Source organism: Ambystoma mexicanum, chromosome 8 (assembly GCF_040938575.1).
Source record: "Ambystoma mexicanum isolate Mex_15411 chromosome 8, UKY_AmexF1_1, whole genome shotgun sequence".
In the NCBI taxonomy this organism is placed as follows: Eukaryota; Metazoa; Chordata; class Amphibia; order Caudata; family Ambystomatidae; genus Ambystoma; species Ambystoma mexicanum.
Window position 1 is genome coordinate 1,629,981,130 of NC_090929.1, and position 576,716 is coordinate 1,630,557,845.

The following is a 576,716-nucleotide window of genomic DNA, read 5'->3' on the forward strand; positions in this document are numbered from 1 at the left end:
CTATATCTGTATCTAACAGATGAGTCTCCTGAAGCATTGCAAGATCTGCTCCCATTTCCTCCAGTTTAATCAAAATCACTTTCCTCTTTGTAGCACAATTAGCTCCATTCACATTCCAAGATACCACCCTCAAATTCCTCTGATAAGTGTAAGACATGAGTGGATCTTGCACCCCGATCCTTGTGATGAATTCACAGAAAACAATAGAACTTAAACATGCAATTACTATAAAAAGCAAAACTGAAAATAAAAAAAAAACACTCTTGGGCTTGAGCACCCAACCCTCCAGAAGTTCCCCTCCACGTACATGCAGAAAGGGACTACCCCACCACCTCCCCTGGGTCAGTATAAAGGATCCCTATAAAGATGTGCATCATAAAACCAACATTAGTCAAAACAAATTTAAGCTAAATATCCAGTATAGTCTGATCCGTGGCAAAACCCCAAACCACCTCACAAATCTCCAGGGAATGAAAAGATGAATGAAACCATTCCAGAGCATGCGCATTATCACATGACCAAGGTAGCTCAACACCATTCTTCACCCGGACTTCCCTAGGTCATTAACAAATCATTTACCAATGCCACCGTTTTCATCACCTGTCTCCCTACGCTAATTGTCAGCGAACACGCCAATATCAACCAAGAAGTGTCTCCCATAATACATTCATAGTCCTCATCCACCGCCATACCAAGAAACTATGAGTGTACTAAATATGAAACTCCCCACCAAACATTGTCTATGTAGATATTAAGTATGCTGTTAGATATAACACACCTAGACTAAAATGAAACCACTGCAGTCCCGCAAGTCCTCATAGTGCCCACACAACTGCAATCGTATTCCAATGTCCCCCTCATCTATCATAATTCATACACCACCTAATCTAGTACGCTACTCAACAAACGTCTGTAATCTAGCCTTCCATCCATCACAGTCTATCACGGTACATTGAGAGACAATCCATTTCTGCAGACTGTATCTATCTAGTAGTACACGTAATGGTGGCACTACTGCAACACCCTATTGCAACATCCCTCCTGGGCCCACCAATTATGTGTCTCAACTAGTGCACAGCATCCTCTAAATGTCGGTACATAACCGCCATGTATTAACCGTAATACCCAATAAAACTTTCCCTGACAGCATTTTAAGGGTTGTAATTTACTAATCCCGTTTTAAAGTCAAAACCAAAAGTCCATAATGCAAAGAACCGATCAGCCCTAGATTTACACTGTATTCCATATAATTCACCTCATTATACTGCTCAGGTCATTGGTGAAAACGTTACAAAACATAACTATAGCAGACATGTAGAAGCTTTTGATATGTGAGCGCAACACATATATATTAATATATACATATTTGAATGCATTTTACTGTATGTCATTAAGTCCCTGTAGCCCTGCTCTACACACAATTTAAAAAGAAATGGGAATTGGAATTCTTCAACAAATGTTTCCGTGGCATTTACAATTCTGGGCTATAACTATACCAGGTTGCTCTACACTTTCATACTATGCAGTCTGCAAGTGCCGACGTTCAAAAAAAACCAGAGGACTACAATGGTTTCACAAGAATATCATTAATGTTTAAGCGTTTTCCTGCCTGCTGTCTTAACATCAGTACAACGCAGGCAGGCTCCACCAATATCCAGGATGCGTAGGGGGCAATGCTACGTTCGCATCCAGAAGTGCACAGATAACACAAATCTGCATGAGGCTTTCCCTTATGTGTTGTCGATATATCAATGAGCAAATGAACAGTGAAACGGGACCTGTAAATGCGCCCCCACGCCCTCGAAACCACTACGTACCCCCCGCACAGAAGAAGGCAATTCGCCCACACAGGCTACAGATCTCGGGGCCCAAAAAGAGAGAGGGTCCACGGAAAATGCCAGAGAAAGGGGTGCTATTTGTCCACGGGATCGGAGAGGCTGATACCAGGCAACCCGCCCTCTGCCCACCCATCAGAGGCCATGTGTATAACCAAGGGCAAGAGACATTGCGGCCACACACCTGCTGCACACTCCAAACTCTAGAGCACGCGGCGTGCTGCACAGCCCCCCAGTATCATATGGCCGCAAATGTAATCGATGATGCATACATCAACCACCACACCACACATGTCATTGTATGTGGTGATCTTAATGTTAAATGTTTAACGAAAGACTGTGGGCGAATCGGGATAGAAGGAAGATCGCCATCAGTGGACAGAGGTATCTTGTGGATGTTACTTATGGCCTCATGCGACATGCACATTATAAATGGCCAAATCGAAGGAGATGTCCCACCTACGGCGACCTGGGGAAGAGCTGACCAACTTGCAGTTATTTACTTTATTTTTGTTTCCAGAGACCTCTTGCATCTAGTCTCATCTTTTAAAGTAGTTAAGACTACCAACAGCAATCATAACTTGCTGTATAGAACCTGGAGAGCCGCGACAGAAATCGAAAGACAAAGAATGACAGCACACATGACAGATTGTAACAGAGGCACGCGACTAAAATTGACCTGTTGCCAAGCACTCAGGGGTTAAGGAGTGCTGCCCCCACCGTTGTGGGAGCGGAGCTATGATACGGCGGGAGGACGAAGGGAAAGGGGTTTATGGGTAAGGCGCGCTGAGCGCCAGTTAGAGTTACGTTGAGAGAAATAAAGAAGCAGCCTGCAAATCTCCGTGTGTGCGCGTCCTCCTTTACGAGGCCTCTACGAGGCAACATGACCAAATCGGCAATTGTGCAATTGACATCAGATTTCACAATGAATGTGAGCTCCATTACCAGGAAAGCTATAGTAGACTATACTCCACTTCTGGAATGTTATCATATTGCAAACCGCAGATTGTTGGCAGGCTGAACAAAAAGAACTCATACCTACGATGCTTTGCTTGTCGAAAAAAGAAGAGCATGGAGAATGGCGAAACATGCAGCAGCCAAGACAAACCCTCATGACGAATAAGCTAAAGCAATCGTGGCAACTAAGACCTATACAAACTGGTTACTTACTTACAGAACTAAAATGTACCAAAACGACTTGGAAAACATGTTAAGAGCTATTTGTGGAAGAAAAGCCAAAGATTTTTGGTCATTGATTATATCCACACCGACTAATCCAATCGGATCCCAGTAAAACAGTGTTGGAGAGCAAGTGTTGGTGGCGTATTTCCTAAAGCTTTTCCAAGATGGGATGGAGCCCAACGGCCAACTCCTAGTGCAGTGGAGCAGCCCATGGAAAATTCCTCACGATGTAGAGCACATCCTGGGAAAAATACAAAAGCTAAATGCATCAAGCGCCCCAGGCCCGGATGGCTTGACCAACGCCATATTGAAGGAGCATCCGGAGCCCTGGGCTTCACTCAAACCCACGTGATTCCCACCTCATGGAGAAAGTCTATAGTCGTCCCCATCTTTAAGAGTGGACAAAGAGACAACCCCAGGAACTACTGTCCAATTGCTCTTTTAGATGTGATGTGAAAGATTTTCGGTTCCTTAGTCCTTGACGCTCTACAAGCCTGGACTTCAGCAACAGGATGTAACAACCCCCTACAAACTGGCTTTGTCAAGAACATCGGAACAGCTGCTAACATCTTGCTCTTGAGTGCATTGAAGGGAATGGTGCGCGAGGGTCGCCCAAGGATCGTCGTGGCCTTTGCAGAGTGGTCCAAGCTTTTGACGAAGTTAAGAGACAGCCCTTGTGGGAAAAACTGGCTGCACGAAACTGCCCTTATGAGAAAAAGTTGGATGAACACATCCAGCTAAGTCCGGCGCTCTCCGTTGGAGCTCTTATGGAGCTCACTGTTCAGATTGTGTTTGTTTTAATGTTTAATAAGCTTAGAGTTCATCGCTCATGGATATCTAAAATCGTATTTAGAGCCACTTTAGAAAAATTTCAAGAGTATAATCCTGAATCTGAGGAGCACCAACAGCTGGGTGTTTTGCTAAATAAGAAGCAGACTTGTTTCATTTTGTGTACGGTTCTTTTAATGCCAATGCATTTCGGAGCGTATCTCCTTCTTCAGGGCGTTAACCATACCACTTATTGTAAATTCTTACATAATTATAATACGAGAATAAATGAAAATGTTTCAATCCACATCATGTGAAAATTCCAAATCAAAACAAGATTATAATTCCAATCAATAGTTTGAGAGTAAATAACAAATATTAACATAGTTCACATAGTTGAGTGCACAAATCAACAAATGCATAAAATGAATAATTGAAAAACATACATACCCAGTAAAGGTAATTCGTTAAAGATGGAAGATTAGATGGTGGGGGGGAAGAAAACAACAAAAACATAGAGCCCTTGTTAGGTAAAAGTAGGTACATGTTTGCGCACATTCATTTCTAAATCCAAAATAAATCCCATACATGACTATCATGTTTTCAAAATTACCTTAATCATTTTTCTGTGGTGTCTAGCACCCTTCTTTAAAGAACAACTTCTTACGTACAGCACTCCAGCCGTCTGTATTCTAAATTTAAAGAAAGGTAATACTAACAATGATGTATACTGTAATCATTGTTCTATATGTATACAAACGTTATAGCTAATTCTTCTTAAATGTGGGGCACAGACTCACCCGTAGTATTGTTTAAAAGTCTGGATGAGCTTCTCTCTAACGCTTCACTCGCGCTCTGCCTGTCTTGCATATACGCTGGTCCACGGGGAGCCGTGTTCCAAGCAAAAAAGGTGAGAAATGGCTTCTAAGTGGTTGCTGAGGTAACCACGTACGTTGTGCGTGGTCACCTGACCACTATTCAGTACTACGTCGTCACGGGTCCTGTGTTTCCATGGAAACCAGGAAGTCGGACGATAAATATACAGAAAAAGTGCCGGCGCATACTGCACTGCTGTCAGGTATTTCAAATAACGATTGCTGCGTGCAGGTTTCAATGGAGACTTATAATGACTCGGTGATGCTATTAAACAAAAATCAATGTAACTGCCCCATTGAGCGTACGCTCGCGCCTGGCTGATGGCCTGCGTGGCGACGCCTTGGGTCCCGTGTCCCCATGGAGACGGGGAGACGGGATGCTGGGGGTAATTACATTCAATTATACCGCTGCATATATGTTTATGTTTCCCATCCGATTACTTATTAACCAATGTCATTACGTAAGCCTCAGACGTGCTAAGTTATATTCTAACTTCTGTCTACATGTTTGTTACGAGTGTGTTACACTAAGCATAAACTGAATATTAATTCGTACATACAAAATCACGTAAACAGGTGAAGTTAAATGATGACTGATATTCTGCACTATCCGTAATGCTTGCGCCCAAAAATGTTATGTACGTTACTCTGTACATGTAGTTTACAATAATGATGATAGCTTGTGCATGTTCTATCAGGCATGTATATTGCATTGTGTGTAGCAAACATCTGTCTGGATCTGGTTGTCGGACCTAAAATGCCTAGGTCTCATCCTTGCACCGCTTTTCTTTTTATGTATCCACAACTGTTATTCAGCCACAATAGATATGTCCATGTTGGTGTTCCCCTCTCCATCCTTTTACATAAACACTAGCATGTTTATAAGAAACATGCCCAGCTTATCTCTTCATTCATTCCTCTCGGGGTGAGACACCCCAGCGTTTCAATCCAATAACATTCCCTTCTGTCTAATTTGTTTTGTATGTTTTCATGAGGATCATTACTCCAGACAACCTCCAGCACCATGAATCGAATCTGTGTCAAGTTTTGTCTCTCTTTGATCCAGTGTCTTGCGACCGCAGAGTTTAGATTCTTGTTCCGTATACACGAGGAATGCTCGTTCCATCGAAGTTTCGCTTTTCTTTGAGACTGTCCCACATAAAACTGTCCACAGGGACACTTAATACCGTAAATAATGTTAGTGGTGTCACGAGTTGCAAATGATTTCAGCATGATTTTTCTTCCTGTATGTGGATGGTTGATAGTTGATCCTTTTTGCACATAGCTACAGTTACTACATTGTAGACACGGAAACGTTCCAACACGTTTCATCTCAGGTTGTTTCTTGCGTTGTCTTGTCTGTGCCAAACTGTCACGAAAGTTCCTGCTTCGTTGGTAAGCAAATATAGGTGGTTCTTTGAAAAGATCCTCGGTCTTCTGATCGCAAGATAATACTTGCCAATGTTTTTTGATAATTGATTTGATGCAGCCACTTTGTGTTGAAAACCGTGTGACGAATACCAATGATGGTTCTGTTTTCGCTTTCCTTGCAGCTGTAAGTAATTCATTCCTGTTTTTTTGCTCTACCTTGTGTTTGGCTTTTCTAATTTCCTCCTCCTTGTATCCACGCTTCAAGAACTTTTCGCCCATTTCGTGAAGTTCTCTATCATAGTCTCTCAGATCACTGATAATGCACTTCACTCTAAGCATCTGACTGTACGGAAAGTTCCTGATCAAGTTAGGTTTGTGGAAACTCAGTCTATGTAGCAGATTATTGCGATCTGTTGTCTTTGTGTATATATATTAGTTTTGTATTCATGTTCCATGGACTCCACATTCACGTCAAGGAAATGAATGCTTTTTTTAGAGAACTCATAGGTGAACTGAATTTTTTCACTAATTATGTTGAGGTATGCGAAAAATTCCAATAGATCTGTCTCAGTACCTGTCCAAATTCCAAATATGTCGTCTATGAAACTAACCCAAATAGCCAAATGTGCCTTCCATCTTTGCTGATTTAGTATATGGTCTGACTCAAATTTGTGCATAAATGTGTTGGCGTATGCGGGAGCCATCGTGGCTCACATAGCAGTTCCTGTTATTTGCATGTAGAATTGGTTCCTATATTTAAAGTAGGAATTTGTTGAAATAAATCGTAATAGAATAATGATGAATTCCTTGTTAGCTTAGATCTCCCCTGTGTTTAAAAGTAACCATTCTATTGCTTCAATTCCTAGGTCATGAGGAATAGACGTATATAAATTCTTTACGTCGACAGTAAACAGAATATGTGACGATGAATGTGGTACTGTTGCTAGTAATTGCAGGAAATGGGTTGTGTCCTTAATGCACGTTTTAGTCTTCTGGATGAGGGTTTGTAAAAAGTAATCAATGTATTTTCCGATTTGCTGCAATACACTGTTCACCGCAGCCACTATGGGTCTTCCGGGAGGATTAGTGAGATCTTTGTGAATTTTAGGCAACATATATAGGTTAGGGATGCGTGGATTCCTATTCATCAAAAATTTGTGTGTATGATGATTTATCCATCCATTCTCTTCTGCTTCATCCAATAAGGTTTCCAGATTTTGTTTGATTCTTATTGTGGGATCATTGCCTGGTTCTTTGTATGTGATGGTATCTGCGAGTTGTCGTTTACATTCTTTGTCATAATCCTCCGTGTCCATTATGACTAATGCTCCCCCTTTATCAGCAGGTCTGATTGTTATTGATGTGTCACTGTAGAGATCCTTCAGTAGTTTGAATTCATGAGGTTTTAAGTTTTTATGTTTCGTGCTCTTGAAATTGATCTTCTTTAAGTCTTTCAAGACTTGTTTCTCAAAAACCTCCACTGCAGGTATGTTGATCTGTGGTATAAATTTGCTTTTTTGTTTGAATTCCTCGTAAGGAGACCCTTCTTGTGGGCCTTGTGGTATTTCTGTTTCACTAAAAAAGGCTTTAAGTTTCATTTTCCTCACCAATCTGTATAGTTCTACCTTGGTTTCAAATAATGAAGTGTCGAACGTAGGAACAAAACTCAATCCCTTCTGTAGTGTATCTGTCTCTGTTGTAGTTAGAACTCTAGATGATAAATTGATCACTACGTTCTCCTTTGTTGGAGGCATGTCTGTGGACCTCCTCGACCTTTTTCTTTTGCTCCTGCGGGTTCTTTTCCTCTTCCTAAAAAACCACCACTGACTGATGGTCCTGGTCTAGTGTCTGATGGTTCTGAGCTTGTTGCTGGTGGACTTGCTTCTGTTGGCCGAGTGTCACTGGCTTCTGAATCTGAGCTAGTTGGGGTATTTGAGTTGTTCTGTCGTGGTTTCCTGCCTGTGGGAGCGTATTTCTCCATCCGGGTATATACTTCATCATTCACATAATCGTAAGTATCTCGTTTGAATTTCCTAATTTTTTTGTTTTCTAGCTCTGCTCTATATTCCATCAATTTAAGATTAATGTCCACCAATATTTCCTCTATTTCTTCTTTCTTCAGTTTGCATGAATTCAATAACTCTTTTTCTATCTCTTTGATCTCTGTATTGATGGTATGAAGGTTAACAGTGAGTTCCTGAATGGTTAACAAGATTAAGTCCAGTGAACATCTATTCAGAATTGCCTCCCATTTCTTGACAAACTCCTTATTCTCTTTGCATAGTGTTGGTCGGAGTTGTATTTGTAATCCTCTTGGTATGCGTTGGTTTTTATAGTATCTATCTAAGGTGACTGCATGCAGTTTCCTGTTTATTTCCTTGCATATCAAATACTCTAGTTGTTTTATCCTCCTAGTTGGATCCAAATTTGTAGTGGTAGGATTTTTGTTGAAAACATTTTCACCAATAAGTTCCAAAATTTTATTTGCTTCTTCTGTAGAAAAGCCAAGTGTTTCCGCTCTCTTTGTCGTGAGTGATCCTATATCTTCATATGACATCTTTTGTAAAGCAGTGATGAATATTCTGGTCGTGACCTTTTGTTCAAATATACGTAGAGGTGGGCCTTCGCCTTAGGGGTGTCCAAGAACAAGTCTGTTTAGAGAAAGTAAGCAAAAAAAGGCGGGCACTACCTATGTGAATCAATTGTACTTTACACGTTAAGTATCTTTCACTGTTTTGGAGCTGCCGGACCACAGTAGGGTCCTATGGCACCTGGTCCCTTTTTCAATACACCTTATGAGAAAAAGTTGGATGAACACATCCAGCTAAGTCTGGCGCTCTCCGTTGGAGCTCTTCTGGAGCTCACTGTTCAGATTGTGTTTGTTTTAATGTTTAATAAGCTTAGAGTTCATCGCTCATGGATATCTAAAATCGTATTTAGAGCCACTTTAGAAAAATTTCAAGAGTATAATCCTGAATCTGAGGAGCATCAACAGCTGGGTGTTTTGCTAAATAAGAAGCAGACTTTTTTCATTTTGTGTACGGTTGTTTTAATGCCAATGCATTTCGGAGCGCATCTCCTTCTTCAGGGCGTTAACCATACCACTTATTGTAAATTCTTACATAATTATAATACGAGAATAAATGAAAATGTTTCAATCCACATCATGTGAAAATTCCAAATCAAAACAAGATTATAATTCCAATCAATAGTTTAAGAGTAAATAACCAATATTAACATAGTTCACCATATACACAAATCAACAAATGCATAAAATGAATAATTGAAAAACATACATACCCAGTAAAGGTAATTCGTTAAAGATGGAAGATTAGATGCACGAAACTGCCCGACATCAGTGCTTGAACCTTTGATTGCACTTCACTGAAACACCTCTATGAGAGTTTGTCTAAACCAATCAGTAACACTATCAGGTGAAATCAGCACAGCTAGAGGTGTGAAACAAGGCTGTCCCCTTGCCCAGCATTGTTTAATTTGTATCTGTCTGATCTCCAGTATTTTGAGCCAACGACACAAACCTTTCCACCGACTATAGGCGATGTGCGCCTTACCCATCTCCTGTATGCTGATGATCTGGTCTTAATAGACCAAACCCCGGTGGGTTCACTGTGTCAGCTGGACAGCCTCCAAATATACATTAATAAAAACGACTTGGAGATAAACACAGAGAAAACAAAAATAATGTGCTTTGAAAAATCAAGGAAACACAATGAGAAATTGAAATGGTCCTTGGGCCACACATCAATTGAACAAGTAAATTACTTCAAGCATCTAGGAGTCAGACTTAACAACAGCATAGTAGAACCTCCAATGTTAGATCTCCTTCATGATAAAACTAAGTTGCTAGCTAGTCAGGTGATGATAATCAACAAGAAATATGGACACTTCTCCTTATTACCAGTCTTGAACTACTACAAGCCCAAAGTAGTCCCCTCGCTGACCCATGCTGCTGAGGCCCTGCTGACCATCCCGGAGAAAACATGGTCCCTACTTGAGGGCCTTTTTTGGAAGAGAGTATTGAGACTCCCAAAGTCAACTCCTATAGCTACCAAACGCAGAGAATTGGGTCTCCTCTCTCTTCAAGCAACGCTGGAGTGGAATAGTTTGGCTCTGTTTAGAAAAGCAATTCTACCCCCTCGGCCAGAAATCTTCAAGATAATCTACAAAGAACTGACGGGAGGGAGGAATAGACCCCGGGAAAAATGGGCGCATAATAACAGATCGAAACTGCAGGCAATTGCTTGCACTGAAGATGATTTGATGACTAATCCTATGAGAGTGGAAAGATAATTAGGAGAAAATTACTGGATTCAAACTCTCGCTGCTGTCTCTGGGTACAAGTTGATATCAAACCTACCATTGGAAGGAAGAAAGATGAATCGCCTTCCGAGATATTTGGCAAAGATCCCTAGTCAATTTCATCGAGATCAGTTTTTACGAATTTGTTTGAATCTCTTTCCTACTAAGAAAATACGTGCAATAAGTTCAAAATCGGACCAAAACAGATGCTGATTCTGTAAAGGGGACGACCAAGTGGAAAATTTGAAACATCTTCTGATCTACTGTCCATGCTTAACTAAGGAGCGAACCAATATACTTGGCTACCATCTGGCAAAATTTCCCTCGTACAATGCAGAGGATTGGTGAGCCAGCCTAGTATGTGGGGATAAGATCACATTTGTGACAGCAGTGATGACATTCATAGTCAAAATATTGCCTGGACAAGGTGATTAGCTGAAACACTTAACAGAATGACATTGACATGGAACTAATTGTTGTATGTTTGTAAAAGAAACCAGTGGAAAGATTTTGTAAAAATTGCATATCAATTAAAGCAAATAATACAAAATAATTTATTTGAAAGAAATTGCCATTCTTTCTTTCATTCACGGGAGTGGGGCGATAGCCGTAACTGGCTTAGGTGTCAGGCAATGTGCTGCCATCACTACTACAACTATTTTGTAAGGGTTCTTGGAGGCTGGTTGAGGTGTAGCCTGCCCTGCAGAAATCTATTGGCCTTTTCCACTTGGCCAATGGTGTGAGGTTGATGCAAAGCTGCCTTATACCGAATTATGCCCCAGGCGGTAAGGTATCTCAGTGGAGGCAAGCTGGATCCCATTGTCAGTCACCATCTGTTTAGGCATGCTTTCTATGTGGAAGATTCCTTTAGGAATTCTTATCGCCATGCATATGGTGATGCCAGATATGAATGCCAGTTCGATCCACGTAGACGAATAGTCGAATAATACAAGTTCAAATTAATGTCCCTTCTCAATGTTCTCCCAAGAGACAAGGATGTCGAGCCAGACCTTTTACCAGCTGGCTCGTGGGGAATGCACATTTTATCATGGAGCTTGCATAATCAGTAGTCTTTTACTGGTGTTGGGACATTTCTGACAGCCTTTCGATGACATTTGTGACTTCATTATCCTCTTGGGGGTACCAGTTGGCCCCTCTGACTCTTCTTTTCTGAGGGTACTTCCCAGATGTCTTTTATGACCTTGTTCTATTCTCCTGCTTCTCATGAACACCGGCGGCACGATCTTGATGCAACATGTCGTTGCTTGACACATGTTCTGGCGTGATTAATCAATAAAGTCGCAGTGTAGGCGTGAGAGGAAGTATAGAGAGCTGGGTAAGGACTCTGTGTAGCACATAGGCAGGGAGCTATGCTCTGTTGGTGAAAATGGTAGGAGGGGGGGATGTTTCTAAATTGGAAGACTTTCCTAAACGTTGGTTGTCTCTTCTAGGTCAAGAAGGCTGGGGATGTGTCAGTTACATGTCAGGCAGTGCAAGATATGGCCAACATTGTCCAACTCATACTGGCCTCTCAAAGAACGTGCTTATTGGTTAACCTCTACATCACGTTCTAGGCGTGTCTGGCCCAACATGAAAGGCGTAAGAGATGAGAGCATTTGTCTGTGTGGACAGAGAGCCACAGGGAGAACTGTCTCTGCTGACGCTGTAGCATGATAGACGCAAATAAAGCCATAGAGCCAGACTGTCCAGGAGGTATCAGGTAATATTATCCCCACCAAAAATATCGCCGTATATATGGTCGTCGGAACGGCCATAGATGATATTTTTAGTGGGGATAAGATTAGGGTTTTTTGGGAGCGGGGGCTGCAGGGGTGTCCCCCGCTCCTTTTAAAATAATATAGGGGTTGCAGGGGTGTCCCCTGCAGGTTCCATGCCTTAATATTGGCACAGAAATATGGCGATATTTTTGTATGGTGATATTTTTGCGGGGATATTAACAAATGGAACCGTCCAAGTGGCATGTGTCTTCTTAGAGTGTGTAAGGTTCTGGAATATTCAGTCACATGTCAGGCTTTCCCACATGTGATCACCCCTGATTGTAGCCCATCGGCCTCACTGGGAAAGTTATTTCTCACCTCTGGCCTATAGGGGGGACTAGTCATGGTATATGGCCTGCTCCCCTCACATGTACCCACAACCTGTGCTCTGCAGGAGGGAACCAAACCATTTATGCATTCCTACGTGAGCTGCAAAGAAGGCTCGTAACCCACTTTCCACCTAAGCTACCGTGCAACTCGCAAGACATTTCAATGAGTGCCATTCACAGTATTTATTTCGTCCTTTGCAACTTGGCATGTTTGCATTCGTGAAGTCTGCCACTTTGGGAGCACTGGTTTTACATATGCAACACCCTTCCGCACATTTGGTGACCGTTTTCTTTGTAATGTGTTTTTCTGTTTTCTATGCTTTAAATTAAGAATGGTATGTGTATTAAAATTAAGAGAAATAAGTAAACATGAGATCCCATCTATAATAGTGCTTTATTCTTCTTTGTTTTGAACATGACTAGATAAAGCAACCATTCGGCTTCGTATCGGGCTTCTGCCGAATACTTGATTAACTATTGATATTTGCCTGAATACTAAGGGCCTGATTCACAGAAGCGTTTTATAATGGCGCAATCCAATAGGAAAGCGTTCTGTGAATCTTGTGCTTTTTGGCACACAGAGTGCACACGTACCTATCCGCAGCAGGAAGAGGTTATCCCCTGTGTTGCTGGCTGTGCAGGCTTGAGTGAGGGTGGAGGACTTCTTAATGATGCAAATTGTTGCTTTATTATAATGAAGCCACTGCGGGGCAACCATCCCATTGGAGAGGAAGTCCTGTTGGGCCGTCAGCAGCACTACAGCTCAAAAAACCTTCCTTTTCAAACGATTCATCCTTGTACCCTTTCACATGTTTCTTGCTCTCCCTGTCTTGTTTTAATGGTTCAGTTTACTGGGCCTCATTACGAGAATCGCGGGAAAAATGCAGTTATTACCGACATGGGGCTATTAACACATCCGTGTACCATTGACACCTCTAATAGCGGCAGATTACGAGAGCGTGAGCACGCACGAATGCCCATGCCGGTAATGGCTGCACAGCCATGCCGCTAAAGACCCCACAAACCCCTGATAGCGCCATGACGGGACCCGCCGATACCGCCTCCGCTCAAGAGCAACCCCTTAATAACGGACTCGGTAATACCATCATGCAAATACCGGGTTTGTGATACCGGACCCGGAAGTAATGTCATCGTGCCAGAATGGGAAATGCGCTGGCGGCCATCTTTAAAAACACAAACCATTGCAATCCACATAACACAGCACTGGTACAGAGTGGAGAGCAGGCCCAATTAACAAATCATGTCCAAGGCCACCCGTAAGTCCACCCCCCGCATGCACAAGAAGTGCTTCTCCGATGAGGAGCTCAACATGCTGGCGGATACGCTGGCAGCCCATGCGGATGAGGTGTTTGCCAACACCTTGAAACGCAAAGCCCAACTGCGAACAAAACAAATATGGGAGGAGGTGGCACGGAGGGTGACAGCGGTCGGCACCACCCCCCGCACAGTGAAAGACTGCAAAAAATGGTGGGACGATCTACATCTCCGGGTGCGAAACATACTAGCAGCAAACCGCAAGGAGGCCATGGCTACAGGCGGCGGGGACCACTCACCCATCAAATTGATGCGATGGGAGGAGACGTGCAGCACCATGATCAACATGGAATCTTTTGAGGGCATTGGAAAAATGGAGACAGGTGTGCCGTCATCGGGAGATGGAGGTGAGTGTCCCCACAAACCCCAGAGAACCAAAGCCTCACGTAGGACAACAGATGTGAAAGTGAACCAAGCCAATGCATGGGCCATCATACACACATATACAGATCCATGTCCAGATGGAGGCCCAAACCCTGGCACAATGAAAGACATGCTGCGTGCCAATCCCATTACTAACAGACACCCAACACACAGGAATCAATCACATGTCACACATCACGCAAACCACAATAAAACGGTATGTCACCTAGTACACATCAGTACAGAATGGAGAGCCCACGGCGTATGCCAATATGCCTCCCCCATTGAAAGTACCCTGTGTGTCACACCTACAAGAATGCAATGCATGAATAATGAACTACTGAACAGCTCCAAATCATGCATCTTGCACGTAACACCATCACTGATGCCCTGCATCTCTTGTTCCCCCACGGGCACAGACGCGGGAAATGAAGGCAAGGATCCTGCCCCAAGGGCCTCAACATCCTCGAAGGGATCCAGGGCCAGACAAGAAGACACTGGGCCTGAGTGCAACCCAGGGCAGCAGTACAGCCCAGGCCAGCAGAGGAGGGCACTACACCAGCCAACAGGGTCGGACTGGGGCAAGAAATAGTCCCGGACAACCAAAAAAAGTGGCCCACCCCTCGCCTCAAAAAAGTGGCCCACCCCGCGCCTCAAAAAAAGTGGCCCTCAAACCATCATCCATGAATCGCGTCAATTCATGACTTTACAGAAAATGTTACTTATGGAGGGTTCAAGTGTCTGTTACATTACAACACATAAAATAACATAACTTTGCATAAAGTTCTGTGACAGAGTCCACAGCTCCGAGCAGGAGTAGCATGAACACGACCTTTCACCCCTTGACAAAACAGGAAGTGGCATCAAATAACATTGCTCCTAAGTACACTACGAAAAATATGGTTATAATTTCACTAATGTGACATACATTTCATACAAGAATGAATCACCATATGTACAATTAATATCTGTGTGTAGGATTGTTGGGTGTCCTGACCCACGTTTGAGCTATCATGCTGCAACATTGGGTGCTGTGGGCTTAGAAAATCCAAGATGGCCAAAAAGCCCACATGTGCGCCAGAATCCAGGAGAACCACGCAGTTTGTGTGCACACCAAAATGGTTGCCTAACTTGCCACCCACCAGTGCGAGCATGATGGGCCAGGGTGCCATGAGTGGAATGGGTGCCAAAGGTAAAACAGCAGCGCCTGTTAGCAAAAAAAAAAAACGCTTTAAAATTACCTTTGGTTTCTCTGAATGCCAGCTCAAAATGCCTATTTTCAAACATTGCAACACATCCAAAAATCTCACTGAACACCAGCAGACATCTGGCAGAATTAAGTTTTGTGTGCCTACAAAATCTGGGAAGATGAAGAGCCCAAAATAATGTTGATAACAAGACTGGCTGGGTGCTAAACTGAACTGAAAGACACTAAAATCGAAATGTTTAGAATAAATGAGTGACCTACTTTTGAGTGTCACATAGTTTGTCACTGTTGAAATGTTTTAGTTTTGAACTTAGAATCAGCATTCTAGCTGCATGTGTAAAAATTGTAAGTTTGATTTAAACTGGGAACCCAAAATGACATGCAGCTAAAATCTGGCTTAAAGAGATTCCAATTCTGCCTGACATCTACCCCCACAGGAGTTGAAACTTGATCAAGCAGGTTCCCAGGCCTGGCTGCATTCTGTTGCCCCTGCCAAAAGGAGGTCACACACTCTCTGATTGAATTACCTGGGGACTGCAGGAAACTAAACAAAGGGCCCAGGCAGATGGTTTATTGGGGGGATCGTAAATGGCTTCCTTTTGAACAAAGCCCTTCCTTGGCTCAGGCAGATGGTTTATTGGGGGGGGTCGTAAAGTGGCTTCCTCTTGGCAGAAACGGGGAGGAGCAGCCCCCTCTGAGGACAGGCTGAGCTTAAAGAAAGTGGATAGACTGGTTTCTCCACCATGTGACCAGGGAAGACACACCCCTGTTGGCCAGAATATGATTTTAAGAAAGATGTATAACTCATGGTGCGGACTTGTCAAAATTATCTAAATGATACCATAATTCTTGTGATTTTTCTGCCCACATTTTAAGAGGTTTTAGGACCCGGTGGTATGATCTGGGGGTTTACGAGCAGAAAAGAGGCTGTTACTCTAAATGTATGCATGTTAAAAATCTGACACTTACTTATCTAAATGCCCACATGCCTTGCACACAAATGTATAAATTTGGAGAAAAATCCGATATGGGGAAAGCTACTAAAAAGCGCAAAAAGTTGCAATTTCTTTACCCAAGCTCCTAGAAACGCCAGGGTCGGAACAGTGCCTCCCATCAGTAATGCATGATGTGTATGCAATGACAAACAACTGTGTATCTGTGGAATATGTATTTGGGTCAAATATAGTTTTGTGTGCAATTTGACAGGGGAGTGTCCTTTCTGCAGGCCATAAAACAGCATCACCATGACTCACATTTCCTTTCCCCTATCAAGGAAGAGAGAAAAGCTTGACCAATGATCAGTTGAGAGAGGGGCTGGCTTAGTGATGCTGCGCACACACCCACTTTCAAAAGACATAAAAAGAGCCACTGGAAGCTAGAGAGGACATTCAAATCCAGTTGCTGTGGAGCGTTTTGCCGGACTACACAACATCCAGAAGATACCAGTTCCAGACTGACTCCAGCTACATACTCCAGAACCTAGAACTTATACTTTAGAACCTAAATCAGAGGCCTAAAACCACAAGCTGAGTTCTCTGCAGCAGGCCTCAAATCTTTGCAAGCTACTCACAGCCGGGAGAGCTGCTTGAATACCTTGCCAAGAACTTTTGCCAGGACCAGTGCAGAGATCCAGGAGCCGTGCAGAGACCGCTGTATCCGGACAGACCAGACCAGAGATCCAGAGTGACCCAGACCGCTGTGAGCAGAACCAGAGAGCTGACCCAGATCACTGTGAAGTGCCGAGACCAGAACCGGAGTCCAGTCCAAAACCTGCCCAGATCCGTGGCGAGGCCTATTTCAAATTTATATTGTGAGTATCTAGCAGAACTGTGCAGAACCAATCTCTTAGTTAAAATAATCTAATCCAAACTATTTTAACCTTAGTAGAACAGCCTCCTAGAAATCGTGTCATCTGTCATTTGTAAAGCTGCACAACTGTCACCTGTCAATTCTGAAGCTGCAAGCTGTCACCTGTCATTTTGAGTTTACTTTAAATCCGAAAAACTACCTTTATTTAATCGTCCGCATCTCTGGAACCATTTGGGCTAGGAACGAAATTTAATCCCAGCTTTCCAACGACCCTAGAACTGACTTGCTACTCCTTATACTTTTACCGTAATCACGATTCACGCACTCGCGAATTTTACAGCGATTTGCGATTTGGTTAAAAATCCAGCCACGTGTAACCATCAGCAGTCATTTCTTTCCTTGCTAAAAATTCGTTTGCCTCTTAATCACCATCTCTGAATCATTGCTAAAGTGAGCCTGAACTCATCCCAAGTATCTCTCACTCACCCTGAACCTCCTAAAGGGAATTAAAAGCATTTTCAGCATATTTCTCACTTCATTGCCACCACATTCAAAGCACTTGGGCCTGTGTTTTAAAACTCATATCGGTTTTCTCTAAGTTTGCTGGGGGGGAACTGAATTTCGTATTGTATTTGATTGCATTCCTGAGAACTGTGTGCTCCTCTTTCCATCTACTTCCATGTCTTACATTGCATAGGGGAGGGGGGTGAATTGCCAGAGAAAAAGTGATTATATTATCTTTTGCTAAAATCATCTCAAGTATTTCTGTACTGCCTTTTATTCCTCATTGCTTTTCCCTTGAAATCATAAAAGTATTTTTGCTACTTGATCCATCCTATACTAACTCCTCATTGATTATAAAGAAGTGTGCGAGTGTCAGATTACCCATTGTTGATTAACATTATATTTATAAGGGCGATATTGATTATTAATTTATTATAAAAGCGTGGTATCTATATTTTGTCTTATTTCTCAAATAAACCTTTTAAACCTGCAAAACAGAACTACTTCTTGGCTCAGTGGGGTCAGGGGGATTCTAAGAGAGGGGTGTTATATAGGGGTAGTCATCCAGAACTCATGAACTGGACATAAAGATATATCAATAAGGGTTTCCATTCAGTATCCCAGACTAGGCATTGACTTAGCTGTAGTGTTGAATTGAATCTTCTTACAGGATCCATATTGTCAAATTACTGTGAATGCAAGCAGACGTCCAAATGATAATATGTTATTGTATAGCATTTACGCTTAAGCTCTTTTTTATAGAACAAAATCTGCATACAATATCACCCAACCTGTGTTGGTACTCAAGTATCGACCTCAGAAGGATGAAAGGCTGAGATGGTTCGAACCTGCAACCTGCAGATCACACACACATCGCAGCAGCGAGCACTCAACCCACTGAGCTGGATACTCAACCCATATCGGCTGGAGTAAAAATAGCAATTATTCTGTAGTGTGAATACCATTAAACTGGTAACTGAGATTTAACAGCAGACCAGTTTAGCTCATCTGCATGTCTGGTGCAAATTTGGCTGCATGTCACGCATGCATGCATCTACTTTTCAGGCAGGGGATCCCTCCCCCACTCTACCCGCGAAGCCAACATCATCCTCCTGCACAAACCAGGCAAACCATCGGAGGACTGTGCATCATACAGACCCATCTCCCTCCTCAACCTTGACAACAAGATACTCGCGAAGGTGCTTACCAACAGGCTTCTACCACTGATGCCCACCCTGGTACTGGCAGACCAGGCGGGTTTCATACCCGGCCGTAATACAACCTTTGGCATCAGGAGGCTGTTCAGCGTCATCGAAGCACTCGATCCTTCAAGTCAAGCAATCGCAGTCCTTCTCGACGCCGAGAAGGCATTCGATTCAGTGGAATGGCCGTTCATGTTCACTGTACTCACCAGAATGGGGCTGGGCGCTCGCTTCATCAAACTTGTCTCTTTATTGTACAACAAACCACGCTCCAACATCATCGTAGGCACGGCAAAATCTGCTCCCATAGAGCTCCAACAGGGCACCAGACAGGGCTGCCCGCTCTCGGCACTCATCTTCGCCCTGGTAATGGAACCGTTGGCCTCCAACCTAAGAGAGCACAGACAACGAAGAGGGCTCGTTATTGGACCACACAAGCTCATTACATCCCTCTACGCAGATGACGTGGCACTGTTTATCCGGGACCCAGAAGAAAATCTAAACCCGGTCATGAGGGAAGTAGTCAAGTTTGGAACAGCCTCCGGCCTGAAAGTCAATCCAGCAAAGTCCATTATATTCCCGTTGACCCCTGCTACCAAACCATTCATTGATGACTTTCAGTTCACATGGGAAACGTCCAAAGTCCGATACCTGGGGGTCCAAATGTCCCTGAATTACCACGAGGTGTTCCGCGATAACTACGAAGAGGTAGTTAAGTCCCTCCAGGATAAAGTGACGCGGTGGAAGTCCTTACCACTAACGCTCTGGGGGAGAGCTTCCCTAGTTAAGATGGTGATTCTTCCAAAATTGCTGTACCTATTCACCAACATCCCTATACTGCTACCCCAAACCTTCCTGAAAAAACTGAAGAGTATGGTCCTTGAGCTGCTCTGGGCAGGTAAACCAGCCAGAGTGGCACACGCAACACTGACACTCCCAGTGACGAGCGGTGGTCTCGCCCTCCCAGACCTGGAGAAGTACTTCTGGGCAGCACAGGCACAATTCCTCAGCCATTGGTATGCCACCCATACAATCAGGCCTCACGTGCAAGTGGAGCGAGCCCTGGCTACACCAAACTTGTTAACAGCAGTCGTCTTCAGCCAAATTCCCGTTCCCAACTACACCATGAATGCAATGCTTTCAACGTACAAAGTCTGGAAGAGACTAGCTCAAATATACGGGGTACAATCACGATACTCTCCACTATTGCCCGTAAAGTTTATCCCAGGGGTTCCACTGACATCTGAGAAAGTATTTCACCAATGGGTTGACAAACTACAAATAAAGACCCTGGGAGACCTCTTCACGGAGGACGGCTTTATAACACCACAACAAGCAAAATTGAAAGGCGGCAACACCGCACTTGACGTATTTCTATACTTCAGGACCAGGTACACTTTACAAGCTCTCTTGCCAGACTTCCCCCAGCAACCCCCAACCTGGCAACTACTACACAATGTCATACAGGCACAAGGCGAGGGCAGGCTGGTGTCGCAAATCTACAAATCCATCATCACGGATACGACACCTAACCTTACTCAGGCAAAGACCAGATGGGAGAGGTCCCTGCACAAAACTATTCCAGACGAAGACTGGACCTACATCCTGAAACAAACACAGAAAATAGCTCTCAACTCTCGCCTCAAGCTAATTCATTTCAACTTCCTCCACCAGACCTATCACACACCAGCAAAAGCTAACAGACACCACCCTGAGGCGGCTGCGAACTGCGAGAGATGTGGGACGCAACCAGCAGACTTCGTCCACCTCGCATGGGATTGCCCCGAAATAATACCTTTCTGGACCCGAGTCTTAGAGACGACAGCAGCAATAGTGGGAGAGGAGATACAACCGAGCCAAACTGCAGCCTTACTCGGCTTGACAAATTCACTTTCCGCCCCGTCAAGGAAATTGGCAGGACTCCTGCTGACACTGGCCCGCAGGAGAGTGGCCATGGCCTGGGGTCGAGGCCCACCTCCAACAATCCCCGCCTGGCGCAGGGACATTCTCTACTGCCAGGATGTGGAAACAGACTTCATTAAATCACTACCCTTACATGCCCGCCCACCTGACATCTGGGGACCGCTAGTACAATTCCTGCTAAATGAAGCTGAGGAGACACCTGACATTCGAGCAGGCACCTCTGGCACAGGAACAAGCCAGCTGTGAAGACACAGAGCTAGCGGCACCGTCCACATGTCTCAAGTAACCAGAACAAAGCAGCACATCCATAGGAGTCACAAGACTGAGCGGGAGAGCGGGGGGTGAGGAGAGGGAGGGGGGAAGCGGGACATGGCGCAGAGTTAAAACCACCCTAATCTGGGTGTGTAGTTGTTTTGTGTTTCAAAAAACCAAAAATAAAGGTTTAAAAAAAAAATCTACTTTTCAGGCTTCAGAGGTTGGCATAATAGGGAAAGCAGCGTACTCATAGGACATTGAATACTCTGAGCACTCATTACCTCATAAATGCAAACAAACATTCTGAACAGCACCCCAGGGAGATGGGAAAAATAGCCACATTACAACAAAGCATTCATTGTGGCACAATGAAGTCAATGGTAAGCCACTTGATGTGCTATCCCACACCAGTTGCACCCTAATGAACTACCCAATACTTTGAGTATTGCCATAGCTCCAGTGTTGTGCGGTTGTGGTTAAGTGGGGTTTTGGGTTCTGTTGGGAGTGTATCTGAAAACAGAGGACAGGAAAAGAGAGTTGGAACCCTTCTCATATGTCACCCATTCTGTTTATTCCAGCACATTTAGAACCCCTTCATGGCAATTCTAATAGAAGACCAGGCAAATCCCTAAAATGGTGGTGGTGCTGCTATAGCCTAACAGGGACCTTTTCTAATTCTATACCACAGTAACACCTGAATCCCATTGGCTGTTACTGATAGTTCTTAATGATTCTACACTCCAACACACTTTACCAATCTACAGAATGAAAGTCTAAGTGTTGTGCACAATCGTAGCAAATGATTCAAAGTATGGCTATGTAAGCAGTTATTGCTTTCGTCTCCTTTCCTGCCTTCACCACCAAGGCTTATACTCCAAGATGTACCACTGTCGTTTTTTTTCAGCCCCAATGGTTGAAATGTTTTGAGTCGGGCAGATGAGGTTAGCTGGAGTGTCCCCCCAATGCATTATTTTATTTGTAGTTCTGGGGGTGGGGTAAACCTGGTGCTGTTAGCACGCGCCTTACTAGGGCTTCCCGGCACTGAGTGGGAGAATGCTGCGGGAGGAGGGGAGGAGGTCACTGTCCCAGCTTGCAGCAGATTGCCGACAATTCCCTATACTAAACCCTTCTGCTGGCCCCCTAAGCCTTTGCCTGTATCCTGCCACATCCATCTATGCAAAGCATTGTGGAGCAGCCACTCTAACACGTTCAACGCAGTGCTAAACTCCCAAGCTACCCCAGGGCTATTTGCACATACACACATGCAAGCATTAGGACAACAACAGTTACCCGTATTTTGGGGGGGTGAGGAGAGGGGGTTTCGGATGCCAGGTTGGAATGAATGCCAGTTAGGGCCATGGGGCAACTCAAGGAGCCCACCCAGCACGGCTTACCAAGGTACCTAATACGCTTTACTGTTTGCTCTGAACTGTGGCATACTAGGGTGCTTTTTCTCCCCTCGCAGGATTCTCAAATTTAGGTGGCCCGGTACCTAATACGCTTTACTGTTTGTTTGCTCTAATTGTGGTAACGTGTGCTTGCCGCTCACTTCCTGTCTGCGTGCTCTCGTTTCGTCTGTCTCCCCCCCTCCCTCCTACTCCATGGTGCTCTCTGTCTCACCTATCTTCTCTAACTGCTTCTCCATCGACTATCCTGCTCTCCTCACTAAATCTGGTAGGAAAAAGTTTAAAAAGGACATCCTGGTCTCCAACCCAGGCCTCCCTATCGCTGACACCTACACTAATGCCTGCTCTAAGGAAACTCTCACTGACATCCTCTTTTTCGTGCCTTCGCCCAACCTATGGACCCTTCATATGGTCTCTGTGCTCTCCCCTTTCTCCTCCTCTCCCATTAATGGTGGCACCCATTGGGATGTCCTATTGGCCCCCTTCTGCTCCTCTAAGGCCATCATTAATGTCTACGCTAATGGGACCATCTTGGTCCAAGGCCCCCAGGCCAACCTTCACCTCTTCGATAGACGCTTCCCACACCTCATCAACTTCCTCCCCTCTCCTGCTGTCCCCCCTCCTCTATCCTTGGCTACCTTGCCTCTACCCTCTCTCCCTGCCCCCTCTCGTGCTCCTTCTTCACCTCCTTCCTCAATACCTCCGCAGGGCGTACCTCTGATCTGTACCCCACCCCGGAAGTTCTTCAAGGACGGCAGCCTTCTCCACATTGCCACTCTAAACACTCGCTCTGCCATCAAGCACTCCTCCGATATCTGTCACCTTCTTGAGGAACTGGACCTCGACGTCCTCTGTCTCACTGAGACTTGGTTCACAGCCAGCTCTGCCACCAGCTTTGACACACTCCTACCTGACGGTTACAAGATCCTCTCCATGCCCAGGCCTAACCGTGCAGGGGGTGGTGTTGCCCTTATCTTTCCTGATTGGATTCCTGCCACTGTCACTCCCACTCAGACCTACTCCTCTTTTGAATGTCTTGTCTGTCGACTCGCTCTCTCTCCTAGCCATTCCCTTACCGTGGCTACTATCTATCGGCCACCTGGTCAAATTTCCTCCTTCCTCTCTGAGTGGGCTGACCTCTCCTCCTCACTCCTGTCCTCAACCACTCAACTCCTCCTTCTTGGCGACTTCAACATCCACCTTGATGCCTCCAGTCCCCCCACTTGTCTCTTTCGTGACCTCTGCGACTCTCTCTCACTCTCTATTCTCCCGTCTGGGCCTACTCACTCTGCTGGGCACACTCTTGATGCTCTGATCTCTTCTGACCTTCCCCTCTCCGTCCCTCTCTCCACTCCTCTCTCCTGGAGCGATCACTTTCTCCTATCCTCCCACCTCACCCTCCCTACCCCTCAGGCAAAGCCACCCTCTTCACTGCCACCCACCTTCTCGGTCATCCGACCCATGAAGCGTGTGTCAGTTGAGGCTTTTGCTGCTACCTTCTCTCCCCCCCTGCCCCTTCGGCTGACTCCCACCCTGACACAGCCCTCTCCATGCTCCACTCTGCTATATCTGCTACTCTTGATATCCTTGCCCCCGTCATGAGAATCCGCCTGAAGCCCAAAGCCAAATGTAACTCCTGGTATGACTCGGATCTCGTCACCCTAAAACGCAAGTGCAGGGTTGCTGAGAGGAAATGGCGTGCTTCATGTTCATCCTCTGACAAACTGGCCTGCCACCTGCTTCAAAGGCAGTACCAGCTCTCCGTTCTCACCAAGAAGAGAGCCCTTATCCAAGCCCGCATCTCTGCGGCATCAAACAACTCCGCCGAACTCTTTAAAATCTGCAAGGAGCTGGCCAACCCTGTTGCAGTCTCTACCTCTCCTGTCCCCTCCCAGGCCCTCTGCACTGCACTGGCCTCTCACTTCATCTCTAAAACTCAGGACATCCTGTCCTCGCTCTCCTCCTCCCACCTCCCTCCCTCCCTACCCGGCTCTTCCTCTGGCCCTTCTGCGGTCAACCCTCCTCCCTCTTTCTCTGCCTTTCCACCCTTCTCTGCTGACGAGGTTTCCAGACAAGTCCGATCAATGAAAGTCTCGTCTAAACAGGTTCACCCCTGTTCCTCCAAAACTATCAAGGACCACATCGACTCCCTGGCTCCTGCCCTGGCTGACTTTTGCAACCACTCCTTCGCCTCTGGAGTCTTCCCTTCCCCCCTCAAGCACTCCCTTGTGCACCCTCTTCTCAAGAAACCCTCTTCCGACCCCTCCTGCCCAGCTAACTATCGCCCTATCTCCATCACTCCCTTCCTGGGCAAGCTCCTGGAGAAACTGGCCATCTCCCAGGTTAACCTCCATGCTGAATCTGTTGGTAGTCTTCATGACCATCAATCTGGCTTCAGAGCTGCCAGAAGCACGGAAACTGCTCTTCTGAACATCCGTGAAGACCTGCTCCTGAACCTCGATTCCAACACTCCGTGTGTTCTCATTCTGCTCGATCTCTCCTCTGCCTTTGACACTGTCAACCATGCCATCCTGCTCAACCGTCTCCGGGAAAACCGGGGTATCACTGGTCAGGCTCTGGCGTGGCTGACCTCTTTCCTTTCAAATCGACCCTCCCAGGTCCAACTGGGGTCCTTCCTCTCCGACATCTTTTTCTCCACCTGTGGTGTCCCCCAGGGATCTAATCTCTCTCCCTGGCTGTTCAACCAGTATCTGGCTCTCCTTGCCCACCGCATCGCCGCTCTCTGCCCTAATTTCCAGTGCAATGCGGACGATACCCAGCTCATTTTCAGGCTACCCTCAGCCTCCCCCTCTCCTTCCCTCATCTCTGACTGTCTGTCTGCTATCCAAGAATGGTGTGCCGCCAATGACCTCTGCCTTAATGCCAGTAAGACTGAGATTCTACTCATCGGTACTCCCACTCCCTCCTTCCCTGCAGCTCTCTGGCCTGCCTCCCTTGGCCCCCTCCCTGCTCCTACCTGCAAGGCAAAAAACCTTGGGGTCATCTTCGACTCCACACTCTCCTTCTCTCCTCATATTTCTGACGTCGCCAAGAGGTCACACTACCAGCTGCACCTCCTCAGAGGTATTCTTCCCTTCCTCTCCTTCCCCCAGAAGCTCACTGTCTCCCGAGCCCTGGTTCTCTCGAAGCTGGATTACTGTAACAACCTCTATCTTAATCTGCCTGCCTCCACTCTCCGCCCTCTGCAACTCATCCAGAACAGAACTGCGAGACTTGTCCTTGGCCTCAAGCCCAGGGACCGTATCTCTCCAGGACTGAAATCTCTACACTGGCTCCCAGTGGCTGCGAGGATAAAGTTCAAAACCCTCTGCATTGTCCACAAGGCCTTCTGGGGCCTGGGTCCTAAATACCTTCAACTCTCTCTTCCCAAATATCTTCCTCCCCGAGCCCTTCGCTCATCCGCCTCCAACTCCCTCATGGTCAGCCGCTTCTCGAAGCAACGAGCTGGGGGTAGATCTCTCTCCGCGGCAGGGGCCTCCCTCTGGAACAGCCTTCCTGCCTCCCTGAAACTTGAGGAGAACCACCTCCGGTTCCGGAAGCACCTCAAAACCTTCCTCTTTGCTTCTGCTTTCTCTCTCCCTCTCCCCTGCTGAACAGCTAATTAATTCTTCACTAAACTGCACTGATCCTGCAACTGGACCACTCTAAACTGCCTTCGGTCCTGGTCCCAGTCACTGATCCCCTGGAACCCCTCTGCACTACGGGACTGTCTCTGTATCCCTACAGCCCCCCCCTTCCCCAGCACTTGTTCTGCACTTACCTTGCACTTGCCACTAGCTGGCCCTTTTTTATTTATTACTTACGCCACTTACCTTTACTGCACTTCCCCCCCCTCCCCTTCCCCTTGCACTTTTCCCCCCTCCCCCACCCCTGCACTTGCGCGATCTGAATGACACCTGGCCTAGTAGGATCGTTTGTTTTGTCTCCCCTTGTTCCTCCCCTCCCTGCCTCTTGCTGCCTTGAAACACCTGTGTATAGGCGCGTTACAAATACCATATCATATCATAGCAGTCTGGTCTTGCACTGCAAGCCATCCCGTGTCCCCCCTCAAGAGTTCCACCTCCCGGATCGATCTTCCTTTGTGTCGACTCAAACTGGTAGCCTCACATCACGGCTACATCCGAGAGACACGACCATTAATTAGCACATAACTAGGCTACCATGCCCCACAGAAAGCCTTGCATATGTATAATGTTTAAAACTCCCCCATTCCAACACCCTCACGTAACACCAATTACATCCAGCCGGAATCAAGGCCTTTCTTTGGACAAAATCAGTTTTTTATTTTACATGCCAGCAACCCCCCTTCCCAGCGAACCCCCCATGACTGTGTTTGCGTGCACACCCACCAGTAAAACTGAACCCCAAACACACTGGATCCAAAGAAGCACCCACCGCAACGGTGCCTGCATAATGCAAACACGTGATGCTATGGTCAAATATTTGTACACTGTACACAAGCTTTTAGGCACAAGGATTTTGTCAAGTGACTGAGGACAAAGAGATGGAATGTCTTGTATGATCGTAACAGAGACAACGGCAGAAAAAACATGCTATTACTGCAACTTTCGAAAAGCAAAATACATAGTCACGGTTACGGAGGGAGATCCCGCCTCCCGTACCATTGGGACCGCTTACGGGTCTTCCCCGTGGGTTCCCAGGCAGGCACTCTCTGCCTCCTGAGTCCTGAGTGGAGTGGAGAGGACACAGGAATCATACCGGCGACGAAAGCAGCTCACTGCTGCAAGTTGCAACTTATGGTGCCGGCAGTAGTGGTGGTGTGAGGCGGAGAGGCGAGCAGAGTCTGTTACAAATCACTGGGAGGGAGCAGGCTGGGCTGAGGCAGCCCCGCCCAGCCCCGCCCAGCCCTGCCCGTCCCTCCCAGTGTTTTGTAGCACTGACTGCTGCTGGCGCCAGGGTGTGGCGGGCCGAGGCAGTTAGCCGCCGGCCCGCCGCTTTTATCAAAGAAAGGTAATACTTCAGTGCAACCTTTCTCTGCATCTGCAGCGGGCCGGCGGTGGAGGCGGGCGTGGGGCTGCAATTGCAAAGGATCTGTAAGTTACTTACAGATCCTTTGCAACTTGCATCCGCCTGGCAAGGCCGAGGCCCTGGGGGCTGGTTCCTGAAGTGTGAAGCCCACGCCTTGGCTGAAACCGGCCCACGTGGGCTTCAGGAACCGGCCACCAGGTATCCGGCCATGATTTTGCATCGGCCACGGGCCGATTGGCCGACGACCCAATCCGACGTTGCCAGCCGACGACACTGCCCCTACAGAGTCGGCAACACTTGCAGAGGCAGAGGGTGATAGAGCGCAGTCCTCTGCCACCAGTTCCACAGGGGAGGTAGCAGCCATTGCCCCCCTCAGCGACGTGGAAGGCCACGCTGAGGAATTTGCCGACATGGACAACAATATCCATGTAGTATGTCCGCATACACCCAGTCCCCAGCCCACCCCCCTGCACTCCACCCAGGGCACACCAGTATGCCCCATGCTAGAACATGCCATATTACTGGGCAGTCCACATCTGTCCACCACTTCAGAGGGCAGTCCGGCATTGGGCCACCCTACCACTGCACCTTCCACCTCCACAGCCCCCACAGACATGGAGACCCGCTCACGAGGGTCGAGGCCCGGCAGAACAGTCTGATTGAGCTGGTCCGCCAGTATGTGGCAGAGGGGGAACTGACCCGCCGTGAAATTCGGGAGGAAAATGCGGCTTCCATCAGTGCCATGAATGCCAACACCATAGTGAACAGAGACAGCTTAGCTGCGGTTACACAGTTCCTTGGCAGGATTGCAGAGAATATGCAGCAGCAACGAACTGTGCCGCCGGTCACACACACATCAACCTCCACCCCATCCACCACATCTGCCAGCTCGACTCCCTCAAGTCCTGTGCGCATGATCAGGTGCAGCACACGCCAAACGGACATGCTGCCCCCAGGCCCGAAGAGAGGCCGGAAGTAGCAGGACCACCCTGCAAGTGCTAACTGCCACCTTGCAAAACTCACAAATGGCACATTGTGTGTGGGATGACAATGGGTGAGGGGGGGGTGATTTGGGGGTATTTGGGGTGTTGGGGGGGTATGGGGTGTTGGGGGTATGGGGTGTTGGGGGTGTTGGGGGGTATGGTGTGTTGGGGTGTTTGGGGTGTTGGGGGTATCTGGGGGTATGGGGTGTTGCAGGGTATGGGGTGTTGGGGGTATGGGGTGTTGGGGGTGTTGGAGCGTGGGAGCAAGAGGGAGGGTGTGTGTGAGCTGGAGGTTTCTAGCACTATATTTTTAATTTTCCAATACACCAGTTGTGTTAAAATCATATCATGACTGGATATTGTTCATTACGTGTGTGTTTGTTCATTTCACGACAACGCACAGTCCTCAACTCCCCACACACCCTGTGTCCATATCCACACAATCCCAGTGCCCAGTGTAGTACTAACACAGACCCATCAGCATCCCTGTGGTTCAGAAGAAATCGTCAATCAGTGATTGGCGCACAGCACGGCCATTCTGTGCCTCGCAAACTGGCAGGGGTGCTGCTCCTCCTCCATCATCATCATCATCTTCCTCACCCGGTGCATGCAGGTCAATGTTAGGTGGCATTGGTACGTTTCTCTGGATGTACATGTTGTGCAGCATGGCACAGACCATGGTGATCTTTGCCACCTTCTCAGGCCTGTAAAGAAGTGTTCCACCAGACCTGCTGAAACAGCGGAACCGTGCCTTCAACAGGCCAAAGGTCTGCTCGATCACAACACGGGTACGGGTATCAACCCGATTGTACTCCTCTTCGTGCCTGTTCTGCAGGTTCCGTACAGGGGTAAGTAGCCACGGCTTCAAGGTATAGCCACCATCACCTGCATGGGGGCACAATGAGGTATGTGTTAGTCGATAACAGACCTAACACCTTAGTAATCACTACCATGGATGCAGCTATTCGGTGTTCAAATGCAGATGTCCCTGGATTCATGCACGCAGGTTAATATGACGCAATGTGTGTGGTAATATGTTCTGCTGGTGTGGATTGCATTGTCCAGCTGATGCAGGGCGTTCACTTGCATGATGATGCAGATGTACTGTGGATGCGGAACAATGTTTAAACACCCATGTTGGTGATGTGTGGCACTCTGTATGTATTCCCAATAGCGGCATTGCCACAGGTGTGATCATGTTCTGTCATCCATCACTTGACATTCCCATGGCGGCCTGCTTGTACGTCTGGCATATTGTCATTGCTGTGCAGCATTGGTCTTATGTGTGGCATTGATGTGTCATGTTCAGGTTGGGATGTTCAGGGCTACAGTGTTTCGCTGTATGTGCATTGTCCACTCACCGCCCAATCTCACCCAGGTGGACTATGCGTCCCCCCAATCTCATCCAGGAGGAGTATACGTCCCCCTCCAATCTCACTCAGGTGGAGTATGCGTCCCCCCGTCTAACCCCCCCTCCACTGCACTGCCATTGGCCTGTCAGGCAATTTACCAAGCAGCCAGGCACGTCGTCCAGCATGTCGCTCCATGTAACTCCACGGCATCATGTTTGGATCCGGGATATTGAGCACAACAATGTGTGATGATCCTGCTGGAGTCACATGCCATCTGCACATTGATGGAGCGGTATTGCTTATGATTGCGGTACACCGCCCCTATGGCATGAGGAACCACCAATTCTACATGGGTGCAGTCGAGGGCACCAAGGCAAATGGGCATGCCTGCCAGTGCGTGGAAGCCAACTTTAGTGTCAGCAAGCTCCTGGGCAGTCCGTGGTAGGGATATGTGGGTGCTTGCATGCTTCAGGAGGGCATCCAGCACTTGGGTCAGTATGTGTGAAAAGAGAGGTTGTGATATGCCATACAGCTGTCCCATTGTGTGCTGGTAGGTGCCTGTGGCCAGGAAGTGGAGCACAGACTTTACCTTCTCTAGAGGGGGGATGGCGGTGTGGATTTCTATCAGGCTGACGATGTTGTCGTGTATCATGTCCACTATGTTGGTGATGGTGTCCCGGTCCAACCCGTACAGGGTGTGGATCTGCTCAGGGGTTAGATTGAATTGACCGGCTCTGATGTGAGGAATTGGTGGCTGCCTACGTGGTACCACTGGCTGCACTGGTGGGACTTGCTGGGCCTGTCTCACCCTCCTTCTCCTCCTGTGTCTCCTCTGTACTGCCTGTTATTGTTGTTGTAGTTGTAGTTGTTAATGGTGTAGCAGTACAGGCATGTCCTCCAGCCCTAGGATTGCAACAGCTAGTGGGATAATTTTGGTGTAGAAAGGGGTGTGGTGTGTGGGTGTGCTCCTTTTGTACTGGGACAGGCTCCATTGACTCCACCTGTGGTGATTGTGTGCAACTGGGCAGTTGGCTACACTGCAGGTTGCTATTTACGGGTGGTCCGCGATGCCTGTATTGCCGCCATCGTGCAGGCCCTATTTACCACCTTCTGGATGCCGGTAAGTGCATGCCTGCGTAACTTGTGATGTCCTCCTGTTAGCGGCATCCCAGTTTGTCCGCCGCGAAGGGGTGCGTGTACGCGCGCATGCCAGTAAGAAGGTGCACAGTATGGGCGGTGGCGGTATTGCCGGGTTGTCGGCTCGTAATAGCCCAGAACCATTAGCGATGCCGGTAATACCATTCCGCCTTCCTTTTTTCATTACCTCCATGCTTGTAATGAGGCCTACTGTGTCTATATCTGCACCCTGATGCCTGCGGCTTGCACATTATAAATAAATAAATAAATACACTGCCTTATTGATGCTACTGCCTTATTGATGCTACTCCGTCGCCACCACCAGCGGCAAGACTCCGGCTGGTCCGGCAGCACTGGTGGCATCGGCTCAGCCATGGAACAGAATCGGTTACTGCGCAGTACTGTGAGGTAAGTCCCAGTAGTGCGATATTACGCACCTGTGCAGAGCACTACCCTTATTGTCCCTACCAGTGCGTCTCTAGACCGCTCACCGCCAGCTCATTCCTCGCGCCCTTTCTTCGCTCTGGACACCACTTCATACAACAGCCCTTGTCGGCCCTTTCCCCCACTCACGGCTTCTCACTCCCTCTTTCCCTCACTGCTTACAGTCCATATTTCCAACGCATATACAAAAGCCAAACAGTTGCCTAGCATCGGGAGGATAGCTCAGGGGCAACGTGCTCGCTTTGCAAACAAGGCAACACAGAGCAACACAGGTTCGATCCACAAGTCCGCCCTTCAAAACCTCTGAGTATTAAGCGCATTATAAATAACCAATCATATGTGTATAACTCCTGCTTTGACAGTTTTGATGTTTCATGGCACCACAAATGGATAGAACTTAACTACATTGCTCTCACTTGGGAAAAAAAAACTCCTTAGGATGAAAAGGTCAGTTTCCAAACCTATGACATGCAGAATTCACACCAACCGCTTAACGCACTGAGCTACCACGCCGCATCCACCTGCTGGTCTTTCGTACAGTCCTAAAGGGAAGCTTCCAGTCAGATGCAAAGGACAGCAGGTCCTATCTGCAGTGTGGAAACCAGCAGCACACTAAGAGTAGTGATGCCTCTGGCATAAGTTGTTAAGAACTTGAAAAATACAGCTTTACCCTATAATTAACTGTGTGTCAATGCAACTTGGCCAATCAGCAGCCCCCTACCGCGGAGCGCTTGGTTTAAGCCATGGGTGCACAACATGCGCCCGCCATGCCCTTTTGACCGGCCCGCGAGGCACAAAGACTTTCCTAATGGGCTCCATTAGGAAAGTCTTTGTTGTCTTCAGGGCCGGTGAAAACACTGGTGCTCATTGGCTCAGCAAACACACGCATAACGTTGCTCCTACGAGCCACGTAATGCGTGTGTGCTGCACCAATGCAGGGCTAGCACTACGGCTGGCGTGGCACCTAAGCTTTGATGCCGGAGGGCATTTCAGCTTTGGACCACGCCAGCCGTAGTGCGATTCCAGCGTTCCAGCTTACCTGCCTCCCAGCACGTCTCCGGTAAGTGCTCTGTGTTTGTGTGTCGGGTTTGTTTTGCCTAATGTTTGTGTGTGTATGTTGAGATGCGGGGGTGGGGGGGGGGGTGTCGGATGTGTATGAATGTTTGTGTTTGAATGTATTTTGTGTGTATGTTGTTGTTTGGGGAGGGGGGGTGTCGTATGTGTATGAATGTTTGTGTTTGAATGTATTTTGTGTGTATGTTGAGATGGGGGGTGGGGGTGGGTGTCGGATATGTATGAATGTTTTGATTTGAATGTTTGTGTGTGTGCTGAGTTGGGGGGTGGGGGTTCGGGTCTGTATGGGTGCTTGTTTGAGAGTTTGCTGTTTTGGGGGGGTGGGGGGTTCGGGTCTGTATGGGTGCATGTTTGTGTGTGTGCTGATTTGGGGGTGGGGGGGGTTCGGGTCTGTATGGGTGCATGTTTGTGTGTGTGCTGAGTTGGGGGGTGGGGGGTTCGGGTCTGTATGGGTGCATGTTTGTGTGTGCGCCGAGTTTGGGGGTGGGGGGTTGGGGTCTGTATGGGTGCATGTTTGTGTGTTTGCTGAGTTGGGGGGTGGGGGTTCGGGTCTGATTTGGGGCATAGTGTTTGGTTGGGGTTGAGGGGGCCATGGGGCATAGTGTTTGGTTGGGGGTGAGGGGGCCATGGGGCATAGTGTTTGGTTGGGGGTGAGGGGGCCATGGGGCATAGTGTTTGGTTGGGGGCGAGGGACATGGGGCTGAGAGTTTGGTTGGGGGTGAGGGGGCCATGGGGCATAGTGTTTGGTTGGGGGTGAGGGCCAATGGGCATAGTGTTTGGTTGGGGCGAGAGGGACATGGGGCATAGTGTTTGGTTGGAGGTGAGGGGGCCATGGGGCATAGTGTTTGGTTGGGGGTGAGGGGGACATGGGGCATAGTGTTTGGTTGGGGGTGAGGGGGACATGGGGCATAGTGTTTGGTTGGGGGTGAGGAGGCCATGGGGCACAGTGTTTGGTTGGGGGTGAGGGGGACATGGGGCATAGTGTTGGTTGGGGGTGAGGAGGCCATGGGGCATAGTGTTTGGGGGTGAGTGGGCCATGGGGCATAGTGTTTGGTTGGGGGTGAGGGCCATGGGGCATAGTGTTTGGTTGGGGGTGAGGGGGCCATGGGGCATAGTGTTTGGTTGGGGGTGAGGGACATGGGGCATAGTGTTTGGTTGGGGGTGAGGGGGCCATGGGGCATAGTGTTTGGTTGGGGGTGAGGGGGCCATGGGGCATAGTGTTTGGTTGGGGGTGAGGGGGCCATGGGGCATAGTGTTTGGTTGGGGGTGAGGGGGCCATGGGGCATAGTGTTTGGTTGGGGGTGAGGGGCCCATGGGGCATAGTGTTTGGTTGGGGGTGAGGGGGACATGGGGCATAGTGTTTGGTTGGGGGTGAGGAGGCCATGGTGCATAGTGTTTGGTTGGGGGTGAGGGGGCCATGGGGCATAGTGTTTGGTTGGGGGTGAGGGGGCCATGGGGCATAGTGTTTGGTTGGGGTGAGGGGGCCATGGGGCATAGTGTTTGGTTGGGGTGAGGGGGCCATGGGGCATAGTGTTTGGTTGGGGGTGAGGGGGACATGGGGCATAGTGTTTGGTTGGGGGTGAGGGGGACATGGGGCATAGTGTTTGGTTGGGGGTGAGGAGGCCATGGTGCATAGTGTTTGGTTGGGGGTGAGGGGGCCATGGGGCATAGTGTTTGGTTGGGGTGAGGGGGCCATGGGGCATAGTCTATCTAGGGTCAATAAAATATATATAAGTTAATGAAACAGGCGAGCTACAATAACTAAATAGAAATAAATTATAACAATAGAAAATGTGTAGTACAAAATGTAAGTTTGAAATGCAAATAAAAATGGTTACCCCTCAAAAACATTCTTTTTCCATGTGTTTAGTACAAATTGGGGGTTTAAAAAGCCTCCTGCCACGCCCCGCCTACCGCCCCGCCCACATTTACTTTTCGGCCCACTATAGCCCTCATGTAAGGTACTTTCGGCCCTCTGTCAAAATCAGTTGTGCACCCGTGGTTTAAGCACAGAGCTGCTCAGCTGTGAGCATAGCGCACAGAAGCAGCTGCAGGGCAGTAGGTAAAAAGTTGAGCACTCACAGACTCAACACGTGTAAGCAAAGCCCATAAAGTTGTGCTTGAAGTTTATATTATCATAGATAAGGAATCACATCCATCAGAAAGAACATTACCAAGAGCAAGTCATGTGTTAATTACAGCGCTTGTACAGCCCATGCAGCCGCTTCTAGGCACTGCATGGAGCGAGTGGTGGGACATGTAGGGTTGGACATCAGTGCAGTTCAGCCACCTGAATCATTTAGGACCTGGAAAAAGGTCCATATGCTCACCAGAGAAGGTGCATCCTCTACCGCCGCCCCCCCCCCCATCCCCGCACCCCTTCCACACCTACCCCCACAGCTCCCTGCCTGCCAACCCCAATGTCAGTAATATGTATTCAAGTAATAACTGGCATAAAGCCTAAATGTGCAGCATAGACCTTCATGTGATGCCCACATGCCCTCTGACCACCCACCGCATCACCTGGCTCATCACTCCTGACATATCCACTCTGGGCACCAGGAAACGTCACTGCCTCCACTATCTGTGTGTCATCTGCTGCACTGCTGCACTTCTGGCCAAAGTGTACCTGCTTATCAGCCCATCAAGTGCAAAGGGTGCAGGATGAGGGGGCAATTAAGAGCCAGAACAGGCAGTTCGCCAGCCCTGCCGGCTCCATTTATAGCGCCTACGCTGCCCCGAAGAGGCTTCAAAGTGCTGCGCGGGAGCCGAAGGGAAGGAACGTGTCCGACATGCACAAGAACGAGGTAAGGAAGCAGGAGAGGTGTGGAGGGCCCGTGGAGACTGTTAGAGAGTCATTTGGTTGGCTAGTTTATGGCAGAGCTGTGGTAAGGCTGCATAATGGTGGTTGCGGAGTTATGTGTCGGACTGGGGCATCCAATTGACTCAGGCCCCTGTGAAAAAGTGGCTCAGGGTCAGCAGTGGCAATGATTTCCTTTTGCGAAAGATTGGCTAGTACCCAAGGGTTTCATTTTACTTCCACACATGCTATTGATTCGTACCCCTAGGAATTTTTGCTGGTAAAATGTGTTGCAAATTGAGCATTTAAAATGTTTTTGTTTCAGCAACACTGGTCAAAAGTACTAGCAACGCAGTGAAATAACGCATCAAAGCAGGTCAGATAGCACAGTGAGCTAAGCACTTGCCCCTGACATCTGTTGCAGGTTCAAATCTCAGCAGGGTCCACTCATCCTTCCGTTTGATAAACTGAATATCCCGCAGTGGGATAATCATGTCTTCTGGTATTTCAGCGCTCAGAGACCCATGGAGGATGCGTAGCGCTATATAAGGAATGCATTATTATTTTTATTATCAAACTGGCTCTTTGGCCAAAAGTTGGCCACTTTGACCTAAGACATGGGCCCACGCTAGCATGTTGGACCTGCACTTTGGGCATGGTCCTGTTGCCCTGTAGGTGAAGCTGTGCTCCAGTCTCCAATGTTGTGCTAAGTAAGCAGCTGGGTAAGTGCCCACTTCTAAATGAATGACCGCTAGTTGCCACCTTGAAGTGGGGGTCGGGGGCAGAGCGAAAATGGCAGGACTTGGCATGAAAGAGTTTGACTAGCCTGGAATGAGGGTTTGTTCTCCTAGGAGGGAAAAGCTGGGAACATTTTGGAAACCTGCATCATTTTCCCAATGAAGGGAGCTATCAGAGTTGTATTTTTATTGTTTAAAGCATGAACCTAGCTCAGGAGCAGCAGAGCGTTGTACAGAGTGCAGCAGAGCGCTTTGCAGAGTGCAGCAGAGCGCTGTGCTGTGTGCGGGTGGCCAGCGCTTGGGCTGACATGACATTGACCTCGTTCCCAGGGATGCTGAGGGAGAGAGGCGAGCAGCAAGATTTATGCTGATCTGGCGATGCACCATTTTGGCCATGTGTTGTTTATTGGTCCAATGGGAAGCACCCTAGCGATTGAGGCATCCTTGAAGGCTACCAAAAAAGCCGGCCCTCTGCAAAAACTGACAGTGCCCCCTCGCCCGCCAAATGTCATTCTCCTTTCCCCTCCCCGCCACCAAAATGCGCAGGACATTGGCAATTTCCTAATTTCGATAAGTCCCGAGATTCCTGGCACCAGTGCTATTTGGGAGTTGAAAGGTGGGTGCCCAGCCAGGGTGCTGAAAGTCATGATGAGCACCCTCCCTTGCCTGAATTCCTGAGGGCGCGTTCCTAGCTCTCGCTGATGACCAGTCAATGAGTGCAGTCCAGTTGTGCTGCACATGACCCAAGTGCAGCCAGGGTTTAAGGCAGGCCTTTGATTGGCACTTTGATGTGGATCAGGGACGGGGCCAAGACCCCTCGTCAGTTAGTCCAAAACCTGCCCCCACTCAGTGATTTGGCTCAAGTGCCACTGCTCCTTCTAACTTCCAGGTGGTGGGAGCTGCACGGTCCTATGTGCAAGTCGAGGAGGCCAGCTAAAGCCAGGGAATTCAGGCATAGAGCTGAATTAGAGGCAAACTAGGGTTCCAGCTTGGCTTTGAGAGCCAAACACAAGCCACGGCGGCAAAAGACCCATACCTGGAATTCTGCCTCCTCACCACACAAAGCTCATACTGGTGTCTTCCTTGCCCAGCCCCACAATACAGAGCCCATACCTGGCCCTGACATCTTGATAGGATACAGTGACAATACAAGATTTGGCCAGCATCACCCTCTTCATTTAAGAGTTGAAGACGGGATTCAAACCCATTTAGCCCTTTAAACACTCTAGCTGATACAAATATCTGTTTTGTTTCTTATAGATGATTTGAAAATTGCTTGAATCACATTAGACACCAACTTGATGAATATATAAATCATTATGTTAAGAGTATTTTTTTTTGTGTTTATCAAGTTTACTTGATTTAACAAAAAGTTTATTTCTTTCTGTATTTAATTTGTTCTACGTTCTCCTTTTTCTTTTTCTCTTTCTAATGAGTATGATTGTAGCTTTATTTTCACCTTCCTGAATGGAACGCTATAAATACCAGAATGCAAAATAATGTCAGCCCAAAAAAATCTCCTCTGGGCTTTACCACTGTACTTGCAAAGGCACACACTAATCAATAATAACACTGACAAAATCACATGTTTGTAGTCATTGACAAATACAGGCTCGCAGCTTTTTATTGTGCATGATGTAAAGAAAATGTGAGAATCCACAAAAAAGCAAACACCTTTAACGTTTGTGTGAAACCAGTAGATAATAAAACAAGCATTGGCAATGCCAACAGTTTGGGCTTTTGTGCAGGAATGGGAAAGGCATTTGCCGGGCATTGCCGTAGTGGTATTTAATTGGCCATTGATGGTAGCTGGTGTGAGTACCTGTGCATCTAACAGCAGTGCATGGCAACTGCTTAATACTTATACACAAGCCAAAACTGTTGGCTTTGCCAATGCTTGTTTTCATCAGGACTTCTGTGAAGGACAGCATAGGGCTGTCCTTCAGCATAGGGCTGTCGAGTGGCTGAAGCCAGACCTGGTCAAGACATTTGTATGACATCAGTAGCATTTACAACTCCAATTAAGTCATTGGGCCTCATTATGTCCCTGGCGGTAGGGGGTTAACGGCGCTGGTAGAGCTGCCGGTGTTATTAATCCCCTACCGCCTCATTACGAGGTCTGCTCGCGGGTCCCGCTAAGGATACACATCCTTAGCGGGTCCCGCGAGCAGCCCAGGATGCTAACAACGGGCCCGTCATTAATGGGTCCGTTGTTAGCATGCTCCCCAATCCCATTGAGCCCTATGGGGGTGCAAATGGGAATGGGGATGTACCGGGTCCGGGTTCCCTGAATGGGGAAATACCGGGCCCTCCAAGGTCGGAATAGCCTAATATTTCCCCATTTAGTGAACCCGAACCTGGACCCAGACCCGAGTTTGGGGGTAGCCATGCCCTTCTTAAGGTCATGGCTACCCCCAAACTCGTAATGAGGCTCATTGACTCTCAGAAGATTGCTTTAAGAAAAACTGCTAGGTACTTTGCAAAGTTTGATGGTAAGGCTTATTTAAAGAGTTCCGATGAGGAAATGTGTTGGGGCGGTGAAGGCAGGAACTGGGTGGCAATGGCCATAGGGCTTGGCATGGCCATGGGCAGTTAATGTACTCAAATGCAATAGTTTCGGAGTGTACACCTAACCTCAAACTAAAATTGACCTCTTAGGTTACAAAGGAAATGTGCTTTCTCAGTGATATGACAACAAGGGCTTTGCAAGACTCGCCATGGCAGCTGCTTCTGTCAGCAAAGGTGGCGCGAAAACACACATGCGCCCTCATTTTATTGTCCTGCCACCTGCCTGCATGTATCTTTTTAGTTGAAAGGACTCTATGCACCGTGCACCCCTACGAGGGCACTGCACTGCTACCATATTTTAAATAATATGGTGCTGATTTTCATTTTGAACACACTTTGTCTGGAATATGTGATATCTCTCTACACGTCGTTCCTTCATGTTTTACTGACCCAATGTTGACTCTCAGGGGTGAGTGAGAAGTGCTGTAGATACTCCGCTATAGGGGCACGCGGGCGCATACCAGACCACGGAAACGCACAGTGTGCAAAGCACAGCTCTGCTAAGCCTCTGTGAAATCGTGTTATGCAACCACAGAAAAGCAGACCTAGAACCCACATTAGTGGTTGTGCACGTGTGCTTTTGTTTTTAAGTTCAGCCTTTCATAGATAGCCGTGTACCTCAATTTGCTTCAGCCCGTAGTATCAGGCCTGGCTCCAGCAATTGTGTGGGTGGGCATGGGTTGTGATCGGGGGGCCCAACTTCCATTGTGTGTGGGTGTAGGAGTACCCTAAAAAGCGCTGCCATTAAAACTGATTTCTCAGATTAGACTTCCTTATAAGGTGCAGAGGTCTGGATTCAAACCCAGGTTGTTAGGCCCAGGGGTGGCACAATTACCTGCAAGATTACTTGAATGCCTGACAAAGATGCTGGTTAGGGTGGCACTCTGTGGCAGATGATTCTTGGACAAGGCTGAAAGATGGTCCCAGGTAGGTGGGGCATGGGTGTGGAGCTTATGACTTGAGTAGTTAACGGCTGCCACGAGTGCAACAAATGTTACATGTTTGTTACGTTGTCTTTTTCTACTATTGGAGCTGTGTTTTTAGGGGTAGGCCTCTGGCTGGAAACAGCCTGTTAACCTCACCAGGTTTTGCTGACATGAGGTGATTTTCCCAGGTTCACTCAATTTGTTCAAGTGGGAAATCTGCTCGCGCCTTCCACCTGCTCATCCCCCCCAAAATCACAGGCCGTCCAGTACCCCTGCCACAGTCTTCTGCTTTCGCCTTCCACTTGCTCATCCCTTCCAAAATCCAGGCCGTCCAGTACCCCCTGCCACAGTCATCTGCTCTCTTCTTCCATGCCCTCCTTCGTTTCCTTCCATGAGCTCCCAAACTACTGTGACCTTCCATTCGCTAGTCACTTCATCTTCCATACGCTCCCCATCTCCATAAGGAAAACTTTTGCCAAAGCATGACAAATGAAAGCTGTATGAGGCAGACCCCTTTGCAAGTGTCAGAGATTAATCCCAATTAATCATGTCCTAAGACAAATGCTTGGCACCTTTTTTCAACATATTGCTATAATTGAGCTATAAAAACACATTACGGAGCACAAGAAAAGCAGGAAAAATAGATTAAATGCGATTTCAACTAATTTAAAAATGAGGATGCATTTTTAACGAATCCAAGACAACAAAATATACATTTTTCTTTTATTTTCCCTAAGCCCCCATTTCCCCATGTTTAATACCCCACGCCAAGCCGCTGCCCACCAGATGTAACCCCTTACCCAGCCCCACATATATGTTTTAAAAATATTTGGTATTTTTGCATTGTTTTTTGATTAGTTAAAAAGTCATTCTTTAGTTTCTATTAGTTATAATCACTGGATACCAAAGAATAGTGTGGCACTATCAATCTGCGTATCTCCCCTCAGCATCTGCCCTCCCCTTTCTATTCTAGCCACTCCTTCACCTTTCACCCCCTGTCACCTTCCATGAGTTCCCCCTGACCACCATTCCCATTTACAACCACTCCCACCTACCCCACCCTTGCCCCCACCAGGACTTCTTTGCCTGGGGAGAATCGAGGATGATGCCGCCTCCTCCTCTGTGGGGGCTGAGCAACAATGCCCCCAGTCCTTATTCCGTCTAAGACGGTGTGCACTCAACAATACCTCCCTGAATAATATGGCTACTCCCAGCAGGCCATGGAAGAGGTGCTTGTGATCCAGCCATCTAGTTGGGAAAGGCAGTCCCCCTCCTCCTCAAGAAATATTAAAGCAAGGAAGTTTGTTTCTTATACAATGACATTTATGTTGCAATGTTGCAGCAGATAGACAGTGCAGGCTGAGAGGTTTCTGGCCTCCTGGTGTCGCTCCCACTTGGACTTGGCAAGAGGAGGGACCTTATATTTTCCAAAGAAAGATGTGCACGTGTCTCCTTGGCGGGTCCTGACCCCCGCACTGCCAATCTATTAAACCATCTATTAAACCATGAGTGGGGCTTGTTTTGAACAGAAGGAAAAAAGACGATTCAACCTAGGAATCCTTCCGTGCCCTGCACACTATGCAATATTAATTAATTAATACAATATTAACTGAGATATATAAGCATTACATAAACATGTTCATCAAAAGACAGACATTCATACGGCATCAGTTGTGAAAAAAAATATATATATTGTTGGATTTACAAGTTCAAAATGTACAAAGCAAAAACAGTAGTCCGTTTTCTGTGGCGACGCCTTTCGAGGAGTCAGTCCTCCTCTTCTTCAAAGACCTTAAGGGACTGGTGGATAAAGGTTCCATAGAGGAGCTGAGCCAACAGAAAAAACTGAAACAACCAACTTAATATCATGCCATCATAACACTGTATATAAACAATGAATTCACAGTTCAAGTTACTAGCTAAATTAGTTCCATTCTGATAAATACATTAATGTAGGACCTAACATGTACCTGACAATTGGTATGTGGAAAACCCCTATGCCAAATCTATAGTATTAAAGTGTCTCTCATAGTATGTGCTATCTAGTAATGTCACATCTGACTGGACATATTTCTCAAAAGTAGAAATCATCCAATGGTACTTGGTCAATCATAATGCTTAAAGCTTCTCCTGAGAGTGTATGGTCTTTGCCATTGCATCTAATGCCATTCCATCGAAATTGTTCCATCTACAAAATGTTCATCTAATGCATCTTTTTCTTTTTTTTGGGTGTGGGGATCCCCCTAACCCCCTGTTTTTTTACCCTTTAAAGTGCACCTGAACAAAAATTAACCCTTTACCCCCCAAAAATATGCATTCGATGGAATAATTTTTAGATGGAGAAATTTTGTTGGAATGGCATTAGATGCAATGGTATTCGATGCAAAGACCAGATACCTGCTGAGTGTAACCCTTGCAAGCGAGATACTTAGGTCTGCCCCAATCAGCATGACCTCTGCACCATGATATCTGAAGGCAAGAAGAAATGTTGGTGGATAGGCTCCCAGTAGCGACACCCTGTGTCAGAGAGGAGACCCAAAGTTAGTAGACGCTATCAACCACAGCCAAGCAAGTTATTTTTTTCCCTTCGGTGCTACTTGGATGGGCTCTGCTCATATTTTGAATTGTGACTACGTCAAAAATCTAATCAAACTCGAGCCTGCCACTTGTCCCGAGTCCCACTTGGATCACCTACCCATGGGGCCAGCAGAAATAGTCAGTTTGGAGGTGCAGGGTTTCTGTGGAGGTGCAGAAGCGTGGATTCCTGCCTTTATATAGCCATGGTCGTCTCTAGCATTCTGTTTCCTATAGCTCCTCAATTGGTGTCAGGACTTTAAGTGGGCCGGGTCCTCTCAGGTTCCAGACCTGTCAAAACTAGAAAGTCATCCAAGGCTCCCAGGGCCCAATTTGTCAGGCAAGATCGACGCTGGTAGCTGCAGCTCAAAGCTCCCCTGTTTACTTTGGTGCATTTCCCTGTTGTCCACCTGCAGGTGCCTGCCAGCTAGCTGCTGATGGGGAATCAAGCACACTGTGAGGTGTCCTCTCATCACACCATGAAGAAGACAAACAATGCATGTGCTAATAGGAGTGTTTTGCTGCTAGCACTCAGTTGAAAACCATGTGCATTGGAACAGTTTTTAAGATCCTACCCAGTTCTTTTCTTATGTTGTATTGTTAGATTGTAAGCATGTTTTAAATATTGGTGTGATTTCTTTCTACTCTGCAGTAGTTCTGGGTTTGCCTGCAGTAAAGCAAAAATGCCTGGGTTGTTCTTCTTTGCCAGAGAATCTGCTCCTGCAGCGTCTCTTCCACAGACATTGGGCCTCATTACACGGTAGGCGGAGGACCAAGGTGCTGTTAGCACCTTGGTCCATGCGGTAAAATACCCGCACCGCCTTGGTGGAAAGGGGAATTACCGCCCTATTCCAAGGTTGGCGTGGCGGTAATTCCCCTTTCCCCCCATTGCCCTTCCCCATTCCCATTTTTGCCCCATAGGGCTGTATGGGAATGGGGAAGGCGCTAATAACGGTACCGCAAATTGCGGTACTGTAATTAGCACCCTGGTCCCTTTGCGGGTTGGTTTTTAACGCCTGCAAAAAGCAGGCATTAAAGTCTCCAACCCGCAAAGGGACCTCGTAGTAAGGCGTTAAGGGTAATGGTCACTGGTACCATTAACGGTGACCGTTAACCCTTACCGCCGTCCGTGTAATGAGGCCCATTGGGCCTCATTACAACCCAGGTGTCGGCGCCGTTAAACCCTTAATGCCTGATTACGAGGTCCCTTTGCGGGTTGCACTTTAACGGCCTGCTTTTAGCAGGTGTTAAAAAACCAACCCGCAAAGAGACCTAGGAGCTAATTACGGCACCGTAATTTACGGTGCCGTAATTAGCGCCTTCCCCATTCCCATTGAGCCCTATGGGGCAAAAATGGGATTGGGGAAGGGCCATGGCGGCATGGGGAATTACCGCCCGCCAACCTCGGCATGGGGTGGTAATTCCCCATTCCGCCATGGCAGAGTCGGTAAGTTACCGGCATGGACCATGGTGCTATTAGCACCATGGTCCAACGCCTAGGTCGTAATGAGGCCCATTGTGTTTCATGTTTCTTTCAGAAATGTGCAGCCCCTCCTACCAAGCTCCCCTGCCCCCTCATTTGTTTTTTCAGATTCCAGTAACGTTCTAGGGGACGATATGGAATTTGGAACTAGGAGACCATCCCGGCTTCCCCGTAGCACGAAATTGTGTGATCTTCAGCATGTCATCTTATCTCTTCCTGTGTCAAATTTCACTTATTTAGAAACATTGTGAGCACATGCAACACTGACCACTATAAGGCTTCACTGCTTTACAGAAGCTAACATAAACATGACCACTCAGGTTCTCATTTACCTGCAGGATCACCGATAAAGAGAAATGTTGTAACCAGAACGGTGGCTTTAGTGCATGTTCAAGGTCAGGGGTTCTAAACTCTGCACAGGCTACAAGGTCGTTGATGCTCTTATCATAACACTTAACACAATTCTGAATAATCATTACCAAGTGGCCCTTCACGCTTCTTAGGCTACGCCCTTTGTGTGACGGCTTAGGGGACCCCACCTTTTTCATTCTGTTCAAGGCACTGCCTGGACTAAGAGAAACAACTCATTGGCAACCTTTCTCCTCTCCTTTCATTCTGTTTATGTACTTACATAGTGCTTAACAACCAAGTGGCTATAAAAGCGCAGGGGTACAGAGCAACGAGATGCTAGAGGGAGGTGGTGAGGAATTGACCATCCGCACAGTGGGTGTGCGCTCACCTGGGCTTTTTTGAAATTTTATATGACCTGGTCGCAGGGATAACAAAAGACAAGAAACCCCAACATCGTTGATATGCATCTGTGTCAATCTGAAGTCAGCTCCCGCCTCTTAGTATCAATGACAGTGAGCTGTCATGTCTGATACTTGTGTTTACAGTAGCCAACCCCCACAGGGGGGCCCCTTCAGAGGGTAGGGGTATGTGATTTGATGGAGACAGAAAGTCTGTTCTCGCCACAACTTCAAGAGAGACTTGCCTTTAATCAGGAACAACAAAGAGCTCAATTAACCAGAGAGACCCTTTGATCCACAACAGACAGGAAGATGGGTGGGACTTCGTAGTACATGTTTTCAGCCCTATACCTTTGCTGTTGCAAAGCACTCTGGTTATGACATCACGCATAACAGAAGATTGTTGGTACAGACCCACGATTGGTTCATTAAGGTAGGCTTAGCCTACACCAATCACGGGGGAGCATTTGGCTTTAATAGAGGGTGGAGCCCCTCTTTTGGCAGATTATCTGAAGACTTTGCAAGAAGTTACAAGAAGAACGCCAAGAGGGAAGCAAGATCCCTCCCCTAAACATCTCCCAGGGAACAGAAGGAGATACTGAACCCAGAGGACCCTTCCAGCAGCTCCAAAACCGGTACCCAGCCAGCACATAGTGTGCCTTGCTAGGCTCTGCAAGCAAGCTTCCCAGGTGGGAAGTGCTAGAGTGTTTTTGAACCAAACCAAAGGGCTAGGCTGTTGCCTGCAACATTCTCATCAGCCTTGGGCTGTCCGTCTTAAAGGACGACACAAGCCCATCGAAGAAGATAGGAGGAGTGCACCAACAAGCATCCGCCTTAAGGACATTTCTGAGCCAGTCAAGCCCATTGAGTTGCAACTGAATGCACCCCTGACTATTGTCACGCAGCAGTCGCGCAAACCATCTAAGATGCCTCGACCAGTGCTTCAGACCTGCCAACCAGCACTGAGACAATGATTCCTTGACTGTACAGTCCCTTTTATCATTGGGTAATAATTGTATTTTTGCTGTGTTGCAACTAACCAATAATCCACGACTTGCAGTGATAAGCCTGCTGTTACGTCCACGTTGCCAACATTAGACAAGGAGATTTATAATTGATTTGTGCTTCCAATCTGTTTGGAACCCTTTTGGTGTACAAGAGGTGTGGGGTTGATTGATGGTTTAGAAACTGATATTCATCCCTGGACCACTAGTGCACCGAAAGTTTTTTCGTCACAGAGGCAATGTGATAAACATAAAACAGGACATGTTTGAAACGTTTGCGTAAGGACATTGTGGCCTATCCTCGGAATCGCTTCTGGGGGTGTTTCCACAGCCTCGATGCTTGCACTGGAAAAAGAGAACCCCAAAACTCGTATCTTTTTACAGCATGGTATAAGCACCAGGCATTTATTTGCCAGCCCTTAATAAATCTCTTGGGTTCACTACACTTTATGATGCAGATACTCCAGTGCAGGAACCATAAAGCACTTTATGCGTCATAGTCAGAGCTCTAATCGTAATGCGATCCTTATCTGATAGCAAATCTGCCTTGAGAGGATCAGGGTCACGTGAGCGTGCCATAGAATGATTTTTATCACTCTGGAGGTGGTATTTTGTAAGACCAGGGTGGAGGCATGAGATAACACCCTTGGATTGGTTAGTCCTCCTAGTAGTCTGATTTACCCGTATTACAACTGTATCAGTTAGCTTTTGGTATTGGCTTATATTTAAGCGTTAGTAACGCATTCCAGGGGCTATAAATGGGGTAAATGGCCCAGCAGCCCTAATTACCAGACTGAGCAAAGCGAGGGTGGTTAACGAAGGCACCAGGACTTTTACCCCCATATAGCCCATGGAACACAATGCTAATGCTATGAACACCCCAGGTTACCAAAGTGGTAACCAGGGTTGATAAAAAAAAAGTATTCTCATTCATTGGACAGGACGCCACGGGTCAGCCCGTTCAATGAATGAAAATACTGTAGAGACATCGCAAGAGCCCGCGCTCTCGCGAGATCTCGCCAGTGGACCAGGTTCTGCCCCCGCGCGCTTCGCACGCATTACGGGACGAGCGGAGGACGCGAAGGTGCGTCCTGCATAGCCCTCCTGCTACGGGGCCCGCTCCTTACACGACTTGGACCCAGATCATCACGGTAGCATTTCCCTCTGCCCTTTAGGCCCGTTGGCCTTTATCTTTAATGCACAAATGTGTCTGCATGCTGCACAAAGCTGTTTAAGTGAATAAATACATCGTCACCAGATCAGAGGCTCCTGTCTTCATTGAAGGTATTATACTACATAAATTGGCGACGAGGATCACCACCAGAACCCACGGAGGAACATGCAAGGAGCAACGCCACCGCCGCCATTTCTCCAAACTCCAGGTAGGCCTGCCATTCCATGGCCACAATGGCAGCCCCTATTCACGACATATGTGGAGGCCCTAGGAGGGGTGGGGTTTCAGCGGCTAGGCGCAGGGCCATGCTATTAAATGCCCTGGGAGTGGAAGGACAGAGAATATTTGAGTCTCACCCCGATACCAGTGGCTGGCGACAATGACGATGTTTTTAAGGAGGCTGTCAGGAGAATCATAAAAGGGTTTGCCAGTAAAGAGAACACAGTGCTCCACCGAATACGGTTTTACACACGAAAGCAAGAAATATCTGAACCAGTTGACGATTACGTCACCAAGCTGAGGGAATTGGCGGCGCTGTGTAACTTTGGCAACAACGCGGAGAGTCTCATTTGTGACATGTTGGTCGTCCACACCAACAGCCGGAAGGTCCAAGATAAGTTTATTGTCGAAAAAGAACTGCAGTTGGAGAAAGCGATTGAGATCGCCAGGGCAGTCGAAGAAACGGCAGGAAGACGTAAGGAGCTCACGGGGGCCCAGAGTTCGGCAGAAATACAGGCAGTGGGTTACCATGCAAGAAAAGAGAGGATGGCCGCTGACACGAAAGAAGGGAGAGGGAACAGAAAAGAACCCCTAAACCCACCAAATTCAAGTTGGTAACTGACCATAAGCCCCTGATCCATATGCTTAGCCCGGGAGGCACAAAAGTATCCACGCCCAGATTGGCACGCATCGCAGCCAAGCTGCAAGAGTACACGTTTGAGATCCAGCATATTTCAGACTGGAAAAATTCACAAGCCGACTGCATGTCGAGACTGCCGGAGGGTAAGGATAAAGCCACCACTTTCCTCCACGGAGAATGCATAGTGGCATCGATTATGGAAGTGAGAGCGCCAGAGTACCTGGAACTCAGTGAGAGACACTGGGAAGAGGAAGATGGAAAAGACCCCACCATGGCCATGATCCGCAAATGGACAAAGGAAGGTTGGCCGAGTGAAAAGGCGTTACCCAAGGGCATGAGACCCTACTGGAAGGTGTCGGATGAACTATCGGAAACGGAGGGAATAATCATGAAGTCAGACCAGATTATTCCTCCCACAGGTATGAGAAGAATCATCCTAGGTAGAGCCCACGCGGGCCACTTGGGAAACACCATGACCCGTCGCAGAGTGAGAGAGGCCATGATAGAATGTTGCCATGAATGCCTCAACAGTGACAAGAGACTCAAGGTTCGCCAAGCACCCCTAATACCCACAGAAACTCCAGAAGCGGTGTGGTCAAAGGTCGGCATTGACTTCATAGGACCTTTTGGAAGCAATGGCACCGGAACACAGGTACGGCGTAGTACTGGTTGACTACCTATCCAAGTGGGTGGAGGCCGCGTTCGTCCCGAACAAAACTACGGCAACTGTTATAGAAGTACTTACAGAAAGTTTTCAGAGGGAAGGTCTTCCCAAGGAAGTAGTCACTGACAATGGGGTGCCACTAGTCTCGAAAGACATGGAGGAGTTCTTAAAAAGAAACAACATAAAACAAAAGAAAGCGGCCCTGTATCACCCACAAGCAAATGGGCTTGTCGAAAGGGCCAACAGGTTCATAAAAGGCGCCATCCAATTGGCGACAGCTTCGGGCATGGACCCGCTCAAAACCACCAAGGAGGCCATAGCAGCCCACAGACTCACACCAAATGGGATCACCCAAGTATCCCCGTTCAAATTGTTGAGAGGGAGGAGTGCTGCATCCACGCTGATCCCACCATGGTTGTCGAAAATACGTGAGGATGATGCGGTGGACATGGCGGAAGTAGTCTGGAGAATTGAAAGCTACAAGGCACGCATGAAATCATGGAGCGATCGAAGAAGAAGAACCAAGCAGACTTCAGACATCGGAGAGGGAGACTTGGTCAAAATCCAGTTACCGAAGAAGGATCAAAGCACAGGGTCTCGGTTTAGCTGACCCATCAGAGTGATCCACAAAGGGGCAAACCACATCCGCACGGAAGATGGGCGAGCGTGGAATTTAGAAAGAGTAGCATTATACCAGAAGAATCGAGGAGGAGCAAAGACCCCAGAGAGACCACCAGCGGAAACCGAAAGGGATTTTGGAGCAGGCGAAGAAAGAGAACCAGAAAGAGACGACAGAGAGAGGGGTGAAACAGAAGTTGAACCGGAACCATTGGGTGAAGATCCTGATCAGGAGCAACAAGAGCATTTCACCCAGACTGTTGATCGTCCCAGAAGGGAACACAGAAGACCGGTGAGATATAATGACTATGTTTTACAATGAGTTTGATGTGTGTTGAAAAGGGGAGATGTGTAGAGACATCGCGAGAGCCCGCGCTCTCGCGAGATCTCGCCAGTGGACCAAGTTCCGGTCCCGCGCGCTTCGCGCGCATTACGGGACGAGCGGAGGACGCGAAGGTGCGTCCTGCATAGCCCTCCTGCTACGGGGCCCGCTCCTTACACGACTTGGACCCAGATCATCACGGCAGCATTTCCCTCTGCCACTTTAGGCCCGTTGGCCTTTATCTTTAATGCACAAATATGTCTGCATGCTGCACAAAGCTGTTTAAGTGAATAAATACATCGTCACCAGATCAGAGGCTCCTGTCTTCATTGAAGGTATTATACTACAAATACTTTTCAAAGATGGTCGGCAGTGCTCCGTACTGAGCCCCTCTTCCATTTCCATGGCACCTGGAAAAGCAGAATGAAGGGAAGCTAGTGCGGCAGGTGCTGCCGCCGCAACAATGAGGTAAGTTGGGCTGGAGAGGGGTGTTGAGAAGAAAAGAAAAAAAAGGGAAAGGAATGTAGGGACAAGATCACGGTCCAGGGTGGGGGAGGTATAGTGCAGTTTCTGTGGAACGTAGACTGAGATCAGAGATTTCAGCCCACAATCTGCAGAACATGATTTGCTGCGCCACAGCCCTGGGTGCGAATAACTGAGCTCTAACAACAAACCTCATTGTTTCAAAGGCATTAGCGGTGTACATTGCCAACTTGGAAATCTTTGACAATCAGTAGGGTCTTTGCAGTGTTCGTAGTTCTCTCTGGGACTCCTGGAGTGCATAGACTCTCTCTGTCCACAATCATGAGGTAAGCGCACCCCTTGCCATCAGTCAGACTGTTCCCTGTTTCCCAGGTACAGTCGTCTTGGCTCACAAACATGACTGCAGAATTTTGTATCGATATTCTCCCACTCACCAGACCGCTTGTGAATGTAACTACATGAACTTGGTGAGTCGGTTGGGCAGACTTTCTCTGAGTGGGGGGCAAAGGCAACAGGGGGATCCTCTCAACTCCCCTCTCAGGGGCATATTGGGTAGCGGCCGGACCACTCCAGTCCCCAGGAGCTCAGCCACCCACATAAAAGGATGGAGAGTTGCCCCAACTCACCACTGAAGTGTACATTACACTACTCAATTTTATCACCAATAGTAACACGAGCTATGTTGGCACAGTTGGCTACAGTTTAAAAAGGCTGTGTTTGTCTGAGCAACAGGTGAAGGTCGTTTCCAGAACTCATAACTGTGCTGCCCCCGAGAGTGAGGAATCAGGCAAGATGCCTCATGACCTCAATTCACCTTGAGGTTTGATACAAATCAGAGAGCTTATGCGGGGGGGGGGGGTGGATACAGAGTGTTGTAATGTGTATCTTGGGTGAGGTGATGACATCACTGTTCATGGAATGTGGTGAGGTAAGAGTGAGTGGAGTGTTGGGATGTGTTGCTCTGAAGCTGGGGTTCTATGTTTTACAGTTCACAGATATGCTGGCTTGAGGGGACATGCCAATGTTGTTCCTGGCAACTATACTACAATAAACCTACTTGTAACTTACCTGCTGGTCCGTGTGTTGCTTCAGGTACCTAGTTACTACACTGGCGACGAGGATGGGATCCTGTCGTGGAGAGGACAGTCCAGAACCAGGAAACATTGCCCTCCAATGATCCATGTCCCATGAGGAAGTGGTCAGCAGGTTTAGGGCCCAGAGTTGTCTTGACTGGGCTGCTTATGCCCTTCAGCAGACCGGGTGGTGCTGAGGGGAGGGCCCAGTTGGCACACAGGTCGGTGTGTAGTGCAGGTTGGCACAACAGCTCTGGGAACGGCCAGACCCCAGCGGACGGTTGGTGCTGAGGGTTTTTAGCGGGACACAGGTCGGTGTGCAATGTGAGGACCTGTTTCTGTTCCCAGCAGGCCGGGTGGTGCTGGCAGGGGCAGTTCCTGTTTTGCACAGGTCCCGAGTGCAGGAGTCACAACTGACGGTGTTCGAGAGCCAGAGAGTGACAGGGCTCCGTGGGCTGGAGGGAGCCCTATGCCCTGAAGGTGCTTGCCCCCGAGAGACTGTCTGGAGACAGTGTGTGGGAAGTGCATCCCAGGCAGCGGGCTGTGCGGATGCCCTTGCTCCCGCTGATGCTGGTGGTCCACCAGCAGGAGGTGTGTCCCAGGCAGCTGATAGTGCAGGCTCCCTTTGCCCCTGCAGTTACTGTTGCCGGCCGGAGATGTGCCTTCCACGGTGTTCGTGGAGAAATGATGACATCGTTGGATCATCGTGGAGCGTACCAGCATTCGGAGCTGGAACGCGGAAGAGAGTGGAGACGTGCCTGCGTCGTCTGCAGCAGGATGATGACATCTGTCGGTCATGATGGTGGGTTCCAGCAAGTAGAGCTGGAACGCGGAAGGGACTATGTGCGCGCTGCATGTACACCGCAGGTCCTGGAACGCGTCCTGTGCATGGTGCGGAATGGGGCGCGTAATACAGGAGGAGATTTGAACTTCTTTAATTACACCTCTGCGTTGGGCTATGAGTTGGGGGAACCTGACAGCATACGGAAGTCGTTGGTTTACCAGGAGGAGTTTGGTGGGGAATCTGTGAGTGTTCCTACGGAATGGGAACTAAGTTTGCAGTTCAAGCAAATGATGCTGGAGGAATCGGAAGAAACAGGTCCCTTTGGATTGGCGGATGTGAGATTTCGCCAGTGTGATCGTGGGTGCAAGGTCCTGTTTGCAGTCCTGATAGAGTTGACTCAATCTTTGGCATTTGGATTCAGGTAATTGTGCCGTTGCAAGAGGACCTGTTGTGATTTTAAGCAACATTAGTGTATAATTTCGTATCAGGCCGTGTGCGTGGTGTCTTGTCTTTGTGTTGTGGCCTACTTGTGATGCTCCGGAGTATTAAAAGTTATGGGCCAGTATGGGTATGTGTGTAGCGTTTTGGCCCTATTCAATGAGAAATGGAATTTAAAACATGAATTGTATTATTTTTGTTTTTCTCAATGATTTATTGTGTAACATGTTTTAATTGCAGGTGCCTTTTTACTGTGGGTACTTGGACTCGTGAGTGGCGGGTTCAATCGAACATAGTGTTAATGGTTTCTTTTGCAGGTGGACTCTAATGTGTGGATGTTGGGACTCGTGGGAGGTGGGTTCCTTCATGTACTAACTTTTATTTTCAGTGGATTGTTGTGGTGATTTTGGATCTCCGTTTGGGAGTATTTGCAAATTTTAGGCCAAAGTTTTGTCGTTAATATGTCCGCCCATCACGCTGCATAGTATGTGTGAGTATGGTGTGTGATGGCAACCTTTGGTTCTGTGTGTGTGTGGGATGTGTTCTGCTGATTATAGTGTACCTTGGTAGTGTCCTTATGGTAACCTAGTGGATTCGGGTTTATCATTGGTTTGGATGTAGTGTCCTCAGTGGTAGTGTTGGTGTGCTGCACGGTGCAGTTTGGCTGGACTAGGGGTCTCTGATGTGAGTGAGTGTGAACTGTGGTTTTTGCAGTTGGCTGGACTTTGGGTCCATGGTGTTAGCGGGTGTGCAGCGGTTGAGCTGTTGGCTGGACCAGGGGTCCAAGGTGAGTGGTGTGTGTGCTGTGTTGTTGCGGTAGGCTGGACCAGGGGTCCATGGGTTAGTGAGTGTGCTGCGGTGGTGCAGTAGGCTGGACCAGGGGTCCATGGTGTTAGTGGGTGGCTGCGGTTGAGCAGTTGGCTGGACTAGGGGTCCTAGGTTGAGATACAGTTGTATTGTGTTGGTTCAGGGTGCTTATGTTTCCGCAATCCTTTGGATTGGGTTCTTCGGTGTTCTTGTGGTGTTGGGGTGCCCTGTAGGGGTGCTGTGGTGATCTGTTCTATGGTTGTTGTGCTTGTTGATGCTCTTGTTGAGCTGGGTTTGTGCCAGGGGGTGGCAGCCCTGGTGTCCTAGGGGTCAGACTAGGGCGGAAGGATGTTTGTGCACGGAAGGTTAGGCGAGTTAGGTAGTCTATCTGTGTGGACGCTGGGTCGTGGCAGGCCCTAGGTTCCAAGGGGCAGCTTGGAACAGGTGGAAGTGCTTAGTTTATTGTTTTCGTTTCTCGAGGGTATTTTCCAGTTCTGTTTATGGGTGGAGTTAGCCCTTATTAGATTGCGTTGGGTTCCTCACTGTTTTGTTTCTGGAGGGAGGAGTGGAATTGGAGTTGGAGTTAGGTGTCTTGGTTGACACGGGTTGTTATGTTGTCCAATTAGTTATGGCACAGTTAGATAGTATTTCTTGGGGTGCCATGTAGGTATTGTTGTGTTCCATGGTTTTATGGTTGAGCACATTCCCTAGTGTCATAGATCTGGAGTGTCCTTGGAGTGTTCAGGGTTATAGGTGATCTCCGGGTGGCAGTTTCTTGTCGCCAGTGGAGTTGGTAAATTGGTTCATTACGTGCTGGCCACACCTGTATGTAGGGGTTTGTCTGGTGGTGGTTTTTGTGGAATTTCACTCAGTTCAATAAAGGAAAAGAGGGAGAAATGTTGAAATGTGTATCTTGGGTGAGGTGATATCATCACTGTTCATGGAATGTGGTGAGGTCAGAGTGAGTGGAGTGTTGGGATGTTTTGCTCTGAAGCTGGGGTTCTATGTTTTACAGTTGACAGATATGCTGGCTTGATGGGACATGCCAATGTTGTTCCTGGCAACTATACTACAATAAACCTACTTGTAACGTATCCTAAAGAAATATAAATGGCAGACCAAAACCCGATGCGTGCACTAAACACAAATCAACCTAGAAATGGTAGGATTCCAGCTGTGCTGCCAGGTCACTGTCTGGGCAGGTCTGCTCACACCCAGAATATAATTAAGATCATTGGTGTGTGTGACCGGCATACAAGCGTGCTTTCCCTAGAATTCAAGCACATCTATTTTATATTATATAAGCCACGTCTGACTACTTGGACTGAAAATATTATGTAAGTAATCAAAGTCCTTTGATGATGAATATTGCAGTATCACATTCAAAGCTGTTATCCTTGGAAGAGGTATTTTATTGCATGTAAAGACTCAGCCGACACGTGTTTCGACAAATATGTTGTTCTCAAGGCTCGCTTCCTATTCGCAAATGGATGTGATGATGGAGCGTGCTAACACATATAATTGGTATTGGCTTTGGATTGTTGAGCGGTAAGCGCCGTTCGTTTGGCATTAGTAATGTAAACAATCTTTATAGCTGGGGTTAATCCCAAAACAAGTTAATCTGGCGGAGAGAAGCGAGTCCGCCAAGAACGGTGGGTTAAATAGCACTATTTAACCCACCGTTCTTGGCGGACCCGCTTCTCTCCACCAGATTAACTCGTTTTGGGATTAACCCGAGCTATAAAGATTGTAACTCATACTCCAATTGAATGCATACACAATCTATTTGCGAATAGGAAGCGAGCCTTGAGAACGACATATTTGATAACAGCTTTGAATGTGATACTGCAATAGTCATTATCAAATGACTTTGATTACTTACATAATTTGTTCAGTCCAAGCAGTCAGACGTTGCTTATATAATATAAAATAGATGTGCTTAAATTCTAGGGAAAGCACGCTTGTATGCCGGTCACACACACCAATGATCCTACTTGTAATTTACCTGCTGGTCCGGGTGTTGCTTCAGGTACCTAGTTACTACACCGAGCTTTGATTTTAGATCAGTGTTTAACAACAGGAACTGTCTCTGACGTGTTTGCACTTATCCAATTATTTTTCATGCAGGTTTCAATGGCATCAGATAGTGAAAGGATGTGTGCAAGCTACCACACAACCGTCAGCCACATAATGATGGAATTATGATGGCTGTGGCGCTTTCTCTGGGCCACCTCTGTGGCTTGTAAACGTATGGACGTTAAATCAAACGTACACCCTTGATGCCGTTAGCGCCTTGATCCTGTTGGGTCGTGCTGCGCTCTATAAATCCCGGTACAATACAATACAATGCCCCCACACACCTGTAAAGATGTTGAAGCAAGCCACCTCAGTTTTTAATGCACCCTAATAACTTGGGCATGATGTCTATATGATGTATGTAAAAGAGAGGGTATGGCTTTGGGGAGGACTGGTCTCTTTGGTAACACCTTTCTGGTTTAATACCTTTTCCTTGTTTGATTGGTTGTTTATACCAATAAGTAAATTCTCTTTTATCTGTCGCGTCTCAAAGAGTAAGGCTGTAAAAAGCCAACGACCCGCACAAAAAATTCAAAGAAAACAAATACTCTTGGAGACCTGCGCCAGGTGAGGTTGTTTCACCATTATTTAATGTAAGAAATCATAGTGCGTCCTTAGTGATGACACGTGTTTCGGCATTGTCCGCCTCTTTCAAATCAGGGCAGGTTATAGTTATATTCTAGGTATTCTCAAAAGAAAACGCTTGTTTTCTTCATCAGTTGATTACAGTATCTGTTACAAGGGTTAGATCCCGTTGCTCAGCAATTCTTTTCCCCGCGTTGGCTTGCCATTCGGATGCAAGAACGTCTAATGGCAAGCCAACGTGGGGAAAAGAACTGCTGACCAACGGGGTCTATATGATGTACTTTGCTGACTTGTTGACTGATTCTATGAGATTGGCACTGGAGCCAGCCAATCGGGGCCTTCCCTGGCATCTCTTAGATGCTCTTCAGCAAATCTTGGTGAATCACATTTGCAGGGGAGGGTCTTAAAGCTGTTCTTGGCATCTCCATATTTCCTCCAGTTGCAGGCTCTGAGAATTATGTGTAAAGTAGCAAGTACAAAATCTGGGGCAATCAAAGGCACCTACACATTTTCACCAGCACAAATGTTCTGAGAATCCGGACCCTGATATGAGCAAGCTACCCTCAAACAGTTAATGTTATGGGGATCTTAATAAAGGCACGCCATGCAAAACCGCTGAATGATTTTTTGAACGTTGTCCCTTCTCTCTTTCTAGATGCTGGGAATCTGGGCTGTATCGCTTTTCCTGATCGCAACCGTCAAAGGTGAGATCCGTCATCTCTTACTGCATTATTTCTGATATTGGAAATTCTTGAATCAATGCAGCTGGCAGGACATTTGCAGCTTCTTCCCTCTTCAATTTTAATTCTATATTGGATTCAGGTGATTTACAAGGGAGTGTGGCGTGCACAAAACTGAAGGTTGATGGTAGTAAGGTTTTGAATTCATCATAACCACTGGCATTGCTCTGGGCAACCCTTCAGACCATCGCTTTTAACCTGACATGCTATTAGTGAAGGGTAAAGACCATATGCAAATCAGGATTGGTCCTATCTGAAATGAGGGCGTCCAACAACTAGTAGATCGCATCCCACAAGCACAAGACCACAAGCAACCCCAGACATGTTTCAGCATCATTGGGCCACGAGGAGTGGCTTGAGTATCTGGGCACAATAGATTTAGGACCCATGTCGGGGCCTACCCATCCCACTCGGGGTGACATAGACACAACTGAAGGTTGATAGCTGGAAGGTTTTGACTTAATCGGCCTTTAGTTTTGATATCCAAGGAAGGGGCCTGATTCACAAATTGACCCCGATTTGGCTAAATGTGAAAATAACCATTTGTGGTCAGTGCTAAAAAAAGGGGGGGGGCCTGTTTCAAAATGAGCCTGAAGGTTGTGGGGGGGGGGGCTGTATCCCCAGAAACCCTCTCTTTGCATTGCCAAAATGGATGGGTCGGGAGGGCATGCTAATTCACAAATAAAAAATACGACTTCTGTTTTTTCTGGATTCTAGAGACTTGCGCCGGTAGATTTATGTTGGGTAAATAAAGGCAATTTGACAACTTGCAAGAGCCAGATCTGTGGCCCTTTGTGGATCTCGGAGCAGCTGGAAAATGTGGGTTGTTTCAGCCATACATTGCAAGTGTCACAAGTTGTGGCCACAAATCCGATTCTCTGTGTATGACCCTTTCGCAAAGGCCTAAAACCCTGGCTTTTCACCCAAGATCGCATGTAACTTGAGGCGGTGGTTTCACAGGCAGCCAATAGCTGGTCCCTATGCAATCCTGTCTGTATCTTCTGTAATCCACAAGTTATTCATTGATTCAAGTGTTATCTCTAACTAATTACTGCCTCAAATGACCTGTAACTAATGTAAGATAACGCTGAAATGTGTAACCGGCTACCCATGTGATCCTTTCATGCAAGGAGTGTAACCTTTTGCAATAAGCACATACTGTAACCAAATTCTTAAACTAAAGGCGCCTAGATGCCTTTGGATTATGTGTCCTATTTAAGATAGTTCAGCGGGTGAGCGCTCGCTGTTGCGATCTGAGCGTGATTTGCAGGTTCGAATCACGGCAAGACCAACTCAGCTTTTCATCCTTTCCGAGGTCGATAAATGAGCACCAATTTCGGTTGGGTGATATTGTATTTAAACATATACTCTGTAAAGCGCTTTGGATTAAGGCGTTATATAAATAACACATCATTATATAAATTACAGATAAATAAATGACAAAAGAATATAGAGGAGACTCCGAAGTGGTCAGCATTCTATTTTTTGAAACCAGTTTCCTTACTATTTGTATTATTCTGATCATTATTACTATTATCATACCAATACTAGTCTGTAGTGATCATTATTGTTATTATTGCTAATAATAATCAGCTGTATACTAGCTCTATGAAATATAAGCTTTTAAGACTGTTGTTAATAATAATATCAATAATTGTGTATTGCTGTTATAATTGATAATAAAAACTGTAAATGACATGCAATGGCCTCCTCTCTGGAAATGAATGCATAGGACATCACCTTCACACTGGGGGTAATGACCACAAGAGTGGAATGGCCTGAACAGCCGAATAGAATCCCTCTCTAACTCCCTGATGCTTCTTCTTTCTCATCCTCCTCTTGGGGCGATCTGAGGCCTACGGGCATGCAGCGCCTTATAAGAAATAAATAAATACGTCTGTCCCCAAAGGAACAATAATCTTGATGTTCACAGCACCTGTCCCCAGATCAGTGCACCTGGCCTTCTTTCTGCCAGACTAACCTTCTCAATGGCTCAAACTCCACTAAATAGGGTTGATGGCTATGGAAGAGTTTCGGTACTTGGGGGTGATTCTGGATAGAAAGTTGAATTGGAATGTGCAAGTGGATGGTGTGGTGGATAAGTGTAAACGCAGGCTGAATTTGTTGCGGGCGGTGACTGGGAAAGAATGGGGTGCGCAACAGAAGTGTTTACGAATGTTGTATAAGGGGTTGATTTTGAGTGTGATGGATTTTGGGTGTCAGGTGTCAGTGGGTTATACGTCGAGTCAGAAGTTGCGGTTGGATAGGGTACAGGCGAGGGCATTGAGGGTGTGTTCGGGTGTGATGAGGTCCTCTCCAGTGAATGCGGTTCAGGTGCTTGTGGAGGAGATGCCATTGGGTTGAGGAGGGATGCGTTAAATATGAGATGGTGGGTGAAGTGCAGTGCGAAGAGTGTGGCTCATCCGGTGCGTGAATGTTTGAAGTATAATTGGAGGTTTGACTATTACAGGAATCGGTGGAGGAGGAAGGGGGGCACTTTTGGGTTTCACATGTGGGAGAAGGGAGTGCAGTGGGGTGTGGGTGATTTGATGATTGTGACAGATACGGATTTGGAGAGAAGGCCGAGGTGGATGATGAGATCTCCAAAGGTGTGTTTGGAGTTGGCGAATGTGGTGTCGAAGAAGAGAGGTATGCGGGGTGAGATCAAAGCTTTGGGTCAGGAGTATGTGGCAGGAAAGGAAGGATACAAGGTGTTTACGGATGGTTCAAAGGATCCTGTGTCTGGGAGAGTGGGAATGGCGTATTATCTAGAAAGCATTGGGGAGTATAAAGTAGGATGACTGACGAATGATGTGTCTATTTGTACGGCTGAGTTGGTGGCGATTGATAGGGTGTGTGAGTTGGGGTATGAGAAAGTGGTGGTGTTCTCGGATTCATTGAGTGGGTTGCAGGCGATTGTGGCAGGGGATGGTGATAGGAAGGATGTGATTTTGGACATTAGGATGAAGATTGATCGGTGTGTGCGCGGGGGTATGGATTTGGAGTTGGTGTGGGTTCCCAGGCACAGTGGAATTTTGGGAAATGAGTTGGTGGATCTGGCGGCGGGTGAGGGTATGAGGAGGGGAGCGGTTGATGTGAGGTTGCCTTTGAGTATGGATGAGGTGAAGGCTGTGATGGTGAGACGGGTCCTGGATGAGTGGCAGGAGAGGTGGGTGAGTGGGGTGAAGGGCAGGTGGATGTTCGGTGTTCGTGGGAAAGTGTCGGTGAAGGTGGATGCAGGGAGTTCAGAATGGAGGAGGGGGGAGGAGGTGATGCTGAATCGGTTGAGGATAGGTCATTTGGGGCTGAATAACTGCCTATTTCGAATAGGGAAGTGTGAATCAAGGGACTGTGCGGTGTGGGGTGCCTGAAACGGTGGGACATTTTTTGATTAGGTGTGAGAGACATGTTGCAGAAAGAGAATTGATGAGGGTTCGGTTGACTGCGTTGGGTGTGGCTGAGCTGAGCGGGAGGGCTTTGCTGGAAGGTGATGGGGAGAGAGGCAGGAGGAGGAGTAGTGTGATGTTGGATTTTGTGAGGCAGACGGGGAAGTGGGAGGAGTTGTGAGTTTAAATGGAGCTAAATAATAATTAGTGGGTACGGTGCACATCATCCTATAGGATGGGGAAGCGCCTGCGTCGGTCCGCCCACGCCTCCGATAATTAAGAAGAAGAAGAAGAAGGCTATGTGAGGTGAGGTCATTTTAGTTTCATTTAGTGAGAGGCAAAATAATTCCACTTGAAATGTACACAAAACAAATTCACAAATCAATGACATAATAAACTGCTGTAAATAAAGTGTTAAGATTACATTAAAAAGTGGGCTCAAGCTTGACATATGTCCCTGTAAATGCCCAATGCTGCCAAAGTCACTTGGGCTACAGCAAATTGGATCCAGGGAGGGCCTGTAGCCAGACACATTTACAATACAGATTTGCAATCCTACCCCCCAGTAAAAAGTAAAACAGAAGAAAAGGCACCTACGTCGTACGTAAATCATGAAAATTGGGCAAAAAAGTGAAAATGCATTAAAGTTTATTTTGTTCAATTCCGTGAAAAGCAGTAGCTCTAGCAAGTGTAGCTAATGATGAAGGATCATGGGAGTTGAAGTCCAAACCATCTGCAGGGACACTCATTGAGTAACCCCCGTGGCAGTATCTGGAGCTGAACTTCACATATGTGGTGCGAACCGGAGGAGGGGAACACCTGTGACAAATAAGGCTGTGAGCCATCATCTCGAGATGCTGTGAGATGGCTGTCAACCTGCAAACAGGGCCATGTGCTTCCACAGACCAGTATCTTGCATGCACTACCCCTGCAACTACCTCTGGCAGCCCTAGTACAGCAGTCCACATCTCACTTAGCCCCATCGTTTCTAACACCTTTGGAAGGAGAGATGTTGCTATGGCAACAATATCATCTTGCAGATCCCCTTGCACTTGATACTTTTATTTCGTTTAAGTTCTTGTACAGTGCCAGTTTGTGGGAACACGCCTTCAAAGCTCACACGCTCTTCCATATTTATTTATTTATTTGCTTTGCAATTTATATAGTGCTAACTAACCTGGAGGCATCTGGGCGCTGTTCTTATAAATATGCCGGTCGTTAGGCCAAGCAAATACAAGGTAAGCAGACTAGGAGGCATGTTGGATTACAGGTACAGATAATTAATTCAATTAAAGTTGTTATGGTGGTGACTCAACAACATCACTTAGCATGGACGGGCATACGTGCCTGATCAGATGTTCTTTGGAAGAGCCAATAGGCGGCAACATCAAGCTTAGCCATTTAGTGTAAGGCGGGCGGGGGAGCTGGAAGTGCCAGTCAACAAGGGTGAAGTGCTAGAGGTTTCAGAGGAAGTGTCTGGAGTTCGGACTCCAGAGGGGAACAGGCAGTTCATTTGAGAAACGTTTGGGAAGGCAGGGCCTGCAGCCTTCATGTGGGTCTCCATCTCAGCTCAGAGCTATTGAAGGCAAGTCCATGTTGCTGCTCACGTCAGAATGAATAAAACCATCTAGGGAAAGAAGCCAAGAGATAGCTTGCAAGGATTACAAGGTTTAATTATATAGAATACAAAATATCAGCAAAGGACTCCGCTGCTCGAGAACGTTCTATCTCCAGAATGATTGTCATTGCCATTTGAGCAGCCACAGAGTCACTATGGACGTCACATATAGGGTCTAAACACGCACAGTTCATTGGTGAAACAGTATACATGGTCCTGCTCCATTGAGGGTGCCAGGCTACAATTGGTTAGCTTTCTGCGCTGTCGATCCGGCTCCATGTGGGTCAGCTGGGCTCATCTTGCTGAGGAGTGAACGTCAGCTTGTTACTGTATCACTGTGGCATGCGCGTGGGAGGCTCGGGGACTGGTGCCAGGGGGAAGGGAGTAAGAAATACAGTCATACTGACCCACACATTCTGGGCTTTGTTGATACCGCTCCTCTGGCACCCAAGGTTTTCCACCCTCGTTTTGATCTATAATGTATCCCTCCCTGTACCTCGCATTACAAAGGATGCAGTTATGTGAAGAGGTGAAACATTCGTACATGCTTAGATCTTTTATGGCCAATGGTTTATGGTTAGAACTGACATGCCGATAAAATAGAATATCTGATTAAGATAGGAAAGTCATAGAGCAAATCTTGATAAGGGAAAGTAATAATAATTTAGCATTTATATAGCGCTAATAACCCGCAGGTATCTGAGCGCTGCTACGACACGGTGTGTAGTGCTCATTTATTGACCTCTGAAGGATGAAAGGCTGAGTTTGGCCCTGCCGGGATTCGTACCTGCAACAGCAGGGTCTGAATGGATGTCAAAGCGAGCGCTCTACTCGCTGTGCTACCTGACCGGCTAGAGGAAGGCCGCTGGAATTTCAGGTGAGCCTCAGGCGGGCACCAGGTTCCATTCGAGAACTAATGGGAATGCAGTGGATGAGGTTATTAGAGGTTAAAAGCAGAAAGCAGCTCCAGAGGAAAAGTTCTGTCTCAGCTACATTTTCAGTATGTTACATGAAGCCAAATTAGAATCATTTTAATTTCAAACGTTTATTACAAAGACATGAAAGGCAAAGCATAACATTCTGATTTCCTATGTTTGAAATTAGCCCCTTCTACTTGGTAGTAACTTTAAAAGTGCAGTTCAGTGAGCTATGAAAGAGATAGCATGCTGTCCGCACAAAATACTTAGGGGCTGATTCATCAAAAAGAGCGCATTAATCCCGCAAATGCCGTGTGCCGAGAAGGACACTGCACAAGACTGCACGCAGAATAAAAATGCGCACCCCGTATATTCATGGCTTTTTTTGCGCAAAGTACCCATATACGCAAGTCATGGCCAGAGCGGCCCCCAACACGCCCCCACTCAAAGCAAAAACTGCCAGAACAGCTACCTTTGCGTGCACCCCCGGGTGCGAATACACGCACTCTTTAATCCGACATGCAAACCCTCCGCCGCACTCCAATTCCAATGCGCAAGTGTACTTATGCATGCCTTCGGGTGGCAGAGAGATAGAGGGATTTGTATTGGCATTTCGCAGGCGAGAGGTTGTGCAGTCACGTCCATGAATACGCTTTGTAGTGCGCATTTGTGGGCATGCTATGGACTTCCGCAGCACTTCCCTCGTAACGCCTTTATTTTTTCTTCCTCATTTTTTGAGTCCTACCCCTACTCTGCCCTCTGCTCAGGCCTCGTCCATGCTCTGCGTGGTGACTCGCGCACAACACTCGCAGAGACGTGCAGAGCCTCAGCAAACTCCATGCAAGTTACAAAAAAGTGCTGCGCAGTCAATTCCATGAATCCCCGATTTTCAACACAACTAATTCCTTGAATTGGCCCCTTAATTATTGTTGTAGTCATAATCTAAAGTGTGATGGGAGAAAACTAGCATAGGGCCTACACAAAATACTTAACTATTATTATAATCATAATCTAAAGTGAGCTGTGAGAAAAGTAGCGCAGTGCCTACACAAAATATTTAACTATTAGTATAGTCATATTAATAAGATGACCAGGCAGTGGTATATGAGTTGAGTGTAGCGTGCATTTGTGTTGTGAGTTTGAGAAATGTTTCCCATTAAGAAGCTGATCTTTTTTGTGCACAAAATAAAACGTTGCTTTCAACTTTGCTTTTAGATCAAACAATGTAGGTTGAGTTTTGTGTCCAGAAGCAAAAGCAAGAATGTGTTTTGAAATGATTAAACATTGCAATGCAATTGTTCTAGAAATCAATGCTGGTATTCAGTTGAATACAGAGCAAGGAAGATAATCACATTATTGGGAAGAACAACACAGCATTGATAAATGACAGCATTTAATTTTATTATGACCTACTGCTTTTAAATGAATAATTCAAAAATACCAGTTTGTTATTATTGAAACCTTCATGGTCTTGTGACTTAAAAACGGATCTGGATGAGTATTTTATTTGCTAAGCACTAACTTAGAAATGAAAAAGGGCTCAACACATAAGACTAAGAACCCTACTTGCCCCATCCATTCAAAGAGGCTGTTGTGGGGGCTGACACATGTGCATTTGTGCCCAGGGTACATAGTGAGCCCTCCTCGCACCCCTGTGCATCAGTGACATCTGCATTTTCATCTTTCCTTTTCCACCCTTGTTGCACTTCCTTTTTTCCGCGCTAAGGCTATCCTGCCAAATCTCTCTCTCAATCTTCCGTTCCACATACTTTCTAATCTTGGGGTGGGATGGGGTGCTTGCTCTGCACCCCCTTCCCCATCGTCTTCAGTTTCATCAAAATCACTCAAATATTCCTCGTCACCCCTTTTGGACCCCAGATTCTCATCACCCAAACTTCTGTGGTTAGGCGATTTTTTTTTTTTTCAAGTACTCCGGAGTAATGTTCGGAAGCCCTGAAAGTGTTTTGGAGAAGGTGTGGGTCCTTGAAGCGGAGCGCCTTGCTTCTGTTTCCGACCACTCAGTCGACATTAGGGCTATTTTAGCACTCCTAGGATGATTACACCGGGTTTCCATGGAGATGTTAAGGTTTAACAGGATTTCCATTATCCCTCCATTGGTTCAACGGCCAAAAAGTCATACCCTGTTCCTTGATTTTAATGATCTGGTACTGCGGAGGGCAAGTGGGCACGATCAGCTTGCTGATGGTAGCCAGGGATCTCCATATAATAAGCGCATGTAGCAAGTGCAAGTCCAATTCATGTCTAAATCCCGCCATTGGGACGGCGTTGAGGAGTCTTAATATCCTCCTCCAGAACTTGCTTTCAAGTTTTTTGCAAGGTTCCCAAAGGAGTCCCAGTCCAGCTTCTCCTGCATAAGCTAAAGTTGGAACCACGTTCTGATTGTAAAAAGTAATGGTTTGTTGAAGCGAGAATTTACCTAACTTTCTCCCAATTATCAGACCTTGGGCAGTTAGTTGTTTCGTTTTCTTACATAGGCTTGCTATCCATGGCTTTTCACCTCCGTCAGAGCTGATCACTATACCTAGGTACTTTGTTGATGATATTGATCTAATTCTGTTATTTTCCAGGTTCCAGCAAAAAGATCTTTTCGTCTTTGCTCTTGCATTTTTAATCTCCAGGATCTCAGATTTTCCTATATTGATGGTTGCCCATTACGATCCACGTAAGCGTGTAGTGTGTCCAGTTTTCTTTAGAGGCCCACTGGAGTACTATCCAAAAGCACCAGACCATCCGCATATAGTAGGTGGCCCACAGCTGATCCATTGATGCTTGGGGAACATGATCTAATGGGATCCAGTACCTCTTTCATGTCATTAATGAAAAAGTTGTACAGAATTGGTGCCAAGGACATCCTAGTTTCAGTCCCTTCCTGGTTTCTATCTCCTTAGTTAGGGTGCCAGTTTGATCCAGCCTAATCTGCAAGGAAGGGTCGGTATGAAGTGCCTTGATGGCTACTAAAAGGTCCTTTGGGCAACCTCTTTCTTCCGATTTTCTCCATAAAATGTCTCTATTGACAGGGTCAAAGGCCGCCTCTATGTCGATGCAAGCCAGGTACAGTTTGTCGTTCCCTTTTAGGGTCTTCATTTTTAGCAAACTGATCAGTAAAAGATTCAGTCCACAATCAACATTATTCACAAATCCAGATTGTCTGGAGTCAAAATATCCGGACTTCTCGATTCACTCCTTAAACCTCTTAAGCAGTATCTCGTCAAAAATGTTTCCCAAAATGTCCAACAGGGAAATGGGGCGGTAATTTCCGGGTTTAGCTTTGTTCCCTTTTTTTAAAATCAGAACCACTACCGCCTTTTTCCATGAGACTGGGATTCTCCCCAATAAGTTGATTCTCTTATACAAAACCAAACAGAAGTTGGTCCAGAGCTCCGGAGCCCCTTTTAGCATGGCATTTGTCATGCCATCGGGGCCCGGGGCTCTTGACGAACTTGCCCTGGTGATGATGTGTTTAATTTCCTCTCTGTCAAAATTAATTGACCATGCTTCATTTTGAGATCATATGCCTGTAGCAGATTTCTTAGATTTTTTTTATATACCATACAGAGATTCAAAATGCTGCACCCAAACACATTCCTGGATAGGATTCAACTGAAGGGCACCATTATCATACTCTTTGCCATTTAAGAGAATCCAAAGATATTTTACATTCGTCGAGTCCAGGGCCATCATCATTTGTTCCATGTCTTTTTGGTAGAGGTTTGCACTATATAACTTGACCCAGTTCCTGTATTGTTGTTTCCGGACCCTCCTTTTCTCTATCCGGTTAATAGGAGGGACAGAATTCAATAGTCTAAGGTCCTTTAATAACTGGTGCTTTTTGTTGGCGATCCCTTCGTCATAAGCATGTTTTCTCTTAAAACAGCCCTTTCCCCTTCTTGTTTGGGTTTCACTGAATAAGTATAGTCAGGATTCATAACCCACACCCTGATCCAGGGACAGTTGCCGTTTTCGAAGGGTCTCCTTTAGGGCTGGAAGCGATCTAGAATCAATCCTTAACCTACTATGGCCATTCTCCAGAAGTACTTTGCAGTCCCAGCGTTTATCAGTCCTGTTATATGAATCCTGCTTTGTTGGTCTTAAGCAGGTGGATGGTGGGATACACCTTCAGGGAAGACACACTTTGGAACATTGCCCCGTTGACAAAATAATAGTCATGCGTTGCACACGAGCAAGCTGAGGACCAGGTTTTGGCACCCATCCGGTCCCCCTTCACTTGCCCATTGACAATGTGCGTTTCCCTAAACCTGGTTGCCTCCAGCCATTTCTGACTTCGCAAAGTTTTTTCATTCTTTAGACTGACCTTCTCGGCACAGTTGCTGGTCCCGATGCAGTCAATATTTAGGTTCCCACAAATAACTATGCAAGGCTCTTATAGCTCTGATCTTATATCGTCAATCCATTTAATTACCAATTGGATAAATGACCTTCCCTCTTTGGCTTTGGGGTTCCAATGCAGATTGAAAATCACCAACAGGCCCTGCTTAGGAGTTGATGACTCCTGCAATTTTATTATTGCAATCTGCATCAGGGGGGTAGGATGTGCGACTCTCATCACTTTTCCGGCAGTTTTGTTATTTACAAAAGTAAGTAACCCCGATGTAGGTCTACCTCTAGTACCTTTTGAGGCCTTGTTCAGATATCCCGTAAAGCCATCTAAACGAGGGTTTTCTCTAAGCCAAGATTCTTGTATACAGAGAACGTCCACGTAGCTTAGCCTCGGATCAAGATGCTGGAACAGATGGACAAACCCTCTAGTGTTCCAGGTGCCCATCTTCATCCCACCCAAAACTCCCTTCCTGTCGATCTATTCTCTGGCTGGAGAGGCCAGGGTCCTTGCTAACCAGTCCCAGGATTCCTCTTTACTGATGCCCTCTGCAATTTGTTTGATTGTGCCATAGCACAAGCCCTGCCTTCGATAGTAACCCGCAGGGCTTCTGGGTCGAGGAGGGTAGCTGGGGAGTCTCTGGTGAGCTTAAGAGGCTCATTCTCTTCCATGTAACCAATATCATTATGTCCTCGACCCCTTTTCCTTGGAAAGTTGGTTTTGTTCCCTAAGACACCCTCCGACTCCAAGGCACAGTCTCTTAGGTCAAAACCCAGGGCCCTCAGCTCATCGGTTGATTTTACCATCAAAGATGTTACCGCCTGAGATGTCATGTGTAAGCGAACACTGTCATTTTTGTATTCACTTGTAAAATCCACGATCTTAATGTCCTTAGGTTCAATCACTCTAAGTTGTGGCACGTTGTACAGGAGAGCCGTCATGTTTGAATGATTCAATATCAGGCCATCATCAGCTTTCAAAACTCTCTCTAGGAGAACTTTGTGGGATGAGCTCCGAACTACGCTGTTCTTTCGGGCCCACTCCCCCTGCTGATGTGACCCAAAGGGCAGCCATGGCCTGATCTTATTTGGGGCATCCTTAGCCCTTGATCGAATAAGTCTTTCCTGTCTAGGTCACTCTACCAATGGTTCCATCATGTTAGGTTGGCACCGATTTGGGACTGTCTTAAGTACCTTTTGTCTTCCAATGTTTTAAAACCAATGTTTTTTTTAAGGAAAGCCGCCCCCTGTTCTTCTGGAGCATCCTCATCTAAGGAGGTGGTAAGGATTGATAAGCCCTCTGAGACATCCATTGTATAGTTCTCGTATGTTGACATCTGTAACAGTGGATCAGTTTTGACCTCCTGATCCCGTTTTACTTCTTCATGTTGAGGCATCCCGCAATTGTTATTTCGGGAGTTGATCTAATTTGTTCCAGTTGACTTGTTAGTTACCCCCCCCCCACCCTGGGCCACTTGGAAGGGCCCTGCTTTGAGGCACCTCTGACACCGTTCGGAGGTTTCTAATGATATTCCTCCCGGCCACAGCTTTAGGTAGATTTATTGTCTTTTTTGATAACACCACTGTTTTGTGTCTTGCTCCTTTGCCTGTTGTTTTTGACTCTCTTTGTACGCTAGTTTCAAAGATTGGAAAGATGTCCTGGGGCAAGATGGCTGATCCCCTGACTGAGTCTTGTGCACTCCATTCATTCCAGGCCTCTGGCAGCTTTACACTGTCTCTGCATTCCACAGGGCTAACCCGAGAACGAGTTTGCCTCATTCTGTAATGGAGCCGACCTCAAGGTGCCATCGCTGGGGCCAGGAAGATGACACAGAGCTCCACCCTTCCTCTTTGGACAGGCCATAGGCCCCAAGGGCGGGTTAATCTGCCCCAAAAGCGGGTCTGTGTTAGTATAAACAGAGATACTTTTTTCTTATCGCAGCGATCTTGGGATTTCGTTAGTTTACTAGTCTCTCTGGAACAGGTCAGGAAGGACTTTTTATCTTCCCTTGCTTCTTCAATGAAATCAATTAAAGCTTTGAAGATTACCCCTTCTGACTCCTTTTCTCTAGATCTCTTTTCCCCCAGGCCTCAATGTAAGATTCAATGCATATAATTTTAGACTGCATCAGTGCCATAAGGGTAGACTGATCCTTGTAGTTTTAAGGATTCATATAATTTAAGGAATGGAGACAGTGTAATGGAAACAATTGAACCAGGCTGGGCCGCCTGTTTGGCACAATGCTCCTCCAAATGACAGCTATTACTTTCACTTGCCCGATCCGGTGCTTTAAGACCACCCTTATGGCTCCAGGCTCCTTGGCCCACCTTTCTTATCCTGGATAGGTTGCTCAGGCTCTGGATCCTCTGTGTCAGAGTCTTCCAAATCTTCAGAGGAGCTGACACCATACGCCCCCCCTCATATGTTGAGCCGGCAGCTGCTTCTTAACCTTGAGACCCCCTTAAACCTGCTCCTCCCCCTGAAGGATTTGTTCTTTTGGCTGTGCTCCCAAACCAAGCTCGCCTCCAAGTTTCACCATTGTCCTGAGGGCCAAGACCTGGAAGGACCTATCTGCCTCTACCTCTCCATTTGACCTTTTCTATCCTCTTGATTGCAGTTTGGCACTTAACTGCAATGTCAATGTTGCAACGTCCTTCACCAGCCTGACGGCCAATACGGGGTCCAAGGGGACAGGATCCCCAAACCCGTCAGAGTCTGCACAAGGCAGATTGATGCCCCCAGTCAGCACATAGCTCGCCACCTGGTTTACCCAGAGGCGTAGACAGGGTAGGGCCTGACGGGCAAGGCCCGCCTAAAATCTGTAAATGCCCGCTCAGCAGCGCTGTGTGGGCATTTTACAGATATTTTTGTCAGCGCAGTGGGCCCAACTACATTAGCCTTAGGCCCCATTTGCTAGACAATCCTGGCTAGGCCTCTGGGTTTACCCCCTTCATAGGGGCACACATTGGCGTCCTTGCGTCTCCTTTTTCAGGCTTTAAAGAGCTTTCCTCACAGGTTGCAGCTGTCCCGGGGGGCGTACCCACTTTGCCAGGTGACACAGGGGCTCTCTGTTCTCCTATGATGTAATTGTTGTTTTACTTCCCTTAATGGGCCTCTCTGATCTAAGCCCACCAGCAGGTCAGCATCGGGGATGTCTTGCTAGGCTTCCTCGTGGACTGCCAGGGTAAGGTTTTTATCTCTTTCCATCGTCCGGTCTATTTGACCCTGTGCAGGAAGCTCTGAAGTGCCATTTCATGGAATTCCCTTCTGATATTGATGTTCTTCTGCATTTTACTTGTGGGCCGCCAGTTTTTTTCGGCAGATGAAATTCCGGAACTTATGTGATCGCCTTGTTAGTCAACTTCAAGGGCTGGATCAGTTCACAGACCTGAGGGCCATCCGTTACTACAGGGTGGTGAGAGTTCATGCATGGCGAATGCGCCTTTGCCTGCCCAACGGAACCCTTCGGCTGACAAGTTCTTTCTGAGATCTCACCTTTATTGAATGCCGAGAACTCACCGAGCCGAGTCCTCCCCAATCGTTCTTATGAATAAATCTTGAGAGCCTACCGGAAACTCTGTGCCAACCACGGCTGGGGCTGCGGCGCAGTCTGTGCCCGCAATTTCCCTTTCCTCCCATATAGCCAGTTCTAGAAGGGAAAGCGTTTCGATGTCAACTTGTGGCTCCTCTGGAAGGGGAGAAACCACAGAGGATGATAAAAAACAGTACCTTCAGCTGGAGTTTGAGGGGTCGACAGCGAAGATCCTTGTGGAGGAAGGGAGGCCCCTCCTTCCTCCCTGGTTTGAAGTGCTGACCGAGCTTGACTTCCCATCATCAGGAGAAATTTTGGATCTAGTAGAGTGTGTTGCTCCATGACCTCTGTGGCACCCTCCGCAAACACTCTGCCAACACTCTGCGATGCTCTGCATCAGGAGTGGAGTGTTTGGTGGTTAAACCCTGCCTCCTAGCAAGGGCAATGGAAAAAGTACTGCAATACAACAGTACAGCAAGCAGCAAGGCAGCTCCCAGGAAATCAGCGATCTGCGTCCTTCTTAGCCAACACTCTGCCAACACCTTGCAACCCTCAGTGTCGGGAGTGGAGTTTTTGGTGGTTAAACCCTGCCTCCTAGCAAGGGCAATGGAAAATGTACTGCAATGCAACAGCACAGCAAGCAGCAAGGCAGCTCCCAGGAAATCAGTCATCTGCGTCCTTCTTAGCCAACACTCTGCAACACTGCGTGTTGGGAGTGCAGTGTTTGGTGGTTAAACCCTGCCTCCTAGCAAGGGCAATGGAAAAAGTACTGCAATACAATAGTACAGCAAGCAGCAAGGCAGCTCCCAGGAAATCAGTCATCTGCGTCCTTCTTAGCCAACACTCTGCAACGCTCCGCGTCGGGAGTGGAGTGTTTGGTGGTTAAACCCCGGCTCCTAGCAAGGGCAATGGAAAAAGTACTGCAATACCACAGTGCAGCAAGCAGCAAGGCAGCTCACAGGAAATCGGAGATCTGCGTCCTTCTTAGCCAACACTCTGCCAACACTCCGCTGGTGATTAGAGCCTCCGGATTGCACAGTTGGCAAGTGACTTGGGGTGTAAAGACCAACATGATGTTTCTACAAGTAGGTTTGACGATCCAGGCATGATTCACAGATCAGGTTTAGGGTCTGCCCTGCTGTCTAGGTGGGCTTGTGGACTAGTTTGGAGAAACCTACGTCATGCATTTTGGGGTTTAGGTCTTCAGAGATTACTTGCGAGTACATCAACCCACTTGGTCAAATCCAATAATAATTGGATGTTTTGGAAAAGTCACTAATGAGTGAGGGTCCTTTTGAAGAATTTGTATAGAGATCCCCTGGTGTAGCCTCACGGCTGGTATGCAATATTCATCTGGATGGAATTGTCATGGGATATTCATCTGGATGGAATTGGCATGGGATATTCATCTGGATGGAACTTTCGTGGGATATTCATCTGGATGGAACTGTCGTGGGATATTCATCTGGATGGAACTGTCGTGGGATATTCATCTGGATGGAATTGGCATGGGATATTCATCTGGATGGAACTGGCATGGGATATTCATCTGGATGGAATTGGCGTGGGATATTCATCTGGATGGAAATGTCGTGGGCTATTCATCTGGATGGAATTGTCGTGGGATATTCATCTGGATGGAATTGTCGTGGGCTATTCATCTGGATGGAACTGGCATGGGCTATTTATATGGATGGAACTGGCATGGGATATTCATCTGGATGGAATTGGCATGGGATATTCATTTGAATGGAATTGGCTTTGGCTATTCATCTGGATGGAACTGGCATGGGATATTCATCTGGATGGAATTGGCATTGGCTATTCATCTAGATGGAATTGGCATTGGCTATTCATCTGGATGGAACTGGCATGGGATATTCATCTGGATGGAACTGGCATGGGATATTCATTTGGTTGAAATTGGCATGGGATATTCATCTGGATGGAATTGTCATGGGATATTCATCTGGATGCACTTGTCATGGGATATTCATCTGGATGCAATTTCCAGGATCAACCATGCATCTTACACTATAAGTACTAATGTCATCACAGGGCGCCTAAATAGAATGGCACAAACGATTGTCAAAGATATTGTGAGTGTGGCATCACTTTTTTCCTTTTCTGCCCCTCTTTTTAGCACTCTACTAATATGCCCAGAAAATCACCTTAACATCACCTGCCATGTGGACAGAGGGTTGGGAGGATGCGATGTAAATATGATTGTTTTTTATTTTTTATTGAAATGATATAGTTTATAAATAAACTTTTCATTTGTCCATATCATAGAATTCATTGCATAAGTTCATTAGCATCTAAAACTTCTTTCTACCAATAAAACAAAAATAAGAAAAAAAGAAAGATAAACTCCACATCATCATCACGGTTTCGCTGTGAACATAGCCTATTGACCTAATTTTACTATTTTGTGTCCAGGTCCAGCATGTTACAGATGAATTTCGTAAGCGTAAAGATTGATTTTTCATCTTGCCCGCTCATCATTAGGCCCCATCTTACGGCAGGTTCTAGCTGATACGTTGCAATTACAAACAAGGACCCATATAGGGCTCTCTTATGAGCCAGCGCTGTACATGTCATGATTAGATGGTACAATGTTTCTGGCACATCTGGTACCATACAAAACCGGCAGTAGCCTTCTGAAGGTGTAAATTGCCTGATTTCAGTTAATCTTTCACAGGTCCGAATTAGATTCAGTCTGATCTTTAAGAATAGATCTCGAACTTTTGGATCTGGGAATAGGCATAAATAAGCAGGTGGTTTGTTAATGGCTCTTAAGTCAGTGTCACATTGGATGTTCATGGTGTACTTTGATTTGTCTTGACATGTTTACATCCAATCATTCCTTTGCAGCTTTACTTTGGCATGTTGTGGGCGATATAGTAGCATATCTAGGGAGATATCTTCCTTTATTAGTTTTGTCTTCAATTGTTTCACCCATAGATTCAATTTCGTATTGTTCAAAGTATCCTTCGTGCTCAGTAGTAATTGGATGGAAGGTGTTTCTTCAACAATCAGCACTTTCCGCAAAAGGTCGAATTGTTTCCACCGTACTATGGAGTCCAAGGATTGGGTTGCGATTTCATGCCTTATTTTCGGCATCGGAAAGTTCTTTGGCAACCGCAGTATTTTTCTCCAGAATATGGCTTCCAGTTTTTGCCAATTTATAATGTCTGCACCCAACATGGCTTCACTCCCATAGGTGATAATGGGGATCGCCTTTTGTCGATAAAAGGTGATTACTGGTTTCATAGAAAATTTTCCAAATTTTCTTAAGAGCAGACATCCTTGTCGGGCCAGCGACTGCGTTTTTCCTACAATATCGCATGCCCATTCCCTCTCATACTTAGACTGATTGATTGAATCCTAAGTATTTAAAAGTGGAAACTTCCTCCACTATTTTGTCATCAATTAGGAATTTGCATTGCTTTTTCTTCCTCGGCTGCTGTTTTGTCAAAGACACGTATTTTTTTTTTCTTGGATTGGCTTTTAAGCTGTTGGAGGTCATATATTCTTCCATTCTTCAAAGGCTGACTTTTAGAACTTGTTTTGTCCATCAATTTAATGTCATCTGCGTAGATTAAGATCGGTGTTGGCACAGAGTTGATTTTGGGGGGATTAAGAGCGGGATCGTTGATGTTATCCTCAAGGTCCCCTGTGAATAGACTGTATAATGTGGCTGCCAATGGGCAGCCCTGTTTCAGGCCATTCCATGTTTTGATTGCCACAGATTTCACCCCATTTTTTGAAAGTCTAACTGCTACTGATGTATTTGTATACAGAAGCTTGATGGGTTCCATTATATCTACCGGACACTTCCACGCTGACAATTTGGACCATAATTTCTGCTTATTTATGAGTCAAATGCCATAGTGAGATCGACAAAAATTGCATGGACCACAGTCTTTGTTGTCAAAACTTTGTGTTTAATTAGATTTAATGCCAAAAGATTGATGTTAGTGCCTACATTCACAGTAAAGCCTGTCTGTCTTGTTGCCAGGCGGTTTGTTTCTTTGGTCCAAGCCTTTCATTTCTTCAGGAAAAATGACGCAGATAGTTTGCCCAAGGGGTCCAAGATGGCTATAGGCCGATAATTGGCTGGCTCATCACATGCACCTTGTTTGAATATAGGAATCAGGGTCGCTTTCTTCCATGATGCCGGAATCTGGTTTAGTCTGTTGCTCAGCCTCAATATTTGCTCCATCATGATTGCCCAAGCTACAGGATCTTGTTTTGAAGCTGCATTGGACAAGCCACCTGGGCCAGGGGCCCGTGACCCTTTCAAGTGCTGTATCGTTTCAATTATGTCTTCATTTCTCCATTCAGGATTCCATTTTTGTGAGAGTTCTGCTGATGAATATCCCATGGTTATTTTTTTTATGTAAAGTGGCAAAATGGGCAATCCACTTCTCTTCTGAGACATTTGAGACCAGCTGATGTTGGTATGGGGAGTTATTGTTCAACAGGGACCATAGATCTCTCAGATTCCGATTTCTGAACATTGCCAGCATCAATTCAGCATTGTTTTGTTCCATCATCATTATGTGGGATTTCTTCCAAGTGTTGTAGGCTTGTTTGGCTTTTTCAATGTTTAGGACATTTTGAGGATTGTCAATTTGTTTTAGTGTCCGTATGGTTTTCCATCGAATCTCCTTTTTATCTGCTAGTTACGGATTATACTGATGTTTGTGGGCAGGCAGACCTACAAGAGAACATGGCTTCTGAAAAGGCACCAGTATCCATTCATAGTTCAATGTTGCTGCATCATTTACGTCTGCTTTCTCAAACAGCTTTGGAAGTGTGTTTGCTTGTATTGTGCTTATTCTTAATCTTGAGAGTTTTGGATTGATTTCCAGTTGCATTGCTGGCTCCCTCTTCTTTTGATGGCCTAAATTTGTGCCTTTAATTGTCACCATATTGTGGTTGCTTTTATGGGATGAAATAATCTCAACTTTCGTTATTGTCTGATGAAGCTGAGATGACATAAAGATATAGTCAATGGTTGCCACTGATTTCCCACGGTTCCACGTCGACAACAGTATAGATCCGTTACCACTGGTCTCATTTCATAATATCAAGTTTCGGCAAGATGTTCTTTCAGCCATCTCTGTGCACGTTGTGATAGTTCATGTAAGCCCTTGCTTTGACCTTTATTGTCAAGTAAATGGACATTCATATCTCCACAGACAATCATCTCCAAGTTTGCAATCAAATTACCCTAAGTCTTTAGGATGGTGTATTGGATCCATGGGTTGAGGTTCACTGATGCAACCAAAGACCATTCTAAATCGATTTTGATTAAAGTGATCAGCCCTGCCGATGGACGGCCTAGAGTTTTTTGTATAGCCGGATTCAGAAGGGTCATATAGCCGTCACAACATGGAGGAGCACTCAGCCATGTCTCTTGGAGACATATAATTTGGTATAAGGACAGTTCGGGAGCTGGCTGATCGAAAAGGTGCGAGTGGCCTCTCGTGTTCCATGAGCATAGTGACCACTTGACAGTGTTCTCTTCAACTGATGGTTATGAGTTTTGAATCATCTTCTCTGAACTGTTGGCTTGCGTGTCATCGAATTCTCGATGGAAGGGGTTTCTGAATTGCAGGTTTCTTGGAGTCCCCCTTCCCTTTCCGCTGGAAGTTCACTAGTCTCTTAGGGCCTGTTCCTTTCCAGATATATATTTGGTGCAACATTTCTATTGACTGCGCTATACACTTTCTCGCATCTGTCGCTGCCTCTCGCTATGTCCTTTGTTTGTATTCCACTGATTTTTCTTGGGTAAGAGGTGGTACTTCTCTATTGTCAAAATGTAATGTAAACTGACTTCAAAAATGAGGCAGGTGGTCTAAGTTTGCATTGATAATGAGCGCATATCCCACTTTGCATTAAATATATCTAAATTACCAAAACTAATACAAAGCACATTGACCCAACAAGCACACTCCTCCCCCACTAAAAGGCGCCCTACTCAACGTCAGATCCCTGGCTGCCCACCCCACAGAAATTGCAGACATCATCCTTACCAATGACCTTGACTTCTTAGCCCTAACAGAAACTTGGCTTCATGAGGCGTCCGGACCCTTCTTATCGCTAGCCATCCCAGACAAATACACTATCTTCAGAGCAGACAGACCAAACGCCAGAGGTGGAGGCGTAGCGATCATTTCCAAATCCGCCCTAGGCCTTAGACCAACCGACACAGTCGCATTCACATCCTGCGAGCTACTCACAACCAAACTACAAACCTCCCCCACAGCCACGATCACCATCCACCTCATATATAGACCCCCAGGTCCCCCTGGGACCTTCGAAGAAGACATCACATCCCTCATCACCGAAATTTCCAAACCAACAGCACAAATCCTGATCCTCGGAGACTTCAACCTCGGCTACCAAGACCCAAACGATGCACATGCTGCATCCCTAGCCAATGTCCTAACCGATCATGGTCTCACTCAACTCATTGTACTCCCCACCCACCAAAAAGGCAGAACCCTTGATTGGGTAGCAACCCACAATTGCAACACAACCTGCAAAGACCCCCAACCTCTGGCATGGACCGATCACCACATGATCCCCCTTGAGGTTAACACCAATCAGGTACTGCCCAATAAGCACCCCATGGCACCAGCATGCAACACCAGGAATAAACGCAACATCACTGCTGAAGCCCTACTACCACTGGTCTTACCTACCCTCAACGCTCTCCCAGCTAACGCTGACTTAAACCTGCTGATCGACACCTTCAATGATTCCATGGCCAGAGCAATGGACACCGTTGCCCCCTTGAAAATACGCAAAGCTAAACCCAAAGCTCATCTGAACTCGTGGTACACCCCTGAGCTCAAACTACTCAAGAAAGAGAAAGCTAAGGCTCACCACACCTGGAAGACTAACCCCACTGCGGAAAACAAATCCAACCTCACTAACTTATCCTCACTTTACAAAAACGAGATAATCCGGACCAAAAAAGATACATACAACACCAGGATCACTCAGGCAGGATCCTCCACTAAAGAATTATTCAAAATTCTGAAGGAACTAGAAAACCCTATTTCGCTCCCGGAAACCTGCCTGAAAGACGAATCCTGGTGCACCAACATCCAGAACGCCCTCAACAATAAAATTTTAGGACTCCAAACTAAAATCAAAAACAAACGGCAACAACTCTTCAACAATAATGTCACCAACCTTAGCCTACCCACACCTAACAACACTAGCACAGGCTTTTCGTTCAAAAAAGTCACCATCCCGGAAGTTCAAAAAATCATCAACTCCCTGAAACCCTCTAACTGTAAAGGAGACAGCTGCCCGGCTCAGATCATAAAAGATGCAGCCAGAGAGCTCTCCCCCTTCATCACCAAACTCATCAACCTATCCTTCACCAATAGCTCTATCCCCAGCAACTTAAAACAATCATGGGTTCTCCCTCTCCTGAAAAAACAATCCCTCGACCCGGCCACACCCACAAACTACAGGCCCATCACCACAGTCCCCTTCCTACTGAAAATCCTGGACAGAGTCGCCTACATCCAAATTCAGAAATACCTAGAATCCAACCAACTGCTAGGAATACGTCAATCTGGCTTCAGACCTCAACACGGAACTGAAACCGCCCTTGTTGATCTCAAAAGCCAGATTGATGAAATGAAAGACAAAGGCAATGCCGCAATCCTACTCCTCCTAGACCTCTCAGCGGCCTTTGACCTGGTCAGCCATGAGGTCCTCTGTAATCACCTTGCCACCGCAGCCCACTTCTCTTCCCCTGCCATCACATGGATACAATCCTTCCTGGCAAACAGAACCATACGAGTCTTTTCCACTACAGCTGCAGCAGACCCCATCCCCATCACATGCGGGGTCCCACAAGGTTCCTGTGTATCCCCCACTTTGTACAACATATTTACAAAGCCTCTATTTGACCAACTGGACCATCTGGGTGTCACCTACACAAACTACGCAGATGACACCCAGATACTCCTCACTATCTCTGGTAGACTCCGCCCGGATCAACAAAATATTCTCCATCATTCAGGCATGGATGGCCTCCCATGGTCTCTGCCTGAATGATGAGAAGACAGAGCTCCTAATCATCGGCTCCCCCAACACTCTAACTAAACTTGACCCTAGCTATAATAACATCACCATCGATGGTCATTCCATTCCCATAGCCAAAAGCGTAAAAACCCTTGGCTTCTATCTAGATGCCAACACCAACCTTAGCAAACACACCAATATGACCGCCTCAGCCGCTGCCTATACCGGCAAGCTCATTGGGGCGAGCAGACCCTTCCTATCACCCAACAGCTGCCTCACCCTTGCCAGGGCCCTAATACAATCCAAACTGGATTACTGTAACAGCCTGTACCTAGGCGCTAATCAATCCGTACTCAACAAATTGCAGGTAATACAAAATAACGCCTTGCGTGCAGCCCCCAACTTTCCCAGACAAGAGCATATCTCTGCTACAAGGAAAGCCTGCAAATGGCTATCCATACGCCAAAAAATTGATCTAAAAACCATCTGCCTCACGTACAAAGCCCTCAATCACCTAGCACCACCTTATCTAGCTAATAAACTCACCCTGAAACCTGCCACCAGATTCACCAGATCCTCCAACACTCTCTGCCTACTAGTGCCCAGGTTCCACCTAAAAAGAGATGGAGGGGTAAGCTTCACAGTGCTTGCCCCCCAACTCTGGAACTCCCTACCGCTTAACATCAAAACTGTCGAATCCTTCCAGATCTTTAGGAAGCAGGTCATCAGCTGGCTGCTAAACAAAGAATAACACCACTAACTCTAGACCCGTGCGGATACTGGCTTAGACACTGTATTTATTCTGAAAATTGTATATTGTACGTACTGCATATGTTCTGTTTATTGACCACTGTATCTATATGTATATATTATAAACCTGTACGAAGTATGCAAAACACAGATACTTTTCAACTTTGTAACCAAATTCTTAAGCGCCCTTCTACCTCTGGGTTTGGAGCGCCATACAAATAAAATAAACAAACAAACAAATTGAATGTGGCACAGCTGAAGAACGCATGGGATCATACATTAAACCTCAGTCATTATATTCCACAGGAGCTGAAGTTTGCTATGACCGTCTAGGATGCTTCTCTGATAGTAAACCATGGGCTGGGACAGTGGAAAGACCAATTGGCCAACTACCCTGGTCTCCTGAAAAAATAAATCCTCGTTTCCTGCTCTACACCCAACAAAATCAAAATAGCTTTCAGGTAAGACGTTTTCTATCTAAGGTGGGGTTGTATAAGGGTTCAACTACTAGGGTCTGTAATGATTAGGGTTGTATGTATGTGTCTCTGTTACAGAAGGGTACCGTCTGTGCACACCTTACCCATCCACCCCCACATCATCTATCTATCTCCTGGCCCATAGCCTCTCTGTATTGGGCAGTGGAAAGGAATGCCACTGGTGGCATTTTCGCCATTCGCATAAAGTACCAGCACAGTGGGCCTCATTACTAGTTTGGCGGTCCAGGAAAGAAAGTGGAAGTCATTCCATTTACCTCCATTATACCCTCAATTTTTATCTCTGGCGGAATTATCAGATGGCAATACCACCGATTTTTGGCGGTGAAGGGGAGGAGTTACTGCCAGCTGGGGATCCTCCACTTTACCTAAAGAAATCGGCAGTATTGCCATCCGGTAATTCCACCGGAGGTAATACCAGCAGAAAATCCCAGATTGAGTCCTATGGACTCCATAAAATGGGGATTTACACTGCTAAACTGCCACTTGTAATCTGGCAGTATTAATGAGATAATACTGCTGGACCAAGTGGCAGTAATGGTAGTACTGCTTGGTGGTATTACCACTGAGCTACCACAAAACTCGTAAAGAGCACAGTGGAATAATTGGAGTATCATTAGGCAATGTGGTGTTTCCGAAACGTCTTCCACTGGGGCTAAGAATAATGCTACAAAAGTGTGATCAGACTGCCTTACCACATAGGCGGTAATATAATACTGGTATTAGGCTACCAGTAACGCCAGGGGAGAAGTAGTGCACCCATTCTATCACCAGGGCTGTGATTAATACCAGGGCAGTGTGTGTCTGCCCAGTCTAAACCAGGGGCTGCAATTAATAGTTTGCAGGGAATTAACTGCTCATTCTAACACCAGGGCTGTTGTCACCAGTAAAACAAGCCTTCTCTGCCTAAGCCCCAAGACTATGGAACCTCATCCTTGTCAGCATCAGACTCGCCCCCACGCTCCTACAATTCAGAATATAACTAAAGACCCACCTCTTCAAGGAGCCTTTCCTCCTCAACATTTATTCCATCACATCGCCCCCCACGCCTCCTGACTCGCTAGCTGCCACCCACCCCTCTCCTCCCCGCCACCTGGTACAGCTGTGTCCCTCTGTATCCCACCCCCTTCTGTCTATCTGTTCTGTTGTCACCTCTTAAAAGTGCTAATAATAATAATAATAATAATAATAATACCAGTGGGGTGGTGCTGTTCTGCCCATTCCAACAGTGGGCTGTGAATTACTTGGGATGTGGTGTTATCTGCCCATTCTAACACTGAGGGTGTTATTGATACATGTGGTGGTGTTATCTGCCCATTCTAACACTGGGCTGTGATTGATACATGTGGTGGTGTTATCTGCCCATTCTAAAACTGAGGGTGTGATTGATACGTGTGGCGGTGTTATCTGCCCATTCTAACACTAGGCTGTGACTGATATTTGTGGCAGTGTTATCTGCCCCTTGTAACACTGGGCTGTGAATTACTTGACCTGTGGTTATCTGCCCATTTTAAAATGGGTTATATGATTAAGACTGGAGGGGGAAAATATCTTCTTCCCATTCTGTCGCTGAGACTTGGATTACCCCTTGAACCCGAAATAATCTCTCACTGTCCCCCTACACTGCCGGCCTGGGAATGCTTGCCTGTATGATTCCACCAAGGTCCTGTCCTGAGCCCACTCCTCACCACCCTCTACACCTCCTGCCTGGGCAAGCGTCTCTCATCCCTTTGCTTCCACTATCACTTCTTTGCAGAAGACCCTGAAATCTTTTTTCTCTCTTTCCTCCTTCAACCCTGACCTCTGTGAATGCATAACCGGCTGTCTCACTCCCATTTGCCACTCAAGGAATTATGCTGCCTGACAAAAAACTCATCCAAAACAGAAGTCATCTTTCTCTCTACCTCCAATGCCAATCACTCTTCCTTTTCCCCATCTGCTTCCCTCCTGTCCGCCTCACTCCTTCCCCCATGTTTACAGCCTTGTGTCCCATTCAACAACGACCCAAGGATCCAACAGTTCATGGTGGCAAATGCCATTTCACCAGGATATACATCCCCAACATGAAGACAACCTGCCTGCAACTCACCTCCCACTCCACCAATTCCCTCATCTCAAACCTTGTCCTCAGTAACCTTAACCAATTGGCCTAGATCCTACTCCTAATCTCCCCCTCACTAAGGTTCTCAACTTCGCTGCATGTGCCCCTGTAAACCTACTAAGATGCTGCCCCTCTTCCACACCCCAACATCATGCTGGATGGCTCTCAATGAACACTCACTCTCTTTTTAAATTCCTACTCCATGTCTGTAAATCTATCCATGGTCTTTCCTCCCCTCTCCACATCGCTGGCTGTACTTCCCTCTATTCTCTTCCTCATTCTATGCAGTCATCCTCTCTCCTTAAACTCTTTGTTTCCTGCTCTTCTTGTGCATCATCCTGTTTCCACTCTCACTCTCTACTCACCCCCCACACGAGTCCTCCCCCTAATATCAAAGTCAAACCATCACTTGTACTATTTAAGACAATATTTAAGATCAGCTTATTAAACACGAAGGGCCACATCCATCCCTTAAACAGAGCTTAGCTTATGCCTCTTGAGAATATCTCACATCCATGCACTGAATCTAAACATGTGTAGAGATAACCTATGCTGGCACAGGGCCACTTTTGTTTGTTCTTTTTGTGTCTGCCCCAGGTATATGTCCCCAGTGTATGCACCCTGAGGCTGAGGACAAATACATATGTCGCTCTATTGGACCCTTTCAGTTAAGCAGTTCACCCCATTCCAAAATCCAGGCCTATTGTAAAGGTGCATTACACAGGGACTGCCTCTGTGATCTGCATCACTTCTTTTTTAATGTAAATTATTTCTGATCGAAATGACATTCCAATTATTCCATAAATACACTTCCTTTGGGGATGGATTATCTGTCCCCATGTATACCGGGGCTTAGGCGCTCCTTCATAGTACTGGGGCCACCACGCATACTGGGGTTGGGCTATGTTTCCTAGCACTGGCACTGCCATGTATACTGGGCATGGGCTATATTTCCTAGCACTGTGGCTGCCATGTTTACTGGGCATGGGCTGTCTTTCCTAGCACTGGGGCTGCAATGTATACTGGGACTAGCCTATCTTTCCTAGCATGGTGGCTGCCATGTATACTGGGCATGGGCTATATTTCCTAGCACTGGGGCTGCCATGCATACTGGTGCTGGTCTATCTTTACTAGCACTGGGGCTGCCATGTGTATTGGTGCCTGAGCTGTCTTTCCTAGTGCAGGAGCTGCTATGTATACTGGGGCTGGGTTATCTTTTCTAGCAAAGGGACTGCCATGTGTACTGGGGCTGGGTTATCTTTCCTAGCACTGGGACTGCCATGTATACTTGGCATGGGCTATATTTCCTAGCATGGTGGTTGCCATATATACTGGGTCTGAGCTATCTGTACTAGCACAATGGCTGCCATGTATACTGGGGCTGGGTTATCTTTCATAGCACCTGGGCTGCCATGTATATTGGGGCTGGGCTATCTTTCCTAGCATGATGGCTGCAATGTATATTGGGTATGGTCTATAATTCCTAGCACTAAGTCTGTCATGTATTCTGGGGCTGGGCTATCTTTCCTAGCACTGAGATTGCCATGTATACTGGGGTGGGGCTGTGTTTCCACTCTAGCACTGGGGCTTCCATGAGTACTGGGGTTGGGTTATCTTTCCTAGCACTGGGGCTGCCATGTAAGCCGGGCATGGGCTATCTTTCCTAGCATGGTGCTGCCATATAAACTGGGCATGGGCTGTCCTTCCTAGCACTGGGGCTGCCATGTGCACTTGGGCTGGGCTATCTTTCCTAGCACTGGGGCTGTCATGTATACTGGGGCTGGGTTATCTTTCCTAGCACTGGGGGCTGCCATATATACTGGGGGTGGCCTATCTTTCCTAGCACTGGGATTGCCATGAGGCAGGGCTATTTTACCATTCTAGCACTGTGGTTGCCATGTGTACTGGGGTTGGGCTATCTTTACTTGCACTGGGGCTTGCATGTGTACTGGGGTTGGGCTATCTTTACTTGCACTGGGGCTGGCATGTGTACTGGGGTTGGGCTATCTTTACTTGCACTGGGGCTGGCATGTGTACTGGGGTTGAGCTATCTTTACTTGCACTGGGGCTGGCATGTGTACTGGGGTTGGGCTATCTTTACTTGCACTGGGGCTGGCATGTGTACTGGGGTTGGGCTATCTTTACTTGCACTGGGGCTGGCATGTGCACTGGGGTTGGGCTATCTTTACTTGCACTGGGGCTGGTATGTATACTGGGCATGGTCTGTCTTTCCATTCTAGCACTGGGCAGCCATGTATAATGGGGCTGGGCTGTCTTTCTTGGCACTGGGGCTGCCATGTATACTGGTGCATGGACTTTCTTTCCTAGCACTGTGGATGCCATGTATACTGGGGCTGGGCTATCTTTCCTACCACTGAGGTTGCCATGTATACTGGGGCTGGGCTATTTTTCCGAGCACAGGAGCTGCCATGTATACTGGGTATGGCCTGTTATTCCTTCCTAGCACTGGGGCTGCCATGTGTACTGGGGCTCTGCTATCTTTCCTAGCACTCTGGCTGCCATGTATACTGGGCATGGTCTGTTTTCCATTCTAACACTGGGGCTGCCATGTATACTGGGAATGGGCTATCATTCCTAGCACTGGAGCTGCCATGTATACTGGCGCTGGGGCATTTTTCCTAGCACTGGGGCTATTATGTATACTGGCTATGGGCTGTCTTTCCTAGCACTGGGGCTGCCATTTATACTTGGCATGGGCTCTCTTTAGTAGCATTGGGACTGCCATGCAATCCAGGCAAGGGGTATCTTTCCTAGCACTGGAGATGCAATGTTTGCTGGGAATTGGCGATCCTTTGTAGTACCGGGGCTGCAATGTATACTGGGCATGGGCTGTCTATCCCTTCCAGCACCGGGGCTGCCATGTATACTGGGCATGGGCTCTCTTTACTAGCTCTAGGGCTGCCATGTATACTGGTGGTGGGCTATCTTTACTAGCACCTGGGCTGCCATGTATACTGGGTATGGGCTATCTTTACTAGCACCTGGGCTGCCATGGATACTGGGTATGGGCTATCGATCCTAGCACTATGCCAGCCATGTATACTGGTGGTGGGCTATCTTTACTAGCACTGGAGATGCCATGTCTGCTGGGAATGGGTTATCTTTCCTAGCATGGGGGCTGCCATGTATAACGGGGCTGGGCTGTTTTTCCTAGCACTGGGTCTGCTATGTCTACTCGGCATGGGCGATCTTTCCTTGCACTGGCGATGCAATGTTTGCTGGGAATTGGCTATCCTTTGTAGTACCAGGGCTTCCATGTATACTGGGCATGGGCTATCTTTCCTAGCATTGGGGCTGCCATGTGTCCTTGGCCTGGGATATTTTTAATAACACTCGGGCTGCCATGCATACTGGGCATGGGCTGTCCATCCCTTCCAGCACTGGGGCTGCCATGCATACTGAGCATGGACTATCTTTCCTAGCACTGGGGCTACCATGTGTATTGGGGCTGGGCTATCCTTTCTAGCACTGGGTATGCCATGTATATTCAGCATAGGCTATCTTTTCTAGCACTGAAGCTGCCATGTATGCTGGACATGGGTGTTGCGTATCTGTGTTCCGGAGGGCCCCGCACGTGGGGCTGGCTCCGGTGCAGGAGGCCGTGCGGCCTAGGGCGCAGCACCAGCGGGAGCGCGGACAAACAGACACACACACGCTGGGCTGGGTTCGCCCGGAACTGCCTCCCACTGTCGGGGGCGGGGCTTTTATTATGCGGCCCTACGTCACCGCGCTGCGGGACGTAGGGCGGATATAACATTCCTCCTTTATTTCAAATAAACTTAACATCAACACAATCAACATACTCAACTTCACCCTCCTGACACAGTTCTCTTTTCACACTATACCAGCTCCCCCTTGTGTGGGATGCCTGGCGACTGTGTCCTGCTCAACGTATATAGTCATTTAGCCTCGCAGGCGGCCTCGTGTTGGTTCTCAGACCATACCGCTTCACCTGGGGGCTGTCCCTGCTCGGCTCGTGAATCTGCTCACCTTCACTGCATGTGTCCCCAATGCCGGGCAGGCTCTCTGACTGCCAGCTGCGGTCCCAGGCGGCTTCTTCCTCTGGGTCTTGTGCCGGCTCTTCGCTGTCCTGTTGTAAGTTGTTGTCGTCTTGAGGGCCCTCGCGGTCCGTCCATAGAGTGCAGGGCACGGGCTTGAACCAGGAGGCATTCCTTGTCACTTTCCGGCGTCCCCGGGTCACAGTTATCATGGTCCTGCGCCGGTTGCTGACAGTCCATGGCAGTTCCTCGTACCTGGGGTATAGCTTGGACTTTGTGGGGTTTCGTAACATGATGACTTGGTCACCCACTTGATGGTCGGACGGCCTTGCTCTTCTTTTGGCACTCATGTGAGCATTGGCACGTCTTCTCCTCATTTCCATGCGGGCATTATCGACGTCATCGGGGGTCCTGCTTGGGTGATGGGGAATCGACGATCTGATGATTGTTCCGAACATGAGGTCAGCAGGTGGTATGCCCGTGGTGCTGTGTGGGGTGACCCGATAGTTCTGCAGGAACCGGTATAGGTCGATCTTCCACGGGCTGGCGTTTGCCCTTGATACTCTTAGCACCTTATTGATGGTCCTCATAAAACGCTCGACGTCACCATTGGCCTGTGGCCACCTTGGCATGATGTGGTGGTATTTTATGCCCAGTTCCTCTAGATATTGCCTGAATTCTTCCCCTGTGAACGGGGGTCCATTGTCACTCTTGATAGTTGTGGGCAGGCCATGAGTGGCAAACATCTTTTCTATCACCGGGATGACCACTTCCGCGGCGGTGGACTCCAGTATCTCGACTTCTGGATTGCGTGAGTGATCATAGATTGCCACCAGTAGATGTAGGCCCTCTCTGATTTTGCAAAAGTCAATACTGATCGCTTCCCACCGTGCACGGCCGCGCTCGGCTGACAGAATCGGTTCTGGATCTCGGGGCCCACCCGTTATTTGGCAGGGCAAGCATGTGTTTACTAGGCCTTCGACACGATCGTCGATATGAGGGAACCACACCCTGTGTCTGACCCGGGCCTTTGTTCTTGCGAGACCTTGGTGTCCTTCATGTGCTAAGGCTACTATCCTGTCTTGCAACTTTGGGGGTATGATTATACGACCTCCCCTTAGCAGCAGCCCTCCTTCGGTGATTGAGAGGTCCTGTCGAACCGCGAACATGCCAGATAGGAACTCCCTAGCCCCCTCGGTTCTGTTGCGGGTGTGCGTCATGAATTCCTTCCAGTTTCCTGACATGATGGCATCTTTTACCAGGTCGCAGCAGGGGTCATTCTGGGTTTCTGTTGCAATGTCCTCAATGTTTACAGCTTTGGGCCTCATGGCCCGAACCACTTGGCAAATGTGTTCCTCCGTTTCTTCGGCGATCAGAACCTCCTGCTGAGTTGCTGGTCGTGGGTGTCTTGAAAGGAAGTCCGCCGGGTTGCCACTGCCCGGCTGATAGACGAGTTCGAAATCATATTGCTGGAGGTGTAGCAGCCACTTGGTGATTCTGGCCGGTGGGTGCACCGATGACCCGATGAAGATTGGTAGTAGGGGCTTGTGGTCGGTGATCACCGTGAACCTGCGCCCATACAGGTACATGTGGATGTGTCGACACCCCCATAGTACGGCAATGGCCTCCTTTTCTATGTGGGAGTACCTTTGTTCCGTTGCTGTGAGTGCCCTGGATGCATTTGCGATCGGTCTTTTCTCGCCCTCCTTTGTGACCTGCATCAGGATTGCTCCAAGTCCTACTGGGCTGGCATCCACGAATAGTTCTGTCGGGAGGTCCGTGTCGTAGTAGGCCATCTTGGTTTCAGTCGACAGGGAGTCTTTAATGCTCTCAAAAGCTTCCTGGCATTTCTGCCCCCAGTCCCACCTAGTGCTGATCTTTGTTAGTTCGCGTAGCGGTTCAGATAGGGTTGCTAGGTTTCGAATGAATCTGCCACAGTATGTGGCCATTCCCAGAAAACTGCGTACTTCGGTGGGGGTCACCGGGGGACTAGCAGCTTGGATGTCTGCCACTTTTTGTGGATCAGGTGAGATGCCGGTGCGGTCAAATTTATACCCAAAGAAAGTGATTTCCGGTTTTAGGAACTCACACTTTTCTCGATGGACTTCCAGCCTGCCCAGAAGGGTCTTGAGTCTTGTGATGTGTTCCTTGGTGTCTGGTGCATGTATTAGGATGTCATCACTCACGTTCAATACCCCTGGTATACCTCTGATGACCTCCTGGATTTGAAAAACTTCCGCGGCCGATGAGATGCCGAAACTCAGGCGCTTGTACCTCCTCAGACCTAGGTGGGTGGAAAAGGTGGTAATGTAGCGCGACTCTCTGTGGAGCTTGAGTTGGTGGTACCCCGCCTTTAGGTCCACCTTCGAGAACACACATGACCCGGTGAGGTCGGTGATGATTTCATCGATTGTTGGTGTTATGTGTCATTCCCTTTTTATGGCCGCATTGGGCAGGCGCATGTCAATACAGATCCGGACTTTTCCGGGCTGTTTGGGCTTCCTGGTGACCACCATCGGGGAGACCCACGGCGTTGGTCCCGTGACCTCTTCAATGATGCCGGCAGCTTCAAGTGTCCTTAGCTCTTTCTCTACCTGTTCCCTCATGTGGAACGGTGTCCTCCGGTGTCTCACTGCACGTGGTTGTACTGATTGATCAATGTGTAATTTGATGGTCTTGCCCTTGAGACAGCCTATCCCCTTCTGTAGCTTGGGGTGTTGCTTGAGAAAGTTCTCGACTTCGGCTGCATTGTCAATCTGGCAGATGAATTTGACCACGCCCAAGTCTTCAGCCGCATCTCCGCTCAGCAGGCTTTCGATTCCTGCCTTCACGACATATATCTTTGACCACACCTTATGTTTGCCATGTTCAAGAGTGGTGCGGAACCTCCCAATAACTGGCAGGGGCCTCTGGCTGCCGTAGGCAAACAGACGAGTGTCTGTGGTTTTGAGCTCAGGTGGTGGTGTTAGGGTTTGGAAGACACTGGACGGCATGACGTTTACCGAGGCTCCCGTGTCGATGGTCATCTGTACGTTCTGGCCTTGGATGGTGACCGTGCATTTGCGTCGCCTGGCGGTTCTTGACGGTGGTACTGGACCCTGGTTTAGTGTAGATACCAGGTATACCTTCCGGCCATTTCCTTCGCTCTCCGTGCCTGCCGTTTGCCGTAGGGCTGAGAGATCATCCCCTTCCTCTTCTGTCGAGGAGTTGACTACTGCAACCCTCCTTGCGCTGGCTTGCTTCTTTTTTTTCGATGACCCCTTTTCCAGAGAGCTTTGCGGGGGCTGCAGTGGCATGTTCGCTGATCTGCACACTTTCGCGTAGTGATCCTTCCTGCCGCATGCTCCGCACATGGTGCCTTGTGCCGGACAGTTTCGCCTTCCGTGTCTTTGGCCACCACACCACCCACATTCCGTGGGTCCTGGTTCTCGAGGTTGCCACCTGTTCTGGGTGTGGCTGCCGCCAGCTTCACCTCTCGTAAATTGTCTGTCGGAGATCTGGGCGACCATTGCTGTGGAGAGGGACGGCTGCAGTTTCTGCAGTGTTGCTTCCATGTTGGCGGCCCTGGAGTGGGCAAGCTCTCTCTGTCGACCCAATTCCAGGATGCGTTGTAGAGGTATGCCTTTCTCACTGAGTACGAGCCGCCTCAGCTTCTCCGAAAGTATGCCATTTATGATTTGTCTTCTAATCTCCCTCTCAGTGTTCGTGAAGTCACAAGACATGGCCAGTTTCCTCAGCCTCGTGTGGTAGGCGTCTAGAGTCTCATCGGTGGCCTGGATGGTCGTGCAGAAGATGAAGGTCTCATAGTCTGGATTCAGTTGTGGGAGAAAATGGGCCGTTAAAGCGTCCTTTGCACTCAGGTATGCGTCTTGGCCATCATCAATGTTCAGGGAGTTGAAGATGCGTAGTACCTCGTCGCCCACACTGAGGAGTAGATGAGCTTTCATCTTTCTGGAGGATGTGATGTCCTTGCACTCCATGGCCATCTCGAACTTTTGTAGCCATAACTGCCATCTGGGTCCACTGGACGATGGGTCAGTGAACGGATCGAAGGGTTGTACCAGCGTCGACGAACTGCCCTGTGTGCGGGGTGGTGGCGACGCCATCGACGGGTTTGCCGCGATCCTGGACGGCGTGGAGGGTCCAGGAGTTGATGTCCCAGCCGCCATGGTGTCACGTACCTTCGATTCGTTGTTTGTGCTGTCTTACTGGCCAGATGTTGTCCTGCCTTATGGGTTCGTGCACACTTTACAGTGAGGAATGTTCTTTCGTGGTGAATGTGTCCACTGGCACTTGTGCGCCGTCCGATGGGCGCCTTGTGGTATGTGCGCCATGCGAGAGAAAAGAGAAAAAAAAATTCTCGATTTCCCCCCCCCCCCGGGAGAGGGTTTGAGAAAAAAAAATGTTTTTTTTTTTTTTTTGGGGTGGGGGTCACGTGGTCTCTGTGGCCCCCACCGGGTGTCCAAAAATTCGTTCGGGACGTCCGTGGGGCATCCGCGTGTTAATTGCTCTTGAGCGCGTGGTTGCTCGTTTACTTCCTCGTCGCCATTGTTGCGTATCTGTGTTCCGGAGAGCCCCGCACGTGGGGCTGGCTCCAGTGCAGGAGGCCGCGCGGCCTAGGGCGCAGCACCAGCGGGAGTGCGGACAAACAGACACACACACGCTGGGCTGGGTTCGCCCGGAACTGCCTCCCACTGTCGGGGGCGGGGCTTTTATTATGCGGCCCTACGTCACCGCGCTGCGGGATGTAGGGCGGATATAACATTGGGCTGCCTTTCCATTCTAGCACAGGGGCTGTCATGTAGACTGATGTTGGGCTGTCATTCCTAGCACTCGGGCTGCCATCAGGGGCGTTGCTAGGGGGTGGCTGAAGGGGCTGTAGCCCCTGATCTTTTGGTTGTAGCCCTGGATAGAATCTCAAGAGCTACAGCCTAAAGACTAGCTAGCCCCCAGTCCCAACAGTACTCTTTTCCAGACCTAGCAACTCCCTGGCTGCCATGTATACTTGGCATGGGCTGTCTTTCGTAGCACTGGGCCTACCATGTATACTGGTGCTAGATTATCTTTCCTAGCACTGGACTGCCATGTATACTGGGCCTGGGTTATCTTTCCTAGCACTATGGCTGCCATGTATACTGGGGCATGGGGTCGCTTTACTAGCACTGGGACGGCCATGCAGTCCAGGCATGGGCTATCTTTCCTAGCACTGGGTCTGCCATTTATACTCGGCATGGTTTTCCTAGCTGTTGGGTTGCCATGTGAAGTAGGGCTTGGTTATCTTTCCTAGCATTGGGGCTGCCATGTGTACTGGGCATGGGCTGCCTTTCCATTCTAGCACAGGGGCTGTCATGTAGACTGATGTTGGCCTGCCATTCCTAGGTCTGGGGCTGCCATGCATACTGGGCATGGGCTTTTTGTCCTAGAACTGGGCCTACAATGTGTACTGGGGCTGGGCTATCTTTTCTAGCACTGGGACTGCCATGTATACTGGTAATGGGCTATCTTTCCTAGCATGGGGTCTGCCGTGTATACTGGGGCTGGACTATCTTTCCTAGCACAGGGGTTATCCCTGTATACTGGGTCTGGCCAATTTCACTAGCACTGTGTCTGCCATGTATACTGCCATGGGCTATCTTATCTAGCACTAGGGCGTGGCACATATACTGGGCATGGGCTGTATTTCCATTCTATAACTGGTGCTGCCATGTACACTGGGGCTGGGCTATCTTTCTTAGCACTGGTACTGACATGTGCACTGGGGATAGGCTTTCTTTCTGAGCACTGGGGCTGCATGTATACTAGGGGCTGGGCTATCATTCCCAGCACTAGGGCTGCCATGTATACTGGCCATGGGGTATCTTTCCTAGCACTGGAGCTACCATGTATACTGGGCATGGGCTGTCTCTGCATTATCGCACTGGGGCTAGCATGTATACTGCCATGGGCTGTCTTTCCTAGCACTGGGGCTTCCATGTATTCTGGCCATGGACTATCTTTCCTAGCACTGGGGCTGCCATTTAAGCTGGGCATGGGCTATCTTTCCTAGCACGGGCTGCCACGTATACTAGGGGCTGGGCTGTCTTTCCTAGAACTGGAGCTGCCACGTATGCTGGGAATGGGCTATCTTTCTAAGCATTGGAGTTGCCATGTATACTGCCATGGGCTATCTTTCCTAGCACTGGGGCTGCCATGTATACTGAGAATGGTCTGTCTTTCCATTCTAGCACTGGGACTGTCATGTGTACTGGGGCTGAGCTATCTTTCCTAGCACTCGGGCGTACATGTATACTGGGCCTGGGCTCTTTCCTAGCACTGGGGCAGCCATGTCTACTTGCACTGGGGCATTTATCCTAGCACTGGGGCTGCCATGTATACTGGGCATGGGCTGTCTTTCCTAGTACTGGAGCTGCCATGTATGCTGGGCATGGGCTGTCTTTCCTAGCACTGGCGAAACCATGCATACATGGGATGGGCTATTTTTCCTAGCACTGGGGCTGCCATGTATACTGGGTACAGGCTATCTTTCCTAGCACTGGGTCTACCATGTATACTGGGGCCGGCCCATTTTTCCTAGAACTCGCCTGAAATGCATACTGTCCATGGGCTATCTTTCTAGCACTGGGGCTTCCATGGAAACTAGGGGCTGGGATATCTTTCCTACCACTGGAGCTGCCATGTATGGTGGGCCTGGGCTGTCTTTCCATTCTAGCACTGGGGCTGCCATGTATACTAGGTATGGGCTGTCTTTTCTAGCACTGGAGCTGCCATGTATGCTGGGTACGGGCTATCTTTCCTAGCACTGGGGCTGCCATGTATTCTGGGTACGGGCTATCTTTCCTTGTTCTTGGGCTACTATGTATAGTCGACATGGGCTATGTTTCCCAGCACCGGAGTTCCATTCTGGCACTTGGGCTGCCATGTATACTGGGCATGGGCTATCTTCCCTAGCACTATGGCTGACATGTATACTGGGTCTGGGCTGTTTTTCCCAGCACTGGGACTGCCATGTTTAATCGGCATGGGCTATGTTTCCCAGCACTGGGGCTACCATGTATACTGGGCATGGCCTATCTTTCCTAGCACTGGGGCTGCCATGAATACTTGGCATGGTCTGTCTTTCCATTATAGCACTCGGGCTGCCATGTGTACTGGGGCTGGGCTATCTTTCCTAGCACTGGTGCTGCCATGTGTACTGGGGCTGGGCTATCTTTCCTAGCACTTGGGCTACCATGTACTGGGCATGGGCTATATTTCCATTCTGGCACTTTGGCTGCCATGTATACTGGGCATGGGCTTTCTTCCCTAGCACCGGGGCTGCCATGTATACAGTGGCTGGGCTATCTTTCCTAACACTGGGGCCGCCATGTATTTATTTATTTAAATAGCACCCCAAACCCGCGGGTAATTAGGCGCTTATGCTTAAAGTCGTTACAGTGTTTATGGTTACAGGTAATTGAAGATAGTTACAGGTATTCATTACAGTCAGGTGCAGCAGAATAAAGTTGCATAGCAGGAGTGCAATGGAGTACAGGCAGACACAATGGAATCGCCCGGCCTCATGTTTCGGGGTGGCTACTACACAAGTATGCAAGAGTCAATCCAGTGGGCACAAATGAGGGGCCATACCCCAAGTTGCAGGGCGGCTGCTACACAAGGATGCAAGAGTCAATCTGGTAGGCACATATGAGGAGCCATACCCCATGTTGCAGGGCGGCTGCTACACAAGGATGCAAGAGTCAATCCGGTGGGCACAAATGAGGGGCCATACCCCATGTTGCCGGGCGACTGCTACACAAGGATGCAAGAGTCAATCCGGTGGGCACATATGAGGAGCCATACCCCATGTTGCAGGGCGACTGCTAAACAAGGATGCAAGAGTCAATCCGGTGGGCACAAATGAGGGGCCATACCCCATGTTGCATGGCGGCTGCTATACAAGGATGCAAGAGTCAATCCGGTGGGCACAAATGAGGGGCCATACCCCATGTTGCCGGGCGACTGCTACACAAGGATGCAAGAGTCAATCCTGTGGGCACAAATGAGGGGCCATACCCCATGTTGCAGGGCGGCTGCTACACAAGGATGCAAGAGTCAATCTGGTGGGCACATATGAGGAGCCATACCCCATGTTGCAGGGCGGCTGCTACACAAGGATGCAAGAGTCAATCCGGTGGGCACAAATGAGGGGCCATACCCCATGTTGCCGGGCGACTGCTACACAAGGATGCAAGAGTCAATCCGGTGGGCACATATGAGGAGCCATACCCCATGTTGCAGGGCGACTGCTAAACAAGGATGCAAGAGTCAATCCGGTGGGCACAAATGAGGGGCCATACCCCATGTTGCATGGCGGCTGCTATACAAGGATGCAAGAGTCAATCCGGTGGGCACAAATGAGGGGCCATACCCCATGTTGCCGGGCGACTGCTACACAAGGATGCAAGAGTCAATCCTGTGGGCACAAATGAGGGGCCATACCCCATGTTGCAGGGCGGCTGCTACACAAGAATGCAAGAGTCAATCTGGTGGGCACATATGAGGAGCCATACCCATGTTGCAGGGCGACTGCTACACAAGGATGCAAGAGTCAATCTGGTGGGCACATATGAGGAGCCATACCCCATGTTGCAGGGCGGCTGCTACACAAGGATTCAAGAGTCAATCGGGTGGGCACAAATGACGAGCCATGCCCCATGTCGCAGGGCGGCTACTACACAAAGATGCAACACAAGGATGCAAGAGTCAATCTGGTGGGCACAAATGAGGATCCATACCCCATGTTGCAGGGCGGCTACTACACAAGGATGCAAGAGTCAAACAAGAAGGCACATATATACCTGGTCTGTACTATCTTTCCTAGCACTATGGCTGCCATGTATACAGGGCATGGGCTATCTTTCCTATCACTGGGGCTGCTATGTATACTGGGCATGGGCTATCTTTCCTATCACTGGGGCTGCTATGTATACTGGGCATGGGCTATCTTTCCTATCACTGGGGCTGCCATGTATACAGGGCATGGGCTACCTTTCCTATCACTGGGGCTGCCATGTATACAGGGCATGGGCTATCTTTCGTAGCACTGGGGCTGCCATGTATACTGGGCATGGGCTATCTTTCCTAGCACTGGGGCTGCCATTTATACAGGGCATGGGCTATCTTTCCTAGCACTGGGGCTGCCATGTATACTGGGCATCGGCTATCTTTCCTAGCACTGGGGCTGCCATGTATACAGGGCATGGGCTATCTTTCCTATCACTGGGGCTGCCATGCATACAGGGGAAGCACTGTCTTGCCTAGCACCAGGGCTGCCATGGATACAGGGGATGCGCTGTCTTGCCTAGCATTGGAGCGGCCATGCATACAGGGGATGCACTGTCTTGCCAAGCATTGGAATGTATACAGGGGATGCACTGTCTTGCCTAGCATTGGACCGGCCATGCGTACAGGGGATGCGCTGTCTTGCCTAGAATTGGAGCAGCCATTCATACAGGGGATGCCCTGTCTTGCCTAGCATTGGAGCTGCCATGCATACAGGGGACGCACTGTCTTGCCTAGCATTGGAACTGCGATGCATACAGGGGATGCGCTGTCTTGCCTAGCATTGGAGCTGCCATGCATACAGGGGATGCCCTGTCCTGCCTAGCATTGGAGCTGCCATGCATGCAAGGGATGTGCTGTCTTGCCCAGCATTGGAGCTGCCATGCATACAGGGGATGCGCTGGCCTGCATAGCATTGGAGCTGCCATGCATGCAGGGGATGTGCTGTCTTGCCTAGCATTGGATCTGCCATGCATACAGGGGACGCACTGTCTTGCCTAGCATTGGAACTGCGATGCATACAGGCGATGCACTGTCTTGCCTAGCATTGGAGCTGCCATGCATACAGGGGACGCGCTGTCTTGCCTAGAATTGGAGCTGCCATGCATACAGGGGATGCGTTGTCTTGCCTAGCATTGGAGCTGTCATGCATACTGGAGATGCGCTCTCTTGCCTAGCATTGGAGCTGTCATGCATACTGGAGATGCGCTGTCTTGCCTAGCATTGGAGCTGCCACGCATACAGGGGATACACTGTCTTGGCTAGCATTGGAGCTGATAGGCAAGACAGCGCATTTTGACACTGCCACACCATGATTTTCACTTGCTGCAGGCCAGCACTGATTAGAGATGCTAATGCCAGCTCTGCTAGATAAAGCATGGGCCTGCTCTTGTTTCTAGAAACAACCCCTGAGGCCTACACAATCGTGAGGAGGTAGTGGCTGAGGAACTGTGCACCCTCTACCACGCATCAGAAGCTGGTTATGTTTAATACGCTTCATCAGTTCATTGTTTGTCAGGATAACGTTGTAAGTACAATCCTTTCTGTACATGTTTCCCTCTTTATTGGGTGTCTCTTGTAAGGTATCCGTCCCGGTCTATAAATATAATTCCCTAAAGATGTATTGGGTCCTGGAGATGCTCAGACAGAGGCCAAGCCCCTCCTCATCTAAAATTCTCCAGAAACAAGAAGCAAATGGCTAATTTGAGTGGCTGATGTTGCAGCCATGTTATCCTCACATTCAAAAACGTAGGATGTTTGAATGAGTATGTATGGTTCATGGTTACAAACATTTTAATGTTAAGGTCAGTGTTGTGAATAGTGATGTGAGAACCAAGCCTTGTTTGTTATGTATTTACTGAGTCATTCATACAACCCTTTTATCACACACTTGTTTATCAAATATAGAGATCTCTGCTCATTGTTATATTCCCAAAATGCTCTGTGATTTAATACAAAGCAGACAGGAAGACTCATTGGTGCTATTTGTCCCCTTTATCTCTCTCGTGGGGGTATTTTGAGAGAGTACAATTGGAGTGTACCAGACTGTCATTGTTGGAATGATAACCTTCTATCAGAAAATTATTCATATGGTTAGTCTAGTGTTACCCCTTGCGAAATACAAGTGAGGTGGTTCAAACAGAAGGCCTGCAACGCAGGGCCAGTAATCAGTGGGCCCTCAGACTACGGCAGGGTGGCCATACCACAGTGTGCCAGTACAGGCAGTTAGAAATTGCATTCAGACAATGCCTTCGTTAAGAGCAGGTGTCAGAAGAACCATTTACTTAGCTATTTTCACATTAGAATTCTTCTGTAAAGTACTTACATTACAATGTAACGAAACCATCTTCATTTATGTAGCAAAGATTTATATATATAGAGGAGGGTTTTGTTGCGTGACACAGAGGTTTAGTTTGGGAGTGACGTGTGCCAGTCAGGCGGGGCGCATTCTAGTGTTTCGCCCTGGACACCAAGTTGGCTAGAACCTGCCCTGTCTGCAGGCATACACATCCTTGGATGCAGCACTCGCAGGCAAACACATCTCTGACTGCACAACTCGCAGGTATATCCATCTCTGGAAATATGACTCACAGGTGTACACATCTTAAGGGGAAAGACTTGCAGGTGCAGGCATCCGAGAATGCACGTTCTGCAGGTATACTCATCCTCGGATGCACAACTCGCAGGTTATCAGACCTTCAGATGAACATTTCTCAGGCCTATGCTGGGTCCATGAGGTGAATACATCTCTGGATCCGCTACTCGCATATATACACATCTCTGGGTGCACAGCTCACAGGTGCACATACCCCTGCATGCACGATCTACAGTTATACACACACACACGTGGATGCGTTAACAGGCATGTACATCTATTTGCATTAAATGCAGGCTACCATTGATTAGGACAGAGCTGTGACTGATTATTCCCAGACCCCCCACACCCCAGCAATCTTTCACAGCTGTCCACGGATAGATTCATAGACCAAGATGCCTAGCGTTGCAATTGTTTGCTGCCATTCCTTCCACTGGCAATGCTTGTCTAAATCACATCAGTAGTAATTAGTGCACACATCTTTCAAAAGTGGGCCTCGTTGTATTGTGCTATAATGGCCTCTTTATGATTCCCCAGTGCCCACCCTCTTGGTCATGGCATTGCTGGTATAACCCAGCTTCCCTGATTCGCCAGTATGGAAAGGCCCTGTATAAGGCGCTAACTAAACAAGCATTGGCAAAGGCAGCCGTTTTATCTTGTGTCCATGCATGGGCAAGGCATTTGACAGGCACGGCCATAAAGGTAGTACCTAGAAATAAGATGGTAATAGCTGGAAAATTGTGCAAGGCAATGCCTGGCAGATGCCTATCCGGTACCTATTCACAAAATAAAACTGTTGGTTCGCTGATGCTTGTTTGTAACAGAACTTCAGTGCATGGAACAGATGCGAGACCATACATAATGTTTATCAGTCAGTCTTACTGTTTATTTGGAATTGAAATTCCATGAAACATGTACAAACCATGCATACAAAACATTCAATATGTTAAAATACCTCACAAGGATGACAGATATAAATATACAACATACATGACAAAACATATTGCACACGCCCTCAAGCATACAATAAATAAATAAGTCGGTTACTCTAACTCTTACAGAGCTATAATCATCGTACAGACCATTCATAAATCAGAATTAGGCATCTGCAGTTTTTACGCGTCTAGGGTACATGATAAAAACCCTGAATCCTCCATGCTTCATGAATGCAAGTGAATACTGCCCACACAATCAACTGAGTCTCTACTTTCAACAGATAGTAAAGACCAGGCTTATGTTGTAAAAATCCTGTACCTCTGAAAGCAGGTACTGATGTTCTCGATCTAATATGATAGTATGCCGGGCAGAAAAACAGAAGGTATAATGCTTATGAATCAAGTGGCTGAAGGCACACTTGGTTAAGACATTTTTATTACATCACTTGAGCATTTATAGCTGCTATTAAGCCATTACCTCTCAGAAGGGGCCATATAAACAACACTGACCGGTCTGATAGCACAGCGAGTAGAGCGCTCGCTTTGACATCTGTGCACAGACTGCTGACGCAGGTTTGAACCCCAGCAGGGCCAAACTCGACGTTTCATCCTTCTGAGGTCGGTAAAATGAGCACCACACACCCTGGGTAATAATAAGCAGCGCTCAGATACCTGAGGGTTTGTAGCGTTATATAAATGCTAAAATATTGTTACTATACAGAGCACAGTTTGATGCTACTGTTTGATAGAGCTAGCTCAACTGAGATCCCAGAAGGATGTGGTTTGGGTGTGGAGAGGTAGGTAGTGGGTGGGAATGTCCATAGCGATTAGCATGGACATGGGCAGTATGGGTGGGCAAATGACCAAACAAGACCTCTTCACATCTCCCTCCTTTGTGTACTCCAACACAATAGTTTTGGCTTATTGGTGATACTTAAGCACCACTTAGTAGACAAAACTAAAGAGTAGCTATTCACATACATATGCATTAAAGATTAATCAATATAAACTGTGCTTTCTAGCCTATTAACATTTTTAGAGACTTAAGTAGGAGTCGATAGTTTATAATTTACAGTGAGTAACCCCAAAATGAACAGCCGGCATTAGGCACGGATCACCTGGGTGATCGCCCAGGGTGCCAAACTAATGTCATTTGCAAGTGATGCCACAGCCACCGCCAGGCCAGCATGGAGAAGCCTTTAAAGGGTCCCTTGTGCTGGCACAATGCCGAATGTGACACCCTATGTAAAAGAAAGGCTCCGCCATCCTGGCGTTGCAGCGGCGATTACTTCACTCTTGGGAGGAGCTTTACACTTGCGTTGGGCGTGGCTACCGTGCCAGCAAGGGGGAGACTTTTAAAGGCTTCCCCGTGCTGGCAGAACCCTATGTCGGTGAAAAGATCCATGGTACAGGACAGGAGTGGCAATCTTTTCACTTCAATAGGGCACCTCTACCACGCCAGCATGCGGGGAGTCTTTCAAAGGCTTCCCGAGCAGGCATGGTGGTGGCGAAAGCTCCCCATCCCGTGCTGGCACAGGGTGCACCAGCACGGGAGCGGGGAGATTTTCACTTGAATAGGGCACCGCTGCCACGCCAGCACCGGCAGTGGTGGAAGGAAATAAAAGAAATACTCTGAGGGTGAGCGGGGAAGGAATCATGTTACACAGTATCAATTCATGGAACGCAAGCCTGGCGATTAGCATAAAAGCAGAGCATTTTGGGAACATAAGAATGGCCACAATTTTAAATGTAAAACATGTCTGTGATAGTGATTCAGCAAGAAATCCCTTTTGAGTGAGTAATGGAAGTTTGGCTCTGCTCTTTCATTGTTGTGTGCTCAAGTTTTTACATTGCAGGTGGGGATATATCCCTGTTTCACTGTTTATCCAAACTGTGTGACCTTGTGCACATTTCTCTTCACCCCAATTTAACTGAACAAATTGGATCCGTACAAGTGATTGCGTTCACACTATATGAAAGAAACCCCCTAATAATGAGAAAGATGTAGTGATTTCTAGAGACAAATGCTCCTCTGTTAGCAGTCCACGATGCTGTCTCTAATTAGACTGGCGTTGCATTGCCCCACCCCCAGTGTCATAGCACTGCTTTGCCGGGTAAATATATAGTCCTACCAGCCGCTCAGTGCACCAGAAATTGCACGCAGTGTGTTCTGCGGAGCTGTCCAGACACAAACACGGAGATGAGGAACTCACATCAAAGCTTCCCATACAGAGATCTCTTACATATATGCCAACATGCCCTCCATACGGAGATCACTTACATACATGCCTACCTGCTCCTATGCGTAGATCTCTTATATACATGGCAACATGCCCTCCATACAGAGATCTCTTACATACATGCCAACATGCCCTCCATTCGGAGATCTCTTGCATACATGCCTACATGCCCCTATGCATAGATCTCTTATATAAATGATATATGATATGATATGATATGGTATTTGTAACGCGCCTATACACGAGTGTTTCAATGCCAACATGCCCTCCGTATGGAGATCTCTTACATACATGCCAACATGCTCCTATGCGTAGATATCTTATATACATGCCAACATGCCTTCCATACGGAGATCACATACATACATGCCAACATGCCCTCCATACGGAGATCACTTACATACATGCAAACATGCCGCTACCAAGATTGCTTGCATACATGCCAACATGCCCTCCATACAGAGATCTCTTACATACATGCCTACATTCTCCTATGCGTAGACATCTTATATACATGCCTTCCATACGGAGATCACTTACATACATGCCAACATGCCCTCCATACGGAGATCACTTACATACATGCCAACATGCCCCTGCCAAGATTGCTTACATGCATGACAACGTGCCCCCTTTTCGAAGATTTCTTACATATATGACAACATGCCCTCATATGGAGAACTCTTACATGCATGCCAACATGCCCCATGCAAAGTTCTCTTACAGTTTACCGCCCTCCAGGCCCTTCCACTGACTTCCAAGATGCCCCATCAGGCAACCTCAAGAAAACGTCCAAAGTCGTACTACTGGGTGATCTTAATCTCGGCTTGAATGACACCAAAGACATCAATGCATCCGCCCTACAAAAATCACTGACCACGCTGGGATTTACCCATGTTCTCTCCAAACCAGCCTATATCGAAGGACATACGCTTGAATGGGTTTCTCATCACAACTGCTCCATCCTCAACCCTGACATCTTCCCTATACCTTGGTCTGACCACTTTTGTGTCAAACTAGACATCACCACCTCCAATCAGCCCACTAACCCCAGCATCACTCTACCTGTGGCATTCTCTAGAAGCTCGTGGATCCTCAACAAAGAGAATCTTCTTCCCCACCTACTGGTACCAACTCTCCAGCCCCCCTTTCCCTAACGACCCAATGCTTCTAGCAACTTCCTTCAACCAAGTCATAAAGCAAGCAGTGGACACCATCTCTCCTCTCTCACTTAAAAAAGCCTAGAAGGCTAAGCACTCCAATGTCTGGTTCTCTCAAGGGCTAATGATCCTTTGTTCCAAAAAGAGGGCTGCACTTGCAACCTGGAAAAAAAAGCCCAATGAGGCTTCCAAAGAAGCATTCAAGTCTATCTCCTCAGATTACAAAAAAAATCACTCGGGCAAAGCGGCATCCTTTAACACTAGGATTAACAATGCTAATTATACAACCAAGGAAATCTTTGCTATCTTTAGGGAACTGGAGACTCCTACTCCCCCTCCTTCCACCCTCCTAAAGGACGAATCTTGGTGCAATAAAATTCAAGCTGCCATGCTTGACAAATTGGACACCCTGCAGTCCAAAATGTTTGCTCACCAAAAAGCTCTGTCCACACTACTAGCTAACTCTCCTATGTCACCTGTAACCACCTCTCCGAGCCATGCTCCAATGTTCGAATTCTCAGACATGAGCGAGCCTGAAGTCATCGCCCTCATCAAATCCATTCAGCCATTTAATTGTAAAGGTGACGCCTGCCCAGCCCACATCATCTAAGACTGTACCCCAGCCCTTGCCCCTTCCTCACAGCCTTCATTAACTTGTCCTTCCAGTCGGGCCACATCCCAACTGCACTTAAGGAGGCTTGGGTCCGACCGCTCCTGAGAAAACCTTTTTTGCTAAAGATTCTGGACAAAGCAGCCTACCTGCAAGTCAAAAAATTCATTGAAGACAATCACCTCCTTGGACTACGCCAGTCTGGCTTCCGGCCACGACATGGCACCGAAACGGCACTACTTGATCTAAAAAATCAAATGAATGACCTCAGAGATGCAGGGAAACCTGCGCTCCTCCTCCTCTTAGACCTCTCAGCAGCCTTTGATCTCGTAGATCATAAAACCCTATGCCATCATCTCTCCACCACTGCTAACTTCTCCCGAAGGCATGTGCATGGATAACTTCTTGATAGCCCCTACCCTCTTCACAAGGCCCCTATTCAAAATCCTGGACACCCTGGGCATCTCATACACCAACTATGCAGATGACACCCAGGTGCTCATCCCACTCTCGGGTGACTATTCCAATGACCTGAACACCCTCAATTCCATTTACTCCACAATCCAATCTTGGATGGCAGAAAACTGGTTGTGTCTCAACAGAAAGAAAACTGAACTCCTGGTAATTGGCTCCCCCTCTACCCTGGGTTGTTAAGGATTTCAATCAGGCGACAGACACCTTGGTCTCGGCCTATTATGCAGCGCACGACTGAAATGCTTATCTTTTTATGTTTTATATATACATCCAATATTGAGATGGTGCACCACTCATATCACACACCCTTTTCAAATACCCCGGGTCACAATGGACCCTGAACCAGGTTGGTTGGTAAAATACAATATATATTTATTTATTTTAAAATTCAAAAGAAATTATACACTTTTAATATGGGGCAGCAATCACCAATGGGGTGATAATTACAATGAGAATGTGAGCAATGCACTGGGTTTAACCTTCTAGTGGAACAGATACACAGCACAGCGGAATAGGAGCACTTTTTGATGTAGGAAAGATAGCACCCGAGTTAAGATTTCCCCCTGCAATATCCCTCAACCCACAAATAATCAATTCTAAGTGGATAAACAGAAGCAGCAGGTAATAAGGAATGAGAAATAGGAAACATGATCCAAATCTGACCTTCCCTCCCCAAATAAGAGAGAAAAACGTATTTTAAACCCCTTGCAATATATCAAATGAAACTCGGAAATGGACAAATAAATAATGAATGTGTGTTAAAAACCTTGAAGAAAATATAATTCCTCACTAAAGCAATAGTGCAAAGACGCTAACAATCACAAATAATGGTTGACCAAAAGCATACAGTTTGAAAATTAATGGCAAGTTTAAAACAGATTGCAGCAAAATGACACGTTGGAAACTGCAATTTTGCAATTCCCGCCTGAAATTACTCAAACGGTTTTTAATAAAGAAAACGGGTGAAATACACTGATTTGGAGTGCGGTTTGTTGGTTGGGGAATAGCTATAGATCACAGGTACAATATGGAAGTGAAAGTAAGTCTCTAGCTGGTATATTGCATGAGTTATGCAAGATCTAGAAAGGTGCACTTTGAGTAAAATGACGCAGTGAAATCGGAAAGGAAATCAGTTGTGATGAGAACAGTTTTACTTTACACTAGAGTATTCAGGCTAGGCCAACAAAGAGGGACACAGTAAGCTCTAGGGTTGATTCACGAGTTCAACCCTCTCACCCCAGCGCCCAACCTTGGCAGAACCAGTCCGATCACTCGAAATAGGGCTAATGGCTTAGAATTACAGAAGTCAAAATTACTAAAGAGATGGTGCTAGTACTAAAAATCAAGGGCAGGGATGCAAGAATGATTCTAACAGTTTTAACACGTGATCAGGATAAGGAAAGGATGACTAAGAGAGAGTGGGATAAGGACAAAGACAAGATAGGCTATGGGTTTAGATGGGGTGGCAATACTTACAGTCCACTTTTAGTTTGGGATTTTGGACCGTCGAGGATTCTGGTCACTACAGGGCAGGGCACCTGGCAAACAGCTGGGCAGATCTGGTCACCGGATGGCACTGGACTGGAATGGCAATTCTGGTCACTGGATACTAAAGATCAGCTGTATGGCAGGTTTGCAGTTATGCAGTTAGGGAGCAGCAAGCCAGGCTGGTTCAGGATGCTTCCCAAAAATACCACAGCTTTCCCCTTTGGTTATTTGGGAATTTTAGTGGGATTTCAGAATTGAGGACTTGCTGGAGCAGGATCAGCAATGCTTGGGTTTTGCAGTGGGCCCAGGAGTAGGGTCAGCATTTTTTTGGCCTTGTAGTTGGGATCTGGAATCTGGAAGGATGGAACAGGAACGCAGGGCAGGAACGGCAGGAAGAGTGGGTGTCTAGAGTCTTGTCAGGGACTCTTATTTATAATGCCTAATGACATCATCAAAGTATATGACGGGGCAGGCATAGCTAAACACACCTCTAACAACGGGATTGGACAAGGGTGATAGTCTCTGCCTCGCTCTCAGCTGGTTGGATTTCAGGAAAATGATGTCAGATTTATGATGTGAGTTTTACAATGTCCAAAAACCTCCCACAGTTACTTTAACTAAAATCCGATTTTGCCACAAACATACATTTATACAATTGCAATCTCTAAGCAGGTTACATATTTTGTGCAGCACATTGCAGTCCAATCCTCCAGTCCGTGAGACCTTGTTTTGCCCTTCTACCAGTTTTTTGCGCTTTTCAATGGGATTTAAGTTACTCAAAATTCTATAACTTTATACTTTGGTGTGGATTATCATAAGGGTTGCATGTAAAATAAATTGCATTTGCAACATGGATGCTTTTCTTGTAATCTGCAAATATTTTGCCATTTCTGTCCCCAAGGTGTCAATTAATTCTACCAAGTCTTAAAAGAAAGCAGAAAAAATCACTTTTACAGTGCAAAAATTCTAAGTTTTTACAAAGTCTTGTTGCAGAGATAAAAGTCTTTAAAGTTTATTTATAAAATAGTCTTTGGAAACAAATGGGAGTCCTTTGTCACGTGTTCATTTTTTTCCCTTCGTTCAACCGCTACCAACTGTCATTTCCTTCAAAGCAAGGTGGGGTTTTTCAGCTTAATTGAAGGTTTTATTGCCCTTTCACACTTCAAACTTCCTGGCCCCGGGAGCTCCATTGTCGGTGGGTTCAGCCCAGCCTAGATTCTTTCCCACCCTATAATTATCAGTGGCGTGTTAGTCTCTGCTGAGAGTTTATGCTGTGACTCCCTTCCTAGGGGCAAGTTTCAGGGCTACCAACTGTGTTAACTAGTTTTTGGGAGCTTGGAAATTCAGCCCATGTGTTTTTAAATCTTTATTTTCTTATTTTGGGTCCTGAATTAAAACAAACCTGTGGAATAAGTACCCCCTGAGTGTATTATCACCAACAACACAACCCCTTTACATTGCTAAATAAGGCAAGCTTTCATTCAACAATTTACATTTTAAACAGGTCATTTTTTTTTGTTTGGTTTGCCAAGGCCCATGTTTACATGTGTGGTGAAAAGCTAGCATTTCTTTTTCTAAATTCGGTTTGGCAGCTCCATCAGATTCCCACACTGTCTTTGCAGCCAAAGTAATTTTCTTGAAAGCAGGAGTTTTGTCTGAAGCACAGATATATTGAAACTGACCTGGCTCTGAGAGTTAGTCTCTTTGCACTGCTGAGCTTTGGATACTTTTGGAATGAAATAAACGCGTGTTTCAGTGGAGTTCCTTGTTGATTTCTCTCAGAGTTGGTTTGACAGGGCCTGTCATTCAGAAATCATGCCTGGTTTTGCTGATGTACAATGAAATATCCTGGGCGGGATCCACCAGGGGGTGCAGAGATGTTCTAACGCATCTCGGTTTGTCTCCTCTGCTGGGCACTGTTTGCGGGACCTGAGCCCCCCCCGACACCCCTGGAGTGAGGAGCTGGCACCACCCCCATCCCTCTAAGTGTGCCGGGCACCCCTGGCCCAAATTTGAGCCCCCGTGGTGGAGCCGTTCGGGAGATTGTAGCCTCCGAGTTTCAGAGGGACAGAAGCCCCTCCCCCTGCGGCGCTGGGGCTCCGCGAGAATCCACTGCGAGTCCGGGCCTGAACGAGGCCTGTGGAAGGGCTGGGCTGTCCCGTTTGGCGGCTCCCCCCCGGCCTTGTGCACGACGGTGGAGGCGGGACGCACCCGGAGGCATCCGCACCTGATCCGGGATCTGGAGGAGGCACCACGAACGCACCGCGGAGTTGGAGGCCTGCGTGAGGCCCGCAGAACGAGGGGAAGGACGGAGCGTGAGGGCCCCCACTGGAGTGGGAGCTGCTTGGTGTGTTGTGAAGGGTGATCTGGAGTGCCAGGAATTGGCGACAGTAGTGTGCTGGCGCATGGACTTCCACAGGCTGAGGGGCAACTTGGCGCCCAGGAGGTAAGACCTCCTGGGAATTGAAGGTGTCACGGGAGGAGGCGGGAGTGCGGCTGGGGAGAGCCCCTGGCATACATCGGAGCCCCGGAGTGGCCTTTGGCAGCGGGGTGCCCCCCGTGTACCGCAGGTCCCAGCCAGACAGAACAAACACACGGGGCCCTGTTGGGAGAGGACGGCCCCAGCTGACCACACTGAGGTGCAGACACAGGGGCCTTGGGATTTGTCCTTCCCGTGCTCCGCCTATGGAACAATAAACACTGCCACAGCTGCGACGGGAGTCAAGTTAAGCGGTTTGAGGGGGGAGAGGTGAGGTGGGAACCCTGTGGGGGAGAAACCCACACCTACAGGAGTGCATTAGTCGGGGACTCGGAACCCCGTTGCTGGGGCTCCACTTCTCGCCCCTCGGCTGACATTGGTCCCGCCCCCCCTGTGGCGTTGACTGCGTATGTGATAGCGGGTCACCTTGGGCACAAGCTTTTGGGGGAGGCCCCCAAGGATCAGGGATGCTTGGGGAGATTCTATGAACTGGAAGGAATCCCTACAGAAGTTTCACCGCACGCCCCCCGATCCCCTGATAGCCCCTGAAATGACGGCCCTGGCGCAGCAGGAATCTACTGATACAAGCACAGTCACCAGGGGCATGGCGGCCCTACTGGAGGAAATTAGAGGCTTTAGGGCGGACATTGCTCTACGTCTGGACACCTTAGATAAAAAGGTGGACAATATTGATGACAGGGTTCAGGCACTGGAGAATAATAAAGCTTCGAGCACATCTTTGAGACACAATTCGACATGCGCCTGTCGGAGCTTGAGAGGAGAGAAGGGAAATGCTCCTTAAAAATGGACGACTTGGAGAATAGGGAACGCCGCTGTAACCTGCGTTTCCTAGGTTTTCCGGAAAACTAAGGCGAGACCCAAGCAGACATCATTAAGGCTGTCAATGCAGTAATAGAAGTGCTATTTGAGGGGGCCAACACCAACAAACCCACCATTGACAGGGCCCATAGAGCAGGCGCATCATCCAGAGGCCCCAGATACGTTCTAGTTCGCTTTCACTACTTCTCCGAGAAAAGCAGGATCCTCGAACTGGCTCGCAAGAAGGGCCCGGTGGAATGGGAGGGGGCCCAGATCTCGGTGTATCAGGACCTGTCGGCCTTCACCCTGGCAAGACATCGCCTCTGTTCCCCGTTGACGAAGATGCTCCAGTCCAGGGGGGTCCGATACAGGTGGGGATACCCATTTTTGCTCACTTTTGAGTTTGAGGGCTACAAGTATGCCCTGATCACTGAGGACGATATCCAGAGAGTGTCGGGCGAACTTTTAGACAATTCAAATATGGAGATGGGGGAGCAGAACCGTGAGAGATCCCCGACAGGCCCAAAAGGGAACAAAGCTCCGAAGGAAAGGCACAGAGTTCGAGGCCAAAGGAAATTTAGGAGAGTGGCCCCAGCTTCCCCGGAACTTCCGAGCAACTGAAGCGGACTCCTGGTGCCCGACGAATAAACCTGCATATGACTTTGTGAATGGAGGGTGATGTAACTGTTTGTGACTTGCATTGTTCCTGGGGGTGGGAGGGGCTCGAGTTGTTGTTTATGAAGAGTTAATGAGCCCGGAGCGGGGAGATTATGGTGGCCTGGCCTGGCGATAGGATGAAGCCATGGAACAACCAGGCGATCACGGGGGAGGGGGGAGGAGGGGTAATGCGTGGGAGTTGGGTTGCGGGTGTTACAGTTATGGCGCGCCAAGTTTTTTGGTTTTTCTCGCACCCCCGGGGCTGTCTCGAGCCGTAAGGGGTTTGCGAAAGCATTGGGGGAGTAACAACGCTTGCTATTCTAAGAAGGGAGCTATGAGCCTTTACCTGTGCTTTAATGGATGATTCACTCCAATTCTTGACAGTGGGGTCACTGAATGTACGCAGGCTTAACTCGTCTACAAAGACGTCGCTAATTGTGAGGGAATTTGCGAGGCTGCGGCTTCACTTTCTCTTTGTGCAGGAGACTCATTGGATTCAGGGAAAGGAGCCTAAGCTCAAGGCCAAAACCATTGATCAGACGTTTACAGCTTCTTCCCAGGCAAAGAAGCGGGGAGTAGCTTTGTTGGTTTCCCCCGGGGCCCACTTTGTGTTTAAAGCCTCAAAAGCAGACCCGGATGGACGGTATCTCATGGTAAAGGGGGAGGTGCGGGGCCGCTTGTTCACATTGGTTTGCATATATGCTCCGAATGAAGCGCAGGATACCTTCTGGGAGGGAATGAAAGGGATAATAATGTCATTTTCTGAGGGCACCCTACTGGTGGGTGGTGATTTTAACATGGTGCTCTGCCCCGAGAGGGATAGGAAGTCTGATAATCCCTGCCCCAACATCCGTCTCCACAAGAAATTGGCATTGGCCTTCCAGGAAGTGAATGGGGAACTGGGCTTGTGTGACACGTATATACCCGAGCGGGGCCGGAAACCCGATTACACATTCTATTCAAAGCCACATGCTGTTTCTCTCGTATAGACTACATCCTGGTTGACTCCACACTGCAGGGAGAGGTCTCAAATTCGGGAGTGGAGATCGTCCCTTGGACGGATCACGATATGGTAAAGATTAGGATTGGCCTTCCCCCTGCCCCGGCAACCGGATCCCGGTGGAGGTGTAATGACCTCCTCCTGCAAGACAAGGAGATACGCCAATCCCTCCTAGCAGCCATTGAAGATTATTTTACCCTCAATGATAACTGGGAGGTTGGTACTATGGGAGTGTGGGAGGCGTTCAAGGCAACTATTAGAGGCACCCTCATTGGTATAGGGTCTGGGAGAAAAAGGGAGAGGGGCCGGGAGGAGAAGTTGTTAAAGGAAAAGATGGAGGCTATCCAACCTGGGGGGAAGTTGAAAACACAGATGTTTCCCGGGAAGTGGGAGGAGCTGCAGAGGTTGCGTTCTAAGTTGGCAGACCTCATGGTGGGACAAACGGAAAGGAAGCTCTCGTTTCTGAAACAGAAATACATGGAAAAGGGGGAAAAGGCGGATAAGATATTGGCCTGGAGACTTTGTGAACTTAGGAACAGTAGGAGGGTGAATTCGATTCATACCCCGGAGGGAGACTCAACCGTAAGGGATAGTAAGATAGCGGAACAATTCAGGCTATACTACGAAAAATTGTATTGTTTGGAATATACGGGTGATGGGAAGGACGTTGACAGCTTCCTGGACTCCCTTCCAATCCGGGGCCCTTCTCCCTGACAAAGCTGAGTCTCTCGAGCATCCCATTGCCCCGGAAGAAGTAATAGATGCCATATCCTCTTTAAAGAGCGGCACTGCCCCGGGGGATGATGGTTTTACAGTTAAGTTCTATAAGACCTATAGGTCCACGCTTGCCCCATTCATGGCTAAGATGTTCAATGCTGCACTGGATCAAGGCACCCTCCCACCCACGATGATGTCTGCCTTAATCGTAGTCCTGCCTAAAGAAGGCAAGGATCCTTCCTATTGCCAATCATATCGCCCCATATCCCTACTTAACACCGATGTTAAAATATTGGCCAAGCTCCTAGCGAATAGGCTAGAGAAACTCCTCCCTACCCTAGTACATGGTGATCAAGTGGGCTTCATCCCGGGCCGCCAGGGATCAGATAATATAAGAAAAACTCTCAACCTTATGCACGAGGCATCTAGACAAGGGGTGGAGGGGTACCTTCTCTCGATAGACTCAGAGAAGGCCTTCGACCGTGTCGAGTGGCCTTACATGGGCAGGGTTCTCCGAAAAATGGGTCTGGGAGACAACTTTTGTAGGTGGGTCGCAGCACTATATAATGGCCCCTTGGCGAGAGTACTGGTCAATGGAGGCACTTCAGAGCCCTTTTCCCTTTCTAGAGGCACCCGGCAGGGATGTCCCCTGTCGTCCTTATTGTATGCGTTGGCAATGGAACCCCTGGCCATAGCGGTTAGGAATGACCTATAAATCACAGGAATACGGTGTGGGGATTGTGACTTTAAACTCTCCTTATTTGCAGACGATATTCTGGGCTACCTTACAAACATTCAAGACTCCCTGCCCGGTTATTTGATCTTGTGCACAACTTCGGCTCCTTTGCCGGGCAGAAGATAAATGTGTCCAAATCAAGCATCATGCCCATGGGTCTGGGAGATAGAGACATCGGAGGTGACGCCGACATTCTGGGGGTTAGAATAGACAGGGAGTTCACTAGGTACCTGAGCACCACCATCCCCAGAGATCTATCCCAACTATACCAGTGTAATTTCCCGGGGATCCTAGCTCAGGTTAGCAGCGACCTCAGATGGTGGGCACTCCTCACGCTTTCCTGGCTTGGGCGCATGGTCACGGTAAAGATGAATATCTTGCCCCGCCTCCTTTACCTCTTCGCAGCGCTTCCCGTTGTGACACCTGAGACCTTTTTTGAGGTGCTTCAGTCCCGTGTCCTCCAATTCATTTGGAACGGCAAGAGGCTGAGAGTTAAATTTTGCGGTGCCGTAATTAGCTCCGAGGTCCCTTAGCGGGTTGGTTTTTAACGCCTGCAAAAAGCACCAACTAAGGGACCTCGTAGTAAGGCGGTAATGGTTAACGGTCACCGTTACCATTAACGGTGGCCGTTAACCATTACCGCCTTCCGTGTAATGAGGCCCTACGACTGATTTTGTACAGGAATGGACAGCAGTTCTTCTCCATGATGATTGTATTACCATGCGTTTGTAGATGAATACTGAGCTGCTCCGATATGGTACGCGATTTCACCCCCCAAGGACCTGTGATGCTCCCTGTTCAATTGACTTTCTGTTGGACCCCACTGTCTCAAGTGGTACTCTTAACAATCATGTGGTATGCAAGTGTTCTCCCCTAAGTTTCAATAGTTTGCAACACCTCAAAACTTGGCATGTTGATTTATTGGGGGGGTGGGCTGGGAGGGGGGAAATGGGGAAGGGAGTTAATGTATAAAAGAGAAAATGTCATTGACGATTTGGTTCATTTGAATGGTTTTGCTGGTTGGGTTGGCTTTTACGCCCTACCTTATATGTATATTGTCAATAAAAAACAAATTTAAAAAAAGATATCCTGGGCATGGCAGGGCCTTTTTAATCACAGTATTTTAAGACAGGAAGGATGGAATTACCATCAACGCAGAATTTTTAAAAGGTGAAAAAGTTTCATTTTGAAGGGGAATTTTGGGTTTTCAGCAAAGCAGTGCTGCGTTTTCACTTTATTCCATTTATATGTTTCAGAACACACTGGCACGCTCCTTCAGTGTGTCCCCTTGTTCCATCCTGCCTGAAGTGTGCTTGGCAGGACAGTGCAGCCATCTTTTTGTTGGTTTTGAGACCATGGCGCTCACAGGATCCAGCACAGCCATTTTGCTGTTTCTTGCACAAATGCAGCTTGGTGATGTGGGGAAATGATGTTGAGTGGGTCAATATATCCAACATTCCCCCCCCCCCCCGACTTCTTCTGAGCTTCCAAGTCGAGGGAGAGTTGGACCTACTTGGTATTGCTTTTTGGTCGTTTTTAGATCATACTTCATACCCTCTGCAGATCTTTCTAGATTCCGCTGAGCGTACGCAAAACCATGTTTAAGCTGTTTTCTTAGATTCTTAAAATACTCATGAGTTGTGGAGGTATTTATCAGTGTCTGCTCCTGTGTTCTATAGAGCAAATGCTGAGGTAGCGCCATCCTTCGTCCAGTCATCAGCTCAAATGGAGACATCTTAGTTGCAGAAGAAGGTGTAGGTCTGAAGGCCATCAGGACAAGCAGTAATCCGATGTTCCAACTTGGCCCCGAATCTGCCACAAACTTTTTTAGAATGCTCACAATGGTTTTGTTGTACCTCTCAACTCCACTACTAGAGGACTGCTGGTGTGCAATATGACGTTTCCTTTTTACCCCAAGTATCTCCCACATCTTTGTCATCACTTCGCTGGTGAAGTGACTACCTCTGTCTGACTCAATCATTTGGGATAGGCCAAAACGCGAGAAGATGGGATTGATCATAAAGGCAGCTGCTGTTTCTGCCTTGCAATATGGGGCCGGGAGACATTCCACCCATTTGGTAAACAAGCATGTTACGGTTAACATGTACTTGTTCCCCCTAGAGGAGCGAATCACAGGCCTGATGAAATCTACTTGTAAATCTGACCAGGGCAGTGTCATCATCCTCTTCTGGAGGGGAGCTCGGGGTGTGAGTGATGTTGGCTGAAATTGTGCACACACAAGACACCCCTTCAAGTATTGGTCGAGGTCCTGCCCCATGTGTGGCCAGTATGCAACCTCTCGCAAGATTCCTATAGTATTGTTAAACCCCTGATGACTGGCTGTGGCCGCATCATGGGCGTGACTTAGCATCAGGCTTCAGAATGAGGTAGGGACCACCCACTGGTCACAGCCATATATGGATCTCCTTACCAACAAACCGCCTTGGATTCGGAACATTTTTGGACATTTCATCAACACTCTGAGGTCCTCTTTCCCAATGTAATCGGTATCCGTCAGGGGAAAGTTCTCAGGGTCCTCAATGTGTTGATAAAATTTACCAATAATCGGATCCCCTTTTTGTGCCGTGATTAAATCAGCATCTGGGGTCTCCTTACTCCACTGGGCAGTTGAGAGTTCATTGTGAGCATTTGTCTGGCGCCTAGTGATAGCACTGACCTGGATTTCCCCCAACAGGGACTCAATCTCAAGGAGATCCCCCTGGATGGCTCTGGCTTTGGCCAACTGATCAGCTAGGTCATTTCCCGTTCTGTCTGTTCCCTCTATTCTGGAATAACGCTTGATCTTCTTCCAATAGATGGTCATCCCACTAGAGGTGACCATATCATCAATATTTTGGATGTTCTTTTTCCCCTTTGTTGTCAACATGGTATTGCGGGAATTCCCTTGCACTTGTCTTCTTTATAGACTTTGTGCAGGGAATTCAGGTACGCCTCCATGTTGTCCTGGGTTTTAAAACTTTCGTCCTCGAAACAGTTTTCTCTGGCACAATCATGCAAGTCAGCCAGACCTTGCGCGAGGGGACTCATCTTGTTTTGGCCATATCTGATCTCCACAGGAAAGCCTTGCATTGACAGAATCCAGGAAGTAATTCTGGAATTACTCACATTTCCGGCCCAGATTCTGTCACTTTGGAGATATTGCAAAGGCTGGTGGGGAGTCTCCACTATGATTTGGTTCCCCTGGAAGAACGTGCAGTAATTTTTCAATGCCCACACCGTTGCCAGGCGTGCCTTCTCGCAATCGTTGAATTTTTTCTCCATACAAGATAAAGTCTTGCTTGCATAGGAGATGACTTTATTGACCTTGTCATGCGTTTGATATTATACTGCTGTTAAGCATGTATTCGAGAACCCAGTATCCAAGAAGAACTCCTTGTTTTTGACAGGGTAAGCTAGACAGGGCGCTTCTGAGAGGCTTCTTTTGAGTTGCTTTACTGCCTCGGCTTGTTCTGGACCCCACTCCCACTTGACCCCCCCTTCAACAGATGGATCAGGGGTCTTGTGATCTCTGCATAATCCTCAATGAACTTCCTAATGTAATTAGTCAGTCCAAGGGGGCTTCTTAGCTCAAGCAGAGTTATAGGGGTCTTTCAGTTTTAGAAGTGCTTCCACTTTCATTTCCTGGAAACAGAGACCCTCAGGAGTTATCTCATGCCCAAAGAAGTTGACACGGGTCCTGCACCACTGTGCCTTTTGGAAGGATAGTTTTGCTCTGGCAACCCTCAACTGTGTCAGAACGTAACAGATTTCAGCTATGTGCTCCTCCACAGTTGAGCTTTTTATCAAGACATCATCCCCATAGGCCAGGTTACCCCTTTCACTCAAGTCGGGCATGGCCTTATGTAGGAAGATGTTGAATTAGTTGCCGGAGTTGATGTATCCGAAGGGAGTCCAAGTACAGATGTACTGCTGCCCCCCGAAGGTAAAGGCCAGCTTGTATTGGTCCTCCCTACTGACAGGCATGGTCCAGTACCCATTGGTCAGATTAATGTCAGTGTATACCCTTGAGCCCTGGATCTGGGCCAGCCCCTGGCCAATGTAGGGGAGAGGTCATTGGGACATATGGACCTGTTTATTCAGCTCCCTCAGGTCAGCACAGAGTCTCCACTGGCCGTTCGGTTTTAAAATCCCCAGCACTGGATTATTAAAGGTGCTGTGGACTGGACAAATTATCCCACAGGACTCAAGGTTTTTGATTATTTCCATCAGGGACTCCATGGATGCGAGAGGCAAGCGGTATTGCTTCACAAACACTGGAGTAATTCCAGGGTCCGTGGTAATTATTGTTGTATGGATTTTGGTGCGACCACAGTCATACGAGTCCACTGCAAAGAGATCTTGAAAATCTAAGAAAACCTGTTTCAAGTTTTGCTTTTGCTCCAGAGTCTCACAGGTAGGTTGACTCGCTCTTCAACCATTTGCCTGAAGCCTGGAAAGACCTCCGATTTTGCTATCTCAGTGGCCTCCTCCAGCTGCGTGGAGAGGTCCCTGGTTAGAGTAGTGACCTGGACAGAGGGTTTCAGGTAGGCGAGGCTGTCATTGTGGACCTGGAAGATCACCTCATCCTGCCTGATGTCACAGGTCACCTCTTCCTCACCATAAGGGCAGGAAGAGTACATCAGGAAATTCCCCATTTGCTGGGTAAAGATCCTGTCTGGTGGTAAGTCATTGTCACTATCACTGTCAAAGCAGACATTGGGGATTGGTCCTATCAGTTCATTACCTAGATCGATGGAAAAATGTCGGTCTTCAACCGCCATTCCAATAATGGTGCCTGAGCCCAGAGTGATACTCTTAAGGTCCCTGTTATCCATCAATATTGGAATGGTGTTGTGGTCTACATTGACTAATGGTGTTGGGGTTTAACACCAAACCCTACTGTTGGAGATGGGCAGTGAGGTTTACATATGCGTCAGGATTTAGCATTAATTTTTAATTCAAGTGGGAATAGTCGGGTCTGTCCTGGGATGGTGACCTCCTCTCTAATTTGAACCTCAACTGCATATGGCAGCAATAGGGCTGACCAAAATTATTTTTCTGAATCATCAAAGTCCATGGGATTGCCCCCTAGTGGGGACCAGGCTTTGTAATTGATCAGGTCCAAATTAATGGCAAACCGATGGAGAATTTCACTGCCTAAATAGAATGCAACAGGGACATCTCGCATGACCCAACAATTATCTACTATGCTTTTTTGTTTCCTATAGACATTTTGAGCATACACCTGCTAGTCCGGAGATGTTGGGAATTGGGAGTTTCCAGGCCCATTTCCCACTTATCGATCAATTTAAATGTGGGAATGGCTGGATCTTTTGCGAGCTGTCGGAACATGGCTTTGCTGATGAAGCTCTTACCATTGTTCATGCACACTCGGGCGAGAACAGATTCCTTCCCCTCATTTAACTCATTAATAGGGATGAATAACTGTTCTCTAATTTTCTGAATGTCAGCTAAACTTTAAGCTGGTTTCTCATCACTTTTGGCTATGGGATTTGAATTTTCAGATTGTGAATTGGTATAGAATTTCAAAGTATTTCCTTCCAGTGTGGAATGCCATCACCAGTTTGTTGTCCTACAGCAATTACTGTAACGTCAGGTATTTGATCGATCTGCAAATGAAACTCAATATGATCAGGTTTTTGTTCAACCGTGTGGCATGTGCCATTTAAACTAACATGGTTGACACTCTGGACTCAGACTAATCGGCCAATAAAATTGAAACAGAGGACCTTGTTCACAGTCTATTAGGGGGGACAACCTGCGCAGGATGTCATTTCCTAGTAGACAGGGTGTGCCCTCTAGAGTCACGACTATGACCGGGTGTTTCACTTTCTGCCACCCAATTTTTATTTCCAAATCCACCGTCCCCTTGCCAGGAATTTCATTCCCATCGAATTTCTGGAGTTGTCCGGGAAGAGGGGTGAGAGGGATTTGGTATCTCTCCCCCTTCCTGAATTTAGCTGGTCAAAGGCCCTTTTTGACAGAAGAGTGGTTTGGGATCTAGTGTCCACCAGCACCGAAAATGCACATTGCCATTGCACTTAACCAGGGCATAAATCTACCCTCCTTCTCCTCTACGGGGCAAAGATAATGTGTGTTTTGGGCAAGCTAGGTGGTCGATTTCCTATTTTTTGACTCTGACACTGGTGTAGGTTGGGCATAATTCTTTGTGGGAGTTCGGGGATCTGAAAGAAAAATTTTACATTTGGATATTTGGGGAGTTTTGGGCTCCCCTTTTTCTGATTCTGGGCTGCCCCCGCCCCCTCTTTTTGGAGGCAGTCAACAGAATTGTTTTGTGCGGTTTGGGATCCCTCTGTTACTATTGGGTTTCCCAGATGCTCCTTCTGGGGTTCAAGGATGGGTGGTTCTGACATGGTCCCCACCTCCACCCAGTCTTCATTTGAATCTCTTGGGACCCATTTTTCTTTGGGAGGAGTTCCCCCGTCCCTGAAGGAGAAGATCTTTTTCCTAGAATCCTCTAAAGATTCCTCCCCTTCAAATTGGAGGACACTAACTTCCTCCACAAAATGGGCCTTTTTGAGTTCTTCGTTTCTCCTACCCGCCCTCTGTTCCTTTGGTTGCAGATTTTCGGGTACAGGAGATTTTTGTTCTGGTTCCTGGGTGTCCAGGGGCTTTTCACGAGTGATGAAGGAAGCTTCCTCTAGGGCTTTACACCTCCCTTCCCCCCGTGCTCCTCCTCTGGAACCGGTGGGTTGTCAGGGTTCTCGCCCCGTCATTGTTCTGGGGTTCCAGACCCTTGGTTGATGGGGTTCTGAGTCGTCACGTTCATCTGAGGGTTCTGTTGAGCCCTCAACATGCGGACCTGATCCTGGTTAAGGTTTTGGACCTGGCGCTCCAGTTGGGACATCCGTTCCGGCTGTCATAACTCTCATGAGTTTGTTTGCCTTCTTTGGCTTAGTCACCCGAGTCCACTCGTCCTCAGACTGAGAGGTGCTACTACTTGAGGTCCCCTCATGATCATCTGGCTCTCCCGGGTTCTGTGAGCTTGAGAGGGGCTCGCAGAATGGTGGGGCCTAGTATCCCCACTCCTGTGGGGCATAGGAGAGTAGTCTTCTGACTCCTCCCTGCTCCCAGGGTTGGCAGAGTATCACCCCACTGCCCTAATTGGGTAGAGGTCTTCAGGATGCTCTTTTCGGGCATCATTTAATTGTTTTTTTTCATTAAATTGGACCAACTGGTCCCTTGGAAAGTAATATTTCTGTGGATCTATTTCCCTGACCCTCCCCTCATAGGAGACTTCCTTGTCAGAGACATCAGCCTTAATGTTTGGGTATCGATACAGGGATGCCCGTCCATCACTTTCTGTGGTGTGCTGACCTGTCAGTTCATTCATGCATGGTCTGTTAAATTCTGATGGCCTCATGTGAACCGGCAGCCACGAAGTCAGCAGTGTACAACGTGTTAAATGGGTTTGAGTCCCTTAGTACAGAGGTCCTTATGCTATGATCAGGGGTTGCCCTGTCCCTCTCTACCTGTTCAGGGTCCCTCCAGGTGAGATTAAATCTACCCCCTTCTTTCTCTAACCTTGCTAGTTTTTCCTTCTCAGCCCCTACTTCTTGATAGTAAGCAAAGATCTTAGCGTTTTGCTCAGGTATCAAGGCTTTACTGGCCTCTCTGACCCGCTCTTGTGCTGCCACTTGTTTGTAGAGCCCATCATTCTTTTCACAGAGGGCCTCATTGTCTCTCTGCCCTTAGTTTATGGTTTGGGAATAATGAGCGAATTTCGGTTGCAGGAGACTCGCCTCCTGAGTTTGCATCTTTGGTTTGAATGTTCTCTTCCAGAGCACCTTCTACCCATCGTGCGTGCTCCAGTAGATTCCCATACTCTGTTTTGAGTTCATTTAGTTTCTGGAGGGCTAACTCCCTTCCCTGTAACTCTTTTTTCAATTTGCTTACTTCCTGGCGTAGGGCGTCTTTCTCCTGATTTAGGGTGCCTCTCTGTTCCGCCAGTTCATCCCTTTGTTTCCTTATAGTATTCATTTTCTGGCGCTCTTCATCAAATTCTGCTTGAGAGTGGAGGTCTCTCATAATGGATGTATTATTTTCCTCTTTCATCCTTTCGACCTGGTCTTGCAACATGCTTATTTGTCCTGAGCATACCCTATTATGGGTTAATTGTTGAGTCAGCTTCTGTTGACTCTCTTCCAGGGAGTTAACCTTTTCCTGACACTCTAGTCTTACTGCGTCTAATTGAGCCTCTTGATCTGCATTATTTTGCTGTTGGCGAGCCAAATCTTCTTTTAATTTTATGATATAATTTACAGATTCTACCTCCAACTCTTGGCTCTTCTGTAATTTTTGTTCTGCTAAATCTAGATCAGTCTGGATTTTATTTAACAGTTCAACTTGATTTTGTGCAAGAGTTTCATTTTCCTCTTGCTTTCCTGCATCACTCCCATGTGGAGATACACGTAGGCCGTGATTCTGGCAATTTTGATTTGCTCCTCTTTAATTTTTGGGGTCCTGTATAGCTCACTCAAAGCTTGGTGTAATATGCCACCGTCCTGCCACGTGTCCAGGTTCATGGCAGTGACCTGTTGTGTTATATCTTGTAGCTGGACTTTTTCATCCTGTTCTGGCCACTCACCTCTGACAAATAGCTTGTGCAGAAGGTGCTCCCTAGCCATATTGATTTCTACTACGGTCATTTTGGACATGTTCTTTCTTTCTTAATTTATTTATTTATGTAAGGGTAACCTTATTCTGTTGCTTTTCTGTCTTTTGTGGGGTTGATTTTAGTTTTGCTTTTAGACACAGGCCTGGTACTTACAGCATTTGTTTTGGGGAGGCACTTGTACAGTGTAACCCAGTATTCCCACCACACAAAGTATCACTACCTTGCAGGTTAGTCTGCTGTGTTAGAATGTCACAGCTGGTAACCAAACTCAATCCCGGACTCAAGCCCAAAATTTGTTAAGAATTTCAATCAGGCCATACACACCTTGATCTCGGCCTAGTATGCAGAGCACGACTGAAATGCTTATCTTTTTAAGTTATATATAGATTCAATATTGATATGGTACACCACTCATATCACACCCCCTTTTCAAATACCCCGGGTCACAATGGACCATGAACCAGGCTGGTTGGTAAAATATAATATTTATTCATTTATTTTAAAATTCAAAAGAAATCATACACTTTTAATATGGGGCACTAGAAATCAAGGGCAGGGTTGCAAGAATGATTCTAACAGTTTTAACACGTGATCAGGATAAGGATAGAATGACTGCGAGAGTGGGATAAGGACAAAGACAAGATAGGCTATGGGTTTAGATGGGGTGGCGATACTTACAGTCCAGTTTTAGTTTGGGATTTTGGACCGTCAAGGGTTCTGGTCACTACAGGGCAGGGCGCCTGGCAAACAGTTGGGCAATTCTGGTCACCGGATGGCACTGGAATGGCAATTCTGGTCACTGGATACTAAAGATCAGCTGTATGGCAGGTTTGCAGTTATGCAGTTAGGGAGCAGCAAGCCAGGCTGGTTCAGGAAGCTTCCCAAAAACACCACAGCTTTCCCCTTTGGTTATTTGGGAATTTTAGTGGGATTTCAGAATTGAGTCCTTGCTGGAGCAGGATCAGCAATGCTTGGGTTTTGCAGGGGGCCCTGGAGTAGGGTCAGCAATGTTTTGGCTTTGTAGTTGGGATCTGGAATCTGGATGGATGGAACAGGAACACAGCTCAGGAACAGCAGGGAGAGTGTGGGGCTAGAGTCTTGTCAGGGACTCTTATTTATAATGCCTAGTGACATCATCAAAGTATATGATTGGGGCAGGCTTAACTAAACCCGCCTCTAACAGCCGGATTGGACAAGGGTGATAGTCTCTGCCTCGCTCTCAGCTGGATGGATTTCAGGAAAATTATGTCAGATTTATGATGTGAGTTTTACAATGTCCAAAAACCTCCCACAGTTACTTTAACTAAAATTCGATTTTGCCATAAACATACATTTATCCAATTGAAATCTCTTAGCAAATTATATACACAGGTTACAAATTTTGTGCAGCATATTGCAGTCCAATCCTCCAGTCTGTGAGACCCTGTTTCGCCCTTCTACCAGTTTTATGCGCTTTTCACTGGGATTTATATTACTCAAAATTCTATAACTTTACATATGGGTGTGGATTATCATAAGGGATGTATGTACAAAAATTTGCATTTGCAACATGGATGCTTTTCTTGCAGCTGCATTATTTTGCCATTTCTGTTCCCAAGGTGTCAATGAATTCTACCAAGTCTTAAAAGAAAGCCCAAAAAATCACTTTTGGACTGCGAAAATTCAAAATTTTTACAAAGTCTTGCTGCAGAGATAAAAGTCTTTAAAGTTTATTTTTGAAATAGTCTTTGGAAACAAATAGCAGTCCTTTGTCACGTAATCATTTTTTTCCCTTCCTTCAACTGCTACCAACTGTCATTTCCTTCAAAGCAAGGTGGGGGTTTCTCAGCTTGATTGAAGGTTTTATTGCCCCTTCACACTTCAAACTTCCTGGCCCTGAGAGCTCCATTGTCAGTGGGTTCAGCCCAGCCTAGATTCTTTCCCACCCTGTAATTATCAGTGGGGTGTTAGTCTCTGCTGAGAGTTTATGCTGTGACTCCCTTCCTAGGGGGAAGTTTCAGGGCTGCCAACTGGAATAACTGTTTTTTGGGAGCTTGCAAATTCAGCCCATGTGTTTTTGAAATCGTTATTTTCTTATTTTGGGTCCTGAATTAAACAAACCTGTGGAATAAAATAGCACCTGTGTGTATTATCACCAAAAACACAACCCCTATACATTGCTAAATAAGGAAAGCCTTCATTCAACAATTTACTTTTTAAACAAGTCATTTTTTTTCCTTTGGTTTGCCAAGGCCCATTTTTCCATGTGTGGTGAAAAGCTAGCATTTCTTTCTTTAAATTCGGTTTGGCAGCTCCATCAAATTCCCACACTGTCTTTGCAGCCAAAGTCATTTTCTTGAAAGCAGGAGATTTGTCTGAAGCACAGATATATTGAAACTGACTTGGCTCAGAGAGTTAGAGTCTCTTTGCACTGCTGAGCTTTGGATACTTTTGGAAAGAAATAAACATGTGTTCCCGTGCGAGTGAAAGTGGAGTTTCTTGTTGATTTCTCTCAGTGTTGGTTTGACAGGGCCTGTCACTCAGAAATCATAACTGGTTTTGCTGAGGCACAATGAAATATCCTGGGCATGGCAGGGTCTTTTTAATCACAGTATTTTAAGACAGAACAGATGGAATTAGCGTCAAAGCAGCATTTGTAAAGGTTGAAAAAGTTTCATTTTGAAGGGGAATTTTGGGTTTTCAGCAAAGCAGTGCTGCCATTTCACTTTATTCCATTTATATGTTTCATAACATACTGGCACGCTCCTTCAGTGTGTCCCCTTGTTACATCCTGCCTGAAGTGTGCTTGGCAGGATGGTGCAGCCATCTTTTTTTTGCTGCAAAAATGCTGTTTTAAGGCCATGGCGCTCACAGGAGCCAGCGCAGCCATATTGCTGTTTCTTGCGTAAATGCAGCTTGGTGATGTGGGGAAATGCTGTTGAGGGGGTCCCACAGGGTAAACTGGACAAGAAGTACTGTTAATTCACCATCAACAACATCCTCATAAAAGTGTCATAAGTCATCAAGACACTGGGAGTGCATCTCGAACCTAGTAGCCTCACCATGGATAGGCAAGTTAATGCTATCACATCGTCAGCAGCATATCACTCCAAACTGCTCAATGCAATCAGGCCATTCCTCACCCAACAAATTTGCATCCCCATTGCAAGTACCATCATTGGTTCAAGGCTGGACAATTGCAATGCCCTCTTTGTTGGGACCTCTCAAAGGAACCGATCTAAACTCCAATTAGCTCAGAATAATGCCTTAAGGGCCGCAACAGGCACCTAACTTAGGGGTCACATCCCGGGGATCAGGAGACAGGTACACTGGCTACCCATTAAGGAAAGGATTGTCTTCAAAACACTTGCTCTGACACACAAATGTCTTCACGGGCTGGCCCCTTGTACCTTGCTGAAAGTATTAGCAGACAGACATCAAGCAGACCGTCTAAAATTGCCTACTCAAACCGTATCTCTGTTCCTCCCACACGCAGAGTGTGGGCTGGTGGCACCAGCTTCCCCACCATGGCCGCAACCTTCTGGAATTCCCTCCCTGCCCAGATCAGGATGTTAGACTCTCAAACAGCTTTCCGTGAGGCCATCAAGACTAGGCTTTTTGTACAAATTTCCCGGCGCCTCACTCTACGCATCCATGTATCTGTATCCCTGCTATGTATGCACCTATCTTCTGTAATCTGTGCAACAATCGCCATCATCTGTAACAACTTAATTGAATACAACTGAATGTGTAAATAAGCAAATTGTATTAAGCACTCCTATTGGGCGGCACTACTGTAACCCCAAGCAAGCCTGCCTACATTTCCTTACAACGCCTTGATACCCGTGGGCTGTAGTGCGCTCTATAAATTGAAAAATAATACATGCAAACATGCCCCCATATGGAGATCACTTACATACATGCCAACATGGCCGGTCAAATTCCTCACACATGACAACGTGCCCTCATAAGGAGATCACTTACATGCATGCCAACATTCCCCCATACTAAGATCGCTTACATACATGCCAACATGCCCCCATACAGAGATCACTTATGTGCATGGCAACATGTTCTCCATACAGATATCAATGACATGCATGCCAGCATGCACCATACAAAGTTCTCTTACATACATGCCAACATGCCCTCCATAATGAGATCACTTACAAGCCAACATGACCCGTACCAAGATCACTTACCTACTTGACAGCATGCCCACACTCGAAGATCTCTTACATATATGCCAACATGCTCTCCATACAGAGATCAATTACATGCATGCCAACATGCCCTCATACAGATGTCTCTTACATACATGCCAATATGTCCTCCATATGTAGATCACTTACATACATGCCAATATGCCCCCAATGCGAAGATCTTTTATATACATGCCAACATGCCCCATGTGGAGATTACCTACTTGTATTTCAACATGCCTCCATATACACAGATCACTTACAGTCATACCAACATTCTCTCCATACAGAGATCACTTACATACATGCCAACATGCCCCATAGCGAGATCGCTTACATACATACCAACATGCCCCCATAGAGAGATTGCTTACATACATGCTAGCATGCCTCCATACGAAGATCTCGTACATACATGCCAACAGGCCCATACCAAGATCTCTTACATACATACTAACACGCCCCCTATAAAGGGATCTCTTGCATACATGCCAGCATGCCTCATATAAAGGGATCTCTTGCATACATGCCAGCATGCCTCCTATAAAGTGATCTCCTGCATACTTGCCAAATTGCCTCCTTTCATTCGGGAGATGCTAGTCTATGGCATTTGCACGCCCGAATGCTATATTTCAGCGAGTGATGTGTTGGCACAGTATCCTCCTAACTGACATTCTGGAGGTGAGTGGGGACTTAAGAGTCCCCAGGGGAGCAAATCCTGGGGCAGGCCCACAGGCTGTACATGTCGTCTGCTGGCCCACTTACCCCACTTTTTCGAATAATCCCTTCTGCCATGAAAATGAGGCCGAATTAGCCCATAATTGGGCAACTCGAACACACTCCCTTTTCCTTCAAATCCAATGCGGGGTTGGGAGGGTGCTCATTTTGTTTCGCTGGGGGTGGGGGGGCTGCTAGCGTTAAGGCCAGCCCTGCCAACACGTGTTTGCTGTAACTTGTAAAACTGACTGCTATGACCTGGAACTCAGAAGAAACTCAGGCATCAGTCTGGAAACGGGCCTTGTAATGATTGTAGAAAGAGGCTGGTCCAATCGTCACCCAATGGTGGGTCTGTGCCCAACAATTTGTATCCAGTCTTTGAAGAGCGGTGCCCCAAGCTGGCTTGTTGGACTTTGCATGTGACATTCATCAAGCACTGTTTATAGATTGCACTTCTCTTCAGCAAAATGTTTAAAACTCTAAAAACGACAAAGTTCAAACCATGTTTTCTCCAATTTAGGAAATCTCTGCAAAAAATGCATCTACCATCTCATCGTCAAATTTCCGAACAAGCCGCAAGACGCGGTTCATAGTACATGGATTTGGTGGCAGAGTGGAGGACTGGCTGTCGGACATGTGCAAGGTAGGTGGCTCAAGAGTAGGGCAAAACCACTGACAGGCACAAGGATGTAACCAGAAAACATAGACAATATGCAGAAAGTATGTCTAGGCAGGGTGATAGATATGTAGGACTGGTGGGAGTCACCTAGCCAAATTAGCAGTGACTATTTAAGCTGGAGATGTATATGTGAGGATCATGAGTGTCAGAGACATATGTGACAATATATGTATCAAACTATCTGTGCATCTATCTATCTATCAGATGATGTATGGAGTGCTGTACAAAGTTAAAAAGTAATTCAATGTTCATACAAAAATAAAAACAACTAGATTCCAAAGCCGAAATCTGGGCCTTACCGACATTAATATAACAACATAGTGTTGTTCAAAAGAAAATATGGTATAGAAAAATACAATTTCAATAAGAAAAACGCAACAAATTCCGGAGAATTCAATGCAAAATAATGAAGCCTCGATGCAGCGACACATTAATTTCTAGGAAAAAGGGACGTTTTCAGCAATTGCCTAAAATGCAGTGAAGAATCAGCTTCACGAATGTGAACTGGAAGAAAATTCCAAAAAGTTGAGGCAGCAATCGAGAGTGCCTGTTTTTTTTTCTGAGCTTTCTTTGCCTTTGGGATGAAAAAAAATCAGCTTATCTTTAGTTTGGGAATTCTCAGTTCTGTCTAAAATACACCATTTTTCATAAAGACAAGCAGGGAGACCTGAACGAAGAGCTTTAAAAGTCAGACAGCCTAATTTAAAAAGAATCGGGGCTGGTAAAGGAAGCCAATGTAAGGACTTTAAAATTGGAGTTACTGAATCAAATTTCCTGGCTCCAACAATCACTCTGGTTGCTCTGTGTAAGACTATTCCCAAGGGTTTTAAGGCAGAAGCATGGAATCCCACATGAAGCATTCCCTCCATCCACCTGTGTAAGAACAATGGATTGAACACGGTGCCAAAGACACTCAGTGGTAAAAATGGTTTCATTTTCAGAAGTATTGATATTTAATAATGAGCTGTTTGTGCCTGGATGTTTGTATGAGTTTTAAAGGATAGATCAGGGTCCAGAAAGAGTCCTAAAGTTTTCACAGCTGACTTTGAATCTAAGGAAAAAATGGTTGAAAACAAAATGGTTGAAAACTATTGAGAATTCTCCTTGTACTAAATCATACGTACCGATTGCATCCAGGTCTCAATACAAACAGGTATTGGTGAAGTCTAATGACGTCACCTTCTGAAGACACTTGGAGATACAGTGGAGTGTCATCTGCATACTGATGGATATAGAGGCAATACCTCAGAACTAGATGTCCCAGCGTTCCATATGAAGATTGAAAAGAACGGGGGACAAGATTGAACCCTGTGGGATGACACATATCTATCTATCTGTCTATCTATCAATCCATCTTACTCAGTCATCAACAATGGCCAACCACCTCATCAGTGAGGACTTGGAGCTCCCCCACGCTGAATGTTGACACCTTCCCTCTGGTCTTCTGTTGGTAAATGTTTCTTGTGACTTGTGAGTCCATATGGTTAGAGGAAGTGGGGGATTCAGGGTGGATTGTGTTTTTCAAAATGGCCGTCACAAGGCTTCTCGTTCCGGCAATGATGCTATTTTCGCCGGCGATAATTCCGCCAGTGCTATTAGTGCCGATTGGTAACGGTAATGCTGCCGGATTTCGGCAGATTTACAGCCGGGATGCTCTGTTTCAGTGCTAATTCTGCTGGACGGAATTACCATTACCTTCATTGGGGCGTGCGGGTTCCCGACAGGTTGTGATGCAGCGCTAATTCCTTTGCATGCCATGGCAGTAATGGTAATTCTGCAGGAAAACCGCACTGCTCGTGATGAGGCCCAAAATCTATTAGGCTATGTCTGTTTAGTTTATTGCTTTTCGGCTCCTGCCGAATACTTTGTTTTCTCATTTGGATGCAATGTAACAACTTAGAGAGGCAAATATGGTGTGTAGATTGTGTTAGAGAATCAAATTAAACATTTTCTGACAGCATTCCTGATCAAATAGCACACTAAGATGTATATGTTTGTAAATTGGAGCGAAGGAGAGATGAGGAAGTGGAGACCAGTAGGGCTCAGGTAGTCAGTTATATGTTAGCGAGAGTGACATGGCCCCCAAGTAAACAGGCCACTCAGGAGAACTTCTTGTTGAAAAATCTCTGCAGTTTCCATGTTGTCTAGTCTGACAGTGGGAGTGTAGAGACAGAGGTGTGAGGGCTCTGTGTCAGACATATAGATCTTTGCTACGTTAGTGAAACTGGTAGAAGAAAATGTTTGGACATCAGAAGACCTACCAACTGGGGGGCTGATCTTTCCGTTTAAGTCAATAGGGCTGGGGACACGTCAGTTAAATGTCAGGCAGGGCAAGATATAACCAACATTTCCTGACCCAGACTGGCTTCTTGGGCCAATATGGAACTTGCGTATTCGGAAATATCTTGTATAACATTACAGGCCAGTCTGTGCCAACAGGGAAGGAGAGATGATAGTACTTTCCTGTGTGGACATGGAGCGATGGAGAGCACTGGTTCTACCAGTGATGTTGGGTGGTGGGTTGAAGAGGGAGTGCCATAGAGAAAGCAATAGAGCCTTACATTCGCTAGAGTGGTGGGAAGGATATGCATTAAAGTTCAGTGGCACTGAGCAACTGTCCAACAGGCGAGGGCCTTCTTAGAGCTTGTAGTGTTTGGGCAGATTTAGTCCAGTGCCAGGATTGCCTACTTGTGATTATCCCCGGCCTAAACATATCAACCTTTCTTGGAGAGTGGTCTCCCTCATTTGGCCTATAAGAGGAGGAAGACAGCCGGGAAATGGAGTCCACTCACCTCACATATACACTCGACCTTTGTCTTGCACGAGCGGACAGAACACATTTGTACATTTCTAGGAGACCTGCGAAGGTTAGAAGCTGACTTTCCACCTAAGTTACCTTTAAACTCACAAGTGACAGCAATGTGTGTGATTCACAGTGACAATTGCTGTTGCAATACCCATTTTGTTAATGGCAATCTAGCGTTTACGAAGTCTGCCTCGTTGATTGACAATCGTTTTCAATATGCAAAATCTTTTTGTACATCTGGTCCCTGTTTTTTGTCAATCTGTTATTTTCTGGCTTGTATGCTTTACATAAGGATGATATGTTGATAAAAATGAAGATAAATGAATATAGGGACAATATGCTGAGCACAAGCTGAGATGCGGCAGCCACCTTAGCGTGGGCATGTGCAAAAGTAGCCTTAATGCACCCGCGCAGTCAATGCGCATCTCGGAGCAAAGGAACATGCATGGCAATGCGCAATTCTCATGTGCAGCGCAGTGCACATGCATGGACATTCCTTTGCTTATGATCACTCTAAGGACACTGTTGTGGTGAGCGCAGTCTGAAAGCAAGACCTCTGCTTTTGAATTACCTGGTCACATAAACCTTTCTGTAATACCGCTCCAGGGTAACTCAGTAAGGAAAAAAACAACTCCAAAAATTAGGTGTTAGGAAAAGAGCAGTAAAAATGGACAAGTATGGAGCATTTCCGCAACACGTCACCCAAAGGATTTTATCCCTCCATATATTAGCCAGAAAGGTCATTGCCAGTAAAAGAAGAGTTGCGGATAATTAAATGGCTGACAACAAAGGGGAACATTCTGGATAACAAAGCATTTCACATGGTAGTGGGCCGGGTAATATAGTAAAAGTCCAAGTTAGCTTTGCTTACCTGACTGGGCATCCATAATGCTAACATTCTGTAATGTGGCACAGTGGGTTACATGTCTTTATATCAAATTTTTTATCTTGAAAACCTTTATAGTGAATGCGGTTTTTTGGGGGGGAGACGGGTCGCCCGAAAACCATGTTTCCCACCCCTAAAAGCCCATCCCGACCGTTTCCCCCAGAAATATAACCCTTTACCCCAAACCTAAATACATTCAATATAAAGGTTTTCAAGATAAAAGATTCGATAGATAGGATTCGATGTAAACACTGTATACCCTTTGATTTCCTCCAAGATGCTGGATAACAATGTTTTCTGCTGTATGTAGAACACTGAGGTCTGTTTTATTCACTCCAATGTATGAAAATAATTCATGAAGGTCCGCCTGGATCAAAGCAGGAAATGTGCAGGTGGTGGGCAGGCCATGCTGATATGGTGCCCTCACTATGGTTTGTAGTAAGCCAACCCTACTTACAAGAGTTGTCTCTTTCTCCCACCACCCTCTACGTTTGCACCAGCGGATGTTCCAAGTGGAAGATGTGAACTGTATCTGTGTGGACTGGCTGGGTGGATCCAGCACTCTATATTCCCAGGCAGCCAACAACATCCGTGTGGTTGGAGCTGAAATCGCGTATTTCACAAACATTCTGTCGGTAAGCCATTACTCCATTTTAAGCATGTCTTTGCCCATCATTTATTAGAGACAGTGTTGTGTGGACAACATGGGCACTTCATTGTGTGACAGCCTAACCTATGAATACTGGTAGTACTCCCCTAGGCACACTTCAGTCCGGATTAGAATGCATCCTGCTGTATGGTGTTCATGTGAGCACCACAGTAGGGTCTCCAGATTCAACACACAACTAAAAGTTACACCTCAACACCTAATGGTGGTTATCAGTAAAGCTCCTGCGACCAAGCACGAGAGCAGGACAGGGTGCGTACATAGTGGCACATGTACATAAAGTGACAGGATGGATAGGGTAAACATGTGATACAGAGTGTAGTTGTATAGGGAAAATAGGCAAAGCCACAAACCCACACCTACATTTTCACTTTTGCTGAAATTTGGAGGAAGGGGTAGGATGTCCAGATGTCATGTAGTCAGTAATGTCTGGATGGTCTTAACAGGTGACTGTGCAAAATGTAGAAACTTTCAATTATTTATTTGGAGTTTTGTTTAGCAATAGCACGTCAAACTGTGGGTGCTTCACAACACTGAGTACAGCGGTTTCTTACTGATCTTGCACAGACGGCTTCTTCTTCCCAGAGAGCTTGTAGATGGGTACACAATGGCGTGGCAACGTCTGTGATTCTCTTCACCACAGAAGACACTGCCACATGGATCGCTCGTGGTCGGTTCCCTCCTTTGGGGGGCGTTTGGTCCTAGTGGGGTTATCGTAGGTCAGGTGTCTGCAAACTGTGTCTCTCCTGGTGTCACACATGACAGCAACTGGGTCCTATGTGAAAAAGTGGAAGGTGCGAAGAGGTGGTAGTAAGCACTCTTCATGAGATCAACATTGCCAAAACTAAAATAGCCACGGAGACCCAAACTTTAAAGGTGCTGTAAGAAAGATAAGAAATGAAAAGAGGATGCCCAAACCATAGTGCTGTAAGGCGTGTCCCGATCCAAGTATCAAAAATCAATCCAAGAAGGCCCAAAAATGAATGCACGAGATATGAGAAGAATAAACATGCATTATATCTGACTAGGCAGGGAAATGTCTACAAAAGACAATCACTTATATTCTGAAAAATGGCTGGTTTTATACTGTATTACAGAAAGGAAAAGGCAACAAATGATACAAATCACTTACATTTTCCAGGCTTCTGATTCGCCCGCATCATTTGCACTATAAGTGTTTCCATACATTTCCTAACTCTATTGGTTTACTCTAACCACGTGACTAAATCAGATTACTAAAAAGGCTAACTCATTTGCATTGAGCTGATCTCTTTTCTCACACTTTCTAATTGGATGGCTCTCTTTATAAACATGCATCAGCTAAACACAAGTTGCAGTTGGTTGCTTCAATAGAAGTATGAGTGAAATTAATTATTACGTACATTTCAACCAATCCCTATGTGAGGTGTGACATTGTGGCATTCAGATTGTAATCTTCCATCCTTTCCTGTCGACCCAATCGGTTTGGCACCATTTTACCGTTCTCACCATTGTGAACCATTTATCTCTGGTGGACTTTGCAACTCGTCATTGGAAAGATTATTGGCCTGGCTTCCGTTTCTCATGATTTCATCTATCCTGTCGTTGACCTTTCATGCTGGAACTGAGCTGCTTGCAAACCTCATTTACTTACAATGACAAGGGTATGTTTATGTATTTACATGCCTCTATGTGGGTGTATCACTGAAATGTGTGACTTCATGAAGGTGCCCTTATTACTATTATGTGTACACAGTGAGAGCTATGTGTGTGCTTCTGGAAAAATAATCCCTTACTCCTAATTTATTTAATTATTTTAATTCTTATAACACGCCGCATGCCCGTAGGCCTCAGGGCGCACAAAAAACAGAGACACAGACAGGACAACAAGAGAGAGCACGCAGGATCAGAAAAGGGTCATAAGGATAATCAAACCTACTTCATGTATAATGGCATACTACATGACTGCTTCCTTGACAAATAGAGCTTTATTTATTTATTTATTTATTCGCATTTATAAAGCGCACCGCAACCCTTAGGCATCGTGGCACTGTAACAAATATTCATTACTGGTTACATTGGAGGAAAGCTTATTAATTACAGGAAATGTATACATTTTTTGGTTCTTGCTTATAATTACATAGAAGTTGCATTTTCAGTTTGGGTACAGAGTTGCAATCCGTGTGAGGCTAGGGTCGCTAGGAGAGAGGGTGGGCAATGTGAATAGTGTGGTTTTGAGAGAGAGAGGGTTCAGCTCTGAGTGTGTTGGGTATGGCGTTCCAGAGTTTGGGCGCTATGTAGGGGAAGCCGATGCCTCCGGCTTTGGCTCTTTTTATGAGGGGTATGCAGAGTTGGTTGGCGTGGTGGCTTCTTTTGGGGTGTGTAGAGATATTCTTGTAACTGGTTTCTGATAGGTAAGATGGAGCAGAGAGATTGATGCACTTGTGTGTGAGGGTGAGTATTTTGAAGTCGATTCTTTCTTTTGCCAGTGTGCCTCTCGTCTGGCCTGTGTTATGTGTTCAAATGTGGGGATGTGTAAGGCGGCGCGGAGCGCATTGTTTTAAACTGTTTGTAGCCTGCTTATGGCTTTAGTAGAGGTGCCTGCCAGAAGGGCATTGCAGTAATCGAGCCTTGCTCCTATGGTGGCCCTAGCAATGGAGAGGCAGTTTTGGGAGGTTAGGAAAGGCTTTATGTCATATATCAGTTTGGTTGTGAGGGCGGAGGCAGATGAGACGGCGCTAACCTGTTTTGTCATTGAGAGTGTGGAGTCTAGGTAGACTCCGATGATCTTTACCACTGTGGAGACTGATATGTTTGTATTGTCGATGGTGAACTGAGAGTATTTTTGGTAACGTTTGGAGAGGGTTTCCTTGGGGCCTAGGATGATGATCTCGGTTTTGTCCCATTTAAGGCAGAGACCATTGATTGCCATCCAGGTTTGAATGGTGGCATATATCTGGGAGAGGGACTCAGTATCTCTGCCATAATTGCCAGTGAGCGGGAGGAGGACTTGAGTGTTGTTGGCTTAGTTTGTGTAAACTATGCCGAGCGCGTCCAGTAGGTCAAAGAGAGGCTTGGTGAACAGGTTTTAGAGAGTGGGTGCGGTACATGAACCCTTGGAAACTCCACAGTTGATGGTGGTGGGGCAGCATTGGCAAGATCAGAGTACACCTTCATGGCCCTTCCTTCTAGGAAGGAGGATATCCAGGAGGATGCTTTATCAGAGAAGTGGCCCGCATTAGACAGATGGGATGTGAGGATGTTGTGGTCAACGAGATGAAACGCTGCAGCGAGATCAAGGAGGAGTAGGAGTGCTGGATTGCCTTTGTCCATTATTTAAGTGATTTGGTTTTTTAAGTCTGGGAGTGCAGTTTCTGTGCCATGTCCTTTGCGGAAGCCTGATTGTCTCCTACCTAGGATGGCAAAGGATTACAGGTATTGTTGGATGTGGGCAACTTTGTCAAGAATTTTGAGTAGAAAGGGGACAGTGGTGATTAGGCGGTAGTTGTTAGGGCAGGCAGGGTCCATGGTAGGTTTTTTTATGAGTGGGCGAACCCAGGCTTCTTTTAGGCTTTGTGGGACAATACCGGAAGTGAATGAGGCATTAATGAATGCTGTGATGATGGGGACCAGAGAATCTGCGCATTCTTTAATGATGGTCGGGGGACAGATGTCCCCTTTACATGTGGAGGGTTTGATGTGTTTGAGGAGATCTGTGACTTCAGTCTCTGTGACCTTCCTGAATAGGAAGAGAGGGGTTTGGTTGTTCTGGATGGCTGGAGTGGATGGGGGTGAGGCGCCTAGATTGGGAAGTGTTTTGCGTTGTGTTGATATTTTTTCTTGGAGCATCTCAACCTTGTTTATGAGAGCGGCCTGTATGTTGGAACACCAGGATTTGTCTTTGATGATTCCATCAGGGCATGAAGCGGTGATGAGATCTTTTAAAATTGTAAATATTTCTTTGGACTTGGAGCTTGCTTTGGATATTCTTTGATTGAAGGATTCTGATTTAGCTAGGAATGTGGCTTTTTTGTACGCGGATGAGATTTTTCTGAATTCCTCTAGAGAGGATTGGTCATGCGTGGATTACCACTTTGTTAGAGCTTGGTGTTAACTTGTACGTAACATGGACAGTTCTTCCGTGAACCAAGCATTAGAGTGCATTGATTCCTTTTCTTTTTTTTCTTCTAGCGGTGCTATGGCCTCAATGGCTTGGGTGAGGGCATGAGCATAGGTGTTGGCAATCGAGATGGGGTCGTTGGAGGAGGGATGTTTAAGTTCAGGGATGTCGAGAAGAGGTGTGATGTTGATTTTGGTTAGTTTTTTTGAGCTTCAGACTTTGGCTGGTGGGGCATATGAGAGCACCTTGCGAGTAGGGAGTGTGGGGATGGAAAAGTGGATACAGTGGTGGTCAGTCCAGGGGAGTGCTGCAATGTTAGTAATGGAAATGGAACAGTTGTGGTCTGCGATCCAGTCAATTGAATTTACCTTTGCAGTGAGTATAAGAGGTGATTTTGTGTTGAAAGCCAGCGTTGGATAGCTCTTTGGCTAATGAAGCGGCCGCTTTGTCCTTTGGGTCATGCAGGCCTAGGTTAAGATCACCTAGTAAAATGGATTTGGTTGAACTATTTAGGTTGTTCGCTAAGGTTTGGAGGAGGTGTTTTTGGAAGTCCGGTGGGGAACCTGGAGGCCTATAGGTAATGAAGATGTTGATGGTGCCGTTCGGGAAGAGTGAGAGTTTGGCAGTGAGGAGATCAGCGTGGTTATCCCACTGTTGGTTGCAGAGTCTAATGGAAAGAGTGTCCTTCGAGATGAGGGCCACGCCACCTCCTTTGGAAGTCTTTCGGTCCTGTCTGAGGATAGTGTAGCCTTGGGGGAGAGCAAGGGAGATAGATGGGTCTGATGCTTCACGGGGCACAGGTTTCGGAGATGGCAAGTATGTCAAGATCGTGCGTGGTAAGGAGGTAATTGATCTCCAGTGCATGAGCTGGGAGGGAGGGAGCGTTGATGAGTGCGCATTTGAGTTCAGTGTAGGATTTGTTGGGTGGTCGATGGGCATTAGTGCTAGAGTTAGGTCTGGGGTATGGGGTATGTGGTAGGTGGTCGGCAGAGAGGAAGGGGGGGTTTGGGGCTGTGTGCCAAGTACTTTGTGTGAAGATGGGGGTTTGAAAGCTGGTGGGTAGACTGCAGTGTGTGCGTAGATGGAATAAAGGTCCGGGAGCTGAGTTTGAGGTTTCTGAGGTATGTGGTGGGTGGAGTACTGGGGTGCATCGTGGGGTGAGGTTTAGTGCAAGCTCTAAGTCTAAGGAGCCTGTGGTGAAGCAGGGGCTGGACCTTGCAGTTGATGGTGTGAGAGCTGGGTTGGGTGTTTTGCCTATCAAGGGTTTGTCTGAGGTCTGGTGAGGGCAGGACTTCTGTGTGCATGCGCGACATGCCTCTGTTTGGCCAGAGTGCGAGAGTGGTGAGTATTATAGAGAGGAGAGTGAGGTGGAGTGCGGTGCGTTTAGATAGGGGCGCTGGCATTTGCGGTCTGGAATGATGCATTGGAGTGAGTGTATTGACGGTGGTATGCCATATGCAGGTTCAGCAGTAAACAGTAGGTAATTACAGTATTACAGAAAGAATAGCATGGCAATTCGAATCAGGAATGCAATGCATGAGGAACAATATATTGACTCAAGTGCGAGTAACAACAAGCTAGTTCAGATGCAGCGTGGCTAGTGGTTCAATGCTAGTAACAGGCTAGTTCACATGCAACGTGGCAAGTGGTTCAATGCTAGTAACAACAAGCTAGTTCAGATGCAGCGTGGCTAGTGGTTCAATGCTAGTAACAGGCTAGTTCAGATGCAACGTGGCAAGTGGTTCAATGCTAGTAACAACAGGTTAGTTCAGATGCAACGTGGCAAGTGGTTCAATGCTAGTAACAACAGGTTAGTTCAGATGCAACGTGGCAAGTGGTTCAATGCTAGTAACAACAGGCTAGTTCAGATGCAGCCTGGCTAGTGGTTCAATGCTAGTAACAGGTTAGTTCACATGCAACGTGGCAAGTGGTTCAATGCTAGTAACAACAGGCTAGTTCAGATGCAACATGGCAACATGGCTAGTAGTTCAAAGCTAGTGACATGCTAGATCAGATGCAGCATAGCTAGCAAATCAATTGCTGGGTAGAGTAGGCTAATTAATGCATGAGGGTGACCTGTGAGAACCAGGTGCTGCCAGAGCGAGCATGCGTAAAGCTAGGGTGGGCTGCCTCATCAGAGCGGCGGGTGCGGATGCGGAGCGAGTACGGAGCATAGACCAAAATGCAGTGGTGGACCAACACATAGTGGAGGCTGACATGGGTGGGTTTTTAGCCAAACGGTGTGTGACTTTTGATTAATTATAATGTTACCTTGACTCTCATTTAAAGCTGGGACAGTTCCTGGGGTGGTGTATGGCACAGACGTCTGGTGGTACAAGGGAGTTCTGTGACAGGCCTTTGTTTTGGCGCTTCTTGCTGCGTCCCTCCACGGGCAGCTGCAGACAGCCAGGCAGCCTTAGAAGCCTGTCCTTTGATGGGCGGGCCTGCCAGCTCTCGAATTCCGGTTCCTCCGGAGACGAGATGAGGGTTGGGGTGGCCAATGGGGTTGCGGCGTCGTCTGTGGGTGCGTGTTGCTCCGGTCACTAGGCAACGGGGTAGGCAGTAAACAAAGCAACCATTTTGGTAGACCTAGTGGATAGCCGCGTTGGGCTCAGGCGGCAGGGAAATGCATAGGCAGACGACACGGCTGGTAAGGACATGGGTGTCGTTTTGTTCAATGAGTGCAGACTGCACAAATCATGAAGGGGTTCTACTTCTATTCCTTACCCTTGTATGGTAGGAGAAAGATTTCCTGTGCGTTGCACGACGATCAGCGAACAGCTTCCGAGTGAGGGGAAGGGGGCTCCTGCCCTCCTTCCTGATCGGCATTGAGCAGAGACTGGGCTACAGCCGCAGACAGCCAGGCAGCATTAGAAGCCAGGCCTTTGATGGACAGACCTGCCAGCTCTCGCCTTCCGGTTCTTCTGGAGAGGAGATGAGGGTTGGGGTGGCCAATGGGGTTACAGCGTCGTCTGTGGGTGCGTGTTGCTCCGGTCACTAGGCAACTGGGTAGGCAGTAAACAAAGTGGCCATTTTGGTAGGCCTTGTGGATAGCCGTGTTGGGCTCAGGCGGCAGGGAAATGCGTAGGCAGACGACATGGCTGGTAAGGACGTGGATGTCGTGTCGTTCAATGAGTGCAGACTGCACAAATCATGAAGGGTTCTACTTCTATTCCTTACTCCTGTATGGTAGAAGGAAGATTTCCTATGCGTTGCACGACGATCAGCAATCAGCTTCAGAGTGAGGGGAAGGTGGTTCATGCTCTCCTTCCTGGTTGGCGTCGAGCAGAGACTGGGCTGCTCCATCCTGAAGCGGGCAGTGTTGTGCCTTATTCACTCTGTTTTACCAGACATATCTTCTAGCAGTTATTGCTCTGCTCACACAGGCTTATGACCTTCATTGTATTACATTTTCACATACTGCTCAGGAACACATTTTTTATATTTCTTTCAAAAGCTTGCCTGGGAACTCAACTAGGCCACTATAGTTTGAGCAATCAGTGTGCAGTGTTCTGTCCTTTTAGCACTTGGGTCTGCTCTCTCTTCTCTTTGTTGCTCTCTCATGACCTCACTTCTGCATTGCAAGCTTGTGAACTGGTTCACCCCCTGCTCTTAGCCAATCACTGTGTGGCATTTAACTGTGTGCTCTGGAAAGTTACAGTTGAGATGTGTGTGTGTTTCCTTGCAAAGGTTTGGTTGATATTTTCAGCGATGGGGTGAGGGTTTTCATCCTTGTGCAGTGGCTAACTAGATTTCGATGCCTACATGTACTGCATGTTCAGTTTAGTGTAAAGGGCTACTGTAATTCACTATTATTATCCTGAACCAGCGTGAGGCCTTACATAAACTGGTATATGACTGCTCGGAAATAGAGGTGTCTGACTTTAATGTATATACAACTCATCCTTGCACAAGGAAGTGTATGTGAGGCTGCCCAACTAGGGGGATCTACACGTTGGCCCTCATGCCAATCTCATGCTATCAGAAGTCAAAAATTGACAAATAAAAAATAATGGAGCTCAGGAGGTGGGGGGGACTCTCATTGGGTATGGTTATCCATCCTCCTGGAAAGGAGGGGGGCTTTTCACCCCTTACCTGGAGTCTTATGACCGCCTCCTGCTCCTGTCTTGGAATACCCATGGACACTCTCACTTATTTCAGCCAGATGGCCTCTTGGAGAACACTGATGGGTTTGGTGTTATCTCACTGCACAAGACATGGTCAACAGATCCCCTGGTAATTGATGGCTGGAGCTTCTTAACAGAAGATGCAGTGCAAGGACCCATGGGTCACCAGAGGTGTGCCTGCCCTGGGAGTAAGAAATCCCATGGGATTGGTTGAAGTAGTGTCCTCACCTGTTAACATTGTCATGTGTAGGATGACCTCTGACCCCAAAATGGGCGTTTCACCATTGTCAGAGGTTCTCCTAATTGGAATTTATGTCCCGCCTGACCTGGGGCATGTCAACTCACTACTTAAGGAAATGGAAAAAATCTTAGAGGAACTAAATTTTTGGGGTTAAGATCCTATTGTGCACGTATTTTCACGCGATAATCCCACCATTCACCTCTTGTCAGGCAACTCGAGAGTTAACTGTTGGGGTCTGAAGTGGGCGTGTTTGCTGTACAAATTTGGGTTTTCTATGATGAATGGTGCATGTGAATCAGACACCTGCACAAACTTCAACAAGTTAGGCAACGGAGGGAGTAGCTTTTTGGATTACATGTTCATTGCTAACTCTCCATCAGTGGTAAGAGACATTTGTGTTTACCACTGCCCAGAAAGTGACCACTTCCCGATTATGCCACTGTTGAATATCAAAGCGCCACTGCAGGGTGTTAGGTCAGCAGGCACCCTGAGTGTGAATTCAGGTCTAAATCATATTTCTTGGAAAGATGGTAATTTGGCAAGGGCAAAGGAAGTTGCTCATATTTGCTCAGATCCTTTTGCTACTCATGTCTCCCCCAATGTGTCGCTTCTCCGGATAGAGGAGGCTGACAAGGTCTCCCGTTAGTTCGCGACACATCTTGAAACCATCCAGAATTGTTCTGTCGTCTCTGTTTTCCCTGTGGGAAGAAGGGTGGTGGGCCGTAGTGACTTTTACTGGCACCCCTATGATAAAGAGATTATGAAAAGAAAGGGGCAAATGCAAAGGGAACTCATAGCAACGGCAAAACCACACCACCACTAGCACATAGCACCAGGGTCAAGTCTGTCAAAGCCTGTTACAACAAACATCTAAAAAACCACAGATATTACGAGGTGCTGCAGTCGATGGCGAGAGCTAGTTTTGGCAGGCACAATTGAAAAATAATTGAGAATTCTGGAGAATTGTAAACAGCAGAGAACCAAAGACAAGGGATATAAACGGTGTCACTGAGACTGCATGGGTTGCTTATTTGAAGGAGGTGCTGGCGGGACAACAGAGTGATGCACAGGGGATAACTATGCGTCCAGACACATGGGTCTATTGCCTAAATAAAGAGGGCATCCAGGGGATTATTGAGGCTAGTAAGTGCTTGCGTTCCCCGGGACCTGATGGTATCTGCAGTACCTTGGTGAAGGTGGACCCCATGCTGTGGGTGGGTGCCCTGCACAGAGTTTTCTGCTGCATTGAGGTACTGCAGAGCATTCCATCCTTAAGGCAGGACAGTACAGTTGTACCTATCCTTAAGAAAGGTAAGCACTGTGAACCAAGAAATTACCGCTTACTAGATATGCTGGCTGTGAGAGCAAAAATGTTCGCTCAAGTGCTCCAGAAAGAGTTGGAGGAATGGTCAGAAGACCTGAACATTAACCAGATGAGATTCAACAGGAAGTCTAGCACCACTTCCAACGCGCTTGCCTTATCTACCTTCATACCTAAAGCTTCAACATAACACTTTTTGCTTCAGAGGTACCTTTATGTAAAAACACTGAAGACCTATGTAAACGCCATGTGTCCAATGAACACCCATGGACTCCAACTCCCAGAATCACCCAAATACTGAGACGAGGAGGATGAAGGATTTTGTGTAAGGTATCAAGAGCTCGAACCACAACATGCAGTGTAGTTTTTTTTCTGAATCGCCTGTGCGTGGGATATTTAATGATGAAAACCGCAAAACTGAGGAAGACGTTTCCCATGCAGAGGTTCACAAATGTAAAAGGCATGTATGGGTGTGGCGGAGCAGAGGAGGCTGCTGAGACAAAATGAGAAACTCAGTGCATGAGCAGGAAGTGCTGTAGAGATGCTGAGGGCTACAAGAGAGTTCCTGGATGATCTGCAGCTCAAAGAGGCAGCGTTCTCCATGTTGGGACCTGAAGGGAAGCATGTGTGTGACCTCGGAGCTGTAAAGGAAGCCGGAAAGATGTCTGCACACTCCAGAGTGGAAAACGGGTGAAAGAGGCACACTGTAGAAGCACAAGCGGGACTGGAGATGGTGGAGTGAACTGGTGAGTCATCCTAAAGCCAGTGGGGACCCTGGGGGCATTCAGGCATCCACACCAACCTCAATTTGTATGTGATGCCATTGTTAAAACGACAAGAATATTGTTTGAATGCAGAAAAGGCTAAGTACAAACCCCAATGAGCTGCGGATGCATGAGATGCAAGTGTGGGCCAAAGTTTGAACACACATTATCACAGATATAAATACCAAGCCAAGAGCAACATATGCAGTATTCATGATACAGTGGAACTGTGAAACATATAAGAAGTCCTGGCAAGGGGAGGAAACCAAGCAAGTGAAACACATGAGCAGTCCTGACAGGGGAGTATACCAGGCAAGTGAAAACCACAAGTGAAGTCCAGGCAGGAGAGTAAACCAGACAGTTGGAATTGCATGGGGAGTATACCAGGTGAATTGCAAAACTACCAGAAATGCTAAAGAATTACAGTGTTTTCTAAACAAAGGAGACATTTGTGTTAAAGAAAGACTGTGACAGAACTTGTTGCCTTAACAGGAACCTTGTGAATCAAGGAGAGACACATAGGAACTGTTAGTAAAATAGACAATTACCCTCCTACTTAAGAATCCAGGGGCAGGGAACCCTCCTCTGTCTTCAAGGGCCTCTGCCTTAAAAAACAATTTTGTTGAAACTATTCTTATTTTCAGTTGTGAGCACTTTTTTGCCAATATCAAGTTCAAGACATTTCCTTTCACACTTTATTGTTTTGTTTGTAGTGTGAGGGTCAGGATATGACGTTTTGGACACAATGAGAGCTTTTCAGTTTTTAGACATCCTGACACAGAGAGATCCTTAGTTTTTGGTTTTAGGTAGGGAAGTTCCTCTTTAGAATAGGCCTTTCCCAACCAATTTTATTTAATAAATGTATTTAAGCAAAAACATGACACTTTGTGTTCGGCTTTCATTTCTGACCCCTCACAAGTGCTTGATACTGTGTTTCTCAGCAGGAGTGTTATTATTAGCCATTATTTCCATCAGACTCAGACGTGTATAAAAACCTATCCTATATATGTAATTCTCAGATGGTGTCTGTGCACTGTGGACTCGGTTTGCACACAGCCTCATATGCACAGGCATCCACTCTTCGCAAGTTCTGTGAGGCCCCCAGTTTTGGGGAGAGAAAATGCTTTGGAGTGACAGGTGCCTCAGCCATTTCATCCACACGTCCAAAACCTGCGGCTGTCAAAATGAGTGCATATGGTACATGGTTACAGACACTTTATTGTTAGGCGAGTGTTGGGGAAAAAAGAAATGAGCGCCAAGCACTTAGTGATTCTCACAGGAATATTTGTTAAATAGAAATATGTGGCTTTTAGTATGTTCTGCAAAATGTTCTTGGATTTTGAGAAAAACAGACAGCAACCCTCATTGGTACTATTTAACACTTTCACCTTGTTATGCTAGGCAGCAGCTTCTGAAGACTCGGGCACCAATGCTTTCCTTTCAACTAGATCCAGAGCTCATAGATGAATATTACACTCTGGTTCCTAAGGGAAAGTTGGAGGCAAAACAAGGGAAGGCCAGGAGCAGGCCTTTACATGATCCCTATTAAATGTAAAAGATGTCAGCATAATTGGATAAGAACATTAGAACAAAGACTATTTAGAGCAGTTTCCTGGCAAGAAGTGTTCGGCCGCGGTACCCCGCCGACACTTACCCACCCCTCCCCGTCCTCCCTGGTCTAGAAGACAAAGCAGAGAAAAACAGTGAAGCTTCAGGGAAAAGTGGCCACTTATATAGAGACTTCTTATGAAGATAAACACAGCGGTTCTGAACCACTTCTAGAGGTAAAGTGCAGGCGGTGCAAGAAGGGAGACGGTGTGTGAAGGATCGAGCATGGAAGACTAGCAGTGCGTTGAATCAAAGTGGAGCTCTGTTGACCAGGAAAACGCTAAGGGAGATGTAGAGGAGGGCACTCGATATCCAAGTTATTCATATTAATCCACATTTCTGCTCTTATTGAAACACATAGATCCTTGCTGTATATATTTCTCACTGTACTTTGCTCCAGTATCAACTGCTATACTGTACAGGATGCTCCATATTGTATATTTCTGTAATTGTTGTACATGCATTTTTATGCATAAGTGTATAATTCTGTAACATTGTAAGCTTCGCATTTTCTTTCCTGCTGCGCCCTGCTGCCTTTGGGTATGGAGCGCATTACGAATAAAGAAAGAAACAAACACACCAACGAACAGCGAACTCTGAGCGTGGGAGACTGCAAAGGTGGCATGAGAGGAGCAGAGGGCAGTAAATGGGGAACCAAGTAGTGACCCACCAAAGAACGTTGCCACGGAAATTCTTAACATTAATCCCGGGTATTTAGACAGAGAGAGAGAGAGAGTGAGAGAGAGAAAGAGAGGGATAGAGAGAGAGAGAAAGAGAGAGAGAGAATAAGCTGAGTTACACACTTCTGGGATATTAACATTTGCTCTGCTTTATGAACATAGATTTCAGTTGCAAATACCCAAGCCACTGAGCTATCTGACCTGTATCTGAACATGAGATGTGTAGGTGTGACTGGAGAGTGATCAGCTGTCTACTGCTGAAAGTGTTGAGGTGCGTTCTATGCTAAAATCGTGTGATTGTGTTGTTTTGTCTCTGCTAAGGTAGTACATGTCTTGATGGGGGAAGGGAGGAGGGCAGGAGAGGCAGGGAGCACAGGCAGTAAGGCAGATGATGCATGACAGGTGAGTATTAGCCCTTGCAGGTCAATGGTCCATACGCCCTGACTCCATCCCCTGGCGTACAGTGCTCAGTTGTTTCCCAGCTATGATCCCGTTATAAAAATCTCAAAACATACATGTACAAATAAAAACAACACTCAATGGCCTTCCTTCTTCTACATAACACCCATGCTATATTTAAAATGTACCACAAGATGGCAGTATTGTTCTATATATCTATTCTCGCTTCAACAATCTACTGTTAACGGTTTAGACTACACTTCATATTTATATTTTGGGCGAAATTTGAAAAGTGCAACATCTCGTACAGGTTCTTCTCCGGAGAACTGATGACATTGCAATTAAAATCGATCCATCAACATAGAAACAACAACTGCAAGAGTGCTCCGGGATAGAAAGGAAAAATAATGCCGTTTGCTTTCCCTGTTGCAGCCGAGGCATTAGATCCAGGGTGTTTCAAATAACACACCCACTAGGCAAACCGATGCCCCATGCTCAGAAGATATTAAAGTGTACATGGTTCTGCAAACAGCGAAGGAAAGCTTCCAGTTTAGGTGCAAACAATAGTTCTACCCGGCGTGGGGGTGTGGTGGCCTCTCAGCCAATAAGGCCGCTCAGAATGGGGTCTATACCACACGATACAGACCCCGCTCTGAGCCTCCTCAGAGCGGCAGGATACCATCTTCCCGCACTGGGAATCAGTGTAGTGCGTTCACCCCCTCCCCTTTCTCCCACCCCTTTCGTTTTCCCTCTTTTGCACATACCCAATCCCCACCCTGCTACCCCCCTTATCTTGCGCTTCCTTGTCCCTCATCGCGCTGGGAACAGTAGTGTTCCCTGCGTATCTCCGACTCGAGACTGCTGCCAAGGAAAGGAAGAAGGCACTACATGTAGTTCCCTGCTCCCCAATTCATGCCGGACATTTTTCTTGTACTTTTTTCTCGCGATGAGAAACAGTTAACACGCCGGTTCTCAACTCAAGAAAAATACACGATTTGTACCCCGGTACAACGTGCCAGGGTGCTAATAGCAATATAAACCTTTGCATGCGGGCATTAACGGTCAAGTAATTCCCAGGGCTCATGTTAAAGTAACTGATGACTGGTTATATTATATTGCTTAATTAACATTGTGACAGGAGCTTTCAGCCAATACAGATTCTTGGAATATAGGTGTTAGACATTCTTAATAATGCCTGAGTTCCTAACCATCAAACAGCTGTGGGCCCTACACCACCGCCTCAGACCTCCCGTTCCCTCTCAATCGCACACCCCAATCTTCCCTGCTGCTCTCTAAAGGTTTAGCAGCCTCACGCTTCCCATTCCTTCCACCCCCCGGAATTCTGTAACAACTCTGATCGCCATGGTAACAGAAAAAGGGGCTCACTTTGGATAGTGGTGGCCAGTGAATTCTTTATCTGGAGGGGCGTTAATATTTGCTAGTAATCAGCGCGAGCAACCGAGCTTAGGAAATGAGGTTTCAGCTGCGGTTTTTCCACATGAGAAATCTTTTTAAAGAGCTGTACAATTCACAATTTTGGCCTCATTATGTGGTTGGCGGTGTGGACAAAAAAAACGGTGGTAATGCAGTGAGATACCACTGCTTTACCACCGCATTACTGCACCACCAAACTACGGATTTGGAGGTAAAGTGGAGGAAAACCACCAGCAAAATGCTGGAGGTAATTCCACCACCTTGCTGCCCAAAAACTGCAATTTCAGCGGAATTACCGCCAGCGGTAATTCTACCAAAATCCCCATGGAGTCTTAAAGACTGGATAAATGAGGACTAACACTGCCATAGCATCACTTGTGATCCAGTGGTAATTTTCGCCGACCAGGTGGCAGCAACGGCAAATCTCTTTGGTATTGTGACGATTTACCGCAGAGATACCACCAGACGTTTAATGAGGCCCTTTGTTCTGTAGTGCAACATATCAAAAACTCAATGAATCCTAGGTTATCTGCAGCTCACAGGATACTTTTCCAATACATTTTCATTATGCATTTTCCCACATTAAATACCAACATGGTCACTGCAAAACACACTTTGTTAACCCTGTTGACATATTATATGCCAGTATTTTCCATTATACGAAAACACTCATGTTGGCTATGCCAAACAAGTCAGTATTGCCATTATAAGAAGACATCCTCATGCTCTCTGTGCCAGTATATGGCTGAATTGCCACTATAAAAACACACAGATGTCAGCAGTGTCAAGTAATCCCTGAAGTGCCACTGAAAGAAAACTTTTTCATACAGGATGTGCACATGTAGGCCAGTATTTTTTTTTTTTTTTTTTTTATTTGTTTAGTCGTAAAACAACTTTTCAAATCAATTACATAACACTTTTCAACATTATTTCATCAATCATTAATAGTGATCATAATAAAAATAATAAAAGATACATAGTACAATCATTTGACCACAATTAGATTTAGATCGTAAAATTTTGCCGTTGAGACCTCTTTGGTCTCTACACTATGTGGTGTTTTTTCATTGGGTTCAATGCAAAAGGGGAGAGAAGACATTCATACTTTGCATAGATCGAAGTTCTCAAATTCATTAAGAATTATAATCATCTGGTAAAACTAGGTCTAAAAATTGCGTAATTGCTATTTGCAGTGATATTCTAGGGCTAGAGAAGAGCATTTGCCATTTCTGGAACTGAGTTACATGGTTCTGAAATATTAATTTACCTTTAAAGCATTTATTTCTCGCCTCTGACACTGCTTCACAGTCTACTAACAGATGCTGCATGGTTTCAATTTGAGCTTTATTTTTGCAGTATCTGCAGTAATTTTGCTCACCTGTGATGATCTTTCTTCTATGCAAAATGTCACGAGTGTTATATAGGTTCAGCCTGAACCTCATGTACTTTCCTCTGAAGTGCGAGCTCGGATGTTTTATAAGGTAAGAGGCAGTTATGCCAAGTTTCTTCAACCCAAAGAGAGTAACATCAAAGTCCTTATAGGTTGAGCACTTATTGATGTTTTCCGCCCAATCATGCTGGAATATTTTTACTTTAGCTCGATCAGGGTTTGATAGCAGTAAATCAAGTGTTATTGCCGCATCACTAAGTGCATCTAATGTATGATTACGCCACTTGCGTGGGAAGATATTACTAGATGTTAATAAGTTATGGGCTACAACCTGTAAAATGGTTGATTTCTCCAGCCCTATCATAGCTTTCCGTAGGAATGCACATTGTTTCCATGCTACTTGTGAATAGAGCGACGTAAGACCCAATTCAAAACGAATTATTGCCATGGGAGCACAAACAGGGAGTCGCAACACTTGTTTCCAGTAATCTGATTCTATTCTGTCCCAAAATGTGCGGTTCCTATGTGGGCAAGCTTCAACTCCATACAATAAGATGGGTGTTACTTTCATCTTATAGAATGTAACAATGTGCATCACTGAAAACTTCCCATATTTTCGTAAGAGGATTCGGGATTGTGACACCAAAGATTGTAATTTAACTTTCATCTCATCTTTATATTGCTCCAATGTTTTGCTGTGCTGTACCATTACACCCAAATATCTATATTGCTTGACGATATCCATTTTAGTTTGCTGTAGATGCCAACTATAGTTGCTCATTCTGGAGTGCTTTTTAGGGTCACATACAACTATCTGAGATTTGTGTATGTTGATATTCAAGTTGTTATCCTGAGCATACTCGCTCAACCGATTTAACATATTTTGCAATCCTACAGGGGTCTGTGACAAAAGGACTAAGTCATCTGCATATAATAAATATGGGACTCTCTGTGATCCTATTCTCGGTGGATCACCTACACAGTTGTTCAAATATTTGCCTATGTCAAGTATAAAGAAATTAAACAAAAAGGATGCCATGGCACATCCCTGTTTTAATCCCCTATATGTTCTAATCCTCGGCGATAGTTGGCCATCAAAGGTAATACGTACTTGCATAGAAGTGTTAGAATGGAGCAGGATTATCAAAGAAAGTAACGTGCATGGGCAGTCATTTTTCTTTAATTTACTATAAAGTCGTTCCCGATCAATTGAATCGAAAGCGGCTTTAAAGTCTATAAATCCTAAATACAGAGGGGCGCCCTGCTTTAGCTGCTGAGCCTGTATAATAGCAAGTGCAAATATATTAGGGATGGTGCCTAATCCCCTCACAAATCCAGACTGGCGAGGGTCTAATAATGATTTTTTTTCAACCCAAGCATTGAGTTCGTGGAGTATGATTCTGCAGAAGATTTTACCAGGGGCATCCAATAGTGATATTGGGCGATAGCTATCCGGAGATTGTCGATCGCCCTTTTTATATATTGGGACTGTAATAGCCTGGGTCCATGTTAAAGGAATCATCTGATAGAGATTGATTGCGGTGAAGATGTGAAACAGGATGGTTGCCCATATCTCCGGATGCTTTTGCATGGCAAAGTTGGATAAACCATCTGGCCCCACTGCTTTTGACTTGCTAGCAGTTGTAGTCAGTTGATATATCCCCGCCTTATTAAACTCTAGATTGAACGGTGTGGTGCTAATCAAATTGCTGGAAGAGGAGCTACTCTGAGGTGCAGCATAGAGTTTACCAAAGTGCAAGATCCACGTCTGTGTGTCCACGGCAGTTGACTGGGCGCAGATCTGACGTAGACCAACAGATTGGTTCATCTCTGCCCACATTTTGGAGATATTTTTGCTGGCAAGCGTTTTTAACATTGACGCTCCATCTTTCTGGTAAAGAGCACCTCGATGGCATCTGATCCAATTTTTATATTCGTTACGTAGCTTCCCAGAGAGGTGTGTTCGAATGGCCGGAGGATGTCTCGCGAGTTTCCTTAATTCTGTACGATATGCAGTTTTCCTTGCACTTACCAAATTATCAAATATGTGTAGATGTTTTTCGATGTGTTGTTTACTTATGTGATTTTTGGTCTGCCGGAAAATCTGCAACATATTGCTATATGCAATTCCCGAGTTATCTATCGTATTCTTTTGATTAAGACTTGACTTTTCGAGAAGTTCGTTGAAATAAATGAGAGCATCCTCCGACCATCATAGGCGACACCCCCCAGTGTTTACCACTAAGCAGCCTTCATTTAACTCATTTGGACTACTTCTATGTTGCATTTGGACTTCTAATTCAATGGACAACATATTATGGTCGCTGACTTCTGTGGCTAAGACCACAAAGCTACGAACGGCCGGCCATAACGTCATGTTTACATAGATGTAATCTATGATGGATGATTTTGTGCCTCTATGCCACGTTGTGGCCGGTGGTATGTCGGTTGAGAAAGCTCCGTTCAGAACATGCAGACCCCTGTGCTGAACCAGTGCTAACCAGCGTCTTTGTCTCTGATTGATCAACACATTCTCATTCCCCAGGCATCTTAAATTTAAGTCACCAGCAAGTATTAGTGACCTTGTACTGCAATCACTGGCCACCATATCTAAGAGATAGTTTAGATCTCGAAAAAAACAGTCATCCGTTATTGCCAGTGAATTCCAGTACAAATTTAACACCGCGTATACAACATCACTGGATATGGTTACCTTGACCAACATCATGAATTCATTCGGCATAGCCCATAGCTGGGACATCATACCAGTTTTTTTCCTTACTGCTATAAGGAGACCCGACATTGGCCTACCCATTTGTGCCTTGATGGCGGGGTTCAGATGAACTTCATATCTGTCCCAAATGGGGGGATTGACCAACCATGTTTCCTGCAATAGTATCAGATCGTAACTATTCAAGTGATGTAAATTGTTATTAGCAAGATGCCTATGACCTCTAGTATTCCAACTAACTAAAGTTAAAGATTGATCAACTTTATGGCTTAGTTATCTATGCTCATTGCTATTAAAGCAAGAGCAAGGCATATTGAATGAAACGTGATTTTGAGTTTTTGAGGGTATATTAGCTTTTGGTTGATTCACTTGTCGATTTCGAATCTTAGTTGGATCCCAAATAACATTATCGATATCAAGGTCAAAGCCTAAAGCATTTAAAGCACCCTTAGATTGCCAAATTAAATTTTGCACCACCCTCGAATGAAACCAGAGTCTTACTATATTCACATTTCTGTGTTCCACAAATTCCACCTGTGCCAAATCTCCCGATACAATATCCTCAAGCTGTTGGATATCCGAAAATATTGCCATAACAGCCCTACGGTTTAAATCGTATTTGGTGAATGGCGGAGGTTTACACGCTAGAATCAGTGAGTGAAGAACTGGATTAGCTTTGGGGGAATGGTTTTTCTCCGGGGCTTGCTTTTGGCTTGGTTTTCTAATCTGAGCTGACTCCCTCAATGGTGTTTGTGTGGGAAGTGCATTTCTCAAAGCACTCTCGATAATACATTTGATAGAATCTGAGAAATCACTCGTTAGAGCGGAGTCTTGTGCATATATATTGGATGTGGAGGATGCTTTTAAGCAGCTTTTGCTTGATCTGGGCTCCTCTTGATGTTTTATTTGGGTATTCATAGAAGTACTTATCGGTTGTGTTTGGGAGGGAAATTCCTGAATCACTGATGGATTCAGATTGCCCTGCTCTTGTTTACCTTTGTTCTGAGAGCATTCACAGATTCCTCTGGATGTGTCTATTTGGGATTGTCGACGGTTTGACATGTAAGCGTCAACAGCCTTCCTAATCTCAGTTCTATCGATATTATTCTGTGTGTTTTTGTCACTAGCCTTTCGGCTAGCAGTAGACTGTAAGTCATTTGTGACAGTTGGAATGCAGGGTGGTGGGGATTGAGGTGAATTTTGCGGGCGTAATGCCTGTATGAGGTCGTTTAGAGGCGAGTGATCCAATGCTTGAGCAGATTGGCAGGGAAGCACATCCTTATTTCTCGCATTGCACATCTGCAGTGCATATTTTTTCTTAATTGCCTGTGATGCCCGAATCTGATTTTTTTTTGGGTGCGGAATAGCTTTTAGGAAGCGTTTAGTCACGGCATTTTCCCTGTGTTTTATATTTTTTTCATTCTTTGAGAGTTTTAGGTGCCCTGTTTTTATTTTTTGCGAGATTTTATTTCTAGGTTGCTGTGGAATATCTTCACATGCAACTACTGCATCCAATGTGTTCTCATCACTGTGCTTAATCGCACTTGATTTTTGCAAGGTGAAAATTGGGAACAGGGCTTTTGTAGTGGGTACATTTGATTGTCCCAGTAAAGTCGTGTTCCCACTTTGAGGTGGATTCTCAGGACTCTTACAAGGATCATATATGATGGCAGCTATATGAGGTAGGGCGCTTATGGGTTCTTCACTTAACCTCTTAATGGATGGGAAAGTGCTATGATTAGAGAACTCATGTTTATGGTTGGTTTGAGAGGCTGTGGTGGTAGCAATTAAAGGCGTTGCTGGGATAGCAGATCTTTGATCATTAATCAGCACAATCTCGCGCCTCAACATTTCATGGGATGTTAAAATTTTTTGCAGGAGCGTATCCTGCGTCACCAACCGTGCATTTATTGTTTGGTATGTTTGATTTAATGCCTGAATAGCTAGATTCATGGCTTGCAATGCTATATTGGAAATCAATTCAGGTGTTTCATGAGGGAGTGACGTGTTCAATCCCTGCGTTTTAGTGTGAGTAATGCACAAAGGAGCATTACTCACACTAAAACGCAGGGATTGAACACGTCACTCCCTCATGAAACACCTGAATTGATTTCCAATATAGCATTGCAAGCCATGAATCTAGCATGTAGGCCAGTATTGCCAATGTAAGAACACACTCCTGTTGGAAATGCCACATTTGCTGCAGTGAGACTTACATTGTCTCTGCCTATGAATGCCAGTACATTGTGTCTATGCCTAATAATTCCAGTATTGTTACTGTAAGATCACACTCATGTTGGCTATGTCCAATAATGCCATATTACTGCTATAAGAACACACTCATGTTGGCTATGTCCAATAATGCCATATTACTGCTATAAGAACACACTCATGTTGCTGTTCCCAGTAATGCTGTGTTGCCTCAACTGGGAGACTTTTTCAATATATGCCAGAATTGCCCCTTAACACTGTCATTACTGGCTCCTTATCTCTCCGCCTTGAGCTTGGACCATCTCCATTATGCGCTGGCACATTGTCTCTGATGCTTTCATCCAGGACACACAAACAGATTGCACAATCATCCCCCCAAAGTTCACCACCCACAGTTAAACACGTTCACATGCACACACATATATACATGAGCACACAGACAGGCACTCAACTGTTTGCCATACACATAGGCAATCCCCTGCATGCATGTTTCCTGTTCGGCCAGCCCACCCCACGATGCTGCAACAGACGGGAACTTGGAGCTTAGTGGTGATCAACCCACGGCAGGACCGGGAAAAGAAAAGCTCCTTACGACTTGCCGTCTACCCTCAGTTGCACTGACTCCCTTCTGAAGCTTGCTTGGAATGGAGCCGACCATGCCATCTGCCAGTCCCACATCCACCTGTATCTGCCGCTGCTGCCCTTTCAACCTTTGAGGTCCCACCAACCCCTTAAATGAAGGGATGAGCTATTATTGCGCTCCAAGAGGCCCACTTGATCCGCACTTCCTATTTTGTTTTTTATTAAGCATTCAGTGTAAATAAATACAAATTGTTGTGCCCACATCTATTCACAATTACAATGTCCGAGTAACATTTCCATCCGGGCCTTCTTATCCGTAAGACCGTGGTTTGGCGCTATGTAGACAACCCTAAATTAAAGAACAAAAGAGGAAAACTTCCTTTGTCAGTTTTCTTTGGTGCTCATTACTTGGGTATTTCTGTTCCATTTGACAGTTTTTGAACATCATTTCCAGAAATATACCAAGTGCTCTAGTTGTCTTTTGGTTCGGATGATCATACACCGCTAACCACCACGTGTCAGAATCTGGATCACAAGATGGCGATAGCGTCGTATATAGCAATTTTACTCTTTCTGATTTTGGTTCAGTACAGAACAGGATCAGGTGTTGCAATGATTCTTTGATCTGCTTGTACAACCGACATATATTATCACTTACTAGGCCATATTTCATTAGATTTGTTTTCGTTCTTAGGATATTGAGTCTAAATCGTAAAATCAGGTCTCAATGTTTGGGGTTTGCACTCTTTCTCAAATATCCTGGCATGGTTTTTGGCAGGATGGTTATTTTCGTTGAAAGAGTATGAGATTTGGAACCGGAGCGACCGCTTTCCGTTTGCGACCAATCTACAGCCAGAAGTAGTGTTTTGACCCGCATTGGATGATTACGAAGAGCGTCTGCCGTTACGTTTATATTTTGCAGAATCTCACTGCACCTTTTTCTCCATGCAGTTAGGGGCCAAAATGGCAGTCTTTCATCTTTGGCTTTCATAATGTGGTGTAGCGGTGGGCAATCTGTTGACTCTACATTCCTGTATGTAGATAGGGTTTTCCACACTACATGTATCTGCATTGAGTGTAAGCACAGTTCGTGTTGAATCACACTCATCGGTACGCAGTTAGGAATGCCAAGCACTTTCCTCCAAAACCTGGCTTCGAGCTTATTCCATATTTCCCACGGCTATCTCAATGCTGTGTCTCCTGCATAGGTTATTGATGGAATTACCTTTGAGTTGTAGAAGTCAATATGAGTTGTATCGAAAATGTGCAAACTCTTCTTTTTAATATTAATGCTTTTGCTGTTAATTGATCCATTTTGCATTGCAGATTCTCTATCCATGGCTTGTCACCCCAAACAGCACTAATTATCGCTCCCAGATACTTTCTGCTTTTTGTTATTTGTATGCGCTTGTTGCCTACACACCATTTTAAAGGTTTTTGTACCTTTATATGTGTTTTCTTGATTATTAAAATCTCTGATTTTTCAGGATTTATTTTTTGTTCATTTTCTTCAACATATTTGTCAAGTGCCTCTAGCTTTGTCTGCAGACCAAGGGCAGTCATGTCCAGGAGAATAAGGTCATCTGCATAAAGTAGGTGGCCTATAGCAGTCTCGCCTTATCGGGGCGAGCAATATCTTGGAGGCTCAAACCTGTCTTTTATGTCCAAGATTTAAAAGTTGTAGAGCACAGACGCTAGGAGGAACCCTTGTTTCAAATCCATTTTTGTTGTTATTGCCTGGTTTAGGTTGCCCTTTTGGTCTAGATGCCCTTGGATGGATTTATCACTGTGAAGCGCTTTAATTGCTGCCACCAGATCTATCGAGCAACCCCTTTGGTCCATTTTGGCCCCCAAAATCTGACGGTGAACTCTGTCGAAGGCGGCGCCCATATCTATACAAGCTAAGAACAGCTTTTGATTTTCATGTAGGATTTTCAATTTCAGTAGTTTGAGTATCAGTAGTTTTAAACCACAGTCTACTCTTTCAATGAATCTGGCTTACCTGTGGTCATAATTTCCAGATGTTAGTATCCATTCTTTTCAATAGGATACCTGCAACAAAATGTCCTATCACATCCATCAGCATTTGCTCAGAGTCTTTTTGGTATAATCGCGCTCTGTGTGACTTTGCCCAATTCCGATAGACTTTTCTTAGAATTGCCCTTTTGGTTACCTTACTCTGATCCATCTTCAGGTCTTTTGCCAGTTGATGTTTTTTTTTCTGTCAGCTCAGGATTAAATTTATGCAATCTGATTATTTTGGCCTTCATATTATCCCCTTTTATTTCTCTGAAAGCAGTTAAGCATCTCTCATATTCAACACCTGTTCCTGTTGGCTCCTGCCGATTCTTTATTGTTTTTTAAGAATTGGTTCCATTTTTGTTGACGGTCTTAGTCTATTTAGACCATTATTTATATTGACGTTGTGTGCCCAAGTATTTTTATTTTCCGTGTTACCATAGCGTTGGTTAGTTGAATCGATGCAAGTGAGAATAAGCATCCTGTGGTCACTTTTTGTTGTTGGTATTATGTTTAACACGGTTATTGTTTATAAAGTTTCACGATCCACAAAAAAATAATCCAACATTGCAGTTAAGTTATAAGAAGCCCAAGTTGCAGCACTTACAAGGTCTCCACTCACATTTCCATTTACTTGGAGCAGATCTCAAACGTTCATCTCCTTCACCAAATTTCGTGTTTGTGATTCTTTTTGGTGCTTTTGTCCTAGAGAGCCTTCCGACTTTTACTTTTTGGAGCAGTCTATATTTAAATCGCCACATATAACCCAGGATGAACTTTGATATTCTGCTCTCAATTCATCGATGTATTTAGTGACTGAGCCGAAAAAAAGAGGGCTTTAATGTTCCAATAGACATTAAATGCTATTTGAGTTTTTTTCTTCTGTCGTCCCTGGTTTGTCTTCTTGGATTATTGTTATTTGGATGAGAGGTGATGGTGAGATGCTCTGCACTATATTTCCATTGAAGTTGTGTTTTATGATGGTTAATAAACCGCTTTTGCATTTATATGCCTTGTTCAATAGGCACGTGGCCCCGTTCATGTTAGGGGTCTCTTGCAAGCAGCATTTATTTATTTATTTATTTATTATTTATTTATTCGCATTTGTTAAGCGCACATACAGCCCATAAGGCATCGTGGCGCTTGTTACAGAGATGACTTGTTATACATACAAAGAAGTCATTACTTAGTTACAAGAGAGTAGTAAGGAGAAGATAGGAAAGGAAGAGGAGATGATGTTGTACGACGAGCTAGTTGAACAAGGTGGTTTTCAGTTTTTTTCGGAAGGCAATGAGAGATGTTTCTGCATTCTTGGATACAGATAATATCTGCAGTTAGAAACTCACCATTTATATGTTCAAACAGATGTCAGAAACCTCGCGTGTTCCAAGAAGCTATCCGAAAACTATTTGGTGAATTCGGTCTAATTTTTCCATTGTAGAGCCAGGATCTTTGCTAGCCATCCCCATGGTTTTTCAGGATCCATTTTTGTCACTATTGGTGTCTCATTTATTATCTGGGCCTAAGACTTGTTATCTGGTCGACCTTTTATCCTCATGCAAAGGGCATTTGGTCCTCACAGGATAGTAGGAGAGAATCTTATGGACCTAGAGTTTAGCTCATCCATGGGTTGGTCTTCGGTTGAAGATCTAGTTTTCAAGGGGCATCTTTTTATCATAGAATATTTTGTTTCCCTTTCTGGTGATCGATTTCCAGAAAGTTTAAGGTCGAACCCAAGGACTCTAAGCTCATCGACAGCTGAGCACATGAGATTCATAACTGATTTGGAGGTCAGATGTATACAGATGCGATCAGTTTCTGCTTCCTTTGGGAAAGCCACAATTTTAATGTCCTTTGGTTCTACAACACGAAGTTGTGGGACATTATGTAGCAATTTCATGAGATTTGATCTGTTTAAGATCAGTCCATCTTTAGATTTTATCACTCGCTCTAATAAGAGCTTATGTGAACTGTACAGCTTGATTCCGATCACTTTGTTTTTGTTCTCCGTAAGGCCGGTCACTCTTGTCTGGTTGTTTTCTTAGTATTACACGGTCTTGTTGTGATTGATCTATCATTGCATTGAGCATATTGCGTTGCTTAGTTGCTAATAGGTTTTTTCCTTCCAAGAGTTCTCTTTTGTCTTGTAATGTTGTAAATAACAGGGTCTTTATGACCATACTCTCAGCTTCATCCTCTTTTCCATCCATAATTAAGGAATCCTCCTTGTGCTCTTGGCTATCCATCTCTATCAGGCTGTCGTTCTCATAGACTGATGAGAGTAGTAATGTATCTTGGTTACTATCAATTGAATCACTCCTTCCAGACTCTCTGGTAGTGGATGATGTGATGAATTCTCGATCTCCATCAGATCGTTTTTTCAATTCGGCTCCCATATTCTTGTCAGTGGGCACACTCTGCCCAACTCTCTTTATCAGATTTTCAAAAGGTTTTAGATTTCAATTGAAGTTACGTGTACCATCATTTGGTGCTGATTTTGAATTGGGCACATTTTTGGTCTTTTTGTTTTGGTTCTCACTCTGCATTCTGTTCTTTTTATTTTGCTTCTCAGGGATTTGTTTTTCTCTGGCTCCCAGAGCTTTCTCTTTTGTGTCATTTGAGTTCTCTGGGTTGAATAGAGGGAACAAATCTTTATTTAGCTTGGGGATTTCCTACTCCTCAACATGTCCTGTCACGTTATTAATCGTGGTAAGATGCGTTCTCTGACCTTGCTCAGGGCATACTGATGGAAATATTTCTGCCATTTCTTGGCGTAGAATAGTCTGCGTCGATGTGTTAAGTGCGCTCATGGTTGTGTTTATTTGTATGATTGTAGTCCCCTTTCCATTTACAAGATCTCGTGGCATGGAATGGAATTACCATGGAAGTACTTTTTTCTTGTCATGCAGCCTTGTTTCTTGGGTTCAGTTTTTAAGAGGTTGATGGTATCGCTGAAGCAACGTAAGAAGGCTCTTTTGTCTTCTCGTGCGTCCTCCATTAGGACAATGAGTGCCTTAAATATGACATTTTCCCGAACCCTCCTTTCTTTAGTGGCTTCAATGTAGGCTTCTAGATATATGCATTTAGATTGCATTAAGGCCAGTAAGGTGGTCTGATCTTTATCATCTTCATGCAAGGCTCCGTAAAGCTTAAGAAAAGGGGCTACGGTTGTTGTCAGCATCGAGCCGACTGCAGCTTGCGCATTTGCATATAGCTCAGCATTTGCCTGGTGGATTTCTGAACTGTCGGTTTTCACTGGTTTTCCTCTTTGGGGGTACTTTATTTAAGAACCCCTCTTCTTCCTCACTCTCACTCTCTGAGTCTGAGGAGGAAGCACTTCAGTCTGTTCCTTGGGAGCCTTCTGCTCCTACTTGTGATGGACCCGCGAAAGGCAGGACTTTTGGTTCCGGGACAATCGTCCATAAGGTTCCGCACTGTTTGACAGAATACAACGTCACCCTTTGCACATTTGGACTTTTTTTCAGAGGCCATTTGCAAGGTTGATTTATTTGAATCCACCTCCATGATGGTCCGTTTAACACTCTTGGAGTGCGGGTGGATGTTTTCGACGGTTGGGGAATGTCCCCCTGCTGACCCTCCTCTGGATCAGTTCTGTTTGGCAACAGACTGAGTCCGAGTCCCGTCTTGCTCGCTCGTTTCATCTGGCAAGCCGTTCCCACTTCTAGTCTTTGCTTGCCCTGCCTCATATTGGGCAAGGGTCCATTTTGATCGGCACTGTTCTTTGTTAGAGCCTGATCATCTAAACAGACCGTCGAGTCGCATCGCCCCGAGGCTAGCTATAGTTCATGGTCGGACACTTCTTGTCCTGCCTGATGCTCCTCATGTGACATTTTAATGCTCTCTTGACTTGATTCTGCATTATTTTTTAGCTCGAGCACTGGCTCTTTTTTTTAAAAAAAAAGCCATCTAATTGATTTTACTTCTGTTAGTGAATTTGCTCTTGGTCTGCTCTTTTGTCCATGCATTTGTTTCGGTAGCGTGCCAGCACCATGGGGCACATTCCTAGGTGTTATAGATTGATCTTGTGCAGGTGCTTTTTTTAGCTTTTGCTTAAGGGTCAATTTGATTCCTTTAGAAAGTGCTTTCATTATGTCTTGATTCAAGGTGCTCTGCGTTTTTGGTGAATTTCGTGGCTTTGCGGCTACTATTTCTTCACGCTCTAGAGGATTGTGAGTCGCTTGTTTTGGCTGATCTACATAGGTTGGTGATTCCACGCTGTCTCGGTATTGACACATTTTGTTACCCTTGCATGTGTCAGTCGGTACAGGTTTTGTGAAATGAAAGTGGGCCTCCTCACTGGGCATGCAAAATGCCTCTTCTGCTTCTTCTGCGGCCTCCGCACTATCGGCTTGCGCTTCTTCCCTTCCCCCCTCACTCCCACAGCATCTCGGCTTACAGCCGTCCTTTCGCTGTGTGCCCCCGTCTGTGCATGTGCGGTCCCCTCAGACAGCCGGCCAGCCACTGGTGGCCATAGATGACCAACGCTGACTGCCGAGGCCACAATCCTCACAACTTGCCCACACGAAACAGGTGAGGTGGGGGCAGGGTAGGGGACAACGCAGTCAGGCGACACGTACATTGCTCCTTGACTGAGGCTTTGTCATACTCGAAATTTCAGGAGGTTGCGTACTTTGTTGAATAACTTGCTCCGTTATGTCGGTGTTGAATTCTGCTCCTCCACTCTCCAATGAAGTCGAGATATTCGGCTGTTCAGATGCATTCATTAGGTACATTTTACCCTCCTCACGGGCAGCACCTACACTGGGTTCACTTGCGCCTGGCAGCTTCGTACGACTCCGTGAGCGTGGGCACTGCTTGTTTGTAATATTTGGGCTCTTTTCTATAGCGTCCCTCAGCGCCCCCCTCCGCGAACTCTCTGCAAACACTCCGCGGATGCTCCGCATCAGGAGTGTGGCTTTTGAACACCGGGTCTGCCTCCAACAGCAGCAACAGAAGAGTTACTGGGCTTCTAGCGGGGTACCTCACAGCTCCACAGGTCAGAACACTCTGCATACACTCTGCCTATTTCCTATTTAAAGTTTGTTGGGACAAGGGGGACCTGTACCCAGCCTGCTAGGTGAAGGCTATTTTTGCAATGATACACCCTGTTTGCCTTGCTCCATCTGCCTGAAACACCTTCAAGATGGTGGCCGCCCATGCAACCAGCTGATCAGATCATATGACTTTGCTTTACAGTCGGTTATGTTCAACTGCTAGAACTACCCACCCATCAAGGCAGCTCCTGCCCCATTCACCCCAGGGCTGGGAGTGGGCTCCCGACACTACCCATTCTCCCTGGGCACTTTCTGGACCACCTACCCTTCCCCCTGGATTGGTCCTGGACTTCCTTCACTTTCCCTCATTGTCCTTGGCTGATTTGGGGCTTTCTCTGCTTCCCCTATGACTGGTTCAAGGCTCTCAACACTCCAACTAACCCAGTGGACTGGTGAGTGGATCTTTTGACCCCCCCTCAAACCTCACCCCAGCGTGGACCCCCCCCTTGTTTCCCCTAGCCCATCATGTGTCACATGCCATAAGAACATGCTCTCTGCTCAATCATGTATTAATGTTTCATCCCTTCATCTCATCCCATCTGTAAATCCTTTGTCTCTGGTGTTCTGTTCAAAACGCCTTCTGCTTTCCCTAATGAAAATAATAAACATGAAAGGTTGTCAAAGAGGTCATGAAAGGAGAGGAGTGAAGCTTCCCCTTGGCCTATGACACACAGCACATCACCCACAGTCTGGGGGGTGGAGGGGGAGAGCAGTCATGTTCTATACATTTATTCATTATTTTTCCATCAACGTCTTATGTTTTGGTGTTATCCACAACATTGGGAAATATCTCCCCAAAACTGATTGCCCCGCCTTCTCATATTTTTTTTATATACATGGCCTGCCCCAGACTCATTTATGCCTTACCCACCCCAACCAATGGCAGTGCATCTTGGCATCAACATCATTATTTCCCAATCTTATTGCTTTCATTTTATTGGCATCAAAATCATTATTAAATGTAATTGCAATAGGTGGATAGAAAAAGGAAGCAATTTTAATATTAAGGGGATAGGAAAGTGGTAAATAGCAGGTGGGACAGGAGGTTCGAGACCCTTTTCCCAGCCATTTCCTGATAGTTTCTACATGCATTTTGAGAGTTATGTAAAATAATAAATTAGTGACTATGCACAATTTCGCTCCTTGGTTTTATGTGGATGACATTTTAAAATGTTGATACTATGTGGGAGAGGGTTAGCTCGTGCAAAATAGGAGAGGGGGTGTGGACCCGCTGGTACCTTCGGTCATTATGGAGGAGCCGAGCCAGCCCAGTGTAAACAATGTGCAGGCCCTCACTGCTTGCTGCAGCCGAGGGAGCACTCCTGAGCTTTCTTAAACTGTGAAAGGAAAACATAGTTTCCCTTTGACAGTTCTGTTCCCCAGCGTGCATGTCCAATGGACCATGCAGGGTTGGGGCTTTTTGCTTCCCAGCCTTTCATGGCCCATTGGACATGCAGGCTGGTGAGCTGAACCTCTGAATGTGTGTAGGGGTACTCCTGCTCCTCCCTGTACATTCGGACTGTCTGGGGAGCTGCTGATGGAGTGCTCCTGCTCACATGTGGAGGAACCAGGAAGTGATCTGTGCTTTCTGGTTCCTTGTGCGAGGGATCCAGAGGGCTTACGTTATGGGAGGTGGCATCATAGCAAGCAGCAGGATCCAGACCAGGACTGAAGGTTATAGCAGAATTGTATTTTGTTTATATGACTCTGGATGTTATGTTTGTTTTTATGTGTGTGTGAATGAGTGAGTGTATGATGTATGGGTGGTTGGGTGACATGGTATGGTATTTTATTTATATCGCGCCTATGCACAATTGGCTCAAGGCACATCGATGCGAGGAGGGTTTCAAGAGGGAACAAGACAGCGATCTTACTAGGCCCAGTGACATTGAGAATGCGCAAGTGCAGGGGAGAGGGAAGGAGAGAAGTGTCAGTGGAAGGGGAGGAGGAGCATTTGGCAGACATAGGATAAACATTAAAAACAAGAAGTGGGGCCAGCAGGTGGCAGTGCAAGGATAACGTGCAGAATACAGGTGACAGATAAGTGCAAGTAGGGGGGGGTTGTGGGGATGCAGATACAGCCCCAAGTCCAGGGTTGCCAGGTGGGTAGTGCAGGTGTGCATCTGGGAAGGCAGGCATCTGGGCCCATGGTTCAGAGGGTAGCCAGGTAGCCAGTGCAATATCAGACAGGAGGTCAGCAAGGTAGAGAAAGAGAAAAGGCAGAAGCAAAGAGGAACGTCTTGAGCTGCTTCCAGAACCTGAGATGGTTCTGTTCATGTTTCAGAGAGGCAGGGAGGCTGTTCCAGAGGGAGACACAAGCTGAAGAGAGAGATCTGCCCCCAACGTGTTGCTTGGAAAAGCGGCTGACCCTCAAGGAGTTGGAGGTGGAGGAATGAAGTGCTCGAGTAGGAAGATACTTCAGAAGAGAAAGCTGTGGATATTTTGGTCCCAGGCCCCAGTAGGCCTTGTGGACGATGCAAAGGGTCTTGAACTTGATCCTTGCAGCCACTGGGAGCCAATGAAGAGATTTCAGTACTAGAGGGATACGATCCCTGGGCTTGATGCCAAGGACAAGTCTCACAGTTCCATTCTGGATGAGTTGCAGAGGACGGGGAGTAGAGGCAGGCAGATTCAAAGGAGGCTGTTACAGTAGTCAAGCTCATGTGAATGCGTGAACAAATGCTGTGTGTGTGAATGAGCGAATTAATTCTGTGTGAGTGTGTTTTTGAATGAGTGAGTGAATGTGTGAGTTATTGTGTTTGCTCTGCCCGAGACGCTAAATTTGGGTGGAGGAGATATGTTTTACTGGGCATCTATGATACAAGAATCATGATAAGTGTAATTACGTGGCTAAACTGACATTTTGGTGCCACCAGTTTATCCGCTACTTACTGTGGTATGATTTTTTACTGGGCAACTCTGATAAAGTAAACATGATAAGTGTTATTATGTGGCTAGAGTGGGATTTTGGTGCAGCCAGTCTAGCCATTTCCTACTGTGGCATGACATTTCTTACTCTGCATTTATGATAAAGCAAGCACGATAAGTATTGCTATGTGGTTACACAGATATTTTGCTGCAACCAGTTAAACTATCATTTCTTACTGTGGTATGGCATTTTCTTACTGGGTCTTTCAGATAAAGCAAACATGATGCGTGTTATTACATATCTAGACTGGCCTACATTGGTGCAGCTGGTTCGGACATTGATTTTAATTGTGGCATGGACGTTTCAATGACAAAGCCAACATGAGTATGTTGTTATGTGTGTATATAGGCCTGTATTGGCAGAGCCAACTTGATCGTGATTTCGCATAGTATCATTACGGACATGATGTATTATGTTGGTGCAGTAGGCAAAATGTATGGGCACAGCAAGCATAAAATGTTTTTATGCTGCCATACATTGTTGGAAAAGGCATCATGAAAATATGTGGCTAAATGCTCCTGTGCACTGTTGGTGAGTTGCATCTATGGGATTTCTTCAAGAATTACCCTACAAAACTGAAGCGGAATTAAAAACCAGAGGCTGGCTCGAAGGAAATCCCTGTGCCAAGAACCAGAGGAATCCAGGAATGAGACAAATTATTGCTTTTATTGATATATCTTCAAAAGCAGGGATAGGCACACGGAATACTGCAGTGCCAATACATTCTCAACTCATTAGAGGCTAGTAGTGAGGTTTTATGCTGCTGTGGCATTGCAACCAAAAGTTACTTTCCTGGACCTTAGATGGAATGGGATTGGGTAAACAGTATAGACACATTGACGTCCTATAGGGTACACGTGATCTAATTGGCCTGGCCATATAGGGTTGCTCCACCTGGCACCACCCACAGGAGGCCAGTGTGAGCCTTCTCAGCTTGGGAAATTCACCAGCATGTGAGCACAATAATGGGTCCTCATTGCCAACAAACCATGTCTCCCTTACTTCGCACTTTACAAGGCCTGCATTTCATGCACTTTTCCCCAATGCATAATAATCACATTGCCATCATTTGTCACTTAATCAAAGTTGACAATCACAGGCTCTTCTCTTCCTATATTCAAATTCCTTTGTGTGTTGCCTCTCCCAGACCCATTCCACTTAAACATGTTGCTTCGTTGGGGGCTGGCACCATGTATCACACTCCAGTTGTCTACTGAGATGCTCAATGCATTTTCCTTTTGCCTACTTAATTTTATCTCATGTTGTCCCAAAACAAAGGTTGGAAAACCAGCCGCATGTACCGTTGTCTTTTGAGCTAGCTAGAGCCAACTCTGCCGACCTGAGTTTCCCCTCTTCCTCACTGCCCATGGCTTCCCAGTGCCTGCTGGCAGGAAAATGATCTTCTTCAAGTCCTTTAAAAAAAGGAAACTGTTTGCTCTACATGAGGGTTTTCGCCTTTCCATAGACAAAGCAGAGCAGCCCTCTTAGACACATAAAAAAGACAGATATCAACCAGGGGACTGCCGCAGCAGGAGACAGACAGAGAGAGAGAGAGAGAGAGAGAGAGAGAGAGAATGGAAAAAAGGACACGCACACGATTACTGTATTTCTGAGCATACACTGCATGTGTAAATGCACTCAAAAAACACACACCACAAGCCGCCTTCACTTTAATCTCCACCGTACGCCAATTCACCATTCTTCCATGTGCTTCTCGAGCCCACCCCAATAATGTCACACTTTTTTTATTATTATTTTTTTAATTTCTTTTCATTCATTCATTGTGTTTCCCATTTTGCAAAACTTCAAAACCTCAATATGTTCTCCACCAACTCTGTGCTCCACTATGGATCACAATGCATTTCTCAATTAGCATAAATGTTGAACCAATTCTCCGAAAATCCCAACAGGCCTCTTCGGCCCTCCAGCATCAACAAGAGCGTGCTGCGCGCACCGCCCTCTCTGTTTTCTTGTCCCTGAAGGGCCAATGTACAAGTCTTTCATTTGCTCCTCGTGACAATGCTAGCCACAGTTCACCTAAATATAATCCACCACCTAAGCACTTTAAGTCCTACTCATCAACCTCACATGTGACGTCACAAACCCTACAAAGAAAACACAACCTAATACTTTGAGTGAAAGTGCCAATACTTAGAGGGAACTCTCAAACCCCACAATACACCAAAACATAACAATACAAACATAACATGTATACTTGTTACTATGTATTCTACTTATTTGTACTGCACTCCTCCCCCCCTTCCCCTTGCACTTTTTCCCTTCCCCCTACCCCTGCACTTGCGCGGTCTGAATGACACCTGGCCTAGTAGGATCGTTGTCTGTCTTCCCCTTGTCCCCCCCCCCTGCCTCGTCGCGCCTTGAAACACTTGTGTATAGGCGCGTTACAAATGCCATATCATATCATATCATACGGCCGCCTTCCTGTCTCCTAACAGGGTCATCCAATAAATCTTGTGGTCCCTTTTCTATAGCGTCACCTTATAGAGATGTACCTCCACGTGGTAAATCAGAAAACCATGATATAAGGTAGCTTCTTCCGGTAACGAATATACCCAGGTAAACAATTAAATAATTATCCATGAACCTAGCTGAATTACCTAACTCACAGGGAAACCATTATACATGTTTCAAAGGTTTTTTCATCTGCAAGTTAAGCTGACTGTATAAGCTGACTGCCCAAACTGACAGCCTAACAAACCGATAACCTTTATGCAGAAACAAAAAACTACTGACAAAAAACATAGCTGTTCCCCCAGTTCCCTCCCACCCGTATTTGTCAGATTTCTGGGCCCATACTTACAACAACTCCATGGGACTGCTGAAGCTATCGGACTGGCGGTCCCTCCCACACCCCGCCACGGTATTAGGTAATATTTTCGCCACCAAAAATATCGCCGTACATATGGTCGTCGGGAACGGCCATAGGCGATATTTTTGGTGTAAAAAATATTAGGTGCAGGCGTTGCGGGGGTGTCCCCCGCAGGGTCCATGTGTTATTTTCGCCGCAGAAATATGGCAACATTTTTGTATGCCGATATTTTTGCGGCGAAAATATCACATGGAACCCCCGCCACCCCCACCTTCTGATCTCTGGCCGAAGGCATTAGCAACCATCCTTTGCTGCCACTTTGAAGCGGAATTAAGAACCAGAGACTGGCTCGAGATAAATCATCTGTGCCAAGAACTGGAGGAGTCCAGAAATGTGACAAATTACTGCTGTCATTTTTTAATACATTTTCAATAGCAGGGATCGGCACATGGAATACTGCAGTGCTAATGCATTCTCAACTCATTACAGACTGGTAGTGAGGTTTTATGCTGCTGTGACCTGACAACCAAAAGTTACACTCCTGGACCTTAGATGGAATGGGATTGGATGAACATTATTGAACATTATAGACACATTCACATCATATAGGGGACAGGTGATCTTATTGGCCTGGCCATATCGTGTAGCTCTGACTGACACCACTCACAGGAGGCCAGTGTGAGCCTTCTCAGCTTGGGAAATTCACCAGCATGTGGGCACAATGATGGGTGGAGAGAATGGCGTCAGGGTCCTGTCTGTTTCTCATCAGTTTTCCACCTCTCTGACTCCTCTGGCCCTGAGCAAGGACATTGCAGCCTCCAGCTTCATGCTGTGTTATGTGTTTGCATATTCATTCTTCAGTTTGATGGGCACAACAGTTTCTGCCTGCCTCGGATGAATGGGCCTTGTTCCCCATGTTCGGTTCACATGTGTAGGGACCGCAGAAGTGTGCTCTCTGCTTGCATTTATGAAGAATTTTGGCTCCCAGCCCTTGCAGGTGTTTTATCTTTTCTGTTGACTCGAAACACCCTCTCCCAGCGACCTTGGCAAGTTTGGGCACAGCGACTGCACTGTCAGCTCTGCTTTGCCTTTCTCAGGGAAATCAGTGTGTGAGGCCTCTCCCTGTGTTTTGAGCCTTTCCAATGTCTTCCATTCATTTCAATGCCGCTGTGGCTTCCATCTTTATTTTCATAGCTGTTCATGTTAGTTACTTTTAGGTTTCTATAATCAGTTCATGTGTGTTCTTTTGCACCTGCCTAATGCCTGTATGTGTGTGTTCAGCCATATCGCCTCTTCATGATTACTTTGGTAAAACCATTCAGTTATGGTCTGTGGGGCTGCTTCAGTGGGTGGCATCTGCCCTCTTGGGGGTATGCTGGGGGTGGTGGGAATGAGGCCCCCTCAGCAAAACCAATTGCAAACTGTGGCTTTTCACCCACTTTTCACAGAAGGTGTACTGTATAATGCACCATTTAACCCATTATTAAAAAAAAACGTTCTTGTGGAAGAACCCCTTTGACCCTCCCCCACTCCTTGGTCACTGTCTCATATTTGAGGCAAATATTTACACCCCTCCAATTCAAAAATTCACCAGCCACCACTTGATGCTGGAGATGTTTACACAGATAAGCGTCACTCACACAGTGGTCATTGGGATCATTATTAGGGTATTTATCAGAGGCGTTGCTAGGGGGCGGCTGAGGGGGCTATAGCCCCGGGTCTTTTGGATGTAGCCCCAGATAGAAGCCCCGACAATCCCGACTTTAGCGTAGCCCCGGATATTTTCCAGTCCTAGCAACACCCCTAGTATTTACTGAGCACAGACCTACCCTTGGGAAGCGAACGGAGCACTTTACAAACATAGGGTGAAGAACACAGTGGGGAAATCAGAGATAAAGGGATCTGGGAGCTAACAGAGGCGGGTGAGGATGGGCATTTGGAAGCAAGGGATTTACAAACAACTAGGGCAGGAGACACTAGGGAGCAGGTCACCTAGTCTCAGGTAGGGTGGGAGTGCTTTCGGATCGATGCTGGATATGTGGTCACCTAGGGTGTGCACACAAGTCAGCATGGTAATACTTGGCTTTTCATCAATATGGCATTGGTTGCGGTGGTGAAAGATGTTATAGTCCCTCTCCACAAATTCATTTCCACAACCGCGACCATGTACCAAGACCCCTCACTTCAGGGTAGATCAGCAGGACAGCCTTATTAAGAGGGTAGTTATCACCCTTGTGAAACACTGGCAAGGGGCTGGAAAGCGAAGGATCTCTACCAAATGAGTAAATATTAATACATTGTTGTGTTTTATCATCAGAACAATTTCGACCACTCGCCTTCCAATGTGCATATCATCGGCCATAGCTTGGGAGCGCACGCAGCCGGGGAAGCTGGAGAAAGACAGCCTGGTGTTGGCAGAATAACCGGTAGGCAACATTACCTCAATCGCTGGGAAACGTTGTGTTTTTTTCTGTGAGTTATATATTTTGCTAGGAGCAGCCTCTGCAAACTACCCTCCATCTCACTTTTTCCTCAGCAACCCCTGGGTACTCTCCTAACGGCGCATAATGCTGCATGGCTCTTGTGATTTATGCTATGCTCTGCTATTTTACGGTATGCTACATGACATCACACTATGTTTTAAGAACATATGCTAGGGTTTGGGATGTTTTATTATGCTGTTATGTCAATGGAGGCTATGCCAAGTTCTGCAATATTATTGAGGCAATATTACCAAAGCAACAGGCCGACAATCCTAGTAACAGGCCTCCACACAAGTTAAGGGCAGAGTATAGCGAGGGTCCCTTAACGTGGGCGGCTGCGCTTTTGCCGACCCGGTCGGCCACCGCTTATGGAAATATCACCACTAGAACTTTCATAGCTCACACGCACATGCTAAGGGCATGTTTTGAATTTGGAAAAAAAAATCATATGCGTTGCTGCCTGATGCCGCGATGTATTTCTAAAGTATGTTTTCCTTGTTGATGACCATCATCAAAATGAATAAGGGACTTCAGGAGCACGGCTTCAGGGATAAACCAGGAAGATTTGATTTTCTTTTGTTTTTGTTTTTAATCAAACGTGCCCTTAGCACCTGCGGGTGATCATCGTGGTTGCTAAGGGACATTGTGGGATCAGACAATGTAGGAAGGGGAGAGACGGGTAGGGGCACAGGCCGAGAGACAATCAGGCTGCTTGAAATGCCAGCTTGTACCAGGCTTATACCAGTGAATACAGCCTGTGTTCCAAACTTACGCTGTCAGGGTGTGAATGGTGGATATGTTCACAGCAGCATATATATTCACTACTGTATAAAATGCGAAGCCCAGTGCTGCCCCCACCCCGTTGTAAAGCTCTCAGCTGCTCTGAGGCTAGTGTAAAAACAGTTTCCCTTGTTATAAGCCCAACTCCCACAGATATAACACGTAATGCATAATTTACACTGCCAAAGATTGTATATGTTGACTAGTAGCATATAATCTGTTTTGTTAAATCACATATAGCAGTGTGTTAGTAGATTGGTGACATGTCAACCTGACATATTAGTCTAATGTACCGTCAACTCCTATGGCCACAATGTTTTCGCTCGCTGTGCTTTCTCAAGGCGGTTATTATATATTAGGTCTTCTACTTGTCCGGTTGATACATGCAGTAGTTCCTTAGGGTCTCCATTCTTTTCAATTTGTCAATTTATATTGCATGTCCTTGTAGGTTTCAGTTGTTGCAAATCTTATACTCATCAGAGTGTTCTAAGTACGCACAATTCAGTTCTCTGCTCCATATTAATGTCATTGTTTCCTTATGGTTTCCTTATTCTCAGGGATTCTGTTCCCTGTTCCATAATCTCATTCTACACCGATTGCATCGACTACTGCATACGCTTCACTTTTCCCAATGCTCTTTGTTGACAATTCATAAAAGGGCTGGCGAAAAATGCTCGAAATTCAGCCCGCAGAAAAATTTGCAAATTCAGAGCTAAATTCCCAAATTTGCCAATTTTGTCCATGTGGCGAAATTGTCAATTTTAGGCTTTTTTCCTGCGACTGAAATTGTATTCTTTCCTTGAAATTGAATTATTTTGAGGTGTGTGAGGGGCACCCAATGTTTTGGGATTAACACTAATGTATTTTTATGGGAAAATGAAATTGCAAATTGTTTCCCGCCCGAAATTTCATTTTCTGCCACAAAATTTTGTTTTAAAATACTCAACATCAGGAAAACGAAATTTACCTAAGAAACTGGCAAAACAGGTAAAAAAACATTCTGATGAAGAAATGGGATTGGGGAGAATTTTTCCAATTTTGTTTTGCTGGCTGTACTTTCGCCTACGCCTATTTAGGAGGGCACATACTGGTGGAAGACCCTTCTGAAGTTTTAAGCAAGATTTGGTGTAGTATCCTTAGGGAGCACTACAACAACCATGACCACCTGGTAATAGGAACTCAACCTTTTGTAGAAGTCTGTACTACACAGGTTGGTAGTGTGGTTGAGCAGCCAGACCTATCCCAAAAGGGGTCAATGCGAGCAGTAGGGTGGTTACACAGAGATTCACAATGACAAGTATCCAAATAAACACTTATAATCAAGGTTTCTTGATTAAACAATTAATAATAAATAAGCCTTCTTCAGAAGGGGCAATATAATAGTAACACACAAATACACTCCAAAATACACACTAAATCAGTAAATACCCATTGGGGATGATACACAGACACTTCCTACACCCTCAGGTGACTTAAATAGTTAGGACACTGTGGACATTAATATAATCACTGGTACATTTAGAGCAATACTGAGATTGGTGTCAAAGAAAAGGGGTATTAGATTAAGACAAGAGATCACACAAATACTCTCAAGCAGGTAAGCACTTTTGAACCCCCAATGCAAAGTAAGTTAACCCCTTAGTGGGAGGATAGGTAAAACACAATGTCAGAGGGAAGAAGAGTCATTCAGCAAGCCAGGACCGCCAATGTCTATTGGGCAAAAGTCTAGGTGAGCTGAAGCACTTCTTGAAGGTAAGTAAAAGTCTTGCAGAATGTTTTAGAAGTCTTTCTAGAAAAGTAGAATCATTGTAGGGCCACAAGCTGTTTAGGGTTGTGAGATTAGAAGATGCAAGCAACTCTACAAGAGCAACATAGACAAGTCTCAAAGTAAGGCTACACAACAAGAGGTAAGTCTGTATAGTACCTTTGGTTAGAAGAAATGGTTCCAGCTGGCTTCTGTTCTTGTGCAGCTCTGCAGATCCTGTTGTTCCTGTACCTCAGTCATGGGACAAGAGGGAGGACTTCTGGGGACTCCTGCACTGCAATGGGACGGTCAACGACAGCAACCGGTAATCTTCAAATCAGTGTCACTTTGCGGTTTCAGCTCCTCTCGTCTCAGAAAATAGCACCATTGCGGGTTTTCGGATACCACTTTGGACTTTCCTCGCATCTGTGGTCCAGCACTCTGTTGAGGTGGCTCATGCTTAGTCAGTCCTGCTTCCTGGGAGTCCGGAGGATCTTCCAGCAGCTCGGGTCCAACTTAAAAGTGATGCCCTCCAATCTGGTGTTCCTCTACCTGCCACTTCGGTTCCTGCAGCAGTAAGGAAGTACAGCCAGCTCTGAGAGGATGTCCAGACGAGTCCACTTTGGAGTTGGTTGGTCCCACCAACTCATGGGAGAAGTCGTCCTTGCAGGGCTTCTCTAGTCGAGGCGAATTCGGAGCTTCAGCACAGCAGCAGGGCTTCACCGGGCAAACCAACGGTCCAGGAGTGGCAGCAGGCATCTCTTCCAAGTTCTTCTTCGGATTCCTTCGTCCAGTAGTCGATTCTGCTTCCAAGCCAAAAAGCCTCGCCTTTTATGCAGGATTCTCCCATTCATTCCAGCCTAGTTGCCAATCAACCAGTAGGGTGGCTGTCTTTGCCGGACAGCCAGCTGGCCAATTACATTTGGGTGCATTCCCGTAACCAATGGGATTAAGCACGTGGAGTTTCAGGCACCTCCCTCACTTCCTGCCCTGCCAGACACTCTGGAGCCAGAGGCAGGCTACACTCATAAATCCCGCCAGAGACTAAATGAACAAAGGGACCAAACCTGGTTTGGCGTGCAGAGTAAATATCAAGAAGGACATTTACAACAAGAAATGGAAAAAAACCGGGTCGATTTTCACAAAATGGACACCCATGTTTGCTTCACTGCAGCTGCGAACGCAGGCCGCGATAAAAACACACAACAGTAGTAAAAAGTAAATCACTGCCACCAGCCATTAATTGTAGAAAGGGTAACATAAAAATGTTACATAAGAAACTAGACAAAGGGGATACTAGGTAACCCCTCCAGCACCCTATAGCAAGATAGTGTGATGGGTCTAGACAGTTACAAATGTAAGTAAAGTCAATTTCACTTCACTGCTCTTGGAAGCAGTAGTTTATCCAAGAGAAGGTATTTAAACCTTTGGGAAATCTGAAAGACTTCCCTGCGCCGCTGCACTGAAGGTGCTGTGTGTCACAATGTAAAATGATGATGCCTATGTCAGACTCCACAACCAAAAGAGTTAAAATCACAGAAAAATACGAGAGAGTGGGATAAAGGTCTCCCCCTCTCCAGGTTAGAAATGAAAAGTCCTATAGTCCAGCAAAAGTGCTGGGGATCTCTAAGGTAGAGAGGAATTAGCACATTTCTGAGAATTCTCCCTAACATCCCGTCTTGGTGCAATGAATGGCATGCTGCGACAAAAGCTCTCTGCCCCATCAACTAATATCTCAGTTTCAGGAAAAAGATTAAAGAAACATTTGAAATTGCATTTGGGAGATGCTAGTCCAGTCCTGTTTTTAACTTCAGAACCTGAGACTTGACAGCCTGTATTTCCCAATGATAAGAACTACACTTCCCAGGATGCAAAGTTAAAAACAGCACTGGATCTGTATATCCATAATGAAATGGGACATACTGGTATGCATGAAACAAGCATTCTCAAAGCCAATCGTTTTGGCATTTACTGCTGTTCTTTTACTTTTGTAGGCCCCAGGGTGCAAGGAGGAGAGGGCAAAGTTTCAAAGGAGGATGCGATAAGGGGCGCAGGTGTACAAGAGAATAAGAAGGAAGCAGAATAGAGCAAGGGGGGAAACTATTGAGAGATTGTGCCCTCGAGGATGAGCAAGAGGACATTTGAGTCAGAAAGGTTGATAGTAAGATGGTAAGAAATAAAGTGATAGTGTGAGAGGAACGGGGAGAGGGCTTAGAGAGAGTGGGGTAGGGTTGGTGGGTGTCAGTAGAGAGTGTGGATGTAGGGTGGGTGGGGTAGAGGGAGGGGTGGTAGGATGGGTGGCTGGTGGTAGAGAGTGGGGTATAGTTGGTGAGTGAGAGTAAAAAGAGCAGAGGTAGGGTGGATGGGGTAAAGAGTGTGGAGGTAGGGTAGGTGGGTGGCAGTAGAGAGAGTGGGTTAGGGTTGGTGTGTGAGGGTAGAGAGAGTAGGGATAGAGTGGGCAGGCAGGGCTAGAGAGCATGGGGTTAAGGTGGGGTAGAGAGAATGGGTGGGGGTAGGTGGTTGGGTGACAATAGCTTGAGTGGAGGTAGGGTGGGCGGGTTGAGGTTGGGTGGGGTAGAGAGAGAGTGGATGTATGGTGGGTGGGGGTAGAGGGAGTGGAGGTACAGTGTGTGGGTGGGGTAGAAAGAGTGGAGGTAGGGTGGGTGGGGTAGAAAGAGTGGACGTACGGTGTGTGGGTGGGGTAGAAAGAGTGGAGGTTGGGTGGGTGGGGGTAGAAAGAGTGGAGGTAGGGTGGGTGGGGTAGAAAGAGTGGAGGTTGGGTGGGTGGGGTAGAAAGAGTGGAGGTAGGGTTGGTGGGTGGGGTAGAAAGAGTGGAGGTAGGGTGGGTGGGTGGGGCAGAAAGAGTGGAGGTAGGGTGGGCGGGTGGGGCAGAAAGAGTGGAGGTAGGGTGGGCGGGTTGAGGTTGGGTGGGGTAGAGAGAGTGGATGTATGGTGGGTGGGTTGAGGTTGGGTGGGGTAGAGAGAGAGTGGAGGTACAGTGGGTGGGCGGGGTAGAGAGAGTGGAGGTACAGTGTGTGGGTGGGGTAGAGAGAGTGGAGGTAGGGTGGGTGGGTGGGGTAGAAAGAGTGGAGGTAGGGTGGGTGGGGTAGAAAGAGTGGAGGTAGGGTGTGTGGGTGTTGTAGAAAGAGTGAGGTAAGTTGGGTGGGCGGAGTAGAAAGAGTGGAGGTAGGGTGGGTGGGTGTGGTAGAAAGAGTGCAGGTAGGGTGGGTGGGTGGGGTAGAAAGAGTGGAGGTAGGGTGGGTAGGTGGGGTAGAAAGAGTGGAGTTAAGGTTGGTGGGTGCACTAGAAAGACTGGAGGTACGGTGGGTGGGTGGGTGGGTGGGGTAGAAAGAGTGGAGGTAGGGTGGGGTAAAAAGAGTGGAGGTAGGGTGGGTGGGCGGGGTATAGAGAGTGGAGGTAGGGTGGGTGGGCGAGTTGTATAAAGGCAGCCTCAGGAGGACAAAAACAGGTCTGCTGTCAAAGATTGCCCAAAATAGTCAAATTCTCCCTGAAAAACAGCCCAAACTATCCCACTATGAAATCTGTGCATTGAGTGAGGGGATAGTAGAAGAGAGCGCAGGGGTGGGGAGAGTGGACGCGGGTTTGGTGTAGAAAGACAGCCCCAGGAGGACTAAAAAGCAGATCTGCCATCAAAAGTTGTACAAAAATATCCCAATCGTTCATAAAAATGAACCCAAAATAGCCCAATAAGAAATCACTGCGCAGCTGGGAAATGGAAATCCCGGAACGCAACTTGCTTCTTACAAAGCTGCCAATTGGAGCAAATATTGTTAGGGAACGTCTCACTGGGTAGTACAGCAGAGGAGTCAGGAAAAATAGCTTTTAATGATTTGACAGTTTCATGCCATGGGATTGCCCGTTGCTATGGCGACCAGATATTCTCAGTTCAGAACCCCCATTCCCTCTCCCCCTCTCTCGCTTCTGTAACAATGGTTTCAGCAATTTTGTGGCATTCGCCAAAACCAAAAATTATATGGTTTGTAAATTGGATTAATTTCATACACGACAGAACATCTTAGTTCTGTCATTCGCTTCCGGATACTAGCGCTGACATGTCTGCATTGGGCAATTGTGCTCACTGCAAGCAGTGCTTAAGAAAACCGCATAACATAATAAGTCAGTGATCAGATATTTGATGTACAGCGAAGAACATTTACTACATTTTCCCCAGACCTCCCACCTGACTCTCCCTCATGGGTGAACCGCTTTGAGGACATACCAATGGCGGTGGGCGCTATACAAGTGCCACATAACATAACATTCATGCTCTGTTGAAGCTGATGCTGTGTATTCTCACACATCTCTGTAGACTGGAGACTAAAGACAGTGGCCCTCATTACAACCTTGGCGGAGGACCATGGTGCTATTAGCACCATGGTCCATGCCGCTAAGGTTACGATTCCGCCATGGTGGATGGCGGAATTACCGCCCCATTACAATGTGAGTGGGGCGGTAATTCCCCATTCACCAATGGCCCCCTCCCCATTCCCATTTTTGCCCCATAGGGCATAATGGGAGTGGGGAAGGCGCTAATTACGGCACCGTAAATTACGGTGCCGTAATTAGCACTAAGGTGGCTTAGCGCCTTGCATTTTAACGCCTGCAAAAAGCAGGCGTTAAAATGTGAATCAGGCGTTAAGGGTTAACGGCGCCGACGGCGCCGTTAAACCCTTAACGCCTGAGTTGTAATGAGGGCCAATGTATCTAGCCACAGATCCTCCTCAGGTTTCTCAGCCAGGTGATCTTTGGCTAGGTCATGTCCCAGTAAATAGACTTTGGTACCATGGACCAATGAACAGAACTGCAGACATAGGCCAGAATGAACTAGAAATGTTAGGAAGGACTGCCATCGTGTGGCAAATTATATTAAGTGCATTCTGAACCAGTATATTCGTTTAGTGTTGTGGTGTGTGACTGCAAAATGAAGAGCAGCAAACGACCAGCAACCAGCGCTTAATTTGTAAGAAAATAAGTCCCGGGCCCCAAATATGTTCTTGCACGTCACTGACACATCAGTGCAGGCACTGACAACACCCATGCCTTCTCCATACAATACCAACATAATTGGGGTAAGGCTGCAAATACCACAGGTTCATTGAGGGTGACCGATGCATGGTGTGATTTACAGATCCCATTCGATATAACATATTGTGTCTTGAAATAATATAAATATTTAAGTGTTTCTTTATAACATGTCATTATTAATATTTTGCTCTGATTCTCTCAGTGGCAAATGGTACATTTTAACAAACTAACAATAGAAAATAGGAGCCAAAATGCTTTCCTTCTATGGTAAATTATTGGAAAAATGCAGACAAAAATCATTACTGAACTGATGAACGTGCTTGTCAAACACTGCAGCAACATCATCTTCCTTGGTTTGGCCCTCATGCTAGGCACTGAATCCTCTTTGATATTGGCCTTTCCACTGACCTTGCCCCTGTGTTGTGGCTGCTGGCAGGTGTCTGTCCTATTGTTGTCAACCCCCTTTGCTGGTTATTACAGTAGATTTGCAGAAATGAAAAGCAGGCTCATTTGCCCAGTGTGCGGGCCTGGCCAGCATCAGTGCCCAACAATGTCACCTTCTAACTCATTGGTATTCATGAAAATGTATAAATAGCCCTGCCTGCCAACCCAGGTTATCAAACTCATGAATAACGATGAGCCAGCCCAGGATGAAGAGACCAAGGTCAGTGCGCACTGTTGCGCTTATATCACTATGACTGACAGTTAAAATAATAAAGTTGCCACAAGACCACAACATAACAACATATTCAAGCTAGGATTAGAAATAAGTGGCGGGGCTCAGAAATAAATGTAGGGGCCGAGCCCTGGCAAGACCCCCACAAATTAACATAAACCCAAATTCATGGATGCAATATACCATAATTGAATACAAGAACCCGGTGTGCTCCACAGAAGTTAAGGAGGAAAAGACCTATGCAGGAAAATTAAAAAGCCTATTGGGGATCCTTAACATCTATTGGAACCCGATTACAGTTAATCTGGATCTACTCATCGACTCAGCCTTAACATCTATTGATGATACCTGTAACAAATGCATCAAAATATATCTAATAGTTTGTGGAGTCCTCAACTTCTAATCGATAAAAAATGACAGAAGACCAAAATGGGGAATCTCCCAAGGAGGGCCCAAATCTGGTCCAAAGAAATGGAAAAAAGAGGTCCAATACTAATGAATGGGTACATGCCCGAAGATATCCCGTCTAAACCGACTTGGTCGAGAGGCTCGACTACGGCTCATCTGGACTACATACATACCTCTAAAGAAATCACAGAGGCGATAAAACAATTTGGAAACGTCAAGACCGATTCTAGTGACCACAACAGAATATCTATTGAATGGTCCCTTCATATATCAGCATTAAAAATAGAGTATGATCATCCTCTGGAAGTAAACACCGGTTCTAATCGATTAAGAATATCAGAAAAACAAGTGAAAACTCTAAACAGCACCTATCAAGCAACATCTTTAATAGACAATGAGAAGCTGTAATATAACTGGGTACTTAAACATTTATTCTACCAAATAAGACCAAAAGGAAAGGGAAAATTAAACATCACCATACATATAACAGTCAAATTGCAATTTTAAAAACTGGGCTACGCAAGAACATAAGAAAATTCTGTAAGGCAGAGCAAGAAGATGGCTGGAAGACAATCAAACTAATTGAAGAACAAGAGGATGTGTGTCACACGGATATCCACAGGCATTAAATAATAATGTAGAACAGATTTACAATGAGTTGCTGAGAGGGAAGCAAAGTCAGAGCAAAGTTATACAAACCATTTTATTAACATCAAAGTGATTTAGAAACATGATGATCTGGGAAATTTAGCCATATTGCATACCAGGCTTTCACATTGTAGCAAACATGTACACAAACAAAAAGAATAGATAAAATACCCTATATGCATGGTGTAAATCTAATGTATGCTTGATGGCACAAGGGTAAAAACCCAGAAAACAGAACTTTCACCAAGTGAAGGGAATCACGTGGAACGAGGCTGCAGATTACCGGTTGTAAACAAACTACACATAGCAAAACTATATAATCAATGTTAAAATGCATTGAAAAGCAAAACATGTCTTACTGCATAAAGACACTAAATAGTCTTACAAGACTTAGCAACCATTTCATGAGAAACTGAAACTAACAAAGCTAAAGACCAAAAAACCAAAAATACAAAAATGCAAAAACTTAATGAAGCAAAAGTTGAAAAATTAAAAATAAATGAGATATGTAAACAAAATCACAAAAATGCAAAATTACAAGCATTCATCACATGATAAAATAACTTAGAATTGAAAAATCATTAATCAATCTCAAAACCAAGGTGTTCACCCGATAGATCTATATATCGGTAGCTTTGGCGGTAGATGGATCTAGTCAAAATGTGACTGATACATGTCTTTTTCAGGACAAAGCACTCCACAAAACAACAAAATTAATATACATGAAGGAATGATGTGTTAAATCAACAAATCCTTCAAAAGATGTTGCCATAGACTAGAAGAGACTGATGTTGCTCATCCCGATCTCCAGTGATGTGAATATTCTTATTCCTCAATTCACCAGTTCACACTTGAATGATGGTTACATATTCTATTATGGTTAGTTTTCCTGGACTATATAACCACCCTGTTTCCTCAAGCTAAGTTTCACTGGTCCATTGCCAGACAGAAACACTGTTGTTACGGATGACTGTTAATATAGAGTGGGGTCTTCACTTCCTGTGCGACAGCAGATGGGAAATTAATATGTCTGCGCACGTAGAATGTGTGTCCTATTAATATTGTGATAGCTGATAAGCAAACGTTTTCAAAAGAAGATAGATAAGCACCTCAAGGCGCCAGCACTGGTGGTTCCCCGGCAAAGACAATCAAACGCCTCAAACAACAATAATATAGAAATTGGTGTAAATCTATCCAGGCCACGCTAATGCAGAATGATGCTGAAAAAATGCTTGCGCCACACCGAAATAAGAACAGTAGCCACCTATGGAGCCTGTTAAATGAAAACTACTGACAGAATGAGAGACTGATACTAGATGACCCAGGAGGCACGTGGATTCTACATTTTACAACTATTTTTCAGAGGACGGAAAATCTCCATAACCAAATAAATCCTGATAAAACTATACAACCAAGACATCCTAAGACAGATAAGCCAACTGAACCCTTCTCGGGTCACTGGCCCAGATAGCCTGAGCAGCAAAATGCTCATCAAGAACCCGGAAGCATGGACTGATTTCATCTTACAAATCTTGCCAATAATTGAGAAGATCACATGGGAAATGGCCATTTTAGTCCCCTTCTTCAAGCAGCGTGGCAGAAAGTTACCAATAAACTACCGCCCGGTTGCACTGCTTGACCCTCTGGGCAAAGAATCTGCTTCCTTCCTTCTTAGAAACTTAAACAAATGGGCAAAAGAAGCAGGAAGATCAGACCCGAGACAAACCAGGTTTGTCAAAAATACTGGCACAAATATTAACTTGATCATCATAAACATATTGAAACACAAAGCATATAAAGACAAGTCAACAATCTATGCTGCGTTATCTATCTGAAGATATTCATGCTTGGAATGGACTTGAACAAGGCTGTCTTCTTGCTGCTACCCTATTCAGCCTCTAGACAGTGGATTTCCCAGAAAATCAAAGCAACATCATAGCTAATCTTCTGAAATTGAATAAGTCCCCAATTGCATATGTGATTGTAGAAATCAGGACAGTAGGCGAAGTGGAGTTTTGTAGACCTTTATTACACAATGTCTTAACCAAGGTAGTTGGACTCCAGGTTGACCCCACAGTTACTTCACTGTGAGTAAAAGGCACCAGGAGTTCCTCTTCTCTTTGAGTGTCTCCTACTCTCACGGACCCGGATAGGCCCACCAGTTGCTCTCACTCTCCTCTCCTTCTCCCTGCAAAAAGCAACAAAAACGCCATTAGGCCAGTCCCTTTTATACCTGGGGTTTGGAGGGAAAAAGGGCCAATCGGGGACAACTTCCCTCCCCCCCTGTCTGATTGGTGGGGACCCTAGGCACCCACCCTCTATGAATAGTGCTGCCTCCTCCCCACCTCCTCCTTTATTCTGGCTGCCTGGCTCTAGCTTCCCCTCCCTGCTGTCAGCCACACCCTCTCCATTGGCCCCGCCCCCCCAACACTGTCTCCCTCGAGGCATGTCTCCCGGAGGCCCGTCCTGCTTGAGGCCCCATGCTACCGTTCTGGGTCTGCCCTGCATGAGGTAAGGAGGGGGTTCTGGTTGGCTGCCCCCGATGGGTCCTTGCCCAGCTGTCCTTGGCGCACCTCCGACGCCGAGCGGTCGGCACAAGTCGGGCTCTCTAGTTCCCGAGCCTCACCGCCGCTCGCCGCCGGAGGCCGCCGAGGTACGTTGTGCTCGCGGGTCTCCCAGCCGCAGCACCAGTGAACCCGGTCCTCGTGGGCATCCGCGGCGCTGCGGCTGTGAGCACCCGCGGCGCCGCGGCTGCAACGTCGGCACCGTCGCGGGACGCCGACAAGGCTCTCCCTTTAACAGGGACGCCTTCCCGGCGCCTGCGTTCGGCGCCGCACACGCCCGCGGCACAGCGGGCTCCTCTGGCCGTGCGTCCCGCTCTCCCTCTCCGTCCACCCTCACATCCCCACAGTGATGTATGCTGATGACTTAGTCATCCTTGACTGTACCCAAATCGGGCTACAAAAAAGACTGAGACAAGTGGAAATGTATGCATTAGGTAATGATTTGCAGATGAATGCGTCATAAACACAAATATTGTCACTAGCACACTTATCAAAGAAGAAGCAATCCCATCTCTCAATTTCTCTAGAAGGGAAAAAACTTGCACCAGTCAATACAGTCAAATATTCGGGTGTGCTGTTGAACCAATCACAGGTCGAAAACGAATGGGTAGAGCAAACAGAAGCAAAAGCTCTTTCCTTAGATCGGCAGGGAAGGGTACTACATAGAAAATATGGATTGTTATCATTGAGTTCCATTATCACCTTCTACAGGCTTAATATAACAGCGATTTTAACCTATGGCAGTGAAATTATGTTGAATACCCGAGATGATTTATGGCACTATTTAGAAGGTTTGGTGTGGTGTAAGATTCTATCCCTGCCTCCTGCCTACCCGGTAGCAAGAATACGCCTTGAGCTTGCTCTACAATCTCTCGAATCCATCAAGAAATGGAAATCATTAATGCATTATAGGAAGACCGTCTAAAGAGGACACTCCAGCAATTGAGATCCTGTGCCAAAAGGAATCATACTCAAAACAATTTGTCTTGAATATGTAGACGACCTCATGCAAACAAATAATGGCGTCTGGAGGTATCTCTGAAGACATGTTAGTTCTCCGTCCACAGCACGCAAAGAAAAGACTAAAAAATGACTGGATCTTGTGTAACTGATGTGCGTACCCTAAATCAACTGCCTCAATGCCTACAAAAATTCCCTGGCAAATCAATAAGAAATAGCTTTTCGCGACTTGACCTCAATCTCTGACCAACCCGTGAGGTTTTGACAAAGACTAAACTTCCAGAAACTATGGCGCATTGTAGATTCTGTCTACTAAAGGATCAATCTGAGTCGGTTGAACATATAATTATGACTTACCAAGCACTGGTGAAAAGCGATCTTTATTCGTCGACATGATTCTGACCATGAAAACAGAACTTGATGCTAAACAGCCATGGTCATGAATCTTAATCAGACACGATAAACCACTAACTTTTCGAGTCATCCAATTTTTGAGAGTGATTAGTGATATCATGCAGTTTTGTCACTCATTACATTATTCTCTTTTCTCCTCTTTTCTCCTTTTTGTTTTATCCTTTTTGCCTTGTTTTTGTTCATATGTATTTTTAGGATGTTTTATGAGTGGTAACTGTTATTTTTTATTCTGTTGCACGCGATTACTGATTGTAATTATTAACTTTTAACATACTGTACCTTGTTTTTGATAAAGAATTTGTAAAGGTTTCTTTGTAAACCAGACACAAAGAAAAAAAGAAAAGAAATATCGGAATGGGGCACTAAGAATATGCCCACCTTTTGTTAACAGTACACTCTCCTGCCGGCGAGCACTCTGAAGGGCCGAGCCAGCCAATTAGGAGGCTCAGAATGCGGGCTGTACTGTAAAGTGCAAGCCTGCATTCTGAGATGCCTTGGCAGCCATGGTCCCCTTCCCTTTCCCACTCTTCCTTCCCCCTCACCTTAGCACCTGTGTAGTTTATCTCCTGAAGCCATGATTTCAAAGGGTCAGTGTGCCTTAGGGCTGTGGGAGTATCAACTGACCTCTGGGCGCCACAGTGCTTGTCAGGTACCGGAGCATTCTTGGGTTCATCTGCGTGACTTCAAAGGGTGCAGAGAAGTCAGGTGGACTTTATTTTATGGAACATCACCAACCTATTGGTGAAAGGCTAAGCACATGATCTCATGCACCACAGGACAGTGTTGCTGGTGCAGGACCACAGTTTGTGTTCGCTTCCGGTGGGATGTCTTTTTAGGAGAGCGCAGGACGCTCCTCTTCAATACAATCCTCTGCCAGTGGGCAATAAGTGCAGGGTATTAGCTGGAAGAACATAAGATTCCTAATCACAGTTTTCCTGGTGCTATTTCTCAGGAACATGTTAGGTGTATCGACCCACGTTCAAGTTATTATGCTGCAACATTTGGTGCTGTGGGCTTAGAAAATCCAAGATGGCCGAAAAGCCCACATTAGCGCCAGAATCCAGGAAAACTGCGCAGTTTTTGCACACACCAAAATGGTCACCTGACCTGCCACCCACCAGTACGAGTGTGATGGGCCAGAAGTGCCATGAGTGAAACGTGGTGCCAAAGGAAAAACTGCAGTGCCCGTTAGCTCAAAAAGCGCTTTCAAATCACCTTTGTTTCTCTGAATGCAAGCTCAAAATGCCTATTTCAAACATTACAAGATATTCAAAAATCTTACTGAACACCAGCAGACGCCTGGTAGAATGAAGTCTTGTGTGCATACCAAATCTGGAAAGATGAAGAGCCTAAAATAATGTTCATAACAAAACTGGCTGAGCTGTGGATGTCAGCAACTTAAGTGAAATTGGACTTATGCCACTAAAATTGAAATGTTTAAAATAAATGAGTGACCTACTTTTGAGTGTCACATAGGTTGCAACTGTTTAAATGTCATAGTTTTGAACTTAGAATCAGCGTTCTAGTTGCATGTGTCAAAATTGTAAGTTTGATTTGAATGAAGAAAAACTGGAACAAAAGTGACATTTGGCTGAAGCCTGGTTTAAAGAGATTGAATTTTGCCCGCAACTACCCCTGACAGGAGTTGAAACTTGCCCAGCAACTGCATTCACAGGCCTGGCTGCATTCTGCTTCCCCCACCAAAAGGAGATCACAACTCTCTGATTGAATCGGGGGAGGACTACGTGGGACTGCAGGAAACAGAACAATGAACTTTCCTTGGCTCAGGCAAATGTTATATCAGGGGGTCGTAAATGGCTTCCTCTTGGAAGGAAATGGGAGGGGCACTGCCTCTGTGAGCCAGCTGAGCTTGGAGGCGGGGACGAACGAGGAATTCCCCATGTGCTTTGGGACCTAAACCACACCCATCTGGGCCAGAGCATAATTTTAGAAAGATGGATAATTCATAGTACATAATTTTCAAAATTATATCAATAATATCATGATTCCTGTGATTTTACTGTGCACATTTTAAGAGGTGTTAGGACTCTGTGGTATGTTCTGGGGGGTAGTAGCAGAAAATAAGATATTACTCCAAATGTATATGTTAAAAATCTGACACTTCATCATCTGATGCCCATATTCCTTGCGCACATTTGTGTAAATTCTGGAAAAGTTTAGAGGTTGTGTTCTGGATGAAAAAGGCAGAATTCTGTCAGAAGTGAACACAACATCTTACAAAGACAGGGATCAGATGGTTTGGTGCTACAGAAAATATGTTAACTGGACATATAATATCAGAAAAATTGTACATAGATAAATATGCATTTAAGTCAAAAATAGATTTGTGTGCAAAGTGACAAGGGGAGTGTTCTTTCTGTATGCCATAAAAAGGATGCCAGGTGACTCACAATTCAGTTCCCCAGTCAGGCGACAGAGAATCCTATAGCCTATCAGGATCCTCAGAGGGTTGGGCATAGAAAGTCAGCCTTCCCACCCACTTTCAAAAGACATATAAAAGAGCCACTGAGACCCAAGGAGACACAGATATTTTTCACTTTCTTGCGAAGCACTTTGCCAGACCAGACAATATCCAGAAGGACCATAGACTCCAGATAGGCTCCAGAACTTGAAGCAGAGAGGCCTGAACCAAAAGCTGAATCCTTTTCAGCAGGCCTCAGAATCCAGCCACCTAACCAAACTATTCAACAGCTGGGGTGAGCTGTTTGCTTCTGGATAGAACCCTGTGCCAGAACCCAGAAAGCAGAGCTGTATCCAGACCGCCGTGCAGTGCCGATAGAAGACCAGACCCAGACGAGACCGCTGTGCAGTGCCAGAACTTTTGCCCGAACCAGAGATCCAGACCAGCAGAGCAGAGAACCGCAGCTAAACCTGTTGACCAGATCTGGGACGAGGCCCATTCCTTCCAAAATTAGGAGTGAGTATCCAGCCAGAGCTGTGCAAAACCAATCTCTTGGTTTAAAATAATCTAATTCAAACCATTTCCACCTATTTAGAACTGCATAGAAATCGTGTGTTCATTCTGTAATTTCAAACCTGTGAAAGTGTCATTTGTCATTTTAATCTTACTTTATTTCTGAGAATCTACCTCCACTACATCGTCCATATCTTTTGAACCATAGGAACGAGATTTAACTGTCAACCTAAAGCTAAGAATCTAAGCTTTCCAACAAGCCCAAAACCGACTTTCTACTCCTTATAGTTTTTCCGTAATCACGTTCGACGCACTCAGAAAAAGTGCAGCGAATTGCAATTTGGCTCAGTTTTACCACACGTTAAAAAATCGCTGTCTTTTGCTTGCAACTGCTGAAATTGGTTTTCAATCTGATAATCATTCCTGATTAATTTCTAGTGTTGACCTGAACTCATTCAAAGTAGCTGTCACCTACCCTGAATCTCCTATAGGGAATTAAAATCATTTTTAGCATATTTTCACTTCTTTGCAAATCCCATTTAAAGTATTCTTGCTCGTGTTTTAGAATCATCCCTGTTGCTCTGAGCTTGCTAAGGGGGAACTGAATTGGTATTGCATTTGATTGTATTCCTGAAAATTGTGTGCTGTCAAAAGTGAATTGTCAAAAGAAAAAGTGATCATATGATCTCTTGTGGAAACCATCTCAGTTTATTTCTGTGCTGCATTCTTTTCCCATCATTGCATTTCCTTGAAACCATAAAAGCATTCTCAGCTACTTTATCCTCTCTATACCAACTCCTAAGTAATTAAAAAAGTGTACTAGTGTAATATTATCCATTGTTGATCACTGGCATATTCATAAGTGTGCTATCAAATAGTAATTTATTTATAAAAGTGTGATATATATGTTTAATTTTTCAAATAAATCTTTTAATTTGCAAAATAAACCTACTTCTTGGCTCAGTGAGGTCAGGGGGATTCAAAGAGGGGCGTTATACAAGGGTTTATCATCCAGATCTATGAACTTGTCATAATATTATAGAATTAAGGGCTTCCCTTGGGCATCCCATACTTAGCATTGACTTAGTTGGAGTGCTGAATTGAGGTCACTTAACAACCAGCTCCATGACTCCTGCCAATTGTTGGCCTCCTGGACCTCATATGAAGCTGGGATATAGGGCTCTATGCTCAAGCACTGACAGTGTTTACAAACAGTGCTCTACTCTAACGTGGACTGTCCCTCACTGTGGTCTGCAGAGTGAGTGATCACCAGATGGCCAAGGCAATTAATGACACACCACACTTGTACAAGGATAGATGAAGATGAGACAAGCCAGGAGTCAGCACACTCCCTAAACCCCTGTGAACTGATACAAGTCTAAACAAACACATTCATCTGGTGGTCCATTACGCACTTCTGGCAATCCCAAGGCAGCCCAAACAACAACTCACTGCGTCTGACAGTGGGCAACAATAGGAAGACACACTCCATGTTGCCACACGAAGGTCACATCCAAATGATCACTGGCAGGGCTTATGGCTGAGCTGAACACTCTGAAGTCCTTCAGGAGCCAGATTAGTGAGAACATTGACAAGTTCCGATTAGACATGACACAGCATTAAAGGCAATCTGAGTAGCTTTAAGGTGAGGATGGTTGTCAGTCACCAGATGGGAAGAGAAGATGTTATAATTATAATTAAGATTGTTCTTTTCAAACACGCTTAATACCAGAGATTGTTTTCTATGCACGGGATCGGGATTTGAAACTGTGTGGCACTGCATTGTCTTGCTTCCAAGACAAACGCGTTGCCCCTGAGCTAAGGAACTTGAAGAGGACAATGTCAAGAATAGGAGTCGCAAAAAAACACCTCCAGATCAACAGCATCCCTGAAGAACGCAGGGCACAAATGTGCCATTCCTTAATACATTCCTTTCTCTAATGTTGGGCCAGCACATCATTGGGCTCTCAGAAATTTAAAGAGCCCACAGATTATTGCACAGGAGAAGATCAGTCTTGAAAGGAGAACAGAGAGATTGCATCTTTTGCATGCTCCATTTTGAGCAAGTGAAAGATATCCTTCATGCCACGAAACAACTGGATCTGCTGAAGTGGATATAACAACCAATATACACCAATCAGTATTCCTCCTGCATGATCTCTGTGACCTGGAAATGTTTTCTGGAGAAGTGAATTTTCCTCTGGTCACTTGAAATAAAACTAATGATTCCAAAAAAGAATGTGTCCTTCGATGATCACTATGCACTACAGCATTACATCAATACTGTGGCATTAGACCAAATGGGGACCACTAATACTGTGACATTAGACCACATGGAGACCACTAATACTGTGGCATGAGACCACACGGAGACCACTCATATTGTGACATTAGACCACATATTGACCATTAATTCTGTGACATTAGACCACATGGAGACCACTAACACTGTGGCATTAGAACACATGGGACAACTCATACTGTGAGATTAGACTACACAGAGACCACTAACACTGTGACATTAGACCACATGGAGACCACTCATATTGTGGCATTAGACCACATGGAGACCACTCATACTGTGGCATTAGATCACATGGAGACCACTAATACAGTGACATTAGACCACATGGAGACCACTCATACTGTGGCATTATACCACATGGAGACCACTAATACTGTGACATTAGACCACACGGATATCACTAATACTGTGACATTTCACAACACAGAGACCACTAGTGCTGTGGCATTAGATCATATGGAGACCACTAATACTGTGACATTAGAACACACAGAGACCACTAATACTGTGACTTTAGACCACATGAAGACCACTCATACTGTGGCATTATACCACATGGAGACCACTAATACTGTGACATTAGACCATACAGAGACCACTAATACTGTGACATTAGACCACATGAAGACCACTCATACTGTGACATTAGTCCACATGGAGACCACTAATACTGTGACATTAGACCATATGGAGACCACTCATACTGTGGCATTAGTCCACATGGAGGCCACTCATACTGTGACATTAGATCACATGGAGACCACTCATACTGTGACATTAGACCACACAGAGACCACTAATACTGTGACATTAGACCACTCATACTGTGGCATTAGGCCACATGGAGACCACTTTTTGAAGACATGCAAAGGGAGGGGGCCGCATCAGAATTCCATCCCTGATGCATCCCAACACAGCTGTTCCACTGGAAGATGCTGTCTTGACTCTTATTTGGCTATACGGATTGGAGTTCATGCAGGTTCTCAATTATGGGTGCTTTTCAGTTATACCACCATTCTAGTGCCAGCGGCAATGAGACTTTGGCTTTGGTTAGTTGGGTGGGGTGCCGACTGGTGTTGATAGGTTGGTTCTCTCCGGTATTATACTGGGAATGTTTGCCTGTCCCTGTGCCATTTCTCTTTAGCACACCTCCATCCACATGCAAGTTTGTATATATGTTTTACTCTTGTGGTGTCTGGTTGAGTAAAGATGGACTTTAAACTGAGCTTTTGGATGTCCGCTCCTCGGGCTAGATTTCAATGGCTGATGAACTATCGCAAGGGCCAGCTCTAGGCGTCCTTAAAACCACCACATGATAGATTCAGGGCCTGACCTACCCGGTCAAAAGAGCACAAGTACATACCAACCTTTACAGAGAGGACTGCGCCATCACCTTAGTGCAAGAGGTCGCATCTTAGTGATTCAGAGTCTGAAAAGCTGACTTGCGAATGGGCGACTTAGCCTATGTATGCCCCCCAGTGGGGTGGCTATTCTCATCAGGAAACGTTTATAATGAGAATGTTATCGGCTGGCAAAGCTGAAGAGCTTTAGAGTAATGCAGGCTACGGTGGAGGCTTCTTGGCTGGCAAAGGAAAAAAGAGCTTTAGAGTAATGCAGGCTATGGTGGAGGCCTCGGCTGGCAAAGCAGAAGAGCTTTAGAGTAATGCAGGCTAATGTGGAGGCCTTGACTGGCAAAGCTAAAGAGCTTTAGAGTAATACAGGCTATGGTGGAGGCCTCGGCTGGCAAAGCAGAAGTGCTTTAGAGTAATTCAGGCTATTGTGGGGGCCTCAGCTGGCAACGCTGAAGAGCTTTAGAGTAATGTAGGCTATGGTGGAGGCCTCGGCTGGCAAAGCTGAAGAGCTTTAGAGTAATGCAGGGTATGGTGGAGGCCTCAGCTGGCAAAGCTGAAGAGCTTTAGGGTAATGCAGGGTATGGTGGAGGCCTCAGCTGGCAAAGCTGAAGAGCTTTAGGGTAATGCAGGGTATGGTGGAGGCCTCAGCTGGCAAAGCTGAAGAGCTTTAGGGTAATGCAGGCTATGGTGGAGGTCACTTGGCTGGCAAAGCTGAAGAGCTTCAGAGCAATGCAGGCTATGGTGGAGACCTCAGCTGGCAAAGCTGAAGAGCTTTAGAGTAATGTAGGCTATGGTGGAGGCCTCGGCTGGCAAAGCTGAAGAGCTTTAGAGTAATGCAGGGTATGGTGGAGGCCTCAGCTGGCAAAGCTGAAGAGCTTTAGGGTAATGCAGGGTATGGTGGAGGCCTCAGCTGGCAAAGCTGAAGAGCTTTAGGGTAATGCAGGCTATGGTGGAGGTCACTTGGCTGGCAAAGCTGAAGAGCTTCAGAGCAATGCAGGCTATGGTGGAGATCTCAGCTGGCAAAGCTGAAGAGCGTTAGAGCAATGCAGGCTATGGTGGAGGCCTCGGCTGGCAAAGCTGAAGAGCTTTAGAGTAATGCAGGGTATGGTGGAGGCCTCAGCTGGCAAAGCTGAAGAGCTTTAGGGTAATGCAGGGTATGGTGGAGGCCTCAGCTGGCAAAGCTGAAGAGCTGTAGGGTAATGCAGGCTACAGTGGAGGTCACTTGGCTGGCAAAGCTGAAGAGCTTTAGAGTAATGCAGGCTATGGCGAAGGCCTCAGCTGGCAAAGCTGAAGAGCTTTAGAGTAATGCAGGCTATGGTGGAGGCCTCAGCTGGCAAAGCTGAAGAGCTTTAGAGTAATGCAGGCTATGGTGGAGGCCCTTTCTCTCACGGATATCTGGAAAGCTCTGCACGGCTGGGATTTCGATTACACATTTTACTCTACACAGTTCTCACTGTGGGCCGGATTCTTTATTTACTACTGCAGAGCTGTCATCCCACCTTCCACAGACTGAGATAGATGTGATAGCGATTTCAGATCATGCCCCGGTAACCACCGTTTTTGATTCAGTGAATCCACTCCTGGCTATTTGATGGAGATTAACCCAAGCCCGTCAGTAAGCAGAGGAGGTGGTAAGGATGATCGCAGAGCACTTCAATGAATTCCATGAATTATAGGAAAATGATGAGGTCAATACTTTTGTGTCCCAGACACGACGGAGTTAACTGTGGCGATGGTGACTGCGAGGTCGCCTGATCGAGTGGTTACCCACATTATTTCATCTCTTAAGCGATATCATGGAGAGGAAGGAGGAGATTCCCTGGAGGAGTCATCTGAAGACACCTTGGCAGGTGACCAGGAAATAGGAGGTAGAAGCGAGCAGAAAGACGTGCCTTCTCTCCCAATTCGATGCATTAGAAGGCCGGCATCTCTTATTGAGGAGATTCAGAACAAGGAGCAAATGTATTCCGGAAGGTACTTTGTTTGCCATGGGGAGATGTCATGTCCCGGGCACGGGCACGACGGAGTTAACTATATCCTGCAGACGCTCGCAACGTGCGCATCAATCAACGTGTGAACGTAGCAGGCACATGCACCGCGTAGGGGCGTGGAACGGAAATAAAGCAAGACATACACTAAATGGCTCTGGATATTCTTTTCTCAGCGCGTCAACTGTGTGAACACTTACTCAGAACATGACAAATCCTGGTGTCCAAAACATGTGCAGATATGTTGGTCCCTTCCCTGAAGTAGATATTTGATCCTTATTTGAACTTGCCAGGGGGTGGAGGCTCCTTATAGTGCATATTTCGGCGGTATACACGCATTTCACCGCAGTATTTTTCATCGCCGTTTTAATTTCGAAAAAAAACTTTTTTTTTTGGGGGGGTTAAAAAATTAAATATGCGGTTGTGGGTGTAAGGGAATAAAAAAAGGGGGGGCTTTGGAGGTAAACCACCCAATAAAAAAAAACAAAAAAAAAAAAACGGCAATGAAAAAACCTGCGATGAAAAATACCGCGGCGAAATAACGTAGAACCATTTTGGCAATGGCCATATCTGTAACTGGGCAGTGTAGTGATTGGCCTTCTGGTTCTGGACAATGTGGGCACTGGCCATACATGTTACTGGGCTTCTTGGGACTAGGCATTCCTGTTAGTGGGCATATGTGGGTAGACTTATCTATTGCTGACCATGTGGACATTGAGACTAGTACATGCGGAGACTGGTACATTTATGTGAAGGTGTGCATTGTTAGTCTTACAGATGAGGGGGCATTCATTGTCTTGTGTTACCGGCCATTGAGACTTAACACTATCTTGCGTTACTACGATGTGGCAATTGTTTACGCTCAACAATGTCTCTCAACAACTAATGATTACATGCAGAAACATACTTCTTGTGGCTTTATTATTGCAGAGAAATAAATCAATCAATACCAATTATAGATAATAGGTCTAGAAATACAGTGTCATGAATAACAGACTGATGATGAAGTGGAAGTGAAAGGGCCAGGCATGGTTTTCATCCGATAGGCGGGGCGGTAATCCAACTGCATGACTATCTTCAGCTCAGAGCAGGCGTGCATACATTAGCGAGATGGACTTAGCTGCACAGGGATAGGAACGAGATGGCATCTGTGTGATGGGGAAATGAATCATGAAGCACCTGGCACCACCCAGAGGTGCAAAGCCTCCAAGAATGTGGGGAATACCCCTAATGAGTGGAACAGCCGCTCCTATTGGCAGAAACACATCTCTGGTCCCCAGTATGCTCAGCTGATGAGAACAGAGCTCTCAGCCCTGGAATAGCCAATTAGCAACCCTCTAGATGTTATGACCCACTAGTGCTATAGTCACTCACCCCAGACCATGGAAGCTGGGGCTGATGGGAGTTGTAGGCCATAACCTCTTGAGGCTCACAGGTTGGCTACCCTTCACTAGCCCCATGGCATCAGGCACGTTCTTCTGATCCTGCCACCAGCCAGTCATTGCCCATTGTGTGGTCCTAGGGAGGGCTAGACATGGAAAACCAATACAACCATTCAAGGACGAAATATTTATTGATTTAATTAAAGAACATTGGTTTCAACAGTTTGTGGGAGCAGTATTGAATGGAGAGACTCAAGGAATTGCGCAATGCTCGACGACTGCACGCACGATTCAGTAAAGGAACTCGATAGCAGGGTGTTATGCTGGATCCGAGGAAGGGTGGGCCTGGCCACCAGCTGATAGATATATAAGTGATCCAAATAAAACTGTGCTTTTCAGTGACCAGATATTGGTGCACATGTCTGTTCTCATGAGGAATATGCTCTCCATCATCCAGCTTTGGATCCCGCCAGGCCCTACTTCCAGGGGACTCCGACTGACGTCCGATTAGATCCCTCGGATGCAGTCTTGGTTGATGTTATACACACTGACTCTGGCCCAATGATTCCCAATCTAGGTAAGTGTCCATGCTGGTTCAGAATGTTGACACTGTGTGCATCAGCTCTTTTGCATTTCCTCACTCATCACGACTGATGATATTCCAGGTTTGGGAACGAGCCAGCTAGTCGGCCATCTTGATTTCTTCCCCAATGGAGGGGTGCACATGCCGGGATGTAACAAGAACGTTATCTCTACCATTGTTGATATCGATGGCATCTGGAGAGGTAAGATATGTCAGCTGATGCTTGAGAGGCAGCTTTGCTCTCTAAGGGCATGATACGCATTGTGTTGCTATAATGATGCTCTTTAAAAGCATTCCTTTGAATACTGTTGTGTGTTTTCACCAGTGGTGGCTGGTGAGTCTTTTAACTGGGAGGGTGTAAACATGTCCTATGAATATGCTGGAGGAAACAAGCATAGCAAGGGAGCAATTACCAACCAAGAGTGGCTCAGGGGGTTTCTTCCCCTCAGAACAATGTTCAAATAATGGATAGACATGATGCATTTTTACAGCACACTTTCTGTGAAAAAATAGGTGAAAATCCATATAGTTTACATTCAGTTCTGTAGGGCAACACATGAAAACATCCAATAGCTACCAAGTCAGCAATAGTGCACATGAGCTTTTTACAATGCATTTTCATGATGCCTTTGCCCACAATATATGGCACTATTCTTCCAGTGTGAAAAAACATTTTCATGCTGGTAGTGCCCATACATGTTCATGCTCACTTTCACAATATTTTCCATATTCCCACTTGAGAACATACTCATGTTTCCTCAGCCCATAACAAGAAATCATGCCCATGCTGTATGCCAGTATCCCCAAATAAGCACACACACTCCTGCGCCTTTTCCCATATTGAAAGTAACAAATACCATATTACAGAAGGAAACAAAGTCCATGCTGGCTGCACCAATGTAGGCCAATATAGCCACATAGTATACTCATCATACTGGCTTTGCTCTAAATGCCAGAAAAATAATGATGCCAATGTCATGTAAATTCTGGCTGCACTAAGGAAGGAGAGCATGCCCACAGATTAATGATCACCATGTTGCCTCTGCCTAATAATGCCAATATAAATGCAAAGCCACAGAAAAGGAAGTTGCTGCTCCTGTCTGCCTCTTAACTTAGCAAAACAAAAGGTGATGGCTGGAAGGTTGAGAATGCATCTTAAACCTCTGGCAATTGCTCTGGGCAACCCTCCAGATCATTATTCTTCACCTTCTAAGCCATTACAGAAAGGGGAAAGACCATATGCAAATCAGGCTTAGGCCAACCCACAAAGGGGAGTCCATCCCGAACTGCTAGGTCACATCCCTTCTGCACGAGACCACAAGCATCCCCAGATATGTTCCTAGGTGTCATCAGTGAGGAGTAGCTTGGGTCTCTGGGCCTTTGGGGTTGGGCGAAGCCTGATTTGCATATGGCCTTTTTACTTTTATAATGGCTTGGCGGCCCAAGAACGATGATCTGGAGGGTTGCCCAGAGCCATGCCAGAGATGAGATGTATTCTAAAATGTCCAGCCGTCACCTGTTTTGTTTTCCTGCCTCTTAATTTAGAAAGGCCGGAAGGAGCAGAGACTTTGGTAGCAACACCAGGCCAGGATTCTCCCCAACAGTCCAGCAGCCAGGGGTCTTCACCATTGTCAAAGATATCACTGTGCTGGTGTTTCCTCTGTAAAGTAAAAATTGGAGGATTGTTGAAAATGGGTTCTTAGGTGCCTCCAGTTCCAAAGATCATTTAGGGTTTTAAAAATTATCTTTAAAAGTTCCAACAGTAAGTACAATTAACCAGATGGCACAAATTCCTCTGCAGAGATAACTGCATTTAAGCAATAATTGCACAATATAGGTGTTAAGAACCCTCAGCCTATGTTAATAGGGGCAAGCAAAGGTAGAGCCACCTTGGGAGGAAGTCATTATTTGTGTTCGCACTCGGGGAAAGCACTCAGCCAATCAGGTGGCTGGAAAGGCGGGTGAGAACAAACAATGTACTGTCTGCATTTTCCAACCACCGAAGACTGTGGGGAAGCAACAGTGAGCATCTTCTTGTTCGCTCCCCATGCCCCATACTCCTCCCACCCCTCCAAGACAGCCCTCACCCAACCCCTTCCCTCCCTCCCCATTTAGCTGTTGGGCCGGAGCTGTTTGTTTCAGTCCCGGCAATCTGTACCATTCATGGCTGAAATAGTGACTATATGTCTCTTTTTTTATGACAGTGGCCATATTTTTTTTCCGGGTCATTGGCTTCGCTCAATTCGAGTGGAGCCCATAGTGTGAACAAAAAAAAAACATTTCAACTATTGGCACCCCGGATATACCCCCGGGGTGTGAATAGCAATCATCCCCTTATAGGGGGCATAAAGCACTGTTAACCCGTACCAGCCCTGCACACACCCCTAAGCGAGAGTGTTTGCTACATTAGAACATATAAGTACAGAATGTTCTGTTTAAAGCAAGGAATGACAAAGGAAAGGCATTGGAATGCCGAAACAGAACTCTTATACCAGGCATTAGTACGCGGCAAGAGACAATCCGCTTGTTTCAAATAATTTGATTGGCCCTCGCTGGGTCCTTACCTGCCCGACAGGGCTTCACTCACTGCCGCGGCCCCGGGGTTCCTTCCGCGAGTGGCCCCTTGGAAAGGGAGAAGGGACTACATTTAGTCCCTTCTCCCTTTCCATTGTGGCCATTTTCTTAGCTTTTATTTTTTTATTTTTGGCATTGGCTGCTGTGGAAAGGGAGAAGGGACTATATTTAGTCCCTTCTCCCTTTCCACAGCAGCCAATGCCAAAAATAGATATAGTCCCTTCTCCTGTTTCATGGTGGTCATTCTTTATTTTGAAACCTTTATGTTTGTTTTTTCAATGGCCATCAAGGAAAGGAAGAAGGGACTACGTATAGTCTCTTCTCCCCGTTCCATGGCAGCCATTTATTTTTCTTTTTTTCTTTTCTCAGTTGCAAAATGCCATCGCTGTCGTGCAACTGAAAAAAAGATTATAAAACTCCGGTTTTACGGGCCGGAAAATACTAATAGCAATAAGCCCCAAGCAGTGGGGGGCATTACTGCTTCAGTAACTATTGGCCCGGGGCATAAACTGATGCGGAAATGCACCTCCTGCTTGGGGCTTATTGCTTAATTATTTCCCTATGCCACTGTACTCTCCAACGTTCCAATTAAGCTTTATAGACCATGTTCGATGGCACTACTTGGTATTATGGGTCCTGTAGATCAAGGACATTTCATACCTTTTATGGGTCCATAACGCCCGGTAGGGCTCAAGCGTGGGGTCTATGCTTTCCAGAAGGCACGGAACCCCAGGGATTGGAACTTGGCTGGTCAATCTAACAGAGCACCAGGATGGTTCTCACTATAGCAGAGAGAGGACTCATATAGCCATTCCCGAGGTGGAGGTTCAGTCATGGGTTCGGGATAGGGGGTTTCATCGGAGGAGATTTGGTTGAAGCCAAATCCATCAAATGTTTTTGGCAGCAAAGAAATGTGGGGGGTGGGTCACTGTAATAATTAAGGTGTGGGGGACTAGTGGGAGCTGCGGGGTGAGGTGGAGGGGGTCTCACCCCACATACCTTTTGTGGCCAAATGGTTTAAAAGAAAAAAACAAAATTCGATGGATTTGGATTCACCAAAATCTCCTTGATCAAATCATATAGAACCCATGGGTTCGACATTGTTTTGAAGACTCATTTGCACATCTGCAGTTAGCTTGACGACTATTGGCCGACCTGAATTCAACCTTTCTTTTCGGTGTGGGGGTCCATGCATGTCACACCTCCCTACGTCAAACCCCTACCTTCTATACCTGGCCACCATCTTCCTACTCCCTTACCCCCACATACACATATAGATCTATAAGTATGGGTATCTGGTCGAATCAAGCAAAAGTGGTTGACCAAACTGCAGACTTTCAAATGAGAATCTTTTTAACAGGTTATCCAGTTTAGACGCCCTCAAAATCCAATTGGAATGGTGGGTAGGTCCCAATCGCAGGGTTGCATTCATTCCAAAATGCAGGCAGCCATCTACTCTACCTATTGTGACAGAGAATCCAAAGTCATGGTATTAAGCTTACATACACATGCCCAGGGAGCCGAGAGACAGACACATGCACCGCTTAAGGTTATCAAGGCCACGCATTGAGTGGAAGTCACAGCTCGCGTGTGCTTGAGGACAAAGCCCACCATCGATCGCAGACCGAACTCTAAAGCGAAAAATGTGACAGAGACAGTGATCAGGCATTGGCACTAGGTGCGCAATCGCAAACTCTAGCACTCAATCAAAAGCTAACAATAAGACTTTAAAGAGCCAGTTTGGCATGAACTTCCCAAGTAGATCACTAAATCAGGAATGGGCCGCGTCTCTCCTCTCTGACACTAACAATGGAACACAAATTAAACCAGTAGAGACCATCCCTCACCTGAGGAGGAAGAGTCAGGCAAGAGAGGAGTAGGTCAGCCATTGTGTAAAAGGCAATAATTCTCTACTGGTTCTGTGGGGGTAGGGTACAGGGTTCCCGAGAGATGGCATTGCAGACAAAGGGGATGCTGGAGAAAGGTTGGAGTTGGGGAAGTTAGGGCAAGGGCAGGATGAGAGAACAAGAAGGAAAGGGAGGGGTTGGAGGAGGAGAATGTTGAGCAAAAGCAGGGGTTGGGGGAGTAGAAGCTGAAGCTGGAGGTGGTGAAGGAGCAAGAATGGGGAGGTGGAGGCAATAACTGGAGTGTAAGCACTCACAGGATCACTGGGGCAGAGTAAGTGACCAGAAAGAGATCAGCTCTCAGGATGAACAGTGATGATGCACCCTGGGAAGAATCCAGGCCAAGGTCAAGGGCCTGCTGAGTAACTGGTAGATCAGCTGGCAGGGACAAGTCAGAGAGAACTAGGATGCTTGCTGAAGCCAGTAAGGGGAGGTGCATCCATGTAAGGTAGCTGAGCGAGACAGGGGTGCTATATCCTCTTATAGCCTGCTGAGTAACTGGGAGATCAGCCAGCCGGGCAGGTCAGAGAGAACTAGGATACTTGCTGAAGCCAGTAAGGGGAGGTGTATCCATGTAAGGTAGCTGGCCGAGACAGGGGTGCTATATCCTCTTATAGCCTGCTGAGTAACTGGGAGATCAGCTAGCTGGGGCCAGTCGGAGAGAACTAGGATGCTTGCTGAAGCCAGTAAGGGAAGATTTATCCATGCAAGGTAGCTAGGCGAGACAGGGGTGCTATATCTTCTTACAGCCTGCTGAGTAACTGGGAGATCAGCCAGCCAGGCAGGTCAGAGAGAACTAGGATACTTGCTGAAGCCAGTAAGGGGAGGTGTATCCATGTAAGGTAGCTGGCCGAGACAGGGGTGCTATATCCTCTTATAGCCTGCTGAGTAACTGGGAGATCAGCTGGCGGGGGCAGGTCAGAGAGAACTAGGATGCTTGCTGAAGCCAGTAAGGGGAGGTGTATCCATGTGAGGTAGCTGGCCGAGACAGGGATGCTATATCCTCTTATAGCCTGCTGAGTAACTGGGAGATCAGCCTGCCAGGCAGGTCAGAGAGAACTAGGATGCTTGCTGAAGCCAGCAAGGGGAGGTCTATCCATGTAAGGTAGCTGAGCGAGACAGGGATGCTATATCCTCTTATAGCCTGCTGTGTAACTGGGAGATCAGCTAACGGGGGCCAGTCAGAGAGAACTAGGATGCTTGCTGAAGCCAGCAAGGGGAGGTCTATGTAAGGTAGCTGAGCGAGACAGGGGTGCTATATCCCGTTCATTAGCAATACTAGAATGGTATGGGTTCAAATTACGGTGGCATTGAGCAAACCATCAGCTGTACCCCAACACTATGGCATTAGCACATAGGTAGAGGGGTGAACCATTCTAGCCATAAACAGGCAGGGAGGGGGTTCACCCAAGAATTGTCCCAGGTGGTACAGCTAAAAGCAACCCATAGGACCCAGGGGTGAGGGGGGAACACGCATATACCCATTCCAAACCATGAGGACCTAAGGGGCCAACATGACCACCAAAGGGCCGACCATCCCAGGAGGAGACACGGCGTAGGCACAGATGATGATGAGCTACAATCAGGGTCTCTGAGGACCTGAGCCCACCATGCTGTAAGAGATGCCATGGGGCACTTTACTTCCCAGAGATTTGAGCGACTTTCTGGACACTATCCTGTGGTCGAGGCTCAGGAACCCTACTTTATAGAACTGTTTATACTCGGGACCAACAGTCTCTCTACAGCATGGCACACATTGTGCTGTCTGGTCCATTTTGCTACTAGGTTTTGATTTAAAGTAAGCTCCCTTCCTTTAATGAGGAAATCCCCAGCCCCTTGGATTTCCCATCTAAACCCATCCTTCTGATCCTCAACGCCTGGGTGTTTGGAATTGCAGGCTTTTGGCAGACAGAACCTGGGCAGGAAAGCTCTTGGGTGGGGGTGGCCTTGTGTGTCATATTTTACAGCCCTCTTGCTCAGAATGTCTGCTACTGCTGGTTTCCCCTGCGGTATGCCACCTTCATGCGTGCGGAAATAAACGGCGCAGAGAACTCATAATCCCAGTCTCCGGTCATTCTCCTCATCTTCTTGGAGGCATGTGCTCTAGATATTAAACCTGAATGAGATGTTTCCTGTGACGTCTTTCATTATGTGGCTACTTGTTCTTGCAGGGACACGGGACTTTGTGGCGTGCAACCACCTGCGGAGCCACCAGTACTATTTGGAGAGCATTGTAAGCAAGGATGGCTTTCTTGGCTTCCCGAGCTCCAGCTATGATGCCTTTCAGACGGTAAGTCGTTTTTATGATCCAGCCATCTGAGCAGATCCTTCAATTACAGGATTTAAACAAAGTGCAGTAGTTTCAAAACCTCAAATTGTGTGATCATTCACCCAGTGAGTAATCAATCCCTCACTGTATACACGGAGGATAGCAACCTGTGGCTCTCTAGATGTTTTGTACTATGAATTCCATGTCTATGCTGGCCATGGACAGTGGAGCTTGTAGTCCAAAACATCTGATGCTCCAAATGTTGCAGACACTTATGCTGTAAGAAGATGCTGGCCCTCAGGCAGGAGGGCATCCAATAATTGCTGTTTCTTTAAATAAAGGACATTTACCATGTGTTTGTGGGAGGTGAGGGGGCCAGTTTTGTGTGTGCTTGTGTGTGTGTGTGTGTGTGTGTATTGCATGTATCTGCATTTTGTTTTTATTGATGAAGTGATCATGTGCTCGATCAAAAGAACAATAACAGAACAATAACAGAGTGGGTACCAGTCCCTAGCAGGTGATGTGCGCCTTGTTGAGATGCTGATGTTATTTGCATTGAGTACAGTTTTCTGCATTTGGGTAAAGTGCAGAGGAACAGTGCAGGTCGTGGTGTAAGTGGATGCAAAGGGGGAGGGGTGGGTGGCCACCCTGCAAGCTTCCAGTGCGCATGTGTGCGCCCTCGCGTGTGTCTACCTTGCGCACTAGGTGAGAATACCAAGAAGAGCACCCCATACTCCCTGACACACACACAATCAGACATGCAGGGCTGGCCTGCGGCATAGGCAGTCTGTGCGGCTGACCAGGGCTTCGTGGTCATAGTCATAATTGTGCAATAACCAACCTTTTAGACTTAAAACCACAATATTCAGCAATTGCTGCATGGTCTTAAATACAGCTTCTGTGATGCCAAGCAGGTTGACATGTATTAGATTTTCTTTACTCGTGCATGACAACACGGGTAAACACTGTCTACATTTATGAGGATAATGCTGTCCTAGGACAGGATCACTGCGCTTGTGAGCATTAAAATAACCAAAGTCCAGAAGGTCGGTCACTTACACAATGCATTACCCACATTTTTAATATCTTGAAAGTATAGACCACAAGTTATTCAGTTATTCAGACAAAAATAACAATAGACAGTGTCTGTTTCAGACATCTACATACTGTTAATTTACTGAATGGAAGAAAAGTTGCATTTGATGATTTAGGTTTAGTCATTGTGCCCTGAAGAATAGCAAAGCTCGAAACACATGTAGACTCAACTTTTGAAGCAACTCATTGGATTAACATCATATTTTCTGATAACAATTTCAGTGGTGTCTGATTTAATGAAGTTGTTCAATTACTGTTCCACTTGTGCAACGAGAGCTGATGTTTTAACATGCTTTCAAAAGTTTATAAAGCGATTAGTGTGTATCTTAGAACTCTTGGGAAGGCACTGCCAGAAACCACAATCACCGTTGGCAGTTTTACCTTTGATTGTGGGACGTTAGGGAAGAGTCTCTAACATGTTGTTTTACTGTGACGTCTCACACACTTATAGCAACTAGCGCCTTGTTTTAGGTTATTTTCCCATCTTTATTTCTCTTTAGAAGGTCTAAACATATAACAACTCAGCAACAGTCACCTAACCTGCTGGGTTGTCTTTGTAGCATTCTGCTATAGGATTCCCGCTTTGGCCAATCTACTCCCAGTAATGAGGCTCACGTCCCATTTTGAAGTAGGCAGCACTTGCTAATTTTGCAAGATACATGCTAACATATCACCAAGCCTGGACCCAGCAGGAGAGGAGACAGACACCCTGCCACAACCAGTGATTTAGATGAGCATGTCCAGGAGAACGGGTGACACTATGCCCTGTGCACCCATGTACTCCGCGCCTTTGCATATATTATTGAGGCCCCCTTCCACTTTTTTGTAAGACTTGAGCCCGATTTTGTTAGCATTGGAAGACCTGCAAAATTGCTTACTTCCCTGCCTCAAGACCTCCCAGGTAAATAGGCTGTGTCGCACTATAACACAATCCTGCAGTAGACTCAACCTGCTTTGTCTGACCCAGGGCGCATCCCTACCTTGACATGACATCCTTGGAAACTGCTTGGAGTTTAGTTCTTTTGACATTTAAAATAATCCTTATCTGTAGCTTCTGAAATACATGCATATTACTAGTTTGGACAATATGGCAAAATATATGCACAATGGAAATAAAAACAGGTGGGAAACGCCCAGAAAAACAGCAGCAAATTACAATCACCATATTTTTGCAATGCCTTCAACAGTCAGATGACATTTTCAAAGAAAGATTTCAAAAATAAATTTTACAAACAATATGTCTGCCAATTACATCTAGCAACGGGTGTGTTCAAATTCCTTAATTGCAGGGTGGCCTCAATTCCCGGCTTCTCTGCTGGACCAAAGTGTGTGCTCCCTGCCAAATCCTTTTTTCTCACTATGCCGTATCAGCCAAAAAAGTATTTTTAAGGTATTCAGCTCATACTGTCTGCTACTGATATTTCCACATAGGTAAATATTAACTGTGAGTATCCATATCCTGGACCTTACAGTGTATTTCTCTCCTGCCTTACTCATGGCAACGTGTTTTTCACTTAACTGCCCATGATACCGTTGCATGTTGAAGACTCATTCCATAACATCATTTCTGTAATATCCTATTTATGCAAATAAAGAGGGGGAATCACACACCTTTTGCCACTCAGGGCCCCGCAAATCCATGCCCACATTTGCACATCTGCGCTTACTTATCTTTGTAATCTTTGAGGCCATCACTACCCTTAAACCCACAGAGTTTTTTGACGTTTCCTGAATCATTCACACCGTCCAGCACGTGGTGGGTGGAATACACACGGACTGGATCAAAATAAATATTTAAAAAATGTCAGAGTACATTTGCAGATCTTAAAGCACGAGCCGCCATCACAGCTGTAGAAAGAGTCCATGATGCACTGAAATCTTCAGGGGAGTTGCTAGGTCTGGAAAAGACCTGGGGCTACGCTGATGTCGGAACTGTTGGGACTGGGGGCTAGCTAGTCTTTTGGCTGTAGCTCCTGAGATTCTATCCGGGGCTACAACCAAAAGATCAGGGGCTATAGCCCCCTTAATCCCCCCTAGCAACGCCCACATGTCCATGCATCTGGTTGGTCCTATTATGTGTTTCGAAACATTCCATAGATGGAATCTTGGTAGGGGTGTTTTAGGAGCAGTAACTTGTATCATTTTCCTCCAGAAGCGTGGCCACCTCTGACAGTCTCCCCTATTCTCTTAGCAGGGCAGTGGCTTCCCTTGCCCCTCTGGTGGATGCCCGAGGATGGGGCACTATGCAGATACTTTTGGCGGTGTCACCCCGTCGAGCCAAACGTTTTACTTAAACACTGGTGATGCCAAGGACTTTTCTCGTAAGTGAACATTTTCTGCATTTCAAAGTTTTAGAACTGTAAGGCTTCTGGTGTCTTTCGGGGGTTTGAGGATGTTACGAGGGTGAAGGGGCTAGACAATGAAGCCTATGTTAATAATTGCCTCAAAATAATTGCTTCTGTTAGTAAATGACTTTTCCACCAAATTACAAGTAGGTGTTTTTCACTCTTAGGGACTCACAGTACGTATGAAGGTAATGGTAGCAACAGGTGGTATTTGGAATACCGCCTGTTTCCACCAACCCAATATGCAATAGCGGGATCTGGTAGAATGTTCTAGTGTTAGTAGTGTTCCATAGAACATTATGGATGCAATCTGTGTTATTATGAAAAGGGGAGAGGGTTCTATCCTGTGGAGTCAATTGAGGCGGTCCGTGGAGGCTGACGGCTCCATGGTGTGGTGGCGGCCCCTTTAAGGGCATCCGCACACGGGGGAGTGATGTAACTCTGCTGCGTGTGCTTTAAATAAATGGGGCGTTCCGCAACTGCAACAGAGCAACTCTGTAGCCCGGACTGTAAGCACGACTCATTGTGTGCTCCATGACAGCGGGGTCTCACGGGGGCCTGAGAGAGGCCATGCCACACGCAACAGTGGCGACATGGTGAGGAAACCGACCCCGGCACAGGCGGTGAGGAATGCAGAGCATTTTCTTTTCTCATTCTCCGTTTCCCATGCTGAGGAGCCGGTGGTGACCACACGGTTTTGGCCACCATTTAGTGCACAAGGTGGCGAGGGTTGCGGCTCCTACCAGGTGTGCTTGTGCGCCTCCACATGCAGTTTTTGCACTCCCTGCAGGGGGCACGTACACCAATGCCCGAGTTTGATATCTCAGGGGCCCCATCCAGACTGAGATGGAGACTCTGGTTTGATAGGCTCGGCATGTACTTCCGGGCCACTGAGAGATCAAATCAATGGTGCCGCTGCTGGTGGACACAGGCGTGTCTGTGAATGTAATGTCGAGGATGCACTACGATGCCATGGTACACCGCCCAAATTACAGAAGCAGAGGGTGCGTAAATTTACCTTTGGCTGCAAGCAGCCGATCCCGCTGGCTGGGGCGTCTGTAGCTAATATAGAGCACGGAGGGTCGTCCATCAAAGCCCATTTCTACATAACCAGCATCAGCAGCAACGCTCTCCTGAGTTGTGTAGCAGCTGAGGCACTCGGCATCGTATGTTTTACATACTCTGTGTACGTGGAGGATGTGCAGAGGCTTCTGACAAGATACAGCCAGCTATTCGAAGGAATTAGCCACATGGCGGGTGACCCAGTGAGGCTGCATATCGATGAATTGATACAACCGATTGCACTGAAACACTGCAGAGTCCCATTTCATCTGCGGGAATATCGTTGATAAAGAGCTGGACAGCCTGGTGGAACTAGACATAATCGATAAAGTTGACGGCCCGACTCCCTGGGTGGCTCCGATTGTCATTTTAAGAAAACCCAAGCAACATGGCTCTGTGTGGATTTGTGTGGACATGAGGCTCCCAAACAAGGCCATTAAGCGTGAAAGACACATCACCCCCACGATTGATGACATCATTGCAGAACTGCATGGGGCGCATTTCTTCTCGAAGCTGGATATTCGGGCTGGGTACCATCAAGTGGTGTTTCATCTGGACTCTCGGTACATAACCACCTTCACCACACACCAAGGCCTCTATAGGTACAACCGCCTGAGCTTTGGTGTATCATGTGCGGCAGAGGTCTTCCATAATATCCTTCGTGGGGCCCTGGGTGACGTGGATGGTGTCCTCAACATTAGGGACGACATCCTGGTGTTTGCGAAAATGGAGGCGGAGCACCTGGACAGACTGGTGAAAACCCTGGAATAGCTGCAAGCACTCGTACTTAACTCTGCATAAGCACAAGTGCGAGTTCCACAAGAGGACCATCAAATTCTTCAGATTTGTATTCAAAGAAGGGTGTGTGTCACCAGATCCTCATAAGATCAAGGATATCATGGAGGCAAGGCCCCGGAGAATGTGTCCGAGGTCCGAAACGTCTTGGGAGTGGTCACATACTGTGGCCAGTTCATCAGGAATCTTGCATCCCGGGCGGAGCCTCTGCAGACCCTAACCAAGAAAGACGCTAACTAGCAGTGTGGACCCCTCAAGCAGGCCGCGTTCGAGGACGTCAGAGGGGGCGCTGACGGCAGAGGATACAATGGCCTTCTTCGACCCGTCATTGTCCTCAGAAATTGTGCTGGATGCCAGCCCGTTTGGTCTGGGGGCAGTTCTTACCCAGACGGACGTAGACGGGGAGATACGGCCAATTGCATACACGCGCAAGGCTCTCACGGAAACAGAACAGCGGTATTCCCAAATTGAGAGAGAAGTCCTCGTGGTCCTGTGCGATGTTGACACTTTCGGTTGTATGTGCTGGGACGGCCGGTGACGGTGGTCACTGATCACAAGCCCCGGTTACCGATTATGCCTGATTTGTCGTCCAATCCTCCAGCCCGCATCGAGAGGTGGATGATGGCGCTACTTGAATATGGAGTCTCATTGATGTACCGGCCCGGCAGCAATAACGAGGCCGACTACTTGTCTAGGCAATGCAGGTGCAAGCCAGATGGGCATGGAAGCTGTGCTGATTAAGGAGACGAACATGTGAGGCTGGTGGTCGAGGCGGCAACCCCAAACTCGGTGCCCATCCACGAACAGGAACAGGCGGCGGCAGAGGATGAATGTTTCAACATCTTAAAGGTGGCCCTTCAGCAGGGGTCATGGAGGTTGGTCATGGACTCACTGGTCCAGAGGACCCAGGAGGCAACATCGGCTTTGGAACTGTGGAGGGTCAAGGATGAACTGGCTTTTGTGGAGTCGGGACTGTTACTTTGTGGGGACCTCATAGCAAAACCCATGTGTAAGGTTCCACAAGTCATCGAGCTGGCACACCAGGGCCTGCCCACGACAGAAGGTATGGTTCCCGGACCTTGAGAGATGGGTGGAGGAGTTTGTCTCTGCCTGTGTGTGGTACCACGCGGCGTCCCAGCACAGACGGAGCCTCTGATCGAGACCATGCCCAGAGGGACATGGCCCTGAGAAAATATCCATGCCGACTTCATGTCTACAGGCCGTGACAATCATTTCCTGGTGGTCGTCGATGAATGGTCCGGGTATCCGGAGGTAGAGTTCATTGACTCTGTCTCTTTTGACAAGGTGGTGGTGGCCCTGGCGAAGATCTTTGCTACCCATGTCCTACTTCATACCCTGTGTTCTGACAATGGGCTGCTGTTCCAGGGTGACAGTTTCGCACAGCTGACGGAGGAGTACAGGATACAACATCGCAAAATCACACCTGACTGGCTTCGTGCGAAATGGCAAAGCGGAAAGATTCATGAGGTTGTTAAATAAGGTGTTTTGCATCGCCCACGGCCAGGGTCACTGTCTGCAGAGGGCTTTGTATCAGTTCCTAAGGGAGTGCAGGGCCACCCCGCTTGCATCCACGGGAGTGGCACCAGCAGAACCCATGTTTTGGCGGTGTCCGAGGGGTTCGATTCCGGAAGTACGGGAGCATGAACCAGCTGTCATTGACAATGCTCAGGTGGAGCGGGTAAGGAGTCTCAGGATGGAGGGGGAGAACATTATGAGAGGACTCCGGCCCCAGCAGCAAGCCCCGGGAGATGAAGTGCTGGTGAAGAACCAGCACCCTCAAGGCAGGCTGTTACTAACCTACGAGCCTGACCCAATGGATGTGGTGGCAGTGCGTGGCTCGATGGTGACTGCCTCTGACGGAACTGCCACAGTCAGCCGCAATATTTATTTTATTTATTCATTACATTTGTTATACACCCAAACCCGGAGGTATCACAGCATAGATTCAAGGAGGATTCAGATTCTAGTTACAAGGAAAATGTTGTCCGTCATCATGTACCGCTTATGCAAAGGACACTGTTATTAGAGCATAGTTACATGGTAAATTCTCGGATTGCCAAAATGCAGTCATTACAGATTATTACAGTTTATACAGAGGATATTATAAACAAGGCATCATTACATAGGAGATTCTTACAGTGGAGAATCAGAAATTCTTTAGGATTATTTAGTATTTATTGAACAGCCAAGCTTTTAACATTTTCTTGAATTTCTGATAGGAGGGTTCGTTCCTCGTGACAAGCAATGGCCTTATTCAGGTAGATGGGTGCTGTATTGTTAAGACACTAGTGAGTAATGCAAAGTGTTTTTAAGATGATTCTGGCTTTGATCGAGAGCCAATGGACTTCTCGCCTTGTCTTGGATATGTGGTCAGGTTTTTTATGCCCAGGGCTGCTCGCAATGCTTTATTTTGCAGGAGTTGGAGTTTGGCTAGGTTGGTGTTAGAACATTGCAGTAGTCTCGCTTAGACAAGATGAGAGCACGGGCTAAAGTAATGCAGTTTCGAGGGGTCAGGAATTGCTGACTAAGTGCGATAAGCTTAGAGGTATATGATGTGGCTGATGAGAGTGCATTCACATGTTTGGTCAATGTTAAGTTGGTATCAAGATGTACTCCTAAGGTTTTAGCTTGGTTGAGAATCATTATGGGTGTGCCGTCGATTGTGATCGAGGCGTAGTCGCTGTGCAGCGCTTTGATTTTGGCTGGTGACCCTATGATAAGGGTCTCCGTCTTTTCGTCATTTAGACAACGACTGTTGTTTGCCATCCAATTTTGGATGATGGCATATATTCTGTTAACAGCGATTGTGTCTTGCTCATGGTTACCAGTAATGGGGATTAGTATCTGCGTATCATCCACAAAATTTGTGTAGATCACTCCCATTGCATCTATTGCTGAGAATAGTAGCTTGGTGTAAGCGTTATAAACAGTTGGCAATAGACACGAGCCTTGTGGCACTCCTATAGGCACTGGGATGAGGTGCGATCTGAGAGAAAGGATTTGACCCAGAGTGTAGCTTCCTGGGAAAATGTGAAGTTAGTTAGCAACGTATTGCAGAGTTTGTCATGGTCAACCAAATCGAATGCGGCTGACAGGTCTAATAGTAGTAGTATGCTCAGGTTACCGGAATCTCTTATAGCATCCATTTGGATTTTTAAATATAACAGTGCCGTTTCGGTACTGTGACTGGGCCGGAAGCCAGATTGTCTGGCACCTAGGAGATAGTTCTTCTCCAAATAGTTTTGAATATGGGAGTAGGCAATTTGTCAATTATTTTAAGTAAAAAAGGGACAGTGGTTATAGGGCGGGAATTAGTGGGTACTGTGGGGTCGAGTGATGGAATTTTAAGCAGTGGGGTGACCCATGCTTCTTTGATACTGGCAGGTAACACCTGAGACTCAAAAGAGGTGTTAATGAATTTGGTGTTGATTGGGGTTAGTACAGGTGCACAGAGTTTGACTAGTTTGGCGGGGAAGCAGTCTCCTTTACAGTTTGAGGCTTTAGGTTTGGAGATGGTGTCTAGGACTCGCTCTTGGCTGACCTGGAAGAATTTAAATGATGATTCTGAATTTTCAGGTCCTGTGTTAATCAGTGAGGGGGGGAGAGTTTTCGCTGTTTAATATTTTTTGGCTAGAGTTTTGTTTTGGAGCGGGTCAATTTTTGAGGAGAGTGCACTTTGTATGGTGGTGAACCAAGCTCTGCTGGTATTTGAGGGGGTGGCCATCGGTATAGGATTTTCCAGTTCTTACAGGATGGCAAAGAGCTCTTTGGAGTTCGAGGCTGCATCATTGATACGTGTATTAAAGGCATTGGCTTTATGTTGAATTAACGTAGATTTATATAGTTTATTAGCTATGGTGAAGGAGTCTGCAGATTCAGTAGAACGGTTTTTTAATGGATGTCTTACAGCGATCTTTTGATGCGCCATAACGCTACAAGTTCTTCATGAAACCAGAAGTTAGATCGTTTGGCTGACCGTGGTATTTTGGTTTTAAGTGGCGCTAGTGTGTCAAAGGTGGTAGTAAGACACGTATGGTAGGTGTCCACAAGGTTTGTAGGATCAGTGTCTGTGTGGGAATGTGCAGCAAGTGCCTCTCACAGTACAGGGGTGATGTCTAAAGTTGTGAGGTTCTTTGTGTTTCTTATTTCAATGGGGCTAAGCGGGGTGTCTTGTCCGCTGCTGCTATTCCTTGTGAAGGTATGTGGAAGCAAATGAGATGGTGATCCGACCAGTTAATGGTTGAGATGGTGTTGATGGATAAGCATACTTTTAAGATGAGCATCCAGTCTAACGTCCTGCCTTTGTCATGAGTGGGTACCGTCACTTGTTGTGTGAAGTTCATATCGGAAACAGATAAGTAGAGGGCACTGGCTTTGCGGTCAAGGGCATCAGTTAAATCCTAGATTGATGTCACAGAGGATGATGAATTTGGTATTTGCCTCGACGTAGGGAGTGATTAGGAGTGGAATATCAGCGTCAGGGTGATTGAGGTGATTAGGGGCTCCATAGGTGATGAGGAAGTTGATGGTAGTTTTAGGGTTGGTTGTAAGGTTGATGAGGAGCAATTCGTAGCCTTCCAGGCTATTTAGGGGACATGATCTAAATAGAAGATTGCTTTTAGCAATTATTGCGACACCTTCTCCCACTAAATTGGTGCGGTCTGCTCTGATTATGGAGAAGTCTGGGGGAGTAGCCAGTGTGAGAACTGGACCCGATGCTTGGTCCAGCCATGTTCCGGTGATAACTAGGAAATCTAGTTGTTGATCTATGATGAGATCATGTATCTCAATAGCATGGGCACCTAACGAGCGCATGTTGAGGAGGGCACCTTTAATGGGGGGGGGGGGTGCAGGGACTCCGTCAACACTGCAGGAGGTCGACGTTTGAAGTTGGAGGGGTGTGGGTTGTGTAGGGACGTTATTAGGTTTGTTACTTTGTGTGGTTCGAGTTGAAGCTGTTGCAGTCTCCGCTGATGTTATGTGGTGGTATGCTGTGATTTGGGGTGCTGTTTGGCCATCAGGGCATAGGTCATGGTATGGTGTGGACTATAGCAGAGCGGTGATGCCAGTCTGGAACGCCTAGTGTATCCTCTGCAGTGGTATGTATGTGTGGAAGGATGAAGGAGTGGTGTGGACTTAGGGCAGTCTACACATGTAGGATTAGTGCACAGGGTCGTGGGCAGGCAACTGGTGAAGGTATTTTTGATGTGAGGAGTTACGTCTTTCGTTAAGGTTGAGGTATCATCACTGGTCGTGCTGGCTGTGGTCTGAGCTGGTGGGGTATATGGGAAAGGGCTAGTTTTGGGTAGAAAGGGAGTTGGGCAATGTGTAGGGTAATGGCAAGGACAGCCAATTGTGGCAAGGCCATTTCCAAGGGGGGTGAAAGCTCCTTCATAACATGGTAAGAGGTTGTTGAGCGGGATGGAAAGCATGGTGGTGGAGTGCAACCCTGATGGAGCCTCCAATTATTAGCTGAACGGAGATGGCTGAGCCTGATGAAGGTAAGTATTGTATGTGGGTAGGCGGATGGCGGGCACCTCCGATGAGTGGGGTGGGGCAACTAAAGTAAGCTTGACTAGGTATGGTCGGGTTGCTAATATAGGGCCCGGATTTACCAGTCTGAGATGAGGTTCGCAAAGTAACAAAAGTGGTGCAGATGAAATACTAATTGGGGAGTATTAGATTGCACAGGGTCTCGCTTGCAGGGGCATCTCTATGTGAGGTGCTCAGGATCAACTAGGAGCTATGTATGAATGCAATGCAGGGTTGGTGTCCTTGGCAGAAAGGTACACACGTCTAGATACAATAGCTAGGCGTGGAAGATACTGGCATTGGTGGTGCGGCGGTCCGATTCATTTGAAGGAAGTGAAAGGCACAGTATATCATTAAGGAATGTTACAAAAATGGATACAGAAGGTAGCATCATACATAATAAAGGCAGTGAACAATGCATTTAAAAACAATGGGTTACACAGCATTTCATGGGGTGTGAACGCATAGAAACACATGAATATTAAGCTAAATACTCACACGGTCGAAGCGGCGGGCAACATCATTTAGCCACGGCGGTGTGCACAACGAATCCAGGTGCGGGTGTGCTAATTATCATGCTTATAATGTTCAGACTGGAATCGGGGTACAGCAGAACATGTCTGTACTTTGAATATTACAATATTATATCCTATGTGGGTTGGACAGTAAACGATAGGTATGAACACTTAATTATTCAGTGGTCTAATAACTTGCAGTGAGTAACATGGGTTAATGGCCAGACCACAACTTGGTAGAGGGCCAGGCTCACTGCTGTGAAGCTGCAAGTTTGGTAGGGGAACTCGACCGTTTGAGTGTACAGACTCTTGGTTCAATACAGGAAGTGGGCACGGTTAGGCTTCTTAGACTGCTGCGGTGGCAATATGGAGCTTACAGATTTGGTGACCAAGGCTCTTGAGTTATTGTTATGCTTTGGGATGGCAGTCCATGTGGGGATGAGGCATGGTGCAAATACCACTCTTTGCGTTACAGCGAGTGCAGCGATAGATGAGCATACAAATGATAGATGGTGTCACAATCAAATGCCGTGTTTGTGGACAGGGAGGGGTAACCAAGTAAGTTGGTAAATAGGAAAGAGATATCTTAGGGCGAGGACGTTCCCTGTTTCTCCTGGCTCCGACAGGCTCGGGACAGGAGCCTTCGTAGGCGGGCCGGCTTACGCCTAACGGCAAATGGTAATCAGTTTAAGTAGAGCAATTCCAGCTTCTTCAAGAAGATTGGAGAGACCAGGCCAGAGGCGATTCAAAGAAGGGACAGTAGTGATGTACTGGATGAGGGCGGTGGCCTGGCCCATCCGTCGAGTTCCCCAGGTCGGGGGGGACACAAGTGAGGCGGGCCCGATCTGGGAGGGGGGCAGGAGATTTCACCAAAGGGCCGCGAAGGGCAAGCCTGTCCATCTCAATGACTATGTTTCACCCCTGAACTGTTGGGCCCATCGACTGAAAAGTGACTGGTGGGTCTGGGTTGGAATGTGATTAAAGAGGTGTCCATTTTGGGTGCAGTGTATTGTTGTGAAGTGTGTGTAATTTACCTCTTTGTTGTTTGGTTTTGATATGAAAAAGGAGGAGTGTGGTGGCGGCCCCTTTAAGGGAATACACAGGCGGCAGAGTGACGTAACTCTGCCGCGTGTGCTTTAAATAAACGGGGCATTCCACAGGCACGTCGGAGCGACCGTGGAGCCCGGACTGTAAGCATGACTCATGGTGTGCTACATGACAGGGGGGGCTCACGGGAGCCTGAGAGAGGCCCTGCCACACGCAACACATGGTGGCCATATGAATAAAGATATATTCTCTGTCTCTCAATGGTGCCTGGCATGATCACAACATTGGCAATAAGTGGAGATTGGACCACATGGGTAGGAAACCCACGCAAAGAGGTGCAGCTGGCCGATTTTGTCCCCCGGTCCGAAGCTAATGGAGCCGCTGGAGTAGCAGTTGGTAGCCTAATGGGCCGATCCGACATACTCTCATTGCTGTGGGCCATGGTCAATTTCGACAGCCGGAGCGAGAATGTAAGGTGTGTACAGCCCTGTGTTGGTTGCCAGCATACGAGAGCACAGCCCTCAGAGGACAGGACATCTGCATGGCACTCGATGTGTGCGGCACGTCAGGGCTGGTTGCTGTGACAAGCAAGGCAACAGAGAATGAAAAACAAAATAGGCGTGAAAGGATGCAAGGTGGCGCACTCCGGTTGCGCAATAGGAGGAGGACAAAAGAGGAGGCCACAATTCGTTCCCCACAGATGATGGATTTTCATACTCAATAGTGAAATAAATACATATATAAAGAAATTTAAGGTAAAACAGAACATTAGATTGGGGACATGCCATCATACAGCGGGCTAATGCTAAGTCACCTACTATCTTTTTGGCGCACCGCTGAGAGCCACCTGTTGTTTGGGACTTATGGGTGGATGCATTTAAAGTGTTCTTGAGAGCGGCTGGTGGAGCTACAGTAATGACCAGAAGGAGGTGGCCCTTCCCAATTGTCTAGGCACGGAAGTCTTTGGGGGGGTTCAGACATTTACCTGGTGATGAAATAAGGACCACAGCTCCAGGAGGTAGGGAAGGAGAGACTGTGGTCATTTTGTACGAAATCGCTTTACAGAAACCTGAGATGCATTTTGGCAGGAGGCGTAACATAGTAATGGAACGGTACCATTTCTTCTCAAGGGTGCATAGGGTGGGAGAGTCAATAGATGCATACGTGACATACATGCAAGTTTACGAGTTGCAGGATGAATATATAAGACATGTAACACCAAAGTTAGGGTGAGGTTGTGGATTGACAAAGACCCCCCTTTGGACAAGATTGTGGAAATAGCAAGAGTAATCGAGTAGTCCAGTGCCAGTGTAGAAGTGATGACTGAAGAGAGCACACAAAGAGATGCAGTAGGAGAGCAGGCATTGAACCAAAAGGCAAGGTTGAAGTACCTGTAAAATCGGAAGGACAATTGGGCAGATATCCCAAGGATACAACTAGGACCTATGCATGACAACTTTGCAAGAAATGTGGATGGTCGAGTCATGTTACAGAAGCGAAGGATTGTCCGCCTCTGGCAGCAGAATGTAGATAATGTAGTGGGAGGGGGCATTTTACTAGAATGTGTATATTAAATGGCAGAGGGTGAGAACAAGTGGGAACCTTTTACAAACAGAGTGTTAGGATGATTGAACCAGAAGTGCGTGGTGGAAGGAGCATTATTACAAGTACAAGGGGAGAAAAAGAAGGGACCGTGGGACATGTCAACAGCGAACAGTGTCCAACTGAAGATGCAGGTTGATTCTGGGTCACTCTACGCTATGATCTCGTCTGAGGTACATGTGGAGAGTTATGGCAAAGTGGTTGTTGATCTTAAGGCACTGAATATCTATCCTAGTGTATATGGAAAAGTGCTTATAAAAGTATTGGGTTATGAATGGGCAAGAATACAGTTGGAGGGACGGTACACGACAGGTAAATTATACATTGCGCACACTGGAGCCAATGCTCTAGGGTGGGATGAACAAGCAGCTTTGGACATACAAATTTGCCTGGGCAAGAGTGTGCCTGTATTGTGTGTGAGCGGTGGGGGGCGACCAGCCTATGGCAGGTGTGATGGCTGAGTATTTGAAAAGTATATACCCTTCAGTATTTGCGGAAAAGTTGTGCATGTTACATGGATTTTTGCACAACATTTTATTTAAAAGGGGTGCAACGCCAAAGACGCACAGTGTTAGGAATGTGACAGTGTTGGCGAGACATGCGCTCAAAGAGGAATTGCAGAAATTGAAGGATGCAGGTGTAATTGAGGAAATTGAGTTGTGATGTTGGCACGGAAACTGGATGGTGGGTTGAGTATGTGTGTGGATTTGAGAGTTGAATGGGAGCATTTGGGTAGACGGGTATCCATTGCCGAACATATACAAGTTATTAGTGACCATGGGTCAGGCGGCATGATTTTCTACTTTTGATCTGTCATCAGCCTACCATCAAATAGACTTGCATGAAGACCCCTGCCACCTTACTTCATTTGTGATGCCTTCTTGTGCATATAGGTTTTGCCAGATGCCTTTTGGTTGGGCATCAGCATCTGCTATCTTTCATCGGTTGATGCAAGCACTGTTTGGAAACATGCTGGGTGCCAGCTATTTTCAAGATGACATATTGGTTTGGGGAAGGGATGGGCATGAGCATAATGAGAGGGCACACAGGGTTTTACAGATATTGCAGGAAAAAGGTTTGACAATTAAATGGGAAAAGTGCCACGTTAGTGTGCAGTGTTTGACTTATTTGGGGCACACCATAGATGTAAATGGCATTGAACCAAAGGAAGGCTTGGTTAGGGCCATGAAGGAAGCAATGGCATTTTCTACCAAAGAGCAATTTACAGCATTTTTAAGGATGACTGAATACTGTGTAAAGTTTATTCCCTGAAATGCTGAAAAAACTATTAGCATGAATACTTGCATTGTTGAAGAAGAATGCAGCATTCATGTGGATAAAGCAGTGTCAGAAGGAATTTGAAAATATCATGGAGAATGTTGACAAAGCTCCGTCTTTAATTTCTTTTGATGTTAAGTGTAAGACACTTTTGACTGTTGATGCAAGTAATGTGATGTGGGGGTAGGAGCTGTCTTGGCACAATGTCAGGGTGGACAGCATCGGCCCAATTCATTTGCTTTCTGGCTATTCCGAGAAGCTGAGAGAGCGTATGATCTCATTGAGAGGGAAGCATTGGCTGTGTGTTGGGCATCTAAACATTTCAGGATGTTTTTGTGGGGTATTTCATATGTAATCAGGACTGATCACAAGCCTTTGACTTATGTTTTGACATCAAAAGGTGTAGGGGCAGTGTGACCCAGGATTGCCAAGTGGATGGTGGACCTTCATGAATATAACTTTTCTGTGGAGTATATTCCAGGGGTAAGAACATGGTGGTGGAGTGCTTGTCAAGGTTACCTTCCTCTTTCATTGACAAAGGTGACGAGGTTGAGAGCACAAGTGGAACATAGGTGCCATGTATGATTCCTGCATTTGAAAAGAGGGAGAGGGACAGTGAGGATGATGCCAAGTTAGAGTGGATCAAAACAGGTTTGCACTGTGGTTGGGGATGGCGGAGAATCTACTGGTGTGGGCAAACATTACATGCATAAGTTGATGAGTTAGCGGAAGGCCTGTGGGCATGACCAGAGGTGAATGATTGGTATCTCCCGTGACCTTGAGGACGAGATTGGTGGAGTTGGCACATGCGGGCCATCTGGATAGATCTTTGATGAAAATAACACTGCTAGAGTCATAATGGTCGGCAGGTTTTGGCAATGATGTGGAGGTGTTGTTCAAGGATTGTGCAGCGAGTGCCACGAGTGAGAAGAGTAAGGTTGCTCGCAACCAGCGGGTGTTTCCTGCTGTGGTGCCAGTCTAGGTGTGACCAAAGTTGACATTGGACATCATTGGTCCCATGGATTTGTTAGGCGATGAGTTGAGGTTCATTGTGGTGTTGGTGGATTATACGTTGTGATGGGCGGAGGCAGCCGGCATGGAGTCCTTGACGACGGATAAGGTTATTGAGATTTTGAGGAAGGTGTTCGACAGAGAATGTGTACCATGTAGCATAGTGACAAATAATGGGGTGCAATTTGTGTCACACCAGATGGCAGAATGTATGCACAAATTTGGTATCGGGCATGACAGGACAGCCGTATACAAACCTTCAGCAAATGGATTGGTGGAAAGAATTAACATGTTTGTCAAGGTGGTTATACAGTTAGCGGAGTTGAGTTGGTAAAGCAATGTATTCGGAAACTTTGAAGCATACAGGGATATGCCATCTACCTTTATGGGCATGCACCTTTTGGACTCATGAGAGGCAGGAAGGCGGGGTCGAAGCTCAGACCGGTGGCTCTGGGTGTTGGTGCCATTAGTAATGTGGACATGAATGAGGTGTTGGAAAGGGTTTGGTACACAAGGGCATGAGCGTGAATATGTCTTGGCAGACAGTGGTGAATGTTGGAACGGGTTAGGTAGGTTTGGATGACAGGTTGCGATGGAGTAAGAAAATTATTTTGATTCAGGAAAGTGAGTGGGGCAGTGTGAAAGAAGCATGTGGTGAGTGTGTGTGTTGGGGATGACAGTTATAGTGAAGGGATTTGTGAGGAACAGAGTGTGTCTCATGGGTGTACAATGCCAGTGAGAGAAGTGGAAGAGAGGGTGTGTGAGAATATCATACACGGTGTCGGTGCATGTGGGGAAAGGGTGCCTGTTTGTGAAGGTGAGTTGGCAGCTATTTGCATACCCCGAGCAAGGGTGCCTCCTGTCAAGTTTAAGGACTATATGTGGAAGAGTTGTTAGGTTGTTGCTATTTTCAATGGTTATGTTCGCTAATTTGTTTTATGGAATGTTATTGTGTGAAGGGAGGTAGGCGTATAATAGTGGATTCTGGTACGTTAGTAGTGTATCAAAGAACACTATGCATGTAGTCTGTGTTATTATGAAAGGGGGAAAGGGTCCTAACTTGCGGAGTCAGTTGACGCAGTACTTGGTAGCTGATGCCTCTGTGGGTTCTAAATGAACAAAGATATAGGGGGTCATTACGAGGTTGGAGGTAACCATGCCGCAATTTGCGGCATAGTTACCTCCTTACCGGGTACCGGGTCCGGGTTCCTCAAATGAGGACTTACCGGGCCATTCCAACCTTGGAGGATCCGGTAATTCCTCATTCGAGGAACCCGGAACCGGTACATCCCCATTCCTATTCAAGCCCCCATAGGGCTCCATGTGAATGGGGAGGGGGCTAATAATGGGCCCTTTAATAACAGTGCCCGTTGCTAGCTCCCTGGTCTGCTAGCGGGACCCGCTAAGGGCGCCTGGTTTTAGCAGGCACCCTTTGCGGGTCCCCCGAGCAGACTCGTAATAGGGCGGTGAGGGGTTAACGGCGCCGGCACCATTACCAGCGCCATTAACCCCTTACCGCCAGGCTCGTAATGACCCCCATAGTCTCTCTCTCTCAGTGGTGTCCGGCGGGATCGCAACACTGCTCATTTTGAATAATGAGATAATGCCTGATTTTGGGTTAAAATACCTCTTAAAAATTTGAGATATCTCTCCCATAAGGTGGAGGTAAGGAATGATTCCCTTCCCCCTGCTGCATGAAGCTGCACAATGCAGAGAAACATAACTACTGACCAGTCTGTGCATTTTTCTTTGATGGGACAGGGGCCCAGATTTGTATGAGCTTTATTGGTCATAGAATAAATCATTTTTTCCAAATGAGCTCATGTTAGATTTTTATCTCGTAAGCAAACTGTTTTGCCTCTTTGAATAACATGTACTTAGCAATTTACCCTATTAATGCCCTGATTACTTAGCAGTAATTTTCATTAATCCATAACCTAGTCTTCTTCATCACAGCCCTGCTTCATTTCTCAAAGCCTGAGATGAGGACGACTGAAGAGGAGGCAATGCCCTGATTGCTTACTCGTAATCTTCATTACTCCAGGTCTTAGGCTTCCACGTCACAGTCCTGCTTCATTTTGCTAAAATGAGGAAGATGGATGAGGAGGAAATGCCCAGATTACTTACTTGGAATCTTCATTCATCTGTGTCTGATTCTTCCTCCTCACAGTCCTGCCTAGTGCCTATCCTCCCTCGGCATCCTTGGAGTTGTGACTTGGCTATTACAGAATGAGAGTCATAGCAATGTAGTCTTCACACATGAAGTGGAATCAATATAAGAACAAGCAAATATGGACTATAACAAAGCTTCAAAAGTTGTCCTTCTTTTATGTTATTAAATATCTATTAAATGCTTGTGACGGGAGCGGATAAGAAAGGGGATGAAAAGGCAATGCAGATTGCCATAATTCAAAGCCACTGGTTGGGTGAGGTGGCCCCAAAGCTCTCCTATTTGAAAACAAACATTGGCAAGGCCAATAGTTTGGGTGTTTGTTGTATATGTAAAAATGCTGCACATTCTTTGGCACTATTTAGAAACATGTCAGAAAAGTCTCTTCTATGGTGCTCTTCTTTCCTGACCAATCATATAAATCAAGTTAGGATTAACCAATCTGAGTCCAAGATTTATTTACTAGATTGTGGAGTACCACAAGGGTCATGTCTATCCCCACTACTTTTTAATATCTATCTCAAATCCCTTCATGACTGATTTCAGAATAACGTCATCTTCCAAAATTAAGCTGCTGATATACCAGCTAATCTTCTGCACGTCACCTCTCAACATCGAAATGATACAGACAAAAATAAATAACAGACTATTGGATGACCAAAACTGGCTCAGTCTTAATACAGGCAAGACTGACTGTCTCAATGCCTGCCTATCCACCAAGCCAAAATGACCTGATGACCAACTCCACTTAGATCAATCCATCATTTTATTTTCACCAGTGGTGAAACACCTAGGGCTCTGTTTTGTTCAGCGGGTTTCTATGGCTCATCAAGTAAATAAATGGATTAGTGAGGCCAACAATTACTTAATGATTTTAAGGAAGATCAGATCATACCTTTCAGGACATCATGCAGTCAACATTGCCTGTGCCGTCATTAGCTCACGCCTCTTTACTTCGTGGTGCCCCTAAATAAGTCCTGCACAAAATACAAACGATCCAAACTTCTATTGCTCGTGCAGTATTCGGCTACTACTACTACTTGTGCAGTAGTCAGCTACTACTATTGCTCATGCAGTAGTCGGCTACTACTATTGCTCACGCAGTATTCAGCAACTACTACTGTTGTGCAATATTTGGCTACTACTACTGCTCGTTCAGTAGTCGTCTATTACAAAGCTTGTGCAATATTCGGACTCCAAAACTTCTCCTGCAGTATTCGGCTACTACTATTGCTCGTGCAGTATTCGGCTACTACTATTGCTCGTGCAGTATTTGGCTACTACTACTACTTGTGCAGTAGTCAGCTACTACTATTGCTCATGCAGTAGTCGGCTACTACTATTGCTCACGCAGTATTCAGCAACTACTACTGTTGTGCAATATTTGGCTACTACTACTGCTAGAACAGTAGTCGGCTACTACTACTGCTCGTGCAATAGTCGGCTACTACTACTACTACTGCTCATGCAGTAGTCGGCTACTACTACTTCTTGTGCAGTAGTCAGCGTCGGCTTATCATCAAAAACACACATCTCCCCCATTCTGAAAAAGCTTCACTGGCTGACCGTTGCAGCCAGGATATGCTTTAAATCTTTGACCTTTGTCTTTAAGGCCCTCGAGAATTTGTGTCCCAGATAGCTTTTAAATTCTTATGGCGTGTGCCTTATGTTCTCCCATGCTTCACTCCTATCTGAACCGCGACGGTCGCGAGCAATGGGGAGGTCGTTCCAAGTGCTTGCAACCAAGCCCTGGAATGCCTTACCATTGGATCTTCATCAAGTACATAATCTAACCTACAGAAAGAGACTACTTACGTAAGTCTCCCTCTCTTTTTGCACCCCATACCTTGCAACCCTGTGATAGCGCTGTGATGCCTTGGCCCAATGCGCTCTAAAAATACACACACATTACATAACTACTTAGCCAGTAATTCCACGCATCTTTGAAAATGAGTGCTTGCTAAAAATTAACATAAGTGATAGACATAGCATGAAGGGTGCTCTTCATGGGAGTGTACACAAGTCTTTTTACAATGAGTATTACTAATGTTACTTGTCAGAAAACACTATATTTGGAATGTTACTATACGCGTGGTGATTTAAAGAGTGAGCTAAAATGGCTGGGGTGGAGGTATACAAAGGTGGATGGGAGAAGGGGTGAGCTAAGGTGATAGGCAGTAGGCAGGGGTGAATATGGTAGAGACAGATGTGCTAGATGAGCTAGTGGGGGTAGAAAGAGTTGATTTGGGGTGGGTTGGTGAACATAAGCACCAGTGAGGTAGGGTGGGAGGGTGTAGGGTGGGTATGGATAGGTGAGCAGACATTGGTGAGGTAGAGTGGGGTGGGTAGCATTGGGTGGGATAGAGTGGGGAGAAGTGGGGATAGAGTGGGTGAGGTTGGAAGGCTTGGGGATAGAGAGGGGTACATAATAAAGAAGTGAGGTAGGGTGGGAATACAGAGGCATGGATATGTGTGTGGGAGACTAGAGAGGGGTGAGGAAGTGTGGGTGGGGCTACAGAGGGAAGATGAAGGGGCTTGGGCTAGGGGGAGTGAGAACCAGTGGGTGTTGGTAGAAGGGGACAAGGATGTTTGCAGGGAGTAGACTGAGGGTGGTGTTAATGAGGTGGTGATAAAGTGGGCGTGGGGAGGTAGTGGGGGCATGGTGTTAGAGTGGTGGGTTAGAGTGTGGGTTTTAGAGTGGTGGTGTGGAGTGTGGGTGTGGTGGTGTGAAGTGGTGCAAAGGTGTGGTGTAGCGGTGTTGAGTGTGGATTATTGTGGTGGTGAGGTGTGGTGGTGAGATGGTGTAGAGTGGGGATGCAAATTAGGTTTGTGGGTGTATGGAGATGTCTAGATGTGTGCAGGAATGAGGTGTGTGGAGTGGGGGGTGGTGGAGTGGAGGTTTGGAATGGGGGTGTGATTAGTGATGTGAAGTAATGGTGTGGTGTTTATTGGAGTGGGGTTGTGTTGATTGGAAGTGTGAAGTGGTGGGTTGGAGGTGTGGTGTGGAGTAGTGGTGTAGAGTGCCGTGTGGAGGCATGGAGTGGAGGAGTGGTGGAGTGGTGGTGGGGCACAGTAGTGGGGAAGGGGTAGGAGAGGTGAGTAAGTGCGGGTGGTTGGTCACAGAAGATTTGAGGAAGGGCCCAGATGGGATAGAAAGAAGATAAGGAGATAAGAAAGGCTGGGTGAGGAAGTGTGGGTGCGGATAGAGAATTGTGAGGAAGGGTGGGTCAGGTAGAGAGAGGTGATGAAGGGCAAATGGGGCTACGGTGGGGGTGGGGCGTGGGTGGACAGTGGTGTAGGTATGTGGGTAGTGGGAGTGAGGTTTGTAGCTGGGCAAGGGTAGAGTGAAGGCAGGGTAGAGTTGGGGTCTTGGGTAGAAAAGAGCAGGGTGGAGGGTTTAGCGTGGAGGTAGTTAGAGTGGTGTAATGGGGTGGAGAGGCTGGGTGGAGCCATGACATATGGCAGAGTTGTGTGGTGGAGTGTTGGTGTGCTGGTTGGGAGTTGTATTGTGGAGTGAGGTGGAGGTGTGGTGCAGAGTGTTATGAAGTGGGGTTTTGGTGGTTTTGAGAGGAGATGTAGGATGTGGCAGTGTAAAGTGGTGGTGATGTGGATTTGTGGTGTGGAGTGATGGGGTGTGGTGGTATGTGGTGTGTTTGTGGTGCAATGTCATGGTGTGGAGTGTGCTGTAGAGTGGTGGTATGGAGTAGTGGTGTAGGGTTGTGGTTTGGAGTGGTGTGTAGTAGTGGTGTGTGGTGTTGTGGAGTGTCGTGTGGTGTTGTAGAGGGCAGAGTGTGGTGGATTGCGGATGGATGTGGTGGTGTGATATTGTGTGGAGTGGGGTGTAAATAAAGGAATGTGGAGGTGTGGAGTTGCTGTGATGAGTTGTGTAGTGATATGGTGGTATGGGTTGTGGGTGTGTGGAATGGTGGTGTGGGATGTGGACCTGTCGAGTGGTGGTGGGGAGTGGTGGTGTGCAGACGTGGTGGGGGATAATTGTGATGTGAAGTGGTGTGGTAGTGTGTAGTGGAGGTGTGGTGAGAAGGGTTGGTGTGGAGGCCTGGAGTGGTTCAGGGGTTTGCAGGGGTGTGTGCAATGGAGTTGTGGAGGTATGAAGTGGTGGAGTGTGATGGGTTGGATGGTGTGTGGAGTTGGTGTGGAATGATGGGGTGGTGTGCTGTGAAGTGGCCTATTGGTTGAGTGATCTAGAATGGTGTGCGTGTGTGTAGTGGTGGTGGTGGTGGTGTTGATTGGTGGTGTGAAGTTTGGAGGTGTGGTGGTGGCGTGGATTAGTGGGGGTGTGGAGTGGGTGTGTGTGGTGTGGATTAGTGGTGTGTTAGCAGGTTGTTGTGGTGTGATGGTGTTGTAGATTGGTGGTGTGGAGTGGTGGTTTGGTGTTATTGAGGTGTGTAGAGGTGGGTTGAAGTGTGGTGCAGTATGGTGATGTGTGGTGTGAGGGTGTTGTGGTGTGAAATAGTGGAGTCATGTCAAGTAGTTGTGCTGTGTAATAATGTTATAGGGAGGTGTGGTGGTGTGATGTAGTGGTGTAGGGTGGTGGTGTGGTTGAGTGGGGTGGAATGAGGCACGATAAATGATGAGGAGACAACTGAAAAAAGAAGCTGAGTGGGCCATGCTGAGTGGGCCATGTGCCTCAGCCAGCACCAGATCATGCTATAGCATGCGTTAATAAGGTGGGCGGGGCTTGAAGTTTGGTTGGGAGTTTTGGGTGGTGAAGGACAGCAACAAAATTGCACCTCCTCTTCCTGCTGCACACTGTGGACTTACAAGCTTCTCTGTCTCTCTCTTTTGTCAAAGTGTGTTACAGTGAGGGGCAGTGTGGTAGGGCAGTACCTCAAGTGGGGTACGATAACTCTGAGCAAGGGACGGCTCCAACAAAGGCACATGGCCTGAATGTTGGGTCTAAGGCCTCATAAGTTTACCATTGTCCCTCTGGTAATTCCAGCGGGATACCGGCAAACTGATCTCCCGTTTCTACCACCTGATATCCCGGAATTTGCGGGTTATTTCTGGTGGGGGAAAAGGAGGGTAATCAGCATATAGGACTCCATGGAGGGCATTGCCGGTATTAATGGCACTGGTATTTCTGGTGTCGGTAATATCAGCAGTTTTCTGTCAGTGGGTGGCTGAGTTTCCTCCAGCTCTTGGCTGGAGGTAAATCAGTGGCCCCCATGGGCATACTTGTAAACGGAATTACCAGCACTTTTCCTGCCCCGCAAAACTTGTAATGAGGCCAAAATATTGATGTGCGTGGACTAAAGGGGCACCTGTCGGTCCATACAATGCATCATGAGACCCAGACAAACATGCAGTTTGGGTCACTCGGCCTGGTCTCAGATTGTATTGTTTCGTTTGCATCCAGTCTGCATATTGAACATTAATTTCTCTGGGGTTTGTAAATGCATTGCTCTCTCAGTGAGTAAATGAATCACCCTAATTCTGTAAATAAATCGCCTATGAGAGAGGTTAAGGGGACGCATGCCACTAGAGTGGTTTAGCAGAGATGTGCATGCAATCACCAAGCATTTTGCGAACATAAGAATTACCACAGAATGTTATATTGGAAATGTCTCTGCAAATGACTCAAGCTTGAAACTCTTGGGCTCATCTAATGCACTCTGTACTCTCTGCTAATTTTCAATAGCCAATCACATGCAGGGCCTTGTAATTCAACCCCTCTGTCTCCCTGCTTTCCACCAATCACCTGAAGCGTGCTTCTCGTACAGGAGAAATCTGATGAACTACTTATGGGCGACGGGCCAAAGCTCTACCAACTATCAAGTTACATGTTTCCAACACCACAAAACCCTTTAGCTTAACAAAGCCAGGCACTTAAGAAGTGCAATGCGTGTTGACAGAGGGAGTTAACATGAAGGTGTAATGAACACAGTTGTGGGGGGTGGGTTGGCATCAGAATGAGAATAGGCAAGGCAAATAAATGAACAGCTGGTAGTTAGGCCATTTTCTGCCCAATCGTTGCCAGTTTTCATGTCAACCAGAGAGTGCTTCCTTACACCCCCTTCTCTCTATCATTTACCTGTAGTAATGTTTTGCCATATAGGTGGGGTAGCACCACTAAATGCACAAAAAACAATAGTATCAATGAGTGTCTACTAGGGTGAAAAATGTAAGATTATGGATGTGCCTTATTAATGGATGTGTGTCTTCGTATCAGACCTTTAGTGTTCAATACTTGAGGACAAACTGTTACACAAAGGCTTTCAAACGCTTCGTTTGACCACTCATATTGCTTAATTTTCCATAGCGCCTATTTTATTCTTTCCAATTTAATGTTTAATGACAAAGTCCTTGGCTTTCCAGGCTATCGGCACAAAGTGTCTGTCACAGTCACCGGCAGCTCTAGCGTGCAAGGGTATTTCAACCTGGCTCTCTATGGAAGTAAGGGGAACACTCGGCAGTATCAAATTTTCAAGTAAGTTTGTATCAATTTGATATACAATGGTTTTGCTTTTTTTAACAATGCAAGTGAATACAAATTACTAGCTGTACCTGGTGCATCCTACACCATTCTAACACTCACCCCCCCCTCTCTGTCTCTCTCTCTCTCACTTTCTCTCTCTCTTTTATCTATCACTCTTTCTCTCTATGTGCTACTTTCTGTCTCCCCCTTGTTCTCTTTTTCACTCTCTCCACCTCTCTGTCTCCTGCTTGCTCTCTCCTTCACTTTCTTTCTCTATTCTTCTTTCTCTGTCTTCCTCTTCTTCTCTTTCACTGTCGTTCTCTCTGTGATGTCGAGTGGGCCTCACTCGATGAGTAGTACTCCCTGTTCGTCCAGGCAACCTTCAACGGAAGCAACGAGACAGACACCACGGCCGGTAGAATATAACATACTTTATTCTATGCCGTACAATGGCAAATTGAAACTGGATTTCCCTTCCTCCCAACCACCCGTGTCCCTCGTCCCACCCCCTCCCTATCCCAGCGTCACTTCCAATTAGTGTTGGGGCCCAAACGTGGGCCATCCCACGTAACTATGCGGGAGCGTGCAGAGCTCACCTCATCACGACATGACATCTCCCCCCTTTTTACTGTGTCAGGTCACTTATGATTTCACCCCATTTCTTCGATGAGTTTCTGAGGTTTTATGCAACATCGTTGAATGAAGCCTTGTAGGGAGAAGGAGGGCTTGTGGGGTTGACCGTTCTTCTCTGCTGCTGCTGCGCTCTTCTTCTGACTGCTCGCCATCCCCGTGGTAGGAGTCATCTGAGAGCGGATAGTTTTGACTGCTATATGAGTGTTCCCATATCTTGGGCATGGTGCCCGTGAGCTTCCTCGATTGAGAGGAATTCCTCGTTATGATGTGTTGGCGTTCCCCGCTTGCTGTTATCATGGTGCCCTTTTTTCTGTTCGGGTGCAAATGTGGGGTATTCCTTTCTTGTTTTCGGTTGGCATACCACCATGTGATCTCCTGGTTCTATCTCTCACTCTTTCGCTCCTCGTCATGAATCTGCTCTCACTTTCTTTCTTTCTGTTCCTGTTCTCAAGCCCTGGCTTGTGGCTCCAGGGGTGCTGTCTGTGCTGGAATGGGGTCCTCGGGCACTCTTGTTTGTATGGTTCGGCAGAAAATGAGGTCCGACGGGCAGACTCCTGTGGTGCTGTGTGGAGTGTGGCGATACTCATGTAGGATTTGGTACAGAGCCTGCTCGAACGGTTTGTTGACTATATTGGCTGTCTGTAGGGTTCTCTTGATGTTTGCCATGAATCTTTCAACAATGCCATTGGCTTGAGGCCATTGCGGTGTTATCTTTCGGTGCTGGAACCCAATGTAGTGCACAAACGTCTCAAAGTCAAGGCCGGTGAATGATGGGCCGTTGTCAGATTTTATTACTTTAGGTATCCCTTATGTTCATAGTATGTGATCTAGTGCGGGGATGACACATGTTGCCGCTATGGAGTCAATCAGCTGTGCATCAGGGAAACTGGAGTGTTCATCGATTAGTACGAGTACATATGTTCCATTGCGTAGTGGTCCGAATAAGTCCACATCCAGTTCTTTCCAGACACCTTCTCGGAGTGCAGGCATCTGCAGTGGGTAGGGGTGAGGTGGTTGTGCCACCTGGGAGCAGATGGTGCACCTGCCTGTGACCACTTCTACTAGAGCATCCAATTTGGGGAACCATACATTTTGACGTAAGAGGCGTTTTGTGGAGACTACCCCCGGTGTCCTTCATGTGCCAGCATGACTGTCTTTTCTTGCAGTGATTTGAGGATTATGACCTTGCAGCCCTTCATGATGATGTGGTCATCCACTACCGTCAGTTTGTCTTTCACCAGCTCCAGGGACCTTATGTTGTGTGGGGTTCCTGGATAAGTAGTTGGCGTGTTGTCTTCTTTGCCTGGGCGATGCACAATATCGAATTTGTAGTCTGCAGCCTGAAGCCCCATCAGCTATTCTGGGGGTCATTCTCTCCTTGGGGTCACTCTATATCATCAGGAGGGCCTGATGATCGGTAATGACGATGAACACCTTCCCGTTCAGGAAGAGGTGAAAGTACTCACAGGCCCACACCACTGCCAGGTTTTCCTTCTCTGCCTGGGGGTACGCCTGTTCAGTGATTGTGAGGCTCCTGCTAGCATACGCCACTGTGAACTAGACGGTTGGGTGAGAGGGGTCTTGTTGTGTGAGTATGGCACCAAGACCGACTGGATTGTCATCGACAATGACTTCCATCTTCCTTTCTGCATTGAAGTACGCCATGTCCTCCACTTTGGAGATGTTATCTCGAATGGTTTCAATACCGTGTTGCCAGTCGGTTAATCACTGGATAGTATGGTCCTTTCATGTGAGTAGACGAAGGGGGTTGCTGACTGTTGCATAGTCCTGTAAATACCCCGAGCACTAACTCGCTAGTCCCAGGAAGGAGCGAAGCTCAGACATGTTTTGGGGTGGTTGGGTGGTGTTTAGTGCTGCTACCTTGTCCAGGTCAGATCGCATTCCTTTCTCAGAGAATATATGTCTGAAAAATCTGAGAGCCCTTTCTGAACTCGCATTTGGTTTGGTTAAGTGTAAGACCTTCCGTCTCCAGTGCTGTGCAGACTTTGTGTAGGGCTGTGTCGTGCTCTTCCTTTGATTTGATGAACATGAGTATGTCGTCTGAGTATTTGAGGCAGTTAGGAATGTGGCAGATGACCTTGTGGATCTCCTCTTGAAAGATCTCTGCCGTGGACAAGATGCCGAAGCTAAGTCATTTGTACTGGAACAGACGCAAGTGTGTGACGAAGGTGATAATATATCCTGACTCAGGAGCGATATCGATCTGGTGATAGTCTTTCGTGAGGTCCAACTTGGAAAAGAATTTGGTGCTGTTATAAGTTTATCATATCTGTTATCTGGGGTGCCGTTCACGCTCAATCGCTTGGTTCTCCCACCTCATGTCCACACATAGCCTGATGGAGCCACCCGGGGATTTCTTCGGAACAGGTACTATGGGTGACACCCACGGGGTGGGCCCTGTCACTGGCTCGATGACACGTTGTTTGAGGAGCTTGTTGATTTCCTCCTCCACTTGTTGTTGTATATTAATGGGTGTACCCCTATAGTGTTGAGCGACCGGCTTGACCTGCGGGTTGATATGCAGCTGGACTTTACATTTTTTCAGTTTTCCGAGTCCTTTAAATAGGTTTGGGAATGCTGCTTCAATGTCTTTAGGTCGTGCAAAGTATTTGTGAGCCATTAGTTGGTATAAGATGTTTACTAGGACCATTTCTACTGCCGTTTTCAAACTGAGTATGCATCTGCTATTGACTTCCGTCTTGAGGACATGCAGCAGGATCTTTGCTGCGTGTTCCTTATGGGTGCACATGGCTGTGATGACGCCTTTGCATGGTAGCGGTGCTGTGGATCCATATGGATAGATGCCGACGGTGGACTTTTTGAGTGTTGGTGGCCTTACGAGTGTGTTGTAAGCCTCTTCGCTGATTATGTTAACCATTGCCCCCGGGTCTATAAGGTATTCCAGTGGGGTGTCATTGACTTGAAGTGTGTAGGGCCCACACATACCCCTTTTTCTATTGGTATTCACTCGATGAAGGTGAATCACTTCTGGAGGGTCACTTCATTTTGATGTAGCGGACATAGTGCCTGCAGCCACTGCGTCTGGGGTTTTTGGATGGTCTGTATTCTTCACGTGTGTAGGATTTCCTGTGTTCACGCTCCTCATGTCGCAGCCATCTTTATTCACTGTTCGGTCTACTCTCGTGGGGGCATGACGGTACCGTCCTCCGTCATTCCCATAATGTTCTCCAGCTGGTCAGGTGCTTGGGTGCATTTTTGCATACGGCCCTGAAGTGGTCATCGCCGCCACATGCAGTGCATTTTTGCCCCAAAGCTGGGCCTTCACCTGTGTGGGGGTAATTGTGTAATCTCATCTGAATTGTAATTGTAATCTCATCTGAAACATATGGCTTCCGTGCGTCTGGTTGGTTGATTGGTTGCTGTGTACAGTTTGTTAATGGAATCAGGTATGGATGCTTTGGGTTGCAGTGTGACCGTGCCCAGGTTATCGAGCTGGGATTCTACTGCTGCTTCCATGGGTGCTAGAGCTAAGATCTCTTCCAGCGACCTCTGCTTCTGTAGGAGTTTCTTTCAGAATGATTGAGAGTCGCAACCAGCTACGACTTCAGACCTTAGGGCCACTTCATTTGAGTATCAATGGAACTCGCAGTGCTTCAATTTTATTCTCAGTCTCATCACAAAGTTATCCAAGGATTCTCCTATATCTTGGTGTGTTGTATGAAAGATGTGTTTCTCATAATCGACTTTGGTGTGGGATGTGAAGTATTGTGACAGTTTAGTGTGCATGTCCTGGTAAGATGCAGTTGAGTAACTCTCCTGCGATGTCTCTGACCGCCGGTCCCACTGCCATCGACATCGTGTTTTTGAGTCGTATGTCATCGTTGAGCTCTATGGCCCCTACGTAGAATTTGAAGTCTCGTAGACAAGTTTTCCATCTTCGTCCTAGGTTGCTGGTGTCGCGTATGTCAAACATGTGGGGTAGGTGGAGCACTTGCGATCCTCCACCCAAGGGGAATGCATGTCCCGAGGTTCCACTCCAATTTCGGTGCGGTTTGCGGCAGGGGGGCAAGGGTCCGTACTTGCTCTTCATCGCCAATTGTGATGTAGAGCATGCCTTGCTCGATGAGTAATATACGCGGTTCATCCGGGCAACCTTCAGTGGAAGCAACGAGACAGACACCATGGCCGGTAAAATATAACATACTTTATTCTACGCCATACAATGCCAAACTGAAACTTGATTTCCCTTCCTCCCAACCACCCGCTTCCCTTGTCCCCCCCTCCCTATTTCAACATCACTTCCCTTTAGTGTTCGGGCCCAAACGTGGGCCATCATACATAATGATGTGGAGGGTGCGAAGCTCACCTCGTCATGACATGTCTCTCTCTCTCTCTCTCTCTCTCTCTCTCTCTCTCTCTCTCTCTCTCTCTCTCTCTCTCTCTCTCTCTCTCTCTCTCTCTCTCTCTCTCTCTCTCTCTCTCTCTCTCTCTGCTTCTTTCTCTCTGGCTCTGTCTTGCTCTCTCTTTCACTCTGTCTCTCTCGCTCTCACTGGTTCTCTATTTATCACTTTATAATTCTTTCTCTATGGGGCGCTTTGCATAGTCTGGTGCCACCCCGACTGTTGCCGACAGTTGCGATTCCAGGGAAAAAACATGTATTTGCATGGGCTGGGTTGGGGGACTTTTTTGCAAAATAAGCTTTTTTTAAAAATCAAAAAATGTATTATTTTATTGCTTTGCACTTGCGTAGATTGGCTCTTTTTAAACTTGTTTACAATGTTTATTTCTAACTATCTGATATAGCCGGAATTGCCTGGGATTTCATTTCTTCAGAGGTACTATTTGTTAGAAAGGTAGCTTTACTTTTTTCGGAAAGGCCCCATCAGAAAGGTGAAAAGAAATATTCACTACATTTTTTGAGTTTTTAATTTCTTAAAAAATGTTTCCTTATAAAGACTACACAACAAAATGTTTGGTTCTTCTTAAAAACTCATCCTGAAACTTATAACTGTACATGAGAACAACATGGAGGTTCCTGAAGAGCATGACGGGTGACATGATGCCAACGTTGCCAACAACTATGGACCTATAGATTGATATTACCAAAGTACATGTTCGTTGTAAGGCTTTTATGAAGAAAATGTTTTGTTTTGCCAGTTGGAGCAAAGATATACAACTGATTCGGGGAACCCACTCTTCAACACACAACATATAACTGCCCACGGGCGAAACATGGAGATTCCGTACCAGTGCACTTGGTTGACTGTCCCTGTGCCTTGTTGATCGTGATACCGAATGCCAGCTTGACCGGTGTAGGCACTTGAAACTGAACGGCATGTCTGTCGGAATTAGTGGAATGTGGGGGATGAAAACATCTTCTCCTTTTCCCTTCCCGGTCAACACTGTTGCTTCAAGTACATTGGGCTGCAATTTTATGACGGACAGCCTTGTGCCATTACACAGTCTGGCTGGGTCATGATAGGTGACCCAACTTTCAGTCGAAGGTCATGTGGTGGCGTTCCCGGGGGGTTGAGTGAGTTGAGGAATTCTGTTGGATAGTTTACGGCTTTGTCGTTATCCACCACCGTATCGATTGAGTTGTACTAAGTAACCTTGCCCGGAAGCATATTCGGAATATGATTATCAATTTCATTGACAGAATGATTTCTAGTAGCAAGGATGGCTTGTTCACACAGCCACTCATGAAAAAAACACTTTAGCACCATTCGTAAGAGAGTAACAGAAATATCTGTCACATCTCTTTATGAAGCAACAATTTGGTTCACAGAAAGTCACTCACAGTTCCTGCAAGGATCAAGGGTGCCAGGACCCTTCTTTTGTTTTATTTATATTTGTATTTATTGTCGGTTATACAGCCAAACTGCAATACACATTACTTTACAGTGTCCCAGTACGGAGGAGGGAAAGGGACGGAGAGAAACAAGACAGGGAGGGGCACAATATGCTGATCATTTACAGGCCTTGTTACATTCAACGCAGCTCCCCTCAACAGGGAGGGATAGAAATTAGACAAAGAGGGGCACAATATGCTGATCATTTACAGGACTTGGAACATTCAGCTCAGCTCCCCTCCACAGGGAAGGAGAGAAACAAGACGAGGAGGGGCACAACATGCTGATCATTTACAGGCCTTGGTACATTCTGCTCAGCACCCCTCCACAGGGAGGGAAAGAAACAAGATGAGGAGGGACACATTGTGCTGATTATTTACAGGCCTTGGTTCATTCTGCTCAGCTCCCCTCCACAGGGAGGGAGAGAAACAAGACCAGGAAGGGAACATTATGCTGATCATTTACAGGCATTGGTGCATTTGGCTCAGCTCCCCTCCACAGGGAGAGAGAGAAATAAGATGAGGAGGGGCACAATATGCTGATCATTTACAGGCCTTGGTACATTCGGCTCAGTGTAAGAGCAAAACGGAAAGCGGATCAGGGAGCAAGGTAGTCCATACTGGGCTGGTAGCATGCTGACATGTGCTGAGCACTATAATGCTGATGCCTTGGAGTGCAGAAGGTGACAGTATATTTCTTTCTCATTGGTTCTAGAAGTATTTTTAGGCTGCAAAACATATCATGCCCTCCTGCCAAGTGTGGTATACAGGGACCAGAGCCAATTATGGGGTCTAGTCTCACAAGAGGCCACCAGTGACTCTGGTCTTGCAAGAGGCCACCACAGGCTCTGTTCTTGCAAGAGACCACTACAATCTCTGGTCACAATGGAGCCGATCACAAACTTTGGTCTTTTTGGAGCCCATAAGAGGCATCAGTCGTGTTGGATCTTGCCAAAGGCTCAGGTCTCAAGGGACCCTGCTACAGGCTTAAGTCTTTTAGGAGCCCACCACTTCTCGGGTCACTCAAGTGCCCACCACAAGCTGTGGTGTTGTGGCCATCCGAGCCCAGACCTTGGGCTGAGGTCTTCAGAAGACCACCTCACATGTCTGCCTGTGCTGCTCTCAAGATAGAACTGTTTTCAACCATTTTGGACCTTTTCTTTCTCCTATTTCACTGCGTCCACTGGTTCTCGTGCTTATCAAGCCTCAATAAGGCTGCCACCTCTTGTATACTCTCTCTTAACGCTGACTGACCTTCACACAGCGGGGATTTGCGGTGATCCCTTAGTACATCCTACATCCACATAAAGACTAGTTGACTTTCCTCAGTCTCTTTCTTATTCATTCTTGCCCTCTCCTTAATACTGTATCCCTCTCTCTTCCTCTTTCTCTCTCCTGCCTCCAAAACCAACCTTTCCCTCACCGTTCAGTTCTTCTCCACCTTCTCATGAAATGTGTCTACCTCCAGCCACAGCCTCACCCTCACACCTCTTCTCCACCTGCCTCTCCTTGGTGTTTTGCTCCTGCGGATTCTCCTTACATGTCTGCTCTTCTCTTCCTTCTTTCCTCACACTCCACTAAATGCCTCTCCTCTCAATTCCTTCCAAGCTCCCTCACCATGGCCTAAAGTCAGTGCTCTTTTGCACTGTAGGCCGCATGGACAATGAGACACTAGTGAGGCTTCTGGGAATGCTTGGCTACAGTCAGCTTGGTGTGAGTGTGATTTGTTCCCTGAATGTTTACTCTCCTCCTTTTTAGGTGAGCTGAGTGACGTACGTAGTGTTTTCTGCAGGTCTGTGGCTATTCAGGCCAAATTGGTGAAAGGAAGAGCAGCCATCTTGGAGCCAAGCGGCACTGTCATGGAACCCACCCAAATAAGTTAAGGCCTCCCCGCTCACACCCATGAGCTCTCCAGCTCATCTGCAGTGGTTTCTCTGGATTTTCCACTCAGAATCAGTCCCTTCCTTCTTCCAATCAGTGTATTAACTCTGGTGAGTGTGCAAGCAATTTTGAGGTCCTGCTCCTGAACCATACTGCACGTCTATATTTTCAGCCTACAGTCATCTTAGCTAGGCTCACATGCCCAACTCGTGGCCCACCACTATCGCTCTTGCTTCTCAGGTTTTTGTTTTCACTTACTACCATCTCAGGGTCTGTGTGGGATGACCAAGTGAGCATTTGGGGTGCAGAGAGTTGTCAGGGATTTTATAATAAAAATATGGCCTAGAGCCAATAAAATGAGAGAGACCTTCCTGGCAAGAGCACGATAAATAACTGAATTTGGTGCTTATTTGGGTTTTCTGTCTCTTCCTTGCTGTCATGTTAAAAAGGGACACCTGTCAAATTGTGGTGCATGCCCAAATGCTGGAACATAACTCTTGAACATATTAATTTTCAAATGCAGACTTCATAATACCAATGTACAAGGACATATTTTCTTCCAGCTATTGTGAAAACCACATAAACTTATCTGTATCAGAAATGTATTTCCATTAATGCTCATCTTGAATATGTGTTGAGTACAGAGGCCTACTTGGCAAAGCATAACCCTGTTGTGTGGGAAATCCTGTGCCCAAAACATCAAGCGCGGGATATTACACATTTGAAGTGCAGCTATAAGCAGATAAAATGGTCAAATTCAAAGTGAATAACCTTTATTTCCAAGAATGAACCATGCTACATGTGAAAGGCAGGCGCAGAATTGATATAGTTATTTTGCAGGGAATCCTACAAGCCATTTCATTAAAAGATTGTAATATGATGTATTCATATGTCCTTCCAAGGTGAATGGCATATGTAAGGATTCTATAAAGCCGAGTATTAGATCAGTGAGTCACGTCTGAGTGAACCACTAGCCAAAATATGAATTACTCTACAGAGTCTCTGTTGGAGCCCCTCTTTACCACCACTGGGTCAGCATGGTGGAGTGGGTAGCTTTTCACTGTGCCCCGGAATCCCTTGCACTCCATTTGTAAGCTTCTCACATGTGACTTTGTCATAGAGGGCTGGCATGGTAGTAAACGGGACCCCTTAGCCAGCTACCCCATGCAATTGCAAGCATCTGGCATGTTCCTGAGACTTGAACGTGCTTTGGCTCATTGAATCCCTGTAGGGGCATGGGGTCAGGACCCCACCCATGTGGTGGTATTGAGCACATTTGCATTGACAAATTGTTAGAGAGGACTGGTTTAAACATTTTCAGCTGAGGGCAGGAAATGGCAGGAACTATGGTGATCCCCGAGTCATCCCTTTGCCATTTACTGCCCCAGGTGGAAAATAGGCTTAGCTAAGCACAGTGGTAATCAATAATGGCTTTTGTCTTTGTAAGGGATTGCTATTGATTTCCTCTGCTTTTCACAAGCATAAAATAGGGATTCCAGCTTCTCCGTCTGTATCAAATTCTGAAGCAGGTGAATGTGCTGTTGACTCCCTGCATGCAGAGATGAAACTGGCAGAACAAATTTCCTGCTTTGTTTGGGAATCCATTGCAAAATGTCCCAGAGTCCAGTAGTATCACTCATACGCAGCATAATGAACAAGTGGGACAAAAGGTATAAAAAAAACATCTTTCAATTAATGGGTTCCATGTGTTTCAATTGAAATGTAACTGGTCAATTTTTTTGTACTTTTGTTTACCAACATTTTCACCACAGAATGAGGACGGACACTTCCTGCCCCGCGCAAACATATTTGGTGTCTTCCAGCTTTTCTGTCCGTCTCAGATGTGGGGACTGGCCCACTCACGACTTGTGAGGAATTTGAACATCCGCATAGGGAGTGTGCGGTTGCCTAGGCTTTTTTGAAATTTTGTAATGAAATCAACCTCCAGAAAACACACATTTTCTATGCTCGCCGCACAACAAACACATAGTCACGTGTATCTGGGTGACACAACCTACAGGCGCAGTCCTCCTGTCATCTTCAGCTGGAATGTGACAGCCACGGGTACATCAAAGCATTGCAAGATGGGGGAAGACAAAAACATCACCCTGCCATGGCCAGCCTCATTAACTGACAAAGGCTCGATGGATCCGCCCTATCCTTTGTCGGTCTTCTGGTGGCAGCGCATACTGATGAGAAGTTAATTGAAGCAGGCCTGTGGGAGGCCTGGTTGCAGGACTGGCAAAGGACAGGATACCCAACACCCCTTTTCATATGCGCCTGAAGTCAGCTCCCTCCTCTTAGTTTCAAGGGCAATGAAATGTCCTGTCTGGGACAACTCTTCACAGTGGCCATTCCTTCAGGGGGACCCCATTCAGGAAGATACAAGTATGTGGTTTGGTGGTGACCTTAAGTCTGTATCTTCAAGGGAGACCTGCCGCTTTTAATCAGGAACCACAGAGAGGTCAATTAACCAGAGAGACACTTTCATCCAGAACAGATAGGAAGATGGGTGGGACTTAGTTGTACATGTTGTCACCCCTATACCTTTCTTGTTGCAACGCACTCTGGTTATGACCTCACGCATAACAGAAGATTGTTGGTGGGGACCCATGATTGGTTCATAAATGTAGGCTTAGACTGCACCAATCACTGGGGCCCATTTGGCTTTAAAAGAGGGCTGAGCCCCTCTCTTAGCAGATCATCCGATGACTTTGAAAGGAGTAAGAAGGACTAATTTGGACCCTGGCTGAAGGCACAGTCTGCCTTACAGTTTCCACCAGTGAAGGAAGGCCAGGATTTCCAAGAGGGAAGCAAGATCCCTCCCCTAAACATCTCCTAGGGAACAGAGAGGGATACCGAACTCGGAGGACCCTTCCAGAAACTCCAGATCCTGTACCCAGCAAGCACACAGTGTGCTCTGCTAGGTTCTGCCAGCAAGCTTCCTAGGTGGGAAGTGCCAGAGAGTCTGTGAACAAAGGACAAGTCTGTTGCCTGCAAACACTCACCTCAGCTTTGGACCGTCTGCCTTAAACGACAACACAAGCCCAGTGAAGAAGATGGAAGGAGTGCCACAACAAGCATCAACCAGTGTCCATCTTTTAAGGACATTTTCGAGCCAGTCAAGCCCTCGAACCGTGACCGGCTGCACCACTGACTGTTGTCATGATGCAGTCACTAAAGCTATCCGAGAGGCCTCGACCAGCATTCCAGATCTGCCAACCAGCACAGAGAGTTATTGACCCTGAGATGCCTTGTAGGCCAATTTACAGCCATCTGTCCAGCCTCGCTTGGCGAACTGCCTGCCCCCTGATACCCGCAGCTGTCTCCCATCTTGAACTCTGTCGCAGGAGCTGCAAAGTATCCTGGAACCGACTCAACCCTGTCGAGAATCACGACCATCCGAAGCACCAGGTACATTGTGGTTCTGTCCCCCTGGTCCTTCTTCAAAGGCCCCTAGTGACATTTACAACCCCCTTGATCCGTTGCTGCTGAAACCAAAAAACCTTGAAGAGTTAAAACTGATTGCTTTACCGGATACCTTTCTGTGAGTTTCCAGAGTGCATCCCTTTCCTTCGTGAAACTGTCTGTCCTCTGTGTTCCTTTATAGGGTGGGTTATATTTTTTAGTGTGCTACAACTGTCTGTTGTAATAATAATTAAGTAGATTTTTGTATACAACCTTGACTGGACAGTCCCTTTTATCATTGGGTAATAATTGTATTTTCACAGTGTTGCAACTAACCAACGATTCACGACCTTGCAGAGATAAGCCTGCCGTTCCGTCCATATTACCATAATTGGACAAGGAGGTTTATAATTTACTTGTGTATACAATCAGTTCGGATTCCTTCTAGTGCACTAGAGGTATGGGGCTGATTGATGGTTTAGAAACCGATATTCATCCCTGGACCACTGGTGTACCGGAAGTTGATTCATCACATGGCTCCTGCAAAGGAGCACAGAAAGCATTCTAAAAAATTTGACAATGGTCCTTATTCTGAGTGTGCCGTCCTGGAAAAATGCTGGTAATACATCCGGTAATAGAGGATCTGTCATTGTTCCCAGACCGGCACACACCGACTTTGCCGGTTGGGGCAGTGAACTACAGGCAGGCCCGACCTGCTGGTAGTTCATGGCACTACCGGCAAAGAATTACCCCTATCACCGGCACCATTACTACCAGTGCTGGTGATGGGGGCAAGCCCATTCCATGGAGTCCTGTGTAACTCCATGGAATGGGAATTTTCTGCCGTTGCCTCCACCCATAATATCCCAGTAACACCGGAATATCTGGTGCCGGTAACGGTAGTGCAAGTCTGCTGATAACCGGCCCGTAGCACCGGCGGGTTACCGGCAGACTGCTGTTGAGGGCCAATGTCTGAAAATGTCACCACGTTAGGCTGCACTTGCTCTCACAGTACATGAAACAAACAAATCATGGTTTGTAGGGACATGTGGAAGGCACAGGCAAGTTTTTGCAGGCCCCTCAATGCTACAGTAGCCAGAAACGATGAATTAATAGAACGGTGTTGCTTAGGCATATTCTAAAATGGATGAGTGTTTGGCTTGCAGCCAAAGGGCTCCAGGGTTTGGGTAGTTCTTTGGGTGCATTTATTGTATATGTATTTATTTATTGCATGAGGAATGGTGTTTCCACCATAAAAATTTACAAGAGAAACAGGGCCTCATTACAAGTTTGCCGGTCCGGAAATAAGGGTGCAGGTAACGTCACTGGCACTGTTCTTTCTAGACCTGCTAACTACGAGTTTGCTTCCAGTGTCGCTGCGCCTGACAGGCCTGAACCTGCCGGCGCTTCGGCCACGGTAGCCAGACTCTTCATGGAAGCACTGGCACCCTTAGCAACAGTGCCAGAGCTTCCAAGTCCTCACTCCCATAGAGTCCTGTAGGACTCTATAGGAATGGGGACTAACATTTTACTGGCGCTTGACTTCCCAGGCCGCCCGACTTGTAATGAAGTCAGGCGCCGGTAAAATGTTACGAGTCTGGTGGCAACCTGCCGGAAGCACCAGTAGCGGTACCAACGGACTCGTAAATATATTGGGCAATCCCTAACAGCTCCCTTTCCTAAGAGGGAATGATAATGGGTGAATGGGCCTTATTATGAGATTGGCAGTCCGGTAATAAGGATACCGGTAAGGCATTACCGGCATCGTTAACGGGACTGGCCCATCACGACCCGCAATGCCGGTCCTACCTGCATCGGCAAAGACACGCTGTGGCTGTGCACGACCGCACCAGCTTGCACGCTGTTAAGTGACTTCAATTCAGCACTCCAACTAAGTCAATGCCTAGTCTGGGATGCCCAAGGGAAGCCCTTGTTTATATATTTTTATGACAAGTTCATAGATCTGGATGATAAACCCTTGTATAACGCCCCTCTCTTTGAATCCCCCTGACCTCACTGAGCCAAGAAGTAGGTTTGTTTTGCAAATTAAAAGATTCTTTTGAAAATTAAACAATATATATATCCTACTTTTATGAATAAATTAATATTTGATAGCACACTTATAAATGTAATGTTGATCAACAATGGGGAATGTTACGATTTCACACTTTGCAATCAGTGAGGAGTTAGTATAGAAAGGATAAGATAGCAGAGAATACTTTTATGGTTTCAAGGAAAAGCAATGATGGAAAGAATGCAGCACAGAAATAAACTGATATGGTTTCAACAAGAGATAATAGGATCACTTTTTCTTTTGACAATTCACTCCCCCCTTATGCAATGTAAGGAGATGGAAGGAGAGCACAAAGTTTTCAGGAATACAATCAAATGCAATACAAATTCTAGTTCCCCCCCTAGCAAGCTTGGAGCAACCGGTATGCTTTTAAAACATGCAGAAATACTTTTAATGTGATTTGCAGTGAAGTGAAAATATGCTTAAAAAATGATTTTAATTCCCTCTAGGAGATTCAGGGTAACTGACAGCTACTTTGAATGAGTTCAGGTCAACACTAGCAATGATTCATGAGGGATTATCAGGTTGAAAACAAATTTCAGCAATGGAAGCAAAAGACAGCTATTTTTGACAGGTGAAGAAGTTGAGTCAAATTGCAATCCGCGGCACTATTTCCGAGTGCGTCGATCGCAATTACGGTTTTGGGCTTATTGGAAAGCTTAGATTCTTAGCTTTAAAATGAAAGTTAAATCTCGCTCCTAGGACATGTGGTTCAAAAGATACGGACGATTTAGTGGAGGTAGGTTCTCAGAAATAAAGTAAGATTGAAATGACAAATGACATTTTTACAGGTTTGAGATCACAGAATGGACACACGATTTCTATGCAGTTCTAAATAGGTTGAAATGGATGGGATGAGATTATTTTAGACTAAGAGATTGGTTCTGCACAGTTTTGGCTGGAAACTCGCACCATAAATTTGAAATAGGCCGTCAAGATCTGGTCAACAGGTTTAGACTGGACTTCTAGCGGGTGGTTCTGACATCACAGCTATTGGGGTCAGCTCTGCTCTGCTGGTCTGGATCACTGGTTCTGGCAAAAGTTCTTGGCACTGCACAGCGGTCTGGTCAGGTCTGGTCTGCGGTTCTGGATACAGCTCTGCTTTCTGGGTCTGGTTCTGGTTCTAGCAAAAGTTCTTGGCTAGAATCAAACAGCACAGCCCGGCTGTTGAATAGTTTGGTCGGGTTGCTGGATTCTGAGGCCTCTGAAGGATTCAGCTTGTGGACCAGGCCTCTCTGCTACAAGTTCTGAAGTCTGGATTCTAAGTTCTGGTTCTGGAGTCTTCTGGCAAAGCGCTTCGCAAGAAATCAGTTTGAAGTGGAAAGTGAATGTCCCTACCTGGGTTTCAGTGGCTCTTTTCATGTCTTTTGAAAGTGGGTGGGAAGGCTGACTTTCTATGCCCAACCCTCTGAGGATCCTGATAGGCTATAGGATTCTCTGTTGCCTGACTGGGGAACTGAGTTGTGAGTCATCCGGCATCATTTTTATGGCATACAGAAAGAACACTCCCCTGGTCACTTTGCACACAAATCTATGTTTGACTTAAATGCATATTTATCTATGTACAATTTTTCTAGTATTATATGTCCAGTTAACATATTTTCTGTAGGGCCAAACCATCCGATCCCTGTCTTTGTAAGATGTTGTGTTCACTTCTGACAGAATTCCGCCCTTTTCATCCAGAACACAATCTCTAAACTTTTCCAGAATTTACACAAATGTGCGCAAGGAATATGGGCATCAGATGATGAAGTGTCAGATTTTTAACATACAGACATTTGGAGTAATACTCTATTTTCCGCTACTACCCCCCCAGAACATACCACAGAGTCCTAACACCTATTAAAATGTGCACAGAAAAATCACAGGAATAATGATATTATTGATACAATTTTGACAATTTTGTACTATGAATTATCCATCTTTCTAAAATTATGCTCTGGCCCAGGTGGGCGTGTTGAGGTCCCAAAGCACAGGGGGGAACTTCTGGTTCGTCCCCGCCTCCAAGCTCAGCTGGCTCAGAGAGGCAGTGCCCCTCCCATTTCCTTCCAAGAGGAAGCCATTTACGACCCCCTGATTTAGCAATTGCTTGGAGCAAAGGGAAGTTCATTGTTCTGTTTTCCTGCAGTCCCAGGTACCCCTCCCCTGATTCAATCAGAGAGGTGTAATCTCCTTTTGGTGGGGCAGCAGAAGGCAGGCCAGGCCTGTGAATGCAGTTGCTGGGCAAGCTTCAACTCCTGTTGGGGGTAGTTGCCGAGCAGAATTCAATCTCCTTAAGCCAGGCTTCAGCCAAAGGTCACTTTTGTTCCCATTTTTCTTCATTCAAATCAAACTTACAATTTTGACACATGCAGCTAGAACGCTGATTCTAAGTTCAAAACCATGACATTTAAGCAGTTTCAACCTATGTGACACTCAAAAGTAGGTCACTCATTTATTTTAAACATTTCGATGTTAGTGGCTTTATATCCCATTTCACGTAAACTGCTGACATCCACAGCCCAGCCAGTTTTGTTATGACCATTATTTTAGGCTCTTCATCTTTCCAGATTTGCTATGCACACAAGACTTCATTCTACCAGACGTCTGCTGATGTTCAGTAAGATTTTTGAATATCTTGCAATGTTTGAAATAGGCATTTTGAGCTTGCATTTCAGAGAAACAAAGGTGATTTCAAAGCGCTTTTTGAGCTAACAGGCACTGCTGTTTTTCCTTTGGCACCACGTTTCACTCATGGTCCTTCTGGCCCATCATGCTCACACTGGTGGGTGGCAGGTCAGGCGACCATTTTGATGTGCGCAAAAACTGCATGGTTTTCCTGGATTCTGGTGCAAATGTGGGCTTTTCGGCCATCTTGGATTTTCTAAGCCCACAGCACCAAATGTTGCAGCATAATAATTTGAACGTGGGTCGATACACCTAACAAGCCCCCCCGCCCGACTGTGCTTTGATTTCGAGTCGAGGGGGAGTCGGGTGCAAAGGATGTTTTGATCCACGCGCTGGGATGTCCGCATCATCTTCTTCCGATTCTGCAGATGGCACAGTACAGCATCTTTTCCTCCATCAGGGTGGATCGATCGGTTCTCCTCCCCGGTCCGCGGGTCGTCCTCCTTGGTCAATCTCCATGGTTTATCTCTGAGGATGACAAAGCAAAGCAGCAGAAACATATTCGTAGACATTTCCCCACCACTATCAATGGTGGGGCGAACATATACATTTTATACATCAGGAGACATTTGCATTCAAGAATCATAGAATTTTATAGGCTATATGTGGAATATTTTAGGGTTGGACTTGTATTACTCTGGTGCAGCCCCCCCCTGAGATTGCAGAGGACTCCTCCAGTTGCTGCAGAATGTGCCTGGGATGGCAACACTTTAGCTGATTTATATGGACCCACTTGTCTTCCCCTTCCGCCAAACTACCCTTGGGGATGCAGATCTTGTAGGCGACTGGGGAGATCTTGTCTACAATTTCAAAAGGTCCATTCCATGTAGGCAGAAATTTCTGCTCTTTGGCCTGGTTCCTTTGGAAATTGTATAGATAGACCCGGTCTCCCACATTGTATTCTTTCCTAGTAGTCTTCAAATCATAATGAGTCTTCCGGCAAAAGCATGTTGGAGGTGTTTCCTTAAATTTTCAACATACTCATGTGTTGTGGAAGCATTGATCAATGTCTGCTCTTGGGTCCTGCAGAGCAAATGCTGGGGAAGCACCATCTTGCATCCAGTCATCAGCTCAAATTGTGACATTTTAGGTGCAGATGAAGGGGTAGATCTGATGGCCATTACGACAAGAGGTAATCGGATATCCCAACTTGGCCCAGAATCTGCCACAAACTTTTTTTGTTCACAATGGTTCGGTTGTAACGTTCTGCTGCACCAGAAGAGGCCGGCCGGTAAGCAATGTGTAGCTTCCTTTTAACCCCCAGTATCTCCCACATCTTAGTCATTACTTCGCTGGTAAAATGGCTACCTCTGTCTGACTCAATCCTTTGGGATAGACCAAAACGCGAAAAGATGTGGTTGATCATCAGGGCAGCTGCTGTTTCTGCCTTGCAGTTTGGGGCCGGGAGACATTCCACCCATTTAGTAAATAAGCATGTCACCGTCAACATGTACTTTTTCCCCCTAGAGGAGCAAATCACAGGCCCTATGTAGTCGACTTGCAAATCTGACCATGGCAGTGTCATCCCCCTCTTTTGGAGAGGTGCACGGTGTGTGAGGGATGTTGGCTGAAATTGTGCACACACAAGACACCCCTTCAAGTATTGGTCGAGGTCCTGCCCCATGTGTGGCCAGTATGCAACCTCTCTTAAGATCTCAAGTGTTGTATGAAACCCCCTATGACCGGCTGTGGCTGCATCATGGGCGTGACTTAACATCAGGCTTCAGAATGAGGTAGGAACCACCCACTGATCATGGCCAGCTTGGGATTTCCTTACCAACAAACCGTCTTGGATTCGGAACATTTTTGGACATTTCAATCACACTCTGAGGTCCTCTTTCCCAATGTAATCGGTATCCGTCAGGGGAAAATTCTCAGGGTCCTCAATGTGTTGGTAAAACTTACCAATTATTGGATCCCTCTTCTGAGCCTTAATCAAATCAGCATCTGGGGTCTCCTTACTCCATTGTGCAGTTGAAAGATCATTGTGAGCATTTGTCTGGGACCTAGTGATAGCAGTGACCTGGAATTCCCCAACAGGGACTCAATCTCTATTAAATCCCTTTGGATGGCCCCGGTTTTGGCCAGCTGATCAGCTAAGTCATTTCCAGTTTTGTCTGGTCCCTCTACTTTGGAATGACCCTTGATCTTTTTCCAGTAGATGGTCATCCCATTCGAGGTGACCAGATCATCAATATTTTGGATTAACTTTCCATGTTTCAAGGGTTTGTGATTAGCACATAACATGCCTCTGGTTTTCCAATTAACCAGGTGATCCACGAACCCGTTCCGTGCATAGTCCGAATCTGTGATTATGACCAGTTCGTGGAGTTGATGTTGGACAGCAGTGAGGATGGCTTGGTGCACAGCCATCAACTCTGCCACCCGACTACTTCGGGGACCAATCTTGTATCCAGCGGAGGGTTCTGGGGACTCATTCACCCATGCATTCCCTACGCCGGCCACTAGTTCTTTTTTCCCGTTGTTGTCAACATGGTAAGAGCATCCATCCACATAGACAGTGGGCATCCCCTCACACTTGTCTTCTTCAAAGACTTTGTGTGGCGAATTAAGGTATGCCTCCATGTTGTCCTTGATTTTTAGACTTTCGTCCTCGAGACAGTGTTCTCTGGCACAATCATGCAAGTCAGCCAGACCTTGCGCGAGGGGACTCTTCTTGTTTTGGCCATATCTGACCTCCACAGGAAAGCCTTGCATTGACAGAATCCAGGAAGTAATTCGGGAATTACTCACATATCCGGCCCAGATTCTGTCCCTTTGGAGATATTGCAGAGGCTGGTGTGGAGTCTCCACTATGATGTGTTACCCCTAGATAAACGGGCGGTAATTCTTCTATGCCCACAACGTTGCCAGGAGTGCCTTCTCACAATCGTTGAATTTTTCTTCTACAGAGGATAAAGTTTTGCTCGCATAGGAGATTACTTTATTGACCTTGTCATGCTTTTGATTTAATACTGCAGTCAAGCATGTATTAGAGAACCCTGTCTCCAAGAAAAGCTCCTTGTTTCTGACAGAGTAAGCTAGGCATGGCGCTTGTGAGAGGCTTCTTTTGAGCTGTCTTACTGCCTCAGATTGTTCTTGACCCCCCCCCCCTTCAAGAGATGAATCAGTGGTCTGGTGATCTCTGCGTAGCCCTCAATGAACTTTCTGCTGTAATTAGTCAGTCCAAGGAGGCTACTTAGTTCCCGCAGGGTTGTGGGGTCTTTCAGTTTCTGAAGTTCTTCCACTTTCTTTTCCTGGGGACAGAGACCCTGAGGAGTAATCTCATGCCCCAAGAAATTAACACGGGTTCTGTACCACTGTGCTTTCTGAAAGGAAATTTTGCTCCGGCGGCCCTCAACTGTGTCAGAACATAACAGATCTCCGCTATGTGTTCTTCCACAGATGAACTTTTGATGAGGACATCATCTACATAAGCCAGGTTACCCTTCGCACCCAGGTGGGGCATGGCCTTATGTAGGAAAATGTTGAATTAATTGCCGGAGTTGAGGTATCTGAAGGGAGTCCGGGTCCATGTGTACTGCTGGCCCCCAAAGGTAAAAGCCAGCTTGTATTGGTCCTCCCTACTGACAGGCAGAGTCCAGTATCCATTGGTCAGGTATATTGCAGTGAATACCTGTGACTCCTGGATCTGGGCCAGCCCTTGGTCAATGTAGGGAAAAGGCCATCGGGAAGTATGGACCCGTTTGTTGAGCTCCCTAAGGTCGGCGCAGAGTCTCCCCTGGCCGTTTGGCTCCAATATTCCCAGCACCGGATTATTGAAGGTGCTGTGAACTGGACGGATTATCCCCCGGGACTCAAGGTTCTTAATTATTTCAGTAAGGGACTCCATTGATGCGAGAGGCAAGTGATATTGCTTCACAAACACTGGAGTCATGCCAGGGTCCGTGGGAATTGTTGTTGTGTGGATGCCGGTGCGACCACAGTCAGATGAGTCTATCACAAAGAGATCTTGTAAATCCAAGAAAACTTGTTTCAACTTTTGCTTTTTTGCTTCTGTTCCAGAGTCACACAGGCATCAGCTAGGTTGACTCTCTCTTCCACCATATGCCTGAAGCCTGGAAAGACTTCTGGTTTTGCTATCTCAGCGGACTCCTCCAGCCAGGCTCTGAGCTGATTTCACATCTTACTGGACTATTGGAGTGGGAATGTCTGATTGTGTATTAGTAAAGTATTTCAGAGTGCTTCCTTCCAGTGTGGAATACCACCTTAAATTGGAAGGATGGTTGATTTTCAGAAATAGAGAGAACCCCCCGTCACCAGTCTGTTGTCCTACTGCTATTACTGTCACGTCTGGAATTTGGTTGTTCTGGAAGTGAAATTCTACTTGATCAGATGTTTGTTCAACCATGTGCCATTTACACTAACATGGTTGACACTCTGTTTTAATTTTATTGGTCGGCTAGTCTGGGTCGAGAGGACCTTGTTTACGCAATCTATTAGGGGTGACAACCTTCTCAGGAGGTCATTCCCTAGTAAACAAGGGGTGCCCTCTGGAGTCACTACTATGACCGGGTGTTTCACCCAATTTTAATGTACAAATCCGCAGTCCCCTCGACGGGAATTTCCTTCCCGTCAAAGTTCTGAAGTTGTCCAGGAAGAGAGGTGAGAGGAATACGGTACTTCTCCCCCTTCCTGCATTTAGTTCATCAAAGGCCCTTCTGGACAGAAGAGTAGCTTGGGATCCAGTGTCCACCAGTGCCAAAATTGTACCCTGCCCCTGCACTTGTACCGGGACATAGTATCTTCCCTCCTTCTCCTCAAGGGGGCACAGATAATGCACATTTTTGGACAACTGGTGGGCTAATTTTTTTAGTTTTGGACATTGCGAGAGAAGAGATTTGGGCAGAATTCTGTGGAGAGTCATGGGAATCTGCAAGAAAAAGTTGGCAACTGGAAATCAGATCCATTGTGGGTTCCCCTGGTTCCGGTCCTGGGCCGCCCCCCCCCCCTTTGGAGGCAGTCACCAGAATGGGTTTGAACCAGGGGATTTTGATGCTGTTGGTTCCGGGATGAGATGATGGGCGGCGCTAGCTCAGGCCCCACATCTACCCAGTCTGGATTTGGATCCCTTGGGACCCATTTTTCTTTGGGAGGAGTTCCCCCATCTCTGAAGGAGAAGATCCTTTTCCCAGGATCCTCTGAGTATCCCTCTCCCTCAAATTGGAAGATCTGTACCTCCTCCACAAAATGGGTCTGTTTGGGTCCTTTGTTTCTCCTACCTCCTCTCTGCTCCTTGGGGGGCAGACTTTCAGGGGTAGGAGATTTTGTTTCCGGTTCCTGGGTTTCCAGGGGCTGTTTACAAGTGGGGAAGGAAGGTTCCTCCTAGGCTTTGCACCCCCCTTCCCCTTGTGCCTTCACCCTGGGAACCGGTGGGTTATCAGGGGTGCTGCCCCGTCATTGTTCTAGAGCAAGAGGCCCAGAGTTTGGAGCATTCTGCACCGGCATGCTCATCTGAGGGTTCTATTGAGCCCTCAGCATGTGACTCAGATCCCGTGCCATATTTTGGACTTGTCGCTCTAACTGGGAAACCCGCTCAGGCTGATACGGGGTTCGGTTTTCTCCCTTGGGCTGATCCCGGGAAGGGTAGCTATCCCTTCTCTGGTAGTACCCTGGGTTGGGAAGATTTGGGTACCCCTCCACCCTTGGCCTCCCCTCGCCCAGATTAAGTGGTCTGGGCTCAGGGAAACGGGGATAGAAGGATGGATGATTTTGGGGTTGGAAATTGGGTGGCTACCTGGGAAAAAGGTTCTGTCCAGTATTTGGGGAATTTCTGCCCTCCTGTGGGAAGTTAGGAGGGGAGTTCCCTGGGTTAGGTGCTTGGCTGGATCCCACCCTTGGGCCGGAGGAGTCCACACATAACCCAGGATGGGTCGGTTACCCTTGTAACAGGGACTTACATAATCAGGGGAATGAGGGATCCCATGTGTGGGACTACCTCCTTGACTCCCTGTTTGTGACTGTCCCGAGGGCCTTCTGAGCTTAGAGTTATTCTGCACAGGCAAGTTTTTAGGCCCCCCCATCTCCAAATCTAAAATGGGGGCAACCTTTACCTCTGCCACCTTAGCAGCAGCAGGGGTGCTGGTTGATTTGGGGCTTTTCTGCACATTACTTTTATTTTCTATGGGCTTCTGCACCTCATAGATCCGGGTAGCCTGTTCAATGACCCAGTCTAGTGACCTTTTCTCATGAAAATCTCTCACTAGCTGGGTCATTATGTAGTTGGGTAAGGCATGGAAAAACATATTTACAAACTCTTTACTGTCCACTCTTTTGGTAGTCTGCGCAAAGGCACGCTTCAATTCCTGCACAAATTCTTGTGGGGCCTGATCCTCCCCACATTACAAATTGTAGGCTGCCTTGCGAGCCTCTTGGGATTCCGGTGAACAGAAAAAAGTTTCAAGATGGCCACCCTATATGTGGACCATCTTGAATGGTTTTGGTCCTCCAGCCCCGCAAAGAAACTGTAGTATTCTGGGGAGAATGTCCATTTTACATACTGGATGCAGCTACTGCTGTCCTTCAAATGTAATGTCTCCATCATTTGCTCGTAAAGCTCCAACTGTTCCCAAACAGAATACTTGGCGTTCTTGTGATAAGGGGTGATGACACTCCTTATTGCCTTAATCTGTTTTAAGGTGTCCTTAAGCAAGGCCCTTTTTGCCTTTTTGGTTCGGGTAACCCTGGTCCATTCATCCTCCGACTCAGAAGCGCTGCTCCCAGAGGTGCCCATCTGATCTTCCAGGTTTTCCCGGATTCTGCAAGCCTAGGAATGGCTGGCAGAATGTGGGGACCTGGTCTCCTGTGTCCTGTGACACTCATAGGAGTCTACAGATCCCTCCTTGCTGCCAGGATTTGATGGGTACCCCCCCACTGACCTAACTGGGCAGAGGTTTTCAGGATGCCCTTAGTGGGCCTACTCTCCTGGGGTTCCCCACTAAATTGCACTGTACTTAGGTGCCCATACCCGGATGCCCGCCCATCCATTCCTGGGTGGTACTGGCCTATGAATCCCATACTTTTGGCTGGATGGTAATCTGCCATCCCTGTGGCCCTGTGCTCATGTGTGCCAGGGGACATGGGGGTGGCAGAGTCCAGGGACTGTGAGAGGTGGAGGCCTCTGGTACTAGGGCTCCTGAGGTTATGCTCAGGTGTTTCCCCTTGCCAGCGAACCTCATCTCTATCAACCCCTGCTCCCTGTTTCAATGTAAGAGCCTGTGCTTTCAGTTCCCCAGTTAAGGCCTTACTAGACTCTATCAGTCTCTCCTGCATGGCTACCTGTTGCTGGAGCTTATCATTGTCCTGGCAGAGAGCCTCATTCTCTCTCTGTGCTTCCTGGTTTGTCCTGGAATACTGGGCCAGTCTTTGCTGCAGGAGGGTTACCTCCTGAGTCCCATCCCTACTAACCTGCTCCTTTCTTGCCAGAGCATCTTACACCCTCCTGGTGTGCTTCAACAAGTTTTGATGCTCTTTTTGGAGGTCACCCAGTCCCTGGAGGGCCAGGTGATTTTCTTCCATTTTTCTTTTTAAGTGGCAGACTTCCTGGCCTAAGGTGTCCCTTTCCTGACTAAGAGCCTGCCTCTTTGCCGCCAGGTTGTCCCTCTGCCTTTGAAGGGCACCAGCTTTCTGGTGCTCTTCCTCAAATTCTGTCTGAGTATCTAGGTCTTTCAGAATCAATTTGCTGCTCTCTGCCTTCTCCCTATCTAGGTGGCTTTGCAGGGTGACTACCTGCTCTGCTCATGCCCCATTGAAGTCCAGTTGTTGCTCCAGCTTTTTCTGGCTCTGCAGTAGGGCGTCCAAACCTTCTTGTTACTCCTTCTGCAAGGCCAGAAATATGGTATCCTTGTCAGACTTTTCCTGTTGCAGGATACCCATATCCTCTTTGATTTTAATGAGATACTGTCTACTCTCATTTTCTGACTCCTGACTCCTGTGCAGCCTCTGCTCAGAAGAGACCAGGTCAGATTGGGCCTTCTCTAATGCCATCTGTTGCCTATTTGCCAGATCTTGGCCTTCAGCACATTTGTCCTGTATGGCTCCCATATATAAATATAAATATGCCGCTATCCTGACAATCTTGTCGTGCTCATCTTTGGCTTTAGGGGCCACTTATAGTTCACTCAGGGCCACATGTAATGGACCCTCATCTCTCCATATGTCTGACCCTGTTGCAGTGATCTGGGGTGCAATTGCCTGCAACCACACCGTCTGGTCCTGTTCCGTCCATTCGACTCTCACAAATAGCTTATGTAAGAGGAGCTCTCTGGCTATTTTGATGTCTACCAAGGTCGTCATTCTGCACATTTATTTCCTTCCTGACTTAAGAAGTTAGTATTTTATTTTGCAAAACAGACCATCTCCTTAGAGCGTCCTTCTTTTGAGGGGTGCTTTTACAGTGTAACACAGCGTGGTGATCCAACAGGATTTATGTATCCTGTCAGTTAGCACACTGTATTAAGCTGCACAAGTGGTATATCTAATCCAGACGTCCCGGCTCGAGCCCCCACTCTGTTAAGTGACTTCAATTCAGCACTCCAACTAAGTCAATGCCTAGTCTGGGATGCCCAAGGAAAGCCCTTGTTTATATATTATTATGACAAGTTCATAGATCTGGATGATAAACCCTTGTATAACGCCGCTCTCTTTGAATCCCCCTGACCTCACTGAACCAAGAAGTAGGTTTGTTTTGCAAATTAAAAGATTTATTTGAAAATTAAACAATATATATATCACACTTTTATGAATAAATTAATATTTGATAGCACACTTATGAACATAATGTTGATCAACAATGGGTAATGTTACAATTTCACACTCTTTTCAATCAGTGAGGAGTTAGTATAGAAAGGATAAGATAGCAGAGAATACTTTTATGGTTTCAAGGAAAAGCAATGATGGAAAAAATGCAGCACAGAAATAAACTGATATGGTTTCAACAAGAGATAATATGATCACTTTTTCTTTTGACAATTCACTCCCCCCTTATGCAATGGAAGGAGAGCACACAGTTTTCATGAATACAATCAAATGCAATACAAATTCTAGTTCCCCCCTAGCAGGTTTGGAGCAACCGGTATGCTTTTAAAACATGCAGAAATACTTTTAATGTGATTAGCAATGCAATGAAAATATGCTAAAAATGATTTTAATTCCCTCTAGGAGATTCATGGTAAGTGACAGCTACTTTCAATGAGTTCAGGTCAACACTAGCAATGATTCATGAGGGATTATCAGGTTGAATTTCAGCAATTACGGTTACGGTTCTGGGCTTATTGGAAAGCTTAGATTCTTAGCTTTAAAATGAAAGTTAAATCTCGCTCCTAGGACATGCGGTTCAAAAGATACGGACGATTTAGTGGAGGTAGGTTCTCAGAAATAAAGTAAGATTCAAATGACAAATGACACTTTCACAGGTTTGAGATCACAGAATGGACACACGATTTCTATGCAGTTCTAAATAGGTTGAAATGGATGGGATGAGATTATTTTAGACTAAGAGATTGGTTCTGCACAGTTCTGGCTGGATACTCACACCATAAATTTGAAATAGGCCGTCAAGATCTGGTCAACAGGTTTAGACTGGACTTCTAGCGGGTGGTTCTGACATCACAGCTAATGGGGTCAGCTCTGCTCTGCTGGTCTGGATCACTGGTTCTGGCAAAAGTTCTTGGCACTGCACAGCGGTCTGGTCAGGTCTGGTCTGCGGTTCTGGATACAGCTCCGCTTTCTGGGTCTGGTTCTGGTTCTAGCAAATTGGCTAGAATCAAACAGCACAGCCCGGCTGTTGAATAGTTTGGTCGGGTTGCTGGATTCTGAGGCCTCTGAAGGATTCAGATTGTGGACCAGGCCTCTCTGCTACAAGTTCTGAAGTCTGGATTCTAAGTTCTGGTTCTGGAGTCTTCTGGCAAAGCGCTTCGCAAGAAATCAGTTTGAAGTGGAAAGTGAATGTCCCTACCTGGGTTTGTGGCTCTTTTTATGTCTTTTGAAAGTCGGTGGGAAGGCTGACTTTCTATGCCCAACCCTCTGAGGATCCTGATAGGCTATAGGATTCTTTGTTGCCTGACTGGGGAACTGAGTTGTGAGTCATCCGGCATCATTTTTATGGCATACAGAAAGAACACTACCCTGGTCACTTTGCACACAAATCTATGTTTGACTTAAATGCATATTTATCTATGTACAATTTTTCTAATATTATATGTCCAGTTAACATATTTTCTGTAGCGCCAAACCATCCGATCCCTGTCTTTGTAAGATGTTGTGTTCACTTCTGACAGAATTCTGCCCTTTTCATCCAGAACGCAATCTCTAAACTTTTCCAGAATTTACACAAATGTGCGCAAGGAACATGGGCATCAGATGATGAAGTGTCAGATTATCTGCATATTTCAAGTAACTTTGGGTCTCACCCTAAGTTACTAGGGGAATCCAGACGTGGACCCCTTGCTCACTATTCTTAGAGAGGCGCAGCTACACCCTACTGATGAGGTTCAACCAGACCGAAACACATGTCTGGGGTTGCTGTTGGTACTCTTGTTCAGAGGAGAATTACCTAGCATTTCGGTGCTGGACTGCCCCAGGGCTGGACAAAGACTGATATGTTTGGGATATTTCTTCTCTGTGAAAGATAGTGAGCTAAAGACTTTGGGTAAGGCTCTTGTAACGAGGACTCATGTCTGGCAGAGAGTCTCCCAGGACCCCCCTTGTTATCTGCAGATTTTTAACATACAGACATTTGGAGTAATACCCTATTTTCCGCTACTACCCCCCAGAACATACCACAGAGTCCTAACACCTCTTAAAATGTGCACAGAAAAATCACAGGAATAATGATATTATTGATATAATTTTGACAATTTTGTACTATGAATTATCCATCTTTATAAAATTATGCTTTGGCCCAGATGGGCGTGTTGAGGTCCCAAAGCACATGGGGGAACTTCTGGTTCGTCCCCGCCTCCAAGCTCAGCTGGCTCACAGAGGCAATTTCCTTCCAAGAGGATCCATTTACGACCCGCTGATTTAGCAATTGCTTGGAGCAAAGGGAAGTTCATTGTTCTGTTTTCCTGCAGTCCAAGGTACCCCTCCCCTGATTCAATCAGAGATGTGTAATCTCCGTTTGGTGGGGCAGCAGAAGGCAGGCCAGGCCTGTGAATGCAGTTGCTGGGCAAGTTTCAACTCCTGTCGGGGGTAGTTGCCGGGCAGAATTCAATCACCTTAAGCCAGGCTTGAGCCAAAGGTCACTTTTGTTCCCATTTTTCTTCATTCAAATCAAACTTCGATTTTGACACATGCAGCTAGAACGCTGATTCTAAGTTCAAAACCATGACATTTAAGCAGTTGCAACCTATGTGACACTCAAAAGTAGGTCACTCATTTATTTTAAACATTTCGATTTTAGTGGCTATAAATCCCATTTCACTTAAGCTGCTGACATCCACAGCCCAGCCAGTTTTGTTATGAACATTATTTTAGGCTCTTCATCTTACCAGATTTGCTATGCACACAAGACTTCATTCTACCAGACGTCTGCTGGTGTTCATTAAGATTTTTGAATATCTTGCAATGTTTGAAATAGGCATTTTGAGCTTGCATTTCAGAGAAACAAAGGTGATTTCAAAGCGCTTTTTGAGCTAACAGGCACTGCTGTTTTTCCTTTGGCACCACGTTTCACTCATGGCGCTTCTGGCACATCACGCTCACACTGGTGGGTGGCAGGTCAGGCGACCATGTTGGTGTGCGCAAAAACTGCACGGTTTTCCTGGATTCTGGCGCAAATGTGGGCTTTTCGGCCATCTTGGATTTTTTAAGCCCACAGCACCAAATGTTGCAGCATAATAACTTGAACCTGGATCGAGCGTGTGCCCGTTAAACCGGCATGCCGCAAGGAAGAGGACATCACAAGTCGCACGGACATGCACATACTGGCATCCAGATGCCGGTAAGAAGGGCCATCATGATGCCGCCAATACCGGCATTGCGGATGACCCGTTAATAGGAATCTGCTGTGCTCCCAACTGCCACAGGTGCACACAATCAGCATAGGTGGAGGCAATGGAGCCAGGCCCTGCACAAAAGGAGCACCCCCACACACCACACCCCTTCCAAGACCAAAATGATACCACTTGCACTATCCATACTTGAGCTGGAGGACATGCCTGCACTGCTACTCCTTGAGCAGGCAGTACAACAGGCAACACAGAGTAGACACAGGAGGAGGAGGAGGGTGAGACTGGGCCAGCAAATCCCACCAGTGTAGGTAGTTGTACCCCGCAGGCGGACACCAATTCCACGTATAAGGGCCAATTTATTCAAATTAACCCCAGCACAGATCCACACCATGTTCCGCCTGGACAGGGACACCATCACCACCATAGTGGAATTAATACATGAAGACTTGGTTAGCCTGATCAACATCTGCACTGCAATCCCCCCTCTGCTGAAGGTGGCATCTGTGCTCCATTTCCTGGCCACAGGCACCTACCAGCACACAGTGGGCCAGCTGCATGGCATCTCGCAACCATGTTTCTCTGGTGTGCTAAATCAAGTGCTGGATGCACTCCTAAAGCACACAAGGGCCTACATATCCCTACCACGGACACCACATGAGGTAAATGACACCAAAATAGCATTCCATGCACTGGCAGGCATGCCCAATGTAATTGGTGCCCTCGACTGCACCCACGTGGAGTTGGTAGTCCCACATGCCGTGGAGGTGGTGTACCGTAATCGGAAGCTATACCACTCCATCAATGTGCAGATGGTGTGTGATGCCAGCAAGATCATAACACATTGCTGTGCCAGATACCCAGGATCCACGCATGATGCTACGGTGCTGCAGAACTCCTCACTACACCGCTACATGGAATGAGACGTTGTACGACCTGGCTGGCTGCTGGGTGAGTCTGCCCTCTGGGCCATGGGAGAGTGTTGGGGGGGTGTACATGCATACGCAAGGAGACTGACCTCTGGGCCATGGGAAATTGTTGGGGGGGGGTCTACATGCATACGCAATGAGACTGCCCTCTGGGCCATGGGAGTGCCCTCAATGGGGTGTCTGGACACTGTCCATTCTGCCAAAGACCGTGCCCATAATCAACCTAATATGATGCATGACACAGACAATGGAGTCTGACGCACTCTGGCCACACACCAATGTGTATATGTCACAAACACAATCAGCACACACCCTTGAACATGTCCACATGTACGTCACCCAAGACCAGCACCATGGATTGGCAAGTAGTGTACAGGGCAGATATTTCCGCAGATGTGAAGTAAATAGCAGCCATCGACATCACCTGACCATGCCCTCAGCACCACAATGCACCATCACATGTCCACGAAGCCGTAAACACATGACCGCATTGAAGCACCTTGCAGTACAAGCATCCATGAGTGCGCAGTATCAATTCCACCTCAGATATTTCTGCTGTCACTGCCCCTTCCCGACAGCAATACTGCATTACACCATAGCAACATGTGCAGATGAAAAATAATGGCAGTACACATGCAACAAGGATGCATCAAATTGAACACATCATGTAGTGTGCAACACCTACATCGGTGCGATAGGCGTGGGAATTGCCCACAGCACATGAGTACCAGCATGCAAGTCAACACCATGCGTCATCTAAGGTACTCTATCCAACACTGGCTGACACTACCAACAATCACATTGTGCCATTTAATGTAACGAGTGCATAGACGTCGAGGGTCACGTGCATGGCGTCTACAATGACCCATATGCATCATAGTCTGAACAAGCAATGTCATGTAGTACAGCAGCCTAATGCATCAAACATTGCCCAACATGCATTCGGAGTCATCCCCTGCCACACAGCCCTCACATGTGCGTACATCATGGACCTTGTCAATCCATCTGTGTGGCTGGTGGTTCCAATGTCAAGGCCCCTAAGTCATGTACGTCACCCAAGACCAGCACCATGGATTGGCAAGTAGTGTACAGGGCAGATATTTCCGCAGATGTGAAGTAAATAGCAGCCATCGACGGAATACTGCATGTGAACATGAACGATGTACAGGCCGAGGGCAAATGGAAATAGAGCAGTATCCTAAAACATAGCTTCTTCTGCTCCCATGCAGGTGATGCTGGCTATCCCCTGAAGGCGTGTCTCCTCACCCCTGTCAGGAATCCACAGAACAGGCATAAAGAGGACTACAATCGTGCCCATACACGCACGCGTGTGGTCATTGAGCTGAGTTTGGCCTGTTGAAGGCACGTACCGCTGCCTCAGCAGGTCGGGTGGCGCCCTCATTTACGGGCCTGAGAAGGTGGGCAAGATCATCATGGTATGTGCCATGCTGCACAACATGTGCATCCGGCGGAACGTACCTCTGCCACCTGACACGGACAAGCCACCACCAGGTGAAGTAGAAGAAGAGGAAGGAGTAGATGTTGGACATCGGCCAGGACGGGATACACTTGAGGGACGTGCTGTGCGCCAATCGGTCATAGACCAATCATTCTGATGTACTGGGATGCAGAGAGTGCCATGTATGTGGGGCTCTGGGCACTGTGTGTGGGGGTATATGGGCACAGTGCACTATGAAGCAATAAATTGACACACACCAAAGAAGCATTGTCCAATCATGTGAGTTTTTTTTTACACAACGGGTGTATTGAACTGATGGTAAATACAATGTGAACGAACCCTCCACCCCCCCAAACCCGCCACACACCCCCCCACAAAGCCCTCCTCCCCTCAACTTCCCCCCTCTCCCAAACACCCCGCCCACCCCTCACCCCCCAACACCACAAGACATCAATGACAAAACAGGTGTCCGGATGCAGTGCAACTCAACATGTGCAGGGTGCCCCTGCTAGAGTGGACCCCCCTTCAGAGGAGGGGGTTGCATCTCCAAGTGTAGCACGCTGCACAGGGACCTGCGCACAGGTCTGGTCTGAGTGGGAGTTGCTGGCGTGGTAGATGCAGATGATGTTGATGGTTGTGTCCCCGAAGCCGCTGTTTGCCGCTGCTCCATACTGTTGGCTATCCTTGTGAGGATCTGGCCCACAGCAGCGAATCTATCGCTTAGTGTTCCGGTTGATGGCCTTGATAACGGCAGCAGTGGTGTCACGCATTGCATGGGGTGTTGCCTCGCCATCTACGAGGTATTGTTTCACATATCCATGCATCTCTTCCTGCCGGCCCTCCATCCTGGAGAGACGTCCTTCGAGGTCCTGTATTGTGGTGGTGGAGGTGGATGATAGGTTTGGTGTTGTGTTTGGAGCCAATACGGGGCTGTGCACTATTGGTGACCCCTCTTCATGGCTGCCCTTTCCTACAGATTCCTGGTGAGGGATGCCCTGTGGGGTGACCTGAGGGCTTGGGGTTTGACCAACATCCTCTGAGTAGAAGACTCCAGCATTGGTGTTGTCGTCAAGGACCTCTTCCTCGTCGCCACTATGCAGTGCCGATGCAGCTGTCTCCCCTATAGAGCTTGTGGCAGAGGACTGTGAGCCCTCATGCTCATATTCCGCATATGTGGTCTCACCCTGTGTGGGTTGTGTCTCCAGGGGTACAGGGGTAGGTGTCAGCTGGTCCTGTGTAGGTGGCTGCGGGGCTGGTTGGTCACTGGTGGCTGACTTGCGTGGTACTTGGACCATCCTTGATCCCCTTGACGTGGATGTTCTGGTGCCATCATCTTGGCCCCTGGGCCTTTTGGCCGGTGTCGTGGCTTGTGCAGTTCCATCGCGTTCTTCAGTGTCTTCATCCGTACCTGTGGGGGACAGAGAGAGGCAGGACGTCAGTGATGGTGGTGCTTGCATCATGCATGCATTGGTCTTTGTGCAGTTGGCGACATGTGATTAGCTGCATGCCTGTTTTTGCGGCGGGCTGGGTACGTGCAAGGTTTGCGGGGGGAGTATTGCCATCCCTCAGGTGTTCACATGTTCACCATGGTGTCTGCTGTGGGGCATATGGGTGTGTTGTGTCTTGCATGCTGTGTGACATGTGCAGTTCATCTGTATGTCGGGTGTGTATTTGTGTATGGCAGCGGCATGCAGCATGCATTTTGATGTGACAGTGGTGGGGCCAGCATCTGGATAGGGATATGTGTATGTGTGTATGATGGGCCATGTATTGGCTCGCATCACTGTCACATTTGTTGGTCAACTGTGATCATTGGTTGTCAGGTGTTTGTAGGGACACTCACCTTCATCTGCCGATGATGGCACTCCACACTCCGCTCCACCGACTCCTTCGATGGACTCGACATCTATCAATGTACCGTATGTTTCTCCCCACCTGGCCAATTTAATGGGTGAGTGGGCACCGCCGCCAGTTGCCAGCCCCTGCTTTCGATGGGGTGACAGGATATTCCTCACTCTTAGCTGCAGGTCATCCTAGCGCTTTTTTCAATCTCACACAGTGTGTGCGGTGGTGCCAACCGCACTAACTTTCCTTGCCACTTCCTCCCAGATCTCCTTCTTCCTGAGCTGTGCAGGACGCCTGAGATCAGCACAGAAGAGCACGTCTACATGCTCTGCAAGGCTATCTACTAGCATGTTGAGCTCCTCGTCCTTGAATCTTGGTTTCCGCAGGCAGGCAGTGCCTTTCTGGATTGCCTTTGACATTTTCTCCGAGGTGTGTTTGGGGTTTAGCCTGAGAAGGTCCAGTCTGTGGAGGATGGCAATGGATTGTGTTTTTAAAGATGGCTGCCGGTGCATTTCCCATTCCGGTGCGATGACGTTACTTCCGGGTCCGGTAATAACGGACCCGTTTACACCACTCTGTTAATACAGGTACCGCTAATTGGGGGTTGCTGATGGCAGAGGTGTTATGTGCGCATTTCATGATGCCGCTATCTGGGGGTTTGAGGGTCGTCAGCATTCAGGTATGCGCATGCTCACACACTGGTGATCAGCCGCTGTTTGCGGGATCGAGGCTACACGGACATGTTGTTAACGGCATGCTGGTAGAGACAGATTTTTAGCGCCAATCTCGTAATGAGGCCCAATGACCAGTTGGACACATGATCCAGTCCACTATTAATGCAGCGTGTAGCAGTGTTGTGTTACCTCTCTGGTGTTTTATGGTCAGTGTGCATTTTTTCTTATGATCACCAAAATGCTTAAATGTATTGGTTTCTTAATCAAAAATGCGGAGAAAATGCTAACAGGACTGCTGTTTGTGTTTCTGTTTGTAAAGGGGAACCATGAACGCAGGAAGCACATACACCGCCTTTATCGATGTCGAGGTTGACGTCGGGACCCTGAGCCATGTCAAATTTCTCTGGAACAACAACATCCTGAATCCCCTCCTGCCGGAAGTGGGTGGACAAACAGCGATCGTGCAGCACGGAAGAGATGGGAAGACGTATGTATCCATGGTCTGTCTGTAGCTGCAATTTAACGAGCAATGACAGCGACCTGAGAAATATCTATGTCATGGATAGGTACATACATTCGATACATCAGTGATGTGTCAATAAAGAGAAGCAATTAGGAGAAAATCATATGATAGCCTGATAACTATACATTGGTTGCTATGTGACCGCTAGCCCTCAGAGCTCTCTATAGACCTGAGTCATGGGCAATAGTCTTTAATGAAGGGGAGGGCTTGTAACGAGCAGTGTGGCCTTTGGCCATAATATTATTGACATATTCTGCCCAAAGGTCATAATTAGGCAAAAACACCCAGTTCTGCCGTGTGTACCATATGGTCATGATCTGCAAGCCAGATTTATTATTGATTACTTCTGCGCCACTAAAACCCTTTACCGCCCGCAACCCAGGGCGTTATTACTGTTAAGCACGCAGGGCCTTATTAAGAGTTGTGTGGCAATGGAAACAAATAAATGCAAGTACAATCTGCTTATTTTGCCTCCACCCCAGAAATGGAGGTATAATTTGTAAAATACCCCAAATAATTGTTTTTCAAGTGTACAGAAGGGATGCGCAAGCACTTCCCTTCAATACAGCGGAAGCACTTTTATATGGGGTATTGGAAGGCAGTGAGATAGAGGGCATCTCTGATGCCCCCTCTCACCACCTTTCCCAAGTAATGTATAAAAAGGTCAGAACTGACACTTTTCTACATTAAACAAATGTACAGAACCCACTGCTGTACATTATCCATTTGAACCAGTACTTTGAAGGTGCAGATGCAAGTAATGTCTCTTTTTTAAAAGTTGGCAGAGGTGGCATTTTCTAGAATGTCCCCATAGGTATTCCAGAAATATCGTCCATCCTAAGCTCTGAATAGGGTTGATTGCAGAAATGCCACTGGGAGAGGCGATATTTTACCGCTGGCTGTATTTCTGTAAAAAAGTCCACTCAACTCTTAAAGAGGCCCTTAGTTTTTAAAATGGAAGCTCCCCATGCAGTGTCTTAAAACCTCAAACAACCTTAACATAAAGAAAACAAAATAAACAAAACAAATCATGCTTGCGATTGAAAACGGAAAGAGAATATTAACAGAAAAGCCAAGAAAATGTGCAGAAAAAAGCAAATTGTCTGTAACCAGCGCCTAGACGCCCAAGAGCTTTGTGCGCTTCTATAAATGGAATAATAAATACATAATTGAAATAACGTGAGAGGTGTGGAGCGGGCAGAGCGAGAGAGCTTTGATGTTTGGGGGCCGAGAATTTGGAATGGCCTCCATTTGCCCATCAGACGCCTGCCATCTCTGGCCCAATTTAGGAAAGCACTTAAGACCGTACTGTTTGATGGAGGTGGCTTGTAAACTTATGCCACACTGATTACCTGTAAATTAACAAGGGGGGTCCTGGGAGTCTCTCTGCCAGACAGTAGTCCTGGTTACCAGAGACTTACCCAGAGTCTTTAGCTCACTATCGTTCACAGAGAAGAAATATCCAAAACATATCAGTCCTTGTCCTGCCTTGGGGCAGTCCAGCACCGAAATGCTAGGCAATTCTCCTCTGAACAAGAGTACCAACAGCTTCCCCAGACACGTGTTTAAGTCTGGTTGGACCTCATCAGTAGGGAGGAGCTGTGCCTCTCTAAGAATAATGAGCAAGGGGTCCACGTCTGGATTCCCCTAGTAATTTAGGATGACCCAAAGCTACTTGAATTATGCAAATTGACAAGGGGGGTCCTGATTTGCTGTGGATTATAGCTAAATGGTGCCTGCTGCTGCCTTCTCCTTCTCTTGCCTGTTTTATGTTGTATTGCCTGTCTGAGCGCTCTGAGGCCTGAGGGTCAGTTGGCGCTGTACAAACATACATTAGAATAGAATAGAAGAAAATAGAGAAAGCTGGTCAAGTGGCACAGCGAGTAGAGTGCTCGCTTTGACATCTGTGCAGAGTTTTGGCCCTTCATCCTTCCGAGGTTGATAAATGAGCACCACACACCGTGGGTAATAATAAGCAGTGCAGGGTTCATAGCACTATATAAGTGCCAAATTATTATTATTAAAGTAGCAAACAGCCTTCTTGAAAAGTGGAATTGTACCAGAAGATACAGACAGCATTCTCAGCCAGCGGATTGGCTGAAGCACTGTAGCCGTGAGCTAAGTTCATGCACAACCTCTCTTCCTCCTTTGCCTCAATAGCTCAGGGGCGGCTCGTCCATAATGTGCGAGGGGTGTCCACCCACTGATGGCCCCCTCGGTCCCTCTGGAATATCTGGGACAAATATTTACGCCCCTCCAGTTAAAGAATTCACCAGCCGCCACTGCAATTGCTTCTGCACTTCTCTTTACGAAAGAATCACTAATGCATGTTTTTGGTGCCAATGTGTGTTGCCAAGAACTAGTTCAGAGGACATGCTCTAAAGTTCCTGCCTACTAGTGGCACACTATAAAACACAAATAAATAAATGAAGGCCACATTGGTAGTTTCGCGCTATAGGCACAAATCCACACAGGCTCCTTTTTCCTGCAGTGCTGTGTAGCCATACAAATGCACGATTCTCTCCTAAAAGTGAATTTTCGATGCTGAGCTGTAAGTGTTACAGAGTGGCGTAACACAAAACGTGCCCCCCCAGGGGCAGGCTGGGAACCAAAAGAGGCCCTGGAAATAATTTTCAAAGTGGCCCCATATTACACATTTTTAGCCAGCCTAACTCTTTCCCTATGAGAACATTTGGAAATAAAGTAGGTTACCGTACAAGAGGCCTAGGATGCAGGGGCCTACCGGGAAAGTTCCCTATAGGACAGTCTACCCCTGGTGCCCCCCCAAGCTCCTCAAGCACGCACGGGACGTGCCACACTCTGGGCCGGCATGGACACCAACGCATGAGCAATGCCCAACAGGATCATGCTGCTGCAGGTGCATGTGCACACTGCGCTAGGTGAAAGATGGAAGTATGTTTTTTTTTAAAAAGCAACATTTTTACTTGTTCGCAAACAAGAGGTGGTGCCTGGCCATGGTGGCTGGTGAATCTTTAAATTGGAGGGGCGCAAATATTTGCCACAAATATACAAAAGTGGCTGAGTGTAGCGAGGGAGCCTGGACCAACTAAAGGATGTCCAGAGGAATTTTAAATAATGGGTTCAGATGGTGCATTATACAGCACACTTTCTGTGAAAAATTGGGTAAAAAGCTGCCAGTTTTCAATTTGCTTTTTCGGTAGCTCATTAATCCAATATATGCAATTAACCAACAGTGCACAGGAGCATTTCCCAATGCTTTCTCATACCTTTCCCCACAATATATGCCAGTTGTCCTTGTCCCTTGCTTCCTTAATATTGGAGGCGGGGGACTGAAAAAAAAATAAAAAGAAAAAGGGACCCTGCGGCCTCGGATCGGACCCACGTATGAGGGACGGATCTGATGCCGCAGGGCTGAAGTTCACCAGGTGGCGAGTAAAGAGGTCAGTAGGGAAGGGGGGATGGTGGGTGCGGGGTGGGCTGTTTTGACCACCTTTGATAATCCGAGAAGTGATCGCATGCAAGCTGTTTTTTTTTCTAACGGTTTGCCTCGTTCACTTCTCATAGGATCAAACACCCCCAAAACCACTGCAATGGCTCTAGGACAGTGTGAGCACTTGCAAGTTATGCTCTACCGTCTGGGGAGGGCAGCCTATGGAGGCTTAGTGTAGAGTAGCAGAACCTTGTCCTCAGCAAGAGTCACCCTGAATCTGCTCGGGGATGGGCAAGAGAGCAGAGCTTACTTCTGCCTTGGAGTACACCTTCTTCACCGTGATGGTAGGGGGCTTTGGGAGGGTAAAACTCACCCAAACCAGGTCCAAATGAATTCTTCCTTAAGGCCTATATGATCCAGGTGTGAATCAAAGAAGAGGAGTGAGACCCCCTCTTTTATAGCAAAAGCCCACAGCTATTGGAAAAAAGCAACCTTGCTTTTAGGGTTTCAGTCCCTGTCCTTGTGACAAGTGGTCTGTGCCTCCTTGCATCACACCCAAAGTCATTTGTGCTAAAGGAGTGGAGGAGACAGGAAGGAAAGAGAGTTACAGAGAGAAACAAGATGTGGAATCTTTCCCCAACTGTGCTTAGCTCCCACTGTCTATACTAACCCCGCCCCTCCCCTTGCCTTCGGTATGCAATACCCTGCCTGAGGCTAGTCCTTTTATGTAGTGTGGGCCATTTGATTCCTGTTTTCCAAGTCTGCTCCTGCTGGAGAGAGATGTTAACCAACCTCACAACGGATTAAAGGGGAGGCACACTCTCTTCTCCTGCTTCTGGCAGGGACAGGCTGTCTGGCTAGAATTCACACAATCATTCCAGAGCTGGCATGGGATTACAGTTTTGACACGTCTAACATAGATCAGATGCGTCTCTTATTAATTATGTAAACCCTCCACCTCTATGCTAAACGAAGTATGGTTTATATTTTCAGATTAGCCTTCCACGTGGTGAGGGGTTTATCATAATTATTTGGAATTTGGAGTAGAGGTGTATACTTAAATTCAAACTCTGCACTGCAGTGAGTTGGCTGTCACCGCAGCTGTCAAACAGGGCACTTCTGACCTCTCAACCTGCTCTGTGCCATTTGAGCGCAAGAGCTGCAGATCAGGTGACTGACGTGACAACGTACCTGTGTAGGCTGTGCTTTTAGAATAGAGCTTACTGATAAGGGGCCTCATTAGAAGACCACCCTTTCTGAGATAGACTAATAAAAAAGTCAGAACTTCTACACCCTTCTCAGATGGGAATACCTCATAGGCCATCATTCAGGGATAAAGTAAACTCTATGAAGGGTAAAGCACTGTGCACAGTCTCATGCCCCAAAACCATCCTACCCTCTCGTAATTGATGGACTGGGCATTGAGCAAGATGATGGCAAAGGGTCTGGTGGAGTCACTGCCCTTGGATTTAGAGCCAAAAGTGAAAATCTCCAAATATCACGGGACTTGCTCTTCAATTATGCAACAGGTGTACAATGTGAATCGGGTGCAGATGCGTCATTTACAGCCTTCCGTCTTGTGGAAAGACATGTGACCGTGCTCACCACTGGAGGTTGTCCCTCTGTATGCAGTTAAAAAATGAGCAAAGAAAGTTGAAAAAGGAGGAGTTAGTCTGACTAAATAAAGCGAATCTGGAGTCAGTTTCATGGACTAAATTTCACATCCTATTTGTGGCCCCCGAGAGGTTGTGACTTGCAATAGTTTTATGGTATTCTCTGAAGACAGACATCCAATGAATTATATTCCACCTGTTCTTACATGTTTGCATGTCAATGTCATTCAATTATTACAAAAACCCCTATTATAATTATTATAATAATTCGTAGATGTTTGCATGTTTCATCCACAGCATGCCTAACACTGCCAACTAGGAATAGATTGGCCTCTTGGGTCATTCATCTGTTGTGGATAAAAGAAAGCACAATGACCCTCATTAGGAGTCCGGCGGTAGCCGTGCTGGTAAATCCGGCAGGCTGCTGCCAGACCCGTAAACAGTTACAACCCCGGCTGCCGGTAAGTCAGGAGCCGGTAACTATGCTGTTCCCCATTCCCACAGAGTCCCATAGGGCTCTATGGGAGTAGGGACCACTGAAACACCAGCATCGTCATTGAGGGTGCTGGTGTTTCAGTGAAAATCTGCGAGCGGGTGCCGTTCCGCCCACCAGCCCAGAACTGGCGGTTGGGTTGGCAACCCCTTCCACCCCCGCAGAACTTGTAGTTTGCAGGTCCTGAAACAAGAGTGCCGGTAAACACTGTTGTTTCCGGACTGGCAAACTTGTAATGAGGGCCAATGTTTCTTATCTGAGAAAGGTTGATTTCACTGTTAATATTTGGAGACTCGGCTTGGGCAATGCTTGTTCTTTTCTTCAATAGTTATACACTTTTACTTCAGATAAAGAATATCATTCAGTCTTTCTTTAGAAATTACAATTAGGCACACGCAACCACTACTTGATATAGTTTTTAAGGTTTGAAGATTGGTATAAAATTGTATTCCTTTGTGTAAGTGAAGAATAGAGTTCAGTCCCCCTTCGGGAATCACAATAAGGTGCACACAACCTTTCTTTAATGTAGTTTCCACAAGTTAAAGGTTATATTGTCAAAATTAGGCAATCAGTGATGTTCTTAGCAGCATTCACTCTGCCTAATTAGGGACACACGATCATTTCTTTAAGCAGTAACAGTCTTTTAATGCTTGAACTGCTCTATTTCCATTATTTGGGTTCTATAACTGCAACAAACAAATTCTACTCACTTCAAGTCTTACGTGAGTGAACAGTGAACTGGATACTGTTGCCGGCAATGCTTCTGCAAGGTTTTAGAACGCTGTCCTTCACTCACTGGCTTCTTTGATACCTGCTCTGCGGGTCGCACTGCATTCCCGACTTCTGCCACAGCTTCTTTTGCTTCTGGCTCACTGGGGACCCACATCCTTCTTCTGTAAAGGTGTCTCTGGTCCGGCCACACGTTTAGGGAGCCCCTCTCGCTCCTGAGACCCACTGCCTGATAACTGCTTCTTGCCTCAGTCTCCTGCACCTCCGAAGCTCGGCAACCACAGCAATCAGGCTCACATGGGGGAAGAAAGCTCTCCTGCTTGTCTTCCGCTGCACAGCCTCTGCACTTCAGAGTACAGGGGAATATGGCCCTCTTCTTGTTCTCCCCCTTCTGCTTCGCTTGCCAGCCTCATTCCGTCTTCCTTCTGCTACTACTGCTACAGCTCGCATTGCAGTCACAGTTCCAACTCCTTCCAATTGCGTGTACCTGAGGGTGCCTTTTATGTCTCCCAGGTTCCTTCAGGTGTGGGCTGTTATGCTTATTTGTCTGACTACTGCTACATCATGCCTGTTCAGCCCTTTTCTTGTCCTAGTACTTCTGGGATTATGGAACTTGTAGACCCCTTCAGTAAAGTTAACTCTTTCAACAATTGAGCTATTTTTAAGGGTAGATTTATTTCCCTTAAACTCCTTAAAAGATGGATTGTTAGAATTAGTTGTAATAGAGGAAGATATTGGTTTTAGGGCACTTTCTCTAGATTCTTCTACATTATACCTTAGGGAGTAAGGAGGGTATTTGTTCTTAAAAGATCTCTCTGCTGCTCAGACTTAACAGAGCTTGTTTCCCGGGTGACAGATTTTATATGTGGGTCAGGAACATTATAATGGCAATATGCCATTACCTGCCATTACCTGTTTTGGCTTCCCAGAAAGGCATATCCTTTCAGAACACAAATACCTCGTCTCATCCCATGGGATCGCCCCACCACCATGGGCCCTATCCCCTCCCAGGTGATCCTCCCACAGTACAACTCCCCCAAGATCAGGAAGCATCTGCCTTCCCCTGGCCACTTAGAAGGAAACTTTAGGCAGGGTTTCATTGAGGGATCCGTAGAATTCTTCACACGCTTCCTCTCTGCTCTCTTGCCCACCGCTACCCCCTCTGACACACTGCTTTCCCTCTGCTTTCTTGCCTATCACTCCAGATCTCACCCATTACTCCCCCCTCTACCTCTCCTTGCCCTCTCATATTCTGACCATTTAAAAAAAAAAAAACAATGTAGGTTTTGGCCCAGATCCCTCAAAAACAGGGCATCTAAAAATACAGCAGAGGATATTCTATTTTTAGATAACCAATTTTTGGAAATTTGCAGGTCACCTTATTCTCAAAGGTGACCTATGCATTTCAACGGGACTGAGCTCTAGCACAAATTGTGCACTGGCCAACCGTCTTGAATACGTTAGTGTCAGAAGTGTTCTCCCGACAATGCTCTACATGCTCCCAGTGCTTTTCACTGTGACAGATCTTATTTATTTATTTATTGTCTCTCTATAATGCGCCTATAAAACAAATGGTGTTTCAGGGCTTACATGGCCTGTGACCCAAAAAAATGCATTTCTATCCCGTTTGAGCAACAGAAATGCAAGTGAGACAGCAGTGTTTTAAACCTCTTCTGTTGGACTTAAGAAACATATTCTCTAGCATGGGGTCTGCCATGGATTCACATGCTCATGAATATTCCCCGTCGTCAGGCTGGGAATCCTCAGTAAAAGAAAAAACTGTTTCACTTTCCCTTTAAAACTGTATTTCTCCTCTAAACCAATCACTGTCCTCTGGGTCATACTGCCCCATCCAATGGCAGTCCTCTTCCTAAGCTCCACCCATGGCGGCCATGTTCAGATTTTTACTGCACACTTCAGTGTTTTTTCACATTTTTTTCCAAAATAGTTCAAATTTTGACTAATTTTTGCTTGATCGGCTTCGTCGAAAGACAGAGTCCGGCAGCGGGGATCCTCCACTAGTGTACATCTTCATCCACCGTGGATCGTAATCAAAGTTTCAAGAAGGCCCAGTCTTGGGCCTTGCTGGCCTTTCAGCCGTGACTGAAGAGAAGAAGGAAAGTGGAAGCTTCTTCAAACTCTGCGCAAAGTGTGGTTTCAGAAACATTTTCATGGAAATCAGCATCAAAAATGCTTATATTTCCTGAATCCGGACCACGATGAGGAGGGATGCAAGGTGTGCCGTTGTTTCTCGAAGAAACCCCAAAAAACCGCTACAGCAGACTGTCAACATGGCTCAAGTCAAGCAAGGTCACGGACTCAGCTGCGGGGCAGGGCCAAGCCTCATCTAGGACTGGCCAGTCAGAGGAGCAAACTCCCTCTTGGAGAAGGTCGAGATCCTTTGAGGACGCCCCACTTGTGGCGTCTAAGAGAAGGCTAAGCTTGAGGCGGGTAGTGCCGCTGGGTTCACCGCTGATGCGGGTCCCAAATTAGGCAGAATCGAGAAAGTCCCTCATCCCATCCAAATTCCATGTGTCTGCGGATAATCCGATGAGGGAGAGATCCGGAGAGGACTCGTCGAAGCTGGCTATGTCCTTGCAGCATGCCAGGTCAACTGAGTCGACGACAGCACTGTCGACGAAAGCAGCAACAAGCTCATTATCAAAGTCAACAATGTCAATTGCAACCGCATTGAAGGAGAGTGGGTCCACGAAGGAAGTGGTTACTGCTGCATGGATGTCCTTACACCTGAGTCGAGTTTCGGCTGCAGAGGCAACGATGAAGATGACGGCCACTGTGGGGTCATGGAAAGACCCGGCGACCACACAGACCCAGAAACCTCCTGAAAAGGAGAGAGACAGTCCCACCGGTGGACCTTCCCCGGTACGTGGACCAGCGGGTGCTCCAAATATGCCAGAGCAGATCTACTGAAGTACAAACGAGAACAATGATCTGCAGGACTACTGCTACACAGATCACGAAGGATTCCTGCTCGCAAGAGGAGGCGTGTCAGCCCTGACCCTATGCCTCTGGCTCCTTTCACCCTTAAACCCAGGGGCATGTCACTGGACATTCTAATGACCCTGCACACACTGGTCACTGAAATCCAGCAGAGGATTCCACCACTGGGACCTATGCCTTCACAAGACACTCAAGAGCCTCTGAGGCTAAGCTTGCCCCCGCGAAAGAGAAAGGCCAAAGGGGGTGCTGGTCGTCGGCATTATCCGTCTCCTCCACCACCACCACCTCATCACAAAAAGGCCCCACCTGGAGCACCGGCCCCGCACACGGGCACGCACACAGCTACCACACCTATGGGTACCAACGAGGACAATTACTTCATTGCGGATGATGGAGAAATGCCTCACAGGGACAAGCCCCACAGGTCCTCCCCACCCGACAAAGTTGGATTGTTTCATTCCGTCATGTCAAGGCCCTCTGAACTGTTTCAATTAGTCCCTGGGGAGACCAAGAAAGAAGGCTTCCTGTACCAATGGCGTGAGTCGAGAATGAAGACCATGATGTCTGTTCCCTTCCTGGATGGCATCTGGGAGGAAGGCCTAGCTCTAATGAGAAACCCGAGTATGGCCCGACCAAGCTGGACAGGTTGGAGAAAAAGTACAGGGTTCCAGATTCAGCTCCCAGGTGCTTAAGGTTTCAGTTCTCACCTGATTCAGTGGTCTCGGAGGCTGCCAAGAAGCACTCAGTGAACCCATCGTCGCCAGCCATTGTACCTCTAGTCCAGGAGGGGAAGAAGCTGGAAGCAAGAGAATAATGTATACAACAGCTAATGCCCTTCGATATGACCGGGAACTATGGTTCAAGTTGGGTCCTATTCTGGATTTCCTGCCATAAGACAAGAAGGGTGATGCACAAGAGCGCCATCAAGAAGAAAGATCTTTGGCCTTGGATTATGCCATCACAGTGGCAGAGGACATTGAGGACACAAGCTTCTGCCAGATGGTGAACGGGGTGTCCCTGCGTCATTAAGATTGGTTGAAGGGAACAAACTTCCACCACGACGTCCAGACTGAGGTGGTAGATATGTCATTCGACAGGGAGAACCTCTTCAGAAAGGCAGTTGATGAGTCTTTACAGGCGACAAAGACCGACAGGTAGATGGCACCCTCCCTGGAACATTGCAGCAGTGACGCCTATCATCCTTTTGCTCTTCCAGAGGAAAACCAGGAAGTTCCTCCAATGGTTATGATACCACGTACCAGCAACCTCCACGCTCCTCCTCTCAGGAAGCATACTGGGGTTGCTCTCAAGGCAGCGGAGGTCAGCAGCAGCACTGCCCAGAGGGCAGGGCTATGACCCCCAAGCAGGCCTGAACTGGAAAGGGCCTCAAACCCCCAATTATGCACTCCGGTGGAAGACCGGCTGGTGAAGTTCATCAGCACGTGGGAAAAGATCACCATGGACAGATGGGTGCTGGATGCTCTTGGGCAGGGGCACACCTTAGAGTTCCAACGCAGGTGTCTTTGTATTCTGCTGATTCAGTGACAAGAAGAACATGGACCACAGCCTCTGCAAGAGGTGCGTGCCATGTTACGGAAGGTGCAACAGAACCCATCCCCCAGCATCACTGGGACTCTGGAGCATACTCCAGATACTTTCTGGTTCGTAAAAAAACAGGGGGGGTGTAGGTCGATCCTGGATCTTCGAAGTCTCAACAGGTAATTGAAGTCTCAAAAGATCCAGATGACCACATGCTCAGCTAGCTGGAGCAAAGAGATTTTCTGACGTCATTGGATCTGGAGGATGCCTACTTCCACATCCCATTCACAAAAATCACTGCAAGTTTCTACGATTTGTAGTTCACGGTCAGCATTACCAGTTCAAGGCTCTGCCTTTCGGCCTGAAATCAGAAAGAGGATTTTTATGACGTGTCTGGCCCCGGTGGCGGCACATGTTTGTCTACAAGGCATCCACCTATACCGCTAACTGGATGACTGGCTGGTGCGTTCCCGCTCACATGATCTTGCAGGCGAACACACTTCAAAAACCATATGTCTGCTGACGGAGTTAGGGTTCTCCATAAACTATCCAAAGTAGTGCTTGTTACCATCTCAGGACGTGCTGTTTCGAGGTGCCCAACTCAACATGGTGACGTGTTTGGCGTCGCCTTCGGAGGAGAGGGTGAGAGCCATACTAGGCAACGTACAGCACTTTGCGTCAGTTCAGACGGCGACAGTTCGGTCTATTAAGTCGCTGCTAGGCATGATGTCCTCCTGCATCAGCCTCGTTTGACTGTGCAGACTTCACATGGGACCTCTCCAGGAGTTCCTTCGATACGAGGCGGATGCAGGGAACTTTGCAGACAAGATCTCGCTCTATGAGGAGTTCCATCAGGCGATACAGTGGTGGGGCGTACGGCCACATCTCGTCCAGGGAGCTCCATTTCAGATTCCCCCTTACCAGGAGAGTGTCACCATGGATGCCTCTCACGAAGGATGGGGAGCTCACACTGGACATTTGCACGCCAGAGGCCTCCGGCAACCAGAGAAGGTCCTCCACATAAATATCCTGGAACTTTGGGCCGTATTCTGGGCCCTCAACACTGTTCTCCTGTTCTTGAGGGGCAAGGTGGTAAGGATCATTAAAGACAACACCACCACCATGTTCTTCACCTGGAAACAAGGGGGGACCCACTCACCGCACTTTGCAAGGAGGCCCAGGACCTGTGGCACTGGGCCATTCATCAAGGCACGTTCCTCGTCCCATTTCACCTAGCTGGAGTCAAGAACACCAAGGCCTACTCGCTCAGGAGCGAACTGCGTTCTTGCCATGAATGGGAACTTCACCAGGACCAGGAGGTGGATTCTCTATTTGGCAAATAGGGCCAGCTCCAGATTGATCTCTATGCGACGGTGGAGAACACCAAATGCCAAAGGTTCGCCACCGGGTTCCCTCAACCGAGGAGCATGGGGTACGCATTCTCGTTCCCGTAGGAGGGACGGTTCCTGTACGCTTTCCTTCTGTTTCCATTCCTCTAACATGTTATCAACACACTCAGACAGTGCCACTGCAGGATAATACTCATCACCCCGGCTTGACTGAGGCAAATCTGTCTGTCTGTCTCTGGACATTCTCGCCAGAGAAGGGGTGGGGCGATTCTGCATCACGAACCATAGTCTCTGAACCTCCAGGCATGGCTCCTGCAGCCCTAGAGTTAGGAGGTTTTGCTTTACCCGCAGAATGTAAGGACATCCTGGCCAGGGACAAAGCCTTGTCAATGTTGAAGTGCTACAGACATAAGTGGAAACACTTCTCCGTGCGCTGCCAGACTCAGAGGATTACCCTTCTGCGTGTCACGGCCCGCAACTTCCACCATACTTGCTTTCCTTGGCCAAAGCAGGATGGCTCATGCATTTATCAAGAAGCATCTCGCCTCCATATCCAGGTACACCAGGTCTCCGGTCAGACCTTTCCTGTGGTCTCACAGGCTCGTCAAAGAATTCCTCAAGGGGCTCTTCAGGACTTTCCCACCAATAAAGGCTCCTGCCCCGGCTTGGGAGCTCAATTTTGTGCTAACTAAGCTCATGGGAGCACCCTTCGAACCTATGCATCAGGAACTGCTCAAGTTTCTCTCGTGGAAGACGGCTTTCCTCATTGCTATCCCCTCGGCCAGGCGAGTCAGGGAGATGCAGGCCCTATCTTGCAAGTAGCCTTACTTGCCTTTTCGCGCTACAAGGTTGTACTGCGTGTTCACCAACAGAAAGGGATTTGCATTCGTTAGATGTTGCTTGTCTCTTGAAGTTCGCACATTCAAAGAATCTTTGGGAGACTTCTCAGTTGTTCGTCAACTTTGGACCTGTAAAACAAGGAAAGGCCTTGTCAAAGGCTTCCATCTCCAGGTGGCTATCCGGCGGCATCATGCCCTGTCATTGACTGCCCACTCCACTAGAGCCATTGAGGAAATGACAGCGATTCTCTCTAGTGCTCCCCTGCTCGACATCTGCAGGGCTGCTACATGAAGGTCCATGCACACCTTCACAAGGTTTTACTGCGTCGACAGGGATTCCGGGGAGGAGTCCCGAGTCGGCCAAGCAGTGCTACACAACCTGTTTGTTTGAGGTGCATCTGTTCCAGACGTGAGTGCTTGTTACTTCTGTTGAGTCTTGCCACCTCCCGTTGTGTATATGTGTACTGAAATCACATGGTACCTGCAGTAACTCCCGATCCAGCATGTAAGTTATTTGTAGGTTTATTGGTAAGTATATGCCAGGCAGACACCGGCACGTCCCTTAATGCCAGCGTAGATCTCCAACTGTAACTGTTAGAACAGTACTTCAGAACATAACACCTCAGCGCTCCACACTCAGTGACATCACCACATTCCACCATCAGTGATGTCAGACACACTACAACACTTCTCCCTCCTTACATTTCTTGAACAAGAAGGATCTTCCAACTAAAACTTTCACCCAAAACAATCCCCCACATGTACGTGTGGCCAGCACGTAAATGCACCAATGAACCAGACTCCAAATGGGTGCCACAAAAGCTGACCACCTGGAGCTCGCTCACAACCCCAACACCATACACTAAATGGCCGGATGCCAACCAAACCGGAACCAACACTAATGGAAACTGTGCCTCGAACAGCAATAAAACCACGGCACAACCATAACCTACGTGGCACCCCAAGAATATGCACCCTAACTGTGCCAACAAACAAATGGACAACAAAGAACCATAACTGTGCCAGAAAATCCATACACTGAAGAATACTTCCAACCCCACTCCGTCCCCACAAAACACAAACAATGAGTAACCCACCGAAATAGAATAAGGGCTAACTCCTCCCTTAAAACCAGAACTGGAAAACACTCGAGGAACAAAATAATAAACTACGCACTCCACCTGTTTCAAGCTGCCCCTTGAAACCTAGAGCCTGCCAGGCTCCAGTGTTCCCCAAAAGTACAATACACTAACACTCCAAAACTTCTGTGCACCAAAAAACCTTCCGCCCTAGTCTGCACCCTAGTGCACCAGGGCTGCCAGCCCTGGGCACAAACACAGCTCAAAGAGAGCACAACAAACACAACATCACTACATCAGTCCACTACAGCACTCATAAAGAGCACACCTAACACACAACAACACCATAAGAAAACGTAGTCAACCTAAACCGTGGCAAATCATACTCCATAAGCCACTACACCACGAGACCCCAGGTCCCTGCCAACTGCCCAAAGCAGTACACCAAACACACCCTTAGGACCCCGAGTATAAACCAGTACCGCAATACACCCCAAGGACCCCTCATCCAAGCCAACTGCACCACTGCAGCACACCATCAACTGCAACCCAGGACCAAGTCCTTGCCAAACTGCACCACCGCAGCACACCATCACTGCAAACTAGGACCCCTAGTCCCTGCCAAAATGTAAACATCAATGCACAACCACGGGACCACCAATGCCCCAAAAGAAACAACCCACAAGAGGGTACTAACAAATATGGAAATGGGACCCCTGGCACAAGCCAAGCTGCCATAACCAGCCTTACAACACACCTCCCACCACTGCAGTATCCTACGACTGCCTCCCAAAATGCTACACTACAACTCCTCAGGGCCCCAAGCACCGGCCTGACTGCATAACCGCAGTACCACTTCACCACCAAACACAGCGCACAAAAATATGGGACTCCCAACTTAGGCCAGGCTACCTTATTACGCAATGGAACCCTTTATCAATTCAGGGCAACCTGAATTAGTCTCATACATAACACCCACTCACCGCACCAAACACCAATCATGCAATGCACGAGACGGATGACACATTAGCATAGCACGAAATGTAGGCGTCCATATTTAAATAATGCAAAATTAAAAAATAGCAAAAACTGCGATCTCACTGGACGACGAAATTTCACTGTCACATTGAACTATCCGAACAGTTGAAAAGCGCGCTCTTTAAGTGATGGCGCCGAACAAACGTCCATACCATATGTGATGAGGAACATATAATTTTTATCCCAACACAGCAATGATACCAAATGAACCACTCATGAGTGCAACACAACCACGAGTCCAGGTCCACCACAGTTCCCCACCTGAAATGAAATTCACGTTAACAGCATAAATCATACATTGAATTGCATATAGGACAAAACGGGCCACTACACCGAAACACATACACACATGACACACAAGAGGTGCCACACACACCCCAAACTTGCCCAAACACATATCTGACCTAACACTTAAGGTCACGAAATGCACACAAAACACCACGCAAACGGCTCATCACACCTACTGCTCAACGCCCTCCTGTAACAACAACGTCCTCCTTGCGCAGAACTCCAATGCCTCCAGGGGTCCAGACTCAATCGGGCAACGTTAGCACGAGTCCCTCACAAACTTGGATCAGCTGCATCTTGGGAAGAGAAATCCTTAGACAAGTTTTTCATACTGTGCCCCAAACAGAAACCTCTGCAACCCATCAACACATGAGGCAACTCCCTGTGCGTGCTTGATATGTTGAGCAAATACTGTTCAAAAAGGTTCACAGAGCCCGCCACTGTGTAACTCTGCTTTTCCAGCAACAAAAAATCCACGTCACTCCTCTGGCCTTGTAGCGCGCACCTAGCACGTTCCATATTCGCCTCACATAACGTTCTGTTATGTCGGGACTCTGGCAGCAAGTCCTCCAACGTCACCATTTCCAGAGTCGGCTCGGTGAGGCCAACATCACCGCGACCATGGGCCCTACGCACTGACATTGTAGTCCCTGGCGCCGCCTGGCCCCCCACACAGCACATTCTACAACCGCCACCATGCCTGACCGAAGCATGGCACAGGAACACCAGTTGCATGCCGCTCCATGCACACGGCCCAAACATTCTTTCTGTGTGCCACCTGATCCACCTGTCTGCCTGGCAGGTGCTTTATTCCACACCTCCAAACAAATAACAGGCCCAGTGCAGAACAGCTGCTGTTCATAGTGGTGCCTGCTTCCTGATAGAACCTTACTAGTCCGCATACCGTGTGCCGTGCAACCCGTGCAAGCCCCAGGCGGGTTCAGAAAAACAGAAAACAACATCTCCAAAGGTACTCTCCTCCTCTGCACACGGGAACATGTGCAGTTCAGCTCCTTTCCATACCTGGACTGCTCGAACTCAGCACCACCCGGCTTGCTGAAGCACCATCTCCCAGCCTGGGAAATAAAAGCTGACACGACTGGCATCAACTATTGGGACGTGGACACTGGGACGGCGATGTTCCTGGACTTAACTGCTGCCCCCTCCACGACAGGATCCCATCCTCGTCGCCAGTGAAATAACATGGTACCTGAAGTAACTCCCAGACCAGCAGGTAAGTTATTTGTAGGTTTATTGGTAAGTATATGCCAGGAAGACACTGGCACGTCCCTTCATACAAGCTTAGATCTCCAACTGTAACTGTTAGAACAGTACTTCAGAACATAACACCTCAGCACTCCACACTCACTGACATCACCACATTCCACCATCGGTGATGTCAGACACACTACAACATATACCCATATGGAATCCTTATTCATGAGCATGTGAATCCATGCCAGACTCCATGCTGGAGAAGGTTTAAGTTACATACCTCTAACTATTGTAGTCCAGCATGATTCTGGCATGGATTCACATGAAAACCCTCCCGCCTTCCCCACTGTGGCTCTTCATGGTTCATACTGCCACTTTACGTGCTTACCAAATCTGAAGATGGCCACCAGGGGTGTGGCACCTAGGGAGAGGACTGTCATTAGATGGGGGCAGTACGACCCAGGTGACAGTGATTGGTTTAGAGGAGAAATACAGTTTTAAAGTGAAAGTGAAACTGTTTTTTCTTTTACCCAGGATTCCCAGCCTGACGACGGAGAATATTCATGAGCATGTGAATCCATGACACAAATCTATGACGGGATCAGCGTTGAACAACAACAATTTATTTTTGTTCTGTATCCCTCCTGTTCTAATTATTGTGTATGGGTTTTTTTAGTGAAACATTTTTTATGCGTTTTGTATATTGTATTGTGACATTTGCATATGCTTTTTATGTTTTTTAGATTTGTGTCATGATATTGTTGCTTTGAATATATAATAATAAAACTTGATATGAGAGATAGTTGTAGACATACACCTTAGATTTTTTCCAGAGGTGTTTTTGTCAAGGTACCCACTTTCTTTCTGATGGTATATATGAGAGTTGTGTTATTATATGTATACCCTTCCTTTTTTTGAGATTTAAGAATATCACATCTCCACTTACTAGGAGGGGACAATATCGTGTGTGTGGGGCATTACCCCTGTAGAAAAATTTGCATGTGAATCCATGCCAGACCCATGCTGGAGAACAATAGTTACAGGTAAGTAACTTAAACCTTGCATGACAGGATCAGGAGAGACCCTATCATGCAGTCGAACCCCCTGTGCGCCCACTCAAAGCAGGCGCATAGGGTTGCCTCCAATTTCTGAGCATTTAAAAGTGCATGTTTGTACATTTCGGGATGCACTTTTAAATGCACAGAAACGTCCCCTGATTTTTGCAAAGCGGCGAAAAAGGCCATCTGAATGGGCACATATAAAATGCACCCATTCAGATGTCCTTCCTCTTTTTTGGTACAAGTGATGAGACATGCTTGTGCATTTCATTTCTGGTGTCAAAATATGTTTTGAGAATCTGGCCCTTGTTTCATTTTTAAAAAAATGTGTTTTTAGCAAAAGCTGCAGTTTTTGCAGGTGTTTTGCAAAAAGGTTGTTTTCGCGCATTTACCAAAAAATGGGTGTTTTTGAAGCATTTTGAAAAATCGCTATAATATGGTCCTAATTAGACCACCTGCAATGCCGGTCCGTGGGGACAGTGCAGCGGGTCTAGAAGTAATGCAAGTGGGGTAATAGCCAACATAAAATCCCATATGGGTGGCTTTTAAAAGTGGGATGTATTCCACATCAGGTTTCTGAGTGACAGAGAACTAAAACTTCGCTCTCGTTGTCTATCAGATCTCAATCAGAAGACCTAAATGGAATCTATGCCCGCAGAGGATAGCGACCCATCTACAATTCCCTACCTTCAGCCTCTCACACCCCTGCAAGCCATGAGTTCCTGTGCGCGGCAGACATTTTGTGGAAATATCAATTTGGCCGGTCAAAGTTTTGCTTAAAAGAACCTTTTGTTTGATTTCTAGGTCCAAATTCTGTGGGAGTGAAACAGTGAGAGACAATATTCTACAGACGATGAGCTCCTGTTAACTTAAAGACGGAGATTGAGCTGACGAGTGCAACAATTTATAATCGATAAAGCAATACTCTCTGTCATCTTGTTACGCAATCATGTCTATGTAAATGGCTGTGCACTAGGGAAGAAGTGTTTCAAGAATCCCTAAGCAAGAATCGTAGAAGTTAAATATCAGTAGATTACATTGACGATGTCACAGCATAGAGATGTTAATTATTGGTCAATACCAACAGTTAATAGATGATATTAAGCATATAGAGTTTCCCAGCCAATATGGAATAAGAAATTGTGTTAATCATTCCTACTGGTGTCAGGTGAAAATGTTATTTGAAGATTGCAAATTTGGGGGCAGGTTTTTTTTTAGTGGAGTCAGAGAAAGCACCCACTTCTTCCCAAGGTGAAGGATTAAAGGTGGGTGCAAATGGTAGTTTGTGGACTTTCAGGGGAATGAAGGGCAAAGTAGGTGTAGTGTGTTGGGAGAAAATTGAGAGGGGTCTCTGTGAGCGTACATTAGTAGGGATTACTTGATTATATTGATTTCTAATCTATTAAAAAAATGAAACCTTTGATATTTGTGTTGTCGATATCTCACATGGAATCTTCCTGCACAGCAGCAATACCAGCTCTTCAATGGTTTTTCACTGCTTGAGATGGTAAACCTTGACCATTAGTAAAAAGAAGGGACAGGGATCAACAATTGATTTCAAAATGTTTAGTCGGTGGCAAACTCTTCTTCCATACTAGTGTAAGTCCTGAAAAAATGGACTAAGTACACTTCCATAAAATCTCATGTTCACATTTATTTCATTAGTTACCATTTTTAAACCTATCACAATTCTAAAACACTCATTAATATCACCCATAAGATGACTTTCAAGTACACAAATCAGAAAGCCCAATACATCTAAACATCACTTACAATACATTATTAAAAGACATGACACAAAGACACAAAAGGACAAACATTAACATCTTGATCCAAATCATGTGTCTGTATTTCAAAATCCCAACATGTTTCTGCCCCTAGCACCATGTAGCCGACGTAATGATGTCAGAGTGCTACCCCTGCGCACAAGACTTCTCCTCCTTTCTCTTCCTCCTCAGCACTGTTGTATATGCGTCTCGCATTTAAGAGACATCATCCTTTTCTGGTGCCATTAGATTTCGTCTTACATTGCCTTCACTCTAAGACAAGATGGCCACAACCTTAGGCTTATCGGGTAGTACCCGGTATGCATTTACATTGGTAGATGTAGAGAGTTCCCCACAGGAATGGAAGTCTCTCCCGGTGAGGTCCCAATTGCCTTGACCCCTAGGGAGGGTTTTGTGGATCAGGCTCCCTAGCCTCATGGGGGGGCTGCCTGTTGGAGAGAAGGGGTGAATACCTGCAATTCGTCACACTTCCCACCCCAACCCTCTTTATGTGCATTGTATATTATATATTCTTTTCCAAAAGCAGTTTGTTGACTACCATCTTTGACTCTGAACATGATAATACTTTCCTTGCCCTCTAGAAGCAGTTGTAGTTGGTAAGAGAACAGGAGGTGGTGGTAAGAGAATGCGAGAAGGTGGGGAGCACCTAGAGAAGGAGGCAGCCATAATACAAACGGATGAGATAAGGGGAGAGGCAGGAATAAAGAATCAGCCACCAGAGTAAGAGCTAATGGGTCAGATGACCGGAGAGTCAGAGAGAGAAGTTTCCTCGGATACAATATATGTCTGGTGGACAAGTTTATATAGAGGAGGTATGAGCATTTGGCAAAGTGACAGTAGAGAACAGGAGTTCACAGTGAGGATCAATTGCACAGTAAAGCAGAGGGAGGAAAAGAATAACGTCCCAAGAGAAGAGGAAATGGCAGAGCCACAAGCGTAGTAGCCAGAAGGGGGAGCGAGGTGTCAGTCAGAAACTCTCTAGGCTTGAATTCGTACATCCAAATAAGCCTGCCAGCCAAAGAATAGCAGAAGGCAGTGGGGCCTATCCTTTCTGGCCTACGCCATCATTTCAGTGGTCATCCAAACTTGGACAGCGACCTCATACGACCCCAAAAAGCAGGTCCATTTGAGAAGAAGAAAAGGACACGATTCCAAAAACTGAAAGAGGGAGTGAAAATCCAGCCCTTACTATACATGCGTGATTAAAATCCCCTGTGGATTGCTGGGAAGAGGGTTCCAGATTATGGGAGTACTGGATTTTCTTAAATTTATTTGAGAAGAACTGGCTTTATTTGTACAATTAAATGAGAACTTCGGAACACCTGTTGTAGGGGAGGATGAGCTATTGTGAATCATTGTGTACATTCGTCACCCTGACTGTGGTACTGACCCCAGAATGTACCTTAAACATTCTAGCAAAATGTATCTGCTTACTGATTTACCTCTGACCTCTTTGTGACAGCATATAATTCCAGAGTCACGCAGCTAATGGAAAGAAGCACCCAATTTCGCTCCTTGAAACACTTGTGTTTAGGCGCGTTATAAATGCCATATCATATCATATATCACGTGCACTCAGCATCCATACCCACACAGAAGACGCCTTAATACACACAAATAATGTTTGGAACACACAGGGACACACCAATCAAAAGAGAAGGAGGAAATCATTGGACACAAACACGTTTTCAAAAACAGTTTAGAACGTATAAAGGAAAATGTAGCCTACAAACACTGTAAATGCAGACTCCCGGCCCTAAGGTAATGCACAAATGCGCACACACTGAAAATGGAAGCTAAACACACTTTTCAACACTACATCACAAGACTCACATGAACTCTTGCATGAAGGTAAGCCATATAATGATTAAAGCAAATGTTGTGAATTGGTGATGCAGTGGGCAAATCCAGACATGTTAGCAGACAGGTTGAGTAAGAGGTTTGCTCACTGCTGCCAAAGCTGGAAAAACCTGTTCTTTTTGGTTGCTTTTATATGTGGGAAGAAGGAATGAGTTAAATGATGAACCATACTGTGCTCTAGCACCTTGAAGCGCCTTCTTTGTGCGAGATAGAATTACCAATGAAATATCTCAGACCAAATAGCCGGACAGACTCAAGCAAGATGGTAAAATACTGTTTTTATGTCAAAGAAAGAAATTAGGGTAAATCGACAGTCGTCAAACCGATGCATGCATGGTCACTCCTTATCTTGTTCATGCAAAGTTTATATACCTGTTCATGCATCATTTATGACATCATCCTATGTGGCATATTATGAAACCTATAGATGGGAAGGATTGGATTAGGGGAACATATCTATCTATGGAATGTATGAATGTTAATATCTCATTGGCTGCCCGTTGTCTGTAGGACACGCCCTGAGCGCTACTGCTAGGTTTATAGTCATAATGTCGACAACAAAAATGTAGACAGTCAAAAAGTCGAAAAAAAAATGCCGAAAAAAAAAATGTCGACTTTTTTTTTCAATGCATTTTTTTTTCGAAATGGGGGGGTTCCCCCCTCAGCCCCCCTTTTTTTTATTTTTTTTTTTATTTTTCCCTTTTTTTTTTACTCCTGAACCCCTAAAATAAATATATAATTAAAAAAAACGAAAGTCGACATTTTTTTTTTCGACATTATTTTGTCGACATTTTTGTCTGTCGACATTTTTTTTTCGACATTATGACTCCCCACCCTACTGCTACATACATAATATACTAATTACAGCAGAGAATGTGGCAGTGGAATAGTGATTGCAACATTTATATGTAAAAGTGCTGAACAGGCCTTCTAATTGGTTGGCAATCCTATCTAACCTTGGATATTCGGCTTGCTAGCAGACCGTATGTAAAAACGAACCCCAGGTGCTTTGAAATGCTTCAGCTCTTCTCATGTTTTCCCAATTAGTCCATCATCTTTTATTTACAGGCCTTACGCCAATGTCTTCCATCTGAAGTGGACCTTGATAGTCTGCTCACTGCCCTGGAACATTCAAGGGTGTGTAGGCACACCACTATCTTAGTTTTGAGCTTAATGAATAGTCCTTGTTTGCAAGTTCTTCATGACGTGTTAGGAGACCACGAATATGTCCATTTCAACCTCCTATTTACTATTTGATTTTATTAAGCAGGGTGTCATTACCCTTTCTGGCCTTTAGAGACTTGGTCACTCCACCCCATATAGGCTTTTGCCATCTTATTTGCCCAATACTTGGCTCCTATGAATGTTCTTATTGCTCCTAATCGTAAGACAAATATGTCCTATGCACATGCTGTATTCATTTGACTCCCTTTGTGCTTCGTATTCATCTCTCGAAATAGCATCCTTGGTTCCAGGCCAATGCACTCCTTTATTCTGCACATGAAAACAGTTTCTTGATTATCTCTTTACTTTGCGATCCTAGGCTCGTATTTTGAGGTAGCTGGGTTGATTCTTGACATGAGCTGTCGTCCATTTTCTTCTAATGGCCGTCATAACCATTGTTCATAAACCTCTTTTATCAAGCTTCTATATGCTTCTTTTACCTTACGTAGCTGCGTATTTACAGTTATTGGTCCGTTAGTTACTTTATCTTCTTTGTATCCACGATTACTTAATATTTAGGTACATGTTTCCCTTGGTGCTTCAGTTACATCATCATTCTTAAGTATTTTCATATAATTTCAGCATAGGTTCATGTATCTTCTTTATGACATCCTTTTGTTGTCTTCAGACTTTGCTTAATGTTCATCCATATTATCCATCGACGCATTTCAACAAATTGGCTGGGGGCATCTCTCCTTGTAGCATCCTTCTACTCCTTTGACTTGAGGGTATATTCTGAATGGTTGCCTGAGTGCATATCATCTCTCATACACTCGACGCGTAACAGGAATATTGCATGGATTCATACATGGGTTCACAAGTGTAGCTCTTTGTCTGCTGTTCCAATATGACGGTGGTGAGGGGGCACAGACCAAGGAAAAAGCATCCACATGCTCCTCTACAATACGCTCAGGTTTACGTTTCTGGACTGGTGTTTGTGGTGACCCTAGTGCAGGGGCCTGCAACCTATGACTCTCCAGATGTTTTGGACTATGACCCTCAAGATTCTTCCCCATTGGCTCTGCTAGTTAGGGCTGATGGGAGCTGTAGTCCAAAACATCTGGAAAGCTGAGGGTAGAGAATCGAAATATATGAGATGAGGAGGTGAGGGGTCATATGATCACATTTGCGTGATCTCCATCTTTTATCTAGTTTTCATATCAACTCTTGTCAAATGTATATAAAATGTCTCTAACATTGTTGGGGTTCATCACATGTATTGGGGTTCAGATACCTTGCTATCAAATGTTATATACACTACAGGAGGGTTCTTATCAAGTGTATATAAAATGTATATACATTTTTTGGGGGGCATTACATTCATAGGGGTTCAATCAAATGTATTAGGGTTCAGGGTGGTGGTAAAGGGGCATGGCCACCTGCCACCAGAAAACGCTTGATGAAAGGTATGCCATCCGACTACTCAGGTAGTCCAATGTAAATAATCCTTGTAATGCTTATGTCTTTGGGAGGCATTGATTTTCAGAAGGATGATAGGAATTTAATTATGTACTCTTCTTTGGCCACTTTGAATTAACAGCGAAATGACTGATCTAGTTGTGCTGATGTGAAAGGAAAGGTTGGAGAGGTGCACAAATGATGTTGGCCATATTCTGGAGCCTCGTATTCATTGTAAATTATGAACAGTTCTTTGGGGACATTGTGATCCGAGTTTGAAAATTGGCAAGTGGCATTTTTGTCTTCAGCCCAGATAAGATTTTATTCCCAGACGCCTTATTGGCCCTTGATGCAGTCTCTAGGTGATCTTGATTGAAGCACAGGGCTTTCTTGTATCTTTACATTAGTCAGGGGGCATCAGTGAATTTACTACTGTTCTTATTCTATCCGCATTTGAAACTATGGACCTCTGAGAGAGCTCAGGGGTCAGGAGCCACCAATACGTTTTCACTTGTTCATGACCTCAGAGGGGATTGCCAATGGCAGGCCATGTATGGCTAAGTGAGCATGAGATAAAGAGTGTTCTCATTCATGAGGTCTAACGCCTTTAGTTTGAGACGGGATAGACACAGTGGGTTCATGTAATCGCAAAGTTATGATCCATTCAAGATGCGTTGCAAGCGGTGATGGTTGCCGATCAAAATTAATTAACGCCCAAAAAATACATTGCTGTTAACAACCCGGGTTTCTAGATTGAAAACTCGGGGAGCCAATAGCAATAACACCCGATTCGGCCCACCAGGTCGAGTGTTATTGCTATGTTAGCACCCGGGTTGGTCGCAGCAGCCAATCAGCTTGTTCGGATTGTGCCTTAATCCCACGCTCAAAGCCTATGTTCCAAGCAAGCTCGGATTGGCAAGCACCCTCTCCACCATTTTACCCTCACCTACCATTCCCCGTCTCTACTCCCTCCCTGACCACTCTTTGCCCCATTTACCTCTTTCTTTTGGCAACACTGCCACCACTGCCGCCACTGCTGCTCCCACACCCTGGGCCACAATGGAAATGGAAGGCGGGACTCCATTTCCAAGGCGGCCATATTGGGTAAGTATTTGTTTGAGTGAAAGGGGCACTGCGAGCACGTGTCCCATTCATTCAAACAAATTGATTGCTATCAGCACCCCAGATTAAAAACCCAGAGTGCTAATAGCAATAACAGCTTTGCTGGCGAACTAGATTGGGTGGTAACTGCACCGCGGACCCTCATTGGGGCCCATGTTTCACACAGGTTAGAAACTGGACACCAGGTCATTAACACCCAATCCGACCCCCCCCGCACCCCACCCCCGACATTGGTACCAGCAGTGTCCAGTGAATGGCAATTGTAGGAAACAGACCTCAGGACTGTGATCATTGACCAAGAGACTGGTAAAATATGTGAATTGTCTAGAAGCATATCTTTGGATAAGGGATTTTATATAAACAACAACATGGCCACATTAAGCAAATCTGGCAATCTAACATGGAGGCCATGTCTAAATGTCCTAAATATGTCTTAATAGCTACAGATTCTATGCACCTTTTATTTTATTTATTTATTAGCATTTATAGAGCGCGCATCAGCCCTTAGGCAACGTGGTGCTGTTATAGATGTACTTGCAGGTTACATAGGGTAGCAAACAGTATTTACAAAAGAAAAAAGCTCCAAACTTTCAGCACAAATGATTATACTTGGAGACTTCAATCTTGGGTTTAATGACCCCCTCGACACCCCAGCCACTGCCCTGGCCACAGCATTAGAGGAGCATGGCCTCCAACAATTCTGCTCCAAACCTACCCACTCGAAGGGTAGAATCCTCGATTGGGTAACCGCCCTTAACTGCAACATTACCATGAAGGATCCCATACAGCTCGTATGGACTGATCATCATTTCCTCCCATTTGACATTAACACTAGTAACCTAGTGCATAACAAACCTGTTACTGCACCAGCCTGTCTAACTAGGAAAAAGAGTAACATCACAGCGGAAGCCTTAATACCCTTGGTGACCCCTATTCTGAACGCACTACCAGCCACAACTGACCTGAACCAACTGGTCAACGTCTATAATGATTCCATGGCCAAAGCAGTTGACACTATTGCCCCACTAAAAATGCGCAAAGGGAAACCAAAAGCGCACCTGAATACATGGTACACCCCAGAACTTAAACTCCTCCGGCAACAAAAAAGTAAACTTGAAGCACTATGGAAATCAGCGCCCTCAGCAATTAACAAAACAAATCTCACTAATATCTCCACAAAAATGAGATTATACGCACAAAGAAAGAATCGCTCAACTCCAGGATCGCGCAGGCAAGTTCCAGCTCAAAGGAGCTCTTTAACATCCTAAAGGAATTAGAAAACCCCATTCCTCCCACGGATAGCTGCACTAAAGATAAACCATGGTGCACAGGAATCCAGAATGCCCTTGTTAACAAAATGTCAGGGCTCCAGTCTAAAATTGACAATAAACAACAACAACTCACTTATGATTCGACTTCCAGCCCCACCCCTCCCCCCTCTACAGCCACCAGCCCAGGGTTTACCTTCAAAAAGGTATCCATACCCGAAGTACAAAAAATTATAGCATCATTGAAACCCTCGAACTGCAAGGGGGACAGCTGTCCCGCACAGATCATAAAAGATGCTGCAAGGGATCTCTCCCCGTTCATTACAAAATTAATAAACCTGTCATTCTCTGATAACTCGGTACCCAGCAATCTGAAACAATCCTGGGTCCTACCACTACTAAAAAAAACTACCCTCGACCCAGATATACCCACGAATTACAGACCCATCACCACTGTCCCATTCTTACTAAAAATTCTTGATAGAGTGGCCTATCTACAAATCCAGGATTACCTCGAGACTAACCATTTACTAGGAATTCGCCAGTCCGGCTTTCGTCCACTACACGGGACAGAAACAGCCCTGGTTGATCTCAAGTGCCAGATAGACGACCTCAAAGATAAAGGTAAAGCTGGCATCCTTCTTCTTCTTGACCTATCCGCTGCCTTTGATCTGGTTGATCACAAAATCCTGTGCAACCATCTGTCATTGGCAGTACACTTCTCCCACTCCGCAATTTCATGGATCCAATCCTTCCTGGACAATAGGACCATGCGGGTCTTCTCACCCCTAGCAGCTGCCGACCCTATCCCTATTACTTGTGGTGTCCCACAAGGATCTTGTGTATCACCTACTTTGTATAACATTTTTACAAAGCCCCTATTCGACAAGCTGGACCATCTGGGTGTCACCTACACCAACTACGCAGATGACACCCAGATACTCCTCACCTTATCCGGCAACTATAATTCGGACGCCATTTGGATCAATGAAGTCTTCTCCATCATTCAGGCATGGATGGCCACACATGGCCTCTGCCTGAATGATGACAAGACTGAACTGCTCCTTGTCGGCTCACCCAACACCATTCGGAAACTTAGTCCCAGCTACACTAGCTTTACCATTGACGGCAACACCATCCCTATCGCGAAGAGTGTAAAAACCCTTGGTTTTTACCTCGACACGAATACTAATCTAGCCAAACAAATTAATATGACTGCCTCAGCCACGGCCTACACAGGCAAACTAATCAGGGCCTGTAGACCGCTGATTTCCCCTAACAACTGCCTCACCTTAGCCAGAGCACTTATACAATCTAAACTAGATTACTGCAATAGTCTCTATATAGGTGCCAACAAAACGGTAATTAATAAATTGCAAGTTCTACAAAATAATGCACTCCGTGCTGCCCTGAATATTCCCAGAAGAGAACATATTTTGGCTACCAGAATTGCATGCAAATGGCTCTCCATCCAACAAAAAATAGATCTAAAAACCATCTGCCTCACCTATAAAGCACTCAACGGCCTTGCCCCTCCCTATCTCACTAACAAATTTACACTAAGACAGAACACTAGAACCACTAGATCCTCTAATACACTACAACTGACCGTGCCCAAATTCTCCCTCAAAAGAGCTGGTGGTTCCAGCTTCCCAGCTCTGGCTTCACAACTTTGGAATACCATTCCACTGGATATCAAATCTACACCCACCTTCCAGCCTTTCAGAACTAAGGTCATCACCTGGTTACTCAACAATTAACCTACCATGATTGAATGCATACCCTCTGCAAGAATGTATTTTTCACTATGTCAGAATATTATTGTCTATGCACTAATTGCTATCTTGTCAAGTATACCCTTGCTTCATCACTGTACAATTGTGCCCTACCTTGCCTGTAACTCGAAGCTTAAGCGCCCATATACCCTTGGGTCAGGTGCGCTATACAAATTAATAAACAAACAAACAAACAAAACAAAGAAGGATACATAGGAAATACAAAATAAGCATTAGTTACATGATTTGGCGTAAACAAAGGGTGCGTACCTGGGAAACTTAGTTACGATGTCCTAGTGAAAAGCCATTTCTGGGGGGTAAGCAGGGAGAGGCGGGCTATTTGAACAGAGCAGTTTTTAGGGATTTGCGAAAGGAAGTTAGCGACTGTTCTGCTCTGAGAGCATTGGGAAGGGCATTCCATAGTTTGGGAGCTATGGAAGGGAAGCTGATACCACCCGCGTTTGCTCTTTTGATGGGGGGAACGCAGAGTTGGTTGGCATGGTGACTTCTTTTGGGGCAGGTGGATCCGTCCCTGGTGATGGTGTCTGCCAGGTAGGAAGGGGCTGTGCAATTGATACATTTATGTGTTAGAGCGAGTACTTTGAAGTTGATCCTATCCTTGACCGGGAGCCAGTGTGCGGTTTGCCTGGCCTGGGTAATATGGTCCCTTTTGGGGATGCTGAGGGCTGCACTGAGTGTGTTGTTTTGCACTATTTGCAGCTTGTGCAGATTTTGGTTCGAGGTGCCGAAGAGTAGGACGTTACAATAGTCTAGCTTAGCTCCTATCATGGCTCGGGCAATTGAGAGGCAATTTTGGGAAGTGAGAAATGGTTTAATGGCATTTATAAGTTTGGTGGTGTGGACAGAGGCTGAGGCAATGGTGTTAACCTGGCTTTTCATTGAGAGGGAAGAGTCCAGATAGACTCCAAGGTATGTTGGAGTTGTCGATGGTGACATTGTCATAGTTTTTCTCTAATTTGTGGAGTATTTCTTTCGGTCCTAGCAGAATGATCGCCGTTTTATCACCATTTTGGCATAGGCCATTTATTGCCATCCAGGATTGAATGGTGGTGTAAATTTGTGGGAGGGCAACTGCGTCCTGCTCGTAGGAGCCTGTGAAGGGTAAGAGTACTTGTGTGTCGTCTGCATAGTTTGTGTAGGCTATGCCGAGCGAGTCAAGTTTGTCGAAGAGTGGCTTCGTGAATACGTTGTAGAGGGTAGGTGCAGTGCAGGATCCTTGAGGTACTCCGCAGTGAATGGTGGTGGGTGGGGCATTTGCATTGTCGGAGTATACTTTCATGGCTCTTCCCTCTGTAAAAAGGAAGTAATCCAAGAGGTCGTTCCTTTCGAGAAGTGGGCTGCGTTGGAGAGGTGGGAGGTCAGGATATTGTGATTAACAAGATCAAATGCAGCAGAGAGATCAAGGAGTAGAAAGAGGGCTGGTTTGCCCTTGTCCATTGTTTTGGTGATTTGGTTTTTTTAAGTCTAGGAGGGAGGTTTCTGTGTCATGGCCTTTGCGGAAGCTGGATTGACGTTTGCTTAGGATGGCGTCGGACTAGTGTTGGTTGTGGGAGTGGGCAGCTTTGTCGAGGATTTTGAGAAGAAAAGGGACTGTGGTGATAGGACGGTAGTTGTTGGGGCAGGTAGGGTCTAGTAAGGGCTTTTTCATGAGGGGACGGACCCATGCTTCTTATAGGTTATGGGGAACAGTACCTGTGGAGAAGGACGCATTGATGAATGCTGCAATAATAGGTGTCAGTGACTTGCTGAATTGTTTGATGATGGTAGGAGGGCAGATGACTCCTTTGCAAGTGGAAGGTTTGATGTGTTGGAGAAGGTCTGCTACTTCTGTTTCTGTCACTTCTCTAAATGTGAATAGTGGAGTATCAGGGCAGGGAGCAGGGGAAGTGGGGGAGGGGGTATTGTCTTGATACAGCAAGGCTTTGCGCTGGGAATGGATTTTTTTCTTGGAGAAGCTTGATTTTATTAAGAAGGACTGCCTGGATGCTGGTGCACCAAGGTTCGTCCTTGGTGATTTAGTCTGTGCTGGTTGTGGGGGTGATAAGATCTTTGATTTTTCGCAAACATTTCCTTGGATTTTGAGTTAGCTGAGGATATTCCGAGGTCGAGGGCTTCAGATTTTGCTTTAAAAATGGCTTGTTTGTAAATCACGACTATGTCTTTATATTCTGACAGCATGTCGGGGCTGGGTGACTTTTGCCATTTAGATAGGGCTAGGCGTTTGTTAGTGCAAAGGGTAGATAGGTCTTCCGTGAACGAGGAATTGGTGTGCATGGATTTTTTCTCTTTTTCTTCCAACGGGGCTATGGAGTCAATAGCCTTGGTGAGAATGCTGGAGTAGATGTCGGCTAGTAGGGAGGGGTTATTGGCAAATGGGGGTTTAAGTTCTGGTATGTCTAGATGAGAGGAGATTGTCTTTAGTGAGTTTTTTTGGAGCTTCTTACTTTAGCTGCGGGGGCGTGTGCGAGTACTTTCAGGGAAGGTTTGGCAGAGATAGTGAACTGTATACAGTTGTGATCTGTCCAAGGGTGAGGCGTGATGTTGGAGATGGTGGAAGAGCAGTTGTGGTCAACGATCCAATCTAGGGAGCGGCCTTTGTTGTGAGTTGGTTCTGTGATTTTGTGTGTGAACTCTAAGTCTGAGAGTTCTTTGGCCAGGGAGGTGGCAGTCTTATCCTTTTTTTTTTTTTTTTTTTTTTTTTTTTTTAATATTTATAACGCGCCGAAGCTCGCAAGCATCAGGGCGCGACAACAACACAAGAGGACAGATCACAGGACAACATGAAAAAGGAGGACAGGGGACTCAAGGGAGTCCATGATGAATATGTAACGAATTATCGAAAGAGTAGAGTTTTCAGCTGCTTCCTAAATAGCGAGTAGCAGCTTTCTAACCTGAGTTTCTCAGGGAGCTCATTCCAATAGCTTTGGTGGGGAAGGCTCTCCCGAGTCCAGTAGCTTTGACTCTGGTGTGGCTAACTTTGAGTAGCCCTTTTTTTGCTGATCTAAGACAACGGCTTGGTTCGTACCAAAGAAATTCCTTCTCTAGGTATGTAGGAGCCGTGCCAAAAAGACAGCCTCAAGCCTGGCTATCTCACTAGCCCTCCCCAAAGGATACACAATCCTGAGACAGGATCGTGGCATCATGTAGGCCAAGGTTAAGGTCTCCGAGTAGGATAGTTTTGGAGGAGCTTTTTAGGTTGTTCCCTAGGATATGGAGGGGGTGTTTTTGAAAGTCTGCTGTAGTACCAGGTGGTCAGTAAGTGATCAGAATGTTTATAGTGTAGGAGGGAGATAATGAGAGTTTGACGTTAAGGAGGTCAGCGTTATTTTCACATTGTTGGTTGCTGAGTCTCATGGGGAGTGACTCCTTGGAGATGAGCGCTATGCCTCCTTCTTTGGAGATCTTGCGATCCTGTCTCAGGATTGTGTATCCTTTGGGGAGGGCTAGTGAGATAGCCAGGCTTGAGGCTTTGTGGAACCATGTTTCTGTGATGGCCAGTAGGTCCAGGTCAAGGGAGGTGATGAGATCGTTGTGGTGGGGAAGAGAGTGTGTGAGAGAGCGGGAGCATGTTGGTGATGAGCCAGTAAGTAGTTAATGCTAGAGTGAGTGAGTGAGAGTGTGTAATGTACTAGGATTCTGGGCCTGGGTGTGCGACGGGGGGGGGGGGGGGGTGGGCTTCCTGTTTTGTGAGTTGTGGGGTGATGCATTGAGGCAGCACGGCTATCCAATTTTAATGCAGAATGGGATCAGTAGGCTAGTCAGGGAAGATATGGTGTAAGGCTGTGTGTAGTCGGGATCAGTTGTGAGCTAGGGTGCATCCAATCAGATGTGGCTAGTCACAGGGTGCAACAAATCAATTGTGAGCTAATCACAGGGTGCATCAAATCAATTGTGGGCTAATCACAGGGTGCATCAATTCAATTGTGGCTAGTCATAGGGTGCAACAGATCAATTATGGGTTAATCACTTTGAAGTTAATGCACTGTCTTTGCACAATTCTGGGCAGAGGTAAAGCAAATGATAGGTCAGGTGCACTAATAGGCAGACTCACAGCACAGAACTGTTATTGCACAGCACTGAGCATGATGCAGGGCAAAGGTACTGCATGCAATCTGCACCACACTAACATTTCAATGAGGCAGATTTGCATGTGTCCCGCATTGTGCTCTGCAGTGAATCGAAGAAGGACCACCAGTAAGAGATAGTGCTAGACAATGCCCCCATTTTTTGCACTTGCAATCCATAATGGTCATTGTTTTTTGCATTGTTATTTTTGTACATTCTGAATAGCGCCTTGAGTTCCATGAGTGCAAGGGCTGCTCTAGTCCAAACCAAATACCACAGTGGATTCACAAGGGTGGCACTGGAGCTGGCTCGAAGGAGAATTCCAACACACTGCAAGCACTGGCATAGGGATCCCTCCATTAGTTTGGCATAGCTTGTTCTAGCTTCGACTTCTACTACTTCTTTCTTCTGCAAATTCAAACTTTGATGTGTTGCAAGTTATGTATCTTCAATGGGACTCAAAAGTAGGCACATGTGACTGTGTTTTAATGTTAAAATGCCACTTCAATGGGAGACACGTTTCCGTCTTTCAGTCAGCACTCGGCCTCCAAGGCCACGGGAAACATTGGGCCTCATTACGAGGAAGGCGGTGGGGGGTTAACGGGGCCAGTAGAGCTGCCGGCCCCGTTAACCCCCTATCACCTCATTACGAGGTCCGCTTGTGAGACCCGCTCAGGACGCCTGCTCCGCAAGCAGACCAGGATGCAAACAACGGGCCTGTCATTAACGGGCCTGTTGTTTGCATCCTCCCCATTCCCATTGAGCCCTATGGGGGCTGGAAAGGGAATGGGGATGTACAGGGTCTGGGTTCCTGGAATGGGGAAATACCAGGCCCAGCAAGGTCGGAATGGCCCGTTATTTCCCCATTCCAGGAACCCAGACCCAGTACCCGGAATGGGGGTAGCCATGTCGCAAATTGCAGCATGGCTACCTCCTTCCTCGGAATGAATCCCATTGTCTCATGCGTGTGGTCCCTTTAATGACATTTGGGACCTTTCAGGAAAGTCAATTTGGCTTTACATTTGCTACTAGCAGCATTCTATGTGTTAATCAGAGACACGTGGCCACGCGGCAACCAAGTGAAAGCAAGCGTCCCCAACAAGCACGATCCTCCCCGCAATGAGAGACAATGAAGGACTCTCCCAAAATGGGAATAAGGCCAAGACAGAGTGCGGGTGAGCGTAAATGGGAGTTTATCAATCAGAATAGGGCATGCAAAGAACTCTGCAAACTCCGAGAGCGCTCTGCCTGACAATAGCAAAGACAGGCGTATATATTTACAAAAAACGTCATAAGAACCTACACACTATAGGGGGCACAAGTTCAAGTGGATTGGGTGGCGACGACTAACTATAGGTGCTGCTGTGATGTGGTTGGCTTTGGCTGGAAGACGTCACTGGTCAGCCTCGTGGGTTGGGCTAGGCCTGGCAGGGTGGCGGAGTTCATCCGGGCGGTGTTGTCGTGCCATCGCGGCCAATGTCAGAGATGAATGTCCTTTCCTGACTTATTTGCCCTAGGCCATGCACACCGCAGTCATTCACACGTTTTATTATTATCTTCTTTAGTAAATCTTCCAATAGGTTATACTACAGGTTAATGCAACACAGGAGGAATGCACCTTGTGAGGGGTCTGGAGGCAATACGTCAAGACATAGTTACCCGTGTCCTGTTGACCAGGGCCATAGGTCGAGGGGCTAAGCTTCAGGGCCTGGGACGGGCGGTACAGGTCTTTCTGCCTTGTTAGAAGTTGTTATGGATGTTCTGCTGTGTGTTGTCAAAGTGTTGGGTGTCTTGATTGCACAGGGCCATAAGTCTGAGATGGTCCGGTGGGTTGTGAGGTTTACGAGGGGGCGCGTGTGTTCAGGCAGAGGTTTACTGCTGTGCTGTAAATAATGCAGGTGGCGGGTGGCGGCCTTGGGTGCTATAGGGGGGGTTACAAGTCTTTGAAGCGGCTCCAGTCTGGTTGGGGGAGGTAAAGCAGCGCGGCGCGGTCTCTGCTCTCATGCCTTTGGCAGCCTTCACAGGGTGGGAGGGGGAATGGCCTTGCACGTATTTCACAAAGGTATCTCCCTCGTGTGTTGCTGAGTTAGGTAAAAACATCAAACATTTGAACATTCTATAATACTTATTCAAATCATTTTAAAACATGCATTTCAACTTTGCTGGATGTGTCTCGATTATACCCAGTCTGAACACTATATTCGTACACTATGTTTTAACAACTACAGTATTTAATTATATGCATATACATTTGCAGTAAGCGAGGTAGTAGTCGGGTTGGTGGAATACATAGGAAATGACTCGCCACTGTACGTGACGGTGGTGGCACAGAAGAAGCTTAGACATACACACATAACAAGTGCATTTCTTGCGCATCCTTCACATGAGTTCCACAGTCTGGTTACATTCGTTTTCTCGTGTATTCTAGCAGCATTAGTTCAGTTATGGCGCGAGCCCATGGGGTGTAAGTTTCTCAGTTACACGTAACAAATAGATTCCTGGTGCGTTCCTTTATTATTAGCATCCAACTGCAATGGTGTGGGCTCACCACCGCTTATATCATGGAAGCATGATATCTGATAATTATACATTTTACAGGCTTTTATAATATAAAGGATTTTGTGGAAGAGAGCATCCTTTGCGTGTAGTCTCAACATTAGTATAAAAGATTGTCTGTCATCTAATAACTATTTTACTGTTCTTTTCATTGCCTAGGCCTGCTGGCCGGGTCATGCTGGGAGCGATGATACACTGCGGGAGGTGAACTGTTACAATGTTAGTGTATCACACTAGCTCATGTCCGTCTTATTCGTGGGAACGTGCTCGCAGCGGATCTGCCAGGGTGCTGCGGCAACAAGGATGACTGAAGCCCTCCAAGGGTGGGGGCCGCGCCACAGTGCGCTGAGCTCACACCATCTTTTATCAGACAAAATGGTTTCTAGGCCTAGCTAAATTTTAATACATGTGGGCAATTAATACGTGTGGACAATACGTGTGGACAATTAATACGTGTGGACAATTAATACGTGTGGACAATTAATACGTGTGGACAATTAATACGTGTGGACAATGTCTCCAGTGGGTGAGCCCTCCACCACCTGGGCCCGGGTGGCATGAGGAGACGCCCAAAAGAGCCATAGCCCTCACCTGGGGAGAAAGCGCAGGCGAGGGGGGTCTTCTTGGACCAGTCCTCCCCTACATTTCCCCCCTTTCGTTACTAAAGTAACAAATTCTTTAAATCTTCTATCCACCTACTTTCTGCTTCGTCCATCACCGCCTCATCCCATGCAGGAGTTCCTTTGATGGGCATCCATGCTCTGCATACCCCCCTTAAGCTCTCACCTCTCCGGGCGTATTCATCTGGGGTACACGTGAGATATATGCATCCACCATCTCCTTCCAGATCCACCCAAACTTCCTCATACCATTCTAATATACGGGGCTCCTTGATGGTGGTGTGCCACAACTTATCTACAATATCCTTATCGTGGTATATAGGCACCAGTTGGTACCTGGGCGAGTTATCTATCCCTGTTTGTACTTGTGCTTCTTGCATCGTTTTTGTTGTACCGTGTGAGTTGCCCATTGTCACCATCATCATTGCACCATTTGGCACTGCGTTAGCACAAACTCGAAGACCCACCTGGCACAGGCAAAAAAGTAAAAGGAGGAACACAACAGCTGGTATTAAAAATTTCACAGTTGTTCCAAGCCATGAGGGAACCCAGGAGAAGATGTTGTCGAACCATGTACTCGCTTCTGCTCCGCCTTCCATTTTCATTTTCTCTCCTAGGTTGTGGACTGCTTCGATGACATGGGACAGGGAGCCATTCTCTGCGTCTTCAGAAGGTACGAAAGTGTAGCAGGCACTTCCTATTTTTCGGCAAACACCGCCGTCCATTGCCGTCAACAGGTCCAGGACATACCTGTTTTGCATGGTCATTAGTCGTAAAGCTCTTAGTTCCACTTTTATTATGTTGAATCCTTCTTCAGTGTCGTTTGCCAGCTGAATCAATTCCCAGCGTGTTATCTGGAGCCATTTTGCGTTTGCCCTTGCTTGGACACTTGAGACGAGTGAGGCGAAAAATGTTTCTGCTGAGCTGAATAATCGATATTTGTCTGGGATCTGAGCCAATAGTTCTGATGATGCTTTTGATATGTAATTTGATGCTCGTCTGTTACGGGTCAGCACTTCCCCCTTGCTTCCAGAAGACAGGACGTATATTTGTGACTCTGCAGTTGGTTGAGCCACATTCTGCATGCGTTCCTGTGTCCTTTTGCTCCCATCGATGTGGCTTTCCGGTATCACCATTAGGGCTGAGTGCAGAGTGGCCATTGAGCAGCTGCCACTCCATGACGGGGGGAGGTGTAGGTATGCCTTGTTGCCGCATACCCAGTATGTGTCCATCAGGGCCGCTGTTCCTTTCCTCAGATCTGGAATGGTGAGGGTCTTGTTGCAGTTCTTGTTTGTTCCCATAGGGGTTCTCCCTTCTCCTCTAAAACACAGTCCATAGTCCATTTCGCTCTGCAGTTTGAACGGTTTTTCAATGGCAGTTACCCAAGTTAGTTTTGAAATGTGTTCTCTCCATACTGGTGTACATGTTTCCTCTATCCACTGCAATTTATCTGGTGCCACACCTCTTAGTGCTTCCGCTTTGCACAGTACTTCTTCGTCCTTCCGCTTGTTGTCAGAAAAAAGTGTCCCTTCTATTACAAAAAATGGTTCTTTCAAACATACCACCCCTGCCGTTTTTGGGTAGCACGTTTTCTCGTTCTGCAGCATTTGAAAAGTTACTTCGTGCGCCTGGAAGGTGTTCTTAATCCTTCACAACGTGAGATGAAGGAGACATTGGGCATCCACAATAGGCAACTCTTTGGGTAACAATACCTTGGGTGTACCTGATGCGTGAGGGATGAGGGAACAGACATAACAGCTCTTGTTTGTTGTCTGTTTAGCTGTGGCACTCATATCTGCATACCACTTATTTGTTTGATGGGGGTGTCGTGGGTCTTCCATCTTATCTAGACCTAGCCCATAGTACTCATCATACTTCCTCCTCTCTGCTTCCCTCTTCCGTCTGTTGTTCTGGTTCCTCATGTACTTCCCAACTTCCTGAGCAGTGGACAAACTAGACCCCCCTTTCTCATTCCCGCCCCCCTTGGCCCATTCATCATATAATATTTCGTGCATTGCTAGTAGCTTTTCGTTTTCTTTCCTGACGTTATCTGGCAAGTTGTTTTGTAGGATGGGGGCAGGCTGGCTGGTGGGGGTGTTGTACAACCATGATATGGCAGACGGGTTTCGGTCATTGAGGCTGTGGGCATTGTAATTAGATACCCCTGGTGGAGACACTGTACTGCTCTGCATTCCACCTTGTGGCTTTTTTCTTTGTGGGGTGACAACACTGGATGGTGTGGTATGATAACCCCATACAAATTTAGTTCTGTCCCATATCAAAAAATCGCCTTCCTTGGTATTAACACCTGCAGCTGCATTGGGCCCGGTGGTGTTAATTCGTCCAGTAGTGTTGTTGCTCCCTCCCCCCTCGTACATCTCGATAGAGATGAACGCTATAAACCAATATGTAGCCAGGCCAAACATTATCATAAAAAACAATGTAATGCATACTGATAATCCACACTCATACGAATATGTACATCTCTCATATACTAATTCTCTCATTCTACTAATTCTATCCGTTGCAGGCTGCCCGTTAGATGCCATGGAAGCTCCTGTTTGAGATATAAAAGTGCATTAAGTACATGCATGTAAACGTTTTGCTGCCACCATCGGTGCCAATATAAATTTTACAGGGAATGGAAGCGGGTGGGGATGCGGGGAGGGGTATTCACAGACAAGGGTGTACATGACTATAATTTTGTTATTTCATTAATTTCATACCATTGAACAAAAATAAAAACAAAACACACATTGTTTTTTTTTTTTTTTTCAAATATTTTTATCAGTTATTCTCGTGCTGACATACACACGCAAGTTCATACTTAAACACTTTACTCAGTTTCATCGTTTGCTGTTGTCTGTGCCTCCTCCTTTATCTCCTCTCGTGCATTGCTGTATGCTTTCCGTACGTCGGTCAAGTGCACCCAGTACCTCAAGCCCTTTACTTTTACTGCCGTGGGCGTGCAAAATATTACCTCGTATGGGCCATGGAATCGGGGTGCATTCCACCTACGCACAAAGCTTCTAACATAAATTGAGTCGCCTGGCATCAGCTGTAGCTGTTGCTCTGGCTCCATGACAGATCCTGTTACATTTCCCTCTTCTCTAGTGAAAGGTGGGGAGAGTTGCTTTGATATTACGCGCGCTGCCCTTGTCAATTTCCTTAAATAGTCTGTGAACTCATCTCCCAATATTGCGGCGCTTCTGTGAGCATCTGAGTGTTCGCGCAGTGGAGAGTGTGCTGTAATCATTCGCCTCCCAGTCACGATCTCGTGCGGGGATAAATGGTGGTCTTTGCTTGGCTGATTTCTCAATTCAAATAGCGCAAGGGGTAGGCAGTAAATCCAATTCTTTTTCAAGGAAAAACATAGTTTAGATAGTCTGCCCTTTAACAGTCCGTTCATCTTTTCCACTACGCCATTACTTTGGGGGTGATAAATCGAACACAATTTATGTTTTATTCCCAATAATGTAGTAACTTCCTTGAAAAGCTAATTCACAAAATGCGTGTCGTTGTCTGAGCGAATCACGTCACAAATTCCCCAGCGCGGGAACACTTCCCTTACTAGGAACTTGGCAGCGCTTTTGGCATCAGGTCGCGCACAGGGTCCTGCTTCCACCCACCTTGAAAATGGGCACACGACTACGATCATGTACCGTGCGCCATTGCACCTTTCCCCCATGTCAGCGTAATCTATATGCAGTTCTCTGAATGGGCCAACGGGTTTAGGAATTGTTCCCCGGAGTGTGCGCAATGTCATTCCCGAATTGTATATTTGGCATGTTGTGCATTCCATTGCCAATCGAGACACATGCTCCTGGAGACAGGGCACGAACCATTCTTCCTGTATTTCCGCTGCGATGTGTTGTTTGGTATTATGTGCAGGGAAGTGTAGCTGTTGAAATGCAACTTCTAGTAACTGTAGTGGCATTACCACTTTCCCTGAGTTATTTTGTCGCCACAGTAGGTCTGTTCCCGACTGGCTGCACCCCCGTTTTGTCCATGTCAATTTCTCCTCTGCACTAGCTCCTTCCTGTAATTCTAGTATTTGTGATATGGACATCATGTTGTACCCTTCTGGGGGCTCTTCGGTTCTCTTGTTCTGAAGCATGTACTCACCTGTGTCATATTTCTGAAAATAGGAAGCCTCCTTGGCGGCAGCGTCCGCTGCCGCGTTCCCCAAAGACACAAAGTCTGTGTTGGATGTATGGGCTTGGCACTTCACTATCGCTACTGCAGTAGGGTTTTGTAGGGCCTCAATTAATTCTTTCAACAATTCGGCATGCTGTACTGGTGTTCCGTCTGCCCGTCTAAATCCCCTACGCCCCCATCTTGCTAGACCTCCATGTACTGTTGTTGTCATGTAAGCTGAGTCTGTGTATATTGTCACTGCACAACCCTTTGCTGCATGTAGTGCTTCTATGAGCGCAATCAGTTCTGCTGCCTGTGCAGAGTAATGTGATGGGAGGCGGTACTGTACTAGTGTTTCATACTCACCTTCCTCTAACCTTACTACTGCCATGCCAACGTGTTTTTCTCCCGTGTCCACATCAATTGATGCCGACCCATCCACAAAGTACACTTCCCCCTCGCTTAGAGCGTTCTCACACACCACTGTGTCCGCCCCTCCTTCTCCTGTGTAGGTTGCGCAATCGTGGTTCTGCATATCCTCTAATGTGCAGGCTTCTGTAATGAATGTGGCGGGGTTCACTGCCTTGCATCTCACTATATGGATGTTGGCACTGGACAATATAATCTCGTAGGCTGTCGCCCGCTGTGTGGTCAGTGTGCTCTTTGATCTCTCAAGTATTGCAAATAATGAATGTTCCACAAACAATGTCACAGGGCAGCCCATTACTATTGTGGCACTTTTCTCAATCGCGAATGCGGCTGCAGCGAGTGATTGTTCGCATGCGAAATGGCCCTGCATCACGGCATCTAAAGTACCACTATAGTAAGCCAGTGGCTTGTGTCCTAAGGATGTTTTCTGTGTCAGTACCGCTGTCATGAGTGTTCCCTTGCAGTGTGAGAATAGGTAAAATTTGCGTCCATAATCAGGGTTTGCTAGTACTGGAGCGCTTGAAATTAGCTCTTTCAATGATTGAAATGACATGCTCATTTCTTCTGACCATTTTATTTTTTCATTCTCCTGTTGTGCTTCCTTCAGTGCTTGTAGGAGGGGCCTTGTGTATGCTGCATAGTCTAGTATCCATGCTCGGCAATAGTTGCACATCCCCAAGAATTTCTGCATATCTTTCACTGTCGTGGGTTCTCCTACTGATCTTATTGCCTCTACCCTGTCAGGAATTATTCTTTTTCCGTCTTTTGATATGAGCTGTCCCAGGTATAGGACCTCAGTCAGGCAGTACTGTAACTTCTCCTTGTCTACCTTATATCCTTTGTTGGCCAGTAGAGTCAGGAGCATTGTTGAATCTTTTCTACATGTTGATTCATCTTGTGCACACACTAATAAATCATCTACGTACTGAATAATCGTACTCTCAACTGATAGGTTTCCTAAGTCTTCATGCAATATGCGGTTGAATATGCTCGGGCTCTCACAGTATCCCTGTGGTAGTCTGCAGTGTTCATATCTCTTACCCCCCAGTGTGAAGGCTGTAAGGTATCTACTCTCTTCAGCCAGGGATATTGAAAAATGCGTTTTTTAAGTCCACTACTGTGAAATGTGATGCTGCTTTTGGGATACTGCATAGTATTGATGCAGGGTTCGGGACTAGAGGGAACTCTTTCTGAATTACATCATTGAGGGGGCGTAAGTCCTGTATCATCCTCCAAGATCCCCCTTTCGCTTTTTTGATTGGATAAATACATGTGTTGCATGGGGAGTTTGAAGGCACTATTATCCCTTGTGCTAATAGTGCATGTATTGTTTCTTTGATCCCTTCTTCAGCTTCACGAGACAATGGATACTGTTTTACTCGGGGTAAGATTGCTCCTTGCTTTAGTTTTATTATTACAGGTTGTACTCCGTGCAACAGCCCTACATCATGGGGGCCTGTTGTCCATAGATTGTTTGGTACGAGCCTCATGTCGTCATCAAAAAATGACGGTGGTGTTCCCACCACTGCCGTCAATTGGACAGGGATCTCCCTGGCTTGAATCAAAATGTCACAGGGCATTGCTATTTCCATCACTATCTCACCATCCCCTTCTGTGTCTGAAAAGAGATCCTCATCTGTTACCTCGCGTAGGGCGTGGTTTGCGTTTGTACACAGCACTGTGCGCCATTCACATCCTTCCTTGTCCAGTCCAATCACAGCGATCCGTTTCGTTGATACCTGCACAGCGTGCAAATCCAACGATACCACTGATCCTGGTGCTGCGTTTGGGCACACTATGGGGCGGAAGAGGAATTCTGCTGGAATTCTCCAATCCATGCTTTTTAGTTCTGGAATTACGAGAGCCAAAGTCTTTAGCCCTTCAATAAACATTTCCTCATTTTGTGGCAGCCCTCGTATTTCCTGTGTGGTTGTGTAGGCTTGTACTACCAACATCGCACGCAAGGGGCATATCCCGGGTGTAGAACACACTATTCCTCTTTCTGTGAATGATATGGTCATGTTAAGTTTACTCATAAGATCCCTCCCTAACAAATTTATTGGTGACTGTTCGTAATACAGTAAGGGTGCCCTCACGGTCTTGCCCCCCCCGTTACATCCAAAGCTTCTGTGTAAGGAACTTCAATTACAGCCCCAGAGAACCCCTGCGTCTCTAACTTCCGGTTAGATAACGGGAACCGGCCCTCTCTGACACATGATTTCTCCGCTCCCGAATCAACCATGAATATAAACTGCTTGTCTCCTATCTGCGCCCCTACCAATGGTTCCTCTGCTGCAATGTAGGTGGTAGATAGAACTGGACACGCAAGTGTTCTCTGTGGGCTGTCCTATGCGGGGTGTCTCATCGCCCCCCCCTCATTAAATACGTTGCCTGAGACCACTGACATGCCGTTGTAAGGTGCTGGTGCGGGAGCCCCGTTTGCTGCTGTCGCGAAAGGGTTGCCTGGTGTATATTGCATGCTGTCGTTGTTTTGTGGGTGGTTCTGTGTTCTATACTGGGGTCCCTGTTGCTGGCCGGCATTACCTTGACTTGGGTTTCTTAGTTGTTGTTGTCCTATTGGGAGGCCATATGGGCTTCCCGGGTGGGGATGGCCATATTGTTCTACCTCTTGGAACCCGTTATTGGGTCTGCTTCTGCACTCTCTAGAATAGTGTCCCCATCGCCCGCAGTTCCAGCAACTTCCTTGTGCACCTCTAGGGCCCTGCCATCCATTTCCTCCCATTCCCCCATACCCCGTTCCGCCTCCTCTTCGGCCCCTGTACCCACCTCGTCCCCCTCGAGGGGTCCACTCTTGCCACTGCGGACCTCCACCTTGCTCCTGCTCATTCCACTGCCGCTGTCCTGTTCCCGCCCAATTAGTTGCCACTCTTCCTTGTAGTGCTATCAGCCCCTCCTCCTCATCGTCTCCCTCCCTGCTGTGTGGGAGCGCGGCTACTGCTGCTGCGACCTTCACCAACTTTGTCTGTACTAACTTCGCCTCGTCTGCCAATCTTCTCTGCGCCACCTCCTTCTCCCTCTCCTTTATTCGTTTGCAATGGTGTACTATTATGCTCTGAATTTCTGGCCATCCCTTTGCTTCAATACCCGCTATCTTGTCGAGCGCTTTGTGCACTTCCTTTGGGAGCCCTCTTTTTATAATGAAGTAAAATAAAGATGTCGATTGATGCCAAGGCGTGCCCGTCTCCGCTCTCCACATCTCTTGGACCCGAAAAATGTAATCCATAGCCTCCTCCCCGTCATTCATTGTACATTGCATCACTGACTGTAAGTCCGGTGTATCTGGGAATGTTTCGCGTAAGGCGTCCCACACCCTAGCACGCACTGTGTTAAAGGAGGCCCCATCATGGCGGTCGCAATCTAAAGTTACTCCCGGGAAACCGGCTTTAACCCATACTCTTTCGGCCTGATCGCCCACCGCTGATACGAGCAGACTTTTCACATCTCCTATAGCTAGGGGTACCCCAGCAGTATGTTTCTCAAAGGCGTATATCCACTTACTTGCCCCTCCTGATAACGGGGGCAATAGCTTTAACAAATTGGCTTTATCCATCTGTGCCCATGGGATATAGTTAGGCCTCCCTCCTCCCCTGTGTATCAACGGGAGCTGTAGCCTTCCTTTCGTCGTGGCATCCGGACCCGTTTTGGCTACTGATGTTCCCAGTGATGCCATTTTCCCTACTCTGTTCCTTAGACGTCCCGTCCACTCATCGTCCAGAGTTCTCACTGAACATGTACCATCCCCCCCTTCGCTTCCCCCTCCCATTGCCATGCTCAACCTGTCACTTTCTTCTAACTCGTCCCTTATGTCACATAGTAATTCCTCTCTATCCCCCATAGGCCTTTCATCATTGTCAGTATCTCCCTCGTGTGTCTCTATTTCAAGTATGCGTGTTGGTTCTTCCTCAATTCTGAACAGTATCTCACCCTTCTTCCACCCCCTCTTCAGGTTTTCTATTCTCACCTGGCGCTCTAAACGTGCGCCCTGATCTAGATGTATTAAGTGCTGTCTGTCCGCACATGTCTTTTATCCTCGAGATCTCATCTTTTGCTATCGAGAGTCGTGACTGTAAATCATCTGTCAGTTTCTCTATGTCCACCCTTTGTGTACTCGCCTGGCCTCGCTCCCTTGTACTTTCATATGGTGGGGGTGCAGTGGGCCGGTGGGGTGTAGTGGTTGTCGGGGGAGGCACATACGTCGGATCGCTGTATCCTTCTGCGGGTGCAGGTTTTTTTAATATCGGGTATAAACTTATTACCTCTACTGGTGGCGCTATACTTGACACTTCTTTGATATCTTTCTGTATCATCAGTGGATAGTCTGTAGTGGATGGGAGATCAGGATTTGATGCTGGTGCTTTAGGCGGTGGTATCTCTTCGAATAACCGCTAAAGGTCTAATATTTCCTTCCTGTTTTGCAACTGCTTTCCTTTGTATTTTAAATAAATGCATGTGACCACCATATCCAGAACGCTTTTATCAAATGACCCTCCCTCTGGCCATATCTGGGGTAACCCCTCTCCCTTCAACTCTGTTACCCATTGGTCGTGATATTTCTTGATTCGCTCCGCGTATCCTGGAAGATTCTTACAAATATGTGATAAGGGTGTTTCAGCCCCCATTTCTGTGCCCTCCTAGTGCTTGTGTTTCTCTGTATGTTTGCAACTACAAGGTAAATGTAGCATCAATATATATATATATATATATATATATATATATATATATATATATATATATATATATATATATTTTATTCCTTTTTTTTTTTTTATTTTTTTTTATGCTACTTCACATTCAATATTGAGCTCGTTTGGGCTCTCCGCCCTTCCCCTTATTACACAGTACAAAACTGGCTATACACAATGTCTACTCTGTTCTCTTGGGGGGGCACATACAAGGGCAACCCATTATTCATTTCGACAATATCAATCCGGAAATCAAAAAAGTACACACTCACTTCACTGTATCAACTTTGCCTTCAAAAAAGTTTTATCCTGTCACACTTATCATGACCATTTAACTATTATACATTTATAACCGTTATGCACATTCACAGCCTCAAATCGTCCCCTGACACATACGAGGTGCACACACCTCTTGGTAACACTCAGTACACCATTCAAGCTGCCCTCCCTTTCCTCCCTAGCCGGCTGTCCCTGCCCGTCTTACTTGGATAGATGGATGCGCATATGCATATATTTATATGTTTGGACTTGCTCTCCCCCTTCTAGTAGGACCCCTTTTTCTCTTACTTTCTTCCCAAGTTCGTGCTAACCTCAGTTTTTATTCTCCCACTACCCCTAAAGAAAAAGAAAAGAAAGAAGTAATAGCGATCACTAATATATTCTCAGTGCCCCCTTTTGCTGAACACTTTTATCTTGTATTTCACTTCGTCATATATTCCCAGTACTAGTCAATATAGCACTATGCGGCGCCGCCTTCCACCCCCTTTCGGAGCTAGGTTCCCGTCACTCTTATCTCTTATTCACCTCGTAATCCTAATGGCCATATGCAAAGAAAAAGAAAGGAAAATTTAGAATGATCTTTAGTATATCTTCGTACCCCCCCCTTTTCGTTCTCTGTCCTACACTTCTCTCCCCGCTCCCTTTACAATCGCTCACACTCAGTACTCACGTGCCCGTCTTGAACCGATAGTCTCCGAAACTGGGTCCGTCCAGGCAGTGTCGCCGTCAGCTCAACAGTCAGCCCCGGCTCCGGCGAGCGGTACTCATAGGGGATTTTTCAACCGGGATCCCGTACCCTTTCTCTATTGAGTGCGCACTTCTTAGTGTACCGGTCGCCGTTGGCGGGCAGCCTCCCGGAGCCGGCTCACCGTGCGTATCCCTTTTCGACCGGAGATTTTCGTGCCAAAAGGGGACGGTTATAATGAGTTAGGAAGAAATAAAAATCACGCTATCGGGGTCACCACTGAAAGCAAGCGTCCCCAACAAGCACGATCCTCCCCGCAATGAGAGACAATGAAGGACTCTCCCAAAATGGGAATAAGGCCAAGACAGAGTGCGGGTGAGCGTAAATGGGAGTTTATCAATCAGAATAGGGCATGCAAAGAACTCTGCAAACTCCGAGAGCGCTCTGCCTGACAATAGCAAAGACAGGCGTATATATTTACAAAAAACGTCATAAGAACCTACACACTATAGGGGGCACAAGTTCAAGTGGATTGGGTGGCGACGACTAACTATAGGTGCTGCTGTGATGTGGTTGGCTTTGGCTGGAAGACGTCACTGGTCAGCCTCGTGGGTTGGGCTAGGCCTGGCAGGGTGGCGGAGTTCATCCGGGCGGTGTTGTCGTGCCATCGCGGCCAATGTCAGAGATGAATGTCCTTTCCTGACTTATTTGCCCTAGGCCATGCACACCGCAGTCATTCACACGTTTCATTATTATCTTCTTTAGTAAATCTTCCAATAGGTTATACTACAGGTTAATGCAACACAGGAGGAATGCACCTTGTGAGGGGTCTGGAGGCAATACGTCAGGACATAGTTACCCGTGTCCTGTTGACCGGGGCCATAGGTTGAGGGGCTAAGCTTCAGGGCCTGGGACGGGCGGTACAGGTCTTTCTGCCTTGTTAGAAGTTGTTATGGATGTTCTGCTGTGTGTTGTCAAAGTGTTGGGTGTCTTGATTGCACAGGGCCATAAGTCTGAGATGGTCCGGTGGGTTGTGAGGTTTACGAGGGGGCGCGTGTGTTCAGGCAGAGGTTTACTGCTGTGCTGTAAATAATGCAGGTGGCGGGTGGCGGCCTTGGGTGCTATAGGGGGGGTTACAAGTCTTTGAAGCGGCTCCAGTCTGGTTGGGGGAGGTAAAGCAGCGCGGCGCGGTCTCTGCTCTCATGCCTTTGGCAGCCTTCACAGGGTGGGAGGGGGAATGGCCTTGCACGTATTTCACAAAGGTATCTCCCTCGTGTGTTGCTGAGTTAGGTAAAAACATCAAACATTTGAACATTCTATAATACTTATTCAAATCATTTTAAAACATGCATTTCAACTTTGCTGGATGTGTCTCGATTATACCCAGTCTGAACACTATATTCGTACACTATGTTTTAACAACTACAGTATTTAATTATATGCATATACATTTGCAGTAAGCGAGGTAGTAGTCGGGTTGGTGGAATACATAGGAAATGACTCGCCACTGTACGTGACGGTGGTGGCACAGAAGAAGCTTAGACATACACACATAACAAGTGCATTTCTTGCGCATCCTTCACATGAGTTCCACAGTCTGGTTACATTCGTTTTCTCGTGTATTCTAGCAGCATTAGTTCAGTTATGGCGCGAGCCCATGGGGTGTAAGTTTCTCAGTAATACACGTAACAAATAGATTCCTGGTGCGTTCCTTTATTATTAGCATCCAACTGCAATGGTGTGGGCTCACCACCGCTTATATCATGGAAGCATGATATCTGATAATTATACATTTTACAGGCTTTTATAATATAAAGGATTTTGTGGAAGAGAGCATCCTTTGCGTGTAGTCTCAACATTAGTATAAAAGATTGTCTGTCATCTAATAACTATTTTACTGTTCTTTTCATTGCCTAGGCCTGCTGGCCGGGTCATGCTGGGAGCGATGATACACTGCGGGAGGTGAACTGTTACAATGTTAGTGTATCACACTAGCTCATGTCCGTCTTATTCGTGGGAACGTGCTCGCAGCGGATCTGCCAGGGTGCTGCGGCAACAAGGATGACTGAAGCCCTCCAAGGGTGGGGGCCGCGCCACAGTGCGCTGAGCTCACACCATCTTTTATCAGACAAAATGGTTTCTAGGCCTAGCTAAATTTTAATACATGTGGGCAATTAATACGTGTGGACAATTAATACGTGTGGACAATTAATACGTGTGGACAATGTCTCCAGTGGGTGAGCCCTCCACCACCTGGGCCCGGGTGGCATGAGGGGACGCCCAAAAGAGCCATAGCCCTCACCTGGGGAGAAAGCGCAGGCGAGGGGGGTCTTCTTGGACCAGTCCTCCCCTACACAAGTATTACTACTTTTTGGGAAATAAAGGCTTTTCATCACACATGAGCTTTTCAGGTAAGCATGTGTTACTTTCCCATTAGCTAAGAGACGTCTCACTTCTACGGTTGATATTCACTCGTTCAAAACTCAACGGGAGTACAATAAAAAGCTGGCTACTGACCGACCAGTAAGAAACATCTGCTTCTTAGGAGTACAGATCTTCCTTTTCCAACTCCCAATTACAAAGACTGAGGGCTGCGGCAGCTTCCCGTCTTTGCTGTTTCTCCTGCTACAACTACGGGCACTCCTGCATTCCACACCCTTCGGCTTCATGGTGTCTCCGATCCTGTCTCATTAGCGAAGACCTTCACACTCCAGTTTCCCTCGGCTTGACTCTACACACATGTCTTAAGAACAACTGCAACTTCAGCTCTGCATCGACAGCAAGGAGGTGCACCTGGAAAGATTGCCTGCTGCTTTCTTTTCTCTCCAGTGCTGCCACAGCTATTCAGGCTTTGTGAGCACAGGACCGACTCAGATTTTGCAATTGGAATTTGCCTCTCTACTCCAGTGTCCCTGTTGTGGTCACACTTCCTCGTGGTCGGCTGGTTAAGTGCTCTGCTTCTCTGTCTTCCAAACTTCCAGCTCCTGCCCCAGCTTCTCTCTGCTCCTTGACTTTCCGTCAGCCTTTTATGCCCCTCATGTGGGCTGATTATGTGCAGGTACAGACACTTAGGCTTAATTGCCTGTGCTTGTTTAAAGTCATTAGGCTTGCCTGCCTGACCTGGACTCCTACCTGCCTATTTAGCCCTCTTCTTCTTCACAGCCGCTAAGGATTTCTGGGACTTGTAGTTTGAGTAAGATAAATCTGATTTCTCTACTTCTTCAAAGGATGTAAACGTGTTTTTTACTCTGCAGGTTTTATTAAGGGAATAATTATAAGGTTTGACCCTTTTAGAGACAGAAGGAACAGCAAAGGTTACATGTTTATCACTCCTGATGGAATACCTTTGATCCTGTGGAGGATATGGGACTCGGAGAGTGTAAACGATTGATTTCTTGGGTTCAACACAAAGTGGAGTCCTTCTTTCAGGTTTTACCCTTTTATCTTTATAGAAGATCGAGATGTACCAAAATGGCAATAAGCCAGTTCCTCTTTTAAACTTTGGTTAACAATATTCCGCTTTAATACAAAATACTGCTCCTCACCCTGCGCAATCTCGCTACTTCCCTTGGCCTGGTCTCCACCCAGGCGATCCTCCCGCAGTATGTCACATCCAGGAATGGGATCAGGAAGCCTCTGCCCTCTCCTGGCCACCTGCGAGGAGGCTCTAGGTAGGGTCTTAGTGGGGGATCTGCAGGATTTTCCACATAACTCTACAGCACTTTTCCGTCACCCCTCCATCCTTAATTCAGCACTTCCTCCACCATCCCATTCCTGTGTCATTCGGTCCTGTCCTCATCCCTGGGTTATGTTCCCACCTTCTCCTGCAACATCTGGTCTCCGAATAACATTCTCTCACCCCATTTTAAAGTACCCATATCCTCAGCTCTGTTATCAATCTTACAATTTATATGTGTTTTTGTGCCAAAAATGCATTGCTTTCTCTGTGATTTATTATAAATAGTTGCACGAACATGGTCATTTAAAAGACTCTGTGATTTCAGCGTTAAAGTTCTGGACAACTAGAATCACAGTGAAGGAAAGTGTGCTTTTGCTTGAATATTAAGCAAAAGTTAAATCCATAGGATGACTAATGCTAACTATGCTCTTTTGCTTATTTTATTCTGCACACTGTGAGAAACCTGAAGGTGTCTCCCTAGCTAGTCCCCAGGGATCTGTCATCCAGGTGGCCAGGACACAGCCATAGCTATTGGATCGGGTTCCTGGGGAGTGACCAGTGAGGGAGGATCACCTGGAGGGGGGGTCCTTGGGCAGTGGGAGTGGGACACTGACGGGCGAGCCGCGGTTTCCCCCTTCTTCTTTCAACACCTTTTCCCCATCCTACCACATAGGACATTCCAAACAATTGCCCCCCCATTTTTCCTCAAGAATACTTTCGCACAACGCAGAAGACATTGGACTAACACCAGGCCGTTTACCTGACGTGCCCCATTAGCAGGGTCAGGCAAAGTCAGGCAGTAGACCAGAATCATGCACCCTTTCGCTTCCCCGCAGGGATAAAAAAGTGGAGCACAAGAGCACGAAACGAGGAAGGCAGTCCGCACAACGTAAGCGATAACTCGGCACAGCAGTTCAAGAGGAGGAGAAAGACTGTGCAGATCAAGGGGGTGACGAGGAGAGAAGTGACCTTGCCCTTTCCGAGCCAGGCCCGTGAAACCTCAGCAAATGGAAACATAAGACAGCGAACAAAGGCCAGCATGCGTTGCAGCAGATGTCTACAGTACGCAAGACCATCCTCCGCTGATAACCAAGCTGGGGAATTACATTGGTCTGAGTGGTAGCAACCTTGACTCCAAGGATAAAGAAAGGCAAGCGGTTCATCACAGCTGGTGAGTCGAGGCTTCATCTGGTAGGCAGATATGGAAGATTTAACAGCAGTGATCAGGGGCCTCAGATCAAAGTGACGTGCCGGTAGAGCAGCAATGAATCATCAGCGTCTGAATGTGGTAGGCTCACTTAAGGTCACTAATGCCTTAACTAGTAGGGTTAACACAATGCAGGTGAAGTTGCTCTCCAGGGAATGAGGCCACGACTTTAAAAGTGGAAGGATTCTCTGCCAGTATTTTCCCATCAGTTCCCATTAAAGGGGTGACTCCACCTAGCATCGCCTGAAATATTTCTGGGTGACTTAGCCAAGAATGTCATTTTTATGTACCAATGCCAGCTGCAGTTGCTTTGTCTTTCATTGGCCTTCCCCACCGTTAACTCACTGGTGACCTCTGTAATAATTTATATGGGCGAGAATGTTGCACATTACGGGTGGATGGAGCTGGCTCAGTGCCACGCAACTTCCAAGGTTTGTAGGCTGAGCTAGGAAAATTGTTTGCTAGAAGATCCCTGTTTGGTGTTTACATTTTAATATGGATTTAACTGCTGTGAGTGTATTTACAGCTATGCATAGCATGGTGTGTTTATATTCAGTCCAGATGGTTCTGCACACTCATGCTGTGTTTGTAATGGATTGTTTATCCTGTCTCCATGGGAACCTGTTAACATTCTAGGTTCTGTGCATGGCTCAAGGTGAGCTCTGCTGCTATGTGATTGACTGTTAGTGGAGCTTGTGGAGCAGGAGGTCCTCTTATGTAAGCAGGGGGAGCATTACCACTTCAGGTAATGCCCCGGGGCCCATAGTTACATGAAGTGGTAATGTCCCCCCTGCTCGGGGCTTATTGCTATTAGTACCCTGGGCACTAAAAGCATTTTTTTCTGTTCTGAAACACTCCGGCATTACGGAACAGAAAAACTAAATTACAAAAATGGCTGTCCTGGAAGGGAAAATGCAGTCCATTTTCCTTTTCCATCATGGCCATTGATAAAAGTAAACAAAACAAATGGCTGCCATGGAAATGGGAGAAGGGACTACACATAGTCCCTTCTCTCTTTCCATGGTGCCCACTAAAATAAGTAAACAACAAAATGGCTGCCATGAAAAGGAGTGAAGGAACTACGTGTAGTCCCTACTTCCTTTCTATGATGACCAGTCGGATATCGGGAGCGGACGCGCTGGGGACAGAAGTATTCCCAGCGCATCCACTCCCGAAATGGACTGAAAAGAAGGTAAGTGGGGGTGGATGGGGAATTCTGTGGATGGGGAGAGGGAAGGGAAGAGAGGAAATACCACACTTGCCTCATTCCATGCCGGGGAAGATGGCAGCCTCCAGCTGTGAGGCATCACGAAGCGGGAATTACCGCTGGTAATGCCCCCATTCCGAGCCTCCTCATTGGCTGAGAGGCTGCCCCCCCGCCCTGAGTACTAATTTATATTAAATAACTTCAAACACTCACCTTGTGTCAGGTGTGGGTTTAGACCTAACAGTTCCGTGCACAGGACCTTGATAAAAAAAACTATTAAGGTTAAGGCACAGCGCTCAGGAACTCCTGGCTTATATAATTACTTTTAAACAGTTAATAGTAGAAACCAACTGGCCGGACTAGATAAGAACTCTGTTTATCATCTGAGATGAAGGTTGGCTCATGTAGTAAACCTGCCACAGACCTGTGCTGAGTACAATGAGCTAGCGGTTCAACTAGCTCCTATGCTGACTCAGTGAACAGGTGACAGAAGAAGAGACTTCTCTCAAGACGGAGGCCCATCCAACTCAAAGCCGAGATGCTCGTGAACTGATGCAAACTGGAAGGGTTTGTGGCCCACAGAGTAAAACTGAAAGGAACCTCTGATAGCTGTGTCTTTATTGTGAGACATAAGATAATTTTTTATTTGAGTGTCCAACCAAACCCAAAGATCTACAAAAGTCAATTTAGAGGCAAGAAGGACCAACCTACCAGGACTAATAGAGGAAAACGGAAGCCATCTTGCAGGCATATGCAAAGCTCACTCTTCTGATAAGGATTGCACTAAGGGGCACATGCCTCTAACCATTCTCGGTGCCCTTCAAGCAGGTAAAGCCTGTATGCACAAATCAGGAATGGGGTACACAGACTGGGGAGCTACCAGAAATCATATTGATATCAAGTATGCTGCTTCCTTGTTCCTTCCCAACAGACCAAAATGCAATGCCAAACATGTTAGAGCTGTGTATGGCACATAACTTCAGGCACATGGTCCTTAAAAACAGAATGCATGATTTCTGCTGCCAATATGGACATTCCACCCTCGGCACACAAGCAAGACTGCTTGGGGTGAGAATCCTTGGAGGGCGGGGGAGTAGTGTCATAGTCAGCATGTCCTAGGTCCTTCCTGGGGGGCATTAGGACCTACCACCACCATCGGAGGTTAATGCGAGGGGCATCTACAAAGACTTAGGGGGAAATGGTGTCTGCTAATCCATAAAAGGTGGACCGGCCACGTTATGGACCACAATACCCAGACTCCTGCTTCTTCTAGCTGAAGTCTGCCATTCTCAGCAGCTATGTTGTTTTTGTACAATTTCAAGACCCCTTCTGCCATTACCCATGAATTGCGTGCTTCTTCAGGAGTTCAAGAGCGCCTTACTTACCTCTGTTTCGTATCCCTTGTTAAAGCCCCCCAATACAATTCTCATCCTACTCAAAGAAGTGAATATGATTATTTCCAAATCTGTCAAGGGAGGATATCAAGCTACCCGCTGTGATTGAGACAGCTGGGTGGGGAGCTTGAGGGGATGGAGGTGGCAGCTGGTGAACAGTGACTCTCAGATCCCTTAAGTGTTTTGGTCTGGGTCAGGCCCGGCTCCAGCAGGGGGGCCAGCAACTGCCCCCCCCCCAAAAAGAAGGTCATGTCAGTGGTGTTGTACACCATTGGTAACCAAGGGAGTGGCGGGTGGATGTCACTCTAAACATTCAGCAGCCACCTCAGAGATGTCATTCTGAGAGGCTGAACTACAGGAGGCCCGGCCAGGATTTGTTTTCTTGCCCTAGACAATGATTTATGCCCCACAGGCATGAAAGTACAAATGGCCAGGGAGATGGAGGGCCATTCACACCTCTAAGTGAGGTAGCACACATATTCAAGCAGGCTGCCTACAACTATTTTCTCAAACCTCAAATCACAATTTTGGTTTAAGTAATTTAAAGTATGTTTATTTTTCATAGGTACATGGTGGTTTTTCTTTTCACATCATGCTTAATAAAATGGTTAACTATATCAAACAATATAAATGACAGGTAAAGTTGCTTGAACACAGGTTTCTGCAGAAGGTGCATCAACTGACTGGAGGCCCTTACACAGCATTCAAAATATATATTCTGCTGCATTAACTACTTGAGTATATGTGAAAAGATAAGGTTGGTAGTAACAAAAATGTAATTCTGGAGGGGAGAGTGTAGTAAAATCAAAAAGTGATAGATGCAAGGCTTTGAATTAAACATTACCACTACCATTGCTCTGCACAACATTCCATGCCATAATTCTGTAGTATGGCTGTGCTATTAGAGAAGGGGACAAGCCATTAGCAAATGACTTTTGGTGCTGCCACCAAAAGGTGCAGTTCAATCTCAATTGCCAGGCTGTGTTCAATCTGCACTGGAACACAAGTAACCACATGGACTTTTAGGCCCTGGGGTCTAGCAATTTGGGACGGGCTTCTGATATTAGTGACAGGGCCAAGGCTGATATGCAAACAATGGTATGGAAGGCTAGCCAGAGCAATGACAGTGGTTCTCATTGATTCAGAGACTTTTTACCTATTAGGTACAACCAGAACGCATGCAGTGGAACACAGACTCGGTGGCGATAGAATGTGAGGAGAAACACACATCCTATGGATGTGTCTGGTCGTTTACCCACCTAATGACTAGCCATGGCTATGTTAAAACCTCACCACCAAAACCTAACCGTTCTAGAACTCTTTGAGCAAGCTCTAACACAAAGTAACACCAAACATGTTGCTGTATAGGGCCTGCCAGTGTTATATCTAAGCATTCTGTTGAGTGTTTAATTGCTTAATTGCCTCTGTAAATGAGCTCCTGGTGTAATACAATTATCTTAATGTGTGTCTTCAGCTAGTTGATTTTATAAGCAATATAGTTGTAAATGCCTCTGTGACTTGCACTGAAGTCCTGTCTTAAACAAGCAATCACAAAGCCATCCGTTTTGGCTTGTGTATAGGTATTAGCAGACATTTGCCAGGAAATGGCATCATATGCCCTGTCCTGGCACCATTTTCCAGCTGCTTGCATCTTATGGCCAGGTGATACCCTTATGAAATACCCTTATGGCAGTGCCTGGCAAATGCCTATCCATGCCTAATCAAAAGCCCAAGCTGTTGGCTTTGCCAATGCATGTTGGCTTCTGTTTGTCTCCCTAAGGGAATGTGTATATGCCCAGATGTGGGTGTCTTGCTTGCTACGCTTAGGGAATCAAGCTGCACCTCACTGAGCTGGTCCAACAAGGCCCTACCTGAAAATGTTAAGGCTAGGTTGGCAAGTATCGACGAGTTTCAGATCTTCTCGTGCATTCTTACCAGTGGGGCTCTGACCAAATAGAATGTATCTTTGTTTGGAAGCCTAGTCTACTCTGCCAGTTTTATGATTCAAACTGAGAAGTACTGAATTGATGATGTCGTACTGTTTGAGTAGCTAATATGTCATGCGTGTTGTGGGATTTGTTTGGAAAGTGTGATGTAAATCCTGGGTACTGGATGTTCAGGCAGTACTAGAAATTAAACATGAACACCTGTAAAATAACAAAAAAGAAGAGTATTTTCTATAATGTTGCGGGCAAAATATAAAAGGTGTACATCATTTATAACTAAAAAACAGAATTTAAATATTTTCTAAAGAGTGCAATCAGAGGTGGATTTACCATTTGGACAAGGGACAAATGCCCATGCCCCCCGCTCTACCCTCTCTCCTCAAATACAAACAGCAGGGCTGAACAGGCCCTACCATTGAGATTGTATCTTTTTAACGTGTCTCAGATGATATTATTTACAACAGGAAGTGCTATGCCAACTATGCTGATCATACTCAGTGTCTTTTCCCTTTATCAGGTGACCACTCCAAAGACACTGAAGCCATTAATGCCACATGCAACCAAATCCAGCTATGGCTTCTGTATAATGGCCTAGCCCGAAAAACTCAAAAAATGAGATTATTATCCTGGGCACTGGCCCCAGGTTGTACCAGTCCTATTCATTCTTTCAAATCGCAGACTGCCTGCTCCCCACTTAGAAATAAGTAAAACCCTTGGGAGTCACTATTGACCAAGAGCTCTCAATGAGGTCCCATATCAGTTGCCTAGTGTCTAACTTAACATACTACATTAAACGTTTGGCACAAATCAGACCATTCCTTGAGGCCTTCAGTTGTGCCATCCTAGCCAGGGCGATCATTCGGATAATTGGGAACTGCCTGGACTACTGTGCCAGCCTGTCTACTTGGGGTAGACAAAGGAGAACTCAATCGTCTGCAAGTTGACCAGAACAACGTATTGAGGGTCGTTATGTGTATGCGTAAAACAGATCATATCTCAACAGCACACAGAGCATTACATTGACTCCCCATTACAAAGAGAATCAAGTTTCGTACCCTTTGCATTGCACATGCTTGCATGTATGGAATAAGCCTTTCTTATATGGCAGCACAGTTGATGTGGCTATGTAACAGGTGTAATCTTAGATGCAAAAACACAGGGTTGCTTTTCACCCTAAATGCCAAACTGGTACAGAGGCAAAATGGATGCTTCCCAGCCTCAATTCCTCACTTGCATAATACTCTTGCACCGGATTTCAGGCTGTGTGCCAGTCTTCCCAGGTTGAAACATGTCCTGAAACCCGGATCCTTGGCCTCCACTAGTTTCTCTCAGGTTTCTCCTTAGGCTTCTCTGGGCTTTATGTTTTTTTATTGTATGTCATGTCAGCGCTCTTATGCCTTTGGGCCACTGTCCTAGCACTTTAGAAATAAATAAAATAAATAATTTAGAGCTGAAAAAAGGTAAAAAGGCAGTGACCATTGCTGGGGCACTTTAAAAATAAATTATATAGGGTTTTAAGAAACTGTTTAAGTGTGATTGTTGGGTGATTAGTTGTTAAGGGGATACAGAACAAGCTGTGTGAAACAATAACCTTATCATTCATTTAATTTCATTTTGTGTCTGTATGAGATTTTTGTAAGTTCTCATTAATTGCTGGGCTGGAGCTTATAGGCTTCCGTTCAGGATGGGAAAAATAAAGCTGCAGTCATAGGGAATTATTTTCCAAGTCAAGCGGAGTGGAGGAAGTGGTGCTAAATGCATTTAGCTCCACTTTTAATGAGCTGCAGGATTGTGTACGATTTGACAGGCGAAGTTGGAGAGCAGAGCAGACTTAACAAGGTCCCCCTGCCAAATCCCATTAGTATTCCACCAGCATGTATTTTTACGTTGGCAGAAAACCAATCGATTCCCATGGGATCTGCCTGATTTTTACACCTGGTAAAAGCGGGCAGAGTCAAAAGAAATCCACTGTAGATGGCAACCACAATTCTTAATTGTGGAAGTGATTTACGCTTTCCCAGACACGTAGTGGTAAAGTAAAGAGCAAAGACGATTTCCGCCTGTGTTTTACTCTTTACTTTTCCAGTACTTGCAGGAAACAATTATCATTAATGAATGGTCCCTTTTGCAAAAAGTGCAAACAGGAGAATTCCACTCTATGCAGTTTAGGATTCAAAACAAAATCCCCCTGTCCCCTTAATCTTTTCATCAACTTGTTTCTACAAAGATGAATACATTATCAGGTTGGTTCATCATGTGACTTACGCATTTTTAAAGTAATCTGCCTAAAATTTAGTATTATTTTAGGTATTTAAAGGCAAACTTCAACACATATTTGTACCAACTTGAGCTCGAGATGTGTGGTCAAGTATCTAAATTTCAGGATAGGCGGAAATTATGGCTTTACCACTTAATCAAAGTGTGTGATCCTGAGCATATTTTTTTAAATTTCAATATGCCTTGCCTGTTAAAATTAGTTGCCCCTGGAAGTAATTCAGTTCACATTATAAGCTACTCCAAAAAAGCCTCACTCATGTTTTAATAGATGAGCAGCACAGGCATTAGGACACACACAGACACATCTTACTTTGAAAATATCCAGGCCACATTTATCGAACACAATTGTGTCATTCAATACCAAATCATAGTAAACACATCAAACAAAGAGTCATCATGGACAATTGCATAATATAACCAGTATGTAAATGGTATGTACCAGGCAATGATGTACATGGGCATAGCAGGGGAGCAAGGCCCTCTCTTTCATGCCACGCCTCACAAGGAGCGATACCAGGAGGCCGGAAACCCCTCAACCAGCACCTTCTGCCGCCTGATGTAGCCCTTACAGCCCCAGCTATGCCTTGGACTCTCAACTCAATTAAAATTTGCTGCAAAAATACAACAAAAAATAACGTTTTGTGTTTAAAATGTAATTTTGGACATGAACCACTAATGGGCGACAGTCAGAATGGGACTACTGTAGGGGTTCAGTTGGAAAGTAGGAGGGTGTTGTGGAATAGGTGGGTGAAGGGAGGATTGTATACATGTGTATGTTATTGGAGGATATGTTGGTGTGCTCTAAATATTGTTAAAATGAACCAGGCTACCTGTATTGATTGGGCACGGTATGTTCTGTTCTTGAAATAAAAAGAAGTTTGAATAAATGTAATTTTGTAGGAAACAAAATCTCCCATTCCTTGCTTCAGTATTCTGGGGTGTGGGGGGTCTATCTTTCACAACATGATGGAGGGAGCACAATCATCTCCTTTGGGGCCTGCTTCAAGTACTCACAGTGCTCAAGAAGGTATTGTTGGGCGAACACCATCCAAAGACTGGGGGCCTCACTGCTCAGCCCTCTCAGAGGATGAGGAGGAGGCATCACCCTCGATTCTCCCAAGCCAGGACAGGAAAGGCATGCAGGGTGCTGGTATGAATAGTTGGGAGGGTAGGTAAATGGGAACAGTGGTTAATGCAGCTGAAGGAAGCTGTCTGGACGATGAAAGGTGAAGGAGGACCAGATACAACAGAAAGGGAAGGGCAGATGGGAAGGGAAGATCGGTAGATTGATGTGGCAACACTATTTTCCTTGCTTCTCTTTTGCTATGTACTGTTTTTTTTTATAGAGGGTTGCAAATGTATTTTTGCACATCTGGGAAAACAATTTGCTGGAAAATCGATCTGGGAAATCTGAATCAGTGCCAGTACTTTGATAAGGGTACTCCTAGACCTACACCCAATGGAATGTGGGCCCCCCTGGTCACAACCCTGGCCCACCAGATGAAAATTGCTGGAGCCGGGCCTGCTGGGATCGGCAACATGCCCCAAATACTCTTAAGATGGCAGTCCATCTTTTCTACATCCCTTAACTTGTCACACCATGTCTGTGATGGTGACATGCACCTGTTTCTACAGCCTTGCGCTGATCTATGCCATTGTTGTGTCTCTGCCAGGTCGCCCCACTTATTATGTCATGGTGCCAACTGTGACTTGAGCATTTGTCTGTGGCACTACGCTGGTCTGTGGTGGTGGTGAATTATACCTGTGTCGCCCCACTCGGTAGGTCAAGCCCACGATGGGGACTTACATCTTTTCTTGCCACGGTATTGTGCTGGGGTGCATCCCTGGCCACCTAGTGAAGTGGATGGGCTAACTAAAGGAAGCTATACAAGTGTGCACATTAGTCAGCATTAAATCTAAAAAGAAAACAGAGTGTCATGGAATGATCTAATACTAATCATACACTCCCTGGGGTGGTGGTAGCTGCAGAGGGCATGTACTCACATTGTCATGTTTCCCTGCATTATTAGTATCCCAAAAAATAACTCTTAAAGCCTCTGTCAGCAACCCCTGTACTGAGGTAATAGCATGCTCTGAATGCCAAGTAAAACGAAGATCTGTCTCTGGCTTGGTCCGAGCAGGGAGTGCACGTGAATTATCCTAGCAACTAGATGGCCATTATTGTTAAATAGAAGGACACACAGCCGTCACTACACTACCTACACTTCTGTTCCAAAAGTTGTGTCTCACATCATTGCACTAAAGCACCATCTGAAAGCCAAAATTGAAAAGCACTTACATTATTGAGAGTTTTGACTGCATCTGTAGAGTTGCACCTACAATAGGTTTTCATGCATTACAAAAAAGCCCCCCATTGGCCCACTTGACACAGGTGACATATTTGTCAAACCAAAATATACATTGGTAACTGTGTGGTTTGTTGGTCTGGTGACCATGTAAAAAGTGGATCCCAGATGTGAGGGTAAACCTTCAGGGGTCCAATCTGCCTCATTAGCGTTCATCCCTGAGGAAGAAGCTCCAATGACAGGTGCTCACTTTCACCTACTAGCTGGAGAACTCATTGGAGTTCAACCTAGTGTTTCTTTAGTATCCTTGGGTCTGTGGGAACAACCGAATATTGATGTTTACAATACTATCCCTGACAACACCAAAGAATATTACAAGGACTGTGTACTTTTAGATGGCCAGGAGACTCCTGCCATTAGATACACTGGGGCCAGCATTACAGTGATTGATGAACGTTTTTTCAAACCTGAGGATCTAGCTAAGGCACCCAAAGGTCCCACTAAACTTGCTGGAGGCCCTATCCAAATGATCCCCATGTTGCCAGCCCCCATTCTGTGTAATATCATGACTGTACAAATTCCTGTTAGTGTGTAATCTGAAGTACCTTGGGCAGTCTTATTGGCTAATGGCTTGAAGACTCTAGGAGTAGTCTACAGCAGCCCACAGCCTCCCAGCAAAATTAAACAGGAGCTGACAAGATTGGCCAGAGAGACAACCTTGAGAGACTCTCAGTTTGTGATCAAGGAGCAATCCAGTATCTCAAACCAACAGACAAGCCAAACTTCTACTTCTCTTAAGAAGAAAGAGATCAAGGAGAAATCCAGAGTCTCTGGGAAGAAAAGTGGTCTCAAGCCCATACCTGCTCTGAAGAAAAGAACTTTCCCCAGAAGAAAATCCAGGTCACCCCAATGACCCCACCTGCAGCTGAGGCTGAGTTGTTGGTTGAAAAGACTCCTAAAGAATCAGCTACTGGTGAAACAGAACTGGAGGAGATGCTTCTCTGCTTGGAAGATCTGGATCCTAGAGACCATCCTGAACTGCAGACTTTGCTTGCAAAAGGAGGTCCCGCCAGGGCAGATTTCAGCAGCAGACAAAGAGAGTGTCCCTGTATAGAAGGTCTGTGTAGGCATTTTATATATGATTTGTCCAAAAAGACCTGATTATATTATCTTGTTCTAGGCAGACAGCTTCCCAGTTGGAAGGGCAAGAGCCAGGGAAGCATAGACTCTACTGGGAGGATGGCCTCCTCTACAGTGAGCCTACAGAGTCTACTCCAGGGGATTTCAGGAGAATGGTAGTACCCCAGTGGATAAGATCAAGGTCCCTACAACTACCACATGAGATCCCTCTGGCTGGTCACTTGAGTTCCAAGAAGACCTATGGGAGGCTCTTGCTGTACTTTTACGGACCCATGATGGGTGCAGATGTTGACAAACATTCTAGGAGCTGCCACACACACCAGACTTCTGGTAAAATTAGTTTCAAGAATGTGGCACCTTTAGTGCCCCTCCGACTGGTGAGAGATCCTTTTGAGAGGGTGGGGATTGACATTGTTGGTCCCCTAGATCCTCCACCCTCCTCAGGCAACCAATTTATATTTATATTTAGTTTTACCAGGTACCCTGAGACATACCTATGAGAACTTATTGCTGAGGTAGTGGGTAAGGCCCTACTTGGAATTGTTACCAGGGTAGGTTTTCCTAAAGAAGTAATCTCTGACTGGGGCTCGAATTATATGTCCCACTACCTGCAGGCCATGTGGGAAAACTGTGGAGTTATCAACTGCCTACCACTGTCAAACAAACCATACAATGAAGAGCTTGATAGGTGCCTTAGATGAATCCCTGAGAAGTAAGTGAGACCTTCCACTGTCATGCCTTCTCTTTGCTTATAGAGAGATGCCTCAAGCTGGAGTGGGTCTGAGCCCCTTTGAGCTCCTCTATGGTCATCCTGTGGCTCTGATCAAAGTAGGATTGGAGAATGCTCCAACCTTAAAGCCAGCCCATCTTACTCACTATGTACTAGGCCTCAGGAAGAGGATGGTGCAGTTGATGACTGAAGCTGTTCAAGCACTGGTCATGCATCGGCATGATCAGAAAGCTAACATGGTGGAGTTTACTATAGACCAGCTAGTTCTAGTTATGGTTCCCACAAGACAAAGGGTCTTACAGGACAAATGGATAGGTCCCTTTGATTGTACAGGCAAACTTAGAGAGGTCAATTATGTAGTGGACTTGGGCAACCCATAGGAGTACCCTAGGGTCTTTTACACTAATCACCTGAAGGCCTATGTCTTCAGACCAGAACTAGGATCTTTGCTTCTAGCCTCTGATCAAGAGGAGGAGGAGATTTAACCCCTCCCTGCTGTCCCAAGGGGACACCCTCCAGATGAAACCACAGAAGGAGGAAATCTCTCTTCAGATCTGAATCTGCAGCAACAAGAAGAGTGCAAAGCTCTGTTTAATCAGTGTGCCTCTCTGTTTTCTCTGACACCAGGCTTGTTCTCTTGGGGTCAGCTGTAATGACCCTTGCCCCTGGCCCTCACTGGCAAGTCAGCCTTCCAGTTAGGGCCAGGTTAAAGGCCTTATAACCTGATCCAAGACTCTCTTGGAGTCAGTCCTGGCGCCTTTGGCACCAGGCTCATAACCATCATGAAGACCAGCATTAGAATGGGACTATTTACTTGGGACTATTTAACTTGGGGTGGGGGGAGGGGTCAGCCAAAATGGAGGCACACACATAGCTCAGTTACAAGGAACTGAGCTATGCAGTCTAGTCTTTTGGGTGTGGCAGGCCTGGGACTACTTTACCTGGACTACTTTGGGTGTGGCAGGCCTGGGACTATTTTACCTGGACTACTTTACCTGAAACTATTTAAACTGCACCCAAACAGCAGAACATGCTTCGTGTTATTCTGCTGTGGGCAGCGTAACGCTCACCATGTCCAGTTCTTTGATGCCAGCTTACCTGAAACCAAGGACCTGCAGAGAGAGAAAGAACACTACAAAACATACCTGGAACAGTATCCTGTCTGCAATCCATCGCTGACTTCAGTTCCACTCACCTGAAGGTATGAACTCCATCATCCGGCACTGCATGCATCCTGGAATACCATAACCTGGAAAGAGGAGAAAGAAAGACAGCATTAGTAAGCGTTTACTCACGTTTCCTCCCGAATGAAGAAAGCCACACAATTATTACCTGGGTAGTCATCTCCTCGTCAGCATCATTGCTGGAACATTACGGCGCTCGGCGAGGAACATCGCAACCTGCAAGGTGAGAAAAGACACAGGTTAGCAATATAAAAGGCAAAACAGCGCCGCGCATCACGCATTACTCACCGGACAGCATCGCGCACAGCGCGCTTTCGCCTGCCGGCCCATGCTCATCTTCAAACTGCATGACAACACCAAAATACCTTTCCATACCTAAAAGGAAAGAAGCAAGACATTATTATTCGAACTAAGAGGAACATAAGAACTTCATATAAAGACTGTAAAGCAGCAAACCTATGGAGTCGCAGCAGGCCTGGATTCCCACAGGGGGGCTTTCACCAGTGAAGTAACTTGGTTGCTGCTCGCCCCCTACATCTACGCGCCCCTGCCACGAGGAGCAGGACGGAGAATCCACCTTTTACAATATTAACGTGAGGAGAGGGCCCATGGGGGAGGAAGGAGTTGAGGCCAAGGGAGGTGGAAAAACATAAAGACAATCTGGTATTGAATCCAGCTCTCCTATATTGCAGACCAATCTTTAACCAGAGGCCTTACCAAGGGACCGGGAGAGGGTTCGAGAGTGCAAATCATCCAGCCAGGGCTGGGTGGCGACCCTGTGGATACCAGGTGAGTGCAACAGAAAGCAAAGCCTCAATAATATTATCCACCTGGGCGTCATGGAGACTTCAGAGACTGACCATTTAGTTCAGTTGTTTGGACAATTACACGCTGAAGTACATTCAGCCAGGCAAGAAACCAAAGCTCTTAGGAGGGATATGACTTTTACTAAGGATCTTACCGACAAAATAAGTAGACAATTGCTCCAATCACAGGCAGGACAGACCCCATTGCCTGGTAACATCCCGCCAGCGCCTGTACAAACTTCTTCCACCAATCCAGTACAAATAACCCTTCCTGGGGCAGTTCCTTTAGCTCCACCTGAACGATTTACAGGGGACCCCAAGAAGTACGCAACATTCATGAACCAGTGTCGTCTTCATTTCCTTTGCAGATCTGGGGCTTTTCCTAACGACCAAGCGCGGGTTGCTTTTGTCTTGTCATATCTGAGTGGCAGTGCTGCGGATTGGTCGGTACCATTGGTAAGTCAGGATAACCCATTGTTACATGACTTTGGGGGTTTCCAGATGGAAATGGAAAAAATCTTTGCTCGTCATATCCAAGGCCAAGCATTAGACAACAAACTTTTGTCACTCCGTCAAGGAAGTCAAGACTTGCTTACATATATAGCAACATTTAACAGACTAGTCGTTGAAGCTAGGTGGCCTGAGGAAAAAAGGACCACACTATTTCATTGGGGTCTACGACGGGAACTAAAGGATGTCCTTGCTCAAGTGGTTAACCCACCTAAGGACTGTGGAGAATTCATCAACCTTGTGGTGCAATTAGATAAAAGATTACAAGACCGAAAAGCGGACCGGATAAGGTTAGACACTCGAGCTGTGTATGTGGAAAACATGGTAGAACCCATGCAAATCGCAGGTGTACGGCCCCCTTTAACTAAAACTGAAAGAGACAAGAGAAGGCAACAGCAATTATGCTTATATTGCGGAAAATCAGGCCACTTCCTCAAAGAATGTCCAGTGAAACCACCAAGGAGAACTGTTGGAGCCACAGAGAAGGAAGATAATAACAAGGAGTCAGAAAACTACCAAGTCCGGCAAGCGTAGAGATCCGCTTGTCGAGCGAGAAGTATGAGCCACAGACCTCACACTTTGCATTACCAGTAATTTTGATCAATCACCAACAACCGTCTCGGATGCATGCTGTCGAACCATACATAAACAGCGGAGCAGTTGGGAATTATGTAGACCAAAATCTGGCAGCCGAGATGGGGCTTCCCTTGTGCTCTAAGTTGACTACTGAAAAAGTTACTACAGTTGATGGGACAGAAATAGCTTCCGGACCAGTAACCCAATGCACAGCAACACTAACCCTACTGTGCCGGGTTGGACACCGAGAATCTATTGCATTCGACCTCATCAAAGCTCCTCAGTTTCGACTAATCTTAGGGATGCCATGGTTGGTAGCTCACAACCCTCTAATAGATTGGCGTGCCAAGAAATTGGCCTTTTCCGATGATTGTGCTCGCACCTGTTATTACCAAGAAAAGGGGAAAACAGCCTCATGTACATCTGCTACTCCCAGTAAGGCGGCGATTGTACTAGGTCTGACTAGTACTCTACCAAATGAATACCAAGATTTTCAAGACGTGTCCCAGAAAGAACAAGCCAATATTCTACCACCGCACAGGCCCTACGATTGTCAGATCGACCTCATACCTGGTGCGCAAATTGCTTGTGGTTGAATCTATGCACTTACTGAACCAGAAAACCTCCATTTGAAATCTAATCTTGATCAGTACCTGGCAAATGGATTTATCCGCCCATCTAAATCACCGGAAGCCAGTCCCTTATTCTTCGTACCAAAGAAGGAAGGAGATTTGAGGACTTGCATCGACTATCGTGCATTTAACCAGATCACAGTAAAAAAACGTTATCCACTGCCCCTTATTCCTGAATTATTGGGTCAAGTCAAAGATGCCCAAATCTATACCAAACTGGATCTTAGGGGGGGCACCATCTTGTTCGAGTGAAGAAAGGAGCCGAATAGAAAACTGCCTTTCGTACCAAATACGGTTTGTATGAATACCAGGTAAAGCCTTTTGGACTTTGCATCCCTCCTGCTGCATTCAAGTACTTTATGAATGATGTTTTGCGGGAGTTAATCCACGTTTGCGCACTGGTTTACATTGATGACATCTTAGTGTATTCTGCTACAAAAGAAGACCATGTCAGGCATGTCCGCTCTGTCCTTACTAAACTCGGCCAACATAAACTGTATGCTAAACTTGAAAAATGCTCTTTTCATGTCACCGAAGTGGAGTTCCTAGGTTTTATCCTCACACCAAAAGGTATCAGAATGGATAGGCACAAGGTAGATGCCATTCTTAACTGGCCGTCACCAACTTCATTTAAAGGAATCCAGAGTATGTTGGGCTTTGCAAACTTTTACTGCCGATTCATCCCAGATTTTTCCCAAATAATGCATCCAATTACATCACTATTGAGAAAAAACAATAAAAGGTTCCATTGGACCGAAGAAGCAGAGAAGGCCTTTCAAGAACTTAAGAAAAAAATTACTTCTGCTCCAGTTCTATGGCATCCTCACCCAGACCTCCCTTATATAGTTGAAACGGATGCCTCTAGCATAGCTATGGGAGCTGTTCTGTCACAAAGGGACTCAGGAACTGGCCAGTTACACCCTGTGGCCTTCTGGTCACGAAAATTCTCACCTCCTGAACTCAACTATGCTATCACAGACAAAGAACTCTTGGCTATAAAATCAGCTTTCAAGGCATGGCGACACTATCTCCTTGGTGCTAGACATACTGTCACGGTCATAACTGATCATCAAAACCTGCAATACCTAAAAACAACAAAGGCTCAATCATCCCGTCAACTGCGGTTCTTCTCTTTTCTTTGCTGAATATGACTATGTGATCACCTACCAGCCAGGTGTCCGAAACGGAAAGGCTGACGCCTTGTCCCGCATGGGTGTTTATGACTCCAGATCCAGTAGCCATCAATCCAGAAGACAAACTCCTGGGTCTTACGACAACATTGACACAGGGTGAACTCCAAAACAAGTTCCAACTCTTAATGGATCCCACTTTCTCACAAGAGTGGTGTACTCAAGGAAAACATTACACCATTAAAGACCAGTTACCATATTTTAGGAACTGTCTATACTTGCCAAGTAAAGATTTACAAGAGCAGGTTATTTCGGGTTATCACGACTCCCTGATTGAAGGTCATCCTGGAATTGCCAAAACTCTAGTTAAAGTAAAACGAAACTATTGGTGGCCCACATGGCGTAAAGACATCATACAATTTATCCAATCTTGCTGTGTGTGTGCACAAAGCAAGTCCCAAAAGCAGAAACCAGCAGGTCTTCTCCAACCATTGGAAATACCTCCCGCACCATGGCACACACTGTCCCTTGATTTCATTACAGATCTACCTCCCAGTCAAGGATTCAACACCATCTTAGTAGTTGTAGACTTGTTCTCTAAAATGGCACACTTTATTCCTTTTAAGGGTCTTCCAAATGCATCCAATTTAGCAAAAGTATTCCTGGAGGAAATCGTATGGCTACATGGCTTTCCATCGGTCTTGATCTCAGATCGAGGTAGTCAGTTTGTATCCAACTTCTGGAGGAAATGCTGTTCAATGGCCCAAATTGACATTCGACTATCCACAAGTCACCATCCTCAAACAGATGGCCAAAAAGGAAAAACAAACCAAACCCTTGAGCAATACTTACGTTGCATGTTACATCAAGTGGAAAGAAGTTGGAAGGACTTGTTATGGATAGCTGAATATGCCTATAATAATTAATTCCACACCAGAACTGGACAAACCCGTTTCTACACTATGGGCCTCATTACACGGATGGCGGTAAGGGATTACCAGCACCGGTAAGGGCACCAGTGCCGGTAATCCCTTACCGCTCTACTACAAGGTCCCTTTGCTGGTCCCTAGCTTAACGGCTGGTTTTACCAGTCGTTAAGGACAGGACCCGCAAAGGGACCTTGGAGGCAATTACGGTACCGCAATTTGCGGTACCGTACTTGCTGCCTTCCCCATTCCCATTGAGCCCTATGGGGGCTCAATGGGAATGGGGAAGGGCCAATGGTGAATGGGGAATTACCACCCGCCAACCTTGGAATGGGCGGTAATTCCGACATTCACCATGGCGGGATCGGTAAATTACCGGCGGCAACCATGGCGCTAATAGCGCCATGGTTACCTCCTTCCGTGTAATGAGGCCCTATATATGGTAGACATCCACGTACTTCAGAATTGGATCTCCCAACCCCTTTGGAAATGCCAGCGGTTAAAACCCTACATACAACTATTTCCCAGGCCTTCAAAGAAGCAGCAGAACATTTACTGCAAGCCAAGAACAGACAAAAGGTGATCAACATCGTAGTAAAGCCCCCGACTATCAAATTGGAGACAAGGGGCCTGATCATGACTTTGGCGGTAATGCCGGCAGTATTACCGCCGGTAGTATTAGCCCTACCGCCGAACTCCCCGGCGCTAATAGCGCCGGATCACGAGTTCGGCGGTAATGTAATTCCCCATTCCCCATTGAGCCCATTCGGGAATGCCCCATTCTCCATTGGGCTCAATGGGGAAAATTCACGCTCTTACCGCCGGCGTATTTCCCGCCGGTGGTAATAGCGCAAATTTTCGGCAGATTTCCCCCCAGCTCAGAGCTGGGGCGAAATCCGCCGAAGTCCTGATTTGGCGGACCCTTAAATCCGGCGGTAATAGTGCTACCCCCGGATTTAAGGGTTACCGCCAAAGTCGTGATCAGGCCCAAGGTCTGGTTAGCATCAAAATATGTGCCCATAAAAGGGACTCGGACCTTTCGTCCCCGATATCTGGAACCTTATTCTATTGAATCCATAATAAATCCAGTGGCAGTTAAATTAGCCCTACCACCCACTATGCAGATTCATCCTGTGTTTCACGTATCACTCCTGAAACTGGTACAACCCGGTACTCGGGTTACAATACCACCAAAACCAGTATTAGTTGATGGAGAACCAGAGTTTGAAGTAAAGGATATCCCAGACTCAAAATACAAACTATACTACTTAGTTGATTGGAAGGGATATGGCCCTCAAGACAGATCATGGGAACCTAGTGAATACATCAATGCACCTCGCTTAATTAAAAGGTTCCATCAGAATTACCCAGCCAAACCAGGACCAGGCAGAAGTGCCACTGTGAGAGGGGCCTTGGGGGGGAGTGCTGTCATGACCCTTGCCCTTGGCCCTCACTGGCAAGTCAGCCTTCCAGTTAGGGACAGGTCAAAGGTCTTATGACCTCATCCAAGACTCTCTTGGAGTCAGTCCTGGCGCCTTTGCCGCCAGGCTCATGACCATCATGAAGACCAACATTAGAATGGGACTATTCACCTGGGACTATTTAACTTGGGGGGGTTCAGCCAACATGGAGGCACACACATAGCTCAGTTACAATGAACTGAGCTATGCGTTCTAGTCTTTTGGGTGTGGCAGGCCTGGGACTACTGCTGTGAGTTATTCTGCTGTGGGCAGCGTAACGCTCACCGTGACTAGTTCTTTGATGCCAACTTACCTGAAACCAAGGACCTGCCGAGAGAGAAAGAACACTACAAAACTTACATGGAACAGTATCCTGTCTTCAATCCATCGCCGACTTCATTTCCACTCACCTGAAGGTATGAACTCCATCATCCGGCACTGCATGCATCCTGGAATACCATAACCTGGAAAGAGGAGAAAGAAAGACAGCATTAGTAAGCGTTTACTCATGTTTCCTCCCGATTGAAGAAAGCCACACAATTCATACCTGGGTAGTCATCTCCTGGTCAGTATCATTTCCGGAACATTACGGTGCTCGTTGAGGAACATCGCCACTTGGAAGGAGAGAAAAGACACAGGTTAGCAATATAAAAGGCGAAACAGAGCCGCGCATCGCGCATTACTCACCAGACAGCATCGCACACACCGCGCTTTCGCCTGCCGGCCCATGCTCATCTTCAAACTGCATGCCAACACCAAAATACCTTTCCATACCTAAAAGGAAAGAAGCAAGACATTATTATTCGAACTAAGAGGAACATAAGAACTGCATATAAAGACTGTAAAGCAGCAAACCTACGGAGTCGCAGCAGGCCTGGATTCCCACAGGGGGGCTTGCACCAGTGAAGTAACTTGGTCGCTGCTTGCCCCCTACATCTATGCGCCCCTGCCATGAGGAGCAGGACAGAGAATCCACCTTTTACAATATTAAGGTGAGGAGAGGGCCCAAGGGGGAGGAAGGAGTTGAGGCCAAGGGAGGTGGGAAAACATAAAAACAATCTGGTATTGAATCCAGCTCCCCTATATTGCAGACCCATCTTTAACCAGGGGCCTTACCAAGGGACCGGGAGAGGCTTCGAGAGTGCAAATCATCCAACCAGGGCTGGGTGGCGTCCCCGTGGATACCTGGTGAGCGTAACAGTATGTTGTTAGGAGTAATCTAGCAGTAACACAGTGCACAAAGGCCCTGAGATATAAGAGCAGGGGGGGCATAGTGATCCACCCCCCCTAGGAGATTGTCTAAGACTGATGCATGGTCGCCCACTAGGGGCAGGCCAGAGGCAGATTTGTTATAAGGTCTCACAATGGGAGGAAATACATTGGCTATAGGGGACATTAAGGGTCTCTAGATTGCCATCCTTGGGGAGAGGGCTGATGATGTTTCGTCAAGAGCAGTATATGCTGGTGTTACTACGGTTAACACTGCTCATGATGGAGCGCCGTTCAATAACTGCAGAGCAGCTGTCTGGAACGAGCTGAAGGTACTATATCTGGACACGTCCGATATGGGAGCTATAATGACAAAAAAGATGCAGGAAAGGGATGACGCGCTAGTTTACATTCAACATTTCCAAGACAGTGGGCCTTTGAAACACATGAGGCTTGGGGGAAGTCTATACCTGTGTTCTATCATATATTATGCCAACGGCTGCCAGACCCAGGACAGAAGCAGCTCAAGAAAGTTAGTGGGGATGAAAGCCAAACTGTGATAAGAAATTTAGCTGACCATCACGCATTATTGCAGACTCTTGCAGGAAAAGAATCTCAAGAAAGATGATTTCAGGAAAGGCGGAGAGGCAAAGTTAGTGCAGAAGAAATGATCCAAGTATGCCATTGTAGGAGCAATGATAACTAGTGGAGATGGCTCTAACTCACAGCAAGTAGCAAACATGCCGCAGATGAATAATCAAAGACAGTTTGACCAAGGCAATAATGGATTTACTCCACGGGGAAAGGGAGGCTTTCGAGGAAGAGGTTTTCAAAATTGGCAGAATAATCAGGGAAACTTTCAGAGCAATCAAGGTGGGTATCAAAACATGCAGAATGACAATCAAAACGTGTAGGATGGGCAGGTTAGGAGACCACCTCCTATATGTTGGACATGTGGAATGACAGGGCACTTTGCTCGTGTGTGTAGAAGTCAAGAGTTCATGCAGAATGGACAATTTTCAAGAGGGGGGCTTTAAACCCCCCTGCGTACTCATAACAGAATTGAGATGGGTTTGCTCAGAATCAAACGGTGCAACTGGCGCAAGCGCAGAGAATGCAGCAAGGTTTGCAAACACAACAGGCAGCAGTGAATATGCCGCAAGGGCAGTTGCAGCATTCACCCATGCAGATCCAGCAAAACGAAAGCACAGGACAGTTAATGACTCCTAGGATAGGGGGTGTCACTGTCGAGAGAGGGAATCCTTTTACAGGTACAGGAATGAGGCTGTATCCACAATTAGACAGCTCACTGGGAGACTTGATGTGTTCGATACTATCCATGATGCCGAATCCTCATGAGGAACTGAGGGTATGCGTTAGTAGGAGGCAACAGCATTTCATTTTTAGTAGACACGGGTGCAACACGCTCATGTATACGAGAGGGGAAATTTTCTATGTCTGGTAATACCCTGAATACTCAAGGTTTCATAGGAGCTACAAGCAGAGTTTGTTTTACTGAAGAATTACCAATCTCTATAGGAGAGTGCAATATGTCGGTGCCACTGCTATATTCAAGGCAGACACCTGTCAATATATTAGGTCAAAATTTTATGACCAAGCTGAACATGATAATTTCGTTTACTGATGAAGGCATAGTGTGTTCAACAGCAGGTATGCATTATTTGAATGTGAGTGAATTTATTCTGGCATTTGCAGGACAAATGACCACGTGAGCAGTTCCATTGGAACCTAATGTTTTTCATTATGGGATACACATTCTTTTGACTTGGCTACCAGGCCTAGTAAGCAGAACTATGAGAATACATGATGAGTGTTTATTTAGACCAGGGATGCCTATGGTTGAGGAGGAGGGACGAGTATTTCCCTTAGAGTTGCAAGCAGCCATACTACGAGGAGAGCTAGCTATGCTTGATGGAGTCGACACTGAAGGAAGACAATGGTGCACAGTAATCACCATCGGGGAGGGTTACAGATTGACTGATGTCACTGATGAAGACATGTTTATAGCTCATCCATTTGATGACGAAGTAGTGTTTGAAATAAGTATTACTTATTGGGTACAAGCAATCAAACAAGAGGTTCCTCAGAAGATGATGATTGCACAAAAGCGTCCTGAATATTTTGATGACGAAATGGCAAAAGTGCCAGTTTCATTGTGGACCACAGGCCCCTATGACGTAGGCCTATTGATGTGGCTTGGAGAAGGTAAGATTAAATTGAGCAGGAGCAATTTTATCTCAGGCACATCAGTATCCCATGTCTCGAGAAACAGACAAAGGCATATTTAAGACGATTTCCATCATGATGGATCAAGGTATCTTGGTGACGTCAGAGTCACCATGTAATACGTCAGTGTACCCTATCAAGAAATCTAAGGGGGGGTTGTGGCGTTTAATTTGACACCTTTGCCCAATTAACCAGATTGTAGAGGCCGAGTTCCTAATCCTGCCACAATCTCATGTGATATACCTGTTGAAGCACGATATTTCACTGTGATTGATTTGAAACAATGCATTTTTCTCAATCCCATTGCACAAAGATCCGCAGGATCTGACATTTACTTTTAGACGGACTAAGTTAAAAAGCACAAGATTACCTCAAGGGTATTGTGAGTCTCCATCGATTTTTAATAGAGTCCTCCAGATGGATTTGAGCAATATTGATCTAGAAAGTGTTGTGTTCCAATACGTAGATGAAATTTTAGTTTGCAGCACTTCAGAGGAAGAGTGCAGACGCGATTCCATTCAGCTGATGACCACACTTGCTGACAAAGGATATAAAGTTGACAAAGAGAAGTTAGAGTACTTTCAACAGGAAGTGTTGTATATAGGTCAGTTGATTTCACATGAAGGAAAGAAGGTTACTCCTGAAAGAGCTGAGGCTACTGTAAAGCCAAACACGATAAAGCACATGCAAAGATTTTTGGGACTATGCAACTATGTCAGAGCATGGGATTTTGATTGATTACAGCTCATACATAAGGCCTTTATTACAAGCTCTGAAGAAAGCACAGGCAACACAATAGAACATTGTCTGGACTGAGGAAATGGAAGAAGGATTTGATGAATTGAAAAAAGCAATTTGCACAGCTCCAGTTTTAAGGATTCCCAGTTATGCTGAGGATTTCTTTTAATTTTCGCACACGAATGGTACTGTTATGACAGCAGTCCTTATGCAGAGGACCACACTGGAGTACAAGCCCCTTGCATATTACAGTGCGATTCTGGACCCATTAATGAGGGGTCATTTTCCATGCAAACAATCTTTGGCCACCGCCGCGTTTGCCATTGAGAAAGCTGCAAGCATAGTGATGGGATGTTCTATGACGTTATTTGTTTAGCATTCATTATTTGCCATTGTGGAGAAACCAAAAGGAACGTTGACTTCTCAAAGGGCTTCTGCCTACGAGGTAGCCATATTGAATCCAGCGATTAAAATAGTCTGATGCAGAATAGTGAATCCTGCCATGGTTGTAGCCGAACCACTGGCAGAGGATGAGCATGCGCATGACTGTTCGAACTATGAAGAATTCTATCCCTAGGATAAAGGAAAATGCTTTGGCAAGGGGAGAAATTGTTTTTATTGATGGTTGTTCAAGGATCGGTCAAAATGATGGACAGAGATATACAGGTGCCGCTGTGGAAAAGCACATGGCCAATGGGGAGTTTCAAAAAATGGTCAGTGCACGATTATCATTTCAATATTCAGCACAGGCTGCAGAGTTAGTGACACTGATAGTCGCGCTCGAGAATCATGCAGACCAGGAAGTAACACTGTACAGTGACTCCGCCTACGTGACATCGACGGTACACGCAGGGCTAGCACATTGGAAAAGGAGGGACTACCTGCGAGCGGATGGCACACCAGTGCAGCATGCAGCCTTATTGGACAGGCTTATTAAGGCACTACCACTCCCAGTAGGCATTGCAGTCGTTAAATGCGCAGCTCACACTAAAAAGACAGACTTTATCTCACGTGGAAATCAAGCAGCAGACGATGAAGCTAAGCTTGCTGCAAGATATTATGTCATTTGATACGCCTGACGTAATGAAAGCATGGTAGTAATTATGAGAGTGTCTGAATGCTATAACAATTTTTCAAAGACACAATTAATAGAGGTCCAGGGAGAAGCACCTCAAGATGAGAAGGATTTATGGACATGAAGAGGGTGTTCTTTAAACCCCTCTGAAGCACTGGCGAGAAGACAGCACTGGTAAACCGATGATGCCTGTAGACTTATTGAAGGTGGCGCTGGAACAGCTACACTACCCTGCATACACAACTAGGGAGAACCTCGCTGTAACTATTGCAGAGGATTGGTTTGTGCCAAATTTGTTAGAACACGTTGCGTTCTATGTAGTGAATTGCATCGTATGTCAAAAGTTTACCGCTGGGCACCCACTTTACCAAAACTCAGAATAAAAACACATCCCAGTAGGGAATGAGATTAAGAGATTGGTTGTGCGAGTCATCAAAGTCTTTATATAAAATTCAGCATCCAGAGAACCCTGCTGCCTCGAGAGCGCTCTGGCAAACAATACAAATATGTTTTAAAGGGTTACAGCGTCATCAGTGATGATTTCTATACAGGCTACAAATTACAGTTTCATTGGTTAGAAAGGAGGTGCACATATATTTCTGTAAGGGCCGGCTCCACGGTATTGGCTGATGACTTGGCGGGAGGTTGGACATCACGTGGTTCAGCTGGGCCGGTCCATGCGAGGTGAAGTTTGGGTCAGGGCGGAGAGGCGACTGGTCCTTACTAAACTAATCTACACACTTATTCTAGACATGCAATAAACAATGAGCATCAATATCCCTTTGAGTAAATCTTAGAACCCTATACATTGTACACATGTGTTTGCATTGTCCCACTTTGAGTCATTTGTGAGGTGAAGGGTGTAGGGGTCTGCCCCTGCGGGGACCTGGGGGCTTGGATTGATAGCTGTCTGGTCTGGCACATCAGAGCAGGAAGGGAGTGGCATGACACGTGTTAGTTTAGGACAGAATATACTGTGACAGGAGTCGGGTTTTATTGAGGACACTCTAGGGTGGTCACCCAGGAAGGGTCATATTTCTGGTACATCAAAAGAATAGCTTTGGAGGGGCACAGGGTTGACCAAGCAGTAATTTTCCATTGATGTGGATGAGGGGTGCAAGAACAGGTTTGTTGAGATGGTTGAACTACAAGTCATGGTTCGGCTCGGTCACACACAGGACAGTGATCTCAGAGGAAGAGTGAGAAGAATACATTGTTTAATTGTAACATTTTATCTCAGAGCATCCATGAACTGGGAGGTGAAAGCGCAGGACGAAAAAGGTGGGGATTGTTGGTGTTTGCTGTGCGCGGCCTTGCTGAATTGCTGAGGGGACAGGAGACTTCGTAATGCCAGAATGCGGCCTAGTCCAAAGATGGAATCGAGGGCATACAAAATGGTGTCCAAGTGTGTCTTGCAATAGCCCCACCTCTTCATCTACCAGGGCCTTATTCCCCATGGCTGCAGAAGGGCGATGGAGGCTTCCCCCACTAGCACAAGAGCAAGTGGTCCCTTTCGCATGGAATGTATGGGGGGCTCAACCGGCTCCCTCCTTCCTTACATTTCTCCCTTTCGTTACATCTAAAGTAACAAACACATGTTTAGTATTATTTGCATTCCGGTAGTACTCCGCCTCCAACACCGCCTTGTCCCAAGCAGGTGTCCGTTTTATTGGCATCCATGCTCTGCATACACTGCATAGACTCTGGCCCCTTCTAGCATATTCATCAGGGGTACATGCCATTTATATTCCCCCATCCCTATCCAGGTCTACCCACACTTCCTTATACCATCCTAATTCCAGGGGCTCCTTAATTGTGGTGTGATACAAGTTGTCCACCCTGTATCCTGGATAACGATACACTGCTGTCATATGATATTTGGAGGTGCCAGATTCCCCATTCTGTATTTGTGCATCCTTCATGGTTTGTACCTTTGTCGGTTTGCCCATAGTCACCATCATCATTGCAGAACTAGGCATTGATTTTGCATAACATCGAACCCCTGCCTGGTACACACCAAAAATTTGTAACAGAAAAATGATGAGCGGGACAAACATTTTCATCATTGTTCTGAACCAGGATGGTATCCAGTCGAGCATGTCATCGAACCAGTTGCTGGGTTCGATCCCTCCTTCTTTCTTCATTCTTTCACTCAGGTTGTGCACTGCAAATATTACGTGTGATAGTGTCCCATTGTCAGCGTCAGTGGAAGTCGCGAATGTACAGCATGCACTCCCAATTTTTCGACAAACACCGCCGTCCATTGCTGTGAGTAGATCTAGGACGTAACAGTTTTGCATGGTCATCAACGTCAGGGCTCGAAGTTCCACTTTGATCATGTTGAACCCTTCTTCAGTGTCGTTGGCCAGCTGGATCAGTTCCCAGCACACAATCTGCATCCATTTGGCGTTTGTTCGTGCCTGGATGCCTGGTACTAGAAGAGAGGCGAAGAAAGTTTCCGCGGAATTGAAAAGTTTGTATTGGTCTGGAATCTCTTCCAGGAGGTCTGAGGATTTGCTGGAAATATAGTTGGATGACCGCCTTTTGCAGGACACTCTGTCCTGTAACTCATCTTCAGACAGGATGTGGTACATGGTGGGTTCTTCGGTTGCTGGCTGGGGAGCCTGCAACATTTCGGTTAGCACCCTTCCCCCTTGGACATGGCTTTCCGGAATTACCGTCAGAGCTGAATGCAACGTGGTCATGGCGCAGGTACCTCTCCATGATGGTGGGAGGTGGAGGTACGCTTGTTTGCCACATACCCAGTAAGTGTCCATTATCGTTTCTGTGCCTTTCTTCATGTCTGGAAGGATGATTGTCTTCTTGCAATGTTTGTTTGAGCCCATTGGTACTCTCCCTTCACCGTGAAAACAGAGTTTGTGCTGGATTTATTTTTGTATTTTGATAAGTCTTTCAAGGGCTGTTACCCACGCTAGTTTGGCGATGTGTTGAGACCACGTTGGAGTGTATGTTCTGTTGACCCATTGAAAGTGTTCTTCTGTCAATACTCGCAGTGCTTCAGCTTTACATGTAATTGTTTCTTCATGCCATTTATTTTCTGTGAACATTGTCCCTTTTATTACAAAAAATGGTTCACGCATATTACGCCTTGAGGTCTGCTTGCGCATGTTTTCTTGTTTTGTAGCATTGGTATTGTTACTGTGTGTGTATGGAAGGTACTCCGAATCCTACATAAGGCTAGATGAACAAGATGAACAAGACACTGAGCATCCAACAAAGGTGTTTCTTGGGGTATGAGCACTTTTGGCATGCCAGAGGCATGGGGTTTCAGAGAGTAAACATAACAACTCTCATTTGTTGCCTGTTTAGCTGTGCACTCATATCTGAATACCATCTATTGATTGGTCAGGGTGGTGGGGGTCTTCTACTTCGTCTAATCCCAGGCCATTGTATGCATCATACCCCTCCTTTCCACCCCCCTTTTCCGTCTCTTGTTCCCCCCTCGATCATTGTGCATCTTTTTCACCTTTTGGTATCATACAGGGAAAATGTCTGCCCAAGTTTCAGCACTCTGCTTGCTACCACCAAGATTGTGACTGTGGATACATTTGTGTGGTTGGGACAAAGGGTTTAAAATGATATTATCACCATCTGAGGTAGGTTCTTCAGTTGTGTGCATCTTTACATATGGCGATCCCAGAACACCTGACATAGAACAATCAACATTATACTCATTGGATACGTTATCAACATCATAGCCCATAGCAGCATATGTAAAAAATAGAGGTTTTGACAGTTCGGTTTTTGTGCAGTGGTCAGGTTGGCATTTAAAGAGGCATTGTGGGCCCATATTACTTTGAACCCATTCCAAATAAGGCTTTACCCTTCTTGTATTAAATGTATCACATTCCCGTGACCCCTCCTTTATATCACCCACTATAAAGGATATACTCCAGTACATACCTAGGCAAAATAACATCACAGAGAAAATAATGGCCACAAAGTAGAGGCCACAATCTTAACTATATGCTCTAGTAACACTCATTTCTCCCCTATCACTATCTACATTTGTGGTGTCGTTAGTGAGGGCCCTCCTTTCTGTCATATTTCCACCTGAAGGGGCGATATAAATGGATTAAGTACACACAAATAAATCAAATATTATTTTTTATCTTCACAACAAACCATTATAAAGTGAAGGAAATATCAGAAAGAGAGAGAGAGAGACCTATTTTTTAACCTCTAATTACTCTTATTACTAAACAATAAACCTGTACTAATTCTGCACTCAGGTTTCTATTTGTCATTATCTTTCAACCAGCATGGGCGTGGTAACCCCTTTTTCTTTATTTATGGCACTGCATTCTTCTGCTCTTGTGGGTGTTCCCCATGGGGTGCTGTGCTATTGTGTGCCTTTCTTACATCCGTGAGATGGATCCAATACTTCAACCCCCAACCTTTACAGCTTAAGGGGTGCAATAAACTACTTCGTAGGGGCCCTGGAATCGTGGGGTGTTTCATCTCCGCACGAAACTGCGCACATACACATTTTCACTGGGCCTCCATTGTACAGCTGGGATGTCTGCTGCTGGAGTATTTGTATCCATATCATTCTCTTGTGTGAATGGGGGCACTATTTGTTTGGCTATGCTCTGCAAAGCTCTTGTCAGTAGGGTGAGATATTCCTTAAACTCATCCCCCAGCACTGTGGCAGCTCTGTGAGCATCTGCTGCTTGTCTTCCTGGTAATAGTGTTAGGCTATGAGTTCTGCTGAATGTGCAGAAAAGTGTGAGGGGAGGCATTTCTGTACTATCACTTCATATTCTTCCCCTTCTATTCTTACCACTGCTGACCCTAGGTGTTTTTCTCCTGTCTCACAGTCAATGGACTCTGAACCATCCCCAAATTATGCCTCACCTTCGTCTAGGGCATTTTCACTGGCTTTAGGGATATCATCACCTTCCGCCTCAATTGTGCGCTTGTATGTCTTCCACTGTGCAGGGTTCTGTGATGAATCTGGCTGGGTTTACAGTTTCACAACGTACAACGTGTATGTTTGGGCTTGAGGTTATTATTTCGTATGCCGATTCTCTGTTTGTGCCCTCCCTGACTCTACGTGAAAAATGAACAATACAGACACTCCCTGGACAGGGAATAAGGCACAAAAGAGCAGGCTGCGAGAGTTCAAGGAAAAGTTTATCTAGATCTCTGAGAGCACTCTGACCACATCAAGGTTACAACACATTTATATAGTACATTTACATTTTTAACATATGATGCTACGTTGGACCTGGATTGGTCAGCAGGGGTGGTGTCTTAGGTGTGGGCATCATCTCTTCCTCCGGGTTGGTTGCTTGGTTGGCGGCAGGATTGATGTCAGACATCTGTGCTCCAGATGGGTGAAGGTCAGGTCGCTGTGAAACACGGTGGTCACTATCTAAGCTAAGAAAATACATTCTGAATAATGCATGCACTAAATAATGGTTGATCAAAAAGAACCTCAGTAGTGTATCATGTCATTGTACAAATCACTCAAGAGTTTATATCATCTATAACATTTGGGTTATACAGGTCACAGGTTTACGGGCCTTGACCACTATAATACTGTCATTGAACTATAGGGTTAGTCTCACAAGAATCTCAGGTATGTGGTATTTGTTAGTATTGGGCACGATATACTGCAGCAGGGGCCTAATTTTAGTTGGGGGGCTGTTGGGTGGGCTTCATAGCATGGTCAGCGGTCTGGCACATGAAAGGGATAACTTGCCGGGACACAGGGTTAGAATGGCAATAAGTTTCACCTGGCGAGGGTAAGAGGGCAAAGACACTTTTGTGGATATGGACGAGCTATGTGCTTGGCTCATGTTGGTTCACATGCAGAACAGTGATCTCAGAGGAAAAGAGATGTGTTACATTTATTATTTGTTGCAAGCAGCTCTGGCTTCAGCGTGAGACTGGAGCTGCGGAATCTTCCAGTTGGAGTGGGAACGAGGGTGGGGGCCTTGTGCTCCGAGCTGCTGCGGCGGGAAAAGGGAGAGAGGCATTTTGTACTATCGCAGTGAGGTCTGGTCACCAAGATGGAGTCGAAAGGGGGTACAAAAAATGGATTCCCTGTGTCCTGCTTGGTGGTCCCATCTACGCGAATGTAACCCAAAGTTAACATTGCGTAAGGGCGAGGGGCGTACCCACCACTAGAGGCACTTGGTCGGAGTTTTGTACTGAGAAGTGATGGTAGAGAAGGGCCCATTGGCCCCTCGCTCCCACACATTCCCCCCTTTCGTTACATCTAAAGTAACGAATACTTCTACTTTTTATTCTTTTCATACTCCCTTCGGTAGTACTCAGCTTCCGCCACAGCCTCGTCCCACGCAGGGGTGCCTTTTATTGGCATCCATGCTCTGCATACACTTCTTAAGCTATTTCCTCTTCTGGCATATTCGTCTGGTGTACACATTAAGTAAATTCCTCCATCCCCATCTAGATCCACCCATACTTCTTGGTACCATTGCAACTCTCTTGGTTCTTTTATCGTTGTATGATGCAAATTATCAACTATATCCCCATATTCCCTGTAAATTGCTGTCATCCTGTATTGTGGTGTAGTGTACTCCCCTGTTTGCATTTGTGCATCTATCATGGTAGCTACCGTTGTCGGTCGGCCCATTGTTACCATCATCATAGCTGAGGTTGGCATGCTTTTCTCACAACACCGTAGTCCCAGTTGGCATACACAAAAGAACAGGAGCACAAAGACGATGCATGGGGATCAGTATTTTCCTTGCCAAATTTACCCATGATGGTATCCAGCTGAACAAATTGTGGAACCATGTGCTTTCTTCTCCTCCTTCCGTTCTCATTCTCTCTCCTAGATTGTGTGCTGCTGTTATCACATGTAAGAGTGTCCCGTTATCAGCATCTTCAGTTGGCACAAATGTGCAACACGCCTCCCCAATTTTTGGCAAACACTACCGTCCATCGCCGTGAGGAGATCTAGGACATATCTATTTTGTATTGTGATTAGGCGCAGCGCACAGAGCTCTATTTTTATCACGTTGAACCCCTCTTCAGTGTCGTTAGCCAGTTGAATGAGCTCCCAGCGCACTATCTGCAACCATTTGGCGTTCGCTCGTGATTGCAGTCCCGGGGCAATAAGTGAGGCGAAGAATGTCTCTGCTGATGAAAAGAGCTTGTATTTCTGTGGGATCTCAGCAAGGAGTTCCGATGATTTGGATGAGATGTAATTGGAGGATCTTTTACTTCGTGTCAATCTTTTCTTTATTTCATATTCTGACAATAGTTCATACGCTGGAGCTTCTGTTATTATTAGTTGGGGAGCTGTCGATGGTTCAACCGATTTCCCTGATGCCGATATGTCAGCCGATTGCTCTGCTGCCGATATGCCAGCCGATTGCTCTGATGCCGATATGCCAGCCAATTGCCCTGCTCACTCTTGGATGTGGCTCTCTGTTATTACCATCAGGGCTGTGTGGAGGGTGGCTAGAGCACAAGTTCCTTTCCACGATGTGGGGAAGTGCAGGTAAGCTTGTTTGCCACAAACCCAATACATATCCATTAGTGCAGCTGTGCCTTTCTTCATGTCAGGTATGATTACCGTTTTGTTACATCTCTTTGTCTCCCCCATGTTCACTTTTCCTTCCCCATGGAAACACAGTTCATGTGGCACTTCTTTTTGTATTTTGATAGGTTTCCTAATGCTGTGACCCACGTTAGCTTTGCGACATGTTGCGACCAGATTGGGTCACATACCTCTTTTATCCATTGGAAAGTGTCATTTGATAGGCCTCGAAGGGCTTCTGCTTTGCATTCAATTGTTTCTTCGTGCCACTTGTTTTCTGCATATCGTGTCCCCTTGATGACAAGAAATGGTTCCTTGAGGCAAATTACTCCTTGGCGTCTGCTTGTGCATGTTTTCACATTCTCCAGTTTTTTCAATGTGACAGTGTGCGCTTGGAACGTGCTCTATATTCTGCATAAAACCAGATGAATTAAACATTGGGCCTCCGACAAGGGCACTTCCTGCGGTACTAACATTTTCGGTGTTCCTGATGCGTGCAGAATTAGTGAACAGACGTAGCAGCTTTCATTTGTTGCTTGCTTCGCCGTGGCACTCATGTCGGAATACCATTTATTTGATTGATCAGGGTGGCGGGGATTTTCTATTTCGTCTAACCCCAGGTCATGATAGATGTCATATCTTTTCCCTCCCGCCCCTTTTTTCTCCTCCTCCTCCCTTCCTGGTTATTGTTTTTCACCCTTTTGTAATGTATTGGAAACATTCCAGCCCAGGTTGTATCATTGCTATTCAATATGGCATGTGTATCGTCATCAGTAGCAGCAATGTTGTGTGAGTTAGGGTGTGTGGTTGTCTGTGAATTAGTACTAGTGTTAATTAAATCATTTGGCCAATAATAATCTCCATCATATTCGTTATATCCATAAGCATTACTCATATTTATATTGAAACGTAACACTGACACACTTGTTGATCCTACAGCGATGTATTCTGCGGGTTGCATCACATCTGTATTGTTGACGTTAGTCTCATGTGACTCCTTCCATATAGTCTTTACCCCAGTCCATATCATGTGCAATCCTTCTCGTATCATGTTAGCCCCGCTTCCTCCCCTTTGCATGTCATTAACAAAAGATAAAAGGGTATAATACCAAGCTGCGAAAAACAACATTACAGACATCAAAATTGCAGCACATTTCAAAACACATTCAACGTTACTGAACCTTTCAGCCCTAATGGCAACCCTATCACTATCTAGCATTAATTGCTTCTCTGCGATTGTAAGTCGTTGGGCCATTTTTCACCTGGAGGGGCGATATAAATTCGTTAAGTCACCACAATATATACATGTATTTACATTTTTTGTTTAACTTCATGTTTAATCATCATTTTTGGTCATGTTTGTTCTTTTACTCGATGGAGAAAAGCGTGGAAGAATAATAGAAACAAAGGTGGGAGATAGAGAGGGAGAGAGAGTCGAGGTGTATGGAGAGTATTTCGATCAATCAAAGAGGAGAGGAGGAAAACATAGAGATAAGTTGTGCAGAACAAAATACATAACATAACCTTTATCTCTGCATATTCTCTTTACTGACAATTTGGTTATCCTTTTTCAACCTCATTTGTGGTACCAGTGGCACCATCTTGCTCCTCCTGGGGGATTGTACTATCGTGTGCCCTCCTCACGTCTGATAAGTGCACTCAATACTTCAATCCTTTTACCTTCAACGCAATGGGTGTACTATAGATGACCTCATAAGGGCCATGAAACCTGGGTGAATTCCACCTCCTCACAAAGCTGCGGACGTACACATGTGCTCCTGGCATCAGTGGCCCGCTTGGACTGTCTGTGGCCGGTCGCCACATTTTCAGTAAAAGGCGGTGCTATTTGTCGCGCTATGCTGCGTACTGCGGGTGTTAACTGGGTCAGGTATTCCTTGAACTCTTCGCCCAGCACTGTGGCAGCCCTGTGCTCATCCGACGCTCTTCTAGTCGGGGATAATGGCGTGTGTATTCGCCTCCCAGTCACAATTTCGTGGGGGCTCAGATGGTGGTCTTTACATGGTTGCGTCCTGATTTGGAACAATGCTAGGGGCAAGCAATACACCCAGTTTTTCTTCAATATGTTACACAGCTTAGATAACTTACTCTTTAGTAATCTGTTGATCATTTCTACCACTCCATTCGCCATTGGATGATAAATTGAGAATAGTTTGTGTTTTACCCCCAAGAGTGATGTCACTTCCTTAAAGAGGTCATTCACAAAGTGCGTACCATTGTCTGATCTAATCACATCGCATATTCCCCATTGTGAAAACACCTCCCGCACAAGGAACTTGACCGCACACTTTGCGTCTGGGTGGGGACATGGGCCCGCTTCCACCCATCTTGAAAATGGGCACACCACCACAATCAAATACCTTCCTCCATTACACTGCTCTCCCATATCAGCATAGTCTATGTTGAGCCCTCTAAATGGTCCTGTTGGTCGGGGCAGGGTACCGCACAGTGTTCTTAATGTCATTCCTGAATTATATGTTTGGCATGTTATGCATTCTACAATGAATTTTGACAGGTGCTATTGCAAATTGGGGATGCACCAGTGTTCCTGGATGTCTGCAGCAATGTGTTGCTTTGCTACATGGCCAGGGAAATGCAGCTGTTTGAATGCTATTTCTAGTAACTCTATGGTCATTGCAACCTTTCCTGTTGTCTCCTGTCTCCAAATGAGATCTGTGGCTGATTGTTTACATCCCCGTTTGCTCCACAGTTCTTGCTCCTCTTGTGGTGCTCTTCTTTGTAATTCTATTATCTGCGCTATTGGGGTATTATTGTATGCTTTTTCCTGTGGACTCGTGGTGGTTGCTTTTACAATACATTCGAGTGTTGGTGTCACATTGAAATACGAGGCCTCCTTCACTGCTGCGTCGGCTGCCGCATTTCCCAATGAGATTGCATCTGTGTTGTTGGTATGGGCTTGGCATTTCACCACTGCCACTACCGATGGTACTGCTAATGCATCTATTAGCTCATTCAACAATGTTGCATGCTGTACTGGAGACCCGTCTGCCCTCCTGAATCCCCATCTACGCCACCGTGACAACCCTGAGTGCACTGTGGTATTTGCATAGGCTGAGTCTGAGTATATTGTCACCGCACAGCTCTTGGCTGTGTGCAGTGCTTCGATCAGGGCAGTTAGTTCGGCTGCCTGTGCTGAGTAATGGGATGGGAGGCCCTTTTGCACAATCGTCTCATAGTCATCTTCCTCCATGCGCACTACCGCCATTCCGACGTGTTTTTCCCGTTTCGGGGTTTATTGATGCTGACCCATCTATGAAATATATTTCTCCCTCCTGTAGGGCATTTTCACTTGCTTTTGGGATGTCATCGCTTTCCCCCTCATATGTGGCACAATCGTGTTCCTGTATGTCCTCTGTCGTGCATGGCTCTGTAATAAATATTGCTGGGTTTACTGTTTTGCACCTTACAACATGTACGTTGGGGCTTGAAATTATTATTTCATACGCTGTTGCTCTTTGTGTCATTAGTGTCGATTTTGATCGCTCAAGGATGGCGAATAGGGAATCCTCCGCATATAGCGTAACTGAACATCCCATGACAATGGTGGTGCTCTTTTCAATCGCGAAGGCCGCAGGTGCGAGAGCCTGTTCGCACGCGAAATGGCCTTGCATTACTTGGTCTAGTGTTCCACTGTAATACGCCAATGTTTTGTGACCTAATGATGTTTTTTGTGTCAGCACTGCCGTCATCAGTGTTCCATTACAGTGTGAAAACAAGAAAAAGTCCCTCTCATAATCTGGGTTCGCGAGGACTGGGGCGTCAGCAATGAGGTCTTTTAATTTCAAATACTGTGTTATCATTTCCTGCGTCCATTTTATTGCGGCTCTATTTTTCTGTGCCTCTTTTAACGCTTGTAGTAAGGGGTGTGTGTATGCAGCGTAATCAAGGATCCATGCTCAGCAATAGTTACAAATGCCAAGAAACTTTTGCATGTCTTTCACAGTCTTTGGGATTATTATTTTGCGTATAGCAGCTGCTCTGTCTGGGAGTATTCGCTTTCCATCTTTTGAAATTAGCTGTCCGAGGTATACAACCTTGGCGAGACAGTATTGCAAGTTTCCTTTGTCCACCTTGTACCACTTGGTAGCTAGCACATTCAGTAGTGCTATCGAGTCTTCTCTGCACTTTTCTTCTGTATGGCTACAGACGAGTAAGGGGGTAATTCATAGAATTCAGCGCACAAGTGGCGCACGCGGCTGGCGCACAGTGTGCGCGTGCGAATCCCTGCGCCAGCCGCGTGCGCTAAAATCCATTTCCGCGCACAGCGTATTCATGGATTCCAGCCACCAAAACCAGCCGTGGCGCACAGTGGCGCAGCGACCCTGCAGCTGCGCCAGTTACGCCCCCAAGAACGCCTCCGCGCAGGGAAAAGCCATCAATATACCCAATCCAGCGCAAAGGGCTGCGCTAACCCTGTACCAGCATGGCAAGCGGGCTACGTGTATCACTGGGGTGCGCGGGAAGTACCTCACGCGATTGGCCCCGTGCGTACAGGGTACGTGTATTTCAGGGGTGCGTGGGAAGTTCCACACGCGATTTTCGTAGGGTACACGTATCTCAGGGGTGTGCGGGAATTTCCACACGCGATTGGGCCCGTGCGAGCAGGGTACGCGTATCTCAGGGGTGCGCAGGAAGTGCCACACGCGATTTCAGCGGGGTATGTGTATTTCAGGGGTGCGCGGGAATTTCCACACGCGATTGGAGGTACGCGTATCTCAGGGGTGCGCAGGAAGTGCCACACGCGATTTCAGCAGGGTACGTGTATTTCAGGGGTGCGTGGGAATTTCCACACGCGATTGGGGGTACGCGTATCTGCCCCTGGTACGCGTATCTGCCCCTGGTGGCTGGGGGTGCACAGGAAGTGCCACACGCGATTTCTGCAGGGTATGCGTATCTCAGGGGTGCGCGGGAATTTCCACATGCGATTGGGCCCGTGCGAGCAGCGTACGCGTATCTCAGGGGTGCGCAGGAAGTGCCACACGCGATTTCAGCAGGGTACGTGTATTCCAGGGGTGTGCGGGAAGTTCCACACGCGATTCCATCAGGGTACGTGTATTACAGGGGTGCGCCGGGAGCAGCACACGTGAATTGCACGTGTGGGTCCTCCCAGGTATTCCCTCTACACCCTCCACGGCCCCTGCAGGTGGCTCACACCACAGGGGCCTACCCAGCACATGTCCTGCAGGCACCCCATCCACCATGGCCATGCCCACCAGCCAACCCACATGTCAACTTGCACTACTGCCCACCAACGCATGTCCCCCTGCACCCCCAGCCACCAGGGGCACCCACCACCAGGCCCCCACCCATGTCCAACTCATGTTCCCCACCACCCCCCAGCAGTGCAGGGGAACCCACCACCAGGCCCCCACCCATGTCTCCCACCACCCCCACCCCCCAGCAGTGCAGGGGACCCACCACCAGGCCCCCACCCATGTCTCCCACCACCCCCACCCCCCAGCACTGTGGGGCACCTGCCAGCAGGCCCCACCCATGTCCAACTCATGTTCCCCACCACCCCCACCCCCCAGCAGTGCAGGGGCATCCACCACCAGGCCCCCACCCATGTCTCCCAGCACCCCCAGTCACCAGGGGCAGCCTCCACCAGGCCTCCACCCAAGTCTCCCACCACCCCCACCCCCCCAGCACTGTGGGGCACCTGCCAGCAGGCCCCCACCCATGTCCAACTCATGTTCCCCACCACCCCCACCCCCCAGCACTGTGGGGCACCTGCCAGCAGGCCCCCACCCATGTCCAACTCATGTTCCCCACCAGCCCTACCCCCCAGCAGTGCAGGGGCACCCACCACCAGGCCCCCACCCATGTCTCCCAGCACCCCCATCCCCCAGCCACCAGGGGCAGCCTCCACCAGGCCCCCACCCATGTCTCCCAGCACCCCCACCCCTCAGCCACCAGGGGCAGCCTCCACCAGGCCCCCACCCATGTCGACCACCACCCCCACCCTCCAGCAGTGCAGGGGCAGCCTCCACCAGGCCCCCACCCATGTCTCCCACCACCCCCACCCCCCCAGTCACCAGGGGCAGCCTCCACCAGGCCCCCACCCATGTCTCCCAGCACTCCCACCCCCCGCTCCCCAGGGGCAGCCTCCACCAGGCCCCCACCCATGTCTCCCAACCCCCCACCCCCCAGCAGTGCAGGGGCAGCCTCCACCAGGCCCCCACCCATGTCTCCCAGCACCCCCACCCCTCAGCCACCAGGGGCAGCCTCCACCAGGCCCCCACCCATGTCGACCACCAACCCCACCCCCCAGCAGTGCAGGGGCAGCCTCCACAAGGCCCCCACCCATGTCTCCCACCACCCCCACCCCCCAGCCACCAGGGGCAGCCTCCACCAGGCCCCCACCCATGTCTCTCACCACCCCCACCCCCCCAGTCACCAGGGGCAGCCTACACCAGGCCCCCACCCATGTCTCCCACCACCCCCACCCCCCAGCAGTGCAGGGGCAGCCTCCACCAGGCCCCCACCCATGTCTCACACCACCCCCACCCCCAGCACAGTGGGGCACCTGCCAGCAGGCCCCCACCCATGTCCAACTCATGTCTCCCACCACGCCCACCCCCCAGCACTGTGGGGCACCCACCACCAGGCCTCCACCCATGTCTCCCACCACCCCCACCCCCCAGCAGTGCAGGGGCAGCCTCCACCAGGCCCCCACCCATGTCTCACACCACCCCCACCCCCCAGCACTGTGGGGCACCTGCCAGCAGGCCCCCACCCATGTCCAACTCATGTTCCCCAAAACCCCCACCCCCAGCACTGTGGGGCACCTGCCAGCAGGCCCTCAGCCATGTCCAACTCATGTTCCCCACCACCCCCACCCCCCAGCACTTTGGGGCACCTGCCAGCAGGTCCCCACCCATGTGCAACTCATGTTCCCCAGCCAACATGTCATCACAATCTAGATCCCTGGTCCTTATGGTCAGCCTCCAAATGCAAAACACCCACCCGAGTATTGCATCCACCCACTCATAATTTGCAATTACATCACAGAACACCAATTGCAAGTTCCGAAACAAACACATTTCCCTCACATACACCCAATGGGTGTCAGTGAATCTCAAAACACATATCATGAAATGCATGAAACCAATGAGATACCACACATTGAAGTCCACCAAAAATAATATGTATTAAAGGAAACATAAATAGAATAAAAAATGAAGTGCAGGGGCAGCCTCCACCAGGCCCCCACCCATGTCTCCCACCACCCCCACCCCCCCAGTCACCAGGGGCAGCCTCCACCAGGCCCCCACCCATGTCTCCCAGCACCCCCACCCCCCGCTCCCCAGGGGCAGCCTCCACCAGGCCCCCACCCATGTCTCCCAACCCCCCACCCCCCAGCAGTGCAGGGGCAGCCTCCACCAGGCCCCCACCCATGTCTCCCAGCACCCCCACCCCCCAGCCACCAGGGGCAGCCTCCACCAGGCCCCCACCCATGTCGACCACCAACCCCACCCCCCAGCAGTGCAGGGGCAGCCTCCACAAGGCCCCCACCCATGTCTCCCACCACCCCCACCCCCCAGCCACCAGGGGCAGCCTCCAACAGGCCCCCACCCATGTCTCCCACCACCCCCACCCCCCCAGTCACCAGGGGCAGCCTCCACCAGGCCCCCACCCATGTCTCCCACCACCCCACCCCCCAGCAGTGCAGGGGCAGCCTCCACCAGGCCCCCACCCATGTCTCACACCACCCCCACCCCCCAGCACTGTGGGGCACCTGCCAGCAGGCCCCCACCCATGTCCAACTCATGTTCCCCACCACCCCTACCCCCCAGCACTGTGGGGAACCTGCCAGCAGGCCCTCACCCATGTCCAACTCATGTTCCCCACCACCCCCACCTCCCAGCACTGAGGGGCACCTGCCAGCAGGCCCCCACCCATGTGCAGCTCATGTTCCCCGGCCAACATGTCATCACAATCTAGATCCCTGGTCCTTATGGTCAGCCTCCAAATGCAAAACACCCACCCGAGTATTGCATCCACCCACTCATAATTTGCAATTACATCACAGAACACCAATTGCAAGTTCTGAAACAAACACATTTCCCTCACATACACCCAATGGGTGTCAGTGAATCTCAAAACACATATCATTAAATGCATGAAACCAATGAGATACCACACATTGAAGTCCACCAAAAATAATATGTATTAAAGGAAACATAAATAGAATAAAAAATGAAGAAACAGAAATGTGAATGTACAAAAATGAAAAGAAGCATGTCCGTTAAAAAAAGCAAAACCAAAAATAAAATTCCAAAGTAATGTTGTCCAAAGTCAATGTCCACAAAACAAAATCCAATGGGAAATAAAAAAGAAAGCCATTGCTCCATGGTTAAAAAGTGAAAAAAAAATACAATCCAACTGTGAACTATGTACATGGGAACAAGCCAGGGTCCATTATCCCAATAAAATAAAGGAAACCTATCTAACTACACTAACTAATAAAATAAACTATGTAAAAAAATGTGGCCAATGTCCGAAAGGTCCAAATAAAATAAAAACAAAAATGAAACCTAACACTACCTACATAACTATGTACAAGGGCAGCGGGCTAGTTTCACGGCTCACTTGTGGATGTCCCGGGCCAGGGCATCATCGAACTCCTCCTCAATGTCCCGGAGGCGGTCCTCCTCCATGGCCCCGAGGGTCCACAGGGCCGTCGACGTCTCCACCTCCAAACCCCTGCGGATTGCCTCGAGGCACTCGGCCCGCCTCAGGGCCCTGCGCATGGAGTTCTCCGCCCTGACCATTGTGAGCCGTGCCTCTTCCGCCCGCTGCCGCTCCGCATCTATGGCGTGGCCCAACCGCTGCCACACGGAAGACACTCTCTGTCCTGGGTCCTCCTGCCCTCCGGCCGATGCCTGCCCCTCCGATGTTGAAGGCCCCGAGCCTTCATGGCTCCCACCACGTTGCTGCAGCTGCTGCTGTGCCTCTGCCCGTGCACTGCCGCCTGCTGCCTGCACATCCTCCGCCAGCTGGGGTGCAGTCGTAGATGTGGCCACCCCTGCTGGACGTCCAACTCCTGACTGTGGCAGGGATGCCTCCTCCACCAGCCTGGCCGCACCGTCAGAGGCAGCTCCACAGGGCACCCAGGTGACTGATGGGTGGGAAGATGGCACAGAGGACGACTGGCGTGTAGGGGGTCCAGTTGAGGAGGGGGTCGGAGCAAGCCCCATCAGACGGAGGAATCCGGCCTGGGTGACCTGTCCTAGCAGGCTGACGTCGTCAACGAGCCATTCGAGATGACGTGCAGTCTCTTCATGAAAAGACTGCAGGTCACCTCGCATGGCCCGTTGACGCAACGCCACACCAGCCAGGACAGGCTCAACCCGGACCTGGATAGCCACGTCCGCAGGCAGAGGAAGGCCAGTTGACGTGAGCTCATCCCCTGCCTGAAAACGGGTCTGGACGTAGGCATCCCTGCTGGTGCAAGATGATGCAGGGACAGGATCAGGGACAGGATTGCACACAGGCACCTCCGCGGCGGCCTGTGCTGCCTCCTGTCCCTGGTCCTGCACTGCACCACTAGCACCAGTGGGATCCCCACCTCCAGACCCCGTCTCTGGTGCTTGCACGGCCTCCTCCTCCACCAAACCCCCCACCAACCTGGATGACTCCGTGCCATCTTCCCCTGTTGGGCCCTGTGGGGTCCCAGCTGCCCCTTCTGCTGCCGAGGAGTCCAACTCCAACCTCCGCCTCTTGGACCTCCCCCCGGCAGCTGCGGCCTGGGACGCGGCACCGGACTCCTCACTCCCCGACGAGATCACAACATGGGAGGGGAGCCGGGCCTTGCGTCTCCGGCTGGCGGTGGGATCCCCGCCGCTGTGCTCCACAGCACCTTCTCCGCCCTCTTCATCAGTTGACGCTGCAGACAGGGAGAAAAAAAACACAGGCATCAGGGCACTGTACAATGGACACATACACACATGACAGTTGTACATGAGTGGCATTGGCAAACCTCAGACATGTCATCACAATCCCCAACACACATGTCATTACAACTCGCACACATGAGCCATACCACAGCCATATCGCAACTGCCACCACCATCCCTACACATACAACAGCATGAGCAGCCAAAGGTGAGCCAGACATCACATGCAACACAGGAAGTGCACCACACATGTACACACACCACCACACTTGCATGCATGTGTACACCTCTGCCAAGTGTCGCAGTGTTCAGACGGGCATCCATGTCACATCTGCCAATCAGGCTTCCACATACCGCTGTCACATGCATCCATGTTGCATCACTGTTGCACTCTTGTCAAATACACACACATGCACATGTACACGGTGCTGATACATGCAGCCAAAAACAACATACATGCGTGACATCACGGACATGTCTACTTACATACACATTCATCCAAACATGTGTGCCCACACAACTGCATTTGGCATGCAAGCCTACACACACAAGCACCATCCATGTCTCACACATTACAGCCCTCGCATGTGTCAGCCCCACGGCCCTGTACACTCCCACCCATACTCGACCACATACAAACAGATGTGCAACCTGCACACTACTGAATAATCACCACACGTACTGCTCACAATCAGGATGCATGTACACTCACCGCTCGACTCCAGACGGGTCTTCTTCTCAAGGACCTGGACGTGGAGCGCTGGGGATATGCGTTCCAGGACCCTCATCTGTTCTTCCGACAAGTGGCCCCGGCGCCCCTTGGCATCCGCTGCCTTCAAGAGGCGCCGGGCCTTGTTCAGGGTCCTGGACCTGAAGTCCTCCCAGCGCTTCTTGACATGTTGTAAGTCGCGGACTGCCACCCCCTCCGCGTTGATGGCAGTCACGATGTCAGTCCAGATCCGAGTCCGTCCTTCATTGTCGGCGCGGGAACTTCCGAAGAGGGCATCATACTGCCCCAGGACTTGCTCCACCAGGACACCAACTTCGGTGGCACTGAAGCTGGTGCCCCTCTGCCTCTCTGGCCGGGGGTTGTCAGTGGTCCCAGATGGTGTTTGCCCCGACATGACAACCCCAGAGGCAGGAGTGGGTGGGCAACTGGGTCCTGGGGCTGGGCTGTGGAGCGATGGAATCCCAGTCGGGAGTCTTCGGTTCCAGCAGGGGTGGTCACAGCAACAGCACCCCTGGCTGATGTGCAGGCAGCAAATGGCAGGGCACGTGGGCAGCAGGCAGTCAGGCAGCAGCAGATGACAGGTGGGAGCGTGCTCGGGGCTCTGGGGGGGCAGTAGTTCGGCCTTCTGGGCAGGAGCGTGGTCTTCCGTGTGCTTACGCGTGGCCAGCTTTATACGGAGTGATTTGGCACGTGAAAAATCTGCACGTCAGCGTGTAATTCGAGGAAAGGCCCTTAGCGCGTAAGCGCGTGTGCACGCATACGCATTTTCATTGGACAGAAGGCCCCTCAAGCGCAAGCGCCCCTGTGACGTGACGCGTACAGACATGCATGGGCATTTCAGCGCGCGTGAAAAACTGCACGTCCGAGTGTAATACGAGGAAAGGGCCCATGCGCGTAAGCGCGCGTGGAATACTGCACGTCCGCGTGTAATACGAGGAAAGGGCCCATGCACGTAAGCGTGCGCAGAAAACTGCACGTCCGCGTGTAATACAAGGAAAGGGCCCATGCGCGTAAGCGCGCGTGAAAAACTGCACATCCGCATGTAATACGAGGAAATGGCCCATGCGCATAAGTGACGTGACGCGTGCGTGTGTTTCCCTCAGCACGGGTTAAAGGTGAGCGGGCCCAGCAGTTCGCTGTACATGCCTTTCGTGGAGACCGACGTGTGTTGCTGCTTCCTGTTGTTTCGCGCGCCATCACAACTTCACGGCTATCAAGGACGTATCTCTTCTTTTGGCGGGGGTATTGGCTACGCGTGTTTTTCTGCATCGCGCTAGTCAGACGGTGAGTCGCACACGCTCTTTTTCCCACTGCGGGTGCCCCTGTGTATCGCACCCATTTTCGATGTCATAGTAGCCTGCGTGTCCCACGCGTACGCGTTATTCGTGTTACTGGGTGCCACCGCGTACTGCGGGAGGTTGAATCCACGCACGTAGGCTGCAGGGTTGCGTGCACGGTTTTACTGCAGTTTTGGGGTGCCTGAGCGTTGCGTGACCCGTCACCACATCACCGGGGTCACATACAGCCTTGCAGGTGCAGGGGGGCTGTTAACATCTTGCTTCCCACCCCCTTCACCCCAATTGCCCAGGTCAATTGTGGTGTACACCTCCCATTGGCACCACTCCATCTGTGCCAGCACTACTGCATTTGTGCCATGGTTGGGAGGCCACCAAAGGTGAGGGGCGCCTCAGCTGGGCGTACTCCTCATGGCGGGCGTGGTCGGGGACGTGGCGACCAGGGAGTAGGGGGACTCCAGGGTGTCCAGGGCAGCCACAGAGGGGGAAGAGGCAGGGGTGCGCCACTTGAGCACAATGTTGTGCCATGTGTCGGTGCAGCCATGCCACCACCCCCTGTGGTTCCGGGGGATGCAGCTCCTGCATCTGGCACTGGCACCCATATGACCCGGCAGTCCGTTCCATCGACTGCCACGGGCCCAAGGGTAGTGGTAGCTGCAGGTGCAGCTGTGGACACCGCCACCCAGGCTCAGGTCTGCCAGCGCAGGCTGCGTTGGCACTTGAAGAGCCCTTGGTAGATCTCCAACAGGCCAGAGGGGAAACCATAGGGGCAGGCCGGGCTGCTCAGACCAAGACACGTGTCCCTGGGGCAGTCATGTCATCTGCTGCCCCGAACAGCCGGGTGTTGGCAAGTGCAGGGGCAGATGCACCCAACAGCACCCCGGTTGTGAGTCTGCCAACCAGGACCGTTGCGGTCAATGACCCTGCCACAGCTGATGTTGCTGCGCAGGGTCCATTAGTGGGCACCCAGCTGCCACTGACACAAGTCAGGCCTTTGGTCATCCCTCCACCTGCCACTCCCTTGGCTCAATCCACCGAAACCACTGGCCATACTGGTCAGGGCGGCATTAGCCAGCCAGGGTCTGCGCCACAGTCCAAGAGGAGGAAGGTTGCACCTGCAGAACAGGCTGGGACCCCACACACAGCCACGACCTCCTGCACGTCGAGGAAGAAGTCTTTCTGTAAGCAGGAACTGGACTTCCTTGTGGACTACGTGCGGGGCCACAGCCGTGACATGCTAGTGGGTGCCAATAGTCAGACTGCGGCTGCCCAACGTGACACCCACTGGAAGCATGTTGCGGAACATGTCAGTTCATTCGGCCATGAGGTGCGCACGGCGCAGGAGTGCAAAAAGCATTGGAATGACATCAAGCGCAGCACTAAGGCCAAGCGTGCCTCAAATTACAACTTGACTCTGGTGACTGGCGGTGGGCCTGCACCAGAGGAGGAAGAACTCACTCCGCATGAGGCTCTTGTTGCGGAGTTCATACCACCTGAATTGGTCGAAGGAGTGTGAGAGATGCTAGACTTTGATGCCCAGTCCAGTGAGTGTTGATGCGTGTTTGTTGAGGACGTGTGTGTTTCACTTGTGGGATGTGTTGTGCATGATTGCTGCTACATGTGACGTGTACATGGTTCTGATGTGTAAGTAATGCAATGCTACCGTCATGCATGTCTCCTCTGCCTGCATGCGGGACTCCATGTAGGCATGCTCCCTTGCCCCTCCTCCGCCACTCTGCGCCCCAGTTCCACCTTTGCACTGGTCTGCTTCAATCTTGCCAATGTGTACTTTCTTGTTCATGTGTCCTGTGTAGATGCTAAAGTCCAGCGTAGAATCTGCCAGACATATGCCGTGTGGTACAGCCTTAGTACTCGATGCAGGGTATCTCACTTGTACTGTGCATGGGTCAGATGTCCCGCAGGGACATGAGTGCCCATTCATGCTCCATGTGCATTGCACGCATGCCCCTATGTCTCCTTGACTGGATGATCACTGTAATATAAGTCCTTGGTTACATACATTGCCTGCCATCTCATCAGCCTTCCCATGTCAACTGTGGCTCAGTCCTGCGTTGCACACATGTTTAGGCTCTGACAATCTGTGTGGCTCACAGGCCTCAGCCTGTTCAATGGCCAATGACTCTGTCCAACTCTTGTTGTGTCTTCTTCACACGTGGGCGGCCTCTGGAGTTTCCATCATGTGTCCTGCCCACTGTCCCAGCATCATTTGCAGTGTTGTTATTTGAATCACATTAAGCTGTTGATGCCAGTCAACACTGCCTGTCAATACACAGGTGTATGGTCAGCCTTTTGATACCATGCTAGGCATCCCTGCTTTGGTACTGGGGTGGAGGGGTGCTTGGCTTCTAGACATGGTACACATTGAATGCACAATGCACGTGATGTCTGAATTTGACATTGCACTGCCTTCACATTTCCTGGCACACACCATGTAGTGCTTGTACATGTAGGTAGTGAGTGGCGTACACATTTTCTGCACTGCATAGACCCACTTCCATGGAAACTGCCACCTTTCAACAGGTCTGATCACAGAAGCTATTGAAAGTAGACCCAGCATGCATGCCAGGTCATATGTTGTGTGTCATATGTCTGCCGGATGCCTTTGCTGTCGGTGTGTGTGTGTGTCGTGTGCTTCTGACATGTGTATTGACCTTTTTCTCTCTATTTTTCAGGTGATGATGCAATGGAGGCGGAGGATGGTGTTGTCATGCCAGATACAGGGTTTGTAACACCACATCAACCCGGCACTAGTGGGGGTCGTGGGGTGGTAGGCCACGAAAACCCCCAAGTGCTGCAGTCCATCTTGTCTCTGGCTGCCTATGAGTCCAGCCTTGATGACGACTCTGACGTCCATGTTGAGTTGGATGAGCATCAAGTCCATGTGTCAGGGGTGAGTGATTCTGATGTGGACACTCCTCTGTCTGCGACACCTGCACTGAGGGATCAGACAGTCTTGGTTCCTCCGCCCGTGGTGGATCGGGACGCAGGGTCACCCTCCACACCAATCACTGATGTGCCTGGGACATCACGTCGACGGGGGCATGTAGTCGTGCAGCCGCAGGCGGTGCCAACACAGCGAGGACCCCCGGTCCTTGGGTCCCGCAGGGGTCAAGCCCGGCAACACGGTCGCCGCGCGCAACCGCTGTATACTGAGTTGGAGCAAGACATGACTGCCAATTCCGAACTGCAGGGGGCAGCAATGGAGAACATCGCTGAGAGCATGGAGCGTGTGGCCCGATCTGTGCTCCCCACTGCTAGGCAGGTGCTTCTCCAGCAGCAGGCGGCACGGTCCACGGCCCGCTCGCTCAGGCTGGGCATGGCGGCCTCAGACAGGGCACGCCAGGCTGAAATGTCGTCTCTGCGTCAAGCGATTGCTGCTCACGCAGAGGCGCACATGGATGCCCTGAGGGAGGAGTATGCTTCCCTCAGATCCACTCTGGGTGTCCTTATGATGACCCAGAGGCAGCAGGCAGAGGAGAGGTTTGCACAGCTTGAGTGTACCATCTCGGCTGAGCTACAGGCTTGCCGGGAGGTGCAGCGGTTGTCCAGCCAGGCCTTGCAGGAGGAACTCCGTGTTACACGTGCTACCTTGCAAGAGGAAGCACGTGTATCACGTGAGGTTCTGCATGCAGACCTACGTCACATCGCCACACAGAACCAGGCTCACCCGTCCGGCAGACTTGCTGCCGACGAGGGGCAAGCTGCGGCTAGGCGTGGCCAGGCTACTGTGCCACGTCCTCCTTTCCAGGATGAGCCAGACTCTGACGACCATCTATCTCCCACATAGGTCGTGCTGTGCAGGCGTTGAGCCCATGGAGGATTTTTTTTTTTTGGCTCAGCATCATCGCATGTGGATGTTGAGCAGCACCCTGTACCTCCCCCCTCCTGGGTGCCTCCACTCCCCCTGGGTCGTATGTGGCCATTTTTGATTTTTCTTTTAGTTTAGTTAGTTAAGTTTCTGTTTGATAGTTAGTTTAAATAGGTAATGTAGGTTTTCCATAGTTAGTGTAATTAGTTAATAGTTGATTTAGTTTAAAATTGCTAGTCTATTGTGCTTTCATGTGACGGTGCGGTGCTTTGCGGCTTTTGAAGGCATCCACTGTCTGTTCCAGCTGGGCCCTTCATGGTTTTCTTGTGTATGTGTTTGCTGCTTGGGGTCCTTGACTCACATATGCCACTCCTGCCTCCCTTATCCATGGGCTCGCAAGGATGGTTCGGTGTTACAGCATTTTACACAAGGGCTTTGGACTGTCATATCTGTGGCATGTCTGGTGCTGTGTGACTTGTGTTGACACCCCTAGTGGGGATGATTTAGGTGTCATTGTCCACTGTTCAGCTTTTGCTAGATGGGGTGTGTCATGATTAATGTGGACATTGATTGCTATGCATTGTGTAGTATGTTTCATATCTTTCCTGTACATGTGCTTGTTGCAATTCATGCTGTAGATAGTGTTCCACACTTCGGAGGTGAAAGACGGACTGATGGTGTGATTTGTGATGTGACTCTCTGACATGGTCAAGTAATGAGATGCCTGATGAGACACACACAGATGACTTTGAAGCATTAATCATGTGTTTCATGCCCTTTCTGCAGGGGGATGAGCCTCCAGAGCACCTTTGCCAGCAGACATGGCCCATTGGACGACGGAATTCTGGACCCGTTTGTTGGTGCCCACATGCACATGTGTGCACAAGCAGAGGCACAGTGATTGCAGACCCACATCCTAGAACTGCTGACATGTTCCAAGGAACTCCAGGCAAGGTGAGCATCACAGGGGGGCCACAACACAGCAAAGCTTGCACCAGGCGAGTTGCACATGCAGGCTTAGTCACAGCACTGAGGGTGAGCTTAGACGAATATTGGTGTTGAAGCATACAATGCAGCTCAGATGTGTTTGTGGACTCATGGCTGTTGATAGTAGGGTTGTCTGGGACACATGCAGGGGCAGTGGCACATACCTCCGGTACACCAAGGTCCATTGAGGCACTTGTATCAACCATGTAGCCTTCCGAGACATGGAAAGGGGCAGCTCACAGGGACATACAGCAAGGGACATACTCGGGTGCAGTGCATGTCTTTTCCACGTACTTCATGATAAATGCACTGCCAACTTTGTTTCGGTCATGGTGGTACGCAACTTGCTCTGTAGTATTGGCTTGCTATATGGGTCTGTCTGCTTACCCAGGGAACATTGCATGTTGTGTGAATTGTGACACATTGGTGTTCCATTTGCCACGCACCCACCAGCGGCTGACTTACTGCATTGACTGTGTATGACCCGTCACAGGGGTGATGTTATATATGGGTACGAAGCATCAACCACAGATTGTCTGTTTGTAGAGTAGTTTGTTGCTATGGGGCATGTTTGGTGTTGTGTTTTTGTGTAATTGGCACGTACAGGTTGTTGACTGTGGCTCTCTTTGCAGCATTGCAGTGCTCCTGTAACCGGACCTGAGAGTGCGCAGGCAGGAGGCCAGCACTCAAAACCAGAGCTAAGTGTCTTGTTGTTTTTCTTACGAACTGCTCTGCATAGGCTTGCTGGGGAGTGTACTGATGCATGGATGTATGTGTGGTTCAATTTGGTATGTTTTTTTCTCCCCAATCACCCGTGATCCTATGCAATTTTGAAACCTGTACCCTCTACCCGGTGTTCCTGCTTCCCGTGCCTATCCAAGCAACGTTCCCTGACCCTCTTTCCCCACTGGGGTTGCGGATGCCTGTGTAAGCCCCGAACTTGCAGGCGCCAAAACCCTAGAGGGGGTGGTTGGTTCGTACCACTCCTGAGCCTGGACTACAGAAGGCCATGACAATGATGTCCAAGTTTGTTTGGATTGTGTATGTGTTCATGCAGGTTGTCCATTTTCGTGCATTCCCTAGTTTCATGTGTCATTCCTCCTCCCCTCTCCTGCCACTCATTCCAGTCATCCAGTGTGTCAACACCTGTCCCGACTGCATATCCCTGAACCTCATTCCCCACCAGGGTCTCAGGGGCCTGTGTGAGTTTGACCTTGCAGGCACCCGGGACATGGTGGGGGTGGTTGTTTCGTGACACTCCCGCGCCTGTACAGGGGACCTGTGACAGTACACATCCATTCATGGTGCATCATCCTATGTCATGTACCACACATGTCCCACATCCTGTCGTGACATTGTTTTGCTGTACTACCTTGGTTGTTGCATCATTGTGGTAGTACTTGGCCTTTGTGAGGTACTGCTACGTCAAGTCATCTACTGGAGGGTGTTCGGGTTCGTTTTTATGCCTTGGATTTTGTGATTTTGGAAATGAGTGTGGATTCTGAGGGTTCAGGCATCTTTTTACACACAAGGTGGGAGATGGTGACGAAGGGTAAAGGTGATCCTGTGGCCAGGTGGAATTGAGGTTTGGAGGCTCCATGACCCAGGTGCAGTTGTTCAGTGGGTCATGGTCATTTGTGAGGGATGGGGGGGGGGTTGTTGTTGATAGTTGCCTTGCCCTGCAGTGTGATGGGAACTCTGACATAGTAATGGTGGTATCCTATGTACATATTGTGTTCTGCTGATCAATGCCTGTTCATGTGTTGTGTTTTCCTTTCAGGTGCGAGGGGATAGTTGTGGTTTGACATGCTGGGGTGTACACATGGTGGATGTTCACATGTGATGTGTAGGGAACACTGATGGTCACTTGAGTGCACATGCATATGTGGAGTGCTTGTCCTTGCAGAACCACACACTTGCACTCTGATGCACTACATGTACTCCCACCCTTGCATATCCACGTGTACACTGTTTGCCTTCTGGTGCCCACTGTGTCCCGGCAGCACATGTCCTGTGACCGATCATGGATCCAGTACATGCCTAATTTGATGTTTGATGTGGTCTGTCACTTAGATGTGATGCTCAGGGTGTGCATCACACACAATGGCTGTTCACTGTGCTGTGCGCAGAGCAGTGTGATGCAGGAGTGGGACACTGCACACATTAGCGGCAGTGTTTATTTTGCAATGCATAATGTGCATGTAGACAGGCATTCATTGTGATGTTACGTCTACGACTGTTGTAATGCATTTGGAAATGACTTATTTTGGGTGGGAGATTTTGTTGGTCTGTCATTTCATCTGATTCCGGGTCAGGCAGCAGTGTCCGATGCCACTGTACATTTAGGACATGGCAATGTGTACCTTATCGTTACTGCATTGGTGTATGGGTATTGCTTGCCATGTCATGTTGATGTTTGGGAGGGTTTGAGTGACATGACAGTGATGGCCATGGCCTGTTTTGCAGGTGTGTGTGATGCACACCTTGCATGTCCGGGTCATCCGCTTCTCAGGGCAACTAGCTGGGGGTAGATTTCTCTCCGCAACAGGGCCCTCCCCCTGGAACAGACTTCCGGCCTGACTTGAACTTGAGGGGAACCATCTCCAGTTCTGGAAGCACCTCAAGACCTTCCTCTTTGCTTCTGCTTACTGTCTGCCTCTCCCTTGCAGAATTCTCCACTGGAACTGCACAGGAGCTGCAACTGGGCCACTCTCACCGACCTCGGTCCCTGGCCCAGCCACTCTCCACTTGCACTGCCTCCCTGGCAACCCCTGCACTGCAGTACTGTCTCTCTATCCCTACAACCCTCCCTTCCCAGCACTTGTCTGCACTTACCTTTGTAGTTGCCACCAGGTGACCTATGTATTATTTTTTTGGGCTACTTCCCCTGTACTGGACTCCCCCCCACCCTTCCCCTTGCACTTTTCCCATTCCCCCTATCCCTGCACTTGCACGATCTCAATGACACTTGGCCTAGTAGTACCGTTCTCTGTGTTCCCTTGTTCCCCCCTCCCTGCCTCATTGCGCCTTGGAATACTTGTGTATGGCCCACATCATGTCATATGTCATATGTGTGCCTTTTGGTCACACAGGATAGCTTGTGTTTAAGTAGCTAGGGATGCAGACGATGTGGCACTTCCATGGCAACTATCTCAGGGTGGTAGGGTTGTGACAGTTGACTGTCCTTTTGTCATCATCGATTGTCACCTGGTATGTGCCAGGCCTGTGTGCACTCCGCAGGGGTGGGAGTTTAGGTGAAAAATGTGGCCACAAGCTGGGTCCGGGCTTCCTCGCCACGTGCCCTGTCCCCTCCCATGGGCAGCGCCTGTACCTGTGGTTGGGGATGTGGGGGCACCACCATGTCCACCGGGACGCCCTGCCGTGTTGCAACATTGTGCAGGACACATGCTGCCACAATGATCCTGCACACTACTGGTGGTGCATAGAGTAGTTGCCCACCAGAGCGGTCAAGGGAGCGGAAACGTGACTTGAGCACTCCGAATGTGCGCTCCACTATGCCCCTGGTTGCAATATGGGCGGCGTTGTATCTTACCTGGGGTGGTGTGGTGGGGTTCCGGATTGGCGTCATCATGTGGTTGCTCAGAGGGTAGGCACTGTCCCCTGGGGAGGTGATAATAGTTGAGATTATTAGGGTTTGGATATTTGTCTGTGTGTGACTTGCATGCATGTGCAAGGGCATTTGTACTGACCTAGGAGCCATGTGTCGCCATGCTGCCCAGCTTCCAGGGCCAGCCTCAGGGCGGACATTCTGTATATGAAACTGTCATGGGTGGAGCCAGGGTAGTTTGCATAGACAGAGGTGATGATTCCCTTTGCATCGCATACCACCTGTACATTGATGGAATGCCAGTGCTTACGGTTTCGGTAGATGTGCTCAATGGCCCTAGGTGGACGTAGGGCCACATGGGTGCAATCTATGGCACCGAGCACTTTGGGGAAGTGTGCCACCCTGAAAAAATCCAGGACAACGGCCTGCCTTTCTGCGGGTGTTCTGTGGGGCATGTATATGTGCCTGCGGACTGAGGGGCGCGCTGTCATGATTGCCAGTACCTGGTGTAGGCAGCGTGACTGCGTGGCCTGTGAGATCCCCCCCACTATGGCAGTGGTCCGCTGAAATGACCCAGTGGGCAAAAAATGCAGGACATTGAGCAGCTTCTCCAAGGGGCTCAATGCTTGGGAGCGAAGGGTGGGGGATGTGAGGTCATCTTCCCACTCCCTGACCAGGTCTAGGATGATATGGGGTGGAAACCTATACCTGCCATAGACCTGGTCGTCAGGCATCCCAAAAAGGCTTGTCCGTGGTGCAAAAATGCGTGCCCTGGCTATTCTCCTCCTCCTGCGGTGTCCCACGATCAGTGCAGTGACAAATGGGGCATTCATCGTAGCTGTATATACGCGTTTGTTGTTTGCGCGCACTTTTATGCTGTGCGCGGGGACGGCTCCGCCTGCCTTCTTGTGGGCGGACGCGTTGACGCCTGTGCACGTCTTTTGCCGAGCGCGGGTTTCCCGTATTCGGATACGGTCCGATTGTCATCGCGTGTGATCGGAGGGGGGTGAGCGTACACACAACTGGCCTGGGTACGTGTGTTTCTGGGTGCGCGGGAAGTTCCACACGCGATTAGCCCGGGTACGTGTGTTCCGGGGTGCCGGGAACTTTCACACGCGATTGGTGGAAATCCACGTGTGTTCTGTCATCACGTGCAATGAGGGAAACACCTGCGCGCGTGACGCGCTAAGGGCCTTTGGTCCAATGAAATCGCATATGCGTGCTGCCGTGCATACGCGCTAAGGGCCTTTCCTCGTATTACACACGGACGTACAGTTTTCCACGCGCGCTTACGCGCATGGGCCCTTTCCTCGTATTACACGCGGACGTGCAGTTTTTCACGCGCGCTGAAATGCCCATGCACGTCTGTACGCGTCATGTCACAGGGGCGCTTGTGCTTGAGGGGCCTTCTGTCCAATGAAAATGCGTATGCGTGCAGACGCGCTTACGCGCTAAGGGCCTTTCCTCGAATTACATGCTGACGTGCAGATTTTTCACGTGCCAAATCACTCCGTATCAAGCTGGCCACGCGTAAGCACACGGAAGACCACGCTCCTGCCCACAAGGCCGAACTACTGCCCCCCCAGAGCCCCGAGCACGCTCCCACCTGCCATCTGCTGCTGCCTGACTGCCTGCTGCCCACGTGCCCTGCCATTTGCTGCCTGCACATCAGCCAGGAGTGCTGTTGCTGTGACCACCCCTGCTGGAACCGAAGACTCCCGACTGGGATTCCATCGCTCCACAGCCCAGCCCCAGGACCCAGTTGCCCACCCACTCCTGCCTCTGGGGTTGTCATGTCGGGGCAAACACCATCTGGGACCACTGACAACCCCCGGCCAGAGAGGCAGAGGGGCACCAGCTTCAGTGCCATCGAAGTTGGTGTCCTGGTGGAGCAAGTCCTAGGGCAGTATGATGCCCTCTTTGGAAGTTCCCGCGCCGACAAGGAAGGACGTACTCGGATCTGGACTGACATCGTGACTGCCATCAACGCGGAGGGGGTGGCAGTCCGCGACTTACAACATGTCAAGAAGCGCTGGGAGGACTTCAGGTCCAGGACCCTGAACAAGGCCCAGCGCCTCTTGAAGGCAGCGGATGCCAAGGGGCGCCGGGGCCACTTGTCGGAAGAACAGATGAGGGTCCTGGAACGCATATCCCCAGCGCTCCACGTCCAGGTCCTTGAGAAGCAGACCCGTCTGGAGTCGAGCGGTGAGTGTACATGCATCCTGATTGCGAGCAGTGCGTGTGGTGATTATTCAGTAGTGTGCAGGTTGCACATCTGTTTGTATGTGGTCGAGTATGGGTGGGGGTGTACAGGGCCATGGGGCTGACACATGCGAGGGCTGTAATGTGTGAGACATGGATGGTGCTTGTGTGTGTAGGCTTGCATGCCGAATGCAGTTGTGTGGGCACACATGTTTGGATGAATGTGTATGTAAGTAGACATGTCTGTGATGTCACACATGTATGTTGTTTTTGGCTGCATGTATCAGCACTGTGTACATGTGCATGTGTGTGTATTTGACAAGAGTGCAACAGTGATGCAAAATGGATGCATGTGACAGCGGTATGTGGAAGCCTGATTGGCAGATGTGACATGGATGCCCGTCTGAACACTGAGACACTTGGCAGAGGTGTACACATGCATGCAAGTGTGGTGGTGTGTTTACATGTGTGGTGCACTTCCTGTGTTGCATGTGATGTCTGGCTCACCTTTGGCTGCTCATGCTGTTGTATGTGTATGGATGGTGGTGGCAGTTGCGATATGGCTGTGGTATGGCTCATGTGTGCGAGTTGTAATGACATGTGTGTTGGGGATTGTGATGACATGTCTGAGGTTTGCCAATGCCACTCATGTACAACTGTCATGTGTGTATGTGTCCATTGTACAGTGCCCTGATGCCTGTGTTTTGTTTCTCCCTGTCTGCAGACTCAACTGATGAAGAGGGCGGAGAAGGTGCTTTGGAGCACAGCGGCGGGGATCCCACCGCCAGCCGGAGACGCAAGGCCCGGCTCCCCTCCCATGTTGTGATCTCGTCGGGGAGTGAGGAGTCCGGTGCCGCGTCCCAGGCCGCAGCTGCCGGGGGGAGGTCCAAGAGGCGGAGGTTGGAGTTGGACTCCTCGGCAGCAGAAGGGGCAGCTGGGACCCCACAGGGCCCAACAGGGGAAGATGGCACAGAGTCATCCAGGTTGGCGGGGGGTTTGGTGGAGGAGGAGGCCGTGCAAGCACCAGAGACGGGGTCTGGAGGTGGGGATCCCACTGGTGCTAGTGGTGCAGTGCAGGACCAGGGACAGGAGGCAGCACAGGCCGCCGCGGAGGTGCCTGTGTGCAATCCTGTCCCTGATCCTGTCCCTGGATCATCTTGCACCAGCAGGGATGCCTACGTCCAGACCCGTTTTCAGGCAGGGGATGAGCTCATGTCAACTGGCCTTCCTCTGCCTGCGGACGTGGCTATCCAGGTCTGGGTTGAGCCTGTCCTGGCTGGTGTGGCGTTGCGTCAACGGGCCATGCGAGGTGACCTGCAGTCTTTTCATGAAGAGACTGCACTTCATCTTGAATGGCTCATTGACGACGTCAGCCTGCTGGGACAGGTCACCCAGGCCGGATTCCTCCGTCTGATGGGGCTTGCTCCGACCCCCTCCTCAACTGGACCCCCTACGCGCCAGTCGTCCTCTGTGCCATCTTCCCACCCATCAGTCACCTGGGTGCCCTGTGGAGCTGCCTCTGACGGTGCGGCCAGGCTGGTGGAGGAGGCATCCCTGCCACAGTCAGGAGTCGGACGTCCAGCAGGGGTGGCCACATCTACGACTGCACCCCAGCCGGCGGAGGATGTGCAGGCAGCAGGAGGCAGTGCACGGGCAGAGGCACAGCAGCAGCAGCAACGTGGTGGGAGCCATGAAGGCTCGGGGCCTTCAACATCGGAGGGGCAGGCATCGGCCGGAGGGCAGGAGGACCCAGGACAGAGAGTGTCTTCCGTGTGGCAGCGGTTGGGCCACGCCATAGATGCGGAGCGGCAGCGGGCGGAAGAGGCATGGCTCACAATGGTCAGGGCGGAGAACTCCATGCGGAGGGCCCTGAGGCGGGCCGAGTGCCTCGAGGCAATCCGCAGGGGTTTGGAGGTGGAGACGTCGATGGCCCTGCGGACCCTCGGGGCCATGGAGGAGGACCGCCTCCGGGACATTGAGGAGGAGTTGGATGATGCCCTGGCCTGGGACATCCACAAGTGAGCCGTGAAACTAGCCCGCTGCCCTTGTACATAGTTATGTAGGTAGTGTTAGGTTTCATTTTTGTTTTTATTTTATTTGGACCTTTCGGACATTGGCCACATTTTTGTATATAGTTTATTTTATTAGTTAGTGTAGTTAGATAGGTTTCCTTTATTTTGTTGGGATAATGGACCCTGGCTTGTTCCCATGTACATAGTTCACAGTTGGATTGTTTTTTTTTCACTTTTTAACCATGGAGCAATGGCTTTCTTTTTTATTTCCCATTGGATTTTGTTTTGTGGACATTGACTTTGGACAACATTACTTTGGAATTTTATTTTTGGTTTTGCTTTTTTTAACGGACATGCTTCTTTTCATTTTTGTACATTCACATTTCTGTTTCTTCATTTTTGATTCTATTTATGTTTCCTTTAATACATATTATTTTTGGTGAACTTCAATGTGTGGTATCTCATTGGTTTCATGCATTTCATGATATGTGTTTTGAGATTCACTGACACCCATTGGGTGTATGTGAGGGAAATGTGTTTGTTTCGGAACTTGCAATTTGTGTTCTGTGATGTAATTGCAAATTATGAGTGGGTGGATGCAATACTCGGGTGGGTGTTTTGCATTTGGAGGCTGACCATAGGGACCAGGGATCTAGATTGTGATGACATGTTGGCTGGGGAACATGAGTTGCACATGGGTGGGGGCCTGCTGGCAGGTGCCCCACAGTGCTGGGGCGTGGGGGTGGTGTGAGACATGGGTGGGGGCCTGGTGGAGGCTGCCCCTGCACTGCTGGGGGGTGGGGGTGGTGGGAGACATGGGTGGGGGCCTGGTGGAGGCTGCCCCTGCACTGCTGGGGGGTGGGGATGGTGGGAGACATGGGTGGAGGCCTGGTGGAGGCTGCCCCTGGTGACTGGGGGGGTGGGGGTGGTGGTCAACATGGGTGGGGGCCTGGTGGAGGCTGCCCCTGGTGGCTGGGGGGTGGGGGTGCTGGGAGACATGGATGGGGGCCTGGTGGAGGCTGCCCCTGCACTGCTGGGGGGTGGGGGGGTGGGAGACATGGGTGGGGGCCTGGTGGAGGCTGCCCCTGGGGAGTGGGGGGTGGGGGTGCTGGGAGACATGGGTGGGGGCCTGGTGGAGGCTGCCCCTGCACTGCTGGGGGGTGGGGGTGGTGGGAGACATGGGTGGGGGCCTGGTGGAGGCTGCCCCTGGTGACTGGGGGGGGTGGGGGTGCTGGGAGACATGGGTGGGGGACTGGTGGTGGGTGCCCCTGCACTGCTGGGGGGTGGGGGTGGTGGGGAACATGCGTTGGACATGGGTGGGGCCTGCTGGCAGGTGCCCCACAGTGCTGGGGGGTGGGGGTGGTGGGAGACATGGGTGGGGGCCTGTTGGTGGGTGCCCCTGCACTGCTGGGGGGTGGGGGTGGTGGGAGACATGGGTGGGGGCCTGCTGGCAGGTGCCCCACAGTGCTGGGGGGTGGGGGTGGTGGGAGACATAGGTGGGGGCCTGGTGGAGGCTGCCCCTGGTGGCTGGGGGTGGGGGTGGTGGGAGACATGCGTTGGACATGGGTGGGGACCTGCTGGCAGGTGCCCCACAGTGCTGGGGCGTGGGGGTGGTGTGAGACATGGGTGGGGGCCTGCTGGAGGCTGCCCCTGCACTGCTGGGGGGTGGGGGTGGTGAGAGACATGGGTGGGGGCCTGGTGGAGGCTGCCCCTACACTGCTGGGGGTGGGGGTGGTGGGAGACATGGGTGGGGGCCTGGTGGAGGCTGCCCCTGGTGACTGGGGGGGTGGGGGTGGTGGGAGACATGGGTGGGGGCCTGGTGGTGGCTGCCCCTGCACTGCTGGGGGGTGGGGGTGGTGGGGAACATGCGTTGGACATGGGTGGGGCCTGCTGGCAGGTGCCCAACAGTGCTGGGGGGTGGTGGTGGTGGGAGAAATGAGTTGGACATGGGTGGGGGCCTGCTGGCAGGTGCCCCACCGTGCTGGGGGGTGGGGGTGGTGGAAGACATGGGTGGGGGCCTGGTGGAGGATGCCCCTGCACTGCTGGGGGGGGGTGGTGGGAGACATGGGTGGGGGCCTGGTGGAGGCTGCCCCTGCACTGCTGGGGGGTGGGGGTGGTGGGAGACATGGGTGGGGGCCTGGTGGAGGGTGCCCCTGGTGACTGGGGGGTGGGGGTGCTGGGAGACATGGGTGGGGGCCTGGTGGTGGCTGCCCCTGCACTGCTGGGGGGTGGGGGTGGTGGGGAACATGCGTTGGACATGGGTAGGGCCTGCTGGCAGGTGCCCCACAGTGCTGGGTGGTGGGGGTGGTGGGAGACATGGGTGGGGGCCTGGTGGTGGGTGCCCCTGCACTGCTGGGGGGTGGGGGTGGTGGGAGACATGTGTGGGGGCCTGCTGGCAGGTGCCCCACAGTGCTGGGGGGTGGGGGTGGTGGGAGACATGGGTGGGGGCCTGGTGGAGGCTGCCCCTGCACTGCTGGGGGTGGTGGGAGACATGGGTGGGAGCCTGGCGGTGAGTGCCCCTGCACTGCTGGGGGGTGGGGGTGGTGGGAGACATGGGTGGGGGCCTGGTGGAGGCTGCCCCTGGTGACTGGGGGGGTGGTGGTGGTGGGAGACATGGGTGGGGGCCTGGTGGAGGCTGCCCCTGGTGGCTGGGGGGTGGGGGTGGTGTGAGACATGGGTGGGGGCCTGGTGGAGGCTGCCCCTGGGGGGTGGGGGTGCTGGGAGACATTGGTGGGGGCCTGGTGGAGGCTGCCCCTGCACTGCTGGGGGGTGGGGGGGTGGGAGACATGGGTGCGGGCCTGGTGGAGGCTGCCCCTGGGGAGTGGGGGTGCTGGGAGACATGGGTGGGGGCCTGGTGGAGGCTGCCCCTGGTGACTGGGGGGTGGGGGTGCTGGGAGACATGGGTGGGAGCCTGGTGGTGGGTGCCCCTGCACTGCTGGGGGGTGGGGGTGGTGGGGTACATGAGTTGGACATGGGTTAGGCCTGCTGGCAGGTGCCCCACAGTGCTGGGGGGTGGGGGTGGTGGGAGACATGGGTGGGGGCCTGGTGGTGGGTGCCCCTGCACTGCTGGGGGGTGGGCGTGGTGGGAGACATGGGTGGGGGCCTGGTGGTGGGTGCCCCTGCACTGCTGGGGGGTGGGGGTGGTAGGGAACATGAGTTGGACATGGGTGGGGGCCTGGTGGTGGGTGCCCCTGGTGGCTGGGGGTGCAGGGGGACATGCGTTGGTGGGCAGTAGTGCAAGTTGACATGTGGTTTGGCTGGTGGGCATGGCCATGGTGGATGGGGTGCCTGCAGGACATGTGCTGGGTAGGCCCCTGTGGTGTGAGCCACCTGCAGGGGCCGTGGAGGGTGTAGAGGGAACACCTGGGAGGACCCACACGTGCAATTCATGTGTGCTGCTCCCGGCGCACCCCTGTAATACACGTACCCTGATGAGATCGCGTGTGGAACTTCCCGCGCACCCCTGGAATACACGTACCCCGCTCAATCGCGTGTGTAACTTCCCGCGCGCCCCCGAAATACACGTACCCCGCTCAATCGCGTGTGTGACTTCCCGCGCGCCCCCGAAATACACGTACCCCGCTCAATCGCGTGTGTGACTTCCCGCGCGCCCCCGAAATACACGTACCCCGCTCAATCGCGTGTGTGACTTCCCGCGCGTCCCCGAAATACACGTACCCCGCTCAATCGCTTGTGTGACTTCCCGCGCGCCCCCGAAATACACGTACCCCGCTCAATCGCGTGTGTGACTTCCCGCGCGCCCCCGAAATACACGTACCCCGCTCAATCGCGTGTGTGACTTCCCGCGCGCCCCCGAAGTACACGTACCCCGCTCAATCGCGTGTGTGACTTCCCGCGCGCACCCGAAATACACGTACCCCGCTCAATCGCGTGTGTGACTTCCTGCGCGCCCCCGAAATACACGTACCCCGCTCAATCGCGTGTGTGACTTCCCGCGGGCCCCCGAAATACACGTACCCCGCTCAATCGCGTGTGTGACTTCCCGCGCGCCCCCGAAATACACGTACCCCGCTCGCACAGGCCCAATTGCTGTATGTTGCCACTTTTGTGATGCGCTGGGACTCTACCGCCTGCCTTCGTGTGGCGGACGTGTTTCAGCTTGTGCGTGTCTTTGGCTGTGCGTGGCTTTGCCCTATTCGATTCCATGAATACGTGTGGTTCGAGAGCGTGTGGGCATTCCGGCTGCTTCCCTACAGTACATCCCCACTTATGCCCTTATATTCACGCGTTGTTCCCCATTCCGCACGTTACGCCCCGTGTCCCGCCCACTTTCTGGTGTATGCGGCGAGGTTGTGCGCTTTCACTGTGTGCGTTGCGCACGCCTTTCGGGATGTTGCAGTGACTTGTGCGCCATGCACGGGTTTGGCGCACATCCCGTGGTGTACACGCGCAGGGACTTCCATGAATCGCGCGTGCGCCTGTTTTTTTCCGCTTGCGCCTGCTTGCGCCTGCTTGCGCGAAGATTTTCGGCGCACGTTTGTTCCATGAATCGGCCCCTAAATCGTCTACGTATTGAATGATGGTGCTCTCTACATCTATGTTCCCAATGTCTTCCCGTAACACCCTGTTAAAAATGCTGGGGCTTTCACAATACCCTTGTGGGAGTCTGCGATGTTCATACCTGTTGTTCCCTAATGTGAACACTGTCAGGTATTGGGATCCTGTGTCGAATGGTATGGAGAAGAAAGCATTCTTCAAGTCAATTACAGTGAAACATGTTGATTCTTTTTGTACGCTGCACAATATTGATGCCGGGTTAGGCACTAATGGGAACTCTTTTTGAATGACGTCATTGAGTGGGCAGAGATCCTGGATCATCCTCCACGCCCCTCCTTTTGCTTTTTTGATCGGGAAAATCGCTGTATTACACGGGGAGTTTGATGGCACTATGATGCCTTGTTTCAGGAGTGCATTTATGGTTTCCCTAATTCCCTCCTCTGCTTCTCTTGATATGGGATATTGCTTTACCCTCGGCAGTATTGCACCTGGGTTCAGTTTTATTTTTATTGGTGTCACCTCATGCAGTAGCCCTACATCGTGGGGCCCTGTGGACCAAATTTCAGGTGCTACTTTTGTCATGTCTTCCTCAAATATTGTCAGTGGGGCATTAATGCTAGCCATCAGTGGGTTGTGTACCTCTCTGTACTGGTTCATAATATCACATGGTATGCTTATTTCCATTATTATTTCTCCATCATTCTCACCATCAGTGAATAATTCCTCGTCTGTTATATCTCGTAGCATTATGTTTGCGTCTATGCATAACACAGTTCTCCACTCGCACCCATGCGCGTCCAGTCCTATGACCACAATACGTTTGCTGGATACTTGAACTGCCTCGATGTCTATGGACAGCAATTGGGTGGAAAATGAAATCTGATGGTGTTCTCCATTCTTTTCTCGTTATCTCTGGCAGCGCTCGTGCTAATACCATGATGCCATAGATAAACATACTTATATCAATGGGTATTCCTCGCACCACAACTTCGTTCATTACTGTGCTGATCATCAACATGGCTCGTACTGGGCATACTCCTGGGGTTGAACACACTATTCCTCGTTCTGTAAACGAGATGGTCATATTTAATTTGCTTAACAAATCTCTCCCAAGCAAATTGATTGGCGCGTCTTCATGGTACAGTAAGGGTGCGCACACAGTTTTTTCCCCCACCGTTATATCAAGATCTTTAGTGTAAGGAACTTTTAAGATAGTCCCAGAGAACCCCTGCGTCTCTAAATTCCTGCCTGAGAGCGGAAACTGCCCTTCCATAAGACATGATTTCTCTGCTCCTGAGTCTACCATAAAGATAAACTGCTTATTTCCTATCTCTGCCCCCACTAGTGGTTCCTCTTCTGCACATAGGGTGGTGGATAGGACTGGACACGCAAGTGTTCCCTGTGGGCTGTCCTAATCTGAATGTCTTTCTTGCCCTGGCACTGAAAAGACATTGTCTCCAACTACGGTCACGCCACGGTATTGTGCGGGCGTACCGTTGGCGGCTGTTGCATAACAATTATTGTTTGCACTCCCTATTGCGTTTTGTTTTGCCATAGGTTGTGGTGGTGGTTGCTGTCCCTGCTGCATCTGATGTTCGTTATAGCATTGGTCTTGCTGCCTCCCGCCTCCCATCGGTAGTCCATAGGGGCTACCTGGGTGTGGGCACCCCCAACCTTGTTTGTTCTCCATGGGCTGTTGCCCCTGGAAATACCCCGAAGGCCGCATTCTACAATCTCTGGAGTAGTGCTCCCATCTCCCACAATTCCAGCATGACCCTTGTTGTCCGCCTCTCATTGCTTGGCCCCCAAATCCTCTATTCCCCATGCCTCCAAACCCCCCTCCTGGCCACGGTACCCACCTCTTCCTCTTGCTGGTCTTTCCTGCCACTGCTGTCCACCGTATTGCTCTTCTCCGTTCCACTGTCCTTGTCCTCCTATGGCCCGCAGTGCCGCTATTGTTGCCGGTCTGTTTCCCGCTCCTTCATCCCCCTCGTTTTCTCTGTCTGTGGCTACGCTGGCGGTGACGGTGGCGACCTTCACTAATTTGTTCTGTACCAGCTTTGCTTTCGTTTGCCAGCCTTTTTTGTGCTATCTCCTTTTCTCTCTCTTTGATCCTCCTGCAGTGTTGCACAATTATACTCTGTATTTCAGACCAGCCCTTGGCTTCTATCCCAGCTATTTTGTCCAAGGCCTTCTGCACCTCCTTCGGGAGCCCCTTTTTAATGATAAAATAAAACAAGGCGGTGGACTGGTTCCACGCCGTGCCAGTTTCGCTTCTCCATAAATTCTGCACCCGCAGTATGAATTGCGTAGGATCCTCGTTCTCCTCCATTGTGCACTGCATCACTAAATGTAAATCTGGAATGTCTGGAAACGTGCGCCTCAATGCATCTCATACTTGTGCTCGAACGTTATTGAACGCCGACCCATCGTAGCGGTCACAACTCATTGTTACTCCGGGGAATCCGGCCTTTTCCCACACTGCGTCCGCTTGGTCACCAATTGCTGACACTAATAAACTTTTCACATCCCCTATCGCTAGCGGCACTCCTGCTGTGTTTTTCTCAAAGGCGTGTATCCATTTCCCAGCCCCTCCCGATAGTGGGGGGAGGACCTTTAGCAAGTTGTTTTTATCCAATTGAGCCCATGGAATGTAGTGTGGCCTACCTGCTCCTTTATGTATCAATGGCATTTGTAAATTGTGTTTCTTTCCTACCTTACTTACCGCACCTTTCTTTATTTTACTTACCATCATATTTCCCCCTCGCTGTCTTAGTCTACCCTGCCATAGTGGTGGCGATGGTGTGTCCGGATAACGGCGGTTTGGCAGTGGGGACCCGGCCTCGGCAGCTGCCTCTTCATATTCGTCTAAGTCACTTCACACCTCTTCTATTTCTGATTCTTGCTCATTGTTCCCTTCACATCCTTCCCCTCTCTCACTTTCTGGGGTGGGTGGGCATGTAATCCTCACGGGTTTGTCATTTAGATGGAACAGGAACTCCCCTGAACGCCACTCTTTCTCTTGCCCGTGTGGTATGCGTGTTCCTTGTGATGATACCGATCGCGCTGGCTCTGAGATTGCTTGCGCCACTTCCCCTGCTGTGCTCAATGTTGGCGTTAGATCTGCTATGGATAATGGTGGCACCCCCCCCCCCGGCAGCATTTGGCCTCTATCGCACAATGCTCTTAGCTGCGTTATTTCCATCTGTGCATGCGCTACCTGGCAGTCTAATTCTCCAGTGAAGTGTGCCAAATTCACGGGGGGTGCACTTGTTGGGCCATACAAACCTCCTTTATCATAGGTGGCAGTGCTGTGGCAACTGCTCCGGTTGTGGGACATGCTGGTATGTACAGGGGCTCACTGTATCCTACTGCTGGCCTTGACATTAAAGGATATATTTTGGTTGTATCGCCTTCAGCTGTAGTGGTTGTGCACTCGCCCTTTGGCGTTCCGCTTACCTCTTCCTGCGTTTTCTGTGTTTCGTTCTTTCTTTCTTTATTTACCTCAGCTGTAGACGTGACTTCTTCAAACATTCGCCACAAGTCTAGTACTTTTCTTCTATTCTGTAGTTGTTTCCCCTTATACTTTGCTAACAAGTGTGTGGATACTAAATCTAACACCCTTTTGTCGAATGACCCACCTTCTGGCCAAATCGGCGTCACACTGTCTCCTTTTATCTCCGTCAACCATTGATCGTGGTATTTTTGTATTTTCTCACTGTATAACGGAAGGTGCCGACAGATATGTGCTAGTGGTTTTATTCCCCCCATGACGATATATATATTTTTTTTTTTCTTCTTTCCCTTTGTCTGTACTTGCCCTCAACCTCTCTTTCCCTCTAATCACTTCTCTACTTGCCTTTCTTTCCTTCTAGCTGAACAATATACCCTGAATCTTTTCAATTACTTATATATTGTCTGCACACATATGTATCAAGATAAATATATCAATCACTTTTCACCGTTAACCTTATAGTTGCTGCATGTTCAAATTCAACAGTTCATATTTGCATATTTTACCACTTTAACCACAAATGAATCACAGTACTTGGATATCCTTGACAAGAATGGACAGAACACAAAAGCACATATAACACTTACCGTGCACATGCACTACCTGCGCGCTTCTTCTCCCCGTTTTGCTCTTTTTTCCGCCCCTTCCCCGTTTCGCCTACTCTTCTCATTCACTCCCCACCTCTCACACCCTCTTACTCTTTTCCAAGAATCCTTTCGTACCCAGAAAAAGAATGTTCTAAATAACTACTCTGAGTCTACTCAATATACGAGACTCCTACAATTTTCTCTGTATCTTCACTTATTTATTCTGCACTGGACGAGACAATGCTACGTGGCGCCGCCTTCTACCCCGTTCGGGCTAGGATACCACTTCTCTTTTTTCTCTTCACTTCTTACAAAAACCTAATGGCCATATAAAGGACAGATCAGAAAAGCCTCATCATCTCTCACACAGGCCCTAGTCTTCCCTATAACCCATTACCACCTGTCCCCCCTATTTCTCCCTTACCTTTCCTTCGTAACCTTCGCAACCGGCACTCACGTGTTCAGTCAGGTGACCCGAGGTTCGCCGCTCGCAGTCCGACCCCAGTCAGGCTCGCACCCCAACCAAGCCATGGCCCGCCTCGGTGAGCAGCTTTTCAGTCGGGTATTCGTCAACCAGGAACCCTTGACCCTTCTTTGTAGTGCGCACAGGCTGGTCGGCCGCGGAGGCGATGGTATTGCTGGGGGGCATCCCGGATCTCGCTGCACGGCGCCGGCCTCGAGTCACCTCTCCGATCACGTCGCAGGGGGTTACCAAACGTTTGCGCCCTCCCTGACTCTACGTGAAAAATGAATAATACAGACACTCCCTGGACAGGGAATAAGGCACAAAAGAGCAGGCTGCGAGAGTTCAAGGAAAAGTTTATTTAGATTTCTGAGAGCGCTCTGACCACATCAAGGTTACAACACATTTATATAGTACATTGACATTTTTAAAATATGATGCTACGTTGGACCTGGATTGGTCAGCCGGGTTGGTGTCTTAGGTGTGGGCATCATCTCTTCCTCCGGGTTGGTTGCTTGGTTGGCAGCAGGATTGACGTCAGACATCTGTGCTCCGGATGGGTGAAGGTCAGGTCACTGTGAAACACGGTGGTCACTATCTAAGCTAAGAAAATACATTCTGAATAATGCATGCACTAAATAATGGTTGATCAAAAAGAACCTCAGTAGTGTATCATGTCATTATACAAATCACTCAAGAGTTTATATCATCTATAACATTTGGGTTATACAGGTCACAGGTTTACGGGCCTTGACCACTATAATACTGTCATTGAACTATAGGGTTAATCTCACAAGAATCTCAGGTATGTGAATTAGTATTGGGCACGAAATACTGCAGCAGGGGCCTAATTTTAGTTGGGGGTCTGTTGGGTGGGCTTAATAGCATGGTCAGCGGTCTGGCACATGAAAGGGATAACTTGCCGGGACACAGAGTTAGAATGGCAATATGTTTCAACTGGCGAGGGTAAGAGGGCAAGGACACTTTTGTGGAGATGGACGAGCTATGTGCTTGGCTCATGTTGGTTCACATGCAGGACAGTGATCTCACAGGAAAAGAGATGTTACATTTATTATTTATTGCAAGCAGCTCCGGCTTCAGCGTGAGACTGGAGCTGTGGAATCTTCCAGTTGGAGTGGGAACGAGGGTGGGGGCCATGTGCTCTGAGCTGCTGCAGCGGGGAAAAGGGAGAGAGGCATTTTGTACTATCGCAGTGAGGCCTGGTCACCAAGATGGAGTCGAAAGGGGGTACAAAAAATAGATGGCCTGTGTCCTGCTTGGTGGTCCCATCTACGCGAATATAACCCAAAGTTAACATCACGTAAGGGCGAGGGGCGTACCCACCACTAGAGGAACTTGGTCCGAGTTTTGTACTGAGAAGTGATGGTAGAGAGGGGCCCATTGGCCCCTTGCTCCCACATACCTCTCTAGTTTGGCAAACAGAGAGTTGTCAACGAACAGTGTTACAGAGCAGCCCATCACTATGGTGGCGCTTTTCTCTATCGCCAAGGCTGATGCAGCGAGGGCTTGTTCGCACGAGAAGTGTCCTTGCATTACTGAGTCCAATGTGCCGCTGTAATAGGCCAATGGCTTGTGGCCTAATGACGTTTTTTGTGTCAATACTGCTGTCATTAGTGTTCCATTGCAAGGGGAAAATAAATAAAACGCCCGACCATAGTCTGGGGTTTGCTAGGACGGGTGCTGTTGTAATCAGATCTTGTAATTTAAAGTATTGTGTGATAATTTCTTGTGTCATTTTATGGGGGCAGTGGTGTTTTGAGCTTCTTTCAGTGCTTGTAGGGCGTGTGTATGCAGCATAGTCTAGTATCCAGGCACGGCAATAATTACATATGCCGAGGAACTTTTGCATGTCTTTCACAGTTTTGGGCATTAGGGTGTGACGTATTGCTGCTGCTCTGTCTGGTACAATCCTTTTACCATCTTTCGAAATTAACTGCCCTAGATACAGCACTTCTGCTAGGCAGTATTGTAGTTTTCCCTTGTCCACCTTGTTCCTTTTTGTTGCTAGTAGGTTCAACAATGTAATTGAATCTACTCTATATTGCTCTTCACTGTCACTGCATATTAACAGATTGTCTACATGTTGAATTATTGTACTTTTTACATCAATGTTGCCAAGATCTTCATGTAGTATTCTATTAAATATAATGGGACTTTCACAGTAACGTTGCGGTAATCTACAATGCTCATATCTTTTCCCCACCAGGGTAAATGCTGTTAAGTATTGGCAACTGGGGTTGAGTGGCACTGAGAAGAAGGCATTCTTCAGATCCACAACTGTGAAGCACGTGGCTTCTTTTGGAACGCTGCATAAAATGGATGCAGGGTTTGGCACTAAGGGGAACTCTTTTTGTATGACGTCATTAAGAGGGCGGAGGCCCTGGATCATCCTCCAAGCCCCGCCCTTTGCCTTTTTTATAGGATAAATCGCAGTGTTGCATGGTGAATTTGACAGTACAATTATACCCTGTTGTAGTAACGCATTTATTGTTTCCTTTATTCCTTCTTCTGCCTCTCGGGATAGCGGGTATTGTTTTACTATAGGTGGTACTGCACCTGGTTTGAGTTTTATTTTTATGGGCATCACCCCCTGTAATAGCCCTACATCATGGAGTCCTGTTGTCCATAACTCTGGTGGTACTTGTTTCATATCATCATCAAAAATCAAAGGTGGTGCACTGACACTGCCCATGAGAGGGTTATTTATTTGTCTTTGTTGAATCATTATGTCACATCGTACGCACATTTCCATTATTATCTCCCCATCAATGTCACTGTCAGTGAGCAACTCTTCGTCTGTAAGGTTTCGTAGCGCTATATTTGGGTCAATGCACAACACTGTTCTCCACTCACAACCATGCATGTCCTATTGCCACAATATGCTTGGGCGATACCTGCACCCCCTGTAGGTCAATTGAGAGGGCAGTGCCGGGCACAAATTCTGTGCTTATCACGAGGCGAAAGACAAAATCTTTCTGCATTATTTCAGGCACCACTCTAGCTAGAACCTGTATCCCATAGATTAACATGTCAACATCCGTGGGCACTCCTCTCACCGCAACTTCATTTGTCATGGTACTGATCATTAACTTCGCTCTCATTGGGTATACCCCTGGGGTAGAGCATACTATTCCTCGTTCTGTAAAGTCATGTTAAGCTTGCTAAGGAGGTCCCGCCCCAGCAAATTAATGGGGGAATCTTCATGGTATAACTGGGGTGCCCGCACTTTTTTTCCTCCCACCGTTATATCCAAATCTTCTATGTAGGGAACCTTCAAAATTGCCCCAGAAAATCCCTGCATTTCCAAATTTCGGCCAGAGAGAGGAAACCGTCCTTCCATAAGGCACAACTTTTCTGCTCCTGAGTCTACCATAAAGATGAACTGCTTGTTTCCTATCTCTGCCCCAACCAGTGGTTCCTCTTCTGGACATAGGGTAGTTGATAGGACTGGACACGCAAGTACTTTCTGTGGGCTGTCCTAATCTGGGTATGCGTTTATTCCTGGGACAGAATAAACGCTGTCTGTGACTACTGCTGTTCCGTGGAACGGTGCAGGCGCGCCATTGGTGGATGTAGCAAAGATATTTGGGTGGACGTTCCCCATAGTGTTTTAGTGTGCTACCTGGGGCTGCATACCCTGCTATGGCGCTTGTTGTCTTTGTTGAATTTGTTGTGTTCCTTGTGAATAATCATTACAGTATTGCTCTTGTTGCCTGTGGCCACCCATTGGTAACCCATTAGGGCTGCCCAGATGAGGGTGACCATATTGTTGTTCATTTCCTGGGGGTGGGGGCCCTTGATAATATCCCATGGGTCGGGCACGGCATTCCCTTGTAAAATGTTCCCATCCACCACAATTCCAGCATGACCCTTGGCCTCCTCCCCGAACCCCCTGTCCTCCAAAACCTCTACCTCCCTGACCTCTGAACCCACCTCGCTGCCCTCTGTACCCTCCCCGTCCTCTTATAGGCCTTCCCTGCCATTGGGGATCCTCATATTGCTCCTTGCCAGCCCATTGCTCCTGTCCGTTTGCGGACAAAGTTGCTGCCATCCTTGCCAGTTAGCCTCCTGACCCCTCCTCCCCGTCTCCCTGTCTCTCAGTGGGCAGGGCTGTGGTAATCGCAGTGACCTTCACCAGTTTATTCTGTACAAGCGTGGCTTCGTCTGCTAACCTCCTCTGCGCAATTCCTTTTTCTCTTTCTTTGATCCTCCTTCAGTGGTGTACTATAATGCTCTGGATTTCAGGCCATCCTTTGGTTTCTATTCCAGCAATTGTGTCCAAGGCTTTCTGTACCTCCTTTGGAAGGCCTCTCTTGATGATAACGTAGAAAAGGAGGGTTGAATTGTCCCAAGCCGTGCCCATTTCCGATCTCCACAGGTCCCGCACCCGGAGAATGTACTGCGTAGCCTCTTCCTCCTCCCCCATGGTGCATTACATTACCAAGTGTGAATCTGGGGTATCAGGTAAGGTCCTCCGCAGTGCATCCCACACCTGGGCCCTTACATTGTTAAAGACCGACCCATTATGGAGATCACAATTTGTAGTTACTCCCGGGAAACCCGCCTTCACCCACACCCCATTAATCTTAATCGTGTCAACTCCATCTGTGTGTAGGCAAGCTGTCTCTCCAAATCACCAGTGAGGCGTGCAGTATTTACTGGAGAGGCACTCGTAGGCCTGTACAACCCCTTTGGATCATAGGGAGGCAGGGCTGTTGCTGCGGAAGTGGAAGGTGCGCTTGGTGCGGGCAAATAAAATGGGTCACTATATCCCGCAGCGGGCCTAGTTAACAATGGATAGAGCCTAGTAAGTTTTTCCTCCCCTGTGTTTACCATTTTTCCCTCAGTTGATTCTCCTCCCTCCCCTGCTTGGGGTGGTGCCGTTTCAGTCGACACTGCCTTCTCTGTACCATTAGCAAGGGATGTTTCTTCGAACATCCTCCAGAGATCTAAGACTTTGCGCCTATTTTGAAGCTACTTCCCCCGGTACTTAGCTAGCAAGTGGGTTGTCACCAGATCTAGTATTCGTTTATCAAACAACCCTCCCTCTGGCCATACTTGGGATGATCCATCTCCCTTAATCTCGGTGAGCCATTGATCATGGTATTTCTGAATCTTCTCACTATACAGGGGGAGGTGATGGCAAATATGGGCTAATGGTGTATCTCCTCCCATGGCTCCTCTCTTTTGGCTTTACTCGGGTGTGTGTTGTGTGTCAAAAACTCAAATTAAGAAACACTTCTGTTTAGCCTGTAATACTTCAACAAATACTGTGCAATGTTACAATTTTCAAAAACCTTTTTATTTACACCTTCTCAGCTCCACATGAACAAAAACAAACTTTATACTAATTCAACGTATAACGGTTACACAAACACCTTTTTAAACGTACCAACACAATTGACTTTAACGGCAATTAACATAAAACATAGAATTGTTTTGTTTCTTGGCTATACTGCTACTCTATCCTAGTTCACGCTATCATATTTTTCTCCCACTCACATTCCCTGCCTCCCTTCCCTGAGCCCCTTTGGGTTGAGCTCTAAAAAAAAGTTATGCTCACGAGAAAAAGAATTTGCTAATTTCTCCCAGTTTAGTCACTATACAAAACTCCTACGTTTTTTCTATTTTATCTCCACTTATTTCCTGCATTGGTCGAGACAATGCTACGCGGTTCCACCTGCCACCCACTTTTGGAGCTAGGTTCCCGTACTCTTTCAGTATTCCGTTATCTCAGTATTCACAACCTAATGGCCATATAAAGAAAAGAGAAGAAAAAGCCCACCAGTTACACTCACACAAGCCCTACGTCCTAAATCTGACTCCCCTCTATTTTCTTTAGCATTATCCTTACCCCCATTACCTATTTACATTCCCCTTCTTTGAGATTCTCGCAACTAATACTCACTAGTCCGGGCTGATCCAAGAGCCCCCGTTCATGGTCTATCCATAATCGGGGCCACACCCCAACCAAGCCGTGACTCGCCCTGGCGAACAGTCGGGTATTCGCAATGGCCGGGACCCTTGGAACCTCTCTTTGTGTGCGCACTGGTCAGCCGCAGGAGGCGATGGTTTTGCTGGGGGGTGTCCCGGATCTCGCTGTCCGATACAGGTAGTGTCCCTCAGTGCACCCTCCTATCACGTACTAGGGGTCACCAAGTGAAGGCGCTCACTCCCCACTTTACCAAAACTCAGAATAAAGAACACATCCCAGTAGGGAATGAGACCAAGAGATTGGTTGTGCTAGTCATTGAAGTCTTTATATAAAATTCAGCATCCAGAGAACTCTGCTGCCTCAAGAGCGCTCTGGCAAACAATACAAATACAATGGGCCTCATTACGACCCTGGCGGAAGACCATGGTGCTATTAGCACCCTGGTCGATGCCGGAGTCTGCTATGGCGGAATGGGGAATTACCACCCCATTCCAAGGTTGGCGGGGCGGTAATTCCCCATGCCACATAGGGCTCAATGGGAATGGGGAAGGCGCTAAGTACGGTGCCGCAAACTGCGGCACCGTACTTAGCACCAAGGTCCCTTTGCGGGTCCCTACTTTAACGGCTGGTAAAACCAGCCATTAAGGTCGGGTCCCGCAAAGGGATCTTGTAATTAGGTGCTAATAGGTTAACGGCGCCGCGGCCTTTTACGGCGCCGTTAACCCATTAGCTCCTGGGTCGTAATGAGGCCCAATATGTTTTAAAGGGTTACAGCGTCATCAGTGATGATTTCTATACAGGCAACAAACTACAGTTTCATTGGTTAGAAAGAAGGCGCACATATATTTCTGTAAGGGCCTGCTCCACGGGATTGGCTGATGACTTGGCGGGAGGTTGGACATCACGTGGTTCAGCTGGGCAGGTCCAGGCAAGGTGAAGGTTAGGTCAGGGCGGAGAGGCGGATGGTCCTTACTAAGCTAATCTACACACTTATTCTAGACCTGCAATAAACAATGAGCATCAATATACCTTTTGAGTAAATCTTAGAAGCCTATAAATTGTACACGTGTGTTTGCATTGTCCCACTTTGAGTAGTTTGTGAGGTGAAGTGTTTAGGGGTCTTGCCCCTGCGGTGACCTGGGGGCTGGGATTGAAAGCTGTCTGGTCTGGCACATCAGAGCGGGAAGGAGCTGGCATGACACGTGTTAGTTTAGGACAGAATATAATGTGACAGGAGTTAGGTTTTATTGAGGGCACTCTAGGGTGGTCACCCGGGACGGCTCATACTTCTGGTACATCAGAAGAATAGCTTTGGGGGGGCACAGGGTTGATCAAGCAGTAATTTTCTATCGATGGGTGTGAGGTTTGCAAGAACAGGTTTGTTGAGATGGATGAACTACAAGTCATGGTTCGGGTCGGTCACACACAGGACAGTGATCTCAGAGGAAGAGTGAGAAGAATACAGTGTTTAATTGTAACATTTTGTCTCAGAGCATCTGTGAGAAAGGGATTTGAGAGGTGAAAGCGCAGGAGGAAAAAGGTGGGGGCTGTTGGTGTTCGCTGTGCGCAGTGCTGCTGAGGGGAGAGGAGACTTCGTAATACCAGAATGCAGCCTAGTCCAAAGATGGAATCGAGGGCATACAAAATGGAGTCCAAGTGTGTCTTGCAATAGCCCCACCTCTGCTTCTGCCAGGGCCATATTCCCCATGGCTGTAGAAGAGCGATGGAGGCGTCCCCAACTAGTGCAAGAGCAAGTGGTCCCTTTCGCGTAGAATGTATGGTGGGGCTCAACCGGCCCCCTCCTTCCTTACAACCCAATGGCCCCTTTCAGCATTTGCATACCGACTATGTCGATATGCTGCAGGTATGCAATGGATACAGATACATGATTGTAGTGGTTTGTCCCTTTTCAAGGAGGATTGAGGCTGGACCATGTACACACCCAGACTCCACCTGTGCAGCAACATTTTTAGTACGAGAAGTGTTTCCTAGATGGGTAATATGTGAAGTATTAAGCTCAGATAATGGTCCTCATTTTGTAACTCAAACCTTTGAACAGATAAGCTTGTTGCTTGTTATAAAGCAAATGTTTTCTTCAGCTTATCATCCACAAGGAAATGGAATCTGTGAGAGGCTCAATGGCTTGCTTAAAGAAAGATTGCCAAGTTGAAGCTTATCTTGAAGAAAGGTGGTTGCATTGCCTACTACTGGCATTTTATGCATTGAGGAACCAACGAGGTTCGGACCACCATCTTACCCCACATGAGATAGTGACAGGGAGGCGAATGAGTACACCCCTCACAACTCTACCCAGAGTTAGAAGTGATGCTCAGCCAACGCCAGAACTCTTAGGAATGGAGCTACGTGACTATCTTACTTGTATTACTTGAAGTGTCTCTGTCATTTCAGGTCAGCTTCGGCGAAAAGGGTGTGGGTGCAGTACAGAACTGTAACGCTCACCTGATTCCCATGGAGGCGCTGATCCCGGCTGGGCTGCTATCGTTTCTTCAATTGAGAAGCGTAGAGCTCGGACGACTCTCAGGACTGGGCTTCCTCTTATCGAATGTCTGACTTGCAGGGTAAGTTTTCTGCAGGTGGAAGAAAAAGGGTTAATCACCGTTTGATGGGATTTCTTCTCCCACCAATCGCCAGTTTCTCCCACAGCCTAGCTTTCTACTTGTCTCGGCGAGCTCTCACCTTAGGCGTATGAATGCTGAGCTCTCCATCCTGCGTCTGGTGCAGGGGTGCGTGGATTCCAGTTACGTCACTGGATGCGTTCAGTGTTGAGGCTCAAGTCTTTTGCGGCCTTAGTTGTGGCACTGGTGCTGGGATGCCGAAGAGCGATGCCGCCGTTACTGCACGAGCGGATGCCTGTAAGTATACTGTAGTCTTTAGGCTTTAAAAGATGGGCACCTCAATAATGTCCCTTTTCCTTTGTTTCAGGCCTCGGGATGCAGTGGGCGTAGTTTTCCGTTGCCGCTGCACGTGCCGATGCACGTAAGTATAATGTTCGTTGGCCGCTTTTAAGGGCACCTCTAATAATGTCCTTTTTCTAGTTTTCAGGTGCCGGGATGCTGCGGTTGATGCGGCCGCTTCTGCGCGTGCAAAAACTGCCTTCACCCAAACCCCTTTTTAATTATGTCCTTTGTCTTTCAGGTGCAGAGAAGCTGCCGAAGAGAAGGCCGCGGTTAGCTCCGTTGCAATCACGGATGGATCAGGTAAGCGGGCGCGGCTGCGAGCGAGTTGCATTTTTCTAACCTTATGTTTATTCTTTGCAGGTTTTCCCGGTGACTGGATTCCTGGATCTGGTAAGTATTGTTCTGTGTCTTTCTTCATCCACAGGTTGCTGCGCGGAAGCTGAAGATGACTCTGGACCTGGAATGCAGGAGCCGACTCGGTGAGCGTCCTGCTGCTGCAGAATAACGCGAAGCACGTGTTTTCCATCGGGCGTGGTTTAAATAGCAGAGAAGTGCTTCCAGTGTGTGTTCTTCCACCGGTTCCACCCAGGTAAGAAAAGAGTTCCTGAATGGAGGGAATAGTTCCTCCCAGCCCTGATGGCTGGGGACTTCAACCAGACTGGATTGTTCTGGGTAAATATGCAGCATGGTCTGCCTCAGGTAAGTCCACCCAAGCATTATTACACTGTTTATCAATGTGAGCCCGGCGCCTATGGCGCCGGGACAGAAACCCTTCATGAGTCTGGCGCCAAAGGCGCCAGGACACGGTCCAAAGGGCCCCTGTAGGGGTCTGCTGGGTCCGGAGTAGTGGAAGACGGGTCTGCTTCCGAGGGCGCTGGGCCAGTCCTGGCCCCCCGGGAGTAGCGCCCATGACAGCACCCCCCCTCATGGCCCCTCCCAAACTTGTCCTCCCCGAGGGTTTTGGTTTATCGGGAAAGGTTCGGTGAAATTTCTGGACTAGACGAGGAGCATGGACGTGGTCATAGGGTTCCCATGACCTTTCCTGAGGTCCGTAGCCTTTCCAGTCGATTAGGTAGAATAGCTTTGATCTGATGATTTTAGAGTCCAAAATGTCTTTTACTTCAAATTCGGGCTCCCCATTCACTTGAATGGGTTCTGGAGGATTGGTCAATCTGGTTCCAGGTTGCATGGGTTTCAAACGAGATACGTGAAATACAGGATGTATTCTCATATGGGTTGGCAATTCTAATTTAACGGCCACTGGATTAATTATGGCCATAATTGGTATGGTCCCAGGTACTTGGGGTTGAAGGAGCGAGGCCCTTTAAGCGATAAATGTTTGGTGGACAGCCAGACTTGATCCCCAACCTGGTATTGAGGGGCATTTTAGAAAACAGGTCCACAATAACAAGAATGGTGTTGTACCCGGAACAGGAGGGTAAGTCTGTGATGAAGTCCATAGAAATGGTATGCCAGGGACACGGTGGGATGTCTAATGGTTGCAGAAGACCAGTCGGCCTCTTCTTCTGACCCTTGTTTTGAGCGCACACACCGCAGGACATCACGAATTCCTTTATGTCTTTTCTCCACGAAGGCCACCAGAAGTGTCTCTTCACCTTTTCTGTGGTTTTGGCAATGCCAGGGTGACCCTCAATTAATGAATCATGATAGCAGGAGATTACCTGTCTTTGTAAATCGGCGTGTGGTAGGAACAATCGTCCTTGCAAATAAGGCAAGTCATTGCTTACGGTGAAATCTTTTCCTTTTTGTAACCAGTTCAGTAAGTCTGGTGAGGTTACAAGTTGTTTAGTTTTTTCTTCAATATCCTCATTGGATTGTGAAGAAATCAGACCCACAATCCTTTGTTCAGGAATTATTGGTACAGGTTCTGGATTGGCAACGTTATCTCCCATTCCAATTCGGGAAACAGCATCCGCTTTGCCGTTCTTGTTGCCGGGGCGATAAGTGATCACGAAGTCAAATTCAGCAAAGAATAGACCCAGCGAAGCTGTCTGGAGGATTGAGCCTTGGCGGTTTTCAGATACTGCAGATTTCGATGATCGGTGATCACTGTGACGGTGTGTCTGGCCCCGAGGAGATAATGCTGCCATGCCTTAAAGGCTGATTTAATCGCTAGAAGCTCTTTGTCTGTGATGGTGTAGTTGATCTCAGGCGCCGAGAACTTCCGAGACCAGAATGCCACAGGATGCAGTTGGTTAGTCTCTGGATCTCTTTGTGATAGGACTGCTCCCATTGCTAAGCTGGAGGTGTCGGTTTCAACGATGTAAGGGAGGTCCGGGCGTGGGTGTTTCAGTATTGGCGCTGAGGTGAATTTAGCCTTTAGCTCTTGGAAGGCTTGTTCTGCTTCTGCGGACCATTCAAAGCGTTTATTTTTTCTTAAGAGGGCGGTGATGGGTTGTACCACTCGTGAAAACTCTGGAATAAATCTACGGTAAAAATTGGCAAAGCCTAGCATGCTTTGAACGCCTTTCACGGAAGTAGGAGACGGCCATTTGAGGATAGCGTCTACTTTTCTCGAGTCCATGTGGACTCCTTTGGGTGTCAGAATAAATCCCAAAAATTCGACCTCAGTGACATGAAAAACACATTTTTCGAGCTTGGCAAAAAGTTTATGTTGGCAAAGTTTTTCAAGAACCGCCCTAACATGATTTCGATGGTCAGCTTAGTACACAAGAATGTCATCTATGTAGACGACAACGCAGACATCAATGAGCTCTCTGAGGACATCATTCATAAAATATTGGAAGGCGGCCGGTGCATTGCATAGTCCAAAGGGCATCACTTGGTATTCAAATAGCCCATACTTAGTGCGAAAGGCCGTCTTCATTCATCTCCTTCCTTGACCCGTACCAAGTGATAAGCTCCCCGGAGATCAAGCTTAGTATAAATACAGGCGTTTTTTACCTGGTCAAGGAGTTTCGGGATCAGAGGTAAGGGGTACCGTTTTTTTACTGTTATCTGGTTCAGAGCACGATAATCTATACAGGTTCTGAGGTCACCTTCTTTTTTTGGTACGAAGAACAGAGCCAAGGATGCAGGGGACTTCGACGGACGGATAAAGCCATTGGCCAGGTACTGGTCTAAATACTGTCGCAGATGAAGGTTCTCAGGCTCGGTAAGGGCGTAAATCCTACTGCAAGGGGGAGTTGCACCGGGTAGCAAATCTATCTGACAATCGTATGATCTGTGGTGTGGCAAGGTGTTAGCCTGTTCCTTTTGAAAAACATCTTGGAACTCTTGATACTCTAGAGGTAATTGTGGACCGTCAGCCGTCACTGACACTAGGCCAATGTTGGGTCGTGGATAACAAGTTGGTGTGCACTCTGGGAACTTTATCGTCTTTGCTCGCCAATCAATCTGAGGATTGTGTTTCTCCAACCAAGGAATCCCTAGAATTACTTGGAATTGAGGAGCCTTGATCACGTCGAACACAATTACCTCCTGATGCCCGTCTTGGCCTAGTATCGTCACTTCAATAGTGGTATGGGTCACTGGTCCGGAGGCGATTTCCGTCCCATCCACCGTGGTAATGACGTCTTTAACCACCTTTGGACAAAGAGGTAAGTTCATCCTGGAAGCCAATTCGCGGTCCACATAATTTCCAACTGCTCCGCTATCAATGTATGCCTTAATTGCATGCAAACAATCCGGTTGCTCTGGGTTTACGAGGACCATTGGCATTATGAAGTGCGAGGTCAAAGAACTGGTTTTTACGCTCGGCAAGCGGACCTCTACACTTGTCGGGCGAGGTTGTTTCCCGGCTCAGGCTTTTCAGAACTCTTATCAGAAGCTCCCACTGTCTTCTTAGGTGGTTTCACCGGGCAATCTCGAAGAAAATGTCCTGAATTTCCACAATAGAGACATAGTTGCATTTGTCGTCTCCTGTCGCGTTCTTTCTGGGTTAGGGGACCGTTTACAACCCCAATTTGCATAGGTTCGATGGCTTCAACTCCTTTGGTGTGTCTTTGAGGCTTAGGGAACACTCGTGTTTCAAACCTGGATCGATCCGCCTTTCTGTTTTGTAGTCTGTGATCCAATTGGACCACCAAATCAATGTACTCTGAACAATCCTGAGGAGGATTCACTACCTGAGCAAGGACATCTTTGAGTTCGCCACGCAAACCCCTGTGAAAAAGCGTGATTCTTTTGTCCTCAGGCCATCTGGTTTCCACGATTAGCCTATTGAATGATGCAATGTAGGCCAAAAGATCTTGATTGCCCTGTCGTAGGGAAAGGAGTTCCTTGTCCAGGGCCTGCCCCTGGGAATGCCTTGCAAAAAGTCTTTCCATATTTGCCTGGAAGGTCGGGAAATCACGAAGGATCGGGTCATCCTGTGTAACCAGAGGGATCGACCAATCAGCGGCACTGCCGCTAAGATACGAAAGCACAAAGGCTACCTTAGCCTGGTCAGTCGGAAAGGCTGCAGGTCTACAAAGAAAGTGCAATCGGCATTGATTTATAAACACTGCAAACCTTTTAGGGTCACCAGAGAAGCGTTCAGGCGGTGCAAATGGCACATTTCCGGGTAGGTTGATTTGAACAGGATTGGCTGAAGCCGCTGGGATATAGCTCCCTCCTGAATTAGGTAGCAGGGTTTGCCCCGCTTGTGTCTATAATAACTGTCTGGCGAGATCATCAGTTTGTTCTTTTGATATTATCAATTCCCTCCTAAGGGCATTCGTTTCCTGGCGGGCAGCATGAACCTCAGCTCTTAATTCCCCTAATAACTGGGCCAGTTGGTCTGTGTCGGAAGTTTCCATAGCGCCTGGGTAGGAGGTTATTGGTGGGCTTCGCCTTCTGTAACGCTCACCTGATTCCCACGGAGGCGCTGATCCCAGCTGGGCTGCTATCGTTTCTTCAATTGAGAAGCGTAGAGCTCGGACGACTCTCAGGACTGGGCTTCCTCTTATCGAATGTCTGACTTGCAGGGTAAGTTTTCTGCAGGTGGAAGAAAAAGGGTTAATCACCGTTTGATGGGATTTCTTCTCCCACCAATCGCCAGTTTCTCCCACAGCCTAGCTTTCTACTTGTCTCGGCGAGCTCTCACCTTAGGCGTATAAATGCTGAGCTCTCCATCCTGCGACTGGTGCAGGGGTGCGTGGATTCCAGTTACGTCACTGGATGAGTTCAGTGTTGAGGCTCAAGTCTTTTGCAGGCTTAGTTGTGGCACTGGTGCTGGGATGCCGAAGAGCGATGCCGCCGTTACTGCACGAGCGGATGCCTGTAAGTATACTGTAGTCTTTAGGCTTTAAAAGATGGGCACCTCAATAATGTCCCTTTTCGTTTGTTTCAGGCCTCGGGATGCTGTGGGTGTAGTTTTCCGTTGCCGCTGCACGTGCCGATGCACGTAAGTATAATGTTCGTTGGCCGCTTTTAATGGCACCTCTAATAATGTCCTTTTTCTAGTTTTCAGGTGCCGGGATGCTGCGGTTGATGCGGCCGCTTCTGCGCGTGCAAAAACTGGTAAGTTAAGATGAATGCGACTGCCTTCACCCAAACCCCTTTTTAATTATGTCCTTTGCCTTTCAGGTGCAGAGAAGCTGCCGAAGAGAAGGCCGCGGTTAGCTCCGTTGCAATCACGGATGGATCAGGTAAGCGGGCGCGGCTGCGAGCGAGTTGCACTTTTCTAACCTTATGTTTATTCTTTGCAGGTTTTGCCGGTGACTGGATTCCGGGATCTGGTAAGTATTGTTCTGTGTCTTTCTTCATCCACAGGTTGCTGCGCGGAAGCTGAAGATGACTCTGGACCTGGAATGCAGGAGCCGACTCGGTGAGCGTCCTGCTGCTGCTGCAGAATAACGCGAAGCACGTGTTTTCCATCGGGCGTGGTTTAAATAGCAGAGAAGTGCTTCCAGTGTGTGTTCTTCCACCGGTTCCACCCAGGTAAGAAAAGAGTTCCTGAATGGAGGGAATAGTTCCTCCCAGCCCTGATGGCTGGGGACTTCAACCAGACTGGATTGTTCTGGGTAAATATGCAGCATGGTCTGCCTCAGGTAAATCCACCCAAGCATTATTACACTGTCTATCAATATGAGCCCGGCGCCAAACCCTTCATGAGCCTGGCGCCAAAGGCGCCAGGACACGGTCCAAAGGGCCCCTGTAGGGGTCTGCTGGGTCCGGAGTAGTGGAAGACGGGTCTGCTTCCGAGGGCGCTGGGCCAGTCCTGGCCCCTCGGGAGTAGCGCCCATGACAAGAACACAGAACAACAAGTGGATCTCAAGAACTTTGTGTTCCCAAATTATTCCCTGGAGATGCAGTCCTAGTGCGTAACTGTACGAGAAAGTGGGACGAACCCCACTTCAATGGCCCTTTCATCGTAGAGGACGTCACGCTGTCTCTAGTCAAAGTGCAGGGCAGTCGTGCTTGGACTTTCCTTGGTGACGTGAAGATTTATGCTAGAAAGACCCCTTCACCCCTGCACCCTTCAGAAGAAAAGCATCGGAGAAGAACCTCAGCACATGCAGACTAGATCGATGACGAGGAAGGAGGACGCAGAAGCTGTCAACTAAAGATAAAGAATTAATTGGACTGTGGCTTGTTTCCAGTACTCTTTGTAGTGATTTCAGAGTAAAAAGTAAGATCTTTGTTCTTAAAGCCACAGGAGTTTGTCGAGTTTGGACTGAGGCATGATTAAGCCTTGATAAGAAGAAAAAATATGCCAGATCTTGAGTTCATTTTCGACAATTGGAAGAGGGTACAGTAGCCTGATTAATTTCTCACTGAGTTCCTGTTTAGAGGTGCCTGTGGTGGTACCGAATGACAACGTTTCACAGATCATATCTGAAGTTTTTCTATTTATATTGCGTGCATATCAGGCACTTGTGCGGAGAACTACTAGCATTTATGTTTTCCTGCAAGATCCTAAGAATGGTCCGATCATAAGGAGATTGCTCACAGTAATCATTGAGCAGGTTCTCCAGCTTCCTGAGTACAGCGGGGAAAGTGCAAATGCTCCTATGATCTGGTAACACACACAGACTGGTCAGTTTAGTCTTTTACTACCTGATTGAAGAATCCCCACAGCTTTTTAATAGACACACCGTTGTCCGAACCTTTCTCAGAGACCTGAGAAATAATGTAGCATTGAATGAAATCTTGAGACATTTTATAGTGCAAGTAAATACCTATTCCGAGAGAACCCTGAGCTTGGAGTGAAGCTTTCCTTCGAGAGACAGATGGAAGGGTTGTTGGCCAAGACAGAACTCTTGTTTCATGCTGAAAGAAGCTCACCATGTCGTCTGGTGAAAGGGCGATTTGAGGAATTCACTGGGAATTCGTATTCATCATTCAATAAGCAGACAGCTGGTCGAGGATAGTTAGAGAAACGAGTCAGCAGCTTCCAGAATCTGTGCATAATGTTGCAATATTAAAGTTTTACATTTTCCTTCCTTAATAAAAATGGGCAGCATTAGTAGCAACATCATCATGCCAGATCCTGAGAGAAGTCCACGATGTATAAAAAGTAATTGCTTTAAGTGGTCATACCTTTGCATCATTTATGCCTGCATTCTATTCATAATAATACTGCTCTCACTCACAGTGCGCACATGTCATGACCATAGCCCCTGGCCCTGGCGCTCTGGGGCCTCTGGGCCGCATCACAGTGCCCCTGCATGGCCCCAAGGGTCCAATCATGCCCCTAAGACTCTCTTGGAGTCAGTCCTTGCGCCTTTGGCACCAGGCTCATATGGAAGAAGGGGGAGCTGGAGCTCTCAATGGCAATGGCTCAACATGGACGCCCCCACATGGTTCCGTTCCAGAACTGAACCATGCGGTCTAGCATTTAGGGTGTGGTCAGGCCTGAAGGCATGTTAGGGAGAATTCTCTTAAAAAGCTATTTTCCCTTACCTATAGAGTCCCCCAGCAGCTTTGCTGGATTTCAAGGGTTTATTTTTTTACTCCTGCTAAGAGTGGGACTCTTTTTCCCACTCTTAGGCATATGTATGATGTGTGTTTCAGGCTATTTTTGTGCTTATGGGCTATGGAGTTTCTCTCACTCTATAGGTATCATCTTTTTACATGTGTGTTACACAGCACCCTCAGTGCAGTAGCACGGGGGTGTCATAGTGACCCCCAAACATAGACTCCATACCCTAGGACTGACTACTGTCTCCCAGGGCATACAAAGTTACCATTGACTTTGCTAGTCAATAGTTATGAACAAGACCAGTACACCCATTTTACTATGGAGGTACTGGGAAGGGTTAATAGTTTTTCCCTGGTGTTCATTTCCAAGAGGGTACTGTCCAGTCCCTCTCTCCAAAGTTTCGACCGCAAATATTTTCTTTTGGGATTTTCCCATTGTTCGAGGCTACCACTTTTACTGACAGCCTCTAACATACTGCCGGGTTATTTAAATCTTAACTTTAATCCAGTGTTTTTTTTGCCAGATTTTTAATAATATTTCTTTCTCGTGTCTTTCTCTGAAATCCTAACACAGGTCGGGGATCCTTTGTTCGTCCTTTTGGCAGGCTTCTGCACAGACGCCCTCCTTTCGGCGCCACTGAGTCTGGGGTAGACAGGATGTGTGGGAGGGGGAATAGGCACCCTGGACCGGGTTGCCTAAGCAACGCAAGTCACACTCTGCCCTGATAGGCTGGGGGGTTATCCCGCCAGTATAGCAACCCCACTGTGTGAGTGACAGCTAGGCTGTATGAATGGGGTTTTTTTCTGCATAAAAGCAGGGACCTGCGGACTGGAAGACAGAAGTCGCCACTGGACCTGAGAAATCTGAAGAGGAGAGAAGCCAAAGATATCTGCGACGACTGAACCACCGGTGAAGCCCTGCTGCAGATCCTCACCACTTTTCTCCAACAATAAGAGAAGATCTTTACCTGCAAGAGCCTTCTTCCCTTGAGCTGGTGGGACCAACCAGTTCGCCAATCGCCTTCCAGGACCTGCCTTGGTCAAATCGCCAGTGCCAAGCACTAGGAGACCGGATAGCCAGGCACCCGTCCACCTCAACCGTGATTTAAAGGAGCGTTGCTTTTATTCCGTTTTGGCAGCACCGCAGCTGGCTTCCTCCCTGGGCAGTGCAGTAACTGGAACCTTCCTCCACGACAAGAGCTTCTCTTCCTCTGCTGGATCTCCCGAACTGCAGGAATTACCGCCACCGCAGGAACCTCTTCCACTTTTAAGGTACATTGTTCCACCAGGCCTCCCGTTTCGCTGGGTACTGCTAAAGGTGTTTTAAATCCTTTACTTGCCTGCTGGGCTGACCGTCCCTATCATCTAACATTGTCTTTCTACCTTCTGCACCCTCCATTTCAATCGTTAAACAAATACTTGAATGCAGCTACTGGTATCGTTTGAACCTAGGCACTTGGCCTTGTACCACTGACTCTGGCACAGGCCTATTGACTCTGGCTAACTCTGTTACAACTGCCTTCTCTAGATTGCTTCTCATCAAGAAATGTGTTGGTGCACCTAAACTCTTATAACCACCTTTTCCTTCCCCTTTATATATTGTTGAAGTGCCATTTTGCTCGGTTTTCACCTAAGTATTGCTTATGCTAAAGTACTACCTTGCCTAAACTTGTTCACAATCCAATGGGGAAGTGTTGCTGGTGTGTTCAGGAGTCTAACCCTGTATAACTTGACCTTTTCCTCCCTCTGAAGAAATTGTTAGAGTGCCATTTCTGCTTGGTTTATACTGTGCCGTTTTGCTCAGTTTTCACTCTTGCTCAAACTTGTCTACAATTTAATTAGGGAGTTGTGTATACTTTTCTTGACTGTTTTAACTTGCTTTAAGGATAGTGATTTGTGTGTGGAGTTAAGAGTGTGTAAAATAAATATATATATTCCTTTTGATACAAAGCTTTGGTCAGTGTTTCCTTGTTCCATAGTGCTGTGGTCCTATTGTGTAAACTCTGAACACTGCTCATCTCCCTCTTGATATACGCCTGGCTGCTCAGCCACAGCTACCAACTAAATCTGTGTTGTACAGACTGATACCAAAGGGGATTTATTGCCTATACCTGTAGTCCTAATCTTCTGTAGTGCTCCCTAAGTGTCATGGGTAGTAGGTTAGGTGGCACTATCCAGTCGATTTCATACCCAGTTCATGATAACTGGAAGAGCAATCGGTCAGAAGCATTGTGGGTAAGAACATGGAGGGCTAGGTCAGGGTTAATATCCTTGTCCTCCCATAGGAACCTCCTACACCCATAGGATAACATGAGAGTTCCTGTTCCATTAACATGGATCCCTTTTGTGCCAATCTGGAATTTATGCAACGCTCTAGTCTTTGGGCGAGGCCCTCTATAAAAGCCACACCCAAAGAACAAGACTTGCTTTGTGTGATTTCTGTAGCAGTGAGCACGTGCTTACCTGGTTCCAGTCTCCGGAGCTTCTCCCACGGTTTTTTGCAGATCCGATTCCCGGCAGGACAGTACCCTCGCTTCTACGAGCTCCGCATCTGCAAAAGAGAACAACAGAAAGCATTAGTGAACTTTGTTTTTTCAACTCACCTGTTTTTTTGGCAGTTACGATCGTCTCTTCAGCTTCATCTTCATCTCGCGGACCTGCAGGTCATCCCCCGCTCGTTGGATTCCTCTCCGAAGAGGTATTTTCTTGACAAACCAGCTGGGAGAAAAAACAAGGGAAAGAGAGATTAGACACTAAAGACAATTCGGGGTGCAAACTCCAAAAAGACAACTCCACACTTTCTCTTACCAGCGCCTAGTGAAGTAACTGGGTAACCAAGGACACTTGAACATTTGAACTCTCAGATCCACTGCATAAGGGTCCAGTGAAGTAAGTGCACCTGGACATTTTTGGGATCACCTGAACTTTTCAAGCTAAGGAGGCGGCGTCGTCTTCTTTCCCACAGCATAACCACGACTAGTGAGAACAGCATCACTACTGCACAGCAGCCATTCGGCCCCGCAACATAGCGCCCCTGCAGAGCCAGGACGGAGAGCACACCTTACCAAACTAAGATGTGAGCCTCTAAACACAGTGCTTAAACTTAGGGAGTTGGGAAGGGGGTTTAACCAGGGTCTGGCACCATTCTTAACCGTTCTTTACTTTACCTTACAGGAAGAACCCCAGGCGAGGGAGATAAAGTAGGATTCAGGCAAGGGAAGAGCAGAGCAGAGGTTGGGGGAATCCACCGCTCCTGCAGAGGTTTCAGGTGAGTGTGACAGAACACAAAGCCAACCTTAAAACACCTCCGCCTGAGCGATGGAGACCTCGGATGTAGACCAACTGTCACAGTTATTGGGGGAGCTGAGGGCTGAGGTACACGCAGCTCGTTCGGAGACAAACGCCTTAAGGTGTGAATTGGCAGTGAACAGGGATAAGACAGATGAGATAGATCGCCAATTACTTCAGGCTCAAGCGGGTATGGCCCCATTACCAGGGGGAGCCACGGCCCCACCAACTGTACCACCCAAGCCCATATCAGCTCCAGTACAGGTAGTCCTTCCTGGCAACATACCTCTGGCGCCCCCGGAGAGATTCTCAGGGGAGCCCAAAAAATTCAGCGCTTTTATGAATCAGTGCCATCTACATTTTCTGTGTAAACCAGGGTTGTTTCCCTCAGACCAGTCTAAAGTAGCATTTCTGTTGTCATACTTGGGGGGACATGCTGCGGATTGGTCTGTACCATTAGTCAACAGGGATGACCCATTGCTTCGAAATTTTGCGGGCTTTCAACGCAAATTGGAAAAGCTTTTCACCCGTAGTAGACAAGGGCAGGCCTTGGATGATGAGTTGTTATCTTTGCGACAAGGGAATCAGGATCGTTTGGCTTACGTATCAACCTTTAATCGCCTGGTAGCTGAAACAAACTGGCCCGAGGAAAAACGGACAACCCTTTTTTACCGAGGTCTAAGGGGAGAGCTTAAAGACATCCTGGCACAAGTAGTTAATCCACCCGATGGGTGCGCCGAATACATAGACCTAGCACTTCAACTTGATCACTGTTTGCTGACCCACCGGAGGGCCGACCGCTCACGCACGGAGAGCCGGACATTTTACATGCGGCCCAAGGAGACATCAGTTTGTCAGTCCACTGAAACACGGAAACACATCCTGAACCCATGCAACTAGGGGGAGTCCGAAGTCCCCTCTCTAAGGCGGAACGTGATAGAAGGCGACAAGAACAATTATGTTTATACTGTGGTCAATCCGGCCATTTCCTTTGCAACTGCCCGGCCAATCCGCTCCGAAAGACTGTAGGTGCCATGGATGGGGTAAAGGAGACAACCGAGGCGGAAAACTCCAACGCCCGCCAAACTTAGAGGTCGGTTTTTCGAGCGCAAAAAAGACTCCCCTGACCTCTCATTTTACCATCCCAGTTACCATCGTGGACCAGCGCCAACCCTCCAGATTACACGCACTTGAAGCCTTTGTGGATAGTGGAGCCATAGGGAATTATATGGACTTGGAGATGGCCGACAAAATCGGTTTACCAATTTGTTCGAAGGAGACCGTGGACAATGTAACCGCTGTCGACGGAACTTAGCTACTATCAGGACCAGTTACCCGTTGTACCGCCAAGGTCATTACGTTCTATCAAGATAGGCACAAGGAGGAAATTTCATTCAATCTGATTTAGGCTCCACAGTTCCAGATGATCCTTGGCATACCTTGGCTCGAGAAACATAACCCACTCATAGATTGGCATAGTAGATCATTAACTTTCCCCAAGGATTGCAGACACTGTTACGAGTCAGGTTGGACGCCGGAACGACCAATAACAGCATCTCAGAAAGCTCTCCCAGGGTTGGGGATGTTGGGAGTTTTACCACATGAATACCAGGATCTTCGAGATGTATTTGCCAAGGAACAAGCCAACGTTCTGCCCCCGCACCGTCCTTATGACTGTCAGATGGACCTGGTACCAGGGGCAAAGGTTCTGTGTAGCCGCATATACGCTTTGACGGAAGAGGACAACGCTCATCTAAAGGCTTACTTGGAGCAATACCTCGCGAATGGTTTTATCCGCCCTTCCAAATCACCTGTGGTGTCTCCCCTCTTCTTCGTCCCTAAGAAGGAGGGGGATCTAAGGACGTGCATTGACTATGGCACGTTAAACCAGGTCACAGTGAAAAATCGATACCCGTTACCTCTGATACCCGTGTTACTCGACCAAGTGCGCCACGTGCAGGTGTTCACGAAATTGGATCTTCGAGGAGCCCATCACCTGGTGCGTGTTAAAGAGGGTGACAAATGGAAGACCACGTTCTGCACCAGGTACGGCCTCTACGAATACCAAGTAATGCCGTTCGGGTTATGCAACGGGCCGGCGGCATTCCAACACTTCATGAATGATGTCCTACGAGAACTGCTAGACGTATGTGCCGTAGTGTACATAGACGATATTCTCATCTATTCGGCTACTGTACAAGAGCATGTATCTCATGTATGGGCAGTTCTTCACAAGCTGCGCAACAACCACCTCTATGCCAATCTTGAAAAGTGCTCCTTCCATGTCACCAAAGTTGAGTTTCTAGGATTTGTCTTGTCGCCACAAGGCATCCGTATGGACAACAGGAAAGTAGAGGCGATTCTCACTTGGCCATCACCTTCGTCTTTAAAGGGAGTGCAGAGCTTCCTGGGTTTTGCGAATTTCTACAGACGCTTTATACCTGGTTTTTCACATTTGGTGCATCCTATTACCACCCTTTTACGCAAGCATCGGAAATTTGAATGGACCCCCGCAGCTGAGGAAGCCTTTTTTGCTCTGAAGAGCAGATTCACATCCGCTCCAGTATTGCAACACCCGCAACCAGATCTCCCTTACATCGTTGAGACTGATGCTTCAAGCGTGGCCATGGGAGCGGTCTTGTCCCAACGGAATCTAGACACTGGTCAGCTTCATCCCGTGGCTTTCTGGTCAAAACATTTCTCACCAGCAGATCTAAATTATGCGGTTACGGATAAAGAACTGCTTGCGATAAAAGAGGCCCTCAAGGAATGGAGGCATTACTTACTCGGAACCAAACATACCATTACCATAATAACTGATCATCGAAATCTCCAGTACCTACGTTCAGCTAAAGCACAATCATCTAGACAGCTGCGTTGGGGCTCTGTTCCTATCAGAGTATAATTTTGAGATTACCTACCAGCCTGGAGTTAAAAACGGGAAGGCAGATGCTTTATCGTGCATAGGCAAAGGAGAACAAGCTTACAGAATTCCTGATCCGGTGGACATCATCCCAGGAGATAAGATCCTTGGTCTGTGTGGGAATGATTCTTCATGGGAAGAAGTCAAGCAGAAGGTAAAAAACAGCCTGCCCGTAAAGGAATTACAAACATGGGAAGAAAAGGGGCTCAACTTTTCCGTCAAGAATGGTCTACCGTACTATCAAGACCGTCTATACCTCCCAACACGTACCCTGCAGGAAGAAATACTTGTAAAGTATCATGCTTCACCAATGGAAGGCCACCCTGGAGTGAGTACGACCATTGAGAAAATTGAGAGATCCTACTGGTGGCCAAATTGGCGCCAAGATATCCACGACTTTGTCAACTCATGCGGAACATGTGCCCAAAACAAGGCCTCAAGGCAAAGACCCGCCGGCTTACTGCAACCACTGGCTACGCCACCTACACCTTGGCATACAGTCTCAATGGACTTTATCACTGACCTGCCTCCCAGTTCCTGATTCAACACCATCCTTGTGGTAGTAGATTTATTCACCAAGATGGTCCACTTTATCACCCTAAAAGGGATTCCGTCAGCTCAGGTCTTGGCTATGGAATTTCTCCATAATATTGTGAAGTTGCATGGGTTTCCATCCATATTAATCTCCGACAGAGGAAGCCAATTTGTGTCTCGGTTCTGCAAGCATTGCTGTTCTCTGGCCGGAATTGAAATCCGGTTGTCTACCAGTCACCACCCAGAAACAGACAGCCAAACAGAGCATACAAACCAGACCTTAGAGCAGTATCTCTGTTGTCTACTACACCAGACAGAATGCTCCTGGGAAGAGATCCTGTGGATGCCCGAATACGCATATAATAATTCGATAAACACCTCCACATGCATGACACCGTTTTACACCCTGTATGGCCGCAATCCTAGAACCTCAGCATATGATCCACCAGAAGCCATCGAAATGCCAGCCATCGAGAATTTACATAAGAGGATTTCACAGGCAAATAAAGATTCAATAGACCACCTTTATGTCGTGAATCTCCCCCCGTCTCACCTGAGATCGCTTCTTGCAGGGATCCGCGGGAAGATTCTTCTTGCGGGCGGATCGGGTTTTGTACAGGCCGGCACAAGTCTCTTCCGACTCCAGCGTGGGTTCAGCGTTCCAGGATACTCGCAGGTTCAGGACATCCAGGAAGGAAGAAGCGGTCGCAAGGATACGTGGATTCCAGGAACAGGGTGGAAAGGAGAGGGTGGAAGGAGTGGGAATAAGGGTCCAGGAATTTGGATAACAGAAGGGTTCGCCAAGCTGCGAAGTACATGTTTAGTCACTACCTGTTGATAGCATTGAGACGCGTGGGGCCGCAGGCGTGGCATATTTATGGGACGTACTACATCCGCCGTGAAGGCTGGTGCGAGGCGTATCATGTGATACGGCCATGTTGGGAGAAACAATGAATGCAAGCCCCGCCGTGATAAGGACCAGTAAGTCCAGAAGGGGTGCGTTCTGTGGGCCATGACAGCATGCCTCCTCCGAAAACCTGTTCCACCAGGTTTGCCCGGGTGTATGAGATGATATCTTCGGAGCAATCGAGGGGTGTTCAGGTTAGAAAGTTGTTCCCAGGTTCTTTCACTAGGAGGATATCCTTTCCACTCAACCAGGTATTGAAGTTGACCCCGTTTATACCTGGAATTGCATATTCTGGATACTTCATATTCCAGTTGGTCGTCCACAACCACGGGTCTGGGTCTGCAGGATTTCTGGGAGGATAGGATGTAGGGTTTCAATAAAGAAGTGTGAAAAACTGGGTGAATTTTCTTCCAGGTGTCTGGTAGCTTGAGCTGGAATGAGACTGGGTTGATGACTTCTTTTATGGAAAATGGCCCATAGTACCGGGGGGCCAATTTGTTTTGTCGCAAATGTCGTGGTAGTAGTTTCGAGGACAACCAGACTTGATCACCGACTGAATAAGAAGGCCCTGGTCTTCTCTTGGAATCCACATAACGCTTAGTGTGTGTTTGGGCCTTTTCTAAATGTTCTTTGGCTTCCTTGTGTATGTTGATGAGGGTTTCGATCCAAGAGTCGACGGTAGGTACTGGTGTAGGATGTGGAAGAACAGAAGGTAAAACTGACGGGTGGAATCCTTGACTGCAATAGAAGGGGCTGGTCTTGACTGCTGAGTGATCGGAATTGTTGTAGGCGAATTCAGCCACAGGTATAAGGAGCGACCAATCATCCTGTACCTTGGTGGTGAAACAACAAAGGTATTGTTCTAGGGTCTGATTTACACGTTCCGTAGCTCTGTTAGTTTGTGGGTGATAACCTGATGAAAGAGCACGTTGGATTCCTAGAATGCGACAGAGATGTTTCCAGAATTGTGAGACGTATTGAGGTCCTCAGTCTGATATGATCTTGGAAGGAAGTCCATGAAAGCGGAAAATGTGTTCCAGGAAGATTCTAGCGAGTTCTGATCAGGATGGTAGTTTGTACAGGGGTGTAAAATGAGCCATATAAGTGAACAAGTCAATGGTGAACATGATAGACGTGTATCCCCTGGAAGGTGGTAATTCCACAATGAAGTCTGTAGCGATGAATTCCCATGGCATTGTCGGTAGTGTAGGTTGCAGTAGGAGACCCGCCGGTCTCTTGTTGTCGTGTTTGTTTTGACTGTAGATAGAGCAGGCTCGGATGTACAGTTGTACGTCAGTCTTCATTCTAGGCCACCAAAATTGTCTTTGTATAAGACGGAGAGTGTTGGTGATGCCACGATGTCTGGAGTGGAGGGTATCGTGGCAGAGGTTTATTAACCTTTGTTGTAGTTTCTGTGTGGGAATGACTAGAGCGTTATCTTTGAACAAATATCCGTCCTTAGTTCTCATATTCCATGGATTCTTCCTTGAAATATCCTTCCAGAGCTCAGAGGATTGGGTTTGCATCCGGACTTCTTCCAAAAGACTGACTGCTTGAGCTACAAAAATCATGTGGGGAAACATCTTGGGATAGGCCCGATCTTCAATAGTTTCCTAATCAGGACGTCGAGATAAGGCATCAGCAATTATGTTTTGTGATTCAGTAACATGACTGATGTGGAACTGGTACTGGGCAAAGAAGAAGGCCCAATGGGCCTAACGACTGTTCCTACACTCCAAGGATTGAAGAATTTGAAGCTTTTGATGGTCCGTGCGAACCTCGACTGGATGTCTAGCTCCCAGGAGTAGATTTCGCCATTCTGTGAAGGCTTGGCGGATGGCTAACAGTTCCTTTTCCAAGACGGAATAATGTGTCTCACTGGGAGTCAGGGTTTGTGAAAGGTAAGCAATGGGGTGTTCCAACTTGTCCTCAAATTCTTGCTTCAAGACTGCTCCTATGGCGTAGTTAGAGGCATCCGTCTCCACTAGTCCTTCTGGACGAAGGACAAATCCTAGATAATGAACAGAAGTAACGTGAAACAGGCATTTCTCAGGTTTGGCTAGGAGTCTGTGTTCACATAGTCGTTGTAAGACTGCCTTTACATGCTCTTCATGCTTTAAAAGGTCCTTGGAGTAAATCAAGATATCGTCCAGGTAGACGATGACGAAGAGAAACAGCATGTCAGAGAACACCCTATCCATGAATCGTTGAAAGACTCCAGGGGCATTAGCAAGTCCAAAGGGCATAACCAGATATTTGAAGTGTCCAAAAGATGTTCTAAAGGCTTTTTTCCATTTGTCTCCTTCCTTGATATGAATCAGATGATAGGCACCCCTGAGATCCAGTTTCGTGAAGATTACAGCACCTCTCACCGTTTCCAGGATATCCGAGATCAAGGGTAAGGGGTAGCGGTCCTTGAGGGTGCATTGATTTAATACACGATAATCGAGGCAAGGTCTAAGTTCCTTGGTGTCCTTCTTGGGAACAAAGAACAGCGAGGCTCCAGCTGGGGATTTCGATGGTCTTATGCTGCCATTTTCAAGGTTGGTATCCAAGTATTCTCGGTGGGCCTTTTTTCAGGTTCTGATAGGATAAACATCCTCCCAAAGGGAATCACTGCTGAAGGCTCTGTGTCTATGGCCCCGTCTTCAGGTCTGTGAGGGGGTAGAGCCTGAACTATGGCAGTTGAAAACACATCAGCATAACTTTGATAGGCCTTTGGGACCTGAATGATATTGGAAACCATGAGTGCCTCTTGTTGATCTGCTGGATTACTTTCAGACAATATTGAGGAGGGATCTGGGGATAAACAATGAGACAGACAATACTCTGAACCAAGAAACAAGGATCCTGCTGTCCAATTGATGTATGGATTGTGTTTCTGCAACCAGGGCATGCCTAGTACCATGGGGTAGTGGACTGATTTGATAATATCAAACCTGATAAATTCCTGGTGATGGTTTATTGAAAGTTGTATTTCCTTGGTCTGCAAGGATATGGGTCCTGAACTGAGGGGTACTCCATCAATTGCCTCCACAGGTTGAATTACACCCCAGGCTTCATATGGAATGTGGTGCTTAAAGACCCAATCTTGATCAATGAATACTCCCATAGCCCCACAATCCACCAAGGCCAGGATGGGGTAGGTCTCCTTCTTTGATAACGATAAGAAGGCTTGTAAAACCACTTGGTTGTTCTGTCCAGGAGAGTTCAAGGATGGAATAGATGTGGAGCAAACATCTCTCTCCCGACACCTCGCTCCATCTAGGATCGGGAGTTGGCGCTTCCCGAACGCCGTGGAGGGGCTAGAGGACATTCTCCAACCAGGTGTTTATCTGATGCACAATACATGCACAAGCCTGTGTGGATCCTTCTCATCCTTTCTTGTGGGGAAATGGGTCTACAGAAGGCTCCTATTTGCATGGGTTCCGGGTAAGTGTCAGGGGTTGGAACAGGATCAGTTTTTACTGAAGTCTCAAGAGAACTTTTCTGGAAGGGCATCTTGGTCTTTTTTCTCTCTGCCTTTCTTTCCTGGATACGAAAGTCTATCTGCATGGCTAAATCCATAAGAGCCTGGAATGCGCTAGGACAAGCCACTCTGGCTAATTCATCTTTTATGACCTTGTTTAGGCCCCTACGGAAGAGAGTGAAACTTGCTTCTGAGGACCAATCTGCTTCCTTGGCCAATTGTTTGAATCTTGTGACATCTTGAGCCTGTATGAATCCGTCATAATCATCTAGGAGGGCATCTCCAGAATTGACTAAGGGAGTAGCCCAAGTCAATGAATTTCCTGCGAGGTGTGAGATTATAAAGCCCACCTTTGGCCTGGAAGTTGAAAATTAATAGGGCTTAAACGTAAAATGCACCAAACAGGAGTCCAGGAATCCACGAAGGGATTTTGCAGACCCATTATACTTGTCTACGACACCACCCAGTAACACACTCTCTTTTGTAGCGGAATCGCGAGACAAAACAAGTTGCTTTAATGCGGCATTTTCCACTTTTAAGTTCTGCACCTCGGTTGTTAGTTCTTGCATGCTACGCATGAGATCCTGGACGGCCTTTTCCATATCGGTTTCAATATCGGTTGTTCAGCATCTGAAACTGTTCTGAATCTCCCCCTGTCTCAACTGAGATCGCTTCTTGCAGGGATCCGTGGGAAGATTCTTCTTGCGGGCGGATCGGGTTTTGTACAGGCCGGCACGAGTCTCTTCCGACTCCAGCGTGCATTCAGCATTCCAGGATACTCGCGGGTTCAGGACGTCCAGGAAGGAAGAAGCGGTTGCAAGGATACGTGGATTCCAGGAACAGGGTGGAAAGGAGAGGGTAGAAGTGTCAATCTGGAAAAATGAATACCCTTCATTTGAATGACAGACGTAACTTGATGGCCGTGGGCCAACCTTCTTATGCACCGAATTATAGAAATATAGACTGTTATGCTTGACCAACAAGCGGCCATTTTAAACGTAGCAGAATCGCCATTTTGCTTGTTAACCATTGCTCATTGCTTTCTGTCTAAAACTGCTTTGCAGCTTGCAATTCTTGCGGATTCTGCTTACTGTGCTCAACTGTTAACATTGTTGTCTGAATATGAAAGGGCAAGGTCGCGGGACTGAGGAGTTCGTTGAAAACTCCTCATGAGTAGTCCAGAAAGGAATGCCCACGCTCCCTCTCTGTAGCCTTGAGGGAGAGCTGCAGGGCATTTAATCACTTCACAGCTGCCAGCCAGTCTCGTAGGATGGTAGAATATGTTAGAATAAAACAGCTAAAGGCTTGAATTATGCTCTTCCTACGGCCCCCCTTCGCAAAAACCTTTAGAGCGTGTCGGCTCCCAGGACACAAATAGTACCTGATAGATAGCAAAGCATGGAATGTGGCTCTTCACCCGTGTGCAGCTTGCTTCCAAGAACAGAACCTCTGTGTTCTGTTCAACAACTAAAAGATGCCTCCGCACTTTCTAAATTGCAAATTGTTACTAGAATAGACATCGAAAGTGTCATAATTGTCATACCCGTCGGAAATGTCCATCGTCATCCCGAGTTCAAAGAAACTTAATAAAGGAGGGTGTTAAACATGACATAGCTGATTGTATGATATGCATTTTGTATATATGTAACTGATGTACGTAATTCACTCTCTTGCATCCCTCGAGGTCTAGGAAACTCACGTCGCGGGGCGTGAGACCAGAATTAGCCAATTCTGACTATTTTTGCTTGCAATAAACCCTAGCATTTGGGAATTTGAACCTCGTGTCTGGCGCATCTTTTCGTGTATGGTTATTGCCTTGTTTCCATATCACGAGGGACCTCTAGGGGCCCCTTTCAGAAGGAGTGTGAATAAGGGTCCAGGAACTTGGATAACAGAAGGGTTCACCAAGCTGCGAAGTACACGTCTAGTCACTACCTGTTGATAGCGCTGAGATGCGTGGGGCCGCGGGGGCGTGGCATATTTATGTGACATACTACGTCCGCCGTGAAGGCTGGTGCGAGGCGTGTCAAGTGATACGGCCATGTTGGGAGAAACAATGAATGCAAGCCCCGCCGCGATAAGGACCAGGAAGTCCAGAAGGGGCGCATTCTGTGGGTCATGACACTTGAGGCAGCTAAAATCACACAGAAAAGGTATGCTGACCGCCACCGACAAGAGGCCCCTAACTACCAAGCCGGGGATCTAGTATGGCTAGCAACAAAATATATAACGCTGAAGGGGTCCAGGAAATTTCAACCTAAATTCTTAGGCCCGTTCACAATAGAAAGTGTAGTAACTCCTGTCGCCTTGAGCTTAACTCTACCTCCACAAATGCACATACATCCTGTGTTTCATGTTTCCTTGTTAAAACCTGTGCAGCCTGGGACTAGAACATTAGTACCCCCCAGCCCCCTAGTATTACAAGGGGAGGAACCAGAATATGAGGTCAAACAAATACTAGATTCAAAGATTGTGAGAAAGACCCTGTATTATTTGGTGGACTGGAAGGGATATGGTCCTCAAGACAGGTCATGGGAGCCAAGAGAGAACATTCATGCCCCTCAATTATTACTCAAGTTCCATAAGAACAATCCCAATAAGCCTGGTCCGGGAAACACATCCTTGGGAGGGGTCTTGACGGGGAGGACTGTCATGGGTACTAGGTTAGGTTGCACTATCCAGTCGATATCATACCCAGTTCATGATAACTGGAAGAGAAATCGGTCAGGAGCATTGTAGGTAAGAGCATGGAGGGCTAAGTCAGGGTTAATACCCATGTCTCCCATAGGAACCTCCTACGCTCATCGGATAACATGAGACTTCCTGTTCCTTTAACATGGATCCCTTTTGTGCCAATCCGGAATTTATACAACGCTCTAGTCTTTGGGCGAGGCCCTCTATAAAAGCCACGCCCAAAGAACAAGACTTGCTTCGTGTGATTTCTGTAGCAGTGAGCATGCGCTTACCTGGTTCCAGTCTCTGGAGCTTCTCCCACGGTTTTCTGCAGATCCGATTCCCGGCAGGACAGCATCCTCTACGAGCTCCGTATCTGCAAAAGAGAAGAACAGAAAGCATTAGCGAACTTCGTTTTTTCAACTCACCTGTTTTTTTGGCGGTTTTGATCGTCTCTTCAGCTTCATCTTCATCTTGTGGACCTGCAGGTCACCCCCCGCTCGTTGAATTCCTCTCTGAAGAGGTATTTCTTGACAAAACAGCTAGGAGAAAAAACAAGGGAAAGAGAGATTAGACACTAAAGTCAATTCGGGGTGTAAACTCCAAAAAGACAACTCCACACTTTCTCTTACCAGCGCCTAGTGAAGTAACTGGGTAACCAAGGACACTGAAACATTTGAACTCTCAGATCCACCGCATAAGGGTCCAGTGAAGTAACTGCCCCTGGACATTTTTGGGATCGCCTGAACTTTTCAAGCTAAGGAGGCGGCGTTGTCTTCTTTCCCGCAGCATAACCACGACTAGTGAGAACAGCATCACTACTGCAGAGCAGCCATTCGGCCCCGTACCATAGCGCCCCTGCAGAGCCAGGACGGAGAGCACACCATACCAAACTAAGAGGTGAGCCCCTAAACACAGTGCTTAAACCTAGGGATTTGGGAAGGGGTTTAACCAGGGTCTGGCACCATTCTTAACCCGTCCTTTACCTTACCTTACAGGAACAACCCCAGGAGAGGGAGATAAAGTGGGATTCAGGCAAGGGAAGAGCAGAGCAGAGGTCGAGGGAATCCATCGCTCCTGCAGAGTTTTCAAGTGAGCGTTACACTAAGGGAACTGCATAGGATTCTGCATAACACTGGTGGCAGCGGTGGGATAAAGTATTCAGTTTACATTTTAGAGTGTTGCTAGTACCTTGGTTCAATTAACCACAAGGCTTAACAATCACTAAAAGTTTATCTTAAAACAAAAGTCAAAATCTGGAAAGCTATAGCCAGGAGACCCTCCTTGTAAATACTGCTGATCATTTAAGGGATCTGTGTAGACAGAAAAGTCTTCCTGCCAAAGGCAAGAAATCAGAGTTAATTGAAAGATTGTTGGAAAAACAAAGACTGGAGGATGGGACTGTAGTGCCTACTCCTCCAGAAACTGTAGCAAATATTGAAGCTGACAATGTTGATGATGTTATTGTTGAGACAGATGATAAAGAGGAGGCTGACAATATAACCCCCTCTGGCCCTCTACCTGCTCAAAGGCCTAAAGCCTTGTCTACTGGACCTGTATCAGCTCCCACATTAAGTCCTGAGTTTATCTCACTAGAAAAAATGAGGCTTGAACTTGAATTGAAAAAACTTAAGGCCCAATCTGAAAAGAAACACCAAGAACTAAGGCTCAGAGAAATGGAGCTCAATCATGAGTTAGAGATGAAGAAATTGTCTGTGGAAAATTCTTCTCTCCCCGGATCCTTTAGATCTTCCAGTCTAATGAGACCCCGGATGCCTAAAGAGATTGTGGGTATTTATGAACCTAACTTGGATGTGTTAGATTGGTTAGCTATGTTTGAGTACAATCATGGGCTCCAGGAAATCACAGGGAATCAGTTGCTTCCCTGGTTATTCTCTAGGCTCCCCCTGTTGCACCTGATGTGTTTATGGAGTTGGGGGAGGTGGATAGGACAGACTATGAAAGTGTAAAACTAGCTTTGATACCTAGTTTTGGAAAGACCCATTCCCAGTACCTTAAGAGGTTTAGGACACTAAAAAGGCATGATAATACCCCTTGGGCTACTTGGGTGAGTGAGTGTTTGAAGAACTTAGAGGGATGGATTAAGGGTTACAGAGTGAACAATTATGAGGGAATGAGAAATCTTGTTATGTTGGAGTCTATTTATGATGCCTGCTCTCCTGAGCTCAGACTGCACTTGGCTGATTCTAAGGAAGTGGATCCTAGGAAGTTAGGCAAGGCTGCTGACTTGTGGGTTTCCAACAGGGCTACTCACAAGGAATTTGGGGCAACTCAGAAGAAGGATGAGGGAAAGCAGCCACCAAAAGAGAACAAGGGGAATTCTAATACCTCCCATCCCAAACAACAGAATAGCCAGGGTAAGCCACCTGGGAAACCAAATAGGGCTAGTGACCCTCTGGGACCCAACAGGAGGTAGGTCAGCAGAAACCCCCATTCCTGAGAGCATTTGGAAAATGCTATGTTTGTGGGTCTACTGCCCATGTAAAGAGAGATACCAGATGCAAGGGTAAACAAGCAAGAATTAGCACAGTCTCCTTAGCCTTTGCTCCTGAGGAGGAAGTACAAATGGCTAGTGCCCATTATGAATTGTTTGCTGATGAACCCTTGGGTCTTCAAGCAACTGTATCCTTAGAGTCCATGGGTCTGGTTAGCAAACAGAATAGGGGTGTGTATGACGCCCTTCCAGAAAACTGTAAAGTATACAATCTGGACAGTGTTCTTTTCAATGGCCAGGATACCCCTGCCAGGAGAGACACTGGGGCCAGCAGAACAATAGTGGATGAAAGCTTTTTCAAGCCTAAGGATGTTGCTAAAGCACCCAAAGGTCCCACTAAATTTTCTGGAGGTCCTGTCCAGTTGGTTCCTATTCTACCAGCCCTCATTCAGTGCAATAACATGACAGTGAGGATTCCTGTCAGTGTTCAGACTGAGGTGCCTCGGAGAGTCCTGTTGGGGAGCCCACATTCCGAGCTAGGAGGTAAGTACTGGTGCTTTCCGGTATGGCAGAAAGTACGACACCGCCCTGGCGTTAGACTGCTAATTGCAGCCCATTCTGACCTCGCGGACACGCGCTTTTCATCATGCCGGAAAAGTACTGAGTGGCATGCCGCTAAACGACCCGCAAAACCCCCTACCGGCATGCTGCGACATGTACATAACAACACCGCCTTGGAAGCAGCAGCGTCTGTAAATAACGGTGACCATAATGTACGGATCCCGTAAATTACAGTCACCACAAAACAACGGAACTGGAAATGTCGTCATCGCACAGGAACGGGAAGGAGCGCGGCGGCCATCTTTAAAAACACAATCAATTGCCATTCTCATCAGCCAGCACCCTTGGGAGCAAACTGAAGTCGGGGAAAGGACCATACAACAAGGAACTATGCCCAAAGCCCCAAAGATGACTGCGGACCGGCTCCGCAAGAAGAAATTCAGCCCTGAAGAACTGCAGGCCATGGTGGACTACCTGGCAGAGCATGCTGATGTTGTGTTCAGCCCCGACATGCAGAGAGAGTCCATCATCCGCAAAAAAAACATCTGGGCACAAATCGGCCAGAGGGTGAGCGCTGTAGGCACCACCCCCGCACCCCCAGGGACTGCCGCAAGCAGTGGGATGACTTGCGGGTGCGGGGCCTCCTCTCTGCCAACCGGAGTCAGGCAATGCAGACCGGAGGGGGCCCAAGTTCCCCTGTGAGACTTGAGCCATGGGAGGAGACATGTGCCGCATTGATTGGTACGGAATCAATTGAGGGCGTCGGCGAGATGGAGTGTGGAGCAACCTCGTCTGCCGAAGGAGGTGAGTGTCCAAAGTCTACACTGCCAATGGCCATTGCATGATTTAAACTCCCCCAAGGGACATCAAAGGCACCTTCTCATGTTGCCTTCCCCCCCATCCAACTAATGCAGAGCCAACTGCCACACAATCAAGGGCCAAGTGCAAGTACATAACGCACATCAACCATAGTGTATTAACTTGCACATCCCATCATGCACACTGTACAGCCGGTTCGGCAGTGTGCAGCCAGACTGCACATTACCAGGCCAGGATGAGTCACTCCAAAACCTGCGTACATGTCATACTCATGCACATGTACCACTGCTGTTGCTACACCCAAAAGTCCACAAACCCCAATTGACTGAAATGTGAATGCAGCCATGTATGCTATTAGGACATCATACAATCACTCATGTTGGCCCTCTCTCTACCCCCACAGGCACTGATCATGACAGCGGTGAGCCACAGACAAGCCGGCCAACCACCTCCCTGGGCAGTGGCAGGGTCCGGCGCATTCCAGCACCGAAAATAACACCCACCCCGGCTCCTGAAAGGTCAGTGGAGGCTGCACCACCCCAATCCCTCCCAGCATTGGCGCCTGCCACAATGCCCAGCCCAACGTCGGCACAGTCCAGCATTTCTGGGAGGTTGCAGCTACAGGCCCCGAGGAGAATGTGGACAGCCCTTCATCCATCTGTGGGCCTCATGCAGTGACTCTGGAGATCCACAAACACCTGTCCGTAGTGCGCCTACAGACACACAGGGGTACGATGATCGTGGGCCAAGTTCACCAGTACGCGCCAGTGCACGTAGGGCCAAGTCGCTTCAGTGATGGATTCCCATCATTTGGCACAGGTCGTGCAAATCAGCTCACTGATCTAATCACTGAGTTCATGGAGGTCAACCGCTAGGCCAGGTTGGAATGGCAAAATGAACTCAGGGAAATGCGTCAGACAGTCACTGACAGCACCAACAGGTTGCGTGAGACAGTCACTGACAGCACTAACCGTTTGTGTCACGTCCTAGGACGCATAGCCAATGCCCTTGAGGCTGCACAATCAAATCCCCAGCATCAGCAGGAGGTCATGCCCTCATCCAGTGGGGCCACACCAGCAAGACGCACTCTGCGTTCCATGCGGCGCAGGGACATGCCTCCCCCGGGCCCCGGGAGCATGAATTAATCGTCAATGCTGCCACATGTGGCCTTAACGTACTACATGTGACTACTGTCGTGGAGTTGGGGGGGAGTGGGGTGGGGGGTGAGGGTTTGTTGTGGAGTTGGGGGGAGGGGGTGGGGGATGAGGGTTTGTTGTGGAGTTGGGAGGGAGGGGTGTGGGGGGTGAGGGTTTGTTGTGGAGTTGGGGAGAGGGGGGTGGGTGGAGGTAATGTTCACACTGATCCCTTTTTTTCAATACACTATTGGTGTTGCAAAATTTAACCGTTGTGGACATTCATCATTGAGCATGTGTATTATGATGTCTGACAGTGCATGGTCTACAAGTATACACACACCCAGTGCCCTGTGTGCCCATGTAATGCCACCCCCTGCTGACTTGTGTTCTGGTTATTATGTCCAATCATTGTTTGGCCCACGACATGTCCCTCAAGTGCACCGCCTCCATGATGCTTTCTTGCCACTTCCTCCTTCACTCCATCTTCATGTACTGCTAGCAGTCCCATGTCAGGGGACAGAGACACAATCCAAGGGATGCACATTTTGTTCAGCTTTACGCATGACATGGGGATCTTGGACACCACATAGCAGTAGATGGGTCCCCCACCAGTCCAGCTTCGCCAACTCATATGTGCCTTACGCAAGCCAGGTGACTGCTTCATCTCCACGCATGCACGGGGATGGCCAGTGTTTTAGTGCTCCCTGGGCCTGTTCTGTGGGCTACTCACAGGGGTCCTGTACCATGGTGTCACGGAACAGCCACCAACAGCTGCATGTCTAGCCAATTAAGGTAAGTGTTTGAACTGTCACGGTGGAGAACTGAATTTGGCTGACATGGCAGCGTGTTACTGATGGCCATATGCACATGTCCATGGATGCATTTCACCCATTCATGGCCACACCATGTGTCCACTTCAATGTAGTGCTGTGTACTGTGTGAATCCGTAGTTGGGTGTGTTGGATGTAGTCAGTGGCTCATAATCATCATACTGCTGTGATCCATACTATGGTGAATTCCAACACTCCTATGGGTGTGCCAAACCCGTGACGTGTTGTGGTATCCCTGCTGCCCTCAGTTCAATCCACTCCAAGGAATGAGTCTCTGGTGTGGTGCCATGCTGAGGGCAGCCACATTGTGCAAATGCAGTGTGTCTTCCTATGCCCTTACGGTTGTAGTGGCCGCCAATGAGTGGTGCACGTGTTGTGGGATTTGGCCTTGTCAGATGTTGGCAATGTTGGGTTTTGTGTGTGTCTTACTCCATCGATGTGGGAATCTGTACTCATGTGCCTTTGCACTGGTTCTGTGGCAGGGTGGTTGGTGGGGTGAACATCGTGCACTGGCTTCATCATTTCGACCCAGTTTGTTCATGCAGGCAACCACCTCATGGCACCAATGCACTGGCATGACACAGTCAGACGACTCACCAGGCAGCCATGCACGTCATCCTGCATGTCGCCCCATGCGGCACGGTAGCGTGGAGATCAGCTGGTCCATTGAGTCATGAGTTCTTCCTTGATGTCGGGCCCACCCATGTGTGATGTTCTTGGTTGCGTTGCATTCCATCTGCACGTAGGGGGAGTGGTATTGCTTGCAGTTGCTATCCGCCACCTGCATGCCATGCTGGTCCACCTAGGACACGTGGGTGCTGTCAGGGGCACCCATGTCATTTGGCATGCCTGGCAATGCATGGGGGCCAAATTTAATGTTGTATATCTCCTGGGTAGTCCATGTTAGGGAGTTGTAGGCCTTTGTGTGCTTGGGGAGGTGAACCAGCACTTTTTTTGTGTCCGTGTAATGGACGGTTGTCACATGCCATGCATGGGCCCCACTGTGTGCTGGTAGGTGCCTGTGGCATTGGTGCGGGGAACAGGCAACACCTTCAGTTGTGCCAGGATAGCAGTGTGTATTTGTATGCTGCTCGCTTGTCTCGTTATTTCTCGGGCCAAATATGGTGGTGATGGTGTCAGAGTCAAGCTGGTAGGGGGTGTGTATCTGCTCAGGGGTTTCCTTGAGGGATCGGACATGCTGCGTGGGAATAGGGGCTGATGTGGTGGTGACTGAGGCTGCACTGGTGCTGCATGCTGGGCCTTTCTCCCCTCCTTCTCCCCCTGTGTCTCCTCAATGGGGGGGGGGCTGGTGTTGTTGGTGTAGTTATTGTGGTTGTGCCCTTGCTGGCACTATTGGTCTCATCTTGGTGTGAGAGGGGGTGTGGTGTGTGGGTGTGTTCCTTTTCTGCTGTGGCAGACTCCATTGCCTCCGCCTGTGCTGATTGTGTGCACCTGTGGCTCTGGGAACCACTGCTCAGGGTTCTTTACTCTTTCTCTGAGATGCCTGTATGTACTCCATGCCGGTAAGGTACTTTACGGCCTTAAGGAGGCCGTTATTTATGTGTGCTCCTTACTTGTGATCAGCTCCGGTTTACGCCATGCTGCTAATTTCGGCATGGTGGGGCGCGCGTGACCCAAGACCGGTATTTACAGCATCGTAGATTACGGTGCTGTAAATAGCGGTCTGACCGGTCGGAATGGCCGTAGCGGTAAGCGATGCCGGTAATCCTTTACCGGCATCTTTTTTCCCTTTACTCCAACCTCGGAATGACCCCCCGGGAGTAGTATCCAGTACCCCCAGGCCTCCCAGTAAGGAGACACAGGACCAAACCAAATTGGCTAGAGAGGCAACCTTAAGAGACCACTCTGAGCCTGTGGGAACCTCTACTGAGACCCCCACTGAAAGCACTGATGTTAGTAAGTTGACCTCTAACACAGGCAAATCTGAGGCTAGAATGTTAGGGAAATAGGAGCCCCAACCAAGCTCCACCATTGACCATCCAATTATAAAGTCTTTGACTCCCCCTGCTTCTGAGGAAGAGGTGGATAGACAGATTGGACCCCTCTCTAGGCCTATGAGAACTGGTAATTCGCAAAGTTGGTGGAAATCCAGGAACAATAGGCCCAAGGCTAAAAACCTTAAGGCTTTGGACTCGTCTACTGAAGACTCCAAAGATAAACCTAATGTCAGGAAAGAAACTCCTCCACCAGGTAAAACCAGATCTCAGAAGAAGAGGAAGCCTGTACTTGGCTTGACCTCTGACCCTCCAACCAGGATGCCTGAGACCCAACCTGCTCTTGAAAGAGAGGTGGTGAGGAACCACGGAGGCCCTTCTAGATCTAAGGGAATCCTTCTTAAAGACCCCTTGAGAAAACCTATTTTGGGTTCAGAAGTTTTTGCAACTTCAAGGGGACTGTTAGATCAGCTCCCTTATACCTTAAATAAGAAAGATGTACCAGAAATGGTTTGTAGGTCATATAGCTTACAAAGGAAAACCTTTCAGCATAGGTCAGGATGTCACCACCAATATGCTGATGGTCTCTCTAGGATGTTTTTTAACCGACTAGAGGTAAGAGATTCATCCAGGAGTAGATTAGATCCTCCTGTCCCTCAGTCTTGGGGGGCGATTGTTAGGAAGAATTCTCTTAAAAGGCTAATTTCCCTTACCTATAGAGTCCCCCAGCAGCTTAGATGGATTTCAAGGATTTATTTTTTACTCCTGCTAAGAGTGAGACTCTTTTTCCCACTCTTAGGCACATGTATGATGTGTGTTTCAGGCTATTTTCGTGCTTATGGGCTATGGAGTTTCTTTCACTCCATAGGTATCATCTTTTTACATGTGTGTTACAAAGCACCCTCAGTGCAGTAACACAGGGGTGTCACAGTGACCCCACAGCATAGACGCCATACCCTGGGACTGACTACTGTCTCCCAGGGCATACAAAGTTACCATTGACTTTGCTAGTCAATAGTTATGAACAAAACCAGTACAACCCATCTTACTATGGAGGTACTGGGAAGGGTTAATAGTTTTTCCCTGGTGTTCATTTTCGAGAGGATATTGTCCAGTCCCTCTCTCCAAAGTTTCTGGCTGGTGGCAGTGGTTACTACCGTAAATATTCGACTGCAAATATTTTCCTATTGGATTTTCAAATTGTTCGAGGCTACCAATTTTACTGACAGCCCCCAACGTACCGCCGAGTTATTTAAATATGAACTTTAATCTGGTGTTTTTTTTTTGCCATATCTTTAATAATATTTCTTTCTCGTGTCTTTCTCTGAAATCCTAACCCAGGTCGGGGATCCTTTGTTCATCCTTTTGGCAGGCTTCTGGACAGAAGCTCTCTTTCGGTGCCACTGAGACTGAGGTAGACAGGATGTGTGGGAGGGGGAATAGGCACCCTCGACCGGGTTGCCTACGCAACCCAAGTCACACTCTGCCCTGATAGACTGGGAGGGTTATCCCACCAGGATAGCCACCCCCTGTGTGAGTGACATCTAGGCTGTATGAATGGGGGTTTTTCTGCATAAAAGCAGGGACCTGCGGACTGGAAGACAGAAGTCGCCACTGGACCTGAGAAATACAAAGAAGAGAGAAGCCAAAGACATCTGCAACCACTAAACCACCGGTGAAGCCCTGCTGCAGATCCTAACCACTTTTCTCCAACTACAAGAGAAGATCTTCAGCTGCAAGAGCCTTCTTCCCTTGAGCTGGTGGGACCAACCAGCTCACCAATCGCCTTCCAGGACCTGCCTTGGTCGAATCGCCAGTGCCAAGCACTAGGAGACCGGATAGCCAGGCACCCGTCCACCACGACTGCGATTTAAAAGAGCGTACCTTTTATTGCGTTTTGGCAGCACAGCAGCTGGCTTCATCCCTGGGCAGTGCAGTAACTCGAACCTTCCTCCACGACGAGAGCCTCTCTTCCTCTGCTGGATCTCCCGAACTGCAGGAACTGCCAGGGACTACCGCAGGAGCCTCTTCCACTTTTAAGGTACATTGTTCCGCCAGGCCTCCCGATTTGTTGGGTACTGCTGAAGGTGTTTTAAATCCTTTACTTACCTGCTGGGCCGGCCGTCCCCATCATCTAACATTGTCTTTCTACCATCTGCACCCTCCGTTTCAATCGTTAAACAAAGACTTGACTGCAGCTACTAGAACCGTTTCAACCTAGGCACTTGGCCTTGTACCACTGACTCTGGCACAGGCCTATTGACTCTGGCTAAATCTGTCCGATTACTTCTCATCAAGAAATGTGTTGGTGCACCTAAACAGTTATAACCACCTTTTCCTTCCCCTTTATTCATTGTTGAAGTGCCATTTTGCACCAAGTATTGCTTATGATAAAGTACTACCTTGCCTAAACTTGTTCACAATCCAATGGGGAAGTGTTACTGGTGTGTTTAGGAGTCTACCCCTGTATAACTTTACCTTTCCCTCCCTCTGAAGAAATTGTTAGAGTGCCATTTCTGCTTGGTTTATACTGTGCCGTTTTGCTCAGTTTTCACTCTTGCTCAAACTTGTCTACAATTTAATTAGGGAGTTGTGTATACTTTTCTTGACTGCTTTAACTTGCTTTAAGTATAGTGATTTGTGTGTGGAGTTAAGAGTATTTAAAATAAATATATATATTATTTTTGATACAAAGCTTTGGTCAGTGTTTCCTTGTTCCATAGTGCTGTGGTCCTATTGTGTAAACTCTGAACACTGGTCATCTCCCTCTTGAGATACGTCTAGCTTCTCAGCAACAGCTACCAACTAAATCTGTGTGGTACAGAGTAATACCAAAGGGGATTTATTGCCTATACCTGTATTCCTAATATTCTGTAGTGCTCCCCTAGGGAACTTTATAGGATTCGGCCTAACAAGGCACCTGGGATACCTGCAGACTATATAAGCCACGCCCGAGCTGCAGAACACGCTTCGCGTTGCTCTGCACTCTCAGTGTGACGTTCACCGCGGTCTGTCCTCTGCATTCCAGGCCTGCACCTGAAAAGAAGAAGGAGAAGAACATCATTAGCCATCCTTACCTGCTAGTTAATCCAGCTACTGTCGATCGCTCCAGTGTCCCGAACATCCAGCATCTCGTCCGGCCTTCCATCAACCTGCTTGAGAAAGGCAAGGCTGGTTAACACTCATACTTACTCGACGGCGATTCGGACAACATCTACTCATCGCTCCGCATCCTCTCGGCAACTTACCATCTGGAACATCAAGGCGGCCTGAAAAAGAATAACACAGGTTAGCACACGGCAAAAGTGCACATAGCTCCGTGCTCCGCGCATTCACTTAGCATCTCGAGCACAGCCCCACAGCCAGCTCGGCGTCTTCATCATCCCTTCCGCACCTAAGAGAGAAGGAAGACATTAACAGGGGCAATTACAATTACGGACAAATTATCAAGAACAATAGACTTACCTGAAGAACTGAGTCGCAGCAGGTCTGGACTCACGGGCCCGCACCAGTGAAGCAAACTTGGCTGCGAAGCACCACATCCACGACGACCCCTGCACAGAACTGCAGGACATAGAGCACATCATATTGAAATCCAAAGTGAGGAAAGCTCTAAGGGGGTCGTTGGATTCACAAGGCAGGTGGGCCCAGAGAGGAAGAGATTGTGGGCTAAATCAGATGTCCTGTATTTCAGACTAGATCCTCGGCAGAAAGAGAACCTGGGGGAGGTGGATCCAGGTCGGAAGCAGTCCACACAGATCGGGTGGTGTCCCTGTGGATACCAGGTGAGCGTTACAGAACGCGAAGCCTCACAACTATAATCCACCCGTGCGCCCAGCATGGAAACCTCGGACACCGACCAGTTAGCTCAGGTGCTGGGGCAGTTACGCGCTTTTGTGCATTCAGCCAGACAGGAGACCAATGCCTTGCGGAGAGAACGAATAGTGGCCAAAGAACATACAGATGATCTAAGTAGACAACTCCTTCAATCACAGGTCGGACAATGGGACCATTCCATCGATGCCAGCACCACCGATTAATCTGGTGAAGATTACCCTTCCTGGAGCAGTCCCTTTAGCCCCACCGGAGCGTTTCTCGGGGGACACTAGGAAGTACGCAACCTTTATGAATCAGTGTTGCCTCCATTTTCTTTGCAGACCTGGGGCGTTCCCTAATGACCAGTCACGAGTGCCCTTTGTGCTGTCTTAGTGCTGAGTGGTAGTGCTGCAGATTGGTCTGTACCTTTTGTTAGCCAGGATGACCCACTGCTACGCGATTTTGGGGGCTTTCAGCAGTAGATGGAAAAGCTCTTCGCCCGTCATTCTCATGGACAGGCTTTAGACTCTTGTCCCTCCGTCAAGGAAACCAAGACCTATTGACATACATAGCGAGCTTCAACAGATTTGTGGTCAAAGCAGAGTGGCCGCAGGACAAAAGGACCACGCTATTCCACCAGGGTTTAAGAGGGGAGCTAAAGGATGTTCTTGCCCAAGTAGTGGATCCACCCAAGGACTGTGCCGAGTTTATTAACCTGGTGGTTCAACTTGATCATAGGTTGCAAGATCGAAGAACGGATCGAAGCAGACCAGGTGCATGCCCTATGTTTGTGCGCTCCAAGGACCTTGTTCAGCAAAGGACAGACAGTTCCGTGGAACCAATGCAGCTAGGAGGGGTAAGACACCCTTTAACCAAAGCTGAAAGGGACAAGAGGAGGGAACAGCAGTTATGCTTATACTGCGGAAAAGCAGGTAATTTACTCAAAGAGTGCCCAGTAAAGATACCAAGAAGGACTGTAGGAGCCACAGATAAGGAGAAACCAAGTGAGGAGTCGGGAAAGTACCAAGCCCGACAAATGTAGGGGTCCATTTGGTCAAGCGAAGAAAGTCAACTACAGACCTCCCATTTTGCGTTGCATGTGATCCTACTCAACCACCAACAGCCGTCAAGGATGCATTTGGTAGAAGCATACATCGACAGCGGAGCAGTGGGGAATTACATGGACCAGGATCTTGAAGCAAAGATGGGGCTCTCACTGTGCCCTATGTCAACCACCGAGACTGTAACCACTATAGACGGTATTGAAAATGCCTCTGGCCTAGTGTCTGAATGCACCACTGTTCTAACCCTCTTATGTCAGGACGGCCACCGTGAATCAATCGCTTTTGATCTTATTAAGGCACCACAGTACCAATTGATCCTAGGGATGCTGTGGCTGGCCGCACACAATCCACAAATTGACTAGCGCACAAGAGAACTGGCTTTTTCCCAAGGCTGTACACGCACTTGCTATCATAATGGAAGGAAGTCAACGAACACAGGCTGGTCTGTCCAGGAAGGGCCGGCAAGTGCCTTAGGTGTGGTTGGTACCCTGCCAAGCCAATATCAGGACTTTCAAGATGTGTTTCAAAAGGAACAAGCTAATACCTTGCCACCCCACAGACCCTACGATTGCCAGATCGACCTGGTACCTGGTGCACAAATCCCTTGTGTTTGAATCTATGTGCTTACAGAACCAGAGAACCAACATTTAAAGTCCTACTTGGAACAATATCTGGCCAACGGTTTCATCCGCCCCTCGAATTCACCTGCAGTGTTTCCCCTATTATTTGTGCCGAAGAAGGAAGGAGATTTGAGGACTTGCACTGACTATCGCGCACTGAACCGAGTCACCGTTAAAAATGGTTATCCCTTGCCCCTTATCCCGGAATTGTTAGACTAAGTCAAAGATGCCCAAATCTACATGAAATTGGACCTCACAGGGGCATACTATATTGTTTACATTAAAAAGGGGGACAAATGGAAAACAGCGTTTCATACCAAATATGGCCTATATGAATACCAGGTGATGCCATTTGGCCTTTGCAACGCCCCCACCGCATTTCAGTATTTCATGAACGATGTCTTACTAGAGCTGATTGACGTCTGTGCCCTAGTCTATATAGACGATATCCTAGTATATTCGGCCTCAAAACAGGACCATGTCAAGCATGTGCGTTCCGTCCTTACCAAGCTTCGCCAACATCATCTTTATGCCAAACTTGAAAAATGCTAATTTCACGTTACCGAGGTAGTGTTCCTTGGGTTCATCCTCACTCCAAAGGGAATCTCAATGGATGTGCACAAGGTTGACGCCATTCTAAATTGGCCAGCCCCAAGTTCATTCAAAGGGGTCCAGAGCATGTTGGGCTTTGCAAACCTTTACCGCTGATTCATCCCGGGATTCTCTCAAATAGTACATCCAATCACGTCTTTATTGAGGAAGTTCCAGTGGACAGAAGAGGCTGAAAAGGCTTTTCAGGAACTCAAGGTGAGATTCATTTCCGCTCCAATCTTACGACACCCTCGCCCAGATCTTCCGTATGAGGTAGAAACGGATGCCTCCAGTATGGCTATAGGTGCTGTTCTATCGCAAAGGGACCCACATACCGGCCAGTTACATCCAGTAGCCTTCTGGTCGTGTAAGTTTTTGCCACCCAAACTCAATTATGCCATCACGGACAAGGAGCTTCTGGCCATAGAATCAGCCTTCAAGGCCTGGCGACATTAAATGCTAGGGGCCAGGCACACTATCACCGTGATAACTGACCATCAAAATCTGAAATACTTAAAGAGTGCGAAGGCTCAATCCTCTCGGCAACTACGCTGGGCCCTTTTGTTTGCAGAGTATGACTATGTAATCACGCTCCGACCCGGAGTCAGAAATGGCAAAGCTGATGCCCTTTCGCGCATGGGTACAGATGAACTGGTGTACACGGCCCCTGATCCTGTGGCCATCAATCCGAGCGACAAACTCCTAGGCATTACAACCACTATGACGCAAGACGAATTGCTGCAAGGAATCCGACATGCGATGACTCCTGAATTATTACAAGAATGGGATTTGTGGGGAGAACACTATGCAGTTAAGGACCAACTACCATACTTCAGGAACCGTTAATTCTTGCCCAAGAAAGAGCTTCAGGAACAGGTCATCTCGAGATATCATGACTCCCTCATGGAAGGCCACCCTGAAATTGCCAAAACTCTGGCCAAGGTGAAACGGAGCTAGTGGTGGACCACGTGGTGCAAGGACGTTATTCAATTCATCATCTCTTGTGGTATTTGTGCACAGAATAAGCCATCGAAACAGAAACCAGCTGGGCTCCTTAGACCATTGGACATTCCGCCGGGTCCATGGCACACTTTATCTCTTGACTTTATCACTGACCTACCCTCTAGTCAAGGATACAATACCATACTAGAGGTCGTGGACTTATTCTCTAAAATGGCCCACTTCTTGCCATTTAAAGGTCTCCCAAATGCATCCAGCCTGGCAAAGACATTCCTAAACACATTGTACAGCTCCATGGGTTCCCGTCAGTACTGATCTCGGATCAGGGTACCCAATTTGTTTCCAACTTCTGGAGGAAATGTTGTTCAATGGCCCAAATCGACATTAGGCTATCCACTAGCCACCACCCCCAAACGGATGGCCAAACGGAAAAGACCAATGAAACACTCGAACAGTACTTGCGCTCTATGCTCCAACAAGTGGAAGGGGATTGGAAAGACTTGTTATGGATTGCTGAGTATGCCTATAATAATTCTCAACACAACAGTACTGGACGTCAAGCCAAGGTTTGCCAAGAGAAATATGCAGACCTGCATCGTGAAAGGGCCCCCAACTACCAAGTATGAGGCAGAGTGTGGCTAGCATCTACGCATGTACCTCTAAAAGGGACCCGGACATTTCGCCCACGATACCTAGGACCTTTTACCATTGAATCCATTAAAAACCCAGCTGCAGTTAAACTGGCCCTGCTGACCAACATTCATATTCACCCTGTGTTTCATGTATCTTTCTTAAAACCAGTTCAGCCTGGAACACGGGTAAACACACCACCCGAACCTGTAATGGTCAATGGAGAACCGGATTTTGAAGACAAAGACATCCTGGATTCAAAGTACATCAGAACAAAATTATACTACCTACTAGACTGGAAGGGATATGGTCCACAGGACAGAACATGGGAACCTAGCGATTACATGCATTCACCACATTTGATATGACGTTTCCATCGTGATTACCCCACCAATACTGGACCAGACAGAAGAACCCCCTTGAGAGGGGCCTTGGGGGGGAGTGCTGTCATGGCCCTGGCACTCGGGTCCTCTGGGCCGCATCACAATGTCCCTGCATGGCCCCAAGGGCCCAATCATACCCCCCAAGACTCTCTTGGAGTCAGTCCTTGCACCTTTGGCACCAGGCTGATATGGCAGAAGGGGGAGCTGGAGCTCTTAATGGCAATGGCACAACATGGACCCTGTATAACTTGACCTTTCCTTCCCTCTGAAGAAATTGTTAGAGTGCCATTTCTGCTTTCCGTTTTGCTCAGTTTTCACTCTTGCTCAAACTTGTGTACAAATTAATTAGGGAGTTGTGCATACTTTTCTTGACTGTTTTAACTTGCTTTAAGGATAGTGATTTGTGTGTGGACTTAAGAGTGTGTAAAATAAATATATTGTGTAAACTCTGATCACAGCTCATCTCCCTCTTGAGATACGTCTGACTGCTCAGCCACAGCTACCAGCTAAATCTGTGTGGTACAGACTGATACCAAAGGGGATTTATTGCCTATTCCTGTAGTCCTAATTTTCTGTAGTGCTCCCTAATGGGAACTGCATAGGATTCTGCTTAACAAGGTACCTGGGATACCTGCAGACTATATAAGCCACGCCCGAGTTGCAGAACACGCTTCCCGTTGCTCTGCACTCGCAGCGTGACATTCACCGTGGTCTGTCCTCTGCATTCCAGGCCTGCACCTGCAAAGAAAAAGGAGAAGAACATCATTAGCCATCCTTTCCTACTAGTTAATCCAGCTCCTGTCGATTGCGCCAGTATCCCGAACATCCAGCATCTCATCGGAAGGTTGTTCTCTCCTGGAAGCCGCAACCTGGGGGAGGAAATAGAAAGACAGCATTAGTAAGCGTTTGCATCTCTCATTCAAACATCATTCGGAAGCACGCTTACCTGAGCGGAACTCGCTGTTGGTTTATTCCTGTTCTGGCCTGCCATCAACCTGCAAGAGAAAGGCAAGGCTGGTTAACACTCATACTTACTCGACGGCGATTCGGACAACATCTACTCATCGCTCCGCATCCTCTCGGCAGCTTACCATTGGGTACATCACGTAAGCCTGCAAGAGAAGAATAACACAGGTTAGCACAAGGCAAAAGCGCACATAGCGCCACACTCTGCGCATTCACTTACCATCTCGAGCACAGCCCCTCAGCCAGCTCGGCATCTTCATCATCCCTTCTGCACCTAAGAGAGAAGGAAGACATTAACAGGGCAATTACAATTACAGACAAATTATCAAGAACAATAGACTTACCTGAAGAACTGAGTCGCAGCAGGTCTGGAATCACGGGCCCGTGCCAGTGAAGCAACCTTGGCTGCGAAGCGCCCCATCCACGACGCACCCCTACACAGAACTGCAGGACGGAGAGTGCATCATATCGAAATCCAAGGTGAGGAAAGCTCTAAGGGGGTCGTTGGGTTCACAAGGGAGGTGGGCCTAGAGAGGAAGAGATTGTGGGCTAAATCAGAACTCCTGTATTCCAGACTAGATCCTCGGCAGAACGAGAACCCGGGGGAGGTGGATCCAGGTCGGAAGCAGTCCAACCAGATCGGGTATCGTCCCTGTGGATACCAGGTGAGCGTTACAGCACATCATATTACATAGATGTAAAAGGAGCAAAGACTCCTGTGAATCTTCCTGAGCAGAAGGAAGGTACAGACGTGGCAACTACTAGGCAGCCAAGACCCTATGTGGTTATTCCTATTCCAATCAATTATGAGAAGTCACCTGAGTCTGAGGAAAATGGCACTAACCTTCATGCAAAAAGTGTCATAGAAAGTATTTTCGGGCACCAGAAAAAGGCTCAACAGGAGGGACAAAGGAAAAAATTGTCTAGAAGTGGACCAACACAGATGACACATGTACATATGCTCGGTCCTTTAATAAATGTACCTATTATTGATCCAGTAAGAAGGAGTTATGCTGACACACTTCATAAAATGATTCGAAGAAGGTCATGAGAGAAGAATGAGATCCAAGAGAGATGTCAGGGAGGAAGATTATGAACTAAATGATTACCTGGACAGCACAGCACACTTGGGAAATAACATATGGTATCAACATATGAAGGAATTGGGAAGAAGCACTTCAAAGGAGGAATGTTTTGTATGTGCCATTGAAGTGGATGTCATGACAGCACAGTGTCTTTCACACATAGCGCTTTTCCGAACGGGAGGCCAGTTCCTGGGCCGAGATGCCTACCTCAAATGGGCAACTGATTGGACAGATCCAGATGAAGATGATTATGTGCAAGACTCTAAGACAAGAGACAGAGAGCACACCAAGAATCATCTGATCAGATATGAGAAACGTGGAGTACAAGGAGCTGGAATCAGACGGAAGGTAAACAAGAAACTTGGTAGTCCAGGAAAAACCGAAGAAAACATCTGGCATTGGAAATACAGAGGCCAGATGCAGATTTGGGGATCAGTGTTGTCACCAGGTGGATGGGAAGAAGGAGTGGTTATCTGCAGAACATGTATGGTGTGTGATCATCCTGAATCAACTGTTTGGAATGCACAAGTAGCACGCAAGCCTTTATGGAAAAGTATTGCCAAGTTACTGAGTTCGGTCGAAGATAGAGGAGGGCCCTTGCAGATAGTACCTTTGGAAAAAAAAAAGCTGTGCTTCATAAACAATGGTACAGAGAGAATCAAAACTGGCACAGAATCTTTGATGCACCAGGAATGAAAATTGGGACTGCAATGCCGTTGGATCACTATTGGGCATGTGGAGCTAGAGTTTATATAAGATTGCCTGTCGATTGGGGAGGACTTTGCTCAATAGTGATCGTCCATGTTCCAGCGTTGGTGATTCCAAAAAGTGACCTGAATCTTGACAGTTTTCCAAAAGCAGATCCAAAAGCAGATGCTCATCTGAGGAAGAAGAGATATGCAGAGCTAATGAGAAGAATAAAGAGAGAGAACTATTTGCAGAAAAATCCATATAAGCCTTTGATTCTATCCCATATGAGCACAGATTGTTCAGCCAGACATCGTCAGTCTTCACAATTATCTTTATGCCAAGGATCCAGATGGTGGCAAATACCAAATGGCTGCAGATTACTAGATGGGAATGGCTACAAACAATCAACATGACCATAAAGGGATTCAATGCAATCAGAAAAGAGATGAGAGCCGTACGACTAATGACTCTCCAGAACAGATATGTCTTGGATATGATTACAGCTATGGATGGAGGTGTTTGTGCAAAAATCAGAGAATCATGTTCCACGTTCATACCTTCTTTCGACGACGAGAATGGAACCTTGATGGAGGCCATAGGTATGCTGACGAAGCTCCAGGGCCAATGATAGACGTAGTAGAATACATTGATGATGACAGCTGGTTTGGGTCACTCTTCTCTTGGGTTCCACAATGGATGGCAGACATTTTCAAGTTCCTTGGAACCCTGATAATAATGATATTGCTTGTATTTTGTGTGATCAAGATAATAATCTCCCAATGCAGGAAGACAGCAAAGAAAGCCATAGGGATGAAGATCATGATCGATGTTGAACCAGGATGGAAGGCCAAAGACCTGACTGATGAAGAGATCAGAGACTTTGTGAAGGCCAGTATCCATGCACCTGATGGAACGAAGTTCCTGTATCCGAAGAACCATAACAAGTATGTGGGAAGGTGGATCTACTGCAGTCCAAGTGGACAGTGCAGACTCATGACATGGAACAAAGATGAGCATATCAAATCAGCAGGATGCCTGAAGGGAGTCATATAGATTTGGATCCCAAAGAAGTTCTTCTTCAGACCAGAATGTCTGGATGTGAAGGATGAGATAGTGGTGGATAAATCACCCAGAGGGTGGAGTGTAGGGGAAGAGGCAAGTACCCCCACCTCAACTACCTCACCCATATTGCCTATATGTTGGGAGGTAGAATGTGAAAACCGTGTAGTACCATTGGGAATACCCAAACCTAGGAGAATCCTGGAGGCAAGGTCCCCGCTGAGAAAACCATACCTGCATACAAGAAAATATGATGGCCGCTTAAATGAGATGCCAGAAGAAGCAGAGCAAATAAATGGCAAAGATGAATGGTGACCTCACACTGAGTCCAGTTGACGTATATAGAGGATGCAGACATAATAGAATGAAGATATTCTATAAGGCATCAAGGATAAGTGACATCTCAGGCTCGAGGTGAAGAAGCCACAAAAACGATGAAGACATCAAGTTATTTTACATGTGTACAGATGCAAAAGAAACGGCAGCAGACAAAGTGTTCATGAGGCTAGCTTTATAGTGAATAGATTGCGGCAAGCGCCAACATATAGATATGTATATGGACAAGTAAAGGATCGATGTTTCCACTACGTATTATCGCTGTGCAGGACTTTACAAAGAAGGCCTAATTTCTAGTGTGTCGCAATTAAAAGCAACTTGAATTACAAAGTGAATCTTGGAAAGGCTAGGTTGGATGAGCCAAAGAAGCCAAAGTCTTATCAGGCTGGAGTAAACTGACATAGGATACAAATCGTGTGAAAGAACAAAACTCCTGTTCAGAAGGCAAAAACAGAACAAGGAACACGTCAGAGGTCTATTCAAAAATAGTATTTTAAAGACACTCAAAGCTCGATTCCATGGTCTCCAGTCACATGGAAGGATGAAGTTGGACGAACAAGATGGTCACACCTATACGCATGAGGCAGAGCGTGCCTTCACTCCCCTGAATTCTCTACAGCACAGAACAAACTCAAGGCCAATCTTCAAAGCCGAATTGACAGCAGACCACTGAGGTGATGATGGATGATTATGCTAATTGATGGGAAGCAATGGTTAAGACAAGCTCACCAGCACATGGATGGCCAGCCTGCGTGCTGCTAGACGAAGGTGGAAAAGTACCAAGTAGAGTGCCAACCTGTCGTAGGGGATAACATAATTAAGGGTCCTTTAGTTTGTGTAACCGATGGGACGTCGTACATTTAGTGACGTTCATGGTGGTCAATTTAAGAGGAGGGCTTAGTTGCCCCAGCTGATGTTAAGTAACCAATCACATATTCACACTCTTTTAGACTAGTATACAACATATACTTAGATGTTCACTAAGAGCCTATCAGTGTTACTCGTAGGTTGTTGTAGTTTGCCACGTAGGATGATGTTGGTAGTTACGTAGGTCAACATCAATGATGACAAGTTTTTAGTATATAAACTTAGTTTTTTATGAAATATATTGAGTAAGAGGATCGAGCGAGTTTGTTGATGTTCTTTGTACTGCCCGTTTTAAACAATTGAAAATAGAACAGTTATACTTTTTGCCAACTACCTGAGTCGTTTCGATTATTGATGTGTGAATGAAATCTGTATCCCCATCTATCGCCAGGGTAATTGCTACTCATCTTAAAGGGCTGGGTTATCCAGTTCAGATCCAGTTCTCTTTGGCACTTTGTTTCATGTCAGCATGTCTCTTCCTCTTTTTCTTTGCTTCTCCGTCTCTCTTCCTCATATTTTCATCTTCTTGATATGCTTCAGAGCTCTTTGGGACATAGGGTATGCAGGTTCGAATATTACACCCAAACATCACTTACGAGGGATATTTGTCTGTTTGCTGCACAGCATGCTTCTGTAATCCCACAAAATTGATACAATAGCTGTTCAGATGGTTTTCCTGTGAGGTATGCTATTTGTAGCACTTGCTTCAAATTTGCCCTGAATCGCTCTACTATTCCATTGGCCTCAGATCATAGGGGTGTCACTCATAGGTGCTTGAATGCCATATCTTTTGCAAATGTTCTAAAATCCTGGCCCGTGAATGGGGGCCCATTATCTGACTTAACAATCCAGGGAATGCCATATGCGGTGAACTTTCGATCCTGAGCTGGGATGACATGGTGGGCTGCAGTTGATTCTATTACGTGTGCTTTCGGGAACCTGGAGTATTCGTCTACTGCCACCAGTACATACGGTTCCCCATCTATCGGCCCAAGCAAGTCAATGGCAACTTCACCCCATACCCTCCCAGGTAATTCCATCATCTGCAGGGGCTGGGGATGTGTTGTTGGTGGTATGAGACAACACGTAGAACACCCATTTAGTAATTCCTAGACTTGAGTGTCTAGCCCTGGAAACCACACTTTCTGCTTCAGGAGTCATTTCGTTGATGCTATGCCCTGGTGCCCTTTGTGGGCTATTTCCATGACCTGTCATCTCATGTACACGGGTAGGACTAGCTTTGTTTCCTTGGAGGGGAAGACCTTCTTCTGACATGCAGAGCTCCTCCTTTACCAGTAGGACATTATTATTGTCGCTCTGTATTTTCCTTTCTTCATCTTTCTTGGCGTTCTTCCACCTCCCTGACTTGAGGCATTCCCCAATGACCCGTAATTCGCTGTCCTGCTCCGCCTCCCTTAGTGTTTGTATGTTGTCCACTCCTTTGGGCACAACTTGTTGGACTATGTAAGAATTGTATCTATCAGCCACCAATCGTTCTGGAATGTTCGATTTCTTTGGGTTTTCAGGAGAGGAAATCCACTTGGTGTTCTTCCTTCCCTGGCTTATGAATCATGTTGAGCACGTAGTGCTGCAGCCTTAGACCCCACAGTACAGTGCGTGGGGGCATTCTCACTTGAGTTAAAAGGGAGTGTGGGAGCCCCTCTACTGAGAACGAACATGGGTTAAATACCCTGTTCTATGGAATTTCTTCCACTCAGGAGGGTCCCGCAAACACATTTTAGCTCACTGCACCCTTCACAGTGGAGAAATATCCATTTGCATATCAGTCTTTGTCACACCCACAAGGGAGGTCCAGCACCAATATGCTAGGCAATTCTCCTCTGAACAAGAGTACCATCAGCAATCCCAGACACATGGTTGGGATTGTTGGGCCTTGTTGGGCCCCCTCAGTGAGGTGAATCTGAACCTCTCTTAGGCACAGAGAGCAAGAGGTCCACGTCTGGATTACCATTGGTTACTTAGAGAGTTACTTGTTTACCCTCGCTTGAGGGTTGCCATAAATGAATTATAACGCTTGATGGTCCGTTATTATCATGAAAGGTTTTCCGTGCAGGAACAGGTGGAAATGTTTGCATGCCCACACCACTGCCAGGCTTTTTTTTTGGCTTGGGAGTATGCCTGTTCCATTTTCGATAGGCTCCTACTAACATATGACACTATATGATGCCGGTGTGATGAATCTTCACCCACTTGGGCTAGTATGACTCCTAGTCCCACCGGATTTACGTCCACCGTCAGTTCCATCTCTAGCGTGGTATCAAAGTAGGCCATGTTTTCCGCAGTTGATATTCTTCTGCGGGTGTCATTAAAACGCCTCCTCGCTTCTGACTGACCACTGATATTGTGTGTGCTGTTTTGTGAGCTCCGTCGACGGTTCGTTGATAGACGTAAAAACCCTTGATGTATCTCAAATTCAAGACATTCGTCTGTGGGGGTGTCTCGTTCAGGCCTGCGATTTTCCCAGGATCTGTGTCATCCCCAGCGCCGAGAATATATGTGTGAAGGATCACAGTGTGCCTTCACACAATTCACATTTATCTATGTTGAGGGTGAGGAAGGCCGCCTCCAGAGCCTTGCCCACTCTCGCTAACGTATCTTCATGTCGTTCTGTGTTAGTGCTGAATACTAGAATATCGTTTCTGTAGTTTAGGCAGTTTGGGATGTGTTTGGTGACATTATGAATTTTGGCCTGAACTATTTATGCTTCTGGCGACACTCCGAACTTAGTCTCTTGTATCAGTAGAGACGCAAATGCGTTACAAATGTGGTGATGTATCTTGATTCAGGGCTTAGTTCTAGCTGATGGTAGCCCATGTTCAAATCTAATTTTGAAAAAATGTTAACTCTGATCAGTAGATGTATCATGTCTGTGATGCCTAGGGCTCAATGACGTTCCCTCCTAATTGATTGGTTGGGCCTTCTCACATCCATGAACAGATGACTTCTTAGCTTTTTTTCCGTACTGATACAATGGGCGATAACCACAGCATGGGCCCTGATGCTGGCTCTATAATTACTTGTTCCAACAGGTTATGTAGTTCATCCTCCACTTGCCTTTGAATGTTTTCTGGTATTCCTCTGTAATGTTGTGCCACTGTGGGAACTGTGGGGTCCATGTGCAACTGAATCTGCCTGTGTTTTAATTTTCCCAGTCCCTTGTGCTGGGAACAGTTGGGCCATCTTGGCCATGGTGTCTATGTACTTGTGCATCATCAGTCGATAGAGCACAGGGATTAGACCCATTGCTATTGTCTTAAAGCTTAATATAAAACTGCTTTCTGCCGCTGCCTCTAAAACATGTCTGTGTCTTTTACTAGCATGTAGCTTTGAAGTATACCTTGGATGGTGTAAAGACTGGAGGGGGGGTGTCTGTACTCCTGCTCTCTATATGGCAGAGGAGAGGCACAGAGGACCCCAGCCAAGTTTCTCAATGATTGGTAACGTATTTGAGCAATCAAGGCTTAGCTCTCAGGCGGTGATGCAGGCTTGTTCTTAAGTACAGTTTAGTCCCCAAGCACCCACAAAGGAATGTCCACACACTGTATTAGTGAAAACAAAGTCTTTATATAATTAAGGTTCAAGGTTTTATTCACAATTACAATAACTGACTTTGTGCTCACTTAATCTACAATGGCAAATATATACAGTTCTAAGTGGTACCTCAATTATTATCAGATTTCATTGAAGTGCATCAACTGTACTCTGGTCAAATGCCACACAAATCAATTAATAAAGGGAACCAACAATAGACATAGGAGGAAAAGCAGTTGGTTAGAATAATTGGCAGAATACTGGACCTCTACCACTAGGCACAATTCTGCATGGGGATCCACCCACCTGGGCAACCTGTAAAATAAAAGATATACTACAAGCCCAGTCCATATACTGTTCAATTAGTCGTATTTCCTTCTAAAATGTTTCTACCACCCCCAATGTACCTGGAATAGCAGAGTTCCTCGAGGAGACGTTGATGGATCCTTCTTGAGTGACTCCCTTTAAGGCAGGAGCCACGGATCGTTGATGGGCCTTGAAGAAGGTGAGCTTGGCGTCGATGATCCTCAATGGAAAGTTTGATGGTGTCGAGGCAGCAGCTTTGGTCCTGGCGGTGCTCGTCGACGATGAGTCAAAGACGTCCTGCAAAGACGAGGCATGCGGGGCACCTCAGTGTCGATAGTTTGGGACCGCAAAGAGTCTATGAAGAACTTTTGCCCAGCAAGGGGCTGAGTTGTCTGGCGTCTCTGCGGTCTTCCGGTGGTCGGAAACCCACCAGCAGATTCTCCTTGGTGCATCAGCTGCCTCGACTTTCTCCGGCGGGACAAAGCGGTCGGCGGTGCTGGCGAGAGATTCCTTCGATTTGAATGTCTTAATCAATGGAGCGTTGCGGCTCCGGTCGTCGATGGCATGGCGTAAAGCGGTCCCCGCTTCTGGGCAACATAGCTTCGATGAGCCTCCAGTGGTTATAGCAAACCTGCGAACCCTGGTTGACGACGGTGGACAAAATGTCCGGTGCTTCTCTTCGTTCTCCTCAGCGGTCCCCGTCTCCGGTCTGACTTCCAGGGACTTCCAGGGAGCTTCGGCGAAGGTTAGCGGTGCTCGATGGTCCCTCAGAGCTCGGGTACAGGGCGCCTAACCAGGTTCTCTCTCGGATCAGTCCTCGATGAACTCGACAGCTTTCGGATTGGGTCGAAGCAAGTGCAGTAGCAAATCTTCTTCTTCCAGCTGGGCTTCAAGGAAAAGCTTCAAGTATCAACTACAGCTTCTGAACGGATTCTAGGAGTGAGAGGCCACCAGATATACTGTTCTGTCTCTCATTCATTCTGCTGGGTCACATTCAGGCAATTCTCCTCCCTTTAGACACTCACAACAAGAAATGTGTATTGGGACAAGTTCCCAGCCATTCAGCACTACACACTGCATTCATACGAGTTTCGGGCATAGCTGTCTCAGTCATTGTGTTTCATAACAGAAACCAGACATCCACAACAAGAAGTGCATATTGGTCACACACTCCATTCACCCAGGTCCCACCCACAGGGCGTACCCACAACATACATTCACTGGGAAGGCCCGGCCAGTCTGGCCTGGACATCCCCACAATACCATATATGGAACTTCTACCCAACAGGCAGTCAGAAGGAAGGGACGGGACTTTGGGAAAACAAGGTAACAGGCAATAGAAAGCAAGAGGCCACAGGGGGCATCTTGTTTCCTGTCAGAAATCAACTGATTCCAATGGCAGGGTCTGGGTATCTCCAGAATGGAGGATACTCAGAGCACCTGTCGATTTCAGCATGGAGCTGCCACCAGCCCATACCCTGCCCTGTGGGCCACACACAGGTGCCCAAGAAACATACACTAGGGGCACAGGGTTGCCCCCCCCCACCAATGGGGGCCATAAGGGTATCCCAAGGGTCTGTACACCAAACCCAAAAGAGGAAGAGCTGCACTGCCAGGAGTCCCACATGGACTCCTGGCAGAAAACAATACAGAACACATATGAAAAAAGTAGTACAGGACAAGGACAGGGAGGCCCTGTCCCTCCAATGCATTTCCAGCATCACACACGGCAATGGGGTCTTTCACCTGTATAGGTAGTTTTCCACTTTGAATGGATTGTGTCCTCTCACATATTCCTCATTTTGTAATATATCCATATCCAGCATTAACTGCTTTGGAAACTTTTTTTCAGCAGGGGATGCTGCGCATCGGTGCCCGTCGACTCGAAGTCCCTTGAGGGCCTCTGTCTCGGTACACCGTCATCGATGGTATATAGCACACACAGAGACCATTTGCTTCAGTTCTGTTTTTCTGTGAAACTGTTTTTCTGCGAAAACTATCGCTTTGGCTTATCAGCGCGCTTACCTTGACTAAGAAACTATTTGTTTAGTGAAATGGCATCATCGTCGGCATCATCAACTCCGAGATCGGGGTTTAAAAGATTTTAGGACTGCAGGGTGAAAATTTCCCTTACGGTCCCCCATCGGGTGTGTCTGTGGTGCTTAGGATCCTCTCATTTAACATCAGAGTTTGGGTCCTGCCTATCGATGACAGCAAAAGCTCGAAAAAGAGCTTAGAGGGAAGCTAGCTGCAGGTAGATCCCATAAATCCCTTTCGACAACCCCACCGAAAAGCGATCCTCCGACGAGTCAAGAGATGACTCTCCTCATCGGAAGAAAGCTAAAAGGTCTAGATCACGGAGTTGCTCCCACCACTCATCCTCATCCTCACGACGGTTGAAGAAAGGTGCCACAGGTCGCCATCTTCATTGTCGAGTTCCTCGCCAGCACAGGTCTCGTGCACAACCAAATCAGCCTCACCGGCGGAGTGGGAGAAGTTCAGACTAAAAATGCTCAAAGTATTCGAGAATGCGGCCTCAACCCCTTCAAAAAAAGATAAGATCCATGCCAATGTCGACAAACACGACAAAAAGAAGGCAAGGGAGAACACCTGCACCCTCAGACCTGGGTCTCCAGGAGAAAACTCCTCTGGATCCCTCAGAGATTCCCTCAAGTAGCGAAAAGACTCATTCGATAACAAAATCATTGGTGCCACCAGCGACAAAAGACTCCACGTCAATGTATAAAGAATCCTCGACACCACAGCCGCCGAAGCCCTCGACGTCGACGAAGGCTTTGACGTCATTGTCAAGGCAAACAACAAAAACCTTTAAAGATGTCAAGAACAATGTTACCCCATTGCCTAGGAAAGACTTTTTCAAGTTTCTTTCCTCAATTTATGAGGATGATGAGCCGTCTTCGGGTGAATCATGTCCATTTGGATTATAATATGGGACACAAAATGTTCCAGAGGCCTTAATTTCAGAGGACTCAAAAATAAAACACCTACATGAAACCCTGCAATCTGCAAGTGGGTTAGACACTTCCCCAGAAATAGAATTTGGCAAACCAGATCCCTCAGACCATGCCGATGGATCCAACAGACAACTGATGTCTAGGGTCATAGAATATCTGGGATGCAGCAGGCCTGCACCACTTTTTGTGCAGGATGACATGACTGATATTTTGGACAAGGGACCCCAGGAGGACCCTATTCTTCCTTTCCATTTAGCTCTTGAAGGAGAGTTAATACCAACTGGGAGACACCAGAATTAGTTCCAACAGTGATCAAAAAGCTGACAAGCAAGTAGCGAGCAAGTACTCTCTGAAACAACATCCAACTCCCAAAAGTTTGGTAGTTCAGCCTGCCACATCTACATCCAGATAACAGGCATACCCAACTACCCCTTCGGACAGATATTATGGCCCTTAAATCGGCATATGCCATGTGTGCACTGGCCAAGTTCACATTCACCTTATGGGATTGCATATTGATGGCGGTTGGACATATCCCCGAAAGGGAAGAATGAGATGGCTTTTTGAACAGTGTCAAGGATGGGAAAGATGCGATGTGCGAATACCTCCAAACTGGTCTCGACTCTACCAACAGTATCAACAGAGCAATGGTGACTAGCATGGTAATGCACAAATGTGCCTGGTTGAGAAACTCTGGTTTTGTGGCATATGTGTAATCGAGACTTCTTAACATGCCCTTTGACGGCGCACATGTATTTGGCAGCAAGGCTGACGAGAGCCTGGAGAAGCTGCAGACCTCCAAAGCTGCATCCACATCCTTTGGAGCATCAATCAGATAGCCACAAACTCTCTTAACTGGTACAGCTTGGAGGGGCAGGTCCTTTCACTATTACTCCTCAGTTGGAGGAGGGAGAGGACTGTCGAATCAAAGAGGTCAGAAAATATTCCCCTGCAGTGGATGGGGAAGAGACGCTAAGACCACCCAATTAGGAGCTACTTTACCTTCAGCCACTACATCGGCTGCCTCAAAACCTCTCTGATGACTTAGTCCAGAAGACACTAGGGGTAGGCAGACGCTCACAGCATCTGAAAGAATGGCAGGGTATTAATTCAGATGCATGAGCATTGGAAACAGTAGCCTATGGTTACTGCCTCCCCTTTCTAAAAAGGCCTCAGGATCATCCACTGCGGAACAGCTCTTTCAAAGTTCCAGATTGGCTCCTTATGCAGGAAATATTGGCCCTGCTAGAGAAAGGTGCTGTAGAACCAGTATCTGTAGTGGAGAGGAACAAGGGTTGGTACTCCCCTTACCTTCTAATCCACAAAAAGGACAGAAGATTGAGACCCATCTTGGCCTCAAGAGACTTGAACAAGTTCCTCAGGAAGGAAAACATTACGATGATTACCCTTTCTCGGATCCTTCAGGCCCTACAACTTTAGGACTGGATGGTATCATTGGATCTTCAGGATGCTTACTTTCATGTGCCAATCCATCACAAGCACAGAAAGTACCTGAGGTTTGCCGTTGGTGGTTCTGATTATCAGTTTCGAGTTCTGTCATTTGGGCTGACCTCCGCAAAAGGGTTTTCACCAAGTTGATGATGGTCGTGGCAGCGAGTTTCAGGAGAGGGGGATTCACGTCTACGCCTGCCTGGACGGTTGGCTGATCAGGGCCCGTTCCCCCGAACAAGCCCTGGAAAATCTCTGCTCCACCTGTCACTTCATTCAAAAACTGGGCTTCTCCCTCAACTTCAAGAAGTCCCACATGATACCATCTCAAAAGCTCCTAATCATTGGGGCTGTTTTAGACGTATCCTTGGGAAAAGCCTTGCTACCCGAGGTGATTCAACAGATGGTCACCACATTCCAGAGTGTCCTTCATCTTCCGGCTTTGATTTTCTGAGGTTACTCGGCCTCATGGCATCCTTCATTTACCTGGTGCTAGAGGGTTGTCTGAGAATGAGATCCCTCCAATGGGCTCTCAGGACTCAATGGTCCCAATTCTCAGGCAGGATGTCAGACCCTCTTCAGGTTCCAAGCAGCTCAATATCTTCTGTGGTGGACCTACCAGGAAAACATTCTGAAGGGAGACTGTTTTTTGCAACCATGGCTGGAGATAATTGTAGTGATGAACACCTCACTCATGGGGTGGGGAGCCCACACCAACAATCTGACAATCAGAGGTTGTTGGTCTCCATCGGAGTCCAAACTACACATCAATCTTTTGGGCTGAGGGTGATCAGACTAGCTCTGAAGGCCTTTCTGCCCTCTGTACAGGGAAAGAATTACCTGATAATGACGCACAACACAGTGACCAAGAACTACCTCAACAAGAGAGGAGGTGTAGGGGCACTACCACTGTGCAGAGAGCAATGCAGCTCTGGTTCTAGGCAATTCAAGAAGGAATCTCTCTATCAGCATTTCACCTAGCTGGGGAGGAGAACAAAGCGGCATGCGCTCTGAGCAGGCAGAGCATAATCTCCCACAAGTGGCAACTAGCTCAGGAAGTCCTTCAAGAGATCTTCACCCTTAGGGGAACCCCTGAAGTGGATTTGTTCACGACCAGTGTCAACCGGAAGTGCGATCTGTTTTGCTCCAGGGAATTTCCTCCAAGAGGAGCTCGTAGTGGACTGTGAGTTTCCACTCACATTCCCTCCAATCCCCGTAATTCCTTACGTGATCAGGGGGGTTGAGAAAGTTTGGGAAATCTATGATCCTAATTGCCCCTGACTGGCCAGGAGGATGTAGTATCCGGACCTTCTGGACATGTCCATCTGCCCTCCAATACATCTTCCACAAAGAGAGGACCTTCTCTCGCGAGAGGAGGGTCAGGTTCTCCATCCAGCCATCAGGACACTCAGACTTCACGCATGGTTTCTGAGAAGCTAAGGTACAAGTATTTGGACCTCACGGCGGATGAAATGGAGATCATGCTTTTGGCCAGAAGGCCAGGAACAAAATACTTATACTGCTGCTGTTGGAACAAGTTCTGCAGCTTGTGCAGGGATAAGAATGTGGGCCATTTAACATGCAGCACACCTATGGTGTTATCGTTCTTGTTACACCTGGCTAATCTGGGGCTGCAGGTTGGGACAATTAAAGGGTATCTGGCAGCGCTATTTATTTTTAGGCGCTCCTCTGAAGTGATATCTTTCTTAAAGATTCCACTGGTTATATAACTATTCAAAGGATTGACAAACATCTATCTTCCGATCCATTTTCAAGTCCTGGTTTCAGAGATCAACCAAGTTCTGAAATTCCTAATGTGTGCTCCATTTGCGCCTATCCACTCATGTCATTCTTTTAGTGGCCCTTACACCAGCCCATAGGGTGAGTGAACTGCAAGCCTTGTCCTGCAAGCCTCCTTACACAGACTTCTTTAAGGATATAGTGATCCTTAGGGGTTAAACCTAAATTTCTACCGAAAATTGTGTCTGAGTTTCCTTTAACTCAAAAAATCATTCTTCTTTCTTTTTATCCCCCACCTCAACCTGGAAAGGAAGAGGAGAGGCTTCACAGGCTTGAACCAAGATGTGCACTTAGCTTCTACATTTTCAGGATGTCTAAATTAAGACAAGATGATCAACTTTTAGTTGGTTACACTGGCAATAAGTTTGGTATGGCGGTTTCAAAACAAACCTCATCTAGGTGGATCATCCTTGGAATTTCTGAAGGCTACAGGTTAGCTGGAAAAGATCCTCCTTTTCTTCTGAAAAAATGAGAACTGGCAGAAGAACAATGAAAGTATGACAATAGACAGAGGGCGAAAGAAGACAGGGATAGAAGGGAAAGGAAGAGAGAGGAGGAGAAGGTGCAAAGACTAAGGGACAAAAGATTACAGAGGCGAAGGGAAGAAGAGGAAAGAAGGGAAGGAATATAGAGAGGAGAAAAACTACGGCAAGAGGAAGAAAGGATTAGAAGGGATGAAAGAAATTGAAGAGAACTAGACACAGAAATAGAACGGAAAAGGAGACAGCGAGGTCTTGCTGCCTGTCTCACTCGTAAGGAACAAGTAGGGCCCAGCCCAGAAATATGATGGGACAGAATAGAAGAGATTCTTCCGATAAAGGAAGCAATGCCAGCGGCATCTAGAGTAGTATTGGAAGAAGAAAGATTTGATGCAGCAAGCATTGGAAAAAGGATCAACAAGGTCTATCAACAATTAAAGGAAGGTAGCAAGTATGGAATTCGAGGGAAGAGTGATCAATCCCTAGTATTTCAATTACGAAGCGAAGAAGAAAATCTGTTCAGTCACGGATGTAGAGCATTGTCTTTAGGTAGACTGAACCTAGACAAAGGTGAGGAAGATAAAAGTCACACTAGTTGGGGAATAGACATATCAGACGAGGAAAGAGAGTCCAGCCTTGGGGTAGAAGGAGAGAGTGCGTGCGCCCCTGAAAGCAATTCTGCAAGTGGATAAAGAAGTGAGATGGTTGGATCTGGAGCTGCCTAAAGATAGGACGCCAGATCCCATAGCATATCCCGAGCCTCCCCGAGGACGATCATATAGTGAGAAGGGAGAGCCGCCACCATATGTGAGCAGGTTAAGGATATTACACACAAGGAGACAGACAAGGACGATCGGTCCTGCCATGGATAGACTAATGTTGGAATCCGACTCTGGGATGGGGTTTACTCATTTTCCCTTATTGGAAAAAGGGGGAGCAAGACCACAGTATATCCCATGGCCGCAGATGGACAATGATAATTTAAGGTGCAAGCTCCCGAGTTTGACTTTGGGCACTGGGAAATGGATATACGAATTAGAACAAATGACAGGAGGAAATACGCTGGTCATAGGGGATATCCTTACCTCCCGTGACTACATCTCTTCCTCGCTCTCTCACCTTGGCTGGCTACCTTTCCACTCAAAACTAAAGTTCTACTTTCTCTGCCTTGTCTTCAAATCCCTCCATGGTCTTGCTCCTCCTTATCTCTCCTCCCTCCTCTCCTTCTACTCCCCCTCCCGCTCTCTTTGCTCCGCTGACCATTTCCTTCTCACTGTTCCTCCTTCCCCTTGTGCTTCCTCCCGTTTCCGCTCATTCCAACTCCTAGCACCCCTACATTGGAACTCGCTCCCTCTTACAATCCGCTCTACCACAACCTTCACCTCATTCCACACTTCCTTTAAATCCCTCCTCCTCCATTCTCCTCCTTGAAAACTTCTCCTCTGCCCTCTTCACTTCCCTCCACACCCCCTCTTCTTACCCTCATCTGATTCCTCTCTCCCCTCTCCTACTCCTCTTTTCCCCTTCCATTCTCCCTCGCCCTATCCATCTCCTACTCCCCCCACCTCTTCCCTCTCCCCTTTCCACCCCCCATCTAAGTTAATTGCTCTTTGCACTGTTTTTTGTTGAATGATTCATGATGTAAATTCTGCTCTCATTGTTAAATGTTGTTGTTATTTTGTATTTTGTTGTTCCACTGTACAGCGCCTTGGTATAAAGCGCTATATAAATAAATAAATCAATCAATCAATCAATCAATCAATATAAAGGGTCTTCTGGCAGCTATTCTTGGGAAGAGGGCTGATGACCTATGGAGATGAGTGGGATATTCAAATATGGCAGCACAGAATACAGCGCATGATGGAGCGACATTTAACAATTGTAGAGCAGACGTTTGGGGGCTCTCAGGGTACAGTACTACGATATATCAGATATGGTTGCAATTATGACATGTAAGATGAAAGAAGATGAAGACCCTATTGCTTACATTTAGGATATTCAGGAGAAATGGCAACTTGAAACTAGTGAGCCATGGGAAAAGACAGCAGCATTATTTTACCACATTTATGCCATGGGTTGCATGAGCCAGTTCAGAGACAGATGAAAAAACAAGTGGGGATGGAAGTGAAGCCATTGGTTGAGATACGGCTGATGATGGTACACCATTGTCGGTTATTACAAGAGAAAAATAAGAAGAAAGATGAGAATAGGAAAATCCAGGAAGCCAAGTTAGGTCAGAAAAAATGGACAAAACATGCCATATAAGGGGCGGTGTTGACAAGCGGAGAAGGACTGGGAGTGCAGGAAGCAATCGGTGCATCACAGGTGAGCAATCTGCGACCGATAGATCAAGGTGTATATGGGTTTACACCACAAGGCAGAGGTATAGGTTACAGAGAAAGAGGCAGAGGATTCCAAAATAGTCAAGGTGGGTTTCAGGATACGCAGAATGAGAATAAGAGTACACAGGGAGGATATAACCAAGAAGGGTTTGTCAGAAGGGCACCGTCAGTATGTTGGACTTGTGGGATGACAGGGCATATTGCATGCATATGTGGAAGTCAAGGGAATGTACAGAATGAACAATTTTCAAGAGGGGGGACAGCTTATCCTCCACCATATAGCACACAGACTAGAGAAGGGTTTGCCAAGATCGTACATTCTATCAGATGCAAGCGCCGCGAGTACAGCCAGTACAACAGCAAGAATGAGTGCAAAGGAATCCACCACAAGGGCAATCGCAATAAGCCCATATGCAGACACAGCAGTATGCAAACACAGGACAAGTACTGATATTCAGAATAGGAGGTGTCACTGTGGTAGGAGGAATTCCTTTCACAGGGACTGGGATGAGCCTATACCAACAATAGGACAGCTCACAGGGTGACATGATGTTTTCAGTACTATCTGTGACACCTGACACCCAAGGGGACCCAAGGGTCGATGTGACGATAGGAGGCAAATCCTTTTCTTTTCTTGTAGACACTGGAGCAACTTCTTTGTGTATACAAGAGGGAAAACATCCAATGTCAGGAATTGAAATGAATACTCAAGGGTTCTCTGGAGCTATAAATCGAGTTCCTTTTACTACTGAATTACCAGTCTCTGTAGGAGAATGTGACATGTCTGTTCCTTTGTTATATTCACAACAGACACCGGTTAACATTTTGGAAGAAATTAAATGACGAAACTTAACATGATAATTTCATTTACTGAACAAGGAATAGTGTGTTCCACTCTAGGAATACACTATTTAAATGTGGGATAATGTAAACTGGTGTTCACAGGGCAAGTGGCTCTGCGAGGCGTTGAAGTAGATCCAGAGATTTTTCTATATGGTGTAAGCATTTTACTAATGTGGCTACCTGGCTTAGTGGGAAAATTGTGAGGATACCTGATGAGTTTCTGTTTAGGCCACGAATACCTATGGACGAAGAGAGGGGACAGACTATCGGTAAAGAATTGGAAGCATCCATAGTACAAAGGGAAATGGCAATGCTCGAAGGAGTAGATGATGAGGGTAGACCATTGTGAACAGTGATAGCTCTTGAGGAAGGGTACAGATTGACTGTCATAACCGATGACATGTTCAAGGAAGACCGAACAGATGATGAAGTGGTATTCTTCATGAGCATTACATACTGGTTAAGAATAGAAGAGAGGGACGTCCCACATCGAATGGCGATAATGCAGCAACCTCCAGCATTTTTTCAGGAAGCATTGGAGAAGGTGCCAAATGTCCTTTGGACCACAGGCCCTTATGACATAGGTTTATTGAAGGGAATAGGGTAGGTCAAAATAAAGCTTAAGCCGGGAGCCATTTCCCGAGAAGCTGGTGAGGGTATATTTCAGACTATTTCAGCACTGATGAACCAAGGGATTCTGGTGCCATCAGAATCATTGTACAATACCATGGTGTATCATATCAAAAAAACAAAAGGAGGGTCATGGAGATTTATAAAAGATATGAGACCGATTAATCAGATTGTAGATGCAGAGTTTCCTTTAGTTCCTAAGCCAGCGATGATACTGTGCAGTATCCCGGTGGAGGCTCGATATTTCATGGTGATCGATTTAAAGAATGCATTTTTCTTGTTCCTGTTGCACAAGGACTCACAAGATGTGACTTCCTTTTGTTCTGTCAAAGTCAACTGAAACATACTAGGCTGCCCCCAGGGTACTGTGAGTCCCCATCAATCTTTAATAGAGTCCTACAGATAGATTTAGGCACTATTGATCTCAAGAGTACAGTGATACAATACGTATATGACATTTATAGTTGTGGTACTACAGAAGATGAGTGTAGACAAGATTATGTTCAGTTGATGACTATTATAGCAGAGAAGGGATATAAGGTAGACAAGGAAAAGTTACAATACTGTCAAGAAGAGGTGCTCTATATAGGTCAGTTGATTTCACATGAAGGAAAGAAGGTGTCACCTGAAAGAGCTGAGGCAATTATGAAAACCTCAAAACCGAACACAGTGAAACAGATGCAGCAGTTTTTGGGGTTCTGCAACTAAGTCAGAGCCTGGGTATTTGATTACAATACATACACAAGCCCACTTGTGCAAGCTTTAAAGAAAGCACAAGGGGTGAAATAAAAATAAAATGTACTGAAGAAATGGAGAAACCATTTGAGGAGTTGAAAAAACCAATTTGCACAGCCCCTGTCTTAGGAATTCCCAATTATGCTGAGGAATTTTATTTGTTTTCGCACACAAATGGGACAGTCATGACAGCAGTGCTTGAGCAGAAAAGTACATTGGGGTACAAATCCTTAGTGTATTACAGTGGAATTTTACACCCAGTTATGAGAGGACAATTCCCTTGAGAGCAATCTTTGGCAGCTGCCACGTTCGCGATCGAAAAGTCCACAAGTATTATTATGGGCTGCTCTGTGACCCTCTTTGTGCAACATGCTCTATTTGCTATTTTAGAGATACCCAAGGGCACACTGACATCTCAAAGTGCTTGAGCTTATGAGGTAATGATTTCTAACCCAACGATTAAGATTGTAAGATGTAAAATAATGAATCCTGACACGTTAATAGCTGAGCCAGTAGAATAGGCGATCATGTGCATAACTGTGTTAATTATGTTGAATTTTATGATGATATACCTAGTGTGAAGGAGAATGCTTTAGTGGGAGGGGAGATTCTCTTTAGTGATGGTTCTGCGAAAATTGATCAGACTAGTGGGGAAAGGCATTCAGGCACTGCAGTGATAAGACACTGATTAAATAGAGAATTTGAAGGTGTAGCAAGTGCAAGGCTACCGTCTCACTTTTCAGCTCAAGCAGCAGAATTAGAAGAGCTTATTATTGCACTCGAGAAACACGAAGGGCAGGAAGTGATGGTGTACAATGACTCTACCTACGTGACGTCAACCGTACACGCAGGGTTAGCACGTTGGAAAAGGAGGTGCTACATCCACACAGACGGCACTCCCGTGCAGCATGCATCCTTATTGGATAGGATCATTAAGGCACTACAACTCCCACTGGCCATAGCATCGTTAAATGTGCAGTGCATACTAAGCAAACCGATTTCATCTCTTTGCGAAATGAAGCCACAGATGAAGAAGCCGAAAGGGTTGCATATTCCCCAGACGTTTCAAATTTGATACTGAGAGTATTAAAGAAAAAAGTAGTTACAACCATGTTAATGCAAGCATGGTTTAATAAATTGTCGATAACCCAACTAATGGTTGTTTCCATACCAGGATGACTACTTAAGACCTCACAAATGGAAAAGGAACCTGGATGGAAGAGCCAGATGCTTGTCTATCCTGCAGCAGGACAGGATGAGGTGGTCTTGAAGAGATAAAGAAAATGAACTGCCCTGATTTGACAGAAATAGCTGGATCACCTGGATGTTGGGAGAGAACTCAATTCTTAGGCTATGGACGAGTGAAGTCCAAGAAGGGATGGGAAGAAGGAATGATGTCCTGTGCAGCACATCTACTGAAGCCAGAATACATACAAGAGGTGCAAAGGGTGAACAATGGGTGTTTGAAGTCTGTGCTAAACATTACCCAACTACTAGCAAGGGTAGAAGATGAATCAGGCCCAATGGTTGTAATCCTATTGGCTAATGCGACATTGTGCTTCCGAAGACACAGAAAGAATTGTGTGGGAGATAACAAGGAATGCAAAACTACAGTTGACGTTTCTATGATGGGAGAAGGGACAGCCATCCTCATGCATCAATATTGGGCTTGTGGATCTAGGGTCTACATGAAGCTGCCCAAGGATTGGGGTGGTGTATGCTCCTTGGTGCTCATCTATGTTCAGCATTAGTGATTACTCAGAGTGACCTGAACATTGGAGAATTTCCAAAAGTAGATGCCCATTTGAGACAAAGAAGATCGCTTGATCTTCTTCGTCGCACAAGAAGAGAGAATTATTTCTCAGCCAAATCAATAACAGCATATGACTCCATTCCTAATGAGCGCAGGTTGTTCAGCAAGACTGCCTTTATATTTACGACCATATTCATGCCTGAGATCCAAACGATAGCCAACGCCAAGTGGCTGCAGATTACGAGATGGGAGCTTCTACAGACAATCAATACCACCATAGAGGGATTCAATGCTACAGAACAGATATGTCCTTGATATGATCACAGAAATGGAAGGAGGAGTTTGTGCCATAATCAGGCCATCATGCTGCACATTCAAATCTTCTCATGATGACGAGAATGGGACCTTTACAGAGGCCATAACGTTGTTAACAAACCTGCATAACAAGATGGAAGACAAAACAGAGGACATTGAGGTTGACAGTTAGTTTGCTTCCCTAGTCTCTTGGATTCTGAAGTGGTTTGCACACATATTCAAGGTTCTTGGAGCAATATTGGTGATGGTGATGTTTGGATTCTGTGTGATCAGGAGAAGGATTGCCCAAAGCAAGAAACTAGCAAAGAAAGCAGTAGGAATGAAGATCATGACCAATATTGAATCTGGGTTTGGACCCAAGGAATTGACTGATGAAGATGTCCGAAAATATCCAGCATCATAGCACCTGAAGGAACGAAGTTCCTGTCTCTGAAGAATCATAAGAAGTATGTGGGACGATGGGCCTATTATAATCCGAATGCAATGCAACTACATGGCCTGGAGTGTAGATGAACATGTCAAATCAGCTGCACCCTGAGTGGGGTGATGAAGATATGGACTCCAAAGAAGCACTTCTTCAAAAGAAAATATCAAGATCTGGAGACAATTGAGGAGATGGTCGAGGACTCGACCAGAGGGGGAATGTAGAGGAGCAGTTACATGCCTCTGCAGGAAATCCTGCCCCCCCTACCTCCTTTATATTGGAAGCCTGAGATTGTGCCTTTTCTGATACCAGCAGTTGTGCCAATACTGCAACAAATATTTGAAAGAAGGTACCCACTGAGACAACCCTATCAAATGTATTTCTGAAGAGATGACAATCTGAAGGAATATGAAAAGGAGCAAAAGGAGAAACTAGGGACATCACAAGGAACATGTGTGATGCCCCGAGAATACTGACTGAAGAGAATGCAGGGGTCTTACAGAAACTGATGACGAAGTTAAGAATTGAGTACACTTTCAGCTGGCTCACCACTTGGGCCAATCACACAAGAGTGCGACTTGAGTTGCCACGGCAACTCAGTCCAGGGTGCCTAACCCCCTCCCACACCCCCTGTGGTAACCAGACAGAGTGGCACCACTTTTGGAGGCTTCTGTGGAGAAGCTGGCCAAAAAGTGGAACAAAGGGCCCGACTTGGGTTGGAGTCACAGAAGAGAACACAAATGCCATTTTAGAATCGAGTTCTGGCAAACAGTACCAACCGGTGAATTAATATTAAATAAATAACCCGGCGTTATGTTCGAGGCTATAGGAATTAAATAATTAAAGTTGGTAGCCTCGAACAATGGGAAAATCCCATAGAGATATATTTTAGGTCGAATATAAAAAGTAGTATCCACTGCCACCAGCCAAAACTCGATCAGGGGGGATGAAGACATGCCCCCTCGAATAACAGACCCCGGGGCAATCGAAATTGCCCCGACCAGTACGTCCACAATATGATGGTTTGTACTGGTGTCTGTTCATAATTTGGGACTAGTAAAGCCAATGGTCACTTTACATGCCCTGGGACACAGTAGTCAGTCCCAGGGTATGGAGTCTATGGTGGGGTGTCACTATGACACCCCTGAGTCACTGCAATGAGGGTGCTGTGTAACACACATAGTAAAAACACATGGGACCCTATGGAGTAAAAGACCCCATAGCCCATAAAACACATTAACAGTCAAAGGAACCCCTCAAATCATGTGCAAGAGTGTGAGGAAAAGAGTCTCACTCTTGGCCGGAGAAAAAAACAAACTCCAGAAATCCAGCAAAGCTGCTGGGGGACTCACTAGGTTAGGAAATTCAGCCTAAACAGAGAATTCTCCCTAACACTCGCCCCCCCACCCCCAGACTAAGGGACAGGAGGATTTAATCCACTCCTGGATGAATCTCATACCTCTAGTCCTAGAGAGACCATCAGCATTTCGGTGGTGACACCCTGACCTGTGCTCAATGGTGAAATCAAACCCTTGCAGGCAGATTGAACATCTCAATAATTTTGGGTTTTCCCCTTCATTTGCATTAACCATCTCAAGGGTTGGTGGTCAGTCTGAATGACAAAGTAGAACCATACAAGTATGGCCTAAACTTCTTCAGAGCCCACACAATAGCAAAACACTCTCATTCAATGGTTGCCCACTTTGTTTCAGGATCCTTAAGCTTTCTACTGATGAAGCAAACGGGGTGCTCCCTACCTTTCCCATCCAGTTGACTGAGGACCGCACCTATTCCTACATTTGAAGCATCGGTCTGCACAATGAATGTTTGGTGGTAGTCAGGGGCTCTGAGTAATGGGGCTTGGCAAAGAGCCTTTTTCAGGTTTTCAAGGGCCTGATTGCACTCCTCATTCCATCTAACCTTTTTAGGGAATTTCGGAGAGGAGATGACATTCAGTGGAGAAGCTATGGTCCCATAGTTCTCTATGAAATTCCTGTAGTACCCAGTGAGACCTAAGAAGGCTCTCACCTGGGTCTGAGTAGTAGGTGTTGTTCAATTTTGCACAGCTTCAATCTTACTGAGCAAAGGCCTTATTTCTCCACCTCCTACCTCATGTCCAAGGTAGACCACTCTACTCTGTCCAATCTGGCATTTACTTGCCTTTATGGTCAGATTGGCCTTCTCGAGAGCCTGCAAAACATAGCACAGGTGGTCCACATGTTCTTCCCAGGTTTGGCTGAAGACTGCAATGTCATCCAAGTATGCCATGCAGAAGTCCTCCATCCCAGCTAGAACCTGATTTTGCCATCCTTTGAAATGTAGCAGGTGCATTTCTCAATCCAAAAGGCATAACCTTAAACTGGTATAAGCCAACGGGGGTAAAAAATGCAGTTTTCTCCTTGGCATGGTCTGTCAGGGCTATTTGCCAATAGCCTGACGTCAAGTCAAATGTGCTGAGGAACTTGTCTGCACCAAGTCTATCCACCAACTCATCTGTCTTGGCAAAGGGTGGGCATCAGTCTTTGTGACTGCATTAAGGGCTCTATAATCCACACAGAATCTAAGTTCCTTAGACCGCGCCTTTGGCACTAACAGAACTGGGCTAGACCATGGACTAGTAGAGGGCTCTATTACCCCAAGATCAAGCATCTTGCTGACCTCACCTTTGATGTGGGTTCTTACATTCTCTGACATCCTGTATCCTCTGCGTTTGACTGGCAGACAGTCACCAGTGAGTATGTAATGCTGTCCACAAGGGGTCAAGCCTGGTGAAAGTGAGAACAGAGAGGAAAACTGATTCAACAGAGATCTGCACTCTTCTTGTTGCTCAGGTGTCAGATTTGAAGAGAGATTTACTCCTTCAATCTTTTCATCAAAGGTAAGCCTCTGAGGAGATCAGGAAGAGCTTCACTCTCTTCTTCTTCCTCTGATGATGCTAGAAGCAAAGCTCCTACATCAGGTCTGGAGACATACGCTTTTAGTCGGTTGGTGTGGAAGACTGTTGGAGCCTCTTTGGGATTGCCCAAGTCCACCAGATAGTTGACCTCTCCAAGTTTACCTACAACTTTGAAGGGTCCCATCCATTTGTCTTGCAAGCCCCTCTGCCTTGTTGGAATCATATATAGAACTAGCTGGTCTTGAGTAAACTCAACCATGTTAGCCTTTTGATCATGCCAGTGCTTGACCAAAGCTTGACCAGCTTTCAGGTTATCACTAGCTTCTGCCATCATGTGTGACATTCTCCTCCGGAGACCTATCACATAGTCAGTCACTCTGACTGGCTTGGGCAAGGAGCACTCTCCAACCCCTCCTTAATCAAGGCTAAGGGGCCTCTGACGGGATGGCCATAAAGAAGTTCGAAGGGAGAATAACCTACTCCCTCCTGAGGGACTTCTCTATAAGCAAAGAGAAGGCATGGCAGAAGAAGATCCCACTTTCTTTTAAGGGGGTCCTCTAAAGCACCTATCATGCTCTTCATGGTTCTGTTGAACCTTTCAATCAACCCATTTGTCTGAGGGTGGTATGCGGTTGATAACTTGTAAGTAACTCCGCAGGTTTCCACATGGCTTTCATGTAGTGGGACATAAAATTTGACCCCCTGTGAGAGATTCCTTCCTTAGGAAACCCAACCCTGGTAAAAATGCCAAGGAGGGCCTTAGCCACAGCCGGAGCTGTAACAGTCCTCATAGGAATTGCCTCAGGATACCTAGTAGCATGGTCTACTACAACAAGAATAAACCTGTTGCCTGAGGAGGTTGGAGGATCAAGGGGACCAACAATGTCAATCCCTACTCTCTCAAATGGGACTCCCACAACTGGGAGAGGCACTAAGGGTGCCCCATTCTTGGAGCCAACCATACCAGAAGTCTGGCAGGTGTGGCAGCTCCTGCAGTACTTATCTACTTCGGCCCCCATCTTTGGCCAATAAAGGTAGAGTGAGAGCCTTTCCTTAGTCTTCTTGAAACTCAAGTGACCAGCCAAAGGAATCTCATGGGCTAACTGCAAGAACTGTTGTCTGTTCTCTTAGGGTACTACAAGTCGTTTGTAGTCCCCAGGGGTAGAATCTGTTGCTTCACTGTAGAAGAGGCCATCTTCCCAGTGCAACCTATATTTCCCAGGCTCTTGCCCTTCAGCCTGAGCATCTGCCTGGTGGCGAAGACCTTCCAGAGTTGGACATTCTCTCTGTCCCTTACTGAAGTCTGTCCTGTTGGGTCCACCTTCTTCCAGTAAAGACTGCAGCTCAGGATGGTCAACAGGATCCAGATCTCCAATGAGTTCCTGGCCTTCCACTAGCTCTTCCTCAGAGTCTAGTTCAACCACACAGGGTTGTACCATCCTCTCAGCCTCAGCTGGAGGGGGAGTTACAGGTGTAACTTTGGACAACCTTGGGGAAGTCCTTGTGGGCTGCACTGGAGTGTTGACTGCTGGTTTCTTTTTAGAAGTTTTAGGTTTCCCCTTTTCTTCTGGTTGTTTGGATACAGCAGCTGACAGCTCCAGTGGAGTAGGAGTGATCTCTTTCTTCATCATCTCCTTGGGAGTACCCCTCATGGTTCTCTCCCTTGCAGGCCTGGTGAGCTCCTGTAACCTTTTACTAGGAGGTCTGGGGGTATGTGACACTACTCCAAGAGTTTTCAAGTCATTACCCAACAGAACCCTTGTAACGCTCACCTGATTCCCGCAGAGGTGCTGGTCTTGACTGGGTGAATGCCGTATCTTCAAAGGTGATGTGTAACACACGATTGGCTCTTTGGGCTGGACCTCTGTGCACTGTATGTCTGACTCGAAGAGTAAGATGTCTGCAGATAGAAAATATGGGATTAATGACCTGGGGTTATTGGGTGTCTCTCTCTTCTTCCCCTTCTCTTCTCCTGTAGAACACCCTCACCTTAGGTAAGTGAACGCCGAGCTCTCCATCTGCCTCGGGGCAGGGTGCCGTAACCAGTTTCTTCACTGGATAAGGGTGCAGGCCTCTTGACCTCAGAGGACTGCTGTCCGTCGTTAACTGCACGAACGGTAAGTTCTGGGCACTTCAAATGTCTTAAAAGTCTTTTGTAATGATATCTCTTGTTTTGCAGGGTTCCGGCGATGGCGGATGGCGGGCTGAAGAGAATTGAGGATCGAACCCGCGTGAGGAATAGAAGCGCCTGGAAGCACGTAAGTAAGCGCTTTAAGCCTGCTTCACGATGCGCACTAACTGTCCCTTTTATCTTGCAGGTACAAGTTCGGAGCTTTAGAGAAGCTGAAGGGTGCTGGAATACCCACTGGATTCGGCGTGGGAAGGAGTAATGGCACGTGAGTAATAAAGTTGCCCAATGTCTTTAAACGCACCTTCTTTTGTCTTTCAGATGCGGGATGCAGCGCCGAAGACCTCCGGAGCGTGCAAAGAGCTGGTAAGCTTTTGTCTTTCAGATGCCGGAATGCAGTGCGAAGACCTCCGGAGCATGCGAAGAGTAGGTAAGCCTTTGTCTTTCAGATGCCGGAATGCAGTGCGAAGACCTCTGGAGCATGCGAAGAGTAGGTAAGCCTTTGTCTTTCAGATGCCGGAATGCAGCGCGAGGCGTTGGTGACAGCCGATGGACCAGGTAAGAGATGCGTTGCCACTGAAGACCGTAGTGCTAACCTGTTCTTTCTTTGTCTTTACAGGTGCTGCTGAAGACTGGATTCCAGGATGATAAGCCTTTGTTCCCTTAGGCCCAGGATCAGGAGCTGAAGACACGATGAGCGTTCTGCTGCAGAGAATGCAGAATAACGCAAAGCAAGATTCATCCATCGGGTGTGGTTTAAATAGCCTCCTGTAGTGCTTAGGTGTCTCCTTCCACAGCCTCGCCTAGGTAAGAAAAGAGTTCCTGCTTTCCAGAAGAGTTCCAGTGTTCTGAACCTAGGGAGTGGCTCCTGCCCCACCCAACAGGAAAAGTAGTCCCAAACAGAAGAGGATCAGGGGCTCAACTGGCAGGTAAGTAAGCAGCATGGTCTGCTGCAGGTAAGTCCACCCAAGCATTATGAGCCCGGCGCTTCCAGCGCTGGGACTGGGCATCTTTATGAGCCTGGTGCCACTGGCGCCAGGACATGGTCCAAAAGGTCCCAATTGGGACTGGCTGGCACTCGGAACCGGGGTTATGGGTCTGCTTCCAAGGGAGTTGGGCAAGTCCTGATCTTTTGGAAGCAGAGATCATGACAGCACCCCCCCTCAAGGCCCCTCCCAAACCGGGCTTCTCCGGGGGTTTTGGCTTGTTAGGAAATGTTCGATGAAATCTTTTGATTAGACGAGGCGCGTGGACATATTCTGCAGGTTCCCAGGATCTTTCTTGGGGACCGTAGCCTTTCCAGTCAATCAGGTAAAATAGTTTAGATTTGGAGATCTTGGAATCCAGGATGCTTTTGACTTCAAACTCGAGTTCTCCGTCAACTAGAATAGGTTTTGGAGATTTAGTTAGTCGGGTTTGAGGTTGCACGGGTTTTAATAGAGAGACGTGGAAGACAGGATGTATCTTCATGTGAGGGGGCAAGTCCAACTTGACCGCTACTGGATTTACTATGGTAGTGATGGAATAGGGACCAAGGTATCTTAGGTTGAATGTGCGTGGTCCTTTTAGAGGTAGATATTTGGTGGATAACCAGACTTGATCTCCTACTTGATACTGGGGGCTTCCTTCCGATGTTGGTATGCTCCTTTCTTGTATTGTTCTTTAGCCCTTTGAAGGTGAGAAACGGCTTCCTTAAAGGCTTGGGTGATTGTAGAATGCAGGTGGTCTATTGCTGGTGTTCCAAGATCTTGGAGTGGATCCAACTACGAGGTTCGAGGGTGACTACCGTATAAAAGAAAAAACGGGGTCTTCCCAGTTCCCGAGTCGACAGAATTATTGTAGCCATATTCGGCTATCCAAAGGATATCTTTCCAAGTTTTTTCAGTTTGTTGTAGCATGCAGCGCAAATACTGTTCCAGAGTTTGATTGGTCCTCTCGGTTTGTCCGTCGGTTTGAGGGTGGTGGCTGGTCGAAAGTCTCACATCAATTTGAGCCGACCGACAGCAACTTCGCCAAAAATGAGAAATAAATTGACTCCCTCGATCCGAAATTAGAACTGAAGGAAAACCATGCAGTCGGACGTTGTTTTCGAGAAATTCTCGGGCCAGAGTTGCTCCTGTTGGTAAGCCTTTGAGTGGAATGAAATGCGCCATCTTGGAGAATAGGTCCACGATTACTAGGATCGTATTGTATCCGGAGCATGGAGGTAGATCGGTGATGAAGTCCATAGAAAGCGTATGCCAAGGGCGAGGTGGGATGTCAATAGGGCGTAAGAGGCCGGCTGGTTTTTCCTTTTGACTCTTGTTTTGGGCGCATACTCCACAGGACATTATAAAGTCTCTGATATCTTTTTTCCAAGACGGCCACCAGAAGTAGCGCTTGATCTTTTCCGAGGTTTTGGCCATACCGGGATGTCCCTCCATTAAAGAATCGTGATAACAAGAGATTACCTTTTTCTGTAAATCTGTGCTGGGCAGGTATAACCGTTCTTGGAAATATAATAGGTTGTCCTTCACCGTAAAGTCCTTTCCCTGCAGATGCCAATTCTGTATGTCTGCTGGAGTTACCAGTAGCCTGGCTTTATCCTTAACTTCCTCTATGGATTGTGTGACGATTACACCCAGAATTCTTTGTTCGGGAATGATAGGTACAGGTTTAGGATTGATCAAATGTTCTTCCACTCCCATCCGAGAAAGGGCATCAGCTTTACCGTTTTTTGTACCAGGTCGATAGGTAATTATGAAGTCAAACTCGGCAAAGAATAGTGCCCAACGGAGTTGCCTAGAGGATTGAGCTTTTGCGGTTTTCAAATATTGCAGGTTTCGGTGATCTGTAATCACAGTAACGGTGTGTCGGGCCCCCAGAAGATAATGCCGCCAAGCCTTAAAGGCGGACTTGATAGCTAGAAGTTCCTTATCAGTAATAGTGTAATTGATTTCAGGAGGCGAAAATTTGCGGGACCAAAATGCCACGGGATGCAACTGATTGGTTACTGGGTCCTTTTGTGATAGAACTGCCCCATGGCAAGGCTCGAAGCATCAGTTTCAACGATGTAGGGGAGTTCTGGGCGAGGATGTTTTAAGATCGGTGCAGAGATAAATCTAGTCTTCAAATTCTGGAAAGCTTGTTCTGCCTCGGTAGACCATTCAAAACGTTTGTTTTTCTTTAACAAGGCGGTGATGGGCTGGACTATTCGAGAGAATTCAGGGATAAACCTGCGGTAAAAGTTAGCGAAGCCTAACATGCTTTGAACACCTTTTACGGAGGATGGTGATGGCCATTTGAGAATTGCATCAACCTTCTTTGAATCCATACGCACTCTGCTAGGTGATAATATGAATCCCAAGAATTCAACTTCAGTCACGTTGAAAACACATTTTTCCAACTTAGCGAAAAGTTTGTGTTGACGCAATCTCTCGAGTACCATTTTCACGTGTTTCCGATGTTTAGTTTCCGATGAAGAATAAACGAGGATGTCGTCAATGTAAACAACAACACACACATCTATGAGCTCTCTGAGGACATCGTTCATAAAATATTGAAAGGCGGCCGGGGCATTGCAAAGTCCGAAGGGCATGACCTGATATTCAAATAGCCCATACTTGGTGCGGAAGGCCGTCTTCCATTCATCGCCCTCTTTTACTCGTACCAAGTGGTAGGCTCCTCTAAGATCCAGCTTTGTATATATGCATGCTTTTCTGACTTGGTCCAGGAGTTCAGGGATCAAAGGTAACGGATATCTATTCTTAACGGTGATCTGGTTCAGGGCGCGATAATCTATACAAGTTCTAAGGTCCCCTTCTTTTTTTGGAATGAAGAACAAAGCTGAGGAAGCAGGAGACTTGGAAGGACGAATAAACCCATTCGCTAGGTATTGATCCAGGTATTGTCGGAGGTGAAGATTCTCAGGCTCGGTGAGGGCATAAATTCTACTAAAAGGAGGAGTAGATCCAGGTATCAGGTCTATCTGGCAGTCATAAGACCTATGAGGAGGTAGAGAGTTAGCCTGATCCTTCCGGAAAACATCTTGGAATTCTAGGTATTCAGGAGGTAACTGGGGAGCCTCTGAGGAAATTGCTGCCAGTGCAACACCAGGTCGAGGGTGACAAGTAGGGACACATTCTGGAAACTGAACCGTTCTTGCTCGCCAATCGATCTGAGGATTGTGCTTTTCTAACCAAGGAATTCCTAGAATAATCTGGAACTGAGGGGCCTTGATCACATCAAACACGATCTTCTCATGGTGTCCATCTTGACTTATTAGCGTCACTTCTTGGGTGGTATGCGTTACTGGTCCGGAGGCTATCTCCGTACCATCCACCCTAGTAATGACGTCCTTTACAGCCTTTGGACAAAGAGTCAGATTCATCCTCAAAACCATTTCATGATCCACATAATTGCCGATGGCACCGCTGTCGACGTAAGCTTCAATCGCATGTAATCGATCCGGATGTTCAGGGCTAATGAGGACCATAGGTATCACGAAATGCGAGGTCACGGAACTGGTTTTAACGCTCGGCAAGAGGACCTCTATTCTTGTCGGGCAAGGTCGTTTCCCTGCTCAGAGTTTGTGACCCTGGTAACTGCAGCTCCTACTGCCTTCTTGGCTGGTTTCACCGGACAGTCTCGAAGAAAGTGCCCCGAGTTTCCGCAATAGAGGCATAATTGCAGCTGTTTTCTCCTTTCCCGCTCCTTTTGTGTTAGTGGTCCTTTCAGGCCCCCTATTTGCATGGGTTCCCCGGAGTCTACTCTTTTGGTAGGAGTTGGTGATTTGGAAAATACTCGAGCATCAAACTTGGAACGATCGGCCTTCCTGTTCTGCAGTCTGTGGTCAATTTGAACGACTAAGTCAATATAGTCCGAACAGTTTTGCGGGGGATTCACTACTAGGGCTAACACATCTTTGAGCTCTCCACGTAAACCTCTATAAAACAGCGTAATCCTTTTGTCCTCAGGCCATCGAGTTTCCACTATCAGTCTGTTGAAAGACGCAATATAAGCCAAAAGGTCTTGATTACCCTGTCGCAATGAAAGGAGCTCATTGTCCAAGGCCTGCCCCTGTGAATGTCTTGCAAACAGTTTTTCCATACTGAGCTGAAAAGCTTGAAAATCATGGAGAACAGGATCATCTTGATTAACTAGAGGGATCGACCAGTCTGCCGCATTGCCACTAAGGTACGAAAGCACGAAAGCTACCTTAGCTTGATCAGTTGGAAAGGCTGCTGGCCGGCATAAGAAGTGCAACCGGCACTGATTAATAAATACTGCAAACCTCTTTGGGTCACCAGAAAATCGTTCGGGCGGAGCCAGAGGTACATTCCCAGGTAGGTTGATCTGCACTGGGTTCGTAGAGGATGTTGAAGGAAGATTTGCCCCTGATGCGGGTAACGGAGTTTGTCCGGCTTGTGACTGTAGCAATTGTCTAGCGAGATCGTCTGTTCGCTCCTTGGAAATAATCAGTTCCCTTCTTAGAGCATTCGTTTCCTGACGGGCTGCATGCACTTCTGCTCTTAGTTCCCCAAGTAACTGGGCTAGCTGGTCGGTATCCGAGGTTTCCATAGCGCCTGGGTGGGAGTTTTGCGGTCGACTTTGCGTTCTGTAACGCTCACCTGATTCCCGCAGAGGCGCCGGTCTTGACTGGGTGAATGCCGTATCTTCAAAGGTGATGTGTAAAACACGATTGGCTCTTTGGGCTGGACCTCTGTGCACTGTATGTCTGACTCGAAGAGTAAGATGTCTGCAGATAGAAAATATGGGATTAATGAACTGGGGTTATTGGGTGTCTCTCTCTTCTTCCCCTTCTCTTCTCCTGTAGAACCCCAAAGGTTAACACCCTCACCTTAGGTAAGTGAACGCCGAGCTCTCCATCTGCCTCGGGGCAGGGTGCCTAACCAGTTTCTTCACTGGATAAGGGTGCAGGCCTCTTGACCCCAGAGGACTGCTGTCCGTCGTTAACTGCACGAACGGTAAGTTCTGGGCACTTCAAATGTCTTAAAAGTCTTTTGTAATGATATCTCTTGTTTTGCAGGGTTCCGGCGATGGCGGATGGCGGGCTGAAGAGAATTGAGGATCGAACCCGCGTGAGGAATAGAAGCGCCTGGAAGCACGTAAGTAAGCGCTTGTAGCCTGCTTCACGATGCGCACTAACTGTCCCTTTTATCTTGCAGGTACAAGTTCGGAGCTTTAGAGAAGCTGAAGGGTGCTGGAATACCCACTGGATTCGGCGTGGGAAGGAGTAATGGCACGTGAGTAATAAAGTTGCCCAATGTCTTTAAACGCACCTTCTTTTGTCTTTCAGATGCGGGATGCAGTGCCGAAGACCTCCGGAGCGTGCAAAGAGCTGGTAAGCTTTTGTCTTTCAGATGCCGGAATGCAGTGCGAAGACCTCCGGAGCATACGAAGAGTAGGTAAGCCTTTGTCTTTCAGATGCCGGAATGCAGTGCGAAGACCTCCGGAGCATGCGAAGAGTAGGTAAGCCTTTGTCTTTCAGATGCCGGAATGCAGCGCGAGACGTTGGTGACAGCCGATGGACCAGGTAAGAGATGCGCTGCCACTGAAGACCGTAGTGCTAACCTGTTCTTTCTTTGTCTTTACAGGTGCTGCTGAAGACTGGATTCCAGGATGATAAGCCTTTGTTCCCTTAGGCCCAGGATCAGGAGCTGAAGACACGATGAGCGTTCTGCTGCAGAGAATACAGAATAACGCAAAGCAAGATTCATCCATCGGGTGTGGTTTAAATAGCCTCCTGTAGTGCTTAGGTGTCTCCTTCCACAGCCTCGCCTAGGTAAGAAAAGAGTTCCTGGTTTCCAGAAGAGTTCCAGTGTTCTGAACCTAGGGAGTGGCTCCTGCCCCACCCAACAGGAAAAGTAGTCCCAAACAGAAGAGGATCAGGGGCTCAACTGGCAGGTAAGTAAGCAGCATGGTCTGCTGCAGGTAAGTCCACCCAAGCATTATGAGCCCGGCGCTTCCAGCGCTGGGACTGGGCATCTTTATGAGCCTGGTGCCACTGGCGCCAGGACAGGGTCCAAAAGGTCCCAATTGGGACTGGCTGGCACTCGGAACCGGGGTTATGGGTCTGCTTCCAAGGGAGTTGGGCAAGTCCTAATCTTTTGGAAGCAGAGATCATGACACCCTTCCTGGCACGTCACTTTGTATGCTGACAGGTATCTTCACAGTCATGTCATTACACTGGATGAGAACTGGTAATTGGGGAAGCATCTGCACAGGCCCTCCAGCTAACTTGGCAAGGCATTTGGGTGCCTTAGCAACATCCTCAGCCTGAAAAAACGATTTTTCCACCACAGTTATGCTGGCCCCAGTGTCCCTAATGGCAGGAGTCTCCTGACCATTCACCTGAACACTGTCCTTATAATACTCTTTAGTATTATCTGGGATAGAATTATAGACATCTAAATACTGTTGTTCACACAAACCCAGAGACACTAAAGAAACACTGACTGAGACTCCAATGGGTTTGTCAACCAGTAATAGAAGGTTTCCACTTGCCATTTGTACTACCTCCTCTGGAGCAAAGGCTAAGGAGACAAGCTTGACCCCTGAAGGTTTACCCTTACATCTGGAATCTCCTTTCATATGGTCAGTAGAGCCACAAACAAAGCATTTACCAAATGCTTTTTGGAATGGTGGCTTGTTCTGACCTCCTTCTGGTTTGGCACCAGAAGGTTCACTAGCCTGATTCGGTTTCCCTTGTGGTTTACCCTTATGGTTTTGTTTGTGGCCCTCTTTGGGATTGGAATTATTAGAATTCTCTTTAGACTCCGTTTTAGGCTGTTTTCCCTCATCCTTCTTCTGAGTAGCCCCAGAATCTTTGTGAGTAGCCCTGTTGGCAACCCACAAGTCAACAGCCTTAGCTAACTTCCTGGAATCCAATTCCTTTGAATCAGCCAAGTGCTGTCTGAGCTCAGGAGAGCAGGCATCATAAATTGACTCCAACATTACAAGATTCTTCATTCCCTCGTAAGTGTTAACCCTGTAACCCTTAATCCATCCCTCTAAGTTTTTCAAACTTTCACTCACCCAGGTAGCCCAAGGGGTACCATCATGCTTTTTGAGGGTCCTAAACCTCTTAAGGTACTGGGAAGGGGCCTTCCCAAATCTAGCTATTAAAGCTAGCTTCACACACTCATAATCCTTCTTATCCACCTCCCCCAACTCCATTACCACATCAGTTGCAACCGGGGGGAGCCTAGAGAACAATCAAGGAAGTAGCTCATTCCCTGTGATGTCCTGGAGCCCATGATTATATTCAAACATTTTCAACCAATCCAACACATCAAACTTAGGTTCATACATACCCACTAATTCCTTAGGCATCCATGGTCTTTTGTGACTGGAACTCCTAGAGGAACCAGAAGAGAGAGAAGCAGTTTCCACAGACAACTTTTTCATTTCAAGTTCATGATTAAGCTCTATTTCTCTGAGCTTCAACTCAGCTTGCTTCTGCTCAGCTTGGGCATTGATTCTCCTGAACTCTAACTCTTGATTCCGTTCAGATTGAGCAATAAAACGTTTGTATTCTAATTCCAGCTTCATTTTTTCAAGTTCAAAATATTCAGGATTACATGTGGGACCTGGTATAGGTCCAGTAGGTACAGATGGTAAAGCAGACAGAGGTTCCGGGTGACTAACTGCATTAGGCTCACTTTCCTCTTCTGACTCATTATCAAGATTATCAATACTTTGATTTAGATCAATACCATCACTGTTATCTACATTTGCTGGGGGGGTAGATTCCTCTGCACCACCCAGACTTTTATTTTCTAACAATCTTTCTATGAGTTCGATTTTCTTGCCCTTCCCAGAGAGGTTCTTATGTCTACACAATACTTTCAAGCAATCAGCAGTTTTGGCAGACAATGATTCTAGGGTATAACTTTCCATAGTAGACAGGTTTAGAAAATCAGCTTTTTAGTGCTAAGCTTTGTGGTTAGTTGTCCTAAAGTATCTACAAGCACACTAAAGTGTATACTCAATACAGATCCCACCACTGTATACCAGTGTTAGGCAGAAACCTGTGCAGTTCCCTTAGGGACCACTGCAAAAAGTTTAGGACCACAGGAGTTAGCAGTAAATCCAATTGGTAGCAGTCTGCACCACCCAGATTTACCTGGTAGCTGTGGCTGAGCAGTCAGACTTCTCTCAAGAAGAGGTAGGCAGTATACAGAGCATACACAATAGGGCAGGTAAACACAGTAGAACAAGCAAACACTGACCAGAGCTTTGGTGTAAAAGATATATAATTATTTATTTAAAAACACATCTATGAAAACACACTGGCACTAATATCAAGCAGGTTCAAAAACACGGTCACTAAAGTATATACACTCTCTTAAAAGAATATTAGACAAGTCTTAAGTAAAGCACCATTTATTTTCAGACCGCGGTGAGCACTTAACGAAGATGGCACTCTAATAATTTGGTTTAAAAGGGAGAGAAAGGCAGAGCATAAATTGAAACAGATCCCAAAACTTTCAAAAGAACACAGCAAGAGAGGAAGGCAGAATCAAACCGTGAAGCTAGAGTTCAGAAAGCCGGATCCACTTTAAGAGGATCAGAACGAAATGTGTCCAAGGTCACACGGTTGAAAAGTGCACAAAAGTCTCGAAAAGGTTCAGAAAGAAGTTGGACCAAAAGGTTAGAGGGTCAAGAGGCCAGCCCAGTCTAGAAAGTTAAGGATTTACTGTCAGCTTGTAGCAATCTATAGAAAGGGAGGCCAGGCGGACACAGTACCTTGAAATGGTGAGAACACTCCAGCGGGGGCAGTTGTTCCTGGCAGCGGTTGCTAGTCGGTGCTTCGTCCGGCAGAAGAGAAGATCTCGTCGGGGAAGAAAGCAGGAGGTTGTTGTGCTGCCAGGGAAGAAACCAGCCGCGAGTTTCTCGATTCAAAGGAGCAGTCCTTTCTTTCGCGGTTCAGTGGTAAGTGGCTATCCAGTTGCCGGAGTGCTTGGCACGGGCAATTCAACCACTAGACGTCCTGGTAGGCGAAAAGGAAAGTGAACTGGTTGTCCCCACCAGCTCAAGGGGAAGAGACTCTCCGGCAAGAAGATCTCCTCTGTCGTCGGGAAGTGGTGAGACGGTTCAGCAGGGCTCCACCGGTGGTGTCGTCGTTGTAGGTCGGCTCAGCTTCTCCCTCTTCGGATTCTCAGGTCCTGTGGCGACTTCTGAAGTTCCAGTCCCAAAAGCCCTGCTTTTATGCAAGAAACCCCCCATTCATTCAGCCTAGCTGTCAATCAAACATGCTAAGTGGTGAGCCGGCCGGCTCACCACTTGGGCCAATCACACAAGAGTGCGACTTGAGTTGCCACGGCAACTCAGTCCAGGGTGCCTAAACCCCCTCCCACACCCTCTATGGTACCCAGACAGAGTGGCACCACTTTGGAGGGCTTCTGTGGAGAAGCCCGCCAAAAAGTGGAACAAAGGGCCCGACTTGGGTTGGAGTCACAGAAGAGAACACAAACACCTGGCAAAAAAATACCAACCGGAGAATTAATATTAAATAAATAACCCGGTGGTATGTTCGAGGCTATAGGAATTAAATAATTAAAGTTGGTAGCCTCGAACAATGGGAAAATCCCAGAGAGATATATTCGCGGTCGAATATAAAAAGTAGTATCCACTGCCACCAGCCAAAACTCGATCAGGGGGGGCGGAGACGTGCCCCCTCGAATAACAGACCCCAGGGCAATCGAATTGCCCCGACCAGTACGTCCACAATATGATGGTTTGTACTGGTGTCTGTTCATAATTTGGGACTAGTAAAGCCAATGGTGACTTTACATGCCTTGCGAGACAGTAGTCAGTCCCAGGGTATGGAGTCTATGGTGGGGTGTCACTATGACACCCCTGTGTCACTGCACGGAGGGTGCTGTGTAACACACATAGTAAAAACACATGAGACCCTATGGAGTAAAAGACCCCATAGCCCATAAAGCACATTAACAGTCAAAGGAACCCCTCAAATCATGTCCAAGAGTGTGAGGAAAAGAGTCTCACTCTTGGCAGGAGAAAAAAACAAACTCCAGAAATCCAGCAAAGCTGCTGGGGGACTCACTAGGTTAGGAAATTCAGCCTAAACAGAGAATTCTCCCTAACACCAGGTAAGTGATGTTTTACCGTAAAACACATATTCACTTTAAATAATAAACTATTTCATGAAAGCCCTGCTGCTGTGCCTGCGTTTTATATGTATTCATTTCCAGTGAGTTCTCGTGCATCCATTGTATATTTCCATACTGGTATTCCAATGCTGTTTTCATTGTCAGTATTTATTGAAGTGTTTCGTCCAGAAGCACTGAACATAGGGCTGTATATGGTTTGAACTGCCCAATCATCTGGAGCTTTGAAAACCTTTGCAATGTCACGATATAGTTATAAATATGTTAAATCTGCATGTGTTGGGGAATGAGCGGATCCATGTGGGCAGCACAAGACTGACTGTATACACTAGGGTTCTGCAATCTTTGGCTCACCAGATGTTTTTGGCTACAACTCCCATGATCCTTCACTATTGACTGTGCTGAGAATGAGTGATGGGAATTGGTGTCCAAACCATCAGAAAGGTGTCAAAGGTTGCAGGCTCCTGCTATACACGTGTTAAGTAACTGCAGTATTTGCAGGCAGATACACACATGCAATCCTGGGGTGATGGTGGATGGGGATCACAGTGTAAGGGAGATGATTGTATGCTAAGGCACTGGGACTCTCTCCTAGGTGAGAAGGTGGTTGTTAAGGGGGAATCTTAAAGCCAATCACTGTTGGAATGTCCTTAATTTCAGAGGTTAGGGAGTTCCAGTGATTGGGTGTGCAGGAGACAGAACACAGTGGACAGGGAGGGTTAGGGGTAGCAGAGCTTAGGAGTATGGAGTTCAAGGGGCTGAGTATCAGGATATCGATTCAGACAGGCAGCTGTGTTGGAGGCTGTTATATCCGCCTTACGTCCCCCCACGCGGTGACGTAAGGCGTCACGAATAAAAACCCTGCCCCCGCTCTGCGGGGACAGTTCCGGGGCAGGACAGCAACACACATGTGTCTGTGTCTTCACTGCCCCCGCTGGAGCTGCGCATCGGGGCCTTGCAGCCCGAGGCCCTCATCTCCTGTTTCCCGCCGACGGATTGGCAGGGAAATAGGATACAACACTGGCGACGAGGGAAGCGATCAGAACGGCACACGCAACGCCGCTGCACAGCATACAAAGCCCTCGGCAAGGGTGACATTTTTGGAATCACGGTGGGGGCAAGGCCCAACCCCACCTGAAAAAAAAACACTTTTTTTTTCTTCAACTCATTCAAAACAACCCAGAAAATACACGTTGGATGACAACAGACATTCCCACAACTGCCACAAATTCAGCACTGGGAGGCCCAACACCAACGTCAGACATCTTGGGGCCCAACAGCCGGTGGAAAAAGGGAGAAGTAGAAGCCTCATGCCCAGCATGTGGACACACGACGGGGAAGCCAAGTGGAGTCGCCCACTGCATACCAAGGTGAGGGGGCATTGCCACAAGTGCGCACTGACAGACGCCAGATCCACGCAATATGGCAACAGGCACATCCACTCCCAGGCCTGGCACGCCATCTAGAATGGCCGCCAACCTGTCACCATCCATGCCGCAAGCATGCCCGCAAGGAAGGACAACCATCGCACTCAGCCCTTTCGATCTATACACCGACCCATCATCGGTTGGCCCACAATGGCAGCTGTGGATACAAAAATTTGAGATGGCTATGGATTGCAAAGACATTACCACATCAAGGGAAATGAGGTTGCACCTCCTACTGAATATCGGGGATGAGGTTCTACGCATATTCAACTCGCTGGCGATCACAGATGGCCTCAACATCTACCAACAAATGAAGGATGCCTTGATGGCCCACTTCATGCCCCAGCTTAATCCAGACTATGCAAACATTCATCTTCTGCACAACCATTCAGCTGGAGGATGAGACACTGGATGCCTATCACACCAGGCTCCGGAAACTCGCAATCTCATGTGAATTCACCGACATTGAAAAGGAGATCCGACGCCAGCTCATCAATGGGATACACTGAGAGAAGCTAAGGAGGATGGTGCAAAGCGAAAAAGGCATATCCCTGACTAGAATCCTGGAACTTGGCCGCCAGAGGGAGTTGGCACATGCCAGAGCAGCACACATTGGCATGACCCTGCAGAAACTCCAGCCGGCACTTACAATGGCGACCGTGACCCAAATCACAAACCGCCAATACATGAGGGATGAGGCCAGCGGAAACAGCACGCACTCCAGATGGCAACAAAGGATCCCAGGACCCACGGAATGTGGGTGGTGCGGAGGACCTCACCACGGAAGACGCAACTGCCCGGCCCAAGGTACAACATGCGGTGCATGTGGCAGAAAGGACCACTACGCAAAGGTATGCAGGTCGTCGGGGCTGCCACAACAACCCCAAACACCCCAAGACAAAACCTCGGCAAAGAAAAAAAAACAAGCCAGCGCTCGCCGAGTCGAGACTGCCAATTTGTTGACCGAGGAGGAAGGGGACGATGTGACACACACCCAGCAAGAAGCTGCGAACGACCAATGGAAAAAAGGAAAGAAAGTGTACCTGGTTTCAGCACTAAACTACAGAGACACAACACCCAAAAGGAAACTGAGAAGATGGAAATGGCAAGTAGCAATCCAAGGACAAGACATGCAAATGACCATAGACACTGGGGCGTCCGTTAACGTCACGCCACCAACCGCATTTGAAAACTATGGCCCCAACCAGTCCTGAAAACAACGGACACGCTATTGTTTGCGTATGGGTGCAAAACTCCACTGCTTATAGTAGGCAGATTCCGAACCACACTCAGCAAGGTTGGGGTGATAAATCATGGCAGTCCAAAATCTACGTCGTGAACGCAGGAATTGAGTGTCTACTGAGTGGAGACACAGCAGAGGACCTGGGACTCATAAGTTTCATATGCGAGTTGACCGAGTCACAAGACATCAACAGCATTCTCAGGAAGTACCCGAACCTCCTCAAGGGGATTGGATGCCTCAAAGGAAAGTCCATCAAGCTGCACATCGTTGAGTCCGTCCAACCACGAGCACGAGCAGTGTGACACCGAAGAACGCTGTTCAACATACGAAACCCGGTGGAGAAAGAACTCCGGGCACTTGAGAAAGTGGGCATCATTGAGAAAGTGACCGGACCAACACCGTGGGTGTCACCCATGGTCGTCACCAAGGAACCAAAACAGCCCGGGAAAGTGAGAATATGCATTGACATGCGCCTCCCCAACGCGGGGATAAAATGGGAGCGTCACATCACCCTGACCCTCGATGAAATGGTAGCACACCTTACAGGATCCAAAATCTTCTCTAAGGTCGACCTCAATGCCGGATATCACCAACTGAAACTTCACCATGATTCCAGATATATCACGACGTTCTCCACTCACATAGGCCTACGCAGATACAAGCGGCTCAGCTTCGGAATTTCCTCTGGGGCTGAAGTATTTCAGCAAACTATCCAGGAGGTGATACGCAGCAGCCCGGGGGTACTAAACGTCAGTGATGACATTCTCATACACGCAGAGAACAAGGAAGAACACGTACGACGGCTCCACATGCTACTCAGCAGGCTCGAGAGTGCAGGCCTAACAATCCACAAGGACAAATGCGAGTTCCTGAAGGAAGAGATTTCCTTCTTTGGGTACACTTTCAACAGCGCAGGCATCTCGGCAGACCCCCAAAAAGTAGCGGACATCCAGGCTGCCTCACCCCACACCACACCAACAGAGGTACGCAGTTTCCTAGGAATACCATCCCCAACCTGGCCACACTATCAGAACCCATAAGAGAACTCACAAAGGCCAGCACGAAATGGGTTTGGGGCCCCATCTGCCAAGAAGCGTTTGAACAAATCAAGGCATCATTCTCGGTAGACACCACCATGGCATATTACAATCCCACATTATCGACCGAACTGTAAGTTGACGCCAGCCCAGTGGGTCTAGGAGCCATCCTCATACAAGTGGCCAACACAGGAGAGTCAATGCCAATCGCATATGCCTCCCGCGTCCTGACACCGACGGAGCAGCGATACTCCCTTATTGAAAAGGAAGCGATCGCAGTGCTGTGGGGCTGCCGCCACTTTCAACTATATCTGTGCAGCCGAAATTTCAAGTCCTACACGGACCATAAACCATTACACCCCATCTTCACTGGCTCTTCATCACACCCCCCCAGCCAGGATCGGAAAGTGGCTACTACACTTACAACAATATGACTGAGTTAGCATATCAGCCAGGGAGTGGAAACCCAGCAGATTTCCTGTCTAGACACCCAATAGCGTCCACACCGGGGAAATACACGTGGCAGAAGAAACAGAGGAACACATTTGCCAGGTGATCCACACAATTAAACCAAGAGCCATCGGCATTGAAGACATTGTAGAGGCCACGCAAGCTGACCCATGCTGTGATCTAGTAAAAGACACGATCATCTCTGGCGAATGAAAATCTTTCCTACGGAATATCCACAATCGAACGGCTGAAGCAAAAGAATTCCTCACTGGCATCTTCGTAAAACAAGACCTATCAATCACAGAGGAAGGGCTCATCCTAAGAGGGACCCAAATCGTCATCCCGGCAAGCATCCAGGACAGAGTCGTGGCGTTGGCGCACAAAGGTCACCAGGGAATGGTAAGAACCAAGGCCCGGATCAGACACCGTGTCTGGTTCCCACAAATCGATGAAAAAAGTGGAGCAGCTGATTACTACATGTCTCCCATGCCAAATAACAGGGGCGCTGCCCAATCCCGAGCCCATACTATCAGCTGAGCAAGGGTCCTCTAGATGGGACGCCATCAGCATAGACTTCTGCAAGATACAGGAGGGCATGTACCTATTGGTGGCGATCGACGACCACTCCAGGTACCCTGAGGTCGAAATCGTAACCTCCACGGCAGCGAAGGTGGTCATACCCGCGATGGAGAAAATGTTCGCCACTCACGGCCTTCCAAGGCGGATTCGGAGTGACAATGGTCCACCATTCCAAGGAGAGGAATTCAAGAAGTACCTCATCGAACTCAACATTCACTACCATCACATAATGCCTAGATGGCCGCAGGCCAACGGCGACGTGGAACGATTCATGCAAACAATAAACAAAGTCTTGCGCCTGTCACGCGTCAACTCAAGCCCCTGGAGAGTGGACTTATACAGATTCCTGAGGAATTACAGAGTAACACCCCACAGCACAACAGGGATACTGCCGGCGGACATAATGTACGGAACCATCATCAACTCATCCATCCCACATCACCCGAGCAGGAGTACAGACACGTATGACAGGGCACGCACTGAACTAAAAAGGACCGTGGTAAACGAACACATGAGCAACAAGAGAAACGTCAAGAGGTCCCATCACCAAGTCAGTGACCAGGTGGTAATGATGAGAAACCCATCCAAGTCGAAACTAGACACCCAATATGACTCCGTCCCATGGACCATAACCCAAAGGCACGGGACTATGACAACAGCCAGGAGGGGACAAAGAAAAGTCACAAGAAACTCATCTTGGTTCAAGACAGTACCAAAAGATCTATGTACGGATGGTGAGCTGCAACCTGAAGAAGAAGAGGACCAGCCAATGGGAGAGGAACGTGACCACCAGGAATGAGAAATGACCATGGACGGCAGAGTGGAAGAACCGCCGAGTGAACCAGAGTTGGGTGAGCTGAACTATGAAGGTGAGCAACCCGATGGGAGTCAGGGGATAGAACCCAGGGGTTGAGGGTATGATCTAAGAACTGCACCCCAGCCCCCAGCCAGTCTCAGGAACTAGGAGTGGTAGAAGACCAGCCCGAGGGACTACCGAACTCACTGTCTGAAACAGTTGTCTAAAATAATATTGTTTGTTAATGTTTGGTTCAAATAAAGGAGGAATGTTATAGCCGCCTTACGTCCCGCTACGCGGTGATGTAAGGCGTCACGAATAAAAGCCCCGCCCACACTGCGCGAGGGCAGTTCCGGGGCAGGACAGCAACACACGTGTGTCCGTGTCTTCACTGCTCCCGCTGGATCTGCACAGCGGGGCCTTGCAGCCGGTGGCCCTCGTCTCCTGTTTCCCACCGACGCATCGGCAGGGAAATAGGATACAACAGAGGCTAGCCGATGGATGTTCTTAAAAACAAGAATGACTTTGAATAGGGAATGGCTTGTATGGATAGCCATTTCATGGGCATGAGTTGCAAAGTTCATTACCTTATTGACAGGAGGTGCGGAATACAGGGGGAACCCGTGAAGAGGCTGGGCCAGTAATACAACTTGTGGAGGTAGGAACAGGGTGCTGAGGAGTGCTTGTTAATGGGTGTTCAGGAAGTTAAGCCTGGAAGCCAGGGCACTGGTGGTGTTGAAATTCAGATTGCAGTAAAGAGAACTTGCATGTTGCAAGCCTTGAGTCATGTCAGGAGGTCAACGTTATATTAATAAAGAGGTGTGCCATTGAAAGCTGGGGGCATCACTTCAGGTTTAGAGGAGGTGAGCTTCAAGCTTCGCAGCATCATCCAATGGATGACAGATAGGCAGTTAATGGAAGAGGGGAACGAGCAGAAGATTTTAGTATCACCACCTGAAATAAGCTGACATTAGAATGCAAAGCAGGTGGTGTGAGGATAGACCCATGCAGGACCCCTTCTGGCAGACAGGTGGGGGAGGATGTCCCAGTGTTCCCGGAAATGCAAACGGACTGGTCAGGCAAGTAGCGGGCCACCCAAGTGATGAATGTGGCCTGAGAGTTAAGATGTGAGAGTGTCTTTGGAAGGGAGTGTTGGCCAATTGTGTCAACTAGGTCATAGATTAGACGGTAGCTGGAAGCTGTAAGGGGCAGTTAGAGACATGTGGGTCCTAAGTCTGTTGGTGGTGCTAATTGGTAAGGCACACAGACTGCTCTGCTCCTGGATTATACATCTTTACATTTTAATCCTAATGTAGTGACTGGTCGCCTCCAGGAATGCACTATTCATCTTCATCTATAATTTGCTTCACTATTTCTTCCTTTCTTCCGTTCCTTCTTTACTTCTGTTCCTTTTTCCCCGTCTTACTTCCTTTAAAACTTAACCCAACAGGTAGGTAAAGGATTTAAAACACCTTTAGCACTACCACGCGAAAAGGGCTCCTTGGCGGAACAATGTACCTTAAAATGAAGAAGAGGCTCCTGCGGTGGCGGTTGTTCCTGGTAGTTCCTGCAGTTCAGGGGATCCAGCAGAGGAAGAGAGGCTCTCATCGTGGAGGAAGGTTCGAGTTACTGCACTACCCAGAGATGAAACCCGCTGCGGTGCTGCCCATTGGATAAAAGTTACGCTCCTTCCACTCCGGGTGGACGGGTGCCTGGCTATCCGGTCTGTGAGTATGGGGTACTGGCGATTCGACCAGGGCAGGTCCTGGAAGGCGATTGGCAAACTGGTTGGCCCCACCAGCTCAAGGGAAGAAGGCTCTTGCAGATGAAGATCTTCTCTCGTCGTGTGGAGAAAAGTGGTGAGACGCTGCAGCAGGGCTTCACCGGTGGTTCAGTCATTTCAGATGTATTTGGCTTCTCAACTCTTCGGCTTCTTAGTTCCAGTGGCGACGTCTTGCTCTTCCAGCCCTCAGGACCCTGCTTTTATGCAAAAAGATCCCCATTCATACAGCCTAGCTGTCGATCACACAGTGGAGTGGTCATCTTGGTGGGAGACCCTCCAGCCTATCAGGGCAGAGTGTGACATGGGTTGCTGAGGCAACCCTGTCCAGGGGTCCTACTCTTCCTCCCACACAATGGATCCACCCCAGACTCAGTGGTGCCGAAAGGAGGGCTTCTTGGCAGAAGCCCACCAAAAGGACGAACAAAGGATCCCCGACCTGGGTTAGGAGTTTAGAGAAAGACACGAGAAAGAATTTATATTAAAGTTCTGGCAAATAAAACCTACCGGAGTAAAGTTAATATTAAAATAAACCGGCGGTATTTTAGAGGCTGTCAGTAAATGTTGTAGCCTCGAACAATGGGAAAAATCCCATAGAGAAATATTTGCGGTCGAATATTTTTGGTAGTAACCACTGACACCAGCCAGAAACTTTTGAGAGAGGGACTGTACAGTACCCTCTCGAAAATGAACATAAGGGAAAAACTATCAACCCTTCTCAGTACCTCCATAGTAAGATGGGTTGTACTGGTTTAGTTAATAAAAATGGACTAGTAAAGTGAATGGGAACTTTACATGCCATGGGAGACATTAGTCAGTCCCAGGGTATGGAGTCTATGTTTGGGGGTTGCTACGACACCCCTGTGTCACTGCACGTACGTTGCTGTGTAACACATGTGGATAAAGATGGTTCCTATGAGGGTGAGATAAACCCCATAGACATTAAACACCAAAAATAGCCTAGAACACACATAGCAAACATGTCTAAGAGGGGGAAAAAGAGTCACTCTTAGCAGGTAAAACAAACCCTTCAAATCCAGCAAAGCTGCTGGGGGACTCTATAGGGAAATTAGCCATAAATGAGAATTCTCCCTAACAATTTCTCCCCATCATAAACTGGTCAATGGGACTGACAGGTTGACGACTTTAACGTGTCGGTCAGTTTATGACGAGCAGATTAACCCCGAACCCAGCACTGACCCTGGGAAGCTCTTTCGCTGTGGAAAGTCTGCCGTGGAAATGAGACTGGACGGGTTACTGTATATTATATATTTTATTAGTTACATCCTTTGCTACCTTATATTGCAGCATTGAACGATCTTCAATATTCGAAAATGATGTAATCAAACGCATTGATTTGTAATCTCGATTCTGCATTACAGTCGGGTTCCAGAACGTCTACAAACCCACCTGTCTTATTCCACTACTTAGATCCTATTTGTAGCCGCTTGTCTAGCTGTTTAACCTGGGAGCTAACGGCCGAGGATCTGAGATATTCCTGCAAAGCACAGCAATAAAGAGATGTTGTTTTATCAGCATTTTATCTGTTTATCAGCTGATGGCCTTTCCACGTGTCCTTGGGTGGGGTGGGGTAGAGCGAGGAGGCCTGATTGCCACACACGCTGACTCACTCTCTCTAACGTGGTTAACAGGTGCTAACACCGTGATAATAGCAAGGAACAGTGCAATAGTTCAGGGAAACTTAGAGAGCACATCTCCTTTGGTGGGGAATGGTCGTGGCAGAAAAGGCAGGAGAGGTAGGAGCACTGCTTTAGATGGTGCACCACTCACTCATCGTAGGTAACACTAGGTGAAAAACGAGCTATCGGAGGGCGCCTTAAATTACCATTGGTTTGGCCAAACAACAAATGGATCCAGGGAAGGGGGGACTCTCAAAATATGGTGTGAAGAATTGTTGGGGGATCCTTTTCTTGGTGGACTTCACCTGTTTCAATTAGATAAATAGTTAGAAGCGAGTGGCAGGATTTGTTTTAGGTTAGAACTGTTAGGCTTTCGCTCCTTTTTAGGGCTTCTGGTCAGTTTCCTAGGGGAAGCAGTGGTTCTGATGGCCACTTTCGTCATCAAGGCCCAGTCTCCCAAGGTGTCCCAGATCTGGGATCAGAGTAGCCAGAGCTCTGACCTTCCTTCGAGCCATGCAAGGAGTCTGTGATCCCCCTACCCCACCCCACAGTTCATGCTTTGTACTCCTTGGCACTTTGGGACCGATTACATTCCAGTATGGTTCGCTCTCTCAAGTTAACCTTACACCCCAAGTCTGTCCGGCTTGATGGGATTTCTCACCACACGCAAGTCTTGCTTTGTCATTTGTTATTATTTCTGAACCCATTCTCCCATCGGGTGTGGCCCCTACTGGCTTTTTATCTAGAACCACAGCTCTGATGGCACCCAACTGAGACACGACAATTTTGGGTGTGCATAGATGTGCGGCACGAAGGTTGGAGCACCAAAGAGCTGAAAGTAGTCTCAGAAGGATGGAACCAGAACTGTGCATGGGAGACACTGTTCTGTTCAAGAACTCACACCCGCAAAGCAAGGTGAACCTGCCTTTTGATCCCCGCCACTGATGGTGACTGCAAAGGTGGGCAGCATCATCACCGCATTCTGCAGACATGCATCCATTGCAAGAAACTCGTCAAATTTCAAACAACTGGAGAGTGGCAGGGATACCGGTAGCACTGATCTAGACCCTACCCACCAAGAAGGTGACCTAGCGCTAGGAGAGGACAACCAAGCTACGACAGGTGCAGAAGTCACGGAGGAGCCGCTGGAGAAAGGTATGCCTAGCAATGATTACAATGGCACCAGCCAGCAATGATTACAGCCCTCACCAGGAAGAATGAGGAGTGTGTAGGGAGAAGAAACAAAGACCTGTCAGATTACTGAGTCAATTCAAGGACTTCATAGTGGATTGAGAGTAGCTACCTTGTGTTAATGGTGTAGAGGGCTGTAGTGCAGTACCAATGTATGCATGGTGTGAGGCTAAAAACCTCGGGTCATCTTCGGTGTTAGGGAGAATTCTCTGTTTAGGCTGAATTTCCTAACCTAGTGAGTCCCCCAGCAGCTTTGCTGGATTTTTGGGGTTTATTTTTTTCTCCTGCCAAGAGTGAGACTCTTTTACCCTCACTCTTGGGCATGATTTGAGTGTGTTTCTTTGACTCTAGATGTGTTTAATGGGCTATGGGGTCTTTTACTCCATAGGGCGTCATGTGTTTTTGTAATGTGTGTTACATAGCACCCTCAGTTCAGTAACACAGGGGTGTCATAGTGACTCCCCAGTATAGACTCCATACCCTGGGACTGACTACTGTCTCCCAGGGTCTGTAAAGTCACCATTGACTTTACTAGTCTTAAATTCTGAACAGAACCAGTACAAACCATCATATTGTGGACGTACTGGCTGGGGCAATTCGATTGCCCCGGGGTCTGTTAGTCGAGGGGGCACGTCTCCGTCCCCCCTGATCGAGTTTTGGCTGGTGGCAGTGGATACTACTTTTTATATTCAACCGCGAATATTTCTCTATGGGATTTTCCCATTGTTCGAGGCTACTATCTTTATTTATTTAATTACGATAGCCTCGAACATACCACCGGTTTATTTAATTAATATTAATTCTCCGGTTGGTATTTTTTGCCAAAACTCGGTTCTAAAATGGCGGTTGTGTTCTCTTCTGTGACTCCAACCCAAGTCGAGCCCTTTGTTCCACTTTTTGGCGGGCTTCTCCACAGAAGCCCTCCAAAGTGGTGCCACTCTGTCTGGGGTACTTAGGAGGCGTGGAGGGGGATTTAGGCACCCTGGACTGAGTTGCCTAGGCAACTCAAGTCGCACTCCGTCCTGATTGGTCCAAGTGGTGAGCCGGCCGGCTCACCACTTAGCATGTTTGAGTGACAGCTAGGCTGAGTGAATGGGGGTTTTCTGCATAAAAGCAGGGCTTTGGGGACTGGAACTTCAGAAGTTGCCACAGGACCTAAGTATCCGACGAGGGAGAAGCTGAGCCGACCTGCCACGACGACACCACCGGTGGAGCCCTGCTGGACCGTCTCACCACTTTTCCCAACGACAGAGGAGATCTCCCGCCGGAGAGTCTTCTTCCTTTGACTGGTGGGGATAACCAGTTTCACCGTCTTTTCGCCTTCCCGACATATCTCGTGGCCACCTTGCCTGTGCCAAGCACCCCGGCAACCGGGATACCACATTTTACCATGACCGCAAATTAAAGGGTAATACCTTTAACCGGAAAACTCTGCAGCTGGTTTCTTCCCTGGCAGTGCAACGACCTTCATCTTTCTTCTAAGTCGAGATCTTCTCTTCCCCTGGACGACGACGAGACTTGCACCCGCTGCCAGGAACAACTGCCACCGCTGGAGGATCCTTCCCACTTAACGTACCGTGTCCCGCCCGGCTTCACCTTGCCACCGACTGTACGGGTTAGATTTAGCCCCCGGCTTTCGAACCTGGGTTAGCCTGGGACACCCTGGCTGAACTTTTCTGAACCTCTCTAAACTCTCTTCGAACTCTCTGCAAGACTTTTTAAGCCTAGTGTAACTGTGTGATCTTAGGCGCATTTGTGCTCTGCTCTCTCTAAGAGTGGGTCAGCCTATGGACTTTGGCTCACAAGTGACTTTTGCTCTTCTGCCTTGCTAATAGTGTTCCTAAATCTTAGAGTGGTGTACCTTTCCATAATCTGTATTTCTCCCTCCCTTCTTCATAAACTTATTGGAGTGCCATCTACAGTTAAGCGCTCACCTCTGTATGGAAATAAGAGGTGTTAACTAAGACTTATCTGATAAGGAGCAAGGGTTGTATATATTATAATAGTAACTGTGTTTAGAGTGTTTTACAATAAGAGTGCTGGAGTGTTTCAAACAGTGTATTTTTAAATAAATAATTATATACTTTGATACCAAAGCTCTGGTCAGTGTTTGCTTGTATTATTGTATCTGAGTGCCTATTGTGTATACTTTGCATACTGCCTAACTCTTCTTGAGAGAGGTCTGACTGCTCAGCCACAGTTACCAGGTAAATCTGGGTGGTACAGACTGCTACCAAGTGGGTTTACTGCTAGCACCTGTAGTCCTAAATCTGTTGCAGTGGTCCCAAAGGGAACTGCACAGGTTTCTGCCTAACACTGGTGTACAGCAGTGGGATTTGTATTGAGTATACATTTTAGAGTGCTTTAGGATACCTTAGTGCAACTAACCACAAAGCTTAGCACTGAAAAAGTAATCTTTCTAACATGTTAACTATGGAAAGTTATAGTCAGGAGTCCCTTGCTACAAAAACTGCTGATTGTTTAAGAGTTCTCTGTAAGCATAAGAATCTCCTGACTAAAGGCAAGAAAATGGAATTGATAGAAAGGTTGTTAGCTAACCAAAGTCTGGATGATGGTTCAGAGGAACCTACCATGCCAGAAACTGTAGATAACAGTATAGAGATTGATGTCGAACCAAATGTTGATGATCTTGAGAAAGAGTCAGAAGAGGAGGGTGAGGCTGCTATGACTGTCCCCCCTAGGCCTTTGTCTGCTCTGCCAGCTGTACCTACTGGACCATTGCCTGGTCCCACACTTAGTCCTCAATATCTTGAGCTAGAAAAAATGAAACTTGAACTGGAGTTCAAGAGACTGAATACTCAGGCTCAACAAAGACACCAGGAACTGAATCAAGAACTAAGACTAAGGGAAATGGAGCTCAGGCATGAGCTAGAAATGAAGAAATTGTCTGTTGAAAATACTTCTCTCTCTGGCTCCTCTAGAAGTTCCAGTCCTAAAAGATCCCGGATGCCTAAAGAATTGGTTGGTATGTATGAGCCTAAGTTGGATGTGTTGGATTGGTTGTCTCTGTTTGAATATAATCATGGGCTCCAGAACATCACAGGAAATTACTTACTCACCTGGTTGTTCTCTAGGCTTCCCCCTGTTGCAACTGATGTGGTAATGGAGTTGGGGGAGGAGGATAGGAAAGAGTATGAATGTGTGAAACTAGCTCTGATAGCTAGATTTGGGAAGACCACTTCCCAGTACCTTAAGAGGTTTAGAACCCTCAAAAAGCATGATGGTACCCCTTGGGCTACCTGGGTGAGTGAAGGGTTGAAAAACTTAGAGGGATGGATTAAGGGTTACAAAGTGAACACTTATGAAGGTATGAAGAATCTTTTTATGTTGGAGTCAATTTATGATGCCTGCTCTCCTGAGCTCAGACAGCACTTGGCTGATTCAAAGGAATTAGATTCCCGAAAGCTAGCTAAGGCTGCTGACTTGTGGGTTGCCAACAGGGCCCCTCACAAGGATTCTGGGGTAACTCAGAAAAAGGATGAGGGGAAGCAGCCTAAAAAGGACTCCAAAGAGAATTCTAATACTACAAATTCCAAAGAGGGCCCCAAACAAAACCATAAGGGTAAGCCACAAGGGAAACCACAGCAGAATAGTGTACCCTCTGGTGCCAAACCAGAGGGAGGCCAGAATAAGCCACCATTCCAGAAGGCATTCGGTAAATGTTTTGTTTGTGGCTCTACTGACCATGTGAAAGAAGATCCCAGATGCAAGGGTAAACCTTCAGGGATCCAACTTGCCTCCTTAGCCTTCGCTCCAGTAGAGGAAGTCCCAATGGCAAGTGGAAACTTTCTACTGCTGGCTGATGAACCCATTGGAGTCTCAGCCAGTGTTTCTTTAATCTCTCTGGGGTTGTGGGAACAACAGAATTTAGATGTGTATAATTCTATCCCAGATAATACTAAAGAGTATTATAAAGACAGTGTCCAGGTGAATGGTCAGGAGACTCCTGCCATTAGAGGCACTGGGGCCAGCATAACTGTGGTGGATGAATCATTTTTCAAGGCAGAGGATGTTGCTAAGGCACCCAAATGCCTCACCAAGTTAGCTGGAGGGCCTGTGTAGATGTGTCCCCATTTACCAGTTCTCATCCAGTGTAATGATATGGCTGTAAAGATACCTGTCAGTGTACAATGTGAAGTACCAGGTAGGGTTCTTTTGGGTAATGACCTGAAAGATCTTGGAGTTGTGTCACATACCCCCAGACCTCCTAGTAAAAGGTTACGGGAGCTCACAAAACCTGCAAGAGAGAAAACCCTGCGAGGGTTATCTAAGGAGATGATGACAGAGATCACTCCTTTACCACTGGAGCAACTCACTGCAGTAACTACCAGATCAGGAGCAAAGGGGCAACACAAGACTCCTAGGAAAAAGCCAGCAGCAAGCACTCCAGTGCTTCCAACAAGGACTTCCCCTCGGTTGTCTAAAGTTACACCTGTAACTCCACCTCCAGCTGAGGCTGAGAGGGAGGTACAACCCTGTGTGGTTGAACTAGACTCTGAAGAAGAGCTAGTGGGAGGCCAAGAACTTATTGGAGATCTGGACCCTGAGGACCATCCTGAGCTGCAGTCTTTACTGGCAGAAGGTGGGCCCAGCAGGGCAGCTTTTCGTAAGGGACAAAGAGAATGTCCAACTCTGGAGGGTCTCCGCCACCAGGCAGCTGCTCAGGCTGATGGGCAAGAGCCTGGGAAGTATAGGTTGCACTGGGAAGATGGCCTCTTCTACAGTGAACCAACTGAGTCTGAACCTGGAGACTACAAGCGCCTTGTAGTACCTCAAGAAAACAGACAACAGTTCTTGCACTTAGCCCACAAGATTCCTTTGGCTGGTCACTTGAGTTTCAAGAAGACCAAGGAAAGGCTCTCACTCTACTTCTATTGGCCAAAAATGGGGGCGGAAGGTAGATACGTTTTGCAAGAGCTGCCATACCTGCCAAACTTCTGGTAAGGTTGGCTCCAAGAATGTGGCACCTTTAGCGCCTCTCCCAGTTGTGGGAGTCCCATTTGAGAGGGTAGGGATTGACATTGTTGGTCCCCTTGATCCCCCAACCTCCTCAGGCAACAGGTTTTTCCTTGTTGTAGTAGACCATGCTACTAGGTACCCTGAGGCAATTCCTATGAGGACTGTTACAGCTCCGGCTGTAGCTAAGGCCCTCCTTGGTATTTTTACCAGGGTTGGGTTTCCTAAGGAAGTAATATCCGACAGAGGGTCAAACTTTATGTCCCACTACATGAAAGCCATGTGGAAGACCTGCAGAGTTACTTACAAGTTCTCAACTGCATACCACCCCCAGACCAATGGGTTGGTAGAAAGGTTTCACAGAACCATGAAGCGCATGATAGGTGCTTTAGAGGAACCCCTGAAAAGAAACTGGGACCTTCTACTGCCATGCCTTCTCTTTGCTTATAGAGAAGTCCCTCAGGAGGTAGTAGGTTATTCTCCCTTTGAACTTCTCTATGGCCATCCAGTCAGAGGTCCGTTGGCCCTGATTAAGGAGGGATTGGAAGGTGCTCCTCCCCTCAAGCCAGTCAGAGTGACTTACTATGTGATAGGTCTCCGAAGGAGAATGTCACACATGATGGCAGAAGCTAGTGATAACCTGAAAGCTGGACAAGCTTTGGTCAAGCATTGGCATGATCAAAAGGCTAACATGGTTGAGTTCACTCAAGACCAGCTAGTTCTCGTTATGCTCCCAACAAGGCAGAGGGCCTTGCAAGACAAATGGATGGGACCCTTCAAAGTTGTGGGAAAACTTGGGGAGGTCAACTATCTGGTGGATCTGGGCAGACCCAGGGAAGCTCCTAGAGTCTTCCACACCAACCGACTGAAAGCGTACGTCTCCAGACCTGAAGTAGGAGCCTTGCTTCTAGCTTCAGCAGCAGAGGAAGAAGAGAGTGAGTCTCTCCCTGATCTCCTCATAGGTGTACCTTTAGATGAGAAAATTGAAGGAGTCAATCCTTCTTCAGACCTGACACCTGAGCAACAAGAGGAGTGCAAATCTATGTTAAATCAGTTTGCCTCCCTGTTCTCACTCTCACCAGGCTTGACCTCTTGGGGACAGCATGAGATACTCACTGGTGACTGTCTGCCAGTCAAAAGAAGAGGATACAGAATGTCAGAAAATGTGAGAACCCATATCAAAGGGGAGGCCAAGAAGATGCTTGATCTCGGGGTAATAGAGCCCTCTACTAGTCCATGGTCTAGCCCAGTTGTGTTAGTACCAAAGGGAGGATCCAAAGACTTGAGATTCTGTGTGGACTATAGAGCTCTTAATGCAGTCACGAAGACTGATTCCCACCCTTTGCCAAGGACAGATGAGTTGGTGGATAAACTTGGTGCAGCCAAGTACCTCAGCACATTTGACCTTACGTCAGGCTATTGGCAAATAGCCTTCACAGACCATGCCAAGGAGAAAACTGCATTTTCAACCCCAGTTGGCTTGTACCAGTTTAAGGTTATGCCTTTTGGATTAAAAAATGCACCTGCTAAATTCCAAAGGATGGTGAATCAAGTTCTAGCTGGGATGGAGGACTTCTGCGTGGCATACTTGGATGATATTGCAGTCTTCAGCCACTCCTGGGAGGAACATGTGAACCACCTAGGGCATGTTTTGCAGGCTCTTGAGCAGGCCAATTTGACTATCAAGGCGAGTAAATGCTAGATAGGTAAAAGTAAAGTGGTCTACCTTGGGCATGAGGTAGGAGGTGGAGAAATAAGGCCTTTGCTCAGCAAAATTGAAGCTGTGCAAAATTGGACACCACCTACTACTCAAACCCAGGTGAAAGCCTTCCTGGGCCTCACTGGGTATTACAGGAATTTCATTGAGAACTATGGGACCATAGCTTCTCCACTGAATGTAATCTTCTCTCCAAAATTCCCTAAAAAGGTCAAATGGAATGAGGGGTGCAATCAGGCCTTTGAAAAACTGAAGAAAGCTCTTTGCCAAGCTCCAGTACTGAGAGCTCCTGACTACCACCAAACTTTCATTGTACAAACCGATGCTTCCAATGTAGGTATAGGTGCAGTTCTAAGTCAACTGGATGAGAAGGGTAGGGAGCACCCCATTTGCTTCATCAGCCGTAAACTGAAGGATCCTGAGACAAGGTGGGCAAAAATCGAAAGAGAATGCTTTGCTATTGTGTGGGCACTGAAGAAGTTTAGGCCATACTTGTATGGTTCTACTTTTGTCATTCAGACTGACCACCAACCCTTGAGATGGTTAATGCAAATGAAGGGAGAAAATCCAAAACTATTGAGATAGTCAATCTGCCTGCAAGGGTTTGATTTCACCATTGAGCACAGGTCAGGGTGTCACCATCAAAATGCTGATGGACTCTCTAGGATGTATGTCATCGACTAGAGGTATGAGGTTCATCCAGGAGTGGATTAAATCCTCCTGTCCCTTAGTCTGTGGGAGGGCGAGTATTAGGGAGAATTCTCTGTTTAGGCTGAATTTCCCCCAGCAGCTTTGCTGGATTTTTGGGGTTTAATTTTTTCTCCTGTCACTCTTGGACATGATTGAGTGTGTTTCTTTCACTCTAGATGTGTTTAATGGGCTATGGGGTCTTTTACTCCATAGGGCTTCATGTGTTTTCGTAATGTGTGTTACATAGCACCCTCAGTTCAGTAACACAGGGGTGTCATAGTGACTCCCCAGTATGGGACTGACTACTGTCTCCCAGGGTCTGTAAAGTCACCATTGACTTTACTAGTCTTAAATTCTGAACAGAACCAGTACAAACCATCATATTGTGGATGTACTGGCTGGGACAATTCGATTGCCCCGGGGTCTGTTAGTCGAGGGGGCACGTCTCCGTCCCCCCGATCGAGTTTTGGCTGGTGGCAGTGGATACTACTTTTTATATTCAACCGAGAATATTTCTCTATGGGATTTTCCCATTGTTCGAGGCTACTATCTTTATTTATTTAATTACGATAGCCTCGAACATACCGCCGGTTTATTTAATTAATATTAATTCTCCGGTTGGTATTTTTTGCCAAAACTCGGTTCTAGAATGGCGTTTGTGTTCTCTTCTGTGACTCCAACCCAAGTCTAGCCTTTTGTTCCACTTTTTGGCGGGCTTCTCCACAGAAGCCCTCCAAAGTGGTGCCACTCTGTCTGGGGTACTTAGGAGGGGTGGAGGGGGTTTTAGGCACCCTGGACTGAGTTGCCTAGGCAACTCAAGTTGCACTCCGTCCTGATTGGCCCAAGTGGTGAGCCGGCCGGCACACCACTTAGCATGTTTGAGTGACAGCTAGGCTGTGTGAATGGGGGTTTTCTGCATAAAAGCAGGGCTCTGGGGACTGGAACTTCAGAAGTCGCCACAGGACCTAAGAATCTGACGAGGGAGAAGCTGAGCCGACCTGCCACGACCACACCACCGGTGGAGCCCTGCTGGACAGTCTCACCACTTTTCCCAACGACAGAGGAGATCTCCCGCCGGAGAGTCTTCTTCCTTTGACTGGTGGGGATAACCAGTTTCACCGTCTTTTCGCCTTCCCGACATATCTCGTGGCCGCCTTGCCTGTGCCAAGCACCCCGGCAACCGGGATACCACGTTTAACCACGACCGCAAATTAAAGGGTAATACCTTTAACCGGAAAACTCTGCGGCTGGTTTCTTCCCTGGCAGTGCAACGACCTTCATCTTTCCTCCAAGTCGACATCTTCTCTTCACCTGGATGACGACGAGACTTGCACCCGCTGCCAGGAACAACTGCCACTGCTGGAGGATCCTTCCCACTTAAGGTACCGTGTCCCGCCCGGCTTCCCTTGCCACCGACTGTACGGGTTAGATTTAGCCCCCGGCTTTCGAACCTGGGTTAGCCTGGGACACCCTGGCTGAACTTTTCTGAGCCTCTCTAAACTCTTTTCAAACTTTCTGCAAGACTTTTTAAGCCTAGTGTAACTGTGTGATCTTAGGCGCATTTGTGCTCTGCTCTCTCTAAGAGTGGGCTCAGCCTATGGACTTTGGCTCACAAGTGACTTTTGCTCTTCTGCCTTGCTAATAGTGTTCCTAAATCTTAGAGTGGTGTACCTTTCCATAATCTGTCTTTTTCCCTCCCTTCTTCATAAACTTATTGGAGTGCCATCTACAGTTAAGCGCTCACCTCTGTATGGAAATAAGTGGTGTTAACTAAGACTTCTCTGATAAGGAACAAGGGTTGTATATATTATAATATTAACTGTGTTTAGAGTGTTTTACAATAAGAGTGCTGGAGTGTTTCAAACTGTGTTTTTAAATAAATAATGATATACTTTGATACCAAAGCTCTGGTCAGTGTTTGCTTGTATCATTGTATCTGAGTGCCTATTGTGTATACTTTCCATACTGCCTAACTCTTCTTGAGAGAGGTGTGACTGCTCAGCCACAGCTACCAGGTAAATCTGGGTGGTACAGACTACTACCAAGTGGGTTTACTGCTAACACCTGTAGTCCTAAATCTTTTGCAGTGGTCCCAAAGGGAACTGCACAGGTTTCTGCCTAACATTCGGATCCACACTTTCCTTCTCTCCTCACATCTCTGACGTCTCCCCAGAAGCTCACTATCTCCAGAGCCCTGGTTCTCTCTAGGTTGGACTACTGCAACAGCCACTTTCTAAATGTGCCTGCCTCTACTCTCCTGCAACCCATCCAAAACAGGACTGCAAGACTTGTCCTTGGCCTCAAGCCCAGGGATCGTATCTCTCCAGGACTGAAATCTCTGTACTGGTGCCCAGTGGCTGCGACATTGAGTTCAAAACAATCTGCATTGTCCACAAGGCCTTCTGGAGCATGGGGCCTCTATAGCTTCAACTCTCTCTTCCTAAATATCTTCCTTCTCAAGCTCTTTGCTCATCCGCCTCCAACTCCCTCAGGATCAGTCGCTTCTCCAAGGAACGAGTTGGTGGTATATCCCTTTCTACTTTTCGGGCCTCCCTCTGGGACAGCCTCCCTGCCTCTCTGAAACTTGAAGAGAACGATCTCTGGTTTCTGGAAGTACCTCAAGACCTTGCTCTTTGCTTCTGCTTTCTCTCCTCCTCTTCACTGCTGATCTCCTGGCTGAAACTGAAACTGCACTGGTTACCTGGCTACCCTCTGTCCTCGGGGCCCAGGTCCCCTCCCCGCCAGTTGCACACCTGCTTTGCCCCCCTGGCAATCCTTGCACTCAGAGACTGTTTCTGTATCCCTACAGCCCCCTACCAGCACTTGACACCTGATGTCTGCACTTACCCTTGCACTTGCCACCACCAGGCCACACTTTTATTTATTGTCTTATTTATTTTACTGTTATCCTATGTACTGCACTGCCTCCTCCCCCTTACCGCTGCACTTTTCCCTTCCCCGGCACTTGTAACCTGGCCTAGTAAGATCGCTGTCTCTGTCCTCCCTCTGTTCCCCTTCCCTTGCCTAGTCACGCCTTGAAACACTTGTGTATAGGCGCGTTATAAATGCCATATCATATCATATCATGGGAGGAGCGCTGTGCGCCTGCATGCTTATCAGCACACACGCATGCAATCACGCGGGGACGTCTTATCACCAGATTAGTGAAAGGGCATGAACTGAGCGCACGGGCTGAAGGACGCAATGCAACCAGCACCTACCAGGTGCCGAAAACATTCAAAGGCATTTTCCCTAATGAGAGACCGCAAACAGCAGGAAACATATTGAGTAATGCGTTAAGCAGTGTGTTGCCATGGGCCCACTGTAGAGCTGGTGTTGGATGTTGCCGCAAGGTGGGTAACTCATCGGGGCAGGGAAATGCTGGGACTGGCATGCTGGGTGGGAGTGCTGTTGAAGGCTTCCGTCAATCTCGAGCTCCGAACACTAAATGACATCCTATGCGCTAAACTCCCCCCGTGTGCTTCTGGTCATCGAGCTTCTGACACAGAGGTTTATGGAAGTGTGTGCCAGGTCATCATGTTCCTCCTCTTCCTGATCAAGCACATGTTGGGCCCTAGAACGAGTTTGGCGGTAATTCACCAGTAAATCTGCAGATTAAACACCGAAATCAATTACTGTTACTACACCTGTAGGCTTAGCACAGGATGAGTGGTGGCACAGTGGTGTTAGTCTTCATCTTTGTGCCATGTTCACGCCATACAGATGCCGCTCTCGCTGATGTCTCCACCCAAATGCCTGCAGCCCATGCCGTAACCATGTTGCCTCCTGCCTCCCATATATATATATATATATATATATATATATATATATATATATATATATATATATATATATATATATATATATAAGGAAAGTGCCAGTTGCCCCCACCACCATGCTCGTGCACGCTGCACATAATGCCACTATTATGCCTGATGTTATGCCTGTGCCTGATGCACACAATGCCACTACTATGCACACAATGCCACTACTATGCCTGAAGTTATGCCTGTGCCTGATGCACACAATGCCACTACTATGCCTTTGTTATGCCTGTGCCTGATGCACACATTGCCACTACTATGCACACAATGCCACAACTATGCCTGAAGTTATGCCTGTGCCTGATTCACACAATGCCACTACTATGCCTGATGTTATGCCTGTGCCTGATGCACACAATGCCACTACTATGCCTGATGTTATGCCTGTGCATGATGCACACAATGCCACTACTAAGCCTGATGTTATGCCTGTGCCTGATGCACACAATGCCACCACTATGCTTGATGTTATGCCTGTGCCTGATGCACACAATGCCACTACTATGCCTGATGTTATGCCTGTGCCTGATGCACACAATGCCACTACTATGCCTGATGTTATGCCTATCCCTGCTGCCTCTATTGGCATGACTATTCCTATGCCTGTTGCCTATGGCGCCTCCGTGCCTCCCCAAGCCTCCAAGGCTGTCCCTATGGCTGGCCACGGAACAGTACTGACCACTTCCTTGAAATGTGGTCTGGTTAATGAACGCTCTGTCCCAGCCCAAGCCCTGGACATCCATGACCTCATTCTAAAGAATAATACAGACCTCCCCATGATTACTGAAACCTGGTTGAATGAAACATCTGGCTCAGCCCTCGCCTGGCCATCCCAGACGGTTACACCATCTACAGGCAAGACCGACCCCTCGCTAGGGGCAGTGGAGTAGCGCTCATCGCCAAAGAAAGCCTAGCTATTAGGAGAACGGAAGGGAACCTTGGTCACAGCTGCAATCACCTCCCACTCAAAATCAACCTCTCCCCCAATGTGACCCTGGCTCTTCACATCGTCTATCGACCCCCGGGCCCGATCACTGAAATCCATGATTCCCTCATTCACTCTCTCTCAGGCCACCTGAAAAAGACCTCCAAAGTCTTACTCACAGGTGACCTTAATCTTGGCCTTCATGATCCCACTGACACCCACACGGCCACTTTGAACAAAGCCTTCTCTACTCTAGGATTCTTGCAAGCCATCTCCAATCCTACTCACTCTAAAGGACGTTCACTGGAATGGGTTACCCACCACAATTGCCCAGTAGTTATTACCGAGAACACACCCATCCCGTGGTCTGACCACCACTACATCCAATTTGACCTCAACACCTCTAAAGAGCCTCCTAATCCCACCATCCCCCTCCCTCCAGGCTTCACCAGAAGCTCGTGCCAACTCACGGCGGAAAAGATCACTCCATTCCTCAAAGTGCCCGCTCTCCAGGCCCCCTTTTCACAGGACCATGAAACTCTTGCTAGAGCCTTCAAGCTAGCGATCACCCAAGCTGTTGATTCTATCGCCCCCCTCACCCCCAGAAAGCCAAAAAAAACAAGCACACTAATGCCGGGTTCTCCAAGGAACTGCTCCAGCTGCGCGCTAAAATACGAGCCGCCCTCGTAGCCTGGAAAGCCAAACCCAATGACATAACCAAACTAGCCTTCAAGACCATCTCAAAAGAATACAAATCAGGCATAATCCTTGCTAAAGCCAACTCCTTCAACGCTAGGATACCCAATGCGAAATCAGGCACCAAAGAAATTTTCGCCATCTTTAAGGAGCTGGAACCCCGTCCACCCCGCCACCTACCATCCTGAAGGATAAAAACTGGTGTAATAACGTCCAATCGGCCATGCTCAACAAACTAAATACCTTGCAAACCAAAATCCTAGCCCACCAAAAGGCCCTTACTCTCCTAATTGCCTCTCAGAATAGTAACCAAAACAAGGACACTAAAATCAACTCCTCCCCATTATTCAACTTCAAGGATATGAACGAATCCAAAGTCATCTCTCTCTTAAAAACCATCAAACCCTCTAATTGTAAGGGCGAGGCATGCCCTGCCCAGCTCATTAAAGACTGTGGCTCGACCCTTGCCCCCTTTCTGACAGCATTCATTAATGCTTCTTTCCAGTCTGGCCATGTCCCTACCGTCCTCAATGAGGCCTGGGTACGACCGCTCCTCAAAAAGCCATCCCTTGACCCATCGGCACCCGGGAACTACAGACCCATCACCACTGTCCCCTTCCTGCTCAAAATTCTGGACAAAGCAGCCTACCTGCAAGTCCAAAAATTCCCTGAGGACCACTGCCTTCTTGGCCTTCGGCAGTCTGGCTTCAGACTACGACATGGGACAGAAACGGTCCTCCTCGACTTAAAAAATCAAATGGATGACATCAGAGATGCTGGCAAACCTGCGCTCCTGCTGCTCCTTGACCTATCGGCCGCGTTTGACCTCATGGACCACAATACTCTCTGCCATCACCTCTCCATTGCAGCTAACTTCTCTCCTAAAGCGTGTGCGTGGATCACCTCATTTCTACAGGAAAGGGCCATGAAAGTCTTCTCCGACTCAGCTTGTGCTTTTCCTAGTAACATTACTTGTGGGGTGCCTAAGGGCTCCTGCATTGCGCCTACCCTCTACAACCTATTCACTAGGCCCCTCTTCAACCTTCTTGACTCCCTAGGCATCTCATACACCAACTATGCTGATGAAACCCAGGTGCTCATCCCCCTTAAGGGTGACTACGAGACAGACAGGACCACCCTTAATTCCAGTTATTGCACCATCCAAGCTTGGATGGCAGAAAACTGGCTGTGCCTCAACAGCGACAAAACCGAGCTCCTGTTGATCGGCTCAACAACCATCTTGGGTAACCTTGACAAGAACTACTGCTCCTTCACCATTGCTAATATACCCATAGCTGTGTCCCATACAGTCAAGACCCTGGGAATCTATCTAGACTCTAATCTCACTATGAACAGGCAGGTCAATGCCATTGCCTCCTCGTCGGCTTATTACGCTAAACTGCTCAATGCAGTAAGACCCTTCCTAACCACACAGAACTGCCTCACCATTGCCAGGGCTACTATCGGCTCAAGACTGGATTACTGCAATGCTCTCCTCGGAGGGACATCCGGCGAAAACATTGCCAAACTCCAACTTGTCCAGAACAACGCCCTCAGGGCTGCCACAGGATTCGCTAGAAAGGACCACATATCTGACCTGAGAGGACAGGTCCACTGGCTTCCCGTTAAACAGAGAATCATTTTAAAAATCCTCTCCCTCACCCACAAATGCCTTCATGATCTGGCACCCCCTACCTTGCTAAGCGCGTAGCCATACCCACATCCACTAGGCCATCCAGACTAGCCTATACCAACATGATCACCAAGCCCATAACACGCACAGTGCGTGCAGGGGGCTCCAGCTTCCCAGCCATTGCTGCCACCCACTGGAACGTCCTACCCGTGCACATAAGGGGAATTGACTCCCACCTAGCGTTCTGGAAAGCCATCAAAACAAGACTATTTGCCTAACTGCTTCTGTCAACTCCCAAGCTCTTAATTTGTACACTACTATAACCAAATATGAACACCCCCAACTGTACTTTGTAACTTAGCGCATATGCTGTAACCAAGTAACCGCTTGTCTTAATTGTAATCCTGCCTACGTACACTTTCTAGTAAAAAGCGCCTCAATGCCTTTGGGCTGTAGTGCGCTCTACAAATGTAAAAAATAAATAAAAATAAATATATTCTGTGGGTTATACAGAATGCCACGCTGTGGTTTAGGACTCGCGTTTAGTATGAAGTAATTGAAAAAGTTGAGGAGCAATAGTGATTGGGCATACGCAAAGTGATTGGTACCAATCAGAAGATAGAGATAGTTAATTAAGAAATTAGAGGCTTGAGCAGTGATTGATGGTGCATGCTCATATTTGTTGCTTTAAAGGCGTTAAAAAAGTGGTGGTTCAAGCAAGGGTATAAAGGTTATTTCATACGGTCAGTTGACACTTGTCATTATAGGAGGTACTCCTTTGATGCACTTATGTAAACGTTACCAAAGCATATTCCCAAGCTCAAACAGTATAGTGCGGAATTGGTGAAAGGCACGACAGATAAAATGCTCATGCCTTGGCCACAAGGGGGATCATTGTCAAAAGCAGTATTGCAACACATGACGACATACTTGCACGCTGCGTACACGTGGAAGAAATTAGAGAAAATATTAGTGATTCTAGAGCTCTGGAAAATGTATCAGGAAGAAAGAGAAGACCTGCCACCTGAGGAGTGGATGCTTAGTCATCGTAAGGAGGAAGGTGCTGAGCCCTCAGCTCCCCTTACCTCAATCAAAGTAAAAGGTGCTAGTACGGAAGAAATAGGGTTATATCCTTTAAAGGAAGTGAAAACGGTGATTGGGTATAGTAATCCAATATACGAACCCCCCAGTTTATGATAGTGCAGAGAAGAATAAGAAGAAAGAAGAGATCTATAAGATCATACAAGACAAAGAAGAAAGAAGTGACCGGTCGACAGAAATAGACAAGGAAATTAAGAGATGGAAAGGGGAGAAGAATAAAGCTGACGAGACAGCGCTCGTGCAGAACAAATGGATGGGAGGACAGATATTACTTGAAATACATGGGAAAAGCATTGACGAAGTTAGGCAAAGAGAAGATAATGACGAACCAGAAAGAAAAGACGATGAGAGAAGAGATGGAAAGAAGATGAGCAGGAAAGGAAGAGCAGTGAGTGAAGAGAACAGATATATCAGGAGGAACAAGAGAAAACAGAAAAACAGGCAGAAGAACAAAGAAAGTATGACAATAGACAATAGACAGCGATGAAGATAGGGATAGAAGAGAAAGGAAGAGAGAAGAGGAGGAAGCGCAAACACTAAGGGACAAAAGATTACAGAGATGAAGGGAAGAAGAGGGAAGAAGGGAAAGAGTGAAGAGAGAAGAATGAAGGCATGAGGAAGAAAGAATCAGAAGGGATGCGACAAAGTGAAGAGAACTACACGAAGAAGTGGAATGAAAGAGGAGGCAACGAGGTCTTGATACCAATCTCACTCGTAAAGAACCAGTAGGACCAAGCCCAGAAATATGATGGGATAGAATAGAAGAGTTCCTTCCGATAAAGGAAGCAACATCAGAGGCATCTAGAGTTGTGTTAGAGAAAGAAAGGTTTGATGCAGAAAGCATCAGAGAAATGATCAAAAAGGTCTAGCAACAGTTGAGACGAAATAGTGAGTATGAAACTTGATGGAACAATGCTTGATCCCTAATGCCTCGATCTCGAAAAGAGGAGGGAAGCTTCTTCAGTGATGAACGTTGAGCATTGTCTTTAAGTAGATTGAATCTGGATAAGGGTGAAGAGGATGATAGTCATACTAGTTGGGGACAAGACATGTCAGATGAGCAAAGAGAGTGTACCCTCGAGGTAGGAGGAGGGAGTGCGTGTAACCCTGAAGGAAGCTTGCAAATAGACAAGGAAGTGAGATGGTCGGATCTGGAACAACCTAAGGATAGAACACCAGATACCATAGCATAGCCATAGTGTTCCAGAGGACAATCGTATTGTGAGAAGGGAGAATTGCCGCCATATGTGAGCAGGTTAAGGTCCCTACTGACAAGGAGACAGACAGGGATGATCATCCCTGTCATCAATAGATTAATTATGTGAGCTGACTCTTGCTTGGGGTTCACACAGTTTCTCTCATTGGAAAAAAGGTGGGAAGCAAGACCACAGTATATTCCATGGCCGCAGATGGACAAGGATAATTTAAGGTGTAAGCTCCAGAGTTTGACTTCGGGCGCTGGGAAATGGATAGATGAATTAGAAAAAATGACAGGAGGAAATATGTTGGCCATAGGGGATATAACATGTCTCTTGGCAGCTATTCTTGGGTAGAGAGCTAATGACATATGGAGGGGAGCAGGATATTCAAGTGTGACAGCACAAAACACAGCGCATGCAGAGCGCTGTTTAATAATTGTAGAGGAGACGTTAGGAGATACATCAGATATGGGTGCAATTATGACACATAAAACGAAAGAAGATGAAGACCCTCACTCCTATGTCCTGTACCATTTCCTCCATACTTATGGGACATTCCTCCGTCCTGTGGGACGGGACCGGAGCACTTTGTAAAAAGCATCACATTTTTCAAAAATGTGTCCTTCCTCTCTTTTTACGCGGGGTACTGCACGCGGCCGTAACCCCACCCTCCTTAGCACCGCCCAGTGCATCGCCCGTCAGTCCTTTTCTCCACTCGATCGGAACTGGACACACTTGCATCTTCAGAAGTTTTTTTTCCTTCCAGTGTTCTCCTCTCTTGCTCTGGCATAGCGACATTGTAGTAGTCTGTCTATGCCATTTCAGTTAGACTTTCCTACTTGTTCTTCTTGTCAGCGACGCTTCGCTAGGGCGGATCCCCAACCTCTTTGTTTAGGGTGCTTGGGTCCGGACCACCGGCGGGACTCGTGTTTTTACTGTGACTCCCTTTCGGTCCGGGCGCTTCAACGTCGTTTGGAGCGGTGGGAGGAGGTCTTTCAGTGCTCTCCCCCATTGTATTTTCTTATGTTCATCGAGGAAAAGAACAAACGCCCGGTGAATTCTTTACTTTTTAGAGCACCCCGGCCAGGGGACTCCTTCCCAGTGTCTTCCAGGTCCGGGAGGAGCAGCAAAAGCTCTATTACCGGGGCTTGCTCTGAGGTGCCTTCTAGGCCTAAAAACTGTACCAGAGTTTTCTCCGAGGGCCTCCATAAGGGGCCTATTGACACAGGATTACTATCTAAGGCCCATCCTGTGGGGGCTGTTTGTGAGCCCGGTTCCACTCTGGCGGCGGTTTCCTGAGCTTGCTTCGAGGTCTCCTTAGCTGGAGCTTCCCGTAAAAACACCGGGGTACGCCCTGAGGCCTCAGTTGAGGCTGTTGATCCCGAACGAAAGTTCGAGGCCCGTTGTGAAGGGGCTTTAGATACCGGGCTCGGGTCTGAGGCCCCTTGTTCAGAGGCTAGGATGACCAACAGTTCTGAGAGAACTTTCAAGGTCTTCTCGGTGAGGTGTGTTCCTCATCGCTCCCGTTCAAGCGGTGACACCAGACCTGTTGAGGGGGCACGGACTGAGGTCATGGACCGGAATTCCTCCGTTACCGGTGGTGCCGAGGTCCTTCCGTTGAAGGCTTTTCTGGCTGATAGCATGTCTCAAAAACCTTCTAGGCCACGCAGTACCGGCTCAGCCGAGGTTCCTTGTGTTAAGGCTAAGATGAAGACCCCTGACCCACCTGTGGAAACCCCTGTTTCACTTCCACACGTGTCGCAGTTCTCCTCAGGTGCTGACAAAATGGCAGCCACTCCCGCCAAGACTACAGCGGCCATTTTGGATACCTCCCTTACTTACAACTAAGCCATCGGCCCTAGGTGTGGGGAGCGGGTTTCCAGGTGAACATCGTTTTCCTTGTGCACATCCTTTTCGTCCAGTTTATGACTGGAATGCTCGGATGCCCCTTCCGCACAATGTCTTGCTTCCTCCGGCATCGGCGCCCTTGATTTATATGGACATCAGTGGGGAAGGGCCCTCTTGGTAACCCTCTCCCTTGCGTCGCTGGAATTACTAGTCGCACATAAATCACTGGCGGAGGATGTCTTTTTCGACAAGTTTCAAAGACTTATGCACTCCAACCCCATGAAGGAGTATTTTCAAGGCTTGTTTAGGGAGATATGTCCGCCTGCGCCGACGATCCCAGCTGCAGCACCAGTGGTTCCGCCGGTGCCGCCTTTACCTGCTGGGCCTCCCCTGACTCTTCCTCCCTTGCCTCCGTTGTCCCCTGTGGACAAGTCTGCAGTGGTGCCTGATGCGGCTCAGCCTGATCTGGATCTGTCGGACGACGCACAAGGGGATCAGCGAAGACCAGCCCGGCTCTGTCAGAGCCTTTCACGACTGGGTGCTGGACATGATGTGTCTGTTGGATGTTCCAGTACCCGAGGCACACGCTCCGCAGGAGCCCAAAAGGGCGGGAGAAATATTATTGGCAGCCACTTGCTAACATCCAGTGCCCGCAGTAATAACACAGCCTGCTTGCAGAAGGCTGTAAATATTCTTTCATTCTCATGATTAAAACGGCGCTTTTCACTAGAATGAAAGAATATTTGAAAGCCTTATGCATGCATGCTGTTATTACTAACACATTTGCTTGTAGAAGGGCTCCCCCACCCCAGCACTCCACCTTACCTAGAAAGAAGCCCAAGCCGAATGCAGGGCTCAGAGATGCTTGTGCTGCTGACGTCTCTCCACGTGATGAAGCCACACCCGGGCTGGGCTCATACAATTGATACAATGTATTTAGTCCAGCCCGGGTCCTTCTGCTTCACCTGCACGCTGTGCAGAGGCACAGTTTAAAGGCACACACTTTATTTAGGCACACATTTTATTTAATCTGTGCGGAAATCATATCGCAGTTGGTGCGACATGCAGCTTATTTTCTGCCTTGCTGCAGTTACGTCAGGCAACACAAAACTAGTGTTAGTGGGGGCGAATATGAAAATGTGGAAAGGTCTATCGGAATTTGAGGAATTTATCCCCGCTGAAAAGCTAGAGGATTTCAGAGCGGGATTGTCAGATGCTAGGGTCCTGACGCAGGATATGCTGGAAGCCGCGGCGCATCATGTCAACACTTCAGCCCGGGGCCTCATGCTTGGCGTGGACACCTCTTGTCAGGCTTGGCTGCACACCACCAAGTTCTCTAAGGAGGTACAGGATAAGGTTTTAGACCTGGCCTTTGATGGCAAAGAGCTTTTTCATTCCACAACGGACGTTGAACTGACTAAAACTAAGGATAGCACTCAGACCGCCAAATCCTTGTCTGTCCTGGTGAAATCGCCCTTCAGGGCACAGAGAACATCCTTGCAGCCTCAGCCTTCCTCTGGTTTCAGGGGTTTTCTGGACCGAAAGTCCCGCAGGGTTGACACCCCATTGGGAAATTCTCGCCGACGGCAGCAACAGAGCCGGCATTTCTCCCATTCCTCAGCTTCCTCTTCAGGTTCAGGTGGTGCCGCCATTGAAAAACCAGCTAAATGAAGTTTCTCTGCGCTCGCACGAAACCCCAGTGGGAGGACGCATTGCATCTCATTGGGAGGCATGGCAGAACATCACTGAGGACCGATGGGTCTTGTCAGTCACTCAAGCAGGCTTCCGCTTCCCCCTTCCACCTACCCACCCATCAATCCTCCCTTCCAGCAGTCGTGGTCGCCCTCCCTCAGAGTCGAGATTCAGAAGTTACTGGATCTCAGGGCGGTGGAACCCGTTCCCCTGGGGGAGCGAGGGGAGAGCTTCTATTCCCGGCTGTTCACTGTGCCCAAACCCAACCAGGCTTGTTTTACCACCATCCTAGACCTTTCCCAGTTCAATCTCTCTCTACCCCAAGAGAAATTCAAGATGATCATGACTTGTCAAATAAAGTCCTCTTAGCAGATGGGCAATTGGCTCAGCGTGGTGGACCTCTAGGATGCGTATATGCATATCCTGATTTGGAATCCGCATCGGAGATACCTACGGTTTTCCGTGGGGGAGGAGCACTTCCAGTTCTGAGTGCTCCCATTTGGCCTCAGCTCGGCACCGCGTGCCTTTACGAAGATGATGTCGGTTATCGCAGCTTATCTTCGGCTTCAGGGTATCCACGTGTATCTGTATTTGGACGATTGGCTGCTGCACAGTCCTTGTCCGTTGAAAGCCTCAAGCAACCTTCAGTCTCTCCTCCAGCTCCTGTTCCACCTTAGGCTGTTGGTGAACTGGCAGAAATCCTCCATGACCGTCTCTCAGGACCTGATTTTCCTGGGTTTTCGTTGTAACACGATCGACTGCAGAGTATACCTGTCCGGGGACAGAATGGCGGATCTGTTGGCCACTTGTCAGGTCTTTGTGCAGTCGGAGAGCATGTCGGCCTAGTGGTTCCAGAGGCTTCTGGGCCTCATGGCCTCGTGTGTATTGGCTCTTCCTCTTGCTCGGCTCAAGATGAGGTGGACGCAGATGGCTCTTCGGAGTTCTTGGCGTCAAGCTGTGGATCCGGACTCCAAAATGATATCGATTCTGGCTTTCATGAGAGCAGACCTTTGGTGGTGGTCGTCTCTCGGCAATCTATCGGTGGGCGCAGCTTTTCAGGACACCGCTCCGCTGGTGACAGTCACGACGGACTTTTCCCTTCTGGGGTGGGGTGCGACGTTGGACCTTCTCTAAGTTTCCGGTCTCTGGTCGCCCCAAGACAAGCTCCTTCATATAAATCACTTGGAGCTCTTGGCGATCTTCCTGGCGCTCAAGGCGTTCAGACCGGTTATTGTCAACCAAGTGGTCCGTGTCCGCACGGACAATGTGGTGTCCATGTTTTACATCAACAAGCAGTGGGGTACCAAGTCCCCTCCTCTGGTGGATCTTGCCATTCAGATTTGGGAATGGGTGATTCAGCATGTCATTTGGCTGGTGACAGTACACATTCCAAGCCAGCTGAATGTTACTGCAGATGCCCTCACCCGACGAACGATGGTCAGCTACGAGTGGGAATTGAAAGTGGAGGTCCTATTACAGATCTTCCAGTGTTGGGGCACTTCAGAAGTGGACCTCTTCGCAACATCGGCCAACAGGAAACTTCCTCTGTATGCCTCCAGAAACGGGCTGGGAGCCTCCTCTCTGGGAGATGCTCTCGAGATTCCCTGGCACAACATGAGGGCCTATGCTTTTCCGCCGATGCCTCTGATTCATCGGACGATTTGCAAACTGTGGAACACAGTGAACTGTTATCTTCTGCTCATAGCTCGGTGGTGGCAGGCCAGGTTTTGGTTTTCAGAGCTTCAACATCTGTAGGTGTGTGCACCAATCAGGCTCCTGTTGGTTCCCAACCTGCTTCACCAGAGAGATCGGCAGCTGTGGCACCCCTACCCACAATCGTTCAGCTTGGCGGCATGGTGCCTGAGTTCAGATCTTTAGAACATCTCAACCTGTCTGCTGATAACATGTGCATTATTCAGGCAGCCAGGAAGCCCTCAATGAGATCTCAATACAGGAGCAAATGGCTTCGGTTCTGCCACTGGTGCTTCGCCAAACAACTAGACCCCAGGGTGGCTACGATCGACACGGTGCCGTCCTTTGTCTCTCATCTAGCAGAAGTCGGGCATTCATGTCCTCTCATGCAGGACTTATCTTTCGGCTGTTGCCTCCTATTTATCTACGGACCAGTGCTCTTTTTCACTATCAAATCCAGTGGTCAAAAGGCACTTTGCAGGTCTAATGCGTCTTTACCCTCCTGTTTGCAAACCACATCCAAGGTGGGATCTGAATGTGGTCCTTACGGCCTTGTGCCATTAGCCTTTTGAGCCAATGGCTATGATAGATCTTAAGTACCTTTCATGGAAAGGTTCCTTCTTGGTCGCGTGACTTCAGCAAGATGTGTGAGTGAGCTCCAGGCTTTGTCGGTGGAGCATCCCTTCTTGGTTTTCCACAAGGATAAGGTTGTCCTGAGGACGAATCCTTCTTTCCTGCCAAAAGTGGTCTCTGAATTTCATTTAAATCAGTCAATCTCCTTGTCCGTCTTTTTCCCTGACTCGGCTTCGGAAGCCGAGAGGATTTCGCATTGCCAGGATGTTAGAAGAGCTCTTAAGTTCTATCTGGACAGAACATCTGAATTTAGGAGTTCTTCTCAACTATTGGTGACCTTTGGTAAGCCGCAGGGTAAACAGGCCTCCAAGGTGACTATTTCCAGATAGGTTGCTTCCTGTATTATGGAGTCTTACACTGTTCAGTGCCTGCAGCTTCCTAAAGGGATTTACACACACCTAGTACAGGGCAAGGCAGCTGCTTTTGCCTTTCAAAAGTATGTCCGCTGGGAGACCATCGTGAAAGCGGCTCCCTGGGCCTCTCCTTCGGCTTTTTGCAAACACTACTGTTTGGACTTGAGCTCCAGATCTGCTGCTCAGTTTGGCCAGGCTGTGCTTAAAAACGTTTTTCAGTAAGGAGTTTTCCATCCACCCGTAATTCCTGTGAGGAGTGCTTGGGAATCTCCCATAAGTATGGAGAAAAGGGGACGGGACGTAGGAGTATAATAAGGTTACTCACCGTAGTGACCACCTGTCACACTCACCTGTGTCTCTGCAGGAGCGATGGACAAGGCTCCCTTGACCCCGAGTCTTCACTTCCCCTGTTTCACCCGGAGGAATACCTGTCAAATACAAGGTGTACACTCATACCTGAATTCACCTGATTCCCCTGGGCCCTTCCCCTCTCTTTACTTTGTGCTGTGATGTCCCCCTATGGGCTTACCTGGATCTTTAGTAGGGCGTCCTTCCATCCTGCATCCGCAGGGGCGCGATTCACTCATGTGATTGGTGCCAATGTCTGTAGGCTAAGTTCAGATGCCAAACGCTGTTTTATGCCTTCACAGCGAGGCCGAGTGTTCAAGACGCCAGTTTCTTCACTGGCTAGGAAGTCCTTCCCACAAGTGAACGTTGCACGGAGAATGTGGAGTGTCCAAAATTGTCCGTATTGCCTTTGTTTGCTGGTATTTTTGTGGGTGAGTAGCGGTGCGTGTAGAAACTAGCTGGTGGTAGGTTTGCGCAGCGCCTTCATTTCGAGCGTGCCTGGTAATGTCTCTCCCTCTCCCTTGCAGGAGAAATTATGTGGTATTAGTGCCTCGAGTTTCGGGTTTAGCTCTACGGGAGACTTGGTGGTTGGGTAAGTATACACGGAGGCTTTTGGTAAGTATGCACCGTGAGCGCAGTGAAATAAGTGTCCGCATTATTGGGGCGAGCGCAATGAATAATGTCTCTTCTTTCTTTTGCAGGGGTTTGTGCGCTCATACAACTGACCTGGATTGCAGTGTCGCGGGAAGATTCGGTGAGTATGCGCAGCGTTACTGATGTGCACGTGTTAATGCAGTTCTTCTTTGTTCTTACAGGTGCCAGTGTAGATGTCCCCTCTTGACTGGAGATAGCTGCAGCGTGGAGTAAGAATGGAGGTTCTTCCGGAGCAGGTAAACTGAAGCAGAATGATCCGGAGCTGGTAAGCAGAAGTAGGATGATCCGGAGCAGGATGATCCGGAGCAGGTAAGCAGAAGCAGGATGATCCGGAGCAGGTAAGCAGAAGCTGGCTGATCCAGAGAACGGCAAGTGTGTTGCTGATACAGCTCACAGTAAGCAACACGAAGCACTGGAAGAATCTTGGGTGTGGCTTATATAGCCAGCCACACCCAAACACTAGAGAGCTCATGAAGCATCATGCACTTCCTGTTTGGCAACAGGAAGTGGTAACCAGGAGGTTACTACATACACTAGGAAGGAATTAAAGGAGGGATTTGCTATGGGTTCTTTGTGTGCCTATGCCAGGCCTGCCAAGCCTCCACCCAGCTTGCCCCAACTACCTGCCTGATACCCATGACACCACCTTACTCCTAGTCCATAGTCCCCTTTCCTCCATACGTCCGCCAGCCGTCCCCTCTAATAAGGTTCCTTTATTATTGCTTAAAGGTGATAGAAAAGGACTGATGGGCGATGCGCTGGGTGGAGCTAAGGAGGGGCGGGTTACAGCCGTGTGCAGTACCGCGTGTAAAAAGAGAGGAAAAACACATTTTTGAAAAATGTGATGCTTTTTACAAAGTGCTCTGGTCCCGTCCTACAGGACGGAGGAATGTCCCATAAGTATGGAGGAAAGGGGACTATGGACTATGAGTAAGGTGGTCACTACGGTGAGTAACCTTATTAATTGCTTACATTCAGGATATTCAGGAGAAATGGCAACTTGAGCCATGGGTAAAAAACAGTGGCATTATTTTATCACATTTTATGCCAGGGGTCGCCTGAGCAAGTGCAGAGACAGATGAAGAAACAAGTGGGGATGGAAGCGAAGCCTTTGGCTGAGATTCTGTTGATAGTACACCATTGTTGGTTATTACAAGAGAAAAATAAGGAGAAAGATGAGAATAGGAAAATCGAGGAAGCCAAATTAGTTCTGAATAAATTGTCTAAATTTGCCATAGAAGGGGCGGTACTGACAAGTGGAGAAGGATTGGGAATGCAGGAAGCAGTGGGTAAATCGCAAGCGAGTAACTTGCGCCTGATGGTTCAAGGTGGATATGGGTTTGTGCCACAAGGCAGAGGTATGGGATACAGAGGAAGAGTAGGTGAATTCCAAAATAATCAAGGTATGATATGATGTGATATTTTATTTGTATCGCGCTCGTACACAAGGGTTTCAGAGCGCGATTAGGCAAGGGAGGGGAGCAAGGGAGAACACAGCACAACATAAAAACGATCTTACTAGGCCCAGTGACATTGAGAACGCGCACGTGCATGGGAAAGGGAAAAGGGAAAAAGTGCATGGAAGGGGGAGAGTGGAAAGTGCAGAAGCCGAGGAGCGCAGATAAATAAAATAAATAGAAAATTGAAGCAAACTGTGGTAGTGCAGCCAGCAAGTGGCAAGTGCTGTGTTTAAGGCAGCAGACTGGGTAAGTCTGAATAAGTGCAGAAAAAGAAGAAAAATGGGGGGGGGCTGTATGGGTACAGATACAATCCCCAGTGCAAGGGGTTGCCAGGAGGCAGTGCAGGAAGGTGGCAGTGTGAGCAGGTACCTGGGCACAGGGGACAGAGGGTGGCCAGGTGAACAGTGCCAAGAGAGCAGATCAGCAGGGGAGAAGGGGAGCGAAGCAGAAGCAAAGAGGTTTTGAGGTGCTTCCGGAACCGAAGATGGTTCTCCTCAAGTTTTAGATTGGCAGGGAGGCTGTTCCAGAGGGAGGCCCCAGCCGAAGATAGAGATCTACCCCCAGCTCGTTTCTTTGAAAAACGACTGACCCTGAGGGAGTCAGAGGTAGAGGAGCGAAGAGCTCGAGAGGGGAGGTATTTGCAGAGGGATATCTGAAGGTATTTTGGACCCAGGCCCCAGAAAGCCTTGTAGACAATGCAGAGGGTTTTGAATTGTATCCTTGCATCCACTGGGAGCCAATGGAGAGATTTCAAAGCTGGAGAGATACGATCCCAGGGCTTGAAGCCAAGGACAAGTCTCGCAGTCCTGTTCTGGATAAGTTGGGGGCGGAGAGTAGAGGCAGGTAGATTTAGAAAGAGGCTGTTACAATAGTCCAAGCTAGAGAGAACCAGAGCTTGGGATAGGAAAGGCAGAATACCTCTGAGGAGGTGCAGTTGGAAGTTTGACTTTTTAGAGACATCAGAGATATGGGCCGAGAAGGAAAGTGTGGAGTCAAAGATGACGCCAAGGTTCTTAGCCTCGCAGGTAGGGGGGATTCAGAATACACAGAATGAGAATCAGAGTATCCAGGGAGGATATAACCAAGGGGGACTTGTCAGACGGGCACCCCCAGTATGTTGGACTTGTGGGATGACAGGGCATATTGCACGTGTATGTGGAAGCCAAGGGCATGTCCAAAATGGCCAATTTTCAAGAGGAGGGACAGCTTATCCTCCACCATATAGCACACAAACTAGGGAAGGGTTTGCCCAAGATCGCGCATTTTATCAGACACAAGCGCCGCCAGTACAGCAGGTACAGCAACAAGAACGAGTGCAAACGGACCCATCACAAGGGCAGTCACAACAAGCCCCTATGCAGACACAGCAATATGCAAACACAGGACAAGTGATGACACCCAAAATAGGAGGTGTCACTGTCGTAGGAGAACATTATTTCACAGGGACTGGGATGAGCCTGTAGCCACAATAGGACAGCTCACAGGGTGACTTCTTGTGTTCAGTACTATTTGTGAAACCAAACCCCCAAAAGGAACCAAGTGTCAATGTGACGATAGGAGGCAAATCCTTTTCTTTTCTAGTAGACACTGGAGCTACTTGTTCATGTATATGAGAAGGAAAATATCCAATGTCGGGAATTGCCATGAATGCTCAAGTTTCTCTGTCAAGTTCCTTTTACTAATGAATTACCAGTCTCTATGGGAGAATGTGACATGTCTGTTCCTTTGTTCTATTCACAACAGACACCGGTTTACATTTTGGAAAGAGATTTGTTGACAAAACTTAACATTACTTTTTCATTCACTGATCATGGGAGAGTGCTCCACTCCAGGTATGCACTATTTAAACGTGGCCACAAACAAATAATCAATCCTTGAAAGAGAGGTGCACCCCGGAGTGAAAAGAGTAGCACGACTCATATGGGTGTTTATGATGCAATATTTCTGTCAGCCCATTAGCACTTACAAACTCACTCAGTGGTGATTGCCTCGTACGGGTCCCTCTCGGACCTGGGAACCTGTCCTTGCTACTATCCATCACCTTATTAAAGTCTCCATCCACAAGCCATCTGTCAACCTGATGTTGGACGAACAATCCCTGCAGTTCTTATAGAAGATCCCTGTTCAAGACCGGTGGGGCATAGATATTCAGCAGCCCCCAAATCTCCCCTCTACGTGACCCCATAACCAACACATATCGTCCCCTGGTATCATGAACCACACTCAGGACCTCGAATGGTACAGGTTTATGCACCAACACCATCACTCCCCGTGACACAAACAGCTGTGTTTCCTGCAAAAATGCAAATGCAGGTTTGTGCCTGTTCAGCAGTTGCAATACCACTCCTCTTTTAATTTTGTCGCACAAGCCATTGACATTCCACGACATCGCTACTATGCTCTGGTCTTGTATATATGCCATTGAGTCGTGTATAAAAGTCGCTCAGGATGTGTGCACCTAGTGGTTTCAAGTTCGGGAATCCTATGCATCTGCCCTGTAATGTTGTGATGTCCTGTTGTAACACAATAAACCCCCACGCCCAAATCTAAACAATACCGTGTTCCACCCAACTCTCCTCACCCCATACAACCTGTAAAGTCGATGTACCTGTAACCCAACATAGTAAGTGACCAAAATATAATTATCTGGAGTGCAAAGAGAACCTTTCTGCTGGAATCCAGAGCGGCCTTTGTGCTTCCATGCAACAAGGATAATAACCCAACACCACACCTTTCCCCGTTCACCAATGTACGAGCACCCCATCCATCAAAAGAAGCCCTGGCTCCACTCTACAACCTTTTTTCAGATTTGAAGTCCCACCACCTTAGATAACAGACCCAAGGAGCCACCCTACAACATTGCACTCATTCCTAAACTATGCAATTAGTCTGAGGTCACCAAAGGCCCATTCCAAATCAGCCACACTTAACATCACTGCTGGGCACCCCCTCCATAAAAAAGGTATCGTCTTCCTCCACTAAAGCCCTGTCAGCTGGCCCACCTGTGCCCCACTGCCCGATTCCCACCAGTTCCACCCAGCCTTCTTCCTGAGCCACCACTGTCTGCCGGTCCCCTCAGCTTGGCAGTCTCTATCCAGTCCCAGACTTCCTGGGGGCCATGAAAGAAAAGAGGTTGCCCTCTGCTAGTACTTTCAGTTCAGCTGGAGAGAACATCATATATGTATAGCCTTTGTCTCTTAGCTTTCGTCGCATGGCGTAGTAGGATCTGCGCAGCGTTTGCACTTCTTGAGTGAAGTTGGGAAGATCATGATTTTGGTTGGCTCCATTTGATACACCAAATTAATATGGCATCTTGTAAGATTGCATCTCTATTCCGGAAATTGAGGAGCTTCTCCACAATGTCTTGCGGCGGTGCACCTCCCAGAGGGCATCTAACCGGAACTCTGTGTGCTCTCTCAATGGAAAACCATTTCGAAAGGCCTTAGATTTTTAAAGTGGCCACAGGCATTTCTTCTAGGAACAGCTCTGTGCTGGGACCTTCTGCCTCTTCCGCCACTCCAAGAATCCTCACGTTGCTCCTGCGGGCACATCCCTGCATGTCCTCCGCCCGATCTTCTAAGGATGTTGTTGTTGCCGGGAGAGCATTGAGACTAGCTTGTATCACTGCGACTTGTTAGGGAGAATTCTCCAGAATGGCTAATTTCCCTTACCTACTGAGTCCCTCAGCAGCTTTGCTGGATTTCTAGGATTTACTTTTTTCACCTGGTAAGAGTGTGAGCCTTTTTTCCCACTCTTACATGTGTTTTGCTGTGTGTGTTTAACATTTTCTTGTGTTCAGAGACTATGGAGCCTCACCTACTCCATAGGCATCATCTTTTTACTGTGTGTTACACAGCACCTTCAGTGCAGTAACGCAGGGTTGTCTTTTAGACTTCCCACTTTAAACTCCATATTCTGCAACTGACTACTGTCTCTCAGAACATGTAAAGTTGCCAATGACTTTATTAGTCTTTTTAAACTCACAGACCCAGTACAACCTATCTTACATAGAGTACTGAAAAGGGTTAATAGTTATCCCTTTTTGTCTGTCGCTCATGGAACATTGTTTTGTTCCCTTTTCATTAAGATTTGGCTGGTGGCAGTGGTATCTACCATATTTTTCCTACCGCGGTTTATTTAAATAGCTTTGGTACTGTTTTAGGCTATCTTGGTAGCCTCGAACTTCAACCCGTTGGACCACATTTACTTTAATTTGGTTCCGTCTGGGAATATTCACCATTTATTTTTGTAAAAGTCTTTCTCGTGTTTTACTCTGCCCGCCAAACCAGGTTTGGTTCCTTTGTTCACCGTCCTTTGGCGGGCTTCTCCACAGAAGCCCTCCTTAGGCACTTGAATGTCTGGGTTGGCAGGGTGTGAGAGGGGGGTTTTAGGACCCCTGCCATGGGTTCCCTTGATAACCCAAGTCGCACTCCTCTTTGATTGGCTAGGTGACTGTCCTGCCAGGACAACCACCCTGCTGTGTGATTGACAGCCAGGCTGTGTGAATGGGGGAAAACTCCATAAAAGCCAGGTCTCTGGGACTAGGAAGACAGAGTCACCACTGGATCGAGAGAACCGAAGAGAAGCTGAAACAAGAGGACCACTACCATGACTGAACCTACTGGTGAAGCCCTACTGAGGGTCCAAATCTCCAAACTTTGAAGACAGAGAAGATGTGCAAGGAATCTTCTTGCCCTGAACTGGTGGGAGCAACCAGTTCACCAAACTCCAAGCAAGGCCTCCCTCTCCTGGTCGAATTTGCTGTGCACAGCTGCAGTGAACCGGATAGCCAGGAGGCTCGGACCCTGTTTGGGTTTTAAGGAACGCACCTTTTATTTGTTGCTGTGCTGCGCTGATGGTTTCTTCCCTGGGCAGTGCAGGACCCTCCAGTCTTCCTACTTCATGTCAGCCGACAGTCGCTTCAGGAACCGTGAGCCTGCAGGACCTGCCAGGAAAATCTGCCTCAGCTGGATCCTCCTTCTTCATTTAAGGTACTGTTTAAATCCGTCCGACCGCAGTAAAAGTGTTTGAAATCTTTTGCCAATCCCAGGGCTTACCCTTCTCTACTCTTTTGAATAACTTTTCTGCCGACATCTTCATTTCGAACTCTTGGCAAAGACTTAACCGCAAACTACCCTGAACTTTGTGATCCTGAGCAAAGACTGTGACCCATTAACATTGGCCATGGCCTATTGATTTGAATCCTCATGGTAGAAAGCTTTTTCTAGATTGCCCTGCTTACTTACTTGTTGGTGCTGCTTGATTTTGAATAACTTTGTCTTTCCCTCCCTTTTAAATTGCTGGAGTGCCATTTTGCTCACACTTCATTTTGAGCTTAACTTGTCCAGAATTCATTGGTTGTTGTGTAGTATATTAAGAGTGATATTATTCTGCTGCTTTTACTTAGTGAACTGTTTTACAACTGATGTGTAAATAAATGTATATTCTTTTACTCAGAAACCTCGAGCCAGTGTTTGTTTGAATCATAGTAATTGCTGTCCTTTGTGTAACTTCTGATACTGCTCACTTTACTCTTGAGATAAGTCTGGCTGCTCAGCCATCGCTACCACTTTACTGTGTAGTACAGGCTTGTACCAAAGGTGAATTTGTACTTGCACTTGTAGTCTTAATTGTATGTGGTGTTGCCAAAGGGTACTGCATATGATTCTGCCTAACACAAGTGTATCCTCCACGTCTCTCATTATCCTCTCCACTTCCATTACTCTTTTGCTGACTTTCTGAATGTCGGCTCTGGCCAGGGATACTTCAACACCCACTGTTTGCACTTTGTTTTCTAGTGACGTGCGACAGTCTTGAATCGCTCCCATCAATATTTTCAATGTTGTCCCAGTCTCCCTGTTGGGACGTTTTCCACCATCTGTTTAGACTGTTTGGCACAACCACATTTAGTCCCCAAACCATGGACCTCATTTAGGGGTCTCCAAGGGTCGCAACTGCGACCTCTGAAGTCTCCCTTGCTACCCTTGTGGTCTCCCTTGCTACCCCTAAAAAAAAATGCTAAAACATTTTATCTTTTTTTTTTTTTACATTGAGGCTCATGTTTTTACATTGGCCTTGGACGTCTGCTTGCATTCACAGTGATTTAGGCTTATACTCACTGATATCAATGATACATATGGTGATCCATTCTTGTATGAAATGTACATCACTCTACAGTGATATTGTAACCTTATTTTTCATAGTGGGGTGAAAGGTCATGTTCCATCGCTTCCCATGATGTCACTTCAGGGTGGGGTCGAATGACATCACTTCCTGTGATGTTATCAGAGGTCAAGGGTCATGTGATGTCACTTCAGCTACCCCTGGCATTTTGGTGAAATGACGTTCCTGCCCCAAACACTGTTTGAGTTTTTGCTGGTGCTGTTGGCCTTTCACCATGATGAATGCTTGTCAAGAATCGGGACTGGCCTTATGCTTATGCAGTTCACACAGAAGGAACAGTATAGGCCCCAATGGTGTTCCACGGAAGGGGCCCCAACAAATGAGTAAAATATTGTGCAGGCCCAACTGTTCGAGTTTTCAGTGGGGACCATTGGAAACTAGTCATTCAGTGTTCCCATAGGCCACCTGGCCGTCCTCTGTATCAATTAAGAGACTCATGTCTGTGCAGCATGACTAGGTCAGAGAGCACGGCTCCGCATCAGCACCTTCCACACAGTGCGTGATCTGTGCACACCGGACGCTGCCTACTACTGACCGTCGTCGCCACTAACCTTGCAAGCAGCACCCAGCAGGTTGTCCTGTCGCTCCCAGCCCTGCCACCGGAGTCGGCCATGGATCCATGTCTGCGCGCCCTCGGCTCCCCGTACAATGCCGTAGCAGCAAGGGGGTCATTACCCGAGATGACATATCCCACAGGTTGCAGCAAAACCCTGACATCAGCCCTTCTGTGTGACTGGTGGCGCACTGGAAGGTCCTGCACAGCTGGGTCGGCTCAACCCACAGATGGCGGCCGTCCAGCAAGCAAACACCTGCATGCTCTTGCATCCAAAATGGCGGCCACATTGTACCCGCAGTCACCAGCACCGTTCGTCTCCTGTCAGTAGCCTATGCTCCTGCCACTTCAGCAAGTCATTCAGAAGTCCCTAGGAGAGCCACAACCAGTGTCACTATACAGTAGGACCCTCAGGGGGAAGGATGCTTTCAGTATTTTTCAGTTTGGGAGGGCCGAGCTCCCCAAACTCACAACTGCTCTGCTCGGAGTCAGGTCACTAGCCCTGGTACACATTTTGATATGCACTTCAAGTAACTGTTTAGATCTAACCATATCAAGATTTAAACTGTAGAGGAGCAGTCAATGCCTCTGCAGGAAGTCCCCCCGTCCCCACCTACGTGCTGGAAGCCTGAAACTGTGCCATGCTTGACACCAGCGATTGTGACCATTCTGCAGCGAATATTCGAAAGAAGGTACCCACTAAGTAAGCCATATCAGATGTATTCCCCGAAGAAATGATAATCTCGTGAAGGAAGTCCCTGAAGAAATATGAAATAACAAGAAAAGGATGTGGTGACGTCACAAGAAACTAATGTGATGCACAGAGAAGACTGGCTGAAGAAGAGAATGTATGAATCTTATAAGAAACTGATGACGAGGTGAAGAATTGAGTAAACCTTCATATGCAAAAAGAAGATTGCACGTGTGAAGAGCACTGTAGAAAACACAATAACTGTACAGATGCAGTAATGTGAGCAGACTAAGTGATAATAGAAGCTGGCTATACGTAGTGAATAGACTGCAGGCGGAGCCGCCATTATATAGAAGCTGGACATCAGTGTCACAACTTTAGTAACTTCAAACCCACGGATAGAAGGATCGAAAGGAAGATGCTGAAAGGGCTGTCTGGCCTGGAGTCAAGGCTGAAGCAACCAAGACTGATTATCTATTCTTTTTTTGATAACACATATTATTGTATTTTCTGATTTAACATCATAAAACTTACATTCTTCATATAAACAATCAACCTATATGACCGGTGGAACCGTCCCTGGTCAGGTGAAAAGAAAATAAGAAAGAAAAGAAGAGAGAGAAGAAAAAGAAAGAAAAGGAAAGAAAAAGGGTCTTGCAGTGTCCGTTATTTCTCACGCTATATGCCAGATTGGATTACTTTTGCACATTGCACATTGTGCCCTATCATCCATTGTTCAGGTTGGTGCAGTTATTGGGCTTCCTCCCATTTGTTCCATATCTTGTCTGCTTTCCTCGGACATCCCTTGGCTGTATATACTCTCCTTTCCATTGCAATGCATATGTTGACGTGCGTCACCCATTGTTCGAACTGCGGCGTTGTTTCCGAACCCCATAGTTGTGCAATGTTCCTTTTAATTAATGCCAAAGCCGTCGATAGAAGCAACTTCTCGTATTTAGATGCCTCTCCCTCCTCCTCTATCCCGAGCAGGAGTAGCTTTCGGTCTCTGTGTATCGTTCTCCCCAGTACCCGTGAGAGTTCATCACAACATTTTTGCCAGTACTGTTGTATATGGTTGCTGTCCCACAGTATGTGGAAGAAGGTTCCCTCCTCCCTCTTGCATCGGAGACAGTGTGGGTCGGAGGTTTTCCCCCAGCGATATAATGCCACCCTTGGGTAGTAAATCCTGTGCAGTATTTTAAGCTGGATAAGTCTAAGCCTGGCCGAAATGGCCATCTCCCGAGGGTACATGAGGGCCCCCACCCAGTCCTCTGGTTGTATAAGTCCCATGTCACTTTCCCATTTGCCCTTTAGGCTGGTTAGTTCAGTGGTGGCAAAGGAAGTGATTACATTATACATGGTGGACGTTACTTTAGTCTCTATGCTTGCCTCAACTATGTTTCTTTCGAGGGGAGTGCTTTCGGCAATGTCTTCAAGTGCCGGGAGGTGGGCTTGTAGGGCATGCTGCATCTGCGCATATTGGAACCGTTCAGTGCCTGGGAGGTGAAATCTGGACTCTAGGGTTTCAAAGGACACCAATCTGCCCCCTTCTACGATATCGCCCACTGTACTGATATCACGTTGTGACCATGTACGCCATCTCGGTAGCTTGTTTACCTCGGGTAGATTTCTGGTGTTCCACAGAGGTTGTAGTGGGGTGATCTTCCCTTCCCATCCCAGGAACTTGTGCACGTCTTTACATACTCGGGCAATGTGTGATAGCATAGATTCTGGGGCTGAGTTACGTATCGCTTTGTAAAGGAGTTCAGTTTGAGGTCTAGCGCATTCTCTGGCACTCCCCAGTCTATTGTGTGGCAGCGTGGTGTCCCCATGCAGCAAGTCGTTGACCACTGTCATTTGGCTAGCCCAGTAGTCGGACTGTAGGAGGGGGAGCCCTATCCCTCCTTCCCAAATGGAGCGCTGCAGAGTGCCCAGTGCATTACGTGGATGTCCGTTGTTCCAGAGGAGCTTCCTTAGTGTGTTGTCTATCTTTTTAAATTCTTTCACTGGGATGTGTAGTGGGGCATTTTGCAGTATGTATAAGAAGCGTGGAAGAGCCATCATTTTGAACAATTCTGCCCTTCCCAGTAGGGTCAATGGGAGGGAGACTCAGTGCCTGGCATCTTCTGTGAATCTGGTTGTTATCGGGTGGAGGTTGTTAGCCACGTAACTGCTCAGGTCGTTAGTAATTTGTATGCCAAGGTATTTAAACTGCTCGGTTTCTAAGCGAAAGGGACAGTTGGCTGGTGGTTTAAAAGTTGTGGTACCTATTGGGAACAGTATTGATTTGGGCCAGTTTACTCTTAGCCCGCTGAAAGTACCATAGCTGTTCAGTATGTCTACAATCGTGGAGCAGGCTTGGTGTGGGTCTTTTAAGTAAAGGGAGACCCTATCCTCACGTCCGTCTTCCCACTGAATACCACACCAGGCCGGTGACGTTCTCAGTGCCTCTGCTAACGGTTCCACAGCCAGGGCAAATATCATGGCGGATAATGGGCATCCCTGTCTGGTTCCCTTCCCAAGCTTAAAGGTTTGCGATGGCCACCCATTCACTCTCATTTGTGCCTCGGGGGATTCATATAAGAGTTGCACCCAGCTCAGAAACTGGGGACCAAACCCCATCCGGCCCATTATTTCCCAAATTGCCTCCCAGTACACCGAGTCGAAAGCCTTTTCAAAATCAATCGCCAGTACAGCCAGGGGGCCTCGGGTGGTGGGTGCATTCTCTATTACAGTGTGTAACCTATGAATGTTCATGCAGGTCAACCGTTTCGGCATAAATCCGCACTGGTCGGGGTGAATTAGTGTTGTGATGACCTTTTGTAAGCGGTTGGCCAGTACTTTTGCTAGTATTTTGGTCTCACTATTGATAAGTGAGATTGGTCGATAAGAACTACAGAGGTCTGGCGGTTTGTCTGCTTTGGGAATCACTATCAACGTGGCTTTCCGGAGGTCTGCCGGTAGGCGTCCTCTCTGCTTGGACTGTAGGAACATTCGCAGTAAGTGGGGGGCAATTTCATTTGTACCGAGTTTACGCCACATCTCAATCGGGAAGCCGTTTGGCCCCAGTGTCTTTCCCGTCTGGAGTTACGACATGGCCGCTATCAGTTCCTCCTCTGTGATATCTTTCTCAAGTAGAGCCTGCTGTTCAGCGCTTAGAGTGGGGAGGGCTATGTCGTCTAGTACCGATCTATTTATAGGCGATGTGGGTGGCCTGTAGAGCTCCGTATAGTAAGCTGCGAAGCCCTCGGCTATGTCGCGGTCGGTCATTAAGGGTTCCGCTCCTTCTGATCTTATCGCCCTGACCTGGCCGCTGCCTATTTCGCGTTTCTCTAACCATGCCAGCATTTTGCCGGCTTTATCACCGGTCTCATATATTCTAGCTATCGTCATCATATGCGCCTGCCTAGCGTTGTCTAACGCAACATTCTGTAAGCGTTTTGGGCAAGTGTTAGTGCTCGGTTTGTTTCTGGTTGGTCTAGTGCCAGGTGGTTTAGTTCAGCCTGGGTCACTTGTTCTTCGGCTTCTACCAATTTCTGTTGGTGTTTCTTTCGGTGTGCAGCAGACCATGACAAAATCTCACCCCTCAGCACCGGGTTGAGTGCCTCCCACAGGATCCCCGGATCATCTACCGATCCCGTGTTTAACTCAAAGTAAGTTTTTGTCTTTTTTTTGTATTTGCTCCAGAAAATCTGGGAGGCCTAGGTAATAGTTATTTAAGCGCCAGGAGGGGGGCGGACGTTGTCTAGCCATATTAAGCTCGATCAGCAGGGGGGAGTGATCTGATATGCCGCGCGGCAGTAGAGTTGCCTTTGTGGCCCTGTGAGTCTCCGGCCCAGGCAGAAAGAAGTAGTCTAATTGCGATAAGGAGGCGTGTACCCCTGGGTGGGAGGAGTATTCCCTCGTGTCTGGGTGAAGGCCGCGCCACACGTCCCGCAGACCCATAGCTGTGGTGAACGCTGCTAATTTGGTTCGAACAGTGGGGTTTCTTCCTCTTAAGTGTGAGCGGTCCATCCCCACCTCCATGACTTTGTTGAAGTCACCCCCAATTATCAGTAGGTCTGAGTTATCTCCCGAGATCAGAGGTGTAATGTCCTGTAGCAGGGTGGTAAGCAGTGTCGGTGGCGAGTAGACACCGAGTAGGGCTATCGTCTGGTTCCATAGTGTTCCAGTAATAAGTGTGTACCTGCCGCCAGTGTCTTGGATCACCCGTGTCATGGTCAGGGGTAATCGTTTGTGTATTAATATAAGCACCCCACGAGAGCCTGTGGTGAACCCAGCATGTATTGCAATTCTGTAGTTGGTGCGTTTGAATAAGGTACATGTAGTGCCTGCTAAGTGGGTTTCAGTTAGGAGGGCTATGTCGGGTGTGTGGCGATTTAGGAGTTGTGTGATAAGTCGTCTCTTGATTCCACCTCCCATCCCATTAACATTCCAGGTTAGGAGTCGTAGGGTCCTGATATCAGTGTTAGTGGAGGCCATTTGGGTAAAGAGTGCGGGTTGATCACTGGCATATAGCACGATGCGCACATGTCGTTTACTGATAGTGTTGTGGCAAAGCGTTCTAGATTTGAACTTTGGACCCTTTTCTGAACAAAACCATTGTTAAACAAACTTCCCATCCCCCACCCTATACTCCTTCTAACTCGAAGCATCTGTCGCCCGAACATTCAACAACAAACCTCAGCTAACCGTAGCTGAGTGCGCCCGCTAACAAATAAACTATTCAGGGTTGTGTCTCTCTATGTGTGGGCTCCGGTCGTGCCCCGGTGCGGTGTCACACCAGGGGAAGGGGGGGGCTTCCATCTGGGCTGGCCGCTTGGCTGTGTGTCTCTTCGTGACTAGTCTGTATACATGTTCAGTATAAGGTTGTTATAAAGAACCTTAAGCCCCGCACAGTAGGGTCTTGAGTGTTTCTGTTTGCATCTATTTCAGGAGTCGGTGCTCTTATTCCTGCAGCTGTGGTGTGATTCCTGGTGCAGGCGGTTGTTGATCTGGCGGTTCAGGACCCGGCCGGGCACGGGGTGTTCTGTTTCTGTTTCTGTTGCCCCTCGTTGCCATCCAGTCTCCCTCGATGTGTTGTTCCGCCCATCTCCTCGCCTCTCCGGGGTCGGTGAAGTGGACTGTTGTGCCGCCATGGTAAATTTTAAGTTGGGCAGGGAACATCAGGCCGTATTTCACCTTGAGGGATTGTAGTTGTTTTTTCAGTGGGTCAAACGATTGTCTAGCCTTCTGCACTTCCATGGTGTAGTCTGGGAAGAATGCTATTTTGGATCCATTATAGGTGAGGGTGCCTTTCGCCCTTGCGGATTGGATCAGCGCATCACGATCACTATAGTTCAAAAGTTTGGCGATCACTGTGCGAGGCGGGGCGCCTGGAATTGGACGACCCGTCGGCACTCGGTGGGCTTGTTCAATAGAAAAGAAATTGGAGAACATGTTTTCTTCATACATGCCTGTAAGCCACTGTTCCAGAAATAGCTCCATATGTGGGCCCTCCGCTTTCTCCGGCAGTCGCAGGATCCTTACGTTATTACGCCCGGATCTTCCCTCGCTGATTATCTATTCTTGAAGGCGGTGAATGTGAGATGCTGAATCATCTGCTGAAAGAAAAAAACAAAGGGGTAGACCTGCACTATAGTTCCTGATCCTTCAGGTATTATGCAGCGAAAAACTATAAGTTGGATCAGTGAAACGGGTTAACTCTGGCAGAATTTAGGACATATCACCTTTTATTTAAGTTGTTTTATTACAAAAATATATCATTAATTACATAAGAACTCTAAAAAATCAACAATTCATCATCTCTTTCATACCTTCAGACAATCCCCATTCTAACATATCTATCTAGAAAAAACACATCAAGTGATACCCAATGCTTAATTTTTTAGTAGAGCATCTATTATTGCTGTTTATTAACATTTTTCAGCAATGACCCAGTCCATAGTTTCAAGTGTCATTGTGTAACTGGTGTGATGTTTGACCAGATATCGTATTTCTAGAGAAAAGCGTCGACACGTGTTTCGGTCAGAGACCTTCTTCAGGACGTTGGGCAGGAGGACACTTCTCCGCCCTATTATATGCTTGTATGGGCCAAAATTCAATCTAAAAACAATAAGAAAAACCAGAATGTCAACCCTATTTCTTTTAAAAAGGTGACGCATTAGTGTCACATTTGTGTCAAAATTAAATCGAGACACTCGCCTTACTCACCCCCAAGAAGCAATTCCTAGGATCGTGAGAAAGGACCCAAGGGATTAATCCTCCACTGGTCTCGGTATTTATATCGAGCCTGTGGAATCAACACATACCAAAAACACACTTAATATTTATTCCATGAATAAAATGAGACTTGTAACTATACATCTGTCAAGCTAAGAATGATATATAAAAGCCACTTACAACTATCTGATGGCACAAGGAGCAACTCGTGCGAAGACTGCACGGTTATGTAGGTCGGACGTGCACTGATGTATTACAAGCACTAAATCCTTACTGGACCCATCAACAACTGTAATAAAATAAAAATATACGGATTAGCCCCCGTAAATCACACGGTGTCACTTTGTTTTCTAATATACGATCACCATCGTGCTGGACTCATCTGTTAACAACATTATACTCGGAGTGCCGTCGCTGTAACCATCTTTCACATACTTCTTACCTCAGTGAGAACATTATACTCGGAGTGCCATCGCTGTAAACATCTTAGCCTACTGGTAATCTATACCACACTCATATAGACAACATAAATTACATGTTGTTTTTTACACTGCGTATGCCCTCACCCTACTGCCGTCATCTAAATCATGCCTGTTATTGCACATACTTCTTACCTCAGTCCAGTCAATCGGGGACCACAAGCAGGAAAACCACTGCTCCGGACGGCGTTCGATTCGCGCGTAACTGCCGACTCAATCGGAAGCAATGGACATAGAAAAGGGGACAAACTAATATCCTCATGTGTAGACACAAAAAAGGGACTCTATCCGGGCAAACCACTAATGTCACGCAACCAGACTGTGTATCCAAATCGTGGGTAATCAATGGGTAATGATAAGGGTGCGTATATCCACTAATTTTAGAAAAAGGAACGCTCCATGGTTCTGTGTCTCGAACCCCATGCCCGGCTGAACAACAATGGTCGATCACATCCGGGCGGGCTCTAAAATATTAAAACCGTGGAGAATACACGTACACGATGCTTAAGATATATTAGCCCTTATCCTACTACAACACAGCTTGATTTTAGGAACTGGGTGCTTTGTTGAAGTCCTGCGTCTAGCAGATAAAGATTATCATACACACAATTTATATGACGCATCTGCTGAAAGACCACCGTGAGTGGCAAGTTTTATTCATTTAAGACAATTAAATGCTGCAAAGTGGGCCAAATTGTTGTCTCCTATTACATGAGCCAAGGATTAAAATAGAGTTGGGCATGCAGTTCCAGAACTACGATAAGCATGTGCTCAAACTCCCCGATATTTTCAGAGGCAACAATACTTTGCAAGGCCAAGTTCAAAAACAATCTTCATGGCCGAAGGCTTGAGTGATAAGAGATGATGGGCTAATTGGGTGGGGAGGTACAGTCAAGTCCACCCTCTGATACCTGGGGTATGAGCTTACTTACTGCTAGCGAGCCGAATGTTCCAGACTGGCACCAGCGTGCCAACCAATTATGGAGGGCCATATAACAAAGGGCCTTATGGTTTCAGAGCCAATAACACGCCATGTACCTAATACTTGTTGAAGATGACTTGCACTAGGGGTGGGCATGAATTGTCCACCTGATAATAGATGTCCAATCATAAACCAACCCCATATAGAAAGTATACGTAGATGTTCCCCTTGAGCATATCACAAACCCTGTACGTTTTTCTTATTTGCCACATAGTATGACATTACGTATGACAAATTGTTACTATATAAGTGTGATTTTTTGTAATGAAATACTTCGAGAATGCTTGTGCAACTTCCGTTGATGTCTGTTGTAACTCCCTGTTTTAGACAATTGATGATAAAACAGACGAACTTGCCATCTTCCTGAGTTGGTTCCGTTATTTGGTGTATGAGTTACTCTGCTTCCCATCCACTGCATGATACACTACCCAAAGGACCTTATGTTCAAAACATTTAGTCATTGTTAGTATGCATTGTTTACGAGTGTTCTCCTTATGTGTGTTATCGAAATAAATCTGTCCTTACTATATGTTTGTTTCTATGTGTGATTTGCAATGTTTTTAATAGTTTTTCTTTTGTTTATTATATATCTGCTGTACTCTATTATATATTGTTTTTTAGGATTTTTTCAGCAGACTTCAACCTTCTGTTGATAGTAATTCCATTACTACCCCAAAAAATTGGAGGCAACAGAATTGCTGTCACTTTTTCACCTCACCACTGAATGCGTAATGAGGCCCAATTTTTCTTTGTATGTAGATCAAATCATAGCCAATGTATCAAGCAGAAAATCTCTTTACTCTCTGGCAGGGACATCATTACACCAAAATGCCTGGGGTAGCGGAAGTGACATCACATGACCCTTGACCTCTGATGAAATCACAGGAATTGATGACATTTCACTCCACCCTATGTGACATCACAGGAAGTGGTAGCAGATGACCTTTCACCACTTGACAAAACAGGATGTGGCACCACATAGCATTGTTCCTCAGTATAGTAAGAGAAATATGGTTACAATATCAATGTAATATGATATACATTTCATACAAGAATGGATCGCCATATGTAGCATTAAAATCAGTGTGTACAGGCCCATATTACCAAATACTGTGAATGTAAGCAGACGTCCAACACAACCACCTGGACTATTGTACACCACTCGGGCTAAACTGTAAATAGACAGAGCATCTCAAAGAGTCCCAAACCCCAGACATCCAGTGCCTGCCAAGTGTCTGGCCACAGACTGGAGACAGCAACTCAGCAACACAAATCCAACCAGAAAAACGATGGTCCGGAGGGCTGCCCAGAGCTATGCCAGGCGTTATGAATGATTAGAAACCTTCCAGCCATCACCTTTCTATTTTGCTTATTTGGTAAGTAACCCACTGTTTTTTGTTAGATGTGAGATGGAGGGGAAGGATGTGTTGCAGGTCCCCTTAATTGCAGGTTTTTATGAATTGTAAAATGTAAACAGCAACTCCATGACATCGCCCCTAGGAAAGGCCCATTTTCTTTTCTTTGGTCCTTTAACATATTGCTTAATTCCAGCCTCCTCCAGCTTCTAAGCACTGGCACGGGAACAGAACCCATGTTGCACTGCATCCTCTTTTTCCCAAAGCAAGTCCTTTGCCTCTGAGCTTTCCTTCAAAACATATATATTTTTTGCTTGAGGAAGCAACAGGCAACAGATGGTTTATTTCAAAGGCGGAGGACAACTTCATGGGCCTCATTACGACCCGGGCGCAAAGGGATACCGGGCACCGGTAATGACACCGGTGCCAGTAATCCCTTTGCGCCCTATTCCGAGGTCCCTTTGCGGGTCCTTCCTTAACGCCTGGTTTTAGCAGGCGTTAAGGACGGGACCCGCAAACGGACTTCAGAGCTAATAACGGTACCGTAATTTACGGTACCGTTATTAGCACCCTCCCCATTCCCGTTGAGCCCTATGGGGGCTCAAATGGGAATGGGGACTGACATTTTCAATGGGGACTTACCGGTCCCGCAAAGGTCGGACTAGACCGGTAAGTCCCCATTGAACCAGGGTGGACACGGTACCGGTAATGGTGCTAGTCATGGCGCTAATAGCGCCCTGACTACCTCCAACCTCGGAATGAGGCCCCATGTATATTAATGATCTCACCTTGCGTCTATCTACAGTGTGCCTGTGATGCAGGTCTTGCCGATCTGGGTCAGGTCGCACAGTGCCTAGGCAGAATTGGTGGCAGAAGCCACTCGGTAACGCCTCATCACACTTAAAAAAATGTTTTAAAACTCCTTAGTGTGACAGGTCGTTTTCCAAACCTATGACATGCAGGCTGCACAGAAAGAGCAACCGCTTAACGCACTGAGCTACCACGCTGCATCCACCTGCTGGTCTTTCGTACAGTCCTAAAGGGAAGCTTCCAGTCAGATGCAATGGACAGCAGGTCCTGTCTGCAGTGTGGAAACCAGCAGCGCACTAAGAGTAGTGGTGCCTCTGGAATAGTAGTGATGCCTCTGGAATAATGTTAGGAACTTGAAAAATACAGCTTTAACCTCTAATTAAATGTGTGTCATTGCAACCTGACCAATCAGCAGCCCCTTACCGCAGAGCACTGCTTTTAAGCACAGAGCTGCTCAGCTGTGAGCATAACGCACAGAAGCAGCTGCAGGGCAGTAGGTAAAAAGTTGAGCACTGACAGACTCAACACGTGTAAACAAAGCCCATTAAGTTGTGCTTGAAGTTTATATTGTCATAGTTGTGGAATCCGTGGGAGGAACATCCATCAGAAAGAACATTACCAAGAGCAAGTCATGTGTTAAATACATCACTCGTACAGCCCATGCAGCCGCTTCTAGGCACTGCATGGAGCGAGTGGTGGGACATGTAGGGTTGGACATCAGGGCAGTTCAGTCACCTGAATCATTTAGGACCAGGAGAAAGGTCCATCTGCTGACCAGAGAAGGTGCATCCTCTACCCCCCGCCCCCAAGCACCCCTTTTACACCTACCCCCACAGCTCTCGGCCTCAAGCAATAACTGGCATAAGGCCTAAATGTGCAGCATATATGTGCATGTAGCATAGGCCTTCATTTGATGTCCACATACCCTCTGGCCACCAACCGCATCACCTGGCTCATCACTCCTCGCATATCTACTCTGGGCACCAGGAAACGTCACTGCCTCCACTATCTGTGTGTCATCTGCACTGCTGCACTTCTGGCCAAAGTGTACCTGCTTATCAGCCCATCAAGAGCAAAGGGTGCAGGGTGAGTGGGCAATTAAGAGGCAGGCAGGCAGCGCGCCAGCCCCGCTGGCTCCATTTATAGCGCCCACGCTGCCCTGAAGAGGCTTAAAAGTGCTGCGTGGGAGCCGCTGGAAAGGAAAGTGTCAGACATGGACAAGAACGAGGTAAGGAAGCAGGAGAGGTGTGGAGGGCCCGTGGAGGCTGTTAGAGAGTCATTTGGTTGGCTAGCTTATGGTAGAGCTGTGGTAAGGCTGCATAATGGTGGTTGCGAAGCTATGTGTACAGACTCGAGCTGGGGCATACAATTGGCTCAGGCACCAATAAAAAAGTGGCTCAGAGTCACAAATGCCAATGAATTCCTTTTGCGAAAGACTGGCTAGTACCCAAGGGTTTTATTTCCTTTCACACAGACTACTGATTAGTACCCCAAGGAATTTTTGGGGTAAAATGTGTTGCAAATTGAGCATTTAAAATGTTTTTGTTTCAGCAACACTGGTCAAAAGTACTAGCAACGCAGTGAAATAACGCATCAAAGCAGGTCAGATAGCACAGTGAGCTAAGCACTTGCCCTTGACATCTGTTGCAGGTTCAAATCTCAGCAGGGTCCACTCATCCTTCCGTTTGATAAACTGAATATCCCGCTGTGGGATAATCATGTCTTCTGGTATTTCAGCGCTCAGAGACCCATGGAGGATGCGTAGCGCTATATAAGGAACGCATTATTATTTTTATTATCAAACTGGCCCTTTTGCCAAAAGTTGGCCACTTTGACCTAAGACCTGGGCCCACGCTAGCATGTTGGACCTGCACTTTGGGCATGGTCCTGTTGCCCTGTAGGTGAAGCTGTGCTCCAGTCTCCAATGTTGTGCTAAGTAAGCAGCTGGGTAAGTGCCCACTTCTAAATGAATGACCGCTAGTTGCCACCTTGAAGTGGGGGTCGGGGTGCCGAGCGAAAATGGGAGGACTTGGCATGAAAGAGTTTGACTAGCCTGGAATGAGGGTTTGTTCTCCTAGGAGGGAAAAGATGGGAACATTTTGGAAACCTGCATCATTTTCCCAATGAAGGGAGGTATCAGAGTTAAACATATTTTTCATTTTTTGTATTTTTATTGTTTAAAGCATGGGCCTAGCTCAGGAGCAGCAGAGCGCTGTACAGAGTGCAGCACAGCGCTTTGCAGAGTGCAGCAGAGCGCTGTGCTGTGTGCGGGTGGCCAGCGCTTGGGCTGGCATGACATTGACCTCGTTCCCAGGGATGCTGAGGGAGAGAGGCGAGGAGCAAGATTTATGCTGATCTGGCGATGCACCATTTTGGCCATGTGCTGTTTATTGGCCCAATGGGAAGCACCCTAGCGATTGAGGCATCCTTGAAGGCTACCAAAAAAGCCGGCCCTCTGCAAAAACCGACAGTCCCCCCACCCTCGAAGATCATTCTCCTTTCCCCTCCCCACATGCGCATGACATTGGCGGTTACATGTCTTTATAACGAGGCATTTTATAACGAATGCACATATAACGAAAAATTATAGAAGGCCAAAACATACATTTTGCCCACCCCTAAAAACCCACCCCAACCACTTCTCCAAAAGATTTAACCCTTTACCCCACCCAACATACAGTTTTGTTATATTTTTCGTTATGTATTCCTTTCATAAAACATTTTCGTTGTAACGACTGTATACCGACATTGGCAATTTCCCAATTTCCGTAAGTCCCGGGATTCCTGGCACCAGTGCTATTTGGGAGTTCATAGGTGGGTGCCCAGCCAGGGTGCTGAAAATCATGATGAGCACCCTCCCTTGCCTGAGTTCAGGGCTCAAGTCGAGGGTACACGCGGGGGGATGGAGTCCACCCACTTTATTCAGAGTGTGGACTCAGTCCCCCCACCTAAAATGAGAAACACTGAATGACCTCTTTGAAATTATGAAAAAAAGATGACCTCGGGATCAAACCACAGTCATCAGGTTTGTAGGCTGGAGACTTCACCACTGCACTATATAACTTGATGAAAAGTAACAACCAACTAAAGGTGAAATGTTGCATTTCAGTACTGCAAGTCCCAAGGAAAACATTTGTATTGGTTCTTGGAGTTTAAAACATGCACACCTTTTAATGTTTTCAAAAACACTATTAGAGGAAAATATCCTCTCTTGGTTTTGTGTGTGGGTTGATTTTATGAAAGGCAAATGCCATTTGTCCCGTGCAATTTGGGGGGTTATGCAAAGCCAATGTAATGAAATGTGTATATTTCACCTTGATATGCAAATGCTTTTGTTGAGGAGTCCCCCCACTTTCATTTTTAGGACTTTACCCCTGCCTGAGTTCCTGAGGGCGCGTTCCTAGCTCTCGCTGATGACCGGTCAATGAGCCCAGTCCAGTTGTGCTGCACATGACCCCAAGTTGGTCAGTGAGTCTTGTCCTTAGACTGGATTTATGTAGTGTCATTTGCGAAAAAACGTTCTCACAAATATAAGTACTGCCAAACATAGATACCATCTTTAATGCTTCCCACGACGGACTGGGGAATTGAGCAGTGTCCAGAGAATGATAAAAGGCTAATAGAGGCACCACTCTCTGCTTATTTTTGAGGACGCTACAGCACTGAAGTTCAATCACTTCCAGTTGAAGTTCAGGTGGCACATTGTCAACATTAGCAGAGAAAGGGTCTGCAAAAAGTTTAAAAGAGGCTCACTGTGGTTTGAAATGTGTGAATCGATTCTCAAAAACATTTTGCATTTCATTCTGGATCTTCGCATGCCGATGCCACCCTGCATACTTGTCATGGGGGAAAACCTCTGCACATGCGGGCCAGTGTACCAGCATCCCTTTCTCCACGGGGCTGTCAGAAGTCTTAATTAACTTTATTTCAAAGGCACAAACTGCCTCAAACAGATTTGGCTTCCTTGCAACTTTAAATTAAAATCATTCAAATGGCCTGTCAGGTCAGTCAGAAAAGCAGAGTCAGGTACCCAGTCAATATCTTGCATGACAGAAGTGTCCATTTCCTTTTTATCAAGAAATGTTTTGATTTTCTGTCGTAAAGGAAAGAATCGCTTCAGAACATTGCCACGACTAAGCCATCGAACATCAGTTTGGTATAGTCTATCACAATAATCCCTCTTTGCCTCTTCTAAATGCCTGAAACAATCTGTGATTTAAAGAGCGTGCATGGATAAAACTAACTGTTTTCACAATGAAGTCCATGACATCTGTGAATTTCAAATGTTTTGCACATAATGCCTCCTGATGTATGATACAGCGATATTTTTTTTAATGGACAGACTTCTCACCCAAGTTTCTTTTCAAACAGCCAATAAAACCATTTTGCTCCCCAACCATGGCTGGCGCCCCATCAGTGGTCGCGCCTAAAAGATTATACCATGGCAAATTTAAATCACTGATGACTTTTTGAAAGGCATTAAAAATGTCAGCACCAGTAGTTCTGCCATGCAAAGATACCAGGGAAGCAATTTCTTGAAATACTTTGAATTCGTTATTGAACCCACGAATGAATATTATGAGCTTGGCTGTGTCACTCGCATCTGTGCTCTAATCAAGGGCCGCTGAAAAGAATTTTATGTCATTACATTCCTTTTGCAGTTGGCTGTAACAATTGTCAGCCATATCTACAATACGCCACTAAATGCTCATCCTTGAAAGTGGAACATTTGTAAAAGCCTCATTTTTTTCCTTGCACACTGCCTCGCAAATCTCCATCAGGCATTCTTTTACAAAATCCCCATCTGTGAAAGGCTGTGCTGACCTTGCTTGCAATAAGCTTCACCGCCTTATAACTAGCTACGGTGGAACATTCAGAGTCTTTTCTTTTCTGCTCAAGAACACTTTGTTGCTTACTCAGTTGTGTTTTTAGCTCCTGCGCTTTCTTCATTCCTGCCTCCCCCTGCAAATCTTTATATTGTTAATGTTTCATTTCACAATGCCGGCGGATATTATATTGCTTGGGGACTGCAATTATTTCAAGCCAAATAAGGCATGAGTACATATTAGGTCTGGACTCAATAAAAAAAAACTTCAGTCCACTGAACCTTAAACTGACAGTGCTGCTGGTCAATTTTCCTTTTTTTTTTACACTGCACTGGACATTGGCAGGGACATCTTTGCAGCTTTGCAGCACAAACAGTGATACAATGCACCCTGGGGCCTGTATACTGAGATGGAGTACCAATGGTAAAGGGCAAGTTCAATGGTATTTCAGGGAAGATATGAACTCCACTGTTATGCTCCCACTGTGGCGGTCCAAGTCTAGAGTACATAAAATCATATACTTTTTAGGCAAGCCTACAAACGACAAAAGACAAGATCTGATTAAGAACATAGCCTCTCGGTCATACCTTTTCATGCACTTATTGATGGATACTGGCTTCAAGAATATTGGGCTGCATAGCATGTCAAACTGCTATGTAAGAGAATAGGGTTGTGAATGCATGGAATGCCTGGCCCTACTACAGTAGCCATTTGTAATTTCGCAGTGGAAGAGCTGCGTCGTACAAATGTCACCTTTGAAACAAACATTGTCCCAGGGCACAAAATGTAGAAACCTGTTGATGTGCATCACTTCCAGTTGAAGTTCAGGTGGCACATTGCCAACATTAGCAGAGAAAGGGTCTGCAAAAAGTTTAAAAGAGGCTCGCTGTGGTTTGAAATGTGTGAATCGATTCTCAAAATCATTTTGCAGTTCATTCAGGATGTTCACATGTCGATGCCACCCTGCATACTTGTCATGGGGGAAAACCTCTGCACATGCGGGCTAGTGTACCAGCATCCCTTTCTCCACGGGGCTGTCAGAAGTCTTAATTAACTTTATTTCAAAGGCACAAACTGCCTCAAACAGATTTGGCTTCCTTACAACTTTAAATTAAAATCATTCAAATTGCCTGTCAGGTCAGTCAGAAAAGCAAAATGTGGTACCCAGTCAATATCTTGCATGACAGAAGTGTCCATTTCCTTTGAAAGCACCTAATTTGGAGAGAAGTCACTTTTGCAAAATTACAACTGATGTACATGCCTTGGAAAGTTTGTGCTCAATGTGAGAGGGCAGTAGCGGGCACAGTGTGGAGCAGCACTAGTCGCACCATTCTCTGTTAATGATGCAAACTTACCCAGACAGTGTGAGCGCCTGCTTCAGAGATCTGGGATTTTCCTCTGTACTTGCAAAGGCACACAACAACAAACAATAACACTGACAATACCTTTTATTCTTGTGTGAATCCATCAGACAACATAGAAAACAAGCATTGGTAATACCAACAGTTTGGGCTTTTGTGCAGGAATTGGAAGGGCACATGCCGGGCACTGCCATAGTGGTCTTAATTGGCCATTCATGGTTGCTGGTGTCAGTACCTGGGCATCTAATAGCAGTGTGTGGCTAATGTTTACTACTTAAACAAAAGCAAAACGTTTGGCTTTGCCAATGCTTGTTTTCAACAGGACTTCAGTGAAGGACAGCATAGGGCTTTTGAATCGAGTGGCTGAAGACAGACCTGGTCAAGACATTTGTATTAAATCAGTAGCGTTTGCAACTCCAATTAAGTCATTGGGCTTCATTACGACCCTGGCGGCAGCCGTGCCGGTAAAAACGGCACGGTTGCCGCAAGGGTAGTTTTTTTTTCAGCACCTGGCTATAAGGACTCTCCCAGGCATTACAGCCCCGGGGGTCCTGGTAATTCCCCATTGCCGGGTGACAGAATGAATTACTCCCCATTCCCATTCGTGTCACATAGGACTTAATGGGAATGGGGAAGATGATTGGTGCTACCATCAAGGTCTGCGATCGGGTGCGTTTCCGAAAGGCACCCACTCGCAGAACTTGTAGTTTTCCAATCCGCTAACAATGGTGCTGGTGGCTTACCAGCACCGTTGTTACTGGACCGGCAACCTTGTAATGAGGCACATTGACTCTCAGAAGATTGCTTTAAGAAACACTGGCAGGCACTTTGCAAAGTTTGATGGTAAGGCTTAATTAAAGAGTTCAGAGGAGGAGGTGTTTTTGGGGCGGTGAGGGGCAGGAACTGGGAGGGAATTGCCATAGGGCTTGCCATAGCCACGGGCAGTTAATGTACTCTAATGAATAGTTTCGGAGTGGACACCTAACCTCAAACTAAAAATGACCTCTTAAGTTACAAAGGAAATGTGCTTTCTGGGTGATATTTCTTTTTTTTTTATTGTGTTAGCAGAAATTAATCAACTTTTCAATATACATTTCACAAAATATTTGTAAACGTAAAATCACAGAATTGAAAAAATATGCATGAAACATAAAACATATATTACAACTGTAGAAAAAGATAAAAACAACTTCTTTCCCACAATATAAAGTGAAGTTTTGTTTCCACTATGTACATGTTCAAATTACAGATTGAAATTACAATTACAACTAAAACCATTCCATATTTGCATCAAAACACAGGTAACTTAGTTACTATCAAGTTTCAAAGCTTTCAAAAAACGAACAGTCGCCATCTGCATTGCAATCTTGCCAGAGCACAAGAGATACGGCCACCGTGATGGAGCAACACGTTCAAAGTGGGTTAGTCTTAAACTAACTAAAGCTGCTGGACAATAACAAAGAAAATGTTCAAGAGATTCATCTGAATTTTGACTTAGACAGAATCGACAAAATTTCAAGTCGCTAGGAATCAATTTCTGTCTCACTTGTACTTGTCTGGTTGCCCATAAATCAAAACGTACTCTTATAAATGCTGCTCGAAACTCTACTGAAGGCGACTTCAAAAGGTAAGATTCCAACATCTTAGCATTCTTAGGCCAAAATCTGAATTTACAATTCTGCCTACAGTTTAAACATTGTGCTCTCGTGGCAATCCAATCGCACCGATAAATCAGAGCCTTCGATTTTTCAGGATTTGTGACCAACATGTCAATTGATATACATGAGTCTGCAAGAATAGTGTACACTTTATGCACCCAGATTAATGCAAATTTATGACACGAAGTGAACATATAAGTTGAAATCAGTTTTAGCATGTTATTAGACTGAGTTGAAATAAGGCACTTGCGAAATAAATCACAAAGAAGCCAATGATATAGAGCATAGAGGGAAATCAGGCCCAATTCAGATCACAGCCACGGGCCAGGCACACACTGTGGAGGATGAAGAGCACATCTCCAAAATGTTGTTTCTAATCGGTCAAATTTTTGTGGTTGCCAAATTGGTAGTGTTTCTACTCCATAAAGTATGGAGGGGATTGTTTTCTGATTCCAATAGAGAATTGCTGGCTTTAGGGTGAACTTGCCATAACAATGTAATAAAATCTTGGCCTGTGATATTGCTGTGTTTAGCTTCTGCTCCATGCTCTCATCATGCCCTTTTGGTTTAATAATGCCCTCAAAGATCATTCCCAAATATGTATACTTCTTGGCTAACTCTAGTTTTGACTGATTAATAGACCAAGTATACGTGTTGCTAATTTTTTTAAGGGCCGAATAGATCACTATTTGCATTTTATTTGTGTTAATTTTTAGTTGATTCAACTGCAAGCACAAATTAAATATCGTAAGCAAGCATACATTAGATTTAGACATTTGCTTGCCATTTAAAAATAGGCGCGTCAGCTGCTATTGTTGGAGATCTTTAATAAAGTAATTAAAAATTGCAGACGCCAATAGGCACCCCTGCTTGAGGCCACGTGCTGTCAAAATTGGAGATAGTAATAAACCTTCCAAGGTAAGACGGATACGAATGGAGGTGTCCAAAGCGTGAATGATGTCATGAAGTGAGGAGAGGCATCCATCTCTTTTTAGTTTTGCCATTAGAAGTACACATGCGATTGAATCAAAGGCTGCGTGTAAGTCCACAAACGCAAAAAAAACTGATTGTTTAGTTGTTTGGCATTGGTACTTGATGACATTAAGAGAAAGAAGATTAATATTTGTTCCCAACCCAGCAACAAAACTCGTCTGTTGTGGATCTCTTAAGTTAGCCGTCTTTGTCCATATATTAAAGTCACGCAGAATTATTTTTAAAAATAATTTGCCCGGGGCGTCTAATAACACTATGGGCCGATAATTGTGCAAATTTGTACAATCGCCCTTTTTATAGATTGGGACAATAATAGAGGTTTTTCAGGAATCGGGTATGATGCGCCTGATCAAGATTTGTTCGAAGATCTTATGAAGTATTTTTGCCCAATAGTGTGGATCGACTTTAAACATAGCATTATGCATGCCATCCGGGCCCGCAACTCTTGATGGGCTCAATTTCTTAATAAAGTCCTCGATGATGCCAGGGGAACATTCAATTAGGCATCTAGATGTAGTACTTTTTACGTAGGCTGCCGCATTGAATTCTGGATACTCATATAGGGCGGTATAATAAGCCACCCATTGCTGTTCCTGGACGTCGCTTGTTTGCGCATTCGCTTGTGTCTGATCAGCCCGGAGATTAAAGAGCCCCCAGATCTCTGCTGAGTTTTTACCAGCAATGGCCTTTGACATTTGCTCGCTATCATGTTGGAATATGAGCGATGTGTAGGCCACGTAGCCAGTTATGATATTTACATTTGGCATATTGCAAGGCCTGTAGAATGTTGGGAGCATTAGCAGCTAATATCAACCTTTTCTCTTTTCAATACGCTGCTTTCCTATTTTTAATTCCAACGTCAAACAAATGGGCGTGAATATGTTTACTACGCTCCGAAGGTATGATGGTATTTCTAAAAGGTGCCAGAAGGTCTGTGTAATGGATCAGAGCTTGAGAATTGGTGTCCAAGAGGTAGGCTCTTTGGCGTTTTCTTGTGACGATTGGCATCTTTTGGCAAACCTGTGATTAACAGGCAGTTTCATCTCTGACCCTCCTGGTTTGAGCCTCCCGGATGCTTGTGTCGGTGAATCGGCGGCCCACAATCTACCTAGCGGCCAGCAACTGACCCTGTTTCTTCCCTCTCCTCGCTCTACCTTCGCCTTCCCTTACCCCCTTACCCCTTTTTCTACCTCCGCCAACTCCCCTCTCCTCCGTCCCTACCTCTTTTCCCTCTCTCTTACTTTACTTTTTTCTTACCTCCGTCCCCGCTTTCTCCTGCCTCACCGCTGATCTGCTGTTTGCTTCTCCCCTCCCCCCCCCCTTTCTCTTTTCCCTGCCGTACCTGCGATGGAGGACGATCTGGATCAGCGTCTCCTAAGGAGCCGCACAAAGAAAACTTTATTAACTGCGCCTTCGTTGAGGTATGGCAGTGCCGCGGGTTCCGTCCCGCTACTGTCTCCAGTGAGTGCTTCAGAGAACACTACCTCGCTCCCTCGAGCAAACTTGGACCAACCTCATGCTGGGGTTTTTAAAGAATTGACATTGTCCGGGAGAGGCACTTCTACGGGCAAACACCAGTACCCCACTCGGCGGCCCAAGATAGCAGGCATGCAGTACCTCCTTGTTCCCTGTCTAGGGCACCACGGCCTTCTCAGTCTTTACTGGAGCCCAAAGGCAGAGCCCTTGGAGGTCTTGTGGGTCACTGTCAGTCTGTGGCAACAGAACCCGCTATCGCCCGCCCTCGCTCCGCCTCGGCGAGTGACCAGTCCTGTGCGGGGGCCGGAGGGCCCCCGCCAGGAGGTCTGGGGGTGGGCCCAGCGGCAAGTGGAGCTACACGCACTTCTCATCTTTGTTCACTTCCGGACGCCATCCTGGATCCCAGACCGCCAACCAACTCCCAAGAAAGTACATCTGCCTCCGATCTGTCTCAGCAATCCCAAGTCGTACACCATCCACTCCACCTGGCTGCCAATTCACCTGTCCAGGCCCAGACTTCCATTTCCCACTTCATTCCAGCCGCCCAGACCATCAGGGTCTTGATACACCCGGCTGTGGCGGGTATACCGGGCAACATCGACCACGTTGGTGCAGGGCCTCCAGGGAATCCACCGGTTATTGCTACGCCGGATGAGGCCATCCACTCATCTGTTGGGGACGCTCGTACGGCAATTGGGTCAGCTGTGGCACCAGCCCCTCCCGGCAACATTTCAGACACCGGGGAAACAAGGGCGTTTGATACACCGTCCCCAGCCTTGCTCAACCACTCAATCTCCTCGAACCCTCTGGCAGAGGAGCTTAGCGAGGTAGAGTCCGACCCCTGCAGTGCATCCTCGGACATGGGTGGCTACAAATTGATTCCTCATCAAAGGAAAAAAAGACCAACTTCCAAAAAGGGCAATTCCACACTCAAGTCCCTAGTAACTCATTCCACAGCCAAACCCATGGCTGCCACCACAGGAAAACAGCTGTATCTGTCAGCTCCCGCGTCAAAAGCCTATAGACAGACCAAAAAGGCTGTTTCACAACAAGGCCAAAAAAAGAAGAGTTTCACAAAATCTTCTCTACCTACTCCACTTCTGTCCAGCGCTTTGCTGAACTTTTTTCAGACGCAAGGCAAGAGGAAACTTTCCATTGACTCGGAACTTTCGGATGCGGAAATCCTTGAAGCTGTGGATGAGACGCCACTGGTCTCTAAGGCCAGGAAAATTACCAGCCCCGCCAACCCTCAGGTTGCGCTAGACAATCAAGTCTGGGCCCCAGCCAGACCCCCCCTTGGACTTCTATCAAATTCCCCTCTGCGGCCTGATCTGGAACTTGATCATCGGGTCACCTTGTCCCCAACAGTCCCAGCAGTCGCTCAATCGAACGCACTGCCGCTAGCCACGTCAAGGCGGGAGGACTATTCTCTAACTATACCAGAGCACCACCAGGACAAGGCTCCATTGTTACTGCCTTCAAGGCTGGAGGCTAGCACAACGAGCATTCCATTAAGTAATACAAGGGACTCATATCAGCCTCTTTCGGACATCTTTGACTTGCTGCAGCCCAAAGTGGCCACACAGAGAGAAAGGTCTCCTCAACGCTGGGCAAAGAATCACCCATTGACTGTGTTCCCTGAGGCGAGGCACCAAGATGCCGTGGTTCATTCAGTTCATCTTGATGATCCTAGGACCCAAATAAGGGACCCAACTCCAAGGCCTTTCAGCACGCTGGACCCCGGAGACGGGAACTACAGGCGTAGGCACTCACTGGCGAATCCCGGGGCTCTAGGAGCCAGGGATTCGACAGTGAGTGGCAGATCGGACCTCTCCTCATCATCTCAGAAAGACTCACCTAACACTAGAAAAGATCTGACAACAATCATGTCGGCAATTACCATCTCTATGGCCCCCTTTTGTAAGCTGTACGAAACGCTAAGCGACGTTTCTAAAGATAACACGACCATTTTAAAAACGATACAGTCGAAGTTATCCTACCTGGAAGGCTATATAACAGCCATCGACCTGAAGTATGAAACTGCACACTTGACAAAAGAGGTGGCAGCCTTAGCCCCGGACATCGCCATGGCATCATCAACAACAAAAGGCTTGTTACCATCGTCGACAGTGCATAAATCTACACAGACGACCCAGTCAAAGCAGCTAAACGAAATTGCTCCAGTATTATTACAGAAAGCAAAATTACCTCAAACGGCTAACATGACTATACCGACTTCAAATCTGGCCTTGGAAAGTAGCTCGGGCCCGCCCCAAAATCCGATTAACGGAAAGAAAGTCTTGAAATTAGCCGGGAGCGACCAATCTATGCCCTCAGCCTATACATCAAATCAACGCAGCCCCCCTCGGGAGGGCCGGCCTTCAAACTCCGGAGTTCCCGGAAGCATGGCTCAAAATCTCACGCGTTCAGATTCCGTGATGGACCTTACCCAGTCCCCTAGATCAACAGAAGCCGGTGGAAACTCTGGCCTATTATTGGCAATGTCGCCGGGCAAGGTGCAAGCCGCTCCCGAGAAAGGACCAATCTCTCGTGCGACTTTGACAACTCCCCCCTCTAGTCGTGTCTTGTACTCCAGAGTGGACCCACCCTTATGCCCAATGGAGGCCCCGGAGCTGAATAAATCGGCTCGGACTCGACATACTGAAGAGCCAGCAAGATACTCGTCGGATTCCCAAATTAGACTGAGGGAGAGAATGCAGTCATCCAGGCCGCTCCAGCAAGAGATGCGGCCAGCCAAAATTGGAACAGTAAAACTTACTGGCTGTATAAGGGGAAATTCTACGCGCCTATTTAAAATTGAACAAATCTCCAGCAAAGATAAGTACATCATCTTGAATAGAAGAACTGTGTTAAAGATCACAGCGGCTACACCCTCGCTAAGCAAACTAAATTCAGAAGACTTTAAATGGGTTGAGCCTTATCATAGAGACAACAAAGCTAAAGCATATTTGCACATTTACTCGTCTTCAATTCAAGATATATGCCGCTTAGCCTGCGAGGAACTCAAAAAACAAGGCCTGCTGCTCTCTGAAATAAAGTCTCTGGACCCTAAGAATCGCATCCAGGAACGAGAATCTAAAGTAGGAAGAACTGGTGTCCACAGTCCTTCGAAACGTCAAAGTGATCGAAGAGATATACTGAAGGCGCACTTTTCTCATCCATCAAGAAGCCGGAAGCCGCGGCAAGACTCACCTGAATGCCCAACAAGTTCCACCGGGGTCTCTCTTGACCCACCCCGAAAAGTAACACAAACCTTCCAGCGGCCGAAATACACGCAAGAACCAGTTAGACATCGCCTGTGGTACTCTCCAAATCAGCGACCCCGCACGCTTCATAGAAAGCCAAGTTGGAGAGACCAATCCCCACGTAGAGACTATACATCTCACAGCTCTGGTGGGCAATTCGAACTACCATCATCGCCAGTTTATAAAAAAAAAGCACGTAAAACTGTCCCTTGGGAATGGATAAAGGGGGCTCTATTGTTACACCGCCTTAGATAGCAATTACCAAAAGAAGCCGACATTCAACAGTGTCAAAAACCCTTGTCGTTGGCCTCTTGGAATACCAGAGGCCATATGCATCTGACTGACCCTAACACTCTCGACCTGGGTCTTTTCGATATTTTCTGTTTACAAGAAACGTGGCTACAGGACACACCCTCAATGGATGGGTATGATATTGTGATCTCGCCAGCGGTAAAAGGGCTTTTAGGCCGTCCTTCAGCAGGGCTTCTCATCGGAGTACGGTCAGATCAAAATTTAAAATTGATCAGGACAATAGCCAGATCATACGGGGTACTGGCGGTCCTAATTGAATGGACCCCCGCTTCTGAACTGTCCAATCAACGACCAAAGCAATCTTCACCTCCGCCACTCGCCTTGATCACTACATACTGGAATCCGCAAAGAACCACTACGCCACTTTTTTGCCAAACCATGGCAGAGATCATTGACGAGATCCTTATCGAATGGAACACTCCCTTCATTCTCGTCTGTGGTGATCTCAATGCGAAGTGCGTCCAGCAGAAGATAGTCTCAAAAAATTCAACAGAGGTAACAGAAGCAGAACAGAGAGGACAAGTATGGATGTCTCTCATGTCATCCAGGAATTTACACAATGTTGCATGGATCCGTGAAGGGCAGTCCCAGCTCCCGACTTGGGAGAGGGGCCGGTCGACAGCTACTTTGGACTATATTTTTGCTTCACAAGCTCTCTGTGCAGCTATTCAAGACTTCCAAGTGGTTAAAATGGTATCCAGCGACCACACCATGCTCACTACTTCTTGGAGCTCTTCTGCGAGAACCACAAATTATTATCTACCATCGGTTGAAACAAATCCCCAATATTCGCGCCTTCGACTGACGGTGGACAATATTAGATCTATCACCGATCAGTATGTGGCGGATTTTGGGATTGATCAACCTCTTGCTCCACCGACTAGGCCGGATTACCTTCCCATGCTCCTAAAATATAGGAATTATTCGGCAGCGGGATCTTCTATCCCCAAACCACGGAAACATCTGTACGACAAGGAAATAGCTGGGAAGAAAAACGTTTTGAGAACTCTCAGAAGGCGTGCTAAGGCTGACAACACCGATGCGGCATGGGATCGCTGGAGAACTGCAATAAAAACCTATAAATCATGGATCAGGGCACGTCGAGCTGTTCTATACCAACAAGACGCTGAATCAATGATGAAAGTCCTAACTGCAAAAAAAACTGCTGATTTTTGGTCCTTGGTAAATGCTTCGCAAGGATCCACAACTTATAACATGAGCAATTCAGTTCCGGAACAAGTCTGGGTCACGTTCTTCACCGACCTGTTCGCCACCCCGACCCAGGAGCCGAGCTCGTCCTGTGAATCGCCCGCAGCCCCTTAGATTGATCTTTCTTCAATATCTGATATAAGCATAGCCATCCAAAAGCTAAACTCATCAAGAGCTCCGGGCCCGGACGGCTTGTCAAACACTGATTTAAAGAAACATAGGCATGAATGGGCTACCTTTATGAGCATTTTGTTTGACCACTGTAGAACTACCAGACAGATCCCAGCATCGTGGTGTAAAGCAACCATCATTCCAATTTTCAAGCATGGAAGCAGAGAAGCCCCGGAAAATTATCGCCCAATTGCCCTACTGGACATTATGGGTAAACTTTTCGCCACTCTTCTGTTAGATCATTTCCACCACTGGGAGAAAACTGCTCCCTGCAGCGACCCATACCAACTGGGTTTCAAGAAAAATGGCAGCACCGCACTGAATATCTTCATACTTACCATCTTAAAAGCTAATATAAAGCAGGGTGCCCCTACGGTGTATGTAGCTTTTATCGACCTCTCTCAGGCTTTCGATAAAGTGGACCGGACAAGATTGTGGAGAAAGTTGGAAAACTGGAAGTGCCCAGCCCCTGTATTGCAGCCAATAATTGCACTGTACACCAATACCTCACTTAATGTCCGACTGAACAAACAAGGGGCTCTGTCCAGAAATATCCAAACGTATAGAGGTGTTAAACAAGGCTGTCCTCTGGCTCCGGCACTCTTTGTGGCTTTTTTGGGGGACTACAAAGACTCAGAAGTTATGGTCCGCAGCTTTCCGCCGAAGTTCGGCAATTCTCCTTTGTCCCGCCTTCTGTACGCCGATGATATGATTCTGTTTGACCAAACTCCGATTGGTCTTCAAAGGCAGCTGCACAATTTGGCAACCTACATGACCTCCAACAACCTTCAAATAAATCGGACCAAAACCAAAATAATGATCCTGTCCGCCTCTCGACACTCTCCGAAAACTATCAGGCCTTGGTCACTGGGCGAAACTCGAATCGAAGTGGTCCAACAATTTAAATATCTAGGCGTGCTCATAGATGGGTCGTCCAAAGAACTCAAAATGCAGGAACATCTTTGGGCTAAAACGAAACAACTGACCGCCCAACTATGAGCTCTTGACAGGAAGTTCGGCAAATTCTCATTATTGCCGGCCATTAATTTTTATAAGGGAAAAATGGTGCCCACATTGACCTACGGCATGGATGCCATGTTCAGCGTACCCTTCCAACTATGGCGTAAATTAGAGGCCTATATATGGAAATCTCTCTTAGGCCTTCCAAATGCAATCCCTATTGAAGTGATCAGACGAGAGTTGGGTCTTCTGTCGCTAAGCGCCACCGTCAGTGGGGCCGCACTCGCCCTATTCAGGAAAACCTTAATTAAGGACAGCTTGCCAATCTTTCAAATTATTGGGCAGGAATTAAAATCAACTAACACCAAGACGGTCCTAAAATGGGTTCACTGTCAAAAAGCCAAATTAGAAGACCTGCAATGCTCACTCAACGACTTGATAACTAACCCACAAAGAGTAAGTGAAAAATTAAAACTGCAGGATTGGATTAATACTATTGACAAAGCAGCTTCGTTCAAGTGTTCAAACCATCTCCCTCCAACCTACAACAAATTAAAACTTCCTATGGCATACTGTCTAAGATTTCCAGATAAAAAATTGCGCTCAATATTCTTAAGGGCTCGTTTAAATCTGCTCCACACTCGAGAAATCTTAGGGAGAAGACGGTTGGTCAGCTTAACCACATGCAGATTGTGTAATGACCCTGATTCCGTGGAGAACATCCGACACCTTCTCATAAACTGCCCGACTTTGAATGGAATCTGTGCCCCATTTTTGACACCACTCGGGCTGGAGTCGGTTCAGATCGATGAGTATACGTGGTGGTGCCGTCTGATATCTGGCGAAAAGTCCCGATGGGCGGTAGTCACGGCTAAAATATTGGAAGCAGCCTTCCTCAAACTTGGTGGCGCAACTTAAAGCGACCGGCCGGTCTTGGATGTTCAATGGCCATCCCTTCTGTGAACACCTGTGAACTTAATACTTTGAGACTTTTCCCTGTGTACTCTCCTTTTTGATGTACATTAACTGCTATGAGCAACTTCTTGTAAAAATCATTTTAATATTGATTATACACAAGTAAATAAAAAAAAAAAAAAAAAAATTGGTGTTAAGGTTAACTTGACGGGTGAATTCGGCTAATTTAGGTTGTGTCCATTTCAGGTGCGTTTTAGCATTGTTGACTACAACAGGCTGTGCCATCCACTTACGATTTGGCCCGCTGGACGCCCAGTGAATGTGCAAAGATAATAAATGATGGTCACTCTGCACTTGCAAAATTACTTTAAATGACTGAATTTTGACAAATAGCTGCTGTTCAACATAAATATAATCGACGGTGTTACTACATGCATCACGATGGCAGGTGCTTTGAGATGGTGTATCCCCCTCTTAAATCACCAGCTATAATAGGGTCGGTTATCTTCAAATACATGGTGACCATATCCAGTAAATATGTTAACAAATGCAATAATATGTTGCAGACATCAAATTTTTACCAGTTGGATATAAGAGCTTGCATTGTCCAAAGTTTCAATTGACAGACCCTGGCTTACCTTTACACCCACCACTAGACCCGATGAGGGTCGGCCTCTATGGCCGGAACCTGCTGGGAAACGTTATCCCAGACAGGGGGTCTCAATATACCACGTCTCTTGAAGGACAATTATGTCAAAGTGATGAGGAAAGCTTTTAATAGAAGATTCCAAGTGGGAGTGCCCATGTGTGTTCCAACTTGCAACTCTAAATGAGGTTGGCTGAATATGCGTTAATGGCTACACCGGCAGTGTCAGAAGAACACCGGCCCTTCCCTCCATCCGAGAGCCTTAAAAGATGTTGCCTCGTGGGTTATCAAATTCTGCTCTTGCTGCCAGCCGCTCTGAACAGACCCTCTGATTCCGTTGCCTAGACAAAAGTATTGCCTGAGATTTTATCCCCTTTTCCCTTGTTTGAAATTCTAAAAGTAAAAAGTGTGTTTTAACTTCGTGAGCACTTCTATCCGCGGATACGCGTTAGTATCGCAACACTGGTCTGTCAAATCCTAATGTACTTACCTTTTATTTGCTGGAACAAGTGGAAGTGGTTTTGGGTGGTGTATTTTACGTGTGGTTTTGAATTTATAGAAGTGAAGTGTTTTATGAACAGATGGTTTTAAATAAATGTACTTGTATTTTTTACCTGAAACCTTGAGTCAGTGTTTGCTTGAGTCAGAGTAATTGTGGTCCTTGGTGTAATCTCTACTACTTCTCATTTACTCTTGAGATAAGTCTGGCTGCGCCGCTACTGCTACCACTTTAACAGTGTGGTACAGGCTTGTACTAAAGGTGAACTTGTATTACCACTTGTAGTCTTAATTGTGTGTAGTAGTCCCTAAGGGCACTGCACAGGATTCTGCCTAACAGCCACCCAGGAGTACATCAAGGCATCTCATAACAAAGGCTCCGTGGATCCACCCTATCCTTTTTTGGCCCTGCTGGTGGCAATGACGCATACTGATGAGAGTTAATTTGAGCAGGCCCATGAGAGGCCTGGTCACAGGGCTAACAAAAGACAGGAAACCTAAAACACCGTTGATATGCATCTGTGTCAACCTGAAGCCAGCTCCCGCCTCTTAGTATCCATGACAGTGAGTTGTCATGTCTGGTGCTTATGTTTACAGTAGGCAACTGCCACAGGTGGGCACCATTCAGAGGGTAGGAGTATGTGATTTGATGGAGACAGAAGGTCTGTTCTCGCCACAACATCAAGGGAGACCTGCCTTTAATAAGGAACCACAGAGAACTCAATTAAACAGAGAGACCCTTTGATCCACAACAGATAGGAAAATGGGTGGGACTCAGTAGTTCATGTTTTCACCCCTTTACCTTTGCTGTTGCAAAGCACTCTGGTTATGACCTCACGCATTACAGAAGATTGTTGGTAGGGACCCAAGATTGGTTCAATGAGTTAGGCTTAGCCTATACCAATCATTGGGGTTCATTTGGCTTTAAAAGAGGGTTGAGCCCCTCTTTGGCAGATCATCTGAAGACTTTGGAAGAAGTTACAAGAAGAACTCCAAGACGGAAGCAAGATCCCTCCCCTAAACATCTCCCATGGAACAGAGGGAGATACTGAACCCAGAGGACCCTTCCAGCAGCTCCAGAACCAGTACCCAGCCAGCAAACAGTGTGCCTTGCCAGGCTCTGAAAACAAGCTTCCCAGTTGGGAAGTGCCAGAGAGGCTCTGAACCAAACTAAGGGCAAGGCTGTTGCCTGCAACACTCATCAGCTTTGGGCCGTCCAACTTAAAGGATGACACGAGCCCAGCAAAAAAGCTAGGAGTGGTGCACCGACAAGCATCAACAGCATCCACCTTAAGGGCACTAAAGAGCCAGACGAGCCCCCTGAGCTGCAAACGACTGCACCCCTGACTATTGTCATGCCGCAGTCGCTCACGCCACCCGAGATGCCTCGACCAGTGCTTCAGACCATGTCTCAGACCCGCCAAGCAGCACTGAGACATGGATTCCTGAGCCGCTGTGTAAGCCAACCTGCAGCCGTCCATCCAGGCTCATCCACCGAACTGCCTGCTGCCTGATACCAGCAGCTGTCTCCCGTCTTCAACTCTGTCGCAGATGCTGCAAAACTCCCTGAAAATGTTTCTAAACTGTCAAGCACGAAGAACTTCTACAAGCACAAGGTACATTGTGGTTTTGTCCCCCTGGTCCTTCTCTGAAGGCGCCTAGTGACATTTTATGACCCATTGCTCCTTGTGTGCTGAAACCAAGTATCCTTGACCTATTGAGATTAATTACTTTACCGACTACCCTCTTGTCAATATCCAGTGCGCATCCCCCTTCCTTCTTGAAACTGTGTGTCCTCTGCATTCCTTTAGAAGGTGGGTTGTATTTTGTAGTGTGCTCGAACTTTCTGTTGTGATAATAATAAAGTAGATATTTTTATACAACCTTGACTGGACAGTCCCTTTTATCAGTGGGGAATAATTGTATTTTCGCTGTGTTGCAACTAACCAAAGATCCACAACTTGCGAAGATAAGCCTGGCATTCCGACAAGGTTACCAAAATTGGGTACAGAGGTTTATAATTTGCTTGTGTTTCCAATCGGTTCAGCTCCCTTCTGGTGTACTAGAGGTGTGGGGTTGATTGATGGCTTAGAAACTGATGTTCATCCCTGGACCACTGGTGCCCCGGAAGTTGATTCGTCACAGAGGCAATGTGATAAACATTGAGTTGGGTGTTCTCTCAGATAAGTAGCGATACCCTGGAGATGGATGGGGATGCAGATTTTATTCAATAATCAAGATGACTCAAATAGTTTGGCAAGGTTCGTCTGTTTTAATGTCAAGTATCTAAAACAGGGAGTACAACGAACATCAGCAAACGCTCGATCCTCTGACTCTACTTACTTCATAAAAAACTGGGCTTTTATACCCACAATTGGTCATCATTGACGTTTTGACCTGCGTCACTACCAACGACCTCCTACGTGGCAAAGTACAAAAATTTAACAGAGGGTGTGATTGGGTCTAAGTGTATCTGTATAGAGTAGTGGAGGAAGGTGATAGGACACTTCACATCAGGTGGGGCAACCAAGCCCTCCCCTCAAAATGGCCACCATGGACATCAATAAATGTACAATGTCCCATTGGCTACACAACACAAGCTATAGGACCCTTAATTACGCAGTCCCCTACAATTGGTTAGCTCCTAACACCCATCAGTAATTTTCCACCTACGTTCATCAGCACGCAGACTGAACAACCAGGTGGGGGTGAGCTCGTTTTAGCACCAGCTTCCCACCAATTAGCATATCATCCATCATCACCTCAATGGTCCAGTGTCAATTAGTGTTTGAAGTTTGGCCTTGAGTCTGTACTGTGTTCTGAGAATTTTTAGGGAGTGTGACACCAGCCAGCCTCCGTGCGTAGGTGTGACCACCTCGACCATTCAACTTCCCTTTACCACGTAACTGGACACCATGAAATCAAGCTTTTCGTGTATTTGATTTTATTCTCCAATAGTCCTCTGACATATTTTGTTTTTGCTTGACCTCTCTGAACTGGAGCTTCTGTTCTTTCACACTAATTGTATCCAATGTCAGCCAATTCCAGTTTGATAAGACCTTGGCCTTTTATTCTGTTTAATTCAATTGGTTTTCTTAACTGTGACACTAAAATGAGGCCTTCTTGCTTTGTTCAGTACTGCTTTTATGTGTAGTGGAAACATCCATCCTTTACTTGTCCATATGTATCTATATATCTATATGTTGGCGCTTGCCGTGGTCTAACTATTCAAAAGCATGTGGCTAGCTTCATGAGTGCTTTGCTGCTTGCATTTCTTTCCATCTGTGCACTTTTAAACTAACTATCTTCATCAGGTCTGTGGCATACGTTTCTTCACCTTGAGCCAAGATGTCACTTATCCTTGATACTTTCTTGATGGTTTATAAATCGTCTGCATCCTCTTGTATGTTTCTCTCTTCTATGGGTGTCAATTCGATTTTGTATGACGTCACCATTCATCTTTGCATTTAGTTTATCTGCTTATTCAGGAATCTCGTTCCAATGGCCATCATATTGTCTTGTATGCAGGTATGGTTTCCTTAATGGGTACTTTACTGCCCGTATTGTCTGAGGTATAGGTATTCTTATGAGTACTGCATAGAGTCCACGCTCTTCTCTTTGTTGGTTTAACTGTTGTGTGCACGTCATGCATGGCAGTTGGAGTGGGGGTACTTGGCTCCTGCTCTACACTCCCCCCTCTGGGTGATTCATCGACCACTCTCACATCATTTTTTACATCTAGACATCCTGGTCTGAAGAGATGCTTCCTACGGATCCATATTTTTATGACTCTTTTCAGGCATCCAGCTGATTTTACATGCTCATCCTTGTTCCATGTCATGAGCATGCACTGTCCACCTGGACTGCAATAGATCCATCTTCTCACATACTTCTTATCGTCCTTTGGATACAGTAACTTCGTTCCCTCAAGTGCATGTATACTGGCTTTTACAAAGTCTCTGTTTCCTTCATCAGTCAGATCTTTAGGCTTCCATCCTGGTTCAACATCAATCATGATTTTCATCCCAATGGCTTTCTTTGCTGGTTTCTTGCCCTGTGAGATTATTATCTTGATCACACACAATCCAAGTATCACTAAAAATAACAGGGCTCCAAGAAATTTGAACATGTCTGCCATCCATTGTGGAACCCAAGAGAAAAGATTTCCAAAGTAGCTGTCATCAGCAATGTGTTCTACTTCGTCTATCATCTGGCCATGGAGTTTCATCAGCATGTCTATGGCTTCTGTCAAGGTACCATTCTCGTGATCGTGAGAGGTATGAACGTCCAACATGGTTCTCCAATTTTTGCAGAAACACCTTCGTCCATAGCTGTGATCATATCCAGGACGTATCTGTTCTGGATAGGCATCAGTCGTACGGCTCTCAGTTCTTCTCTGATTGCATTGCTTCCTTTTATGGTATTGTTAATTGTCTGCAGCAATTCCCATCTGGTGATCTGAAGCCACTTGGTATTTGCTCCAACCTGGATCCTTGGCATGAAGATCAACGTGAACACTGAAGAAGTCTGGATGACCAGTCTGTATTCATATGGGATAGAGTCAAAAGCCTCTATTGATTTCACTGAAAAGTAGTTCTCTCTCTTCATCCTCTTTATCAGCTACACAGATCTCTTCTTCCTCAGATGAGCATCTACTTTCAGGAAACTATTAATTTTAAAGTCACCTTTAGGAATCACCAACGCAGGAACATGGACATTTACTAATGTGCAGATTCCTCCCCAATCATCAGGCAGTGTGATGTAGGCCTTGGATCCACAAGCCCAATAATGAGCCATGATTACTGCTGTCCTGATATTCATTCCTGGTGCATCGAAGATTCGTCCACAGTTCTGATTCTCCGCCATTTTTCTTGTACCATTGTTCCTGAAGCACAATTTGGAACTCTCCAATGGTACTATCTGCAGGGGTCCTCCTCTGTCTTCGACCCATGTCAGTAATTTAGCAAGTTCTGGCCATAATGGTTTACACAACATTTGTGCATTCTTGATTGTTGTGTTGGTAGTGAGCCATTGTTACCCACTCTCTGCAGATCACTACTCCTTCTTCCCAGCCATCTGGTGATAGGACAGTTCCCCAAATCTGCATCTGGCCTCTGTTTTTTCCATCTACGAATTTCTTCTGCAGATTTTCCTGGAACTTTCAGTTTTTTATTTAATTCTCTTCTTATTCCGATTCCTTTTACTCCAGGTTTCTCATATCTGATCACAAGGTTCTTAGTCTTGGTGTTGTTTCTTGTCTTTATATCTTGGATATAGTCATCTTCATCTGGATCTGTCCATTCATTTGCCCATTTGAGAGAGGCAGTCCAACTTAAAAACTGGCCTCTTGTTCTACAGAAAGCTAGGTGCACTATGCAGTGTGCACTTAGGACATCTATTTCAATAGCTATGAAGATCTTCGACTTTACCATGCTGTATGGCAGGAGAACACATACAAAGCATTCTTCATTTGACTTCCTACTTCCAACTGCTTTCATGTGTTGCTACCATATGTTATTTCCCAAGTGTGCTGTGCTGTCCAGATAATCATTTAGTTCATAATTATGTTCTTGGGTGCTTCTTTTGGTTCTGAAACTCATCATGTAGTTTCCTATGACTATGGACCTCATTACAAGTATGGTGGTACGGTGACAACGGTGCTGGTAGCGCTACCGGCACCGTTGCTACCATACCGCCATACTACAAGCTGTGCTCACGGGTGCCTGTCAGCCTGCCAGGTCTGACTGGCAGGCAGAGCGGCACCCGCAAGCACAGCAAGTCAGATGAACCGGCACTGTTGGAAACGGCACCGGTGTATCCGACGTCCCCATTCCCATTTGAGCCCTATGGGACTCAAATGGGAATGGGGACTGACAGGCACCCGGCAATGGAGGAATTACCGGTTCCGGCAAAGTCAGAATACCCCGGTAATTCCTCATTGCCGGGTGCCATATTTTCTTGTACCGGCAAGGCTACCTCCAGCCTTGTAATGAGGCCCAATGCCTCTAAATGTATCAACATAACTCCTTTCGGTTGGCTTAATTAAAGGAACGTCCATCCAGGTTCCCTGTGTAGAAGAAAGTTCAGCAGGTCTCTTCCTCTCTGCAAGTTTTATTCTCTCAGCAAATCCTTTAGGTATGAAAATGTCTCTCATAATCTTCATCTGGGATTTTCCTTTGGGACTTGTTTTTGGGTCACTTGTCACTGGACCAGGTTTACTGGCATGTATTAATTGGGTAGGCCCAACCTCTATTAACCGCTTACTTTTCCTGATCCGGCGACCCTGTCTCTGGCGTTTAAATGCATTCTCTGAAGCAAGTGTTGTGTGTGACTGATTATTAACAACATCCATTTCAAGCTCAGGTAACCTGCTATCTTTTCTTGGGACAGGAAAAACTATGTAGGGTGTAGGCTACTTTGTAGTTGCCACACGTACATCTTCCTTATGCTCAGGAAGATACACAGGAGTCTTAGCTCGATTTGCACCTATGTAAAATGCAGTTCTCACAATCAATGAAAGCAATAAGAGCATAAACACAATGCAGGTGTAGATGACTCAAAGATATGTCACTGTACAACATTTACTTCTTGGACAATGTGTGCATCTGTTCTCATGGGGCAACACAACGTTGCTGTTAAAATTCCCCATCTCGATCATTTGATGCTAAGGAAGGAAAACCGTATTTTAATGGTTCTGCATTGTAGATTGCTTCTGGAAGCTGCTTTATTGATCCAGTAACTCCTCCTCGTTATCGACAAGCGGGAAGGCGTTCAGGACTATTGGGGTATATAGATCTGCTATTTCAGCAGGGCACGAGCTTGTAGATGGACAACCAGTGGGGGATCATCCAGCGGTAGTCCGGTTGATCAAGGGTGTTGAGATGACGAAACCTCCAGAGCCAAAGTATTCAGTTCTGTGGGACGTTAACAAGGTGTTACGCCTATTTGAGTAGTGGCCAAGGAACTACCTGTTGTCAAAGAGACAGTTATCAGGGAAGCTAGCCACCTTACTCTGTCTAGTGTCCTGCAGGAGAGTATCGGACGTAAAGGCGCTGGAAATAGATAGAAAAATGTTCTACCCCGAAGGCATAGCGTTTACCATTGTGCAGCGAACTAAGACAAATTCCAAAGTCATATGCTACTCTTACTTTCCTGACAACCCTAAACTTTGTGTTGCAAAATGTATTAAATGTTATGAAGCAGCATCAGCGGCAGATAGACCAAGCGGAGTGAAGCAATTACTCATAGCGCGCAGAAAACCTTTTAAGCCTGTAGTCGCAGCCACCATAGCTAGATGGGTGAAAGAGGTCATGGAGCAAGCAGGCATAGACATTTCTGTCTTCGGAGCGCACTCTACAAGAGGATCTATGGCTTCAGGAGCTTTTGCAGAAAGAGTTCTGCTGCAGGAGATTCTGAAGGCAGCGGATTGGTCTAGTGACTCAGTCTTCAGAACTTTCTACTTCAAGCCCGTGGAAAATATTGCCGTGGCAGTGATGCAAAGCTTTGAACAAGCATAATGCTCGCCTCCGGTCTTGTCATAGAATGAAGATTGCCAAAGCACAGAGTGCAGGAAGTCTTGATTCTATTAAAGACACAGAGGCGAGCATTATCCCTCCCTGAGGGAATTACGTTATGAAATGTAATAAAAAATGTGAATATCTAACATATTTCTTCCAGATGCAGATATGATGAGTTATACGCATTCCCCTCCCTAATGTGGCATATCTCTTTTTATTTAAGGAGAAGAGCAGAAGAACCCGCAAGAGTAATATGGGAGCGACACAGGGCTGCATGACAGAGAGGGAAAAAAAAAGACAGCTGTCAAGAGCAGTTTATACTAAGGGGAGAGCTCCCATTGGAGGGCAGGACTGAGGCAGGGACTACTGTTATCAGAGAGCCTCATGGGAGCTGTAGTTTTGACCCAGTTTGGGACTGTTTTCTATCAGATGTTTTAAAAGAAGTTTCAGACGACATGTTGCTTCCCTGTCAGCATGAACAAAGTTTGTCCTTTATACACTTTCTTGATCTGTCCCTCAGAGGAAAGTTTCTACACTGCTCTGTGATTTCTTTCAGAATAGATACTCACTTGGATTATAATTCCCTCCAAGATCACATTCAAATTTGCAGTGTTTCTTGATCTCTCGGAAAGGTTACCACATCAGTGTGTCTTCCAACAAGATGCAGATATTCCTCAATTAGACGAAAGAACACCACACTGACGAGTCTATATGCTGTCGGGTGATAAGGAGATTTGTATTCTCTTCACTGTACTCAGGTAACTTCAAGAATTGTTCAGTGAATACTATTGTCGGGGGAAATTCTGCCGGGGTCGGCCGGGCTGTCCGTAGACCTCTGGGCAGGGAGGCCCCAACTCCTCCCGTATATCCCAAAAGAGATAGAGTATGAGACACACGCAAGAAGCAAGGTGATTCTGCTGTTTATTAGACAAAACAGCAGGAATGGGTCAAGGATCGTACGCGTCCGTCCTGACACACACACAATCGTGGGGCTCGCAGGCCCTTTTTACCTTAGTATGACGCGCTACTTGCGTCACCTTAGAAAGTTTAGCAAAAAACCTATTTCCACTCTGGATTGGTTACTCGAGTGGTAGGGTTAGTATAGCATACATATAGAGAACGGTGTTAGTGGTTGAGGGTTAGTCAGGTGATATACTTGGGCTGTCCCTTCAATTTGATACATGAAAATTGTTACATGAAGACCTCTGAGGATTGGTCAATGTTAATGGCGTCAGTGATAAGAGCCCCATATTCTGATTGGTCCACTCGCTAGCCTCCCAGTCTGGGACTATCGCTGTTCCCAGCTCGCGGTGCACCTGTCATTTGCAACAATGTTTTACTATGGGTAGGTGTAAACAATGTGAGGATTTATTCATAAGATGGGAGGTCAACTACTCCCACTGCTGCAGATGTCCAATGAGTCTTTTAATTGTATCTGCCTGTGTCTTGAAACGTGGGATTCAGGCGTCTCCTTCCTCCTGGGCTTGGCATCCTGTCAGGTTTGGCTTTGTCACGTGAGGTGGGACCGTGTTTGAGGCAAAATTCAGCGCAATTAATATTGTTTTTCCCACTGTGTGCCTGGTTTATCTTGCAGGTGCGACCTTGGCGTCGGCTTGCGGCGTGCGAGATTGCAACATCGTGCCCTTGGCTGTGTGCTTTCGCCGGGCTCATTCTGCAGGGTCAGCAACCGAGCTCTTGCTCATTCAATGTTCATGGAAGCTTTTGCTTGCGGCCTACTTGGGCCTGGTGCATAGGTGGAACCGTTTGATGCAGAGCGCTTTAGGTTACGGTATCATATTGCTCTATCCTCAGTATCGTGTCTCCGTTATATTCTTCATTATGGTACATGGTTCTTAGAAGAAGCGTGAGCAAGCCATTTTAGATAAGTTCATTATGCGTCTTGCGTTTCTGCATTTTGAGAGCCTATGTGGAAAATAATAAAGATGCACGTCCGTGGGTATGTCTGTTGCCTACGTCATAGCACTGAGTATGTTCTTCGTGTGGATTGGTGTGGGAGTGTCCGGTGTGCATGTTTGCACAGGTGTGCTGACCGTTGGCTAGGTCGTCATGGCATCTCTAACGACGTGTAGGTTTAGTCGAGTTGATCCATGCCGCAGGTGTCGGCATGGGCAGGGCGGGCTGCTGGGCAGGTAGGTGGGCACATCCGTATGTTCCTGTACCAGGGTATTTGGTCGTCTGGTAGATAGGCAAACTCCTCTCGTGGCGGGTGTCTAGGCCATGATCTTCTAGGCCAAGCGCGAGAGGGGAAGGGCGGGAGCCTGTTCTTCAATTCTCCCACTTCACTATGAGCAATCTTCTTATAGTTTTCTCATTGTCTGGATCTCGAATGAAAGCTGGAATGCGACAAGATCTCCCCACCAGTGAAGGATTAGAACGCAACACCAACTAAAAATACGTGAGTATGTTCCTAGAAAGGTCATCAGTGCTTAACACCATAAGTAGATCCAAACAAGAACTTAGTATGGAATGAATCGGGGTATTTTACCCTCTTCCAATTGCTGTATCCACGATCAGAGTCTGGCATACTCCTCTTCTTATCAAGGCTTTAAATATGCCTCAGTCCAAAATCAATAACTTTTATCACTTTCCTTTCATTAAGGCTTTAGGCATGCCTCAATTCAAAGTCAATAAGCTACTGTGGCTTTAAGAATGCAGATCTTCCCTTATATCTGCAACTAAAATGCACAGAGTTTTCAAATCTTTTCTTTGACCCTTTTATGAATAGCTCCGAAGGGAGTGTCCAAAGCCAAGAAACAGTCCAATTAAAATGTTCTTTAATCTTTCCACTTGTCAGGTTATGTGTCCTTCTTCCTCGTCATAGATCTCGTCTGCACATGCTGTGGTTCTTCCCCAATGATTGCAGCTTCTTCGCGGATGGGTGTAGGCAGAGGAGTTTCTCCAGAATAGATCTTTACATCCCCCAGCAAGATTCAAGCACACCTGCCCTGCAGTTTGACAGCAAGCAGTGGTACGTCTTCAATGACAAAGGGACCGTTGAAGCGGGGCTCATCCCACTTTTTCCTTTTGTGGTTACGCACTAGTACTGCATCTCTGGGGTAAAGTTGGGGAAGACAAAATTCCGGAGGTTGGATTGTTGAAGCATCTCCTTCTGTGTTCTGTACTGCCCTACACCCTCATCTCTGCAACTGTCCTGAAATGACAGAAATACTGGAAGTCATACAGTTCAATTAGTTTTGCAATTCCAATCCTAATACTTCTGATGTCGGTTGAGCATCACTTCTAACTCAGGATGGAGGCATTGGGGGTGTTCTCATTCACCTTCCTGTCACAATTTCGTGAGGCGTAAGATAGTGGTCAGAACCTGGTTGGTTCTTTCATGCATATAATGCCAGTGGTAAGCAATGCAACCACCCTTTCTTCAGAGTAAGCTTCAATTAGGCTATCCTTTCCTTAAGCAAGCCGTAGATCCCATTTCCTTGCAGATGATAAGCCAAAGAAAACTTGTGCTTAATACCAAGCAACAAGCTAGTCTGTTCAAACCCTGTGTTAACAAAATGAGGACCATTATCTAACCTCATGACTTCACATACTTCCCATCTAGGAAATACTTCCCGTACTAGAAATTTGGTCACACAAGTGGAGTCTGGGTGTGTAAATGGGCCTACCTCTATCCATCTTGAGAAAGGACACTCCACAACTATTAAATATCTGTATCATACTTGTATCATGTCGACACAGTCGATATGCAGGAGCAGAAAAGGGCCAGTAGGTCTCGTAATGACCCCCCTAACTGTGCGCAGTGTATGCCCATCCGTGAACTGTTGACAAACTATACAGTTTCCCCATAAAAAATGCATCATGCTCCATTAGGTTCTGTACAAACCATTCCTCATCTAAGGTCAAAATAGGGCAAAATGGGGGCCTTCTTTTTTGTTATAAGGGGGCTTGACTCGAAAAGGCAAATTACATAGAGGAAACAAAAAAGAGAGTCAGCAGCTATCCCTTTTCAACCATGTAAAAAAGGTAGGCCTAAAGAGCAGGTAGCTAGTTTGTATAAATACTAGCTATTGTAGGTCACAGACAAGTTGGAATGATTTTGTAATAATTCATTTTTTTCATAAGTTTAGACACACATCTAAAATCTGTAGGTTCACAAAAACACAATTGAACCTTAAAAACACACATTTGAGCCCTATTGTTACAAACTGTTTTATAGTCCACAGTCAAGTGAGGGTTAGTAACATAAATCTATAGTGCGAGTTCAAATACTATTTAAAGAATGGTAGTATGTTGTTGTTGTCGACACATATTCATGTTCGTGTTTCTGGTTCGGGTTGGAGTCAGCCTTCACTGGGATTTAACTGTTAGCAGATGAAGGGTCTGAACTGTCATCAGAATCGAATTCAAAATTGTGAACGCCTAGAGGGACGGATGATACTTAGAGAGTGTGTATCAGAGAAAGGGTGACCTCACAGAAAGAATGGCTGTGTAAAAGAGCTGCGTGCTAAGGGCCTACCTTAGTAGTATCAGCGGTTGAACTTGAGGTTGTAGATGCCTGTTCAAGTTACTGGCAGGGGGTCCGTAGCAGAGTCTACAGGGAAGGGGTATCAATTAGTTACCTTGATCTTATGTTGATTCAAAAAGAACTTTCATTGTTAGGAGAAAACCTCTGGCTGTAGTTGTACCAGGTCCATCGGCGAAGGCTGGAGTAATCACGAAATGAGTGCCATAGTCACAGGGACAGGATTCACGGTGCTGTAGGGATAGCCATAGCCACTGCGTGAGCGGGAAAAGAGGATAAAATAAGCTGCTGTTGGGCTAGCATATCTAGTAATAACAGGTGGAGCATCCTAACGTGGAGGTGCCTAGAGAGGTGGGTTGGTACAATTTGCATAGACCGGCACTAGAATGGAAGTGCTGGTGTGCGTAGTGCAGTTTTTATTACATAAAAAGGAGTTGGAAAGTTAAAAAGCCAGATGGCAGTAACGGTCTCGAGGTGGGTGATAATTGGTATAATGTACACGATTGGACCGGTGTACTTAGTCATAGCATGCAGATTAAAGTGATCGTGTAAACAGGAAATGAAAAAGTTGAATAGATTTTTCACTATTTAATTGCAGCCGAAAAAAGGCACACGTGCTTAGGGTACGTGATGGCTGAAAGACTAGAGAGGACCCGAGATGGGCTCTTACCCGATGTAGTGGAACAAAACCGAGTGGTTTTCCCGATGTCAGGAGCTGTATACACTGGGTGTGTGCTGTGTGTTGGCTAGAAGTAGAGAAAACTTGTACACGCGCATACGTGGTCGAGTGCCGTCTGAGACACTGCACAAATGGAGATTACGCATGCGCAAAAGGGTAATGGAGGGCGTGTGCGGGCGCCTGACTATCAGGGCGCATGTTTGGTGGATGGTGGGACCTAGGTAGCACAGGAGAGACATTTTGAGAACGTGGGATAGACGTTTATCATTAATGGTAGAGTGACATCAGGAGTGCATTGAAACTATATTTGGTTTAAGCACTTACAAACATATATGACTAAGGCTGCAGTGAGTAAAAGATGCGTATTAGGAAAGATATTGTTTCATTTGTCTGCAAGGTAGTGTACAGATATCGTGTTATGTAAAAATGCATTAACAGTTGGCACCATATACAATAAAGTTTAAAGGCACATGGTTGGCTCATTTGAATCAGTAAAGGATGAACCTGTGGCAAGGCGGTGTACATCAGACCAATACGTTAGATAAAAACATATATGCATGTCATGTAAATTGAGGCACTGAAAGGTAACGTTGTTGTTGTTATGCCAGAATACTCACGATTGTTATTAAACATAATTAATAAGGTGTAGAAATCGATTCAAAGGAACAGTATAATCGTTGTTAAGGTGCAAGGATTGGAGAAAAAAAGATTGCACAAAAGGACAGATGGTAGATTGGTACTGTTGTTGGGGTACCATAATGATTGACATAAGAGAGATGTTGTTATTTGAAGAAAAGGATCCATTCAATTGCTATGTTTAGACCTTGTTTTACTGAGTTGAGGAGAAAAATCCATTGTTGCTCCAATTTGCGAAATGGTAGGTCCCTATCACTGCCTCTGAATGGATTTTTGGATGTTTGGAGGATGAACCAAAACATGTCATTGTGGGTGTGATGCTTCTCTTGGAAGTGTGCCACCATTGGCTTGTCTGGAATGTTATTTTTAATGCATGAACAATGTTTGCATATGCGCTGCCTTATTTCTCTCTTGCTTTTTCCAATATATAGTAACTTGCACGGGCATTGGATGGTGTACACCGTCCATTTGCTTTTACAATTGGTGAAGGTGTTGAAGTGCCAGGTTTTATCATTTAACTCAATGGATTTCATGTCTTTGGTCAGACAGCAAACTGAAAGAACCGCATTTGTAGTGACATTTCACAGGTGGTAGATTCCACTAAGTGAGCTGTCGATCAGGAGGCGTAGAGGATTCAGTGTAGGTGTTTTGTAGGCGATCTTTCAAATTCCTACTACGTTTGAAAGCAAAACAGGGTTTTGCTGGTTTGAAGGATTCAGTGTGGAGGATATTCCAGTGTCGTAGGATACTCTTCTTAATCTGATTGCTCAAAGGAGAGAAAGTGGTAACACAAGTGATTTTATCTTTGCAGACTTCCCGTGGGGTCAGTGAGAGGCATGATTATATGCTTCTGTTTTTTGTTCTTTTTCTAGCTTGGCGGATTATGTGGCCTGGGTATCCTCTTTCTTTTAGTCTTGTCGAGAGGTCTCGGCTGGTTGAGTCGTAGGCCCTCATTACAACTGAGGTGCTAAGTGCACCAACTTTACCACCATGGTGTAAACTACGTTTACGCTGGTTGAGTCGTAGGCCCTCATTACAACTGAGGTGCTAAGTGCACCAACTTTACCACCATGGTGTAAACCACGTTTACACCATGGTGGATGGCCGATTTACCGCCCCATTACAAGGTGAGTGGGGCGGTAAATCCCCATTTCCCATTTTCCCTTCCCCATTCCCATTTTTGCCCCATAGGGCATAATGGGAGTGGGGAAGGCGCTAATTACGGCACTGTAAATTACGGTGCCGTAATTAGCACCAAGGTGCCTTAGCACCATGGAACTTAACGCCTGCAAAAAGCAGGCGTTAAGGTGGGAATCAGGCGTTAAGGGTTAACGGTGGCGTTAACCCTTAACGCCTGAGTTGTAATGAGGGCCGTAGTCTTCTCGTGTAGTGCAGAGTGCAGTTACGCCTAAGGCATAGAAATTGGCCGAAGGGCAAGTTTTCTTTTAGGGCTGCTGGATGGAAGCTAAATGAACTCCAAAAGTGTGTTCTTTGCCGTTGATTTGTGATATAATGTAGTGGCCAGAGTATTCAAAATGGTTTTGTAGATGGTTATGTCCAAAAAGGGGATTGAAAATGTGTCCGACTGTATGGTAAATTTGATGCATCCGTCCTTGGTATTTAGCCATGTGAAAAATTCTTGTAGTTGTATTTCGTTTCCTTTCCATGTCATCTGGATATCGTCGATATAACAAATCCAGATTCCTACCTGTGTTTTGAAAGGGTTATTGATGTCATAAATAGATTTCGCTTCAAAAGAGTCCATGAAGAGATTTGCTATATCCGGTGCAAACGTAGCACCAATGGAAGTTCCATGGCATTGTTGGTAAAATGATTTTTCAAAAATAAAATAGTTTTCTGTAAGAGCAATCCAAATACATTCAAGGAGGAAAGCTGTTGGTGGTTCGTATGAACGCATCTGGCTAATGAATGGTCTTAGGAAGTGGTCAATGTAAATTGATAAAGGTTCCAGAACTGATCCTATGCACGCCACTATGGGTCGACCGGGAGGGTTTATTGTGTCTTTGTGTCTTTGTGAATCATTGGTAAAAGGTAGAAGGCTGGTAGGATAGGGTTTCGGTTTGTCAGAAAAAGTTTCTCGTCATCGTCGATCCAAACTCCTTGCCATGCGTGGCACATCAGGCTTTCTATTTCAGTAAGAAGCCTGGTTGTAGGATCGGTAGGATTTTGACGGTAGAACTTAATGTTGGTGAGGTGTTTCTGGACTTCTGTATCATAGAGAGTTTTAGCCCAAAGACAATGCCTCCACCATTGTCAGCTGGTTTTATGAGAAAATCGCGGTTGTTTTCAAGGCTCTTTAGTGCCAGGTGTTCGTTTTTATTCAAATTGTCTGGATATTTGCAGGCTAATTCATAGAATCCAGCGCACAAGTAGCGCACGCGGCTGGCGCACAGCGTGCGCCTGCGATAGTCTGCGCCAGGCACGTGCGCTAAAACAGATTTCCGCGCACAGCGTATTCATGGATTTCAAGCTCCCAAAACAGCCGTGGCGCAGAGAATCGCAGCGAGCCTGCAGCAGCGCCAGTAACGCCCCCAAGAACGCCCTCGCGCACGGAAAAGCCATCAAAAGCGCTAAATCATCGCTAAGGGCTGCGCTAACCCCGGACCACTTCACAGGGCAGGCAAACAAGGAAAGCAAAGCGGGCAATCTCCAAATCAGGAGTACGCGGGAAGTACTACACGCGACTAGGCAGGGAACGTGAATCACAGGGGTACGCGGGAATCATCACACGCGAACAGCCAGGGTGCGTGTATTACAGGGGTAGCGGGAAGTCCAACACGCGATGGGCCAGGGAACGTGTATTACAGGGGGACGCGTGAAGTAGAACACGCGATAGGCCAGGGAACGTGCATCACAGGGGTACGCGGGTATCATCACACGCGAACAGCCAGGATGCGTGTATTACAGGGGTAGCGGGAAGTTCAACACGCGAAGGGCCAGGGAACGTGTATTACAGGGGGACGCGTGAAGTAGAACAAGCGATAGGCCAGGGAACGTGCATCACAGGGGTACGCGGGAATCATCACACGCGAACAGCCAGGGTGCGTGTATTACAGGGGTAGCGGGAAGTTCAACACGCGATGGGCCAGGGAACGTGTATTACAGGGGGACGCGTGAAGTAGAACACGCGATAGGCCAGGGAACGTGTATTACAGGGGTACGCGGGAATCATCACACGCGAACAGGCAGGGTGCGTGTATTACAGGGGTAGCGGGAAGTCCAACACGCGATTGGCCAGGGTACGTGTATCACAGGGGTGCGTGGGAATTATCACATGCGAGTAGGCTGGGTGGGCCCCCACAGGTGTACCCTGTACACCCTCCCCGGCCCCTGCAGGCAGCCCACAAAACAGTGGACTACCCTGCACACCTGATCATGTCCCCCTGCACCCCCATCCACCCGGGGCACCCTCCACCAGGCCCCCACCCATGTCTCCCACCACCCCCACCCCCCAGCAGTGCAGGGGCACCTGCCATCAGGCCCCCATCCATGTCTCCCACCACCCCAACCCCCATCCACCAGGGGCACCCTCCACCAGGCCCCCACCCATGTCTCCCACCACCCCCACCCACCAGCACTGTGGGGCACGTGGCCAGCAGGCAGTCAGGCAGCAGCCGATGGCAGGTGGGAGCGTGCTCAGGGTTCTTGGGGACTTAAATTCGGCCTCCTGGCCAGGAGCGTGGTCTTTCGTGTTAGAACGCGTGGACAGCCTGATAGGGAGTGATTTTGCACCAGAAAACCCCACACTCATCGCGCGAAAACCCGCATCGCGCGAAAACCCGTCACCAGCATATGTGCGTCAATAGTTACCTGCACGTGCAGTGTCAAAGCGTGTGATTGGTGAAAAGTGAGCGACACGCAGGAGTGTCGAAGCGCGTGATTGGTGAAAAAGGATCCACATGCAGGAGTGACAAAGCGTGTGATTGGTGAAAAGTGAGCTACACGCAGGAGTGTCGAAGCGCGTGATTGGTGAAAAAGGATCCACATGCAGGAGTGACAAAGCGTGTGATTGGTGAAAAGATACCTACACGCAGGAGTGCCAAAGCGTGTGATTGGTGAAAATGGGCCAAGCACGTACACGCCGTAAGTGACGATGTACGTGTGGGCCTGTATAAAAGGTAGTGTTGAACACAATTTCCTTGTACGTGCTTTTCGTGGCGAGCGAGTGGGTGAATTCGGTACTTCTTGTCGTTTCACACGCGATTTACTTCACGGCGTTTCCAGTTCGTACTCCCTGTTACCTCTGACAGCTCTTTTCTCTTTTTCCTCTTGTACTGGTTTTCCTGGGCCTGTTCCCTCAAACAGTGTCCCCTTCTACAGTTGTCCTGTCTCCTCAGACAGCGTACACCTCTTCTTTTGGCGGGGGTGTTGCCAACCAAAAGTGCTATTTTTTCACGCTCTTTTACCTGGCAGACGGTGAGTCACGCACGTATCTAACATCTGTGCTTGCCCCGTGTGTAGCCTACCCCTTCAGAGGTCAATCTAGGCCGCGTGTGACACGCATACGTTCATTGTGTTACTGGATGCCACAGCGTAGTGCAGGGTTTTCCATCAGCACACGTGGTCTAGGAGGGGTATTGTGCACGTTCCTTAACTTTTTTGGGGTGCCTGTGCGTTGCGTGACCCGTCATCTTTCCCCAGGGGTGTCATATAGCCTTGCCACTGCACTAGGGTACGAATACCATCTGGTACCCAACCCCTTTGACACCCAATTGCCCAGGACAATTGTGCACACCCACTCCCATACGCACAATACCATCAGTGCCATGGTTGGGAGGCGTGCAAGCCGTAAGGGTGGCAAAGGTGGCCGAGCCACACGTGGTGGCCGTGGAGGATCCAACAGGGGACGTGGTTGTGACTTGCAGGGCGCCCCTGTTCCCCCCAGTCTGGAGGAACAGTCAGGGACACCCATGCCCCCCCCCCCCCCCCAGTTGAGAGTCATGTGGCTGATACCAACCCTGATCAGCCCATGTCGGACCAGGCCATTGTGGCACCAGACCTGTCCGAGGGTGATTCCATCGCTGACATCCAGGTCAGCAGGTCCACTGTACGTGCACCGGTGCACATTGGTGTCATCAGGGCACGCGCATCTATGCCAGATAGGTCATCTGCTGGCCCCCGTAGCCAGGGTGTGGCTCAATCCACCCCACCTCTCATACACCCTGCCAAGACTGTGTCGGTCCTAGTTCATGCACCTCAGATCAGGCCTGACCCCATCCCACTACCCCCAATGCCTGCACCTACTCCCATGCTGAGTGGGCAATCACACACACCCAGTACAGAGTCCACCACGGCTCCTGCCCCTAGTGTCCACAGCGGCGTAGGACACTCTGGATCCCCACCCCCTTCCAAGCGCAAGAGGAAGAGTGCACGTCCGGCACAGGCTGATGCCCCAGACACGGCTGCACAGTCCGGCCCAACAAGGAAGCCAAGCTTCACAGACGCCGAACTTAATGCACTTGTTCAGTATGTGTCAGATCATGATAGGGAAATGGTCATCGTTGCAGGGTCCAAGACCACACATGCCAGACGCCAGGCACACTGGCAGACCATTGCTGACAGAATAAGTGCCCTTGGAGTAGTGAGGCGCACAGCTAGTGATTGCCAGAAGCGCTGGAATGACCTTAAGCGCAGGGCAAAGGATAAGCTGGCCTCAAGTCATGCCGCAACCTTGGTGACTGGAGGTGGGTCCCCAGCACAGGAAATAGAACTCACACCACACGAGTCCGTAGCTGGATCCTACGTCACCGAGGGACAACTCCAAGGTGTGGGAGACCTCCCTGATTACGAGGCATCATCCGGTGAGTGCACATGCATGTGTGTATCATCCATGTGCATGGTGTGTGTGTGAAGCATTCATGTTGGGTGCCTGTCAAGGGGGTGTGTGGCAGAGTTGACAGTGGCACCCATGTGCCTCATCCAGTATGTACAGTGCAACACCATCTGGCCACAGCACTATCCCTACTGGCAACAGTGCACATATGGGCCAACACCATGGAAGTTGCCCTTGATTAGTAATTTTGTCACTACATTGTTGCTCATACTCCCCTGTCTATTCATCTGATGTCTCACATACCATTCCTCTCCTTTCCCCCAGCCATTAAAGTTTCATCTTCACATGCCTGACATGCAATGATACCACATGCTAATGCGTCCTCTGTATATAAATGCCTACCAACATGCAGTCATAATGTGGATGTAGCCTTGACATCCACCTCCTTCCTGGGTCCTTTGGTACCGTCTGGTTTCGAGCCCCATTCCCTCACACTCCATGCTGCTCTTCATGGTCTATCTTCCATGACTTCTACAGTTCAGACCATCGTGCCCTACGCACGACACCTGCTTGCCAAAAGTCAAATGAGGGCAGCCTGCCCTCCAATGCGACCCACCCTATTGCTGACCAGTGCATCTGAGCCTACTCTAAGCTAACTCTCACTGACATCTGCTCATACATGCCTTTGCCTGTCCCATAGACCCTTCACATGGTCCCTGTCCTCTCTCCTTGCTCCTCTTCCACCATCATAGGTGGGACCCGTTGGGGTGTACTCCTGGCCTCCTTCCAATCCTCAGATACCACTAATGATGTGCATGGTAATGGGAGCGTCTCAGTCCAAGGCCCTTAGGCCAACCTCAATCTCCTTGAGAAATGCTACCCACATCTCATCAACTTCCTTACCTCTCCTGCTGTCCCCCCTCCTCTCTCCTCATCAATCCTGCACTGCCTCCCTGCACCCTCCCATGAACCTTCTCCGCCTCCCACTCCAACTCCTACACATGCGGCACCTCTGATCTCTAGCACTCCCCGTAAGTCCTACAAGGCTGTCAACCTCCTCCACAATTACACTCCTTTCACTGCGGCTGCATCAGGCATTCCTCCGATAACTGTCACTTACATGAGGTTATGCACCTTGACATCCTTGGTCTCATGGAAACATGTCTGACGGCCAGCTCTGTCTGCATCCTTGACCCTCTCCTTGGCCCGCCACTACTGTGCAGGGGGGGTGTGCCCTTGGCTTCCCTGAGGGTATTCCTGCCACTGTCACACCTACTTAGACCTACTCCACTCTGGAATGGCTTGTGTGAGGTTTCTGTCCACCACACCTTGACATTCCAAACAGTGCGTACTGTGTCTGGGAAAACTGGTCAAATGTACTACTTCCTTTCTGAGTGTCCTCACCTCTCCTCCTCACTCATGTCCCCAGACACAGAATTCCTCATCCTTGGTGCGGTACGCATCCACCTGCATGCCTGTTGACGCCCCCACGTGACCTTTCTGTGACCTCAGCAACTCCCTCTCACCCTCTAGACTCCCGTCTGTCCCTACTCATTCTGCAGGGCACACTCTTGATGCTCTGATCTCATCTGACTTTCCCCTCTCCGTCCATCTCTGCACTCCTCTCTCCTGGAGTGATCACATTCTCCTCTCCTCCCAGCTCACCCTCAACACCCCACAGGCAAAGCCACCCTCACCACTGTCACACACCTTCTTGGTATTCCGACCCATGAAGTGTGTGTCAGTCGAGGCTCATGCTGCCAAAATGTCCCCCCCATCCAGCTCCCCCTTAGGCTCACTCCCATCCTGACAGGGCCCACTCCATGCTCCACTCCATGTCAGGTACACTGGATGTCTTAGCCACGGTCATGACCACCTGTCTGAAGCCCCATGCCAATGCAGAGTCCTGGCATGACTCGGATCTTGGGAACCCAAACCACAGGTGCCGGGTGGCAGAGAGGGAATGTCCTGCATCATGGCCATCCTCTGGCAAACTGGCCTGCCACATGCTCCAAAGGCAATAGCGCCTCACCCTTCTCACCAAGATGAGATCCCCAATCCAAGGGCACATATCTGCGGCATGTGACAACTCTGCAGGACACATAGAAATCTGAAAGGACCTTGCCGAGCCAGAGGCAGTGTGTACCTCCCCTGTCCCCTCCGAGCCCACAGCACAGCATGATTGTCTCTGTACCCCTATAGGCCACCCCCCCAGCACTTGTCTGCGCCTAACACCATCTGCCCTTGACGTCAAGTCCTACTTACCTTGTACAGCACTTCCAGCCGCCACTCCCCCTTGCACTTCATTGTGCCACCCACCCCTGCACTTGCGTGACATGAATGACACCAGCACCAGTAGTATTGTTGACTGGCATCCCCTTCTGCCCCACCACCCCTCAGTGCTCCGCTGCACCTACAAACATTACTTGACCGGTGCTTCACGAATGCAAAATTATTCCGTTACAGGTGTTGGGGAGGTGGAATCACAATGTTTACTGCATTATGTTGATCTAGACAAGGCACTGTGCATCGTTGCCAATTTGGACTAGCAGATCCATGTACAACATGTATACTAATTGATGTGACGATGCAATGTCAGGACCAGAGTGGTAGAAATCCAAAAAAGTAGCCCTCCTCTCCCTCTTCACTTGGTGGCTATGTCACATGCCATGTGTGTGATGGCATGTGCCTTTGACATGGCAATCACCGCCCAATGTGTGATGGCAGTGCTAGGCATCAAGGTGAGCAGGCGTTGCTCTCCAATCAGTACATAGTATGCCCTGAGCCTCCCCTACAGACCCAGTGATGGCGAATGCATAGGAGGACTCCCAGTCATGTAGGACATGTGTCGTAGGACTACTGCCTATGTTGTTCATCAGCCCTTGTTGCATGCCATGGTGCTAATGCCTGTTTCCATTTTTCTCTTTCATGTCTTTGCAGGGGACGAAGCACTTGTTGATGCTGGGGATGTGGTGGTGGAGCCGTCCCAGGAGGGCAACCCGGGCCGACCTACCACAAGTGAGGGACGTGGTGTGTTTGTGGGTGAAAACCCACAAGTGCTGCAGGCCGTGCTGTCGAGGGGTGTCTCTGGGGGTTCCTCCCCCGAGCAGTATTCAGGTGTAGACTCGGAGGATGACACCTATGTGCAGTCGCAGGTGAGTGTTCTTGGGAGAGAATCTCCTCTGTCCGACCCACCTGCAGCCAGGCCATTGGCCTCAATGGGGATGTCAGTGTCGGCAGATCAGCCTCCGGTGGTTACGGATGCAGGGCCACACCACCCAATCTCTGATCCTGTTCCTGGGGCTGCAGATCAGAGAGGGAATGCAGTCCTGCAGCCTGAGGCCTTGCCGGCACAGCAAGGCGCAGTCCGCCTTGCCCCAGGCAGGTGTGGTGCCCGCCAACGTGGTGGCCGTATGCCACCTGGCAATACCGTATGGGAGCAATCCATCTACGGTATGGCCACCCAACAGGCAGCATCATCCGAGATGATTGCACAGGCCATGGATAGGGTGGCCACTTCCATTGTCCCCCCAGAAAGGCTGATGGAGCGACTGGAGCAGGCTACAGAGTCCATCTGCCAGGCACACAGGGAGGATATGTTGGCGTCCAACATGGACAGGCGGGCGGCACTGGCGACTCTGGGGGAATCACTTTCCATGGAGTCCCAGCGCCACAGGGAAGCCCTGAGGGAAGAACTCCGTCACCTCAGGTCGACCCTGTTAGAGCTTGAGGCTTCATCCCATAGAAGGACAGAGGAGCAGCTGGAGCGTCTGACACGGACGCTCTCGGCCGAGATGCAGGCAACTCGTGCGGAGGTCAGGTCATCCCGGGAGTTACTGCATGGGGACCTCCGCATGATTATAACCCAGAACCAGAACTACCAGACCCGCCTGCTTGCAGCCATGGAGGAGCAAACTCGTGCTTTGCGTGGGCTGCCTCCCATTGTCACACCATCTTCTGAGGCAGCTCCCCCACCTCCAGAGTCAGCTGCAGGGTCTGGGCAGAGCCATAGCGACTCATCTCCCACAACAGAGTAGCCGTGTGGGCCACGAGCCTATGGGGTGTTTTCCTTTCCCATGATCCACACAGGTGGATTGTGGCGTGCATCCTGTCCTCGGACCTCATAGGTGGCCCCCCCCCCCCGCCGGCCCTTTCATGGCCATTTTTTCTCTTTTTCATTTTTATTTTGCAAGAGTGTTGCCTTGTGTGGGTACCTGGGCATACACTGTATTGTGGCTGGGCACATGCAGGCTTGTCCTGAGTTTGGTTTCGATGCTTGGGTAGCAGACATCCACACCCCTCCTGCTTCCCTTTCCATGGGCTTGCAAAGGGTGTGCCCAAGTGACAGCAAATTACACGGTGACATTGGACTCCCATGAGCTGTTGGCCAGTCCATAGTCAATACTGTGTAGACATTCATAGTGTTCATTGTTGTTGCACCTAACTATGCATGATGGTATGATATGTGCCTCTACTTACATATGTTGCTCATGTTTTGCAGGTATTTCACACAGATCTTCACAAGGGCATACTCTCTGGAGTCACACTACATGTCGGTAGATGTGCACTGACACTTTTGCATGGCGCCATCACTGTACATCTGGACGGTGAGGACATACCAGCTGAATCAGGTAATGAGACTACCATTGATTACATGCAATGTGTCTTGTTTGGGTGGGCTTCAGGGTGGGTTGGTGTGTAATTTGATAGAAATTACTCTTACACAGGTGTGTAGTAGTGGCTCCAGGGCGGTTAGCTGCTCAAGTGCGGCTATGTTCCATTTGGGGCACTGCTATTTGTGACACTGGTGTCATGTTGTGATGGCCAGTTTGTTTGCTGTCACATACCATGACATGGTGTCCTCAGTGGCGGGACTGTGAAGGGAGTGGGTGACATGGCAATGTTGTCATGTAGTGAATCGCCTGTGGGAATGCATTTTAGATTGATGGAGTTGTGTCTTTGCGTTGTGATGCATAGCTGGTGTATGTGTAGCTAGGGGTGCACACATATTGACACTTCCATGTTAACAATCTCAGGCTGATGTGTATCTGACAGTTCATTGTCAAGTACTTTTCAGACATTGTCAGGTAGAGTCATCATTGATTGTCAGATGGTATGTGCCAGAGCAGTGTGCACTAGCCAGCACTGTGATTCCTAGGTGAAGAAGTTGGCCACCAGTTGCGTACGGGCTGCCTCCCCCCGTGCCCTTTCCCCTCCCATGCGCAGCGGGCGTGCATGTGGTTGTGGATGTGGGGGCACCACCATGTCCACGGGCAGGCCCCGGCGTGTTGCAACGTTGTGCAGGACACATGCTGCCACTATGATCCTGCACACTATTCGGGGAGCATATAACAGCTGCCCGCCAGAACGGTCAAGGGAGCGAAAGCGTGACTTGAGCACTCCGAATGTGCGCTCCACTATGCCCCGTGTAGCAATGTGGGCTGTGTTGTACCTTACCTTGGGTGGCGTGGTGGGGTTCCGGATTGGGGTCATCATGTGGGGGCTGATAGGGTAGGCACTGTCCCCTGCGGAGGTGGTGATGGGTATCATTAGTGGTGTTGTGTCATGACCCAGTATCTGACATGCATGCATGTGGAGTGGCATTCATGCTCACCAAGCAGCCATGTATCTCCATGCTGGCCAGCCTCTAGGTCCCGGCATAGGGTAGACATTCTGTAGATGAAGCTGTCGTGGGTGGACCCTGGATAGTTGGCATATACTGATGTGATGATTCCCTTGGCATTGCATACAACTTGGACGTTGATGGAATGCCAGTGCTTGCGGTTTCTATAGATGTGCTCTGTTGCCCTGGGTGGACGTAGAGCCACATGTGTGCAGTCAATTGCACCAAGCACTTTGGGGAATTGAGCCACACCATAGAATTCCTGGATGCACGTCCGCCTTTCTGCATGAGTCCTGGGGAGATATATGTGCCTGCGGACTGAAGGCCGTGCAGTGATGATGTTCAAGACCTGGTGTAGGCAGCGTGACTGCGTGGCCTGTGACACACCACCCACTATGGCACTTGTCCGCTGAAAGGATCCAGTGGCCAAGAAGTGCAGTACATTCAGGACCTTCTGCAGGGGGCTGAGTGCTTGGGAGCACAGGGTGGGTGATGTGAGGTCATCCTCCCACTCACTGACCAGGTCCAGTATGATGTGTGCTGGAAACCTGTACCTCCCATACACCTGGTCATCAGGCATCCCGAATAGGCTGGTTCTGGGTGTGAATATTCTGGCCCTGACTCTCCTCCTCATCCTCCTTTGGTAGCCCACTGCCACTGCTGCTAGGAACGGTATGTTCATCCTGGCATCTGGCTTGTTTATTGAAAAGTGCGCAAATTAATGCCTTGCGCGTGTAGTAGGCAGCGTGTGAGCCTCGCACCCCTGGAATCGGGTTCCCACTCCAATCGCGTGTGGAAATTCCCACGCTGCAGGCATACAGGTGCGCTGACGTACTTGGCTGTGTAAGTGGCCGCGCGCCCCTGAAATACACGTATATAGGCCAATGGCGTGTAAGCGCACTTTTGGGCAATTACACGCGATGAAATACACGTACATAGGCCAATGGCGTGTACGCGCACTTTTGGCCAATTACACGCGATGAAATACACGTACATAGGCCAATGGCGTGTACGCGCACTTTTGGCCAATTACACGCGATGACACTCTGACGTGCAGGATTTCCACGTGTGCTCGTCTTCACGTGCTGAGTGGGGAACGCCCGTGCGGATCACGTCAGACGCGCTTACGCGATGAGGGACTCTGGTCCAATAGAATCGCGTATGCGTGCTGACGCACTTACGCGCTAAGGGCCTTTCCTCGGATTTCACGCTGACGTGCAGGAATTTCACGTGCCAAATCACTCCGTATCAAGCTGGCCACCCGAAAACACACGGAACACCACGCTCCTGCCCCGAAGGCCGAGTTACTGCCCCCCAAGTGCCCTGAGCAGCCTCCCACGTGCTATCTGCTGCTGCCTGCCTGCCTGCCTGCCTGCTGCCACCGTGCCCTGCCATTTGGTGCCTGCACATCAGCCATCTGCAGGGGTCCAGTTGCTGTGTCCACCCCTGCTGGAACTGAAGACTCCCAACTGGGATTACATCGCTCCACAGCCCAGCCCCAGGACCCAGTTGCCCACCCACACCTGCCTCTGGGGTTGCCATGTCGGGCACTTCTACATCTGGCACCAGTGGCAACCCCAGGCCAGAGGGGCAGAGGGGCACCAGCTTCACTGCCACCGAAGTTGGTGTCCTGGTGGAGCATGTCCTGGGGCAGTATGATGCCCTCTTTGGATCGTCCCGCGCCAGCAAGGAAGGACGGGAGAGGATCTGGGCCGACTGTGTGGTTGCCATCAACGCGGAGGGGGTGGCAACCCGCAACGTCTTGAAGATCAAGAAGCGCTGGGAGGACTTGAGGTCCAGGACCCTTGTGAAGGCCCGGCGCCTCGTGGAGGGGGGCCGGGGCCACATGAGTTCCATCCAGAAGAGGGTCCTGGAACGCGTACGCCCAGCGCTCCACGCCCAGATCCTTGAGAGGGAGACCCGTCTGGAGTTGAGCGGTAAGTGTCCAAGCATCACTGTGTGAGACAGGGCATGTTGCGGTGTGCTGGTTCTATGATACTTGCCTGTATGTGTGCCATGTGCCATGTATGCATGTATGTGTGCTGGGACATCATGGTAATGCATGTGCGACCAGTGATGTGTGACCCACATGGTTGTTGCATGTGTAGAAATGCGGCATGGGGAGCACTATGCAGATTTGGGACATGAGAGCATGCCAGTCTCTGTACCTGGACATGGATGGGGGTGAGGATGGGTGCTGATGCCAGGTACATATATGGTAGCCATGTCTGTGTGCCTGACCTGCATGTCTGTGACTTGTGCATGCCATGGATGCATGACTCATGTGTGTGACAATGCACAGATTCAGTGACGCACCCACCTTACCCTTGTTTTGCCTGTGTTTGGTGTGATTGTGGCCAGATGGATGTGACTGAGGTGTAGTGTGTGCATGTGATATGCATGAGCCATGATGCATGTGAGTTACATTTCATTGAATGTTTCAAGAGTCAATTGGACATGCATGGAAATGTGCATGGCATGCACCATGCCTGTTACTGTGTGTGTTTTGCCTGGACTGACCCATGTGTTGTGGAGGGACATGATGGAAGTGTACTTTGACAGGGGTGCTCATCTGCTATTGCTTCCTGTCTAGGGGACCATTGTACAGTAGCCTGATGCTTGTGTTCTTTGTCTCCCTCTACGCAGCGGCTAGTGAAGAAGAGGGCGGAGACGGCGCTGTGGAGCAAGGCGGCGGGGATGCCCCCACGGCTGCAGCGGAAGGGGTGGGTGAGCCCCCACAGGGGCCTGCTACGGCGGGAGACGGTGAGGAGCCATCCAGGTTGGTGGTTTGCACAGAGGAGGAGGAGGCCGACACTGGTGCACACATGGGCCCTGGTGGGAGCATCCCTGCTGGTGCAAGTGGTGCAGTCCAGGGCCAGGGGCAGGAGGCAGCACAGGTCACCGTGGAGGGGCCTGTGCATGTCGCTGTCCCTGACCCTGTGAGTGCACCACCATGCACCAGCAGGGATGCCCCGTCCCAGGCCCGTCCGCAGGTAGAGGGGATGTCCATGTCAACTGACTCCCCTCCACCTGCGGCCGTGGGAACCCCTGGCCGCGTGGAGCAGGTCCTGATTGGGGTCGCGATGCGCACGGCTGTGATTCGTGATGCCGTGCGTGCTTCCCGGGAGGAGCACGCACGTCATCACGAAGTGCACCGTGCCGACGTGGCCCAATTGGGATCGGCCATGTTCGGGGGGTTCCTGCATGTGTTGGCCAATCTGACGGCCCTCTCCTCCTCTGTGCAGGCTATCCACCAGTCGTTCTCCTTGCCGTCTTCCGGCCCAGATGCCACCATGGCCCCCTGTGGACCTGCCCCGACCAATGCAGCCAGCTCGGTGGGGATCCCATCCCTGCCACAGTTGGGAGTCGGAGGTCCAGCAGGGGTGGACGACACAGCAAGTGGACCCCAGCAGATGGAAGATGTGCCGGCATCATCGGGCAGGGCACGTGCACGACGGCGTCGGTGGTTACCATCAGCCTGGATGCCGTCGTGCTGGCAGAGGCAGTGGCGTCGCAGGCAGCAGCGGGCTCGACGTGGGAGGCATCATGGCTCAGGGCCATCAAGATCGGAGGGGCAGGCATCGGCCGGAGGGCAGGGCAACCCTGGCATGGCGGTGTGTTCCGTGTGGGAGGAGTTTGGCCAGCGGATAGGTGCGGAGCGGCAGCGGGCGGAAGAGGAGCGGCTCGCCATGGCCAGGGCGGAGATCTCCATGCATCAGGCATTGAGGCGGGCTGAGTGCCTCGAGGAGGCTCGCAGGGAATTTGGAGAGCACATGGGGTTGTCCCTGCGAGACCTCGGGGCCAGGACTGAGTCCCGCCTCCAGGACATTGACGTGGAGTTCGAGGATGCCCTGGCCAGCATCACCAAGTGAGCCGCAGGACTAGCCCGCTGCCTTTGTATATAGTTTTTTAGTTAGTTAGTGCTAGGTTTCCTTTATTTAATTTTTTTTTTTTGGACCGCTTGGACAATGGCCACTTCTTTGTACATATTTTTTTAAATAGTTAGTATTAGGTTTAATTTGTGGTGTTGGGCTCATGGACCCTTGAACAATCCTGTAAATATAGTTATTTTTTGTGAGATAAATTTTTTAACTTTCATATTGGTCACACCATGTCGTAATGGTTTATCTTTCATTTCATTCTACATGTGTTTACTTTGGACAAAATCTATTCATTTTTCTATCCTTTGTTTTTTGGTTTCTCATTTTTGTTCCCGGACATGGACCTTTTATTTGCTTTACCAGATAGTTGTCAGAGTTTACTTTATTTTTATTTTTAATACATTTTGATATTATCTTACACTTGTGTCATTTTTTCTTTGGTTTCTTACATGCCATGATATGGGTTTTGACATTGACTTGCACCCATTGTGTATGTGTGTGTGGCGGACATGTGTTCTTTTGCTTACTTGCCTTTGGGGTTGTGTCATGTGATTGCATTCACTATGTGGGTGCATGCAATCCTTGCCTGGGTGTTTGTGCTGGGTATGCTGGTCATTACTGCCATTATTGTGTATCGTCAGGACCAGGGGCCAGGGGGACATGGGTGGGGGCCTGGTGGAGGGTGCCCCAGGTGGATGGGGGGTTGGGGGTGGTGGGAGACATGGGTTGGCCATGGGTGGGGGCCTGCTGGCAGGTTGCCCACAGTGCTGGGGGTGGGGGTGGTGGGAGACATGGGTTGGCCATGGGTGGGGGCCTGCTGGCTGGTTGCCCACAGTGCTGGGGGTGGGGGTGGTGGGAGACATGGGTTGGCCATGGGTGGGGGCCTGCTGGCAGGTTCCCCACAGTGCTGGGGGTGGGGGTGGTGGGAGACATGGGTTGGCCATGGGTGGGGGCCTGCTGGCAGGTTGCCCACAGTGCTGGGGGTGGGGGTGGTGGGAGACATGGGTTGGCCATGGGTGGGGGCCTGCTGGCTGGTTGCCCACAGTGCTGGGGGTGGGGGTGGTGGGAGACATGGGTTGGCCATGGGTGGGGGCCTGCTGGCAGGTTCCCCACAGTGCTGGGGGTGGGGGTGGTGGGAGACATGGGTTGGCCATGGGTGGGGGCCTGCTGGCTGGTTGCCCACAGTGCTGGGGGTGGGGGTGGTGGGAGACATGGGTTGGCCATGGGTGGGGGCCTGCTGGCAGGTTCCCCACAGTGCTGGGGGTGGGGGTGGTGGGAGACATGGGTTGGCCATGGGTGGGGGCCTGCTGGCAGGTTCCCCACAGTACTGGGGGTGGGGGTGGTGGGAGACATGGGTTGGCCATGGGTGGGGGCCTGCTGGCAGGTTGCCCACAGTGCTGGGGGTGGGGGTGGTGGGAGACATGGGTTGGCCATGGGTGGGGGCCTGCTGGCAGGTTGCCCACAGTGCTGGGGGTGGGGGTGGTGGGAGACATGGGTTGGCCATGGGTGGGGGCCTGCTGGCAGGTTGCCCACAGTGCTGGGGGTGGGGGTGGTGGGAGACATGAGCAGGTGTGCAGGGTAGTTCCCTGTGGTGTGTGCTGCCTGCAGGGGCCGTGGAGGGTGTACAGGTAATGCCTGGGAGCTCACAGCCAAATCGCGTGTGCAACTTCCCGCGCACCCCTCAAATCCACGTTCCCTGCCATATCGCGTGTGGAACTTCCCGCGCGCCCCAGTAATCCACGTACCCGGCCATTTCGCGTGTGGAACTTCCCGCGCACTCCTGCAATCCACGTACCCGGCCATATCGCGTGTGGAACTTCCCGCGCGCCCCTGATAACCACGTACCCGGCCATTTCGCGTGTGCAACTTCCCGCGCACCCCTCGAATCCACGTACCCGGCCATTTCGCGTGTGGAACTTCCCGCGCGCCCCTGAAAACCACGTACCCGGCCATATCGCGTGTGCAACTTCCCGCGCACTCCTGCAATCCACGTACCCGGCCATTTCGCGTGTGCAACTTCCCGCGCACCCCTCGAATCCACGTTCCCTGCCATATCGCGTGTGGGACTTCCCGCGCACTCCTGAAAACCACGTACCCGGCCATATCGCGTGTGGAACTTCCCGCGCACCCCTCGAATCCACGTTCCCTGCCATATCGCGTGTGGAACTTCCCGCGCGCCCCAGAAATCCACGTACCCGGCCATGTCGCGTGTGGAACTTCCCGCGCGCCCCTGATAACCACGTACCCGGCCATTTCGCGTGTGCAACTTCCCGCGCACCCCTCGAATCCACGTACCCGGCCATTTCGCATGTGGAACTTCCCGCGCGCCCCTGAAAACCACGTACCCGGCCATATCGCGTGTGCAACTTCCCGCGCACTCCTGCAATCCACGTACCCGGCCATTTCGCGTGTGCAACTTCCCGCGCACCCCTCGAATCCACGTTCCCTGCCATATCGCGTGTGGGACTTCCCGCGCGCCCCTGAAAGCCACGTACCCGGCCATTTCGCGTGTGCAACTTCCCGCGCACCCCTCGAATCCACGTTCCCTGCCATATCGCGTGTGCAACTTCCCGCGCACTCCTGCAATCCACGTACCCGGCCATTTCGCGTGTGCAACTTCCCGCGCACCCCTCGAATCCACGTTCCCTGCCATATCGCGTGTGGAACTTCCCGCGCGCCCCAGAAATCCACGTACCCGGCCATGTCGCGTGTGGAACTTCCCGCGCGCCCCTGAAAACCACGTACCCGGCCATATCGCGTGTGGAACTTCCCGCGCGCCCCTGATAACCACGTACCCGGCCATTTCGCGTGTGCAACTTCCCGCGCACCCCTCGAATCCACGTACCCGGCCATTTCGCGTGTGGAACTTCCCGCGCGCCCCTGAAAACCACGTACCCGGCCATATCGCGTGTGCAACTTCCCGCGCACTCCTGCAATCCACGTACCCGGCCATTTCGCGTGTGCAACTTCCCGCGCACCCCTCGAATCCACGTTCCCTGCCATATCGCGTGTGGAACTTCCCGCGCACCCCTGCAATCCACGTACCCGCCCAGCCCATATCGCGTGTGGAACTTACCGCGCACCCCGGTATGCACGCACACGTTTATTTTTTCTCTCTGCGCGTGTCTGTGTTTGTGGGTACCCCTTTGTACGTCATTTGTCCAGGAGGGCAACAGTATTGTACATTGGTCATGTCTGTATATAGGTGCTATTTGTTGGCGCGCCTTTTAGCGCACATTTCTTGCAGGCGCAGACACGCTACCGCCTGCTTTCTTGTGGCGGTCGTGTTTGTGCCTGTTTGTGCCTGTGCGCTGCTTTGAGCGTGCGCTTTTTTGCCCTATTCTATTCCATGAATACGTGTTGTATGCGAGCGTGTGGGCGTTCCGCGCACTTGCCTCCTGAACTTTCCCCGTGCCGCCCACATTCTTCCCCATTCCGAGTGTTGTGCCCCATTTTATTCCCCATTCCGAGTGTCCCGCCCTGTGTTCCGCCTACTTTAGAGCTGTGCGCTGCGCTCGGAGTGATGGCGCAGTGGCCGTGGCGCACGACGTTGGTTGACCTGTGCGCCGGCCTGCGCCGCGCGCTTTTTCGGCGCACGTCCTCTGCTTTTCTTGCGCACGGACTTCCATGAATCGACGTGCGCTGGTTTCCCTGCGCTTTGCGCTGATTTTCGGCGCAGCGCACGTATTGGCCCCTCTGCGCCGGGATTTTCGGCGCACATTTATTCCATGAATCGGCCTGTTGATGTTTTTGTCAAAAAGTTGATTGATTTCTAGAAGAATGCGATTCTCATAAGCGAGGATTTCAGGACATACCATGTGTGATAGCGGGGTAAAGGTAGAAGGAGGTCTTAGTCCTGTAGATGTGGGAGGGTCTTTTTCTGGCTTCTTGTTGAAGAAGTATTTGAGTCTAATTGTCCCAAAAAATTTCCAGAGTTCTACCTCTGTTTTGAATCTATCTGCTGGTGTAGTTGGGATAAAACTCAGACCCTTAATAAGGATGTTTACCTCTTCAGAGGAGAGGTTAGGATTGCTCAGATTGAAAATGGGTATGACCATGTTTGGTTCCCCAGGGGCATCCATTGGCGCGTACTCATGGAATGTTGCTGGTGTTGTCTTGGTCGGCCTCTTTTTCCACGTCCTTGAAAAGACTGTTGCTGGTTTGAGGTGGATGCTCCTAAATTTGTTGAACTGGAGTCGCCGCTATTTGAGCCGCTACTGTTTGAACTGTTGAAGAAGGTAACAAACTTTTTTTGTGGTCGACGTGGATTACGTTTGTTTTGTTGGATGTTTTGATTAGCTTCATTGTAGAAGCCTGGTACGAGGTATGGGTATGTTCTCTCCTTTTTGTAGTTCTTCACGTCGTTTTGCAGTTTCCAAAGCTTTTTGTCAATGGTGAATTTTATCACATTTTTTTATTTCTTCTTCGATCTTTTCTAGGTGAGTTTTTATGTCGGGGATTATGTTTCGGTTTTGATTTTTTCTTCGAGGACTCGGAGTTCTTCTTTTTGGGTCTTTGTTTCTTCTTCTGCGGTTTCTATGACCAGGATGATCCAGTTGTGTGAGCACTTATTTCCCACTCCACTGAACTTTGTTATAAATCTAGGATTTTCCAGGAATACACGCGGGATGTTTCTAACCTGTAGGCCTTCTGGGTTCACTCCGGATATTCAAGCATTAGATGTCCATGGGACTCAGTTCTCACAAGTTTCTTTTTCTTTGCAAACAAGGTGTCTAGGTCATTATAAGCTGGATTTTGAACTGGTGTAGTTGTTTTTACACGGTTGAAAAGGGGTAGCTGCTGGCTCTCTTGTTTGTTTCCAAACCATTCCTCAGTAATCGTTGCAGCAAGATTCTCCCTAGTTGTGTGTGTGGGATAGTGTAGCTGTTCCCGTGCCACCCTTAATAAGGCTACAGGTATCACCGGTTTACCAGTGCTGTCTTGTTGCCACAATGCCTCAGAGGGGTTTAAAGAACACTTTCTTTGTGTCCATACATTCTTTTCCTCTTGTGGTGCCTCCCCTTGGAGTTCCATTATCTGTGCTTTGGACATATGATTATATCCTTCAACTAGAGTCATCATTACAGTCATTCTTTCATTCACATTACATATTTCAACATTCATCATTCCTATATCTCTATTTGCTATGCACTTGGCTTCATTGTCTGCGGCTTGATTTCTGTGTGAGACAAAAATCTTTCCCTTTCGTGTGAGCTGTGCATTAAATGACTGCTATGCCCACTGGGAGTTGTAGTGCCTTAATAAGCCTGTCCAATAAGGCTGTGTGCTGCACTGGCGTGCTGTCCGCTCGGAGGTAACCCCTCCTTTTCCAACATGATAATCCTGCGTGCACCGTCAACGTCACATAGGTGGAGTCGCTGTACACTGTTATTTCCTGGTCTGCGTGATTCTCGAGCGTGAGTATCAATGGCAATAATTCTGCAGCCTGCGCTGAATAATGGGAAGGCAATCGAGTACTAACGAGCACCCGAAATTCCCCATTAGCCATGTGCTCTACCACAGCGGCGCCTGTGTATCTTTGTCCATCATTTTGATCGATTCTCGAAGACCCGTCAATAAACACAATCTCTCCCCCTGCTAGTGCATTCTCCTTTACCCTAGGGATTCATCATGAAACTCTTCATAGTTTGCGCAACCGTGTATAGGCTGTCCTTCCTGATTGGCTCAGCAATAAACAGAGCTGGATTCACTATTTTACATCAAACTATTTTGATTGCCGGATTTGATATAACTACCTCATAGGCAGAAGCCTTTTGAGAAGTCAACATGCCTTTTGGTTTCTCTAAAATGGCACATAATGCGTTTTCAACAAATAACATCATAGAGCATCCCATCACTATGCTTGTGGCCTTCTCTATGGCGAACACTGAGGCTGTCAAAGTTTGTTCGCACGGAAAATGACCTCTCATCACTGGGTCTAAGATTCCACTGTAATATGCAAGGGGCTCGTACCCCAATGTGGTTCTCTGCGTGAGCACTGCTGTCATAACAGTACCATCTGAATGCGGGAATAAAAATAATTCCTCTGCATAATTGGGGATCCTTAAAACTGGAGCCGTGCAAATGGCTTTTTTCAAATAATCAAATCCTTCTTCCATTGCCTAAGTCAACACAATTTTTTCTTGTGCTGCCTGTTCTTTCTTCAAGGCTTGTAAGAGAGGCCTTGTGTATGAGCTGTAGTCAAAGATCCATGCTCTGACATAATTATATAGTCCCAAAAAACTCTGCATCTTTTTTATCGTGTGTGGCTTAGTTGTTTTTAAAATGGCCTAAGCTCTTTCAGGAGTAACTTTCATTCCTTCATGCAAGATCAATTGGCCTTTGTACAGCACTTCTTGTTGACAATATTATAACTTTTCCTTGTCTACCTTATATCATTTGTCAGCAAGTATAATCATCAGCTGAACAGAATCGCATCTGCACTCTTCCTCTGTGGTGCTGCAAACTAAAATGTCATCTACGTATTGCAGCACAACGCTTACTAAGGCAATATTGCTCAAGTCCATCTGGAGACTCTATTCAAAATCGATGGGGACTCACAGTACCCCTGGGGCAGCCATGTGCTTTTCAGGCGAATTTGTTTGAAGGTAAATGAAGTCAAATCTTTTAAGTCTTTGCACAATGGGATTGAGAAAAACACATTTTTCAAGTCAATCACAGTGAAATATCCTGCATCAACAGGTATATTACATAGAATTCAAGACAGGTTCGGGACTAAAGGGATCTTGGCCTCTACAATTTGGTTAATTGGCCTCAAATCTTGTATTAAACGTCACGACCTCTGCTTATATTTCTTATTAGGATAAACTGACGTATTACATGGTGACTCTGATGTCACTAAGATACCTTGCTCCATCATGGCGGAAATTGTCTTGAAAATTCCTTCATCTGCCTCTCGAGACATGGGATACTGCTGTGCTCGAGGTACAATTTGTCCTGGTTTTAATTTAATCTTCACTTCCCTGATGCCCTTTAGTAGGCCTACGTCATAGGGGCCAATAGTCCATAATGAGACTGGCACTTTTGCCATGTCTTTGTCAAAATATTCAGGGCGTTAATGTGCTAACATCATTCTCTGAGGCACTTCACTTTTGATTACTTTTACCCAGTAGTGATGTTCATCTCAAATATTACTTTGTCATCAGATGGGTGATCTTCAAACAGATCCTCATCCGTGATGTCAGTCAATCTGTAGCCTTCTCCAATGGCGATTACTGCCCTCATCATCACAGCCATCAAGCAATGCTGTTTTTCCTCGCACTATGGCTGCTTGTATCATTAAGGGAAATATTCGTCCCTTCTCTTCAAACATGGGTATCCTTGGTCTGAACAAAAACTCATCAGTTCTCATTGTTTTGCCTGCTATTCTTGGCAGCCAGGACAACAATATGCGCACCCCATATAAAAAAATCTCTGGTTCTAATGGGATTGCTCTCATAGCCATTCTTCCTGTGTATGCCATAATTATTTCACACACATCTAAATAATGCATTCCTGGTGTTGAGCAGATTATGCCTTCATCAGTGAACGAGATTGTCATATTTAACTTAATCATCAGATCTTGTCCTAATATATTGACAGGCGTTTGCCTCGAATAAAGTAGTGGCACATTCATGTCACATTTTCCTATAGGGACTGGTAGTTCTTCTGTGAAAGAACACGACTTGTAGCTCCTGTGAATCCCTGAGTATTCATGGCATTGCCAGACATCGAAAATGTGTCCTCTCCTATACATGAGTGTGTTGCACCTGTGTCTACTAAGAACGAAAAAAATGTGCCTCCTATACTGACAACCACCCTTGGCTCCTCATGAGGGTTTGGTGTCACGGATAGTATGGAACACATCAGGTCTCCCAGTGGGCTGTCCTATTCCATGTACAGCCTTGTCCCATTATTTGTAAAAGGATTTCCTCCATGTTTATGTTTATGTTTATTATTATTTGATAATGCGCACAAAAAACCCAGGGGTAGCCGGGCGCAGCAGGTACAAGGTTACTTAAGCTTGGGTTGCATACAGGGAGAAGAAGCATGTCAATACAGTACATGCATGTCAATACAAACAATTGGAGATGAATAGCTAACATGTTACAGTGTTGAAGGAGTATACAAAAAGGTAAAAGGGTAAGCGCAGAAAAGTCATGGACTAGGTTTCAGGAGTATCATGGTCGTATTAGTTGTCGTTAGACCAGAGCCAGTTTTTTACCTTACATCGGAAGTTGGTATAGGGTAGGTTAGCCCTTAGTGCAGTAGGCAATGCGTGCCAGGCCTGAGCAGCTCTGACCGGGAAGCTGGCTCCGCCCGCTTTGGATCGTCTAAATCTAGGGGTTTCAAGCAGGAGGTGGTTGGTAGCCCTAGTGTGGTGTCTGGACGATTTTCTGGTCAGTTTGGCCGAGATGTAGGGGGGTGCTGAGTTGTTAAGCCCTTTGTGGGTGAGCAATAGAGTCTTCAGAAGGATTCTGTCTCTAATTTTGAGCCAGTGGTGGTCTTTCCTGATGTTGGATATATGTTCTCTGCGGGGTATGTCAAGAGCTGCTCTAAGAGCGTTATTTTGAAGGATTTGCATTTTATTTATGATGGTTTTATTGGCTCCTGCATAGAGGGCATTGCAGTAGTCCAGCTTAGACATTACTAATGCGTTAGCTAGTGTGATCCAGCTGGTTTTGGAAAGGTACGGTCTGCAGGTCCTGATTAATTTACAGGTGTACGCTTTAGACGATGCCAAGGAGTTAACTTGTTTTTTGAGGGATAGAGTGGAATCAAGGTAAAAGCCTAGAGTTTTTACCTCAGTAGCCACCTTGATTATGTTGCCATCTATGTTGAAGTTGCTGTAATTGGGACTCAGTTTTTTTAGGTTGGAGTCGGATCCCAAGATCAGTATCTCAGTTTTGTCGTCATTTAGACAGAGGCGTGGGAGGCCATCCATGCCTGAATGAGGAGGTAAATTTTATTTACTAGAGCTGTGTCTTCGACAAAGTTGCCAGATAGTGGTATGAGAATCTGCGTATCGTCCGCATAATTAGTGTAGGTTACCCCTAATCTGTCAAGTTTGTCGAAGAGAGGCTTAGTAAATATATTATACATTGTCGGGGAGACACATGAGCCTTGTGGGACGCCACAGGTGATATGGATTGGGTCCGCTGCCGCTACGGGGGAGAACACTCTCATCGTACGGTTAGCTAGGAAGGATTGTACCCATGCTATAGCTTCACTTGAGAAATGGGCGGCAGATGCTAAGTGGTTGCATAATACTGCATGATCCACCAGGTCAAAGGCCGCTGATAGGTCAAGGAGGAGGAGCATAGCTGTAGTACCTTTATCCTTCAACTCGTCGATTTGTGTCTTGAGGTCAATAAGGGCCGTTTCAGTACCGTGAAGTGGTCTGAACCAGATTGCTGTGAGCCTAATAGTTGGTGTGTCTCCAAGTAGTTTTGGATTTGGAGGTAGGCTACTCTATCGATGATTTTAAGGAGAAATGGGACCGTAGTAATGTACAGTACTCGTATTGAAAGAGGCGTTAATAAGTTTCGAGATGAAGGGTGCTAAATCTCTAGCTGCGTCCTTGATGATTTGCGCAGGGCAGCTGTCGCCTTGGCAGTTCGGTGGTTTAAGGGATAGAATGACCTTTTCTGTTTCCAATATGGAGATATTAGTGAATCTGAAGGGTTTACAGTTAGTTTGGATGGATGTGCTCGGTATTTCTTTCCGTGGGGTGGTGTGAGTTTCGCTAGGGCTCAAGGAGGCTTTTTTCTAGCACTTTTAGATTGAAGGGTTGTGATTTTATTTGCTAGGGCATTTTGGATGCTAGTGCACCAGGATTTGTCCTTGGGGACATTATCTGTAGGGGCAATTGGATTTTCCAATTCTCAGAGAATAGTGAAAAGCTCTTTGGAGTTCGAATTGGCTTTAATGATTCTATCATTAAATGAATCTTTATTAGTTTGAATTATTTCCTTCTTGTAACTTCTGGCAAAGTTGGCAAGTGTAGCCATCAACAGTGGCGCTTCCTACTCTAGGATTCGATACCTGTCCTGTAACTGTGTTCTGTTGGAGCTGCATAGGGGACTGCTGTCATTGTCCCTGCGGTGGGTTACCTGTCATTTGCTGTGATTGCAAGCCCTGTTGCACTCTCTGCGCTTGCTGCTGCACTGTTTGATTTTGCGCAAACCCATCTCCATTCTACTGCTAGTATGCAGGCTGATTTGACATCCCCCCTCTTGAAAACTGATCATTCTGTACCATGCCTTGACTTCTACATGTACGAGCAAAATGTCCTGTCATTCCACACATCCAATATTGGTTGTGGCCTTCCCATCTGCCCATTTTGCATATTTTGAAACCCACCTTGATTGCTTTGAAAACCTTCCCTATTATGCTGCCAATTCCCTTGATTACCTTGCCAACCTCTCGCTCAGAAACCCCTTCTTTGTGGAGCATATCCATTGTTGCTTTGATCGAACTGCCTTTGGGTTTTCACCTGTGGCATGTTTGTTATCTGTTGTAAATTTGATCTGTCTATACTAGTTAACATTGCCCCTTCAAAGGAGTACTTGGACAGTTTTTTCACAACCAATTTTGCCTCCTCGCCTATTCCAGTATCACCTTTTTTGCTATTCTTTTCCTGCAGAAGTCTGCAGTAATGTGCCGTGGGCAACTGAATTTCTGACCACGGTTTAGCTTCTATACCCACTCATTTCTTTAGTTGCTTCTGCACTTGCTCTGGCAGCCCTTGGCATAATATGTAATAGAACACAGGTATAGATTTCCCCCAAGATTCCTGAGTTTCAAGCACCCAGACGTCATCGAAACTTTGAATGTAAAGCAAAGGATCCTCTCCTTCTTTTATCTTTTTTGCCATTATAGCCCCCATATCGGACACATCCGAATGTAGTACTTGAAGCGCTTTCCAAACTGCTGCTCTGCAATTGTCAAACGGTGCTCCATCATGCACGGTGTTGACTGTAGTCACATCAGGGTAGCCTGCCCGTGTCCATACATTGTCAGCTCTCTTACCAAGTATGGCAATCAGAAGACCTTTAATGTCCCCAATAGCCAATGCATTTCCTCCTGTCCTCTTTTCTAGCTCATAAATCCATTTCCCAGCACCAGAAGTCAAAATCGGAAGTTTACACCTTAGATTATCTCTGTTCATTTGAGGCCATGGTATATACTGTGGCCTTGTTCCTCCATTTTCTAGCAAAGGGAACTATGACGCGCCAAATTCATTGTCATCGCTCATCATTTGTCTATCCACCACCGGGGTGATATTCCCACATTGCCGTCTGCCTGGCAATGATCTTAACCTGCTTACATAAGGCAGGGTCTCCCCCCTCTGACCGTGGGGTTGCCCCTTATGTCGGTCTGACTGTGTTGATGGCTGATGCCTTAGACACAGGTATTTTTAAATCCAACCAACTTACTCCCTTATCCATAGGCGAACATCCCTCTGGACGACATACATTACTTATCTTTTCCCCCTGGAAGGTTTCTTTTTGTTCGTCTGACACTTCCTGTGCCCAACTCGTGCAACTTCTCTCATCATCATTTCTATTCAGAGTTAGTCTATCTAAAGACAGCTCCTTATGTCTCCTGCTACATGAGGCTTCTTTCGCGTGTCATATAACTGAGAGCTCTAGAGAAGATCATTTTTTCCTTTCCCCTGAGCTTCCTTCTGAGCTCTCATGTCATGATATGCTTTATCAATTGCTTCCCCAATACTTCTTGAGTCAAACTGTCCTGTAGATTTGCTCTAGTCGGGCCTGGTAATGAGTCGTATTCGGAAAAAAATCCTCTATATCTTCCCATTCTACCAATGGACTGGGATTTCTTACTTCCCTTTCTAAATATTCCAGATCGTATGCTCCCTGTCTTCTTTTACGTTCCATGTCATCATCGACTTCTCTGTGTTTTCTCGCTTCCTCTTTTGCTCTGTCTTCCTCTTTCTTTTTCATATCCCTTCGTTCATATGCCCTTCGTATCTCCTCATCCCTTCGTCTCTGTATTCTTTTCTCTCTTATCCTTTCTTGTTCATCATCTATTCTTTGTCTTTCTATCCTGTCCTGCTCATCAGCCGTTCTTTGTCTATTGTCACATTTTCTTTGCTCTTCTGCCCTCTCCTGTTCTTTTGCTTGTTCATCTTGATATAACTGATCTCGTCTTTGTCTATCTTTTCTTTTCACTGCTTCATCTTTCAATCGTTCTTCTCTTTCTTTATCTTTTCTGTCTTGTTTGTCTTGATCGCCCATTTGTCTTACCTCCTCAATGCCTTTACCATCAAGTTTAAGTAAAATCTGACCTCTCATCCATTCATTCTGTAAGAGCGCTATCTCATCAGTTGTATCCTTGTCTCCTTTCCATCTCTTTATTTCTCTCCTTATATCTAGAGATGTGCTTGCTCTATCACTTCTCTCCTTGTCCCGTCTAACCTTGTCTCTCGGGACCTTGGAGGTTACATCTTTCTTGCTATCTTTCTCTGGGCCCTCGTCACTACTGCGTACATGACTCATATAAGGGATTGCTATATCCCACTGCTGCTTTAAGTTCCCTTAATGGGTTTAACCCATCATCTTTCTTAACTTCGTCTTTCGTTTCAGACCGGGCGGGTGGAGCAAAAGGCGCTTCACCCCCCTATTTGCATACATTTAGTACCCAATCTAAAGGAGGCTCCTTCTCCTTTTGTTGTTGGTACATTTTCCAAAGTTCTAGACTAGCTAGGTCGTTTTCTAGCTTCTTTCCCGTGTACACTGCATGCAAATATGTCATCATATGCTGCAGGACTTCCTTCGATAATGATCCGCTTTGGGGCCACGGCATACACATTTTACCCTTTAACCCATATATATATAGCCACATATACTATTCACAATCTTTTCCATAAGACTCGTCTTGCCCTCTAAAATCTGCTACGATTGGCACTTAAACCGATTCCTTTAGGATCATCTCGAACCATTCCCGTCTTCTATATGTCCCACTGAGGGGATCTGAATTAAGGTTTCTGCTAACACTCTTTAAAGCTTAGGAACATGGTGGCCTCACTCACATCTATTCCTCTTTATGTATTGCTCGACCACACTCAAGACATCTTCTTTCCCATATACATATATATTACACTTTTACTCTTATGTTATATTTTATCCCACCTTCCATCGTTACTCTCCGTTATTTACTATACATGTATTCCTTTGCCACACTCTTTGGGATGTTTACTCACTGTTCGCATGTTTTTCTTCTTCGGACCCTCTGGATCACCGCCTTCGTTACTGCCTCTTCGAGTTGCTGTTCGATCCGCTTCTCGTAGATGTGGAAGGGATTTTGAACTGAAAATAGGGGTCCCGTGAAACCGTACCTTGCAAGGAGTTGTTTACACTATCCACTATCTACGGGGAGCTTCACGTCCTGTCAGTCGAATGGCAGAGGACGTGCGATGTTGCTTAGACTCTAAAGTTACTTATGTCGACAGCCGATGGTTATTTTATCTAACCATCCTATCTCTGCTACCAAGTGAACTGGGTGGTCTCTCAGACATCCCTCTAAGATAAGTAGCGATACCCTGGAGATGGATGGGGATGCAGATTTTATTCATACATCAATAATCAAGATGACACAAAGAGTTTGGCAAAGTTTGTCTGTTTTAATGTCAAACAGGGAGTACAACAAACATCAGCAATTGCTCGATCCTCTGACTCTATTTACTTTATAAAAAATGGGGGTCTTATACCCACAATTGGTCATCATTGACGTTTTAACCTGCGTCACTACCAACGTCATCCTACCTGGCAAACTACAAAAACCTAACAGAGGGTGTGACTGAGTCTAAGTACATTTCTAAGTATAGGCTCTGTATCTGAATAGAGCAATGGAGGAAGGTGATAGGACACTTAACATCAGGTGGGGCAAGCAAGCCATCCCCTCAAAATGGCCACCATGGGTGCCACTAAATGTACGACGTCCATTGGCTACACAAGCTATAGGACCCTTAATTACGCTGTCCCCTACACTTGGTCAGTTCCTTACCCCCGTCAGTACTTTTCCACCTACATCTAGCAGCACGCAGACTGAACAACCCGGTGCGGGTGAGCTTGTTTTATCACCAGCCTCCTACCAATTAGCATATCATCCATCATCACCTCAATGGTCCAGTGTCAATTAGTGTTTGAATTTTGGCCTTGAGTCTGTACTGTGCTCTGAGAATTTTTAGGGAGTGTGGTATCAGCCGGCCTCCGTGCGTAGGTGTGACCACCTCGACCATTTATCTTCCATTTACCACATGACTCGACACCATAAAATCGAGCTTTTTGAGTATTTGATTTTATTCTCCAATAGTCCTCTGACGTCTTTTGTGTTTGCTTGACCTCTCTGAACAGGAGCCTCTGTTCTTTCACACTAATTGTATCCGATGTCAACCTATTCCAGTTTGATAAGACCTTGGCCTTCTTGACTCAGTCAACTCCTTAGCTGAGCTTTTATTCTGTTTAATTCAATTGCTTTTCTTAACTGTGACACTAAAATTAGGCCTTCTTGCTTTGTTCAGTACTGATTATATGTGCAGTGGAAGCATCCATCCTTTACTTGTCCATATGTATCTATATATATATATGTTGGCACTTGCCGCGGTCTAACTATTCAAAAACATGTTGCTAGCTTCATGATTGCTTTGCTGCTTGTGTTTCATTGCATCTGTACAGGCTTAAACTAAGTATCTTCATCAGGTCTGTGGCATACGTTTCTTCACCTTGATCCCAAGATGTCACTTATCCTTGATACTTTTTTGATGGTTTATAAATCGTCTACATCCTCTCGTCTGTTTATCTCTTCTATGGGTGTCAATTCGATTTTGTATGATGTCACCATTCATCTTTGCCTTTTAGTTTCTCTGCTTCTTCAGGAATCCCGTTCAAATGGCCATCATATTGTCTTGTATGCAGGTATGATTTCCTTAATAGGTACTGTACCACCCATATTGTCTTAGGTATAGGCATTCTTATGGGTACTACACAGAGTCCACGCTCTTCTCATTGTTGGTTTAACTGTTCTGCGTACGTCACACACTTTGGTTCATACTTTTCAGGTAATGTAGGCGGGGCAGTTGGAGTGGGGGTACTTGGCTCCTCCTCTACAACATAAAACAGGACATGTTTGAAACATTTGCGGAAGGTCCCCATGACTTATCCTCGGAATCTCTTCTGGGGGGTGTCCACAGCCTCGATGCTTGCACTGGAAAAGAGAACCCCAAAACTTGTATCTTTTTACAGCATGGTATAAGCGCCCGGCATTTATTGCCAGCCCTTAATAATCTCTTGGGTTCACTACACTTTATGATGCAGATACTCCAGTGCAGGAATCATAAAGCACTTTATGGGTCAAAGTCAGGGCTCTAATCGTAATGCGATCCTTATCTGATAGCAAATCTACCTTTGGAGGATAAGGGTCACGTGAGCGTGCCATAGAGTGATTTTAATCACTCTGGAGGTGGTGTTTTGTAAGACTAGGCTGGAGGCGTGAGATAAACCCTTGGATTGGTTAGTCCCCCTAGTACTCTTACTTTTCCGTATTACGATTGTATCAGTTAGCTTTTGGAATTGGCTTATATTTAAGCATTAATAAGGCGTTTCAGGGGCTATACTGGGGGTAAATGGCCTGGCAGTCCTAGTTAGCGAAACCAGGGAAATTAACGAAGGCACTGCAATGTTTACCCCCATATAGCCCGTGGAACGCGATACTAGTGCTAAGGCTATGAACACCCCAGGTTACCAAGATTACCATACTAAAATAAAGCATTCGCATTCATTGGACAGGATGCCGCGGGCAGCGCGTTCAATCAATGAAAATATTTTTCAAAGATGGTCGCATTGGTTGTAGAAAGCGGGGCTCTGTACATTTTCATGGCACCTGGAAAAGCAGAATGAAGGGAAGCTGGTGCGGGATGGGTCGTCGCCGCAACAATCAGGTAAGTCGGGCAAGAGTGGGGGGTTGAGAAGAAAAGGAAAAAAAGGGAAAGGATGGTGGGGACAAGATGGCGGCTGGGGTAAGGGAGGTAGTGTGCAGTTTCTGTGGAACGTTAGCTGAGATCGGAGATTTCAGCCCACAATCTGCAGAACCTGATTTGCTGCGCCCCCTGTACCAGGTGCAAATAACTTAGCTCAAACAATAAACCTCAATGTTTCAAAGGCCACAGCGGTGTAGATCACCATCTTTGAAATCTTTGACAATCAGCAGGGTCTTTGCAGTCTTCTATGTTCTCTCTGAGACTCCTGGAGTGCATAGGCTGTCTCTACCCACAATCATGAGGTAAGCGCACCCCTTGCCATCAGTCAGAATGTTCCCTGTTTACCATGTGCAGTCGTCTTGGCTCACAAACAGGACTATGCAGAGGTTCAGCCCCACATTCTTCCATTCACCAGCCCGTGGGCTGCTGGGTAATGTAGTCCACCTTAATGGCAGCTTGTGAATGCAACTACGTGGACTTGGTGAGTCGGTTGGGTAAACTTTCTCTGAGTGGGGGGCAAAGGCAACAGGCAGATCCTCTCCAACCTCCCTCTCAGGGGCATATTGGGTAGCGGCCGGACCATTCCAGTCTCCAGGAGCTCAGCCCCTCACATAAAAGGATGGAGAGTTGCCCCAACTCACCACAGAAGCGAACATTACACTACTCAGGTTTTGCGCCAATGATAACACGAGCTATGATAGCAAGTTGGCTTCAGTTTAAAAAGGCTGTGTTTGTCTGATCAACATGTGAAGGTAGTTTTCAGAACTCATGACTGTGCTGCCCCCGAGAGTGAGGAATCAAGCAAGATGCCTCGTGACCTCACTTCACCTTGAGGTGTGATACAAATCAGAGAGCTTATGGGGGAGCAGGGGTGGATACAGAGCTTTGATTTTAGATCAGTAATTAACAACAGGAACAGTCTCTGACATGTTTGCACTTATCCAAGTGTTCCTCATGCAGGTTGCAATGGCCTCAGATAGTGAAAGGATGTGTGCCAGCTACCATTCATTAGAATGGCTGTGGCGCTTTCTCTGCGCCACCTCTGTGGCTTGTAAACGTATGGACGCTAAATTAAACGTACACCCTTGATGCCGTTAGCGCCTTGATGCCGTTTGGTCTTGCTGAGCTCTATAAATCTCGGTACAATATTGATATTGATATTGATAGTTTATTTGTATAGCACCTATACACACGTGTTTCGAAGCGCTTTAAGGCAAGGGAGGGAGCAAGGGAAAATACAATGACATTCTTACAAGGCCTTGAGACATTAAGAATGTGAAATTAACTATCCTACTAGGCCTGACGACATTTCAGATAGTGGAAGAGCTTTGACAGTGATAAGGAGGGGAGGGAGGGAGGAGGAGGAAGGAGATGAGACAGCCAAAGACTATCCTACTAGGTCTGACGACATTTCTGGCAGTACAATACAATACCCCCACACACCTGTAAAGATGTTGGAGCAAGCCACCTGATCTTTTACTGTACCCTAATAACTTGGACATGATGTCTATATGATGTACTTTGACTGATTCTATGAGATTGGCACTGGAGCCAGCCAATCAGTGGCTTCCCTGGTATCTCTTAGATGCTCTTCGGCAAATCTTGGTGAATCACATTTGCAGGGGAGGGCCTTAAAGATGTTCTTGGCATCTCCATATTTCCTCCAGTTGTAGGCTTTGAGAATTAGGTGTAAAGTAGCAAGTGCAAAATCTGGGGCAGTCAAAGGCACCTTCTTATTTTCACCAGTACAAATGTTTTGAGAATCCGACCCTGATGTGAGCCAGCAACCTTCAAACAGTTAATGTTATGGGGATCTTAATAAAGGTACACCATGCAAAACTGTTGAATGATTTTTTGAATGTTGTACCTTCTCTCTTTCTAGATGCTGGGAATCTGGGCTGTATCGCTTTTCCTTATCGCTACCGTCAAAGGTGAGACCCGTCATCTCTTACTGCATTATTTCTGATATTGGAAATTCTTGAATCAATGCAGCTGGCAGGATATTTGCAGCTTATTCCCTCTTCAATTTCAATTCTATATTGGATTCAGGTGATTTACAAAGGAGTGTGGCGTGCACAAAACTCAAGGTTGATGGTAGTAAGGTTTTGAATTCATCATAATCACTGGCATTTCTCTGGGCAACCCTTCAGACCATCGCTTTTAACCTGACATGCTATTAGTGAAGGGTAAAGACCATATGCAAATCAGGATTGGTCCTATCTGAAATGAGGACGTCCAACCACAACTAGTAGATCGCATCCCACAAGCACAAGACCACAAGCAACCCCAGACATGTTTCAGCATCATTGGACCACGAGGAGTGGCTTGAGTATCTGGGCACAATAGATTTAGGACCCATGTCTGGGCCTACCCATCCCACTCAGGGTGACATACAAAACGATAGAACTACACTACCATCTAGCGCTCCTACTGCATACTATTTTCATCTCTGAACCTCTAGCTTCGAACCAGGACTGCACAATTTTTGTAACTAATTGTCGGTATTACTGTCTGATTGTATATCTTTGTATATCTTTGTAATTCTGTATTCGATGACCTTTGTACACTTGTAACACTTGTAACTGTCGAATGCACCCAGATACCTCCGGGTTAAGGTGCGCTATAGAAATAAATAAAACAAACAAACATAAACAAAACTGAAGGTTTTGACTTAATCATTCTTTACTTTTGATATTCAAGGAAGGGGCCTGATTCACAAATTGTCCCCGATTCAGCTAAATGTGAAAATAACCATGTGTAATTGTTATGCGCTATTTATAACATGCTTAATATCCAGAGGTTTCTATGCGCTGACCCCAGGATCAAACCTGTGTTGCTCTTCGTCGTCTTGCTTCCAAGACGAGCATGTTGCCCCTGAGCTATCCTCCCAAGAATTGTGGTCAGCGCAAAAAAAGGGGCCTGCTTCAAAACAGGCAGGAGGGGCGGGGGGGTGTATCTCCAGAAATCCTCTCTTTGCATTGGCAATGTGGATATGGGTCTGGAGGGGGGTGTAAACGGGGCATACTAATTCCCAAATAAAAAATACGACTTCTGTTTTTTCTGTATTCTAGAGACTTGCGCCAGTAGATTTATTTTGGGTAAATAAAGGTAATTTGACAACTTGCAAGAGCCAGGTCTGTGTCCTTTTGTGGACCTCAGTGCATCTGAAAACATTGGGTTTTTTTCAGTCACTAATTGCAAGTGCCACAAGTTGTGGCTAGAAATCAGATTCTCTGTGTATAGAGGAGAGGCCGAAGTGTTCAGTATTTTTTTTTAAACCAGTATCATTACTTTTTTTATTATTCTGATTATATTTACTATTATCATACCAATACTAGTCTGTAGTGATCATTATTGTTGTTATTGCTAATAATCAGATGTATAATAGCACTATATATATCTATCTCTATATATATATGTCTATATATATATCTATCTCTCTATATATATATATATCTAGCTCTCTCTCTCTCTCTCTCTATATATATATATATATATATATATAAGCTTTTAAGACTGTTAAGAATAATTATAATAATATCAATAATTGTGTATTACTGTTATAATTGATAATAAAAACTGTAAATGACATGCAATGGCCTCCTCTCTGGAAATGAATGCATAGGACATCACCTTCACACTGGGGGTAATGACCACAAGAGTCGAATGGCCTGAACACCCGAATAGAATCCCTCTCTAACTCCCTGATGCTTCTTCTTTCTCATCCTCCTCTTGGGGCGATCTGAGGCCTACGGGCATGCAGCGCCTTATAAGAAATAAATAAATACGTCTGTCCCCAAAGGAACAATAATCTTGATGTTCACAGCCCCTGTCCCCAGATCAGTGCACCTGGCCTTCTTTCTGCCAGACTAACCTTCTCAATGGCTCAAACTCCACTAAATAGGGTTGATGGCTATGTGAGGTGAGGTCATTTTAGTTTCATTTAGTGAGAGGCAAAACAATGCCACTTGAAATGTACACAAAACAAATTCACAAATCAATTAAATAATAAACTGCTGTAAAAAAAAGTGTTAACATTACATTAAAAAAGTGGGCTCAAGCGGGACATATGTCCCTGTAAATGCCCAATGCTGCCAAAGTTACTAGGGCTACAGCAAATTGGATCCAGAGAGGGCCTGTAGCCAGACACATTTGCAATACAGATTTGCAATCCTACCCCCCAGTAAATTGTTAAATAGTAAAAAAAGCACCTGCGTCGTAAATCGTGAAAATTGGGCAAAAAAGGTGAAAATGCATTACATTTTTTTTGTGGTCATTTTTGTCAAAAGCAGCAGGTCTAGCAAGCGTAGCTAATGATGAAGGATCATGGGAGTTGTAGTCCAAACATCTGCAGGGGCACTCATTGAGTAACCCCAGTGGCAGTATCCAGAGCTGAACTTCACATTTGGGGGGGGGGTACAACCGAAGGAGGGAAAACCTGTGACAAATAAGGCTGTGAGCCATCATCTCGAGATGCTGTGAGATGGCTGTCAACCTGTCCACAGGGCCATGCGCTTTCCCAGACCAGTTAATTTATTGTATTTGTTGGTAGCGCCCAGACCCGGAGGTATCGCGGCGCTAATCTTGTATGCACTACCCCTGCATCTACCTTTGGCAGCCCTAGTACAGCAGCCCCCATCTCCCTTAGCCCCTTCCTTTCTAAAACCTTTGGAATGAGAGATGTTGCTATGGCAACAATATCATCTTGCAGAACCCTTTGTATTTGATACTTTTATTTCGTAACACGCCTTCAAAGCACAGACGGTTTCCCATATTTATTTATTTGTTTTGCAATTTATATAGCGCAACCAACCTAGAGGCATCTGGGCGCTGTTCTTAAAAAATGCCAGTCATTAGGCCAAGCAAATACAAGGTAAGCAGACGAGGAGGCATGTTGGATTACAGGCACAGATAATCAATTAAAGTTGTTATAGTGGTGACTCGACAACATCACTTAGCATGGACGGGGATAAGTGACTGATCAGATGCTCTTTGGAAGAGCCAATAGGAGGCAACATCAAGCTTAGCCATTTAGTGTAAGGTGGGCCGGGAGCTGGAAGTGCCAGTCAACAAGGGTGAAGTGCTAAAGGTTTCAGAGGAAGTGTCTGGAGTTCGGACTCCAGAGGGGAACAGGCAGTTCATTTGAGAAACGATTGGGGCAGGGTTTGCGCTAGAGGTTAGATAATGTGCTTAGAGAGCCAAGCTTTTAAGAGTCTTTTGAAACTCCTGAAATAGTGTTCGGGATTCAGATTTGTTAGGCGGCCGTTCCCTTGTTTGGCTCCTGACTGTCATGAATCCGTCTATTTGTTATGCAGTGATAACAAGCCCTGGATGCCCATACACACTGCAGTGGAACAAGCAAAGGGTAGAAAAATACTTGCGTGAGATGAAAACTGAATAACGCGTACATGTGTGCTCGTGTACACATTTCACAGGAATGAAAAGCAGTGCCCATTGGGGACTTTAGGCCTGTTGGTAGCATTGGGGTTGTTGCAATTAGCACTGGATTAGAGCCGTACCAGCTTCATTCAGAGACCACATGCAAACTGGCACTCAGAGAGGCAGGGCCTGCAGCCTTCATGTGGGTCTCCATCTCAGCTCAGAGCTACTGAAGGCAAGTCCCTGTCCACACCCACGTCACAATGAATACAACCCTCTAAGGAAAGACACCAAGAGATAGCTTGCAAGGATAACAAGGTTTAATTATACAGAATACAAAATATCAGCAAAGGACTCGGCTGCTCGAGAACGTTCTGTCTCCAGAATGATTGTCATTGCCTTTTGAGCCGCCACAGAGTCACTATGGACGTCACATAGGGTCTAAACACGCAGTTCATTGGTGAAACAGTATACATGGTCCTGCTCCATTGAGGATGCCAGGCTACAATTGGTTAGCTTTCTGCGCTGTCGGTCATGCTCCACGTGGGTCAGCTGGGCTCATCTCG

The 576,716-nt window shown here is 47.3% G+C and overlaps 1 protein-coding gene across 2 annotated transcripts; it reads left to right on the forward strand.

Annotated features, from left to right (window-relative positions):
• Positions 1-32,296: 32,296 nt before the first annotated feature.
• On the forward strand, positions 32,297-273,777 carry LOC138473263 (pancreatic triacylglycerol lipase-like). 2 transcript variants are annotated; one of them, XM_069611902.1, is made up of 13 exons: positions 32,297-32,448; positions 55,842-55,890; positions 78,851-79,005; positions 123,967-124,089; positions 128,318-128,452; positions 165,242-165,350; positions 189,067-189,186; positions 189,275-189,394; positions 195,842-195,960; positions 199,229-199,355; positions 220,749-220,860; positions 254,540-254,707; positions 273,161-273,777. In XM_069611902.1, the coding sequence occupies exons 2-13, from the start codon at positions 55,842-55,844 to the stop codon at positions 273,222-273,224; spliced, it is 1,401 nt and encodes a 466-aa protein (XP_069468003.1). In that variant the 5' UTR covers positions 32,297-32,448; the 3' UTR covers positions 273,225-273,777. The 2 variants fall into 2 exon arrangements, with proteins under 2 accessions (XP_069468003.1, XP_069468002.1); XM_069611901.1 differs by having other exon boundaries at positions 32,313-32,448; positions 199,226-199,355.
• Positions 273,778-576,716: the final 302,939 nt, after the last annotated feature.

Bases quoted from the DNA above. Each gene is read 5' to 3' on its own strand.
- LOC138473263 (XM_069611901.1), top strand. From the start codon at position 55,842: ATGCTGGGAATCTGGGCTGTATCGCTTTTCCTGATCGCAACCGTCAAA. The intron at 55,891-78,850 runs GTGAGATCCGTC...TATATTCCACAG, and splicing joins CCTGATCGCAACCGTCAAAG to GAGCTGAAGTTTGCTATGAC. The intron at 199,356-220,748 runs GTAAGTGAACAT...TTGGCTTTCCAG, and splicing joins TGATGCCAAGGACTTTTCTC to GCTATCGGCACAAAGTGTCT.